The sequence below is a fragment of the Bactrocera neohumeralis genome, chromosome 5 (assembly GCF_024586455.1).
Source record: "Bactrocera neohumeralis isolate Rockhampton chromosome 5, APGP_CSIRO_Bneo_wtdbg2-racon-allhic-juicebox.fasta_v2, whole genome shotgun sequence".
Classification (NCBI taxonomy): Eukaryota; Metazoa; Arthropoda; class Insecta; order Diptera; family Tephritidae; genus Bactrocera; species Bactrocera neohumeralis.
The window spans coordinates 78552912-78989042 of NC_065922.1; the positions used below are offsets into that span (position 1 = coordinate 78552912).

The window sequence follows — 436131 nt, forward strand, 5'->3', positions numbered from 1 at the left end:
TGTTTTTAAGTTACCTCGTACATATTTGTATATATAGATTGATGTATATTTAAGTAAAATTCAACACTCATAAATTATATAAAGCAGAAAACTTTAAGTTATACTTGGCAAGTCCATTTTTTATACAAAGTTCACACTATAACTAGCAGCTAGTAAATATCTAAAATTTGTTTCTTTTTCTTTATGAACTATAAATGAACTGTCACGAAAACTGGAACTCGGTTTCCTGGTTCCTAAGCTCCACATTTTCGTAAAAGTTCAAGTATAGATTTACAATATGTTTAAGAATCTGGTATGCGAATTTTTTTCTAATTTCTTAACAGCGCAATTCGGAAATGGCAGTTTCAAAGTTTTATAGTTTTCGTTTTTTCTATAAAATTTGGAAGCATATTTCCCTGAAAACCGTTTGAAACTTATTTTTTATTACCTCTTCTCACCCCTTTTGCTACCGGCTTCCCACTAAATAGTACTTTTTGTTGTAAATTTAATGAATAATTATTTAAGTGAAATAAATTTATTCGCTGTTACTAACACAACCAGTATCTCATATGGTTTCATATCACACTGTATTAGTTTTAATATAAAAATCTGTTGATTAAATTAGTATACTTTCAAAGTTCGAATAGTTTATAAAAATGTTTTTCATAAAATATAACTATTTTATTTGTTGAATGCAAAAATATACCCTGTATCTATAATATAATGTTTTTGTGTGATATTCCCTTACCAGACGTCGTATGAGGCCAAAAATAGCCAGTGTACCGATCGCCGTTGCCTGTGAAATTTCGCAAATGAGCACCGTTGAAGCGCATTTTTCTTTTCAACTAGCTGTCACCATTGCATTCGTTTGCCCAGATTCAGCTATTTACAAAATTTTTGGGCTGCTTGCCAATTTACGGCGCAATTTCTTGGCGCGCTCCCTCGTCTGTCTAGTCACCGCTTCTTTTCCAACTACCAATGCGGCTGTGTCCTTGCATTTGTGTTGGTCGCGTCAAGTACTGTATAGCCATAGTATGTCGCTACTGTGACAGCCTTCGCTTCCACTTTTCCTCCGCCTTGTTTCGCTCAACTAAAAGCAATGCGTACCAAACATCTAAAGCCAACATTGCTGCCACACGAAACCCAAAATATAGCTGAAAGCATGCAAAGCCTGTTCTGGTGCATTCATGCGGTCTTATCCTGGCGCGCTCTTCGAACTGAATCGTGAGGTTGAGCGACGCAGGAAATGCAGTCGTTTACGTGTTTTTCGACTGCGCCCAGTCGCTTCCGCTTGTTTTGGTTTATCTGCAGAGTCCGCAGTAGCGCCTGTTGTTGTTGGAGTTTTAGTACGTTTCTGCTGTAGCTTCTTGCCCGTTAGCAATTGACGTCTGTCGCCGCCGCCAAACAAGCTTGATCCATCCGAGCTGGAGTATAGCTCAATTGTCGACGTGGCGTCTATTTGAGCAACGATCGAGTGCTGCTCAGCGGCGGAGAGTTGCATTTTAGCAAATTTCTTATGGCAACGCTTGAGATTTGCACGCGTTAACGGCGCCGTGATGCGCCGCCCCAAGTGAGCGGCCAGTGAACTGGGCGCTGCATTGATACTGTTATCTTCGAACTTAGGCCAATCCTCTGCATCTTCAGCGACATCTGCTGCAACGATATCGCTTTCCTTGTGGGTTGTGGCGGTATCCGCCGACGCGCAGTCAACATCGCCTGCGGCCGAATGTCGTCTGCTTGCTCTACCTTCCGGACTGTCGGCCAACGAACGCTGCTGCGTTTCCCTATTGTGTTTAAAATTATTGTTTTCTGCTTTTGTTGTGCTGCCATCTTCATTAGGATAGCTGCCGCTACTGTTGCTGTTGTGAAGAACGCTTTCCCGTTCTCATGAACGCTTGGCGCTGTCCTTACGAAAGGACTTGCGTAGCTTATCGACCAAACGCAAATGAAATTTCGTGATATCGTTCTGGCTTTCCGTCGTATTTATTGTCTTGGGCGGACTGGAGGCCTGGCTAAAGGAACGTGTAGGCGAAAGTGCTCCAGCGGCAGACGAGTGCGAGGTACGCGATGCGTTACGGGGAAAGGCGCGCGATGATTGACAACGCTGCATCTGCATGCGATAGGTGTGTGAAGGTGATGTGGCGAAGCTCTCGGACTTGCATTCAGACACTTTGCGGACACGTCCATTGGCCGGCACACCCATGGCGGAAGACAGTGTGGGTGCGCCACCATTCGAGCTGGTTGTGGAGCACTCCGATGTTTTTCGTGAACGACTATCCTTATAGATATCGTAGTTATTCTTCATGACAGGCATCATAAAAGCCATTTCGAATGTGAATTTAATTTGTGCAAATCGCGATTTCAATGAATAAGTTAGAGAAAATTATTGACTAAACCGCAAACTGCAAAGGCACTCCACTAAAGCGAAGTTAATAATAATTATATTTGCGTTTGTAAGGTTTCTTCTAGAACCTTCCAATGACTTCGTTTCGCTTCACTTTTCCAGTGACGAATTGCAATGCACTTCGTTTATTCTCTGGCCATAAACATATGTATATACACAATCAGTCGCACTTCTACACTTTATATCTTTACTTCACAATGTCTTTTGTTGCTCTTGTAGTCGTATATATTGTCTTGTACATATGTATATTCACAATAAAGATTGATAGTATATAAGTCACTTTTAACCAGTTCGTTTTGTTTTGCTGGTGATTTTCTAATTTTCTTAGTCTTCACTATTTCTATTTCCGGCGTTTTGTTCTTATCTGCTCAAGAGTTCGACTCCGAATGAACGGCAAACGGTGGTGTGGTTGTATTTTATAGAAAATCCAACAATTGTGACGAACTGCAGTACTCCGTCACGGTAGGCTGGTGAGAGCCGCAATAGGTTGAAAATGAGAGAGCGAAATCGAAAAGGCAATGCAAATAGATAAATTACAAACACGCTATGTATACATATGTATGTACTGTTGCCGCATATATCTTGCGGATGTACATAGTATGTATGCGCATTGCTGAAAAATGCAGTTTTCTTATTTTCTCTATTGTTGATTTGATTTTCCGATGTAGCACTGTGTGTCTGTAAAATCGCTTGTCATTTGAGCGAATCTATGAGTTGATGGTGGTTTGCCTAAATACTTTGTAAAGTCGAATCTCAGAGAAACTTCTGTCACTGTTCTCTCCGAATTCGTTACACTGAGAAAAATATTAGATAAAACTGTTTTTAAAATTTCGACATTATGAGAAATAATGATTGTTTTGAAATGTATAAACTGACTACAATACTTATTGTGGAATTCTACCGTTAGAACTGGACTTTCCAAGACAGACGGTAACTCTTGACACTATTTTCTATACGCAAGAATTTTGATTACTGAGGTCCACTGTTACAATCAAAATGTAGGGCGATTAGGTCAAAACGCTTGTTATGGACAAATAATATGAATGCCATTCGAAGTCTATTGAGTGATCGCACATCTGTCTAGTCTATTGTTCCAAGAGTGTCCGGCACAGGCCTGATATTGGTCGGTGATCATCACAAGTTGGTGCGACTACAGCTGTGTTACACCGTCAATCACAGTCATCAAATCTAACTGTTGCACACAATACAAAAACATACATATGTATGTAAGTACAAATGAGTGCTTCTCCAACAAATCTGTTGTTGTACAGGTATGTTGTAGTAGGTCCACGGCGAGGGGTTTATGGTTTATGTAAGCATAGCAAATGTTATACTTAGCAACTCATTAGACACAGACACACACCGGAAAATTGAGTATGTACATTTATGGTAATATATACGATATGATGTAGAGCACCGAGTCGTTGTGCAGCCGATAAGTGATTGATTACGAAACCTCTTCAGGCTGTCAGCGCTCAAGTGGCGAAAACAAAATACTTGCAGATATTTTAAAACGATCAACAACGATATTTTTAAACAATGCTTTTTTTGTTGATATTTCAAAGCACATTTGCGATTATTCTATTCGAACTATTTTAGCAGCGATAATTGGCCCTTCAGCAGCTATGTATAGTTGAACTACGTACTGTAGACTGTCAGAAATGATCAACCAATGCAAATCTGATTGGCATTGATTCAAAATATATGCAACTAGTTGCAACGCTTCTGATCCTGCTGCATGCAAAGTGATACAGTAGCTTGAACATTGTACTACATACATACATACATATGTATGTATAATAAAATTGCATGTACCTACACACATAAATTGAAATTTGAGATTGAACCAGCCATCCAGTTCAGTTTTTTTTGCATGGAAACTCACGTTTGTGGAAAATTTTTTACTTACTCGTTGGCACTTGTGAATAACGGCGTAGTTATTCGCACAATTTTGGCGTTTCGGCACGATAACTTTGCTAGAATCAGCCAGCAATCGCACAGAGCAGCAAATACCTGTACCGTGAAAGATTTTCAAAGTGAATTCTATTTAAAAGGCAAACGCTTCTTTAGTTGTATTTGTCATTTAATGTTTTTTTCTGAGTTATACTTAAATGTATATAAGTTTTATATAATAATGAAGTGCATGAAGTCAATTACTTGCATATTATAAGTTCAAAATTTTGAAGCTTTTGCTTTACTTAATTCTTGGTTGGATTTTAACTAGAAATAAATAATAGTAAATACCGATTAACAACTTGTAATCGCTGCTTTAATTTTTTATTTATTTATTTTTTTATATTTTTTTTTTCTTATTTCTCGGATCGATACTTGATTGCTCGCATCTAAGTTTTCTCATTTGATTTATTGTTGATCCATTTATAATTTAATTTCATTTTTAAATAACCTTAATTGGTAATTAAATGCATTTCCAACAACTTAACTAATATGTGTATGTATGCACTCGTATGTATGTATGTATGTATGTATGTATGCATTTCGTCTGTAATAATTCGAATAACATTTTAATTATTATTGTAATAATTTTAATGGGATTTTAAGGACTCCATGAGCATGCACACATCTTCCGTTTGACAATAGCGCAACGGTAGTTCGGGTATGTGGTTTCGTGGTTCGCAAGTATGAGATTTATCAAAATTGTCTGACTTATTAAAAAACGTTTTTATATTTATGAACGAATCAAATCGTTTACTAGATTGAAAAAAAAAATAACAAGCATTTAGGGGAATATAGAAACACGTTGCTAATTTTACGATTTTAAGAAGACTTTCGAACTATACTATATACATATGTATATGTTGTGAACAGAACACCTCATTTCATAGCTGTGACATTTTGTTAGTTGAAATAGGAAATCAGTTAGAAAAAGTTGTTTCAAAATAGAAATATTGATGACAATGCTGAATATTGGTAGCATAGTTAGCCAAAACATAGCGCTAGAAAGCCGAAAATTTCGCACAACTTTAAGGCGAAGTTTAAGTAAGTGATTATCAGTCACAGTAGATACCAAAAGCTTTATTCAGCGGCCTCAAACGTAGCTTGGATTACTTGATCGGGAAAGGGCAGATTTATAACACTAGTGTACATTTTTTAATTGTTTACGCGTGGTGGTTTGGCGAGCAGCCAGTCACTGCAGGCTTTTTCATTTTAATTTGAGGGAGGACTTATGGGCGCCTAGTACACATGCTCGTGTTGCTTGTACGCTAACGTTACGGGGTTCAGGTTTTGTATGTTGTTATAAAAATACATGCATAAACATCTAGAACTTTGAATAGGATCTCTTTTGCTTACACTCTATTGAAAACAACAACAACAACGCTTACTTATTGATATTTTTCAAACAACTTTATCGGGTCCCGCGCAATTCCTAATCCTAAAGGAGCCAGTAATATCATAAGAAGTTTTCAAATCTTAGTTCCAAATTCCATTTGCTGCTAATCTGGTTACTAATATTTTAGTACTTTGGTATTATTTTATCTAATCCATCGAAGTTACTTGTGAAACTGGACGCGAACACCTTGAGAAACGGTTCATTAGCAAGGAAGAAAATTTTCGAACATTTAGATGCTGTGATTATTTTAAATTTTCGAAAGAATTCAGCAAGGTGTAATACTAAGCACTTGAATATTTCATTCAAAATATTTCTTTGTCTGTTTGGTTTTAGTGTTTTTCCTGTACACCAAAATTCATTAAAACTCTCAATTAACTAAGCTAATTCCATGTACTTATCGGCAAGTAATTGGTACAATATGTATGTATGTATGTATGAATGTAATTTGAATATGTATTAATGTATGTAAATATGTACTTGTAGTTGTAGTAGTTATAAATATTTATCCAAGCACTAGCTGATTTCATATTTGTAAAGTGATTAATAACTTCTGATATTAGAGCTTAAACAAAGTTCATATTATAAGTCTCTTTGTTCACAAGAAAAAGTATTCGACTTTCTATGTCACGCAAGGAACACTGCAGAGGTAGCAGCAGAAGCACGAAAATAACAAAATGCAGTGCTTAATATTATAATAAACTGAAGAGTGAAATTAAAAATTCCAAATATTGCCTGCTATCCATTCAATGTGTCTTGGTCCGATACCGATAGATGGCATTTTGAAATGATTAAAGGCTTAAGTTAATACAAAGAATTAGTCCTCAAGTAGATGTGTTTTTATACAAAAAGCATTAACATATTCTAAGCATCTGGTCGCCCCAACAAAACCTCACAAATTTAACTATTTAAATGTAGTTATATATTATAAATATTTTACTAGCTGATTTTAAAAGATAACTACGAGTTAAAACCGCGCTAACAAAACAGAAAGGCATTCGAGTGTTATCTAAGTAAGCTAAGAATTCCTCTTAAGAAATTTAACTTAAGAACTTAATACGCGTGAGTGGTGAATCCAGCAACTTGTTGTTGAAACGTCAACGGCCTCACTTGCGATTGTCTGGAAACTTTCGATTTCGGGGACTGTGCGAAACATCACGCCGCGGAAACTCGTCCAACTGAAAATAAAAAGCATGATCTTTATCAAGTGTGGATCTGTGAAAATACTTTTGTTCTGTAAATACCTTAGAGGAATTCCCTTTTAAGCGACTTGAACTTGCCCGTCGCATTGGCACGTCCATCTCGTCATCCGTGTAGCAACTATACTCACGCGACGAGTCACTAAAAACAACAATGAGTTAATGGTATATAAATCCATTTCGAGAAGTTACTACCCCATCAGTTACCTTGGTTCAATTCCATCTTGAGTATCGGGATCCAGTAATGGCAACATGTCCTCTCCTTGTTGTAGCAGATCAACACTGGTTATGGATTTGCTGCTTGTTACACCCTCCATCTCATCATCTGCAACGGCTGCGCTCGCGTTGTCGTCCGCTCCAGCGCCTGTGCCACCTTCACGTTTGGTTTCATGACACTCACATTGACAATCCTCCGGCTTCACATAGTTGTAATGAATTTTGCCATCCATTGTCACATCAGGTTGTGCTGGTTGATGGTCATGTCCATGACTATGTGTATGCGTCTGGGGCTGCGATATATGTTGAACACTCGAAGTGGTGGCATGAACTCGGCTGCTGCTGGTGCTAGTTACAACACCGTCTTTGGGTAAAACCGTGATTCGTTTTGGTGGCTTGCGCTTTTCTGGTATGTTTTCGAAATCTATCCAGTGTCCGGAGAGTTTTCGTTGTGTTGTTGTTGTGCCCGACGTTGGTGTGATTTGTGTTTGCGTGGTCTGCACGGTAGTTGTTGTCGCTTTGCTGACAGCAACTTTGGTTTTGATATCCAACTCGGGTTGTGTCTGCTTCTGCAGCAATTGTTTATTGGAGTCCTTACGTTCCAAATTTGACGAAGTAGCACGAAGACCTTCTTCGGCAAACTCAAACCAGGACTTGCCGCTGGTATTAGATGGTCGTCGAGGGGACTTTGCGCTTTGTACTCGCTCTTTTGTAGAGTCTTTTCGTGGCAAACTTATTCGTAGTTTTTCACCACGAACTGGAACTGAACCGCTAAGTTCGTGTGCTTGTTCCTGAGGTGTAACTATTCCACAATATTCTTCTAAGTGTGAAGGATTCAGTGGTGTAGTTGAGCGTGGTCGTTCCACGGGACATGTTTTCAATTCCATATTGGCTCGATCTTTCATGGGAACAAGTGGCACACCATGTGCACGTTCCTCTGGTAACGTGGTTGGCACATAAGGAAGCTCATCAAAAGACTCTTGCGACACGAGTCCTGTGCTTTCATGGTCTTCAATTGTCCCAACATGACGAGGCAAATGTCGGCGCTTAGGATCGGCTGCAGCTGACGAGCCGCCAGCTAGGTCCGAGTCTCGTTCGCTTTCAGATGATTCGACTGGTTCATCGGTTGAAGGCATTGATTGTCTTTCTGTTCCGACATGAGAGCCCTGTGAGCGACGTGTGGGTGTAGAGGTTCGAGGTGGTTTAACGGGCGTTTGTTTTCCGGAGCGATCTACAGGTGACTGTGATTGTGAGCGCGGTACACGTTGTGTGGGCGTTGGCGAACGACTTCCAGCCACGGATGAAGTAGTTGGGGGAGGTGATGGTGAAGGAGCTGTAGATGGTGGTGGTGGTTGAGGCAGTGTCGGTTTCCGTTGCTGATGTTGCTTTGATAACTTTTGGTCGTCGCGCTGTTCTGCGACGTGAACAATCGCATCCTCCGTGCTGTCACCATGTTTTGGTTCCGAAACACTTTGCCTTTTAGGTTTTCGTGGCACATTCTCATGATACTTTTTTCGCACATCGAAATTTTCCAAGTAACGTGAATGTCGTTGATTCACAATCCCACCACCAGCATCTGCATCGTCTTCGGAAGTAGAACGTGATTTTCTCCGTGGTTCCTCATGAGATTCCTTACGACGCATAACCACTGCAGTCACTGTTGTTTGCACAATATGCTTTTCATCTTCTGATGTGGAAATCGATTTCTGCCGCCGAGCTGAAATCTCCGTAGAGGTCCGTCGTTTCGGCGGCAATTTCATAGACTCTTTAGATTCTTGTATTTTTGTTGAAGCATTCAATTCCACTTCTTCCTCTGAGCGACGGATTACTGTGCCTTGCCTGTGTAAAGTCTCTGAGCCAGGGCTTTCTATTATTGTCTCTTGAACCTGCTCTGAAAGTTGGCTGGATTGACTTTCGGTTTTAGAAATACTAAATTGTGTAGAAAATATTGGATCCTGACTACCTGAACCTAAACGTGTGGTGAAAAGTAATCGACGCTTTTCTTTTGTATGTTCATTTTCAGGCTGAACTTGTGTAATGTTTACATTGACTGTAGCTACAGTCTCAACAATCTTTGTTTCACCGCCACTATCCACAGAGGGTAAACGATGAATTTCAGCTTCCGCTGCCATGCCATTTTCTTGCACAACATTTTCTTTAACATTGGCCAAATTTGAACGAATATTGACTTTTATAGCACTTGCATAGCTGGTTTCAGAACCAGCTGTCTCCTGTGAGTCCTGTGAGCTATACTTGTTCACTTCTAAGCTCCATGTACGTTCTTTATTGTCATCTTCCTGTGAAAGAGTGTGTATTGCATCAAGATTTTCGAGGCGTTGTAGTTTTTCCACCTGTTGTGAACGTGGTTGCGATTGGCCACTACCTGAAGATCCACTTCCTGAACCTTTACGAGCGCCCACTGGTTTCAAAGCAGCAGCGGCCGCTGCAAGCTGGCTAGCAGTTATTGCAGTTGGAACCGGACGCATCGGCTCGGCATTGAGTTGTTGTATACCGTGCAATAGCTTGCGTGCCTCTTTTTCCTCTGGTGGGGTATGAAGAGGTATGTGTATTACGCCTTCCACAGGTTCATCGTAATAACGTAACCTACTGGCAGGGCGAGATCCACCTCCAGTGGTAGTCGATGATGGAGTGTGTGACTTACTGCGCATTTGTTGCATCTGTTGCTGAAGCTCATGCCCATCGATAGGTGAGGAGCTCTTCGAAGATTTAGCATCGGCGCCTGCATTACTTCCACGTTTTCCTGGTTTGAAAATCGCTAAAACGGATTTCTGTTTACTTGGCGTAACGTTTTGTGACTGCGGCGTTGGGCGTTCTTTACTTTTACTGCGGGATCGTGAACGTTCACGGGGTGAATCAGGTGAGTCTTTACCGCCTAGTCGAAACAGCGAACTAAATGAACTCTTTCTCGAAACTGAAACAGTGGCTGGTGAAGGTGAACGACTACCATGTGTATCCTTAGTCAAAGCACCGTGTCGCGTAGGCTTAGGACTAGCCGTGGGTGTAAGCCGATTTTCATCCACAGCGGTCCGACCTAAACTTAATGAAGCAGGCTTCTTTTGACTTCGCGAATAAAGCGGAGCAATGCTGTTAGGAGCCTCCACAATTTTCTCATGGGGGGCAATACCTTTGTCGTTATACATATAGTCAGGCTTCAGGTTAATGCGTATATACTCGGTGCCGCTGGGTGTTTTTCCAATTACCATTTGTCCAGGGCTTTTATTACTTCTTCGCTGAGCCCCCATAACTGGCTTTGCAACACCACCAGGTGCAATGGCTACAGCATTGGGTCGCTCTGCTTTCTTAGTACTTTTCATTGGCGGTTTAGCTTCACCGTTTGATAGCGATGTCGGCTTCTTCTTCGGTGAACTTTCCACTGTAATACCTTCCGCCAAAACAGCCTGTGTTGGATCGTGCTTACGTGACAGCAAAACTTGCTCAAGTAATTCAACAGTCGGTGGCTCAATGGTGGTTGAAACTCGACCGTCCACTACGTTTTCCAAAGGCTTTGGACCACAAAATGATGTCTCCAAAAGCATGCGATGAGGTGAAGGCGAACGTGAAACGCCCGATACCGCTGAGAGTCGACTCACAGCCGAACCCTGACTGCCAACGCTAGATATGCGACTTGTGCGTCCGGAAATACAAAGCAATGCAGCGACCTCGGAACTGGCCGAGTCTTTGCGCTGGTGCTGTTGCAAATAGCTTTGATGATCGTCGAATTTGAAGATGTGCGGGGAGGAGCGTTTCACTTGCTAAAAAAAAAAAAGAAACACAATGTAAGTGTAAAAAGTTAAGTGGAGAAAGAACAGTGAAAGAAAATAAATGAGTGCGAGTATGTCCAAAACCGGTTGCTCCACCTGTACCTGTAGTCTACAAGCTTATTATGAGCAAACAGCCTCTAGTAGGCGATCACTTACAATTGAATTTTAATTACCAAAGCCAAGCCAAGTGGTCTTACTGACAGACAAGCAATACAATAAGTTGTCAAGAACCACTGCAGAAATCCTGCAACTCACTGCCACGGTATAGTAGACAATGTCGTAAATGATACCCAGTCTATGTTGACTGTTGATGAATTTACAAAACTCTGGCAGACAGTTCGGAAGGACACAAGCGAGATAAGTGAATGAAAAAGATGAACAGAGAAACATTGCTGACTTATTGAATTAAGGACAAACAGTAAACTGAGGTGAGGACTACAACAAACAAAAAATGGCAGATACAAGAGTAGAATATGAAGGCGAAATTAAGTTATAAAAGTCTTGATGAAGCCGGCACAAGCTACTGTGCTGATGTTGAGGGCAGTGTGAGGGAGTTGGGGACCAGTTGAAACCCTGATTGTCCTTTAAAAGCGCACTGCCTTGATATAAAGAATGGAGTTCATAAAATTTATGACTCAAAGTTATATATCTACAACTCTCAACAACACATATTATCAATTTTCTGGTTATAGAACCATATAAATGGTTCTCTTATCGTTTCTTCAGTTGGGTAAGAGCCAACAACGCAAACAATAACAGTGGCACAATAAAAATTCACAAAATGTCGTGCGAAGGCAAACCCAACTATGCCATTTACTAAGTTTTTCCAGCGTTAACCTACATTTAGGCGTCGCAACCGAGGAGTGGGCAGCAGATGTACACACATGCATGTATGTAATGGTGTGTGTCTTTCCTGCAATATCCATGTTTTTTTGTTGCATGGGAATTTCGGAAGGGTTTTAATTTTCAATCGATCAGCTCGCCAAACACAATTGCACAGTAAAGTAGACCAACTGATTCGAGGCCGTGCGTGTCATCAGCCTTGCAATATCTGAATGATTTTAACGTTCACCATGGCGCTGCAACATTTTCGTTTTCCTCCTCATACAGATGTGTAAATAACTGTTTATATATGTATGAATGGCATGCTCCACTTATTCTACCACATACAAATGCGAGTATTATGTGGTATAGCGACAAGCCTATAGATCGATTCTCTGTCTACAAATTTATATAAAGTCCTTTCCTTTTCGCCCAAACAAGCGCAGTTCTAAAATGCAGGATGCGACTTTAGCATTGGAGCAACTTTTCACTCAAGATAACGGTTAAAAATTGTAACGAGTAAGTAACAAATAGTTTGAAATTACCTGCTGTTGTTGTATCTTCTCCTGCTCCTCTTTCTTCTGCTCCGGATCCATAAAGTACAATTCCTCGGTTGAGCTTCGTAGCTCCAGGGCGCCCTCTTCGCGAAAGCCCAGTCCGATTGTTTCCTGTAGGGTGCCAGTGCCAACCTTCATTTGATTATCATTTTTATTGCAAAACATGTACAACAAAAAAATCAAAACGCGACAACAATTTTGAAAACCAAAAACAAAGTCAAAAGCGCGAATATATAACGACGATTTTTGTGGAATTTAATGGCATTATAGACAAAGCGGAGTGAACCCAAAAGTATGCAACAACAAAAAGAGAGTGTGGATGAGCGGGTCACGGAGCGTGTACCAATTTGCACATAAAACAAGGCGGCAAATGAAGGACGTGTATATGTATATTTAATAAAAGGGATGAATAGAAGCATGTAAAGGAAGAAGAAGAAAAGAGAAAAGCAAAGAAAAATTTACTTTCCAAGTGTCAGTGTCGAAAGTGATTTACACATACACACATATAGTCTTATGCATATGTATGTATTAAGTGCGCGTGACTTTATAATTATGTATGTGTGTGTGTGTGTGTGCGACGCGTTGTGTTTACACTTTTACAAGATTGAACGCTCGCAAGCACAGATGTGTTCAAATTGGTGACATATGTATGTATGTAAATGCTCACGTGCGTGTATGTATGGGACATTAGTGTTCGTGTGTACATTAATTGCTTTACAACAATAACAATAATAATAATCTACTAATCCCATGCGTCGTTACTAAATTATCAGCCGCGTTCTGACAGATGTGTGAATGTCGAGCTCGGCTGGGCAGCGGTGCGGCAAAGGAATGCGGGTGCGCAATTAGTAGGCATTCAAATGTCAGATGATAAGTTGCAGGCTATGTCTTTGTGTGTGTGGGTGCTTTTGATAGGGTTGTGTCGTTGAAATCCGAGAAACGTGGCAACTTTTTATGGCGTCGTAAGCAAATTAAGTTAATTTAATTAAATTAATTAAGTAAAATTTGCCTAAAGACGGCAATTACACTTTTGAAATGAGTCGAGGCGTGAGAACGCGATGAAGAACTGAAGTCTTATTTATGATTGGCGTCTGCCATAAAAAAATGCTAAAATGTCTTTCAATAAATGCAAAACTTAACTTCGACTTCTTGAGTGCTTTATGGCGGTGCTCCCATTTACACTGCAGTGAAGATCAGAACTTTTCACAACCATTGAGTGCTGCTACGGTGACTGCCAGTTGAGTGGGTCATACACTTTATACTTTATACTAATTTTCCTTCGCCCACACAACATCAACTGTGCTTTGCGAAAAGTAAATTTTCCGTCGCTTGCTTTCAATTGGCTCCTGTGCTCCACAAGTCCTACGTATATGTGTATTTGTGCACAATTAATTTTAAGCGCTGCTGTAAAACTTCAGCAACAGGCAATGAAAGTCGTGCACTCCCTCCGAAGTGCACTCACTCAGCCATGATACAATATTTGAGGTTGGTGCATGTGTTGATGTTCGGCCAGGACAGCGGTCGGGTACTTTTAACGTCAGCCTGGTTAGTTCTATCACATTTAGGGCACACAGCAAAACAATCGTCCGAAAACAATTGCTGACAGTGGAGGGAAAGCAGTGCAGGCGACCACACAACAAGCGCAGTAGCTGAAATATCACAATTGCAACTTGTACTTGCCACCAACAAGCAATGGTAGAAATAATACAAGCTAACTGTTAACAATAATAGCTTGTCATCCTGTTTTTCTACATAGCGGAAATTCGGTTTGTTTTAAGTTGTTATTCTCTTGCCTTTGCCTTTATTTGCACTGGTGCTTGACTTTGGTTTGAGAACCGTCGAATGAGTTTACACATTTCTAAAGTGGGTCACGTTAACAGTTTCTTGACACATTCCAAAGACAGCCAGAAAACAATCACCTATAAAAAACTTGTGACAGAAATTTTCATAAATATAACTTTCGCAAAAGTTTAAGGGAAAGCCCTCTCTCGACGAACAAAAACGAAACTCTATAAGTCACTCATTATTCCCGTCCTGCAACATCTGATAAGTCGACGTTGCGAGTTTTCGAGAGAAAGGTTCAGCGAAAGATTTATGGTCCTTTGCGCGTTGGCCTCGGCGAATATCGTATTCGATGGAACGATGAGCTGTATGAGATATACGACGACAATGACATAGTTCAGCGAATAAAGAGACAGCGGCTACGCTGGCTAGGTCATGTCGTCCGAATGGACGAAAACACTCCAGCTCTGAAAGTATTCGACGCGGTACCCGCCGGGGGAAGCAGAGGAACAAGAAGACCTCCACTCCGTTGGAAAGACCAGGTGGAGAAAGGATCTGGCTTCGCTTGGAATCTCCAATTGGCGCCATTTTGCGAAGAGAAGAAATGACTGGTGCGCTGTTGTTAATTCGGCTATAACCGCGTAACGGTAACCGGTTTCTACGCAAGTAAAGATGAAGAAGAAAGTTTAAGGAAAATAACAGTATAGAGGGCAACGTGAAATGTCTTTACAAGTTTCGCAAACACAATAGAGTGATTGTGTCTAGGAAGGTTAATTGTTTTGGGTTCAGTATGATAGTGTTTAGGTCACCCGTCGCAGTTATCTACGCTGAGACGGCAAAAATTCGGAGATTTTGAAGATCCTCATCGTCATACAATCCGTACAGCCAATTTGATAGGCAGGCCAAAGTAGAGAGATGTCAGATCGGCTAAACGTCGTGTTAATATTTTGATACCATGAACATACACACCATATGTAATTCTAAAACTCTCATCTAAAAAATCTGCGACATCAACAACCTAAATGCACTTTCAATATAACCAGCACTATGCATTCTTTCTTTTGGTCTGCCTTGTGCTATATTCTGATTGTAGCTGGTCCACTTTCTAACTGAACTCATTAACCCACAAAATGAACGAATGAGCAGAAGGAAAGGTGCAAGAAAGTGAAGCCCATACACCAACCGTGCACAGTGCGACTGCTATTAAAGAACAGGCGAGCGGGTGAAGCAGCTCAAAAACATGCAGAAAATCATGTTGGAGGGGAAGGATGCAAATGCAGAGCTTTAATGTTGGAAGTTGTGTTGTTGTTAACGACTGACGACAGCAACGGGAAGTAAATTCAATAACGGCAGTTAGACATTAATGTGTGCTCTTTTGTGCGACGCGACAAGATGTGAATGTGTATGAGTAGAAATGTGCGATAATTACGGCAAGAACGAGGGAAAATTTCAAGCAAAAACTGCAAACATTCGCTCACCCACTCAATTCTAAAGCAAAACCCAACTGGCGTTACTTTGAACTTCTACATTGTCCGGCTTACACACTAGCTCGCACTCACACACAGCGACATCAAGCCTCATGCACATTTACTATACATACATATGTACATATTTACAAATCGCATTTCTCGCATTATCATCACCTGTTCGAACACATTCTCGGGACTGCTTTCCCGGCTGTCCTCTTCGTGATGCGATGACGACGATGCACGACTTAGTTCGATGCGGGGCGTGGATGGTGTGGCAAGTGTAGTGGCTCCCTTATACGCTCCTCCTACTCCAGCCGCCAGCTGCTGATGCTGCGTTTGAGGCTGACCAACAGTGTCGCCGCCACCTGCTGTAGTGCTGGCGGAAATGGTCGCCTTTAAAAGAGGTGGTCGCCTCGTATTGTTGCCTTCGTGTTTAGTTCTATTGCTTGGGCTGACTGCAGCGGCGGCAGCGATGGCGTCTGTTGCAACTACAGCACTTCCCGACAACGATACGGCAATACTAGGTTGTTCTGCTTGGGCATTTCTTGCTTTCCCTATTGCGGTTGCTGTGTCCGCAGCTGTTTTATTAATGTGCTCGCGTGGCTCCATCTGTGCAGAAGAGAAATATGAGTTGCAAAAAAAATAAAAACAACGTTGTGTATTTTAATGAGTCGTTAATTTGAGATCAATTTATGTCGAAGTACATAATTAATGACTATTTATAAACTTCAATTCGACACAGCTGTGCTAGAGTCTCAATTTATAAAGTAAACGATAGTGGCTCGACGCAGGGGAACTTAACTTAACGCCACCCCAAAGTGTACTTCTCTAACATTTAAGAAAACTAACTTTTGCTAGAGTTTTATTTGTAGAGCCAAGACAAGAAGGGTCTTTCAGCGCAACGCAACGGTAAATAGAAATAATATTTCAAGTATATGTGTGTTCATCAGCTTTTTCACAAAAAGTTTGCCAATGCATTTCCATTTTCCATACACTTGTGAGTGGTGCTTCCGGTGTTGTCATTGCTTTATAGATTTCATCCTTGAGCATGTCAGCTAATGGCGGCGTATTTAATAGCACGACATAATTTTATTTATAGCTCAACATTCCCGCATATCTATACAGAGTTTTTGTAATTAAATTGATTTCCTTCACTTCCGATTTTCGAAGCTTTCAACGAATCTGAAACTTGCCACTTTCGAAACTTTGCAATTTAATTAACTGTCAAAGGAAAACGCACAGATAACGTCACTGGAAGCCACAACAACGCCGCTGGCTGAGCAAAATTCACTGGTTACATATTCAAAAGAAATTTCTTTTCCACTTTTGCCACTTCACATTACAAAGAACACATGCATTAAGGGCTTTCTTAGCATCTTTTGCTAGTTCACCTTTTACTGTATTTGGTTTTATCGATAATTTGTGGCAAAAAGACCTTACAACTTTCAATCGTCGTAAGGATTTTCACAACTCTTTGAACTTGTACTCTTCTAGGCCAGTTTAGGCACATAAATTTGACTAAAAATTGTCTCGTCTTGCCTCGGCAGCTCTCACCGCGACACCCTCACCACTTATTGTCGTTTTGACTACGGTTTCGAGTTGCATTGCAATTCACTAGACGAAGTGAAGCGAATCAAATATTGAAGTGCAATATAAGACTTCTTCAATTATATTCGCGTTTTTATTCCTTTTCAAAAGTGTTGAACTTTACAATACACTAATTTTTTGCTTTGCCTGTGTCTCATATATTTTTATATTCGTGTGAGTGAACAAGCTCATGCTTTATTGTTGCTGTGTGGGAAATTTCAGCTCAACTGCACTTGAGCTCATACAGAAGCCTTGGATTAGACACTTCGCAGAGCGCCGAGTTTTGTACTGCTTAGGCGCCCAAATTTATATTCTTGAATTTTACACATAACTATTTTTTTGGAAGAAACAATAATGCAGACTGCCGTCGAAGGATTGCACGCGCACGAGAAATATAGAGCTCAAGTTGTTTTTCAGTTTCAGGGTACACACAAATTTTCGGTCAGCAAATTTTTGGACACCAGCTCTGCATAGCCCCTGCACAGGAAAAACCAATTCACGCACATAGCAAGCTTGAGGCTTTCACATGCAAATGTTGCCAATTGCACATGTATTTGTTGTCAATTTAAGTGCCTCCATTTAATTTGTATTGGATTTTTGATTAGTTAAAGTAGCTGTTAAAGCGCCTAGAAGTAGGCAAAGGGTACACATACCGCTTTCACAGTAGATATGTGCGGTGGTGACGAAGGAGGTGGCAATGAAGTTCACCACTTCCAGACGAGCCCAGCGACTGCGAATCCTGTAGCTGCTTCACGCACGCACCGAACACCAACTGACAGCCAGCGCTTGTCAGCGGCGACGACAGCTTGTCTGGCGACTGGGCATGTGAGCTTTGCTGGGAAGCCCGCGTGCTTTTCGAATACACACCTGCTGGCGACCAGTCGCTTTAGAACTTGCACATAGCCGCGCATAAAGCGTGCCATTGTCGGTGGGTGTGTGTGGCCACACAGCTGTTGGTTGCAACGTTTCGGCAGCTTTTCTGTTGAATTCATAAGCTTTTGTTCAGCACATTGTCAGCTATGGCAGCATTTTGCACGATTGCTGAAGAGAGATATAAATATTGTGGCAGAAGAGAGTAACGTAAACCTTTTGTTTACATTCGCATGTGACAATCGGCCCTTCTGCGCATTGTTTTCGTTGGGTTTGCGGTGGCCCTCTCTTTTTGACAACCGCGGGCACGTGACTTTGAATTCGAGTGACAAAAAGCGTTGGGTGGCGCGTGTGAGTATGCAACGAATTATCTTTAAATAAAGCAATAACTCGCGCCGGAGTTCGCAGACGCACTGGCGTCTAAGCACTGTGACGGTTTTCTTTTTTTTCATAAGAATACTTCAGAAACTCGAAATTCTACGTAGCAATCGAGTTGCTGTACAATGAAGTATATACATACATACAAAAGTAAAATTAAGCTTTCAAAAGTATGTGATCTATTTCGGTTGTTGCATGCGACAAGCGACTTACCAACATCTCGCCATTGCTGTGAATGTCCTTGGCAAGCGCTTCATGTTCCTGCGACGCATTGAACTTCGTTGAACCCGAGATAGACGCTGCTGGCATAACTGCTGCTGCTGTGGCTGAGCTGCTGCTTGTCATAGCGCTTGTTGTGCTGGTGTGGGCCGTGTTGCCCGCTGCTGCCGTGTCCTCAAACGACTTCTCGAACGATGCAATTGGCGCGGCGCCGAGCCGCTTCTGTTTTCGCGCATCCATTTCGGACGCCCTGACTTCTTAGCAGTTATGACTTTTATTTCGCTGCTTTTATTGTAGATTTGTATGTGATATGATTTGTAGCACTAAAATGTTGTACGCACAAATGCTGCGTTTTTCATTGAACGTTTTTATGAGCATCTGGATGTGCGCGTCGAATGTGTAACATTTAGGTCATCACAGTCACTAAATGACTCATGGCTTGAACGCAGAAAGTTTACTCTAACTTAAAATATATTTATTTTGCATTTTTATTTTTTTCTGCATTTCGGTAGTGATTTTAAATAATTTTATTTTCGTCTTTTCTAAATGCATCCAAGTCACTGCCTTCAACACAACGGCATTCAATTTTTTTTGTCAGTCACGTCTGCACTGAGGCCGCTGTGTTGCTTCAGGCGCACTGAATTGCACGTTAACTAACCGTATGCCCTTGAGGGCAATAAACTCGAGGTTATTACCAAAGTGTAGGCAACAATGCATCAAGCCAACCAAGTCGCCGTTGTGTCATGCAACGGATGTGCATACAGAGGCTTGGTGGCAAACAATGTCGTTCACATAAATAAATAAATATAATTAAATACGAAAAGTTTGTTGCTTGTCAAAATAATAAAAGCAACCAAATGTCGTTTGCTGCTCGATTTGGCTGTAGGCGCTGTAGCCTGACCTGTTTGCATACGCAACAGTAAGCCTGGACACTCCGTCTAGGTTTTTGGCATTTTGGAATAAATTGCTGTTTGCATAAAAAATGTAACAAAAACTGTATAAAATTAAACGCATCGTTGCAATGGAGCGCCTGTGTCTCCTGGCACGGAAGTTACTGACAGTGCCCTTTATAACTTACGCGCGGTGGAGTATTCGTTCGTGGTTCCCTCACTTGCACAAGATATGCGATAATCTAACGCAAGCCTATGGTGAATTGTGCGCTACCCTTGCCGTTAGTACGCTTAGTTAAACACGCCGCTTTTTTGACGTATATGTAAATAAGTAAATGGTATATATTACTATGTAGAAAAAAATTAGCTCTTCGCCTTCGCTTATTTAATTTTATTATTTCGTTTATTTTTAGATTTCTCGTGAAGGATTGAATTAATTTATTATATGGGATATTAGAAAACTTCACGAATTTGCACATTTTGCGCTGTTTCATCATAAATATTGAGTACTCAATGTACAGTTATTGTATTTTAATTATCTGCTGCGAGCATTCTACCCTCAAAGGCTTCAGGTTTTTTTGAAGGTAAGTTTTACTATACTATAACTGTCTGGCTTAATTTATTCGCCCGACGCAAACAAAATTAATTTGCCCACTGCTACCTTATAACGGGCAACGCAAATTTAAGCGCAGCAGCAGCTTGTGTAAATTTACCCTCTAAATCGAATTGTATATCTCGTCGAAAACTTTAACTAAGCGCCAATGAATGTACTTGCCAAACCCATACTTTGCCCAGCAGACGCCATCGATTAGCAACTCACATCCACATAACCGTATATAGAACACATATGTATGTATGTACATAGATCAAATGTGGCTTAGATTAGTAGCCATGAACTGTTGGCACTGCAACTGAGTCCGAGAACTGTAGGGTATCGGAAGCGGAACCACCAAAGTTAGTATTCAAGGTATTCCAAATGGTAATTAGCACTGAGCCGAACCTCTCAACACACAATGGGTAGCAAAACAGGCGATAACTGTGAAAAATGTATACAGGCAATGGTACTGTGAACCGTAATTATCATTTTCCGCAGGTGATTTCGTTTGCATGTTGCGATAACGGCACAACCAGCACTCATTAGTGGTGCGACGGGGCGTATGAGCAATAACATTTCTGCCAAATAACGAAGATTATCACAAATACGTACGCATAAACGTTAAGCAGCCCCTATTGATGCGAACGACTGCCTCCTAATTCGGCACCCATTATACAATTTAATGACATCACAAATCCCTCGATATGGCAACGACACTGTCTAATGACGATATTGGCCTTACAATGTTTATATCTTCTGATGCTTCAGTCACACAAGCTGATAGTTAGCGCTATTAGTTTTCTTCACTTTTTACTACCCGGCAAACACAAATATTCGCATATTCGAACACCTCTTAATGGATGTTATCGCGATATTACCATTTGTAGTTTGTCGTGTTAATATTGCTGCTTCTGCGCAAGTAAATTGAGTAAAAAAAAAGTTAATTGGTTTTTAATTGTTATGCCAGCCGGACATGCGAGATGTTTTGCCACTAATAGACTGGCCAACGAATCAAAATCGATTAGCACTACGTCGGCTGTGCGGCAGGTGTGTGTGTTTGTGTGTATGCGCGTATGCTGCTAGATCAATGACCACAACAAAATGGTGAAATATGGGTCAGCAAGTTATTTATGGCGGATAATAGCTGAGCGGTGTGGGACGGCAAGTCTGGCTGCAAACTTACGTAAGGTTAGTTACGCTACAAAGCGCAAAACTGTCTATACTTCCATGAGCTCAAGTGCATCGGTCAAGTTTTTGTTGTAACTTTTATTATTTTTTATTATCTTTTATTCATATTTAAAGACTTATGCGTAGAAAGGTGAAATAATTGTTCCATTTTGAAAGTCAAATTGTATTGAGCATCAAAGGAGTTCAAACTTATATTAAAAAATCTCCGTGTGAATATCGCTAACAAAATAGAAAGGTGAAAACGAAATTCGGTGTCAGCCAGCGACAAGAAAACTCTGTAACCTGCTGTGACACTACATTTGTCTTCACAATGACATCAGAAAATAGCCCAGCTTTAGTTAGCATAAAATATTGGAATAAAAGAGGAAGTAAAAACATATCGCGCAATTGAGCGAGCAACGATGATTGCGTGTACTGAAGGAAAGTCATAGACACCGCTGGAAGTTTAAGTTTTTCTTGCTTGACATGTTGTCAGTCACCAATTGGCCTAATATTTTCTCAGTGACCTATTTACTTATTATAAATTCATAAATTGCATAACTTAATTGCCGTTTATTGGCTTGAACATGGATTACTTCAGCGCAGTGACAACTAACCGGCTGTCACGCTTCTCTTCCGCTGAAAATATGCATGCATCTGTCATATATCCTTCAATGATCGAACGCTTGCGATTAGCCCCGACAACAGCTAGCACTAAAGGGCTTGAACGTGAACGAGCACAACTAGGGCGTAACTTCAGCACAAACTGAAATACAACTTAAAATTGCTTTGTGTGCAGTTAATAATGTTTGCTAGTTTAAGTTGGTGTGTTGTGCTTGTGGTGGTGCTATGGTGCTATGTTGCTGTGGTGGGAGTCAACAGCAGAGAGCTCTTGACTGTATTAGTTAAACGCTAAATAGCCCCAAAACCCCATTTAAATAGATACATACATATATGAAGAAGCTTTTGCGTGCGATAACCCTTTAGGGAATTTCCCTCTCAAATGCAGACGGTTTTCAGGTTCTCGCGCCTATGGCAAGCAAATACAGACTTGCGATTGTTTTTCTGTCTTGGCAAGCTTTTCAGAAAACTTGTCGAATCTGTTGTTGTTATTGTAGTGCCAGAATTCTGCCGAGTTGACAGTGCTTGGCCGGACAAAAATCCGTGTCCGTACCGGTTACGTACACCCGACTGTCCTGGGAACGTTCTTGTCGAATCCGTATTTATCGGTTATGCTCAGAAATTACACACAGTTATATGGACACCCAGGTACGACATTTCCGCATAACACTCTCTGTCAGTCATCAAAGTCTCTTTAACCTTCTTGACCAGTTTCTAAAGGAAATTAGTTCAGTTTAGAGCTGCTCGAGCCTATGCAGCTTTAAATTTGTCCTACAAAGCACGTGCCTGCATATCAAATAAATATATGTATGACACAAGCACCGCCGTACAACTGCATATGTACTATATATGTTTACACGCCCGCAATGGTGGCTTTAAGTGTCCACTGTAGTGCTGCAGAGACAATACATTGAGTGACGCGACCAACGGAGGCGATCGAAGTGTGTCATATAGTGTTTGATTTGCAATACACGCAAACGACAGAGACCAACATGTTTGTAACGATTCAAGTTGTTATGTTCGATTGTACGGTTGCCTGGTGCAGCTCATTGTCTATGCGCCTGCTGCTATACTACCCAATATACAAAGACAAAACTGAATTTGCGAGTGTGTATGCGAACACGAACCGGCTTTCTAGCAGATGTGGGTGTCTGCGCACACAAAGCCAGAGGCACGACCTCTTTGAACGACAAGCGCCAACCACCCCCGTCTTGCCAACTGCCACCGCCTATAGCGGCTTTTATGGTAGCAAAAAGTGCACAGAAATAGAAGAAAACACATGCGAAACATGGGTGTAGGCAATGGAGGAAATGTTTGCCGAAACCGCTTACTTGTAAATATCCATTACGATAGCAAAAACACAAATACAACATCCCATTGTTTGTGGGAGTGTGTTTTGTGTGTGCGCGCTCTGGGGGTGGTTCTGCTTTGGTACGCTCCCAACGAAATATTAATGAACATTTTCATTACGAAATTATTTTTGCTGCTTTTCGCCTAAAACGACATGCTTTTCATATGTATGATTGAATTTATGCTTGCTGAGCGGTATGTAGGCGCGTTCTTAATGCATTTTAAGTAAGTGAGTGTGAGTGTGTCTGTGCGCAATAGTAAAAAGTCTATACATATTTATGATGTAATATGTATGATTATTTACAAGTGGCACTCTTGCTTTGCTCCGCTTCTTGAATATTGCTTTCTTCTTATGAATGCGCCTTTTTCAGTTGGCATTTACCAAGCAAATATGTATATTTGTTATGCTTTGTTGTAATTATAATGCCTTACACTCATACAATTCTTTGTATTCTTCTTCTACTTGCACGCGCGCGGCCGAATACGCTTGTGCTTTTTATTTTTGCTTATATTTTAGGTTAGCATGCCAACCGGCAACTCGTTACGGCGTAGCGTCCCGCTGTTATCCCCACCCATAGCACCGTCGCACCATCTTGTGTCGGCCGCATAAGTCACCACTGAAATACTGAGGAAGCGTGATGTGAAGGCATTTTAGTTTGGTCTGCCTTTTTGCGATGTCTCGGTGTTTGTTTGGTTTTGTTTTTTCTTTTTTATTTTTTGCTACGAGCAGACTACATTCGACACTACTATAGTTGGCAGCGCAATGGAAAAAACACGCACGGAAATTCGATTGCGCAAATATATACCATTTTCTATGTATGCATGTATATGTAGATGTGTATGTATGCTGCTAGAACCACATACATGTGTGCCGGAAAAACGGGGGGAGAAGTGCTGAAGTAAGAAGAATTCTTTGAATTGATGCGAACTGAACTCAACTCAGCGAAATACAAAAGAAAACTTCGATAGTTTTCATTATATAAGACTCCATTAAAAGCTTTAACATTCTTCAAAACTTGATGGCTTAATGACTTATTAAATTCAGGGAAATTTAATAAACAAAGTCGAGTAATACAGAGCCATACACCGCACTATAGTTTCATTATTAAATCAGCGCAGAAATGTCCAAGTTATCACATGCTTAAAGCCGCAGCACTTTTAACTTAACGATGCAAAAATTTCGCTTATTTTTCACTTTAATAATTTTATTTTAATTTTTTTTTAACATAATTTGTCCTAAATGTTTATATGAACGGACACTGACCGCTAACGCTGAACCGCTCGTCTATGCAAAGGTATTCACACTTCCATTGTCAGACTAGAAATACTCAGCGCTGCCTGCGCCTCTGTGCGGCGTGCGATTTAGTATATACGCTATTCGGCTCGCTACAACATGTTGGATGTTGCATGTTGGCGATCCAAACGACTGGCCCCACAGCCAGAGAACATAAAACAATTTGTTTAATTTCCAATTTGGCGCCGCGATGTGATCTGCTTTGAGAGTCACGTTGTGATTTCGCGGGAAGCTGGCTGCAAGTTGGCGCTATAAAAGAAACGCAGGCACCGTGCCTGGCCAGTGCTTTGGTGATTCTCGCGCCGCGATGTCATGTAGTTTAACAGTCGCGAGGTGATTTCGCGGGAAGCTGGCTGCCAGTTGGCGCTATAAAAGAAACGCAGACACCGTGCCTGGCCAGTGCTTTGGTGATTCTCGTGCCACGATGTCATGTAGTTTAACAGTCGCGAGGTGATTTCGCGGATAGCTGGCTGCCAGTTGGCGCTATAAAAGAAACGCAGGCACCGTGCCTGGCCAGTGCTTAGGTGATTCTCGCGCCGCGATGTGATGTCGTTTAACAGTCGCGAGGTGATTTCGCGGGAAGCTGGCTGCCAGTTGGCGCTATAAAAGAAACGCAGACACCGTGCCTGGCCAGTGCTTTGGTGATTCTCGCGCCACGATGTCATGTAGTTTAACAGTCGCGAGGTGATTTCGTGGATAGCTGGCTGCCAGTTGGCGCTATAAAAGAAACGCCGGCACCGTGCCTGGCCAGTGCTTGGGTGACTCTCGCGCCGCGATGTCATTTAGTTTAACAGTCGCAAGGTGATTTCGCGGGAAGCTGGCTGCCAATTTGCTTTATTGTTTTATGTTCTCAGCCGTGCCGGCAGCAGTGCCATGCAGCTCTTTCTTCGTGTAGAAAGTGTTGTCTGCACTGGGACACCGCGATAAAACAATAGAATTCCCGTAGTTAAAGGCGGTCTAAAACGCTTGCGTTAGAAATTTCATGTGAGAATTATTATCGTCGAGTTCAAACAATGTTAGAGAGTTCCTATCATAATGAAACTAAGTCACCATACAGCCACTCAGTGTACTCACTTCTAACGGTTGCAATGCAACCGCCGCTTCTGCAGACACAATGTTATAAGTGTCATTGACTGAGCCGGTCGTATTAATAGCGCACTCGTACAGTGTACTACATTCACGTTTGCTTTGTTCTGCAATTTTGCCTCGCACAACAGTATAAGGTGGTCAACTGCAATCGATATCCCATCCGCTGTGCCATTAAGCGCGGACGGTGGCATGCTGAACTCTGGCAGTCTCTCATGCTGGGGCAACCGCCCACAGATGAACTCTTTATAGCCACTTTGGATATTCTATGCGTTAAGTCTTTTAGGTAGCTTCTTAGTAATAAATAATAGTGAAGAAGGTCTTGGCTTTATTAAGAGTTTTCAGTTGGCGCCAGCTTGTGAGTTTAAATGAGACACGCAGTGTGATGAACCCATCAACCATCGATGTAGACGCATATTTTAGTTTTCAGGAGATGACGCAAATTTCTCATATTGGACCTTGTGAATATAACTGTAGACCACTTGCTGAGCAGGAGTAAACTTGCCTTTCAGAAGGTCTGATGTAAGTTATTCTCTGCCGACAATTGCAAAGTAATTTAGGAGCGTTGCAGGTGAGGTTGCCCAATTACATTGGCATCATTTGCATATCTTAGCAGTTAGTCTTAAACTTTCTTACTTCTCTTTCTACAACACCCCCCTTCCCCCCTTTTGGACATGTTTCTTTGTTTCGCACTTTGTGCTTCACCGCATTCCAATTTTTCCGCAGTTTTGTGCCGACATAGCTTGACTATTCTTCCTGCTAAACGGGCGTGATTAATGCACTTGGAATGCAAGCCTCCCAAAGCAGCTCTTATCAGGCGTGCTTGCCTCGTCACAGCTGCACAACTTCGCTTTTGCATATATTCTTTCCTTTTTTTGTTTTTGTAGTCCAACCGCCTTTGCCACATGCGGCGCTTTAACTTTGGCCTCACTCCATGCTTGCTAACCTCTTCAAACAGGAAAAGGAAGTGCACAACGCCGTCTGAGGGTGTCCTCCGCATGAACGAGTTGAATGAATTACGCCATGCTTCTGACTGTTGAATGAGAATGCAAGGATTATGTGTTTCCGTTTGTTAAAGAGCCTGGCAACAATTGAAATTGTGGGCGAGCTTCGGCAAGTGTGGCCGCCTCTCGAGTTCAAATGCAATACTGCGATAAATCCTGACTTTTGAGTACAGTTTTGTTCATACAACCCAAGCGTTTATAAAAATTAATCTTTTCACATACAGGTATATGGTATGTATACAAATTTATAAAGCAAACTTAGTTATCTAATCAATCTCCAGTGTTTTCAAGTTGTGGCATATGCTATCCGACTGCCGGTTCGCTTCGGGAACTACAGCTTTCGGTTTCTTGCTTTTGTCGATTTTCCATGCATCGGGGTTCATTAAATAATTCCTAACAAATACTCGAATTTAGTCCTCCTATAAAAAGCAAAATTATATTTTTCAAAATAGTACCTCTTCTCTATGAGTAGTCCCGTCCATTTCGCTTTCAAAACGGCCAAAGTGCCGGCCTTACCGCCATACTCTTCCGGCAGCATATCACGTGGAAAATGTTTGTAGGGCGTATCAGCATTAGGTAGATGAAAGTGAATCTGTTCTTAGCAGAAATATATATCGCAATTATCAATACGTCTAATGATTGCGACGGGGGCACTTACCAGCTTAAACACCTCACTCTTAATGAACGGCTTCACCACCGTCAACACTTTATCCAGATAAGATGGACAATTTAGTACGTGTATGGCCTTCAAGCGCACTGGGTGTGCCTCCTGTACGAATTTCATATAAACACGCAGCGAGCTGAGCACTGTGCGCGCAACATGTCGCAAACTGTAGCCGGCCATGTCGAAAATGGGTACCTCGCCATCACACATGCCCGCCTCGTCGGGGAGGACGAATCGCAGGTCGGCCATCATAAAGAACACCTTAATGCTGGCCGTAAAGTTAAACTGAAGAACAAACATTTATTTAACGTTTAAACTACAACAACAAAAATAAATAGTGCACCTTATCTGCATCGAAATCGATAAGACGATACAAAAGCAGCTTGTTTTTGTCCGGTGTCAGTCCAGGCAGCGGCAACAAGTCGCTGCAATAGTTTTTTAAATATAAAACAAACAAAAAATAACAAAAAAAAAACAGATTAAAAGGCAAACCGGTAACAGTGAAACAAGAATATGCAATATTACGGAAACCGCGGAAACGGTAAATATAGCAGTAATCATATGTTAGCAGCAACTGGTTTGGTCGACAAATCGCCAATCCAGCTCCTTCGCCGTTACTTACGCGACTTGCAACAGCTGCTGCGACTCTTGATCCGTGGGATCGCGTTGCAGAAATATGTGCGCATACTTGTTGCGCAGCGCATAATTGAGCTCAAGCAAGCGTTGGGCGCCCGCCACATCTCCGAACATCGAATAGAGGAAGCGCTCGAGTACCGGCTTCTCTGCAAAAGACATAAAAACAAACAAAAGCTCAGTCGAAGGCGCGAACAGAGCCTACTAAAACAACATTTTATGCACATATGTATGTATGTATGTATGCATATCTGTGCATTTATGTACATACATTTAAGCGTATGTATTGTTCACGCAAAAAACGGCGCGGTTTTGGCAAAAAATTGCACCTAAATCACGATGCTAGTGTGTAGCCCACTGTTTTTCACATGTTTAACACAATTTTCACGTAAACATGTAATTAAAGGTGCATTTACATATGTATGTGTATATATACATATATGTATATTTAAGTAGTTGTATATTAAGGTAATTGGCTTGTAAGTGCAATAGAAATAAATGACACCGCCTTTCAGTATCTTCTTTAATGGAACCGGTTAACCTACTGTTTTGTTATTATTTTGTTGTTATTCGTATGCCATACATACACTTACAAAGCAAATGAAAACTAGCTGGTACAAGTACCAACGCAGTGGCATTAGGAAAATTGCAGTAACTAATTGGTAGCCTAAACAATACATAGTACATACCTTCTTTAGCACAACTGCAATTAAGTCTGGTCGAGGTGTGAATATACATATGTACATTACATTATGTACATTTTGGCAATGCAAAGTTGTGTAGTTATGTAATATTTGAGTAAATCATAAAAATTACTACATACATATGTTGTGATAAGTATCAAATCATTTTTTTCTTGAATATATTAAATTATATAACAATCAGAAAAAGTGTGTGTGCTGATAAAAATGTTCAATTGGAATAACTCAATCGTCCTTAAGCATACATATATTTGCTTATGTATATTGGGTAGTCGAAAAAGTTTCTTCGTATTTTGTCATTAGATGTCGTTCCATCGTATATCTCCAGTGCAACCAATCACATTGTGTCATACCATGTAGTGTAGGAAAGGTGAGATTTTAAGCTTCATTTAGGCAAAAAAAAAAGGGAAAATAATGAAGAAGTTCGCTATATTCTGAAATTTTTGTATAAAAAAGGTAAGATTGCCACGCAAGCCACCAATTTACATATATGTAATTTGTGAAGTTTACGGATACGACGCTGTATCAGTTCGTGCAGCACAACAATGGTTCGCTCGCTTCCGTTCTGGGTATTTCAAAATTTCGATTTACACTGATGAAATAATGTATCTAGCGAAAAAAGGCAAAAAGAGGTCGATCAAAATGGCATATATGTATTTGTTTGTTTATTTATTTATTATTATAAATATAAATAAAAAATACGAAAACACTTTTTCGACTACCCAATATAAACAGAACATATTAGATAAGTAAAATGTATGCGCAAAACAAAAATAAATGTTTTGTTGACCAGTGTTATTTGTACTGACTTTTGAACTGCAGATCTTAATTTTTTTTTCCTTTTTTACGCTAGTAAAACTTATTATGGGGATTTAATGTATATTTTAATAAAGCACTTTCGCGCGTTATTATTACTACAGGTTTATTATTTTTGGTTATGTGTAGCCCTAATTAGGAAAGAGAGTATCCACACCACAACACTGTTTTTTTCTTATTGCTGCACACATATTGAAACATTAAATTAATTATTTAATTACAAAAATAGAATACAAACCGGGCTTCAATAAGTTTGCAATAACAAAATTTATCAAAAATTGAATTTAAACTGGCCACTTGTCACTGGCAGTCGAGCCGTAAATGGCGCACGTATGACTTTGAAATTCCCTCAAACGAGATCGAAATACTTAAGTAAACAAAACAGCGCCTGCTTAGTATGCCAGACAGCGCATCGGTTTATGAGCTGGATTAGTGACTGTGCTTTGTAGGCATGTCTGTTTGCAAACAATTATAAAAATTATAAACCATTTGCGTAGCCAATCAGCAAATCTTTGTCAAAGGCGATTTCTAAATAATATATTGAAATAATGTACTATATGTAAAACTTTGTAGTTGAAAGCTTATTAACTGTGATAGAATATTTCAAAACGCGCTATCTAAATTAAAAACTGCGGGTCACCTATAGCTTGTGGCAAGTGCGGCTGCGTCCTAATCCAATTTTCCAATACTTTGACAAGTTCATCTAACTCAGGTCTTAAAACCATTTTGTTCCTAGAAGGAATTGCAAACACCAAACCAGAGAAATTAGAAAAATAACGCAGTTACTTTTGTAAACAAATAATCAGTGAACGTTAAATTAGTTTTGTGAATTCCACGTGAGAATTGTTTCTTTCACTTTTGCACTTTTGAACTTTTAGGTTATCCAGTTTTCCAAACACACATATGTTCTACGGTATAGCGAAATTTACACTTCTATGCAAAAGATGAGCAACGTTGACAAACGAACTACCGCGTGCAAGAAACCCGCAGCAACTGTGCGCGCCTCCCAGCCGGACGAACTAATATGTGGGTATAAGCACGGCGACAAACTTTTACGAAGTTGGCTTGCATAGTACAAAGTACGAAATGAGCATCACGTTTAAGCCACATTATTTGCTGTTGTGGCTTCGATAGAGTCGCTGTTAAAACTCAAATGCAGCAACTTGTCTGCATGCCAGCCGTAGCAATTTGGGCCACATCCCGGCAGTCACAATGGAAGCTATTCATTTTCTTATTTTTCCATATTTTTAAATTCATTGTCAATTCTATGCAAAGTTACTTATGTATGTACAAAACGTTGTTTATTTAGCGACATTGGACCGTTACGCATGCGCGAGCACATTCCATTTATCAAAAGCCGCCCAAGCATGTGTACACACATAAGTAGATAGACGTGTCGTTTCAATATATTTCGAAATGTTTAATATATTGATACTTAGTTTAAAAGAATGAAAAATATTAAAAAATAAATGCAATTGTTAGATAAATTGTTTAAAAAATGATCTTGTTACGATAGCAAAATAGAGATTTAGGTTTTAAAACTTTTTAAATTACTTGTAATACATTTGTACATCCTGTTCAACATATTTACTTATAAGTTTATGCATTCTGTTCAATATAAACTAAGATGTGTTCATATGTGTGTCTGTCCCCATTGGCGCAAATTAAAAATTTCGCTTGTGCTGTTTACAGCGCCATCTATACTATTAACACCTAACTTTTTGTTTTAATAAAGCTTTTATATTTTAACACTTTGGCAACTCTGAACACAAAAAGCAAACACGAGCCGCATCGTCAACTACACGCAGAAATTAAAGAAAAACATTGAAGAGTATACTATTTTTTTAATTATTAAAGTAATATTCAATATTTATAAGAGAAAATAGATTCGGAGTGGCAAAAAGGCAACAGAAGTTTAATAAAAAACAGTTTCCACATACTGTATACAAAAACATAGCAACAACGTGCCGCGTGGAGCAGCACATCCAGTTAATATATTTGACAGTATATTTAAGCCGCAGCACTGAATTCGTGCCACGCGCCCCTTCCGCTAGTCCACAGGATGGTACCAATAGGTGTTGTACACGGTCACCCAGGCGTGCATCAACCACAACCAATGCCCACGGCACCCTCGGGTCCCAACACCCTACAATCTTCTTCATCAGCAACAACTAGCACTCCGTCGAACAAGAGTTCAATGTCTGTAAAACCGAACTATGCGCTGAAGTTTACTTTGGCTGGACATACGAAAGCAGTGTCCGCTGTTAAGTTTAGCCCAAACGGGGAATGGCTAGCTAGCTCATCGGCTGATAAACTGATAAAAATATGGGGTGCGTATGATGGTAAGTTCGAAAAAACCATATCTGGCCATAAACTCGGCATTAGTGATGTCGCTTGGGCATCTGACTCGCGTCTATTGGTAAGTGCGAGTGATGACAAAACGCTTAAAATTTGGGAACTGAGCTCAGGAAAATGTTTAAAAACACTTAAAGGACACAGCAACTATGTTTTCTGCTGTAACTTTAATCCGCAGTCTAATCTAATAGTATCAGGCAGTTTTGATGAAAGCGTACGTATATGGGATGTTCGTACCGGCAAGTGCTTGAAGACTCTTCCAGCTCATTCTGATCCTGTGTCTGCAGTTCATTTTAATCGTGACGGCTCTTTGATTGTAAGTTCAAGTTACGACGGACTTTGTCGTATTTGGGATACAGCGAGTGGACAGTGTCTGAAAACACTGATTGATGACGATAACCCACCAGTAAGCTTTGTTAAATTCTCTCCCAATGGAAAGTATATTCTGGCCGCGACGTTGGACAACACTTTGAAGCTGTGGGACTACTCGAAAGGAAAATGTTTGAAAACTTATACAGGCCATAAAAATGAAAAATATTGTATATTTGCAAATTTTTCTGTAACCGGGGGCAAGGTATGTGACAATAATTATTAGAGCTTTGTGCCAACAATTTTTTATGCAATTTTTGTTGGCTTTCGCAGTGGATTGTGTCAGGCAGTGAAGACAACATGGTTTACATATGGAACCTTCAGAGTAAAGAAGTAGTGCAAAAGCTGCAAGGTCATACCGACACTGTTCTGTGTACAGCATGTCATCCAACTGAAAATATAATTGCTTCTGCAGCGCTAGAAAACGATAAGACGATCAAATTATGGAAAAGTGATACTTAAAATTATCTGGCCGCTTATTTTGCTCGGTTGCATACTTATAGTTTATTGATAAAATTAGTTTAAGAAATTATTATCAAAACCTTTAATATATAGTATGTATCTACTTTTTAAAACAAAAACTCACATATATATAAATTCATCTATTTCATTTCTGATATGTATCTGTACGAAGACGAAATTATCATCCAAATAAAGTTCTGCACCAAGATTTTCGCGTCTGCGTTCCTCTCTTAACAAACAAAAGAATTAACATATTTTTACTGAGTCAAACCCCATACTTATCTGAACACTGAATTCGGGTGTTTCTATTATAAATTTGCCGCAATTTCGCAATATTATGGATTTGTTTGACAATCACAAAATCCAATGTCATTTTGCAGACAATAATATTTTTTTTTATTAGATACGGCAACATTGTTTTCTTATCCACGTGAAGCAAACTGGTGAAACTGCATCAGTCGTCTGCGTTTTCCAAAATATCCAAATTTATTTCGTGTATACTTTTTCATAATAATACGACAGAATAAATATTTTGCAGCATGTCAAAGGCGAAAGGAAAGAAGAAAAACGAACGGTTCGAAGATGAAGAGGATTCTGAACTAGTAAAGCCAGTGCCCAACAAGAGTAGTAAAAAGGGGAAAAAGGGTAAACGTGGCGGAGATTCTAGTGAAGACGAGTCTTTAGCTAGTAGCAAAGTGACCAGTATTGACGCCGATGATTTGGAAAGTGTAAAGTCTGGAAGTAAAACGGCGCCTTCGAAAGGAAAAAAAGGAAAGAAAGGCAAGCGAAAAGATGACTGGAGTGATAATGATGACGAACCAGATGATATCGTGCAAATTGGTGGTAAGAATAAAATGTCAAACGCACAAGACAGTGATGACGAGGAAGTGATTGTTCCTCAACCAAGTTCCTTTGCTAAGAAACAGGGAAAGAAAGGAAAAAAGAATAAAAAGAAGAATGAATTTAGCGATGATGAGGACAGTAATACTCCAAAGTCAAAATTCATTGATTTGGAACAAGAAGAAGAAGATATCGATGATGATGAAGACCTTATTGCAGCCGCTAAACCATCAGCAAAAAATTCTAAAAAAGAACAGCAACACAAAGTCAATAAATTTGCCATTAGTGACGATGATGACGAAGAGATTGAGGATGAATTAGGACAAGAAGAAAACTCAATTGAAACGGATAAGCTTGATTCAGAGCCAAGCATAGCAAGTACAGAAAATGTAAAAGACTCTGAAATTACCAAACAAGTCCAAGACTTGCAAATTGAAGACAACGTGCCTAAAGAAGTGCAACTTTTACCCGATGAGGACCAAACTCAGGAAAAAGAAATCAAAGAAGCAGCTAAAGAGGATACAGTTGATTCTACTTTAAAAGAAAAAAAGTTAACCCACAAAGAAAAAAAGAAGCAAAAGAAACAACAGGAATATGAAAAACAAATGGAGCTTATGACAAAGAAGGGTGGCTCCGGACATTCCGACTTAGATAGCAACTTCACTATGTCTCAAGTGCAACGTACTGCTGGCCAGCAAGCACAATTAGAACACGCAGTCGACATTAAAATCGAAAATTTCACCATATCAGCAAAAGGTAAATTATTGGTACAATTATTTTAAAACTTCTTTCGGATCGGACTTGAACGATTTGTATCTTTTACAGGAAATGACTTATTTGTAAATGCCAACTTGTTGATTGCTCACGGACGTCGTTATGGTTTGGTAGGCCCCAATGGACATGGAAAAACTACTCTACTCCGTCACATAGCCACTCGTGCTTTTGCTATTCCACCAAATATTGATGTATTGCTTTGTGAACAGGAAGTCGTGGCCACAGATAAAACAGCGATCGATACTATTCTAGAAGCTGATGTAAAGCGAAATAATCTTTTGGCAAAGAGCAAAGAGTTGGAGGATCAGTTTGCCGCTGGTGATATGAGTGTGCAAGAAGAACTAAATGACACATTTGCAGAGTTAAAAGCTATTGGAGCGTATTCGGCGGAAGCCCGTGCTCGACGTATTTTGGCTGGTTTAGGTTTTAGTGAAGAAATGCAAAATCGTCCGACTAACAAGTTTTCTGGTGGTTGGCGTATGCGAGTCTCATTAGCCCGTGCCCTTTATTTGGAACCAACGCTACTTATGCTTGATGAACCTACAAATCATTTAGATTTGAATGCTGTCATATGGTTGGACAACTATTTGCAAGGTTGGAAGAAGACTCTATTGATAGTTTCTCACGACCAGAGTTTCTTGGATAATGTATGTAACGAAATAATTCATCTCGATCAAAAAAAACTTCATTACTATAAAGGTAACTACTCCATGTTTAAGAAAATGTATGTTCAAAAGCGTCGTGAAATGATTAAAGAATATGAGAAACAAGAGAAACGTATTAAAGAGTTGAAGGCTCACGGCCAATCGAAAAAGGCGGCTGAGAAAAAACAGAAAGAAGTTCTCACGCGTAAACAAGAAAAGAATAAATCTAAACAACAAAAGCAGGACGATGATGAGGGCCCACAGGAACTATTGGCTCGTCCGAAAGAATATATTGTCAAATTCCGTTTTCCAGAACCGTCACAGTTACAACCGCCCATTTTAGGTATCCACAACGTTACCTTTGCTTTTGAAGGTCAGAAACCTTTGTTTATCAACACTGATTTCGGTATAGATCTCTCCAGTCGGGTGGCCATTGTAGGACCGAACGGTGTGGGAAAATCTACTTTTCTGAAGTTGTTATTAGGCGAACTCGAACCGCAAAAAGGAGAACAAAGAAAGAATCATAGACTACGTGTTGGTCGCTTTGACCAGCACTCCGGTGAACATTTAACAGCTGAGGAATCTGCAGCAGAGTATCTGCAGCGTCTGTTTAATCTCCAACATGAGAAAGCACGTAAAGCTCTTGGCTCCTTTGGTCTCGTAAGCCATGCACATACAATTAAAATGAAAGATCTTTCTGGTGGACAAAAAGCACGTGTTGCACTTGCCGAACTCTGCCTGAGTGCGCCTGATGTTTTGATCCTTGACGAGCCTACTAATAATTTGGATATTGAGTCTATTGATGCATTGGCTGAGGCCATTAACGAATATGAGGGTGGAGTGATAATAGTTTCTCACGACGAAAGATTGATACGTGAAACTGGATGTACACTGTACGTAATAGAAGACCAGACGATCAATGAAATCGATGGTGAATTCGATGACTACCGCAAGGAGGTTCTCGACGCACTGGGAGAAGTTGTCAATAATCCCAGTGTCGTTGCCAATGCAGCTGTATTGCAATAACAACCGCTTTCTTTGATGTTAGTATTTTGAAATTGTTTTGTTACACATACTATACGAATAACATATTGAAATTATTTAAAGAAATATACTGTTAAAGTTGAGTTTAAAAAAGGGACCACTTAAACTCAAGATGAATATGTGACTGTTTTTCGTGCTATTTTAAAGGAATAATATAAACTTATGTTAAAAATATAAGTTATAGAAAAATTTAAGAACGATTCATTTGAACGATTGCAGAAACGAACTAAGGCTATAATTATTGTTATTATATTGAATTAACACATTTTGATACATGTCTAATATCAATAGATATATCATTAGCATCAAATACCCTTCATAAGTAGTTATACAAACAAGCGTCGTCTGACACATTCATAAATATTTTGCACACAACCCGCCTTAATGCTTAAAAATATCCATTGCACGCACCAATATAAATAAGTTGCTTTCATACGAAACATAGATATGTGGCATCACTATTAGAGCTTTTAAATTTGCTTTGTCAAATGCAATTTATAAGTAGGTTGTCACAAGTCTCCCATTTTCAGTGAACGTATAAACTCGGCGAAAAAAATAAAAACAATGAAATTTGAAAGTAGATCGCTTTTATAGGTATTTGCTAAAAAGTGCTTAGAATAGTTAAACATTTCGTTAGTAAATTTCTAAATATCAAGTGCAGAAACACTCTTTCCTTAAGGATTAATAAAGTCTTCAGAAACAAAAGTTTTGAATGAATTGGAAACAGAGGGACCAGACTCAAATGCTTTGACCTCAAAGATCGAACAAGTTTCTTTTATTGGTTTGGAAAATAACATTGGACAGAGCAATACACTCAATAATCCGGCGATCGTAAAATTTCCTGAAAATAAAAGAACAATGGATAATGAAAATATCCGCCTGCCTATTGAAGGCATGACTTGCCAGAGTTGCGTAAGGAATATCGAGAGCACAATATCAGGAAAACCTGGAATAATAAATGTCCGTGTCGTTCTTGAAGATAAATGTGGTTATTTTGAATATAACCCCGAGCAAACGGATCCCAGCAAAATCGCATTTGAAATAGAGGAAATGGGTTTCGATTGTCTGTATACGCAAACGGAATCACAACCTGCCTTTGAAAAGACCATGGAAAGGGACAGTTGTGTTGGTGCTGACATTCAAATACGTATTATTGGTATGACTTGCAATTCGTGTGTTCGGAACATTGAAGGAAATATAGGAACAAAGCCTGGAATATTACAAATCAACGTTAGTTTAGATGATAAGTGCGCTACGGTAAAGTACGACGCAAGCCAATTAACGCCCACAGACATCGCTGATATGATTGACGACATGGGTTTTGAAGCGACCGTATTGGAAAAAGATAACGTTGGTGACGGAATTAGTTCAAGCAAAGTTTCATCTGAACAGGATTCAAAATCCCCTAAAAAGCAACAGGTGTCAAATGTGACTTCTGCGAACATTTCCCAAAAAGCTCATACAGAAGTGTCCGTGGATGGGGCGCTATCCAAATGTTTTCTACATATACGTGGTATGACATGCGCCAGTTGTGTGGCAACTATTGAAAAACACTGTAAAAAGATATACGGGCTGGATAGTATACTTGTTGCACTACTTGCCGCTAAAGCAGAAGTAAAATATAATGCAAATGTTGTGACAGCGGAAAATATAGCGAAATCCATTACAGAGCTGGGATTTCCTTCAGAAATCATCGATGAACCGGGCAGTGGCGAGTCGGAGGTAGAAATTGAAATCACAGGTATGACCTGCGCGTCTTGTGTGAACAAAATCGAAACGCACGTATTAAAAGTGAAAGGCGTTACTGCAGCGTCTGTTACATTATTGACTCGAAAAGGTATGTGAACAAAAATATAAATAATCTTAAAACTTTGTTGAAAGGTTTTCTTGCCAACTAGCTGTAGTAATTACATACACTATGTAGTCAAAGAAAAAATCAAATATTTCCAATACCTTTACTTCTTGTGGGATTAAAGATTATTTCTATTAAGTAATTTTTTATTTTGCCATAAAGGCACATAATATATATAAACTTGAATGGTACAACTTAATTAGTTAAATTGATAAAAAATATAAACGATATTCGATTCAATATTTTATAAAATTTACGGTCAATGCATGTGTACCTGTAAGCGTACATATTTACAAATATGTACACATTTGTGTATGTTTAAAATGTATGTCTGTTATTTACTAAATATGTATGAAATTGGTTTGAATTACATATATTCGATAATATTAATCCTCAAATTGAGAAAATTGAAAAAATTAAGAGGCAAATATATTTAGGTAGGAGTATGACAGAGTGTCGAAACAAATGTGATAATGATGTCTGCAGAATATTTAAATTCTTATTTTTTGAACGCCCCAATAGTGCTTGATAACAAAAGGATGGACACCCAACCGCTTATCACTGAAAATACTGCTAAGGCATTAAATTTGTTAGCAGTTATCTTAAATTCACATATAGAAGTAAGACTTTTACCTACAGTAGATTTTTTAATTAAGCCTCCCACAATTTCATGTCAACCGTGAATAGATATGTATGTAGATAACATAAAATTGTAATAATGATAGGGTGCCTACACCTTTGATATACATTTTCCTAAATACATACAAATGATATTTAGCAAAGTAGGTAGGAATACTATATCGACATCATTTGCATGAATTTGTAAATTTAAATTTTCTGTATACATTTATTTATGGGTAATATGTCATCATTAAAATGCAATTACATATACTCTGTCATTCTTATCATTTGTTGTGACTTGTGAAACGTTAAAAAAAGTAAAATATCCAATGGTTATAACCACTTTTCCTGAGCATAGAATTAATATAGAATATACATATTCCTCAAATTGGAAATTTACAAAGAAAATTAAGTTAGATTTACTTTATCACTTACATTGTAGGTAAATTCCGCTTTAATACCGAAAAGACGGGACCTCGCAGCATTTGCGAAGCCATTGAGCGACTGGGTTTTCAGGCACGACTGCATAATGGCCGAGACAAGATGACCCACGACTATTTGCAGCATAAAGAAGAGATTGCAAAATGGCGCAACGCTTTCTTGGTGTCTCTTATCTTTGGCGGGCCATGTATGGTTGCCATGATCTATTTCATGGTTGAAATGAATGACAGAGGTCACGCAGCTATGTGTTGTCTAGTTCCCGGGTTGTCAATGGAAAACCTTGTAATGTTTCTGCTATCAACGCCAGTGCAGTTTTTTGGTGGATGGCATTTTTACGTACAGTCTTTTCGAGCAATACGTCACGGTACCACTAATATGGACGTACTAATTTCTATGGTCACCACAATATCCTATATTTACTCTGTGGCTGTAGTCATAGCCGCTGTGTTGATGGAGCAAAACTCCTCGCCATTAACTTTCTTTGATACGCCGCCCATGTTGTTGATTTTCATATCTCTAGGTCGCTGGTTGGAACACATTGCAAAAGGAAAAACTTCAGAAGCACTATCAAAACTCTTATCACTGAAGGCGGCTGAGGCATTGTTGGTTGATGTGTCTGCTGACTTTGACATAAAATCAGAAAAAGTTATATCAGTGGACTACGTGCAACGTGGTGATGTTCTCAAGGTAATACCGGGTGCCAAGGTGCCTGTGGATGGCAAAGTACTTTACGGTAGTTCAACATGTGATGAAAGTCTCATAACCGGCGAGTCAATGCCGGTTGCCAAACGAAAGGGCGCAGTGGTAATTGGTGGTTCAATTAATCAGAATGGTGTCTTACTTATATCTGCTACTCATACTGGGGAAAATACTACCTTATCTCAAATTGTGCGCCTGGTTGAAGAGGCGCAAACTTCCAAAGCTCCAATACAACAGTTAGCTGATCGTATTGCAGGTTATTTTGTTCCATTCGTTGTGGCAGTTTCGAGCATAACATTGATCGGTTGGTTAATTGCTGGATTCACTGATCCAGACCTTGTGCCCGTAGCTATGGAACACAAGATGCACATGGATTCACATGCAATTGTCATTAGTCATGCTTTCAAGTGTGCCCTTAGCGTGTTGGCAATTGCATGCCCCTGTGCGTTGGGTCTGGCCACTCCAACTGCCGTTATGGTAGCTACAGGTACTGGTGCGATCAATGGTGTACTTGTTAAAGGTGCCACAGCATTGGAAAATGCTTATAAGGTATGCTTTTGAAATAAATGTTTCATATTTGAATAAATTAAATCTTTCTTCAATAATAGGTTAAAACCGTGGTTTTCGATAAAACGGGCACCATAACACACGGAATGCCTATGACATCTAAAATAGTTATGTTCGTCAAACCCGCTGTCTGTAGTTTGGCACGTGCGCTAACTATTATCGGTGCTGCAGAGTCGAATAGTGAGCATCCAATTGCATCTGCTATAGTACGCTTCTCCAAAGATTTATTGGGCTTACAAACATTTGGCAAAACACAGAACTTTCTCGCAGTACCAGGTTGTGGCATAAAGGTTACTGTATTGCAGTACGAACAAGCGTTGCGTCAAGCTACTATTGCTGAAAAAATAATTAACTATGAGAATAATTACCGATCAAATCCAAACACAGTGCATACGGAAAACGGTGCAAGCATTGAGGAACTCATACCGCAGTTGCCTACCAGTAAATCCATGGAGCTACAACAGCAACAACAATTGCTCCAATTAGACGAAACACTATATGGCGCCGCAGCAAACACCGAAACTATCTCAAATGTATTGAGTAGTGAGATAAATGTGTTGATTGGCAACCGTGAATGGATGCATCGCAACGCCATAGCCGTGCCACATGAAATTGACAACTGCTTGAGTGAAGAAGAGTCGAAGGGACATACAGCTGTGCTTTGCGCACTGAATGGTCAGTTAATATGCATGTATGGAGTGTCGGACATGGTCAAACCTGAGGCGCATCTAGCTGTATACACACTAAAAAAAATGGGCATCAACGTAATTTTGCTAACTGGTGATAATGAAAATACTGCTGCAAGTATAGCTAGACAGGTAAGTAACAAACAACAAGGGAGAACGTTTGCTTTATTTTACATTATTACAGGTTGGAATTAAGCGCATCTTTGCCGAGGTTTTACCATCGCACAAGGTGGCTAAAATACAACTAATACAAGAAAGCGGTGCACGGGTTGCAATGGTTGGCGATGGCGTCAACGATAGTCCTGCTCTTGCTCAAGCTGATGTGGGCATTGCGATCGCTGCTGGTACCGATGTAGCGGCTGAGGCGGCCGATGTGGTACTTATGCGTAACGACCTGCTCGACGTGGTGGCTTGCCTAGATCTGTCCCGCCGCACCGTGCGCCGTATACGGTACAATTTCCTGTTTGCCAGTATGTACAATCTACTCGGTATACCGCTGGCTTCAGGCATATTTGCACCTCTCGGTTTCACATTGCAGCCGTGGATGGCATCGGTAGCTATGGCAGCCAGTTCGGTTTCCGTAGTCTGCTCGTCATTAATGCTTAAATGTTATCGCAAACCATCGGCTGCTTCGCTGCGCACACCCGAATATATGAAATATTTGGAGCAAGAACGCGACGGCGACCGTGAACTCGACAAATTGTCCTTACATCGCGGTTTAGAAGACCTACCGCGCGCGAAGTTAAATCGCTCAAATAGTTCTTTGTTGTCGCGAATTTTCCTAGGGGGAGCACAGAGCCGCTATAATCACAATGAAGGTAGTCTCTTGGAGACAGACGGTGGTGAATTCACACCTAAAATTGTAAAGACGAAGAGCATCAAGAACGTGACGGAAATGCAGAAATTGTAGAGTGATTAAAGGCAAGTGCTTAGTGATTGTCCGTAGACAGTGAAATGTAGAAGTTGTTTTTGTTATTTTATATGTTATATTTATATATCTGAGACATATGTATATAAATTGTAGGAATAAGAAGCATAGCGCAGAAAATTTTCCATATATTTAGGTTCCTCATTTTTAAAACCACCTCTTTTGTACCGTTTTTGTACTTTGCCTAATTATGAGCATTTACTTTGAACACATGTATGTACATATGTATATAACAAATATATGCATCTGCGCTAAGTCAACGGATAGTGTACGACGAACAAATATTGATTAAGCTAATCTATACACAACATTTTTTTTCCATTTTTTGCCTTCCTATAAATAACCAACCTGAACAATAAAATCCTTAAAGGTATGACAAACTAACAAGTGTGCATATAAAATCGTTAAACATGTTAAACCTTATTTTTTATATATATACAATATAGTCATATACATAAATATTCTTCAAAACGATTAAGAATAAAGACCCTGTATCAGTAAAAATCCAAACAAATGCGTTAATTCTACTTTTTTGTGAGGTACCTGCGAGTAGTGAAGTATGCATTTGTTTCGTTTCTTATCAATTTAAGGCGATAGTGCAATACAAATAAAACGGAATTTCTGATAATTATAATTTTTAATATTTAAAATAGTAAAAGAGCTTACTTTAAGCTAATTTTAATTTATATATACATATACAACTCCCCTATGATCGACTGACTTTTAAATACATATCTACATACAGCCTCGAGAACAGAGATATATTCAACGAGATGATAAAAACATTACATTGTACAAGTTTTAATTTCAAAATTAATCACTACAGTGTTATTTATCATGTTCAATAGAAGAGAACAAAAGTTAATATTTGATAAATGTGCGAGCTGATGACTGTGGCCCATAAATCATTCAAATATGTTGCTAAAAAGAACAGAACTGCTTGAAAAGTAAAATAATTACTCGTGGCACAATTATTTCACTAAACAAAATTCTATTATTTATACAGCAGCGCAGATGTTTTCCTTCAACGCATTGTTTGCTTAAGGCGTAATAATATTACTTCCGTATATATATATATATATATATATATATATGTATATATATACATATATATATGTATGTATATCAGTTTATACATATTTTTTATTTAATTTTCGACTAAATCAGCCAAAATGCCAACACGTCTACACCTACTATACAAAATAGTTTTTGACTTACTGCTGTTTGATCAAACACATAGCAACTTCAACTGAAATATTTTGCAAATAAATCAAAATCAGGATGAATTTATGATTGTATAAATACCTAAGAGACAAGGCCATCGATTAATTCCACCACATGTACTCCATTTAGTGATGAATGAGTTTAGTACCATTTTCTTTATATGTTCACTTGTAAGTGAATTCATTTTATTGACTCAAAATTTTCAAATTATTTCAGTTTTTTAAACTACTGCGAATAAAAAGTGGTAATTACTAATGCAGGGCACATCATTGCTTTTAAATTTATGTTGAACCACCGCCAGTCCACTATGTGTTACCGGGTTTTCCAAGAACTCTTCAATACCCTAATCTTCCATCGTGATTTTTTTAACATTCCTCTATTATTTCCATCGGCGAACGCTCTGTGCCATTTTCCAATTTAGTTTTAGTAATCGGGTATATATGCAAGTTTTCCTTAAAGTCCTTAATATCTACTATTGTTGTTGCGTCCCCATCCTTCGGTATGAACCGCACATCCAATTTGCTAGCTAATGCATTGAAAAGCTCTTCATCATCGACCTCCGATTCACTGCCACTGCTGCCCGCACTGTTCTCATTGGAATTCTCCTCGTCACGTTTAGCTGAACGCTTAGAGCGCACTGAGTCCTTATTGCCGATGACTTGCACCGACAACTTGCGTAAATTGGTTCGTTCGTTGTTTAGGCAAAAATCGATTATATCTTGCTTAGTTAGCGCTCGCAAAACGTCAACTTCACGCCGCCTTCGATCGAAAACATATTCCTCGGATGTGATCTCCTCCCAATTGTGAGACACTTCCTCTGCGAGTGATATATCAACAACCTGCTTAATTTTTATTAACGACTCACGAACATGTTCGAAGTCTTCTTCACTCATCTCTTCCAAAATTTGCAACATTTTTCCTCGAAACACTTCAATCCTTTCGTCTACATGAGCGGCACTAAACTTTGTTTCCTGTGAATTTACAGCGATTGAGTAACCAATTATGCCATAGTTCATTCGCACTGATGCCGAAACATAGTATCCCAGCTGCTCCTTCGTACGGAGTGTGTCGAATAATGGTTCCTCAACAAACATCATTAAGAGATCCAAGATGCTTTCGACTCGGAGAGAACACGGGCCTATTTGGTAAAAGTTACAAATTACGGTGTTCACATCCTCCTCATTGAGAGAACGGCAGCGTATGAAGTGAGAACCTTGAGGCAACTGGACGGTACGATTCTCAATGTATTTAGTCTAAGGCAACAAGATATTAAGATATATAAAGTTTTAGTAGTAAAGTGCTTCACATTTGCCATACCTCCTTGATATTGCGACAATTGAGAGTAGTTAACACGGAATTCATTACATTATGTGCTGACTCCTCTGTCAAATTACCCTGCATTAGTGTCTGCAAATATAATTCGCTCGTATAGGCGTCGGAGAAATGTAACACATCATTTAATGTAAGGCTATCTAAACATTTATATTTAGTTATAATGGGCCAGCGGATGTGCTCTACGATACTTAAACGAATATCCCTAAAAATAAACAATACGGATTTTTAGACTAGGCTGTGTACAAGTTTTCGATTTTCTTACTTGTTGAGAGTTCTCGGCTTGATCAACGAATTGAAATAAGATTTCTTCTGATCTGTTTTGAATATATTAAACTGATCTTCCGTTATGTGTTCACGCATTGACACCATAGCTTTGGTTATAATGCCCACAAGCAAATGTAATTTTTCATTATAACCATTCACCTTGCAGTAATAGGAAATAAGAGTAAATTAATCGTAGTGAATCTAAAATTATGTCAAGTATACATACCTTTAGTATAATGCCCTTTTCGGCAGTGTAGAATTGATACGAAAGGCCTGCAACAGTGGCTGGATACAATTCTTCACTAAGTCGGAATTTAACTAATCTTTCATAGAGGGCACACAAAGCGTCGCTATAGACATTAAAAGAAATAAGTAAATTTTTCAACAATGGAAAAAAGTGTGGTGTTTACTTTTTGGGATCCTTGCGCAATAATGGTGATATAAAATAAAAGTACATGTAAGCCTCAGGTAGGAGAAACTTATCATCTTGTCTAAACCACAATTCACATATATCCGTCTGAAGTATTTTCTTAGGGGCAGTCGGCAACTCTGGTTTTCCGTTTTCCTCCCAGTGTAAACGAAAATCATTCGAAATAAAACGATTTGGCTTCGGCAGGAACAACTCTGGCATGGGCTTTGAATTCTCCCAGAGTTCACGCCATTTTTGAGGCATTTTAACTGTGGTATATTCAGTACTGAACCATTTTTCTTTTTTGTCATATGTTACACCTTCATATTTGTGTTGCGAGGTGATCATTATATTGAATCTGAATTCGTTTAAATGCTTTACAACATCTTGAATGTGATCTTCATTGTACTCGTAATACAATTCAGTGCCAGTCAATATATCCTTTGGTGGATAATATTTCATTTTTACAGCTAATTTTTCGACATTGTCCAAAGCCGGTCGCTGAGATTCGAACCGGAAGTTAGTCGCCTCAATTTTTTGCAACTCTGTGAAAGCATCTTTGAATGGGCCGCAGCCGGCAAAGAGTTTAATAAAGGCAAAACTAGCAGCAAGTACCTTAAATAAAAATTAGAAAATTAAATTTAATACAGAATCGTATTTTGTGCCTACTTCGTCGAGATGCTGGAAACCGCGATCAGTTAAAAAGATTCCGATAACAAAGGAAGAATATATGGAATTTGATTCAAAACCGCTTTCATCGATCCCCGCTGTAAGTTCCAATGCCCACAAGCGTTTCCTTAAATAGGCACATAAACTGCCCTCTCCTTCGTATCCAATCAAATGTGAAATAAATTGATCTGGTTTTGTTTTATATTGCTATACGAACGAGAGGTATTGATTAGTAAATATATGTAGTACTTTTGATTATCAATATCCATACCTTTATCATAGACGGCAGTACCCATGTAAGTTCTAGTTTACAAATATTTTCCACTGGTTTAACAAAAAATACTTCTTCGAAAAATTCCTTTCGGAAAGCGTCTCGATAATTGTACGGCGAAAGATCTAAACCCGGAAGATCGTTACTAGGAATACCCGAGAAGTGTTTCACAACCATTTGCTCCAACTCGTCGATGGGAAGACGAGCTTGCACACAAACACACATACGATGAGCACTATAATGTCGCTTTTGAAATTCATGTAACATTGCATGTAGATCATCATCACTTATTCCATCTTTAAGAGTTTTGAGATTGCCCCACGGGAACGTGGCATGTGGGTAGCCTGGTGTAGCGTAGGCAGCTACAAGTTGATCTCGGCGAACTTCGTCGTCATGTACAATTTGCTGAAATTCGGACTCAACCGAATCACGTTCACGTGTCATTGCTTCTTTTTTCATAAGTGGTGCTTTCAGTAATGCAGAGAAATAGTCCATACTGCTGTCCAAATGCTCTTCAGATACCTCAAAATAGAAACATGTTTCTTCGAACTCCGTATGCGCGTTGTCAAATCCGCCACATTTTTTAATGTGTGCATCAAACGCATTCTCCGCTGGATACTTTTCTGATCCCATAAAGATCATATGTTCCAGAAAATGGGCTAACCCTTGGTATTCGGTGGGTTCCGTGAAGGAGCCAACGTCGACCAACAATGCACAAGCAGCCAATTTCTCGTCACCTGTAGAGTCGATATAGTCGATATAGTTTACATTTCAAAAGATGCATTTATAGATAGTCGTATACGGATGTGTAAGACTAACCTTCCTCTGACTCTAAGTCTGAATCACTTTCACCGTTGTCTGTTGTGGATGTGCTCATAGATTCTTCATCTTCACTACTGGTACTACTACTCTCTTCAGCACAAGAGTCTCCCGTGGAGTCATATGATGATGAGGACGATGAAGAAGTTAGTCCACAATGCGGCACCGGTGTAGGGTCCGACACAAGCAATGCTCGAATACCATTACTCAATAATAAGGTTCTGAAAAAAATTTGTCAAACTCAAAAATGAACTGAAAGTATTATAGTTTTTACTTATAATGTTTTTTGTCGCTTTCCGATTTATCAGGAATTTCCAAATATTTCACAGAAGATTCTGTATTCACCATGTCTGTGGTTGAGAAACTATTTCTAAAATATCCTCGACGAGAAAAACGAGTTGATGTTCCTCGTTGTGGTAGGTATTCCGATTTAATATTTAGTGATATCGCTTGTGCTACAGGCGTGTAGCAATTGGTAAGGTCAAAAGAATATTCCAAAGATGTTTTTGTCACCAACAATTTCGAAAATCTTCGAATAATCATAAACCCTTTCACTAACTTCTTGAATTTTGGATGATCCCTATTATTATTTTTTGTTTGCAGTAGCGTTTTGTAGTCAAGGTTTTGAATTTTTTGAATATGTTGCAATTTTTTTTATTTATAATTTATTAAATGTAATAAAAACGTTCTGGATTTTTATTCTTAACCAAATTTACCGCAACCTCCATCGAAAAATGAAAGCAAAGTGGCCGAAAATTAAATCCTACTGATGAGTTTTTGTTCTTCTCTGTTTGCTTTGACGTTTAGTCCACGTTCGCATTTCCCACTAGATTTTTACTCTCTCTTATTGATGAGAGAGCGGGTGGAGAGAACGTTCTCTTACGATTGTACATGACCGTAAAAAAGGCTCAATAAGAGTGAAGCAAATATATTTTCATTGACATCAATAAGATTTTCAAAACCTAAATATAATTCATTACAAATATATCAACTCTCTGCTCATTATATTGTTTTAATACCAAACAATGTATGTAAATAATTTAAATAAATATGAATTTAATTATGGATAAAAGTGCTAATATCCGAACTGTATTCATTTAGTAAAAATGCTACCCTGATTGCTAAACAGGGAATGTCAATGAAAGCAAGTGATCAAAGTGATTTGGGAAATAAGCTAAAAGTGATTGAAAGTGAATTTTTTAACTTCATTCTACTGAAAAATATGGAATTCGTCCAGAAAAATAAATATTAGCATTTGAAATGCTTTAGAATTGAAAAATGCCATCATAAGTGAACCTTTGAAAATCAGTGAAAAGAAAAATTAATATAGATTTATTAAATCTTTGGTATGACGTTTGTGATGACACTACATGAATAAAGAAAACAAAATTTGCCAAATTCGTCGGGAAGTACTATCATTACTTATCTCATGCAAAGCAAGGAAAAACGATCAAAACATCAAAGAAAATAGATTTAAGCTAAAGTACAGTGCTGACGCAGAGGGCGGACGCAGTGCTTGTTCTGGCGTTTGCAACACGCCCGCCCACAAATCACCTAGCTTTTTGACGCGATAGAACGGATAAAACCAACATTACATTTCAACCACAAACATTTAAGTAGCAACATTGCGTTAACTGAATATTAAAATTCAACCAGAGACGGTGACAATATCTATAGCATTGAATATAGTACATAGGAAGAAGGTCGACAACAAGCAGACGGTAGGCAATTATCACCAAACATGGCTAGTATATCGGACCGGAAGCGAAATACTTTTTTGAGTTATGTTGCACCCTCACCTGGAGATGTAAGTATAATACAATACTTTTGAAGTCGATTATATTCAATAGAACTTAGTGTACCGTTATGAGGAAAAATGACATCACCTCGTAATGTGCATTTCTTTTATGAGTTGCTTTACTCAACAATTAAATTTCGATTTGATAGATTCCTCGCCAAGAAGGTAGTGATGATTGGCTTCCAACAGAGCTACGGGACCTTCATTTGGCTAAACCACGATTATTACCTAACGAACTGGTTGTAGCATCGGCACCCGCTTATCTGTTTTCTGCTATTTTGCCTGCACCCACTGAAGGTTCTGAACTCGATATGTCCCGCCAGGCAATATTCGGGTTGTTAAGTGTCACCAATTTCAAAGTGGCATTTGTGCCACTACAACGACATAAACAAGAAACACCTCCCCAAGAATCGTATCAGGAGCATCTATACTTGCAACGTAACGATGTTACCCTAAATAACATAGACTATGTGTACCAGCTGGCAGAGGGCGGTAGAGTCAGCGTAAGCGCATTAAGTGGAGGAAATAGACGCAAAAAACTTGACGCACAACAGAAAGTGATGAGTAGTCGTATTACGGCCCTTCACATTATTTGCAAAAATTTTCGTTTACTTAAATTCGCTTTCCAAAATTCAAGATCTGGCCCTGACTATGGAAAACTGATTGCTTCAGCTTTAGCGCGATTTGCATATCCATCGCGTCATGATCTAAGTTTTGCGTACTGTTATCGCGAGCCATATTATTCCATGTTAGGAAAATCTAGTGTGACTATGTACAGCACAAAAAATGACTGGGCACGAGAGTTAATACGATGTGGTTCAAATGAATGGCAAGTTGTAAGTGCCGATAGTGTGCCTCAATTACAAAACGTATTGCAAGCCCCAAAGTACACCCTACCGCCTCACTTTGTCATTCCTAAATGCTGCACAGTTGAACGTTTCTTGGATTTATCACGAGCCTTCTACGATTCGCGAGCGGCATTTTGGGTATATGGTTATGGCAATGCATCGCTTGTTCGTTTGGCGGAATTGAAACCAGCAATGCAGCAAGACACGAAAGTGGAAAATGTCACCCTCGAACTCGTGAGAAAGTGTGATCCACGTCATGCGCTAAAACTTCTACAATTGACGGATCGCCTTCCTAGTATACAAGATGTGCAAAGAGCATACCTAAAGTTTCGTCGCCTTTGTACTCCGGAAAGTCCCCAAGAATTTCTGGTTCAAGATTCCAAATTTCTTTCAAATGTGGAAAAGTCGAATTGGCTCTTCTACGTGTCACTGTGTTTACGATATTCGTGTGAAGCTGCAGAATCGTTGCGAACCGGTACAACATGTGTATTGCAGGAAACCAATGGTCGGGATTTGTGTTGTATTATTTCGAGCCTGACGCAAATAATACTAGATCCTCTATTTCGGACAATTGATGGATTTCAGTCTTTGGTACAAAAGGAATGGGTGTCTTTGGAGCATCCTTTTCAAACTAGATTAGGCCATGTTCGTGGTGATGCAGCAGAAGAAGATGAAAGTCCCGTTTTCTTACTGTTTCTTGACTGCGTATGGCAGTTGTTACAACAATTCCCAGACGAATTTGAATACAGTCAAACATATTTGACTACATTATGGGATTCGTGTTTTCTACCTATATTTGATACATTTCAATTTGATACTGAGGCGGATCGAGCACGTGCGGTTAATTTTGGTAACTTGGTACTGCGTCCTGTTTGGGATTGGGGTGAACAGTTCGCTGAGAAAGATAAGGTATTCTTTACAAATCCTTTCTATCAACGTCAGCGACAGGAACCACAGAATCGTCGTTCGATAGCGATACCTGCAGGTGCTGTTATGCTACCCGGACTCGCACAAATTTCCTCTATTAAACAAGGGCAACAGCAACGCTTTACAACCATCAATCCACAATTGTTTGTTACCTCCTCTACAATACCAAAGGACCGCTTTTTGGAACCGCAACATCGCATGGTTGATTTGGCAATATGGGAACAATGTTATTATCGTTGGATGCCTATTTTAGAAATCAAGCACGGCGGCTTTCCGCAGATAGATCTTAATCATCGTTTACTGTTGAGTAATATTGCCAAATTACAGCGATGCTTAGAACTTCAGGACTTTGAAGATTTACCAGATATTTACTATGAACGGACCTGTGAAAAAAGGCCCCTCATAGATAATACTACAAGAAGAAGTAATAGCATTGAAATGATCGATGGCGTAGAGCGACGTCGCAAGTCTTCCTTACCGGCTACCTTAAATGGATTCAATAGCAGTGGATTGCTTCCAGAAATTTCGTCATTTTTCCCCTTTAGCATAAACACGGGCGAATCTGAGCAGCTTATCGACATACTAACAAATAGCAATGAATTCCTGTTAGAAGGATCATTTATGGAACGTCTATCAATCGCATAGCATTCAGATATTTGTAAAATGTCTCAAGCAGCTAAATTCGGTTAAGATGCAAATCTGAAATTGAGCTTTTTGGTTAAAATACCAGTTTTTCTTTTTATTTATTGCAATGAATTGGTCCAATTGGGATTTAGAAAGACAATTACATAAAAGAAATATTTAGAAATAGCATTGGTATTTTGTAAAAAGAACTTATCTTTTATGCTGGCATTTATTAAAATCATGCAGTACCATCACACTCACATGCTATTATCCAAGCAATTCAAAATTCTTAATACATACCTTAAATGAGAACGTTATAGTATTATTTGCTAATTCAATTTTCATTACCAATCTTTTTTTTTTTGTTCAGAAACTATTCCGACTATTCGTATAAAAGTTTATATTATTAAAAATCTACAAATTTACTGAAGTGACGGCAGTTATGAATGTTAATGCAGAAAAAGTCTTACTCGTTAGACTTGTATGAAATGTTTGTATTATATAGGCGTATTTAAATAATAGTTGCAGTTTTCTTGTAATTGAAAAAATAATTGAAATTTTACTTTTATCGAGGTGGTTTTTTTATGGTATCGGTTGAGACCGATAAAAAATAACGATTTCATCCGACCGCAAGACAACCATAATAAAAATGTCGCACCAATGTCGTTACGATATTGCCTACATAGGTATATAAATAAATATATATGTATATGAAAAACAAATACTAAAATATTTATTATATTTTAATATTTCACACGTAAATTACTAATCGAAGAATTAGTAAATAAATTAAAAATGTAAAATATATTCAATGTATTGTCGAAAAGGTAAATCGAAAATAAAATTGAAGTTATACGAAGTTTGAATTTTTTAATCGAAAATGTTTGTAACAAAACCACTGTGCATTGGTTTGGTTTGTACATTATATACATATGTATGTACATGTATATTATACATAATATACAAAGTGTGTCACGGTAAAATAACGGTTTTATTATCATAAATTCGAGAAGGTTTTGTGCGCATTTAGCGAACCTAATATTTTATTCGAATTTCGCTGTATAATTTACTTATATTTTTTTGTAAATGTCACCACGTCGGAAGAAAAGTGTTCCATCTGTGGAACAGATGCATCATCGCACTGCTTTCTCGATCGCCATTATAATTGCTAATATGGTATTTAGCGAACATCGGCAGTACTGTATGGAAATATTAAGAATTCGTAATCCTACTCAAATCTATGTGAAAATCTTGGAGCTACTTGCTTTTGCTGAATATAAGCACCGTCGGAAGAGTATGTAGAAAATACTTTGAAAGGGTGATCACCTAAATTCAACGCAATTTTATTTTATTTAACATTATTATAATATAATAAATGTTTAATATATCGCGAAAGTTACATAAATATCCAACAAATTTTCCAAAGTGCTATTAATAATTCAATGATTTTACTATTGGTCGGGTTTAGTACACTTTTCTGGGTTTTTGGCTTCTGTCAGTAAGAGTGATTCTATGCCAACCTTCTTTAGCTCCTCTATCAAATCGCCGCTTTGGTGCATTTGCAATAGAATATCACAACCGCCAACAAATTCGCCATTTATGTAAATCTGAGGGATGGTGGGCCAATCGGAAAACTCCTTGATGCCTATAAATTAAATTTTTGATAAAAAATAGTTTGGAAAACACTGTAAATTAAAGCATACTTTGTCGCAATTCATCGCTTTGAAGTACATCATGTGCGTCATATTGTACACCATGCATTCGCAGTATTTGCACGACTGCATTGCTGAAACCACATTTCGGTGTTTCAGGATTACCTTTCATAAATATTACAACCTTATTTGTATTTACAAGCTGCTTCAAAGTGTCCTTATTGAATGTTGGCTGTTTGGTGGTGCTGGTCGTACCAGTAGCTGTTGACGCACTTTCATATCGTTTAAACACAGGCACGCGTTGTGCAAGTGCGCCCTGTCGAAAGAGCTGACGTAGGATTAATCTTCCAGACATTTTCTATTTTTTTTAATTTTTATTTCAGTTTTAATTTTGTTAAATAACAAACAAATTTCGAACACTTCCGATTTCCTCACCTATTTGACAGTCAGCTGTTTTGTTTTTGCATATGTTCCTTAATTGAGGTTATATATAACTTTGCCATACTTACTTAATTTTATAAGAAAATATAGAATAGAATATGATGACATTACTGATTTTAGAAGTAATTTTACAATTTAACAAAAGTCAAACAAATTATCAACGCGCAGTAGGTACATCAAAAATTGGTTAAGACAATAAAAATAAAAGATTGGCCAGTTTTTTTTAAGTTAAAAAAATATATGGCAGTTCATTCATAATAATATAAAAAGTTTACCAGAACGGCATCTCTTGAACTCGCATTTTACACCGCGTTTTTTGTTTGCAAAGTATATTCCGCAATTAAAATAGTTTTATATATTTTAGCAAATATATTAAATAATGGCGAGTTCTAGTTTCAAGGCTAGTTCATCAGCTAGTGAAAAAGCATCAATTTCAGAAGGGCATGAACCAGTAGCGACACCAGTATGCATGATTGTGCTTGGCATGGCTGGGTCTGGAAAGACCACATTTGTTCAGAAACTTACTCAGCTTTCATTTAATCATTTCAAGCCGTATGTGATAAATCTGGATCCTGCTTGTCGTGAAACTCCATACCATGCTAATATAGACATCAGAGATACCGTGAACTACAAAGAAGTAATGAAGCAGTACAAACTTGGTCCGAATGGTGGAATTGTCACCTCATTGAATTTGTTTGCCACTAAATTTGAAAAAGTGGTGGAATTAATAAGGCGCGCTGGACAGCAGGGTCACAAGTGGTGCATTATTGATACCCCTGGACAAATCGAAGTATTTACATGGTCAGCTTCTGGCACGATAATCACTGAGGCCTTAGCTACCATGTTTCCAACTGTTGTAGTTTATGTGATGGATGTTGTGCGTTCAATAAGCCCGACAACATTCATGTCGAATATGTTGTATGCCTGCTCTATATTGTACAAAGCACGCCTGCCTTTCATAGTAGCACTCAACAAGGTGAATGTGGTACAATGAAAAATCAGAGCCGATATCTCACGAAATTTTATTGTACATTTTACAGATAGATGTGCAAGACCATGATTTTGCTGTGGAGTGGATGAGCGATTTCGAAGCTTTCCAGGAAGCACTAGAAAAAGAACAAAACTACATCAGTAATTTGACAAGAACCATGTCCCTTACACTCGATGAGTTCTATCGCAATCTACGAACTTGTGGAGTGTCGTCGAAAACGGGCATTGGATTTGATAGATTTTATGATTTAGTGGGCGATTGTGCGAAAGAATACGAACGGTAATGAAGATTGTTATTAAAATGTACAAATTTGATATTAATTATGTTTTTTTTTTGTTCGCAGCGATTATAAAGCAGAATACATCAAACTACGAGAAGCCAAAATAGCTGAAGAAGCGAAAATCAAAGAAAATAAATTGGTTGCGATCGCAAAGAGCAAAGGTGAAGGAAGCGAAGTACCTTTGGGTAGTTTTGTAGAGGAAGTAAGTAATGATTAATTATGAAATTATGTACATATCATGAATGAGTGTTGTATTTAGGTTGCTCTTGGCCGAGAATTGTCTGATATTTATCTGAAACATCCTGGAAATGAGAGTTCAGAGGACGAAGAAGGTCGAGAAGAAGAAGCACCTACCTTTAATGAAGACCATGTGGAGGAACAAAACTTCAATCAGTTCGTGAAACAGCACACGGACGCTCAAAAAGAGAAAAATATACAGAAATGATATGAGAAGTGCGTGAAACAATAATAGTAGTTTAGGAAGTTCCTAACGATGATAATTATAATTTATATATATATGTATATACTTTATTAATGATTTAAATTGAGTAGATTTTTAGGCGCAAAAGCTAACTTATGTTTTGTATTAGGCGTTACAATATTCCGGCTTATAAGATAATTGAAATGTACGCACGATATACATACATATGGAGGCTTATATTTGTAGTTGTGTAGTATTACTTCTGAATTTGTGGTAACCTGTAAATTTATATATGAATATACATATATCCTCTACAGAATATACATAAGCTACTAGTTTTGTGGTAGCGTAGTAAAAAACAAAGCACTGTGTAATTATTTTAGAAATAGCAGTTATATAAAGCTTAAAAATTCCTTTAATTTGACACCAAAATCATTAAAATCGGTTCAGATTTAGCCGAGTTATGGCCATTCAAAGTCCTAACTGCTCTGCTCTGCCGACGTGGGCAGCGCTGCTGGGGATCTGCGATTTTTGTAAATTACAAAATTGCCCATTTCTACCAGGCGACCATAAACGTGCAGCAGGTGGCTGCCAAAAAAAAGTGGCTGGTACATGTAGATATGTATTGCCCATTTCTACCAGACGCCCGAAAGTATGCAGCAGGTGGCAAAAAAAAGTGGCTGGTACATGTAGATATGTATGCGGCCGGCCAGCAGGTATGTATGTATGTATATGTGGGCCAACGGAAGCGACATGGATTACGGTACCACCCAAGGGGAAGTGCATAAACCGGAACCGGAAATGTGCCAGTTACCAACTTCAACCGGATGTAAATTTCCGGAAGCGGAAGTAATTAACCGGAAGTTGCGATAAACTGATATTTTCTTTTCTGTACAACTTCCTGTTAGTTACCACTTCCGCCTTTTGAAAATTATATCCGGAAATTCCCCACCGCTCATGAACTTCCTGTATCCGGCCGACAACTTCCGTTTCCGGAAATTTACATCCGGTTGAAGTTGGTAACTGGCACATTTCCGGTTCCGGTTTATGCACATCCGTTTCCGGGGATTTGTATCCGGTTTGAGTTCATGTCTAGTGAGTTTCCGGTTCCGGTTTTTACACATCCGTTTCCGGAAATTTACATCCGGTTGAAGTTGCTACCTGGTACATTTCCGGTTCCGGTTTATACACTTCCCCTTGGGTGGTACTGTAATCCATGTCGCTTCCGTTGGCCCACATATACATACATACATACCTGCTGGCCGGCCGCATACATATCTACATGTACCAGCCACTTTTTTTTGCCACCTGCTGCATACTTTCGGGCGTCTGGTAGAAATGGGCAATACATATCTACATGTACCAGCCACTTTTTTTTGGCAGCCACCTGCTGCACGTTTATGGTCGCCTGGTAGAAATGGGCAATTTTGTAATTTACAAAAATCGCAGATCCCCAGCAGCGCTGCCCACGTCGGCAGAGCAGAGCAGTTAGGACTTTGAATGGCCATAACTAGGCTAAATCTGAACCGATATTAATGATTTTGGTGTCAAATTAAAGGAAATTTTCAGACCTCAGTTCTATAGGTCATGCTGAAATAGATATGATTATCTATTGGGGAATGGTTACATTGTTTATAATTTCAACAAATATTGAAGTTTTTTTTTTTTTTTGGATTATATACAAAGCGAAGAGTGGAACCTTTCAAACACATGATTTATTAGCAACTGCAAAATACAATTATTAGAGAGTTTACAGGAACATTTTGTAAGTTGTCTCATTACCCATGATCCACTATGGGAACACATTTTTAAGCCAATTAAAATAAATAAAGCCAATTTTTATTTCATTATTGTGTTTATATGTATATATTTTGTTGGAAAGGGTTTTATGTACTTTAAAGTGAATTCGCTGTCAACTCTTTTAACTAATCATAAATGACATTTTTGCTTTTGTTGTTGTCATGTGGAGGGACTTCGGTGAGATGAAAGTCTCCTCCACACATATTTTCAGAGTTACATACGATAGATACTTGCGAATTACAAACTGCACTTATATACTTACATTCATAGGTATGTATAAATAAAAACATGTGCGCATACACTATTATTGTTGTTTTTGTAAAAGCGGTCAAAGAAAGTCGTACATATGTATGTACATTTGACTGCTGCCAATTTCTTTGCTAATTATTTGGTTTGTGTGATCAGTGGGTATAGGTTTATATTTTCAGATGTGTGTTTATATGTATGTGTGGGTGTGTGTTGTTGTCAACAATTACGTAACCATTTATTTCATTTGTTGCTTACATTCGCTTTGCTAGTCTGCTGTATTATCATTAGTATCCAGAATAACAAGCGGAAACATTCAGCATATATGTATGTATGTATGTATATAAATAAATATGTATGCGTGTGTATCATTTATATAGGACAGTGTGTGTGTGTATGCACTTCACTCATAAATAGTTTCGTGTGATGTTGCACCTAAATTTAACATTTATTCAAACTTATGTGTCAATATTTGTATGTTTGTATGCATATATGTATAAGCAAACTATAGGTATAGGTATGTATGTGTGGCATGTGGCATGCGTACGAATACTAATGCAAAATGCAAATTAATCACATACAATTGTACAATCTACAATATACATACACAAATATCTCACGTGGCTTAACACTTCTTTGCATAAATAGTTTACATTTACATACTTAACGGTTTATATGCGCGCATATGTGTGTGCGCAACTTCTGAACTAACTTTAAATATGCCATAAGAAATGCACATACACCCATACACAAAAGTTTGCACCCCCTCCCTCCACTGTTATTGGAACAAGTGCAGAATCCGGAAAGTAACTGCGAAATTTTGCATGATTTCCAAGGCAGTTACCGTTACGGAAACTCGAACTATGTAAATTCAAACGCGGGAGGAACTTTTCGGAGTATTCTTGCCTAGAAGTTTGAAAAAAAACCTTACTTTTTTGGTAATAATTTTGCATATTTAACCTAAACACAAATATCTCCCTTTTTCGGGATTTTTTAAAATTCAAATAATTTCCGAAGTTAAGTCGTTTTAGTGTCGTGTCAACAGTACCGGTAAACGTTAACGTAAAACGCGTTTTTTCTACTTTTGTGCGGTGGTTGACATGATATCTCAAAACATTTAAACATTTTTTTCAAGTAGATGCCATTTTGTGTGACTTTGCCAAATCATCAATCCGATAGCGACCTCCTTACTAATGAAGAACTTTAATTTCTTTGTTTTAGATCACTACAAGCGTTGGAATCATGTCAACCAGGAAGCACCACTTCGAAGTTTTTTTGAGATTTTTTATAATCTTGAAATGTCAATAAAAATCATACCAAACAAAGGGCAGTAGGCGACTAGGTCAAACCATCCCCTTATGCTGTCATTGGCAATGCGAACATTTGTGTATGTGTTGGTATCTACATACATATGTACAGAACATAATTATTTAGTTTAGTTGTTGTTGCATGTGCTTTGTATATGTGTGTGTTAACACTAATTACGCTTGTCTACTTACTATCACATCGTCTTACAAAAATAGTTTTCAAATTTCTGCTCTTCTTCTGTTCGATAACTAGATTTTTGTTCAACTTTGATTTGCTTTTTGGCAATTCTAGGCCGAACACCGTGTTTCAACAATACAATTTCGGGGCGAATACAGTTATACAGTTGTGTGTGTGTGTGGGAATATACATATATATATGTGGCTGTACCAGTTATGGCGCAGGATCGTTTAGCGTTACATACATATAAAGCCATTGGATCAGCGCGAGGTGAATATCTAAATTTAGTTGTTGTTTTTTACAAGAGTTCTAAGCCTGTTTTTACTTATGTGTGTGTGTGTGTATGTTTGCAGATGGCACAAGCAAGTTAAGGGTATTATAGATACGGGCGTTGCATGTAGTCTACTTTTAGGCGTTGCAACTGGCGCGAAGAAAAATGTACTTTTCCGAATGCCTGTCGAACACAGCGGACGTTTGCGATATTTACTTTGTTTTTATACATATTTATATGCAGGCCTACGTTTGTTTGTATGTATGTCTATACTACTTGTGATTTGGTGAAGTTTTCAATTTGATGCTCAATTACATAATTTTCTCTAATTACATTGCATACGCATTTTTTCGGGTTTCTGATTTTATACAGTGGGACCTACAAATATAGCTCTGCTGTGCATGCATACACGTATGTATGTATGTAATTTTCTTAAGCTTGCATAGCTAGCTTGTTTGTTCGCTTCACCATTATCTTTGAGAGTTGAATATGTAAATTTAGAAACTATAATTAACTTATTTATAGTAAGTATGGTACTTTAAATACACAGCATATTTAATTAAATACAACAGTCTTAATATGAATTTTGTCTGTTTTGAACATAAAAGTCATAAAAGTTGGCCGTTTCAAAGTGCGCTTTGCAATCATACGCTCCACTTTGTTGCTGTGCTTGTCTTTCAGAAATCTGCTTCACATACTTTTCGAATGAATATATATGCAATTAGGTAATACTAGTGGTTTCTTGGGTGTTATCAACACATCTAAAGTAATATCTTCACTTAATAATGCTGATTGTGTCCTGTGTGAGCTTTGCTTACTTGGGAGAAAATAAACCCTACGATCAAACAAATAGTAGCGAATCTGTTTACACGGCACAATACTCCCGCTTCCACTTGCGCGGCAATGGTGGTCATAACCAATCGTCGTTTTACTTGCAACCTCTTTAAGGGCAGGTTCTTCCGGCTGGGAACATGTGTCTGTGTATGTGTTTGACTGTCAACAAAATGTGTGGTGTTGTTGGTGGCGTATTTAATCCTCATCGGAGAGATTTGCATTAGTCAAAAGCGTTGTGTTATCGTCGGCACCGGCCTCCTCCACATCCTGCGAATAAACACAAAATAATCAAAGTTAGTAGCTCTGCTGCTCTAGGTAACCAATATATGTATATACTTACGTTGCGCTTTCGCTTGCGCACCGATGAAACGATGGCGCGCTTGTTGCGTGCTATCAAGCAAATTGCAATGATTAGGATCATGCCAATTAAGGCGAAGCCCAGCAAAGCTGGCAGCAGAACGCTGTCCTCCTTGTAACCCTTTGTAGCGGCGCCATGCAAGTATAAAAATAGATATATGTATATGTATTAATGACTTACGTATAAATGTACATGTATTTGTGCAGGTGTATATTCATAAGTGGGCATAAGTTTTATAATAATAAATTATTCACACGCTTTTAATAAAGAACTAAGGGCATAACTCCATCTGAAGCATGTCGTTTGCGTAAGGTTCCATAAGAAATACAAGTAGTTAAGAAATATGTTTCTAAAAATATAGCCTTTGAGTTTATTAGCTGCTCTTTTATAAGTTAAATATATTAATATTTTCAAGAAATCATATGGTAGTCGAAAAAGTCTCTTCGTGTTTTTTCAATAGATGTCGGTGCAGTTGAAAGTTTTACACTGATGGAATAATGTCTCTAGAGGAAAAATGGCAAAAAGTGTTCGACCAAAATAGTATATATTTGTTAGTATAAATAAAAAAAATAAGTTGAAGTTTTATTAGAAATACGAAAAGACTTTTTCGACTACCCAATATTTTGAATCTTAATTTTTGAAAATTTTCGCTCTAGGAACAATTTCAAAGACACAGAAGTAATAGAGAGCTTAAAGCAAGTCCACACATCTACAATTATTGTGTTGTCAAAACGGGATTTAATGCTTACAGTCCATTGGAAATATGTCGACGGATCAATGTATGGCCAATGCGACTGAATCCAGGCGGCGTTCTTTGTTTCCGCGTTGACCTTAATAGACTCCAACACATCGGTTCCACTGGTATCAGCGGCAATGCCATCGTCTTCGGTTGGCGCTTTATTGCTGTTTTGGTTTTGTGATACAATTTCTGAGTTCGTGCGCACCAGCACGGGCGGTATGATCGGTTTCTTTGCTGTAGACTTGAGCAGCGGCAATCGCATTATGCGTGTGGTAATGGTGGGTATGGTGGAGCTTTGATTGGAAATCGCATTAGCATTGGCTGACGATGCCACCGCCATGGAGGCAGCCGCCGGTGCATGTGGGGAATATATGCTTGTTGTGGAGAAGGACGTTGTTGGACGTATTGCGGCTGTTGGAATATTTTGAACTATCCGACTGGGCACTTGAACGCTATTTGCATTGGAGTCCAGCTCTGTATTGCTGTTGCTACTGATTTCATCTACATTCTGCGAGAGCTGTGTACGTTGTGTGGTGATTACAACGATCTTGGGGGGCTGAATACTGTCCGATTCGAAACGAACCTCTGTGACGAAGTTACCTGTTCCATCCGGCGCCTGCTTGACAGTTGCATTATTAGCCGACACATGCACATCCTGCAGTGCATCGTTGCTCAATCCCGGCATTGTGGTTGTGAGTAGTGCCCCATCCTTAGTCTCAATAGCCGTTTGTGATTCAACGTTTCCCGGAGAAGTTTTTTCATCAATAGGTGGAATAGGCTGTTCTTTGTTTGAACCATAAGCAATGGGTCTTATTTGAGTCACATTTGTATTTGACTGCGTCTGTGTTTTATTGACGCGCAAAATTATTTTCTCCACTCCGTCGCGATTGATAATTTCCACTTTTTGGCCAATGCTAGCGGCGCTGTTGTGTAGCGGCACGTGTTGTGGGCTGCCAATGCCATTTGCACCGGCTTTCCTTGGTCCACCGCTGTTTCTATGCAGCCCATTAATGTTGGCTCCGTGTGTTAGTGCTGCCTTTGTCTTCAAGAACCATTCCGTAGGGTTGGGCAGGCATTCGGCTGAGACCAAAAACGGTATCAAAACTGCACCCACAATAACGGTACAAATGAAAATCAATCCCAAGTATGCGAAGAATGAACGCCGTCTTGGTCGACGCGCCTTTCCTTTGCGTCCAGTAGTGGAACTGCAGTTACTGCCGGCACTTGATAGCTTGCCCTCAATGCGAAAATCATCATTTTGTGGCAGTATTGTATATTGTAGGCTGTTCTCGCCATGCCGCACCGTCTTGTACATGTTTAGAATGCAATTTGCGGCGCTGAGTTGGTGTGAAAGGACTCGCTAACGTACACTTGTTTGGTCTAAGTAGTTTGAGAATGCCTTAGCATTGCGAGGGTGGGTGAAAGATTACTAGCTTTAAATTTGCTACACACACATGCAGCTCATAGAGGGGGTGTCGGTGGTTGTAACGTAGTAACCACTACGTTCACCAATCGCTCTATTCGTTATTGATTAAACAATATTCTGTGGCACGACAGGAAATTAAGTACAAGAGGGCACAATGAGCGGCTGTTTTGTGCGATAACTGTAATGAATTGCTAGTAAGGAGGCCAATTTCGCTTTGAGAGCTTCCTCCGAGCTCTTACAGACTTTTATCGTTATTCGCCAGTCCTTGTGTGGGGTAGGTTGGGACATTCAATTATATTACCACCTTTTTGCTGTCCTCCGCAAAATGAAGTGGTTTTTGAAGCAATCTGGAGGATTTTATTTCTTTGCGCTCGATTTTTGAAACTTACATACACTTTTTGTTAAAAAGTCATTTCAAGACCAGATGGAATGTTGTTGAAGGACGATTTTCTATGTTTATCCTTTTTTACACTGAACGGTTTATTTTCACTACCTTAACTCCAACGAGAAGTCACAATTTCTTAACACAATTATTTCGTTTGCAAATATTTCTTTTGTCAGTTTTCTTGCAATAACTTCTCACTGAAGTATAGTTTGTTTTGGTAATTTTCATAAGCAGTAATTCATGATGTACTGCAATCCCAACAATTTTCGCAAATCGCAAATCGCCAATTCGTGTCAAATATGTTAATTTTGTGTGTACTCGTCGATAAGCGTTCACTGTCAGCCACTTGAGTTGAGTATTTGACAAATACTTCGAGTTTGCTTTTTCTACTCGGCAAAGAAAAATCAATAAAAAGGACCTGTGGACGTATTCCTTGTGTTCCTTTCCGCGCTCACAATAAATTGCAGTGAGAGTACCTTATTACAAAAGAGAGTGCGACTGCCTTCGCTCCAAATTGAGTTATGTGATTTGTCATCAGGCGTTCTGTGCTTTGGCCGGCCGTTTTTGACGCACTTAACAAATGCGACTGGCAATGCTGCATTTGTTATGGCACATTCTTGCTCATAATGTAACGGTATTAGAGTAGCTAGGACTTACTTCATATGGTGGCTGTGCGAAACGAACTGATGTGAAACGAATGGGTGTCTTTTTCAGGGATAAATATTCAAAAACTGTTGTTGTGGTTTACATTTTCGTATTACTAATTAAGAAAGCAATCAAAAAACATGTATAAACCAATCTATAAACTGAACAGGGTAGAATACCCTTCACAAATAAACAAATTTCCATAAAGAACTTGATTTTTAAACGTTGGTTTGTATTGGCAGCAATATGCTATTGTGATCGAAACTGAACAATTTCTTCGGAGATTGCACCATTGCTTTGGAAAATAACTTATACCGAATTTCTTACTTAATACACCCTGTTCAGGGTATAAAGGTATAAACGCGTAAAATCTGCCAATTGTCGCACAACTCGTAAACACGATAATGATAATGTTCCATTTGTTGGCAGGCCCCCATTTCTCTAATACATGGACATGTAGACGCGTACACCGCGACCACGAGCCTCTGCTATTGTTCTATATAATATATAAGTATGTGCTCATATTAGCTGCTTATGATCGCACAATTTTCATATGAATGTAGATGTTCATACATATATTGTATGTACATATTATCTACAATCGCCAAGCAAAATAATAGAGACGCGTGCAATTATTTATAGATTCAATTTATAAATTTCTTGTTTGAGGTAAACAAGCCAGTCAAACGGAGCGCGGTTCGGAAAATTTTACTTTTAAAGGCCATATTAGTTAATTTTATTTACAGTGACGCCACGCAAAATCATCAACAATTTGAATATTAAGGAGTTTTCGCATTGAATGCTTTGGTGGAGCCACGTTTCGTGCTGGCCTTTTCTATAGGTTTTCGTATAACTTAATTAATAAATAATAAATAGCGACTCTCTGAGCGCCAAGTTGGCCCCTTATTGGAAGAGAGATAACCTGCCGTCGGCCGCTCACTCAGTTGCCGCTGTTGACTGGCTAGAAATCAAAAATCGTTGTGCATGTGGACGCTAGTCGCAAGATTTTTCAGTTCTAGTGGAGCCTTTGCGCGGGTTGGTTCAGTCACGTTTCGTCAGTACTTGAATAAAAAACAATTTGATTAAATATTTCCGCTGTGACGTGGTTAACTACTGTGAAGATGTCTTTGGTTCGTTTAATTGGCGCTGAGGTGAGGCTTTTATATTAAACGCCCTAATACGAAATGTACATACATTTGTATGAATGAAGTTGCCTTTATATTGTAAGCAGCATTGTTGAGATAATATAATATAATAACATAATAATTCAACACAACAATTGTTATATTGGTGTTTATTTTGCTCGAAGCCACGCGTGGCAGTGAAATTATCACAATAATGTTATGTAACTTATTCGTGGGTAGAACACGACAACTGCTTGCCGTTGCCTAGCGGCTGGATGGAAATATTTTTTGTATTGTTTTTGTGTTTTTATTTAAGTAGATAGATATAGCATTTTAAGTTAATAGATTACGCTCACCTTGCTGCCGGCCAAAAGAGCGACTTGTGCTGAGTGCGTGGCTACCGGTCGGTAAATTATGAATTCGATTTTCGCGCCGGTTAAAACTATATAGAGGTATAAGTACTTAGTACATAACTGATAATACGATACGAAATTTTAGTTAGTCCTTTGCGAGAAGGAAATAATAAATAACAAATCTTGGTGTTATCAATTTTTAAAATGTGAAATCAGCAACTGGCGAGATTTGTATTGTAGCACTAGCAAACTAACTGAAGCAAATTGTTGTACTGTCTGTAAGATTTTCGTGCAGGGCATGTATACTTATACTCTTTATGTACATACTTATGTGTATATAGTATATGGTATATGGAAACTGATAATAAACCGGTTCATAAGTCAACCTAACAAGTGGAAAGAATAGGCATATGTATGCAGATATAATCAAGGTATATAGTATACCTATGTATGTACATATGTACATATATATACCAAGTATACCACATTACACATATGTGGTTTAACACTTTGAGCACGTACAACTTTTTTTATATAAGCAATATAAACAATAAAAATGTGATATTGTGTTTATCAGTTAGAGAAAATTAAGAAGCAGTTGGCGATAAAACTATAAAAATTAATTAAAAAGTATAACGGCACCAAGAAAAAGTAATTTGATTTTTATGACAATATAAACAAACACTGTCATACACATATGTACATACATTATAATTTAACGGTATATGAAGTCGTATGTGTATTCGACATTGGAGTAAACTTTTCGCTGCTTGAGAGTGTTTACTCTCTTATTATAAATACATGTACATAACATTAGTATATTCCTTCATTGATAAGCTTGTGTGATGCGATTTGATGCATTTACCCAAGCACTTTGACTTTTGCTCGTGGAAGAGTCCGTGCAATGTCAAATCAATTAAAACTGAAATCAACAGTTTTATCAACTAAATTTGAATACCTCAACAGTTCATGAACCTGACAGTTTCAGAATGCATTTATGTAGCTATTAATTTACGCGACAAGGAAAAAGCGAACCCAAGCGTATGGAAATGAATTAAATAGAAAGGAAACAAGAGTAAAACATATCTGCATTTCCAAATAAAAGGATTTTAAGGTGTGCATTGGATGGAATTCAGTTTTGTATTTGATGGCAATGAATCAAAGACCGTCAAGGATACCTCCCTAGAGTTAATATTTTGGCAAAATATATTAATTGCTTTTCTTTTCTTGTTTTAGTGCCGTTTGTTGGCTAAGCGCGGCTACGCTTCTTCTCCAGCAACTACAAAAATGTTCATCGATGGCAAATTTGTGGAGTCTCAAACCAAAGAATGGATCGATTTGCACGACCCCGCTACCAATGAGGTCATCAGCCGCGTACCCAAGTGCACACAGAGTGAGATGCAAGCAGCTTTGGAGTCCAACAAAAAAGCGTTCAAATCGTGGAGCCAGCAATCAGTGTTATCCCGCCAGCAGGTTATGTTCAAATTACAAGCATTGATCAAATCGAATATGGGTGAATTGGCTAAGAACATAACCAAGGAACAAGGCAAAACACTTGCCGATGCTGAGGGTGACGTTTTACGTGGATTACGTAAGTCATTTTTTTTTAGCACTATTCCCTCTGTTGCATTAACAGCCAATATTTTTTATATTTTATAATTAAAACAGAGGTAGTTGAGCACTCTTGTAGCATTCCCTCGTTAGCAATGGGTGAGACTGTGGCTAACGTGGCACGCGATATGGATACTTATTCGCTTGTCTTGCCTTTGGGTGTCACTGCGGGTATTGCACCTTTCAACTTCCCCGCCATGATTCCACTATGGATGTTCCCTGTGGCCATTACCTGTGGTAACACCATGCTTCTGAAGCCATCAGAGCGAGTGCCCGGTTCGACTATGCTGTTGATGGAGCTGCTAAATGAAGCTGGCTGCCCACCTGGCGTTGTTAATGTCATTCACGGTCAACATGATGTTGTCAATTTCATCTGCGATGCACCCGAAATCAAAGCCGTTTCCTTTGTCGGCTCTGATGCTGCAGGCAAATACATTTATGAGCGTGCTGGCAAAAATGGCAAACGTGTGCAGAGCAATATGGGTGCCAAGAACCACGGTGTTATTGTGGCCGACGCAAACAAGGAGAACACCTTGAACCAACTGGCTGGCGCCGCTTTTGGTGCTGCGGGTCAACGTTGCATGGCACTTTCCACTGCTGTGTTTGTTGGCGAAGCACAGAAATGGATTCCAGATTTGGTTGAGCGCGCCAAGAAATTGAAGGTGAATGCTGGTCATGTGCCTGGCACTGATGTGGGTCCAGTCATCAGTGCACAATCGAAGAAACGTATTAATGATCTTGTTGAATCTGGAGTAAAGGAAGGAGCTAAACTTATTCTAGATGGACGCAATGTCAAGGTACCTGGCTATGAAGCAGGTTACTTCGTTGGACCCACCATCCTCTCTGACGTTACACCCAATATGGAGTGCTACAAAGAGGAAATATTTGGACCCGTCTTGGTAATTTTGAAAGCCGATACCCTGGACGAAGCTATTCAAACCGTCAATGCAAATCCCTACGGCAACGGTACAGCGATCTTCACCACTAATGGCGCAACTGCACGCAAGTTCGTCAACGAAATCGATGTAGGTCAAGTAGGTGTGAACGTACCCATACCCGTACCTCTACCCATGTTCTCGTTCACCGGCACACGTGGCTCCTTCCGAGGGGATCACCACTTCTATGGCAAAATGGGCATCAAATTCTACACACAAACCAAGACCGTAACTCAATTGTGGCGCGAAACCGATGTGACGCACACCCAGGCGGCGGTAGCCATGCCCACGATGAAATAGATCAAAATTACAACCTATATAAAGTGATAGTCCAGGACATTCGTCTTCCTATTTAAGATGCCTTAGTGTCAATGACCGGTACATAAATAACGAAGTTCATATATTTTTGTACGCTTGATATTTTCAAAACAATCCATACATGGAAATGCTGCATTTATTTTTTTGTATATACTTATTAAGAATGTAAAGTTGCTATGAGCTCATTTGTTGCATAAATGTTATTAAGAAATAAATATATGAATACATACTGATATTAAAAGAATGGTTTCATGAAATAAGTATTAAGGTATTTACACGAAGGGCTCACGAAGGCTATGATTTCGTAGGCACATGTACATATATGGTAGTGGAATAAACTTTCTAAGATATTGGGAAATCGATTTCTTGCTGTGACATTTGATATTTTATTGACACGAATAATAATGGAACGAAAAATATGATAGCATAAATAGTGTGTGCGATCTTCCGAAAACTGCGATCAATAGTCATAAAAGTCATCCGACTGTCATACCCTTCTATTCAGTTGTTCTAATCTTCTATTTAGCCCATGGCATTCTTCGATTACGTGTTAGAAGGATATACAATTTTATTGTCTCATTGACACTGTCAAATTTGTATATACTCATAAATTCATTGGATCATCGCAATGATTGTCCGATCTTCAAAGCCATCAAATGGTAGCGAAAATAAAATCAAAGGATACATGAAGTGTTTTTGCGAAGCGCCTTCGTCATAAATTTGACATTATTGTGTGACATTCTACTAAAGGAGTTATTTCCGCCTCATCCCCTTTCTCTAAGGCGGAGTGTTGCTTGCCAATCTGCGGAAGCGTTGAAGCGCACATTTTGCGGATTTCATTGCCGATTTTGGCTGTTGTAATATTTTATTGGCTAAATTGATGATTTCAGCTGTGTAAGTTAGTGATCGAAAAAGGGAGGAATCGTAAAACTCCTAGTGTATTGCTTATAAGTAGACGTTGATTACGTGAGAAAATATAGTCAAATTCATAAATGTCAAATGTCTCATACACGACTCCTCTAGTAACGCCCACTAATAACTCAAACTAAATAATTGAAACCTTTATATAATAATTGCTCTCAGAGAATGCGATCCGAAAAAAGTGTCGAGAGCAAAAAAAATCATATCTCACTTACATATGTAGGTAAGAAAGAAATTTAGAACATATATTGTTGAGTTCCTTTTATAAAAGTAGTGATGGCTTTAACGAAATGCAAACTTTTAATTAAGTAGTACCTACTGTTATATGGATTCCTTTTATTTGAGAATGTTTCAATACACACCGAATTCAATCTGTATTTACTTTCTATCAAATTAAGTAGGTCCAAAGAATAGGCCCTAACCCAAAGAGTAAAAAATAAAGAAAATAAATAAAAAAAGTAAGAAAGAGTTAAGTTCGGATGTAACTGAAAATTATATACTCTTGTAACTTGCAAGGATCTAAGTGAGGGAAATACTGTCAGGTGTAGTTAATCTTCATATTAAACTAGCAAAACCCTTAACTTCAGCTGCACTGAAGCTGTTATTTTTGGGAAAAAGAACGTGTGCAATTTTGTCCACACTTTAAGGAGTAATTACCCTTTTGTTAAGCTTTTGTGGGTTCAGTGAGCTCATAGTTTACATTATGAGGTCACTAACTATTTTGTTTATATTTTATGAGGTCAATGACCCTTTGGTTTATATCTAGCAAAGTCCGAAACCAAATCAATGTGGTATTTGTTTATATTTTTCCAAGGTCAATTTATGAGATCAATGACCCTTGTTTTTACATTTAGCCAAGTCCACAATCTTTGTTTACAAAAAGATTCTCTCCGAATTTCAATAATATATCTTAACATTGATCAATATATTAGGCAAACAGTCAGTTATAGGCACTATGATCCACATCTTCGATATCTGCGGGCTTGAACAGTGCGATTTTGACAATTTTTAGACTTGAGATGACATACATACTTTAAAGGAACTACTTGTCAAGGAACATATGTACATATGTACCGAGTTTCATGAAGAAACCTTACGTTTTATTAAAGTTACAGCCTGTACTAGTAGATGGACCGACGGATGGACAGGCAGTCACCCGGATTTCAATTCGGCTCATCAACCTGATTATATATATGTAAATAATATATGTATAAATATATATTATAATAGTATAACCCTACACTTGTCTACTATATTCTGTAGCAACATGTTGCAAGAGAATAAAAAGAAAGAGTCCACGCTCGACTCTAATGCAGAATGATTTATAAATCTTTCCACGTGCCATAAGCATAAAAATACATGCAGCACTAGAAAACGATATGAAAAATCGAAGGATCTCATTAAATTGCCTGCCGGCATAACAGCCACTCTTATTCAGAGCGGTTTTTACGACCGAGCGCCTTAAAATCCTTAGGAAATGAGGAAAAAACAAAAGAAATATATTGCTGTGTGCTTTGTGGTTTACAACTTCATTCGGCTGGCAGCATAACTTTAAATACAACGTTGCACGTATTAAGATCTTACACACCTTTTCGTAGCGTGGACAGACTGCACAATCTGCCGATGAAGACATTCTTGTCGCTTACGTACTTTCTGCGCAGCTGCCTTTATTTTCATGCTGGTCAGACTTGATTAGCACGAAGGATGTAGAGCATTCTCACCTGTGGCGCAACCACTCAGAAATAAGTGTACCGACTGTGTGCTTAACAATAGCAGAGATAATTAAATAGTCAACTAGGGCGCATGCGCGAATGCGTCAATGCTTTATTACACATTTGCAAAGATAAGCAGATTGTGAAACAAACTAATTCAGTAGCGCATAACTATTTTGACACGCTTTGCAACTTTAGCTCTGCGGAAATCAATTTCATACTTTGACAACTGCTTTCGTTATACGAAGATAGTACGAATGGCGTACAGGCATGTATTTAAATATATGTTGTAAAATTAAGACAGTTAGTTAAATTTTTATATTAAAATTAGCCAAAAATCAAATACCTGCTATGGTGTGACTTTTCTAAAAACGGAAGTTTTCTCAACAATTTTTTGGCGGCTTTCCTCAGAGCTCCAACTGAATAAGACAATCAAGCAGAAATGTCTAACTAAAAGTTTATAACTCGAAATGAATTATCATTATACATATAAAAACATTGCAAACATATGCAGTCCATTTCGATGTCCATGTTAAATACCCAAAACTGCTACCCATAAATCCACACAAAATGCACTTAGCAATAATAATTTGAGAGAATTTCCATTCAAGCGTGAAAACTTTTAACATTGATTATTTCGGAATATTGCGCAAAATCTAATTAATCCGATTAAACAACGCTAAAACTATTCCACTCATCAGCTTTGGGCTAAACGAGCTATCCTCTAAAAGCATAGTTGTTACCATACCACTACAGTATGTATAGTATATATGTACATATAAATATATAATAGAGTGTGTAATTATGGCTTACGAACCATCGAAGGGATAAATAAAAAGCAATGAAATTATCCAATATTTTTTGCTTGTTTCGTTTGGACGTAAGAGCTGTATATTCATATACTTATAAGTACCTTATATAGTATATTCAACAAAGTGGAAAATTAAATGAAATCCCTCACGTCTGTAAAAAAGCCACAATATTTTAGCAAAATCCATTTTTCGCAAGTTTATGTAACAACATTATAGACTCCCCCTCCGATATTTTCCACATTCCATCGCCGTTTCATGAAATTCGAACACGGCAAAGGCCGAAATCTTATTTCTTCAACCTTTGCCGAAGGATTTCCTGCATTTTGAGTGCATTGAAGCACGAAATTAAGAAAGTTCCCACAAGCTAATAATCATAAATCAGAAAAACTCTCTCATATTTTTCATACACATGCGATTAAGATGACAGTTGTGTTGTTGTTGAATAGGATAACATATCCTGTCTGTCAGTTTTGACGGACATAAGTCGATTTCTCCTCAAATAAATTGTCAACTCGGAAAGTGTCATTGGAAAAACATTATAATATATGTACATATGTAAGAACATTAATGATGTAGACACATATGTATGTGCATATACACACTTACATATTATATGCTATATACATAAGTATGTATGTATGGCGCTTAATTTAAACCCAAAACAAGTATAGCGATGCAATATGTGCAGTTAATTTCAATATACAAAAGTACATATGTATAATATATTTTTTGCTTGAACTCTGTGCTCGCTGCGAGTCTGCCGAGTGTAATTATGTGCATATAATAGCATAATTACAGTGCAGTCGCGCTTAGGTTTGCATGAACAAATTTATACTTTTGCTAGTCCACCCAGTAATGAAGCGCACTTTGAGCCAATTTTGATGCGCATATCTTTAACGCAAACAAATAAATGAAATACAAAATACTCGACATGTGTAAAGTGTAACAATGTGTGGTTCGCTGTCAGTTGCCTGACACCCTCCTCCATGTGCACATTTATGTTGACATCTTCGGCATATGATACCCACAAACATACGAGACTCAGCGCGCGTGGGTAGCACAACGCTTTGTGATAATATCGTAGAATTCGACAATTTTACATCCCGGCACGCAGTGTGCCTTACCGTCGTTTTTTATTTACTCGTTTTTGTGTGCATTCCAATAACTAATTGCATGAAATTGTCAGCCCTCTATCAATTGGCTGACCATATGGCGCGCGTGCGCTGACTCTGCTCGCAATTGCAATGTATTTTTTATTGTAATTGTCCTTTATCTAAAACGTTTCACTACTCTTTTAATGACATCGAACTAACTTATTTGAGGTGTTTCGCTGGGACATGCATTAAATTGCTTTTGATTATTTGATTAGTTTCGATGTGGGCAGTGTGCCTTCTAATGACATAATTTTTAGGAACTGTTAGAGAATCTTACACATCAGATACATACATACTTATGTATAGTATGTATGTACATACATATACATATGTATAAATTCAGGTCTGTGAGAAAAAATGCATATTTTATTTTATTACTAGAGCCTATTGGTAAACAATTTTTTCCATCAGAAAGTGTGTCCATTCACAAATGATGCTGAGTTCTTTTAGAAGCCCGCTATTTACACCAGATTTGATCTGTAGGCAGACCTACCTATTTGTAGGAAGTTGTGTTAACATTTACACTTATAAAATGTGATTATATTCGATTGAAATAGCCAGAAAAGCAATTTTAAACGAGCAATCAGCTTAAAAGGTCAGATAAAGTCGTGAGAAATTTTCTGAGATTAGGAGCTAAATATGTCATATCCAATAAAAAATCAAGGAGCAATATCATTATATATATTATTAAAAAAGATTAAGGTGCCTATGAAATAATCGCCAAATTAAATCTCCCCATAGCATAAGTTTAAACTTTTTCATTGGGGGCGTTTTTGTACGTGACGGCTCCCAAACACAGCGCGCAAACACGTTTCGCCTTCTACTTGGTACTTCGTCAAAGACCGGAAGTCGTAAGCGGCCTGAGCCATATGTAAAAGAATCGTTTCTGGCCACTCCCAAGTGAATAGCTATCAGAGATATCTCCTCACTTGCGTGAACTTCTACACATGACTCCATCCTAAATGGTTTCTACGCCAGTAAAGAAGAATAGCATATGAGTTGGACTGAAGCTGTCTGTAAATAATTCCCCTAGAATTAGCCGTGATTTTGGTGGTGGATATGTATGGTAGGGTTCCCTACCATGGAAAGCTCAAACTTGATGTGTTCTTTGGGTATTTGGAGGATAGCGTGGAAATTAAGTTAACGTTTCAACGGGACAATGCCAGCATCTACCTCTCCAAGAAGACAAAGGAGCATTTTTCTCTCCATACAATTGCTCTAATGACCAGCCGAAAGACCAGATTTAAACCTCGTCGAAAATGTTTGGGGTATAATTCAAGGGCTACGTATGCGAATGGGCGACAATACTTGGCCTCACAAGATCTAAAAACAACAATTTAGCAGGCAGGATATGGAGAGAGGTATATTGCAACAGTTAATAAACTCGATCTCAGCCAGAATGTAAGTATGTATAAATGGGTTTTTTTAGATTTATATTGCCGGTAGAGGTGCTACCGTTATTAGAAGAAATAGAAACTTTTGAATTCGTCAATTTGAAGTCAAGAAAAAATTATATTTTTGAGTATTCACTGGTTCTCATTTCCTTAATAATTTGAAGAAATAATGTGTTTCTTGTTTTCACCAAACCGGCACATTCTTTGATAAGTTAGAACGATTAAAACTAATTTCCTGTCATTAATTTCTGACACGGACAAACATTAGAGCGCCCACACATTGACACTTAAAGAAGTTAAAAAAAGGTAAAACGAAGAGGCAACTCGAGAGAGCCTTTAGAAGTAATGCGTAACTCGCCATATAATAGCTCGTACTATTACGGAATTTATTTAATAATTGGTCAGTGAGTGTCCTCGATGTACTGCCCTGACTGACTTACGTCCTTTCACAACAGGCCAGCCAAAACGTTAACCAGCGATGCATGCCATTAGTGGGACATCACGGACATTTGCGCAGTGGTTCACGGGCTGACTATTCGAAAAGTTTCTTTAAAATATAATGATTTTTACTTTGCAGAACTTCCGCCAAGGAAATTATCTTGGAACGTAATAGCTACATCTCGGTCATTGCAGGAAGGAAGTTGAGGGTGCGATTAATAACAGTTTCTGCTGATGTGCGATGTGTTGATTTTGTGGTCGACTCGATGTCTTGTGTGGGAAAGTGATTTCGTTTTGTACATACATACCTATGTATGTATGTGTGTATATGGAGAAGAAGGGTCATCCACACATTTGTGTACATGTGTATGAGAAAAATGCGCGCAAAAATTAGCGTTCGGACTTATGATTGCAGAAGTGAATCTGAGTTATTTTTATGAGTTTCCGTGGAACAATGTTGCGTACTTGCCAATACAAAAGATTGTTTACAACAAAAGGATTTCATTTACAGGGGAAATGTATTAAAATAAATTAACTGTTACTGCGTTGGTAACACACGTTTTTCGCATGAAATTATAGTTTGTAAAAAAATGCTAATCTGAGTTTCGGCTCGCAGAGACTATGTGTTCTGCCCATGGCTTCCCTTTTTATACACTACCGCTGCGGATGTTCAATGAACATGTTTTCATTTAAATATGCATTTATGTATATAGAAATATGCATATTCATATATACATATGTAAGTACGTGTTGTACATATGCATATTTAATGTAATAAAAATTATGTAAACGGTATGACTGACAAATGATTATGTGTGTCCGCTGTCAAAATATATTAGTCTCACTGAAAAAATGTTCATTTGAGAAACTTGCCTGGGATCGTAAAAAAAAACAGAAGAGAAGTAAGATGTGCTACTATGAAACAGTGGAATTCACGCTTAATTTATGCAACAATCTCCAGGTACGGGCATAAAATGCATATTTGTGAGTGATGGAATGTCAGTCAGAAACTAACAATCATTTCTTGTATTTTTTTTTCTTCGTGGCGAAATGTATCCTTTCGCTAAAGGTAAAAATGAAACGATGATCATAAAAAACGAAGATGGCACGAAATGTAATTAAATTCTTGTTAGCTATGGTAAACCCAATATCGGCGCGAAAGGGTTACATTTGAGTGTGTCACATTTTTTTTGACATCTTTGCAGCATGGGGAATTCATTGAAAGCAATTGTATGACGCCTCAAAATCAGTTAAGACATGAAAATACCAAATTTGCCGTAAGCAAAAACATATTGTTGGTATGACAGTACAGACCAATAAATGTAAAGTCAACGAGGAATATTTTTGGAAATGAAATTTAATGATAACCTAATGCTTCGGTTATACTTCTGCGTCCTTTACTTAGTTTATAAGTATAGTTAATAACAAACGTTCCTATAAAATCAATAGCTCTTAGTATATAAGTATAGTATAGTATATGAATACATCACTTACATATGTACATTAGAACTCTCATATAAGGTATTCGCAACTTGTTTGAAAAATATAATTTTATGCAAGTAAAGTAATTGTCAATTAGTTGTTATTTTTTCAACAAAATAAACTCGTTTTCGAGACTTCAATTTGACCACTTCCCAATTAGCAAGCATGTTGAATAATGTAGAATGCTCGTTTTCCAAGTGATATGCGGCGTAGGTCACCAGACCTGATCACTTTCACATGCTGCAGCTCTTCATTTGTAAGCTCAAACGGATCAACTGACATTTATGTCTGACAACTTTGTCCCATGACCGCTATATTTACATTTAAATAAACATGTTGACACTTACAACTGTCCGACGTGACGAAACAATATCAGAGGTCCAATAAAAGTCTTAACCAAAGCAATCAAAGGAGGCATAAGAAAACAGTTACAGGACAATAGAAAAAAGGGTAAATAACCCTTACAAACTAGCTGACGTATAAGTCGCAATGCTGAACAAGACGAGAGCAAAGAAAGTTACTTATACAAGATTGCAGAAATGTTGTAACCCGTCGCAGAACATGTAGTTTTGTCACAAGAAACCGGACCAAATATTTGGACATTTCGAAACACATCATTGACATTTTACGCTCAACAACGTAAAACGGGACAGTTATCAATGCAGTTGTCTGGCCGCGAGGCGTCAGCCGCACAGACCGATCGCAAGCAAAGGATTCATAAGAAAGTTTTATTTGTTTTCTTTATTGGCTGGTGGCCACATTTCCACACCGTTTTCCACGTCAATGTAAGTATAAGGAAACTACATATAATATACATATGCATGTGTGTAGTTGTGAGTGGCATGCGACAAGCGACTTAGTGCGTCTAACCGCCAGAACAAACAGTAATCCATGTGTTCGTATGCATATTCTTTGAGGTTTTCGCCTGCAACAACAACAGACTTGTTTGAAAAAATATGATGAATTGTATGAAAAGCCAGATTTTCGGGATTATCGATTGTTGTTGGCAATTTAGGTGCATACGACAGCTGTCATAACTGCGACGACTACCGCATGAATTATGTATATATGTACATATGTATGTAAAAATGTCTAAATGGGACTAAGCAGTTGCAAAATAAATTGAAATTGAAATTGAAAAAAGGTGCTAAGACTTTCCTTGGCGTAGGCAAACTGCTACACTTCTCTATTTGTTCGTTTGCTTGATACTGTGATTGTTTGTATTTTCATTGAAGACAGAAGCAAACCGAAATCTAACGTGTTACATCTTGAACAATCGTATTATATTTTTCTCACTTTTGTCCAATAGCGGTATTTTCTAGAAAGGATTACGTACACAAAGCAGAAGTGACAAATACTCGCAGTCGTTGAATTTTAATATGAAATGAAATGTTGCTTTTCCAGCTAATAGCAGTTAAACTGTAATAATTAACGTTTGTATTAGCATTTGTAAGGGCAACTATTGCTGGGTGTTGCGAACCGCATTTGCTTTTTGCTGAACTACTTAAAGCACGCCAATAAGTTCAATTGCCATGCCTTTGAGAAGACCGCGCAAGCGCAGACGTCTTTTTTGCCGAAAAATATAAGAAATAAATCAGTAAGACAGCTGTATGGTGCAAGGGTCATCTTAACTAATGTAACGTTTGTTCAGCCAAAGGCTACTCACACATTGCTCACCGTGAGTGCTGCTGCGGTAACTAAACTCATAAGTCGGTCGCCTTTACCGCCAACCCCTACTGTGCCACCGGTTCTGATTTTCACCAGTGTCCTCGCAATTTTTCGCTACATTTCCTAGTCTTGCCAAAGGCAACAGCTGTCATTTGCCAATGCTATGGTCGAACGGCCGCTGCTCCAGTTGCATAATCTCGGCAAAAGACGACGAAAATCCCCGGGCAACTGCACTGCTTTACCTTTACATCTTATTGTTGTTGTCTTATACGATTGCTTTCTTTGACGAAAATCAAATAAATTATAATGGCAATTTGTATGCATGGCATCTGTCGGTTAGCCAATGCAAAAAAGTGTGTGGACAGGCGTGCAACGGGTGAAAAGCGTAAAATTGCTAGAAGATTTCGAGATATTAAGTGCAAAGAATTGAACGACCGTAACGAACGGTTATGTGGGTTGAAGAACTTACTAAGAAATACAAATGAAGTATCATTTATGAAAACTATTTGGTTAAAGCGAATGAAAAAAAAAAAAATAAATGCACAGAGGACCATTGTGCAACATCGGTTTATAAGACAGCCGTTAAGAAGCAGTTAAATATCTGCTTAGTTCCCATGAAAAAGTTTGTCCTCCAGGAAGTACTAATTTAACTACTAAGCAGCCTCGCCTCCTTTTCGCCCGTTCATTCCACTTCACTTAACCGACAAACGAAAGTGCATTTCAAGCGTACCACCAATTACCGATTTTCAATTACTTGCAATTGCTATTTTTTAGGATCTCGTGCAAACTGTCGCACATAAATTGCAATTTACTTTGAGCCAAATCGTGTTCAATTTACGATGGGGCTGCAATAGCAACATGAAATTATCCTTTCGTTTGTTGATCGTCAACTTCATTAACGATGTCTTTTGTTCGGCTAGACAAGCCTGCGAAGATGTGAGCCTCGCTAAAGGTGGAAATCAACCTAAAGGAAGATGCTCTATATTATTTGCAATAACTGCATTGCTGCACTATATCTCTTGTATTTATGTGTACATGTGTGTGTGTATGTGGTTGCCAAGATCGCATTCCGTTTGCTACATGCACAACGCTTCCTTCCACTCCACTTCTGCTCGACAGTTCGTGTAGGGTCCTTGACTGTGTTTGAGTTTTCATTACGTACTCATTGTTCTCATTTCAAAGATTTGTCTGTTTGCAGCACTAGCTGTCTAAGGCACTCAGCCGCTGCGTGTCCTGCTGCAGCCTGTCAGTTGTTGGATTTTTAGTGCGAAAAGTTATGAGCATAAACATGACATTTAGAGGCACAAAAGGATATTTTCTGCACTTCTGCACTTCTGCACTGTAATTTGGCAGAACGGATCGGCCATAATGTTGGCGACAATACTCACTGGCAGCCGCTTGAACAGGAAGTAAAACGAAAAGAACATTTCGAGATGATTGTTTTACTTATAACAGCCAGCGGTAAAGTAAATATAAAATAAAAACATTTATTAAACTAAACCGTTGGAAAATAGTTTTCCAAAACAGCAGTCAACGCTTTTATGCCTCACTTCCGTCTGGTCCGATGAGAACGGTCGTCGGACAATGGTCAGAGTCCAATTATTCTTCAAGCATAAAAACATAATGGTCAAAGAATTAATAAGATTGAGTTAGTTGCGAATAGTATTACTCCAGACGTGTCTTTATATATTGCAAGCAATAGTTTTGAAATATTGAGTGTGGTCATAACGTCCCAAGGCAACGTGTATTAACATTTTTATCGGATGATAAATCATTCATTTAAAAATCAATATTAAAATAGCAAACCGCTTACAATACCTAAATATAATACAAGCAGAACACTCACTTCGTTCCACCCTTTAACCGTTCGCTAATTAATCATTTCCGCACTCAAATATTATTGCGAATTCAAATCGGTAAGCCAAAGAGCAAAGGATTGCGATCGGCACATGCTCAAAACATATTCAAACACAATGCCCAAAACATACAAAATGCACCGAAAATATACTCTCCGTTTGTTTTACATTTGTAAGCGGTTCAATTGTTTGTATTTTTCTGCGAAATGGAAATGGCAACAACAACGCATTGCTCCAATATTTTCAGATTGCAAAAAGTCGAAAGGATAACTAATCAAAATCACATTATTCATTGTTTGACGTTTTTGTTGCATTACTTTGGGAAAACTAAACCCTTTTTAGCGTATTAATGCGGCGCTGTGTTTGCGATATAATGTAGCGGCGAGGTAAAGGGTGAAAGTGAATGTTGTTTTTCGGCTTTTTCATAGCGCTTTGCCACAATTCGCAACACCTTTCAACAACCTATACAGCAAACAACTGAAGTTTTTCCTCGAAATTACGAATTGTGCGCTACTGTCTTACGCAAAGACATAAATCGTAGCCATTTGAAGACCAAGGGTTTAAGGAGATATTATTAATGAAATGCTTTATTCTTAGATTTGTTTTGAAATTGAAACCTATGGAACTTTTGCTTTTATACGCTGTTATTAAGTTTGCCACGATGTTTGTAACAAAAGGAAACGTCGGAGGCCCTACAAACTAAGTACTATACACCCTATCAAGAAAGTATCGGGAATTCTTCATTTCCCCCTCTCATCTCCCGCTTAAATGGAAGACAGGTAAATTTTTTCTTAGGTTGGTACAACTGTCCTTAATTATGACGCCAAAAATTAGCGCGATCTGTCAACCAGTGTGTTTACAGCAACTGTTTATGTCAGTCGGTCTCAGTAGTGTTTGTCGAATTTTAAAATTTAAATCTACGTATTTGTGTTAAATTCTGGTCAAACATTCAACAAATATCATTAAGCAAGCACCGTAATCACCTGATATGGCCCCCTGTGACTTTTACCTTTCTCCACACAGAAATATCCACTTCGGGCAATATGCTTCGACTCAATTGAAGACATCAAAACAAATTCGACGCGAGAGCTGAAGGACATCCCGAAAAGTGCCTATAAATATTGTTTTGACGATTGGAAGAAGCGTTGCCACATGTGCATCGCTTCAACTGGATGTTACTTTGAAGGCAATAAAATAAATTTGGATGATGATTGAAAATTTTTCGTTTTATTTATAAATTCCCGATACTTTCTTGACAGGTATACACTTGTTCAGTGGGATAAGCTGAGTAAATTTAGCCATGTCCGTATGTCCTTCTGTCCGCCTGTATATACGCGAACAAGTACCTCAGTGTTCGAGATATCGAACTGAAATTTTGCACACTTATTTTTCTCCCCAAGAAGGAATCGATATCGGGCCACTTTAGCATATAGCTACCATACAAATTGGACTATCGGAAATCAAGTTCTTGTAGAGGACGACGAGATGTTTTCAAGAAATTTAGGCATCGCTACAATCTGAGAAAATATTCATCAGATCATGTTAAATGATTTTTAATACTTTCTCTTTACAAATAAACTTTTAAAACTTTTTTACATAAATACTTGTTTTTAATCGACTGGATGTGCTAAGGGCCACAAAGTTACCACTTTTAATTCATTTCTTATCTTCTCTTAAAATGACGCGCTACCCACTGTTTTACTTTCTTCAACTTGACATACCACACGAACTCACTTTCTCGTTGAAACTGACACATTTGCGCACCATTAACTCAAGCACTCATTAAGAAAGATTTTACATGCAAATGTGTTGGAAAATCACTGAATTATGTGAATCGACGTTAAACGACTGAAAACCTTGCTAATTGTCCGTCCCTAATTGCTTTGCGGTTTGGTCGGTTTTAAAATTCTCTAAAAATTCAAATCCGATCATAAAAAATTCAATCCCTAACTAAAGCGGTCGTAGAAAAGGACATTTTTCAACTAATGATGTGCAAAAGTGCAGAGGTACACGAAATTTACCATACAGATATACCATATATCTATACATACATATGGTTATGATAATGGGTTCGTAAGTATGAATATGTCTTTGAAGGACTCATATGTAAATTTTGTTTTTTCTGTTGTTGATTTGACGATTATAAAATAAGTTGTACTACAAGAAAACAGAGCACACTAAAGGTTCTAAAGTGCTGTGCAAAAATAGATCATTTTTTAAACCGAAATTTATTTGACAAATGGTGTGGAAAGAAGACTCCCATTGCATTAAAAAACTAAGAAAACTCGTAATGAGCTCTGATGAGAGGTTTACTCGCCACAGGAAGCAAAGGTGAGGTTACTACGTAGTTACACCAAAACTGAACTTATGAAGAAAGGAAAAGAAACTCATGGCAAGTTATTCAGCTTAAACGACGATTTGGTATTTCCTATATACATATACATACTTATATGTAATAGCAGTACTAATTTAATACTACTAACCAGCGAGTGGAAGGTGCTTGTCTAAATTTTATGCATACGAACGTGAAACTACACTAGACTTTACAATCTGTTGCTCTCGGTGCAATTTTGATCAAAATTGTCGCAGGAAGCAAGTGTCACATTTAGCTTTAATAAATGTCACCGTCGAGGAGACAATTTTTTAAAAATATATTAACTACTTTTTAACATGCAAAAGCACTGTTGCATGCCTCCATTACCTTTAAAGGAGACGGTTTGCTTCGAAATCTTGACACCCCAGTAAATTAGAAATTATAGTCTAACTAATATAAGGAAAACCACTTCCTCTGCCATCCTAATTTTTTCACATTTACTACCCACGATACGATCTTTCTCATATACAGGACTTTCAATTTGCCGCTATGACTGCAGGAATGTGTGTGAGTTCAAACGAACAATCACAAGATTTTATCGCGCTGCCTGGCAGGAAGAGCATAAGGAGATGAGAAAAGGCGCACAAGCAGAGGTGCACCAAAGCAGCTCATAGTCACCAACAATGCAATGTCCTTCGTTGTCACACGGCTCTCACCGAGGCGAGAGTGCCCGGAATTCCGTCGTTGCACAATACTATGTATTTGCTTGTGTTCGCATGACTTCAAGAGCGCCGTCTCTTTACTCACAACGAAAAGAGCACATTACGCAATGAGAGGTCGATTTAGTAAAGAAAACGGGGTTGCTATGTTAATGGCCATGGCGGGTATAAAAGCAGTTTCGCGCGCGTCGACTAATCAGTTTGTCAGCAAATGTGAACGAGAGCATATATATCAAGACGTTCTGAAGCTCAAATAATATTAGAAAAATATAAATATGTTAAAGTGGACGGCATCAGCGCAGAAGCTGAATCAGCTTACACCAAATATCCGAACGGCCACCACATCGATACGAACACCACATCCATTAGCGGAGGCCAAGCGTCGACGCCGACGTGCAACCATTTGTAACAAGGAGAACATACCATATACGTCAACTCCAATGGTGGAGAGAGAGCGTAATAGTCCGCTGTTACTTTCTCCATTAACGGATATTTTGAATGTCACACCAAAAGACATGTCGCCTTTAATGGAGCGTACACCAGGACGAATTCGAGTCACAAGCACGAGTGTAGCTAGTCGCCCACTGCCAAATCGACGACATTCAACAGTGGGTCTTTTTCTACATCCGGCACCGACTTACGCATCTACTTTGCCATGTTTCGAGGAAGAATATTCGCCGAGTACCGCGCTGCCGACCGGACAACAAGTAGCTCTAAGGGGACTACTGCCGGATCCCTTTATTAGCAATTTGCGTTACTTCAACACACCCGAGTTGGCGAAACGGAAACAAAAACAGGACTTAGAGAAACTAAAGGCCGCCAGAAAATCATTACCTAGAAAACTGGAAACAGATTTTGCGGAGATCGCGAAGGAATGTGGCGAGGAAAAGTTAACGAAGCACATAAAGAACGAGTCAGACTCGGCCGGTATGAGTGACCAAACTCTGGATAAGCTAATTGATGCTATTTTAGACTCGGCGCGAAAGGATGAGAAGAAGAAGGTGAAACCACGCAAATCTTTTAACCTGCGTCGTCGTACGCTACTCAAAAATCAAGCCGAACAAAAAGTCAGTGAATTGGTTCTTTCCCCATCCTATGCTGCAGGCGAGGATCCAGCGAGTGATCTCAGCTTTATCTTCGTTGACCAGCGGCCAAAGCAAGTGATGAAAACAGCGAACGCCACCAAATCACCACTTACTCCAGCGCCAGTAACGCCTCCGCCAGGCACACCAATATCCACTGATATTCTCCAAAAAATGCCCACACCCGCATCTACAAGTATTTCGACAACCGTTGCTAACTCTGCATACCAACATCATTACCTAAGCAGAGAACGACTGGACAACACCTTTCAGTTGGAGACGCCCGTGCGACTACCGTTGCAAAGAAAGCGGCAACGGCGTAAAACATTAGCAGCGCCAATCGGCAGTACGAAACGTTTGAAAACTGGAGGCACCAACTACTTCGAGGTGGGATTGGCGTTGCCTTCAATCTATGTCTAATATTGTTGCAGCTGTTGCTGTTGTTGTTGTACGAATTTATTTCTGTTTAAGATTCGACTTTTTGTTAATTTGTTGACAAACTAGGGGAAATGCTCACTTATTACGCTTTTAGATTTTAAGAAACTTATTTATTTTTAGTACTTAGCTAAATTATGTATTAAATGTTTACTTTTAAGTTATATTCTTTGTTTAATGAGTTGTCATACATCATCATCAGCGGTCTGAAAATGCATCATCACCGTTCTCAACATATTGGTGACACACTGAGGCTTCAAATAAATATATTTAATATGAAACAAAGAAAATTGTTTGAATTTCCAGACTCTTTACTCTCAAATACTGATTTTAAATTTCGGAATGGCTTGAAATATGCCAGCAAAACAACAATGTCTGATCAACAAATTGATAACTTCAAGAGCTGAAAGCGCAACAAATTAATTTCAAAGTATTGACAGAAATTTAATTTACGGTTTGCCGATGGTAAACCCTTCCATACTTCCGCTCTTCAGCAGACACACACAAATTGATTATTTGAAGGTTTGATCAACCAGTTGCGGAGGAAGGTTAAAATTAAATAGATATTTTTTTTTATTACTATAACAGGTTGTTTATTATAGAGCAAGGGTTAAACGAGCGAAAAAATGTCGGAAATAAAGAGCAAGGTTCAAAATGTTTTAGTGAGGGCGTGGATAAATGCAGCTGTTCATATGACGAAAATTAAGAACAGTGGATAAAAAGGAACATTTCTTATACATATGTACAAGTATATCGGGTTTTTGAAACTTCTTTCAGAAGTTTAATAAAATACGCGAATCTATATAAATTATTTTTCGACATTAAAAAAAAGAACAAATTTTTAAATGAGACAATCATCACTATTTTTATGCATCAAAAGTTGATTTTCTCGACCCCGCCTAGAAATGAAAGAACTACTAGGTTTTAAAGCAACTTATTAGAAAAATATGATTGGATCACTTTAGACTTACTCCTTGCGATTAGTGCTTGCACCTAACAAACGAGTCGCGCATTTAATACGAAGATGTGACTGCACTATATTTATATATGTATGTTCGGACTTTAACAACTTCCTGTTCTTAGCTCTTTGTCGTTTCCACCCGCATATTCTACGGTCTCTTTGGAGCAATGGCTTAGATGTAACAACTCGTAACTGTAGCAGGTAACAGTAAAAGGTAGGTAAGCGCCTTTCAACATATGCAACGCCTATCAATTAGTTAACGCAATTGTTTACTTAGGCTCGTTAATGCAAACAATCCGTCAAACGCTGACGATCAGGTGCTTCCCGTTGGCACAGCTATTCATAAGAATTGTTGGCACGCTTACACTGTTATAGTTCACTTTCCAGTTACTCCTTATTTGAGAACTTCGGTTGTTGCACGTACATACGAGCAGCACATCTCGCCATGCCTGCGTCTTCGCAGCTGTCACCAAATTCGGGCGATCAATTAGTGCGACACTTGTTGGCACTGGAACGCCTTCAGTTGTCTGTGCCACGCTGCACAATAATTCCATTTTCTACCAGCATTTTTGTTGGTTACACCACATTTACTGCTACGTAATCCTGTTTTTCCAACGACAGGTTTTTCTTGTCTACACAATTCGTATTTTCTGCGGGTTTTTCCCTCGTACCGAGGGTTTGTTTTGTTTCAAATGCGTAACGGATTTGGATTAGAATTCTGCTTGTCAGTTGAGTTCGGTGGCAGTGCCATGCTTGCTGTGGGGAGTAGGAGTTGTTGTTGCCTACAGTCGCGCACGTGGCTGTTGTCTAAAGTTACTGACAAATTGAAATTTCCTATGCGAATTGCCGGACGATTTAAATGTGTTGCCGGTTTCGCGGTGGTGTTTCGGAGAATTGAAACCTGCTGCTTGTTTCTTATAGCAGACACAATTGGTCAATTGGATTTGTGGTTCAGAAGGCGTCACCGCGTGACCTTTCTAATTGAATAATTGCTTTCCATTTGTATCTGCTTAGAAATGCAAGGTGTTTTCAATGAATTTTGAAGTGTTCTAAAACATTAACAGGGCTGCAAATTTCTAAAATGTTCAATGCTTCACCTTCTCAAACTTTGTTCTCTTCCTCGATAAATCACCTCCTTATTTGGTAATTAATTCCCATTGCGTTTCTGTGTGATAAAATACCTTTAACCGCAAATTGTCACAGATGCTGCCATTTTAATTGATATTAACTTAGCTAATTCATTCATATCGTCAATCAGTTGCCAAAGTGCGAGCTTCCAGGTCTTGAATCAGCTGTGTCGTTGCCTTAAGGCATATTCCGCGTCTTGGGGTAGCACGACAACTTATTTGACAGGCAACGGTACTCTGAGATTTTGCGTACTTCTTTGGATTCGTACTCCCCTAGAGCTGTGCATCCTTTACCTCGCTTCGCGTACACATGCCTTTTGTTGTTTTTATTGCGCTTATGTAGTGGCAGGGCGTGATTTAATTTCGATTTCAATTCATATAATACTGGTTGCCAAGGTTGGCCGTTTGCTTCCGTTGTTTCGCAGTTGCACCTTTATGCTGCGCAGTTGCTTCAAGCAACGACTGATTCCTGTCTGCCTCTGCGCCTTTGCGGTCGTTGCCGCGGGCAATTTTACGAGTTTCTTCGGCTGATGGCTGACGGCTGATGTTGCACCAAATGCTGCGCGAAAATTCGAAAGGAGTTCGGTGTGCAGTTTGTAATTTGCAAAATTAAGGAAGCATCTGCGGCTACGACCTACGTACATATATACCTTCATTTACTTATTCCACAATTTTTAGCGTAAATCCAGTTCATAGTCGTACTGCGCTATGCTTTGCAATGCATATCCATGCATTCATCCTGTGAGTGTGTTTTGTCATTGGTATTTCTTCGCGCACCAAAGCGTATCCTTGCGGACAATATTTATATAGGCAGACATATGAACACATAAAGGTTTTTTGGCGATTGTTTGCATGCTTTCGAAGTCCTTTTCTCCTTTGGTTTAAGACATTATCCTTTGGGTACATTTATAGTGATTTATCGAAACTTGTTGTAAAAAAATCGCTAATTTCTGCTGCTTTAAACAGTTTCCAATCACCAAACATTTTATTTCCGTTACCAAAATCTGTGCGTCGCTGTTACTAATACACAGACCGCCCTAATTATCTTCACCACACATTTTGTTTACTTTCAACCACAGGAGCCCTGTATTCTACCACTAAATTTTAAAAATCTTTTAAATTTAATCTGCCCCCGGATGTGACACCAGGCAACTATTTTCAGCCTCCACGCTGCTAATCAAATCTGCTTAGCTGCTTACGGAGAAAGTAAATCTTCACAGCCACAAACAACTGCGCGAACCCCATCACGTACACACCCATAGGCTTATGAGCTTGCTGTATTTCTTTCATAAGCTGGTCATTGGAATGGTGCTGCTGAGTGAAAGTAACCAAACTGCAATTATGTATTGGCAAATATTATGCAAACAAAGGTTTGAAGCATGTATGCAGCGGCAAGCAGCCCGCGCACCCTGCCGTGAGCGACGAGAAAAGTATCCTGCCAGCACTTTGCCTAAACATCAATTCTACCATTTTTGGCCTGAAGTTGTTACTGGATGCGCTCTAGAAAAGCAAACAAGATGCAAATCCCTTTTTTATTGTCAACATGCTGCAGCTCAAAGCACTCGGCGCCCAGGTTGGTGGATGGTGAACGTAAGCAAAATCTAATAATTATAATTCATTTTGTATATATTTGTTTATGCGTCGATTTGAGGATGTTCCGCCGTACACGCCCCTTCTCAGCGTTGGTATCCTGCTGAGCGTGAATGTAGACCATGCCAAGTGAAGGTTGACTCAAACCTTGTTAGTTACTTAAAATAATGCACCGTTTCCCTGTTCTTCGAGTTCTGGCTAAGTTCTTTCGTGTTTGCAAATAGCAATATTTGAAATATGGATTAACGGGTTCGGTTGTGGTATTTGCATGACGGGACCTTTAAGTGCTAACATCTACAGACACAAACCGCACATTTCACATTCAACTAATTTTAATTGCCAAATAATTAGAACACACATTGATGGTGTCAATAACTATGTAAATACCAAACCAAAGGTAGGACCTACAGACAAACGGCAAGGACTAGTGATTTGAAGTGCAAAGCTCTTGATATCCGTAGGTTTTCAATGCAAATTCTAAAAGCGTAAACAGCGTAAAGGTAGGATAAAAGTAGGAGCTGTAAACAAATATATTCTTCTTCTTCTTTACTGGGGTAAAAACCGTTTACGCGGTCAAAGCCGAGTTAACAACAGCGCGCCAGAACTTTTCTTTCCAAAACTCTTAACCTCGACTTATCAGATATTGTCATCGTTCATGCCTCTGCGCTATATAGCAGGGCGGGAATAATGAGTGACTTATAGAGTTTTATTTTTGTTCGTCGAGAGAGAATTTTACTTCTCAATTGCCTATTTAGTCCGAGGATGGAGTCATGTGCAGAAGTTCACGCAAGTGAGGAAATTCAGTAGGGGAGTGGCCAGAAACGATTATTTTACATATGGCTCAAGCAGCTCACGATCAAGTATCCTCCGGGTAGGCAAAGAACATCCGTTTGAAGGCGAGCTAAAGTAAGAAAGCGAAACATCCCTTCCATAGGGTTGTGCGCTGGGTTTGGGACCCGATGGAAATTCTGTCAGAAAAGCCTTTTCTAGAGGCCTAATCGATATTTTCCGCCCATTTGTGGATGTCAACACCTTCAGCTTACTAAGGAAGTGACACACATTAAACCATATACATATATGACAGTAAAAAGTTTGGTTTGGCATCGCCTGTCGAGAGACAACTAATATAAGAAATCAATTTTTAAATATGCGAAAGAGATAATGAAACTTAACCCAAGCAACTTGTCAATCCCTAAAATAAAGATTTCAGTTTCACTATTTCAGCAAGTAAAGTTAGGGAACGACCAGAGCATTCGAAAAAGTTTTCTCACATATTATCAATTGCTTCAAAATCTCAACTCGCGCATAAAAACCAAATTACCTTTTATCGGAAATCTCATTATGTGTGTCGACTCCCACTTGACTTGCGCGCTTTATTGCTACAACAATCCTGCGACTGTGCCTTCGTAAGTTTCGAAAAGCGCAAAGTTACTATTTGTACAAATTTAATCTCATCTGCCGCATAATGACAGCTACTCAAAATGATTCGCACATAAATCCGCGTTGAAAGCGGAGCGGCAGGATAATGAGCGTATGCAACGTTAATGCCGTCGCGGGCAACAGCGCTGAATCGCACCCTCAACACGTTGTCGTTGCGAGGTGTTGCATGATGAATGCATGATTCGCCAGAATGTGGAATAAATGCTTTTGGAGGGAGAGTGCGTGTCGAAACGGGGTAGTTGCGCAAAAAACTACATTCTTTCGCTATTATGGAAAATTACAATTTTATTTCATATTTTTCGTTTACGAATGAATAAGTTTCGCTTTGGCACATTCTTATGCTCAAGAGCATTGTGTAGACTTTTGAAATTTGATGAAGTGACATTTAAGAAAGACTTTCAAATGAAAATCACACGAGACTTCATTATTTCGGACCGAACAGGCCATTGCTGTAGGTGATTCCACAGCATTACGCACGAACAATTAGGTGTGCTCTTTTATTACGATTGAATAATAAAAATTGCGCATTCACTGCCACCGAAAAGGACATGCAGAATCTTCACGTCCTCCACATGGGTCCACTGCTGTCAACAGTACTCATATGAAGACATCTGTTTGATGTTCAGAAGTGTTTCGAAAAAAAAACAGAAATGAGCAACTGTATTTAGAAGAAAGCCACAGCAGTTACGACAAAAGCACTTGAGGATAGACCAATCGAACAGAGAAAGTAGTCAAGTACCCAGGAGACTCTCAAACTGTTTTCATGCGGCTGTGTCTTTGTAACCGTTGCGAGGCGGGTTTTTGTTTTGGAAATAAAAACGGCAGCGCACTCGAAATAACTCAAACGTCATCATACATCGATTGTACGCTATTGGCAGCTGAAGAATATGTGTATGAAGAGTGGCAGACGCCTATCAGTGGCGGTAGTCGGCCTGCAGTTTTCGTTACACGTGACCTCATTAAAATGCGCAAAATCCTCGTTGTACAAATAAAATAAATGAAAATTTAATGCAAGCGAAGTCAAAAAGTTAATGAAGCGCATTCGGCACTTTGCCGCTCCCAATAGGCGGTGAATATGCAAATCGAGGGTGCGCATTGCACCATCTCGCACTGCAGCATGTTGCAAGCATTGCCGGCGGCAGGTTAACAGAGCAGTCGGAGCACTGCCCGAAGCTTCAAATCTACTGATTATTTCTATGCTAGCATTAATACCCAACCCATAGCTGCTGATGAGTTATATAAAAGTGCTTAGGCAGAGTCCGTTGGTCAGCTGGGCGCATTGGCATGAGATGGACATCACACAACCGCCCCTAAAGAGTGAAAGAGTGAATAAAAAATATGAGAATCTACGATAGTTGCTTGTGTTAACCCTCAATATAGGGTGGCCATACTGCATACCTCAAATGCATTGAAACGCGTATAAAAAATATTTACTATTTATAAAGTGTTAGGAAGCTCGTTTACCAGCTAGTGAGGGGGAAGGCAACGTTTATTTCCAAGCGATTACACATGTCAGCACGCGCTTTCAGCTGTCCTGTCACAAAAATTGGTATAAAAAAACACGAAAAAATGTAGCGACAGCATACAGCGGCTGCTGACTGAATTTCCACTTTTGTCGGTAATTTCCTCCCAAAACAGCATTTAAGTGGAAAACTCATGGGCGGTTGTGACAAGGCGGGCGCTTTGTCAACGCGAATGAAACTGTGAGCAACACAAATGCTGCATAAGTTTAGCGGAGTGAAAACAAGTGACGACTGTTGCGGCGCTCGGTAGTCACCCAGCCACACGCTTGTAACTTTATAACTATTCTAAGTGACATTTAGTTGTCATTGTTGACAGATCAAATTCTACAGTCTGCAAAACGTTTAGACTGGCAGAACAATAACGGGCATTTGTAATACTTAGTAAAAGAGAAACTTTGACATCTGTGGCATGATTACAATGGTAAAAACTAAAAGCGAGGTTTAATTGAGTATTAACCGGGCGGTGGGAAAGACACACCATGTGGGAAACTTTTTCAACGAACTTTTTATTAAAAGTAAAAAATAAATTACGAAGGGTTTACTTAGTGTTTGGAAGTGAGAAGAAAAACGCTTTTGCGGGAGGAAAGCATAAAATAGATTTTTGTATGACTAATAAAATAAATTCGCTATAAAAATTAAGTTGAAGTTTGATTAGAAATACGAAAATACTTTTTCGACTACCATAAAATCATTTTTGTTGATCAAGCTTTCACGAAAATGCCATGCAGCAATGAAAGCAAAGCACTGCGCTCTCACCCAATACATGCAATACAATATGTGTTTGTTATGACTTTAGCGCGCTAAATACGATACTAAAAGCCTTTTAGATCACTTGAGTTAAGCTATTCCATATAATCCCGCGCGGTCATTGAAACGTCATATAAAGTATTGCGTTCGTTAGACAGGCACGCGCCGATTGACTTAGTATTGACGCCAAATCATGTAAACAGGTTTACGGTCACGTGAGCATGCGCAAGCGAGCGGTTCACCAACCCACTTATTTCGTCAATTTAACGGAGCTTAAGAGACGACGGCATATTTGCATAACCGTAAAATTAAATATTTGTTGAAAATGCATATGAAATGCAAATAAAAAGATCAAATACAAATAACCACTGGTTCAGAGGGGTGGAAAACTTGGTAAAATTATGAATGTGCTTTGGCAGGATAAGCGAGCGCAGCACTTGTGTAACAATGGAGCGCAGTTTTGAAAATTATGTGAAATCATAAAAGCATTTGTTTGACATAGCTGTGAGCTATTTATGGAAAATGAGTTGGAAAACGCAATAGAGTTATGTATATGTATTTGCGTCAAATGTGTGTTGGCGCACATTTAAATTGAATAAATGCGCCACCTCACGGCGGCCGTTATTGTGCGCGGTAAGCGGCCACAGAAAAAACTCGGTATGAACGGAAGTGAAAGGTGGGGTGAGTTGGGGTGGTGTATTATGTGCTTTTCAAATAGAACAATGCAGGGTGCTTCGTTAGCAAACAAACAATGTAAAGCTAATTACAAAAGGCAAGCAGGTTAGCCATGAAGGACCGAAGCTGGTAGGATTAAAACATATACGCCATAAAACGTAGTGATTTGCCACTTTAGTAGAACGAATTAAATATTTATTAGAAACAATACCAGCACTATTAAACAATAATTTAACTTGAAATATAATGAACCGATAGCTAATGGTTGTCTGTTTGTCTTATTGAAAAATTGCTTACAAAGGAACGCGAAGGAATATGTCATTGTCAGCATTGAAACCGCAACAAATTTGTATATCCACAGAAAGCAATGTAAAGGTACCCACAATTTAAACCTCGTTGGAAATCCCTTAAAAAATGACACGAAGGCACAAAATTCAGTGAAAAATGCGAGGGAAAAAATAACGAAAAAACTCGCGAATTTCAGTAGAAGACTGCATACCTATCCATTGCCTAGGTTCACATGATAGCAGTGGCTTAATGACGTGCCAAGTTCTATATTAAATTGATAAAAAAAAAACATTAAAATTGATTTGAAAACGCATTGAAAAGTTATAACAAAGGGATGATGAAAAATGGTGAAAGCAGGCAGAGGCTGACAGAATAAACATTTGGATTATTAGAAAGTAATGAGGCGCAGAATGATGCGATATTTGACTAGAAACGGCGCAAATGCTTAAAAAGGGAAAAAACCAAGGAAAATGTTGTTTGTAAAAAGAGGATTAAAGAAGTGAGCAAAGGCTGAAAAGTTGCCTAAAATAGAGAACTGCAAATACCAATGAAAATGAGGGGCACATACTTAAAGTAACGTGTGTACATAAGATAAGAGAAATATAAAACCATTTTTTATATCGTGAGAGAGTATAATTCGCAAATATATTTATTTACTTTGCAGAAACGCGAGGTATCAACTGCAAGGAAATCAGTGGCGATGCAATGCTATGCTCTAAACAATAATATACGAGTACTGTATAGAATATGGCATCATATTCAGTTAAGTTTATATGTATGTATATAGGTACATAGGTAGAGGCTTACTTAAGTCGAAGATATTAGCTAACCCGCAGTAACCAATGCACTTATTATTATTTATAATATTATTTTTGAGGTATTGCTGTGCGATGCCTATTCCAATTTACGGATCAGCAACTGATTCTCACACCTCTGAATATTATACCCAAACTATTATATCTATTGATGTACGATTTGTAAACAAGGCAAGGCCCTAAAAACTTTAAATAATAAAGGTTATAGCTTGGTAGGTTTGTCAAAAATATGTGCCTAATTCAATAGCGATTTCAGCATATTTATTTCACAATAAAAAATTTCCTTTTTTTGTTCACAAATATAAAAAGATTTATTCCTAAGCGGTTAAATTAAGAACAAAAAAGTATAAATGCATAAATCATGGCTAACCAAATTTTACCCAAAATTGAACATGGAAATTTCTTTGAAATAGGCATATGTGTACATAGTATACTTGCATATGTATGTATGCATTTGTAATTTTCGCACGGCGAAATTTTCCGAAATTTTCAGTTCTTTTCGGCACACAGCACACCTTAATTACGTATGTCTAATCGCATTTTGAATATTCTAAATTTAAGGCCAGCTTAGAATTTGGTTATGTAAAAATTTATTATTGAAATGCCACTCAAGCATGGCAAAATTTGGCATGCCACACGGCGTCCATCCTAATAGCAAAGCAGATGGACGCACAGTGCAAGTCATGATGCGCCGAGATGGGCCTAAGGGATGCTGTGCCGAAAAACGTTGGAATGCGTGTATTAAAAGTGCAAAGTTTATGAGTTTGGCACAGGCCTACGCTGTTACCAAAACAATTTTCTTTATTTTCTTACAATTTACAAGAATTTATCTTTATGTATTTTGCGTGTACTTTATGGCTTTCCCTTGGGTGTACTCTGCCACTGAAGCGAAGTTAAGGTGAGGAGGGTTAGTAAGCCGAGATTTGTGACGGTAGATCGCCGTATGTACTTTTGGGGTGTCAGTTTGCCATCAACTGTCAATTGAGTTGATGTTTATGTGTCCGGTATTGTTTTCACTTCTGATGTTATTTCACCACACAACAACAGCAACAATGTTAATAGAGACATGAAATATGCTCATAAAATTTAATTTGCGATTTGATTCGTTTTCGACTGTATTTGAGTATGGAAAATAATTGCGAAAACGTCATAAAATCATAAAATGTGACTGTTGACAAGCTGGAGTACCTTTGATGTTTCACAATTTCTTAAGCAGAATAGCATAGAATGCATACGCTCCTAAAGAATGTGGAGTCTATAATAGTAATAAAGGTGCAGATCGCAATAAGACTGTGTGAAAATGAAGGAACTTGTCGAAAGTGAACGGAATGATAATTAATGAACAATATGCAAAAACCAAAAATAACTACAAGAATAACTGTCAAAAATCACTCGGAAAATGAGAGTCAAGTTAAAAGCAAAACACATTAAAATAGAAAAAGAGAGTACGGCTTATGAGTCCCTTACAAACGACTCCTCTGGGTCTGTAGAAACCGTTGCAGGAGAGAGGCAGTAAGTTTTTTTACGGATGGGTCAAAACTTAGGCGGAAGGAACTCTCTATCAACTTCAGTTTCAGACTACCTGACTATTGCAGCATTTATTCAAGTAGAGGTTGCTGCCATTAAGGTAGTGGTAGATTTACTGCTCCGGTGTGCAGCCTCCTTCAGAGAAGTGAATATCCACTTTTCGCTCCAGGTTGATTAACTTCGTTATGAATGGCAGCGAGTCACCTTGTTTGTTCTACTACTGTATAGCGCCACAAGGCGCTTTACTGATTTGCAAGTTCGAATTACAGGAGTTAAATTTTTAAGGCAGTCCTTTGGCTACATATAGCAATCCAAGTGCGACATTAGAATCAGCCATTTAACATAACCTTATAAACGGCCTTCTGTTAAATGATTTTGAATTTAAAAAATTTCATTCAGGGCTACATTCTACATTATACATGTTTGATGAATACCCATCACCTGGTCATGTAACAATGAAACCAGCAGTCCACGAACCGCCAGTTTATTTCAAATAAAAACTTCAGAAACTTTAACCAGCAACTGAATTATGAAGTGTTGAAAGGGGTTGCCCCTCACCATGCCGGAATGAGTAGCTACTATGTGACAGCTCCACATTTTATAGTTCCAATGAATTAACAACATAATGTGGCCATATGGTTGCGCTCTTTTCAGCTGTGGGATTCGCTCATAAATTATACAAAACGCTTGGTTACGCTTCCTGAAAACTGTATGTTTTTAATATTAAATTTACATAAATTTAATGCTTTTGTAAAAGAAGTGAGCGTCTTCGCATTGAAGACACGTTTCGGGGTATAGCACGTTCATGTATGTCTTGTGACTTTTGTCCGATTGTTAAGCATTTTAGATAAGCATCGACAAGTAGACGATAACGGTTGAAGTGCCAACCGCTTAGCGGTGGCGGTAGCGAGGGAGACATTGATAGTGACAAGCATTTTAGTTGAACACACGCGTCAAGTAAGCCACCTCACTTGCACAACCAACACACAAACCTTCCCTTTGAGACACATCACAAAAAATACTGCATAAATTAACCTTGCCAACTGTTACAACTTGAAAATTCTATTACAACCATACACATGACACACTAACACATAATTCCAACAATTTTACTATCCACATTACACACAACTGACTGTTGCAGGCACCTGAGAGTTGGTTGGCAACCCTTGCGATCACCGCGTGCCATATGTCCACGTGTCAGAGACTGCGCCTGCGCAAACGCCAACAACGCGCATGTTGTGCAAATTTACACCCTCGCTCTGCGCACACGACCACAAGCGACACACACACACATAAATTTATGCAGCATTGCGAAACCATAAGCGCCTCATGCGCGGAATGTCCTGCTTGACCGCAATTCAGCTAGTTGTACGCCCACAACTTCATGGCTTTGCTGCTGTTGGCTTGCAGCTTTTCTATCGCTGGCGGTGGTGGTGGTAGGAGCGTGCATAATTGGCGCTGTGGCCTAATTTAAATTATTTTGATTAACACAATGCCTTTGTTCGGTTTGAACAGCGAGATATTAGCGTTCAGGCGTTTTAATGTGGACAGTGCACATTCCGAGGGTGACCACAAGCTACTTGTGGACTTTGTCGTGCACTAGTTTGTGCGCGTTTGTTCGTGTTGAATTAGTATTTTTGGTCAGTTATGTAATTGGAAATATGAGCATACAATATTGAATGGAAATTAATTGCCCACGGGCTTTTTGTTTACTATAAAACACGTTGCCAGAAATAAGCTGTGTGAGCGTTAACGGAAATTTGCACAAAAAATAATAATACACCACTAATTGTACTACTTTGAACTATCCTGAACGAAATTAACAATGCACCCAGATTTCTTTTTCGATTCCTTAATGAAGTGAAAGCATAAACAAGTACTACTGTTTAATACATATATACACATATGTATGTGTATCTCGAGAGACTGTAAAATCAGAAAATCTGCAACTACTTGATGAATGTATATGCATTTGAGCCGATGACCAATTTATTAAGCGACGCACAAACCGCACATGCCACCCGTTGACGTTTAGGCATGGTTAGTTTTCACTGCCACGTGTGATGCACCATTAATCATTTCACTGAACTGAATTGATCACTGATGGTTCGGAACTGTGATCATCAGTTTTTGTTGACAATTTCAACACTCAGCACTTGGCATGGGCTCATACAAACTATGTGTAAGTATATACCCGCTGGTACATGGAAAAAATAGTCCTGTGTCAAATGTTTTTAAATCGTGATCGACATGTGGTGCACTGAGGGCAGAAGAAATGTGTCCAACCGCCAAATTTCGTGTGGTCGGTTTGAATAAAACAGATCCGTTGTTTTAAGATTACTAGCATCTTGTAATGAGCATAGGCGCCGGCGCTCATGGCGCTTGTGCGAGCGCATCCTTAGTGAAATATGAAAGTCGTGTCCACTACACTTCAGAAACTTAGCACAAAATTAGCCTTAGAAAAATTGTAAATACTGTTTTCAGCACTCTGCAAAAGTAGTCATGTGAGTTCGTTTCAAGTGGCTTATTATTGCTTTGAAGTAGTCATTACAGCTTAGTAAATGTGGAATACATTTCCATGCAGCATTCACAATGTCAAAGTGCTGAGTATTTTGTCAACCTACCTTCTGGCTATCATTTTTGTATAATAAACACGAGCTGCAAAAAGTTATGTGACCCATTTTCTTGAACCACATTTACTCTACTCTCCTTCCTTCCTGTTACAATCTTATCGCCTTAATTACCACATAAGTCCTATTGGACATGGTTCTAATATTATATTATTCACATTTTTACGAGTATTTTTCAGTTTATTTGCTTTTTTATGACCTTGTCCGAAAAACCTTACATGAAAATTGCAAAAAAAATGCGACGAACGGACGACCTTTTTTGCTTGTGATCAAATGTGTGCTGCAGACACTGTTACGTCTTGCACTGAGAGTTACTTTTTACGACCGAATCCAGGCTGCAGTGTGATTTTCAATTTTTTATGGTGATTTCCTGTATCTCATGAATGCAAAAAAATACGCAAATGCAGCGTTAATTATGCAATTTGGTTGGGGAAATTCGCAGCGGTTCATTAACTGACATTCAAAATGTGTTTGGTTGACCGAAATTTCTAATTTATTGGCAATTAACGAAAACATTTGAAAATAATTTACGGACATTCTGCCTTACGAAACTGGTATATACTAATGTACATACATACATATGTATGTTGCTTGTTACATGAGCTTGGTTTTTGGCTTGCTTAGCACTAATTTCTAACCACTGTTTTTAATTATGCTTTCGCTAAAGTATCAGTTGGGAAGCGTGTATTCGCTAAATAGAGCAATTAAATAGCTATTTCAGAGGTGACATTTTTCCTCTCCCGCAAACTCACTTTCAATTAACCACCTGTTCAAAGTACTCGTTGCGCTCTCAGCATGCTGCGTGTGTGGAAGTGGTAAAGCGACGCTATAAAATTCTCATTAGCAGCCGATAAGATCAAATGTCCTGCGCTGCGATATCATGCGTTGTTGACGTAACGTCCGGTGAAAGCAGCACAGGCCGAGCATTTCAATTTTCCCACGACACGATGGCTGAACACTAAAAACTTTTTAATGTACTTGTAATGGAGTGGAATGGAGTAACCCCGTCCGAACGCGGACGCAGAGGTCACGTGAAATTTCAATCAAATACAGCTACATTCATATTCGATTCTATACATGTACATACATATGTATATGTGTATATATACCCAACTTAGGTGTAATCAGCGAAGCATGGAGCGCCGTTTTTCTTTTGAAAACACTGACCACATTCACAAATTCCGGGCCACTCAATTCCCCGTGGTAGACGTCTGACCACACATAAATTCATATAAAATTTTGAAAGAATGTGCAAATAAAATAAATGTGAAAATTTATGACATGTCTTCGGTGGTGGCGAATTTGCGGGGAAAGGTGAGAGAAAGTAAAATAAACGTATCGTCGGATTTGTGGCATGAACTGTTAGGAGTATCTTAAATAATATTTACAGATTATGGTTGCTATAATAAATATTAGTTGGCAGTATAAGCAGATTTGAATAAAGTTTGTATAGAGAAAAGATGAGACCGCCCTTGGCTGCTTGGCTGCGTGGTGAAAGTGGTTAAGCATATGCATATCCGTACTTCGAATGTCACTTGGCTTATGACAGAAAGTGTTCGTATGTATATATAAGCAAAGGTTCTAAGTCACTTAGCCGACAGTGAATTTTCGCTGCAATACTTACACAGCTGCCCACTGTGCCTTTTGTCGCTACTGTCAGTCAAAACACATAAAATTTGCCAAAAATCGAAATTGATAAGCGTGCAATATTGCTACTGTTTCTGGTTCTATTTCGTGTGCGGTCATCGGTACAGCTGCGCGCTGTCGTTGTAATACAATATAAACAAAAACAGTTATAAAGCAATTTTGCATGCCTCGTTGTTTTATTATTGTAGCATTTTGTTTAGTATTTACTAATTTTTGGCTGCATCAGCAATTGCATATGCAACAACGGTCGCTTAAGCTACAAAAACATTGCAAACATGATTGCTGCCGCTGTACAAATAATCCACAACGGCTTAACTTGTTCTGCACGAAATGTTTTTTTTTTGTGTTTTGAATATCATTCATTAATTTTTCTTTTTACTTGGCGTAAATAATCGCAATATGTTCGCTCAATTTGCATTTGTCTTATAATTCACATAAAAATTGCTTTACTGCTGCGCATGCGCGGCTACCAAAAAAAAACCCGAAATGTCTGCGATGATGAATGTGCGCTGTGTGAACTGCCAAAAAAATCACATAATTATAAAATTTTCGATTTTTTCCTAAACTTTTGTGCAATTGCACACAAAAGTGCATTTTTTCTATCGCCAACGGCAGACATTATGCAGCCAAAAATTCTCATTGAAAGCGCGCCGTGAAGGATACCTGAAAGGGCTGCGCGCGCCAGTGCACGACAAGCAAAGCCACGTCGCGCCGGTAAAGATGCACCTAAAAAACGTAAATTCGCTGCTAAATTTTAATTAAAATGGGCAGCTTAAAAATCCAAATAAATGAAAAAAAATCAAGAAACTTGTTCTGAAAGCGCGGCGCGCTAATTTGATGCATTTGCCACCACGAAAAGCGCCAACAGAGTGCCAGAGTGCGAGAGTGCGCGAGCGACAGATATGAAACAAGATACGCGTGTTCCAAGATGCTGCATATGAGACACGAGATTATGCATATGAAATATAAAATGAACGTCAAAGGGTGCTTGGACAGACGGTCGTCTCGGTCGTTTGTCGAAAGGATGCATGTGAAGTGAAAGAATGTCTGGGGTGCGGCGCATTACCCACAAGTTGCTTGAGGTTTTTTGTTGATTTTTCTCATTGCGTACATATTGTGTGCAGCATTTGCCTCTCTGCGTTTGTAAGTTAAAGGATTTTTTCTTATTAATTTTTTGTTTAGGTAAATAAATCCAAATATGTTTTACATGCACGCTGAATGTTGCAGCAGCAACAGATCTGGAGGGGTGGTAGCGGGCTGTGCACGAGTATGTGTTACAGTTTGATATGGGTGAAAGCAACGGCTGGGCTTGGTTCTGGGTGGCATCGCATCTTGTAATTGTAATTGACTCATTTGAATGTGCTTACAAAGGCGCAAACAGCAACTTCAGTTGTAACGCCGATAACTGCAACTTGAAATCTGAGATTTCTTTTCAGCGATAAGCGGCGTTCATTTCATAGCCATTAGCATGTTTACATTAATAATGTGATTAAGGTTTAATCGAAGGATTCAAGGCAGATCATCATCTTTGATTTGGAAGAAGGGGTATAATTAAGAAGTCGGCGTACTAATGATTGATTTTCGTTATTTCTTTATAGGTTTGCTAAAAAAACATGTGCTGCCACATTTACTGAAAACGTTGCATTTAAAGCAAAATTTTTGAAACTCAAAGTTCGCGATTATTACATAGTCATTCAGTACGAATTACTATCAACATCGAAAGTCACAGTTCATTCATCCGAAAATTTCTAATTAATCTCTTTCAACCTCTGCTTTTTACCGTCTATTTTCGAGATATTCTGCTCGAGGAAAATTTGCGGTTTTTGCAGTTCTAACGCGCGCTCACCTTCTCCTTCCTGCAATGCATGGATTTTTTCAATTCAGTGCACATTTCAAAAAATATACCACATGCATGTGAAAACCCCAAGAACACCGTAAGCGCCCTCAATTGTCAATAGCGCAGTACGAGCGTGTCAAAAATGGCATTCATTTGACAGATGTGCATAAAAAATGAATGACTAGAGCACAGCATCGCAGCATAGCATGGCAGAAAGAGGAATGGAGTAGTGAGAGAGGCGGACAGTTGCTTTCATTTGCAATTTTTAGATTAATGGAAAAATGCAATTAGGTCGACAATGATCGATAAAATGCATGTAATTATGTGTGTATACGCAGAGAAGTCATTATCACTCATTTTTTACTGTATCCCGCAAAATGACTGGCGAATTCTGAAGCATTTTCATTTTAAAAGCGAAACCGCAGTTTTCTGGCATCTAAGTGACAAGGCACGTTTTCCAATGCAAGCGATTTTGGCTAATAATGCCAGTGAATAATCGATTTGATTGAATCCTTTGCATTGATTAAAATATATTACACGGCAGCTCGATGATGATTTTACGCTTGAGTAAATGTTCAGCTTTGATGAAAATGTGAGAAATTTGGATTTTTTCAACATTTAAATTCAGCGAGAGTTTTTACTACTAACGGTAGAATAATTTATAATGAAATAAGTAAGGAAGAAATAAGTTCGGGTCGCGGAAAAATAGTTTCAAGTGTGACATAGCCTTATATGGAGAGTGAACGGAGCTATCATTCCAATTCACAGGGTATCCCAAGTAAAAAATATGGTTTTATTCACTAGAAGATATAAGATTCTGGTACACCGCTGCAACTAATGGGAGGTATTCGCCTGCAACCGGCGGATACAGTGAAATATCTAGGGCTCATCCTGGATAGCAAGCTTTCATGCAACCAAATATCGAAGAGAGAGTAAAAAAAGCATCGAATGCCCTATACTGCTGTAGGAAAGAGGTGGGGCCTCTCACCGAAAGTAGTCCTCTGGCTCTATGACACCATAGTCAAGCCCATTATGTTCTATTGAGTTTTTATGTGGTGGATGGTTTTACCACACTTGCAAAGAAACTCGAGTGGTGCACAAACTAATGGTGCACCATGGAATCGTGGTCATCGCCGGAAGGTGTATGGCTATTAGACTCAGAGAATCTGGGTTCTTAAAAGAACGGGTATCTGAACACTCGGGTATCCTCACACACTTTGACTGCGTACCGAATCATCTGAATCACGGAGTCGCCAAACCGAACCCTGGCGGCTCCTTCTCTGCCCATATACCGACGATGGAGTTATGGGTTCTTCCCAACCGTTGGAGGAGAGACGGAGTGAGCTTCTTGGGGGGATGTTTGGTGGAGAGGTTTACTGTCGGGAGCTCTTTATCTACTCCAGTTTCAGACTTCCTTACTATTGAAGTGTCTTCCAGGCTAAAGTTGCAGCGATAAAGATAGCAGCAGGTTTGCTGCTCCGGAGTGCGTCCTCCTTTAGAGAAGTGCCCATTTACTCAAATAGCAGAGCGGTGATACTTGCCCAGAACTCATTTACAGTGCGTTCAGGGTTGGTCGAAGAGTATCTAACCTCGCTATCATTACCATCCAGTGTCTTTGTGATAAGACTGGTATGGGTGCCGGGCCATAGCGGAATCACAGGTAATTGCAAAGCTGATGAGCTAGCAAGGAAAGTCATTCTCGAATCATTATCGGTAGAATGGGAGCGGGTCGGTGCTCCCGCATTCTCTTGTGTTCTACTACTAGATAGCTAGGACTCGCGGATACTTGGCCAACGCTGGGCTACTATCGGTACTTGCGCTCACGCCCTCAGTAAGGCTAGCCTCCTCCAAGTTGTGGGGCTTTTAACGGGCCACTGCCCTATTGGCGTACATTCTGTAAGATTGGGAATCTTACCAGACGCCGTCTGCAAAAGCTGTTTGGAAGAAGATGCGCCTTCTTGACTGTCTTCTTGACTGTCCCGCGTTTCGGAGGTCACGACTTAGATACTTGGGAGCGCATACCTTCAGACATTCCACCGAACTGGCGGGTGTTGAAATTAAGCGCCTTTGCAAATTTGTATTGATTACTAAGCGTTTTGCCAATCTGTAAGTCCGAACACAGAAGTTCTTATTTTCAATGGCTTCACAAAGGACTACTGTTACCAGTCCACGTGCCGTCTTTGATAAGCCATTTAACATAACCTAACGCAAAATTAAAATATAACGATAAACCACAATATCAATTATTGTGGAATATGAAAGGCTTTATAAAGCTGTCACTAAAATGTGTTTTAAGATATAAAAATTCTGAATTCTGTAAACCAGTACATATTTTAAATATGTACTTCTATATGAAAATTTCAATACAATAAGGCTCCAATTCAAAGGATGAAAAGCACATTTGTCTACGTAAAACTTTGTCTAAAAAATAAGATATGTCAAAATTGGAATTATCTGCCATGAAATTATCACCTTGTCTGCTTATATTAGAACACTGCTGTGCCGCACAATTACATTAAAATCCAATACCACACTCATTTACTTAATGCACACTGCCGCTGAAAAGCTACACACTGAAAAATGATACTTTGAAACGGAAACGCTTCCAGAATTTACATATTTTGCTCTCACACACATCAAAATATTTTCCCAACAAATCATTACAATTTGCATAGAAAAGCCATAAATTTCCTATTGCACTAATAATGTCAAACGAATGAAAGTTGCCGAGCAAATTCGAAATACTTGAGACAATCTTACAAGACTGACTTGCAAATTACGGAAAACGCTGCACCCTTTCTAGGCGACATTCAAGAGAATCTGCAATCATAAATTCGAAAATAGCATTAAATGAATTTGCAAAATTAGCCGCTATCCTGGTGTGACGAGGCCGCCTAATCCGTGCGAACAAATGTGTTGCAACAACTTTGACATGAACAAAACTAATTCGCTGTCGATTTACGAGTAAAAGACAAATTGCATGAATATTAATTAAAGGTGCGCTATAAGCGAAAGGATGCGAGGCTGCGCCGATTTTGCACGACCGCCGAGCGCTATCACCCTTGCACGCCCATTTCAGATAGTGTATATTACAACAAAAACAGCAGCTATGAGCAGTGAGAAAAATCAAATTTTCACAAATTTTCGCATATTTAATGAGTTGGCAATTTGAACAAATCGCTTGGACGGCCTTCAAACGTGCATTGCGCCTTGATGTGTGCCGCAATTACGCGCAATTTATTGGTAATTTCAGAGCTCGGTGCGCATTTGGCATCTGAAATTTGTCAGGCTTTGCGAAATGTATCGATTACACTGCGGCAGCGAAAGGGTTCTAACCGCTTGATGTTGTTGTTTTTTTTTTTTAAATTTATACTTAGACGTGCATTCAAGTGTGTGCAAGTCTAGAAATTGCACTCTAATGCATTCAACTGATGTGTGGCGTGACGAATGTGGGTTGGATTTCAATTTGCCAGTTCGGCCCTGCCGCTTTGACTGAGAAAATGTGAGCGCAATATTGCCAATTTTGACTGACAGTTCAATTGTTTAACCAGCACTCGTATATATATGTACATATATACATATACATATATATATGAAAGTAGTTTTGACGCATGTGTCTGGAGTTACTGTCATTTAACTGTTTCTTGTGCTTTCATTTTGCGGTTGTTGAAAGACCGTAAAACAGAAAAAAATTATTGCATTTAGTTCAAAGAGCTAAGATTATTTCCCAAAGAAATCACTTTCAACTCTCTTTGTGTGCTCGATCGACTGGATATCGCTCGTCTGCGCAGCTCCAACGCTTTCCTTTAATATGCTTTACATTTCGACTTAATATCGCAATTATTGTACTCCAGTTACCCATGGCATTCAAATGGTTATGAAATATTTGACATGTGTCACATAAAAACTCGCATAAATTGCCTCGAGCTGAATGAAGTTGCACGCGTGTCCTCCGGGGTCTGCGCAATTCAACACAACTTAGATTTAGAGCAGGAAACGCAGGGCTAAAGCCAACAATTTTTTAATGCCAGCAAACAAAAGAAAGTAAGAAGCATTCACAGGCACAATGGCTTGACACACCTACACATTAGCTGTAATAGACACCAGTGTGTCACTGATATCCTTTCATCTGCGAAGAAAATAGGAGTGTGAAAGATATGTGCACGAAAAGCAATGGCATCTGGTCAAATATTTAATCGGCGCATGCAAAGTGGTCCAAGTGAATGGACACGATGTGCGCCGTTGATGAGCAGGACAGTGGTTGTGCAATGTGCTCGGCTACTGGTAGCGTTTATGAGCGTCTATGAAAAATTGTAACAAAAAGAAAGTAAGGCATTCTGCACACCGTACACTTTTTTGTTGCGAAAATCAGTAGGCTACTGCCACAGGAGGGCAGCTGCCGCATTTTTCATGCGCAAAAGAAAGTAGAGTAGCAGTAAATTTGGCAAAGAAACGGGAGAAAATACAAGAAAAAGTAGTCCATTATCTATAATATTTATTTAAGAGGTGTGTGTGCGCCTATTCATGTGGTCGCATCGATTTAGTTTGGCTGGTAGCATGCTGAAGTCACTGCCATGCCATTTTTCATATTGGACTATCAATGAAAGCCAGCAAGACAGGCGAACAAGAAAAATAAACTGTCACGAATTGGGAACAAGCGCAACGAATCAGCGTAGCTTCTGTCAGAGAACAAATAGTGGCTGACTGAAGAAATGCGAAGTTTTACGTATAACTGTGCACGGTATCGGCTACAACAAATCAAATATTTTCTTCTCTTCCCGTATCAAAACAAACAACTTAACAAAAGTCAGGAAAAGAGCTTAGACTAACTAAGGTACTGAAGTGATCAAAGATATAAAGTCAGCCATAGCAGTGACCAAATTTGAGAACCTGAGGGGAAGTGGATTTATTAAGACTACTTGCTGGTTCTTGGATTGACTTGATATAAAGAAAATTGGCAATAAAATTAAAAAACTTCGCTCCTTGAAAAAAGGTATTGCAAATCAAAAAAGATGCATCCCTTATTTTCTTATCTGTTAGTTTAACTAACTTCTGTTTTAAAATATTTTATTTATATCGAAATCCAGAGAGTTTAAGAGATCATACTACAAAATTCAACATTTTCCAGATAACAAAAACTAAACCTTATCCTTAATATGAAAACGCGCAACACCCCACACATATGCAACAATCAGAAAAAAATCACAGTCTCTGCGTTTCTATTGGTTACTCGCCCAGGTGCATTGTCTCAAAATATCTCTTTCCGGCTAGGAAGAGCAGACAGTGCATTAACACGGGCGCTCTTCATTAACGCTGAGACTGGGAGACGTCACGAGCGCTGTTAGCTACCGACAATTGTCGACTCGTGGCAATGGTGTCGTCATTTGATCCTTATCTGTGCGACTCTCTTCGGGCGGTGAGCAACCACCAACTGTGCCGAGAGCAACCAAACTGACAGCCGACCGTTGACTGATCGAATCGCACAGTGTAGTGCGCACGCGTCACCGCATGGCAGGATCATTCGAGTTTATTAACTCAGACGCAACAGACGTGCCTAAACATTACCGGCTGTGCAGAAATATTTATTTTGTAACTTTTTTGAACTTTTTATTTATTTTATTGCAAAAATTGCATGTGTTAATAAGAACAAAATTTTGTGATTTGTATTCGGCTTGGAAATTTTAAATTTGCATATAATATATATCCACTAAAGTTAAGTGTTAAAGAGAAATTGTAGTTTTGGTGAAAATTTTTAAATTCATATTGTGTATCGCTATGGATTTGCAACGTACTTGACAGCGCAGCTGGCAAAAGCCACAGGTGAGTGAATGCAGTTTTTCACAGCCGCAGCTGGAAAAGTAGACCTGATCATACCATTTAAAAAATTTTGATTTATTTAATTGCATCGACCGTTGCTGCAATCAGCGCAGTTAATCATTACAGACAAAACGCCTTCCAATAATTTACATTTTCTCGTGGCATGTAAATCCCAAAAAACACACGCACACAACTTCATCGAAGAAAGAAAGACCATATACGGAAATAAGTAGGTCCCGTGTCCCGAAACGCCTCAGGCAAAGAACTTCTAACATAAAAAAAAAATAAAAAGAAACCCATCCCGAGGATATAATTCGTCTTAATCGATTTTTTCGCTCGCACAATTCCAGTTTTTCCACCAATCAGCAGTTGTTAAGGCTGTTTTGGTTTTGCCGCTTCTCTTTCTTCCTTTTCTTATATCACTTTGGCGACCTTCAGCATTCGTATTCCCCTTTTCGATCATGCCGCTCTTTACCTCATCATTTGTCCTAGCAACTGCACTAGTTCTAATTTTAATTTATCTAATTTCCAACCCCTCTTTAGCAGCCTTGCTGCCAATTTTGCCGAATGCCAGGGTAAACACCTTTGGAGTAAGCCAGCGCTCTAAGCACTGTTGATTGCCTTTCGCCATCCCTCAATGCATAACGTGCCGACCGCTGACGTCTTCAAGTCTGCTGGGTAGAGGAATTTTTTTGATCAACTATCAGCTGTAGGACAGTGTTACCGGCAGTTGTATAACGGTATGTTGTTGTTGCAAGACAAAGATTTTTTTCTATTCGGGGGGTGACGTGTATGGATTACACCAGATATGCCATTCTCTTCATACACAAACATGCGCATGCTCATACATACATACAAACATGTTGAATCTTGTTCATTTTACAAATACCGTAAAATAACAACAACTGCTCTACATTCATAGCCGCATTCTCATTCTCAATCCAGCCTCCTCAGCATTTCGTACGACCTCATCTGTCGATCCAGCTAATCTTCTGCTCTTTCTTCTGCATGCACACCTTTTCTTTTTGCTTGGCTGTGGACTTCATTTCAGTCGATCTTTGTACGATCGGCCGTAAGCCAATTTGTCTAAAGGTACGTGGCCAAATGGGTCGGCTGATTGTAGGGCTGCCCTGATTATGCCAAGCTGCACTCACGACAGCAGCCTTTACTCGGGGTGAGAGTAATCCCTAAATTTTGTTTTTGTTACGGCACACATTTTCAGTTTTTTGTTCGCCAAGCCTTGATATTAAACTTTACTTGTTTGGCTAAGTGAGTTTTCTGCTTAAGCAGGATGTCTTACACCTTTCACTACAGACAATGCAATTTGTTGCAGCCGAGGTCGCGTGATTAGATGAGGCAAGCAGGCTTCTTATGCGCCTTTGCGGTTTTCAATATTTTGCATAGAATTGTGGTCTGGTCTGAGCACCAGAATAATAATAATAGAAGATAGAAATATATGATACTTAAAACTGATTTTTTCGTATGCAAGAAAATTATATAAACCGAAGTCCTGCGAACGTACCGAAAATTAGTATTTTATTCCTATATGTCTTTAGGGGAGCCCCCGTGTGAAATTCGCTCAGCGACGTTCATGCCGTCTTTCACTCCATGCTCAGTTTTTTTTTTATATAATACACTTCATTTACATGAAATAGCAGTAAATCAATCGCGTTTTCGGTAGGCAGCTCCTTTACAGCAGCTCGTTTACCACTCAATAGGAGCTCGTCGCTAAATAAGTTCTTTTGCAAACTTCCTGCCCAAACATACACAATATTTCGCGTAAATGTCTGCCAGTCCTTTGTGTGCCAATTCAATGTGCTGTCCCAAGCGGCGGCAGTCAGTCAGTTGGTCGCTCATATGACTGGCTGTTTTGGTCTGCATGGCGCTGAACAATGTCAGGAGAGCACTTAATAAACACCCAGAATGGCTTTCGCATAACACTCGCAACACGCTTTTCACTTTAGCACACAATAAAGTTAAATTAAAATATGAGAAAAAATTCGTATATGGCAATTTGGGAGGGAATAATAAGAAATACAGTATATTGAAGGAATATAAAAGCCAAACAAAGACGTGCATTCGCTAAAGTCCTGTAATAGAACACGAGCACATCCATATACATATATACTACTTTTAAAAAGTCCATGCAGCATAAGGTAAAAGAGCTCAAGCTAAATGTGGTTCCTAAAAGGGTTTGCCTGCCGCTTCGAAGGCAGTAATAAACTTTACTGGCATACACACTAATATTTCAGCATCTCTACTAGAAAGAAATCGAAATCGAAAAGGCAATTGGAAGTCAAAGTCGGCAACGACAAATCATAACGGAATCATTTGCTGTCTAATTATTTTTACAGAAAAGCTTGACAAGTAAAATACGATCTCATGATCAAACTAATTAAATGTCACATTATCGGAATGAAGCGCGCAACCATTGCGGCAGCTAAAAACCAGAAAAGCGAAAAATTCGTTGCAAAATAAAGAAAAAAAAAAGATAATAAAGGAAAGGAAGGACTGACGGCGCTTTGAAATGGGCAGAATGACAATAAATGAATACATTAAATAGCCGCATACAAGCCAAAAAATGGCAGAGACAATGTAAGAAAGTGCATGTACGCTCCAGCAGCTCCTCGGCTTCAGTTGTCTCGCTGGCAACGGACCATTGTATTTGCGGTAAGCGCGGATTGCATTTGCGCGAGTACACAAACCTGAAAGCTTCAGCCGCAAGGATCCCCAAGACAAGCACACACTTATACCACAGTCTACCTGCTCGAAGGATCGTTACAAAAAGAAAACAAAAAAGGTATAAAAGTAGAATTGAAAAGACATTAAAAATAATAGCAAAGCAGGCGCTACATTTTGCAATTGGCACAATAACGGGTTCTAGAAAAGCAAAAAATGACAAAAGCTCTGAAGTGAACCGCGTCGTGTCCCTAAGAGGCGCCTGTACAGTGGGCACGCTGTAGAACGCTAAGGAACATAGCTTATATACATGTAGGCAACGGATTTTCGCCAACTTCTATTATGATTTTTTCTTATCGCCCGACCCTTCTTCTGTCGTTGGCTGCTTTTCTGCATTTATTTGCTAAAGAAACAAATTTAGCTTTGGCAATTTGCTATCTCTGTGTTGTTTCATTCGCGCGTCTTTTTACCCCTTTGTCGATAGTAAATCATACAAATTACCAGTTTTCAGCGATAAACTGGATTTTTATTAGCAACAAACGAATCATTTCAGATCTGCAATTTTTCCAACTTTGCTGCGTAAAATCGAAATTTGTAGATGATGCGGTCAGCACAACGCGCGCAAGGACAGGAAAAAGTACTAAAAGGATATTATTAAAAATAAATAACACATTTGAAGCATAAATAAAAAGTAATGTCATAGCATAAATCGATATGAACCACCTCAAAAAGACCTCATGCGTTTCCCTGCCTTCTCGCGATCATAGACGCTTCTGGCACAAAAGCTACACAGCATGACAGCTGTCAGTCAGTAAAAACTACTTGCACATACCTTAAGTAACACCAACGTCTGGAGTACCAACAAACACACACACACACATTTCCACATGTTTCCGCAGATATGTATGGTAGGGAAATGAAAAACAAGATCAATCAGAGTGTTACTTGTAACGCATATCCCTAGCATCCTTCGCACCGCCTTCCCTTCTCAGCGGAAAAGGTCAAATTCAGTCATGTGACAATCAAAAGTCGAAGTAACTGAACGCATTACTTTTCCACAACAACAACAACAACAACAACTATGATGTATTTAAAGAAAACAAGAACAAAGTGTTTAATTTAGCTGATTGCAAGCAATCAAAAAATCATATCGCTCACTTTAAAGGCGCGCAAAGCATGCAATAGAGGCTGAGGACCACAGCGCGACAGCCGCCAAAAAAACAACACATATACACATACATACATAAGAACTTAGTGAACGCGTACGCAATTAACTTGCGCTGCTTTACAACAATAGGAGCGTTGCCTGTATAGTCGGCGTAGAAAGTGGCAGCAATTTTCCAGCGTTCAACCGGTGAAATTCCATTGCACAGGCATATAATAATGCAATCGCACCGAAAGAGGGAATTTGGAATGGCGCACAGCACATTTAACACACCGATACTTTGCCATTTCACGCACGGGTCTCTTAGCGTTTTCAATTGCGCTTGTGTACGTGAAAAGAACATTCAGCCAAGCAGCGTAGGTGCCTTCTGTTTTCTTTCCCTTACTCTACTATTGAATAAAATTTTTCTGTTTGGCTCAAACTATTATCTGGATCGAAATTTGTCTGTGCGTCGTTATACTTAGAAAATCTTCCTTTTCGGTAGCTGATCATGCCATTGTTTGATATCGATTGCGCGTTAAAATCTCCAGAACAGCTGCTGCGCGTAGTTATTCTTTCCATGTTTCGAGGGTACTTCACTGAGGAAGAAGGTTAACTGCAGTTTGATAAAGCAGTTTTCGAAAGCAATCAACAAGCCATTCAAAGTACATCTGTCTTCATATATTATCACACAAACTATTTCAAAACTTAATCAGCAGCACCACATATAGTACATATTTATATACAATATATGCGGACCTTATTTAAACTAACAGAATGGTTCTCGGGCTAATTTAACAATGAAAAATGTGAAAATGCCGCATTTGAGACACCTTGTATCTAAGATGTGTCTTAGCTTAGCAAATACAACAACCTCTCACCGAAAAATTATGTTCACAATAGGGAAGTAGTAAATAAACGCACCTCTACGTCTTATAATTTAGAATTGTTGTTAATTTGTTATAACAAACTTTGTTAGAATTTAGTTGCATTTGTAGGAAATAATATTTCAGAAAGTGTATCTGTTCGTTCTAGGCTTAATTACCTTTCTGTTTGTTCGCAATGCTTAAGTGGGGAAAACATCAAAACCAGAAGCTTATTCCTGTCATCTAAACTCCATTCAAATACACATGCACTATCATAACAAGGCCATATTTTTACACCTCACTAGCTGTGAAACCAACAACAAAATCTCTCAACCACAAAACGTTTTTTAATCACTCCACACCCAGATCAATCATTGAAGTAAATAATACAACAAAAGGAAATGCCTACTATGACGCACGTTCTCGAACGTCGACGCTTGCAACGCTATTCCCTTGATAACCAACTTGAAGCGCATTCACCACGTCGCGTCCGACACTCTCTTACCAGCGCCGCTAATAAAGAAAACTTTGGCGTTCATTTTACACGAAGCTCTTTCGGCAATACCTCGCTCACCGCATTTCAGGACCTCAGCAATGGAAAGAGCCCCCTGCGAGTCGATTACACACCAACTCGTCCACCTTTGCGTTGCCAAACTCAAGGCAATATGAATTTAAACGTTAAACGTCGCAGCGGTACCCCAACGTCGCGCAATCGTTTTTCGGACGATTTTGTCAATCCGGAGACGCAGGATACACCACTAAGTCATTTGCGTTTCCGCAGCGCTTCCCGAGACGATTCACTTTCTTCTTCGCGTATGGGCGACGTAACACTTGACCGTATGTTAGACGCGATTATTGAGAGTGCACGTAAGGATGTAAAGCGTGTGAATGTGGTTCGTCCCAGAGATAGCGATCAGCAGCATGAAGTAAAAACCGCATTAAGAAGCTCTTCGCCTGCTGTTGTTAGCGACAGCGAAATCAGCGTGCATGAAATGGAAGTGCGAACCCCGACACATCTCAAGCGCCAACGTGTTGTACGGCGTAAGAATACCAAAACCACGGAGTCCCGACGCAAAATAGATTCAAAAGAAACGAAAATTTTTGGAAATGTAACACCGCCACCACCGCTCCAGCAATCAATGATCGGTGTTCCACTAGCCGACGGTGTGCATAGTCCGGACACACCACTTTTTAAGCCAAGTGCCGTGACTAACGCAGAGCTATTGGCGATGCAAACGCCACCAAATTCAACAGAAATCGATACTTTCACGACCGCAGCAACGGCCGGCGCAACGACAGCAGAAACTCAATCGCAGCAGTGCTGCTCAACACCGACGTTAGAGGAGACACATTCGATTAAGCGTTGCCTGAGCTTTTCCTCGACTAGTGATGATGAATACGATGTGGATTTTAGCAACGCTGCGAAACGCAGTTCTGTCGCATCATCCAATACGAGCTCTACAATGGGCGATCACTTCGGTTTGGGACAAACTTCACGACATTCTCAGGGTTCTTGGAAAGCTCCCAACAGTGCTGCAGTGCGTGGCCACGTGGAACTATCTATACAAGTGGAGCAGCAACAATTAAATGTACATGGTGAGTTCCAAATTTTTTGGGCTTTGGCGAAAGTGTCAACAAAAATCAACAAAAATTCTATGCAATTTGCAGTTTACAAATATAATATTCAATTAATTTTTCAATTGCAGTAATACGTTGTCGCGATCTACAGCGACCCAATGGTTCAACTGCGCTGAATGCCTACGTAAAGGTTGCATTGATACGCAACAAACCGGCTTCTAAAAAAATGGACAATCACTTCCAACGCACCGCTGTACACAGACATTCGAGTCGTCCGTACTTTGATCATCGCTTCAAGTTCGATTTGGGCGCGAAACCACAAGCACAACAGCAAACTAAAAATGATGGCACTAACGAACGTCTACAGCTGGCCGTGTGGCACCGAGACCGTCAACTAAAGTGAGTACGATCGCAAAATAACGATTTTCGTATAACTCACTGGTATAAAAATTCATTATTTTTGCTTTCTCTTGAACTTTGCTTAATCGCTGGTTAAATATACACTCAAATGGTGACCAAAGTACGCGAGCTCTGAATTTGAAAACCGCATTGGAACTATTTTTCCACAACTCGGCAACTAAAAATCTTTTTCAAACAATGCATTTGAATATTCGGAGCTTATAACAGACTTGTCTTGTGCTTTTTCAATTTAACCACTTATTAAGCGACCACACACTCTCATTGTCTCTAGAAAACTACCGTGTACCGGTAGAACTGAATCTACCACATGTAGAAGTATATCTTTGATTGCACCCGTGCGGATCTTTAGTACTAATTGTTCTGGCTAAATCATTTACGAGCGACTTATCAATAATTTAAAGAGGTTGCCGCCCGAATGATTAGCCTTTGAGACTGCGTCGTCACTAAACTCTGAAACTAATTAAAAATATGACATGCGTTACGCGCTACAAAGATAGAATGAAAGAGCCAAAAATGAGTGTCAACGACAGTACGAGTCATACAGGAACCATTCATGTACAGAAAGATACACATACACAATATATGTCTGTAATGTGTGACGAAATTTATGCACAGGTTGGACGAAAAGCACAACAACAAAGCTCATTACATGTAAATCACTTTCAGTTAAGACTTTTGTTTGGGTTCGGCAGACGCACGAAAATTGTTTGAACTAATTGAGCTTATTAAATTTTCACCATTCGGTGATGTTAAAATTGCCGAAATACATTAGCAGCACCACAATCCGCCCCCAAATTATTAATTCTTTTTAGATGTTGTGGCATGCTTTTAAAAATTTGATTCTTGTGAATTTATTAACTCTTCGCGCCACATACTTTCTTATTTCCTGTTTTATTTAAACAGCTAATCTTGTTTTGGCTCTTTTCGTATTTCACACCTTTCTCCTTCTCAGTTGAGCGCAATATTAACAACGGCAGGCAGCTTTAAAAAGGAAATGCTTAGTGGATGCATGAGTGGATGGGACAGTCAGTGCAATACTGCACGAGATTTGTACATTTCCAACAAAATTCGGGGTAAACAAAGTAGCAAGTCCTTGTTGAGCATCTCATTTATGTGCTTGAACTCTTGCCTGCTCATCTGTAAGAATATAGATTGGGAATATTAAGCAGTTATACGCATGCGTCAAACGTTGCAAGCGATTGAGAATGAGCACGCAAACTTTTGAGAGAAGTGAAGAAAAGTAAGAAAAATAACGTAAAGTCAGTTTATCTTTTGGCATGTGACGCAAAGTTAAAATAACAGCTGTTCCCAGAGAAGTTTGTCAAGCAATGTGGCTTCACTTCAGCAATGTATAGGTAACCGTTTGCTTGGTAAATTTGTAATCATGAAATTTTCATAAAAACTTAAATCGAAAATGAGAAAAATTAATTTCAATTTCAATTAAATTTCAAAAATTATTTTATTTTTTTATTATTATTCAAATGAAATGTTTTTGTTCCGACTTTCTACATACTAAATGTCAAACCACTCAAATCTTACAACCCATCTATGTTCGCAAATACTTCGTCTTAAGCTTTCAGGCATGTAAACAAATCATCGGCTGCCGGCAAAATGACGCGATTTCACGTGCACCCACCACTTGTCAGCGTGAATGTAACGGCATGTGAGCTAAAAGCCACAAATCAGCCGATTACTTAAGCTTTCGCGTGCGCTCTCCCAAACGCTCTATGCGCTCGTTGTGTGCTCACGCGCGCCTAGTTTCATTTTCATGCCCTCAAAAAATTTCTGGGCGAAATTTTCCAAGCAGAATCTCGACTGAGCTTAGTTTGTCTTTTCTACTGGTGGCGTTTAAACGAAAACTCGGAAATCTTAACGTTAACCAACCGCTCCACAAGGTGCTCTTAATAACCTAGACTCAGTTCATTGAAGCACCTATTGCAAACAGTACATTGGAAGAATTGAAGAAAAAACGAAAAAGCAGCTAATTATGTGTTTTAAGAAAATTTTCGCTATTCAAATGCTAAAGAAGTTATTTATTCGCAAATCAGTGTTCGATTACAAAGTATAGAGTAGAGAAAAAAGTGAAGTCAAGTGAAAGTATGTTACTAAATTATATAATTCATTAACGTGCAACGATCAAAACGAACGCGAGCCGAGCAGAATGGAGCCCCAAAGTGGATAAGTGAATGTGGTATGGTAGTTTGTGGGTGTGTGTAGGGACAATCATTAATTTATAACAAAAAAGTGATGTACTAAATCAGCAATATTTTCTGCACAGACACATGCACAACAGAAATGTGCGGAAGAATATGGAAATGAAAAATCAATAAACTCTCAAATAACGTGCTTAAAAATATATTCAAATATCGTATTGCGTATCCTAGTTTTCGAGACTTAACGTCTATGGTATTGCCTGTGTATGTATGCGTGGATTATGTGAATGCGTTTGTATATGTTCGTTTGCGGGTGAGTTTACGCTTATAGAAATATTCCCGCTGACGTTCTCGCATATTGGGATAACAGGAAGCAAGCACAGAGTGAAGTTGCCGAACGAATGAACCAGCAAGCCATCTACACTGAGAAACGAAGAGGGCGAACTTCAACAACGACGCCAGCTGACCGAGCGCACAACTAACTGTCCAACCGACCGAAGGGAGTACGAAGTAGGAAACAGCAAAAGTACTTCCCTACGAAAGGAGTTAGACAAACCACGCTATGAGAAACGAAATAAAAAAGCAACGATTGAAAGAATAAGCGTTCGTGTAGTAAGCGTGCTCTCACGCGCTGGATGCTATTGGTTATGGACATAAATATTCATATACGGCTGTAGAATGTCGGGTAGCCGTCCGCATCCGCTTTGATATTTACTACTCTCTATGAAATTACTTTTTTTAGACTAATTCGTTATCAGTCAGTGCGTTTGTTTGTTTGTAGTGTGAATCAGTACGTGCCCGCGAAACCAAAGTATGTGGTGCCACAAAAGTAAACCAAAGCTTGTTTCAGTAGATAAATAAGAGTCTGTAACAACTCATATATAAGTAAGACCAAAGCAAGTTCGCGTATACGCCGTGGCACAAAATCTATGGAGTAAAAACAAAATTCGTGATTTGTAAATGCGAAGAAATTTATAATCAAGAACCAGGGCTACCTTACAGAAACAGGGATAAATTTGAATACACCAAGAGGACAGCAGGGCATGTAAGCGAATATTAATAAATTTAACAAGAACAAGTAAGGAAGAGCTAAGTTCGGGTGCAACCAAACATTGCAACTTTCAAGAATCAAAGCCTTTACTTTAAGGTGTAAAACTAATCATATAGCGTAAAGTCAGCCGAATGTTCGAAAGTCCTGATATTAGTTATATGGGGACTCGGCCAAGTTTTCGCTCAAATTTATCTACATATTATCTAAATTTCGTCGTGCTACTTTGTCAAATGAGAAACATTTCTATACAAATGCTTGATTCCGATCATTCAGTTCGTATGACAGCTATATGCAACAGCGGTCTGATCTAAACAATTTCTTCGGAGATTGCACTATAATATAGGAACTATATAAATGTTTATTAAATTTAAGATTTATTAAAAAATTACGAAAAAATAGAAATATTGAAGTTAAATTTCGAATGTCAAGATTAACTCTCTCATTTTCCGTTAAGTAATTGACATGGCGGAATTCACTATTGAAATTATCATGAATATATTCACCTGGTCAGCTTATATACATATAAAAATACAAAACTCTTTGTAAAAAAGTAAAAAAAAAATAAAACGAAAAAATTTATATGAATGCGTCACGCATCTAATTTAGGTAGCTATATTAATCTTTATTGAACTGCCAACTTAAAATCCCATTTTTCGCCCTTAAACATTTTCGGTTTACTTTCTCGCCAAGAAATCAGAATTTATTATTTTGAGTTCCATGTACGTGTTTGTTATCATTCAATTTGTTCTGTGACCACAAAATGAATTTTATTAGTTATTCGCCACTAAGCTGCAATCATCAGCACACATACGCTGACGTTGCGGCACGTGCCACACCTGGCAGTCAGTTACCAACAACTCTTTGCAAATGTGTGTGTTCGACTGCCTCAAAATTCCCAGCGCGTTAATACCAATAAATTCAAGCAGACACCAACCGTGCTGCTCGTGAACCATAATTTTCAACTGCTTTTGTATTTCGCCTTTCCCCTCTTTGCTTGTGGCGGTCCCAAGGTGCACGAAGACGTGTTGGCACGCTGCCGCATATGCCACAGACGACGAGGTACACCTTGCTATATACTACTAATATACTCAATTCACTGTTGCATCGTCATTGGCAAATTCTCACTTTTCACCAGTGCTCGTATCTCACATTCACACATCCTTACGTATGAATATAAACCAGCAGCGTACACGAGCACGATACTCGCAGGTCACGGCAAGTGAAATGAGGAGGGTTAAGTTGGTGGAGAAGGTGAAGTGGGCAGAAATAATTTCGCCAGATGCAAAATTGAAAGCGCGCTGTGATTTTGTTTTATACCTAGCTTTTGAAGACCAAAATAAATATTGGCTAAAAGACAAACATACACATGCACATAAGTGTATATTATAAGCGACGTTTGTATTGCACATTTTCAACCGCTTTCTACCCCTGCGCTCGTTGCGTCCATTTGGTTTTTTCATGCTCCACTTTCGCTTATTTTCGGTTATTGATGAGCGATTGAAACACCAGCAACAGCAGCGCTAAAAGCAAGACTTTAGCGACAAACGAGGATATGTGGCGGCCTTGCCACATGGCCAGTTTCCATTTATTCATTAACTCATTGGACTGTCGCCGCTGTGGCGCTAGTCGTTGTGGCCACTGCCAGTCATTACACATATTTCTTCGTATTTTGGAACATTTGATTACCCAGTCTTCTTTACTATTATTCGCCAATAGCAAAATTCGAATTGTTTATTTTTTGAAAGCTGTTGCGTGCAGAAATTTCAGTAATTTATAAAAAACAAGGAATATAAATTGTGTTGCGGCAAAAGTTTCAAAATTTACTGAAAAATCTACGTGTTTTGATGTGAAAAGACACTGTTAAATGTAGCGAACCAACACTTCCACATGTTCGGGCTAATATCGCCGTGCTTAGCGCTACTATGTAGTCATATACATATATAGTAAAGATTTCATAAAATCGAGTTTACGCCTACTTTGCTTGCTTGCTTTGTTCCGCAGTTTGGGGATATTAAAACCAATCAATGGCAACACTAAACTGTATTCAATTTGGGTTATTGTGTTTGCTGCTGTTGTTGTTACCAATGCGTTTGCTTATTGTTCGAATGCCGTTACTGCACCCACAGTCTACAACTACTTTCTAATGTTGCACAATGAAAGCAGCCTAAACTTGTGTCGGGATTGGGCGTAAAGGGCACTAAAAAGGTCCTGTGCCATTTTTAATTATGCGAACCGCAATTAAACATGAATTTTGTATGATAATGCGTTAAACGTCAGTTACGTTGCGGGTGACACGCATATACAAATTCATATAAGCGCTACAATTTCGTTCGTTTCGAGCATTTATTCAACAAATTTGGGTGGTAACATGGTGAACGCTTCATTGAAACATTATGCCACCAAAGCGGTGGCCTCCGCAAACATTCATTATACATGAGTGTAAGCGATTATGTGATGAAAAGCGCAGTTTTAGGCGCAATGGGCACTTTCAGCTTTAATGGGGCACTGTACATTCTCTTATATATGAATTAGCGCTGTGTCAAGCCTCATTGTTTTATTTAATTTATAGTAAGTGCACACTTATTTGCTTCTACGTATACATATACCTGTAGGCAACAGCCGCTTGTGTGCGTTGAATATTTTCTGAAAGTTTTATTAGTGGCACATTGAGTGCGGATGTTGATGGACAGCACTTAATAATGCGTCAATAATATAAATTAAAGCCACGCATGGAAACCCGTAAATTAAGATTTGGTGCAACACCTGTTCATGGTAATTTTATAGAGAGAAGACAGTTATTACTATAATCGTTATAATTGTGTCTATTACTGGAAACATAAAATTACAACCACAATAAATTCAAACAGCACATTTCGAAAATATGAAAAAAGGTAAGACAAAAAAATATATTAACACTAGAAAGACGGGAGCTTAGTATAGGTATATTATATATAGCTTGTCGACAATATAGGTATAATATAAGTATATACTACTGTGCCCAAAAAATAAGGTGACATTTGAATTTAAACTGCGCGCGTCGAAGGATTTGGAGAATTATTTTTTTTTAGGTTGGTAGTACTGTCAGTCACATTTATGTCAAATTTCATGTCAAAATATTCATTAGTGTTTGAGATACGTGTCGTTTTGTGAGCTGCTAAAAGTGAGTTTTTCGTTTTTTGCGCTGTCGAAATTTGTTGAGCAAAGAATTTGCATTAAATTTTGTTTACGGAATCAATTTTCTGCTGCAGATACGTTGAGGATGGTGCAGAAAGCCTTTGGTGATGAGGCTATGTCTAAAAAAATGTTTACAAGTGGTATAGTGAGTTCCAAGCCGGCCGTGAACGTGTCGAAGACGAAGAGCGTCCAGGGCGACCATCAACCTCAACCGACGAAGCTCACGTTCAACAAATCAAAGATTTGGTGTTGAAAAACCGTCGATTAACAATTAGAGACCTTGCTGATGAAGTTGGCATATCGAAAGGCTCAGCCAATACCATTTTGAAGGATGTTTTGGGCCTCAAGCGCGTCAAATCTCGACTGGTACCGAAAACATTGAATTTTTGGAAAAAGGCGTCGCGTTGAAGTGTGTGAAACGATGCTTTCCGACTACCAGGGTGTCATGAAACGCATTATAACTGGCGATGAGACTTGGATCTATGCTTACGACCCCGAATATCGTGCCAAAAAAGAGCCGAGACCAAAAAAATCGCGCCAAAGTCGCTCAAAAATCAAGGTCAAGTTGACTGTTTTCTTCGATTATCGTGGTGTTGTGTTGTGTTGTGCATTATGAATATGCGTCATTTGCGTAACGCTATCCGCCTAAAAAGGCCGGAATTGTGGAAAGACAATTCTTGGTTTTTACACCACGATAATGCACCATCCCATACTGCCCTCATAATTCGTGATCATTTCGCCAAAAACTCAATCCATATCGTTCCGCAAACACCGTATTCACCTGATCTGGCGCCCTGCGACTTCTGATTGTTCAAAAAGCTCAAAAGACCGCTCCGGGGACACCGTTTTTATAGGAGATTCAAGCCGTAGCGAAGTCGGCCTTCAGATCCCGGAAAGTGACTACAACCAGTGTTTCGAAGATTGGAAAATCCGTTGGCATAAGTGCATTGCATCGGGAGGGGATTACTTTGAAGGGGATGAAATTGATTCGGAAGAATAAATAAAGAATTTTCAAAATAAATACAAGTATTATTTTTTGGGTACAGTAGTATATATACTATATTGGAAGTGAAGGAAGGGGACAACAACAATGATTAATTAATCGATTTATATATTGTAGAAAAAGTCAAAATGACTTGCTTAGGCAATCTAGTGTTAACAAAAAAATGTTTGACGAGAGAATAAAAGCTTCGTTTTAGTGAATTATATACCTTAGGATTTTAAGATCTGAATTTTATGACATTTCGAGAATATGCACCAAGAGTTACTTTTAACTTTATGCTTTTTCACGTCATTTTACATACTATATATGTATAATGTTTTATGCTCAGTCAAATTTATTTGCGAATGCCCCCCCTACTTGGCTTTGCAAAGTGGCACAGTTTTTCAGTTGATTGCATTAATAATTGAACAGCGTTTACCTTCAACTCTCAACTAAACTGATTTTTGTGCTATTTTTACATATTCTGTTGCCAATTTGTAGCCTGTTTAGGTCGTACTCCTATTTACTCAACTAGGAAATGACATTCAAAACTCTGTTTAATAAAACTCTGGTATAAGACAAAAAACACACTCTGGGATACTTTTCAGGCATAATATGAACATACTTGGCTGCCAAAGTTATTTGCAGAAGCTTTTAATAAATCATAAATCAGTGGATAATTAGCAGCCACGCCAGGCTTAGGTTAATATGATAAAAATGTGTAAACGTTGCTGTTTAAATACGCGATTGCAGTCTGACCTAATTTTATAGAACCCTTTAATAATACATTTTATTTAAATTGAGTTTTCAGCTGAAAATAGTATGCCTTACAGTGAATAAAAAAAGAAATAAAACCAATTTTATATGATTTTCGTGATCTGCTTGTTACTCATACGCCATGGAGACATGTACCAGAGCTGATTTTGATATTTATTGCAGAAAAATTGAATGCGGGACCTAGTACATTGCATTAGAGTGAATGTATCCCCTCAAGTATTGACTTCTTTATTGTGCGAGTGCATTTTATGTGCCGCGGCTTGAATACTAAGTATTGAATTTGCTTTCAGCGGAGAGCAGCAGCATGCGAAACCATTCTATGAATGTATGTGTGCCTTTTGTTAGTGCTCTTTTTCACTCTGTCCCGCGATGAAATTCAAATTTAAATCAAATCACAACGACGCACGACCGTCGTAAGATCTTACCACAATGGAATCTTCAAATATTGCCTCGCGTATGAATAAAGATGAAGATAATAAAAATGAATTTTCCGTACTTAAACACAGAGTCCAAATCAAAATTTTTTTTTCTGAATTAGTATATGAATGTATAAGCTCTTTTCAAAATAAATTTTCACTAAAATTGCTACACTTTTGATCCCACAAATTTGCTGCTATGTATCACGTAAGACTTAGTTGCAGGTCTTCGTACACTAAGCTCTATTTTCTGATATAATCACTCAAACACACATACCTACATGCGTTTGCATGTATGTAGTACATATTTGTCTAGTATGATCTGCTCGCTTTTCTCGCCTCTGTGTAGCGCTGTCCGCAGCGAAATCGCATTAAAAATGCATATTGCGCAAAGTGGAAAGTCGGGTAGTGAACACAGCGAAACCAACTATGTTCTAGCTTACAAATATACAAGTCCAAAACTATACAAATACAGAACATATGCTCTTGAATATTACGAGTATTTACGCAAAAGAAAGTAAAAATAACATTCGGAAATTTAAAGACGTGCGCATTCATTGTTGCAGGAAAAATAGTGACAGCGTAAGTGCCTTGAAATATGCGTTTTCTTTCGCGAAATTTTTTCACATCTTGTTGTTAAGTAAAATTAGTATAAAAACTAAAACCTTGGTGGTTATTGTTGCTTTGAATGACGGTTATAGGAAGCAACCGCTATTCGTATTTCGCTTTTTAGTTTTCCCATTCCTTTTGTTGCATTAAATAAAGCACAATGTTAGCGAGTCGTAAAGCGTGTACATGCGATTCCCATTAAAATATTAAAAGGCGGAATTGCTAATGCGAAAATGAAACTGTTGCGGCAAAAGATACGTATTTTGTTGCTTTCTTTGTAAGAATTCTTAAATTTCTAACAGTAAAAAACAATTTAACAGAATCTGACAGCTCAATTCAGATCTTGTTCTTACCGAGATGTGCTTATATTGTAGTCGAAAAAGTCTTTTCGTATTTTGTCCATAGATATCGTTGCAGTTACATATCTCCAGTACTACCAATCACAATGTGTCATACCATATAGTATAGTAAAGGTGAGATTTTAGACTTCATTAAAAAAATTATATTCGGAGAAGTTGAAAAAAGTTACAGTTGTTCAAAAATCAGTATGAAAAAATGTAGCACAACAATGTTTCGCTCGCTTCCGTTCTGGAAATTTCGAAATTTTGATTTACACTGATGGAATAATGGTTCTAGCGGAAAAATGGCAAAATCTGGTCGGCAAATTGGTGTACATTTCTTTATTTATTTATTAGTATAAATAAAAAATAATAAGTTGAAGATTGATTAGAAATGCAAAAAGGCTTTTTCGACTACCCAATATATCCGAATGACATATCTCCCATATAACCGATTTTTCAAATTTTTAAATTTCAACTTAAAAATCGCTGGTTTTAAATCGCTTTTAGACCCAATGTCTCTTAAGCAAAGTTGTATGGAGTGAACCGCAGAGAACAGACGATAAAAAAATCCACTCGCTCAAATATACATATTTGTATTAATATTGAACGTATTGAGTGCATAGCAAACTTTTATTCGTGCGGAAATTACTATAACCAGCCAACTCCACCTTGCCACGCAAACACACACACACACCTATTCAGAATAGGTGGTTTGAAGTGAGCGTGCAACAAGCGTGAAGGACGTGAATACGTCAAGAACCATCGACTTATTTATGAATTTATGTACATACGTATGTGCGCATAAATAAATAAATATTTTCATTTCATTTCCGTGAGCATTTCAATAAAATCGGATCCAAAAGCTAACCGCAAAAAGGCTATTTGAAAAACGCTGAAATGTTAAAAGGAAATAGACTGCGCTAAAGTGTCGAGTGTGTGTGTGTGTGTTTTATTCTGTCAAAAGCACCTACACGGAATTCATGATGCACTGACACTTGCCGCCGCTACTAGGCACATTTAATTTGAAAGGGCTGCATGGCTAATGCGAAGGCGCTTACTAACAGCTGCTTCAAATAGGCCAACTAAAGGTCTATTAATTCGAAAAATTTATTTTTCCAGTTACAACACCTACGCCAATCGTAATTGCTGTGCACAGAGCCACGCGCGCGAAGCAGAAGTACGTGTATGTTCAACACATATGCCATTTACGACGCCCTACGATGACACTTCAATCCGTACCACACCGCTGTTACAGTCACACCTGAGCCACCACACAAATCCAAGCACAAATAATTTCTGTAATCTAGCTGTAACTCCTACAAAAGGCATGCATTCAAAGGCTTAGAGCTCTTGCCGACGTACCGCGGCAACTGCAACGGCACGGCCAGCCAGCTATTTATGTCAGTTGTGTCGCACTGCCGATGAGTTATGACTTTTCATTCATGTGTGGCATGCCACATTTATAATGTAAGTACATTACAAAAACAAAAACAAAAATACATAAAAAGAAAGAGTGAAATGGATTTTTTTAATTGTGTCACGTTGCAGGCGGCAAAACACTGTGCAGCGCAGGTGAAAGCACACAGCTGCTTAAATGGGGTCACTGGCTTACATTTAAGCCTTGGCATGTGCATCCAGTCATTGTTCTTGGTATCGTGTTTTTTTCGCAATTTTCGCTCAAACGGTTCTACACACAGCACCAAAGCGTATGCTGCACCTTTGAGCAGCTGTATCGTGACTCCTGCGTCCCCGTAAACGCGCAGATAGTGCCGCTTCCATGCGCTTTTAATGTGCCAGAAATCTGTGCCGCCAGCTATTTACTCTGCTTTTTCCTGAACAAGCAGCAAACCATTTAAGCTTAATGCGGCGTACTGTTGTTTTGTGCTGCATACAATAACAACAGTCAGAGTGAGCCACAGCTACACATAACTGGGTTTATTCGCACAACGCATTTCACATATTGAAGATGGGGAAAAAGGGGAACGGGGAGTATTACCGAGGGAAATAGCACTGGCTTTGTGGTAGATTCGTATTTGTTGTTGTGTTGTGTTGCAGTTGCAGCCACTTGGTGGGATTTGCTCAAAGCCCTTAATCAGTTTTCCAAGGGTTTTTGTATGCTTTGGGAATGTCACGTATACGCCATGGGACCCAAACTGCGCGCCCTCGTTGGTTCTGCAGTGCAATTGACAGAGATTTTTTGTGATCAACGTGGGGTTTCTAAAAACAAATTGTAATGGAATTTAGAGAATAATGCAGCGATTTTTCGGATTTCAGAGCGAAAATTAAAAAGGAATGAAAACTACACTGCCCAGAAGCATAAATTACCATTTGGTAACAATTTATACAAGGTTCTACAATTATTTCTAATTTAAGGTTAATTGGAGAGGTGTCAAAGCGTGTACATGCTTTCCACACTTTCACGTGAAGCTGTCAAATTTGCACGAAGAAATAATTTATTATTTGTAATTGTATGGCAGCGCTCACTTACTTCCCGCAGCGCTGCGGAAGTGCCAGTTGCAACACTGAGCGCTATGGCGAACCGACAGTAGCTGGCGTTGTGCCAAAGAAACGCTTCAACTGACTAATGCACCAAATTATGGTATAACTTTAGCTATACCTACAAATAACTGAGCACATGAACTGTGCTGAAATAACATATTTCCGTAATTTTCACAATTCCACCGCTCGTGGGTCACTCGAACTATTCACAATCGTCAACAGGAACGATTATATTAATTAAACCTTTACGCTGGGCAGGAAATGAGAAATGTAGAAAAGTTTCCGGTAGTGTTCATCACCCCGGTTATATATGTTCATAAATACATATTTATTATAAATTAGTACATTTGAAAAGAAATGTGTGGCGGAAGGACTAACAACAAATCCACGGCATTAGACGAAAAGTATGGGTGGATATGTGTGTCTGCAGGGAGAGAATTATAATGTGAATTAAGTGGGTATTCTAGTCGAGAGGTATGCATTTTAGGTAATTTTTAATGTGTCGTAAAATAGGCAATTAATATTTTTGGTATCAATTTTTATTAGTTATTTATTAATATGAGAACAATACAGAAAATAATCAAAAAATAAAAAAAATAAAAAATTAGCAGCTGATGAAGTGTGGATTTCCTTAGCAATAGGTCTCCTAGCAATTTGATACCCAAAAAAATATTAATCTAGAATAATGTCAAAATGTCAGGAATTACGGAAAAGTTGAAAAAAAAATAGTAATCACAAAATGGTGGCTGCCTACAAAAATAATTAAATATGAGGACATGGCTAGTTTTAGACATAAAAAAGTCTATAAGGAAGACCCTGTAAAAATTTCAGGTAAATCGGTGCGGTAGAACCTGAGAAATCGTGGGTTTCGTTTTGAAAATGTCACTCTCGAGAAAAACGTGTTTAAATTTTCGCTATATGGTCCAACTAATTTGGATGCCGGCTCAGCAAAATACTAAATCTCCTAAAATAATTTGAATTTTAAAAAATCTGCTTGTAGACATATTTTTGAAAAGTTCAATTTTGAAAATAAAAAAAAAATATTTTTTTTATTATGAGATCAGCATACCCCCTCAATTTACGAATTTTCGTTTTATAAATGAGAAGTTTACGTTTTAAGTGGATCTAGCAAATTATTTTCTACAAAGTAGTATTTATCTATGCGCACATTTATTTCATTAACAAGTAACTACGAGAACGAAGATGTCATAACATTTTTTTACGGAACACATCCCAAGTTTACAAGTATGTCTGAGCGTCAAAATTATATGACAATAAACTTAATTTAATTCCAAACAAGTAAGTTTGCCTTGCGAAATATCGGGTGATTTTTTTGAGGTTAGGATTTTCATGCATTAGTATTTGACAGATCACGTGGGATTTCAGACATGGTGTCAAAGAGAAAGATGCTCAGTATGCTTTGACATTTCATCATGAATAGACTTACTAACGAGCAACGCTTGCAAATCATTGAATTTTATTACCAAAATCAGTGTTCGGTTCGAAATGTGTTTCGCGCTTTACGTCCGATTTATGGTCTACATAATCGACCAAGTGAGCAAACAATTAATGCGATTGTGACCAAGTTTCGCACTCAGTTTACTTTATTGGACATTAAACCAACCACACGAATGCGTACAGTGCGTACAGAAGAGAATATTGCGTCTGTTTCTGAGAGTGTGGCTGAAGACCGTGAAATGTCGATTCGTCGCCGTTCGCAGCAATTGGGTTTGTGTTATTCGACCACATGGAAGATTTTACGCAAAGATCTTGGTGTAAAACCGTATAAAATACAGCTCGTGCAAGAACTGAAGCCGAACGATCTGCCACAACGTCGAATTTTCAGTGAATGGGCCCTAGAAAAGTTGGCAGAAAATCCGCTTTTTTATCGACAAATTTTGTTCAGCGATGAGGCTCATTTCTGGTTGAATGGCTACGTAAATAAGCAAAATTGCCGCATTTGGGGTGAAGAGCAACCAGAAGCCGTTCAAGAACTGCCCATGCATCCCGAAAAATGCACTGTTTGGTGTGGTTTGTACGCTGGTGGAATCATTGGACCGTATTTTTCAAAGATGCTGTTGGACGCAACGTTACGGTGAATGGCGATCGCTATCGTTCGATGCTAACAAACTTTTTGTTGCCAAAAATGGAAGAACTGAACTTGGTTGACATGTGGTTTCAACAAGATGGCGCTACATGCCACACAGCTCGCGATTCTATGGCCATTTTGAGGGAAAACTTCGGAGAACAATTCATCTCAAGAAATGGACCCGTAAGTTGGCCACCAAGATCATGCGATTTAACGCCTTTAGACTATTTTTTGTGGGGCTACGTCAAGTCTAAAGTCTACAGAAATAAGCCAGCAACTATTCCAGCTTTGGAAGACAACATTTCCGAAGAAATTCGGGCTATTCCGGCCGAAATGCTCGAAAAAGTTGCCCAAAATTGGACTTTCCGAATGGACCACCTAAGACGCAGCCGCGGTCAACATTTAAATGAAATTATCTTCAAAAAGTAAATGTCATGAACCAATCTAACGTTTCAAATAAAGAACCGATGAGATTTTGCAAATTTTATGCGTTTTTTTTTTTAAAAAAAGTTATCAAGCTCTTAAAAAATCACCCGATACAAACATACACTCGGTTCCAACAGCTCAGATGTATTTGATGAGGTAACTATGCCGTTGCTGTTCTTTCGCCACAATTTGTCTGTTACCTTCCAGTAGATAAAAGTCATTTGGCAAACTTTCCAACAACGTTGCCAGTTGCCACAAGTGAAAGTTTATAGTTTCATACACACTCGCACGCAATTTACGGAGAGCAAAGAGAAAAAATTTTAAAATAATATGACGCACACGTTTAAATATACCGTTTAGCATTGCAAAAGTATGTGTCTTCAGCATTTTCTTCGTTAACAATACAGTTTTTTTCAGTCACAAATATAAACGCTAGTTAATGCAGTAAACTCGCAAACGTGCAGCGAATAAGCGGAATCTTGAGTATTTTTCTTCCAAAATTTATTCAACATGATTGGTGTACGCTTTACAAATGGTTTTAGTTATGCACGAGTATTGTAAACCGTTAAGAGCGAACGTTAGTTATGCGACCTAATGAGTTTGGTGACTTCAAGGTCAAATCTACAGCTGAACCATCGATCGAACCGCCAAATCCAAGCGGCAACCACAAATTTCAAATTTAACGACGATCCATTAGTTTCCTTTATAGCTCACTCTTTCTATTACTACTAACTTTTTGCATGCACTTAGTTGATTATCTGGTCTGGTCTTTTACGAGGCGTTTATTTCTTGCTTCCTCAAGCGAGTGAATGACTAACAATTTGCCTAACGAAAGCGCAAATCATGTAATAAATATGGAAAACAATGACGAAACATTGGAATACGCGTCAATGGGCACCGTAAACCACCGAAGCTGGTGTCAGTGCCTCTCTTTTACTGCATCAGTGTCGAAGAATTTCGTGTTGGTCAAAACGGATATGGCACACACAAGTTTCTCTTGCTGCTTTCTTCTTTCTGCTTGCACAGTCGAAGCGCATATTCGGCGGCTATTTTTGAACTTCTAGCAAACACGCAAAACCTAAAGGCCACATTCTTTTATGGTTTGAAAGTTGCAAAATGAAAGCTAAAAGTAACTTTCGCAATTCACTCAAGTTAAAACGTTGCATTACAAAATTTAATATAAATAGAGCGGCGCTTGAGGGCAAACAGGCGCAGTCGGAAGTGACGGTCATTATTTAACAGTTAAAAAGTTCAGAAATGTCCGTGGGTGGAACTTTGAATACGGTTAAATGCAAAATGTTTGCAGTGCAACCTTCATTAAACGCGACGCCTGGCAAATTCCAAGGGATTTCAATTTAGTTGTGGTTGATAGCTACAGGAGGCGTTAACGCTACGACAACCATCATTATCTTAACATAGTTATACTCGTCGAAGACACTTTGTTGAAAAATGAAACTCCAATGTGGTGCTGAAAGCTTTCGAACAACAAAGTAGAAATTAAAATGACGTTGATTTTTCTGAGTGCATCACTACACTGAAGAGCAATATTTGCGGCAAGTATTGTCTTTACATAAGACACAATCGCATAGACATCGCATCATCCCTACAATGTCTACTTAAGTTGCGAATATTATACTTTAATATTGGTAGTCGAAAAAGTCTTTTCGTATTTTGTCAATAGATGTCGTTGCATTGTGTCATACCATATAGGGTTGGAAAGCTGAAATTTTAAACTTCATTTAATCAAAAAACATATTAAATTCTGGGAAGTTCATACAGCTGTTCAAAAATGAGTGAAAGTAATGAAGAAATTCGCTATATTTTGAAATTTTTGTATAAAAAAGGGAAGAATGTCACAATGAAATGGAACCAATTCTGAAGCGAATGGTAACAGGAGACGTCTGTGGATCAAATACGATAATAATATGCGAAAAACATCATGGTCCAAGCGTGGTGAAGCTCAACAAATGGTCGCAAAGCCAGGATTGACGCCTCGAAAGCTTATGCTGAGTGTTTAGTGGGATTGGAAAGGAATCATCCACTATGAGCTGCTCCAGCCTGGTCGAACGATTAACGATTTTACTGTCAACAATTGAAGCAAGCAATCGAAAAAAATGGCCAGAACTGATCAACAGAAAGAGCTTCTTCTTCCATCAGGACATTAAAGTTCATTATAAATAAAAAAAAATAAGTTGAAGTTTGATTAGAAATACAAAAAGACTTTTTCGACTACCCAATATAATTCAGCTTTACAGTTGCCTTTAAGTGTTGTATTATGGAAAATGGCATTTGGGCGACCTCTTAACTTCACTATCTTTAATTACGAACAACCTTTAGTTTTTGTAAGCTCGTAAACATGTTGTACATACAAATGTCCTTATGGTTTCGACTGTAAATTTTTGAGAGTTTGTGCGGCAGTGTGCTTAGTCATTTTCCTACAGTTTATACGTTGAACATAAAAGGTGTGCCTCATCTTGTATGGGCATAGCCTGACACATAAACACTCGCAATGGGACCAACCGCACTAAACGACAAACATAAATATTTTTTATTTCATGAAACGCCTAACTTTTGCACAATTTCGTGTTACTTTCGTTACTTTATCTTTCTGGAATACAACCTGACATTAAAATAAAGTGAAATTACGCCATTTCATTGGACAGTTGGCGAATTATGATCCCACTAGTATTTTTGACTGGCGGAAAGAACCGTTTGAGTAGTTTTACCACAACGCGCAATGCCGAGTAAGAGCCCAGTGTTTCAAAATGGGGTTAACTTGAAGATAATCAATGGGAAAGTGTGGTCCATAAACTACCTTTTAATGTGTTATATTCACGAAATAATTGATATTTGAATTCGAGGAGCAAAATTAATATAAATTACTTTATGTATTTGCTACAGTTTATAGAAGTAGGTTATGTTAGGCTGGTCTTTAGTAATAACTGGTCCTTAGCAGTAACAATGGAAGCTTTATCAATCTATGCTTGTTTTGTTGAAAATTTATTTATTTTTAAAATAAAACCTTCGATCTTCATACTAAAAATTGCAATTAAAATTTTGATTACTGCTTAGAGTTGGGTGGCTTAAATTTACGTATACAAAAGTTTGAAATTTTAACACAAAACAACAAAGTGAACTTGCGTGCATACCACACTTAATTGATGGCCGTGTGTCCCGGTGGCATTAGCGATGTGTCGATGTGTGAACACGCGAATTCCGTCGCTGAGCAACTTGGTTATTTCAATTTAATTTATTGTAACAAAAAATCTTGAGAAAAAAATCGGAAGCGATTGCGTGAAGTTGTCGAGAAATTATTGCGTGTGCAAAAACAGAGTATATGCAGGAATGTTTGACACCTTCTCACGCCCTAATTTCCTGCGCTCATTTAATGTCCCGCACCTGTTTAATTTTAACTAAATTTATTTCGCTATCGTTAGGATATAATCGCCGTAGGTAAGCCTAGGTCAAAAAAGTTCTCTATATTCCCGGGAATTTCCAAACGCTACACGCTGGCCAATCACAATTAAATATGTCCCCAACTCAGCCCTATCTACTACATCGTTCACTTTCACTTAGTACATAGATTTACAGGTTTTTGTGTTTCTAGTCTGCAGGCGACTAGAAATAAAAGTTGAATAAACAGAACTTCAGTACAACAAAAAATCCGACAGACGTGCGAGAAAACTTTGCTGGCTGCTGCCATTGATTGACAATTTTGCGGTTTTTTGCTTGCTTCGTGTAGTACAGACACACTTTTTCACTTGTGTGCTTGCCGCCACAAACAATGTATTTATGTAGTTTTGTTATCGGTTTAAGTATCGCATTTCGCTGCCTGCACTTGGGAACTGGTGCGCTTGGCGCCTATTTGCAACTGGCGGGGACAAAAAATACGCACACGTCAGGACACTATGTAAGGCTTAGCTAAGGATTTGATTGATTGCTCAACCACGTCTGATTGGTTGCTCGGTCAATTTGTCGACTCGTCCGGTGCTCACTGCAACTACACACACCTTACAAAGCAAAGGATTGGTTCATGGTTGCTGACAACACTTATATTTGTGGCGATTTGCATTGGCAACAACGGGAGCATGTAAGCCTTTGTATACATACCACAATAACACACAACTAGGAATGTATACTACAAAGCAATCGAGCATATTTTCAGGCGTGCACAGGTTATATCACTCGTACGCCCGGAATGACCTCGTTGTAAACACGGAAATGTGTAAATTGTGGCAAATTGCAATTAATTTCCCATTAAAGGGCGTCGGGTCAAATAAAACCCGATGACCGGTAGCACGTAAAGAAGAATTTTGAAGCTTTTAGTTAACTGTTAACTGAGCTGCATTCATACATTTATGAAAAACGATGAACTGCTTACTAGTTAAATACATGGAATTAATAGAAAATTAAGTTTTCCGTTAACTACTTTTAGACACAAAGCGGTGAAGAAAAACAGGTCAATCAGCTAATCATACAAAATAAGAGCATAGCAATTATGTATACTAAGGAATAGCTTGTTGTTTAAGGAGTGCAGTAGAAAAGTAGCACCCGGAAATATTGAAGCAAAATACACTCGAAAAATTAATGCGAAAAAGTTTAAAAAAATTCAAATTTTCCTTACTGATGAAGAATTAATAAATTCAATTCCATAAATATTTCTTGCCATGTGACTGATTGTTTGTTTTCATATTTCTGCGTGTGCAATTTGCATTCTCAATTCCAATAAAAGTTCAATATTCCTGCTTTTGTGCTTTTGCAACGCAGACACACAAACTAAAACAATTCACAAATAAATGGACGTGGTTAAAGACAAAGGGGCCTGAACTAGAGTAAATCGATCAAAGTTAAGCGCTGAAATGAAGTAAGAAAACAATAGCGGAAAGTTGTAAGAAAGCGAGAAAATCGACAAATCAGTGGAAGTAAGCTGTCGCCAAATTAAAATCGATTACCGCCGCGCATGACGAACCACCCTCGCACATAAATTTTGAAGCTGACCGCTTATGATATAGGAGTCACTGCATTACATTTGTTGTTGAGAATGTCGAACAGTTTCTGTACACTTTTTGTTATAATTTGATGGCAGAACCATAAAATGCAGCATGCCTTTTACATGCAATTCTCAATTTCGTATTTAGTTTAGCTATAAACACATTTCGTTCGTGAACAATGCAGCCAATACACAGTCCGTTGACACAAATTCGAGACCAATTGTTGTAAGTTGGAAAGTTTATTGTATTGAAATCAGGAAAACAGACCAACAAAGAAATAAAAATGTACAATTTATGATAGAGTATCTTTGCTGAGTTTTTATCGGCTTAAAAACGAGAATTTCAAATGAAAATGCATAATTTTGAAAAAGACTTCGGTAGGAACTCTTAAAACTTTCTCCGATAAATACACGAGGATAATACGCCAGTTGGAGAGGAAACTAGGAAACACATAGAGGGTAGGCGCTTGTGCCGGTAAGCAATGCTATGCAATTAAAATTAGTTTAAATTAAACGCGAACTTCGCCAATGTTAAGGTGAAACACATTCGGCTAAATAACTCTAAATCAAAAACGTTCACTTTGGTTGCACCGAAGCTCTTATACCTTTCAAAAATAAGGATTCCTTACAAGTACTGGATTTCAACCAGTCAGTTCGTAAGGCCTTAGACAATAACCCATGCCAAATTTCGTGAAGATATCTCGACAAATGAAAACGCTTTTACAAGAACTTATTTCCGCTCGCCTTATAAATTGAGGAAGCTATAAGCTATAGTTATCCGATATCGGTTCCGACAAATGAGCAGCTTTTTTTTGGAGAAAAGGACGTGTGCAATGTGTTCGATGTCTCAAAAACTAATATGCGTATGTACAGACAGACGGACGGACGGAAGTTTTTTAGGGATCATAAAAATTTGTTTATCGGTTTTTGAGATTTGCGAATGAAGTTCAATACGTAGGTGCATTTTGATATTCCCTTGAATAGGTAAAAGTTGTTCAAAATGATTCGTAGAACATTTCTCGCATACTACTGTGAGCAAAAAATAGTAAGACTTTTTAATTTAAATTTCACGAGAAAACCCATTCGTCGAAATATTTTTTCTAGGTTCGTACGACTGTCAGTAGCATCTGCGCCAAACATCATTACTGTTTACATCAAGTGTATTAGGCGATTTTTACGATGAGTGAAATTATGCAACAAAGAAGTTCCATTAAACTTTGCGTGCGGAGTCGAATTTCTGATGGCGTACATTCAGAATGTTGGAAAAAGCTTCGGTGATAATTGTTTACATTAAGAATTTTAAAATTATGATCAAAGTCTTACTATTTTTTGTCTTGGCGATTTTATGGAAAAAATTCGACACGCTCTATAATATATATATGTATGTACATACATATGTAAAACCTTTTGTACTCACTTTTTCGTCACTTTGCTCATGTCATAAATTCGGTGGTTGTCCGTTTTCATAAACTGCTCGGCGCTGCATGCATTTTTTCTCTTTTTGGATTTTGCATTGAAATATACGTATTTTTTGTTGTTGCTGTAGAGTAAGGGGTGTTGATGCTGATGGAACGTTATGCTGTCAGCCACTTTGCAACACACTTAACAGCCAATCGCTGACGCAAAATATTGCCTCATACGAAGTCCCACGCACACACACCCTTCTGACGTCGACAAGTGGTCTTGTACTAGTTCATATGTACCATAATATGGCGGAAATTGTTCTTGCTTACTCCCAGCCACTTGTAACTGTTGTAGTAGTTGCTTTTGGTTTATTTTCGTCATTGTGTGTGGAATTGCACTGTCACTGTTAACGTTGCTGATAGTTTCTTGGCAGCAATTTTCGTTTACTGTTTCTTGAGCAAAACAATTTTTTTCTTTTCTTTCTGCATTCCGGCATTTTTTGTTGCTTGATAGGATAGTTTGTGGGTGTCGGCGAAGGTTATCGGATGAAGGAGCTGACTTGAATTTATGGTCTTTTCACTTGGCAGTGATTAGGTGGCGAGATAAAGTCTCGCATTACAAATTCTTGTCTATAAAGCGGAAGAATTCAGTTGCAATTTCAGTTCGCTCGCCTCACAGCAACAAGACGGATGAGACAGATTAGCTGCTTGCTTTTTGGTTGAAGTACTGAAATGAAAAATATTAAAAAATATCATATTAATAAAGTAAAGTAAACGTTTTGCACACAGCTAAGTAGTAAAATATTTACTTTTATCATTATGTATATCTCTTATACATAAATGGATATGTTCCCTTTGAAAATCAAAATGAATTTTTATACTAATATTACCCCTCATCTACTCTTTACAGACGCAGCGAGTTTTTAGGATGCATGTCATTTCCACTACACACATTGCTGCAGCAACCTGTTAATGGATTCTATAAACTGCAATCGCAGGCATGTCTGAATAGACCACAGTCGCCAATATTATTGCAGTATCCGGCCGGAGTTGCACACCCAGCGCAGGTCCACAGCCAGGCTCATCAAACCCCTAGCCCAACGTCACGGAATAACCAGATTCCTAATAGCAACGATAAATTCATTCACTTAAATCCCCACTCGCAGCCCCAGACAGCTGTGCCAGAGACAAGTGTCGCCAACGGTATACGCACAATGACATCAACGCTGACAAGACAGAAAAGCGAAGAGGATGTCATGAGCATCGACAGCATGGCTCAGGCGACAGCTGGCAACAATATCGAGCATCCAATGACACTGAGCCGGAAGGCTTTGCATCAGCGTGATGCCGATGAGAATCTGTTTTTACGTTTCCTCGAGTTGGACCCACCCACAGATACAGCTGCGCCTACAAATGCCACCAGTGCCACACCATCCGCTTCTGGCGGACGTCGTCTGTCCGCTACTAGTAAATCCGTCGGTCGTACACCATTCACTATGACTAAAAAACTGACGCGTACCGCTGAGCGTGGCTTCGGATTTTCCATTGTGTGGACACATCCGCCGCGTGTCGAAAAGATTGAACCAGGGCTCTCAGCTGATCGGGCCGGCATACAGCCGGGCGACTATGTGATCTTTGTAGACAAACAAAATGTAGTAACCATGCCAGAAGCGGATGTGCTCAACTTAATACGTTCACAAGGTTCTACGCTGACGCTAGAGGTTTTTAGACGAACCGGACCCGCCGGAGGTGTAGGACTCGGCTCTATGCCACCTGCGCTCAGTGTTAGCAGCCGCGGCCATCCACCTGCACCGGTAATGAATGGAAAAGCCACACCAAATACGCGTTTAGCTAGTACCGCAAGCGATGAGCAGCAGTCAGTTACTGGTGGTCCAACGCTTTCATCACGCCGTGTCGGCGTGCCGACTGCGGCACCAACAATAACTGCAGGACCATCAGCAACATTTGCTGTCACGAACGTACGTCCGTCCACAGCCTGTTCCGGCGGCACTACCTCGTCCATTGAGGCGGCGAAGCGGCGACTGCACCTACCGCAGGTTACGTTCAGCAAGGAGGTAGGAAAAGGTGTCATTGTATAAGCCTGTCTTCGGGCATGCTTTGGAAGGGTTAAGAAAAAGACTAGTGCCAAAATATTGTGAACGAATTTATATGTTTAAGTTTGGGGTCGAATAAGTTTTTGCCGTTTTCACTTAATAATTTTACTCATTAGTGATTATTTATTTGTATGTTTTGTTTTTATAATATTTAATTTGAAAATATGTGTAAAAGCACAAAGTTGCCTCAACTGACGCTCCCAACCGAGTGAAAATGTCAGCGCTTTAGAAGAGTTAAGCCATTTACATTTAAGTTATATTTTTAGATATTAAAACTTGAGCACTCTATAGTCAAATGAGACAAAAAAAAACCAAGTGAATGTTTTTAAGCGGTATACCTCGTAACACAAAATCACGTACCATTTGAATTTTTTAAGTTTTCATTTGTAATCATTATTTTACTCCATACGTTAGCACCAACCAATTGGTAATCACCAAATCTTATAGGATACATATATTTAATTAGATTTTTGTAACCCCAATTTGAAGTTAATTTTAATCAGTCTGTGCTGTTACTTCGCATTTTTTTGCACGCATTGCTGATTCTTATTAGAATTAACTTAACTTTGCGTTTTTGTTTATGTTTATGTTTATTAATCCCATTCGTTGTAAATTTTATGCTGCTATGTTGACAATAAATGCTTATTAAAAATTCATTAAAATATGTTTATTTTCGAAAAAATGTTTTTAGTTTCCCAGATTTAGCTTTGCACATTTCCGTGGTGTAGAAGTCATAGCTTTGCATCATTTCGTTTTTAAAAAGACTAAGCTGTATATATAAACTTTTTTCCCGTCACAGTCTATAGGGCCGATTACAGATAACCGTCGCCGTTTACTGTTGCAACTGATCAGCCGCGAACAGAACTTTATCGCAGCGCTGCACTTCGGCATGCAGCGTTTCGTTCAGCCGTTGCAAGACCGCAAAGATCTCATATCGCCAAATGATCATCGGACACTCTTTCAGAACATTGACGAGCTGTTGCGCATCTCCGAGGATATACTGGAACAACTGTGCAATGATGATCAGGAACCACAAATGAACTTTGCCTCCCGTGTGTATCTTTCCAAAACCACCGCTATTTGTGCGGCCTATAAAAAGTATTGCAATGGCATCAAGCGAGCTGACTGTGTGCTAGTACGTTTGCTTATCGCATAATTTCTTTACATTTTAATATAATATTAACATTTTCCCAGGTGAACAAGTCGCGACAAATGGGCTCGGAGTTCGTTGCCTTCATTACAGAACCACAAGTGCCGCGAAAACGCCCAGATCTTACGATGTTTATTCATAGACCCTTGCAGCATTTTCGTGAAATATTGAAGCTAATGCAACTGCTCGCTTCCAACTGTCACGTTGATACCGAGGAACATAAAAATTTCACTACTGTAATCGCTGAGCTTCAGGCTGCGTATCGCGAAATTACTGTGAGCAGTGGCTTAATGGAGCCGCTTGGCGAAGGCCGGCCTTTGCTCACGTTGCAAGATCTCGAGTCCCGCATGGTCTTCACTAAGTGCAAACCATTCACGCTGGCCGTACAAGGACGCCAATGGATATTTGGTGGCGATCTGTCACGCGTGGAAGGCCGCTCCGTGAAACCCTACTGGACCTTGCTCTTTAGTGATATCATCGTGTTTGCAAAGGTCAGCCGAGACCGCGTCTTATTCATAACCGAGGAGCCTATTCCAATTGCGAATATTGTAGATTCCTGTTTTCATATGCGTAAAAAAAGTTAGTCTGAATTCAACATCCAATCGAGAGCAATTATTAATAAATTTTCATTTGTACCGCAGCCACAGAGTTCCGTCTTACAGTCGATCCGAACGGGCGTTTGGCCGAGAGCCCAACCGGCTATTGTGCACCGGATCTTACTCGCACACCCAAGAAAAGTGCTCGTCGAAAGAGTCTTCTGCTGCGAGCGCCCTCTTTAGAGCTAAAAGCTGTCTGGCAGAACCTCTTACAACGTCAAATGTGGGTTATTTTTCAAAGTTGTTTGAAATTTCTACATTAATTATAATTATTTGCAGTTTTTTGGTAAATGCCGCCCTTGGATCGACGCCGCTCTCAAGTCCACTAGATTCTCCCGATGTGCTTAATACTCTAGTGCCACTTAGTGATATCGGAATTGCATCTGCATCCATTGGCTCGATCAAGCACTCATCCATGGACAGCATCAACGCAAAAAACAGTCAGCAACAGGTGCGTTTATTACGTCAGGGTGGCCATTTGGCAACCGGCGATTCCTATGAAAACTTACAACGTCTCGCCAGCACACTGGTCGCTTCGCGCTGCAGTACACGCATGACCCAAACCACGCGAACTGCTTCCTGTTCCTCCCAAACAGCATCGCCGGCGCGCCACACACTCACAGGTTGTCTTGGGGGTCACGGTGGTGGTATTGCTGGGCTTAGTGGTCTCACAGACAGTGCACCTTCGCTGCGCTCATTAACATTAACGCGACGCCATTTAGTTGCCCAGCAGCTGGATGCGCGACCTTTGGCAGCTGCTCGTGCATACAACTCAAGCGCAAATAACTCCAGTACTTGGCTCAGCTTAAGTGGCAGCAGCCTGAACACACAAACGTTATGTTCCGGAGAGCATTTGCCCACTTGCAAGTGTCTCACCGCTATCCCAGAGGCAGCATGTGAGCCCGCCGCTGCCGATACAAAACATGACATCGACACATTTTTCTTGCAACAACGTTGCGCTGACGGAGGTGAACGACTGCTTTTAATCGACGGACAAGGACGCTATTGTGTAACTACGACGGCCAAGAGTAATGCACGATCTCCTCGACGTAGCGATAGTGCATTGCACACCACTCAAGCGGCAATGTCAACGCCAGCTCGGAGTGTGCGTAGCGTTGTGACAAGCTCTGCAATTGCTACCACCAGTAGACCACCTAAGTTACTAGAGTTTTCGCTTAGCTCAGTGGGACGCTCCTTTATTGACGAAACCGATGTGGCGCGACCAAATGACTCGCAGAACCTCTCACTGACGACTCCCGATACACCCACACCGAATATATCGCCTTCCTCGCAGCCATGCCATTCAGATGCATTCTCTAATGATTTTGTTCCCACTCAAAATATAAAAACACAAGAACACGAAAAAGCCAACAAAGTTGATATTAACACTTGCTCAGATACTGATGTTAATGGGAAAGTAGATAAAGGAGAAGAGCGCAAAAAATCACATGTTGCCAAAGACATACCATTGGCGCAATTTGGTGGATCTTGGGATCTACTCGAGTTGGATATGAACCTTCAGGAAGTGAACATTGATCCTTCCTACGATACTGATGTGGAAGAATGCATATTTATGGGAGATGAACATGAGGTGGACGAAGATGATGAGATCGATGTGAGTGTTGTTGTGGACGATCCATTTGGAGTACTACCGACAAAACCGACGCCTCCAGACTCATTGGATCTGTGATTTGATTTTTGGTTAGAAGGTGCAGGTATTTACGATGAGGACGACGATCTGGACGGTGAGAACAATAGAGACGAGAATGACTTTGATTGTCACATAGAATACCAAGTATTAACTAACTGAAGACCATACAACGTAACAATTTGAGCCAAATGCAAACACATGCCGACTGACATTAGCGACAATGTATAAAACAACTTTTCAATTATACGCTCATTTCCTAGATATTTTATTGACATTGAAAACATTTACTATCCATTTCACAAAACTTAAATGGAGCCGCTTATTCCATGGAAACCTCACTACTTCCGCACACCCAAATTCATACTATAGCAAATACATGTATTGCCGTATACCACCGATCCCTCTCAAACACTAATCCGTCGTTTGCTTGCTCTCACTTGCACGCTCCTCAGCCACATTGACTTCGATGCTTCCGCAAAATAAAACCAGAAACATTTAGATATTAGAGTTGATATTGTTTTTGTTGTTTTGCCCTTAGCCCAGGCCAACTACACTTTGACAGATGTGTTGTTGTGGTCAACGCGTGCGCGTAGCGTTGTGCTGTGCGCGACCCCTTACCCCAAAATTATTCAAGTAAGCGAAGCCCAGCGGCTTGTTACCAAAGCTCAGCCGGTTGATTAAAGACAAAATGGATAAATAAGTGCCATACGCTTAGATAGGACATACATACACGAATTCAGTTGAAAAAATTACAACTCATCATTACGGTTGTTTAGTCTTAGAAGACGCAAATAGAGTAATTAAGTTTAAAGTAGATTTCAACAAAGTAGCTTAATTACGTATTGATTTATTTGTTGTTGTTGATATGTGTGTAAACAATAAACTAACCGTTGTACAATGATTTACGCAACATGCCACAAAGAAAGCGGTATGATAACTAGTTACGAGTTTTAGATTCATGTTCCGAAGAGTATGTTCATTACTTTGCTTATATAACGTTTAACCCAAAACACACTACTTATATATGGAACAATGGAAAATGGAAAATTGTTAATGGCTCAAGAATTGACGCGCACAAAGAGCGAACTAATTATTAGAAATCACCACTGGTGAGGTAGAAGTTATTGATGATATGGTAGTCGACTATTTTATTTAATTCCTTGTATTTGTGAGTAAGTAGTTCAGATATAATAACGGTTGTTACTACTAATTAAGGTTTTTGTAGCTCAAACTAAAATCGTAGAATTTTTATGTTCTATCAAATTCGAATTAAATAGCAAATAAGTTGTTAATATTAAAAACTTTATAAAGCTAGCTAATATGGCTAACTACAACAAAGATATTCCTGCCGAAACACTCATGTACATATATGTATATAGTGCTCTCAAGATCAAATTTTACCCGACAAACAGCTGGCAAAAGCTCGCACTAATTGACGTGTAATAATCCAGAAAAATCTATTTTATCGATGCGGTTTGCGCGCACAGTTTACATGGTCCGGTTTAATTTGATCTTGAGTGCATAAGTGCATCCCTTTTTTACAGCATAGCCGATTACCAGTAGTCCAGTGTTGGAGTTAGTAAACACTGCTCTAAACTTTATTTGCAAAATTCGTTTTTTATTCTATTTTGTTTATTTAAATTTAAAAATTATTTGTACGAGTATAAAAGGATATTCTGGTCTAGACGCCTAAATTTGAGGCAATTTTCAAACCAAGATAAAACAAGTAAGGAAGGGCTAAGTTCGGGTGTCACCGAACATTTTATACTCTCGCATGATAAAGTGATAATCAAGATTTCATTATCCGCCATTTACATATTTTTTTTATTTTGCTGTAAAATTAATCAGATTAGCAGTTCCTGAGATATGGTTTTTGGTCCATAAGTGGGCGACGCCACGCCCATTTTCAATTTAAAAAGAAAGCCTGGGTGCAGCTTCCTTCTGCCATTTCTTCCGTAAAATTTAATGTTTCTGACGTTTTTTTAACGCACTTTTAGTGATTTTCAACATAACCTTTGTATGGGAGGTGGGCGTGGTTATTATCTGATTTCTTCCATTTTTGAACTGTATATGGAAATGCCTGAAGGAAACGACTCTATAGAGTTTGGTTGACATAGCTATAGCAGTTTCTGAGATATGTACAACAAACTTAGTAGGGGGCGGGGCCACGGCCACTTTTCCAAAAAAATTTCGTCCAAATATGCCCCTTCCTAATGCGATCCTTTGTGCCAAATTTCACTTTAATGTCTTTATTTATGGCTTAGTTATGACACTTTATAGGTTTTCGGTTTTCGCCATTTGGTGGGCGTGGCAGTGGGCCGATTTTGCCCATCTTCGAACTTAACCTTCTTATGGAGCCAAGAAATACGTGTACCAAGTTTCATCATGATATCTCAGTTTTTACTCAAGTTACAGCTTGCACGGACGGACGGACAGACGGACGGACAGAGGGAGGGACAGACGGACGAACGGACGAACGGACAGACAGATCCGGATTTCAACTCTACTCGTCACCCTGATCAATTTGGTATATATAACCCTATATCTGACTCTTTTAGTTTAAGGACTTACAAACAACCGCTATGTGAACAAAACTATAATACTCTCTTTAGCAACTTTGTTGCGAGAGTACAAAAATTAAGAATATTTTTACTATTACCGGCTGGTGAAGTGGAGCGACATGATTTCAACTGTTGGAGGACTAAACCCAAAAATTCGTCACTAGCAAATAAGTTGCCATCGGATTGATCTTTGACTAAGAAAAAAATCATAAAATGGCGTCAACTTATAAAAAAAAGGTTTTTACGCCTTTTCTTGATCCTTTCGAACTTTTTAAAAATACTTGAAATTAAAATTTTCCAAAAGCGGAGGCAGAAGCGAAAAGAAGATGTATAATAAAGATGTGTATCAAATTTCAAAGGAATCGGTTAAGTACAATTCGGAATATCAAGTAAACAACCTCAAAAAAAGGCGTTTCGAGAAAAACGCGTTCAAAGTTTTACGTTAACAAACGTTAACGGTCTAGTTGCTACGACACTAAAACGCCAAAACCTTCGGAAATAATTTGAATTTCGAAAAATCCTTTTAGGAAGATATTTTCGAATACCTAAACTAAAGAATTATGAAACAAAAATTTAGGTTTTTTCAAATTTCTAGACTAGAAGACCACACGAGTCAGATTAGCTTAGTAAAAAACATTGAGTTCAGTTTAGTTGATCAACAATTTAGTTATTAGCACAAAAGTAGAATCAAAGCCTCGCTGGTAAGACGCTATAATTCTTATTGTAGCTTCAAAACTCTTAGATATTGAAATGCTATTTCATTTTACTATTTAAATTGGCGATTGTGTTATTTAAAAGTCAAAAATTTTACTTAACAATCATTAACTATTTTTACGCAAAAGCTTTCAGAGAAGTTATATCGGAAAGCCAACACAATTTGGCTAGATGAGTTAGCGCCCCCCCCCCTCAACACACGTTGAAAACTCCATAAACTCGTAGATTTTTCTCTAAACTATTATTGGTTGTAAGTAAATCTCATTTAATCTAATATTAAAATGCAATTATGAAAGTAAGTCAAATTCAAATCCACCACAAAAATGCTTCCAAATACTTCCTTTTGCAATCAGAATTATTCCATTTTAATAACAATGCTCAAATTTGAAATTTTAATAACAATGCTCAAATTTGTTTATAGTTAGTACAAATTTACAAAACATAATTAATATAAAATCGTTGTCCAAACAAAAAAAAGCAAAAAAAACACAAGAAACTGCAAACTAATAAAGAGTTACAAAATTATATACATACATACTTGGAGTGTATGTAAGCCTAAGTGGAAAAGTAAATATATGTGCTTTTTACAATCAATCCTTAACGAAACGAAATTATTTTACAGTTATTTAAATAATTACATACATCGACTTTTGAGAATTAAAAACTCGCTACACTCTAGTCGCTTGGCAAGTTTCAAATAATAATATAAAAATTAAAAATCGCTATAAATTTCATTAGTAAGCAATACGATTACATAGCATACGAAGACATACCAAAGTACATAGTACACCACAAGCATATAATTACATAGAAATACTTGTAAAATATTATCATCAGACACTCATGTAGTTTAAACAATGTAGCTTAATTGATTATATAAATATTTATAGATACATCTCTTCGTTCAAAGTGTATTAATAGTCATTAGTAAGTGAGTAAGTGATTTTCATTTACAGTAATGCATTACAACTTCTATCAGCGCAAGAAAGGGCTGAACATATAGAGTTACTAAAAAAGCAAAAAAAATATTGCAATTGAAATTGAAGAAATTTATGAATGAGAATAAATAAAACAAAATATGATTCTTTGAATAAAAACGCTTGTGAATTTATTTCGACGTTTTGAGTGTTGTGCTTTAGTTTTCGCTGCTGTTACACTTTACATGCCTCTTCGTTTACGTTTTCATTTTAATTTACAATTTATACTTCCTAACAAGCCTCCACCTTGGTGCAACTTCCCAAAGCAAAATAAACTAATTGACTATTTCAAAACTGAGAATTCGGCAGTATTTCCACTTCCTTAACAATATTTTCATTAAACATATTTTTTTAAATTAAAACTAAACCTTTCTACATAAAATAAATTAATGAATCAGGCACTGCAAACATCAAGAAGCCAAAAAATTATCTATATAAAATTGAAAGTTGTGATGGACTCCATTTCAAAAAATTATTACAAAAACAAAGCATTTCTTGCGCAGAAATACCTTTCTCGTTCCTTTTTTGATTTCGGTCGCCGCTGCTTGAATCGATATTGAACAATATTGCTATGAGCACAAGGCAGATCTATCGAAACTCTTCTAACTCCTAAACATTATTTGTTACAAGCGTTTTTAATCAAAGATTATCCAGTCGAGAATGTGACACATTTGTCCTATATTTGTAAATATTTAGAGCTTAATTAGTTTGCTCAAATTTTTTTTATTAATTTCAAATGCAATAATTTTCACCTACAGTTCAGTAGAAACAATTTGAGTTTTTTTAACGTTTTCTTTGTAAAGTAGTTATTTTGCACGAAAGTTAAATGAGACCATCACAATTTTCCATTTTATAACAAAAATATTAATCTCAATGAAATCGAGTTTGTTTCTTAAGTCTTTTGAATATGAGCGCAAGTAGAGTCGCTCAGTGGTTCGAGGCGAAAGTGTAGCAATCTATTGGGCATCGAGTAAATTAACTCCTTAATTCCCCACTGCCCCTCTACATTTCACTTCTCAATTACTATGCCTCCATGTGTGTATGTATTTGTATTCTTCACACAGCAGAAACGTCATTCTAACGCATCGGAGCAAATAGAAATGTTAATCGATGAAAAGTGTCGCATCCTAAACAAGACTGGCACTTCCAAGTCGAATGCTCTTCATCTTGCCAACTGGATGAAAGGTCAGCTGGACAAACAACAGGAGCAAGCGCGACTGGCAGCGCAGCGTTCACGCGAGAACATCAGTCATGAAGAGGAGCACTTACTCTATCCGGAGAATGATCAAGATGAGCGTATAACCTTTTGGACAAGGCAGCAGCTTGAGAAGCGCACCAAAGAACTAAATTTGGCCAAGGAAAATGGTAGTATGAAGGCCCGGCCGAATTTCGGCGGCAAACGTTTAAGTGGCGTGGAAGAGCTTAGCATGAGTGATGCCTACTCAGAGAACGTGAGTCAGTTGAGTCAATCTCACAGCACCACTTCTGGTAGTCAGGTAAGTCTCGTTTGACTTTTGCTAGTTCATCAAGTTCTTGCTTAGGTGTGCACATCATTGATGCTTTCATTTTTCATGCATATTACCTCAACTCATTGCCAGATCACCGTACGCTCTAGTCCCATTGTGCTTGATAAGCTAGCAGTCTGCCGTCATTGTCATAAGAATTGCCAACAAGCCGCTTTGGGTCTTCAACAGTCAATGTCACCCGCTATGTCCGCCTTACACGCGCAACGCTCGGCCATTGGCGCAATGATCGCCGAAGGTAGTGTAGGTGGTGGTAGTGGCAGCGGACTGGTGTGTACGTCACTGAAGGTTCAACATAGCCAGTCGTCACCCAATCGCTGCTGCAGACTCAATGGGAATGCTAGTCAGGCTGGCAGCTCCACTAGCATATCATCGAGTACTATCACGGGCGATCAGCCCAGCGAACACTCATCCAAGGTAGTGGCTAGCAGTAGTAAACGGGAGACCGGTGATACCGAAAGTGATGTGGCTCAATTAATAACTGACGATCTTTCGCAATCAGAGGCTACGGACGACAGCATCGGTGGAATACCCAGTAGCAGCAGCGGAGTCGCCGGTGTCGATGAAATACAACGCCGACTCACCGACAGCTTCAGTAAATTACGAATTCTAGACGAACGACGTGAGGCTAAAGGTTTGGATGTCAAGCCTGGACCACAGCCTATGCCTCGAATACAGGACCCACAACATATTCAACAGACGGTATTTATGAATGGATATTGTTTATCGAGCTCATCTAGCGGTGATAGAGACAATGAAAAGAAAGCAGCTGGCGACAAAAAACCACAACCACAGCCAAGAACATACCGAGTTACATTACAAACTGCTACGAAGGAAACAGCAAAGGAAGCCGCCGACAAACAGGTGAAAACCATTGTTACCATTACAGAAACAGCGCAAATAATCCGTACACAAGAGCAGGATCGAATGCAGGAGCAGGAAAGCGCGCATTTTGTGGATACGAGTCGCACTACAACGAAAAGCCCAAAGTCTCCACATATGCCTGTCATATTAAAATCTCCTAAGTCACCTGGCGCACCGGCCTCAGCGGCTCGGTTCATAGCATGCAATTGTCAATGCACACCCGCTGATTTTCAAAATACCACACTCAGTCCCGATGAGGTGGAACAGCAGACTTGCAAACTGATCGATTCACCAAAGCAGTCACCTCAAATGCCACGTCAACTGCAGTTGCAGGGATCAGCGAATAGCATAATAACTGAAAAGACGCACAAGGTCTGCAAGTGCATTTGCGGTGACCAATCATTGGTTACAGCAAAGAATGAGCACTCATCATTCCCATTTAACGGTTTATCGGCGAGACAATTTGATATAAAACTCACACCCACTACTCCGCTGCCAACACCAACGTCTACATCAGCACCAGCACGCCCGTCCGCCTCCATGCCCACCAGCAACTTCGTGCCCACTATCGCTGTTGTACCACCCACGCCTGAGGCGTTGCTTACAATGACCTCGACGAATGTTTGGGATAATAGCGGAACAAATTTAACAACTAGCACAACAACTCAGCTGCAGCTGAACAACACACCCGGCCAGGCGGTTATTGAAAATATTCCAGAGGACTCTTGCGATGAATCGCCCCTAGACGAAGAACCGCCCTATCGTCCGATGAATAATGCCCTACGGCGCTACGGCACTATGTCCAGCCTGGAGAAACTGCCCTCAGATGATCGGATGGACGGCGACTTAGACGAATTAGAAAATGATGATGATAAAAGCGAAGTGCCTGGCGATACTGAAGAAGATGATGATGATCTGGATGATAAAGCACGTGCCGATACGGTAGACAATATGTGTGAAACCAGCAAGTCTAGCGTATACAGCAACGAAGTGGTGGCTGGCGGTTCATGTGTACTAGTGGGTGGTGTCTGGACAAGTCGAGCAAGCGGACTGGTGGGCGGCAACAAAATGTCGTTTTTCGAGGAATCACGAGCATTTATCGATAAATATTTAGGAAGGTGGAATCAAGAACAAACGACTTCCTCACCTGCTGCCACTACTTCCGAAACAGACGAACAAGTCGACGAATGCACCTCGGGTGCCACATCGGGCGAGGAAGTGTGGGGAACACCAACAAGTGGTGGAGACAATGACGATATGCATCTAGTAAACTCGGAAAATACATACTCAGTAAGAAAGTAAAAACAAGTGGGTGAAGCATATTCTAATACTACTTTCCACTATTTCTCATTTTTAGTCGCCTACCAAGTCAAGCAATTCACTAAATGATGACGACGATACCGAGCTAATGATGGACGAACTACTTATGGCGCCACCAATGACTGCAAGCACCATTCGAGGACTATTGCCACGGTAAGTTCTAACGCGTAATTTATGCTTTCAATTAGTTGCAGATATACTGTATTAAAAAGATGGACTTATATACATAGATAATAAATTTATTTGCTATAAGGGTTTATTCATAATATTTGTGTAGTTTCATTAGTGCTACTCGTACTGTGGATATAAATCGGATTTGAAAGTAAATAAAAAGTATTGTATTCAAGACACGCATCAAATACTTTTTTATTCTTACATGTAAACGTATAAAACTAAAAAAAAAAAAAAAGTAACGTAACAAATAGTTGGGATATAGTCACACCTTAATTTTTGCGATATTTAGGTTCAACTAGAACATATATGTATGTATATTATGTATAAATGTTTGGAAAAAAAATGTCAGCCGGATTTCAAATATAGCTCATATTCGGTGTAGAGATACGAGTACAATATCATTTGATATAGATTTTTATAACAATTGCATTATTTAAATACAATTAGAAGTTTACTCTTAGTATATCAGAATGATCACTAGTTTGTAAATCTCATTGTAATCTCTGTTATAATTTACTTCATCAAATCATTTGAAATTCATCATTTAAAAATCAAACAAAAATTCCATTCATCAATGCTGTAGACGTCGCTTAGAGCCACTTTTTGAGGAGGAGACTGAGAGCGATGAAGAAAAGACCCAGCAGGAAAGTGAAGATGTTAAAAAGGTGGGTCAGCTTTTTGCGTTTGCATGTATAGTTTCAATATAGAAATCAAGAAGTTGTATCAATTTTCTTATATGTATATGTAAATATTGTGCGTTTTGTTGAATCACAAGCTCACAGCTTCAAATATTTCCGAACATTTTGTAATTTATATTTAGTAGTGAACTAATAACAGTTATCGACATTTACTATTAATTGCCGTTAGAAATATTTTATTTATTTTTTATATTGTATAATCGAATCACGTTTTATCGTATGTCTTGTTCGCTTTTATTCGATTCTTATATTCTTTTCTTCATTACATCTATTTCTTTTCATACTACATCAACTTCATGCTTTCTGTTGCCCATTGGTGTATGCACTCATGTTGCCATTTGCCATTTTATCATTGCGCCACTACTCAATATCTTTATGTATGTATGAACGTATGTATGTGTATGTGTTTTGGTCTTCTAGAAAGTCGTAGTGCGGCTAGTGAAGCTCTAGCACAACTTGCAACATTGTCAATTCATACAAATCAAGAAATGACAATTGCTCTACGCCAATTTTACAAATACAAAATACAAATTAATTGCTTATAACAACAACTATAAATCCATCAAATTACATGCTCATAAACAAAAAGTTACAACAAACAACAGCAACCATTATTACCTTCTACTAACAATCAAAAAATAGACAAAACACAAAAACTCTTCTTGGAATGTGTTTGGACATAGTATAGTACATAAACCTTAACGGACAGCTAACTCCAAAAGTGTTAGGAATTAAAAATCTTTCAATTTGCTGACACCAGTACGTGTATTAAAGAAATACAAACAGACAATCCAAAATAGTAACATTCGCTGACATATTGTTTATGTTAAACATTCATCGAAAATTCCGTGGAAACTAATCACTAATTCCCACACTATCATCGTCATTCCATTGGCGGTCTTTGCGAGTCGCAATAACACTCGTCCACCAACAGTCCACGACTCTCCAGAACCAACTACACACCCACCAACCACAACAAACTTATAGTACGCTATAAACCAGAATTGATTAGTTGAATTCTATTCCCAACAATTGGTAGGGGGAAACAACGACAAATGGCCACTATTTAAAGGATTCAGCTGGAAGCTCAAGCGACGAGGATCTCTCGATCGAGAAGAGCTACGAATTGGAGCTGGAGGAGGAGAACGTGAACCCAACGCCATACGCCCCGAAGGCACAACATATACATGGTCATATTCCACCGCCGACGTCAATTCCGACGAGCTGGGAGCAGGCGTTCGCGCAATCCCAACTTCCTCTTATGGCCAGCAAGGTAGCTCTGCCAGTCGGTGTTCTGAAGGCCTCATCTTGCGAGTACCTACTCGAACAGCGTACAATGGTCCCACTGCGTACAACCAGCATAACCAGCAGTCCACCAACAGTGAGAGCCAATTCGGCAACACCAATGAAAGCAACAACTCTGCCATCGGCGAAAGTAGAAGTGGAATTGGGGGCGGCGTCACAGCAGACTGTCACGATGGAAGTGGAGATGAAAGCGACGATGAGGAGTACTACTACTATGATGATGACGACGACGCGGACGATCAAGACGCCACCGTCGCCACGGAATCAACCTCCTTCATCGATTTCTACAACAATCAACAGCGCGAGCGCCAGTACCGTGAAAAGCAGTTGCAACAACGGCAGTGGGAGTACCCAAACTACATCCACAACAACTGTACGACCGGCGAAATTCGTACCACCGCCACCTCCACCGCGCCGACTATTACTAACACAAACAAATTTGCAGACAAGTGGCATGGACATGCCGAAGGCGGTAAGCACTGATTCAACCAACTTCACACTATAGTTTCATAGAAAACCGTAAATGTATGTTTCTTTTCAACAGCCAGTACCACCTCAACGAAGTTCTGGCGCTTCTGCTGACGTTGGCTACTCAGCGGATGTAAGCACCGCCGGCGAAAGTACAAATGCAACGCGCGCAGCCGCTATGCCTATCACAAAAGTAGCACCGTCGGCAGCGATGGGGAAGGGGACAGCGAACCAGAAAGCAGCCGGTGGCAATCTGCGTTCTGCTGTCGCCGCAGCCGTTGTACCAAAGCGGGTGTCTTCAACGATAATAGAGACATCACTGCTGGGATCAGGCACCAGCAAGGCAGCCTCCACATTATCAACAACAGTTTCGAAGACGACGAAGGAGTCATTGCAGGAGGAGCGACAACAACAAACGCATCCGTTCCAGAAAATCCCAACCGAAGTAGTGACGAAATCAACGGTAACACAATGCGGCAACGAAAGTTCAAAATCGGACGTTGTCCCAGCGCCCATTGGTTCGGGCTTAAGTCCGCGTCTAGAAATGCGATTGGCACTCAATCACGACATTCTCGGCGACGAAGACTTAATTTGTTACGATCCTGGTCCGGATCTAACAAGAATATTGGGGTACAGAAAAAACATTTATTGATTGTAAAGTTAGAATAATTTTTAATAATATTTCTCTTTAGGCACGACCTATCCACATTTCAGCGACGGACGGGTCGCGATTTATTGAGTCGTTCAGCAACGAATCGCGTTCAGCCAAAAGAGGCTGTCATATCGTTCTCTCAACAGCGAAACTCGAAGATGGACACTCCGACTGTGAACCGACGTCCACGTCCGACTTACGGCAACGTCAGCACTTCTCTAACGACAGGTTTGGTTGGTGGCGCACGCGTCGGCGGCGCTCCACAACCCCTGCTTCCAAATCGAAATACATGGAGCAATTCTGTATCTGCGGATCAGAACAGCGGCGTCTACGCAAGAGGCGACGAAAACAGCAAAAACTACAATTACAGCAGCGACGAGAGCAAATTAAGCGATCTCGAAATCTTAGCGAGACGCGAGAAGACATATTGCATGTCTCAATTGAAGAGTGGCTCACGAGTCAAGACGAAGACGACGGCGACGGCTACAACAACCACAATGGCAATGGAAACAATGGCGGTGGCGATGAACAGAGATTCCTTGACAAGTCCTCAAGCGACGAGGAAGAGTACTTCTTCGATGGGCATGGAGATTGAATCTGCTAATGTGCGATCACGTAAGATCGGGCGTGATGAGAGTGCGTTGATTGAAGCGGGCAAAGGATCTCGACTGTAAGTAGTAAGCCCACAATAGTGTAGATTTTGAGAACGCTACTGAATGAGTATACATTTCCTCTTTAGAATTAACTTCATAAAACGACGCAACTCGGAAAGCCCGACTTCTCCGAACTGTTCTCAGAGCTCACTAAGTGAATCTAACGCAAGTGGTACACCAGTCCATCGTCTCGCGGTACAAATGTCACCACGAAAAGATAATGTAAAACAAACCCTATGGTAAAAAATTTCCTTTAAAATAATTGTTCTATTTTCCATTGTAGGATAAACCTTCGCTAAATCGCCGTCTATGGAAGCAGATCACTAAACGACGGCGTGCCAATTCTGTCTCGGAAGTAGTTGCCAGCTAATTTTACACACATATGTCGTCGTGGGTGATGAACGCAAGAGCTATTCGCACGATTCCACCGCTACACGTCCCGGGCTAAATATATGCTATTTCCCTAGTGGTAGATACCTTTTCCAAAGCGACCTCTATAGACTTAAAAAAAAAAAGCGAAATAATCGAGAAAGCAAAGTATTGGAATATTTTTTGTAGAACGTAAGCGTAGTTGTTGTTGTAATTCCGTAGGAAAGGTTAATTCTGGCGAGGAACTGCTTTAGTTTAAACAAGTTGACTTATCGAAAAAATAGTGGTACAATGTTCGGATATTTGTAGAGTATTAAGCGTATTTTGATAGATTTGTAAGCTTCAGAAATGGAGTTAGCGAAGACAGAGCATAAGCAAGCGATCGGTAACGTAAACATATTATACAGAAATGACCAATTAAATCGGCGTTAGGAAAATTTTAAATTCGGAATATTTTATTAAGCAAAGCACAGGTTATTTTCGGTGCACTTAACAATAAATCTCGGGTGTGTGAGTGCGTGTAAATCCGACAAGTTGTACATGCGGTTTTAGGTATTTTTTAATAAAGTTTGGGCGTTCTACTTATATACGATTATGCACGTAGAAAACAAATAAACAGTAGATATGTAACTTTGTCCAATTTAATGCAAATCGGTCCATTTATTTGCGCTTCTTGTGCAGTGATAACACGCTTGTCCATAATTTATTGCACATGCACATACGTCACTAAAAGACTCAGCAACTTCCTGCCACTGAAGGTTTAAATAAAGACGAAAGTAGTAAACGAAAGTTTACATATAAACGGAAACTTACAGATAAGATAATTTAACTTAATCTCATATAACATTTTATGCTGTTTACTGATTTTTGGCCTTAGGCGCTGTGAAGCAAACTTTGGTTGGAATATTCATGAAAATAGTAATGTCATCTACTTCGGTAATAAAGTATTTGCAATAATTTGTAGTTGAGGCTTTTTATGCAGTTTAGGGTTTTCATTGAGCTTTCATAAGTTTGCAGAATGCCAGCAGTGTAATGAAAATAGAAAAATTGTCACAGTCAGCTTCGATAATTAAACAATTAGGAAAGGGTCTTTAATAACTTTAAGCTAATAGTTTTCGCACCTTTCCGGCGAACACGGCGGCTTAATACGGTATTATTAGCTACACGCCAAGTTGTGGAAAGATCAAAGAAGCTGATCAAACATGACATTTTATTATTAATGATATTCGAATGCAATTGAAACACATTACAAATTCAAATTACTTTAATTAATAAATGCAGAGAAGTACTCGGACGTTCATGCGAATTTTTAAATTAAAACAAAAAAGAAAATTAACAAAAACTCAAGTTTAAGCTTTAATGAAAAAATCAGTAAAAACAAAATATTTCAAATTTATTAGGTATTTTGAATACATAACTGCATTGATATTGAATTAATTCAAATTTTACGGTATTTGAAATTAAAAAGAGTCCACGAATGAAAAAACTAAAAACATAGCTATAAAAACAGTACAACTGTTTATTATGAATAAATAACTATATGTAGAGGTAAGAGAAGAATAATCCATAAAAATATTTAAGAGAAAATCATATTGCTGTAATCAAAATGGATATTTTTTTTATTAGAAAACTTCGGTAATGATAATATTTGCAAGCAATTCTTTAACATTGTGAAATTTTTAAATCATTCCTTAATTGGAAGCACTTAAATTCTTTACAGAATAGATGTTATGTAGCAAGTTGGTGGAGAGTTTTTGGTATTTTTACTGTTTAGCACTTTGTTCGTGTGAGTGTCTTTAGTAAATTTATGATCAAGTATAATATTTCGCAATATATAAGATTAACATACATATGTATCTAATGAAAATTTTACTTTATTAATATATTAATAATTATTGAATATGTATACATATTTAATAATCAAACAAGCAAAAATAAAGTGTAACTAATTGAAGAAAAAATCAGTTCGATTTAAGCTTTGTTTGCACTTCAATTAAGCAACAGACATATAACAAAAACTGTGCAACGTACTCGTAAATGCAGCGCTTCCAATGAACTCTTGTTCTCTCCCTTCCAATGAGTGCTCTCTAAGAAGTAGAGAAATGTCAAAAAGCTGACAAGCAACCAAAACACAAACACCTGTCTCTTAGCTGCAACGCAGTTATGTGGGATACATACATACGTATGTATGCACAACCAAGCATGACTTACCAATCTAAACACGCACACAAGCATTAGTGCAGGCATCAATGAATTTACTGACAAGGTCATGTTTATGCAAAATTCTTATCGGTACAGTTTACTGACTGCACCCAGCTGCTAGAGTAAAAATATTGAGCGGAATGGAACGGCAACAAAAATTATTTGTTTTACTTTCACAATAATATTGGGTAATCGAAAAAGTCTTTTCGTATTTTGTCAATAGATGTCGTTGCAGTCGTATATCTCCTGCGCTACCAATCACGTGCTGTCATACCATATAGTGTTCGAAAGGTGAGATTTTAAGCTTCATTTAACCAAAACAAAAATTCGGGGTAGTTGAAAAAAAGGCAAAGCTGTTCAAAAATGAGTGAAAATAATTAAGAAATTCGCTATATTTCGAAATTTTTATATAAAACAGGGAACAATGCCACGCAAGCGACCAATGAAATTTGTGAAGTTTATGGAGATGATGCTGTAAGAATACCCAATATACATATGTATGAAAGATTGAAACAATGGCTGATATTTTGAATTGATGCAGTCGCATCCAGCTGATATACAAAGCAAGTCATAATTCCCATAAATACTCAAATATCTGCTTAACGTCTACGACTGTATGCAAACGTATACTAACAGCTGTTTACATTCGTCTCTCTGTAGAAAAGCGTAAGCTGAATATTTCCAGCCAAAAGAGACTAAACAGAGAAACGAGTTTCGTTTAAGAGAGTGACTACATTTACAAGCACTACAAAGTTGAGCGTGATCACTGAACAGCTGTTTCAACACACACATACTACTACTACACTCGGAAAGCAGCTTGTAATTAGACTGCACGTTCGGCACTTCTAGTTGAAAGCTCAGCAACTGAACTCCCCAAAAGCACTGCTCTTGTCCTATGATCAGCACGGCGTTCATATTACGAGCAGCAAGTCGTAGTTGGGTTTTCGAACGGATTTCAGTTTTCGAACGAGTGTCACGTTATACGGTTGGTAGGCTATGTTGTCTGACATTGTACGCTTTCTTGGTCACAGTGTTTACTACGTTCAACAAGAAAAGCAGTAGCAGTATAGGCAATCGTTAAGCAATTTATGCAACAAACGCGATCGTATGCGGTCAAATCTGTTTTTATTCAACCGATCTTTGGTGGATGGACACTTGAAGCTGAAAAAGTGTGTGTAAAATATTGTTACAATAGCAAGCTTTGCCTTTACAAAATTTACTCCGTGCTTTTTCTACATGCGAAATCGACATTTGTTTAAACATTCAAATCACCATAAACCCACTTCAGGTTTAATCACAAGTGCAGCTGCGATTATGTGAAAATGTGAAATCAAATGAAAGATACAAATTTAAGCCAAATATAAATTGAGACAAGTGTGAAAGGCAAAGAAATATGGTGCAAATCAGCAAACGGAATTCTTTTGGGCTACGCTTGCGGGCGCCAACGGACGCGGGACGACAATTTGTATGAGTGAATTTGCTAAATTTGCTTTTGCTAAATTCGCACTGGTCTACTTCTGTGATTTATGTGCAGCATTTTGCTTCAATCTCTGCAATCAAAGGCAAAAAATAAAAATGAGAATTGCAAAATATGTAAACACTTCGGATTCGGTTGCGAAAGTTAAAAATGTGCATAGTTAAATCATATACCTGAACTTGGAAACTTCATTTCAGGCGTTAATAGCTAATTAAACTGACCGAAAAGAGGCAATACAAGCCGCATTTTAAACAACAATTCAATTTATTTTAATTTTTCTTTTTATTTATTCATTTGTTTTTGTTATTCTTGTAGTGTACAAAATTATAATACTTTTACTTAAAAAGCAATTATTTTTAGCGTATACGTTGCTTTTTATGGCGAAAACGTCAGCAAGAATTGCTAAACACACAAACTGACTGACGTTGTGCTGATAAACAGTATGCGCTAAAAATACGAGTATATTTCCACTTTACTCAGACACCGTAAATAACAACTGCGGTGCATACGATTTGTAAAAGGGTGTATAGGTTTCTATAGTATAGTGCTTTGTAATTCATGCGGTTATAATATCACTGAAGTCCAAACGACTTTATAATAAAAAATCTAATTAATTTCAGTGAAAAAGTATCACAACTAAATCAAACAGCAAATTAACTGCAAATAATTAGTTTGCAATTTTAAAGTTGTTTCAGCAATAGTCAGTTGAATAAGTGGACAGACTGTCATCCAGTCATTCAGCGAATCGTTCAGTTTTGTGCGGAAAATTGCAATTGGATACTTTTCCCTTTTTCGCGTTATTTTTCACTTTAGTATCTGCATCATTTTACAGTATGTGTAAGTGTATATAAGTATATGTACATATATGCATATGTATACATAAGTGCATTTATGTAAGCGCTGACGACAACCGAGTGAAATTCGCATCGTATTACTGAGTGGCTTTGGAGGCAGACGCGCTGCCATGCAACCACACCTGTCAGCTGACTAAAAGCAGAAACACTAATTACAGCAGGAAATATAGTTTTAACTTCACCTAATTTGGGATATACTGCCCAGCAGTATTGCGGACAACTTGTCGAAAGCGCGCATTTTAAACGTTTGGATGTTCGGTGAGTATGCTTAAAAATGGAAAATACTCGTAGTAGGTTCAAACTCATCGGAAACGCAAGATAAAATAACAAACATTAAGCGAAAAATGTTTTACGGGCGATCTGAGATCATGAAAAGGGAAGTGGAGGGGTGTGTTTAAATTTTGAAGGGTTAAAAACGGTATATTTCGATTTGCAGCAAAACTACGACTGCTATAAAAAAAGTTACATGCCATTTTCGTGGCACAATTTTACTTTCACAATTTCATCATGGAGCAATACAATTTATGTAAAAACGCAATTCCCTCTCTCATGACAAAGCAGAAGCACAACTTCCTGTGACACAAGGACTGTTTAGCTGGATTTTATCGCAATTTAAATTTAGCATCGCTAATGTTGCATTTAATCATGGCAACAACAAAACGCATACCAATTATACCAATTGGAAGTAACTAGACGAACATATGTACATATATATTTATATATAAAATGGGTATACAATATAGCAACAACACAAAATCACTTGAAACTCAAGTAAAGCGCCGTAATTAGTAGTGGGGTGGTGGCAAGGGAAGCTGTAGTAGCGTGTCAGTAGTGAATGCTCAAAATTGTAGATGCTTTTAGCGCACTTTATCCCCTCAACTGCTCCCCGATAGCAGCTACTTTGGATTGGACTGTTGGATTTTGCGCAGCTGCCGTTTGCTTTTCCACATGCTCCGCTTCCAAACAGGCAACTCTAATTCATATCATTATGTGAATTTTATGTCACACGTGACAGCAAGGCTGTCGGCAAGACAGGCAGACAGCGCAATAGGCGCACGGCCGCACATACAAGCCACCAGAGGGTTGCGCGAAAATGTGTTGTCTACAAAGACGTTCAGACAGTGATATGTATTGTTTGAGAAAAAAGCTGCGCAATTTCCTTTGTACACAACGAAAGCTCCGTTTTCTAAGTTCTGTTGCCACACGAACTTAATTTATTGCGAGCTGTCAATCGCCACACAAAATACGCGCGCATTACTTTAAAGTCTGCCTGTATTACAGCATTTGTATGCGTATGTATGCATAGCCCTGAGTATGACAAAAGCTGAACAGCTGTACTCGAAGATACTTTAAGCTCGGCAGGATGTATTTAGGGGTTCTTCGCTGCGTCTTGTTTTTATTATACCTGCTTAGAAATAACCGATTTTTAACTTTGTGTGTACATAATAATTTTGGTGTGAGTTCCAAAAAAGCAGTGAAACGAAAATGTATGAGGAAAGAGAAATTTCTACTTATTCAAAGGTTTACTTCACGATTGGGTGTGTTCAAGATTTTTTCTTAGATTACAAACTTTCCTGTTACCGAAAAAACGGACTATAATTGTGCGACTTGCTCTACTGCAATCAACGAAAAATGTTGGGTGCCACATAAACTTGACAAACACCCGAAATGTACACATGCGCAAATACAGCATTGCATTTATCAGCGATAAACAACAGAGCTTTTGCAGAGGCAGAGACAACAGGCGCCGTTAACTTTGTTGGTGCAGCTGAAAACGATGCATATTGGTAATGTGTTAGTGGCGACTTAAACCTGCTGCCTAGTCACAACCCGCAGTGTCGGAGCATGTCGGAGCATGCCGGACCTGATATTGCACCATGTTGCACGGGCATACCGTTGGTCAACTGCTGCGGCTTTAACGCGAATGAATATAAAGCAAGCACCAAAAAAAATAAATTCGTGATGTATTCGCAAATGAAACTCAGCGCACAAAGGAATTAATGCATTGTTACACTATTACGGTTTCTACCGAAACTTTTTGCTCTAGGCTTTACTTCGTCTTGTCAATATATTTTTTTTTGCGGTGGCAATTGCCTTGAAAAGCGCTGGCTACCTCAACGTGTTGCTACTGCAACCGTCAAATATATACATACTTGCACAAGCCAATGTATGCTTGCGTTGGCTATTTCAGCGAGGAATTTCTGCTGGTTTTGCATTCTCAAATCTTTCAATTTTGCACATTCTTTCAGCAGCCTCACAGCAGCCGCCTAAACAGTTAAACTCAAAATACAATGCTGCGGTCCGTAACTTGTTTACCGTTTTATTCTGAATTCAATGAGCCAGCAACTTTAGAAGTTCCATAAAAAAAAGCACACACACACACATGTTGAACTATATGCAAGTGTGTAAACATGTTTATGCAAAACAACGTGAACCAGCAAATGAATGGACAGCACAGACAAGGTCTATAAAAATGCAGCTAGTCACCGTGCTGCCAAGTTGCCAGACCGTCGCAGCTCCCACCGGACCGTTCGGTCTGCAGCGCCCAGCTGGCTACCTGGTCGCTCAAGCTGCTATTATTGCACTGCCGCTGCGGTATTTTGCTAAGCGCAACCATTAAGCGTTAATTGATTTGAGGTGCTTAACCAACAGCTTTCTTATTTTTTCGCATTAGAAATATAACGAGCAAAATAAACCGAAACATCAAACAGCTGCAAGAACTCAGCTAACTCAATTTGATTTCTGCAGTATTTCGAGCGTTGAGTTGGCGACAGCTCCATTCCACTTGGTCTATGTATATGAGGGGCGAGCTACTGCAACAGCATCGACGAAATTGTAATTGCCAATGGCTGGCTAAAACCAATTTTGTTGATATTTATTGCACCTCAGGCAAATATGCGAATTACAGTAATTGCAGTAGTTGAACTATTCAAGAACGGCGACTAAACGTATTATTTACAGTTCGTTCCCATGATTAACGGCTTTCTGACACAAAACATAATATTGTGTTCAAGTTCATTCAGGAAAAAGTTATGCAAAAGGCTTTGCTTTATTAAAAGTACATATGTACATATGTATGTATTTTTGTGTAATTTGGAAGCAACTGCTGAAAGGGCTATCAATATCACCAAAATACATCATAAAACCTTTACTATCAACGAGTTCCCCAAAAATGAAAGCAAGCTGTTGGCCTCAAAGAACTAGACGAGCTGTAAACAGAAAATCAAATTCAAAATTGGCAAAAAAAATAGTCAAAAAGGATATCGCCGAACCATAGTGTTTGAGCCATATAAAACGATCTTGAAATTTGATTCGTGTCAGTCCATACATATGTACATATATGTATATGCAAGTTCTCATAACTTTTTGCAAACAGAAATAAAGCGGTTTTACGATACAATCGCTATTCAGAAAAAAAATATTTAGCACGCGCCGGAAAGTGCCGAAAATCCCATTCATAACAACTTCGAAATATTTTCGAAAGGAAAACAAAAAAAAATCTGTCTGAAAGAGCTTGTACACTTGCCACTGCAATCGGTAGATTGGCCCACAAACAGGTGATCGCTTTAAAACAACAACTCACTTTTATATTTCTGTATTCCTTTTTTGCATCTTGTTTGTGTCTGTTGGAGCAACAGCAGGTCAGTAATAGAAACTCGTTTATAAATATACCATACCAATTCGATTCGTTGTACATGCTGTTGTTGTTACCGCGTGGCATGCAGGTGTGTTCAGCAAGTGAGTGACCATAATAACAACAAATCAGCCTGTCACATAACTAAATTGTTGACCCACAAATGCTGCAACCATTAGCAAAATGCCAGCGAATCGCCGAAAAATGCTCGTAAAATAAAATAACAGTAAATTTAGCACAACATAAAATACCTGAATGATAAAATAATACAGAAATTTCATGCCGAATTATGCGAACCGAAAAACAATTATATACACCCCAAAGCATTAATTATTGCCATGAGTGGAGTGTACGGTAGCAAGCAAATTTAATTAAAAATTATATTTATCAAAATATTAAGACCTTGCCAAAATTTAAGACAGTCGGAAAGCACAAATCAAGTACCATTACTTACTTGGTGCTTCCCCGCTGGCTTTGAGCTTCTAAATGGTTTGTGCTTCTATCATTGAGTCAATGCTAATCCTCTCCATCCATTCCATCATTTACACATTCAGCCGCTGAAGCACTCACCCGTGCAATGCAACGGCGCTGCAAGCCTTCAAGCAGTCAATTGCATTTTATGACTAAAACAAATAGTTTACGGACGAACTGGGGCCACATCTTAGGTGCTCGAGAGCCTCTTAACCCAGATAACAAAAATCAGATAATTGATGTGATTCAATACAAGCACACCGAAGCGTGTACCCACTTACAAGTGTGCATGTACAAACAACGAAACACGACTAAGATCTTCTATGTAAAACACAGATATACAATAAATAGGGCTAAAGTCTGGGCTACAATCAATTGATGTTTTATCACGCTTATTGCTAATATTCGGTTTAATTTTGCAGAAGATCCGACTCGTCAGCAACCATTTGCGTCTATCGGGTTTCTACAGGAGGAATTTTTGGCTGTTTCAGCTGAGCACTTTTCATTTTTTCGCTGGAAGTTGCTGCTAAGCCATAGCCAAGCTCCGCCGGCCTCGGCCAACACTACGAAAAACTTTTATAGTTATTTATTTGTAATTCGCTTTTTATTTATTTATTGTTGCTGTTCTGCGTTGGGGTGTGATGAATATTGTAAAATTGCTGATGGAAGCGCAAAAATTAATTAAGCAAAAGCAGAAGTAAAAACAAAACACGAACGGCTCGATTTTTATGCGCACGCTGACCTACTGATTTCTCGCTTCGGTGCTCACAAAGTGTACGTGTTGTTGTTTATACATACGTAGACTTACTGTTTGCAGCACTCGCACGGAAACAAGCTTTTGTTGTAAATTTTGTTTGCATTCTTGGCCGTTTTTAAGCCTCTTCTCTTTTCTCTCCTCCTCCGCCAATTTTCCTTCCACAAGCTTTTCGGCCTTTCTATTTTTTCTCTTCTCACGCGCGCTGCAGCTTTTGTTATAACTATTTTGTACTTTTATATGTATTTTTTGACCACCTCAATATGACCGGTTTTCTGTTTTTCTTTTGGGAAGTGATTATTAATTTTTCCTCGAGCGTAATGGCTGCAATTAGTTTCAGTAAAAGTGGATCATAGCGCCGTAAACGATCGAACCACACAAACCGGCCCGGCCATAGGTGTGAGTAGCAATTGTTGTGCGAGTGCAAGTGCGGCTGCGCACAATGGAAAGTGCCGGAAAATGTACGAACTGTTACAAATAATTGTAATCAGACTGATAATAAAACACTTGACTCGCTTGAGCAGGCAAACTACTATTGCTTGTGGGCTCTAAGCACTTATGATGACTTGCACGACATTATGCAACAGCTGAGCGGCGCAATGAGCACTAAAGATAATTGCTGCAACAACTTGAATAGAGATTTTAAAATCAGATGTTGTGTCACTAATAAAATACAGTGTCCACTCACAGCATACAGGGATAGCTCTTAGGTCGCCGCACTCACTCTCGGCAGTAGAAGTTAACGAACCCGTTGGAGGAAATTACATGCACCTACAAATGTAGAAACATACTTTCTAACACGAAGAACAGTGGCAGTGATTCAGACAGCAACTATCACCACAGTTGCATAACGAGCTTGCTGGCTTGGCGTTAAGTCGAAGTATTGCAAGAATGACGCTGTGGCAGTGGAAATGGCAAAAACGCCAGCAACATGGAAAGTGTAAGATAAGGCGCAAAGAGAGCTACTGTATTTAATTACAGTATTAACACCCATACACAACAAAAAAAAACATTGGCAATTACACAAGAAAGGCACAAACAAACGGCAATAGGCTTATGTAAAAAGCGATAACAACAGCATGCGGAAGAACACGTTAATAACAGCCAGATGTAAAGCCAAGACCGATTCCACTTCCAGTTACAGCGCCAATGAGTACCAATAACAACACCAGCGGCAGAGGCAGAAGACACGCTAAGCTTGGCTTTAACAGTGGCAGTGCCAGGTGGAATTTTGATATCTGCAATCTACGCTACACAAAACAAAAACGCTAGACTTTGATCTATCGTGTGTGCGCTTTGCGGCAATTGGCCTTACTAAATGAAACACAGAGAGCAAGGCAATTCATTTTTCGTAGCGAGCCGAGATTCATATGTATACTAGAAACATACCAATACTCAAGGGAAGATATGACGCATATGCACATAAATATGTACATATTAACTTCGTATATCATACACCGGCAGCCACACCATGGAAATTTAACTACGACCGCAGTCACAACTACAATTATACTGCTGACACTCATCAGCAACTTCCAGCGTTACCCTCTCGACCTACCGGCCCCACACTGCAAGCGTATGAAGAAATTTCCGGCGGTAATTTATAGAGTCTGACACAAACTCTACTTTTCAGTTCATGATTCACAAATGTTTGACTGCTTCCGAAATGTTTGATTTTTTTGAGATTTTTATGTGGTTTCTAGATGGTTGCTAGTGCCCTTGTTTTTGTAATCCTAACGGAAATCTGTATACATTTGTGTGTATTTTTACAGCCTGACTTACGCAAGGTTTGCGTCAGATAGTGGAGTAGCCAGTACGTCATTTAGTAGCGAATAAGCGGCATTATCGAATTTCCACTGTAGTTACCTTTTAGAATCGGGTATTTTAACTTCGTTTAGCACGTAGATTATTCGTAACTAAATAAAGTTCATTGGCTTTAGCTGAGATGTCGTAAATTTGAACGATATATCATTAGTGTCCAAAACATCACTTCTTCTAATACATTTCTTAGTGAAATAAGTTAAAACAGGCAAAACAAGTTTTCAAAAACGTTAAACACATTGATTACAATACGAAATTCTGCTTTCAAGATACCAGCGAAAATGCTAATAATACCTGTATGCTACGTATAAAAGCTACCTTTCATTCTAACTAAGCACGAAAGACTTAAAGAAGCACGCAATATTTACACTAGGTCATTAACAAAACAGATGGCAGGTTATTATAATTTAGCTTACTTTTTGCGGGATTCGAAAGCGAGGCGAATCGTTTTAGCCGATCATAAAAGGCAAGCTGCGGCAAATAAAGGATGCAATACCAAAATAAATTAATTGCAGAATTGAAGAATCCAGTTATAACTTTGTACACTAAAACAGATTGGCCCCAAATTACGCTGTACAAAAATGTTCGAAAGTTAAAAAGTAAAACTCAGATGACCCAATGGTATGAGTGGTTCGGATTATTAAAGTGTTTTTGAATGAAGTATTTAAGGAAAGTTTCCCACCCTTCATTTCACCTGATGGACTGATTTATAACAGCTGCGCAAACGCGGAAACCTCTTCGATCTTATGAAAAAAATCCAATCAAATACAAAAGCTTGTTGAAAATGGATTGCGATACGTCATATAGAGCATTGTATGCTGCCACTTAGTACTTCGCATTACTTGATTGGCGCATTGAGGGCATTCAGCGCATGCGCAACTCAGTTAAGTGCCGCAAAGCGAACGTATACGCCATACAAAACTAATAAAAACATTAATATTTTGAAAACAGCATTTGCGTGCATTAACACATATGTACATGTGTGAGTTTGTATGCGTATGAGTGTTTGCCAGGGTAGCCAAGTGAGTATGTAATAATATAATCGAGGGCAATATGCAGCACTGAACTGCAATGAACTTTGTACGCCTTCTGATGTGTTTTCTATGTTTATTGTTGTTTTGCTGTCGTGTAGATTGAGCAAGAAGTAACTGCAGCACCGTGCAACAGTAGAAAGAGAAAGGTTGAACCAAACGTTCAATATCTTGAATAAATACACATTGTACATACGCACACATTCACGTGCTTTGTAGTATTTATTAGTCGCTTTATAGTTATTTTTTATGGATTTAGTTCACAATTGGTGCTAATCACTTTTGGCCGTCGCACTAAAAAATTATGAGCAATTTTAATGGCTGAAATGAATAAATGCAAAAACAAATAATGCCACCACAACTAAGGCACATACACATACATATATGCATACATAGAGAGGTGTACATAAAAATCAGGCACACAAGTCTAAAATTAAGAACGAAATAAAGTGAAAGACCTTGGGTGAAAGAACGGCCGAAGTCATTAAATCCAACAACCAAACCGGAAAATAACATTAGACAGAAAGCACACCAGCAAGATCGCACACTAATGCATACCATACACACATACACACAGATTCACACCACTGCAATGCAGCCACCAGTTGCTGTGATTTTATCGCCAAATTACAAAGCTGTGGAATTTACTTATAACTCATTTCTTGAATTAGTTTTCTTTGAATTATGGTAATGCGGTTTTATTTTTTGTTGGACATTTCAATTAAATTCCACACAAAGCGGAAAAGCGCTCGGTTGCTCATCAGCCAACATCTTTCCTCAGTACCCGGCTCTGAGCTCCTTATAATCCCAATGGCAATATTAATAAAAGCCACAGATAAAGCAACAAAAATAACCGCAGTACAATAGTAATTGCAGTTAGAGATTGTGCCTGAGGCCACCTCGCGTTTGGTTTATCTTAACAACATCAAATTAAGACCTCTGGTCACAATTACGGATTGCAGCAGCCAACACGGCAGCGTCAGTTGCTTGCGAAAATTAGCAAACAGCGAAAAAACAAAAACTCACACACGCGAATACTCAAATAGACAGTATCAAAGTGAATGCTAAAGTAGCAGCACTAAAGACTACCATATAGCCGGTTTTAGAATAGCGATAGCGAGAGAATCATATTCAGTGGAAACAATGGCGTCAAGAGGCGTCTAGGCAGCGTGGAATAGTTGTCGTTCTAGTCGACACGGATGGCGAACGTTGACTGCCATCATTTGCAATTACTGAGCGTCATTAATCAGGGCCAAAAAGCACTTAAGCTGAAAGTAGAACCAGCGGCATTAGCAACAACAATAGTAGATTCAACTTTGTGGAAGATTGATGAAGAAGTCACCAACACGAAAGAATTCTACAAAAATAATTCCGATAAACTCGTTGCATAACCACCAGATGCCAGAGAAGGCGCTTGCTTGTAGGAACCGCCGAGTTTTGATATCCGCTACACAAGTATGTATATACATACAGCTATATACAGGGTTTGTCCGGAAAGAAAGAACCGAGGTGCATGCTGCTTGGATCCCCTTTGTTTTCTAAAAATGCTTGGCTTTCATCGGCCTTTTCAGACAAGGAAACCAAAAAGTCCGGAGGGCCACATCTGGGCTGTATGGCGGCTGCGAAAGCGTTGGGATGCCGGCCTTGGTTAGGTAGCTGTTCGCAAGAAAGACGGTGTGAGCCGGGGCGTTATCGAAATGCAACTTCCAATCGGCTGCGATGTCTTGTCGGACCCGATTGACCATTCTTTTGAGTCTCTTGAGGACTTCCACGTAAAATTTGGCGTTGACGGTTTGTCCAGGAGGAACAAATTCATGGTGGACGATGCCTTTGATGTGAAAAAAGACAATGAGCATGGTTTTCACTTTGGATTTGCTCATTCTTCTCTTTTTTGAGCGTGTGCCATTCGAAAGATTGCCTCTTTGCGTAAGGATCATACTCAAAGAACCACGAGTCGTCACCTGTGATTACGTTATTCAAAAATTGGATTTCAACACCTCTGCTTAAGGTGCGCGCTGGCTCCGAAGTACAGTAGCGGCGAAAGAAAATCAGTCCTATTACCATCCGCACTTTCACACCGAGACGGTAATTAAAAATTGCTGCTACTTTTCCTTCTGCGTGATCTGTTTTAAACTGCGGCTTTCGTCGAACCCACTATGGGTACTTCCACATAGTGGGTAACAACATCGATAATACGGTAGATAACAAACGGCGAGGAGGCGCCGCAAAGGTAGTACTAGCCAAACGCACCAATGAACACAAGTTCAGCGACCCAAAAAAGCAAACAATTACAGTTTCAGTCGTGACAGCAAAGGCGGCACACGCGACTATGTATTATTATATTTTGTAGTTGTTGTTTTCACAGTATTACTTTAATTTCTGCGACAATGTTTGACCGTGTGATATAAATGGACATGTGATGAGTAGAGATCCTAGCACGCACGTCCTTCATAGGCACAAACCGCCCTGACAGGTTTATCTACTTACAAATGTTGCAAGCACTGCCGCTTTCCCTCATCATCGCTTGCGCAACGGGCAAACATGTTTAAACGACTATTTATCTGCTGTCGAATGACCTTGGCAAGGGCAGCTTTTTTTAACCTGTTACTATGTTAGCGCCATACTGGCGCACAATTCATCAGATACGAGTATTCATTCCCTTGCTAAGATACTTTTACAGTTTTTTTGCGCGGCCCAAACACAACAATAGCAATAAACTATAGATCAGCAATACAAGGCAATAAACAAGCATTGAATGAGCCGCTTCGAACACACCTTAAAAGCTTTCGGCTGGACGCTGGCGACTACGTCTGGAACGTGCACAATTGCATTGTTCCTCGCGTATATGTGTTGTGTGTTGGTGGTATGTGCGATTTTAAGTACTTTTATTCGTTAAGAAATACTTATAGCTTTTTAATGGCGTAGTAGCAGCTCATTAAGTAGGCATCTAATTGTATGTGGAAGTATGGTCGTAAGCATATACAGCTGCATTTTTTAATTTAGAATATAATTATTTATTTTTAGAAACCTTTTATTGGGTATTAATGTGAGTTACGAAATCTATTGGAGTATTTAGCATTTTCAGCGTAACAAAAGCAAAGCTATGAAATAAGCTGAACCACACGACCAACCGCGATAAAATTTCAATTTAATAAGTTATTTTTAATTATCAATGAAATGGTGGTTTTAGTTTATTTTTGTAGCTGAGCCTCATCACTTTTGCATTAAGTTCCAACTGCGAGATTGCAAACCTCACCAAATAATTTAAGCACCAGTGAATTGGGCACACCCGTTTCGTGCAGCAGCACAATTATGTTATTTGCCAAAGTATTAGCAGCACTTAGCAGGCAGCAGAAATGTGATGCAAAAGTTGGCAGCAATTTCGATTGAATTAAATAAAAAGAAGGAAATTTCGTGGACGTCAATGGGCGACAGGCACATGCTGCCCACAGCCTACTTACACTAATGAGCAGCGACAAGAGCATATTTTAAAGAGAGGCGTGGAGAATGCGGTGTAGGTTAGCTTGTTAAAAATAATTTCGCACAAATAGATATGTAAATAACATCACTTTCTCAATCAATTTATTCCTTTAAACATTTCAAGCCATTTGCAGATTTTTTTCTCATTTGAGAACGAATGTGAATTATAAAAGATTTTCGCCTCTAAATTACAGATTAACATAACAATATTTAGCGATAATGGGCAGTAAACTTTTACTTTCTTCATAAAAAAGATTATTTTCTCAACGCACCCAAAGAAACCGTAACATACTTAATAAGTTTGTATACAGTTTTAAGGAAAACCATGAACGATACATATTTCCTAGGAATTGAAAGCAAATAATTTGCTACATTTAAGCTTCATTAGCGCTTTTGCAGTCGCACAAAAAGTTCCATTATTGCCACGGAGAGGCTTAGTGAATTAGAGAGAATAGTAGCTCTATATACACAGATACATATGTGAAATAAGAAAGTAAATACGTATGTATGTAGATAAATCTCAATGTAAAATTTGCGGATTTTTGTGAAAGTAAGGCGAGTCAGAATTGAAATGCCACTTTGGCATTATACAAATGATATAATGTGAGGGGACCGGTTGTTCACCAATAGTCATAACCAGTCCAAATTAGTACTAACAGACAATGTAGAATAAGTTAAAATCCTGTGTATACAAGTAGAGATACCTACAAGTATGTATGTATGTAGTTGCTAATTATTTTAACCAAAATAAATGTTCACTAAAAAGTGTTAAGCTCGTAATAATAATAACCAAACTCTGTGTAATTTCGGTCACAAACTCGTATAATGGAATGTTCATCGTATTTATGAGTGCTATATTCGCATAATAAAGCAATTTGTTTGTAATTTTTTTTTGCATAGTTTGCGATTTGCATTTCAGTATTTGCTCATAATGATTGTTAAAAACTACAATAGGTTTTGTTTAAATAAATCTTGCCCAATATAAAAGATGAAACCTTTATCAAATTTGTCTGAACGCAGAGAAAAATGGCGAAAAAAGATTGTATTAACATTTCAAATCAAATAATCTCTGCTATTTACCCGGTTAATTTTGATACCTCTTGAAAGCCTTTAAACATACATATTATACTTTTGTAGCTACAAATTAATAAAAATTTAAAAACAATATACATATGTACATATATTATTGGGTAGTCGAAAAAGCCTTTTCGTTTTTGTCAATAGATGTCGTTGCAGTCGTATATCTCCAGTGCTAATAATCACATTGTGTCATAACGTATAGTGTTGGAAAGGTGAGATTTTAAGCTTCATTTAATAAAAAAAAATTAAATTCGGGAAAGCTGAAACAGTTATCCGGAAATATGGCAAAAAGTGATTGGCCAAAATTCTTTATTTATTAAAAAGAAATAAGTTGAAGTTTGATTAAAAATACGAAAAGATATTTTGCAAAAGTTGAAATAAAGTCATCGACAAATAAAGCAAATTACTCATATAAGCCTCGTTTTTATACTTATTCAAAATATTTATATTCGGTGGTTTAAGCTGAATAATATTGCATACGAATGAATTATGCCTATTTTGACAAAGTGTCATCTCAAATCACTTTCCAACTTATTACACAACATTAAAAATGCTTATTTCCCCCATTAACGCCCGACCGCAAACGGAAATATCTGGCCACAAAAAATTCATATAGAAATCCAATGCACTCGTTGTGACAGCGGATCATTTTCACAATAAGCTTGTGACACCGCACAACAGTCGAAATACTAATTAAATACAAATCATAAAGATTGCCCAATTTTTGTCGCCGTTAGAGACGGGTTAAGCGCACTGCTATTGCTGGTATGATTACAACGCGACCAGTTCGTGAAGACATAACAAAATTAGGGCAAAATGCAAATATGCGGTCACGAAGAGTGCGAAGTGTAATGTGAAGCGCTGCATCATTGTAACGCGCGCTTTGAATTGGGCTTTGGGTGAATGAAAGCACAGCACCGGCGCTGCTCGACATGTTAGGCGCGCAAAAAAGTCGAATTTTAACAACTCAGCTTAGCTGGATGTCAAGCAGGCAAACAGCTGTTTGGGCGGCGCGCACATCGTAATCAGGCACGCCATGACAAGTGTCTTGCGATTCATTGCAATTCGTACATTTATATACTTCACTTTTCGCTTTTATTTTGGTTTTATGTTTTCAGGCGACCCATCAAGTGCTTCATGAGTATTAATGTTTGAGCTTATGTGCAAATACTTCACAAAAAAGCTGGTAAAGTAGCTTTCGTTATGACGAAGGTGTGGATTTCACCACATGTACTGGTAAAGTACACAATTGCAAGCGAACTAAGATGCAAGACTTCGCACGCATTGCAGGTCGTGAAATAGCCATAATAGCTGGAGATTTTAAGACGTGCGCGGCTCAAAACTTGCCATCAATTTGAGCACACATTAGTTCACAGCCAAGCTTACCACTTTCAAAAAAAAAATTGTTTGTAATATTTTTTTGGTATACCCAACAACATTGCCTACGAAATTAACAGAAAATATTGAAAATATTTACTTTATAAAAATACACTAGGATACACTTAACTGACGACGCCCTTTTCTCTTCTTTACAGATTTCAAAATTCTTGCTTTCTAAGAGGTGAGTAAAAAACGCTCACATAACCAATAATTAGTTACAAACTACACAGATATGAGTATAAACACTTAGAGATGCTATAGAACACGTTATTACTAGTAAATTAGCAGCGATAAACGAACAATCGACAGATCGGCTATTCGTCCAACTTCCACGACGCCATCCGCCGCGTCACGCCGCACTTCACCGCACTGTCCTCACATTGCGATGCACCAGCAACGCTTTGTGTTCACTCACTGTTTAATATGCGAGATTGGTGATTTAGATTTGCGATGGTTGTTTGCTTGTTTTGTTGCTGCTTCTCAACTATTCGCCTTCTTGGCTAGCATTTTGTAAAGCTAGTAACTTATGTGAATATTATACATTCGCAACAAAAGCAACAGCTACCAGTTGTTGATGATTTTAAAACGAAACGGGCTACCTAAAGGTATGCATATGATAAAATAAATTTATAATTCAAGGTCGCGATTTCACAGTTCGCTAAATTGCGTTGTAAGGCGATATAAATGCAGAATATCGTGAAAAATAGCCAGATGTGGCGTTGAATTTAAAATTGTGTCTCATCGATTATACAACCAAATGAGAGACGGTGTAAAATCCTAATGAACAAATCACATAGAAATTTATGTGGCATCACAATAAGAATATAAAATATTGCGCTCAAGTAACGTGAGCCCAGAAAAATCCGGCTCAAATTTTTTCGAAAATTCATTTAAGTTCCAATTTAGATGCAAAAAAAAGCTGAAATTAAGTTAAATCATAATCAGCAATGTTATTGCTGCAATTCTGTCAGATTTCGAAACAAAAACAAAAACTTTAACCTTGCTGAACAGTTGATGGTTCGCAATGGCAGATGGAACCTCTTTCGGATATCATTTCAATTAACTCCTTCAGAGACTGGCTACTTCATAATCTTTATGCAGCCGCGACAGCCGTTCAGTTTTCAATGTAATTTTTGTTTCAGCATGATTTTTATTGCTTTGGCACTTTCTATCAATCAATCGTAGCAATTTCCAGCACTGCCAATAAGCGCACAAAAATCGAAGCAATACGTTAGCTGGTATTGCAAGCTGCATAAAACGGGCTAAATGAGACAACGGCATTGTGGCGGCGCGCTGGCAGGCGGTGGCAAGCAATGCGCCGTTATTGCATTGCGAAAGCGCCTCGGTATTACCATTGGCTTCGCATAACGTGAAATGTAAACAGCAAGACGTTTCGCACCTAAGCTCTCGGATGTTTAGTACAGTTCGTTTCTTAGCACGCAGAGTAGGGGCGAGAAGGTGAGCTAACGTGTTGTATGCGATTCGGCGCTGAGGCACGAAACGCCGTACACGTAACAAAGCGGAAGCGCAGCGGCGCGAAAAATGCGGCAATACCAACAATTGCAGGGAAAATCGATTTAGCCAAAGCAGTCGCAAGGCGGCATCAAATATCGGTTAGTGGACAAGGAAGTTAAAGTGCTGAAATCAAGCGGTGTTTGTTCTTTTTTGAATCTGACCGCTGCACCGGGAAGTGGTCAGCACATAACCTGTTGCTGCTGCTGCCGTTGCCGTTGCCGTTTTCATTCACTTTCTCAAACATGCAGCAATTCGCTACAGTGGAAATTTTGTGTGAAAATCAAGTGAAAAATGGAAAGTCGGTAAGACGAAAGTGTGTCACTAATTACCGAAAATCCATTTTCAAAACAGGATTTGTCTAATTTCGATACGAGAAAAATACTAAAAACTTAATAGCTATGCGCCACAAATCGTCGTAACCCAGCAAAAGCCACACGAGTTCGTACACGGTACATGAAACTAAAACTGGTAGGCCAACTTTTCCAGGCATGCAGGCAAACAAGCACATCGCCCATGCCAAGCATTCCCCCAGCTGGCCGGCGGCAAGAGTTCATCAATTCAACCAGCTATGCATTCAGCCATCCATCCATCCAACTAACTGACTAACAAGCCACTCGATAGCGGCTGCACGTACACGCAACGCAAATACTGCAATACTGACGTGCGGATAAAGAGCGAACCCACTAACGTTGCCAACAACGTGACGTCAAGTCGGTGCATTTTCAGTTTTCCTTTCTGCAACAAACTTGCAGTCAGTGTTGCACCTACATACATATCGAGCGCACAGGTGGCCGCCGCCGCTGTTAGCCAAAACAGGTTCTTGACCATAAACGTAGAAAGGGGCCAGCCACCAGGAAGTACAACAGCAATGTAGGCACCCAAATGAGCAGGGCAATAGAAGCGCAAAGGCAGCTTTTCAGGCGCGCCACAAATGCTGACAAGCTCTCCATGCCACGTGCACATGTCGTTATGCTCCAAGGATGCCGTATACGCGTCGTAGGCTCACGAACTTCATAGATTTTATATTTCCAAATTTGTTTAGAAGTTTTGGAAAGACGTGCATACGTCATATTCAGTAGGTATGTGTAAACTTAATCGCATGTATTTAATCTGCTTATCGTGTCATATATAATTTGTTGTTTTTTCATGAATTCTTGACTTTTTTTAATTTAGTATGAGCGTGTTTAAAAAAGAAAACAGGTTTTCTGCTATTTTGATTCTACGCTACGCTTCATTGTTATTCGCTGACTGCGGCAGTAATTTTGTTTGTTTTCATAACATTTTTGTTGTCAACTTTTATATAACTTTATGTATGTATGCACTGTGTAAATACTACATGCCTTCAAATATGTCATAGTGTGTGTTTATGTGCTTGTGTACATTTATCAGTTTGTAACTGCTTAAGTCGACTGTAAGACGACCTCATTTCAAGGTCGAAATTTCTTACATTTTATTGTCATCATTTGCGTGTTGTTTTTTTATTATTATTTTTTTGTTGTTGTTGTTTTAGCACCTTCTATGCTTACTAAGTAATTTTTATTTATCTCAAGCAAAAAATTTTTTCTTGTTTTGGTTGCCGTATATTATCTGCTACTGGTTTGCGGGCAGGCACAGCGATATCGTTTCACTTTATTTATAATCACTTTGTACTATATGAAATTAAATTCGGTTTGTTTTATTAAGCACATACATACATATGTGAAATTCCAAAGCAGTTAACAGCAATTCGCTTGTGAGCTTTCGCTCCACTGGACTGATTTCAAAGCTGCCGACAAATGATCAACAAACAGACTAACCATATTAAATTAACAAGTGAAGTGGCAAAATCACGGTTCAAAGAAGGAATTAGAATAATAAAAATTAATTAATTAAAAGCAGTTCTATGTGCACATTTGACCACACAGTTTCGCGCACCGATTTCAACAAGTTTAACCACGGAATATTTCAAGTATTTGTCCGTAGTTTTATTTCAGTGAATTTTTATTCAAACCTAAGCCATAAATAGAAGTAAGCTTAATCAAAAGCTATGTGAGCACATAAATTTATGTTATTTAAATAATATATCCTCATTTCCATAAAAAACGATATTTTTTGTAATAGTTTTCAATAAAGTCATGTCATTCGTGTAAAAAAATTAGATGCAGATACTTGGAAAATAAGTGAGGTCACACAGTCGTACAATACTGTATATACTGTGTTCATTAAAATAGTACTGCAACATATTCAAATATCGTTCCCATCATATTTGGGCTCGCAAAGGCAACATGAGTGATTATTTTGGAGAACTAGACATTTCAAATTTAAAAACGGAAAAATTCTGTTACAATTGCTTCCACTGCCTTTTCTATATTTTTTGCAAACACAAGCTGTTCGTTAAAACAGTAGTGCTTATCGTTAGGGGTGTATAAATGCAAGAATTGTTAAAAAGTTGTGATAAATAAATGTGTTAAGTGATTTCTGATGAAATTTTTTGAATTTTGAAATCCCAGTGCTCTTTTCATTTTTAGTGGGTAGAAGAAGAAATTGTTGTATTGAGAAGCGATAAATAATGCTTTGCTATAATTTGCCAACTGGGAAATGTCTATAAAAAAATACATTGGAACTGGATGATATGCATCAGAAAGGTTCGACGTTATGTTCTGGCCAGCGCAGGCACTGGACCTGAATTCAATCGAAAATTAATGGGGGAAATGTTAAACGAGCAAATTCATCAAGTAGAACACAATGTAGTGCGGTGGTCAAGGAAGCATTGGTTTGAATCCTTATGACGCGAGATCAGAATATAATAGACCCCATGCAACGTCAGTGTATCGATGTAGCCAAATATTAGCGAATCGAAAAAATATATTTATCTTATATATATATATATATCTTGTGTGGGTGTGTATGTCACTAAACTCCTCTTAAACTACTGAACCGATTTTGATGAAATTTTTTGTGTGTGTTCAAGAAGATTCGAGGATGGTTTAGATTCACAATTTGTTAGCTAAATACTAACGTAAATACGGTTGCGTCTAACCTATTGACGGTGAGTGTATGTACATACATATCTACAAATCGCGCAATAACTCAGGGCATCGTTATTTTCGTGCGAGCCACCGTTAGTGAATATATAAAATTTTAAATAACTAGATCTTTTTCAATACTATTGAACAGACAAATTTTAAAATTTTTTTTTGTTGCAGATATGTATATTGAAAAACTAAAACGGTGTATATACGTTTTAGAGGTCTTAAATTCATAGTTGGTATTTTTAAGTTGATTTTTCTGGCACTACAATTTCCATGAACACAGCTGTATGTACATATGTACATATTTCAGAGCACAACATAGTGCAATTTGTGAAAAGCCTAAAAAGTGAAACTTATACACAAAAAGCAAGTACACATAAGTTTTGTGTGATTACTACAACCCATTTTGGCCCTGCACCTAAGTTACATGCAGCTGTCGCTCGTCACTTTTCCAACTTGAACGCATTTTTTTATGGAAGCCCATATTTGCTGTGCATGTCACTCGCTAAACTCGTAACGAAATATTTCAAATAGTTGTGCTGTTGCATTGCACTAAATCGCAACATTATCAGCGCCTTTATTGTGACATTTGCAACTGTTGCTGTTTTTGCCACACTACAGTTGACAAGTTTATCGATGGCGCAATCAATGTGAGCCCGCCGCTTCCTTCTCAAACTGTGCTAGCTGGTGAGCGTTAAACCAGCAGAAAACACTAAACACTTCACAGTTTGTACTTTACTATCCGAAAAACAAACGCCACAGACAACCAACATTTTGAAAATAATAAAACCCAAATAACAATAAAAACGATGCTGAACAAACTAAACCAAGCACGCATGTGAAAGTTGCCACTTTTTCACTTGCGAAATTTCTAATCAACACATAGCTGGTCTGTTGAATACCACGCCATACAGCCGCATATATGAATGTGTGCGCATGGCAGTTCACAGCACTCCACAAAGGCGCATAAAAAGCAGCCAGCAGCAAAAGCACAGTGCCACTTGTGACGCGCCTGACTCCTCGCATGCGCCGGGGCTGCACAAACAGCTATGTATGCCTATGTGTGTGCGACTCGTTGCATCATGCGGCTAACAACAACTTTCGCACGTTGGCAGTTGCAGCAAGCGAGCAAACAAATGCGGCATTTGTGTGTGAGTGTGGGGGTAGTTGTTGGCGGCGGTGCTCGCAACAAGTAGACAAGTGGCATACGGCAACTGAAATGTGGCGAGTGGCAAGTGGCAAACGGAGTGTGCAACTTTCAGACTTAGCAATTTTTACGCGTGCTCCAACCAGTGGAAGCTTGAAATCCGCAAGCGAAGCAATACACATGCGCACTGGCGCACACAGGTGTATATACATATATGTATGTACCTACATATGTATGTCTATATTTTGTATGTATGTAGAAGTCGTTAAATGATTACTATTTAAACGTTGTGTTGCAAAACTTGCAATTCCACCAATTTATTGGCAATCAACGCCCGAGTCCTCACCCAAGTTAGCGAAAACACGAAACGTCAGCTTGGCATTTGCAACACTTGCAGCTTCCAAAATGATGACAATTTATTTGGCGAACAAGAAAAACAACTGCAAGCAATACCAGATTATTATCTTTATGTGTGTGCGTGCATGTATGTAATTGCACAGTCACAAATACATATGCATATTTAAAAAGTAAAAGTGAAATTTATAATATTTGCAATTTTTCGTTGTTGTTGCGTGTCACGCCAAGGATGTCAACAATTATTAGATATACATATATAATACAACACTGAATGACTTGGCAAAATCAAAGAAAAAAAAATACAGTTATATAATTTAAAAATATTTTTAAAAAATATAATTATAGTGGTAGATTCAATCGGGCAACACAAGTAGCTTAATATTTGAGAAGAGCAGATATTCAACATTTCCATTAACATTAGCATTTACCAACGGATGTACATTAGGGTGGTGAAAAAACCAATATTTTTTTCGCTTGGTACTTGAAGAGACTTTCTTGGAGGTGTCTAAGCACCCATTTTTCAGAGTACCAAGTAAAAAGAGTATACGTTTTTTAACCCACCCTAATGTGCATATGTAATTTAGTAGTGTGGAGGTATTAAAATTTCGATTTCACCTATCAGCTAAGGTAGAAAAACGGCATGCCTTGTAACAACGCTCTATGCACTGTGCCATAATACTACAATATTTAATTAAAGTGCATTTTAAAAGCAGCAACAAAATCTAAATGACCAACCATAAACAAGTGACACGAAAAAATGTGGAAATCAAGTGAAAAGCAAATTGCAGATAATTGAAATAACTTGAAAATATAAATACAAACTTCGAAACTTTTACTTTGCCAGTTGAGCGAAGTTATTTTGGCATCGATGTGGCATCAATATTGTCGCAAACGTCCAGAAAGCGAAAACGGTAAACAACATACAGCTGGAGTCATTGACACTGCCGTTCATCACCCCTAATAGCCGCGTGGTTGTTACAGGCTGAACCAGAAAAAAAGTTTTCTTTATTTTCTATGTTGCATGTTGCAGCCGCGGCAAATGATGGCAACTATGCGCCACAAAAGCACAAGCATCAAGTGAAGAAGTAAGCGGTAAACATGATTGAAATGCCGCACCGTTGCTAAGTACACATGTCTGTAAGTGCGTTTAGGTTGCGCGGGTCAATAGACGATGACCGCAAATAGACAGCTAGCAACAGCCATCAGTTAATATATGATGGACGTTCAAAAATTAATTATGTGCTAATCCAAAGTTTGCTTACTGGGGCTTCGAACATACGATGCATCATTGCGTGTTTTTTTCTTCTAAATTTTACTCTGTATTACATAACTTTTTCATATTTTTGGTTAGTTTGTTAAACAAAAATATTATTTGGGTTCCTTCAATCTCACACAACAATTAATTTATCTAAACTTTCTATACTAAAATGACAAAGAATTAATCAAAAACATCAAAAATTAGTCTAGAGACATACGTTTGTATGTGGCACAGTTTTATTAATATCGCCGAGAGGTATGAAGTCGCACCAATGGACCTCCAGCCCAAACTATACATGGCTCCTAACTTTCTTCACTCACTAAAACAATAACAGCAAAAACGTTATGTACGTTTATAACGTTTCTTTTATGTAGTTACTGCACTTCTGCCGAGATAAACTGTGTCTGCAGTAACTGAATTTGCTCTCGTTGGGTGCAACTCATGCGGCAACGAACGTGCTGACATTGCAAACGATCGCGACCGACAACAAATACCGCTATTGAAAAATTACTTAATGCTGCAACAAGAAAACAACATATATACTAGCGCTGGCATGCAACAAGCACTGTTGCACACGAAGTACCACGACTACACATTGCTATGCCGCATAGGTCTATTGCTCTTGTTGCTAGTTTCAGCTTGGCTGCTGCAAGTTCGGCGGCATGGCTGCAACCTTCAGGCGAAATTCTTGCAGCGAAATAAATGTCTAACCGTGACTTTTCCAAAAGATAATCACAACGTTTCCGCTTCTTGTTGTTGGTGCTGTTGCTGGCAATTAATACACATACATACATTGTAGGTAGTGCTGCTGTTGCGATATTTCATGCCGTCATAACAGCTAATGCGTTGCAATGGTATGTCATTGACAGCTGTTGCATTCAACAAATGCAGAACAACACTTCAAATAAGGTAAGCAGCAGAGATCACATTATTTCAGTGCTTGGCTGAATTTTTGTTTTTGGCCATAGCGAAAACAACGGCACATCAAAATTGAAAATCGCTTTCAGAGATTACAACATAACAACAAAAATGCGTGACAACTGTGTCAATGTGTCACATTAGCAATAGACACCTGCAAGACCACTGAACTACCGAAGCTCTCAAAAGCCAAGCAGCTGCAAAGGCCGCCAATTCAGTTTTGTGCAGACTCTTAGCAGTTTCAGCAATGACTGCCGGCTCTAACGCCAACGCCAAAACTAACATTGCCAACAACGCCGTTGGCGAAACAATCAAAAAAATACATGCTCGCAGATGTAGTGCCGTTATTTTTTATCAACTTAATTGTCGTTGCTACAACAACAATAAATAAACAAATAACTCAAATAAAAAAATCGTGCAAAAGCCAAATGAAATTAATTTGTATTTAAGTTTGTCTGTGCGTGGCAGCGCCAATCAATTCATAAACAAGATTATAAATTGCAGCAACAACAATTGTCAAACAGCAGTTACGGCGACCGTTCGTGTACGTGGATGCCGTCCAAAACTGCAATAATTAAGACGAGCCACTGTCGCTCGGCTGTCATATTTGATATACTATAAATCAAGAAAAAGCTCAGACAAGAGCCAATCATATTTTGAGTTTAATTTATGCAACGCATCTGCATATCCAGTTTTCAAACTGACTTTTCCAGCATAACTTTCGGACATTTTAAAGCATTTAAATAATATTCAAATTCGTATAACTAATGAGCTACTAAAAGTCGAAGAAATCGATAAGAGACATAAATCATCTGGCAACAGAATATAGCATTTAATTTTTCAAAAATTAGTTAAATAGGACGTGTTCTATAATAAAAACAAGAAAAAACATTAACCTCGGCTGCACCAATATTAGCTTTATACTTTTCAGAAATACAAAATATGCTTTACAAGAACTTCATTTCGATCGGTGAATTTGTACGGTGGCTATATAGTGTATGCTATAGTTGTCCGATTTGAACAATTTGCCTTAGGCAATAACTCATAACAAATTCCGTGAAGATACCTCGTCGAATGGAAAAGCTTTCCAAACAAGCACTGGATTCCAATCATTCAGTTTGTATGGCAGATATATGGTACAGTGGTCCGATATCGGTAGTTCCGACAAATGAGCAGCTTGTTGGAGAAAAAAGATCGTCTGCAAATTTTCAAATCGATATCTGAAAAACCGAAGATACGAACAGACGGAATTGGCTAAATCGGCTCAGCTCGTCATGCGGATCATTTATATACACATACTAGTGGATCCGGCCACGCAAAAAATAACAAATTTAAGGCTGCTAATAGAGTTCTCTGCTTCATAGATTGTACTTAATAAACATCAACAAATTGTGGGACCGGCCAATGTGCATGGTTAATGGAGACTTCCGCTTAAGAGAGTCCATTTAATAGAGTATTTTTAATTTATGAATTGTTTTTACTATCCTATCTTCTAAGTTGGTTCAAACTGGACACAGTGTGCTAAATTTTGATGAAATCGGTTCAGTAGTTTAGGAGTCCATCGCGGACAAACAACATGACGCGTAATTTTTATATATAAAGATGTACATATAATATATTTAGTACGGTCTCCGACGATTCTTTCTGGATGTCACAAATTTGGTGGCAACCTTAAAATACCCTGTTCAGGGTATAAATAAGAGTCCGAAATGTATATAGAAACATTAGAGCTATGTGGACCCATAGCATGAGTTAATAGAAATACAAGAAAAATTGGCGAATGAAACCTAAATACGAGTGCATTAGAAACCTGTTCGTATACCTATGCATTTAAAAAGGTTCACTTCAATCACGTGAATATTGACTTGTTGTTAGAAAGTTACTGCAACACTGTCGACCACCAAATCCATATAGTAATTTAACAAATTCACTTAGATTAAGATCGCTGTTAGAGCTAATGGTTGTTTAAAATGCTGAGCGCGATGCGTAGTGGATTTGGTATGGGAAAATTTGTCTTAATGGACTTACCTCCGGCGTCGCCCAGTTGCATATTGAAATCTAACAAACATCTTGATGACTCGGTACTTGCTACCGCGGCCACTTTTTCCCAAATTCCCTCACTTTCTTTAGACAATTTTGTATACTTATCGATACTTGCAGACCAACATATTTATGTACAAATACGGAATTCTTGAGAAATAATAGATTTGAAGGTTTAAAACCCAATGAAATGCGGCTTGTGAGATGCTGCGGACTACCCAGGGTCATCAGCTGATGCAATGAAAATCACGCATATAAACAATCTCTCTATATCAATTTCGTAAGCAGACATATGTACAAATGTAGAAATAGCTTGCATTTTTCTTAAATAAATCGACTGGCATACATATATACAAGTATATGTATGTATATATATGTACATAACTGCATGCCTATACGAACAATTGGGTGTAAAATTTTATGTCATATTTCTAAATTTATGTTCACCAAGTGCATGTATAAACCTAAATCGAGCTCTTTGGTGCAAGGTGAACCGCAAATTGCGGCGGCGGCGCACAGCCAAGCCGAACGTTGCCACTTAACGGTTGCAACCAGCATTATTCTAGAGTTCAATGCTCTACATTGTATGCTATTCAAGTATTTGTGCGCGTGCAGCTGTATGTGCGTTAGACACGCCTGCGGTTACTGTTACACACTAGCAATATTAACTCGAATCGCAATTGCATTTCAAGTCACAGTGGCGCATGCGCATTGTATGCCACAACGTGGCTAAGTGACTGACAACATGCCGGCCGCACTGCATGTTGGGCTTAATGCTATTAAAAGCGAGTGACAAATAACAATTCCAATAAATGCGGGCTGTCGTCAAAGTTGACGTTCACGCTTAGTGGACGCCTATTCTTGTGCGAAGCACTCGCATGCGTATATACATATGTATGTATGTACATTCATATGAATGTAAGTACAATGAGCATAAATATACATAAACAAAGCACTGGTTTTATGTAGTGGCTTGATGGGAGGTTCCCTTAAAAAGGATTTACTCCCGAAGTCAGTAAGGCGACGTAACCAAATTAATCAGGCTTCTCCAAAGCTTATTATTTTGTTGCGCAATTCCGAGCATTGCAGTTTAATTGGAATTATATGGAATGAGAAATTATGAATTATGGGGAAATGTTAAGATAAATAAAAAAAACCCGTTCTGTTAGGTTTTGTAGGCGCTGCCGAGTGGCGCTAAATGTCATACCACACAAATCAAGCAATCAAAATTTACGTGTGAAGTATCGATTCGCCGTGTGTTTCTCGATATATTCAACTGGCGACTTGTTTGACTGTCTAACTGATCGCCACTTAACCGATTATGAACTCGTCGTTGTGACTGTTTGTTCATAAGTATGTCCAAGCGTCTGTATCTCTCAGGCAGTCGACCGCTAACCGGTCTTGCTTGGCTCCACAACCATTAGCGAGTGCAAATAATCATACACAAGCAAACAACGTAAGTACACTCTCTATGCATATCTAAAGCCGAAGGAATGCGCCTATCTTTCAGCGTTCGCGAATAATATCTTAAAGACTGTTAAACAAGAGAATCGCCACTTTTATTTGATACACCGTTGCCTTGTTGGCCTTTTTCGCTTTCAGTTTTCTTCGTTACGTTTACTTTTACCTACATTATTGTCATTGCTCACATACATACATATTTACAAAAATACATATACGAATATTTACGAAGATAAGTCAACACATGTGGGTACGAAGTGGACTTACATATGTCCATATGGCATTGTATTGCCGTCTTTATAATAATTATTATTATTAGTTTTACTAGTCGGTTAATGAGTTTTTTATGGCCATGTCTCTGGCGATAAGCCTGCTTTAGGAATGTTCGTGTATATGTGTGTGTGTGATTTGTTTTATTGCACAAAATTTATGTACGTGTACATACAGACATATGTACAGCTATGTGCATACGTGAGTTTACTGGTCATATTTACAAAACAAACGTGTTTCTTATGGCATTTAAGTGTTGCATGTGGCACGTACCGTGCAAGTACACATGATAAACACCGAGAGAAAAAATTAAACAATTACGTAAACACATACTTATGTACATTTAGATTATAGATATGAATATATGTTTCTGCAACACCCTTCCACAATTGCAAGTTACCCACCGAAGTGTTTGTCGGTTGCTTAAGTAAAATCAGGAAGTTTCATAATTCAACTTCAAGTTCGTAAAACGAGATGCTTGCTACAAGACCATTAATGAAGAAGAGGAAAGAAAGAAAATTTTCCTTGTTGCACGTAGAAAATATTTGTATTTATGTAAAAAATGAAATTGACTTCTTAACACAAATCATATTCAGCTCATTATACACTAATCATAACAAAATATTACGTCGCCGATTTTAACTTCACGGGCCCTGTAAGATCCAAAAAAACTTTCGTTTTAATGAATTGGTTTTCGGAATACATGAACGAAATTTAATAGCCAAAACTTCACATTGAAAAACTTTAAAGGCTGATACCTGCAGTAATGCTAATAAGCTTTTATCTATTGGAAATATACGAACTAGTGCGAGAGGAAACTAGCATTCGAAGATGTTTTATTCAAGCAAAAGTCAAAAATGTTCATCAGGCGGTTAGAGCAGAGGAAATTGGTGGTTGGTTGCAAGCGGAGTAGCACGACTGTTAAGGAATTTGTTTTTGAAAAAATTAATATTTTTGAAAAAATTAATATTTATATAATTTTGGATAATAGCACAGTTCACGGATATAAACCCGAAAACATTTTCAATTTGCAACACTGCCACTTGCACAAGGAAAACGAAATCTAGCAAATAATAGTCGACTATTTGCGCCACTGATTCGTGCCGCATTCCAAACGTCAGAGTGAGTTGAGAGACTTTGCTGCATAGATCACCAAACGAAGCTTGAGCACACACACAAATAACACATACATATATATAATGATTTATGTACATACGTGTGACTTTTGCTGTCAAGAAATAGCTTGCGACACATGAAAATTACAAAATTAAAAGTACTCGCTTAACTATTTTACGAGTGACTGACACAAGTTGTTTAGATTTCAAGCTGTTTTGAGTAACCTGGTTTCCAATTCATTTTACTGTTTAACACACGATGCTGATGACACAATTCGCAAATTTGACGGCTGCAGTTGCCGAAATGACATTTACTATGCGCTGTTGTTTTTATTATTTTTGGAAAGAAATACGTCTTTTCATTAGACAATCAAATAAGTTAAAACAAGAAAAAAGGACTTGATTCCGATTATTCAGATTATATGGTAGCAATATACTATAGCGATCCCATCTTAAATTCTTTTCCAATTTCTTCGGAGATTGTAGCGATACTTTTGCAAATTAGTCATAGCACATTTCGGGAACATAACAACTTCAGATCGATATCTCAGTAACTGAGGGACTAGTTCGAGTATATAGAGATAGACCGACGGACTCAGCTCATCACGCCGATCACTTGTATACTTGTATACTAATAGGGTCTCCGACGTTTTCTTCTGGGTTTTACAAACTTCGTGACAAACTTAATATACCCTGTTCAAAGTATCAGTAAAGGCGTACAAATATCGGGTGATTTTTTAAGAGCTTGATAACTTTTTTTAAAAAAAAAACGCATAATATTTGCAAAATCTCATCGGTTCTTTATTTGAAACGTTAGATTGGTTCATGACATTTACTTTTTGAAGATAATTTCATTTAAATGTTGACCGCGGCTGCGTCTTAGGTGGTCCATTCGGAAAGTCCAATTTTGGGCAACTTTTTCGAGCATTTCGGCCGGAATAGCCCGAATTTCTTCGGAAATGTTGTCTTCCAAAGCTGGAATAGTTGCTGGCTTATTTCTGTAGACTTTAGACTTGACGTAGCCCCACAAAAAATAGTCTAAAGGCGTTAAATCGCATGATCTTGGTGGCCAACTTACGGGTCCATTTCTTGAGATGAATTGTTCTCCGAAGTTTTCCCTCAAAATGGCCATAGAATCGCGAGCTGTGTGGCATGTAGCGCCATCTTGTTGAAACCACATGTCAACCAAGTTCAGTTCTTCCATTTTTGGCAACAAAAAGTTTGTTAGCATCGAACGATAGCGATCGCCATTCACCGTAACGTTGCGTCCAACAGCATCTTTGAAAAAATACGGTCCAATGATTCCACCAGCGTACAAACCACACCAAACAGTGCATTTTTCGGGATGCATGGGCAGTTGGCCACCAAGATCATGCGATTTAACGCCTTTAGACTATTTTTTGTGGGGCTACGTCAAGTCTAAAGTCTACAGAAATAAGCCAGCAACTATTCCAGCTTTGGAAGACAACATTTCCGAAGAAATTCGGGCTATTCCGGCCGAAATGCTCGAAAAAGTTGCCCAAAATTGGACTTTCCGAATGGACCACCTAAGACGCAGCCGCGGTCAACATTTAAATGAAATTATCTTCAAAAAGTAAATGTCATGAACCAATCTAACGTTTCAAATAAAGAACCGATGAGATTTTGCAAATATTATGCGTTTTTTTTTTTAAAAAGTTATCAAGCTCTTAAAAAATCACCCGATATATTATAATACAATTGCATATATCACCGAGAACTTTCAAAGGAAAGAGAGGTAAAATCTAAATATTTGATGAAGGTATCGATGTAACATATTTTATGCCGTAGCATAACATATGACGCCAATTTTAAATGCATTGGCAACTGTATGTTTATATACTTCGACAATGTACATATGTACGTATGTAATTCATTGTGGCTGCGAGTAACGCCAATTGCAACTAATTGACTATTCGCATAGTCAATGAGTTCAAGCAGTTATTAGACGAGTCTTTATCGTCACACATCCGCATATAAATAGTGCAAGTGACAAAACGGACGGACAAGTGACGAATGACAGACAAATTTGAAATGACATTTTCAACTCCTGTGCATTGTATGTCAGTCATTTAATCGACGGCTCTCTTCTTTATTCGTTGTGGGAGTGAATTTTGTAATTTTATTTGCTTTTATACAATTGCCCCGCTTTGTGGTTTTTCACATACATGATTGAAATGTGTATATTTACATACTTATGCTAAGAAAGTTATAAGAAACAAAAGCTACTAGCGAGCGACGTTATACATATATTATCCTATAAACCTTTTCTCTCGATGAAGTTTCAGCCGTATTTTGGCATTGCATTAACTCTTGAAAGTGTGTCAAAGTTAAGTGCATACATACATATGTATGTACATGCATGTGTGCGTTTGTTTGCAGCTACAGAGCGGTGATCGCTGTGAATCATCATTACAAAATGCACCGCAACAAGATTTTTAATAAAAAGAGAACATTGGCAAGTGTTGGAAAGTTGGCACTTTTCGGGTTTGCTTTTTAACTTAGCTCAAATGGGTACCGATATAAGAAGCTGTTGCTATAAGGAAATTAAGTTGCCTGCTGAAAGCTTATTATTTACTGTATGTTGGCTTGAGTTGCCCTTAATCACCGACGTCAGTGATGGATAAAACGACGAGGGGGAAAGGGAACGAATAAGGAACTAAATGGAAAGTAGCACTAATGTCTGCAACAACAGCCACTATTAAGTGCAGTAGGGAACAAAAACATGTGTATGCCACACTGTGAATTAGGGCACAATCGCGTCGTCAGCTGATAATTCACGTATTGGAAAAATATACATACATATATGTAAGTATGTCTCTGTTAGAGAAGGTTAATTGCGTTGTTGTTGTAGCGGTAGAAACCACTTCTGAATTAATTCCAAGGAATGGTGCCAAGCTGACAGCCCATGGCCGGATGAAAATTCGATTCTATTCTGGTTACTAAGACCTGACTGTCGTGGGAATGGTCAATCGTGTCTTTATCAGTTGGTCGTGTCTACAACACGTCACAACATTTTAAGGCCTTGAAATTTGCTTCTTTTAAGTTTTCGAAAAGCGTTTGAGTATCATAAGGATCTTTGCTGTGCGCTCCAAATGTATTATTGTAAATTCACTATTCACTTTTTATGCCACCAAGAGCATTGCAGATCTTAGAAATATAAGAGTTCGTGCCACTTTTTCTTAACTTTTCACCATACTCTTTGCTCAGCCGTTCATCAGTCGTCTTCTACCTATATTAGCCACTCTACCGCTATGTTGGTACTGCAAATTGAGGCCAGCGAATGCTAGTATGCCAAAGCGCGCAAAGTAAAGTTCGCCACAGCGAAAAAGTAAAGCTCAACATCCAAGTAGCAGCAAAGTATGGTGACTTTTGCGTGCTTAGGAGCTAGCACCTATAGTGCTTTTGAACCAGCGGCTACTTTGGTACAATTTCACTACAGAAACTACTTGTATGCTCACTACTCTACTCGTATAATCTCAATGAATGAAATTTTTTTGCGGTTTTACGCTCCATTGCTTCTTTGTCACGCATTTCACTTTTCTTTCAATTTCATATCGTGATTTTTACATTCGGTGCCACAGTGTGGTGTGAGAATCAGTGCATCATGAAGCTAATTTCTATTTCTGTAATAACAAAACTAAAGTGGCAATGCATATATACGAGGTACATAAGTATATGAATGCCGTACTTGGCTATTGGCCCACAAAGAAATCACATTGCCAAAGTTAAGGTTGTGGCTGCCGTTGCTGCCGCGGTCACGGCGCACCCATAAATTGCAGCCAGGGAGCTAGTATTCGGTTCAGACTTGACTACGAAAAGCAGCGGGCAACAACAATGGTAACCTTAAAAAACCAAATTGCAAGAAAAACGGAATATAAGTAAACTAGAAAAAAATAAACTATGAAATTTATAGCGATCAGGTTGAAGTGATAAGAAATTGAAATGGTGTTTATTTTACAAACGACTTTGCTTCCAAACATAACAGCGCCAGCGACTGCCGAAACACTTCTGTACTATTCTTGCACCAATTACATGCCACAAAGAAGGGATTAATCAACATGAAGTGTTATCAATATCTAGTCAAGAACTACATATAAGGCCCTGTCTGTCGAACAATGCCGGGACACCATAAAAACATTTACTCTGTTCTTTATGAGCACAGTGTAAAGACAAAAATTATTTATGGATGTTTAAAGTAGACATCAGTAATTACTAAATTTGATCATTAAGCAAAAACCAACCTGACAGCCTGCATCAAAAACACCACATTCTTACCAGTTACGAATTCAGAGGGGAAATGGGGGGAAATTTCCAAAGTTTCTCAAAACTTTTCTATTCAATACAAGAACTCCCAGCAAAATTTATTTACTAATCTGTGTCAACCACCTTCTGTCCCTGTAACTAAATCGAACGATATTTTCTTATCGGTTTCTGCGTTCTCAGCCTTGTCTTTTGTGCCTTTGTACGATTACTTATCAGTGAAAAAACATCAATAGCCCAGTTTACCTTTCGCTCGCATATACAAATGCGCACCTTTGCAAACTGACCAGCCATTATTGCGAAAGCGCGTGAACACCTAAACATTCACCTAATCGATTGCTACACCTAACGGTTTTTAAATAATTGGCCGATAAAGACAAGACTGTGACACACTTCATCCCCCTATTAAGTTAGTCAATTATACAATACTTCACCCACGCTCCAACCCACCAGATATATAAATCCACACTGAAACGTGCGCTTTGGCGTGCGTGCCGCCCGTGCTGAAGCGCTTACCGTCTTTAACTTCCATTAGTAGGCAATGCAGGCGCGGCATGGCTTCGTTTGTGTCAAAAGCGCCTATATTGTCTCATTGATGAGCTCATCAGCGTCGCCATCCGATTGGTGATGAAGGACAGGTGCCGCGGCGCGTCATGTGGCTGCCTAGTAAAACAACTCTCAAACAAGGGTGGAGCTTCCTCAGATAAAAGCTTCTTCATTTGTAAGCAAAAGTATAATATAAACGCAATCACTGCAAAAGCAAAGAATTTCAATTGGCGCTTGCCAAAAATGGTAACAGAACGCTCCTTTTCCGTCATGGGCATGGTTTAAGTAAGCATTACAGCGCACTTAAAAATGTCTGTTCATCAATTTAAAGATCACTTACAACGCGCTCGTATAACAGACATACTCGTATATATGTATATATTTATACGCCTACACATATTACATTTGTAATATTGCATAAAATATTTGGCTTTAAGAGCTGTTACGCCGACAGTTCTTGGGCAGCGCCACCCAAACACATTTAATATTCAAGCAAATTAAATTAAGCAACGACTACAGTACAGTGTTAACTTCTGCCCGAAGTAGTTGTGTAATCGAAGCAACCGAAACTGTTGTCAAATAGCACATTGTCTTAAAAACTGCGTGAGTATTTATCATTTTCACAGAAGTTCAACATTTCTCACAGCCGGCAGCACTAAATTATTTTCCTCCAAGTGTCATACATTTTCTTATGGCATTCTACATTCAAAGTTCATTACTTATAGGTACTATATTTCAATGCTGTGCGGGTTAAAGTGGTACAATAAGTCCTCACAATATCTAACGGCAACTAAGTATTTCTCTCTATGATCACATAAGGTCCGGCATAAGCGAATAAAATCACAAAGAAGTTTTGACCACGCACGCGCCAACTATTTGCAAGTGTTTCAATACATACATATGTATGTACATATATTTATGGGATCCTATGCACCATCACCAAAGGTAGGCGGGGAGAGTGGTTAGATGGAGTGATCTTGCTGCGCATATCGCGCCATTGCTATTTGATAAGATAAAATTGACATTCTTGTCGCAAACAGTTTCACTGATAAAACAATTAAGCATCAACGAGCATGTAGCAAGTACAAGTTAAACAAGTGATAAAAAAGAGCATATGTACATACATACTTACGTAGAGAAACATTTGATGTACATACGTATGGAGAAAGTATACTGAGAACGTTCCATGCAAATAGAAAGCACTCTAATTGCTAATCGCTCTGAAATGTGCACAAATTTGGGCTCTCGAAAGGAGGGAATATATAGTTTGAGCGCAAATAAATAAGTGTGAATAGTGGGAAGGTCGGTAAAGTGTGCGCCTTTACTCAATAACGGTACATTGCAGCTGGCGCCAAGCGCCACTTCGCTGGAAGCGCTGCCGAATGTGTCTGTGAGAGTTTCGTGTTATCAGGTCGCCAGGTATGGCAGGTGATAGTAGACACGTCGCCCCCCTCGCTTTCGTTTCAAATTCAAGGGTTGGTAAACATGTGCTTTTATATGTACTCATAGTATGCGCCAACTGAAGAGCGACTGTTATCGCACGTCGCGTGGATGACGCTGAAGTTGCCTATACCTTGAAACTGAAGTTAGCGGCAGAATTTAGTAAAACTTTTAACGCTTAGTCAGTCGTTTGCGGAATTTTCAACCGAAATCAACGACGTTTTTCGTCGCGGTTTATTTTTAATGTCACGCAATAAGAACATTGCTTAGAAAACTATATCGTAAATAACCGACAAGAGTGAATGTCAAAGCCATAAAACAAAAACAAAATTTAGTTGTTGGTTTAGTGAAATAAATAAAGAATTTTTAAGCGACAATCATTCTCATATGCAAAAATGGAATAATAACGAAAAGGTATATTAAATAGGAAAACGTGGCTGTATCCGAAGCAATCGTAATAAAAAAGATAATTAGTCGCAGAAGAAGTGGAAGTGGATGGATGTCAAATACTAAAATAATTATTTGAAGGTGAGAGCTACGAAGGGCAGAGTATTGATTGCGAGCTGTAGAAAATACCACGTACACACAAAAAAACTACGCATTTATTCTTATGCTTATATTTGCAAGGAGTTGGTTGAAGGGCTATAAAAATAACCAATAGTCGAAATTTTTAAGTAAAACAAGTAATTGTGATATTAAATCCACAAAAAAATTAAATTCGTACATTTTTATAACAATCATGCGATTTTGCTGATCGGCTGATTTTGCTTGAACCTACCCTACACGATGATGAGTCTATGAGCTTAGGTCAGAAAATGTATTACAAATATTTCACATTTGTCGAAAAAGTAAACAAATATGATGGGCATTTGACTTATACACATTGCTATAGTCCCCTAACTTTATGCCCTGAACAGGATATATTAATGAAACGTCGGAGACCCTATAAAGTATATACATATACAAATTAGCAAGGTGATGATTCGTCTGTATGTCTGTTAAAATGTATATTTCAGTTTTTGAGACATCGAACTGAGATTATGTACACGACTTTTTCTTCCCAAGAAACTGCTCATTTGTCGAAAACGATGATATCGGACCACTTTAGCATACAGCGGCCATACCAATTGAACGATCGGAATAAAGTGATTGTATGGAAACCTTTTTCATTTGACGAGATATATTCACGAAATTTTGCATCGGTTATTTTCTAAGACAGTAATACAATCTCCGAAGATATTGCTCAGAAGCGATCACTCTAACATAAAACTGCCATACAATACCTCCGAAGATATTGTTCAGATCGGATCATACAAACTGAACGATCAGAATCAAGTTTATGTAAAAAATATTGTTTATTTGTGAAAGATACTATAGCTAGGTTGCAGCCGAATTTAACGATTTTTCTTGTTACTAAATCGAAATAAGGATCTGTTTGTGCAAAAACTCCTCGAATTATTGAACTAACCGTAATTAAAAATTCATTCCTTTGAAGAAGGGGATCACTGCTCTGAGACCCCCCGTATTAAGTACCTTTTAAATATTTACTTATCGATATGTTACATATTTACTTTTACAATGTATGGAAAAATCTAACACTCCGAATGATTTAAGTGTTTAGACATACTATATATTTAGATAATTTGTAATTGCTTACTAAATAAATGCCTTACTTTCCACACTCCAAAAAAAACTTGAAAATTTTCCATGACAATTTTCTTTGTGGCAAACTAGTAAAGCGGACTTTCAAAATACATATACAGTAGCGGCAAAATACCATATCTTAAAAGCAAAATGCTTAATATAAATTTCGTTGTTTCTACTTTGAAAACGTTTTTGCTAATAAATTGTAATTATAACTAAACGATAATTGCCCTCTAGGTATAATAATTGAAAACCTCTAATTTTATTAATATACGGAATCAATATTATATACAGATGTTCTTTTTAGCAAGCGTATAAAAAAACATAAAAATTTCCAAGTCCCCAGACTTAATTTTATTGTCTTGACTATTATAAATATCAAGTGTACTGTATTATCTATATGTTGGGACCACTTTAGAGATATCGATAATTGACAAAACGACATAACAAATAAAAGCAAGGGAAAAACGCCAAATTATTAAAACGTTAAGGAATTCCAGATAATTATGCCTTGATTATAATCAATCTAAACAATGGAATTTTAGTTAATTGCTAGATATTATTTAATGATACTTGTTAGTCAAGCAACAAAATTGAAATAAATGGAAATGGGTTAAACTGTTATTTTATTGGTATTTATTTTTCTTTCAGGCGAAACACTAGATGAAAACACAAATTAGCTACAAATCAATATAAATAGTCAACGCCGTCCAGAAAAGGCGCCAAAGGTAAGTGAATAATTTACTAGTTTAATTGAAGAAAGTGTGCATGGGTATAAAAGAAACAGCTAAAAATAAATACTGCTACGTATACCTCAACTAGTAAGTAAGTGCGTGTGTGTGTGACATAAGTAGTGCAAACATACATAATTAAAATGATTAACGCAAATATTCACTGCCAACGGACCGGCGCACCATCTTCGGCAGCGACAAAGAATTAACGCAACAAAAGAGGGCCAGAGTTCAATGACTTGCCGGCTTGCATACCATTCGGCACTCAGTCATCATCAGCATGTCCGCTGGCTTGATCACAGACATCCAGCAGCAGCAAGTCACTGCCAGCGCAACGCAACTCGACTTAGCTTCATTTAAGCCATGTTCACGTTCAAATATTCAAATATACCTGTACAAACATATGTACATAAGCACAAATGTATGCATGAATGTATGATTGTGCACATAAAGCAAAAACAACGTGTAAATAGCAATGTTAATGATAAATGGGGTAACACACACTTTTGTGGGTTCAGTGCCGCCAAAATCCTCATATGGGCCAACTGAGTATGCGTGCCTCTTGGGCCTTTATTGTTGTAATTATTATTACTTTGGGTTAGTACAATTGGCGGGTGTGCTCATGTTTTTTTACTGTGGCTAACCGCATACTTTACTTTTGTTCTGGTATAGTCATAATTGTAAATTTAAATATGGTTAGTGGCACAAGTATTGTTCTGTCATCAGAGGTTATTCTTATATACTTTATATGTATGTTTGTACATAGGCATATTTGGACATTCCTTTTTTTCAGTAATCGATTATTGGTAGTGTTCCACTTTACTATTAAGTAAATTGGAACTCAAGAATTTCATTGTGAGCCATTTAAGTGAATGGAACGTGACACGTCCCTTGTTTGATGCGAAGTAAGCAAACCGTTATGTACTTTGATGTGAGGTCATAGCTTATGAGCATAAAATAATATGGAATAGCATATATCCACCCACAATTCGCAGCACTGGTGACATCTATTGACAAAATACGAAAAGACTTTTTCGACTACCCAATTTTTCATAAATTCATTTCTTAACATGTATAGAATACGGTAGTAAAGCGATTTTTTAAAACTCGAAGTCGTTTTAAAGACATAACTTTCAGAAAAAGAAACAATTCCTTTAAAAACACCTCGTCACATGGGATGACCTTCTTGAATCTCTGTAGAGTTAGTGCCTTTCGCTTACACACATATTCACATTTTTATTATTGCGCGATCTTAACGTTTTGAGTTTCCCACAATAGCACTTATAAAAGTTCTCGCATTAACTAATCGTTATTAAATTTTTATAATTCTTTCTGCTAACCATAATTGCTAGCAATTTCTACAGTACATAGTGCAGTTCTATATGATGCCTGATAAACAGGTTAGATATGTACTAAAATACTACAAAGGTCGTTAATAGAATTATTATTTAGAAAATAATATTGATTGTGATTAAGAATAGAAGAGGCGGCAAATCAGGAAGAAATTCATTCATTCATGTTTGAAAGTAATAAAATCTATTTCAGAAGACTTTGTACTCAGAAGATCTGCGGCATATCTGTTTGAATACCAATAAATTATAGGCTAGTTTCCGCTGGACATATAACAGTTTTCTATTCATTATTTCTATTTATACTAAGTTGAATTAGAAAGATTCTTCGAAGATTGCTTAAAGAAAGTAAGCCGCTATTATAGAATCCGTTTCATCGTATTGAGTAGATTTTTAATGCTAATCCGACCTTCATTTTACATACTACTTTTTCACAAACAACAACTCAAAGCTTTAGTAAGCGAAAAAAATCTTTGTTCAATTTAGCTCTCGAATATATGTATTTAGCTACTATCTTTCCACTATTCGACATTGTCCCACTAGCGCTGCGCCTAAACTATCAAGAACGAATCAACAAAACACCACACCGAACAAAGCTTTAGCTTTACTATTTTACTATTGGCTGGTAAGACGTGTCTTCGGAGAGGGGAGAAAAACACGACGTGTGCTATTTTATCGATTTTTCTATACTTCATTATTACTGTCTAATGTCTGTTGCCAAATACGGCCGCACGCTTCTTATTGTTATGGACTTACTTCTCATTTGCTTCGTTTTGTTTAGCTGATAAAGCTAGAATAAAAGCAATTGTAGAGAGTAATAGTAAGACCGTTTTCCGATAAACGCTAACATTCGACATGAAAATTAATAAAATTTTTCATTTTAATTCATGGCATTTGCATATTCAGAAAACACTTTGCTAATTTCAACGTACCAACAGGTGAAGACACTTGTTCACCGCTGAAATTCCCAACCTATGCGGTCATTCGCGAAATAAACACATGTTTAAATCACAACTCATTTCACTTAAATTAATTACTAATTGTTTATGTATGTAAATATGACTTAATCGCCGTCAATAATTTACGTCGAGAAGGTAAGCAATGCGATGTTGACAGAGCGTATGAGTAATTCTCGTTTCGCCCAAGACGAATGTAAGAGTTGTTCGTTTTTTGAATGCTCGGCTTCAGCGCCAGATTATGTGTACTTGCAAAAGTGACAAAATTATAAGCTCTGGAGCCTATGTACATACATATGTATATGTTTGAATAACTCCCAATGAAATTAATATAAAAATAGACCGCAAACATTCCACCGATACGTGCTCGTTTACTCGGCGACACCGAAGTATTTACGTACACAACTCGTCCGCAATACCCAATAGCAAAGCACATAGCATATATAATTTTTAATTTTAATTGCATTTGTGTTAAAAGCGCTCACGCACTGAATGTCAATGTTTTGAATTTTTTCAAGCCCTTTCCTCCGCTTGCGCTGATGCGTTTGGCATTCAAAGTAATCGAAAACAACAACAGGCAAAAATAGTAAAGCCATTAGGTGCATATGAGGGGACTTCGATTCGCAGCAGTCCATAATAGTTGCCGTCGTACTATTACGCTTCCACTCGTATTGTATCATCTTCTAATTTGAATGGCGAGACGTAAGCATTTTATTCAGCACCTAGCATTAAGCGCATGTCAGCTACACTTGACGTGCTTGGAGATTTAGCTACTTGGCTGTTGAACCAGTGCTGGAAATTTTACTTGCATTCAAGTGTATTTCGATTTGTCAGTTTGAAGTAAATGAGCAAAGCAAAAATAATTACTCGTACTTGAGCGTCGGCATTTTCTCTGCTAATACACTGCAATGAATGTGATGTTTTTTATTGTTGATGGCACGTCGGGCTGACGAGCGTCGTATATAATTGTTTTATGGTGTTTAGGTATTTAATTGAACAAGGAATATATTACATTGGCACATTCAGTTAATTTTTATACCCTGAACAGGGTACGTTAAGTTCGCCCCGATGCTTGTAACATGGATACTTATATATAAATGAGCAGCGTGATGAGCTGCGTCGATTTAGCCATGTCCGTCTGTCTCTCTGTATATACGCAAATTAGTCCCTCAGTTTTTGAGATATCGATTTGAAATATTGAAATGTTGAATATACACTTGGTAAGCACATTCTTGTATGTACGTACGGACCGATCACTTTCATTTTATGATTGATTCGTGTGTTTCGATAATCTGTATGGTGCCATAATCTCAAAAAAAATAAGACGCAACAGTTGCAGGCAGAAGATTTCTTAAAGTTCAATGCATAAATTTATCCAAGCAAATTTGATCGCAATCAGCTGCCAAAGCGCGGTTGTTGTTGCTAAGGCTGCTGAGCAATTCACAGCTCACTACCGTCAATCTCCTTGGGGGTAAGCCGCCGTGCATACATATGTACATACATATGTATGTATGACATTCGATGCCACGATCATGCGCGAGTAATTACATAGAGCTCAAGTGCGCATTTGACTGCAACTAAATAAGGGTTGCGAGCAAAAATCAATTCATATGAGCTTAACCATAGTAAGCAATAAATCCTTCTAATTCTGTTTAAAATGCATGATAAAATTCTCGTTTTGACCAAGGAATTCGCACAACTATGCCGTAATGAATGGCTTTTAGAGTGCAAGACAGCGAGTATTCCAGCTTTATTTGAATTTTAATACGTCAGCAGCCAGCAGAAAACAATTGAAAAATATTTCTAACTGTTGAAGCTAATGGGGCGCACTCTAGCGCTTATCTGGTCTATAAACAGATAAGATGAAGACGTTTGACGCAAATTCTTTTTGGGCCCAAATTGCAAAAAAAAACAAATATAGTTTTCATTATTAATTCAAATATTGACGGAAGGGAAATTAGTATTGAGATAACGTAGATATAGAGAAAATAGCGGGTTTAACACACAATTCAATGCATGAAATTATTGAAATTATTGCACTAAAATCAAAGTAAATTATTCCATCGGAAACTTGTCAAAGCCTTTGGTCTCATAATCTATACTAAAACAAAGCTATTATCAAAACGATAACGATTTTTTAACGACCACTTATAAATTTTGTTTACGATTACAAATTTGCTAACTCGTTATTATTATTTTAGGCAGCAGCAACCAAGGTTGGAACCACATGATATTATGGCTAAGTGCCCAAATTGAATAAGCGCTCATTAGTAACAAGTTTTTAAGTGTCGGAATTCTACTGTCTTTATCGTGGGCGCATGTTTTAAGCATAAATTATGAGCAACATGAAAAATGGATTCTCCACACTCAACCGGTGGTTGGGGAAAAGGAGCAAAGGTGAGTGTTATTGTTTGCCTTCTTTTCAAACCTAACGAATGATAATCTTAATTTCTTTATAGCCGACAAGGCAACACCTAATGGCAAACTGTCCAAATCTAGCACAAACCTAAATAGCTTGTCAGTCTCGTCCACGAACATCAACGAAACTAGTCAATTGGAATACAATCGTATCACACCGTTACCGGCAGCCACCAGTAATGCGCCCTTTGAACAGACATTCCGCATCACTGTACTTCTGCCGAAGGATCAGCTGTACGTTGCGAGGTTGGGCGCACGAGTACCACTAAGCAAACTATTAGAGTTAGTATGCGAAAACAAGCTACTGGATGCATCAAAATATGAATTTAGAAATCCAGGTACAATTTTTTTTGTTATTGTACACACTTTATACAACTTTTCTTTACTATTGTAGTTGATTCGAGTCAAGTATACAGCTGTGAATTAACTATTGGTGCGGTGGGCCTTTCTGAAATTCGATTATGTAACAAATCCGAAACGTATGGAAATTTTAATGCCGATGAAATTATAAAACTACATCGAACGGCAATCATACGTGACTCGCTCTCTTCATCAGAGTTCAGTAGTCGCTACTCAAAGCACACAACGAAAACGACTAGTCCATACAGCTCAAGCAACTCGCTTAATTCGATGGACTCAACAGGCATGAATTGCGTTCGCACTCCGGTGTCTCCACCTGCAACCCTCACAACAACAACAACTCCATCCATAATATCGGCTCCTCCACGAAAGAAGCGTGCTGCACCACGACCGCCGAGTCAAACTGCCATACCAGAGAAGACAGTGCTCGTGACCAATGGTGAAACTAACGTAAAAGATACGAACTCCAATATTGATAAATTAGAGGTGTTAGAAAGTTCTCTGTCGCATAAAAATCACTTCGTATCAACGCCAAATCTTTCTACATTGAACGAAGTGACCACTCTAAATTCCAATGGACACATAAGCAGTCTTAACGTTGATAGCAAACAGGAGTCTAGCTTAAATGGTTATATTAATTTGGAAATTGAAATGGAACAATCACAGGTCAAACAGAAAAATGCACGAAATCTGGTTGGTAGCAGTGTACAGAATTTAAATAGTGCTGAAAACGTCCAACAACCTATCGAGTTCCCAGAACCATCGCCGCGTAAACGCATGATACAAAATAAGAAAAAGACAACAGCGCCTGCACCGCCTCCCAGAGGCAGTTCATATGCAGATTCGGATACTCTTTCAATCCATTCAATGTCTTCATCTACACCGGGTACACCTTTAAGTCCACTAATACCCATATCGCCCGAACCTATTTCGGCAAATACAAATCTTGAAGTACATATAGATCCCAATAGCAATAATCAGCAAATGGCAAATATACAGTCCCGTTATTCCGACCCCGTTACTAATGAAATACCAACACCAATGCTTGAGACAACCTCTCCTGTACCTAAACCCCTTCCAAGAATAACTACCAATGCGTCTCAAAACGACCAAAATACATTTACGGAAAGCCAAGTTTCCTCTCCTAAACCAACGAATGTCTCCAAAATTATATTGAATCGTACACCAACACCGGAGCCCCGGTCCCTTTCTGCTGAGCCACAGGATAACGATAGTTATCTGGGTGTCCATATCAGTGCACTGAAAAATACATCCCATTTAGAACACGACCAAGAGTCTAAGCAAATGGACTCGGGTAATTATTTGAATGCACATTTAACGGCTCTTAAAAATGCATCAATTCTGGAGCATGAGGACGACACTTTTTCGAAGCAGGCTGATTCAGGTATCGGCGAGCCTATACCCTCTCCGATTCCCGATAGTTTGCCATCAGAGAGTTCAGTAAATGATGGCAAATCGGCATTTGAGTCAAGCTCAGATGACGACGACATTATTAAGGTGTATAATTTCAAGCTTGGAAAAACCGTAGTTAAAACGCAAATGGAACCACAAACTCTGGAAGATTTCGTCGTTTTAGCCGCTGAGGAACAGGTAAATAGCGGAGATAATACACCAGCACCAGGAACGCAAGAAGCAACACCTAATTTCTCGGATAGTTCGTCTTGGAACTTTACAATTCCAATATCTCCTCCGCCTAATTTTGCTGATGGACGTTTTGTAGACGGTTTTGTAACTGAGAAGACTCCGGATACGCCAATCACCCCCAAGATTAAAGAACGACCAATGTTGGATTTTAAATCAATTTCCCAAGCAGAAAGATCTTTTATCGAAGCTGTTGGTAATTCAAATCAGAAACCAACGAACACACATGAGATGGAGTTTAAAAAAGAGAGCTTAGCTTTGCCAAGCCCCACAACCCCTTTAAATGAAATTGTGGAAGAACTTTCTGAAATAATTCATAACAAGCGTTTGGACACCCTAATTAAAAGGCCAGAAGATGAACCAAAGATACAGGCTGCTAAGCCAGCTACGTTATCCAACTTCAGTATCACAACAATCACACAACAGATTCAGGAAAAAGAAAATGAAGATCCAAATGAAGTTTCTAAACTAAGCTCAGAAAATAGTGAGCCGAATTCCAACTTTGAGCAAGTAACCAATCAGAATCAATTCCCTTTAGAGAAGCTCACTCGCATAGCTGGACAACAAAACGTGACCAACTTAGATAACCCATCAGCACAAGTTACATATGAGAAAGTGGATCACAACGGATTTAGCTCCAGTCGTAGACGATCGTCCGGTGAACTTAGTATTGGTGAATCGCCATCCCTTCAAAGTCCTGAAGTCATCAAAACGATTCTAAATTCAAGGAAAAATAGCTCGGCTAGTAGTAGTGATGCAGAAACCAAAGTAGCGGGGGAACTTAAAAGGCAAGACGAAAAGGATGTAGAACAGAAAGTAAACATTCCCTCATTAGTGGAGCCACCAAAGAACATAGTTAATGCACAAAAACAAGTAGACACGAATATAACAATGCCACAGTTTATTGTCACTTCCAATTTCGAGAACACAGAGTCAAAAGAAGTACAGAAAGCGAGTTTGGTCAACACAGCGGAGACACCAAAAAATAAAGTTAATGCAGAAAAGGAAGAGGAAACAAGAGTTTCGTCGACAGATCACACCAAACACAAAGAGGTGCCTAAAGTATATCGATACTCTGGACCCCCAAGCATTAATTTTTCTACTTGGAGTGAACGTCCAAAAGTACAAGTATCCATAAAAAATGAAGGTGACTACATTTTCGGAGGTAAGAATGCCGACAGCCAAAGCGCGGCCGTTACAACAGCAGCAATCGAGATTAACACGCGATCTCATATTCGAAATAATAGAGTTTCAATGCCAGCGGCAGCCTTTTGGGCGGAAAGAGAGAACGCACCGCCGCCAGTCGCTCCTAAACCCATAACACTCACAGAACGTATGGGCATCCCCGAGAAAGAGTACCATATACCAATGAGTGTTAAACCATTACGCGATGTAACAATTGAAAACGTCGATTTAAATACAACTACCAATAACACAACTCAGCAGAGACCGTCGCCTAATACCCAATGGAAATCAACAAGTATTACAACCGTTCTGCTAAATGGAAATTCGGAATTGGAAAATAATAAAAGTGAAACAGTAACCAAACCAGTATTTACATCGACTTTGCCCCGCAGCAACGCCAGCCGATTTAGTATGCCGGCAGTTAATAATGTGGGTTCAGTGTTGCTCCGTTCAACCTCCATCACTCAATTGGAAGCTAATAAGCCCAAACTCAATCAGTCTGAAGCTGTAGCGGCTCCATTTGGTCAGAACACACTGCGAAAGACTGGGTTGAAAGAGAAAATACTCGCAAACGATACCTTACCAAAAGAAAAGGCGGAAACCGAAAGCAATATTCGGGATCAAATTCCCAAGTCTCAAAGGTCAAGCCTCAAATCTTCTACTACTACTTCCAACAGTGTCGTAGGTATGACAAATGTAACAACAACGTCGGAAACAAAAAAAGTCCACCAAAAACCGGTGCAAAGTGCCAAATTAGAACTAAAACTTCAGAATTCGTCCAGCGTCTATTTAAACAGAACGAGCTTGAATCCAGCAACTAACATTACAACGACAACAAAGGCTCAGTCAGACGTAAAATCTACGTCCTTAGTACCACCACCACCACCAACGCCTCCCAAAGGTGTAACACTATCCACACCAAATAGTAGCCCTGCAACTACGCCCAGCAGTACAGATCCCAGAGATCAACTACTAATGGCAATACGCAACTTTAAGCGTGATAATCTAAATCGTATTTGAGAAAGCACGAAGGAGATATTTTATATTAATAACAACAAATGTTGGACACAATAGTCACAAAGAGCTGGACTGAAACCATGTAAAATATTATTGTAAATGTGTTTTTATAAATAATGTATTTTATAAGAACTATAGGAAACGATTTAAGCCGAAGTCAACTAATTTTATTAGCATAGTTTAAGATATAGGGAAAGCCAGGCGCTCGTCTTCACAACCACAAACACAATTTAGCAGTAATTGTGTCAAATGCTGGAAGCCCAATGTCTTCCCAAAAATAATATGGAATAATAAAAGCTACTATATTATATAAATGCACAAATAATGATAGGATAACACATAGATATATACATATATACAAATACGAAATTTAATATTCACTTGAATGATAATAATCTAATCGACTACTGTATATTAGCAAAGTCCTTTGTGACTGAGCAAACACGCTAACCAAATGTTTTTCATCAGTCTGTCTACCGAAGAGATGCCAGTTTTGATGGTTTTCGTTTAGTTAACTGGCATATCACGTGTCCCATACGTTAGTAAATATTCTGTAAATTATAATCTATATTCTAATTAACGTATGAATGGACATATATGTATATCTGCGTTTTATTTATATTTACTTGTTTTACCTATATGTATAAAAATGGAATATTACAATGTTGATAATAAACCCCCTAAAAATACGATTGCGAAAGTCTTTATTTTTAACCCCTTTCATCAAATGGTATAATGGTTGCTTGAAATTATTTATTGCTCATGGACCTAAGCAGTTTGGAAATATGAAGGTTAAAAGTAAGTAGAAACTTACCGTTTTTCGTTCCCTTCGTTGTATTTGTACTTAAGTAGTTATGTATATTTTTGATAGTGCTAAATGTTTAATGTATGATAGTTGATTGTTGATATAAGTATATAGATGATAGGTTTGTATATACAGATGAAAGTTTTAAGTATTTTTGTTTTTGTTTCTGTTTTGCGAAATATATGTACAACTAAATAGAAGCCAATTTCATTGTTTGAAAAATGGTTGAATAACTTATTCTTGTTCTTAATCCTAAAAATTATTAAAAATAAAAATTAATCTTTACAAATATACTTCTATATGTGTATGCAAATAGCTTTTAGTTATTTGCATTCATTTACCTTTTTATTTCACTTAACTTCACATCATTTCAATTCTTAATACAGCTTTTCATTCCGTTATTTTCTTTTTATTCAAATTTTACTAAACAAATAATTGAAGACTGCTTATAATGGTCGATTGAGGCCAATTGTTGTTTTGGTTAATAAACCAGTGTCACCCATATCTTCATTGTAACCAGGGCGATATTTCATGCCAGGAGCCTGTAATACAAAAAAAATTGCTAATGATTAAAGACTCATCAAATAAGATAAATCTTACGTTGAACCACACATCGCGCCAAACTTTGCTGCTATCCGCATCGCGCACCAGTTCTGGTACGTCGTAACGTGGCACATTAAAATAGTTCATCAAAGTGCTTTTTTCGTTACAGTATTTAATACGGGCTTCACACCACTCAGCTTCCAGTGGGAAACGCCAATCCTTCATTTTTTTATTGTGGTGATCAACTTCGAACTGTCCGAAATCAATTCGTTCGATATCTTCAACCACAACTTCGGTCTCACCACCAGCAGTCCAATCGTAAACCAGGATTTCAGCATGGCTACTTATATCCTTAAGGAAATGTTGTTTATAAAACGTTTCAACATCCTTTAGGTAGGTATCAGTGAAAACCTTCGAATTAACTTCGTAGTCAATATTACGAGCTTTGATGCGTTGCTGCAAAATATCAAATTTGACAAATTAAATGCTTTTTACCGATTATTGAAGTTGATTTACCTTAACAGCTTCGACAGGGCAGTCCAAGTAGATTACCAAATGCGGTTTCAGTAGTTCATCAATTGTATTTTGGCGAATTTCATAATATACGGAGTGGGCACCACGCGAAATATAACCGTTCTTATACATTGCTTCCAAGAACACAAAGTCCGAATAGCAGCTTCGATCCAAAACTACACCTTGGCCGGTAGAAAGCACATGTTGTAAGGCATCTATATATTGTGAATATCTCAACATGTACATGCGGATTTGGAACTGGGCAGCCAAAGGATGATTGGGTTCACGGCAAAAGTTAGACACATCATAAGAACGACAGAGTTCAGGTAATTGAGGGTCTAGCTTGCGCATATCGTAGCCGTAGGAATTGATGTAAATCAAGTCCATGTTGACTTCTGGAAAATAACACATTTCCAATTCATCTGCCAATTCTTTAGCAAACTTGCTTTTGCCTGCACCGATCGGCCCTTCAACACATATGACTTTAGAGTTCTCATCCATACGTTTTGATGTTTTATCGAAAAACGAATTCAGCACAGTGTATCGTTTCTCTTTGTAGGGATATGGGGATTCTTTAGGCACCCGTGGACCACCACGCATAGATTTACCCATGATAGAAGCCTTTTGCGTCAAAGCCATTGGTGAAGCAGCTTGCGTGTTCAGCAATGCAGGGCTAGCATTACGGCCACATAGACGCACAATGCCCACACGGAAAACAGCGGCCATTCTGAAAATAAATTAATTCGAAATATCAATTTATGTTTCTACTATGGCAAGCACACTATATATTTTAAGCGGTACGACTATTGGAATTAACTCATTACATCACAGCTCTGCACCGAAAACGTACTAAAACGACAAATTTAAATAAAAATTAAAACAAGTGCGATGTTGACCCACTCTATATGCAAAGCGAAATATTTAAGACTTTTAAGCTTATAAAAGCTTAAATAAAACGATTATGATTGTTTTTCTCACCTTAAAACTGTTTAATGCAATTTCCTTATTTATTTCCTATACTAAAAATTGGAGGCCATATGAGAGCTGTTGACAACTGAACTGTCACTGAAATTGATTGGCCGCACTGGTAGCTTACAGAGTGATGAAAAATAAAATATGTTAGAATATATTAAGAGATATTGCGTTGGAAAATATTAAGAAAATATATTCTTACAATCCTCCTTACCTTCCTGTAATAAGAGTAATTGACAAGTTGAAGTATTATTGATGTTGGGAACATGAACACTTTTAATGGCACTGCACCATTTTGGTGAGTTTAATATGCAAGGCGGGATCGTCATTATTTTTAATGCGCAGACGCGGAAATGAAATTTCCTAAGTCCTGTGCATATTTAGGGCGGAAACTCTTTTATGATATACCAGAAATATTTGGCATTACAACGTATTGAACGGTTTTTAAAAGCGGTCACACATCTACGCTGCCCTAAATTATTCATAAATATTTGATATTTCAAATTTATTTGAACAAAAAGTATTATAAATGCTCAAAAAATTGAAAAATAAGTTGAAAATATAATAAGGTGTGTTAAGATAATATTACCGTACAAATAAAATGTCATGAGTGCGTCAGAGCAATGAAAGTGCAGTGAAGCACTCAAGTGCTTGAATTTAATGATTTTGTTACGGTTAGCCATTTCTCCTCGAAATGTTCAAAAGTTCAGAATTTAAGTAATATTTTATTACGGTTACATTGCATGTATTTATGTGGAATAAAAACATGCGTTCGAAAGTAATTTCAATATATATACATACATATATACGTCAATGAGAAATCGACAGCAGAGCACATACATATGTATGTATGAAAACAACAACGGCATTCAAACCAGTAGCCTGGAGCAAATACAGCTTCCTTATTTCCTCCACAAGCTCCTCGTACTCCGCTTTCCAGGGTCAGCAAAATAGCTAAATGCTTGTCGTCAGCAAGCATTACCCTACCCAACAAAAGTTATAATTACCCTACCCAATGGTGTAATGAAATTTACAGCCCGCGATACAGTTTGAGTGCCACTGGTGACTGTGCACTTGATGCTAAATTTCAACGCACCACCTCAAATACCAATGCAAGAAAAAAAAAATTTCCCCTTTGGTGAAAAATACCATCGTGCAAGCTCATGTCTGAATACGAGCATTGACTCTGCATGCCGGCTAAATATATAATAGGTGTCGTGTCTGTTGACATTTTATAGAACGACTGGTGCAGAGCTACGTTGAATCACATTTTCAAACATAAACAAACAGAAATTTTGCTGTGGGGATGGGTGGGACATGCGCAGCGCCTGTTTCCTGCACTGAGTATCTTCGGACTCTCTGTTTTCCTCTTGCAATATTTGCACTGCCCTTTAGACACTATTATGTACATATGCTGCCCGAAAAAGCAAGCAAAAAGGTTGAAATATAAAATTCAAAAGGTCTTCGCTACAAAGTATGCGTTGCGAAAATATTTGTTCAGAGTCTAATCAACAGATTGGTCGTACCATACTAGAACACTAAGATCCTTACTCACTTCATAAGCACACGTACATACACAGATACCTCTTTGAACATTGCTATACGTACTTGTTCAATGCTAATGCCAACATTTAATACTTTCCGGTCCGCGCTGCAGTCGTCGCTACCCAACCAACACATTTCAATTGTCACACGATGCTGATACGTTGGAAGAGCAAAGATAAAAGTTCATCGAACCAGAGCAGCAGCAACAGCAGCAGCAGCTCATCAAAGAAAAAACGAAAAGGACGTGAAGGAGGTGGGTATGGGGGCAAATGTGAATATTCAAATAGTTCATGAAGTTAAATGCACACAAGTAGTTATCAGTACATACATACATATATACACATCTACACAAGCACATATTTGTATGAATACGGGTTGTTCGGATGTAGGCGTCAACGCCGATTGCTCACTTCCGTGTCACCTTCTATGCAAAGGTATCTTCCGAAATCAATAACTACGACATAAAAATTTCAACATTTGTTTACTCATTAGCTCAAACTCTCCGGTGAGCGTTAATTAAAATCAATAGATAATTTGAGCATAAATTCATATTCGCGTAGACAGCAGAGACTGTGATTTGTATTATACATTTGCAGCGACAAACAAAATAATTTTGACCGATCTAATCTAGCTATCGAATATTTCCATAAGGATATTTTACAAAACTCAAAATTTCATTAAAATTTGTCTCAGGCTTAAAAATTATATACAAGTATGGGATATTTTAAAGAAGGGACAAACTTGTTTTCACCCACTGCATTCATATTTACCCCTTGCTTCCAGAAGAAGACTGGCAGAATGAGGCTAAAACTGGGCGTATGCCACCCAATGAGCAAGGTGAGTTTTACCAAAATTTCGAATCGAATAAGTATCAAGAATGCTAGCATACACCCAATTGTTTATTTCTACAGTTAGCGATCATAGGAGAGGTATGCGGCGAGACGATCCGCGGCGGCACACCCTGGGTGGCGATATGATATTGTATGCCGGTAATCAAGGACAGCAGCAGCAGCGGGCAATGGATCTAGAGGTGATTTGGATAAATCAATAAATATAGGCACATAACTAAAACATTTCTTTTTACAAACACATACAGATGAGTACGCGCGCACAAAAAAACAAAAAGGTATTTACAAAACTCTAATGTAATTGTTTGTTCAAAATGTAAGAAAACTTTTTCATTTATGTTTTTTTTATCTTATTTAAGAATAATGTACCACGCGGCTATACTCCCTTGAATCAAGGACCTTTGTTCGACGATGACCCAGGCATCATGTCCGAGGTAGAAACGGCAAGCACTGGCTTTCGGCGTGGCAATAAACAACGGTCTTCGCTCCCAGTCGTTAGAACACCGTCGAAGACGTTGGAGCGCCCTTTAGGTGAATTTTACACAAAAATTTCTTTTATGCAAATATTTTCTTTAAGAAATACTAAGTAATTTTTTTTAATTTCATATGCAGGATTAGTATTTTTACAGTATCGATCGGAAACAAAACGCGCTTTATTGCCTAACGAAATAACCTCAATTGATACCGTTCGAGCGCTTTTCGTTCGTTCCTTTCCACGACAACTAACCATGGCATATCTAGAGGGTCCAAACGTCAAGATCTACATACATGATGCAAGCAAGGACATGTTTTATGAACTGGAGGATGTGCGTTCACATTTACGAGAAATTCGTGACCGCTCAGTATTGAGACTTTTCGAATCCACTGAAGTTGCTGCACCGCCACAAATTCTACCAGGTGGCCCTGGTGTACCTCAGCCTCTCCCACAAGTTACACCTAATCATTGGGACCAAGATCAGGTAATTGATCTCGCTTAATCGAATATGTTTTAGTATCACTAAACGCGTCTCTTTTTTTTGTTTCCCCAGAGCTATTTCAGCGAACCAGAATTTGATTCAGATTACAAACATCAACACATTCATAAATCAAAGGTGAGATTTTTATTAGCATAAAATATAATAAAATAATTTTAAATAGGCATAAGTATATAACATACATATGTACATAAAATACAATACAAAAGAATATTATCTACAAATTAAACTAGTTAATGCAAGCACTACCGATAACGCCGCCTGCGCAATCAGTCGAAGCCCGCAATTAAATGCGTATTAAAATGCGTCAACCTACGAAACAGCTGCAATCTCCCCAAGCACTCATAAACCTGCTGACTAGTGCGGTCTCTTCTGCCCAAGCCATGGTAATCAGAAATTACCACATCCACCCACACTTAATCCTTTCAGTGTGTTATCCATTTGCTCCTTGACATTTTTCCATGCAAATACGATAGCACCTTGGAATGGTTCCGTGTCACAGGCACTACACAACGCCATTACTGCCTTCACTTCTTCCTCAGCTGGCTCGCGATCGTGTTCCTGAATCTCATCTTCGATGTTCATTTTCTGTGTTAAGTCCTGTTTGAACTGTTGCCCACCAAAATCTGCCAAACCATCATACTTGAAACTATTACCGAATAACGGGTCATCCACAACGCTTCCGTCCTCAAGCAATACCAAACCCCGTTTTTGTAAATTTTTACTTGTTTGATCCAACGCTTGTCTCCGCCTTGGATTCGCGGCTCGTTTACGAACCACTTTCTGACCAAATAACGTATTGGTGTTGTTGGTTTTTGCATGGCGCTTGAAAATAATTCGTGTCTCGGTTTCATCTATAAACTGCACATTGGCTGGATTATTTAGCGTACTGAATTCGCGTGTCGTTGAGCTAGTTTGCACAGTCTTTGGTCGCAATGCCAACGCCGCATTTGGCTGTCCGATATGTCCCAGTAACTGTTGCGACACCAACCGCGAGCCGGTATTGATTTGGCCGTTCACAAAGTTCGTATTGATGGTGACGGCTTGTTGTTGATCAGACAGTGGGAATAAAGTGTTATCGCCACTCTGTAACTGTGGCACCGTCTGCGTTGGTATGGTTGGTTGCGGCTGCATGAGTAATTGTTGCGGCTGTTGTGGCGGTTGTGCTAGATTCAGACGCACTCGAGTTGGTATTTGTCCACTTGCAAGCAAGCTGTGCATTGGTAATGGCCGGTTTATCTAGCATTTTAAAGGAGGAAAATATCCAATTTGCTAATACAACTATATAATGGTGTGAAGATAATGAACTCACAGCAGGGGGGGCTCTTGTTGTGGTTGACAACTCCTGTCCTTCATGATCGAAGTGGTGAACATGATGATGCTTGTGATCGCGGTGTGCCTTACCCGCGCTCAGCGCAATATGATATATCTGTACCAAAGTGATCTCAAAATGTAGGCCCTGAGATAGAATACCCGTTGGCGATGGCCCGCCCGAAAAGAGTTTGCCTTTAGCGGGAATGGTATGGCTAACCAACTACAATAAAGGAATTACAGATAATAAAATGCCTATATACCGGCTGGTGACGCGCTCATTGAGGACCACTTAAATTCAATTTTAAGATCGAATAATTTAAATAATTTCAAAGGCAATGCAGCCACGAATACCGAGCAGACAAGCTTCGGCACACTCACCGCGTTGTTAAAACCACGTCCAATACGCTCCGACTTCACCCAAACCTGCCATTCACCTGTTTTCCCGTTCCAAGACGAACACTGATGATGCCATTGACGCACACGTAACGGATAATTGAGCCTATAATTAATTGTGGAGCAATCACAATTGCAAAATGCGGCGAAACAATCAATTAAAATGCATGACTTTACGAGTATGATACAAATTCATAAGCTCAATGTAAGCATTACACCTTTTACGGGCTTACCTATATATTTGTTGACCTTTTATGGCCATTGAAATAAAACTGGAATTCTGTGAGTTCGAAACCCAAAACTGAAACTCGCGCGGTTCATCCTTAACTGGTATTTGCGGATTAGAGTGGGTCAGTTGGTCAACGGTCGTCGACGGAAATAGGAAAATACGAAAAACATTTAGAAATATGAAATGAAAACAGAGAATATGAGCACTGGAATATATTTGGATGTTATAGGCTATTGAAAACTGCCAGCAAGTTTTTTTTTTTTATTTTTTCAAAAATGTTGACTGTATTCGGATCTTCTCAATGCATTGGAAAATAAGCGAGTCAATGTAGTAGTCAACTGACCTACTGTTACTTAAGTATGGTGGGTTATTTCCCCGCATTGCAATCGTGAGCTTTAAGTTGCCGCAGCTTCAGGTTTGATTTTTGTGTTTGAGCATGTGTTTTCGCGACATAGTCATTCTATGAGCGTTGCATGCACGTGTAGTGTAAAAATCAATTGCATTTCCGGTGATGTTCATCAGCGTTATTTACTGCTTATGTGGGATAGCCATCATAATTAATTTGCAAATCGAAGCTCAAACTTAAACTCGTTTGAGGAATTCCCAAGCATAACAATTGCAACGCAGTTGGAAGTAAACCGGAAAAGATGTTGTGATGTTGAGCATCCATATGAATGAAAATGAACGTTGCAACCAACAATCCGTTGAATTGCAGATTTATTACAACTGCGGACGCGCTTACCACTACACGCCACACAACAGCGCACAGGTCGCTGCCAACCATTTGCAATTAGCACGTACTTAGCATTGCCTCGCAATAATTAAATCCTCACTTTTTGCAAAAGGTAATTTCACTTTTATTAGCGCACTGGCGCTATTATAATTAAAAATCCATTTAATTCCGTTACTTTTTTATGACTGTTCACCGACTGGCAATAAGTTGTGCCATATGCTAAAACCTGTAACTTCAATTATGCAACTTTGGCACAGACTGCTGATGTGTGGTATGAAAACCTAGTTTTGCTGTGGCGAAAGCCAGGCGGCATCAATTTTGTACGAGTGACGTGCGTTGCTTGTTGAGTTGCAGCATCGGGGCAGCGAGGTTACTTATATATTGGAATCACCGTAGGCGCGTAGCTCGTTTACGATACCGTGGCTTTGGTGGTATGGTGTGGCCGCGAGTTGTACCTTATTGTGTTGTGTCGTAAACTAACGAAGACAGCAGGAAGCTGGCTTCCTTTCACTTTTTATACATCTCATAATAACGCTATGGTTACATAACTTTCTTCTATTCAACAAATTCAAGAGATATTCGTGGCGATGTAACATTGTAGTTCAAATGACATCGTTTTTTCCATACAAACTTTGCATGCTGAATTAATGCCACGATTTACTATACATATTATCCGCGCCACTTAATGTGTAAATATGTATAATAACGCATGAATGCACGCACTGAGTTTAGGTTGAGTGGTCGCCGCGTAGTTCCATGCAGTTGCAAACCTGTATCCGCAATGAAATGGTGTCATGCCACACCCAACCAGCTTAGAAAGATCCAAATTTAAAATAGAAAATTTAATCATATGACCAAAATCGAACAATTCGAATTTTGCTTATCATTGCTGTACAATTAACCCAATTAACAATTTGCCCGAGGCTGGTGATCTTTCATTTACCACTTACCCGAATAGGTTAGTAATACGTGATCGCCACTATGATTTGTATATCGTGACCAGAAACAAATCGTGAATTGACTCAAGTCGGGCAAATCATTTTCGTATGCAACGGTACCATCGTGATTAAAGGCGAACTTTTTTACAGCGCAGTGATCCTATTTCCAACAATAACAAAAGAAAACCACAAATCATCATTGATAATTAGAATTGTAAAAACTTTAACAGTAGCATGCGTTGCACTGATTTGCGCTTGGCATATCCCATTACCTCTCCAAAATCAGCACCACCGAATAAATCGCGTTCATATTCAAATTCGTCGGTTTCAAACTTCAATCCAGTATGTGATCCTGGCAGTGCTGTCAAAGGTGCTGATATAGCGATGGCATCACTAACACCACTTAGCACCTTGCTCGCGGACTTCTGAGGAAGTAAGGGCGACGTCGAATACTCAGAACTCTCAGCCGAGCTACTGCCAAGAGTTAATTGTTTTGCGCTTGTCGCTGAACCGGGATGGGATTGCTGCAGATTGAAGGAGGTGGTAATTGAACCACCCACTATAGGTTTCCAGCCATAACCTAAATAAATGTTATGTAGTACTCCTATCGTGAGGACAAAGAAATGTATCCAACTCCAATGCATTTTAATTCGCACTTTAAAGCGAAATTTCTCACATAAATAAGTATTAGTGCCTATGCAAAAAAACTTTCGATCTCTTCCTTATCTTCCCGTTTTTTTTTTTTTTTCTATTTTATTTTCCTAACCACTTTCGTCGCAATTCACTTTCGTTTTTAAATTGAAATTTCGCGCATTCGCCTGGCTTTTCTATTCACTTTTATTTATATATCTCTGCGAGTTGACTTCGCGTAGACACACGTCTGCACGCGACGATGTTTCGAACTTTATTGGCACTCAACTGTGGCGGTGGCACATATGGAAGCGACTCTAGCCGGGTTGTGCGACTGGAAGATGGAACGCTCGCGACGCCAAAAAACTAGTTTGTAAGCACAACAAGCACGTTGCTCACGCCTCTTCCGTATCCCCTGGTGTTCGAAGCTTTTGAATGGCTCAAACCACTAATCTACAGCACAATCACCGCTAGTAATTTTCATTCATTCATCAAGCTCCGAATATCAAACGCATTACAGACTTCAGCGCCATTGTTGAACGGTGTAGCCTCTGGTAGTAGATCTACAAGATAATTGCCAACGTACAGCGATATAGATGACACCTGTCTACCGACTGATTATTTACACTTTTTATGCTCACCCAACTAGACAAAAAAGGAATGCAGTAGCATACGCCCCTGAAAGAGCAATGCAGGCGTTCATCTCAGACACAAAAAAAGACGGAAATTAGTTTGGAATGCTTTTAAGTGGACAGCTCAAGACAATTTAGCAAAAAAAAACATCTTGGTAACACTCTGACACTATTTCCATTAGTTTCATTAAAACACAGGCATTCGCTTACATACTTATACATAAATATACATACATACAAAGCAGTTTTAACAAATCCATTGACAGCCGTCTGGAAAACACCGATTGAAAGTGAAATTGCAATGGAAATACAAAAGCGTAATCTGCAACTGCTGATTGCCAATCGATCGTTGTTTTACTCGCTTTGCGCGCCAAAAATTATTTACGTGATCGACAGTTCGAAAAATTTGCTTTGCAAAACTTGTCAGCAGAGAAAACACATTCGTATACAATATTACAGCAAAAATACTGAAGATTTCTACTTGGCCGCTACCGCATAGTATTCTCAAGCATAGTCACAACTGCCAGCGCCAGCGATAAAGGCTCGATTTGGCTATAATTGTAATGACTCTTAGTCAACGAGCATTATGACGTTTTCAAATATTTTTCCTACACACAAATTTTCGTCAGTGTAATTGTTGTTATTCACGCTTATGACGACACATCATCTACTAAGTTTCAGTTTGAACCGTTATGATCTTCGTTTGCAGATCGGTAAACAGGCGGCACCGTACTACGTGGGCACCTCGCAGACGTTACCGCGCGGTATGTACTCATCAGAGCGCACAAAAGTTCCCATTGGTAAGTTAAATGGCTTAAATAGAATTTAGCCTTGTATTTAATTGTTTCTTAAAGAGGTAAAACTAAATATGATAAGCATGAAAATAAATAAACTGTAAATATCTGTGCTCTATTTTTTCAATACAATCGCCATTTTTAATTTACTTTAGTAAATTCTATGTGTGTTCTATGTTTGCGATTACCGAGCCTTTGAATTCTTAATTTCATCTCACATCCATTAATTACACCTCGCCCATACATTTGTATATATGTATTCGTATGTTGTTCTCTTCATTATCAATTATTCACGCCTACTAATGACTACCGCTACCTCCCCTCAAACTCCATAACTGTACTATACTCTGTCCATGCATACATGTGTGTAGGAGCGCCAGTGAAACCCTTGCGGGCGCACAACTCAAGAGGTAGCATGGAGCCATTATTTCCTTATACCCCGGATCAGTTATATAGCATCCCAGGTACATACGTTGCATTCATTGCCATTCATTATTTCATTTATAATTTTTTTTTTCAAAGAAAATGTGGTACATTATTGAGTACGAGAATCAATTCGGTACACCAAGGCTAAATCATTAAATTTTCTTTCAATTCGTAATAATTAGATATTTGTATATATTGTGTAATTAACATAATTTAGAGTTTGTCATATACAAAATTATGAATATAAATTAATTTTTGATTATGTACTAACATGTTTCCCTCTTTGAATAAAACGTGTGGCATTAGTAAACATTGAAATTGGCATTAACTCAACAAAACTTATTGGAAAAAATTTCAGATGGTTACTCAAGTTCACCTGAACGCAGCACACGAGGCAACTACGAGGAGCCATATTACAGTCAATATGGAACCAGAGGACCAGTGGTTGCGCCAATCATTGATGAAGAGCAGGGGTTGGTACAAAAAAGTACAAAACATAAACAATTTATGATTTCAAATCACTTTTTCCATTCACTACAGTGATGTGGGTCTTACTGAGGATCAATACGCCGTATACGGAATGAAAGTAGGACCAGGGCGACTACCGAGACCGAACCAAATGTACGATTCGGCTAGGTGAGTAATTTGATGCTATTAGCTGATATATCAAACGGTTAATACCTATGAAAATGCAATAGAAATATAATTTGTGCGGCTAATAATAAGCCATGTATGCATGCACTTCATTCGGCGTAGCGCGTATTCTTCTGCGACTACGCCGATAAATTTTTATTCTTTTAACTCCACCATTTGTGTTAGTCACCGCAGTGGTTGCAGCAGGGTGAAAGTAGGTTGTGCCTGTGTTTAATGGTAAAATATTTTATTCACAAATTTAACTAACATTCCGCTTCCTACCTTTGCTCCTTATAGCTTGCACAATAAGGCAAAGCAGATATCCGCCGAAGGAGAGAAAAGCCAACGCCGTTATGGTGATATGGAATAAAGTTTGCAATTTAGAAGGCTTTTCCTCTGGTTGCCAAGGATGATGCTCGTAGCCACTTTAAATAAAAAAAAAACTGTTTTATACCGAAAGCTTGTTTTCAGGCGTTAAAGGATAGATAAGCCCCTTCAATAGTACAATTTGCTATTTTTATCTAAGCACATTAGTGTTGGCAATTTGTTGACTATATTAAGCGGCTGCCTGAAACACCTCTAAAATGCATTTTGTGTTAATTCTAACCGTTTCTCGGCGGTTAACGGTAAGGCTTGTGGACTCACACAAGAACTATTTTTATAATTTTCTTTAGGCGAATCACAAACACCCGAATCGTTCTTAGTTTTGTTAAATTCATTATTTAAGTTTGATTCAAAATCTTCCTTCTCATGAAGTTCAGGTAGTCTTTCCAATGAACGCTGAAGTCGCAACAATTCTGATATGTTCAGTTGCATAAGACAGTCAGTCAACATCTCTTTTTCTAGACTATCAGGCGAATTCTCCATTGTATATGACGGGCGTATTACCAAAATTTGCAGGAAACATATGAGTAAGAAGACTTTTTTGCGCAAAGAAAACATTTTGTTGCACCTAAACCGCCAAGAAACTATCTGAGACTGAATATACACATCTATCTGCTAGTCACGAATAGTGCGATAATTGCGAAAGGCGTTCAACTCTGTCACGGTCCAAAAACGAAATTTTTAAAACCATTAAAGTAAAAGACACATTGAATGGAATGACTGAAGCAACATTTTAAGGAAGCATACGCAAGTTAGTTGACACCAATTAAAAATTAAGTTCACAACACTAGAACTTTGCTAAGCAGACTGGAAAATTGGAGCACAGAATAAAAGCGTTACTAATCAAAAAAAAGAAAGAAAAAAATGTTCATATTTCTGCACAGAAGCTGTAATACCCTTCACAAATACAAAATATTCCTTACAAGGACTTGATGTCGATCGATCAGGTGGTTTGGCAGCTACATATATGTTATAGTTGTCCCATCTGTACAATTTGTTCGGAGATTACACCAATGACTTAGACAATAAGTCATGCCTAATTTGGTGAATATGTCTCGTCGAATGAAAATGTTTTCCATACAAGCACTTGATTTCGATGGTTCAGGTTGAATGACAGCTCTATTCTGTAGTGGTCCGTTATCTGCGGTTCCGACAAATGAGACCAGCTTCTTGGCGGGAAAAGGTCGTGTTCAAAATTTCAGATCAATATCTCAAAAAGAGATTAGTTCGGTATATACAGACAGACAGATGGACATGACTAAATCGACTCAGCTCGGCAGGCTGTCACATATATGTAGTTAGTAAACTTCATGATTTTACTAAATATATCTATAAAAACATATGTATAAAAACGATCTTTTGGAAGTATATATTATAAGAATTGGTTCGATTAACCTGCCCCACTAAAATTATTTACACTTTATGACTAGGCCTGAAGACTTGCATCGTATTCGGGTAGAACATATGGAACGCCAATTGGCCAATTTAACAGGTCTAGTACAGAAAGCTCTCGTAAATCAACAGCCGCAAATTACACCGATTCCCGTGCCAACCTTGGATCAAAACTATTTGGTTGTACCAACGCAGTGTCAAGGTATGTATGCCATTTATCCCACATCTGTAATTATCTGTCTGTTTGCATTTGTGCTGCTTACACAGACGAAATATCAATGCAAGACACATTGTACTTCGTTAACCCAATTGTCGAACGTTACAAGCGCACGCACTTGCAACTATCAATAATTCATTAACATTTACACCATCACTATTATTATCACCCTAGCTCACCACCATCATCATCATCTCCTCTAACATCAGTTTCACTTTAACGCATTGTTGTCTTATTGCAAGTAAAAAATCAATACCCACAAAAATTACTTAGCCAATCGTGCGATCTTTTGTTATGCAAATATATTGTTGAATTTCGTTGAAAAAACTCATTTAATCAAAATGTTATTTTATGTGTATGTGCGAAAGGTCTTTTATACAAAAAATGTATACATGTTGCGCGCGTTGTAAAAGGTAAACAATCACAATATTAAATGTACAAACATACACATAACAATGCACACAAAGCTATATTTTTGCTAAAAATTAACTTCAAAATAAAAATGGACATCATTTTTAAGCCAAATGACAGCGTACAGGTTTTTACAATACACAAAATTGATTAGCTAACGGCAGATGTATTATTTTAAATGGGCATGAGAGTGGCTATGTGGGAATAATAGTAGGTATTATGGACTGTGGACTTCATAACTGAATATTTTGCATAGTTTATCTGCTAAGGGAAAGGCACAGCCTTTAGGATAAAAAAAATATGACCTTAGCACTTTAAAAACCCGCACAACATTAAAAATACATACATATACTATACACATAATTGTATACGTTACTCATTTTCATGCGAGGACACCAAATGCAATTAATTACTATGCGCCCACACATAATAATATAGTATATCGTTAAACTATCACAATTAAGCCATTAATACAACTTTAATATTGAACGGCTTATATTTTTTACAACCATTTCATGTAGCTAACGGGTCGGGAAATGATTTGTATATAAGGGAAAAGGCACCGAAGTTAGGGAAGAGCTCATGCCGTAAGTTTCACAGCAATGGATATCAATCAAAGCGAAATTTATTTATCTGCATGCTTAACCTTCCAAATAACTTACATAACTTTGTTTAATATAAAATTATAAAATTAAGAGTATTTGTACAGAGTTGTCAAAGAGTGGTAGTTTCAGCGTAAAAAAGCAATATTCAATGATATACAACACACATGTGGTATTTAGACTCATGTGTTTCTATTATTATTTATATTTGTATTAAAATGCGACTAGTTCGCGCTTAAAATTCATTAAGCCAGACGTATTAATTGTATTTTAACGACTTTGCAAAGCGCTCATTATGAAAAAGTAATTCAAAATGCAGTATTTGATTGTTCATGGTACAAGTGCTCCTAATATCGAAGCGTATTTTTTAACTTTTTGAATGCATGTTTAATAAATTAGTTCAAATAATCAATTAGACGCCTTTTAGTATTTAGCGTTTTGTACAAAAACTAATAAATCTTGTGCCTAACAAGTTATCACGCTTTGGGGTTTTTCTAATGGTATTCATTTGTTTTTCAGAGAAATCAGTGTCGTTTGAAAAGTCAGTTTCCTTTAGTGACGACATACAAGGAATACCCAAATCTCATAGTCCTCAACACGCTGGTAATTAATTCTCTTCTCGGAATATCTTGCTGTTTCTTGTTGTGTATTTTAATTCATTATATTCATTTTATAGTTAAATACCTGCATGTACAGATAACCGATTGTGTAATCGCCATTCACCTTTGAAAGCATGTAAATCTTCAAATTCCTTATATACTCGTATAAGATTAGGTATACAATATTGCTTATATACCACAAACAATATCCAACCCAAGTATTTTAAAATTTCGATAATCATGCATATAAGCGTATAGTATATTCATATATACTATATAATATATATACCTATAGTATTACTCAAAAATTGCATGCGTATATTACTAGCAATCCATCCACTTGTGCCTATTCTGGTGCTACATCCATACATATTATGTACAAGTCTTCATGGTCACAGCTACGCCGCATATTTTGTAATATTCTATTCTTATTCCACACATACAAACACACCTGTCACTAATACTCTGGCGCGGCCGATCAAATGCTTTACTACTCAAAACAAACTAAAAGCCGATAACAAACCTACAAAACCAGCAATAAAATCATCGACTTTACCTCGTACATCTTCCCAGGGTAAGTACACTTGCACTATTACTTAATGGCTACTTCTTCATTCACCCCAAAAGCTAAGCAGTATTCACACAAACAAGAGCAAAAATATCCTTAGATATTCTCAAACACATGCTCATATATATAAAAGCTTAATGTTTAAAACACTGCAACAATATCGGGCTTGGAATGCACACAGGAACCAACATGCACACAAATGCTAAGTCACCTACACACATGCATATAGAGAAAACTGTTTTAGTGTGTTGATCTTTTGTCTATATTTACCTTGCTCCAGCAGAGAGAGACCGCCTTAAACCGCCGCCGCCCCCCAAGCCACTGGTTTTGGCTCAGACGCACCAAACCTATCGCGCTGATATAGCTCTTGCTCCAGAGGTCTACAATCATTTGCGTGGTTTGCAGAAAAAGGCCAAGGATCTTCGCATGGAGGTGCGTACACTGCGTCGTCTATCTCAAGCACAGGCGGTCGCAGTGCGCGAAGACATCAAAGGAACTTTTATGCGCATACGTGCCACACTGCTGGCCAGCAGCGGTACATTTTGGGGCAGCCATCAGGGTGATCAAGATGCCACGCGAATCTCGCGCGAAGAGGAACTCTATAAGCAAGAAGTTATCAGACTGGAAAAAGACCTTAGCGACTTGGAGGCATCTGTGGAGACACTACGCGGCGAAGTAATTAATCGACGTACACGTGTCAATATGACTGCCGTGGAGGACATGGCATTGGTACTCAGCAGAGCCAGGTAACCAAAACAAAAGCAGAATACAGTTATGATAGAATACAGTTATATATATATATATATATACCCACACACACACACACACACACACACACACACACACACACACATAAAAACACTTTGAAACCATGTAATCTTACAGTAAAACCGTTGCGGAATTAAAAATGAAATTTCCTGGACTCTCCAATGGACTACGTTGCATGCTATCGAGCGAAATGGAACGTGTCGTACGGGAGGAGAAATTTCTAAAAGAAGAACCTGACAGGCTTGAGTCGGCATTAAGGCGATGTAAAAAACTAACGGGTACATTAGTGACCTTGAAAAGGTATGATTTCTTGTTGATCTCGAAGTTACCGCCAATTAACTACTCCCCTTTACAGGCTGGCCAGCGTACAAGAGCAACGATTGCCCCCTAACGAACCGCAAATCAACGAAGAGCCGCCGCGTTCGGCCGAGATCTCCAATGCAGACAAAGTAAGTTCTCTTATAAAAACTTAATTGAATTATCAGGCTTAATTATCCCTTATAATAGCCACGAGAACTTAAAAATTATCGGATATTTCCTGGTATGTTTGTAGACTCGTTACAAGCAAAGAGAAAAGCAAAAGGCATCAAAAGGACTTGGCTGTGTGATTTCTTTGCTAAATGTGAATAACTTTTCTGATTTCAGGTATCTGTCGGGAAATATTCGATCAATTCCGAGTTCGAAGTATCATTTTCTTCGATCGATCTTTAACCTTCCTGAATTGCACTGTGCGTCAAACTTAGTGTTAAATACCAGACCGTTTGGCGAATAGTGCAATCCTCTGGGCTAAAATTTGATTTAAAGAATGAAAAATAAATAGCATTGTCCAATAAAAAAAGAAAAAAACAATTTCACTGAAATATCAGAGTATTCATTAAATTGCCTACTACCATTTGACTATTGCATTCATTATAACCGATTACAAATTCGCATTAGAATTTGATTACTTCTACTTTTGATTTTTCTTTTACTTTGATTTCGGTTAAATTTACCATATTCGTATACTTTACTTCGCTGGATCATCTTGCAAATATTGCAAAGCAATTTTCATTTATTTTGGTATATGAAACCGTTGAGTAAATAGTAGTTGAAACGTTTCCCGAAATACTACAAAATGCTATAATAACTAGTTTTGTGTGTAAATAAATTACATTTAATTACGTTTTAGTTGAGTACGAAATCATATTATGAATGGCATAAATAAATCGATTTAAGTTGATTTCAATTTGTTTTGCAATTGGCTGTTTGCTTACAAACTTAGTTGAAGTATTTGTGTTTTGAGTTACAAATTAATTTGAATATTTTTGATCTTCAAAAACGCTAAAATGGACAGTCCCAACCCTCATTCTGCTGCTAAACTCCCCTCGTTGAAAAATACTTACAAAGCAGTTATTACAAAAACATTATCAAAATTACATATGTCACAAAGTTAGTTTAAACATATATTTTACCACTGAACGGAAGCACCACGAATATCGATATAGCTCTTGGCTTTAATCTTCCTAAGTAAATACTATCATTAACCCAATCCGGCAACGCTAAAATCAATTACATTTATATACATACATATGTATGTATGTATGGAAATTTTTAGTTAGTCATAAACTCCCTTCCAAGTACTCAGGATAAGTCTTAAAGCCTATACATTATATCCGCAATTTTAACACAATCAAATGGAAACTGTATAAGTTACCTTCAACCTGAGTGAAATCCATTTTAGATTCATATTGAATTCTATGAAAGCTTCACAGCCTTGCCGGAAAGGCCTTCACCTGCGCTTGTTATGTATAAATCAATGCTAATTTTCGGATTAAAAGTAACTAGAAATTGTAAATCAATTGCAAAGTACCGTTCCATCAGTGATGTTAGCTGCGCTTACATACTTCTTTAGTTGTTGTTGGTTTAAGAAACGCTTCACCGATTCACTTCACGCCTAACAAACACTTACATGCAAGCATTGCATTACTAAACATCCAACTTTTGGACTTTTTATACGTGTTCTTTTTTATATTATTTTTGCACTAAACATTTTTCAATGAAAATCGCTAATCGAATTCGATATTACAATAAAATTGCTGCCAGCGTCCCAATCGAATAGTTTCGAATCGGTGTGAGGTGGCTGAATATTGTGATGAGTGGACGTCGGCGGACTGCAACCGAGATAAAAAGTAAATCTTTAACATTGAAAATTAGCTATAACATAAAAAATACATTAACAATTGGCCAAAATTATTTAACAAAAATCCATTGCGCATAGTTACATATGTACATTAGCAGCAGCAAAGCACTCCCATCATTGTAAATTTATACATACCTATGTGCTTATGCGATTACTACATTTTTTCACATTTTGCGCAAAAAAACGCGCAATTTGATTTATGTACGTAAATGATTAAACATAAGTGCATAAATAGATATGTATGGTTTCGTCTTTGCTGCGACGCGTTGAACATCAATTGGACTGCATCCACAAACGCAAAAATTATTACGAAATATTTTATTTAATTGATAAAAGTAGAAGACTTCACGTTTTATGTCTTGTATCTATCAAACATAAAAAAAAAACAGTTCGTTTATCGTCGTTACATAATTAATCATTTAAAATCAACGATACCAATGTGGTCTTGTTTTCTTCTTGTTCTTCTTTGTATACCATAGTTTAACTGGCGATGGAGTTCTAACTTCAAAGAGGCAATCACTGAGTAATAATCGCATTTTTCTAATCATAACAATTACAATTTCTTGTATGACTATTTTTCTATCACTAGTGATCCTTTTACGCTTGATCAAACCTAAACTTCAGAGACATATTCTAAATTACAATCAAATCTAAACAAAATCAAAAGTTAATAATCATAATAACAATCAAAATCCCAAGATTTTAAATTCTCTAAAAAAAAATTAATGAAATACAATTGAAATTAAATAGCAAACTGATATACTGTGTTAAATACTAATAATACATAATAGGTTGATGTTACAATAATGTAAAATAATGTTTCTTTAAATAAAAAAGCTTGTTAATCATTCATATTTAATTTTCACTTATACTTTTCAAGTACAATACTTCTTTAATTTCTTTTTCAATTTAACAATTGTGTGCAAAATCTTAAATTATACTTTTAACTGTATGTTTAGCTTCACAAGAACTCTTTTTATTACTGTTTTGCGTATTTATTATGAATACAAATAATTTTACTTTTCACATTTTATATATGTTCTTCCCTCTTTTTTGTCGCATAAATATTTAACACATTTGTTGCCTCTTTTTCACATTGATGTCAAAATCGAAGATTTCTGTTAATTATATAAAACTTTCATTGTATTAATTTTTGTTTTTTATTTACACATTAATGAAACATCATCATATGTAATCATCACATACTTTAGTGCAATCTAAATTGATATTATTCATGATTCGCCACATAGAAACCTCTGTCTCATTGCATCCAACCACTTCTACCGGAATACATGTACAACGCTGGTATATTTGCTAAATATCGTATGTCCGCAAAGCTTTACTGCATTATCAAATACATATGTATGTATGTATGTGTGCATATTAACTAATAGAAATGTACACATCTAAAAGAACTTGGCCTTGCCCTTGTCATAACATAAGCATCTACATATACTATAAATAAGTATATGTTTAAACAATTTAAAGCAGGCAAATCGAAGTAAAAGCCGCAAATATGGTAGTTGAAATTATTAAAGACTTCAATGATGCTAATGATCTGTAAGAATTATTTCTGTAACAAAATGAAAAACGAAGACAACCGTTGAATGATGATGTTGTATGAATATATCTTTATATGATCTATGCATCGCCTACCGATATCAGGTTTTATTGATAACTTAATGTTATTTTAAATGTGTCCCAACAAAGAACAAGAAATTATCTAAAAACCTTCTAAGTAAAAAAAAAACGTTTAATGCATTCCGATAGATAAGCAAACTTGTATCGCCAATACTCGTACCAAGCCGTGAAGAAGACGTACTGAGTTTGAAATTATATTCACTTTTAACAAAAGAAGCTACTGTGTTTAAAACATAAGCATATATGTATATATCTACACATATACATATGTTGTGCCCGTGTCCATTAATTTCTTTATAAATCGAAAATAGTATTTAAATTTATTGAAATCATCCATTCATTCAGATACTTCACACCAGTCTGCGTAGAGCGAAGCGTTTTAGGAAATTGAAGCAAAAATAAAAATATTTTCGGCAATGGATCTCAAAATAAAGCATAAAGCTTGTGTATTAACTGCCAATCGGTGAAGTATTCTTAGGACGACAGTACATGCAAAGTAATCAAATTTAATTTATGGCTCATTTGCGTTGGCAAATTTGATACGCAAGAACACCTAACATTCATTTTTGCTTGTTGGACATCAGTCGAATCGCGCTCGTATTTAAACCCCCTCCCGTTCACTTATTCCGATGTTCTGTTTTTCAATTACGCAAACAAACAGTGCAGTCCATTACCGAATTGGTAGTGTGAGGTTAACTTTGTTTTTTTTTTCGATTAAATTTACTTTTTATGATTTTTGATCTTTTTTTTCATTTTTATCGGCTTGCATGTAGAAATTACGTTTAAAACGCTTCACATACATAACATAGAGTTTATTTGTTGTTTTTAAATAAAATTTATATATGTATGTGTATTAGAAGCATTTTTAATCTCATAAGGTTACGAACGAACATCTATTCAATGTATATTTTTCATTCTAAACTGTTGCCCTTAATTGGCAATGCATTTTATGAATGCATGTATGTATGTGCATATAAAGTATGATTTATGATATTTCTAGATACGTAGCTTTTGTAGCTTATGCATGTACATATGTATGTATGCACTAACTCTCTCAATAAATACCTATTGCATCAACATACATATTTTACTTTGGAAGCAATTTTCTTATTTAGTAAATGTACACACTTACTTACATACTATCTCCACTATCTATACTCCTACAATCACTATCAATACAGATGTTCAGTACTTTGAATGTTTGTTAACTGTACTTTATGATATGATCATCATCTTTTGTATATGTACTTTTCATATTTTTATACGTTGCGATTATTATTATTGTAAATTTATTACTTTAGCCAATCCCAACACCCAGGATGGGGTCGTTCGCTATCAGCGGGGGACCCGAAAACGCACTCGATGCTCTGCTAGACGAATTGCAGACTTTTTCGAAACCACTCTCACAGAATAATGAGGTTGGTCCACAACTATACATATTGCTTATAATATTGACCAGAAGAAAATTACTATATATCCAATAGGTACGCCCCGATGATTCAACATCTGATGAAAGTTCACAAGCTCTGCAAAGCACAGTCACCACACAAATATCCCAAGCACGTCTATATATACAAACTACCGACGCAAGCATCATTCCAATGCAATCGCAACCCATTTCCACCGCAGCCGCCAGCATTGTTAACACTTTGCCACATAAACAAAGCAATCACATCACCAGCGAAACCATTGTTAATGCAACCAATGTAACCTCTCTAATGGTGCATACCAATGTCGGCAGTCTTCGACGTCTCCATTCATATCCCAGTGGGTCAGATACAGACATATCACCGCCACAGAACGTGCGTGCGGTGACTACCAAGCCACCAGTCCCCGAACGCACCGCAGATCTGATAACTAAAGTGACTAACAAACGTATACCTCCACCACCCCCACCACGTACTAGTTCCCGTAGTCCACTCGCTAGCCCCACAAACCCAAATGTCCCACACCAATTACCAACAGTTAGCGAAACCGACGTCTTGGGCAACAAGTCAGATAGCGGCGGAGGAAGTGGCAATTCCAGCGGTAACGAGTCGGCGAACGACCACGTCCAGAGGCAAGTGGCTTTGGAAATGCGTCATCAGGAATTGCTTAAAAAGCAGAAACTCTTACAGGAACAATACCAACGCTTGCAGCAAATGACGAAGATTACCGGCGTGGAAATGACCGCCATAGATAGCACAGTCCAACTACAAAAAACTAACAGCGACTCTAATTTACAGCACCAGTCACCAATAGCCAATGTGGGAGAAAAGTCACAAGACAATGGCATGCCAGGAACAGAGAAAAGTGACAATACAAAACAAGTCGTCAACGTCATTGCATCAAATTCAGAAGCGCTGGGAAATTCGGGTGGTGGTGGCAAAAGTGTTGGTAGCGCTGGGGGCTCTACCACGAAGCAGCTATATGAGACAGAAATACTCTAACATAAACCAGTAATAATGGTGGAATGGCAAGAAACTGAAATCGATATTTGAGTAAAGGATAAAAAGCACAAGCACACATGACGCACTGGAGCACAGGTTTTACTTGGAACACGCTTACCGCTGACAACTGGCAACTGGCAAACGTTATTGTAATAAACGCACAGAAAACCTACACCGCACTATGTTGCAAGAAAACAACGATTAACATTAACGGTTGGAGATTTAAGAGAATGTTAGAAATTGAATTGTTTGAAAGAACAAAAGACACTAGTATCTGTATAAATATGTGGTAATTGTGGTGGTTAGCAGATAACTGGCAGATAGTGTTGATTTGTATTATGAAATTTCGTGAAATGCTGATGAAATTTTAGTCAGTATACAGAACATATTAGTACGATTTAAAAAAATGCTAAGAGGTTCTTCTAACACCTATGTATTGTAATATATTCGTGACTACATTCACATTTAATATAGGAAAGTCTAGTCAAGCTATTAATAACTGTCCCTTGCTCAATCCACCTAGAAAGCAAACATTTATCAGATTTAGAGTGCCAGTCATTTGCATCTGACCATAGCGCAACCATAATTTAGGTGAACCTATGTTCCAAGCTTCTTTCAAAGCTCATAAGAAATAAATGCATGTCTCAAACTGCAAAACTGAAATTATACCGCAAATTGACCTGTTCGAGTTTAAATGAAAAATGTGACAACTTTGGTGACTATCAAATAGCAACCTGCTTCAAAAGCATCGCGCTCATCAAAGTAACCCGCAAACTCATTATCAATAAGCAGACAACAGGCACTTAAAACAAAACCTAATCACATCGTAATGTTACATTCTCTGCAACGATACTCAATATATTTTCACGGTTCACTGGTATCTTTGCAATAGTAAGTTCAAGGGATATTCCCTGGATATACTATCAGTATCCATGAGTAAGGGTACTCATTTAATGTAGCATTGATATAATAGTAGCAAAGTGGCAAAATGGCCTCTTAGTTTAAATGAATGCTCCGTGGCATTTTGCCATAAGACAGCTGTTTTTCATTTAGCCGAGATCGTTTTCTCCATAAATATTTAATCAATTTAATTTAAAATAATCAAATGATACAACATTATATTTAAATTTACTTTCATTTCTCAGCAAAGAAACCAAAACGCGAGAAAAGCGTAACCAGCTTATTGGGGTTTGCGACAAATATCCATAGATGCCACTGAAATAGTTTCGTACAGTTGCAAATTTGTTTTGCAAAGCTGTTTTGCGACATTAAATGAGTACCAGTAGTGTTTTTGTTAATTTTATCAATGTATTTTTTCAGTGCAGGGCCATCACAACCACTACACTTTCTCACACATCACACACTTTTATAAATATAGATATGTATGTGCACTGGTGCATATTCAAATTGTCTGGTCTTAGTTTTAGGATATAAGCTGTTGTACTTGTAGTCTAGGATACAGTACTGCGTAAGGCTTTAGATTTAGAAATAGTTGCTACACTTACGTAATTTATTTTGGTACAATAAGTACACATTAATTTAATATAAAAAAATGAAATGGTATTTAGACATGCATATGATGTAGAATATATTGCTGCAATGTATGTACGAAAAGTTGGTGACCATAGCTCGAAGTGAATCGAATCAAAGTGGGAACGAAAAGACACTATGTCTGCTTAAATGAAATTTAGAAGGCATTTGTTTTGCCTAGTTGTTATTTAGTTAATATTTTAAAATTGCTAGTTATAAATGGTTGAATATATAAATTAAATTATTTGCACTTACAAGGGTATATCCACATATACATTGCGAAGAGTGGAATGGTCCTACAAGTCCTCGATAACAATATTTAAACAAGTATATATAGCAATGAAATCATAGTAAATCAGCAATTTGCAATGCAAGTTGACCTAATTAATCGTCAAATGTATGTATGACTATGAGATGTTATTTGTTGTAATGCACTTGAAATTCGCAATTTTATCATTATATAAGTGAAATGTTAGATTTTAGTACGTATACATACAAAATTTCATATCCATGTATTTGTTTTTGTTAAATGTTCACAAATACTCCACGTACTAAATACATATTTACGAGTATACGTTAATGCTTTAGTCCTTTTGTTAACCAATAGTCATAATTCACCTTATCCGATTCTTATATGTATGAATGTATGTATATTCACAGAATAATATGTACTTGTGTGTGACTAACATGCAAATGAATTATATTAAATTAGTAATTGTACTAGCATAAAATGGCAAAGATCAAGCAAGAAGTAGAAAATAGTTGAAATAAAATTAAACTGCCTGCACTGGAGCTCATTACTAAAAATTAAATACATGTATGTATGTATAAGATCTCTGTGAGAGTAGGTGTGTGACAAAAATGTGCAGGCAGTAACCCAATAAGTTAACCATATACACATAACAAAGTAATCCCTAGCATATTGATGAAAAAGTCATGCCAATTACGCATTTTACTTGACAAAAGTTTTGTTAAATTGGCAAGGAAAGTGAGACTGATAGTTTTATGTACATTACACGCATTCAAAAAATAAGCAAACAAACGAACTATAGTATTTCGAATATTTATGAATACCAAATACAACATTATATGAAATTAAAATATTATATTATCATTTAGTTTAACATCAAGCGGGCGGCAATAATTTGATTGAACATACCATGTATAAAAAGGCAAGACATTCTCAGCTCTTGGCTATTTTCAAAAATATTTTAATTCACATCATTCTTTCCTTTGCCCGGCTACACATACACAGAGATTTTTAAACAAATAATTGCCCCCGCCAATCACGTAAGCGTCGAATCAAAGCATAACTTAGAAAACATGCGTAAATTAAAGCTAATCAAAGAAATAAAATAACTGAATATTAACCCTATTACACACGCCATTCCATTCAGCAGTCTCTATGTCATTATAACTTCAGAATAAAATAAAAAGACAAACAAGCTGCATACTCACATACGTATGTATAGTTAATAAGGAAGATTATTGTTTTGCCCTACTGAATACTCGAGTTGCCTCTACAAGTTTGAACAAAGAAAGCCAATAAAGTTTATGGAGAAGTAATTTTTAAAATATACATATGTATGTGAAAACAGAACTACAACAATATTTTACATTATCAATGTTTCATAATTGGGGCCAAGAGTATTCACGTGGATATTTAGTAAGAACCAAGTTATCCCAAAAGTACTTACATACATACATATGTACGTATGTATGTACATACATGACTGCATACAGAGATATAAACACATATTGGTTTGGCTAAGAGCACTAAACATGCATACATATGTGAAATTAACTAAATACTGCAAGTACTTAAAATTTTTCTTCATAATAAATTTCGTGAATAAAATCGTAAAAAGAGTGTGACAACTTTTTTGGTTTCGGGCATAGAATATGTGCAGTACCTGTATATGTAGTAGTAAATGTTTTAATAAAATGCATACACTATGTACAATATTTTCCCAACAGCTGGCTCTGGCACATTCCCCCTCCTTGAGGCTTATGATACGTGACAATTTTCCGCAATGCTCGTTTGGTCGGTCAGCCACCGCATACTCAGACTATTGTTTACGTCAGAAGATAAATTAGGGCATCTTTAGGACGTCTATTCGGCGCGGATTGGCGCGTTCTCAAGCCTCTTTCCAATAAATTTCATAACAATTGTCCAATTTTTCACAAAACAAAAAATAACAACACACACAACAACAATATTGAAGAAAAAAAACCGCACTGAAAAAATGTCGAATGATTAAAGGTGATGTAATGTGCGAAAGAATTCTGCAATGTTTACACAAAGAAATGTACGGAGTCGTGAAGAAAGGAAAGGTGCCAGCAAGAAGGAAAGGACATATGGAATGTTAGCACGGTTATTGCAATTCGATAGCAAATAGAAATGGTTACAAACGAAAGTGAGAAAAGAAAGCCCAATTGAATGCGCGGGCAAACAGAGCCATGTCAATGGAATAAAATTTAATGAATTGTGAGCGCCGATTGAGCAGATGTTCGGTTAATCTTAAGCAATTGTACGGTGGATTTTATCGATTCTTATACACATATAGGATTGTATGTACATACATATGAATGTATATACACATATGTGTACTTACATAAATATGTATCATACATGCATGCCTAGATGAGGAGCAAATGAGTCGCCACTAAATTCTTGTACCGCAGATAATTATTACTTTCATATCAAAAAAAAAAACTATCGCAATCACACACAGACACACGTACATACACACGGTTCCAACCAGGATTCAATTCCTCCAAGCATTTGAAACATTTTTTTCCTAAGCACTTCCTTACTAAATATTGCTAAAATATCCACTGTGTACAAATCAATTTTGCAAATACTTAAAGCAAACTGCAGAGCTGAACTGCAAATCGAAAACGTAGAGCAGATAGCTTAACAAATGCGAAAGCTTGAACAATGTTGAGTTTCAAGTAATTTTAACTTCAAAGTATGGATCTATAAATCTATATTATATATATGTATATATATACATATATGTATGTCGTATACCCGAATCCAAATTTTGCTCCACTCATTCCCAACAAAGATTTGTTTTCAACTCTACAATTCTCACCCTTATTATAGCAAAGTCTTCATATAATTTAGCGGAGACTTTACTCTCTTCAAAAATGACAAGAGTTTGAAAAGGTGGTGCTGCCACGATCCAAAGGAAATGAAGTGGTTAAAACGTAGCACTGCTTGCACTCCGGTTCACATTCGAGTTTTGTACACAGCGGTGAACGGACGAGTTTGCCGAGGCCATATTATACAAACAGTGTCAGTGCCTTTTACGCGAATAAAATCATACATGCCTATACCCCAACTGAAATAAAAGCACCATAGAAAACAACGATTTTTATTCAAGTGCTTAAAAAGGTAAAAAATTGTGAAACGTGTATATGTATGATTGTGCATGTTCTATTATTGGTAATAATTCAAAGCAGCAGCCCTTATAAAAAATTTTTTAATCAAACTTTTATGTACATGCATATGTGCATATGTGCGTGTAATATAATTCATTACGAATTGTTTAAATACTTCTGAAGTGCACTTAAAATGCGTGGTATTCGCTAAAAAGCTTTGGATATAATCGATCAACGCGAAACTAATTAAAACGGCTAGACTGTAAATGAGCATGCGCAGCCACGCGGACTAAACAACCACTTGCAGACGCAATGCAATACGGGCAGCATCGCCACTCGAACACCACTTGAGGCCACTCTACATTTAAATGGAATAAAAGGTACGGAAATAGTGCGCGCGCGTTTTAAAGGTCGCAAATCTGAGAAAGAGTTTCAAAAAATATGGGAGAGCACAAAAGAAAGCAAAAAATTTGCAAAAGCAGTCGCTTTTTAATTCCTGTTTTCCAATTGAGACGAAAATCTGCCAATGGCAGCAACACATTCTCATACTCCGCGAATATCAGCACATGCGCCAGAAGACAGCAATTGGAGTGGCCAAACTACTTTACTTGCAAACAAAAACTGCGAAGTTAATCATTTGTAAACCTGATTTTCACTGCCTTTTCCATAAGCGCTTTGTTTATCCGATGTACGCAGACGAATATACATACATGATTCGCTTTCGTTGCGCAGCTGGAATGCCGGCAGGCAGAGTCGACTGCTGGACCCTTAAATGCCGTCAAGAGTGAAATTAGAATAAATAATTTGGAAAAAACGTTTTGCGTACGTTAAATTAAACTGAAGTGACAACTGAGTGAATGCACACGGGTGCCAATTTCTCTTTTTTTATTCGGCAATTTAAACATTTTTTAAACTAATAATTTACACGGTTAATTAATTAGTTGTTCTCCTTTCTTTGCAGATATTTAACTAAATTTCTATAAACAATGCTTAAGTGGGCAGTTAACACACCGCGACTGTCCTATCTTACAGTGGACGAATCAAAAGCAAATACCGAAAACTTGCAGCTGAAAACTTTAAGCGCCTTATCCCCGGGAAAACTCAACACTCCTAATGAAATAATTTCCACCCAAACACAAACGCTCTCCGTCAAGCGGCAGAGGCTGAAACGGAAATCTTCTGATATTTACCTTTCACGACGTTTGCAAAACTGGTTGGATAAGGAAAATCAAGTGACATCTACTCCACTTCACTCAAGCTCAAAGGTATATAACAAAAACGGTCCTTTGCGTCGGCTTAACAGTTTCAAAGACTTATCCAACATCATACCTTATGAGAACGCTGTCTCAAACAATCCCCCAAACCCAAACTTATCACAGTTTAACGCACCAAGTCAGTGTATAGATAATGATATATTAACAAAGAACAATCCTGTCAACTATGCTACTACACTGCCTACTCTCGAAGTCGAATACTCGCCATGCGGCCTAGTTCCCGGACCGATTCTGGCATTGCGCGGTTTGGGTATTGCTGATAGATACTTTGATCAACCGCGATATCTGCCACATAATAAGAGCGAGGAAACTATAGTACAAACAAAACCAACCATTAATATAATTAATTCTACGTTTCAAAATCAAAGGCATACACGACGATCTTTGAATAGCATACGCGATGATACTGCATCATTGAGCTCTTCCAAAATGGGTGATCAAACGCTGGAACGTATGATAGACGCGATATTGGAGAGCACAAGAAAGGAAAAGAAGCCTATGAAGTTTGCGAGACAATCAAATAACCAGCAGTGCATGGTAATGTCACCCACATACACACCTGCAGAAGATCCCGCCAACGATTTAAGTGAATTTTGGATTGAGACACAAAATGAAGAGCCGCTTTTACAAACAATGCGAAAGAAACGACGTTCTCGACCAGCTAGTGTTACATCAATATACAGCGAGCGAGAGGTTCGGTCTCCACATCGAACAAGCAACCGTAAACGTAATATTTTTCACTTGCGCCGACAGCGAGCAGTGCGTAGAAAACGGAAAACTCCTAAGGACAGCGTGAAACAATATACACATAAAATAGGTGAGCCAACATCGACAAACAAAGAACTAACAGAATCGGCCGAGCATAATTGTAAACGGGTTGATAATTCAAGCCCTGATAGTGGTCACAATTCCTTCAGCGAATTGGATGACAATTCCATCATGCTGGAGAGTAATTGCTTAGCGATCGTCAGCCCGCTGGAGAGCTCTGATCTGTGTGCTTTAAATTCAACAAAACGGCGCCTTAGCTTTACAAATCAGACGTCAATCGTATAGTATACATATGCATACCCATACATATGTTTTATGGATTAGCGTTATAATTTGTTGCATTTTCTGTTTATTACTTGATATAACGTTTTTTTACAATTTATTTTCGAATAAAATCGTAATCTTTTGTAGCTAATATTGTTTTAATTGTTCACGGCAACTACCGGTAGAGGCCATAATATTGGCCATTTCTGCCCCGTTTAACAATAATTCAATTCTGTAAACACTTCACTATCTACGCGAACTTACTGCCACTTATAAGCACTTTACGCGGGATAGTTCCGTAAAGTGGACACAGTATTGCATTAGTATTCTGCGGGTGAAGGGCTTGCAAGTGTTTACAAACCATGACTAAATTATGCGTAAATTTAAAGAAAGAACAGCATTTGAAGTTGGACCCCGGGTGGTGTCATATGAAAATTACCAGCAAATACGCCGACGCTGGTCATTAAACCATACGTAAATGTCTGAGGGCCTGGGAAACATGTGTAACTATTTCGCAAGGCTAACGTCATCGACAAACAGCTGCCGTTATGGTATTCAACACCGTTTCCGTTTCAAGTAGTCTCAAACACTTTGGCTTTTTAGTAAGAAAGAAAGTACCTGCTTACAAACTACTGCATAAGCATAGGAACCTACTCCGCTACAAGTGCATATGTTTCCTCGTACTCGTACACTAAAATAACACGGATATAAACATTCCGTTAAAATTGTAATGGGATCAGTACCAATACACTACACCTAATGATGCTTACGTAAAAATATGTTTTCAAGTTTTTGCCTATTCAATTCTTTAACACATTATACACACACATGTGTACAATCAGCAAAATTTCGTACTCTGAATCATTTATTCACATATAGTACACTCTTCGCAGATAATGCTCTATACTAAGTTGTTGAGCGGCTTATTGTCATTTTAATAGCTTTTGCTTGCCGCAGCTGCTCTAGTTTGAACTGAAATGTGTGACTGAGATTGTGCCATAGCCTATACGCTGGCAATAGATACACATACAAACACAATAATTACACGAATGAATGTCAGTGCGTCTTAAGTGAATAACGTAAACGTGAATCGACATACAGACATACGTAAAAGGATTTGTGTGCAAACCTACCTATATACATATGTATGTACATACATATGTACGGTAAGCGTACCCAGGCAATGAAAGCAACACACGCGTGCAGACTTCTTGATACCCGTATATCTTAGAGAGCCGTGTGTGTTATTCACATACATACATATGCATGCATAATTTAGCGCCAAAAATTGGCAGGCTGGTAATTTGGCGACATATGCCAACGACGAAAACGACGAAGTACGCGTTTGCGCAACGCGCATCTGTCGCCAGTAGCGGCACGAGTCAAGAGCCAACACAACAATAAGACCTACATATACAATGTAGCAGCCGAGGCGGGCGTTTGCGTTGGCGCTGCCCGCACAAATTGCATTGCCACCGAAGCACTCTTTGCCATTCTTCAGTAACTTTTGTTGAACATAAGTAAGTGAATTGCTTGAAATGCGTTTAATGGCTTGTAGCGTTGTATATATATAGTATACTCGTATGCGCATCGTTTCAAGTGTTCCTCTCTATTACTCATTGAAACGTTATTTTCCTCCGCTCTAGTACATGCTTTGAGTGAAGCTATGCAGTTGTCGCTGCTTAAAATTTCCTGCCCGCAATCGCTCTTCCGTACTGCATATATACATGTACATGTGGATATGTATGTACTATAATATGTATGTATTTACACACGTTCTATAGCATTGAAAGCAAATTAATTTTGTATGTCGAAGTATTGATTTAACATTTGCCTGCTGCTGATGAGTTTTAATAACTCATTTACTGCATTATGATAGAAGGATTGTCAACCTATTTGCTCGCGATCGATCAGCAATCAGAGCACATTTCATGCATACGACGTCTACATCAGCGGTGACATTTTGTCTTGGCAACAATTGATCGATGGCTTCCAATCTTTTGCTCGCATGTGTAAATCACACATTTATGAAAGTAAAATGATCCGAAAAGCACTCAACGTGAAATAATGATTATTTTCCAGCGGCAATGTAATTTTTCACAAATACTTAAGACACGCACATACATACATACATATGTATGTATGTATGCAGGATAATGTATAACCGTTGGCAGAGAAGGAGAGTTTGATTAATCACTTTGATAGTGTTGCAGAGAAAAATACATATCTATATACATACATATTTATATATGTCGAGAAACTGATGACTTCTACTTAGTATTTTGGACGCTTTATACTTATGATCCTCGGTAACATTGTATTTTTGCTTCCATTTCTACTTTGTTTAAACAGCACGGTGTTCCTTTGCAATCTCCTTCTATACGTATCGGGCCATTGTTGCTTTCCGTCTTTGTTGCTCTTTTGATCTGTTACTCTAGAGCGACTTCTCTGCTACTTCTTGAATAGTTGGAATTGTGTCTAGCACAATAGCCCAGAATGCGTTTTATATCGATTCGTAAAGGTAACTGGAGCAAGTATTGAATAAGGTAACATTGTTCTCCAAATTTTGATGATGTTTCGTAGTTCTTTCAATCTGAAGCCAGCAACAAGCAACAGTATCAATAAAAGCGCGCCAATATTGGAGCAACTGCAAATGTGGCGATCACTCAATTGCTGCACATTATTACATGTGCCACAAAAATATTCTTTAAGGATCCGCAAACGTTCTATGGATACCCAAAAAACCTTATTGAGTTTCTTCCCATTTGTTTGTCGCAACTATATACGTAAATCCTGTCATATTTGTTAATTTATTATGCAAATCATTATGTTTATGCCAATCCTACCGGATCACGAGTCGTGCCCAGCACTCATTTCTAGTTCCCAACTCGCTACCCATAAATGTGTGTACATATGTGCGTGCTCCTGTATTACTATTAATTTTCCTCTCCCGATGTGCTTTGTACCTTTTTTAATTTAATCAATTTCGGTGTTACGAAAGGTGTCAATCTTACTCAGTGTAGCCCAGCGGACGGACATTCGCAAATGTCCGGATGCCGGTGTCTCCTTTATCGTATCAAAATATGTCTCAAAAGAGGGTTAAATGTAAATTATGTACATACATACATATGTATGTAAACACAAAAAAGAAGAAAACAGCCCAACAGTGGCAGATGCCACAGGCCTACAGCAAAGTTTTCGTATGACTAGAAGATTATAAGATTCCCATATGGGACGCGCAACGTCCTTACGTCTCGCAAGAGCAGCACCTCACATAAAAACTAGCTCGTTCATGCGACACCTAATGAGTTAGGTAATATTGTTGCTGCAATTAAATTTAAATAAAAAGGTACACTTTTTGTATTTTTATGTGAGCTGCGAAGGCACAACAAACTTAAACACGTACAATTCTCAAACGGGATCAATCACAGCGCTTAAGTAAAAAGTTGTTTCCAACAACCAGTCGTCGGCAAACGTGGTGCTGTTTCTATACATACTTTTCACATGCATATCTGCTTAATTAGCGGCATAAAAGGCGCTCAACAAACAGCCGTCTTTTGCAACCGTCTAATCAAGAGTAAAGAAGTCAAAAGAATAATTCCAGGACAATTGGCTGCAGCTTTAATTCTGTTTCGATTTGGTCTAACTCTTGCCTAAAATTGTCAAATTCGCCTACCAAACAGAGTAATTCAAGTTACACACTGCGCGGAGGATCAATAAATAAAAAGGGTAGTTAAAAAGGTGGGCAGTGCATTTTGCGGAAAGCAACTGTAAAATTAATGACTTTTCTAACTGTCCTGTGCAACCGGACATGCCGTCAGCCACTACGGGTACATTATACCAAACAATAATTACTTAAGTCATATTATAAGCGCTTCAGTGTGCAACACCGCGATTAATTGATTCTTAACTGTTTTCAAAGATATAAAAATAAGAACTAAAAAGCACCCCTCAAGCTTATCATAATAGATTTCTCAGATTGCGGTTAATGACCACGGGACACGCTGCGACCGCGCCGACCGACTTCTTATTTCTCCTCTAAATGTTTTTATTTACGCGCCTTTCTTATGTGCGTTTATTTAATTGACCAGTGACTACAATATCCGCACGAAAACAATGCTTGCATGTCTCGCTGCCTGACACTTTCTTTACAACTATTCATGCTTGACTGGACGAAAATATATTTGTAAATGCATACATATGTACATAAGTATGTATGTACATGGCTTTAAATATATGTAGATGACCCTTGTCAACTGTAAACAAAACAGCGTGGACAGGAAACAAGTAAAGCCGTCAAGGCAGTCAAGGTGATGTGGGCGCTTTCCCGTAGCCGGAAAATGAAAACTTTCATGAGAAAATGAATCAGTTACTTGTTTATAACTTGGAAATTATGCATAATGGACAACAAATGTTTATGGTCAGTTGAGCAAATGAAATCAAATTATGGGAGCTAGAATCGGCTAAGGGTAAAATACATTTAAAATCGGAATCAATCGCTAATTGCTATGTAAATACGTATGTATATGTGAGTGAAAACGATCTTTTCCAAAGTGGGAAGAATATTCCTTTGAACGACTATTGAGAACGAAGAATAATTGAAACACTCTGCAATAGTTTAGTTGATAGTTGATCTCTTGCCAACAGGTGCTACTTCGGACTAAGTAGGCAATTGAGAAGTAAAGTTCTCTCTCGACGAACAAAAATAAAACTCTATAAGTCACTCATTATTCCCATCCTGCTATATGGTGCAGAGGCATGGACGATGACAGCATCTGATGAGACGATGTTACGAGTTTTCGAGAGAAAGGTTCTGCGGTAGATTTATGGTCCTTTGCGCGTTGGTCACGACGAATATCGCATTCGACGGAACAATGAGCTGTTTAAGATATACGACGACATTGACATAGTTCAGCCATTTAAAAGACAGTAGCTCCGCTGGCTGGGTCATGTCATCCGAATAGACCAAAACACTCCAGCTCTGAAAGTATTCGACGCAGTACCCGCCGGGGGAAGCAGAGGAAGAGGAAGACCTCCATTCCGTTGGAAAGACCAGATGGAGAAGGACGTGGTTTCGCTTGGAATCTCCAATTGACGCCACCTTGCGAACCTTATTGTTAAGAAAAGTCTGAAAATTGCATCGTAACGGCATTGATCTTTTTCACATTAAAGAAATAAACCGTTCCCGAGACGATATCAAAATATACCCTATGCGAGGATAATAAATTTTCCACATATAACGGTGTCTGTAATCAGAATTCACAGTTTTAACTGTTACTTTAATAAAACACACACAAGAACTCTAAAAAACTTTAGAGCTCATTTGCTTTCAGCACTTTTTAATAACACAGCATCTCGTAGTAATTGCCTGTTCATTTTATAGATTTTTGATGAAGTCATTAAGTGAATAAAACAGCGCTCCTATCATTACATAAAAACACATTTATGTATGTACATACATATGTACATGTACAAAAATTGGAAATATTCTGCGCATAGGGGTTAATCAAGTAATACTCGATAATCAATAGGGGTTCCTTGTACAAGCAGAGAGGAGATGTTGGCGATGTACATACGTATGTGCATATGTATGTAAGTACATTCATATTAGAGTGGTTTGATTTACAGGGAGCTAAAAATCGTATAAGCGATCATTCTGAATGCTATGGGCTTAAAACCGGTTTTCAACCAGCGATTTTTAATGTGATAATTTTAGTGATCAAAAAATTTCTTCGTTAAATTTTGCGATATACGAATTAAATTCAATACGTAACTGCATTTTTATATTTTATTGATCATTTATCAGAACTATACAACCGATTATGCAGATTAATTAAAGTTAGCCTTAAAAATCACTGGCTCGAAACCGGTTTCAGATCCACAGTCTCTTAGCCAAACATGTTTAGAATGATCCGAGAAACATTTCTCGCATACGCGATTTTATAGAAAAAAATCGACCTGTTCTAGTGTACATACATATGTGCCTGAGCTAAAGCGATGTGTGTGTGTCCGCTAATGCGGCTATTGTTCTTCGTCCAGCGTTCGAGTGAGGCGACATACACATCAATCTAATCAAAGCACTAATAGAGTTTGGACCTTAAATCAAAAAAGGCACTAACGATGACAGGACATGTGCAAAATATCATTAATAAACAGCTATTTTATATTTGTATGTGCCGAAAATTTCACGCAGGACATACCCGCATATGGTCCCGGTGGACGGAACGGCATATAAACACACAAGATTGCCTAATTTGGCACATTCACACAGCGTTATTACAAATGACTTTCATACTCTGCAAGCGACCAGAGAGATAAAGGACGAACTGAAAATTCCGTTGGCCGGCAGCACGTGCTGCATTGCCCGGTGCAGAGAAACCAATCAAACAATATACAAGTACGAATAAGAAGACACAAATAAAGAAGCAAATACTTATTACCAACGCTTACTTCTATGTCTTTGTTTGACAATAACACAGCAACCTCAAATAATTCCATTCATTATTGCTGTTGGAACTTCTACCTACTAAAAACATCTGCCCAAGCAGGGCATACTGGCGCATACTGAGATTATACGCGCGTGCGCGCCTTTTATGTAAATATTCAATTCCTCACACATGTTATGTATAGACATATGTATGTATGTATGTATATACGTGCGGCTTAGTTAACATTGCTCGGATCAAGGCATTCCATTATTGATGCACCTGTACTGGCGAACCACATGCCCTCAGGTTCGTTTTTATGCGTACAAACATACAAATATACACTCCTCACATTTACCTAGTTCTTTGACCAAAATACTTGCAATTACTATATTTCGGTTGTATGTTCAAAGGAGCCTTCCCCTATTGATTTCTTATCAAAACGTTAACAGGTAAGTGCGGGCGACGGTAGATTGGCTCCCCATGACTGACCGTTGCCGTTGTCCTGCAGGACAGTTGCCCTGGTAAAGACTGAAAGCTACATATAGCTACTAGCAGGTGATAAGTAGGAAATTCAAAATATAAACCATTTTTGGCTGTCAACTTTTTAATGACCTATAAAACCATAAATAAATATACATATGTACGTACATACTTTACTATGGATGGAGTTGGTGTGAAAGAGTAGTTTGGGAAGCTAGCTAATCTGGTTTATAATATGTTACGACTTAAGAAGTACACACATTCCCTTAAATATTTCGTTTATAGACTCCATAAATAATCAATATCATCTTCGTTTTTTTCGCTAAAGTCGAAAAGTGTTGCTCTGCCGTTGCCGCAGGTATTCTACTTTTTCTAATTTTCATGCAACTGGTTCCTTTAACTGCAATCCTCTTATAAGCAGTGAGAAAGAACATTATAAGCAAGTGGGTATTTGCATACATACTATACATACATACATACACATGTATGTACATTTATTCAAATAATTATTGCATAAATGTGCTCAAAACGGTTTAACCAACACACTTGGGTTGCTTTCTACTACATTCTACTATTTACTTCCCAAAACGTCAGCATTTGAATGGAAATTGTGTCGGCAGTTGCGACGAAGCGTAAAACTTGTATATTATATGAATGCCATCCAGCTGAACCGTGCAGGACATACATATGAACCGGAGCAAAAGATTTTCCTCGCTACCATATGGTCAACAAAAGAGAAGCGAATGCATTACGAAGAATAGGCAATTCGACATGTGTCGTGTCTGTTTACAGAAATAATTGGAAACGTTTAGGCTCACATTTGACCATTTCGAATTATAAGTACGCACTTGCGTACTCAAGCGTTAAGCCAAAAAGGATAAATTAAATTTGAAGTCATAAAAACGTAACGACCTACTGACAACTTCTTAGCTATTTAGTTGGCGCGCTGATCTTGTGAATTTAGCACAGGTTTAGAAGTCTGCTTTGCACGGAAGTTCTTACATATGTACATATGTACATATGTACAGTGCATGCATATCTCTGGATTATACGTACATACATATGTACGTTTATATTTGTTTGCCAGACATACATATGTATGTATGTACTTGAATGGATCTGTTATAAAACAATGTTTTTTTGCTGCCTCTTAGTATAACAAACACACATTGTAATAATACATACTTACATATACAAGGTCTGTCGCAAAAGAAACAGGACTTTTTAAATATAACTGTTTCTGGTGGCGCTACCTATCTGTGGGTATATGAAATAAAAAGTTCGATCTCTTGTTGACATTTCGTAAAAATTTTAAGACAATTGGATAACTACAATCGATGTTATCGATCAAAAAGTGACAGCAGCTTTTGGTCATCGGTCGTAAAATGCAAAGAGCAAATATTAAGTTTTGTTTTAAACTTGGGAAAACGTTTCTTCTTCTTCTTAATTGGCGTAGACACCGCTTACGCGATTATAGCCGAGTTAACAACAGCGCGCCAGTCGTTTCTTCTTTTCGCTGCGTGGCGCCAATTGGATATTCCAAGCGAAGCCAGGTCCTTCTCCACTTGGTCCTTCCAACGGAGTGGAGGTCTTCCTCTTCCTCTGCTTCCCCCGGCGGGTACTGCTTCGAATACTTTCAGAGCTGGAGTGTTTTCATCCATCCGGACAACATGACCTAGCCAGCGTAGCCGCTGTCTTTTAATTCGCTGAACTATGTCAATGTCGTCATATATCTCGTACAGCTCATCGTTCCATCGGATGCGATATTCGCCGTGGCCAATGCGCAAAGGACCATAAATCTTTCGCAGAATTTTTCTCTCGAAAACTCGTAACGTCGACTCATCGGTTGCTGTCATCGCCCAAGCCTCTGCACCATATAGCAGGACGGGAATTATGAGCGACTTATAAAGTTTTGCTTTTGTTCGTCGAGAGAGGACTTTACTTTTCAATTGCCTACTCAGTCCGAAGTAGCACCTGTTGGCAAGAGCAATCCTGCGTTGGATTTCCAGGCTGACATTATTAGTGGTGTTAATGCTGGTTCCTAAATAGACGAAATTATCTACAACTTCAAAGTTATGACTGTCAACAGTGACGTGAGAGCCAAGTCGCGAGTGCGACGACTGTTTGTTTGATGACAGGAGATATTTCGTTTTGCCCTCGTTCACTACCAGACCCATTTTCTGTGCTTCCTTGTCCAGCCTAGAGAAAGCAGAACTAACGGCGCGGGTGTTGAGGCCGATGATATCAATATCGTCGGCATACGCCAACAGCTGTACACTCTTATAGAAGATGGTACCTTCTCTGTTTAATTCTTCAGCTCGAACTATTTTCTCCAGGAGCAAGTTGAAGAAGTCGCACGATAGGGAGTCGCCTTGTCTGAAACCTCGTTTGGTATCGAACGGCTCGGAGAGGTCCTTCCCGATCCTGACGGAGCTTTTCGTGTTGTTCAACGTCAGTTTACACAGCCGTATTAGTTTTGCGGGGATACCAAATTCAGACATCGCGACATAAAGGCAGCTCCTTTTCGTGCTGTCGAAAGCAGCTTTGAAATCGACGAAGAGGTGGTGTGTGTCGATTCTCCTTTCACGGGTCTTTTCCAAGATTTGGCGCATGGTGAATATCTGGTCGGTTGTTGATTTTCCAGGTCTGAAGCCACACTGATAAGGTCCAATCAGTTTGTTGACGGTGGGCTTTAATCTTTCACACAATACGCTCGATAGAACCTTATATGCGATGTTGAGGAGGCTAATCCCACGGTAGTTGGCGCAGATTGTGGGGTCTCCTTTTTTATGGATTGGGCATAGCACACTTAAATTCCAATCGTTGGGCATGCTCTCGTCCGACCATATTTTACAAAGAAGCTGATGCATGCTCCCTATTAGTTCTTCGCCGCCGTGTTTGAATAGCTCGGCCGGTAGTCCGTCGGCCCCTGCCGCTTTGTTGTTCTTGAGGCGGGCAATTGCTATTCGAACTTCTTCATGGTCGGGTAATGGAACGTCTGCTCCATCGTCATCGATTGGGGAATCGGGTTCTCCTTCTCCTGGTGTTGTGCGTTCACTGCCATTCAGCAGGCTGGAGAAGTGTTCCCTCCATAATTTAACTATGCTCTGGGCATCAGTGACTAGATCACCTTTGGGGGTCCTACAAGAGTATGCTCCGGTCTTGAAACCTTCTGTAAGCCGCCGCATTTTTTCGTAGAATTTTCGAGCATTACCCCTGTCGGCCAGCTTATCAAGCTCTTCGTACTCACGCATTTCGGCCTCTTTCTTCTTCTGTCTGCAAATGCGTCTCGCGTCTCGGAAAACGTTTACTGAAACATTTTAAATGATGAAAAAAGTTTATGGTGATCAGCGCCTATCCCGTAGTAATGTGCATGAGTGGATTAAGCGATTCCAAGAAGGTCGTGAGAACCTCTGTGACGATCAGAAATCGGTCGTCTTCAGAAGTCAAAAATAAAGACAATGCTGATTTGTTTTTACGGTTCCGAGGGTATTGTACACCGAGAGTTCGTCCCACCTGGCCAAACGATTAATGCTGTATTTTACCTAGGTGTTCTGAAGGGACCTGGCGCCTGTTGCACGATAATGCGCCGTGTTATCGGTCGACGCTTGTCACTGATTTTTTGACAAAAAACTCCATATTAACCATTAATCACTCATCCTACTCACCTGATCTGGCACCCTGTGATTTTTACCTATTTGGAAAACTTCATTTGCCCATGAAAGGACACTGGTTTCAGGACATTTCAGCTATCCAAAAGGCGACGACCGATATTCTCAAGAGTATTCCGAAAAATGACATTAAACACTCATTTGAAATGCTAATTGACCGGGCTAAATGCTATATCGAAGCACAAGGAAACTACTTTGAATAAAAAAAATATAACTTTTGAAAAATATTAATTTTTTGATGTTTTTTTTAACAGTCCTGTTTCTTTTGCAGCGGACCTTGTATGTATATATATATATATACATATATATATGTATGTACACAGAACGTTTGTACATCGCTGCTTTAAGAATCCCTCTTTTATGTATATATTTATGTTACTTTGTGTATGTACATATGTATGTACTATATGTAGGTATGCAATCATCAAGCTGCACACGAAACCGCATTGTCGTTCTTTATAGACTCTCAGGTGATAAACAAAAAATTACATCATGCTGCAATAGCCAACATCCGGTCAAGCGACATAATCTAACTGCTAAGATCATATCGGACACACGTTAATGTGCTGCGCGCGTGGCCAGTCATAACCACAGACCGGCTATTGGCTGCATCTCTGACTAATGTGCGCCGTCGTCAGCTGCCTCGGGGGTCTCGATCCTTTTGTTTTGGTCATTAACAACTGAACTGTATGTATTCTAACACGTGATAATAGTGATAACGCAAGCCAACATGAGTATGTATGTATGTATGTGTTTTAATTTTGTGGTTTACCGTTTTTTCTTACCGCCCACTGATTGTGTTGCAAGATAAGAACGTCATTTTACCAATTTTAAATGTTCGTTCATTTCGGTGTTTATTGCTTTAAACTTAACCCGATTGTGTGACAGTTTATTTAACCCGCTGTCAACACTACCAATGCAAACGTATTGGGCTGCGCCATTGCATACCGTCTCGCGAATATAAATGTATGTATGTATAGGCAAATACAGTTATAACATAAGAACTGCGCTTATAGTACATGTGGTTCGTTATTTCAAACATTAGCCCACACACAGCAGTGAATTTTACACGATTGTGGCATAAATGCAATGGAGGGATACGATCTTGCGGTTGCATAGGCTCACCAATGATTAATGATTTTTACATTTTGGGTTTAGAATTTTTATAATTGAAATTGTTTTAAAAGATGTTAAATAGAGTAATGATAATTGAAAACAACTTAGGGAGCCTACCGCTAATGTTAAAGTCGCTAAATTAGAAAGTTGAATAAGTTTGATAAAAATCACTATAACATCATTAAATGGCGCGAAAACTAACACATACACAGCGTGCAACTCATAAGTCATTTGCAGCAGAAAGGGATGAACAACCGTGCAACGTACACAAGAATCTTGATTAAATTTGCCAATTCAAACTTAGGAAATCTTAACTCATAGAAACGTTTAACAGCGCTATTGGGTTACCAGTAATTTACCCGTTAGTCTCATTTCCAGTAGACGCACATTGACCTTGATAAAAGTAGCGAAAATCACCAATATTAGAAAGATAAAAACGACTTGTCCAATTATTTCGCTAAAGGTTGTTCGCATAATGCTGCTGATGGCACTCCTAAAATAGAACGACACTTAAAGGGATAACCAAAAACACCTCTCAAATAGTACTTGTTTACTTAACGAACTCACACAGTGCTCTTTGTGCCAACGTCAGACGACCGTCGATCATATAAAGTATGATGTTGCAATTTTTTATTGAAGAATCGAACCACGACAGCCGGTTCTAAGTACCGGAATTGACTCGAATTTTATCCGACCAAGGGCTGTTTTTTCGGCGATCTAAAAAAAAAAATCTACCTACCTACAAGTTTCATGAGGTGGTTCAAACAAAAGTGAATTTTTACAAAATATCTTCGATATTAAGTATATAAAATTTAGGAACTAGAATTTTTGAACTTTTGAAAATTTGGAGAAATTAAAGTATTTGTTTCATTCAAAGCATAGGGTAACTGTGAGAGTGACACGTCGCTAGACAAAGCTAGAAAAGTGCATCTTTAAGTTCTATCACTATTTTTATGAAAGATATAAGACAAATTCAAAGACTGAAGAGTATTCGAGTAAAAATTAATATTTTTCATTGTTATTCAGATTATTACATTGTGAGTGTACAACTCTTTATCTTTTATAATAAATTTTGTAAACAAATTTGTTGAAGTATTTTTCTGAATATTAAAAACCGGCGAAGATCGTTTTTCCGCCCCCAAGACGTTGCGCCCGGGGCGACGGCCCCCTTCGCCCCCCCTAGCTACGCCACTGTCTGCAACCACTTTGCGCGCTTTTACATATGTATTTATGTACTTATGCGTACGTATAGGGTGAAAGTAAATGTCATTAAAATTTATTCGCACATTGGTGAATATTTTGCATACGAAATGTGTTCAACAAGCGAGTAACGACAACTTAAACAGTCATATCCTGCGATCCTTTTTCAGACGTCTTACTTCAGGGCGTATGCAGCATGTATACCTATTCGATTGAAGAAGGAATAATTGTCATTTCGCCACCTTAGAAAACAAGTGATGCGCATTTAATTGTACTTCAAACGAAGAAAAACATTTTGTTACAAAATGTAATTCATAGGTGCGGCTGACACATCATTTTTCTCACTATTACAATGCAGAGGCAATCGCTCTAACTATGCACATATGTACATATGTAAGTGTCTAAAGGGGTTACATGGGCATCGTTTATATACATGATATGGAACAAAAGGCGTATCCTTTTATATGTTAAAGAATACTTGAGCCATATGCAAAAATTTTAAAGAGTACAATTATAATTTATTTAAGTATGTGAAATCGGCACTGAATATAATTTATATTTTTGCTTAAGGGTGCTTGCAAATCTTTCAGAAAATTTATATAGGAAAAACTCTCTGCAAAAAAACAGCACCCCATCACGTACTAGGGCAAGATCACGCCACGTTGGAAGCAACATTAAAGATCGAAGTGGTCGGTGGCAGGCACCGTGCCCGGCCAGTGCTTAGCTGACTCTTGCGCCGCGATGTGATGTAGTTTAAACGTCGCGAGGTGATTTCGCAGGAAGCTAGCTGCCAGTTGGCGCTATAAAAGAAACGCAGGCACCGTGCCTGGCCAGTGCTTAGCTGCCTCTTGCGCCGCGATGTGATGTAGTTTAACAGTCGCGAGGTGATTTCGCGGGAAGCAGGCTGCCAGTTGGCGCTATAAAAGAAACGCAGGCACAGTGCCTGACCAGTGCTTAGCTGACTCTTGCGCCGCGATGTGATGTAGTTTAAAAGTCGCGAGGTGATTTCGCAGGAAGCTAGCTGCCAGTTGGCGCTATAAAAGAAACGCAGGCACCGTGCCTGGCCAGTGCTTAGCTGACTCTTGCGCCGCGATGTGATGTAGTTTAACAGTCGCAAGGTGATGAAGTTTAACAGTCGCGAGGTGATTTCGCGGGAAGCAGGCTGACAGTTGGCGCTATAAAAGAAACGCAGGCACCGTGCCTGGCCAGTGCTTAGGTGACTCTCGCGTCTCAACATTATGTGATTTGAAAGTCACAAAATGATTTCAGGGGAAGCTGGCTGCCAGCTATCTATTTCTAATAATAGTCTCTTTGGAGCAGCTGCTCCTTTAATTTTCGCAAGGAATGTTATCGGCTGGATATATATGTACATACATACTCTGCATATAATAAGTTAGTATATGTGAGGTTACAGAACTGTGATCATTTCATCATACAATTAGCGGCATATACATGTGAATAAATCAGTTTAATGTTATGTAATTTGCTTTTGTTGGTGTTATTAACAAATTTAAAAAATACTATGAATATTTAAAACATACATACATGTATTTATCCACAACAGCAAAGGCAAATCAGATACGGAAAGTGCAGGTTGACCGACAACTTCTGAAACGTGAGCTGAAAACAAATAATAGATCTGATATAAAATATGAGATTAATATGAGGCTTTTAGATACATATTTATAAAATACAACTAACACATTTTTCTATAATAAACTCAAAACTCAATTATTTATCTACAGTAAGCGTTTTTTAAGGTACCAATTAACCATTAAGTTATATACGATTTTAACTAAGAACCTCAGAACGTTTTTTTTTGGTGCATGCCAAATTGTGTGAGGATATCATGTGAAATCCATACAGGTATTTGTTCTTGATCGGTCAATTTGTATGACAATATATAGAGGTCCTATCTGAACAATTTTAAAGGGGTCATAAATTGTAAACAAAGGGTCATTGATCCTATAAAGTGTAAACACAAGAGTCAATGTGAGCAAAATGTAAACAAAAAGGTAATTGACCAATTAATGTTAACAAAAGGGTCACCGGTAGTAATTGCCCGATAAATGGTAAACAAAGTTGCACACGTTCTTTTTTTCAAGAAACTTATCATTACTCGGAACTTCCGATATCGAATCACTATAAGCTATAAATGCCATACACAGCAATGGGTCAAAATCAAGTCCTTTCTCGTGTTCAGGCGGGACCACTAGCATTTAGTTGCCATACAAACTGATCGATCAATATCAAGATAAAAAAAGTATTTCCCCTTTTTTGATCTTTGCAAGATGCAAGAGTATAAAGAGTTCGGTTACATACACATGCATACCGAATACCGTTCAATCGTCAATTTTTTTGCGCAATTTATGCAAATAAATCAGCAGCAATAAATTTTTGCCTGCACCTCAGCAAAGTATCAGAAAACATAAGCAATACTGCTTGTGCTTTTCTAATATTTACGTAGCTCGAACGCACCCGATGTCTTGCTATATTTTCGCAGTGATTAACACTTGCAACATCTCAGCAGTCGAATAAATGATATATGTGCATATGCTTGTAATTACCTCATCGGGTTATTTATTCATTAAATCATCTTTAGTATTAAGCAAAACAATTTCAGTAACTACTGTAACATTTAAACCAACATATCTATTTGCTGTATACAATATAAAGAAAGTATAAGACAACAGACGTCCTGAGTTCAACAATGGCTTATAAAATGGAAATGTTATAATGTATTTAATGTTTTCGGGCTATAGGACTTAGGAAAATTATATAATTTTCCCCATCTTTTTACTCCGTATTTACTTTGTGCCTCCGTCTGTGTTTATTCCTATATAATTTAATAGATTTTTAACGATATCGGCGCTCCTCATAGTCACGGCCACGACGCTCGAAATCTCTTTCCTTAGGCCTGTTTCGCTCACGTTCACGGTCCCTATCACAATCCAAATCTTTTCTCCGTTCAGTTCGATTCCGACTTTCACTTCGACTACGACTTCTACTTCTAGAATGGTGCTTGCGCTTATGTTTTTTCTTGTGCTTTTCTCGGTAGTGATCCCGATCCCTGCTGCTGTGGTATGAGTTTGAAGGCGAATCTTCACGTCTTCTGTTACAGTAGTTATCGCGGTCATCGTGCTCGTCTCGATAACTCCCACTACTTGCTTGTTGAAGTCTGCTTCGACTGCTACCAGCGCCACCACTTCTGCGATCATAAACTGCATCATCATAGTCATAATTCGCACCTCCACTATTGGGTGCCACATTCCTTGCTGAGCTTAATTGCTGTTGACTTATATTATTTTTGCGACAATATTCCTCCAATTTCTTTTCTATTTGCTTTTGGATAGGAACAGGTATACGAGGAAATAATGTAGAAAACCAATCGAGCTTAGTGAGAAATTGATACACCACCTGGCCAATAGTTATAGTCTGCATTGTAAGAGAAAAACAAAAGCAATTACTAATAATTTCCATTTTGAGAAAATAATATTTAATGTTTATTGATATATTGACTCATACACTCGACTCACCTGTCCACCGCCAGCCTTTACATCAATTTCTTCTTCATCTTGAAAATAATCTTCATACCAGTCGTACAAATCTGCTGGCGGTTGAGTATATCTAAGGTACATAAAACCTGAAAATAATTCATTGTTTTAATTGTTTGATGTACATAAATTTTTCTTTAAAAAATGTTACATTTGCAAAATACCTCCGAAAGCAGAACTGGATTGATCTGATATATCTGGATATTGTGATGACGGTGCTGTTAACACCTTTTGACTTACCACCTACCTAGAGCCCTTATATAGGGTGAATCTGTGTGGTTTAGAAGTCCGTTAACCTGCTTTCTAGTCAGCCTAAGGGTGTACAATTTATACAATAGACAGTAAGCCGTGGATACAATGCCGCCAGCGCCCACTCCTCGCACCTTAAATATATGAATGCTATTTAGTATGAAAATAAAATCCCTTTTAACTACTGCAAGTAATTTAACTTTTATATGCAGTATATTTATTTAAAACGAAATACTACATTTCATAAACTCACTCCGCCACACATGCCAGTTTGTCCAGACGTTTTTCGAGATCCTCGCTCCCAAGGCTCCATGTGTTTTACTTGATAATAGATCTCGTCAACAACTTCATGATAAGTTTTAAGTTTGAACAAATGAACTATAATTGATAAAAAAAAAGAGATAATAAAAAATCCTTCAAAGACCAAAATCAAATGTGTGTTCGCTACTGTACCTTTCGGGACGTACCTTTGAAATAGCTAGAGCCCTGTATGTTCGCTAGAATAAGGGGATTGAGGTTCATAGTTGCTTCATTTCCCCACAGCGGCAGAGTATTATGTTGTTTACCAATCTTCTTCGCCGCTGAAGACTGCTGCTGATATTCTACAAAATATATTACAATTATTGAATGAGTCCAACGACTTTAAACAATCTGCCGATCTAAAATTGACTTCGCACATATCTTTGCCAATTTACAGATACTTCCTCTTACCTTCATCCATTTTAATTAATAGTTTATTCTCACACACTTTACAATTAATAATCAACAATTTTTAATAAAAATCTATTAGTTTCCATAACTCACGATAAAATACCATAAACGTTTGGCGACGGAAAAATATGTACAAAACGCGACAACCACGAATTCAGCGGAATAAGAAATCATTCAGCAAAGCTCTTACTTTCAATGCTGCCACTAAATTCTCTCTTTGTGAAATTATTCAGACGTAGACGAAATTCAATAAACGACCGAGTTGACAAAACTAACAGACTAGACTACACACATTCTGAAATTTCTGTATGAATTAGATTCGATAAAAATTTTTCAGACGAGTCTCGGGTATTAGCACTTGCTGGGTTGTTAAAAAAATATGCTACGCTAAACAATTTATTAAATATATCAAACCTCATTTCTAGCCTCTTGTCTAAATATCTTAAAAATTGATTTTAGACTGACATAAACTTCCAATCAAAATTGTGAGGTTATCAGTTTGCAATATTTGCGCTTACCGTCATCCATTTCCGCTAACAAGTCTGTTCACTTTATATATAACAATTAACCAATTACAACCAATTTTACACAATATTCTTAAATTGTATTGTTTTAAGTTTCACTCACGATCAGCACCGTTTTGTTTTAAGAATTAGAATTAAAAATTTACTGTATGTGAAAAAATGCTGCAGTATGAAATAAGCGAAAACCGTCTCCATATCACGCGTTGTTAAACTTAGCGGGAAATTTTTCAATGCTACCAACTGATTTTTTTATATTTAAAATGTTTACAACTATAATGTCGGCTTTTTTCGAGAATCGAAATTAATAACGTAAATGTAACTATTAATCAATTCGTTGTTTCCAGAACTAGCAAAAAAATCCTAGATAAGCAACCCTGTTCGTCGTATCCTTGCAGTCCGCATTTTTAACAGCAACAATGTAGTATTACATATTTGGGGAAATTCAATGTCACACACAATACTACCAGAAGTAAAAAATTGTTGAACAATTTTAATTATTGCTCTTTTAAACGGTAAAAGAAATTAATGAAGTTTTTACGTTTCGTGATTTTAACAATTTCTAAGGATGTGAAAGAGAAAGTATACACCTTTTGTGTGGTGCTGTAAGACTAACTAGGCTCAAAGCTACATTATATGTAAAAATTATGAATACTTATGTTTGGTTATTAGCTACACAATAAGGGAATATAATATAATATATAACATAAATTCATAATTGGACCACAAATATATAAAATCTATCGAAAATGTTAAAGTTAAATACAACAAAATATATATTGTATTCTTAAGTTTGTAACATATACCCAAAAGAAATTAAACAGCTGACTTAAAGATGGAATAATACCAAACCCACACACAGTAAGCACAAATGCTGTAAGAAAAGTATATTTGTATATCTTTTTTATCATTGTCCACAAAATATTTCTCTTCCTGACGAAGTACCAAAATATATATATTTTTATAAATAAATTGATTATTGCAACCCTGTCAATTTCTTTGTACAATCCGGCTTATTTGCGAATTTGTGTTAGCAAAAAAATTGAACGTCCGATACCTTGTTTAGTTTTCATATAAAATGGATTTTAACATTTAGAAGTTGGGCGAAAGCAGTTATATTTTTTACTATTATTTTTCTGCTTTGCAGAACTGCGGAGCTGATGTGAAAACATAAAAATAAGAATATATACCACTTATGTACATTTAAAGCGGAAAGTCGTGCTCTTAATAATTACCATTTCGAACAGCAGTATAGAAAACTAAATATCTAAACGCCAATATGTCTAGCACCTCTTCTACCGACGATAGTGGAGATTTGTTCGATCCTCTTGCCGAAGAGCTCCAAAATGTTCAATCTGTAATACATGTTACGCGTGAAAATATAGATGCCCTTAATGCAAAGTTTGCAAATTTACAAGAGCCGCCTCCAATGTATATAACAGAATATCAAGAACTTACTTCGAAGCTTCATGATCTTTTCGTAAAGGAACATGAACTAATGGAGCAAGTGAGCAGCCAGCAAGAGGAAGCAAATAAAATAGATCAACAAAAAATCCAGTTTGAATATACCAATCACCAATCCCAATATCAGAATCAGAATCAGCAACAATCATCGCATCAACATGCGCATTTACCATCAATTGATATGGTTTGTAAATTGTTATGGTTTTTTTATTTCATTCCTATTCATATGGTAAAATTTTTTATATTTAGACGGATTCTTATGTGGCAAACAGTAATAGTGGAAGTCGATGTAGTACTTTAACGCGACCACCAAAAGTGCTGTTGCGAGCTCATTTACCAAATCAACAGCGAACATCTGTTGAAGTTGTACCAGGTGTTCGATTACGAGATGCGCTTATGAAGGCACTTAAATTACGACAACTAAAACCAGACATGTGTGAAGTTTCTGCAACAGATAGTGGCCGCAGCATTATTCCATGGGACACTGATATTGGTTCACTCATGGTGGAAGAAATTTATGTACGCTTATTGGATAAATTTCCAATAATGACTCATATATCACACCAGTTCATAAGAAAGACATTTTTTTCATTGGCCTTTTGTGAGGGCTGTCGTCGTTTGCTTTTTAGTGGTTTTTACTGCAGCCAGTGTAATTTTCGGTTCCATCAAAGATGTTCCGATAAAGTACCCACACTTTGTCAACAATTTCCAATGGATATTTCCTATTATCAACGACTTTTGGCACAAAACCCAGAAAATTTTGTTGGAATATTACATCCTGGAAGGAATGCGATATTAAATCAAGGAAGGCACCCTCGCACAATTAGCCAACAAGATCGCTCAAACTCAGCTCCGAATGTGTGTATTAATAGACCATTAACAGAGGCGCAACGGTGTTTAGTGCAGAATCATGTTCCTTTACAGGTTACTATTGCAGAAATAATAATAAAGGTTTTAATATTCTGATGGATATTTAATTTCAGCATCATGGTAGCGATCACCCTAACTCAACACAGGCTTCACCCACCGGCACGTTGAAAACTATAAAGCGACAAAGAGCTCGGTCTGCAGACGAAAGCAATAAAAATCTTTTGTCACCTCGGGACGGAAAAGGTTCTGAAGAAAATTGGGTATGGTTTTTAAAAGCGAAGTGAAAAAGTACATTTAATCATACATTTATATACATTATAGAATATTCAAGCTGAGGAAATCCTGATTGGTCCGAGGATTGGTTCCGGATCTTTTGGTACCGTATATAAAGCTCATTGGCATGGTCCAGTGGCTGTAAAAACATTGAATGTTAAAACTCCAAGTCCTGTCCAGTTGCAGGCATTTAAAAATGAAGTGGCCATGTTAAAAAAGACCCGACATTGCAATATTCTTTTGTTTATGGGGTGTGTCTCTAAACCGTCGTTAGCTATTGTAACGCAATGGTGCGAAGGTTCTAGTCTGTACAAACATATACACGTAAATGAAACTAAGTTTAAACTCAACACTTTAATCGATATTGGTAGACAAGTGGCGCAAGGAATGGATTATCTTCATGCAAAAAATATAATTCATAGGTATAAGATTCAGCTGTATATTCGAAAATTATTTTAATCTGCAACGTTTGATTACCTTTTAGGGATTTAAAATCTAACAACATATTTTTACATGAGGATTTGTCGGTAAAGATAGGTGATTTCGGTTTGGCCACTGCAAAGACACGCTGGTCTGGAGAAAAACAAGCGAATCAACCTACTGGCAGTATTTTGTGGATGGCTCCCGAAGTGATACGCATGCAAGAACAGAATCCTTATTCCTTCCAATCGGACGTTTATGCCTTTGGTATTGTTATATACGAGCTATTAGCTGAATGTTTACCATATAGTCATATCAACAACAAAGACCAAATTTTGTTCATGGTTGGACGGGGATTGCTTCGACCAGATATGACTAAAGTGCGAGGGGACGCCCCACAAGCTCTCAAACGTCTGGCCGAGGATTGTATTAAATATGATCGAAACGATCGCCCACTATTTCGACCTCTACTGAACATGTTGGAAACTATGTTAAGGGCAATGCCGAAAATTCACCGTAGTGCTAGTGAACCAAATATGACGCAAACACAGTTACATAGTGAAGATTTCTATCAGTGCCCTAGTCCTAAAACTCCAGTTAACTTCAGTAATTTCCAGTTTTATAATAGTGCGGGTAATATCTAGCGATGCTGATCCGATATTACTATTGTGATAACAAAAATGAGGGACAGGCGATATCCCTTTTGAACACTAAAAACTAGTGTAGGTACCTTTGACTATGTAACAAAGAGCAAGGAAATTTAGTTACATACACTTAAAATTTTCGGGCCATTGTTATTGACGGCAAAATATACTTAAAATAATATTTTATTTTCTCTAAGTCTGAGTTAATATACAAACACAGTTATTGCATTAGTAAAAAAAAAATTCTCTAAACAGTTTTCAGGAATTTTGTTGAGCAAACAGTTCTTGGCTTAAAGTTCGTTCCGGTGTATAGATCCGAGTGTTTTGAAAGCATTTGCCAATTTGTTAATTGAATTTAATAAAACATGAACCGCTCGCCAGCAATGGTGACTTGTTGGTATCTTCGGAATCTTCAGCTTAGCCTGATATTTCATAGATGCTTATGAATAGAATTACGTTTTTGTGAAACACTACCTTAATTAAAGTTTTAAGTAGAATAATTAGAGGGCAAGAGCATTTAATTGCATTGAGAATGTAACTAAAAAATAAGTAAATTAATATAATATGTAAATGATTTTAAGATATTAAGATTATATAAAATATGTTTCACCGGACAAGTTTAGACATTAAGCTTGTCCAACTAAATAAAATAAAATTCAAAACTAATTTTACCTTTAATTAGTAGGTATATTTACAAAGGTAATATTTTGTGTGATATAGTATAAAAACATTTGAATTAAAGAAAACAATCATATTGAAGACACCTAGTGTACTAACAAGATTTTATGTATTTGTAATTGTAATAGATTGTTAGTTGCAAGTAGCGATATGGCATTATTCAATGGTATGGATTTTATTTTGACAAAATTATTTGTCACATCTGGCAATACTTTCAAACGATTTCCAATTGATGCTCTGAAATTTCTGATTTTTCGTGTGCTTAGAATTTTATTGATATCTGGTTAGTAGAAAATATTTTGGCTAAGTTTTAAATACGCAAAATAGTTTGAAAAATCATAAAAACATAAGAACGAGTGTAACTATATAAGCTTAGTGTTATTACCACAAGAAAACAAGTGAAACTACAAACGTTTTCGGTACTGCTTTCGTGTTTCTCGTCTCCTCGTTTTCGTATGACTTTTCTCTATCTATTTTCCTCAGCGGTTACAAATGCACTTGTTTGTGTACATAGTATAAATTATCCACTTAAACTATTTAAAGTTTTACTTATTTACTTTTTTTAATCGTGTACAACTTTACATTTTTAGTTTTCTGTAATTTAATATCACACTGTTCCTCTAAATGTAAGTAAATATAATTCATATGCAATATTACATATACATATAGTAAATATACGTACGCAAATGTGTATTCAAAATGGGTAGAGCAGATTGCGCAGGTTACCTCTAAAATACTAACGTTGTACAGCGTATTTTTACCTAAAAAATTTCTAAAAAACAGAGGTGTAATATCATTAAATTGTAAAACCTATGTGCTCCAATGAAGTTTCAGCGAGTCGCCACTCCACAGCCTTTTTATGAATTAGTTTCTACAACTGTCACCTAAACATGGATTCAGGCGACGGTGGGCTACTACATGTACCCAAATTTATTCTATTAGGAAAAGTTTGTTATCACATCATTTGGAGCAAACCACACCCAGGTTTATTAAATTGCATATGTGGAAAGTTCCATATTTTTTTTTATATTACAGTTGTTAGTAGGATGTATGTATATACGTCCACTATTATTCAAGGTTAAAAATTTTAACTACTCTGTTATCATTGGGAAACAGCAAATTTTACAACGTGAAATAGTAATACTGATTGTAAAACCTTAAACAGACTTATCATAATATAAAAAGGATACCAAAGCTAATACAAATCACCAATCATAAGATAAAGTATTTCGAAGATAAAATCTACCTTTGCAAATGAAAGTGTCAAGTGTCGCTAAGTATTTCCGACAGCCAATGTTAAATACGATTTATTGTGATATTTCAAAATTAAATATATTAAAATAATACATGAATTATATATACACCATAAATATTTTGTTCAAAATAATGGTAGCTAATAACGAAGGGTACATGCCCACGAAAAATTTACGGCAATATGATATTGATTCGATTCTTAATATACAACAGAATAATTGATTTGAGCTTCTATTCCGTGTTCCGAAGAGGTCACCTCCACACCATTGGAACTGTTTAACAAAATACTGCATAAAGTACCGCTCTTAAAAATGAAATAGGGTCTTGTTTTATAAAAGTTATTATTGTATCTTCTGCAACCGAAAAAACCCTAATAGTCATAATATATCACTTTGAGATTAACATGATTTGTACATGTGTCCTTTATTTTAAAATATAGACCACAGGCAAATATCTCATGCATGCAGTAAGTATTTATCGTCTTAGGAACAGACCAGTTATATTAATTAGAAGGCAACTAGTGTCCTTCTATTTGGTACTCGTAACGACAAACTACCGTCATATGTTATATCCTTGAAATTTAAACAATTAGATATTCATAAACATAATGTTAAGTCTTTTGTTCATCTGACTACGTTTTTAGTTACGAGATGAGAGTAGCAAAACAATTGTGGCGTGTCTGATTGCCTGCTGTTCATTTTAAGAGTATATGTCAAAAGCAGTGAGCTAAGAGCTAAGCATCGAGAGAACAGGCACGCGTAAAAGATATGTATGTATCTGATTCGGTAGCTTGAACGTTGCCCTATAATCAGTTTTGATTTTAGTTTTCAATTGAATCTCGTTGGCAGTGGAATTAATACGCTTTGTTTGCCTTCTTTCTAGTAAGAAAATTCAATAACATGATTTTTCGCAAATAATTTGTACATATAGAACATACATAAGTAAATTTATTGTACTTGCACAGTGTCGCTATTTGCTCAAATTTTATACGAATGAAAATGCATTTAAAGATAAGTGGTTTTTCGTAATATTTAGAAACGGCATTAAAGCATTGCGGCGGACACAATATGGAAGACCCCAATCGTATGATGGCTCATACGGGCGGTATGATGGCTCCGCAAGCCTATGGTATGCCAGGTCAGGATGATGGACAAAATACTGGAAACGAAAATGAAGTGCGTAAACAGAAAGATATCGGTGAAATTTTGCAGCAGATCATGAGCATTTCGGAGCAATCATTAGATGAGGCGCAAGCAAGAAAACACACTTTAAACTGTCATCGTATGAAGCCGGCTTTGTTTTCGGTGCTGTGTGAGATTAAGGAGAAAACCGGTAAGTGAAAAATTATTATTTTTTCCCTCGTTTCCCCCTTATATTTTGGCCGACATATTTAAAATTTCTGCACCATAATCAATTGAGCGCAAAATCAACCAATATTTGTTGATTTTCATTAATTCTGTTTTATGTTTGCACAAATAGTACAAAACAAACTATATTTGCTTTGTCGCCAGTGTTCATAAAATGCAAAGCACGTTCCCAGTGGTCCACAATGTAAGATTCTATAGAGTATTTAAATCTTCATGCTACAACCCCTATTTTTCACATTTTCATTGGCGAAATGTAAGCTTATGTGACTTTATTGAAAATGTAACATGTGTTTTGAATGGGTCAACAGCATTGTCGTAGAAATCACAATTGACAATTTTCTTATGTAGATATTACTAAACCGAAAAAATGAGCAAGAGGTAAAGTGACAGGTTATAATAAAAAATATTAAAGACAAAAGTTGGTTCCTAGATGGAAACTGAAATCATCAGATAAAAATCAAATAACTATTATTTTAAATCCTATGTAATGCTTTTTAGTTGTTGTTTAAATAAGAAAATGTAGAATTATGTTTTGAATTTGACATGCCAACATATTATATACAAAAATATTAAACGTTTTAAAAGGTTTTTATTTTTCTAACTACGAATTTAAGTTTGAAATATAATATCAAGCATCATTTAATAGTTTTTCATAATTTTGAAACCATTTTTGTTATCTTAACGCATTCGCGAATATTTAATATGTTCACATCATTGTCTCAGGATCTTTACATATCTTAAATGTAGTGATGTTAGAAATCAAGAAGATGTTTTAAATGTTTATCCATTACTTGTCAGCTTGCACCGTTTAAACTAAAGTTCAGCACCGCAACTCTGCAGCATCGATCCGGTTTAATATTCAATGTCTCCTGAGTTCGTACAGTGTATAACAGGCATATGCAAATTGCATGTAATGTTAAATCTTGTCGCGCCTACTTGCTGTGACAGAATTTTATTAACGCGACAATGCTTTTTCCATAAAGTTGCTTAAAATATACTCGAATAAACAATTTACCTCATTTGTTTATTTGATATTCATATGTATGCAGGTAAATAATTGTCTTCTATAATTACGATAATACAAATGAAAGGGTATTATTATGGTTGTTATTAATAAAATGCTCTGCTCAACAGAAGAGTTATATGAATAAAATATGCCATATTCAATAAAAAATTAACCCGATATTGAAATTCTCTTGAATATCTCTCTGACCACACATTTTTTTCTACTCAATGGCATATCTATGTGCATTGCAGTTCCTTAAAGTTCTACCTTGCAAATTTAATCATGTTTTAAGTGCAAAATCTACACGGCATTTTAATAATTTTGCCAACTTGGTTCAGCTAGTGCGTGTGTTTCATTGCTTGTGCATACTTTCTTGTATACATAAAGACATATGTATGTATATTTACATATGCACTACGAGAAGCAAGCAAAGCAATACGAATCTATAGTGGCAACACAAAGGAATACAATAAGAAAATGAAAGCTAAAGTTTTTTAATCTAATCTTAAATTGGCATACAACTACTTTGCAAGCTCAGGGACCATCCCTGTGAGCTGTACGTGCCGATGGTTGGGGTTATGATGCGTTTGTATTTCTTGTTGTCTGTTTTTCTATTTCTGCCTTGGTTCATCCCTTCAATATGAGTAGCAAGCCACAATACACGGATGTGCGTTCTGAATGGTTGCGGACTATTTCGCACAAGTTTTAGATTAAATGATTTGGGTGTGGGCTATGCAAACGATGTAATGGTACAGGATGTTACTTTATGAGTACCTTGTTGTTAGCTTTGAATGAAATGTTTGCAACATCTTGCGTATTGAGTTCTGATTTTGTCTATTTTTATTTGAAAAACGAAACAAAATTATGCATATTGTCATGAGTATTTCTGGACAAAATGCAAATAGAGACAAAATCTCTTGAGTAACTGGGCAAATACAAATTGGGAATTTAATTTCATTATCTGTTGCAGAGGTGAATCTGAAATGTTATGCGATTATACGAAGTATGAAACTATAAAATAAATATAAAAAGGACTAAATATAATAATAAATAATAGATTCAGTCCTATGTTATAATTAGCTCAAGATTTTAGGCGAAAGTAAATGTATAACGATAAAATAATTCGTGAAACGGCTTAAAAAATTTATATATTAAATGTATAAATAAAAATAATATATGTAAATGAATACTTTGTTAATTAATATATTAAAAATTTTTTCTGCGAAGTCCTTTCCATTCGTAATACGCAAGAGGAAGAACCACCAGATCCACAGTTAATGCGTCTGGATAATATGCTTATCGCAGAAGGTGTTGCAGGACCAGAAAAAGGTGGTGGCGGTGCAGCGGCCGCTTCCGCGGCAGCAGCAAGTCAAGGTATATTCAACAATATATATACTTTGCTTTGCACTAAATTTTCACTAAACAGGATCTTCCTTGTCGATCGATGGAGCTGACAACGCAATTGAGCATTCAGATTACCGAGCAAAGCTTGCACAGATTCGTCAGATATATCATCAAGAGCTAGAGAAATATGAACAGGCGTGCAATGAATTCACCACACATGTTATGAACTTACTTCGAGAACAAAGTAGGACCAGGTGCGTAATTATACTAAGGATACAAATACATGGTTCACGAGTATTCTCTATTTACAGGCCAATTACACCTAAGGAAATTGAACGCATGGTCCAAATAATTCACAAAAAATTCAGCTCAATACAAATGCAGTTGAAGCAATCGACGTGCGAAGCTGTAATGATATTACGATCTCGATTTCTGGACGCTAGACGTAAGCGTCGCAATTTTAGTAAGCAAGCTTCCGAAATTCTCAATGAGTATTTCTATAGTCATTTGAGCAACCCATATCCATCTGAGGAAGCAAAAGAGGAGTTAGCGAGAAAGTGTGGAATAACAGTGCGTTTATAAACCAAAATTATGTGTAAAAAGTTTTGAAATATTTTAATTTTTTTAAGGTTTCCCAAGTTTCTAATTGGTTCGGTAACAAACGCATTCGATACAAAAAGAACATAGGTAAGGCACAGGAAGAGGCCAATTTATATGCTGCTAAGAAGGCAGCTGGTGCTTCGCCATATTCAATGGCTGGCCCACCAAGTGGCACCACTACACCTATGATGTCACCAGCACCTCCACAGGATTCTATGGGCTACCCCATGGGCTCAGGCGGGTACGATCAGCAGCAATACGATAACAGTATGGGCGGTTACGACCATACTCTACATCAGGACCTTAGCCCTTGAGGCGGTTTAACATACCACACTTCACATGTATACGAGCAAAAGTGAACATAAAAAATCACTTGTGAAATATATTAAGATACATATTTTTATTATTAAATTAAAAACTTGATATGCTTTGTCAATATCTTAATATTATAATGTTAATTTCAGACAAAGTATTCAATATTTTTACAATTCCTACAAATCATATAAAATTGCAGATACCTTAACTTTTTGATTTCAATATACTTATTTACGTTATCCTAATCAATATCACGCCCAGTTCGTTTACCTAGGAAATCTTTTATTTTAAGCTTCAAAAGCATAAAAACTCCACTTTATATGTTCATTTTTGCTCCGCAGTGTGTATACGCAATTAACAATAATGTATACGTAATATTGCATACGATAATATGTAGGCATCTATATATAATTTGAATTAAGCGTAACAATCTTTTATTGAAATGAAAATCCGTATACGAAACTTTAGATATAAATATTAACATACATCATAGTAATAAAAATATAAAAAACATGTGCAAATTCAGAAGCAGCTATCAAAATCTACAATTTTAATTGTATGGTAACAGCTAAAACAGCTAATTATAGAGTGCAAATTCGATGATGTATGTAGGTGTGCATATAATATTAATACTTTGCCAAGCCCAAATTTACGATACTTATATTTTTTTAGCACAACCTTTTAACTGACGATACATCTCAAGAGAGGTAGATAAAAAAAGTTATGCAAGCTAAAGCAAAAATCTCAATATGAGCACATTTACTTATCTATTACCTATGTACGTAACTATTGTACTTTTGGCCAACATTCTTCAAGTATTTAATAGAAAGTATTGTAACAAGTTCTCTAATATAACTATAAAAAGCATTACCTTCAATTTATAATGTGTAATTATTTTAAATTAATAAAGTATATAAAATTGTGGCAAACAATTTATCTGACCGTTTATTGGGTTCATAAAACGATATGTGTACAGATTTATCGAATTGAAGACATGAATTAGAAAACCTGATGGTAATATGAGCGAAGTCTCTACTGACGTAGGTACACGAATATATGTAGTGACAATAGCTTATAAATGTAGTGTGAGAGAGACACTGAGCGCACACACAGAGTGAATGAATGAAGATATTTTCGCTTAATCGTCTCAACTCAACCCAATAAACATATGCTATTGTGAGTTGGTGAGACACAGGTGAGCCAGTAACTTTGTAGTGAGCTCTCTTCCAAATCACGTCGGCTAAGAACCTGCCTACATTCCACAGTTTAAGTTATGGCGGCAGCCTTAACAAGTTATTTCTGATCGAGATGGCTTCAACGATTCAGTTACCTGCTGACTTTCGAACGGATTCGTTGTATGTGCTCGTCGCAAATTAATTAGAAAAACAAGAAGTGTAATGGATTGAAAAGATCTCAAACGACACACATATACATACAAAAGTACAAAGCTGTATACGTACATAAATAAAGCAAATATTGGTCAGTGAATGAAAAAATTCTATGTGTGAATAAGAGTATAATATTAATATATTTTTCTGTAACAACCACATCCATGTGTGGAAACAAATGTTCGTTCTTAAAAACGCACACGAATAAGCGTAGTGAAATCGGTAAAATACACCAAAAGAGTCAATCCACACGAAAAGAGTCTATATAATCGGCCGGCTTAAATTTAAACACAAAAAGGAAATATCCGTTTTGGAGCACATTTCCTCATATAATCCCACGGTATTCTTGGTTTACAACACAAAGGTGTGACGGTTAAGTTTATACATACATATTTAATAACTAATCGAGTACAATTTTTTTTCAAGTAAATACATAGAAATATGCTATCGCACCTTAACTGAACAACAACGAACGAAAATTTAACTTCGTGGCAGTGGCTCATGCTATCGGAGCGATCTCACTAGTTCTCTGTGTATTGGTGTTGATCAAGTATGTATTTTTTAAGCCCTGCTGTGACCTGATCTCATGTGTAAAACAATATATACAACTGCATGCACTCTTACATATGCATATGTATATTAGTTTTATACCTTGCAATTCTATTGTTTTCGTTTTTACTTTTATCCCCACCTTTTTAGATAAATAAAGCAAATATGAAGTTATGGAAGTTGAAATTATTAAACTTTTCATTTTCCATGATTAAAAATTCTTAATAATGTGAGTGAACACAGCTATGTTTTTTTTACAATAAAGCTGCTACTTAGAAATACATTTATCGAATATAGGGGAGTCCACAAAATAACTAAATACCGATTTACCTAAATAATCAACCATCGAATAGCGGCTCAACCGTTAATCATGCGCAATAAATAATAGCATACAACTGAACAGGTTCCGCTTCTTCAATGCCTTCTAGAAAAGCAATGGCCACCAGCGACAGCTAAATTGCAGTAACAGTTAATAGCTTTATGCGCGTAAAAGTAAAAAAGGTCTACAATATTTAAGAAACTACTTGGGTATTACTATTATACTATTAAATTGTGCCCAACAAACAATCATTCTTGTATATGTGTCTGCAGTTTTATTTCGTTAACCTCATCTTAGGGCAAGTGAAATAAAAATATTACAAATAGAGCGCTAAAGAGAGGTAGCAAAAGAGCAGGTGCTCCGTTTGTGGAACTCTAGTGGGAGAGGGTGGAGAAAGCTCAGTTTATCAGATTTAAAATGCGTCAGTAGTTAATATGACTTATTTATTTATTTGATTTGCAATAATATTAGTTAAAAAAGGTTTTCCCTTGCTTCGGTGTACCTTCTTATTGTTATCAAATTCTCATTCAAGCATATGTGAACTCCATGCAGCTACCGTGTTGCTTTTATATCGTGAGTACATATAATAACCCGAGACTATTGGTACACCTGTGTTCTTATTATCCCTTTTCAATTTTTAGCTTTTAACGTTTTTTTAGTCACTGTCGTTGTAAAGTAATCAGTACTTCTATGAATTGACTGTGATCACTATTTAACCGCTTAACACCAAATGCATGAGTATCAGCTACTTTACGGTGTAGCAAATTGTTGACCAATTATCAGTGACAGTCGTACTCATTGACTGAAAAGACAACAACACCGATCGAATGTTTTGCATTAAACGCACCATTGAGCGAAGATATATGGACAGAGAAATCGCAAAGGGCAACAAACTGTAGGCAGCTAATGCGCTGGCACATACAGTAGACAGCTAAGGCTCGCGCTGTTACGCCGCCATTGTCTTTACCGACTTTCTTGCTTCCGTTGCGACTATATTTATAATAGACTACCATACCATCTGCGGAACGGTAAATCAATTCGATGAGCAATGGGTATTGCTTGAATATAACATACCGAAGGTTTGAGATCTGATAAAAAAAAATGGACAAGGCGCGTGCCTTTTATTTTTGACTCATAACAGGGCATGCAGTTTCTGGGGTAAAGCTTTTCAGAGAATTTTGTACTATACTTCTTTTATGCTATCATATATATGTATGTATATACTGTAACAGAGGGCTCTAAATAATTGATTGTTTTAGAATACTGTTATTGGCTGTTTTTTGAGTCGGGGCTACATATCGTCGCACTAAAATTCGTGACCCAATTTTCATATTTTCTCTCATTACTGTCCATCGATTCTCGCTTTTTTATTTTATTTTGTATACATTAAAATTCATAAAGAGTTCAATTCCCCCGGTGCCTGGCATGTTTGCATTACTCTTAATAATGCTAATCATCTCTTTTTATGCTGTTTATCATGTATTTTTTAACAGATGCAAATAATTTCGATTATATTTGAGAAACTACAAGTGTATTTCATGCGGCCACGCAGCAGTTAACAACTAATATTGACTTCGCGAAAAAAATATGTTGATCTTACTTTGCCCCGACACAGTCGCGTGTTGAACTGAGCGTTAATACATAGCTGATGCGCACTCAAGTGTTACTGATAAAAACGATTAGCAACTTACATATGCCAATATGATTCAGTGCCCAATGTCTAATTTCAAACATGTAGAATGGCAATAACATTCAATTCGGATATTTCATTAAGATTTGTTTTTTTTTATGTTTGTTGATTTTTTCATAAAACACCTGCGTACCTATGTACATAAATATATATGTTTTGTTTTTGCATTATATGAATAGTTGGCATAAACGCTAAGCAATGCACGAAGGTCTACGGGCATGCAACAAATGAAACTGACTGCAAAATGAATTAATTCACTTTCTTTGCGCACGCGCCTTTTCTAAACGATTACTCGACGTTAACTTGGGACATTGCCCCACAATGTAACATCCCAACTTTAAATTCCTAAAGTAAGCTCACTATGAATTAAATACTAAAGTAGACAAACTAAATGGAACATTTTTTCCACATATGTATGTTCATATTTCATATTTGAAAATTAATAATTTCCTTCTGAACACGTCCATATAATTAACTCCTCAGTACATACTTGGTAGATTCTTGCCTTGAGCTTTTGTCAAGCTTTAAAATCCACCTATGCAGTCAATAATTAACAATATTCGGCAGATGCAGACAAAATACGCCTCCGCCGCTCCCACTTTTATTACGACGGTTTAAGTTATGTTTGTATTACTATCTCAAAACTAGCTGCTCTTTGGAATTTCATATAATTTTTGCTATATAAAGTGTACTTAAGTTAATATCAGTGTGATTTCTTGATTCACACAATAATTGAAAAATATTTTCAACAATATTAGTAAATATTTACTTCGAAATCATATTTCATTTTCTGATCTATTCTTTGTCAACACCAAGTGCTGATATTTTTGCTTTGGAATGCGGTCGAACAACAATGTTAAACGGTGATGTTCAATGGTGGCGCTCCCAGTTGAAGCAAAACCAACTCTCTACGTCGCCCGAAAATATCCTCTCTTCAAACACACCACTTGTATCATTGTATTGTATGTGTTGTACCAAGTAGTTTACATAGCTGTTGTTCAAAGAGCATTCAGCACTCAAATTTCAGCTGCCCATAAAAACAAGTTCTGCACCGATTCCGGCTTTACTCTGTCCGATGATCGGTATGCATACTGTTAGACTACGTCAACTCGAAAATCTACCAGTTTGCATTCTTAATATACAAGTGAAGGCATTTGTCAAACATATTTCGGTGTTTTGTTATCTAAGCACGATTTAACGCAGTGAAATGTGTAAAACCTACTTCCACAATTAACTCGAACCCAAACAGGTGAAAGTTTTTTATATCTCGATTTCTTGCACATTGGTTTAAATTGTTTAGGTCTGTGGTAGCTCTGATCACTGCTTAAAACGAGTGTTGAAAGAGATAGAAATTAAATTGGAATAAAAGATCTAATGAACTACGAGTGTGCATTGGAATATTAAAGGAGTCAGTGAGATTGCTGTTTAATTTCACTTGGCAAGCAATTGTATGTATATACACAACTCCAATTGATAATGGGAATAAAAAAGGTCGGGAAGTTTGTGTCTTCAGTCTATTGATTTCGACAAACAGGCGCAAAAATATGGCAGCTGGTTGACATAGTGTGCATTATGTTAAATGTAAATATACATACATATATAGCAATCGAACAATTAATTCGGCGCAAAATTAATTATTGCTGATTCAATGATTGAACTGCACCCATTTTGCGCCATAGATATGTCGTACCGCCTCCGTTAAATATTCCAGCCCACAACATGAAATAATGGACATCTCGGTGGGTGTCACTAGCATAGGTGCATCATATCTATAAAATGTTGAAGTTTGCCTATATCGCTCAGCAATGAAAGCCCACACATACAAAAATTTTCGTTTTTCTTATTTTTGCTGTTTTGCAAACTTTTAAAATGAATCTAGCAATTATAATTCAAATGAATGAATTTTTTATGTGTAAGTGCCAGTGGTGAACAATTGACGATGCGTAGGGTGACGGTGAAAGTGTGTAAATAGTGTGAAAGGTGCCAAAGCGACGTGAGAAGGTTTGTTTATTTGCTGGTTAGCGTTGGGTTTAAGACGAATTTTTGCTAGCAATGTACGCGTTTATACCGTTGACTCAGTGGTATGTATATGAGTAAACAGAAATTAACCGCCCAAAATGTGTTTGATTATTTTTAGAAAACATTTTACAAATATTTATACATGAAAAATTTTGAAATTATTTTTAAAACCGTTTCTTTCAGAAATGCAGTTAATGAACAATTAACATAAAAAAGTAAATTTCTACTGAATACCTAAAAGACGACTTGTACTCTTACTCAGGGGCTAAGGCAGATATTTGGGGGAAATGGATTGGGTGGAAGGTGATTTGGTGTGGTTTGACCCCGGCGTGGGTCATCCCATACCAGGCGAAATACAAGAGGTGCATCGTGCTGCTCAAGTAATTGTTGTACAGGCGCTCATCAAAGGAAAGGTTAGTAAATATAGTACTTATGTTATCAGTAAATATCTATAACATTCAATGGTATAACATCGTACAGAACAAACTAAAATTTTTAGCAAATGTGGAAACAAAAATACCTGGACCTTATCATACAGAAGTTTGATATTTGTTTTGTTTATATGCTCTAAATCAAAGAGACTTTAACAGTGCAACAGAGTCGCTGTGCATGAGCAATGCCGCCATGAGACCGAAGCAAAATCAAAACATCAAATCCAATCTGTATAGCGAAGAACTCTTAGCCGTAATACCGGAATGCTGTGTTAAGCAGCAACACGTTTCTTGGCCACATCTTGGTCAGCGCTGTTAATATATACGTAGTTTTGTTATACATTTTATCTAACAAGAGTGCAGTGCAGTGCGCTGTGGAGAGTAGTTGCTGCATGGCATCTTCAGTTGGACAATTGCCGATGTCTCTTTTAAACTAATAACAGTCCACTCTACTGACTGACATTGCAAAGTGTAGACACGTAGTTTTCGCGCGGCGTCTGTTGTCTATCATTTTTTTAAGAAATAGTTTCACACAAGAGTTTCGATATTTTGCAAATAAGCATGCGTATTGTGCGTTTTCATCTAGAACCATGGCAGCGGTGCGGTTCCATCACGCCCAGCCCGGCTCCATCGCCGTCAATTGCGATTTTATCGCCTCACATACAGCGTCGTCAGCGGCCACCAAGCGTTGAGAATGTTCCTTCTACAAACACTCAACTTGCGATAGTGCACTTAAAGCAACGGCATGATCAGGAACGCAAAGCAAAAAATCGTTACCCGCAGTCTGTGAAAAAGCTTTCGACAATTTGCAGCGATGTCATAGCAAAACACGTTCGTAACTGTTGAATATCCAAAACATTACACATACTTACATACATATGTATGTGTACTTATACACACGATGCAAAACTCGTTTTCAAGCAGCTTATAATAATAATATGAATATAAGTTTAATCATACTACTCCTGTTTTCTATTTTAGGCCCAGACATTTGCACTGCAACCAGGAGAGGGAAATTTACGACCGCGACAAGATCTTGGAAGTAGTGGTGTAGATGATATGACAATGCTGGAGGATCTACACGAAGCTTCATTGCTATGGAACTTACGTCTGCGCTATGATAAAGGTCTCATTTATACCTTCGCTGGAAGCATTTTAATTGCTGTTAATCCATATAAAATGTTTCCCGATTCTTATGGACTAGAGGTAGCTAAGAAATATGCTGGAAAACCTTTGGGCACAATGCCACCACACTTGTTTGCCATAGGTGCAGCTGCACATGCTGCATTACCATCACCACAAGTGGTAGTAATATCTGGAGAATCTGGTTCAGGAAAGACAGAGTCAACTAAATTAGTAATGCAATATTTGGCTGCTGTAGTACCGGGTGGTGGTTCGGCATCAGCCGTCATTGCTGAACAGATACTTGAGGCAGCGCCACTGCTGGAGGCCTTTGGTAATGCTCGTACAGCTCGCAATGATAACAGTTCCCGATTTGGGAAATATCTTGAGGTTTACTTTAAAAATGGAGCAATTGTTGGTGCAAAAATTACGCAATACCTATTGGAAAAGTCGCGTATTGTGACACAGGCGCCTGGAGAGAGAAATTATCACGTTTTCTATGAAATGCTTGGTGGGTTGTCGGAGACTGAGCGGACAAAATATGGTCTGCTTGAAGCTGATAAATATTTTTACTTAAATCAAGGTGCTACAGACTGCGCCCCCGGACGAGTGGATTGGGACTCACTTCAAAGCGCCATGCAAGTCTTAGGCGTTTCAGAAGGAGAACGCGAGGGGATTATACGAGTATTGGCATCGGTGCTACATTTGGGAAATGTGTATTTTCATCGTCGCCAACTACGTCACGGTCAAGAAGGTGTGGAAGTTGGATCTGATGCTGAAATCAAATGGGCGGCACATTTGTTGCATATATCTGCTGATGGACTTCACAGAGCACTAACTAGTCGAATTACCGAGGCTCGATCGGAACGTTTGCACACTCCCCTTGGTATTGATCAGGCGCTAGATTCACGAGACGCCTTTGCCAAAGCATTATATGCTGGGCTTTTTAATTGGTTGGTATCGCGTATAAACTCTATAGTACAGAAAGGTGGCACCCATGACGCTCATCGCATATCAATTTTGGATATATTTGGCTTTGAAGATCTTGTGGAGAACTCATTTGAACAGTTATGTATAAATTATGCGAATGAAAATCTTCAATTATATTTCAATAAACATGTTTTTAAACTGGAACAAGCTGAATATTCACGCGAGCGACTTGAGTGGACGCCACTGACATGGGACGACAATTTACCAGTCATTCATTTGCTGGCTAAAAAACCGGTTGGTATATTTCACTTATTAGACGACGAATCCAATTTTCCTCGTGCAACAGATATGAGTTTCTTAGAGAAGTGTCACTATAACCATGCCCTTAATGAATTATATTCTCGACCACGAATAGGTGCTCAAGAATTCGGTATAACACATTACGCAGGCCAAGTATGGTATTGCGTTGACGGATTTCTAGATAAAAACCGAGATGCTTTGCGAAGTGATGTTTTGGAACTGTTGGGATCGAGCAAATTGCAGTTAGTGGTGGAATTAACGAAGCAATTGCGAGCTCAACGTGACTCCGGCAAAACTCTTCCAAAGGGAAGCAATGGTCGATTTGTAACAATGAAACCACGTACACCCACAGTTGCGGCTAGATTCTCCGACTCGCTGCAGCAGCTTCTTCAATCAATGGGACGTTGCAATCCTTGGTTCGTTCGCTGCATCAAACCGAATAACGAAAAACATGCATTAAAGATGGATATGCCCTGTGTTCTACAACAATTACGTTATTTAGGTATGCTTGATACTATTCAAATTAGGCAAAAGGGTTATCCAGTTCGTTTGAAATTTCAACACTTTGTTGAAAGGTATCGCCACCTTCTACGTACGCCACTTCCTCGTGGTACACCATATCGTGAATTGTGTCGCATTTTACTGGAGTCTCTTCCACGTACCGGTATAGAAGGACCCGATTTCCAACTAGGTGCAACACGTGTATTTCTACGAGAAGCCCTTCATCGACTGTTAGAAAGTGGACGTTCAGATCGTCTCAAGTCAGCAGCAGTTATTATACAAAAGAATGTTCGCGGCATGTTAGTACGTCGTCATATGTTCCGCAAAAAGAAAGCTGCTATAAAGATTCAATCAACTTGGCGGGGACATCGTGAATCGAACAAATATTCACAGCTTAAGAAGAGTGTAATTCAGGCTCAGTCCTTATGGCGAGGCAAGATGGATCGAAAGAGAGTTGCTAAACTTAAGGCTGATTATAAACGACGATTGGAAATGCAAAAAGCACAGAAAGAACGAGAAGCCAAAAAACTGGCTAGAGAGCATATAGAGCGAAGCCAAGTAGCTTATTTGGACATACCAGCGGAACTAGCTTTTATTTATTCAAAGATAGACGGTTGGACTCCTGTGCATGGCGATCGCCATCTTGTTAAAGTAGTTGGTACCGTACCAGGGCCACCTGTAGCAGGAGATTTGCCAAAGGATCTGGATCAATTCTCTTTTGGTAAATTCAGCTCCGTATATTGCAATGGTATGCGTTTATCACCACGACGAGAACCGATTGCAACACCGTTTCTCACAAGAGCTGCTTCGCGAGACCAAGATTTTCAAGATTCTTTGGCGGTATTCAAATTGATCCTTCGATGGACAAATGATAAAACTTTAGATGGAAATAAGGAAAAAGTTCTCTCAGATTATATTGTACACAAAGGATTATCCTCTCGCGGGCTACGAGATGAGATATTGGTTCAGCTATGTAATCAAGTTTATAACGCAGAGGATTCCAACTCCCAACGTATATGGCAATTGATGGCGCACTGTTTATCATGCTTTCAACCTGGTCCTGCATTTAGTAAATATTTGATGAAATTCATAATGGACAATGCACCATCATCAATGAAGGAACTCCTTTTGAAAAAAATTTTACGCAATTCAAATAATACGCAGGCAAATGCTTGTCGAAATTTTGTACCATCATGGGTTGAATGGCGAGCTATCTCAAAAATGTCGGATATCGCGGTATCTTTGACGATGCCAGATGATACTTCTCAAACTGTTGCAATTGATTCATGGACTACTTGTGAAGAAGCAGCCTCCCTGGCTATATCTACTCTCGGGATAACAAATCGTGGCTGGACAGTCGTCTTAGATGATGGAAAGTTGATCACTGATTCATGTGGTTTGGACTACGTTTTAGATTTAATATCAGAAAAAGAATTATGTCCAGCCTTCCCTGCTGTTCGAAGTGATCTTTTTAAAACTGGTGCTAAGTTTGTGCGAACAAATATGCCTGAATCCGAGTCAAATAGCCCTAAAAGGCCGCAAATTCCACCTCCAGAACCTCCAAAAGCTAAACAGAGTACATCGAAAGAATCCCCTATCGCCGAGCCTAAAATAGAGCAGCCAGTTAGGAAAACATCAAGAGATTTGTTGTCACGAAGTTCCGTACTTAATGAAAGATATTTTGAACAAGAAAAAAATAGATCAAAATCATTAGATGACCTACTAGCCGGAGATGTTGCTGATCTTGATCCAACTCCTGAACCTGAACCCTTAACAAATCTTGGTCTATCTGAAAGTCGACTAAATGATAGGTATCACTCTGCAGAGCGTTTGACGCCTATGGGAAAAGAAACTGGTCCTCGCTATCAAAAGTCGCAACATGCTGGTCGTCGATCACATGCTGGTTCTCACTCTAGCAAATACATGGAAAAATCCGAGTATGCAACTCGTTCCTCAGCAATGTCAGACACAAGTGAAGCGCCATCGTTGGCTTCGCACGTTCGTCGCGTACGTGTACCATCCCAAGCTTCGGATGTCGATCAATTCCTTGATGATTTATTTAGTCCTGTACTAGATGGATCTTTGGATGAATTATCAGATGCAAGATCATTGGCAGCAAGCATACGAGGAGGCGGAGAGAAACAGTTAGAGAATACTAAAGCCTCAACTGATATTTACGAGTTTTTAGAAGTTCCTAACACTCTTCAATCGTCTGTAGACCTTTTTACAAATGTGGATGCCCTCTGCGAAAAAATTAAAGGCGGTGGCGATAAAAAGGACGGTAATGACGAATCATCAACTAATAATTTGGATGAGTACATAACGGGTCTCTTTAAGCCGATATTTATCAATGAAGCAGTTAACACACTAACAAAACAAGCTGAACTAATAGAGATCATTAAAGGGGGTGGTACCACACACACACAATCCACATCTAATTCTAGTTTCGTCACTTCACCGGTGGTTAGCCCAATAAGCCCCATGATTGCAAATGCGGATAATATTATGCAAATGATTAATATTCCTCCTGACACGGATCCTAATTTATATCAACAACAAGTTCAACGCGCGTTTCTGCAATCTGCAATGGCCCAAAACTTGCAAATTCAACAGCAGTTACTGGCACAAAATCAAGCTTTACAAACATTACTCAGCCAGCAGGATACACCTACGGGTACAACATCTCCACCCTTAGTACCCGTGCTAACAACAGTGCAGCAAACCAGTCTCACAACAAAAAATGTAATGACTAACGTAAACCCTTCACCACCAGTAATTCAAAATAATGTTCGAAAACAAAGTGTTAAAAACAGAATTTCTCAATTTTCTGAGAACGACCGAAACAGAAAAGCCTCCTCAGAAAGTGTTGGATCTTTAATACCACCTCCACCGCCTCCGCCTATGCCTCCACCTATAGAAGCTAAAGATCCATCAGAAACACGACATTTTCTTGATCCCTATGGTCGAGCGAAGACAGTAAGAATAGGGAAGTGGCGTTGGCCACCACCACAGGATGCCCCTCAGTTTGAAACTGAGGAAGACTTTTTTGCTTTCAAAATGCGGCAGTCTCAACGAAAAACTACACCGCAATCACAGTTTCACAGCAGTAACGGTTCATTGACTGGCTCAGCCATGGAATGGGAGGAATTTGAAATCGATACTTCTAATAGCCCATCCCCTGTTTCTAATATGCCACAAATGCATGCTCAAATGGTGCGAACAACTCTTAAGATCGAAACAACCGGAAATAAAATTTCTAATAAGGAGGTTATTGAACAGCAACAACAGCAAACATTAGTAACGACGAAAGTTGCTAAAAAGAGCTTCGAAATCGGTGCTGAAAGACCCCCACCTGGAAGTGTTGGCAAACTAAAATTAAGTTCTGAAATGCGTCAGAGATTGGAACAAGTAACTGCTGGTCATTCTGTCCGTTCAACGGTTAGTACCAAGTCAGAGCAGAGAACCCCAGCTAAACTTGAAGATACAAGAAAACTGATGTTACAGCAGCAACTAAGTGGACATTTTCTGAATATTGAAAGCAAACATGATAAGGACTTGCCCTCAGTGCGTTCACAAATTGAGCGTATGGAGGGTAAGCTTTCTCCCCCACCAATTTGGCCAACTGGTGTGCCTCCAGCTCCAAGCGTTCCGGCTCCACCGCCACCCATACGCCCCCCATCAATTGCACCCCCAGCTCCACCCCCTGCTCCAAAAACACCACCAACCCAACTCGGTTTTGAGGAGGATGACGTTATTTTCCGTAGTCAAAATGGTAAAGATATTCCAGCATTTATACAACGACAAGATCGAGACACTTTTGGAGCTCGCCATAACTGGAATGGCTCTGATGATTCTAAGGAGACATATGACTCTTGGGGACGTGCCGAAGCGGCCAAACTAGATATGGTGTATGAAACTAGTTTTAAAAAGGAAATTAAAAGTGAGCGAGAACGATCCAGATCACGATCTCGTTCCCGAGATCGCGATGACTTTTCAGAATCTGTTTGGGATCGAGCAGAAGTTGAAGGTCCATCTTCAAGTGGTAGCGATCGAGAAAAGGAGCGTGAAAAACGAGAACGTATCTACGAAATAAGACAAGTTGAACGTGAAAAAGAGAGCAATAAAGTATATCATCCGGCGCCACCCAAGGTGATAATGGCTACTGTCGAACGCGCTGATAAATCATCCATAGTTTCTCAAATGGAACGTAAGTTTTCGCAACCCTCCTTGCAAACCAACCAGAAACCAAACACTGCTTCAGTCAGCATGAATCCCGCCCCAATCACAGGTCCCGCCACATTTCGAACACATATGGCACAAAAATATGAAAAAGAACGTAAGCGAAAATCGTCTGCATCCACAGAACTGTCACAAAGTACACGTCGCGAAGAAGAGACTGATGGTGGCGACGAATGGCCATTGCCAGCTATACCAGCTCCTGTACCAGCCCCTCCGTCCATTAAAAGCCCAGCCACTGCGTGTTTCACATATAACAGGGTGCCATGGAGACTACGTGTCCGTAAAGAGGTCTTTCATCCGAATGAACCTATAGGCCCACCTATTGCATTGGATTTACTTTTCTCACAGGTGGTAGCCGACGTTTTTGGAATCACTCCCTGTTTACGCATTTCTCCACAAGAGAAATCTGTGGCAGTGAGTATGCTGAACGGGCATGGCGTAACAGTTGAGACTATATATAGTCAAAATGTTAGAGCATTGGTTAAACGTCATCTGATCGACATGGCACGCGGTTGGCCACTGTATTTTGCTCGTCTATTTGCAGTACAGGGCGCTCCACAGTATCCCGATGTTTCAATAATGGGTATTTCCCACAACGGTATTTACTTAGCACGCCGCGATGCAGAATATCTGATTGTTGTGCAAGCCATTTCATTGAGCGAAATTCAAAATGCAATCACACTGCCCCGACCTGCTTCATTGCAGTTAAATATACGCAGTGGAGAGCATTTGGCATTGCATGCAGCTCGGGCGGCCTCTATTCAGGCGATGATTACCACATTTGTTCAAGAGTATCGCAAGGTAAGTGAACAAACATTTCTCACACACCAACTATGTATGTACATATGTATATAAAAAATGTATTCAATAGAACAAAAAGAGGCTGCTTATTATAATATCCATAAAAATAATTGTACTAATACATATGTATTAATACCTGGCAGAATTGAAAATATTTTACTAGTTGATATGTCGTCCCAAAATACATGCATATTTTAAGAACAAAAATGAGAAATATAAACACATTGATAGACTGACAATAGCCGACGGAAGCGAAATGCCGGGCAAATTTGTAAACAAACGATGATTATAAAGCGACTGATTTCTAAAGCGTCCTATGCAATTGCGCCATACAAAAACCGGCTTGATCACACGACGAATCAAATAGGTTTATTCATAAATTTTACAATTAAAATAAAAGTCTCAAATGATAATGATAAAAGCTAGTATTTTGTGAAGGCAAAGTTTCATGGCCAAAAAGCCTTTTGTGTTTTACATATGTATGTATGTTTGTATCTCTGTGCTATGAAATTGCCCACATACTTACATACATATGTATATCACATAGGTATGCACAAGTGAGTACGCAAGTTAAAGATGCAATCTTTTATAATCAACAATTATGACAGTTTAGGTAAGCTTATTATATTGTTTATAACACCTATTTTTTTATATTCACCTATATTACAACTAAGCATACATATATGTATGTGAACGAAGTTGGAAATGTTGTAAACATTATGCATTCATGAATAAATTAATATGTATTTACCAAGCAAAATATGAAAGCTTCCATGCATCAAAATTAAACTAAAAAATAGAGTTCATTCAATTAAATTTCCACATTTTCGGGCTGAGCACACGTCCAAAACGCTACATCTATAATGTCAGAAGTATTTCAAATGTAATGGCGAGTTCTGCATATGCACACATACTTATTTGTGTATGTGTTTGAATATAAGTATATATGTACATATACCACTATCCATGCACAAACACATACATGCGTGTACAAATATATAGACAACGGATACCATTTTCTGACTCTTTGCTAGCTACAAAGTTGATCGTGGGCACAGTAAGCGAGTCTATAGATTCGACAAAAAAGTGCACTGAAACACACTCGTATGAGTATTAAGCCACGTACAGCTATCCACTGACGCACATACATACATGCATAAGTGTACAATGTGTATATGTATTTATATAATGCCGCAACTTGGCTTTCTGTCGACGATTGCTTGGTTAGTGAAATGGTCAAGTGAGTGCTCCGCGATTTTCAAATCTTTAGTTGCGACAAACGAGCTTCGGTGGCTACTACAGCTGTGCGGAAAATTTACCGTTTAATCACATAGCTGCAGAAAGTTTTTTTAGTCTCCAACAATTGGTATTATTAGATTTTTTTATATTTTTAACGGGATGAGAGATGGTCAGGCAACCAGTCGCGTAAAATAATAAAACGATTCGTAACTGTCACATAAGGTTATTGTATATCCGGTTGTAGTGCAATTAGTTCCGCTGCATCATATATGAATATACATATATAAAATAATAAAAAGTGAACATCATAGACAAAGTGTTGCAAGTTATGTATATTGAAACCGTTCTTACTCGATCGAATAAATGCGTAAACGTAATTGCGATGTTCAGCAGCTGGTATTTGGTCAATTGACAATAACTAGTACGCGCATAGAGTTCGTTGACAGTGCCGCGAAGCAGCTCAGTCGGTTACTTAGCCAATTACGGCCTTTTAATTGCGCAGAGACTTTGGTGTGCGGTCGGTGCTAATCGGTGCGCATATACAACTTTCACTTGTTTTGCAGCAAAGTTAACTAAAACAAGATGCTAGATACAATTTAAACAAAAGAAATATAGATACATATGTACATATGTATATGCCTGCAGACATGTGTGCCACTAAATTTAAATGAAGTTAAAGTTAAATTTGTCGAAACATATGCACATGCGTATAATGAATATGTGTCTGAAAAATGGACTATAAATTTCTTAAAGTTTTTAGCCGTACGTAGCAAAAATGTCATCTCAAGCGCAATCGATGTCTTCTTCTAAATCTCAAAGCAGCCACAGTAGTGGCTCATCTCACCATAAATTCAGCAGTATCGTCAATAAAGTTGAGTCTTTGATCAATAAAATGAACAATGACAAATTTAATAACTTTAAGCTACTCCAAAGCAATGCATTACTTCCTGGGCGGAAGTTAACATCTCGAATAGATGGACGTAGCAGTGTGACGAGCACGTTCCAGTCGGAGGAATTCGTTTTAAATTCTTGTGTGGAGTGTACCACTCAGCAAAATCAGCAAGGATTAGAAACCTTTGATGACACCCTGACGCGAACGGCATCTTTAGATTCCTTGAATCAGCTAACTGATGTGGAAGATGCGTTCGATAATCAAGATTTGATTTATACCGATTCGGATGATGCGGAAATTGCACATATAACTGGTACAACTGCTGTTCAGGTACATCGCCGTAGCGATTTGGATCAATTAACAGACGAGACAATTCGCGAATTCAATGAACAATGCTCCTCTCTGAGTCATGACGTTGACTTTGAAAATGCATGGAGTGCGGAGGATGATGAAGAGAAATGTTGGACGCAAGCTAGTGACGATAAAGGTTATTCTGGTGATAGTGATAGTCAAAAGAATGTCAACGAAACTTTTGGCAAGATATACAGATGTGAAACATATAGTAACCGCAGTGATAGTAACAATAGTAACGGCAATAACAGTTTTAACAATAGTGAAAACGGAAAATACCAAAGAGATACAAATAATAACAATAAGAGAGAGATTGTGCAACTAAATCATTCTCCAGAAAAAACTTGGAGTTCTATGCAACAAAAACAACAAAACTGTCAAGATAATGATTCCGAATTCGCGCAACAAAGTTATATTAATGGGTCTGAGGCGGACGGAAATGAAAACACGGAAGCTTGTCATGAACAATGCAATCCAGAAAATGGATATGAAAATTCATCGATAATTACTGCTGATGTAAACAGTAATAATGATACCCATAACGGTAGCATTAACAACACCACTAATCAAACGCAAATATCAACTAAGCGACGTCCAAGCCTGGCAAGTAGTGGTTCTGTTGGCCGAATGGAGACCATTCTCGAGGAACCTGGCGAATGCAAAGTATCTGTTAAAGAAATATTGGCAAGATTTGAAACAATGAGCCTCACAGAGGTAAAATTATTATCTGCAGCTATTTGTTACTTTTAAATATCCCTTCTACTGCACTTAACACAATTCTACTGTAATTTTATATTACTTTAATTAAAAACAAGAAAAAACGTTAACTTCGGTTGCACCGAAGCTAAATACCCTTCACAGGTGCATTTATGTTAGTAACTATGTGTTTAGTTTGTATGGAAGCTATATGCTATAGTAATCCGTTCTAAACAAGTTTTTTAGAGATTACTTTGTTGCCTTAAAAAATAACATATTCCAAATTTCGTGAATATATCTTGTTAAATGTGAAAGTTGTCCATACAAGAACTTGATTCCGATCGTTCAGTTTGTATGGCAACTATATGCTACAGTAAACCGATCTGAACAATTTCTTCGGAAATTACATTGTTGCCTTAGGAAATAACATATTCCAAATTTCGTGAATATATCTTTTCAAATGTGAAAGTTTTCCATACAAGCATTTGATTCCGATCGTTCAGTTTGTATGGCAGCTATATGCTATAGTTAACCGATCTGAACAATTTCTTCGGAGATTACATTGTTGCCATAGAAAATAACATATACCAAATTTCGTGAATATATCTTTTCAAATGTGAAAGTTTTCCATACAAGCATTTGATTCCGATCGTTCAGTTTGTATGGCAGCTATATGTTATAGTGGTCCGATATCGGCCATTCCGACAAATGAGCAGCTTCTTGAAGAGAAAATGACGTTTGCAAAATTTCAAAACGATATCTTAAAAACTGAGGACTAGTTCGTATATATACAGACAGACGGACAGACGGACAGACAGACGGACATGGCTAAATCGACTCAGCTCGACATACTGATCATTTATATATATACTTTATAGGGTCTCCGACGATTCCTTCTGGGTGTTACAAACTTCGTGACAAACTTAATATACCCTGTTTAGGGTATAATGAAAATATTGATATACAAACATATGTATGTATAGTATACAAACTATATATGATGTGTTTGCGTTTAGCAGATATTTTGTAGGAACATCTATTTTGAAGTGTGCCATTAGATACTACAGTAATATCATTACAATTTAACCATAATAATAACGATGTATGAAACGGATATGAAATTCTTTTCGCTGAACTTCGAGAACAATTATTATTTTGATTCGTTAGTATATAATTCATTGTTTCTATCTATACTATATGCATACATATGTACATATATGACATATAATACATAAACAGCGGTTGTATGCACATATGTATATGCTGATATGCTGTTTGCCTGTACAGACATATGTATGTATGTACATATATATCAATGGCCTGGGATGCATGGAGGCCAAAAATTAATTAGCTGAGATGCAAACAGAGCAGAGTTCAATTCTACATTTCGAATATAAAATAATTAACTTGAAAATATGAAATAGAAAGTTACAGGTGCATGAAAATGATCCGAATAGCAACGAAATTACATGAGTTTATAAATATGGTCAGTGTTGTGACTGAACGGTCATTTTGGTGCATCGGCGCAAACCGCAATTCGCACTTCAGACTGGTTCATAGCCGTTGTGTTGTATCACATATGTACTTGCAACATATATTTATTTCATTATCAAAGTGAACGAGAATAAATGAAATTAAATTCACAGTCTTAATTTTCTCACTGGACGTGCTGCGTACAGGTGAAATGCATTGTTGAAGCGGTTCGGTGCCCGTACCGTACCGTCAGCCGTGAGCTACAGCTTCATAACATATGTACATATGTATGTATAAGTATGAACACTAGTAAAAAACGCAACACTTTAAGATGTAATGTATTTGGACGCATAAACATGTTCATTGTACTCTTATGTGTGTATACGTATGTATGTATGTAGTTATGTGCATATGTAATATACCAATTCACCATAAATGTGTCTATGAATGAATTTGTGTGTGTAATTGCTTAGTATAAAATGCTCTTAGGCTGTGAAGTCACTAGGACGCACCATAACGGTCACATACGCTGTGCTGCTGAAACTGGCCCAGTTCGTGTTGTTGCCATGATCATTTAACAACAAAGTTTAAAAAATATCTCATCTAATAAAAATCATTTTAATGTAATAAGTTAGGCCGTTAAAAATATGCGTGTAAACACATTTTCATCGTTTGTACAGATAATACCCAAAAAGGTTTTAGGGCAGAATCCTTAGTGTCAAGGCATTTTATCAAAGAATGTTCAAGAGGAATGAATATGGAAAAAAACTAAGCAATATTTAAAAAGCATGAAATTGATTTTATAACTTTTTTCATGTTTAATATTACTTAATTTACCCCGACATAGTTGGTCATTGTTAATAACAAGCATTAATATAAACACCGACTCGGTAAAACTTTTTAGCCAAAGGACAAACTTAAAATACAAAAAAAAAAAAACGGAAAAAGTCCGAATGAACTCTAAACGAGGAAGTATCACCCATGTATACCCATCCCTATATACCTGTATATATATTTGTATCCTCCACGGAAAATTGTCGGTTTGATCAAACCGCGCTGTAAATAGTTAAATATGCAAAAGAGCGTGGGTTACCCGTTACAAATATACGTGCATACACACTTCAACTAACATTTATGTCTACTGTTTCAACAGTTTGTTTGAATACTGCATGATTTATTTTCTTGAAGTGGTGTACAGCTTTCACAATTGCTTCGATAGACCAGTTTTTGGCCACTGATATGTACATATATGAATGACTTCATAACGGTAACATTTATTTTCCAAATTTCAGAGCCAATCGAAAGCATCTACACTATCTTCGGGTGCCCGTGCAGCTGCACAAACACTCAATGTTCCAATTGAACGTTTGGAATCGCGCCAATCCAATCACCGTGAACATGGAAACGCGGTCAATAACCATAACGATGTTGTAGCAATGACCTCTGCAAGTGGCCATGAAATTAACATGGAAAAGTCAGTTGCTATGCAACATGGACGACATAGTGTCGACACAGAGGTCGATGTTCATCAGGACGCACACCATATAATGGATAGCGAGGCTGAATCAACGGCAATTACTGCGGACCGTCATCAGTTCACAAAACAATCGAGTTACCTGCATCCTACGCGTAAAGTCTCGAATACCCAACAACAACATACGCAGCAACATCAACAACTTCAACATGGTAGCAATCACGTTTCGATGTCACATCAGCTTGATGCCAATTATTTGACAGAGGAACCAAATGGCAGCAATGGACCATCGCCATCTGTAACTAAATATTCTCTTCTTCAATTTGCCATGCAACACTTCCGGAATGAGTAATGGAATTTATTCACATATGCTTTCAACATACTTTCTTATTTACCAAACTTTTCACTTTTCAGTCAATACCCTGAAGGTCGTGTGAATAATCGCGATGCCGTTCGAGATCATGCCGATCGTAGAACACCTTCTTATGCAGATTTGGTGAAATGGCAAGGAACTCCGATTCGTATGCCGTTGCTGCGGTTGCCCAATGATCTGGCACCTTTGGCGCTTGAATGTTTTGAATGTATTTTACGCTATTGTGGCGATATACCGCACGATCCTGAGCTTACCGAAGTCAAATGTGTTTACACTGTGCTCATGGTAAGTTAAAAAATAAAAATATTGTGGTCTTGTTCAGCTTTTAAATGTGATAAAAAAAATTATAGCATTGCCACAAGTATTTGGCGCTGCGGGACGAAGTATACTGTCAGTTGATGAAACAAACGACTGCTAATCGCTCTCCATGCCCGGATTCCGCCCAACGCGCATGGCGTTTACTGAGCATTTTAGCAGCATACTTTGGTTGTTCAGATGCGCTACGCCCTTACTTAATGGAACACTTGACATCAGCAGCTTCAGATCGACGACGTTCTTGTCATGGCACCGCCGCAGTTTGCCTAGCCAATTTGCGTAAAACAGCGCGCTGCGGTGGGCGTAAAAACGTGCCTAGTGTTGAGGAAGTTACTGCTGTGTCAGCTGGACGTTCAGCGCGTCGTCAAATTTATCGTCTACCTGGAGGGGCGGAACGCGTAGTAAACACTCGCTGCTCCACTGTGGTCGCTGACGTTATTGCCGAACTTTGTGCATTACTGAGTGTGGAGTCGGAAGCTGAACAACAGGAATTTTCTTTATACTGCATTGTTCAAGGTGACGCTTTTACTATGCCCCTGGCAGCCGATGAATATATATTAGACGTTACCACGGAGCTCCTTAAATCAGGTCAACCATTCTACTTAATATTCTGCCGATCCGTTTGGCATTTTCCTTTAAAACGAGAACCAGCACCAACGCCGCTATACGTAGAAGTACTCTTTAATCAAGTGGCTCCAGATTACTTAGAGGGTTTGTTATTAGAACTACCTGGAAACGGTGTACCAATTCCAGAGATAGTCCGCGATATGGCACGTATAGCAGCATTACTTCATCGTGCTGCTGATTTAACACATGTTCCGGCTATGAAAGAAATCAAATTTCTATTACCCAAACCGGCGCTTAGTGTTCGAGAAATCCGTCCTGCACAATGGGTAAGCTTAGTGCAATCAGCTTGGCCACAAATTGCTGGATTAACACCTGGACAAGTAAAAGCTCAATTTCTTACGGTACTATCTGCGTGGCCTCTGTTCGGCAGTAGTTTCTTTGCGGTGAAACGCATTTGGGCCGAAGAGGGACCCCACGTCGAAGACAGCAACCCAATGTGGCGTGATTTGATATTGGCCTTAAATAGACGCGGTGTGCTATTCCTGGATCCAAACACGCACGAAACATTACAGCACTGGCCATTCATGGAAGTTATTTCCACACGCAAAGTAAGTACACTTACATACATACATATGTGTGTACCTAAATCTGATTTCACATTTTTACTTAATAACTCAAATATTTTAGGTGCGTTCGGAAGACGGTGCACTCTTTTTGGACATGAAAGTGGGCAATCTTATGCAGCAACGCGTTATACGCGTCCAAACTGAACAAGCACATGAGATATCTCGACTCGTGCGGCAATATATAACAATGGCGCAAATTAGCCAAAGAGACAAACGAGAACTGAATTAAATTCAAATTAAGTAGTTTGTTTCGCAGTAAAATTGAAATTCTATACGATTTCAATCTTATATAACGTTATTTCTCTAATATCTATATCTAGTTTTATAGTAATATTTGTAGCTCTTTAAGATAATTGACTTTATCGGAAGCAAAATTCTTGAATGTGAGCAGCTATACAAGAATACAATCTGATCGGCGGCTCGGTGGATATTATACTAACATACGTATATCTGCTATAAATAAAGTTTTCATTTGTTCAAATTGTTACAGTATCTATAAATTCTTATGTACATACAGTACATTATAAATATACATATCTAATAATTAGAGAATGGAAAAAATAAATATACATTCATATAATCTTAAATTTTTTTTCACTTAGAGAATCACGTAAGAAGTTATTTTATATTATTAAAATGGTTCATGCAATATGTTGAAAGTTTTGTTGATATGCGAGTCTTCCATTTTCAATTCAAATTTAAGGAAATTTTTTTAATTAGTTATTTAAACATCCTACCTATGATGTGCAGCTGGCTTATCTACATATACGAGTATGTGTAAACTCGTATGCGTCGATTTATATAAAAATGTATTTCAAAATCAGAATTTAATGTCACTTACCACTGAAAAGGCGGGTGCAGTTTTGAAATGAATATCAACCGGAAGGAGGTCACACACTGAACGCACGCTGTGCAATGCATGGAAATTTCCATTCGAAAACTTGTACACAATTGCATTTATTCAGCGCGCATGAGTAATCAAAATACTTTTAAAATATGAAAAGAAACTAAAGCTTTACTATATATCTAATGTAATGCATAATTATCACTAAATAAAGCCGTTTTATCCAAATTATATATTTCACTCATCCTGCACTGTAAATTTCCGAATTTGTAACTTGTAGGAATGTGAAGGTTGCCACAAAGTTTACATCAATGTTCCTATTGATAAAATTACCAAATCGTTATTTTCTATTTTAGTACATATTTTAATAAAAAAAATATACAGAATATGGAAATAATTAAAATATATGTTTATATAATGTGTATGTGAAATGAAATTGTTAATTTGTAAAGTCAGATTAACATATTTGCACACGTAAACAAACGCAACTTTTCGTCAAATTCTGCCATAAATTCTAAAATTGGTACAAAAGAAGTGAAATGCAAAAGGAATTAATTTATTTAAAATACTTTGTTTCATTTTTGCATGCATTAAGCACTGCACGTCAAGAAACTTTTAAGAAAAATTTCTTTTAACGCGTTGAAAATATCTTTCAAACCAATTAATTTGACTTTTATGATATGGCAACTTTTGCATTTATTTACAGTGCAGCCAACATTTGCGAGTTTACTTCAACGCTCCGACAGTTATTCGCCGCAGACCGAACTTGGCAGCGGAATTGAGTTTTTCGCATTTTTCACAAACCAATAGTCCGATTGTGTGTTTCTCGTGTTATTAATTTCAATTTTTTTCTTGAGGAATTTATTTGATATTTCAAGTTGAGGTATACAGAAACAACGGCAATTGTAAGTTCTGTTTGTTGAGACTTAAATAAAAGTGAAGATTGTATAATTTTAAGAGTGAAACTAGAAGTGGGCGCGTTCATTTCAATATTGGCATGTGGGCAAGGCTTTGTATAATTTAGCGTGGTTTTGACTGTTTTCGTTTTTATCATTATCGAAAACTACAATTGCAATATTTTAAGAATTTGTGAAATAGTTGTAAAGTGGTATGCAAAAAAACATTTGCTAAAGAACTATTCTAAGTGGTTAGTTATTTATCGTAGGAACACAAAATTTTGCATATGCAAATGTTTCGTTTTCATCAGTTGAGGTTAGGTATTTCTTACTCGTAAGTGACGATTCATACGCAGCTGTCTACCGGCATTTATGTACAAGTTGAAGTAAATATGTTTCGGAAAATCGATTATTGTGAAAATTTCACGTAAAACTTGAAATTTTATGAAATTCATCACTCTGCTCACGGCAGCGTCGTTTGTATAGGATTTTGGCGCCAAAGCCTTGCTAGAGTTCGCAAAATTTTTATATATGCACATGCATATACCTTTATATACATACATATATATATGGACATATGTATATGTGTTTGATTTGTATGCGTCAGAAAATATTTCTAGAAAGCAGCGCTTGGCTTGTTTTTTAGTATTTCGATTATTTCTGGACTTTTTCAAATATATTATTTTATATTAATTTATTTTATTTCCTAGAATCTCCATTAAGCAATAACGAAGGAAGCATTTCACAAATGGCTCAAGAAGGTGATATTCCCACATTCAAATGCGTTTTGGTCGGAGATGGTGGTACTGGCAAGACCACTTTTGTTAAGCGTCATATGACAGGCGAATTTGAAAAGAAATATGTTGCCACACTTGGTGTTGAGGTACATCCCCTTATTTTCCATACAAATCGTGGCGCTATCCGTTTTAATGTCTGGGACACTGCTGGTCAAGAGAAATTTGGTGGCTTACGTGACGGCTATTACATCCAGGGACAATGTGCTATTATTATGTTTGATGTAACTTCACGTGTCACATACAAAAACGTACCCAATTGGCATAGGGATTTAGTACGCGTTTGCGAAAATATACCTATTGTCTTATGCGGTAATAAGGCTGATATCAAGGATCGCAAAGTAAAGGCCAAAAGCATAATTTTTCATAGAAAGAAAAACTTGCAGGTAAGTTTTTTCGAAATAATTTTTTTATTTATAAATTACAAATATAAACATATTCTAAATTATTTTTCAGTATTACGACATATCTGCAAAATCAAATTACAACTTTGAAAAACCTTTCTTATGGTTGGCACGGAAATTAGTAGGAGATCCAAATTTGGAATTTGTGGCTATGCCTGCGTTACTTCCGCCAGAAGTCAAAATGGACAAGGATTGGCAGCTACAAATCGAGAGAGATTTACAAGAAGCTCAAGAAACCGCATTACCAGAAGAGGATGAGGATTTGTAATTTTTTCCTTAATGCCGATTTCACAAGTTATCCAGAACACACAATTCTAAAGTTACTGCAAAAACGAAAACGGCGAGAAAAATAGAAGTACTAAGATTTACATTGCAGAAATTTTGATATATATTGGAAAATAGTTTTCCATACCTTTCTTTGTTCATGTAATTGGTATTTAAGTTTTTCTATTTTCTTATTTTTAGTGTACAATTTAAATAATTTTGTATTAAATTAATTTGAATAATACTTGGAGGAGTTTGATAAATAATTTTTATTCTGTTAATGTATCCACTCAGGCCTCAATAAACATAAGTAAATAATGGCTTTTTGGGCTAATAAAATGTGGCGAGTAATTATGGCGTGGAGGGGCTGCTAGTGAAATAAGAGGTTTTTAGCATGTTAAGTGCATTCATATTCACAATTTTGTAGTAGCGCAATAATTGAAGTCAAATTGACGCAGCTGTTTTAATTGACATTTGCAAATCTTTTTGCGAGTTTTAAACATCCCTGTTTCCCGATTCAGTCATATGTAGCGGAACCGGAATCATACTAAAATGGTAATGTCAGTAGTTAATAGTCCTCAGACTGGTAAAGTGTTCATTTTCAAAGCTGTAATTTTTCATATGTACATAGTTGGAATAGAGACCTATTTTCTTTAAAAGTTGTCTTCAATAAGTAAGTATATTAATAGAACGTCTACTATCCTTTCTTGATTTTATGTGGATTATTTTTTATTGTAGTCTATTGCGAGTTGAACACAGGAAACGAAAATGCAAAGTTCGATATAATAAAGATATATAGAATTTTGAGGTTAGCATTTTTTTTTTGGTAAAATATTCTTTGTGCAAAAAGTTAAGAAATTACTAGTTATTAGTAAACTCTTTGAAATTAATTTAAGTAGAGAAAATCGCGTCTTATGTTTAAATATGCTAAAAAGAGTGCTAAACGTAAATCAAAATTAATTTCTATGTGCAAGCTTCATCAAGAAATACATACATATACACATAAGCATAAGCGGAAAATTTTCTAATGGCTGCCTGGATAAACAGGTATGTAGCTCTGCAAGTGTATTTACGAATATGCATCCTTTTTCAACCGTGGTTATATAATTATTTATAAATAATATAACATAAAATATGTCTGATAAGTTTTAAAACAAAAAATGGCAATGTTTGCCATAAATTTTGCTGTCGCTGATCCTATAACTACATAACCTTCAGATATATATATTGCTTTTCTCTTTAAAATTCACTGGAATTACTATTAGGTATATTGGGCCCAATATACGCTCTTTCCCAAAATTAAAGAATCATATAAATGGCTTTGATTAATATGTTTTTATTTATAGTATGAATATCTACGACTATTTATACATTATTGGCTTATGTATATTATGAGTATGTGTGCAAGAATATCGATCAAGTATTTTTTTAAAATACTACTGTTTTCAAAAGTAGTTTGTTTTTTCTCTAAAATAATGTTTCAAACAAAAACTGCTTTTTTTTAAATATTTTTCTAAGCACATCTGCGCTCATAACTATGTATATCATATACAATAATATTTTGATGTCTTATTACATTATTCCTTTTTACCAAAAGTTTAAAACTTGCAGCAGTAAAACTTTACTCGGTTCGTACTTAATTGAAAGTGTTTCGGTTGTATTATTTTTCAAACTCAAAAGCTTATACTAATATCACTATTTCTACCAGCAATTTTATAGAAATATTTTTTTTTCATTGTATATACACAGATCCAATATATAATGAAGAATTTTAACAAAACCTTTCTATTTATTACCTTCCATGTAAATTGCAGTATTATTATAAAACTAGTTCCAATTTTATATTTGAAAACGAAAAATTAGATATTTGTATTATAGTTGCACAAATGTACATTCATAAATTTTGTTATCGATGATTAGTTCTCTTGATTTGTAACGTTGTATAGTATTTCCATTTGCTGAATAGATAAAATTTTATAACTCTTAAGGTGCATATCAGAGAATGTTGTGCTTTACTTATTGCCCTCAGTATTGATTATTTGTATTATAAATCAAAATCGGTTCTCTTTAAATTCAATACAGAATTACTAAATATATATTCTTGTTGAGTATATAGAACTAAAAATAAGTATATAAGTGGATATCATAAATAAATATAATATTATGATATTTTGTAACAAAATGCACTGAATACATCCAGACGTGTAAACATGGTCTTTTCTGAGAAATTAACCAATATAATTATAAAATCAACTGCGTTATTGCACATTCAAAATGCAGTACTGAATTTCAATATAAATATTAAAAATTGTTGAAAATATATATGATACTTAAAGTTAAACAAATATTGCACTAAAATCAGATTTATTAATAAGCGCCTAATAGCACATAACTTTTATATAAATTTGTATCTAAATTAGTTTTGCTCTTTGAGCTGCTCAACGAAACTTACACACGAGTGTGCAAGTAACAAACTCTATTTACAAGTTCGTTCTTTAATGTGAGAATTAAATTAAAATTAATAACAAATACTTTCAAACATTTTTTTTTTCAAATATATATGAATATATTTATGTATATGTATGATTTCAATATGTGCGTAAATTTATTATGGATTTTGCGGTCTTGACGCTTTCGCATATTAGCATTCATGTAAATAGTGCTTATATAGTATATGTATGTAGTAGTAATGTAAATAAATATGTTTTGTGTATATGTACACTTTATTTAGTGTGTGTGAGTGGAAGTTAATGTACTTCTGCATGTGTATGTTTTGATCCTTTGCATCTAACTTTATTGGAATTATAATAACTGCTTATCCTCAAGTCACCTCCTATTTTCTAGCGTAAGCGTGTGACTATACATATGCATGTATGTCATTGATACGTTACTCCTGGTGCAAAGGCAATAGTTTTTTGTCACCTAGGAACACATGCATACATATTAAATAAATATATTTGCATATGGGTTTAATGCAATCGTATTATTTTACTGGTATTGTCTTATTATTTATCGTTTTCTGTTCCTTTAATTTTATCAGTAAACGTGAATACATTCTTGTATATGTATGCGTATATTAACAACTAAAAACTGCATTATATGTTTAATAACATATGCACATATCTATAGTTATCGAAAATTATCTCTTGTAATGGCCTATAATAACTGAACTATGACTGGCTCAATTAAGCACATATGCTCGGCTCCACGAACTGGCAAGCGATTTAAGCAAAAATGTCGGATCATATCGGGAACAGCTTCAAATGGACGACTAAACTGGCCTAAAATGTATTGGCCTGATTCGTTGCGTTGGATACGCATATGCATAAATCCTTTGGCACCCCTAAATTTATTTCAAATTATTATATATTATATATACATATAAGTATCTTTGTTTTCAAAACGTTTTCTTTTAAATACTTACTTAAGTGAAAGTGAATAGTCTTGCTTGGTGGATTCGCAGTTACGCACAAGGAAACTTCCTTCATTGAGTGGCCGTAAGGTATTTTCTGCTTCGATGCGAGTAATGGCTCCATGATACCAACTTTATCGAAAATATTGATTACTATGGTTTTAACATTAATATGTAAAATGCATCTTACCCTTGGCGCTCAAGTGGTATGGAAATGTCAATTAAATCGACAGCCGATGTAAAGCCTTTTCCTATGTTAAGATTGAGTTCTTTATTGTTGGATGAAAGGCCTCGTAAGTCGAGACTACCGAATTTATTTGTTGGTCGCGGTTCATTAAAGTTTAAAGTTAAGTTTTGTCGAAAGATAGCACCGTCTGAGCCAAAGAAAACAAATATTTATATTATACTACTCTGCAACACACATTAATCGGTATATTTTAAAAAATTACTTACCTAACTTTAAGGAGATTTTGTTTTCATCACGCATTGAATGACTAGAAGATGCTTGTGACAATCCGCTGGATTCAGTACTATGACACAAAAGCCCTGTTTCTGTTTGATTCGTGCGAAGTCGTCTTCTCAGTTTCGGCATGTCAAATGGTAACTCGCCCAAATCCACAGATGTGGCACTTCCGGATGTACAAGCTTCCTAAAAATAAGTAATGATAATCATTTAAAGTTAGAGCTATAGTTGTTTTTTCTATTTAGTTACCTGTTGCAGAGCTTTTTTTCGTCTTAATTTTGGCATATCAAAAGGTAAATCACGTAAGTCTTTGGGTACCCCGCATGAATGGCCAGCAGTCGCAGCTGCGCTGGTGCTACTCTCATTTACTTTGTCAGACTGTGGGAAGTTAAGCTTTGAAAGACTAAAATTTTGAATACCAGCACTCAATTTGGAGTCTTCGCGCGAGTGAAGTGAAATGCCACTGTCCGAACCAATAATTTCATCGGTTAAATTGAGAAGTGTTTTGTTTGCGGGCAGCTTCTTTTTCTTTAATATATCTATCGATGTTTGTTGTAGGGTTTTTGTAATTTCAACATTTAATGTTGAAGTGTGGGAACCTGTTTGGAGCTGTTGACCAATTTGCGTAATTTCCTCAGGGGAGGTATGTTGAGTTTTATTTTGTTCTGACAATTCGGAAGCTGGTTCTTGGGAAGACTTGTCTGATATTGGACTTAAGATATGTAATTTTGAGTGGACAACAATAGGTGCTCGCAAAGGGAGCGCAACGCTCGAGCTACCAGATTCAGAGCTATGTGAACTCAACGAGGTTGAGTTCCTTGATTCTGAACTGGAAGTACTTCTATTTCCTTCACTGGTACTCGACCGCAAAGATTCCATGCTGCCACCACTACTCGATGTGGCAATGCTTTCGGTCGAGGAATAATTATGTGGCCTGCGACCGTCATTTCCCACATGGTGGCGGTGAGAGACGTGGCTTTTTCTTAGTTCCAATACTCGTCCCGATTCAATAACAAATGAGCGAGGTCTGTTCCGACCTCTTGAACTGTGGGATTGTGTAATATTATGAATGTTTCGTGAAGTTGAAGATGGTGGATTAACGTATGCGCTATCTGTAATGCTATTTTCATTACTAGTACCCACAGATACAGCATGTTGATGTTGTTGACGCAAAGAAGACTGTAGTGGAAGACGTAAGTCTCGCAATCGTGGATGAGCTGGATTAGAATATGGCAAGTTCGGAGCACTTTTTATACTATTCATTAGAAAACGGTCATGTTTTCCTGGAAATTTAATCGGTAATGGAGCAGTTGACGGAGGAGATGGAGTGTATCCACGAATAGGTAATTGCGATGTAGAAGTCGATGGTAAATCCGTTTGTTGGCCATCAATTTGATCGCTAACAAGTACTTTCTCGATGCCTGCTGTTATTTTTAAAATATGAGTTTCATAGTCAGCATCTTTCGGAGGGTCACCTTCTGGAGGGAAAGCCGAGAGTGGCGAACCATTTCCACTGGCATTTCCGCCAGAGTTGCTGCTTTTCTCTTGTATGGCATGATTCTTTGAATTTTTTAACCTCTTACCTTCGAGACGAGACTTCACTTGTGTAGTTTTTGTAGGGCGAGGCTCAGGCTTTATGACTGCATCAGTACTACTGTTCGGCTGAAATAATACAGAGTGATTTGTAACTCGATCAACCTCGTCAAGATCGTCGTCCGATTTAGCTATTTTACAATCAAACGCTGTCTCATACAATTGTCGTGTTCGGCTAGACATTTCGTCGTCGTCTGCCTCAGCAATTGTACAATTTAATTGAGTTTCACTATTCTCTTCAAACACATTTCCAATAGAGGATTTGAAATTGCTTATGTCTGGTACACAGTCAGGGCATTCATGTACGCCATTTGGATGGACATAAAATATACTACGTGGTCGAAAGAATTCGTCAATGTCGTCTCCAACAGTCGGTGCAACACAGGCGCAGATTGCCGGTCCGAACTGTTTATGAGGAGGCATCGACGAATTGTCTTCCGCAACTGGCAGAACCTGTAATTTTGCAGTCTGATGAATACAAGTTCCTGTGTTCACACCTGCGTTAATTGGCTGAATATTACATGTTTTTCGAACTAAAGCTAAAGCCCTTGCATGCCACTGTCTACGCTTCTGACATTCACTACAATCAGATTCTTCAGAAGTTGAAGTGGTAGGCGAATCACAACGAATTATATGTACTCCCTCCTCAGTAAATGAGTAGCGTTTTGGTGTATCAATAGAACCAATGTCTGACACTAAGAGTGGCTTTGCAGAGCTTCCATCTTGTTCAATCTGATTATTATCGTGCTCTTTATCCTCTGGTATGTCAAGACTTGTACTTTTACGATAAAAACCTATATCAATAGATGAATGTGTCAAATGCGGTGGTTCAGACACAGTTGATTGACGGCTTTTGTTTTTTGTATCCTTATCGGGCGGTCCTATCTCGTTATCTTTGGGTTTTAATATGTCCGAGTAGTAATATGGTGACGGATTTCTTTTGCTAGTATCTGATGGGGCAGCTACCAATTTACGAGGGCTTCGATATAATTGCGAAGGTAATGCTTGTACAAGGTCGTCAGAAATGCTATCAGGTGAATTAAGCTCAGGAACTTTTATTGATTCATTATTTTCATCACCCGAAGACTTAGGACCTGATGAATCTGCAGACAAATATTTCTTCCACAATTTTAATCAATATACTTGTATTATATTGTCTCGAACTTACCTGAACTGCAATTAAAACGCTTGGTTATTTTTTGATCTTTAGCGGCGCTAATCTGATGCGCAGGTCGTTGATGTTTGTTTATCCTTCGCTTTACTCTCTTTTGTTTCTGTTTCTTGTGACGCTTGGAATCTTTAGGATCTGAGTAACCTTCGATAAGTTTAATCGATGCGTGCTTTACTGTTGTGGGAAGAGGAGGATGTGGTTGAAGAAGGAATTGCGGTTGCGGTTGCGATTGCGTTTGATTTGTCTGGTTATGTGATTTTAATTGAAAAGAGTGGTTGTTTAATGCTTGTAGGTCAGTATGTTCAGATTGATTAGAATGTTGTATGCTATTCGAAACATGTGTAGATGGAAGTATATTTAAAGTGGTCTTGTTTGGCGGTAACGTTGATAAAGATGCTGATAGTGGTGGAGGTGGTAGTGCTTCCAAGTCTTGAAATTGAGGTTCTTTCCTTTCGTTTAACGTAATCTGCATAAATATTTAATAAAATAATTACAAAATCGCAAAATTGCATAAGTATGTATGTATTAGCTTTCTGTGTGTGGACTTGAATCGTTTAACGTAATCTGCATAAATATTTAATAAAATAATTACAAAATCGGATAAGTGTATGTATTAGTTACAAATTCTGTGTGTGGACTAGGATGAATCCAATGCTCTGGATTGGTTGGAATAGCTTCTGCTAAGCATGGATCAAAGCTGGACGGCCGTTTCTTAACAAAATCAACTGGTAAACTGTAATCGTCACAGATGGCAATCTGAAGTGAAAGCAAAAAATTGTGTTAATATTTGAATTTCTGAAGTATGTATTATTACTGCTATAATACGAAGGGAATTTGACTTGCGCACCTCAAAATATAATTGTAAACGATATAGCTTCCGACAATCATAACAATACCACTCAAGATATTTTTGCTTTCGTGCATTTTCTTACTAGTAGAAGGCGATAACCCAATGCATTTGTCGTGGAAAAGACGAGAACATGGTCCAGCACATTGTACAGTCATCTCATTTGATGAAAAGTTTATCCAGCACCGACGACAAAACATTTTATGTATTTTTGTTTAATATTAACTTTTACGACTAAATGTGCACATCTTTACTAAAAGAGTTACCGTTTACTATTAACGACATTTCCTTAGCATTACAATATAGTATCTCCTATCACATAACATTCTATCCTAAAATAAACCGTACGTGAGGGGACACACATACATACATATGTAGATTTCAAGCTCGAGGGTATTAATACATTTTGTAGAACGAATGCTGTTCCTCTAAAGAAATACTATTGAATGTGCGTTCTTTACAAATACAAAATATGGCTTGAGTTATTTTTTTTTTTTCGCTGTAAGGTGTTTACATTGCTTAGATGAATGCGTCAAAGGAGAGTAGGCGTAGCTCATGTTTTATTTCGCATTCTTTTCATAAGATGTAGCTTGCTCATTAAAGTGACCGCAACTACACTTACATATACATATATGTATGTAATATCTTAAGTTTTTAGGGTATATTTATATGCATATACATATGTACTTATTTAGGTATTGAAATGTAAAAAGTGTAACACAAGTAATGATAGTTAACCCAAATAAATTTTTAACCAAATACTTAAGCAAGCTATTTATTGAGACTTTTTCAATGATTCATTTTACCCAGATACATATGTGTGTTTGTGAATATTAATATGAATATATATGTATATTATATAATATTTATATTCCTAACTTTAACAGAAGAATATCAAATTAAATTCGCAGAAACAGAACTAGTTGTTCTATAACTAAACCACTACCCACTGATGTACGGGCAACCATAGAGGAGTACGTAGGTGATTATTCGGCAAATAAGTTTCACAAGTTTTGTGATGACAATCGACTGAGACATTGGGAAACCCCTCAAGCGGGTTCCAAATGTGTCCCTTTCTCTTTTTATCAGCAACGATGAGTCATGAAGGTCGTGACGAAAACAAGGTATATGCTGTGGCGCTGTGCCTAGTATTTCTTCGAAATTTCGAATTATTTGTACACATGTATGTATGTACATACATATGTATATTCATTGCATTATATTTACATTCGAAGAGAGTAAAAGCGTCTGTTGAAAAGTAATGGCGAATGCAACCGTTCTTTAAAAAAAAACTTCAAGTTAAAAAATAAACCATAGAAGTACTTACAAATTAGCACTTCGATGCTGGGAAAATCAATCTAGTCGTTAATACGTATTTTTTATTGTTTTTAATTAAAGATTCATGTGTTTTAAAGGGATCAAAAACAAAAATTGGAATCACGAAATCTTTCCACTGTCGATTTTTTCAACATGTGCAACACACAACGATAATCACTCACACACAAGCGGATATACGCAAATGAAGAGGTTTTAGTGAAATTATGCGGAAATGGAATATATTGTATATTATCTCACCTTTTACAATTTCCAAGATTCACGAAACCTCAAGACTAGTTATACAAATATAAAACTTTTTTTTACATTAACAATAAAGTAAATAACAAAAAGGAAAAATTTCCAAAAAATTTTGTATTGAAGATGGATGGACTGTGCAATAGTTAAAAGCCGTTCCACAACGTTGTGGTGATATGTACGGTTTGTGTTCTACTTTGGTAATATGCGACTTTTCACTGCTTCGCTTACAAAATTGGATGTATCCACACAATACATTTCGTTTGTAATTTATTTTCAATTTGAGTTATGAATTATATTCACGAACCGGAAGGTAGCTTTATGTTTTTGTTTTTCTATTAAATAGAATAAAATGTTTCACTCATAAGTAATCTGTTTATTTCACTTGACGTTGACTTTAGAACTGCGGATATAATTTGCAGAAAGACATTTTACATCAAATTCAACCCCTAACAGCGAAAAAGTGGGGTTGAAGAGCTGCGAGAGCGATATTCGATTGCGAAAGCTTTTGCAATACGGATTCAGACTCTCTTTTGAACATTATATTCGAAAGTATGGATGTGAAATATCGGATCTAAATTTAAAAAAGTAATTAGTTGTGAATTTTTTAAATTAAATATAACATATGCATCATCAGTTTTAAAATATATTTACATATTTATTTATCTATATCTTCAGACATGACGTGTGAAAACGCGAACTTTTAAAATTTGTTGTCATGTAATATTTTAATTAGTAGATAAATTAATTAATATAACATTTTAGTTTTGATAAGAGAGATAGGTCAATAGGAAATTGCATGTAATTTGAAGTATCCATCCACCTATGCTATGCTATATTATATGAATCCATATTTTATATTATTTTTTTATATTTCGTACGTATGCATCTAACCAAAAATTATAACAAATTTGAATGATTCTCCTAGTACATTTACGTACATGTATATATGTATGTATGTATGTCTATTGTCAGTAATTAAGACGAATGATTGTCAGGAAATCCGTTTATAATGAATTCAAAATGCTGCGTTTCAAATTCGTGACACATCCAAGCATCTTTATGAACTATAATTGCATGTCTTTAAGTATATACACACATATGTACATATACGAGTATGCCTAAATATGTACACCTATCATGTGTGTGTTATTGGTCAAAACTTAGCATACAGGGAACAAATATGAGTAATTTTTGTATGTACATACATATGTACATAGTACATGTAAATCGCCAGTATTCAGCGATTACGCTGTCGCCGGTAGATATATGGCAAATAAGAGTTTGTTCTAAACGCATCTACTATTTTTTCGGTCTTGCATTTGTGCATTCTACCGTAGCTGTGCGCTTATTCACAGACAATTAATACGTTGTTAGTATGTTCCTACATACATACATATACATATGTATATATATATATATATATTATGTTCGACTTCTCAACGTTAAATTGGCGGAAAATTACAAAAAAAAAGTAAATTTACATATAAAGAACATACATTTGCATATTGTCTTCGTATTTTTTGAAGCAAATATTAAATCCAATGCCTAAAAACTCACATGTACATATATATTATTCTTCTGTCGTACATATTTATACTACGTCTGCCTATTAACAGTGCAGAACTATTTTGGTTAAAATGAACGCGTACATAAAATGTTACCTTTTTCAAAACAAACCACATCAATTTAAAATGGACGGTTAGTAAGAAAAAATAGGGAATGCCAAAAAATAAGCGAAAAACATGTGCTCGACAATGATTAATAATGCATAATATAGTTTCGACTTGTTTGCCAATTATAAACTTCTAAATTCTTAAAAGCAGATTCTAATAATAGCGTTGATCTTTTGATCTTATTAACAGTAATACAAAATACAGTCAAGCCGGATCAAGTGAAACGTGAAAAGTCACAAAACTATTCGAATATCATAAAAATGTATTCAATTGGTTTATAAAATTAATTTTATAGTTTTAATTTCTTTTACTGAATATAAAGCAGAATTTTATGAAGTAAAGAAAAGATATTTTTTTAAAACAAAATGCAAGAGATATTAAATTTAAAATTGAAATGAGAATGCTAAACTTAACCGAGTTTAGCTGTACAGTGCATGTACATACATAATTTTAGCATATCGACTTCCTTGTCGAATTGTATTTATTAATTACATATAACAATTTGCTTGTATGTATACTCATAAATATCGATAAACTCATTTCGTGAACGCTTTTAATTTCAAAGCTTGATTAATTTGATTTCCTTTAACACGTTGAGATTTTAAGTCACAACACAAAAATAGTTATGAACTTATAGTAATTTCTATATTAAAAATAGTTCCTTCAAGACTTCTTCGTATTAAATTGTATGTGTTCTTGTTCTTTCGATGTTAGAGTATTGGTGTCATCAACTGACAATGAAAAATCAAATTGCTTGAAGTTAAGCTAAATGAAAGAAGAATAATTTGATAATCCTATGCCATTTGCGATATTCTGCTATAAAAGAATGTACCGCATGGCTTACAATCGGCAGTCTCTTTACAGTCCCCGTCAGATGCGAAGTAACCGGAACAACAATTCGTCAGTCGTAAATAAAAATAACAGATCTTAATTGTTTATAAAAATGAAAGGGGTAAATAAAAAGTTAGTTGATATAAATACAATATGTACATATATTAATACTCTCATTTAGCAAATTGCATTATTTATCTTGTGCGAGTACGTGTTATTCTCAAAAGTTATGAGCCTAGCTCCGCCTTCTTTGAAGTATTTACCGCCTGGAAATATTGGTGTTCCCTCTCGCCAATATTTGGCATCTGATCGAGACAGAAACTTGCACTATAAGAGAGTGAATGAAGCGCCGAGTGTTACAGAATACGAACGTGGTACTGGTAGTGGACGAACAAGATATGTTGCAACAAAGCATATACAGGTACCTATCGTCAGACAGGACTACGTAAGCGATTCAAGCGGAAATTATAATTTTGGGTAATATGCTTAAAAAAAGCTGTAAACCTATAGTTATTCGACATGAATATTTTCATAACCCAAATATGTAGATTCGAAACTGCAAATGGTATTCAACGCGTTGAATCGGGGGATATTTATAACAAACCGCAAAGCTCACTAAACGTGGAAGGTTCATATTCTTACACAGGAGATGACGGTCGTACATATACCGTTAAATACAGAGCTGATGAAAATGGATTTCATGCAGAAGGTGATCATTTACCAACGCCTCCGCCCTCACATAACCAGAATGGTGTAGAAGGAACTTTCTCTAGCAGTGGTTCTCAAAACAAAGCCAATGTTTACTCACCCTCGATACAATATCTACCACCTCAGCGTTTTTATTCGAAGCGGCATTAGAAAGATATTATTGAAAGTGTTTTTTTTATATTTTTTTGAGATGGCTGGTCATCCAAAATTAGTATCATATTCATATTTATAAATATATATATATGTGTAGCGTAACAGATACTCCTTTCATTGTTTACGTAGATTTAAAATAAAAACTTAACACTTGCATTTTATTTAAAGTTTTAATATCCTACCTGTTTTTTCATCGTATCTGTTAGTTCATCGATACACTCCTTTCTTTCGAATCTTTCGAATTTGAAGCTATTAGAGCGATAAAGTTCGTTATCTTCATGCCGTCGATTCCGGCATAACCGTCGCATTATAATATTACCACTGCCACTTCCTCCAAGTCGTGGGCTAGTTTAAATGAAATATAGTAAAGTCTAATAAGATTTCAGTATTTCAACAAATAATGAAGTACATAATTATTTGGAACAATAAAAGTTCTCACATAAACTTTGCATATTTGCTGGTTTAATTGGGATTATATTGTATATAACCATATTTTAGTGACTGTAACGAAAAGTATAAATTGTTTTAAAGCCTTCACTTTGCTAGATGTTACATTGTTGCACAAAGGAAATTATTGAAGTTCCCTTAAGAGGGTTTGGAAGACAAAGGCATGCGTATATGCGTATGTACAAGTTTTTAGATAAAAGGTGTGGATACAAGAATCTATGTATATATGAGAGTAGCTGGGACTGGCTGAGAGTGTCTGCGAAAGTGAAAATAGTCAAGCAAAACAAACATCTGCAGAATTTAAAAAGACGTATTTGGGCCCTTCGTAATAGGTATGTACATACCTACATACATATGTATATGTACGTATATGTATGCAGTAACTATACCTGAATACATGCGTACATAAGTTATTTATATGAGTTAATTTATTTGCAGCTGCTGGCATCTTTTTAATTCGCAACTGGTCTTACAAAAACGGAACCAAATTAGTTATTTTTGAAGTTTTCGTTTATAATAATAAGGGAGTTCATATAATATAATTTAATATTAATATGCATGTTGGGAATAGTTCGGGTTTGTTCAAAGACACTAAATGCTCTTATGAATACAAAAACCTAAATCGTTTAGTAATATCATGAAGGAACCCTTAATAAATATTTAAACGGACGACGGACTAACAGAACATAATTATTAAGCATTAGATTAACTATGTCAAATATATTGAGTTCAAGATTCGAAATGATTATGTACCAATTTCATATTAACTACTATGCGTACCCGCATGGCTTGCAATGAGTCATGTGCAAATCCCAGTTAAGGTGAAAATTGAACATGCGAAGTTTCGCTACGGCTCGTTGCCGTAACGATATGTCTGGAGCAGCTGATATGGCTGTTGCTGTTGCTGTAGTGGTAGTACCCGTTGCTTCTTGGCTAGAATCCACTTCCCGACCTGTATTAGGGTACATCATAACTGTGCCACTGGGTGCAGAGGTAGCCATTACCCGGCTTGACGAAAGCCTTAATTGGCGGTGATGACGGTGACTTCCAATTGTGGCATCAGAAGAGTCTTTTATTGTGTAAAAACCACCAGATGATCTAAAAATAGTTTTATTTATTTTTATTCGTAACAAAAACACAAAATCAAATGAAGACTTACGACATGTTATCACCACCGCCTCCTCCGACACAACTGACTCCACTTCGTCGCGAACGACTTTTACGACGACGTCGTCTGCGCCGATCAGATGATGCATGGCTATGGAGGACGTGTTGGCTCAGAGATTTTGGATATTGCGATGGTATATTCTTTCCCTCGGTAGCTGTTGTTGGTCCACTGCCTACTGTAATTAGACCGCTTGCTGCCAAGCGACGACCAGTGGCAGTACTGGAGGGCATGTTGCCAGTGTTGTTTCCACTCGCAGCTGTCATTCCCATATTGCCATCGCAAATACCTCCCCCCGAACTTGTTGTGTCAGCAGCTTGTGTGACGGTTGCTGTTTTTGACGAACGACCACCAAAGCTGTGATTAACTTTGCGCCACATACGTTCCATTTCAAAGAACACATATGCTTATACGTTGATTGAAGGGGCTTGCAATATGCACGTGATGTTCGAAAGTAACTATGACAAATAATGTTGATAGAGCGCTGATCTTACTTTTTTAATATAGTAAGGAACCATTTAAGTTATTATAATTATTTTGTTTGAACTGTTTAGACAAAAGGAACCATACAAGTCGATTTTGTTTGATTATTTATTTATGTGTTTTTGATTTTCTAATTCATCAATTGTTACTAAAGCATATACATACATACATGTACATGCGTATATTTTGTAATTATTATATTTTTTTATTTATTCCGCACGTTTGCAGCGCTGCTGTGAATTTTTACATTTGAAATCTGCATTTATATACATATGTCTATGGGAAATTTGATGTACATAGGTATTTACATATATACATGCTTATTTATTGGGGTATACTCTATAAACTCAATTTATTACAAGTAAAATTACCTCTGCAACATTTCAGAGAATAATAATTATTATTATAAAATAACACAACTTTTTAGAGAATTGCCCTAATAAAAAAATGAGTAGACACGATTAAAGTCTGTCTACTGAACTGAGCACCTTAAAGGAATCGCATTGTCATTGCAGGAACTTAGCTTTGTAGTGCACTACAGTTTCTGCCAGAATGTTGAATACATAGTTATTTTCGTATACTTTTGAATAGTTATTACACTACTAGTTTGAATTATCAAAGGCATTAATTAACAGGATATCGAATTGTATCAGCAAAAATGTAAAGACCATACACATAAATATCGCTTTTGTAACGTATACACCAAGGATAGGCCGACGGATTTTTTTCTGTGGTGAACACAATCACTCATTTTACCAAATCACACACATTTTTCCATAACAATCGTCGTAAAAAAACAAATATGCGCAATTGTGTTTTTATTAGTTTTAAAATATTGAAATGTATTTTATGTATTAATTGACAATTACGAAAATAGACACGTTTTTTGGAAAGTATTAAATTTTTATGCACTGATGTATACAGTACTCGATTCTCAGCAAACCCTTCTTCACGAATAAAATTTCCACCATAGGAAAAGGTTTGCTCTGTTGGCTCAAAGCTTTTGATAGAAAATATTTTAGAAAAGCTTTTGGTTCACTCGCCACCTGTCATATGGCAAACATCAACAATTTCAATGCATCCTTTGGAAGGTGGTGGAATTTCCTTTTCAATTTATTCGAAATCAACCCTCGCACAATTCAAACGGCTCATACTTATTATACTGAGAGTTGTATTTTGCTCAGTAGAAGCGCTTTTTTCTGTGAATAGACGTTTTTCGAAAATTATTGGTTTGTTTATTAAGGTTTTTGATTTATAAAATTATAAGCATGTGTGCATTCTATATCTGCATATACTGTATTTACTTTTGTCATACAAATAAATTTCGTATTTCGTATAATTTTCGTATTCCTTGGTTGCAGTCAGGCTGAAAAGTTTGGTGTCGTCCCTTCGGTGAAATTTTTGTGAGATCACTATTGACCGATTTACGGTGTCAAAAATCAAAATGACAATATTCTAAGATTTCGACTTCGAATTGTTTCCGCATCTAACGTATGCTTCATATATGGCCTTAAGCAACTTTTTTTTATCATTTGCAAAAATAAGAATATATTTTTAGAGGTGTTTTAAGGATTTGCATTGAATGCACATTTGTGTGATATTCCAATTGGAAGTTAATAAGCTAACAATAATACAAATCAGCTAATTTATTTGAATTATTACTTTTTTAAAATGTTCCAAGTCTTCTTAGTATGCAAATACATCTATATATTTGAATGTAATTATTTTAATGTATAAATATGTATACAATATGAATATTTAAATTAAATATGTACATACGTGTATATACTTGCACATACATATTATGTTAAGTGCTTATCAGCATTTATAATTCCTATGTATGTACATAGCAAAATTATACCAACTTTTGTTACGTACATACATACATACATACATATATACAAATATGTTGAAATAGACAACTGGTCTTTGCCTTATAGGGGCGTTCTAATCTGATCAGTTTTATACAGCGTTGCTCATATTGCAGATGAATTTAGAAAATGCCTCCTAAAGATTATTTAAGCAGCTTCTGTATACTTTTTGTGTGTCTCTTCGGAATAAATTCGTTTCGGTTGGTATGGACTTCTGATATCGCGCGATATGACTACTATCGCGTTTATCATGTGGAATTATCTATGCAACAACACGTTGCTTTATTCCAACAGTTGGAGGAAAAGAGTGACAGTTGTACATTTTTTGGTCATGCACGGCACCCAAAACAAAAATTAACTATCATGGTAGCTGCGCATAAAGTCGCCGATTTTGCCGATTTACTACAAACTTACGATATTAAGTATGATGTGTTGGTAAGAAGTCAAAGAAATAATAGACTCAACTTTGTTTTGGTATATTTATTTAGATTTTTTAATTATACTGAATAGAGTTACAATTTTCAAGAAATCATTGATCGAAACCTCGCAGAAGTTCTTTCAAAAGATATTGATCCAAAAAGTATGGACTGGAAACATTATTTTCATCTTGAAACTATTTATTCATGGATGAATTTCTTGGTCCAAGATCATCCCAACGATTTGGCAATTATAAATATTGGAGAAAGCGCCCAGGGTATACCAATCAAAGGCATTAATCTCAAGAAAAACAAAAAGGACAACGCTACAACAATATTCATTGAAAGTGGTATTCATGCACGCGAGTGGATAGCACCTGCAACAGCAAATTATATCATCAATGAGCTTCTTTCATCAAATGACACGGAAGTTCAAAGACTTGCAGAAAACTACAACTGGATTATCCTCCCTGTTGTCAATACAGATGGTTATAAGTATACATTCGAAGGTGATCGCATGTGGCGTAAAAACCGCGAGCTCTTTGGGATTTGTCGTGGTGTAGATTTAAATAGAAATTTTCCATTCCATTGGAATTCTACTGGATCTAGTGGCGATCCTTGTCGTTATGATTATTCAGGACCTTCGGCAGCGAGTGAAACGGAAACCAAACAAATGATAAAATTTCTTCAAGAAAATTTGACAGTTGACAATATAAAAACTTTTATTTCGTTACATTCATATTCTCAAATGATTATGTTCCCTTATGGACATACAGCAGATCACGTAGAGAATTATGATGATCTTTCAGCGATTGGAAGGAAAGCTAGTGAAAAGATAAAACAAGTATCCGGGCGCACTTACAAAAGTGGTAGCATTTATGAGGTCATATATCCATCGAGTGGTGGTTCAAAAGATTGGGCCCATGGCGAACTGAAAATTCCCTTAACTTTTTCATTTGAATTGCGTGGACCGCCCGACAGTAAGGACTTATTTATCCTTCCGGCTGCAGAAATCGAATCTACTGCGCAGGAGACATTCGCAGCAATAATGACCATAATAGAAGAGTCTGAATCAAGAGGATATTATTCGTGAAATTATAGCGCACATACATATACATACATACACATATAAATATTTCAATACTCACTGTTTTATTAAAATCGAATTTTGTAAATTAGCGATTGATACGCTAGAATTTATATGTTTCTTAAATGCAATAAATATATTCTGATTTACTTCGATCATTAACAAGTTGCTTTTTATAACTTTCATTTCGTTTTAACAAAGATAAATACCATAAAGATTTAAAAATATTTAGCTTTCGTCATCATAGAGTGATTTCGAACTCAACCCTCGTTTCGTGGAATCTCCCTATGATATTTTAATGCCTAAAGATTAATAGTAAAATACTCGTAACATATACATACGTATGTACATAATATAATACTTTTCCACAAAGATATTGGTAACAAATTCCAGCTATGTTACTTTGTTTGGTAATTGTGAATTTTGTTTAGTCAAAAGTTTTTATGTACATACATAATTATTCCCAGCATACATAAATATGTTTACATTTAATCTGTGTTTGCTAATTTGTTTTTCTAATTTATTAGAATCTAGTCTTCATTTGGCACTGTGGTGTTGCGCACAGCATTCATTTGTATACGATTTTCCCATTCCACTATGAGCCGGTGCGAAGAGGGCGCCTCCTCAGGCGGTAGATCACACAACTGTGCCAATGACATAGCGGGGCGCATTGTGCCACCTCCATTCTTTTTCAAATCGTAATCAGGACTAGGAGTTGCTCTAATAAAAGGTTTATTTTTTTAATTGGTTATACAATAGAATGTGTGTATTCTTGCCTACCTGGGAGAGATGCTATTATTTAATGATGTAGAGTAGGAGATTTCAGTGACAGACTTCGCTGAACGCAGTTGTCTAGGTCCAAGACAATGTTCTACTTCGGAATCTTCGTCATCTGTTTGTTCATTGCTGTGAATATATATGTGTTTGTTTAAATTATGAAATAAAAACGTCTTAAAATAAATTAGGTGACTTACTCGTTTTCAATTGACTCTAGTAAATCGGATGTAGATTGTCGAAATTTGTTGCGCTTTTTCAGTTCATGCTCACGAGCTTGTAAGTCCTTTATCTCTTTCTGGATCTTCACCTCCGCTGGTACGTAACCTCGCCGAATTACTCTACCTTCTGCATCTCGTTCGATTTGTGGTGGAGTCATAGTAACCGTTGGTATGATTATAGGAGGAGTCAGGGCTTCAGGCGTCATTGCTGGGTGTAATGCACTTGACACAACTGTTGGTGGCGTGATAGATGATGTGGAAATATTATTGTTAAGCAAAACATTTGCGGTTTTTGGATTTAATATAATTTGATTTGCTGTTGTATTATTGTTGCTTGGTTGTAATTTTCCTCGAGAAGCTATAAAGCGCTGCATGACCCCTTTGTTTGCAGGATTAAAAGCAAAGATACGTTGTCTATTAAGAACTGGGGGTGTAACCGGAACCGTGCCCGCGATCATCATCTGACGGGGTGGTTCTGGTGTAATTGTATAGAAATTCGGACCAATATAACGTTGTTCTTTTGACGGCTTCATCGGTTCTATGTAAAGAGGAGTAGCTGAGATGCCATTTATTGGACTTGGCGACGCTGATATTCCTGAGTCCTCGTCAATACATTCTTTACTATTAATGCTATTTTTACCATGTGATAAGGAATCTTCGCCGTTATTCAAAGACGAATGTGGTAAGGGACTGATTGATAGGCTATTAGAGCTATCATTGTCATTATGACCGTTATTATCATTAGTAATGTCATTTTCATTGTGCATTTCGTATTCGTCTGTTGATATGAGGGAGCTACCGGTGATAAGTTGGCGATGTTCTTCTTCGCGACGTACAACTTCTTTTATTTCTTCTTGAATGCGGATCAACGGATCAATTTTCTGAAAGTGATAAAATAAGAAATATGTAGGTGATTATGATTGTGTTTTTGTATCGCACTAAGTCTCAAAAGATTCCTTTTTCTTATTATTACTTGCCAAATCATAAAAAGTGTGCGCACATGCACATGCATATATCACGGCAAAAAATTTATCAAAAAATCTGCCCTGCAAAGAAAAATATTAACAAAATAAGGCTATGTATACATTAGGCTTGAAAGAAATTGCACACATCCATTCGACTTTTGATTTCTAAATACCTGCCTACAATTTATTTGTGGGGATAAAATGAGGGCTTTTTTCTAAACTGCAATTATATCTATGTGCACACATACATAAGAATATATTGTATGTGTGTTCCCATTGCACCCATGATTACATTTCCTTTCAGTATCTTAAAATACATAAATATTTGCTATCGTATCTACCTTCCATTTGATGGAATTATTTTGACTGATAATTATTGGTTCTTTACGAAAGCTTTTGTGATTAAATAACAAGTAAGTTATACGCAAACGTCGAAAATTTATATGTCCCAACACGCACAGGTTCCGCATACGAGTACAAACATTCGATCGGGTCGATTTTCTTTCTATACAATCGCGTATGAGGGATCATTCAACAACAACAACTTTGCCTAAGAGACTATGTGTCTAAACCCAGTTTCAAGTCAGCGATTTTTAAAGCAAAGTTTACCTTTAAGGAAATATAAATGACGAAGAAGTCAACTGTATCATATACATACATATCTCCCATATAACCTATTATTATTTTTTTTTAGTATAATGCTTTCAATTAAAAAGCTAAGAACTCGTCATTTTGCAGAATAGTCTGGTTGTTCAGAATGAGTCGAAGATTTATTGTATACACGATTTTTCCGTTTTTTTGGCTTCCTATAAGTCAACCCGCTCTAATATTATTACGTACATACATATGTCTTATTAGTTTGTCGGCAATTTTATACTTAATTTGATTGACTGTGTGTTGAGTTTGCACAGGACTCCGTTTTGATAGCATTATTTATACACTATTATGCAATTCGCTTACATACAACGATAACGAAGGAATTATCATTATTTCTTATTGATAAATATATTTAATGTTTTCTATTAATAATTGATTTGATTTAACTTCATAGATGTTTTGCTAATGTGACCTTTTGAAAAAATATATGTATGTAAGTACATACATACCTTCCTACTTCGATAAATTTTACCATCTAAGTATGTTAAATGAAATTTCATATTGAATTCAAAACATTCGACTCAAAAAGCATATTGTTTTCGCATTTAACCAAAGCTATATTAATTAGCCTGTTTTCATATTTCTGCCAGCTGCCGAACATATTCCGTAATGATTGTATGATATTAAGAAAATATTACCATAAATACTTAAAATTGAAATATATTACTCCATTTGTCGATTGTGATGGAAGGTTATATTGCAATTCATTTAGCGGTCACTCCAGTAACACTGGAGGCGCATTTTTAAATATTGCCGCCTATTTTGTCTCGCCTACCGACCTAAATGCTGGGACTTGTTATGACGGTAATGTGTTTTAGCAATAATCTTTTCAGTTTGTTTATGGAATTTTCGATATATAGACATATAAATATTTATTTTTGAGTAATTGACATTGAAAGTACACTGGCAATAATCCCGGTCAAATACCTGTATATGCCAAAATCAAAAACAACATACATATATAGTATATATGTTCGGTGCTTCCAGAAAAAGTATGATATGCTGTGTAAGACTTTTAAATATTGTCAAATCTTTTATCGTACATATGAGAAAAATGTCTGAAAATAAACTTTGTCATATGTTTATATTAGATACATGTATGTATGTATGTATTATATTATATACATACATGTATGTATAAACAACGAGATTATCTTGCGAAATGTGTAATGATGTTTTTAAATATTGTTACAATTTTAGTTATTGCATTTATATGCAAATTACCTTTACTATTTTATGATCATTACTATTTGGTACAAAACTCCTTTCAAAACCTTGTAATAGGCTACCGAATATAAATATAAAAGTATGTATAACAGAATTAGGCAGTTATCTCGTTTGGCAAAGTTTTTCCCAAATAAAAGAGGCTTATTGACGAAATTTTAGAATGACTCATATGTACCACTTGCCATAATTGCTCTATTCGTCAATAATAATTACAACTGCACGAACTTCCATGTTCGAAATATGTCAATATCTTATCAACTCGCTCGGTACATTTTTTCATTTTAAATTGCACAGGCTTTTTTAGATAAAGTTGTGCAAATTCACCGTCAAACCAGTATGTATGTAGGTGCACAGGTACATATGTGGATGTACTTTCGGAAAAATTACATTTCTCGTACACATATGTATTTGCTTTTTCCTCGAATTTTAACTTGCTTACCAACAATTCATTTATTGAACACTTTTGTTATCGGTAGAACTATAAAAACAAAAATACAAACACAGTCATATTTGATAAGTTTCTAATTTGCGATAAGGTGACAATGAGTAAAAAGAGTATAAATAATTGTTTATAGTATATCTGTGTATGTATATGAAGTACCTGAATATTATTTCGAAATTCTCTTTAATAATGAAGGCTAAATTAGCTTTGGAGGTGTACATTCTATGTATTATATATATGCATATACTATATATCAATCCATAAAAGTACGTGATTTTAATTAAACATTATTACTACATTTCTTGATAAAAATATAATAGTTTGAACGTGAATATACATACATATATTAATTATAGGTATATGTATATGATAAGCTTGCGAAGTCCGAAAACTCATGAGTAGTGTTTATTTGTATTTGACTTATGTAGTTGCGTTAAACGAACGACACCCTAAAATTAGAGATTCCGTAACCATTATGGTCCTAGTGTATAGTAGTGGAGGTCTTTGTCTGGGCTAACTGTTGAGCGTTAACACTGCATTCACAAAATGTTCAACATTTGGCTGTTGCTGCATCCGACGGTAGCTGTTGTGGAGTGAAACTAACGTTTCAGTTTGCTTTAATTAGATGTGAAAATATTTTCGAAACAGTACTTTTGTAGAGGAATAATGAGAGCTTCAAACAAGCATTCACCAAAGCCATTTAGTTTTACTTTCGTTGCTTTTGAAACTATATTCATGTAACGGATACATATGTATGTACATATGAACACATTACCACATGGAACAGAATATATGTATGTAGATATATACAAGTAGATATGAATGAGATTTTGTTTAATTGGTGTATAGGAATTGACATCGCACATTGAATTGATTCCATAATACTTATGTATATCATTAGTGAATTTATGTTGCCTTAGTACATCTGATAAGAAATATTATCTAAATACACAGTTGAGTTAAATTTGGGTTCAAAGAAATATGTAGGAATGTACAATTTGTTTTACTATTTTTGGAAAAGTCAAATAAACAGAATTAATAGGTGACTAATCAAATCTGAGTGTACATCAAAGCTTGGAATAAAATTTGGAGACAGAATTCCGGTTCACAAATTATAAAAATGTGTTGTCACGGGCTTAGGTAATTGCAATGTTAACAAACTCTGTCACGTTTCATGTTCCTACTTTCTTATTTTCGATGATCTCGTGTTTTGTTTTTTATGTTTTGTTTTAGTTTACATTTTTTATAGGTCATGGACGAATAATAATTTCAACAAAATTAACGGTACGGTCGTTACAGTATACATAATATACTGAATTTTATATGAAAAAGGCGCAATATATCACTGTCATTTTTTGCCAGTACGTCTGCAAGTTATGGGAAGTTAATATTGTTTATAAATCACTTTAGTAACAAGTTTAAATAATACAAGTTCAAATAATGCATATCATTTGCCTATGTACATATGTTATTAAAATAGTTCAGAGGTGATTGAACTCCTTCAGTATATATATATATGTATATATATGTATGTATGTATGTATTTCTTATAAAAACTAAGTATGTACCCAAGTTTATCGTACACGCAAGTTTGTACCCACATTATTTACTTTTTCACCATTTCATTTTTCAGCATGAAAAGAAGTAAATTAACTTTCCGTCTTTTCTTTTTCGTAGGCCGATATACCAGTTTCTGCTTTGGTGGAACCTGTGTTGGCTTTGCCATTAACAGCATCAATACTAACGCGAAGCACTGCGGCTTACAATTGCCACAAGTCTTGGCATTGTTTGTTTACCTCGCTATTCAGTGGCACGATCTTGTACTCTAACTTGGTTTTGATCGTGGCGTTTGCCATTGACAATACGTTTATATGAATATGTGGAATTTTTTTTGCTTCTTTGTTTTGCAAACGATTTAGGAGCATAGTGAAATTTCTACTACATACTATATGTTAGTTGTTATACTCACAATAATTTCTAACTCTTGTCATGCTAATTATAAGCTTATTTCGAACAGAAAAGTTTTTTTTTCATTTATCATAAACAAAGCTTCAACTAACGGAAAGATCATTGGCGACGTAAAATAAGAAAGATCAAGAATAGTTTGCATTCTCTTTTCCAACAGTCACTATCATACTTTTACATACTTATATTATAGTATTTTTTTTTATTTATATGCGTGTGGTACGTACATAAGTACATGACAATTAAATTTTTATGTGGTCGAAAAGTTTTTCCATAGGAAAAGAGTAGTATATCTTTTCTTACACTTACTCTTGGAGGAAAATCGCTGATTGTGCATGAACACAAAAAAATTACTTGGTGTCAAAAATGATTTGAAACGTCCACGATTTTCTTGACTTTGTTAATTAGCTTTGGAGAAAATATGCCTTATTTTTACATACTTTCATTTATATACATAGATGTACCCCAGAAACACCCTTAACACAATCATTTATTAAAGCATACTTCTTACATACCTAGGTATGTATGTATGTATTTGGACTTACTTAAGTGGAATAACAGTATAAACAAGTGTTTCCTTATGAAAGAAAATATTTACATACATACGAATGTAAGAATGATTTTACGAATACATTCACATGATCGTGGTAATGAAGGTAAATTGATGGTGAACTGAAAAACACACCATCTGTCATAAACAGAAATACAGAAAACTTTGGCTTCAGCTAAACTAACTCGTAGTCACCAACCGTAACGTATCCAACCAATGAATGCGACCGGGATCTATTATGGAACAAAACTAAGATCGTTTTCATATGCGAAAATCTGTTACCGGCAGTGATGGCTTCTGGTATATACATATCTATCTACTTACATATGTAGATCGGAACTTCTGTATGTACGAATGTACAAGTATAACATATGCACCTTTGAAATCTTTTAAGGTTTCATTCTAAAGAGTTTTTTATTAGCTTTAATTGAGCACAGATAAAATAACTGTATTTTAAATCCTTATCATGTACATATAAATGTACCCACATGTACTGATTTCTTATTTGATAAATATTTTCGATATGCAAAAACGCTTACCTCACTTTTAATTTGACCCATGATAATTAACTATTTATTAATGATAAAAACGAATGTATGTTTATTATAATATTAAATTTTTTTTCTATTCCGATTTGAAATCAAATTAAAAATTCCATTTTACAAAATAAGTATGACTTTAAGCGACACTGGCTACGGATCCGAACGAAAGTTGGCAACAAACTAAATTCGAATACGTTGAGAAAGCAACCAATTCTTCTACTTCCAACTTCACGCTCCCAAACATGTAACATAAAAATTACTCTCTAGATTAAATGCTTTTATAATGAGCTCTGAAAACCAAACAAATTCACCACACTTTAGTGAAGGCTGCCACTTTAACAGTTAATATTTAATAACCAACTTCTAGTATAAATAGTAAAATAATTAACTTTAGATTATTAATATTATGAAGGATCTAATTTTTTTTATGAAAATTTATTTAAAATACTAATGTATGTATTTGTATGTAAATATCCTAACGTTCTTCGAGGTTATGGGTTGTCGTCATGCATCAAGCAGATTTTGGAATATGTCGGCTGAACTTACCAAAAATTTTTAATAATTTTAAACAACATCTACATATTATATATTTAGGAAATACGTTGTTATGAAAATAAATTTGAAATAAGTTATGGGATCAGCTCTCATACACATATGTATGTATGTAATAGGTATAAATTATATTTGATTGTTTTTATGGGAAAAGAAAAACAGATTTGAGTACTCACCGCGAACTGTTATTCATAAATTAAAACATGAGATTTTGTGATTACGTCTACAATTTATTGCGATTGTAAATCTGCAACTCATATTATTATATATTTATATTAAAAACTTCATTTTTAAAGTTATTAATGCTAATAATTATATTAATTCTGATGAGCTTGCTTAGCTACAATAACATTAGCAGCTTAAATCTGCAAACGTATGTATGTGAATGTAGTGTGTGGGAATTTCAAGCTAGATTTCATTGCTAAGTGCAGCACAAACTTAAATGTAGTTATACGCAGTTCATTTTAAAGCCAATATAAATATTTCTTCTTCCAAATATTAACAACTCTCTTTCAAATTAAAACTGAAATGAAATAAAAAAGAAATAACTTTGCATATTCTGTACACGAGAATATTATGAATTGGCTTTGCAGTTCGAACTTTTTAATATGCTGTGAAAGAAGAATATAGATACAGATGTTCGGAAGTACAAGACTCTACTTTCAATCTTGTTTTTTTTTTAATGTAATAAACCTTATTTTAAATCGTATAAAAGTTTAGAACGACCTTTTTCTTCTGTTCGTTAAGCGCTCATTCAACAAGTTGTTGTTTACATGTTGCATGATACGGTACTTTTACGATTGTGAATTTAGTTTTCGGTAAATTGTCTGCTAGAATGAATTCCACTTTGTCTAACGGCAATATTTCAATTTGTGGAACATCGCTTGGCACTGGCTCCTCTTTTGGCTTTTCCATTTCTTCATCATCTTCATCGTCAGCGGTAGGTGCGCCTGGCACTGGTTTCAGTACCGGAATACATTCATCAAAGTGATGTTTCTCTTTTTTAGTTGATTCTTCGCACTGATCAACATACAAAGCAGTGACGCGCAACAGTTCAACCGTCACACCCCACGTAAACACTTTCAATGTAGAAGCCACTTGTTGGACAGCATTCAAAACTATGTGATTCGTGGTCGCTGATTGTGATATATATGTCGGAATGATAAGTAACTTCCGAAGATTGGTACAAAGTTGTAATTTTTCATCAAATCCTGCTTTAATGTCGAAGTTAACAAGTTCAAGTTGTGCAAGTTCTTTTAGTTGTGCGACGGCGTCTAATATTTCCAGTGTACAACAGCTTGTTTCTTGTCCATTTTCAAGACGTAAGCGGCGCAGATTTTTTAATTTGGGAAGTACAACCTTTGCGAATGTTGAATCAAAGTCGCCGCATTCACCTAATTCCAAAGAACGTAAATTCAAAAGTTCACCAAGAACTTCGACCCCTTTAGAACCCAACTCGCGTACCGCAGTTAAAGACAACTGGTTGAGTTTTTTTAATGATTGTAGGGATTGCAAGTTGCCTGTAATTACACCTGGTTCACATGTGCGGAGACGCAGCTCTTCAAGTCTTATTAACATTCCAATGTGTTCAAGATTTATAGAATCATCATTAATGGCAACAGCATTTAAAATGCGTAGGTTTTTGTTGCTTTGAAATAAACCTTCAACAATACGGGCTGAGCAACGACATAAATCGATAATTTCTAATGAAAAGACAGTTCCAATATGTTCAGAAAATTCTTGCCACATTTCTTCACCGCGCGTGCTAGATACCAACATTTTTCTAAGATCCAAATGCCTTGTTTCGCCTCGGCGTAATGCAGCAGCAAATCCCGCCCAGCTACTCACTCTGGAGTTTTTCATGCGAACTGTTTGCCATAAGGATGTATCCTTTGCAGCAAGATTCCACAGTTTACACACTGAAGCTGCACGTGGACGTTCCTGTAGAAATATTGTTGAAACTACATAATTTGAATTCATAATATTTGGGTTCATTGAGTTTTTTTTTTAATATATGTACTTACGTGAATTTTCAAGTACTTAAGAATGCAAAGTAATGCGTCATAAGCAAAAGATACATTTGCAAAAAAATTTGTGGCAAACGCTTTGTTTGATTGATCTGATGTAGTTTGGGTGGGTGAAATAACGAGAGTTTGAATAGGTGCATCTAATGAAACTGTGGATGTTTTACGATTATTTCGGATGCTTTCATTAATTTGTTTCAGATCATTTTCGATATCGTTGACATGTCTGTAATTAAAAGAAATATATCAAAATTTAATCTCAGACTAAACTTTTAGCTTTAATTATAAAAATATTTGGCTCGCTCTCGCTCTTGTTTTCTTTCTTAATTATGGGAGTGGAGAAAATTTTTCTTGTGGGACACAATACGTTCGCACACTCACTCAGTTGTGGGAGCAATTGGTTTGGCAACCATCACATACTTTTTTCCTTTTACTACGGCAATTGTTTGAGGATACTTATTTTCAGGACGTGTAAGGCGAGCGTTTGATGGCTTACGTGCTACTACTTTTGTTGATATCTCTGGAACGGATGTACAAGCCTATAATATGGGATAAAAATCAATGAAATTCACAGAAATATGAGAATGAATATTAAAGCGTCACCTCACAAATATATTCACGTCCCTTCGTTTGAGAAATACCTTCTCCAGTAATACGATATTCACTATTTGAACGGTTTAATCCGACACACTCATGATGAAATAGACAGAGGCATTTTACACATTTTAGTTGCGGAATATGTCCCGTTGCTCGTGAGCATTTGATTGTGCATGGTTCAAGTGTTGAAATGGATTTGATATTATTTACTGATCCTGCATTTGACTGATATGTTGCAGTCACATTTGTAGTGATAGATCCCCTTAAAACCAGAATTCAAACTTTCTAATGAAAATTGCCAGTAAAATATTTAAAAATGAACAAATGCTACTTAATCCAACCAAAAAATAAAAGTATTGGATTTTTGTTACATACAGCTACAACAGCTACAAAAAACATACTAACGAGAGCGAGAAATAATTATATTATATTTCAATAAAATAATACTTACTTCTTTAATTTACTACTTTTATGACTTGTTCCACTACTGGAACTGGCATGCCGGCTACTTGGAGGTGTACCAGGAGTCGAGTTAGTGATATATCTACTCGAGGCAGTACCACTGAGCAAAGCATTATTCACTTTAAGCGCTCGCGTTGGTGTCCATCCTTGAGGAGGCGGACTTGCCCCTTTGGGGCCTTTAGGTTTAGAAATTCGTTTACCAATATTAGGAGTTGGAGCTGCAGCGATTGTAGCCGCCGCTGCTGAAACTCGTGAAGACGGCTTTGCACTGCGCACAGTCTCGAAATCCGACCCAACACCAAGAGGCTCTCGAGCAAAACTGAAATGATCTATAGTTAGATCACCCTCGAGTAAAGGCAAAATATCACTCCTTGTTCGCAATTTTTTACCACCAGGCGATATAAAGTACACATCAGCTTTATCTTTACTTGATTCTATATTGGCACGCCATACTAATTCACGTTTCCAACCATAATCAAAGGGCTTTTTATAAAAATCATTTTGAGCGGATAATGGCTTTTTGGTCACACCTATTCCACTTGGGGTTGCGGAACTTGTTACCACATTGATATTTTTCGTAATATGGGTTTCAGTTTCTTCATTATCAGCCACTATATGCTCCGATTGCTCTTCTGAACACTTTTCTTCTTTTTTAACTTGTTCTTCCACAAACACCTTTACCAATGACGAATCTTTCGAAGATACTTGTAATCCTGGTGAAGTTCGTGATGGAGAAGCATTTGAATTCTAGGGAAAAAATATTTTTTACAATTATATTTGATCGTAATAATTTTAAAATTAATTAATTAAAAACCTGTTGAGAAAACATACTTGCTTCATTTTTTTGATGGTTCGGGAAATTAAATTTGGACTTTCCTTATTTTCATGTTCAATAATCGTAACTTTCATTAGTGTTTCTAAATCTGCCTTTATAACCTTGGGTTCTCCACTTTGCTCATCAAATCCTAACAAACATTCGTTTGAATCTGAATGGTGTATTTCGTACCGTTTACGTTTGAGTGACATATTAATTGCATTCATTTTCATATCTCTATTTTGAGTATTTAATATTGATTGTTGACGTTCTGCGGAGCCACCGTCCCGACTATCTTCATCCTCTGTACCGGATACTTCTAACTTTAATGCCGACTCCAAATAAGGTGAATCATCCTCGTTTTTATCATCGGAATGTATTTCCATATTTTCTTCTTCGGGCTGTGATTCTATCTCAAAAGAATCCCCCACGTTTTCGCTTTTCTCAACAGGCTTTGAACCATTACGTTGCTCAATGTGACTGGCTGTACGAGAACTGCCGTTCTCTGCTAACCAGCGTGGAGACTCTGCCCGTTCAGCGTATATCGCATCTCTTGTCAGGCTAGAGGCATCATCCACTTCCATTCTTATATGATGAAAACTTTGCTTCCTTTTTGGTGAAATTTTCGCAAGTTTTGCTCGAGCAACCGCTTATTAATTCCCAAATTATCTATCTGATACACTTCCTACAACAAAGGCAAAGGAAGGTGCTGACACTAATGCTAATGTTTGACGTTTGCTTTGCCCGCTTTTTCCACAATGATGAGGTTATGTTTTGTTTGCGACGTTACGTTTTTGTTATTCACCTTTCGTCTTCTGTTTTGTAATTGTGTCTTTCTAGTCGTAAATAATTTATTATTGTATATTCAAAAACTTTGATTTCGCGAGTGAATGTGTTCTTGGTCTAATTTAAAGAAAACTTAATTTCTTAAATAAATAAAACAATTATGTTGTTATAGTACATTATTTTTAACACAGTGCAAAACAAACGGTTTAATCGAATTCTTTATTCTTGTTGTTTTTCTGACGCTTGTCGAAAGTGTTACCAAGTGCATCAACAAACGAAACGCGAAAAGGATGATAGAGAAAATACAGAATATAAAATTTTGCATCAATGTAAAGAATGTTGCCAGTACAATATTTTAGTTTACAATTTTTAATAGGCATTGTGTATAGGAATAAGTGTAAAATTTCACAATTAACTTATATTTTCGTATAAACCTATTTGTATCTTTGGTTTAATTCGTAACTCAATAAGATCACTTTGAAAAAAATTACAATATTTTTGAAATAGATTTAATGCCAGTGCTACCAATTTAGTGAAATGCAACCAATCAAATCAGGATGGTATCGCTATTTTTGCATTCGGATGCTAAACTTTTATTCGTTCCCGCTCATTTCCTATTGGAATGCAGCTACAAATTGTTCATATCGTCATCCATTTAATGAACTTAAATAAATTGTTTAGGAAATAAGTAAAAGTATTGTTTTGAAATAGTGCGTTTGGAATATTAAATCAACACATTTGAGTAAACAAGACGACCATATTTTATAAACAGCTCAAAAGCCGGGAATGAAAACTCCGTTCTTGGTTGCAGCATTGTAAGTAATTTTATCTAACCTATTTTTTTTAACTTCTGTAATCCATTTATCTTTTCTGGTTAGTTAATTTTCATTTTATATAAATGCGTATATAATGTAAGTATGAAAAGACTTATTTCGTTCAATAATATTGACACTAGTTTAAATTTATTTGATACACAATCAAGTAGGATTTATCTTCTCATTCCCCTAACTGAGATTATGTGATGAGCGCATGTCACAAAGCAGAGAGCTATGTTATATGTAGGAGCAACAATTTATGTTCAATTCATGTTACAGTCGTCCTTTTGCCATTTAATAAGATTGTTCGGTGACCGGCGTAATAGTGAAAATGTTAAGATAAAGAAATGCTAACAAATTTGCAAATAAATAAGTATAAAAAATCACTTCGCTTGAAAGGTGAAACATCGAATGTGTATTAGGAGAATTAATGGACTAGAGGCTAACAATCATTATTTATTCAAAGTTACAAATAATTAGATAATAATACATATATATGCAATTGTTTTGAAATTGTTATTTTGGCACTATCGCGAGTATGCCGGTTGATATAAGTATATTTGTTTTCTGCTTAGTTATGGCATAAAATAATATATAAAAAGTGAAAAAACATGAATAATTTCATGAACAATTTGATTTAACATGAAACGCAAATACCATTTCTAGGTAGTATATTTGATTAAGGACTAAATGCTAATAAATGTTCATAACACGCGTGTACATTATTTTCAGGTATAAATTTATGTATATGCACATATGCTGCATGTAACTACGTAATTGTAGTCTATAATCTATGTGATTTTATAATATTTAAGATTTAACTAATTTTCAACATCACTGTCGCTTCAACAACAATCAGTATTACTGATACTTGGTTCAATTGCGGAAACTCTTTAGTCAATTTCACGGAAATGTGTACAACACAGTCTACAATATCTCCGACATGCATCATATTTGTATTGTCTGCCATCCGTACTGAAAAAATGCACTATCGATGTTTTCACATAACAGCTCTTCTATTGGAATTATTGATTGTGGCTGTATTGCTATTGCAACCGCAATCAGTTTCAGCAGGGTCATGTCGTGAAGCGCAGCTCTGCTGCAATGGGCGTGACTCCTCTTGTGTTGTTCAAAAGACACCAATTAATGCAATAATTGAAGACCTAAACGAAAAACCATGTTATTGTGACCACGCTTGTCTGAAATTAGGCGACTGTTGTACCGATTTTAAGGATCACTGTCGAGGTAAATTTAAGTTACAAAGAATAAATTAATCAAATAAAACCTAATAAATGAAGTTAGTAATAATTTTAAAGAATGACTGAATCGATTAAAATTTAATATATAAAATTAATATTAAAAATATATTTATATTCTTATTATCCAAAGAGAACACACACTAATATACCATATACATAAATATGAATGTACATATGTACATACATAAGGATGATAAGCTATTCTAGGATTACATGTACAAAGTTATTAAAATTTCGCTTAACACCATAATTGAATATAAAAAGGTAGCAAACATTAGAAATTTACATCCAGTTTAACTGATAATGTTTTTTTATAATTGTAACACAGTTCACATGAATATTATATTACGAATTAGGTAGGGCAACCAACCATTTCAAAAAAGATTTAGGCAATGTAGATTGGGGATGGTTGTTGTCAAATTTTGATGTCATTTTTTATTTTGGTAGAGGATAAGAGAAATGTTATTTTCGTATGCGTTAGGACATATATTTAGTGCTTATGTACGTGGGTCGCAACTGGCTTGAAGTTTGTGTGGTCTTCGCCAGCTTTCCCCGAAATATATTTAAAATAACACAACACCCATAAAGTGGTGCTTTATACATTGTATATACATATGTATATAATGGTATATGTATTATATGTATATTACCTTATGCGTGAGATTGCGATTAGCAGAACAAAAGCACGTTTTAATACACTCCCAACATCAAAGTGGTGCAACGTAGAGAATTAAATTTTTATACATTCAGTCGAAGGTGTTCGAGCTCATTGATCTATTAAATTTATAATCTAAAAATATCTGTATTTTCTGGTTTTAAGATTTTATCTTAAATCTGTAAACTTTTTAGAAAAGCGAATAAAATACTTGGCTCGTCATGTAACCGTAATTATGAGCGTTTATTTTATATACATATGTATGTAGGTGTATTTACATATGTATATGCGTACATAATGGCTCTATATATGTACATATATAGGTCTGATAAACAGATTAAAGGTACTTTTGATAAAATTGAGGTAATCTGAATATTTAGCTGTCCTGAACCTTTGTAATGTACATCTACCTAGTAGTCACCAGAAAAACGTCGGAAATTTTTATTGTGTGTTGTGATAAGTTTTGATTTATCCAGAAGCTGGCTTTATATAGAAATTGGATCTGCAATGTTACCTCATACAAATAATTACATGTGCATCATGTATTTTCTTGATTAAAAAAGTACAAAAGCTGATATTGAAAATTTGGGTATGTGATTTTATTTACAGATAAAGTTTACAAAATAAAAACATAAAGTGGTAACAAATTTCAAATATATGTATGTAATAAGGAAGTTAAATCAAAAATAGTCTTAGTACTAAATATTTATATGTGCATATTTGATTTTTATTTTTTTATAATCTTTAGTGATTATGTATATATGATATTAATAGCCAATATTATTACCATTATTCAGTATTACGGAATTAAGTCGGGATGGCATCTAATCCACCAAGGATTTAAGGTGGGCTGGATCAATATTGGCCTATTCTTAGTCTATTGCCTTTTTAAGGTCCTTGCTGTCTCAAACCGTTTACCGTTCTTGAACACTTTGTCAGAGACGATACCCCAGAGGATCTCAATCGGATTTAGGGCCGGACTTAAGGCGGACCAGTCCAATACAGACATATTACGGAATTAAGTCGGGATGGCATCTAATCCACCAAGGATTTAAGGTGGGCTGGATCAATATTGGCCTACTCTTAGTCTATTGCCTTTTTAAGGTCCTTGCTGTCTCAAACCGTTTACCGTTCTTGAACACTTTGTCAGAGACGATACCCCAGAGGATCTCAATCGGATTTAGGGCCGGACTTAAGGCGGACCAGTCCAATACAGGCATTTTTCGCCCCGTAAAGATGGATTTGGTGACCTAAACTGTGTGTATTGAAGTATTGTCCTACTGAAAAGTTCTGTCTTCGCCTTATAAATTGCCACCAAATTCTATTAATTCACTCTACAGGAAACCCACATACATTTGAATATTCATTAGGGTAGAGATGTAGCACTTATTTCCTTTCCCCTATGGCAGAACGCAGCCCATACTATCCCACTGCCAACGCCAACCCTCGCTTAAAACAGGATCGCCGATCCTCGCGCATATCTCTCCAATATCTTTTGTAACTACTTTATTACTAAAAATTACGTTATGCCATTCTTAGCATCAAAAACGGTACTTATTTGCAAACTCCATGCGAGCCTTCAAGTGTCGCTGTGAAGGCTTGGGTTTAGGCACCATGGGGGTATGTTTCAGTAATGGATTTTTATGGATTCTTTGCACTATTCGACTGTCAGTTATTTGGAGACCCATACGACATTAAATTTTTTCGCTACTCATTAAATCAACCACAGCAAACAGCAATGTTGCTTTTCCGCCCACTTCGTCGAATTGTACCATATTAACTTAAATTTTTTAGGTAATTAGAGATGCAGTTCCGGTGTCGGTTTATTTTTTTTGCGATATTGGTGATATTCGCACCGCTATCATGTATTCCTTTAATGATACCTTGTTCAGGGTCTGTCAAACTGGTTTCATGGCATTTTAACTAATCAATGTCGAAATATTTAAATTAATTCCACTATTTTGAACAATTACATACATACTTATATTAAATATCTCAAACTAATTTTTGCAACTTAACTTCCGAAAACGCTATTATCAGCAGTTGCGATCATTTCGCACTGATGTGCACATATAATTATTTACTACGCAGTACCGAAAGCTCACGCTCGTTTTGAAAGCAACGGTACAACGAACGAAAGGAGAAAGAAAAAATTTTGGTCATTTCACAACAACAACATATCACCAAAGAATTAATCAATTTCAGAAACAGGATAGTTTTTCATATACATATAGCGAGAAAACAGGAAACCTAGTTATGCACATATAATTATTTGTATGAGGTATACCTAAATATATTAATGTAATGTGCCTAAGTGCACCCATCCACAATAAACGTAAAATGTATACATGTGTAATTACTTAGTTATTATCCTTTACTGGTGTAAATTCAACTTAAATATTGTATTAATAACTGTAATCTTCTCTCTTCTAGTGGTTGACTGTCAAGTGAGTGAATGGACTGCATGGAGTGAGTGTGATAAGAGTTGCGGTACAGGGGTCATGCTGCGTACCCGTAAAATAATTCGGGCACCGCAAAATGGTGGAAAGCATTGCCCATCTCTGACACAAAAGAGAAGCTGTTTAGGTATTCGATGTCACACCGAGAGAGGAAAACGAATCTTTCGAGGTAGGTGGAAGTTTATTTTAAAAAATATGATTTTGTCTGCATTTTGCTGAATTAAATTATGAATATTGTCAAAAAACGTTAAATACAAAAAAAAGTCCATACACATTTTTGCATACCCACAAACGATAAGTAAGCTCCTCATTGCCTCGTGTCTCAAATATAATTTTACATTTACAATTGCTATTAGCAAAAGTAGTCGCGTTGAGGAGTAAAACGCCACACTTTACAAATAGTGTTCAAAACGAACGCTTGGCAATAATTACGTAAAAAGCAACTCTTTGCTCCTTGCTCCTTAACAGGGCAAAACTAATTGCACACAAACTCGCGAGAGTGCAGAAATTTAAGTGTATTTATACATACAAATTATACTCTTGAATGTATTCATATTATGTTAGTACTTAGTAAATTCAACTAGTTATAAACTACTTTACAACTAGTATCAGGAGAACTACTAGTCCATCGGCGGTTTTTTGTATTAAATTTTTATTCATGTTTTTATGTATAATGGTTCGGAATGGTTCCATCAGATTCAGAAAATTGAAGATATAAACCGCTTTCACTCCTTACTAGTTGACCGCAGAGTGAGCAAGCAATTTTATATAACAGTTGCCTATTTATGAGTGTACCTATGGCTATGTATTCGTCTTTTTATACACATGCATATAAATATATGAATATGGCCACATATATGCATTTAAAATTGCACGCGTGGGGGTGACGTTGTGACCGTATTATGAGTGACACAGTAATCACCTCTAAATTTCGTGATGCTGCGGGGAAGCATACAACTGAATTCTTGCAACTTAAACACATCGAGACTACAAATTGTCAGCGATGAGCACACTTTGTAATGCGTAAAGGGACGCACACATCAGAATGTTTTAAAAGTCTGAAAGTGAGCTTTGTAGTAAGAAAGTCATTTTCATGCCATCAAATTTGCATGAGGCTTTTCTTTTTTGCCCTTTAAATAATATACATGTGCGAGTTTGTAGATGTATAAGTTCCACTAACTTTAGCAATATATGTATAATAATTAAAGCAAATTAACAGATGCTTTTCCATATTAAAATTAGCAAGAAGTTGCAGTAAATGTTTTTACGTAATATTACAGATGTAGACGATAGTATGTATTATACACGTGCTAAGTAATTGAAACAAATAATTGTATTTGATAATGTTGAAATAAGTTTAAATTACATATATGTATATTCATTTCTGTTTCATCCACTACAGTTAAACTTTGGTTCCGTTATTTTTATACAATAATCAATACATTCCGCTTAGAACAACATTTCTACACAATATTCTTGCCGATCTTCATTGTGTTTAACTTGTTATCTAAATATTTAAATATTTTAAAAATATTAAAAGGCACTTTCCTTACACTTACATACATATGTATGTATATACTTATGTATGTATATTGTTACATACATAAACATCTACATATATCTATTTAAATATGTTTTATTTTTATTTTAATACTAAAATTGTAAGGATTTTGGTATAATTTCAGAAAATGCAGTTCTACTTCCATCTTCGGTATTCTATAATTATAATTCAAATACAAGTAAAGAATCTCTTCGGCAAACAAACAATCTCAAGAGGTATGTCTCAATTTTTTATTAGATATTTACAATTATTATTAATAAATAGCTCAAAGTATATGTATGCGGTATGATAGGATTTAAATAATTTAATATACATATATTATATATTTTAGTATATACTGAATAATAATGATTTTCGGTTGTTCCTCCAAAGTCTTCGATTAGGCGCGTCTTTTTTATATATTTCTCATTGAAAAACTTGTCAGAAATTTTGGAATTAGCGAAAATAAACTAAATATAACAATAATACTAAAATGGGAATAAGAGAAATAAGTAATAATTGGGTCTGTCCGCATTCAGTAAGCTTTGCATACCTCTTTACTAGCGCTTTCCGGAATTACATATGTACGTTTTATTACTGTGCTGCCGAAAACCATGTTACGAATTTAGCATAATTTGCTTATACCATACCTGCCAATTGGCGGTCTGTTCTTACTCATTCCTTCGGATAAGCAGCACGTGAAACTCTAGGGACAAAATGTAATCCTCAGGAAAAACAAATATTCGTGTACGAGGTGTTGATAAAGTAACTGAAAACAACCGAAACAGATGTATGGCAATTCAAACTTGAAATTTCTTTGTGTGGGTTTGTGTGTGTTTTCGGTTCTTTACAGCATTATGAACTCTTGCAAGAAAGAGTGACTTGTGAAAAGTATACATACAGCTGTTAGTTTATCTTTTGCCAATTATTATGTAAATTTGTTTAATTTCAAATTAGCTTTTGCTTTAAAATTAAGTTAAGTTTCATAGAGTGCATCAAATGAATAACAAATCAGATATTAACAAGTACTAAATATTTTTAAAAGTTAGATGACATATATTTGTACAAATTCGAACATATTGGTTATAACATATAACGTTTCGTCAGTTCTTTATTGAGAATAAAATAAATACTCATATTTGTAAATCGGTTTGTTTTGGACGGGTTTTCATAACCTTGATATAGCTTCGTTAATTTGAGAGCTCATACCAATATTAATTACTTCTATTTCCGTTTCGATTAATTGAGAATCGTCAGATATTGTTTCAGTGCCGACGTCTTGATAAAATGTTTCCAACTGAGTTAGCAAGCTTACATTGCTATTTATTGGTTCAGTGGGAACTTTATGAGCTTTTTCTTTTGCAACCGTGAACATAGGAAATGTACTCAAACAACTTTCTTCCTGATTAGCATATACAGCATTATCAGAGCTGTCATTTGTAAATCCTAAATTAATTCGTCTTAACTCTGTTTTAATCCTTAACAATTCAACAAAACAATTTCCAAACGATGGACGGTCTTCCGGCGGTTTACTCCAACATTGTAACAACAAAGTAAACCTGTGGATATTTCGATAATAAAACGAATCTGTATAATATTTTGTATATTAAGACTTACAGTTCAGCGGGACAAGTTTCAGGCTTCTCTAGTCTTCCTCCGTCCTTCACGTAATTTAGGACTTCATAGTTATTTCTTGCAGCATAAGGCTGCTGACCCAAAGTAAATATTTCCCAACAAAGAACGGCAAAAGCCCACACGTCAGAATGTGTTGTGAAAATACCATCGACTAGACTTTCTGGAGACATCCAACGAACTGGCAAAAGACCTTCACCTTCTTTACGATAATAGTCGCTTTTATATATGTCACGAGCTAATCCAAAGTCACCAATTTTCACCATACGTTTACTTGGATCATTGGAAGATACCAAGCAGTTACGGCATGCAAGGTCGCGATGTACAAAATGCATATCTTCTAGATAACAACAACCTTTGCATACGTCAATACACATTGATATTAGGTCTAAGAGTTTCAGGGAAGCTATAGGCCTCTATAAAGATAGTTTGTGTAGATTGTAGTCTCAATTTAATGAAGATAAAATAGTATGTAGGTACCTTAGAGTTCGGTCTTGAATTGCGAACATAAGTCAGTAAGTCCCCTCCTTCCATATGCTCCATTATTATAGAAATAGACTCAGTGTCAAAGCAAACACCAATAAGTTGGACAATATTATCATGCTTGAAGTTGCTCATTAATTGAGCTTCTTGTAGAAGTTCAGCAAATTCACTAGCACCTTTTCGGAGGCTCTAAATAATGAAATATACACACTTACTTTCGTTTTATTTACTTATATCATTTTCAATACTTGCTTTAATAGCAACTTTTTCCTGTTGATCACTATTTTCGTGTTTTATTAATCCTTCATAGACTTCTCCAAATGCACCGCTTCCCAAAAAATGCAATATTGTTATTTGGCTCCAATTGATGTGAGGTAAAAGAGCAATATCGGCATCACTAAGAGGACCACCAGTATACAATGTCGAATGGCTTGTGGTAGAAAATGCTCTATTACGAGATGCCATAAGTTGCTGGTGCTGTAGTGTAGATATATTGCTCCATATACTTGGACGGCTTTTTTCAAGTAGTTTTTTAGCTTTTTGCCGTCTAACTTGTACTAAATATGTAAAAGTTAATGGAATTGTTAATTGATACAAACAACCGTTTGGTATGTTGCAAGAGTGCAAAAAGTATAAGTGCAAACTTACATGTACGTAATAGAATTAAAATAATCACGAATGTAGAAACAATAGCTGCCGGAGTTATGATAGCTAATACCAATGAATCCCTTTTCTCTGGAGACACAAAAGGTTCTGAAATTCGTTCGCTATCCACACTATATGGACCCCAACCATATAGGTCGTTTCTTGCGCGCACTCGGAACATCAAAAGCCTCTGTATATAAATTTCTCGTATAATGCAACTTAATTCCGTTGTACTACATGCAACTATCCATTTATCTTCAATTGGACTTGGTTCTTCCGCCCAAAGAACTTGACTGTAACCGTCTACAGAATTATTTATGTAGTCTAGGTTTATCGCTTGACTTCTTCTTATGCGTTTGGTTTTACGAGCTTGTAGCGCCTCCAAAGAATATTCAGTTATTAACTCCCCATTATTTGGAGCTGCGTCCCAAAATATCCTAAACACGTCACTTATGGTATGTTCGATCTGCGGTTGACCCGGTCGTCCAGGAGCTGCTCCCAGGGTTTCATAAATGAAGTATTCATTAGGAACCTCTGGCCATATATAAGGATCTACAAGAGATCCATAAAATATTTCAAGGAAAAACTGATATTTCGTTTTTGGATCTAAATTTGGTACAACTATTAAAGAAGAATCTTCTGTAATATCAATGCTGAACTCATTGTCTCCATTTACTTCTTGACATGCTAGAACCGACCTTGTAACGTTATCCGAAGTAACCCAACTTAAAGTGAAGTTATGAGCAGATTTTTTGACCAGCCAAAGTCGAGAAGGAGTTTCAAATGTCTTCACTATGACTGAAAGTGTGCTGTTGAATTTGGATTTGGTGGAAAAAGCTTTCAACCAAAATTTATACTCTCGAGAAGATTCTAAATTCGTAACTAAGTAGTTTAGACCGTTAATTCGTTTGTATGCCCCTTCACTAGAGATCGTCTCTTGCCAATGTAGTTCATACCATACTTTTCCACAATTGGGTCGCTCCGGAGGATTCCACATAACATAAATTTGAGTGGGATTTAATGCATATGCCGTAAAATTGAGAGGCATAGAAGGCGTACCCACATCTGTGAGCACTGTCATAATGTCAGAATACCATTCATCTAATTTGAACTTTCTTTGATAATATGATGATATAGACAATTGTAATGTATAATTGGTAAAAGGCTGAATATTTGTTACGTTTAGAGTGTTATCGAATGTTATATGGCTTCGCGACACTTTGTCATTATCTGTAATCCATAAAGTATTTTTTATCCCCGGAACTTTTACTTTACATTTCTCAATTTCATCTAAGTTTGGAAAACTCAATGTCATATAGTTTTCACCCACGTAAATTACTTTGGGGTTTAATGATTGCTTATTTTTTAATAAGATATTATGATCCGGTAAAAGGCAGTTGCGCTCAGGAAAATGTTGATAGTTATATGCCTTGACATTTTTTATGTGTTCAATGTTTACTTGATATTCAATTTTTTTGTTTTGGACACTATAAGAATATACTTTTTCATTTTCCAATATATATATATAATTGCCATCACGGTCTACTTTAATTATTTCCTCTGGGTTGGCCAGTACTGTTTGAATTTGTGAACTACATACACGCTTTGAAATGTCATAAATACAAATATTTCCATCCTTATCTACAAGGCTAACTGACACTGGTGATGACACAAACATTTTGTCAAAATATGTGGTTTCGAAATCTATAAAGGTGGAATTACTCAAAATTCGACCAGCAAGAGAAGAAGTATTAGCTTCCTTGTCACGTTCAAGCCAAAGAAGAATATTCAAAAATGGCATTATCGTGAGGTCTCGCACATTCTTCCCTCTGTCAAGAGTAAGTAATTTATGTGGTGCCATTACTTTTCCTTCGAATTGACATAAATCAAGCTCATATATGGAGACACTGGATTTATCTTCTGTATCCAATTCGGCCCAGTATACAATTCGTTGAATCCAGTCAACTGTCAACGACAGCACTTCAGCTCGCATTCTGGCTAATTTGATTGGCTTTAAATCAGATATTGTCGAAATAAGCTCTACATTTTCGTTTACCCACAAAATACGCTTTTCGCTTGACATAACTGCTAAATGCTCCACTTGGCTGCTGATTTGTATTAATACTTTGCTGATATTTAAATCCAGATCATATTCTGCAATATATTCACTTGTGGCATATATAAATGCGGGTTTGGGTTGAACTTCTGGATTAATGTGAAGTTGAATTGTACTGTTCTGCCCTTGTTTTTCAATTCCCGATATAAAAGATTGTACTTGAAAAACATAAGACTCCCCAATACGCAGACCATCAATTGATATTTCATAAAATTGTTCATTACTCGAATTATATATTCTTTCAGCGTGCAGTTCCTTTCCAAGCCAACAATAAATTTTATATGCCATTTTGGAAGAGGTATTTTCATTTTCCGGAGATTCCCAACGAACTGTTGCGGTAATATTGTTTATAGCCTCAAGTGGATCATTGAAAGGCTCAATAAAAATTCGCATTTGTTTTGGAGGGGAGATACTAGTACTAGGGATAAAAATCGGTAGCGTCGTGGTTGAACCAAAGCTCCAATATGTGAACGGTGTTATAGAAATATTAAAATGTGACTCCAACGTGTGAGTTTTATCCATTACTACGAATGATTCGTTAGTCTTATAAATTACATTTGTTGGATATTTAGAATTATTGAATTGTAAAAGAATGTTGTAGAATATTGTATAATTTTCTGAGGTATTAACTGGATGCCATCTAATAATCCATTCATTTGTATAGGCTTGATTAATACGAATACTTTTGATGTCAACAGCTTCAGGAACAACAGACAAATCAATGGATAGTATATAACTTGACTTCAAATAAATGCAGTTTATTTTGCTTAACTGAGGAAGTTCAATTTGCATTTCATTAGTTGAATTGCCTGCTCTTGCAAAAATAATTGCATTTGAATTCGATTTCAACCAAATAACACTGTCAATTTCATGTAAAAATTCTATGGAGCCCGTTTGAATGTCATTTTCTATGAAACTGTATTGCAAATCATCTATAAACATGTCAATGCTAACTCGGAATAACTGAACGTCTCCATCGCCTTTTCGAACAACCCAAAACAGTCGTTTAGCTATAATATCCAAGGCAAATCCACTTATTATGTCTTCATTTGTGTTCGTATGGTAATATTCATATTCATCCGTGTCAAGCGTATCACCTAAAAGTCGTCTCACTAATCTCGTTCTTGTTGAGTAGTAAATGTGACCATTATGTGAATCTATTGCAATATACTCAGCGCGGAATATGGGTAGCATCTCTTCTTGACTGCCATCTAAGTTCGCTCTCTTCACACAATTTCCCAGAGAATCTACCCAATACATCTTCCCACCTCGCCACTCATATGACAAGCTAATCGCATTTGTGGCTGTAAATGAGCAATTTATCTCAGGATTTATGATGTTCGCACATTGCAAGCGATTGTCCTGAGTTATGTAGTATATTGTTGCATTCAACTGCACAAAATCTCTTACGTTTTCCATTTGACCGACCTGCTCTATATGCTCACCGGTTTCATTAATTTCGTATATACCATTTAGGCTTGCCGCTAAAAATATATACTCCCCAAAGGGCCAAGTACGTGTCAACAGTGCTCTAGACCACAAGCCCATTGTACCACCAAGAACTACACGTACACGAAACTTATACACATTGTTCGGTTGCAATTTTTCCACATTGAAATAGTTTGTCTTTATATTGCGTATATTAAAAGCGCTATTACTTGCCAAGTCCATTATTTCAAGCTCATAATCCCACTTGCGCCAAGCATATTCTGTCTGGTATTCATTTAGCTTCGGTTCATTCCAAACAATTTTCGCCATCTTAGAAGTGACAAAAGCTCTCACATTTTCCGGGATTTTCTCTAGCGTTGGTTGTGCTTGTATAAAATTAGCTTGTCGTGTCAATGGCGTAATACTCCAACACCATTCCAACTCTCTCACCATCGAAATGTCATACTCATTTGAATTGTAGTTCTTCCTGAATAAATGTGTACCGTTCGTGCCGAGCAGATGAATCCCGTTGTACCAAAAGCTTTGAATTTGTTGCATGCTAGCAGATAGTTTTAAACGAAGATTTTGTTTATATTTCCCATCAAAAGTGCTTTCATATAATTCGTGATCACTTGTGTTATAAAATATTATTAAACTCCTTTGATAATTGTTTGAAAAAATACCAACATTACTCTTAATTACGATTTCTGAGTAATTAGAAGCAAGATTTGTTCGAATAAGGCTGCCATTGTTGATCCAAAATAACCAGCCATTTATGGGATCTACTTCCATTTGATCTATTGACTTAGTTACATTGTTTATTATAAAACTATGAAAGTTTCCATCTAAATCCGTGGAAATAATTGCCCACTCGGCAATAGGTGTCTAAAATGGTGGAAGAGTATTCAGCTTATAACTATGAAGAAGGCATTTGCAATAAACTTACTTGGACCGCTATGAAAAGCAATTTATTTAACCAATCCACGCTAATTTTCTTCGGTTTAAATTCAGTCAATTTGTCTAAAGTAGGAATCGCACCTTTTGGATTTTCATCATTCCAAGGGACTCTGTAAATAGCAGTGATTTCGAATAACAAACAATAAATTTCTTATTTAAAAAACTATATAACGTACCTCATAATATTTCCCAAATAATCAATTATATAAACAATGTACTCTCCAAAAGATGAGTAAAGCGCATAATCTATTATAAGATGCTCACTTTCGAATACAAGTTCAGAGTCTGTTAAAGATTCTAGACTTTTAATTCTAATGCTATATTCCCCAGCTAAAAGCACTAGGTCAATGTTCTCTGAATTTCCATACAAAAGCGCAACTTTTGTTTGAATAAATGTTTCAACAAAACTACCTTCCCCCTCCGAATTTAACATGGATAGTTTTACAGAGTATTTCGTAGCTGGTAGCAAATGAGAAAAAACAAAACTTCTTCTGTCGTGCGATAATATCTATTTACAATGAGACTAGTAGTTTTATAATTAAACATTCGCAACCTTTGCTTTTAAATACCTGTTTTTGTGATGAATTTGCATTTTCCAATGTCAACACATAACCTTTTAAAGGCCCACAAGTAAAAATACCTGGTTCCCAAGTGATACTGATGTGATTGGGATCTAAAGCAATTGCTTGTTTCAACAGTGGTTTCGAAAGCGGTACCCCCTTGGCTTTGGTTCTGAATGGCTTTGTTGGTGGTGAATGTAAAATTTGATTCATATTCTTTCCAAATTTCAAATTGTAACGAAACTGAAGAGGAAAACATTTCAATACAGTTTGTACAGCTTTTAAGTTTATGCTTACCTTATATACGGCAAAAGGAATCAAATCATTTAATATTTCGCAGATGAAATGCCGGTTGCAGTTAAAATTTGTAAGATTTTTCCAAGCTTGTGGTTCGGATATGTTTTCTTTAATGTATTGGTATTGTATGTATATACTAAACTGGTGGCTTGCAAAAAAGGAATCAGGAAACAATATATTCCAAACCAATTTAAACTCATCTGTGTTATTTGACATTTTTACATAAGGTACTTCTAGTTTTATTTTCGGTTCTATCGTTTCCTTTGCGTAATCCCAGTATCGCCTTTGACCCATCTCGCAAGCAAACGTGCATGGTAAATCAAGGCTATGTAGTTGCGTTGAAACCTAATATGTTGTAAAAAGGTAAGTGTGGGAATTAATATATGAAGCCTGATAAATAGTGCATGTGATGTGCAAGACCATATGCACATAATATAAACACTTACACATATTTCCTGGCAGCCCTCAGGGTTGGTTAACGCTTCCATCCATTGTTCACATCCTTTTGTGCACTGTAAGAATTAGTCTTTATATTTTAAATATACATACATACATACATAGGTATGTACCTACGTTAAACGCTGCATACTATGTATTAAGTGATACATTCGTTTTTCTCGCAGCTATATACTATACATACTATGTATGTGTGCAAGCATTCGCTAATAAGTCAGGTTGCAACCTTTGTAAGCTTAAGAAATTAAAGAGGAAGTTGGGGATGTTGATTTGTGGCACGAGTATAGTTATAAAATAATTGATTAGGAAAGTGAGATTTTAGGTACAGTAACCAAAATACAAACATATATTACTTGCACAAGGTAGTTTAAACACTGCGAATTGTTGGTCCATTCAAACTGTGTTTTAATTTATATGTTCCCTTAGGTAAACTTCTTACTTAGTTTTCTTGAAAACTTCAATGTCTCTTAGTCCCTTTCGTCTTAATTCTCCTTTATTTGTTCCTTACGATAATTCCTGTTCTCAAATTTCCATTGGCCATTGCACGCCGTGTTATTTTGATTGCTTTATATATTCGATTAATTTTTTTTCTTATTTTTCTACGTATACAAATTTTTAAAGGAAAAATACGTTATATCTTATTTGCCCTCAAATAAATTTTAACTATGATACAATTTTTATTATATCGGGTGATTTTTTAAGAGCTTGATAACTTTTTTAAAAAAAAAACGCATAAAATTTGCAAAATCTCATCGGTTCTTTATTTGAAACGTTAGATTGGTTCATGACATTTACTTTTTGAAGATAATTTCATTTAAATGTTGACCGCGGCTGCGTCTTAGGTGGTCCATTCGGAAAGTCCAATTTTGGGCAACTTTTTCGAGCATTTCGGCCGGAATAGCCCGAATTTCTTCGGAAATGTTGTCTTCCAAAGCTGGAATAGTTGCTGGCTTATTTCTGTAGACTTTAGACTTGACGTAGCCCCACAAAAAATAGTCTAAAGGCGTTAAATCGCATGATCTTGGTGGCCAACTTACGGGTCCATTTCTTGAGATGAATTGTTCTCCGAAGTTTTCCCTCAAAATGGCCATAGAATCGCGAGCTGTGTGGCATGTAGCGCCATCTTGTTGAAACCACATGAGTCAACATTTAAATGAAATTATCTTCAAAAAGTAAATGTCATGAACCAATCTAACGTTTCAAATAAAGAACCGATGAGATTTTGCAAATTTTATGCGTTTTTTTTTTTAAAAAAGTTATCAAGCTCTTAAAAAATCACCCGATACATGTACATACTTTTAAGCGACGTTTGAAAAAAAAATATTTAAAAGGGATCTGACCGTATTTTTTCATTTGTAAAACATGCGAAAATGTATACGATTTTAGTGGCTTTAACCTTTCGATGTGACTTACGGTAATTAACATTTTTACTTACTCGTCTCTCGAAGCAAACGGAACTCCCGCCTTTTTCACCACAATCCAATCCGTACTCATTGAAATAATTAGCCGCCTTAAAAATATATTGCAACAATCAGTTTCGTTGGTATAAGAAAAATCAGTTAGTACATACTGTTATAATTCTTATTTACGAAACTACAATAGTAGTATATTAAATATTAGTAGTAATATTCAAGATAAATACGTTATTTCATGTATACACACGTATCTATTGTAAAATTATTTGTTTTATGTACTTCAAGCTTGAAGTATTTTATTTTTGTGCAGAATCGGTAAACAAACATCTAAAACAAACATTTTAAAGTGCTTTTTGTTTTTTTTTGTAATATGAATAACATATTTATGTAGTAGTCTCGTGTTGTTGGGTTACGAAATTTTGCTATACTAAAATATAATATAGTATAAATCTATAGATGCATGTGACGTGCATATGATAGTAGTAATAGAACTAGGGGAGAAAAGGTCAATAAAAGAAGTTTTGAAATGATAAATTATGCACAACCATGGTAATTTGGTCACGTGTTACTATTTTCTTCTTTGGCTGAATTATATCTTATAGACAGTACTAGACATTCGAATCTACCTAATTTTGCAACTAGTCCTCACCGTTACTCACAAATGCTGCTGCGATTCATCTTGCTGAGCTTACTTAAATGCAATTGTATGAAGATCTCTAATCAATTGGCCATTGTTGTAAAAGGAATGTGCATTCGACTACATGTGTACTAATACATATGTATATATTCGGTGATATAGTAGCTATTAAATGTTAGCATTCGTTTATATAATTCATATTACATATTTAACGACTGCCCAATGAAGATGTGTTCCACATTTCTAGCGCAAGCAAGCTGTGCTCGTAGAAATCGTGCAAAGTGTGGTAAGCGGCGCTACCATAATGGCACTGTGTTTTCTATACATACATACATACGTGAGTATATACCATATGTATGTACATATACGCACGTATGAGCTTATGCTTCTTTGCGAATTGTCTGTTTTAATTGACAAAAAGTACATGAGCTGCACATATGTATGTACATATATAAAAATCTTCACTGCTTAAAGACAATTTCAAACACGTGAGCAAGCAGCGTACGACACGGCACATGAGATTGGTTGATCTTAGTTTACATGCTACTAATTAGCCGTTAATTAAAGTAAATATTTGGTATCTAGTATGTACATCTACGCCTATGTAAAAAGTGTCAGCTAATTGTAGTTATGTCATTGTAGAAGTGACAATTTAAGAAGTGCTTTTGGAAAAATACATTTTCAATCCGTCAAGTTTTTATTTAATGTTAAGATAATAGTGCAAAGGTGAAAAAAATAAAATAAATACAGTGAAATTCTCCATTACGGACAGATCTCATAGACGGAACGCTCCCATAACTGGACGAATTTCATGAACAAAACGTTTTCATTAATATGTTCATACAAAACCAATTTTAATAGCTGGACATAAATAAGTACGTTTCAATGACTGGACACAAACACTAATTCGCTCAAATTATCTCCGATAAACGGACAAGGTTTCATAAAAAGAAAAGTGCGAAAAATTTATAGTTCCCAATTTTTTTTTCACAACAAATAAATTGACTTGCGCTGGCGCCGTCTGGTTCGCGGTAGCTCAACGGAAACTAATAGGATGACAATCATTCATTCACTCCTGGCTATCATTGGTTCGCAATTATTAGTTCTGTAGAAATATAATTCTGAGTTTCAGCTACTGACTCTAAAAAAAAACATTTTAAACACAAATTTTTGCCACTTCCCCACATATAGAAATTCCCTTAACCGGACGAAACACCCTGATGTGGGTATCTGGCTATGAGGAAATTCAATGTATATGGTATGTAAATATTGAACTACTCTCCATATATAAATGCTGTGCTATGACTAGCGGGAATTCATCAAAGTTAATATCTATTTGCTCAGTCATGTATTAAAGTAATTCTCTAGCAAGATGCATAATTGTTATTGCAAATAGGTATGCACATACGAGTTAATTATAATTACAGAAATCTTGTATTGCAAAATTACGTTTGTTTAAATACAGTGAGTACATATTTATAATTAATAAAAACTAGTTGCAAATCGCTACGTTTGCATTTCTTTCCATTTACCAATTCTTATATTGTCACAGATGCAATAATGATGCTCAGAGGAATAACTTTTTTTATATATTTTTTACCGTAAACTTACTTCCAGTTTGCAGTGTTCCAAACACTCGTTTGTTACATTTATAATCGTTGCATTTTTTACATTTATTGTATCAAAGATCTCTCCTCTTTGAGTAGTGGCGTATTCAGATTCAAGGTCAATTTTCTGTCCAATATTTGCATCGAACAGATGTGTAGTAACATTCGTTACTTGCTCGTCACTGTTTGTGCTGCCAGTAACTGCTTTGCTTGTCACTGGATATTCATTTGATTTGCACATATCACAACTAACCAACAATAGGAGTATTATCAGCCAATGAAATGAGTTCATTATTGATGCCAATGAAATTCCGTCACATATTTTGTTCGCACATTTGCAGGATATGTGACAAATTGTATATAGTCGTGCCCACACATCAACATGAATAATCATTCTTAATTGTTCTTGTACAATGATCTACATATGCATAAATGTATGCATGCGGTAAAGATCCCCTCCTCACGCAAGTTGGTTATGCAGAGAGTATTTAATTTTTAATACAAGAAACGGTCGCAGTGTTTGCTATGTAAGTGGTTTAGTAAATTCATTATAGTTGTGACCTTATTCACAAACATATTGTAAAGAACATTCCAAAAGCTAGTCTTTTTTAGCAGAAATCTTGAAATTTTCGGTATATACCAGTGCGTTAATTGTTTTCTTCAAGTCAACTTGAGACGCCGCGTGTATTTTAGATTCAATTAATTTTTTGTGTCGTCAATTAATTTTTATTAATTCGTATACCATATGTGAGTTGATATATATTTATTTAGATTTTTCTTTGTGAGTATGCACACATGCGGTTAACAAAACTTATTTCTCCATTTGAGAAATTTTTGTTGTGAATATAATTACATCGATTATATACCACAGTTTGAGTTTATAAAAAGTAAATATGTTATAATTAGACCATTATTGTCATAATATTGTTGATTTTTTGTACTCTGTCAATTACCACACTTTTTTGACTTTCATCAAAAATTGATTAAGCTATAAACTAAAATTATTAAGTATTAATTGTTCGCTTCTCTGGCATTTTTAATAATTAAATTTTCATAAATCTCTTTTATATTCACTTTCGCTCATTTATAGTATATACATATGTATATAAATATGTAGATACAATCTAATATGTAACTGACGTATACTTGTATATCGTTTTTGTTCAATATTTATAAGTTAAACAAAGTACGCGCGTTCTCATAGGTTTACTTTAGTATTCACTCGCGCTACCTTTGTTCTGGTGTTCTTTCCCGAACCACGCTCAAATCACAACTGATCGCTCAAAGCCAGCTCAGCTCTTACTTGTAGCTCGAATGTCAGTATATTTATTCTTGCAATGTGGCCTCTTAGATTCAATTCCAAACAAATATCTTTTCATATTCAGAGAGCTTTTCGATATACGCAAAAATATGTTTATAAGTATACCTGATATATTTTCATTGTATGTATAATGTATACATATGTAGGCTTATTTAGACCTTTGACAATAATTTGAAGTGTGAAAATTACTTCTGTTTCAGTAAAATTAGATTAAATTCTTATATAAAAACGCTGTAGAAAAACAGGAAGAGGGAAGACTGAATATGAGCAGTATAGTATGTGAATAAAAACTTCCGAGCACAAACCAATATTTAACTTCATTTCTCTTAGTTTGTAAAACAAGAAGAAACAGTTAATACAGTTTGTAATTTATAAATTAATTATTTTTTAACACATACAATTGACAATTTTTATGTACCTGCAGTAACAGATAACGGATTTTAATGATTTCCGTTTCCGTTAAGAAATGAATGAAGGTGCTATATTTTGATTTCCTTTACCTTTTGTGTTTAAAGTGCGTTCATGTGAAAAAGAAATGGTTTATTTTAGCGAACGGGCTATTGAAGCTTAAAAAATAAATTGGCTGGAAAATCTAAATTTAATTGGCACAATTTAATCCTGGATGAACATGTATGTACATATGTATGTAAGTTTTTTTATTTTCTTTCATATTTTATGTTTAAAGAAGTGTTTTAGTGTGAAAAGTGGATTCAAAGGGATGAATTAATATTTTGAGATATTTACGAATAAATAGTGGAACTGAACTCTATTTTCATAATAATTTTTATACATAATCATATACATATATTTTTGATCTTTCAGCTATTGCATAGAATTTGAAGTAATTAATGCAGCAAAGGAGTGCAACAAAATTGCTCCCTACAATTTTCTTTTAGAAGGTGATTTTTTTTTCATATTTTCTCTAATTTGTAACTATATTTATATGAAGAACATGTACACAAATATAAATAAAAACATATACATACCTTTAAAGGTGATCGAATATCAGTGCGATGTAATATAAGGAAAATGTCCAACAAATTGACCTTATGGAATGACGAAATGAATATAGCCGCGCAAAACTTTACATTGCGAGACACTAACAGAGTAGCAAAATTGAATGCACCGCGTTTGATGCCTAGAAACTCTGCAGTTCATAACAATAATATTAAATACAGGGAAAATACGCAGTGTCGTGGTGAAGGTGCGACGGGTAGATCTTCATGGTGGCGAGCATCCGCAATTCCGTCTTGTCAAGGGAAATGGCTGCGACTCACTCTAGAGACGGCTAAATGTTCACATACACATTTTGAATTCGCTTAAAACTATAAGCATATCAAATATGTAATTTTAAAATGTTTATATTAATTACACGAAACAAAATATTTATTATATGTATAATTAGAAACATTCGCCACAGGCAATATTATTGTAATTAAATACAGATATACATATGTATGTATAAACATGAAAGCTCAGTCTTTCAGTAGGAATTGACATCAATTATATAAAATTTGTAAGTTGGAAAGTCGACCCGACTTCCAACATATACTTTTATAAATAGTGAAAGAAAGCAATACTTATAAATAGTAAAATAAATATGAAATAAAAAAATAATTATATATATTTTCATTATAAGATTAGCACCTGAAACATAATTTATGAGTAGGTTTTAAATCCCGTTTTGATGTGACTGTCCTGTGATACAATTTCTTAATTCAAAAACGTAGATATAGAAAATTGCTTTGAATATAGTTAAAGCCGATTTTGTCAACCATTTTTTATATTAAGTTCCTCCGATATTTACTACATTTTAGTATATTAACCATAACATAACGGTACGTCAAAATGGTATATTCATTTTTGTTTTAGCCTGAGAACGAAAGTCTGATCATTTGTATTCGGAGCAACTCCGCGCAGTTTACTCAGTCGGTCTTCATGTGTACCTCATAAGATTGAAAATGAATGAAATAAATGATCTCAGTTAAAAAACGAATAATTTTAAAAGTTTGACATTCTTATAATCTTCAAAAGAAGATATCGTCATTTCGACATATCGTTTTCTTTTCAGTGGTATACTTAAAATAGCGTTATCTTTCTAGAGTTAAATACCAATATACTTGTATCTACATATATAATATATTCTTATGTCTGCAATAAATTCATTCTATACAGCGAAAAGTTGATGCAATAAGTGCACTATGGCTTTTTCAAATATTTTAAGTTAGCGAAGTCTTGATTGTTTGATACGAACGATTACGTTTAAAGTAGAATATGAAGTTATTTGCTATAATATAATAGAGCGCATTAAGAATATATAAAAAATTTAAATTGATGTTCAATGATAGGGGTAGATTAACCACGAGATTTTATTCATTTTCATAATATTAAATACTATATTACTTTGATTAAATCACTTGGAAACTCTAAATTTACGCATTTACATACATATGCAAATATGTATTTACATATATGTACCTGTATACGTATACGTGTTGATTGATTACCCGTGTTTTTCAGAGCAGCATGAAAAGGCGATGCACACATGTGACCCACAAGGATTTATTCATTTTTAAATTAGCATATAAAAAGTAATGGAGAGTTTTAGAGCATATGTTCCTCATCAGCTGGTTTTAAAATCCAATCAAAGTGTTTTTGTTTTTGTTTATATGTTGGGTAAGTACATATTTTATTATAATTTTATTGAATTGTTTTTCTTTTTGATTTGCCAATTCAGTACATGTCACATATGTACATATACATATGTATATTGAATACATTGAAAAGAATTAAAAGGCCGGTAATATATGGATGTAAAATTCTATATTTTAACTTAAAAAAGCAAAATTACCAATGAATTTAATAACATCATAGCTAGTACATACACTCACATACTTTCGTATACAATCTTACATAGGCAACAATATTTTCAATATTTTCTGTAACTTAATTTAAGTAAAATTCTGAAATTCTGTTATGATAATTAGAGCTAAAAAAAAGAACTCCCACCGTGACAATGTTTTCGTAACATTGCCGTGACCAGGATTCGAACCTGGGTTACTACGGCCACAACGTAGGGTCCTAACCACTAGACGATCACGGCTACCGGGAAGTTATTACAATTTTGACAAATGCCACAAATGCCACAAATGCCACAAATGCCGCACATATCATATTTGCCAAATTTCCATCTTATATTTATATGTACATAATCTTTTCAAGCTTTGATAAAATATTCGGCACTTACGGATTGAAAGGTAAAAACATAACATAACAAAAGGAAGTCTAAATTTATCTACATTTTCGAAAGTAATGGGCGTAGAAAGTAGTATTAAAATCGTATTAATGCACAACTTGTTTAGGATTTAGCATTTTTATTTTTCATTTGAATATTTCATATCATTTTTGTATATATGGTCTTATCTACTATACCACTTGACTAGTCCACGAGGCAAATAGGGATAATTCCTTCAGGATATAAGAAAGGTTGAAGAGTATTTTCAAAATCACCAAAAAGCCAGAAATGTACCTTCCCGCTGAAGATAATTTAACGATAGGAATAGAAATGTGAAAATATTTGCAAGCAACATTAGCTAAAATGTCTAACAAGTTTATTTTGTTAGCTGGTTTGACAGATATGTATAAATAGATAAAAAGGCGCTAGAAATTAAAAAATGTTTGCATATAACAAGCAAAGATTTTGTAAATATACCATACATTTATTTTTCTGTCTAAAGGTTTCTCTTGTATATCCAATTTGAAATAAAGGTGCATATAAGAATGTGAAAATAGTGGTACACTAAAAATCAACTGCAACGAAACATTCTATATGCTATTGTTTTCATTAATTTCGAGTTATTTACATATATGCTTATAAATAATATTACTTACTACTCTTCAAGTGAAATACCGGTTTTAAGAATTATGAAAAAATATCTTCCTCCGTGACAATGTTGATTACAACATTGCCGTGACCAGGATTCGAACCTGGGTTACTACGGCCACAACGTAGGGTCCTAACCACTAGACGATCACGGCTATTGAAGACAATTTAAAATCTAACCAAAGTACAATTATGTTCATATATATAAATATTTACCATACCGTTATTATTTACCAAAATCAAAAGCTTACAAAGAGCTTTCAGTTGAATTTTTATCAGAGAATTACACATACATTTTCATAGCGAGGCAAGGACAAAAGGAAGGAAGCATCAGCTTATGTATATTTTAATTAAGCCACCTCAAAAAGGGAGCGCGAGCGCTTTAGCTACTACTTTATTGTAATTTTTGTCTATTAAGTATTCGACGTTTTAGGTAATCTTTTTTTTACACGTTTCATTATCTTTTTGTATCTTTCTAATAGAAATAGTTTTTTCTATCTAAGTCGTCAGTGAGGGTATTAATAACAAATATTTCGCACATTTTTATCTTTGAAAATGGAAATTTTCAAATGCACAGTGTGGGCAGAATTTACTACATTATCAAAAAAAGTCCAAACCTATTTTTAAACATAAATAGACAAGGGCATCGATAATTCATGTAAAAACCATTCTTTGTGACTATTTTTAGCATTTTTCCCCCGCTTACCTGATGTATTTTTTGAAGGTATATTTTTCAATGGTCTCGTTTCCGAAAACTATAAATTCATTAACCTTGTCTGCTTTTACAGAATTGGGTCTTCATTCCCAAAATTTCTCAAGATAGACAATTACTTTATAGTTTCTCTGGTCCTCACCACTATACTTACTGTCTGCGTATTGCTACAAAATGTTTCTTTGAAAGAATGAAAAAGAGTAAATAATAATACAGTTCTCGGCTGTTTTAATGCATTTATTTTTATTTTTGGTTTTAGTACTTCATCCTTTAGTAATTAGTATTTTATTTTTTAATTTTCCACGAATGTGCACCTGTCCCAAAATATGTTTGTATATAGTACGTAAGTACTTTATTGAGTGCCATTTTAATAACATTTTTTATAGTGTTTTTCATTTAAATACGGTAGACTTCTTTTCTTGTTTTGTCGAACTTATGTGAGGTCGAATATCTAACATCGAACCAATGCTGTTTTAAAAAGTGCATTATTGCGAAATTGGTCAATTATTCACTTTACAGTTGTGATAAATATACAGACATGTACATATAAATGTTTCATATTATTGTAAAGTTGACAAGATTTTAGTTGTATGTCTGCATAAATATACATACATATAATCTACTAAAACATATAATCCAATACAATCAAAAGTAAAACAAAATTAAACATAACAGGGTATTTGCCTCTAGCGTTTATTATTTGAGGTTACGGGTGTGCATTTTTTGGTTACGTATTAATAAGTTATTTTATATCAACAACATTGTATTATTTTGTACCATATGCCTTTATACAAACATAATGCAACAGAAAATAAATTCTTAAAACAAATAGTAACAAGAATTAAAAAAAAAAAACATAAATTGAATCATTCTATAAACAAACAGGCATATATTTAATATATGTATATATTTGTTGGCTTGGATTATCCTGGAGACTAGGCGTAATACAAATACATATATTTAAGTATGTTTTTGCACACGTCAAAAACATGTTAATATTATTTTATTTGTAAGCCCTTTGACACTCATAACTACCTCTTGAAATAAATACATGGAAAGCTTTGAATCAATCGATATTATAACATCGTACATTATGGACATTATAGACATTTTTTTTTGTTTTGTTTTTTATGTAATTGAAATATAAAACTACCAACAATTGCACATAAGATAATCTGTAAGTTTATTTATGAAAAAATTCTTTAGATTGTTCAAGCTGTTTTACGCCATTCAAAAGGTACTGTATACCGAGCAGGTACTTTTGTAGCGCTAAATTCTGACTTAATTTATTTGTTTATAAATTTTCTTTAGGTAATTCAATTTACAAAAAATTAGTGTAACCTAAAATTATTTTCCTATTTTGTACTTTTTTCCACTGGTGATAGGTTCAAGTTTAATATTTTGAAATAGCTGACTCAAAAATAGACAACAAATATTTATTTATGTTTCATTTTCGTTTAAAAAAATGTGCAGTTGTTGGCAATTGCTTATTAATAAGCACTGATTCAATGACTGTTATTTAATTTTATGCAGAATTATATATAATTTTCTTTCTTGTGAATTTTTTATTTAATTTTTTTTGTTTGTTTCTGTAATATTTAATTGCCGATTAAACATTTGATTCGAACATCATATAAGTATTTTTGGATTAGTTATAATTTGTTGTGGTAATTTTGTTGCCTAATTTGTTAATTAGAGTGCCTCTTAAATATACATATACACACATTTTTTGCGGCTCCATAGAATTCATGTCAATATGAATACTCAAATGCTTCTATATCTGAATAAATGTTAAATAGAGTGGTATGAAAGCCAATGATGATTTCCTATTCTATATACATATGTACATATGTAGGTCTGCCTGTCGTCACTTATTTTCACAAATAGGAAAGTATTTTATAGCTTTTCGCATTTCTTTGGCATTGTTGCCTTATATTAAACTAATACATTTCATATAATAAATTTTTCAAACGTTGAAACTTTAGTCATGGTATATTTTTGAGTACGTGAATATGTACATGTAAAACATTATTCATTAAATAAGGAAAGCCATTTGTTTTGTATTTTGTTTTTGTTTTGCTACTGCCATTTTCTTTTCGTTTTAAATTTTTGTTATATATTATACCATACATACATACATTATTAGGCACTTATACATTGTGATTAAGTTCGTTTTGCAAAAATCTGCAAAACCGTAATAATTTGTACAACTATTATTCGGTCCCATCGTTACTTTTAGACCATAAACATGTGTATATCTGTATCTTTTATATCAATTGCATCAAAGAGAATATTAGATCCAAATATTTAACTTCATGCTCAATTCTGAATATAGTAAAATTCCAATGTTTTTTTTTTTTTATTTACACATCACACATTTAATATTTTAATCGTTATTTACTAAAAAAGAAGCATTATAATGAAGGCACATGCAACCGCATATATTTTATTTAAAATGAGCCAAGTTGTGTCATTTATGTCTTAAGTGATTTTTATTAACACCCATACATGCAAATTTTGACCACTTAATTTTATAAACCGCAACCGGCGCATATATTTATTTCATTTTAATTCGTTGAACTTTTCTATTCTAATACAATTTTCGATGCAAAAACCTTTTTGTATTGATTACAAACAAATGTGCATGGCGATTTACATCTTTAATATAGATTTCTGTACGTGTATAATTTGAAAAATAGAAATATTTTCTTTTAAGCGCACTTTTAGAATGGTAACTCTTTATTCAAATTCAAACTATTTCGTATTGTTGATTTGTTTTCAGATTATATTCGTTTGAATGAACATTTAAGGCAACATTGAACATCGCATATTTTTAACTTTCGGTTGTAAACATCATTTCTTTTTTGTTTATTTTAGTATATTAGTTTTATACATTAATATATTTATAAAATATGAGGTTAGCTGAGTTTAGTTTTAAGCAGATCGTATGTTACATTGGTTGTTGCTAGTTCTGTTTATATAAGGCATTCTTAAATTACTGCATATATATGGAACCTCATACATATGCGCACATATATCACTTATATATAATATCATAAATTTTTGTTTAAATACTAAATTGCAAAATAAAAATATCTGTACAATTAAAACCTACATAAAATAAATACAACTATACATAAAGGTTTAGAAAGCATATAAAAAATATCAATCACGTAGCTCAGTTATTCTGCATAACCTAACCTTCGCATATAGAAATCTTTGTATATAAGATTTTGAAATTAGTATATATAAAAATGATGGGCTTTCTACACACCTAATCTCATTAACATATTACCATAATTAGTATGTAATTCATTGCAGTTTGACTTTGATTTTCTAGAATTTCACTCAGATCTGTTTACTTTTATCGGACCTTGATACTCGTATAACAAAGTGTGCCTTTCATTAAGCATAAAATAAAATAAATATTGTTGCTATTAAAAATAGTAATTACTGCTGCGGATGTGATTCTTCAAATAGCTATGTTTATAAAATATTTAGCAATTAAATTTTATATCTACTGGTTTTGTAGTTTTGGAATGCTATGTATGTCAATAGAAAAAATATAAAACAAAAATTCCCTTAGTGCTATTCCCAATATATGAAAGCCCTACAATTACCAATTTGCAGATTGTAACGAAATTTAACAGATTATCTCGTTTCTATGAATCTTTGAGATAGTAAAGCCACCGAAAGTTCTCGTCTAAAATACTTGATTTTATTTGAATTATGTATTAAAACCACCAAGTCAATTAATATATTCGAGATTGGTGGTAACTGGGCTTCATTTATTTAACTGGTATGGAAATAATCAAATTGTTTTTGGAAGGTAATAATCAAATGTAAAAAATGTAAGCATATAAATAAATTCAGCATTACTTAGTGGAAGACTTAAAACACATTTAGAAGTGTATACGCATGTGTTATTGAAATCCCGTACCAGTTTTGTGAAGCCTAGACTACCTTTTACTTACTTCAATTCTAGGATGTTTTGATTGGAGAAGCATACACATACTTTGACTAACCTTTCATTTGTAGTCAGTGCTGCCTCTGTTTGACTATTTACCTTTTATTTACTTTAGCCTTAATAATTGCATGATTATCATATTCACTGGGATGCTAAATGTTTCAATTTAAAGAAAAAACATATTCTAATTTTCTCAATAACTATTAAATCGAATTTACGCCAAACATCCATTGTTTGTCATGAATGTTGCCGCAACACTAGAATCAAGGTCCACAAATTCAGCACCATCTCCGGTGAGTTGTGCCAACAAATCGGTGTCGTGCAAGTAGTCATTTTTAATCGATATTTGATCGTGGAAAGGTACAATCCCACTACTTCCACCTATCAGTGAGGTATTGAAATCCATAAGGTTGTTATTGCTGCTTTGATGTAGAGCTGTGATGCTATTATTGTTGTTGTTGTTATTACTGAGACTTCCATGATGTAAGCTGACAGCATGTTTAATGTCTACGTAACTGTCACAATTACTCTCAAAAAGGAAACGTTCTGCTGATTGAGCGGTGGTGTAGGGGCTTTGCGAGTCGACTAGCTCATTTTTTACGAATTCTGTCGCCGTCGTAGGTGTAGGCATGACTGAAATGGGGCTAACAATGTCACCAAGTAATACACTGCCGTCGTCGTTGCTTTGAACCGAGGTGGGAGTATTAGCTAATACCAAACCAAGACTATTTTCACAGTTAGGAATGTAATCAGAGAGCTGTTGGTTAATGGAAGAAACTACGGGGGCACTTCCAATTTGGGGGGTAGCAGAAGATTGTGACGAAAGTTTCGGTAAGTTTGCAGGCAAGCATATATTTTCTTGTGATGGAGAAGTTATATATCCAAGCTCCTGTGGCGTTGGTGACGGCTTGCAATAGCCATTTGGCAAATGCTGTTGTTGTGTTGGTAGTTGATGCAGTTGGTGATTAACAGCAGCGGCAACAGCTGCGGCATTCCGTGGAAATTTGATGGTTGACATTGGTGGGATTGCGGTGCGTTGTGTTCCATGAGTTGACTGATTACTGAAAGTGTTGTTAACTTGAACTTGTTGTTGCGTTTGGGACTGAATTCTATTAACTGTGGCGTTTGCTGTAGACATGTCTCCATTGGCAGTACTATTGTCATCCATATCAATGGCGGTGAGGTACTTATGAGCTGGTGAATGCAATAGTTTAGAAGGTAAATTTAATCCACCTGCATGTATACAAGTTGTTGAATGGCCTTGCAACATATCAAGTAATTTGCGACGTTCAACTTCTAAAGACCGAACTTGGGTTTTTAAGTCAACATTTTGGGTTTCCAATTGCTCCGACTCTTTTATAAGGTTTTGTGTGCGCTCGCGTTTCTTCATACGACATTTAGTAGCAGCGATTTTATTGCGTTCGCGGCGTCGTCGCCGTCGATCCTCATCTTCTGGTGTGAGGCCTTTTGAAGACGTCTTACATTCAGTTTCTTCATCCGTTGATTCCTCGCCATCTTCATCTGGACGGGAATATTTGGAGTTTGGCTGATCGGAGCTAGAGCTTGAATCGCAAGTTGACAGTTTTCGCTTGCTTTGAATTGAAAGCTTAAGTCCAGCCTTAATGAGTTGAGAACACGTCTGTAACCGAAAAAGAATTCATCAAAAGCAGATGCATCAGTAAGCTCGTTACTTTAAGTGAAATAATTAAATTAAATTCTTTTTTTATAAAAATTGTTATAATAATGATATAATGATAGTTTTCTTTTTTCTTTTAAATCTATGCACTATTTTTAATGGGTAATCTGAGTTTGAATTAAAAAAAAAAAATATTGCCAGGTTAATGTGTATATCCAATATACATATGTATGTATTTGTCGTCATTGGAAAATGAAGTAGTGTTTTTGGTTTATACAAAAAACAAAATACCATTGTTTACTTTTTTTTAAGTAAATCTTGCTTGTCGGCAATATCCATAAATGCAAAAAGGCTTATTTTTGAAGTAAAGTGGATAATACATATTTGGGAAGTATGTTGCACTGGTTTGAAGTTTCCAAGTATGGCAGCTTGTCCACTTTTCGTTCCATCTCAATACGCTGCTATGTAAAAGTGATTACTCTTTGGTATGGAACGAAGAGTGCAGTAATTTTTACGAAACTGAAATATAAATAAATCCATGTATTTACTAAACACCTACAACAGCACGTGACATACATTTGCTGATACACACATGCATATAGTTCGAATCTTGTTATGCATGCATTTTCTTGAAGAAATATGTCCATACGTACAAAGCTTATGGATGAGCTGGTTAAATCTTGACTGGTACATTATGTGATCGCCTGAGCCACAAAATATTTTTTTTTTTAACTTCTGTACGAAATTATTCAAGTTCAAATATAATACATATATGCAAATTTATATACATACATACATACATAAGTTCATATAAAATTTTAAAGGGTTCTTTAAGAGATAGAAAGGCATAATATGAAAGCAGACAGATTTTATACGTTTTTTGCAGTTGTTTCTGTTACAAAATCAATGCGGACTGGACCGCGTCAATCTTGATAAGAAAACTTCACACATCAATGTCACGAGGAGAGACTGCATGCACTGGTCGTTGAGTAAGCCCACACCTTTAAATGAATGAAGGCAAAAGCAATAAAACACCAGCACACACTTTTGTAAACGCGTTTTATGCATGTACTAAGTATAGGTGCGCACGCATATAAAGAAAACAGCAATGTAAATATTTGACCTAAATTTGGAAGCCGTTCGGGCTTTTGGTAATATTTACTATTTATTTGTTTAGTTAATATAATATTCTTAAGCTTTCAGAAAGATGACGGGTAAAAGTCGTAGAAAGGAGATATTATTCGGGGAGGATAGCCTTTTATATTTATGAAATATTAATGATTGCTTGTATTCTAGACATACATATGTACATATGTGCGTTAAGTTATAAAAATTTAGTTCGAATTATAAATAATAAAAGTGTACCTGTTGAACACTTGGTGTAGTATTTATCCCACTAGGCGAGTCTGCAGGTGATGTTGAAGAACTGGAATGACTACTATCTTGCGATATGATCTATAAAGGATAAATTTAATATGCACTATTTTCATATTATCATAATAAAAAGTTTTTTTAACCTGGGCGATCGAGGTTCCATTAAAGCTACGCATTGAGACAGCGCTACCAGGAGTTGACGCAGCTGAATCATTATTTAAAGGTGCGAAGCTATAGTTGTCCATCGGATTTGTCATTGCGATTAAAGAGTTCACAATTTCAGGAGTTTTTGGTGTAGTGCTTAGGCCAGAGCAATCGATGCCCAGCAATGACGATGGTGTGTTGAGGTTAAACATTATGTTGTCTTATGGTTTTAATTTCGTTTTTAGACCAAAGCCCAAAACAATATATATTAATGCGAATTATTACAGCGCAAAATCACAGATAAAAGCGTTGAATGGCGTGTTTCAAACTTCCTTTTTGTTATTATTTCTTAATTTATTTTTATTACTTGTATCACATTCAAATTTATATTCATAAAGTATGAATTTTTTCGCCGCCCATATAATCCATCCTCATTTCTCTGTAACGTTAGACTAATTTTGAGTCTTATATAAAAATCTATTTACGAAGGCAGATCCAAAGACATTCAAAACAAAATTTCTGTAATAGAAAGACAGATACATTAATTTGGTTTTAAAGATATGCAGGGAAATAGATATCAGTGAAATATTTCAGCGAGGCAACATACAATAATTAGACTCATTCGTTAGAATTTTAATTCATTTAGGGCTAATTGAAATTTATGAGTAAGAATTTTCGTTACTTTTAATTATTCAATTAACTACAATATGTACATATGTACATACTGTTATACATATATACTGAAGGTCGCTGTCTTCTAATTTGTGAAAGGCAACATCGGTTGAGCAATGAAAAAATATATATTGCCGAAAGTTGTAGATGTAATTAAAAGTATTTCATATTTTTATGTTAAAAAGTATTGTCATAAATTTAAAAAATCATAATTTTTAATACAACATAACTTAATAATTTTGACATTTTTGCGATTATGTATGTATGTATGTATGAATAAAAAGCCATAAATCATAATAGTTGAGATTCAAGTGGAGCTGAAATTATGACTTCTACATGGTTGGTGGCATTAGTCTTTTAAAAGTCTATTTATGACATTCGACAATGTTTATATAACTATATACTCACGGACTTATTACATATCTATGTAGGTATGTATGCATACGTACATACAAAAATATATATTAAGAATTTCTTCTTGGTTGTTATTGTGTATTGGATGGGCATCTATCTTTCTTTGTGCTTTTTTGGACTCACGCTTATTACTATTTATATACATACATATAAATATTATGATATTTATTGTTTACTGCTCATTATCAAATCAGATAATCATAAATTAAAAATGCCCGGTGAAGCAATTGTTACTAGTGGGTTATGACGGTTTACCGATTGAATTAGACGTATGTACATATGTATGTATGTTTAAACTATTTAGTATAATGAAATATATTACATAGAATGGTATTCATTTATATGTATACACATACATATACATATGTATAGGTACGTTTTATTAATTTTTATTTTACTTCTGTTTTCAATAGATATTTTATAGAAAATGTGTACATATGTATGTATGTATGTACATATATTGTGTATTTTATTACAATATTATTATTTTTTAATTTCAGTGTATTTAAAGGCATGTAGTTCACTTAGGCACAAATCACGCTTTTGGTATGTACATAAATGTTTATTTCAATCATTTAATATTTATCATTTTATTATATGTATATTTATCCACATTTTCCGAATTTTGCACCACTATAATACATACATACACACATACATACATATGTATATGTTAATTTTGGGATTGTGAATAAATCTGAGCCATTAAAAGTTTTTATTAATTATTACATTGTAGACACTTTTATATAACTTCTAATATATAATATAGTAGTATTTATTTAGAATATTTGCTTATGTACTCATGGATTTGTATGTATGTACAAATTTTCGTATATGGTACAATACGTGAATTTATTTAAGCAAGAAGTCAGGGAATGCATGTTATTTTGATGTGCTAATTGTGGTCACAGCTGTGCACTGCTGGCTTAAAAAATTTAATGGAATCGCGATGAACATATTTGATTATAAATACTCATGTACATACATATGTATGTATGTATAATTTTTGGGGAACATGTAAACAATGAATCAAACTAAATGCAAATTTACAATTATGTTTTTTTATTTTTTATTTTTTCTTTAATTTTTTAATGTTTAAACGGAATTGTCCAAATATTTATGAATTCGCATGCATGTACATATACTCTTGAACATCTGTTATGATAAATCATTATACACTAGCTGGATGGAAGTTTGTGCTTCGAAAAATACGAAGTCAAACGAACATGTGTACCTGTTTGCATGAATACTTATGTACATATGTACATAGTACAACTGCACGTATATTACATATAATACATATGTATAGTACGTTTCGTGGGTGTGGTTCATTCGCGGCCGAACAGCATGCGCAAAAGAGGGGCTCACGTTTTTAAATATTATAGTGCTAAATTTTGTAGATTTCGTTTTACTGAGACACAGGAAAGTCAGACCATACAAACAATATATGTATGTATAACTTTATACATATTGTCTTTATTTTACTGAGTTTAATTTGTGAATATCGTTTTGAGAATAGCTTGTTGTTTTCAAGTGGGTGAATTTGGTGCGAAGAAAACAAAGCACAAAGGTGGAGATGAAATTTAAAACTTTGATTTTTATTAATTTTTGCGTTTTTAAGCTACTTATCTCCTAAGCACGAAAACACGAAACCTTATACATACCCATAAACATAATTTGCATTTCTATGAATTTGTGTATAGTTTTTTGGTGGTTTGTCTTTTCTATTCCATTCCATCATTTTGCACACCGTTTTTTAAATATATTTGTTTTGAATTTCCGTATAATGTGAATAAATAATAATAATATTAAGCAAAATTCAATGTTTGAATTGAATAAACTCTATTCTTAAATTTTCCGGTTTGGAACAATATTAAAACGTTTTCTTGTTTTTCGCCTGCTGTTAAACAATTTGTTGCATTTTATAGCATTTTCTGCTAATTAAAATGCGACTCTAAAATTTCTAATTAAGCGTTATTTGTTCACTTCCAGTAATTAAAGGGCTATTTCATTTTTATAGAAATATACACATACTTAGGTGCATACATACATATGTACATACATACATATTTCATTTAGACTTGCTTGTTATTTTTTATTTTATGTTATTTACTATATTATTTACATACAAACATTTACCGCTTTTGTTCATTATTTCATTCAAATGTACTAAAGGGGTTCCATGACATTAAATGTATTTTTTTAGTATAGTATTTCCTTATTAGCATTTTAGTACTCTTATGATCATATGAGTGGGTATGAAGTTTCTATTCATATGTACATACTTATGTACATACATACATACATATGTATATCCGGTGAATGCGTGGTTGCTTGTATTTCTTATTATTTATACGCTGTGCTAAAACAGCAATCAATTCTAACGTCTATAACATAAATTTGCAAGTTCGGTACCAATTTTGGATATCGGGCATTAACACGGCTTTGCCAAAAAAAGTCATGTGGATATGTATTTGTCGCCATACATATGTATGTATGTACATAGATAGTTGGTGGACACATCAGTTATTTTCTATAACCACATTTCTTATATACATATGTATATGTATATGCATTAACTTTTTCCGATTTGTGTTAGTATTGTTTATTTTACATAGCGTTTATTTCATCATCAGACTGCGAAAAGTCAATGCACACAAGGACAGTGTTGATAGACACGTTCGCAGGAAGTGCTTCAGGGAGCAGCATATTTATTCGCTTTAATACGGCGGTAGAAGTCTAAAAATATTAAAAGTAATTTTTGTGCTTACATATGTATATACACAAGTTGTTATATACATATGTAAATGCACATAATCGTATAAGTCAATAACTTATTTTTTTTTAATCTGCAAGAGTATGTTAAGGAAAGTTTCAAACGTTTGCTAAGTCATGACATAGTTGAAAGAATAAGATTTTATACATAACTCTATCAGAACAGCACGTATCTAAATAATGTGCGCCTCCTTTCTAAAAATCAGACTGTTTCTGACTTTTCAAACTAAAATCCATTCCTTTTTTTTAAAATTAGTAAGAATACAGCCTGAAAAAATAGTTGAGCATTAAACATTGATTAAAATGCATATTTTAAGCAATTCATGTGATAAAGAGGTCGGCACTCCTTTCAAATTTAGTCATTTAGCCAATCCCAATTTCATTTTTGGCAAAATGAATTATGTTCATGTGGCATGCCAATCGCTGTTTTGAAGATTTTTATAACATAGTTGCAAGTTCGCTAATAAGTTTTAATACGACTGGGGAATATCTGTGCTACCACAGAATAATGCGCGGGCTGTGACGGCAACAGTGCTGCCTGAATTCATATATCAAAGGAAGACGTATCCATACCAACTTATGTACATAAATACATACATACATATATAAGACGTCACTTCGGTTGGCCTTGACACACTTAACTCTATGAATATATTTATATATATATGTGCTTATACATACATAAGTATGTCCATGTATCTGAAAGCTCTCCCATTCCGTAAAATCTATACATACATACATATCACAAGTAAATGCGCGTATACTATTTCAAACTGTCTCCCATTAATTATATACAAATGTAGCTTAGAGTAGATTAATCTGCTTAAATACAATAAGTTTTACTCACGCTTAATTTTGGGTAATATTAGATTTCTTGTCTTTAAGTTAAATATTGTATGGCTGCTTGCACTTGAAGTGATTTTAAGGAGCGGATGTACTAGCCACTAATTACCTTACATATGTATACATATTTATTTACCAGGTTTACAACTTGGTTTTTATAAAGGTTATTAAAGGTTGTACTTCATGTTTAAATAAGTCGTCATATTTTATGCATGTGAATAAAATTTGTTTCTTTAACATTTTTTTTCAGAGAAGGATAGCAAATAGATAGTATGAAAAATCTTTGTTTTATTTATTTTTTTATAATAGCCTGGCTATTTTCTGAAATTTCAAAGAGTCTAATTTTTTTCTCCTATAGAATATTTTATGTACATACATACATAAAATATACATATGTATGTACACATGTTTGTTCACATTAAGGGTGCCTTATAGTATCTATTACCCTTCGTGGTGCAGCCCGAAGTTAATTTTGTTGCGTGTAAAAGCCGACGTCTGTCTAACGCCATATAATGTAAAAGATATACATATACTATAATGAAATAGATAACAAATGGAAGAGAAATTGAAGTTTCTACGAATTTGAAGACGTTTTTAACACTAACATTTACGTAATATACGAATATAATTATTTAGATATACAGTGAAATGCCTTATAACCGGATTCTCAACGTCGCAGTATTTTTGTCCGACAATAAGAGTTGTCCTCATATCGAGGCGTGGCAAAAACGTGTGTTTAAAAAAGTTTTTCTTAGAGCCATAAGCTACAACTAATAACTAATTTCTACGGAACTAATAAATGCGAGCCAATGTCCCGCAGAAGTGAATGAATGACAATTATCCCATTAGTTTCCGTTGAGCTACCGCGAACTAGACGGCGCTTGCGCAAGTAAAGTTGTTTGCTGCATTGTTTTTAAAAAACTGTCGCAAAACTCCATAAATTATTAAGAATAAACCAACAAAACGGGAATACAAATAGTACACAATTTTCTTTGCACATTTTATGAAATCTTGTCTGTTAATCAGAGATAATTTGAACGAAGTATTAACTAAATAGTGTCTGTCCGGTTAGGAGAAGTGTTCGTTCATAAGGACTATCTGTAATGGGGAATTTCACTGTATCTACATACATACATATGTATGGTTAAAAATTGACAAAATTAAATTAAATCTATTGAAAGTACGTATAATACCTACATATGTGACCCTGCATTTCAGAATTACTAAATTAAGCTTTTCAATTAATTTCGGTTTTTGTGTTTTGTTGTTTGCATGTTTTTCTTTTTATTGTAACATTAAAGTTAAAAAGTAATGGTTTTCATAAAGCACAAAACGAAAATTTAGCAATTATCATTAATTGCAACTACTTTTTAGGGATACATCACCCCTTCTCCCATTTGCTTACATTTGTAGTAAAAACCATTTCGTGAAATTTATAGTTACATTTATGGTTTCTTTTTTATGACAGCCATCACCTTTGCCACCAGCGCAAAGCAACGTGAGACACGTTTATTGTCGACATTGTTGCATTGACGCACCCTACACCACCACGTACGCTAGCATGTCAGTACAGCGTTGGGCAATAAAAGTGGAAATATGTAGTATCTACAGCTGCAACGTCCCGCTATAGCGATAGCTCATCCCGCCTCTACACTTGCTGCAGTTTTTGTCGATCATAAAATTCACAGAGCTTTCATGCATCCTTTGACATTGAATTAACTATAATTTTGCACAATTCCCCAGTTCACCCTCTCTTTTTCCATTTTACTTTTCTACTTACATTTTTACAAATATCGCTATAAAAATTTGAGTACGCCCCACCTCCGCATGTGTGATGTGTTCTTTCTAAGTGAGTGTGTGTACATGAATATAGGAAAATACAATAGCATGAGCGTAATTAGACGAAATGCTAGTAAAATTCAAATTAAGCTGTACCGCAATCGTTCAAAGCAATACCGCCGTCAAACGCACAGAATCAAAAATTTTAACAACAGCAAAAATTGCAGTAATAAAATTTACAAAAATAAGTTACAATGAGGAACTTTGTTTTACTTTTTCAGTACTTTTATTTCGTATAATTTTTCATATTAAATTCATTTTCAAAACATTTCGCTTTGCTGTTTCATTTTTATATCTCACTAAATAAACTTACGGCAGACATGTCAATTTGTATATTTAAGCATATACATATGTACATTACGTATATGTACAAACAATTATGTATTGCATGCTTGACTAAATGGCGATTGCTTAGTAACTAGATTGAATACATCCTCCTTCTGCTCTATGCATATAATTTTTGTGAAGCCTGCGCAAGTCCGCTAATATATGTACATCCATACATATGTATATACATATAAGTAGGTAGGGGAGCAAAATATCTGGTATTCATGTATCATGACTTATTTATCAAATTTTATGCCATAGAAATTCTTGAGCATAAAATGAATGAAATTCTTTTGGCGTCAATACAGTCTGCGATTCTGTGACGGTGTTGCATCTGAATACATTTATAAATCAAGCAAAGAGAATTGACCCATCGTCGACCTTTCTGAATGTGTGCCAAGAAGGAGTCGGCATTTTTGTAATTCTCGTTATTTGTGAATTGGCAATGAATTTGTTATACATTTTGTTAGAAGTGGGTGTTTTAGAAATAAGTGTAACTTTTATTATTTGTTGCTGTTTGTTCACCTGATGACAATCATATGTACATATGTATATCGCTTGAATTTGCCGTTGACACGACCACTACCAATTACAGATTTTAGGATTTTTAGTTAAAACGATTCTAAATGAAACATATACATATGTACATACATATGTTTTTAAAAGGGAATACACATATTTACATTTTTTGGCGCTTGCTGTCTTTTGACTAATTTGAATATCAATGAAAACAGGTTTTTCATATTCAAATTTAGAAATCTAGAAGTAGCATTTCTTGTTACTTGATTTCACTTGATATTTCATCGACTAGATAAGAATTTGGCTTCCTCATTTTGGCATTTCCCCAAACTCTTAATTTCTAACTATTTCTGATACCATGCAGCTAAATTGTCATTAGAGTTTTTAATTCCAAAAATTTGATATTTCCTGTAAATCCTTATGTAATGACAAAATACGAATTTCAGGTATGCTACTAAGTACATATATACTCAGGTTCGACCTAACAACCCATGGAGCTCTTGCCTCGCGTTCAACACGTAAATATTATATTCAAATCGGACCCAAAATTAAAAAAAAATAATAATCCAAATGTTAAAAGCGTAAAAACCTGTCTCAAACCAGATATCGAAACAAAAATATGATAATTTTTTTAATAAACCACGTCCAATACTACAATACCAGAAGTTTGCGAGAAAAAGCTTTAACCCTAGAATATGAATTAAGTCTTAGCTGTTGTTTAATTTATTATTCTTATTTTAACAATAGTAATTTTGCAATTTGTCCAATTAAATTTGTATACGAGATCGAAAACGACTACTATCATTACACATAGTCATATTTACGTCAGAACATTTGCAAATAAATACGCGAATATACATATGTATATATACATACATACATATGTATGTATGTATAAATACAAGATTCTTAAACACAACTAAACAATGTACATATAGAAAGTACTATTCAAATATTTTGGGACAAATGTTTAAAAAATGTTAAACCTAATTTGACAGTGTGCATTACATTACCCCTATGGGTTAACATTTATTACAATCATCCTACAAGTTTAACCAATTGCTAATGACAAACAGTGCACATAGGTATGTATAGTATACTCAGGCGCGTAGACAAACCAACTGAGAAATGTTCGGAATAAAATATTAAACGAATTAAAGCGTTGCGCCACAATTAAAGTTAAATTAATTAGATGGCTGTTAGTCGCTCCGCTCTCTTCTTCTGTTACTCCATGTGTACATACATATATTTTGGGTGTGGTCGACGCATACTTATTTAGCTTTCGGGGTTAAAACTCTAGAAGGCCAAAAGCGAAATGTTTATGAAGCGGTTGTGCAATAGTGGCACAGCACGCTGGCTTGGATGGATTCTCACCGGATTTCCGTAAAACGCAGAACGCGGATCGCACCCACCATATCTAATTTCAATACTGCGCCATTCAAACCTTCTTCGCTTCTCTTTTTTCTTTGGTGCGCAAAAGAGTACTAATAGTTTTACATTAATGTTGGCTTATTTATCACCTTCTAATTAGCTGATTATCCCATCTCCTAATTATGCGTAGTTTAGTTTATTATTATTTTATATACGTTATATGTTGTGTATCTTCGAATTAAAGTGGTTGATTCGATCAATCTAATGATACATTCAATATGAATTTGTCTTTGTGAAAATTTGTTTAAAGTAGTAATCAAAACAAATCACTGCATTGGATTTTTGGTTCATATACACCGGGAGGTAGTTGTCTTCATTATACAAATTTGTTCAAAAACGCTGATGCGTGTAATCCGGAAATGATCGCCCACCTCAATTGCTAATGTAGCTGATCCTAACCTCTACTTTAAAGTCAATTGTTCAATGAGCGAGGTGTATGGACGATAGCGGGCGGTGCAACTTGTATATATGTATCGGGTGATTTTTTAAGAGCTTGATAACTTTTTTTTAAAAAAAAAAACGCATAAATTGGACGCCCAATTGGACTTTCCGCCCAAAATTGGACTTTCCGAATGGACCACCTAAGACGCAGCCGCGGTCAACATTTAAATGAAATTATCTTCAAAAAGTAAATGTCATGAACCAATCTAACGTTTCAAATAAAGAACCGATGAGATTTTGCAAATTTTATGCGTTTTTTTTTTAAAAAAAGTTATCAAGCTCTTAAAAAATCACCCGATATTATTGCACTTTTTTTTTTATTTACTTCTCGTTTACCGCCGAATCGAGTTTTGCTCTATACCCACGCAAAATAAATCCCTCTATACTATAACAACCACCTACACAACACCTGACGATCTCTGAAGCGACAGTATTGCTTCCATTGCCATGGTGTTACCATTGTTACAGCACTACTAACACACATGAATGTTTAGTTGATTTTCAATTTATTGTGTATGTACATACATACATACATATGTACATACATATATACCTACATGTGCGCTCATATACATATAAATTGTTTTGTTTTTATTAGTATTCATCTCTTAATAATTATATACTACTGATGGCACACTTTGCAAATATTTATTATAAATGGTTGATGCACTACTTGTTGCAGCGTTAAACAGCTGATTTGAATATCCCGTGCTCAAGAGTGCTACATCGACTTGCATAAAATTCGAACATACATATTAATCACATTACAAACATAAATAATGTATCTTTAATAAAATGGTCCAAGTAAAGGTTAGTTCTTATAGAATTAATATGTTCGCAAATCATAGCACATATGTACATACATATATTAATATTAATAATCTGTTAAGGTGTTCAATTCAAATTAAAATTTGAAATGGAAAATTCTGACAATCGGAATATATAGCAAAAAACAGCATTTTTATTTAATTGTAAGCTAAAACATTATATATTTTTTTAGGCCTATGATTGAAAAAATTGCTTGATGTTTGTGTAGCCATGTTATGGAAGCAAACCCATTGTGATTATATACATACATATGTATTAGTAAAGTGCCATCACATACTGTTGAAATGCTAATTGTGTTTTGTTGTAATTTTTTTTTCGGTAATTAACATGTTATGCATGAATGCCATTTTGCTTCTGGTCAAATCTAAATTTGTATTAGTTTTCACTTCTACGATGTATGTTTGCTATCCATTGTAAACATTCTTTTTTTAATTCTTTTTGGAAAGAAAAGCTATACATAAATAAATTTATATTCAAAAACCTCTAATAAAAAATAAAAATATAAAAAAATTTAAAGGTTTTGAGCAATTTTCTGACAATATACATACATATGTATGTACTATATTTCAGTAATGTTATTATTATATATTCTACGAAGTACGGTTTTAAACGTTGCTTTTTAACTTGAATACTTTTAAGTTAGTAGTATTAATACAACTAACTACATTGAGGTATTCATTTAAAAAAGAAGTCGTATTACCCCACTGTAATTGAATTCAAAATGAAAGCAACGAAGCGATACATAATCAAAAAATAATAATGTACCACACACACTAATACCTTCAAACACTTTGCTAACGTAAATAAATTAATACTAAAGTAAGAAAAATAGAATACATAAGCAAATTTAAGCTACTAACTCTATATAATCATATATACATATATCTACATATATCTAGATACATACATATGTATGTATATACACAGACCAACTCACGCACATGTACTGTACTTAATAAAATATATGTACTTCAAGGTTAGACGGAAAGCAACAGAACGTCAAAAAATAAAAACCGACACTAAACCTACGGCAAAAGTAATACTAACAATAATAAAGCGAACACCAAATTAACAACAAAAACAAATCAACATAAAAAACACCGGCAAGAGCAGCTAACGTACTGAGTTCCAAATGAAAACAAAAAGTACGAACTCTGTTTGTACATGTTTTTCGGCGGATTTCAGTGGAGCTTTTTCTTGTCCGACAGCTAAGAATTAATGTTTGGTGTAGCGTCCGTCCGTAAGGAGGGTGGATTTAATTATAAATGCCAAACGAGTTTTCGTTTTATTAAAATGGAGAAATAGTCATACTAAATGTGAATGAGAAAAGGAAACGTAAAATTACGACGTGAATCAATTAATTCAAGTAAAAATAGCAAACCTTTTATAATTTCGTTTTAATAAGTTATTATTACCAAAATTTGTTGTTAAAATAGAATAATTTTGAGACGTAACACAAACATATGTATATACATTTGTGTGTATATATGAATGTATGTATGTATGTACATAGAAATTTTTTTTGCTAAAATATATGTATGTATGTCGAACTAAAAATAAAATATTTTTAAAGTAGACTCCGAAATACATGCATATGCATATTGGTGATTTTTTTTGGACCATATGGTCCACCTTTACATAGTAACATGAATGTCTGTCAGCTTGTATCTAGTTGTATACATATGAATGTATGTCCATACACCATTCAGCTTACTTATCTGTAGGTATATACATATGTACATACTTACATACATGTATTGCCTATGCTCACCATAGATTTGGGAACGCTCAATTGCATTCTACAGTGTTTTAATATGTTAAAAAACGATAAGATAAAAAACCTATAAACATGAGAATTACTTTACAAGTTCCTTTTGCACCGAGTCAATGAGAATTTAACGTCTTTTGTTAGAAATTGTCTAACCATTCATTTGCTTACAAGAAAAATTAAGCTTACGACCGCCTTTTATCTGATAAGTTTTAATCGGTACGTTTTTTTTGGTTAAAATAAATCGAAAATGGATTTAAATAAAAATGTAAATTCAAAATAATTCATTTAAGTCCATATTCAGCAATAGCAGATAATATCTAAATACTTTGAAAGTGTCTTTTGTCATTATGTGGAAAGTTTCTATATTCCATATACTACATACTTATACATACATAGGTAGTACATATAACTCATAATTAAAGATTTTGACTATTGCTAGTAGCTTGTAAAAAGAAAAATCGTATTGGCCTAATTCATTACATATTATATAGTATATTCTATATACATATGTATATTAAATTAATGTGCATTTGTAAGAGTTTGAAGAATCATCCCTTTTAATAACAATATATGTACATATCTATGTATATATATTATAATACATATGTACATATGAAGTTACTGTTGACTTGCCACCCTTGAAAATGTTATTCGCATTGTCCTTAATACAAACATGTACATACATAATATTTTTCTTTAAGCTTTTATTTCATATATGTATGGATGTATGTATGTACCTCCACATAACTCCGATTTTAAGTGAAATTACTACGCAATATCGCTTCGCTCATCTGGAGTTCCAAAACAAAAATTCTGGAATCTAGTTGTGCGAATAAGTGTACGATTACATGGGGCAACTTTAGTTGCTAATTCTCGGGCGATTCTCTTTTGCTGTCGCCCATTACCTTCACACGAGCAACTTGTGTTGCGCAACTCTGCTCGAGTTTTTTTCTCATTCTCTTTCACTTTTCTTTAACCCATTGTCTACTCTTTACTTTAACCCATTGTCGTTTCTTTTTCCTTATAGGTATTTGGGCCACTCTGTCACATATATTAATCAGTTCTGTCAATTAAGAAATACATTTTATTTATTAAAACAAATTTTTACTATCGTCTGAATCAATTTGTATGGCTTCCTCCATACATTTCACAATATCTTTAATTAATTCGATTTTTTCGTCATACTCCATTTTCTAAAATATTTATATTATATTATGTATATTTGTATACATATTTGCAAATTACTTACCAAAAGATGAAATTAAATTTTTTAAATATATTCAAAATATTAATTTCAAAAAAATAAGAACACGAATGCCGAAAAACGTCGCAGCGAACTGCTACGAATAAGAACACAAAGCGAGTTGCTGAACACTGGAAACTCGGCGCGAGTCCCCTCTCCTCGTCGCCCCCTCGCCCATAAACCAAGAGTTGCCGCAACAAAAGTTGCCTCGTGTGAAAAGGCTCTAATAGACACAAATTTCGTTTTCCCAAAGCATTTTCCTCTCAATTCAAACTCATTTCAATTTTGTATAAATGTATATTATTATATATGTATGTATGTATGTATGTGTATACTATAAGACAGGGCACACATTATGTATACATTTTTGCTTAGAATTATGTATACTTGTATATAGAGGGACTTTTTTAATATTTATAATCATATTGTGAGAGATTTATTTGAAAGTGTGTGTTCATACGGAAATGTGTAGAAACGAATAGTTTTATTGATCAAAGAAGAAAATTCTAATATCTTTGGGTCCACGTTTTCCGCTGTTAGCTATAATTCATGTTTTCCTATTTAATACTCATTCAAAGATTTGCAGAAGAGAGGGTGGTTGAGCAAGACAAGGTGATTAGCTGATACGTCAGCGATTGGCAAGTGTGCCAAAAAATACATAAGTGCCCGCGGCGCACATCAAACAAATTAAGAATGATGAGATTATATTCCAACCAAGAAGATATCTTTTATAAAGCAGAATCTTATTCAAACTGATGGCATACGGCCACGAGAAAAGAAAAGTAAAATGAATATAAGTATGTAAATATTATTTTTTGTATACATACATACATACATGTGTATATGAGAATATATTTATATACATATCCATACATACATATATACATATATAGGCGCATTTCATACAAATATTAAATTATATACATATCTATAGAATATGTATATGATGGAAAAATGTTCAAAAGTGGAGAATACTGTATGGACTTATGCAAATAGTGTGCACATACTGACAATACATACATACATATGTATGTATAGTATGTGTGAATATTTTCGAATGTATGCATTTAAAATTTACAGAGTGAATAAGTAAACACCTGTTGACAAAGATGTACATACATACATACATATGTACATTTATTTTTTCTAGTATTGTATGTACATATGTATGTATGTACATATATAATTATGATAAAATTCAAATTATTATTAAAGTTAATTGAATAACTTCATTTAGAAACTTACGATTTTTAAACAGATTTCAAGCTTCAGTTTTTATTGCGAGATTTGCATATATGTACATATGTATGTATGTACATAAATATGCATATTAGCAGTTTAGTAAATATACTAAATCGTCTTAATAATCCGTATTTCTTTAACACTAATTTGATAAGTCACTTTTTAATATACATGTATTTAATAAGCAGCTTTATAATTCTAAGTTTTTCATCTTATTTTTCTTATTTAGGAGACTTTTGTAAAAAATATTAAACACAAACATTAGGCACTTTTAGTTTTCAAACTGTATAAAATTGGTAACTTTCTTTTTTTTTAACCTTTACTGGTTGTTACAACTTGTTTGCACATTTTATTTGCATTCTTAATTACTAATAAATATTTGGTCTTGTCGTCACATTCCACTTTATCCACACAATCATAGGACACTTCAAATAATTTGAACCGATTTAAGACGAAAGGGGTTACTAAAAGTTTAACAAATTTTGTTTTAAAACAGTTTATTGTTTTTCATAGTTTTTACCGAAAATCAACAGGCAATCGGACTTATAAAGCGCGAGTGATTGTTGCGTTCACGACGAGTCCAACACATTAAATAAACTTAGGAGCAAATTTTGAATTTGTTTAATGCGACAATACATAAACTAACAGCAAAGTCAACGCTGACAACGCCAACGCCAGCGACAGCGACAACTGTTACGATGGCGGCACAATCGATGTCTACGAAGACAACTCGTAGAGTCGTTGAGTCAACCTATGGATTCTATTCTAACGGCAATAGCCATTTATTAACCGGCACCGAAAAATAAGAAGATACGGCCTCGCCTTTTAGAGAGAGAGAGCACGCTTCTCGCGTGTTTCTCGTCTAGCTTTCGAGTTAGTTGTTTATTTAGTATAACTTCTATGATATTGATATTTGTCCTACGGTTCGAGATTACGCTAATAGTGGTTGTTTTTTACTTTAATTTCTAAAGTCGGAGCAGAGAGCTTTGCACTCTCTTGACACAATTCGACCACAAGTACTCAAACAACCCCTATTATAGAGCAATAATTTCACTACCAATGTTGGCATTATTAACATTTCAAAAGAGAAGGCAATTGGCAATAAAAAAATCGAAGGGAGTTAAACACTGAAAGATTATTTCTTCAATGACAAAGGTTGATAATGGTGTAATATTGGAAATCTCTTAATATATTCGCGAACGCTTTTACATTATGTAACGTCCGAGTTTACTGCACAATAATGACTGAAGTCAACTCGTGTAGTATTGAAGTCTGTTCCAAATGCCGAAGTAAATAGCATACCAAATGACCAAAAGCTAAAAGCTCTGGAGAGAATTGAATTACTATCAGTTAGCACCACGCCATCAAACAAAGCAAAAACGAAAACGAGAAACTTTTGCTACGCTCTTCGTAAATATTGGCTACCCAGTCAGCATTTGCAAACATAAATATTAAACGTCTAGAAATCGAATCTTCTTGTGTAATGCAAAATTGTATAATGAAATACATATGTATGTATATTGCAGACCCAACGCTATTATTTATGACTATAAGGTGAATTGTGAAAGCCAGCAAAAGATTACTCTAGAATAAAAACTGAGACATATATCTAAAGCAAAAAAATTTAGCCAGAAGTAATTATTTTTAATATGAAATTTAAGTTTCCGCCCAACCAAACAATGCTCCAAATGTTGGTTGGGTACATGGATGTCTGTATTTGATTGTATTTCGACGTGTTCATTAATGTCTAGATATCAAGAGTGTGCTCTCGTACGCACGTCTTCGTGTATGTATGCGTGTTTATGCACACAAAGCTTTATTCATATATGTATATAGAAACTTTAGTGACCCAAACGAAGCAAACAAAGTTAAATCGTTTAGGTCGAATCTGTAGCATACACCGCACAAGATGCTTTTAGAATACACAGTAATACAGTTTATAGGGCCGAATCAAAGCCAATAAAGAGTAGGCAATAATATACAGATCTACAAAAGTTGGTGAAGCGACGAATAGTAACAACAATCAGTATAAGTAGAGCTTAAGTAAATACTAACACTGCATTTATTAATATCTATATTAATTTCTAAATGTAAGCACATACATACATATACATACATATATTGGAAAAGTACGTACAAATGTACATACATAAGTTTGTATTTGCATGAGTGCATATGAATTATTGTGATCATTAGTCCAATGCCGGTATCTTGCATGAAAATTTTCTCTTAAAAATGTTTAATGCGTGTCCTATGATAGCTTAAAATATGTATATAACATCGTCAAGGTTTTATAAAATATGTACGTTGGGTCGAGTCCATAAAAATAAGAATCCATAAATCTGGCAAAATTGTAACATTTTGGCTGAAAAAAATGTACAGTCAAACTTCCCTATAATGAATTCGCTCACGACCTGAAAATCATTTCACTATGTAAAAGCTATGACTTTTTGGCAACTTTATTTAAAATAATCAGTAAGTTTGGTTGGAATTACACTATTCCATTTTTCATTTGCAACAAAACATTCCAATTCATTTAGAGAGTATTTATGAAAACATTAATCGGTACGTTACGCCTCATCTGCACAAAGGTTCTGATTAAATTAATAAATGATGAAACGTGTCCGCATCTACCAATTCTTCTTTAACGGCCAAATCGTCTTCATCGTTATCTGTATATGTACATATGTTAAAGTATAAATATTGTTTTCTACATTTTTTGCTTAACTACAACCAAGTACAGCTGGAACTCCGCGACTTTCTAGAACATCGCTGTCCCAGGTCTTCGCACCAATATCAAAATTAAGGTCTATGATCATAACCGAATTTTCCTCATCCAGTTGATTTTATAAAATCATTTCTTAGTATTTCATAAATTGTTAGCATGAATTCCAAGCTGAACCATTTTATTTGTCTTACATTTTTTATACTCTCGCAACAAAGTTGCTAAGGAGAGTATTATAGTTTTGTACACATAACGGTTGTTTGTAAGTCCTAAAACTAAAAGAGTCAGATATAGGGTTGTATATACCAAAGTGATCAGGGTGACGAGTAGAGTTGAAATCCAGATGTCTGTCTGTCCGTCCGTCCGTGCAAGCTGTAACTTGAGTAAAAATTGAGATATCATGATGAAACTTGGTATACGTATTTCTTGGCTCCATAAGAAGGTTAAGTTCGAAGATGGGCAAAATCGACCCACTGCCACGCCCACAAAATGGCGAAAACCGAAAACCTATAAAGTTTCATAACAAAGCCATAAATAAAGATATTAAAGTGAAATTTTGCACAAAGGATCGCATTAGAGAGGGGCATATTTGGACGTAATTTTTTTGGAAAAGTGGGCGTGGCCCCGCCCCCTTCTAAGTTTTTTGTACATATCTGGGAAACTACTATAGCTATGTCAACCAAACTCTATAGAGTCGTTTCCTTCAGGCAGTTCCATATACAGTTCAAAAATGGAAGAAATCGGATAATAACCACGCCCACCTCCCATACAAAGGTTATGTTGAAAATCACTAGAAGTGCGTTAAACCGACTAACCGAAAAACGTCAGAAACACTAAATTTTACGGAAGAAATGGCAAAAGGAAGCTGCAACCAGGCTTTTTTTAAAAATTGAAAATGGGCGTGGCGTCGCCCACTTATGGACCAAAAACCATATCTCAGGAACTACTCAACCGATTTCAAAGAAATTCGGTATATAATATTTTCTTAACACCCTGATAACATGTACGAAATATGGGTGAAATCGGTTTACCATCACGCCTTCTTCCAATATAACGCTATTTTGAATTCCATCTGATGCCTTCTCTGTATAATATATACATTAGGAACCAAAGATGATAGCGGAATAAAACTTTACACAAATACGGTATTTGAAAAATATGTAAATGACGGATAATGAAATCTCGATTATCACTTTATGCGAGAGTATAAAATGTTGGGTGACACCCGAACTTAGCCCTTCCTTACTTGTTAACTTTATTAATAATCAACATTTTTTAAAGTGAAATGCTGTTTCAGTGCATCATTTTAACTTCAATCACTGATTACTACTCAAAAAGCTGAAATATCTTTTTTAATTTTGAGACAAAAACATATCAGGCTTGAATTTTCAGCTGTAAAATTTGTTCATTATATAGAAAACTTCACTATATAGAAATTCATTATAAGGAGACAAAAATACGCCGAAAGGGTATCAAAAAGCTGTGTCTTTGAAATTAATTCGGTTTAAGGCGATCTTCATAAGTTTATGGAAGTTCGCAATAAGGAAGTTCGAAAAAAACATATCAGACTTGAATTTTCAGCTGTAAAATTTGTTCATTATAAGGAAGTTCGACTGTGTGTATGTATATATGTATGTACATATGTATGTATTTACTACCCTTTTCTTCACCAGATAATTATTCGCTATACATATCAATGCTGGACTAAGGCAAACCACATTGGTTACGATAACCGAGACAAGTAAGAAAAGATAAAACACCTCTGTCGCACTCAATATTGTACTACATACATATTTATGTGTGTATACGTATGTACATATATTACATATACATATGTATGTATATATAATGTAAGTGTTAATAAATCAATGAGCTTTTTTCAGTTTCGGCTTTTATATTGAAATTTGTGGCATTAAACCAAGGCATGGGATACAGAGGGGATAATGAGACAGTACGAAGTAAACTAAATGTTTTCGCACACAAAATATACATCTGGAAGTGTTGGGCGGCAGTGAAACAAAATAAATGACTGTGTGCGAACACGTTTAACAAACACCACTCACTATGTGTGAGTGGGTTAAAAGCATGACTTTGTTTCTACTGGTGTGTGTAAAAATTCAATAGAAGAAGAGAATGCTAGGGTGCCAACGCCAAAATTCGTATTTTTGTTAGATTTCAAATGTGCTATATGTAGTATCTACGTACATATACCCATACATATGTATGTACATATGTACATAAATACGTTTGTTTCTCAGAGTTTGTCTTGACTTTAGAATGTTTAATAACGCGATTGCGTGGATATATTTGTACGTAAATATTGTGTTCGTAGATCGTTTATGTATACACATGTACGTTATTAGGTACCGGTCTTTTCTTTCTACTTCTGTGGATAAGTCTGTATACATATACATACATACATACATATGCCCCATTGTACATAAGAGAAGAAGAATTTGAGCAAGCATTTAATATATGAAAATTCAACGGCATGGTATTAAGTTGTTTGAGTTGATTCCCAGGTAGTCCGTTTATGACCTTGATATTTTCCGACATTATCAAAAAAATTGGGAAACCTCTCATAGCGTAGAATGTATGGAATGTATGTACATATGTACGTCAGAGTGCAAGTTGAAAGCTCTACAGGTGTATAGCCAAAAACACAGCTAGTTGTCCATAATATAACATCGTTCAGCATTAAAACGCGGAATACTCATTTATAAATGATTCCCTTACTTTATTGATTGCCTTTTTATTTCTTTGTTGTTATACAGAACACGGAGACATTGCGGCACTTCGATATCAAAATTGTTGCTGCTAAGATATTTATGTTCATACATACATACATACATATGTATCGATTGTATGTACAATGTACATACAAATGTATTATATGTATGTACATATGTGTATGTGTTTGTAAAAATGTCTTTATACTTTGATCAGTAATAATTTTTGTTATCATTATTAATTATTGTTCGGTCAATGAATTGCAACATACATTAGTATGTACATACATACATACATACATACATATTTAGCTGTTATCAAATACCAATTGTCCAGTTGTGGCTGCAGCTTCAACTTCAATTATTGAATTATTAAAATACTAACTGTTTCCAATCTCCAACTTAACTTGTTATGAATTTAAATGTTTGATCATTCCTTGAGATATCAGCAAGAAAATATTTGCAGGATACAAGTACATTTACAAATGAGATAAATTGCTAGTGTTTCAGTGTTCGCATAACTGCTCTCTAAGAGATTGCTGGCTTGCCTATGCATCTCTAAATAATAACCCACACATTTAATGCAAAAATTGTAATATACTTACATACATATACATATGTATATATGTATGTACATAGTTGTGTATGCATTCTACTTCAAAACTTAAAAATGAGCCAGACAGCAATAATCGTCGGTCGTTGGTCGTCATGTCAACGAGTGCGGCAGTCGATGTGTCGACGGGCGTACTGTTAGATGTGCCATTCTAATGGTCAGGCACGAAATCAATTCGAAATCCGTACGTATATACAAGTACATATGTACATATGCATGCATGCATGAGTAATAGGACAAAGTCGGCAAAGGGGGGTATAAAGAAAATACGACCCAACAAATATTCCAAAAGAATCGTATGTGTGTCAATTTGCTGCTCGTTTATTTGATGCCTACCCCGCTGCCAATCGTAATTCCCACCGATGTCTCCCCTACTCTTCTCTACTTCAGCATTTTTGCTACGACTATCACACAATCCACTGCTCCACCTCATTCAAGTACTCATACCGCTCTCTCCCTGTCCAAACTCGTATTTACCTATCGATATGCTGCTGAACAGCATTTTGCCGCGAACTGAGACAAGTGGTCGATAGGTTTACCAACGGTATGCGGGTTACAGGCAGTATAGTAAATATAAAACAACTAACAAATCGCATGCCTAAGCTTTTGTGAATGTGAAAATTCTATTTTTAGTAAATTCTCTCATCATTGCGTACCTCTGATTCGCCAACGATCTCGTCACCGATATGTGTGGTTGGCCACGACTCACTACTGTTTTCAACCGTAAAGTCGAACGTGCAGCCGAAGCTGTTCGGTGTATACCACAGTCAAAGCAAAAAGTGAAAAAATAAAATAAAACATAAAAGCGACATTTCATAGGGGATATGAACAATAAGATTGCTATGAAACGGAGAACACAAAATTGCAAAAGCAATTGCTTGCTTCGGAAACATGTGGCATGATAACTGAGGGGATTAAAGAGAGTTGTGTCTAACCTACCGAAGAAGATTGACGAGCCCACGAGTGTTCTAAAAACAACAACAAATTCACTATAGAAACAATTAAGACAAAGTATTAAAAGCACAGAGAAATTTGCAATACATAACTACCCTGACTGTTTTTTGTCAATGTTAGTTCAGTTTTGTTTATTAATTTATGTACATGTCGGTGTTTCGGTATGTGTGTTATTTTACATACAAATATATGTACATATGTATAGGCACAAATGTGTATATACATACATATGTATGTATGTCATAAAAAATGAATTCTCTTTCTTTGCAGATTCAATATTTTACTTAACTCATTGCTAGATTGATATATGTACATACATAAGTATTTATTCCCACTTTAAAATATCATTGAATTATGTAGCATCACAATATCCATATATTCATTGCCATATCAATCCCATCTGCTGTGTATCACATTTAGCTTATATTCGCCCTATTGAATGAGGTGTTTTGCAGTGAAGTGATCTGGTTGCCTGGTAGCATTACCTAATATACTTCTAGTTAAAATCTAAATTCTACTGCCCTGCCCATAGTGGGTGTAGTAGATTTGCTTTTGCGTGACCCTTCTTCCTATTTTGTGGTTATATTTGAATTTTTTGATAAAGACACCTCATTCCGAGACAAAACAAATTATGAGCCTTTGATACAATCAATCGTTTGATAGAAGACATCACCTCGAATTATGAATTGGACAGGCTAATTAATACAAAAATTAAGAATAAAAAACCAGGAGAACTCAAGAATATGTAAACACACAATTTGTATATTTTTAATTTACACATAAAAACATACATATATATATATATATATGTATATATACATATGTATATGTACATACACATACATATGTATGTGTATAAGCATTAATTTTAAGAAGCTGCTTAAGAATTAACGTTTCATTGGCATTTGGTAATTCTACACAAAATATGTTACAAACCTGTTAATTATAAAAATGTCAACAGCCGTACATGTTGACTGACCCTCAAATATGTCCATGAATATTTTTGAATTACCACACCTTTTCAATAACATAAAAATATAATACTTATTTGAAATATAATCTATGAAATTTTGTTTCTATTGAAAATTTGTTTGTTAATAAACAACCCAGTGCGTGTATACAGGAAAAAACCTGTTGTTAAACTTGGAAAATGTTAAATTTGGAAAGTGTAGTTATTGGAAGACGTTATAAAATATACTCATACAATTTAACACTTTCAAATAATATTTTCTCGTTCAGGCGTGGTTTTGAATTATTTGTCAATAACTCATTAAACAATACCATCACCAATCGTAATGTTAAGTTAATCTTTTTCTCTTTAACAATAAAAACTCTATTGGTTCAATTGATGTTTTGGAGGATATATACACACATACATATACACATAAATATGCACATATGTATGTATGTATGTTAAAGGAAATTCAGCCTGGCCTTACTAGGCCAAAGAATGCTGGCGCCAGTTTTTGCATTGAATAAAGTAATCCCCGAACTGTTTTTGTTGTCTTTTATTGTCAGTGTTCGTTTAGTCATGTAAGTTTACTATCCTTCTAACCAAGGGACATGTATATGTTCTTACATAGTATATACGTATGTATATATATGTAAATATAATGTAACTTATAGTATAAAACTACTCTGCGAATGATTTTCATGTGCATGTGCGCTTCTTCAATGTAAATTCCCTGCAGTTAAATCAACAAGTTATAAAGCATTTTGTAACCAACTTTGAACACAGATTGAACTAGTTAGCCAACTGTCTTTTCTCCGTACAAACGACTTTATTCGAGTTTATGTATGTATATGACAACTCCTAGAGGGTTCAAAAATAAGACGAAAAATTCAAGTTGGATTTTGGAGTAAAACCATTAGTGTGATAAAATAGCACATTACAAGATCCTATAATAGGAATCTATTTAAAGTTCATCTAACATTTGGATTTCAGACAGGAAGATAGAATCTGGTAAATTTCATGACTAGTTTAATCCTTCACTAAAGGATTTATGTTCACCACTATTCAAGAAACTAAAGTATTAGCGTATGGAAGAATATGTGGGAAGTTAGTGAAGCTACGGGTATTTTCTCTACTTCAGATGTACGTATATTAATAAGTGGTGCTAATATCTGTCTTAACTGTTTCACCAAGCTTATCTTAAATTTCTTGTTTTCTGACAAATGGAGGGAACTACAAGTTTCAACCCGACATCAAATGGCTAATGAATTATATAAGAAGGTTAAATTCGTTCGACGAAAGATTTTAATATAATACTATAAATATAAAATAAATCTTTGGTCACCCAGTAAATTTGACACTATCTTACGGGTCAAGATTTTCTCCAATCTTATATGTTCCATAGATTCAAATATAGTCGAATAATAAACAAATGCCAAGTCAAGCTGAACAAGTTGACAACTGTTGGATAATAAAACACAATAAATTTCTTCAATGGCTTACAATTGAAGTAATTTATATAAATAAAAATGAATCGTCAAAATGTATGTACGCTCATAACTCAATAACGACTGGACCAATTTGGCCAATTATTTTTCTTAAATGTTCGTTGAAGTTCAAAGATGGTTTTCACGGCGAGAAAAAATCGAATAATTTCCGGAAAACCCCTTAACACAGCCCTTTCTTTTCCCCATACAAACGTTATATAAAAATGAATGTTTGTTTGTTAGTAACACTAAGAGAACGATTGAACCAATCTTGATGAAATTTTTAAAGGTTGTTTGTTGTGGATCAGGAAAGGTTTAGAAACAAAATACCTTATACTTTTCATGAGGAGAAGTCGGAAAATTGGACAATTCCAAAAAGTAACATTTTCCATACACTTTTTTCAATTTTTGTTCGTTTTGTTTTTCAATATTTTGATTTGTACATTATTTGAATCGTTCAATTGCGGTCGCTTGCTTTTTTATTCCGACTATCCAAAGGAAAAATTATTGAAAGTTATTCAGTGAAAACTTTATTTGTGTTTCAGACGAAGTGATCAATTATAGATTGAAATTTGTTACGAAGCCATGAAAAGGTCGCGCTAATATTGGTCGGCGTTCTTTTTGCCATCAACGTAAGGCAGCCCAAGGAAATGCAAGAATTACTCCCAAAATGTGATGACATACGTGCGGAATTATAGATCGCGGTCAATCAGCTAGCGATTGTAACGATATCACAGCACGACTTTTTAAACAATAGCTGCGATGTTTGATGGTCTTTATCTTGAAGCAACCTATGGTATATATGGTGCTGTTAGATGCTGAATGTATTCTGTTGAGTAGCAAAAAAGAGGTTAGCTGCACGCACACAGTCATCTTTGGATGCGGATGGTGATTACGCCAGATCAAATTGATTATATCATTTCAGCGGAAATTCCTTATTCAGAGATAGATCCAGAATTATACGAAGTGCTGAAAACCAATATGGTTCATGGACCTTGCGAACCTTACAATCCTACTTTGGTTTGTATGTCTGACAATAAATGTACGAAACACTACTCATGTGCTTTTCTTTCGGAAACGGAAATGGGAAATGATGGATATTCACTATATCGGCGTCGCTCACCAGACGACAATGGCAGAACATTTAGCATTTAGAGGCGTAAATATCGACGTTAACAACACATCGAAGTTGACAACACATGGATCGTACCATATTCGCCACTTTTGTCTAATTCACATTCAAAACTCATGTCAATGTTGAATATTGCAGATTGGTGAAATCGATCAAATACGTTTGCAAGTACGTCACCAAAGAAAGCAACATAGCGGGTATTGGAGATCAGCAGTATCAAATGGGTCGATATGTGAACTGCAATAAAGCGCTTTGTAGGATATTTACTTTTGCAATTCATGAAAGTTTTCCGACTGTTATGCGTCTCGCGGTTCAACTTCATTTAATTCATTGGTTATTGTGAATGGTACAGTGTGTGCAACTTTTTGAGAAGCATGCCAGCAGTTGCATTTGTTGGAGCAAGATAATCACTGGAATCAGACGAAGGACAATGCGATAGTTACTTCGCATGCCACTGAAGTTCGCATACTTTTCGCGAAGATCATTTCGACATATCAGCTTTCAAATTAGCGTTAATTATAGGATACGAAAAAATGACATTGCCGATGACATTTTACATTGTATTCGCTAAGAATTGGAAATGGGCAAATTTCGGTTGATACTTCCAGTGGTTTGATATCAATTTCACCTCCCTTTTGTCAATTCACTTCAACGGAAGTTGAACTCATCACGAATGTTTATCCGACCATTATTATTTATCGTAACTGCAATTGCTTGAGTGCACGCGCAATTTTAGCTGCCAAAAATACCGATGTTATTCAAAGTCAAATTCCGGGAGGTTTGCGCACATATAAATCGATCGATCGTCTTGACAAGAAAGACGAAACCGCAAATTATCCAGTGGAATTTCCAAATTCTTTGGAGAGACTTGGTATGCCCCAGCATCATTTGCGTCTCAAAATTGGATCTGTCATCATAATGTTTCACAATCTTCATGCACCGAAACTGTGTAATGGAATCCGACTGATTATGACGCAGTTATCGAATACAAGGGACAGCCATTTCAGTTCAAACGTATTCAATTTCCAGGGAAAATTGCCTTTGCGTTGACAATCAACAGGACACAAGGAAATCGGGAAATGCTATGTTTTTCGTACGGCCAGATATATGTGGCGTGTTGACGAGTTGGAAACCCATCTTCTCTGTATATTTACGCACCAGTACAGAAATCAAAAAATTATGTTTATTAAGCTGCGTTACATTAAAAAAATGTAGAAAAATCGAAAATAAATCATTTTCGACACAATATAATTTCAACTTTTTTCATTTCAAAACACATAATTTCACCCAGGACAACGGCTGCGGGGTCAGCTAGTATAAAATAAAAATTAAACTCTCGTAAACACATTTTTTCATGCTTTGTTGTTTCGTTTTTATGAATACTCGTATGAGCAAATAATCAAACAATTCTTAAATCTACTTTTTTCTAAACCATAATTTTTTTTTTGAATAAATTGAGTTATTTGTGCTCCTTAATTAGTGTTCAAAACTGAAACGAATAAAAATACAACTGAAAAACAGTATGTATCATATTTTAATCGCCTTTCAAGGCTGCCGTCGCTATAACATACGCAGACATAACCAGATTCAGTCAACCTTTTAAAAAAAAGGGTATGTAAGCTTATTTTGTTATTCAATGTATAGACCAAAAATTGAATAAACAACCAAACACATAAACAATAAAAATAAATAAGCCGAAATTATTTAATTTCATTGATCATTGATCATTCAAATGCTGGTGTTTCGCGTTTTCTAAAGACTAGAATAAATTATGCAAGCGCTTTATTTTTTCACATTTAATATTCCCGTTAAGTGTTACCGAGAGTGTGATATTGGTAAACAAAGACTCATAATCGCGATTATAATTCCTTATGCTATATCTGCTTGCTAGTTCAACGGATAACTTAGGTAACAAATGACATACCTTAGCAATCTGTATCTACGTGTCCCTTGGCACCATAAGAAACATTTGAAAATGGGAAAAATTTAGTAATACTCATTTCCCCCTATAAGGATCTTGTTCGGTCAGTTTATATGACTGCTAAATGCTTAATAGTTGGATGTGAACATTTCTTCGGAGATTACATTCAATATAAGCACTCGATTCCGAGCGTTCAGTTTGTATAGCAGCTATAGTGGTCCGATATCAGCAGTTCAGTCAAATGTGCAGCTACGTGGGGAGAAAAATTAAAAATTTTAGAACGGTATCTCAAAAACTGAGGATCTAGTTCGCATATATACATACAGACGGACAAACATCCAGCCAGGCAGTCTAGTTAGTTGCTATAAACATCGTGGCAAACTTAATTTACCCTGTTATGGTATACAAATTATTTTTTATTAAAATGGCTGACCAATTACACATTGCGTATATTACTGATATTGTTATCGATAGCATCGCTCTTTATGTGATACCACATAAGCCTTTAAGAAATGTCAATAAATCGTAATATATGATAGAATTTATCTACACAAAATAAAAATTTTTTGGTTTAGCAAATGTTTAAAAATAAATATCATAATATTTTAACTATTTACCTGTATGTACTTATAAGCGGCTGCAATTATTGCGATTGATATTTATCCTTATCGCTAAGATCCCATTTATATACTATAATTTATTTGAATTTCCAAAAAATAATGGAAAAAGTTCGCACCGCTTAGTATAAATAATAAAGTTCTTAAGTTATTTATTACTCAAGTAGGTAATTTGTATAGTATTTCAACCGTTCGTAATAAATCAAGTAGTTTCTATTGACATACAATTTACTCAATTTCCATTTATGTGCATTCATATCAACTAACCTAACTTTTACTTATATTGATGAAAAAACTCTGCAAAAGTCTTAAAGGACTAAGAATACAAGACAAGTTGAACTCATACTTACATATTCCTTTCTTCTGTGTTATATGCATGAGTATATGTTCAATAACAGAAGATCATATAATGAATTACTAATGCATTTAAATTGATATATTAAAAATATATTCTACACATGAAAACCCAGGTTGAACTTCTGTTCTGTTGTTCATACAATACAATATATTATTCAGTTGTTATGTAAAATGTATATTATGTACTTGTGCAAAATGTATATATATTATTAAAGATTAACTCTCTCCCCACAAACGCTAAGTTTAACCAATACAGTAGGTTTACTTGTGAATCGGTAAGAAACTTGAGTAATGGGTATCTTTTGCTGCTAGTTTTGTGGGCTTCTACTTGTAGTTTTTTTCAAGAATACTTTGATTTAATGTCTAAAGAAATTATACACAATACTCTAAATATTGTCTTTGTGTTTGAGTTTATACCGTATACATAGCTATTATTTCAATTAGTATTATGTGATTCTGTAGTAAAAATTAGTGATTTTGTTATTTAACTTCTCAAATCAATAATATGATACACATATTGGTATCTGCTAAATGGGATAATATTAGTATCAGTTAATAAGATACCAAATACAATTTTAATGCACATATTGTATAATAACGAAAGTGGAATTCTCATTATTCACTTTTTAGTTTTCTGACCAATATTAATTTTTATGACTTTTAGAGATACCAACTGCAAGAGTATAAAATGTTTGGGCGCACGCACCTTAATCTACTTCACAACTTTAAAAATAAAAAAATGCGTTCCATTCCATCAAGGCATAAACGTTCCATTTTCATAAAGAGAAGCAAAGTAATGGGAGCTAAGCAAATACTCAAAAATAGCCGATGATTAAGCATTTGGTGCCCAGAGTCACTCTTAAGCTGCTACTTGCTGTGTTTGTTGCAGCGCAGTCGTGAAAAATTGTTCGCATATAGAAAGAATAAAAAAATTATAATTAATATTTCAATTATTTTCAACGCCCACACTATACGGGCTGCTAGCTGTGAGCACATTGTGGCTCACCCAGTGCTATTCACGGCTTACAGCTTTTCTCTTACTTAGAAATCGTAGTTAGTTTTAGCATCATTAGCAATGTAACTAAGCACATAGTTATATAAATAGCAATAACAAAATTGGTACCACAATAAGCTTCTATAAATTACTAATGTGTGGAGATTCAGCATTTAAATTATTGGCGATGCGCAAGCGCCGTTTAATAATCGCCGATGATTAATATTGATTTTGCTATATATTTTTTGTTCACATTTTTAAACAAGCATTTGTACATATGTTTTTACGCATATATACATACGTATAGGTATATATAGATGTATCTATGGCCAAAAGCTTACTAATTACTTATTTTATACATACAAATATGTACAAATATTTACACATCAAAAACGTAAATTATATAATATACATATATGTTTTACTTATTTTTATTCACATATGTATGTATGTATATACACACTACTGTTGTAAAAAAGTTTCACAATAGATAATACATATATCGCCGTTTCCCTATTTATTAAGTTTTTAAATTGGGGCATAGTGCAATACTAAATATCATTGCGCGCCGACTCTGTTATGTTAGTGATTCGAACTTATTTACTTTGGTATTTATTGTCAGTTCATGAATGGTTGAGACCATGGCGTATACGTAATTCGTACTCATCGAACATTTTTACGTATGTATGCATGGTTATTAATTGGCGATTACGTTATGTCATTTGACTCCGGTAATTTTGTGGGGTTGACATACCAGACATATAGACAATGATCTATGCCGTCCATGTAAAAGAGTGGTGCAAAAGTACACAGAAAGGATAACCTCCAAAATTTATTAAACATGCAAACAAAAAACACAAAATATAGTGAATATTTAAGATTTACGATACTTGTAATTATGTTATCATTTACATACAAAAATTGGATACAGTCGCGTATGCTAAAATAAGAGAATTTATTTATTGATAAAAGCTTTAGAAAATAAATTTTACTCAGTTGTTATCAGTACCTATTATTTTAAATTTTGCTATTTCGTTATTAATATGAAGCGACATCTATTGGTGAAACTTTAAAATAACTAAAAGCATAAATAACATAAAATGTTAACAGAATATTCACTACTGAATAGGAAGGCGCAAATGTTAAAAAGTTCTAATTTTCAAATACAATTTCGAAAAAACAAACACCATGCCAAGAGGTAAACGGGGAAAGGGGCTAAAAATAGACATCAATGGGCAAAATATTTGATGTTACAATAAGAAAATATGCTATACAAACAGCACCACAAATAACATCTGAATATAGTGTCTTTTGTGTGAAGTCAAACAGCTATCTTTGTTTATATGTTTCAAATGACAAATTTGAATGAAAATATTTTCGAATATTCTCTTCCTTTCATACGCATGCATATTTTTCATATAGATAAGTACATACAATATGCAATTGTAAAAAATTAAACATTCGTGCAATCGATAAAACAAACGCAGACGCCCCATCATCAATCAATAACATTGCAGAAAGCGTTTGCCATATCTTCTAAATACGGTTGAACTTCCATAACTCGAAGTTTACTATAACTCGAACCCTTGAATTGATTTTTTTGAAATAAAACAATTTCTAAAACATTTCTGGTACAGCATTTGCGCCTTCTCAATTTGTTAACATTCCCTGATTGTACTTAGTTCAGATTAGAACCTAACATATTAAATTTTGTTATTTTATATAAGGAGGTTATATTGGTGGAACTTTTAAATAGCAAAAATCATAAAATTTATTATATTCCATTCGGAGCAATTCTAAAGTAAAATTACAGTTAAACAAACTTGCCTCTGTGACTACTCACCCACCTACTAATAACACACCATCGACGGTTTTAACGTAAATAAATTTGGTTACTTCAACCATTTAAGAAGTTTATTCTGAAAACGGCAGGAAATGAAATAACTTCGAATTAATTTTCAGATACAGTCAGTTTTATTGCGTTTGCAGTGATATATTGAATATCCATAATAACATCAAACACATATATGTATATAATTTATATTAACAAAAATAAGTTTCTGAAACACAAATTTATTCAACAAAACAAGCTAATATATGTATGTATATATTACAAGTTTCAGAATTTTTCGTGTGCAGTATAACTATTACAAACAGGTATGTATTTAAAAGTCCGATTTTATTTCTCCAAAATTCCTCCACAAAGGAAAATTCAGTGTATTATAATGTCTATGTCAATGAGCGCAGCGGTTGTTGAAATAGAAAGTTGAAAACAATTCTCACTAAACAGTGAATCGTGAAAATAACAGCTGACTGCATCCCATGACCATGATTCAGTACATTAAGAGCTAATTTTAAAAGCTATGTAAATTTTTCTCTAGCAATGTTACCAAAATTTGTATTGAAGGAATGCACATGCGCATTTACAATTTATCTTCTGTCATTTACATACATTTACATATGTATCATAACTCTAAATGAAATAATAGTAAGGAAGAATTTACGGTACTGTGCCCATTGTATGATGTCATCAAAACAGACTGGAAACATACATATGTACATATGTATGTACATATGTAAATAAAACTTAAATATTTAAAAGCACGTGTATTTGTATGCAAATAACCATATTCGGCATAAAATCCTCAGACATAAAATATTACAAAAGCGTAGAAATGTAGTCAAGCTTTGGTACACCTACACATACATATGTACATATGTACATGTAAATTCGTCACTATTAACTCGTCATAATATTTAACGCACTGAAGTCACTTACCTTACCGTAGGCACTAGCATATTTTTTTTTTTTAATTTCTACAAGTTTAAACATGTGTATGTACATATGTATATATGTATATTCAACTTATCATATCGAGGACGAATGCACTCAAACTATCCATATTTCATTTCAATCGCTGGCGCAATTTGTAATGTATATTAGTGGTTGGTGCATTCCTTTGCTCTAGTAGCAGTTGCTGGGGAGCTTATTTTGTGTGCGCACAAATAGTTACCATCGCAACCTTAAACATATATAACAAGAAATAGAATGTCAAAGGAATAAAATAATATTGATGGATTGAAGTCGCGTAAGGAGAAGGCAGTATTGGAGCGACGAGATAATGACGTCCACTAAATTGGTGTATGGTGTACTATAGAACAAATGAGTGATCCAAAGTTGAACAATTGCTTTATTTTCCAAATGTAAATATTCTCCTATTCTTTTTTGTCTACGAGTATATTAATTTCTATAACACCAATATAAAATCCATTTATCGTGGCCTGCAGGATTTGTGCAAAGATTTCGTACATATGTATGTATATAAACGTCATTTTAACGTATACGTTGTAACTTTTAAATGGAAATAACATTTTTGCGGAAACGTCAATTTGAGTAAGTTAAGTGTGTACAATAGGAAAACATATGTGCATAATTAGTCTTACTTGTTCTACTATATTGAAAAGTTCCAATTTTAATACTATTTACATATGTATGTACATATGTAGTATTTTCTTTTCTTTCGCATCGTATTAAGGACTCTTATACCGTTTATGAATGGGAATTTGAACAGGATTCATTTTCAACTGTACTCTACTTCTCTGCCATCTATTCTATTATTACCCATTCTGTGTTGTTTTTAATATCCTCTGATTTTTCTTTTTCTTTCAAAAGTGAGTCAGTTATATGTGTCGACTTCGTTGCTTGACGTTTCTACAATTATCTGTCAAAATTTGACGAAAATTTACCGATAGTTCGATAAATGTTGGAGGAGCATAAAACGAAGCATTTCGTATCCGCTCGGGTGTCCTAATGACCGAGTATTGTGAGCGTAAACGGGTTGGTGCTGGCAAACGGGTGGGGTCATTGAGTGGCCGCCAAAGGCTGACTTTATGATGTGTTTGTCGTTTGTTGTAAAGAAAAGACCGTGGCACATGGTCTGTGAGGTATTGCGTGCGACATGCAACTTATGTACATATGTGTATATATCCCAGGCGCCAATATATCTTTTCGTTAAATAATCACACGAACTTACAAACAAATTTATTGTTATTGCAACAAACTTAACGAAGCATAGACTTCCAAGGTATTCATTTCAAGCACAAGACGACAGTTTAAACGAACCACAGAGGCGAACGGATTTTCGGGTAAAAGGCAACGCTTGCAACACTTACTAACTGTTCACTTCCCTAAGTCAATACATAGAAAATATACTATAAGGATTTTTTCAAGCTGTCTAAAATGTAATTTAAACGGTTTATTTATAAAATTTTCTTGAAAATCGGTTCGTTTTTATGAAAGCGCAATATGTTAACACTAAGAATCAGTTTTTTTAGTGTTTAACATTGTGAATATAAAAAAGAAAATTGTTAAATAATATAGTGTATAGTATGTTCACAGAAAGTTTTTCTTGATATCAAAGATAACTTGAAAATAGTATAAAATTATACAATTTAAAGAAATGATATAAAAAAATTGACTTTCGATTTTTCTATCCGGGGTTGTGTATCTGGTAAAATGGTATGAGTATAGGTGGAGTGTGAAAAGGAAGGCACAAGCTTAAACGAAGAAAAAGCAATACCAGTTCCATACTCGCACGAGTAAAAGGCGAGCCAAGCACAAGGATATGTCATTATACGCCACCCAGAGTAGCAATACTATAGATGTACAATATATGTATATACATATGTCCATGCCCCTTATTGAATACGTATAGAAAAAATATCTATATACATATGTAATCTACATATATGAGTAAATATAAGTATGTGTTTTCACGAAGCACCTATGTCAGAAGACCGAATACATTGCCAAGAGTGAAACGTTTATTCAAATTTTATTTTTATTAGCCTGTACGACGAAGTTCTTTGAGTGTAGAACGAAAATCAAATTTAATTGTGGGTTACTTTCGTACAAGTTGAAAAATATTGCGTTTCACGACATTTATAACTTAAATACTTTTTTTTGCTAAAGTGGAACCAGGTAGAGTTAATAAAACAAGTGCAAGAAATTAGAAAAAAGTGCTACTATTTTTTTTTCTTTCATAGCAATAAGAATAGTGTTCAGGCCTTTGCTGATTCATTACTTCGTCATACCATGCTGTTCTGTTTTTTCTCGTCCTACAAATGGTGTCATATCTGTTGTCTTTCTGTCGTTTCTGTTGCCGATGGCACTGCTGTTGCTACCGCTGAGGCGGATGGTTGTTTCGAAGTTGCCGCAATCCCCAGTTAACGTGATCTTTGCAATAATAAATAAAGTGGTAAATTTAGTTGTTACTAAAAATTCGCGTAAAATAATATTTACTTGTTTTATATTGAGCAAAAACGAATGGCTAATAAAACATATAAAATGATATAATTATTAGTGACGAAAATTCTAATTTCCAGAAATATAAGTTTAAACAGTAATACTATAAAAAAATATAAATTTCTAGCTTGAACCGAAATCAATATTTTCTTCTAATATTTTCCAGATTATTTCGTTCTACAACACATTGCCTCTATTATTGGGCGTATGCATGACTTATGCATAAAAATCGATATTAGGGATTTTCATTGAATAATTCTATTTTCGTGATTATCAATGTAAACCCTTCGGCACTAGATGACGAAGCAATGTATGCATATGTACATATATACAAATATATATGGATACAAACATATATACATAAATATTAAATATCGTACTTTATTAGCACTTTTTTTTGAGTTTACTCAGAATTTCGTCTTTTTAATGTCCTTGTAGTCTTAATTCACATACATATGTACATATGTATGTTTATGTACGTACATATTGTATACTTACTGCGGTATTTTATGTACGTGTTCACACTCATACAATTAACCTACATATAGATATTTCAGATTATGTAATAAAAGTGCTTTATAAAATCAAATGGAGTAAAAGTTCGACGTATCCCAAAACAACGGTTATATTTTTTTGTTGATTTCTTTAAGTATATAACGAGAATGATATGTTTAAGTAACAGTTTCTTAGCCCCTCTAAATATGAAAAAGATATTAAAGTGAAAATTGTGTTTTAAAATTTATTAAAATTTTTTAACGTTTTTTAGAATGGTTTAATTTGGTATTTTTTGTATATTGTAAAGATAAAAAAAATCGAAAACAGAATTGCCGTTGAATATTTTTCTCAATTTGGTTAGTGTGATACTAAGATTTTAAGTGACACAGTGTATATAAACGAAATTAATACACATACATGTATGTATGTACGTACATACATACATACATATGTCCATATTTGCATACTAATAAAATATATATAATACTATACACTACTACTTTGGTATGAGTAGTAGATCCTGCTTCCGTAGATGATAAAAGTGATTACGATATTTATTTTTGCTATATACCTGTGTTATATATGCATTAATATCAGCTTACATATATTCAAACAAAGTCAAAGTAAGAAATTTAAAAAATTCCGTAAAAAGCGCATATCTCTCTTTATAAGGAATATAATTCTCAATATTTATAATGTGAAAGTGCTAAAAATGTTGTATATACATACATACATATCCTATGTATGTGTATATATATTCATAAGTGAAATAACAAGAATAAAAATTAAATGTTCTAATAAAAGTGAATGTACATATGTTGACACATATGTAAATATACATATATTTGAAAATAATGTGAAGCTATAAAAAAACATATATTTGGCGAAAAGTAATAAGTGATGTTGTTGAAAGTGATCTAAAGAGATATACATACATATTTCATATCAAAAAGAGTTAACGTTCGTAACAACAGTAGCAACAGCAGCAAAAATTATAATATATCAAATTATAAAAATTAACAGAGGCTTGGGCAGTTGCTTCTTGGTACCATTCCTCATAATTTAATCATAATATTATTTCTACCATACTTACGTTGTTATAATTTATGTCTATAAATCAACGCACTTAAAAACCAGTAGAAAATAAATAAAAATGAAACCAATAATTTATTTCAACAATTGATTTATGAGTGATGCCAAGTGTGAGCTGCTGTAGAAAATACGGAGCCATTTAGTTCTAAAATAGTTCACAACATTTACACAAAAGGACTTAATACGCTCTCCCGCTCACCTGAACAATCTCAGGTCAACCTTAAATAGGTTATTAGAAACATATAACCACAGCAAGGATCATTGTAATCAAAAGCAATTAATTTTGCTGGGATCAAAGGTATGTGTGACTTATCATATTAACAATATTTCATTAATTAATTTTCAAATAAAAGTATGTATTTGTAAAACGCCGTAGTTTTTAAGAGGTCGAGCTCATTTTCAAGGTTTTTACCATTGATTGCAAAGCAGTTGAATAAGATCCTAGTAATTTGTTTACAGCTATTGAAACATACATACATACATACAAATACACTGGAATTTAAGCTGTTGTTAAGTATATATGTACATATGTAAAAACATATATGCGTCAATGTAAATTGGAACATAACATCCAATTCTCTCTCTCTCTCTCTCTTCTACTTCGCATAACAGACATCTGTAAATGAGAATTCAGAGAGAATGGTTCCGAGTTTCGTTAAGTTTCCAAATGTCATTGACTACGTACAAATAAATATATGAAAATGTGATAAAAACAAAAAGGATAACAAGTATTTATGCAAGTTCGCAATGCTCTCGGTGCACTTTTGATTTTAAGTATTATTGTTTTTTTATTTAGTAACAATATATAATCCTATAGAGGCTCTCTGACGGCGATAATTCTGAATATTCAATATCTTTAGTAGTTTACTATATAATATTTAATATCTTTAGTAGTTTACTGTATAATATTTCCCATATGCAAATAAATAGTTCGGTGTCTTCTTTGATACCTATGCATTTCTTTCTCGTCAACATATTTGACTTCTTAACTGTAAATTTTGCATTTCCTCAAAGGACTTAAAATTTTTTATTGCAGATTTATAAAAGCGGAGGGCGCTTATTGAAAATGGCGCCTCGGATATAGCTGTAATCCAAAGCTAACCCGCGACATCCATGTGCCTCATGTAAGAATTTTTAATCCATCCGTTATTTAATTTTTTTTTAATATATACATACATTTACTGCTATTGTGTAATTACTCGAAAAAATAACTTTGACAGGCCTTGGAAATCTGAGGCTCTCACTGCTGGCCGTATAGACAATGACAGAAGATTCCGACTCGATATCTGAGGAAGAACGTAGCTTGTTCCGTCCCTTCACCCGCGAATCGTTGATTCAAATTGAAAAACGCATAGCCGCTGAATATGAAAAACAAAAGGAGTTTGAAAGAAAAAGAGCCGAGGGCGAGGTGGTAAATACTTTAATTCAACTTTGTGTTGTAAAATTAGTTAACTTCTCAATATGTTTAAACTTAATGTTTTGTTTATTATTAAATCAACATCTTACGTATATTTGTGCATACACCTTTTATCTCAAAGTATTATTTACATTTTTATAATAACTTTATATACTCTTTACAAATGAGTAATACATAGTATTCATTGTTATTCAAAATGGTTTTGGTAATAATCAGACTTCACCAAATAATAATGTGTAACCATTAGTACTTCATTACCGATTATAACAATGTTTAACGGATTACTTCATTTTACAATTGTACTGTACAGTTACTGTACCTAGAACATAAACTGGCATAGTGTATGCGATTTTTCTCTTAATAATCGCAATGTGTCTAAAGTAACTAAAATATTCCAAATTGATTTGTTATACCTATTCCTCAAATAAAGGATTTCATTAAAATATTATATACAGTTAAATTCCACATAACCGGACACACAACGTCGCAGCATTTTTGTTCGATGTTAAAAACGGGAACAAGAAATTGTACACAACGCAGGTGTCCGGTTATAAAGACGGTCCGTTATGGGAATTTCACTGTATACATGCATACATATAGCAATTAAGGAGATACTCTGATTAATAAAAATGTATATAAACATATACATATGCATACCATTATGTGAAAATCACATTTTGAAGTCTCTTGTATATCAGTATCTCCTAATAGAACGGCAGCGGTTAAAATTTGGTTTATTAAATGTCCTTAATTTTCTCTTTTATTATTTAAAAACCTCGCACTTTTTTGAATTGTCGTAAATTTCAAATGCTTGCATTGAATTTAAAACTGTTTTGAACTAATGGAAAGAGCTTCTACTTGTAACTGTATTATAAAATAGTTATTTGCGTGTTATATAAAATATTTTTGTTTGAAACTACGTAATAATCCTAATAATATACTCGTATATGTAGATAACGTCATTTACTGTTTTGAAAACACCAACCTCTGTGTCATATCCTAATAATTTAGGGTGTTAATACTTCTACAAATAAATTAAGCATCTTAGTCTCTCCACATTCCCCATCATATTTTTATATCAAGTATCTATTAATGCCTCAAAATTACAAAACTCGATGGAAATTTCTTTACTAACATAACTATGTACAATATATGATTATACATTATATTCGCTATACATTTTATTTTACTTAAACTCATAATTTGTGTCAGAGTCGAATGTAAACGTTATTTTTGCTTATATTTGACATTGTTTGGTATATGTATATAAAATTGTATTATTTTATATAATGTAATATGAATTTAACTACTTGCCGATGTATATATGTACATATATACATACATGTTTCAGTTATTGGTTTTAAATATAATTTTGTTTCACATACTTTTTTGTTTAAGTTAATGGGTTACATTTTAAAAATATTTTACAGTGAAGAATATATTTTAACAAATTAGGCTACAAACAAAATTTTAAATTCTATATATATTTATATATTGTTTCTGTTAAAATAATTGTGACGATAAAATAATAACCCATATTTGAAATATGGTCAATCACTACGACAGAAATTATTAATTTACGAGCAAAGTAACATGTATATTAAGAATTCTTAATAAGTTTAACAAAACATTAATTTTAAAGGTTGCTGGCGAAAGTTATACACATAATTTTGTTTCTTATTTTTCTCTTTTTCTCTATCTTTTTCTTCCTAATATTATAACCAAACAAAACAACTTTCCCTTTTTCTATTTTCTCTTTTTCGTGGTTTCATATTACCTCTAATTGAAAATAATCAAATACTAATTAATGTTTGTGATATTGTACCAAATAATACAATATCACTCCTGAATAAATCATCATCGTACCGCTTATCATTCATCGGTTATCTTTTAAACAAAATCTTAATAATAAATTCATACCGTTACATTTCAAATTTTATTAAAATTATTCGATAAAATCTTCATTCAGCCGCAATATGGTCGCAAGAAAAAACAAAAAGAAGTAAGACTTTCAGAAATAGTAAATCAATTGTTTTATTCAAGCAGCTGTTTGCCTACTTTATTTTATTCCTACAAACATACTTATATGCACTTCTAATTCTTACTCAAACAAGATTTTACTTTTTATTGCCGATTTAGGTATAATTGTATATATGTAAAAGTCCAAACAATACAGTTAGGGTTTTAATCTGATAGTTATTTTAACCTTACTCTTAGGTCAGAGTTTTTTTTAATAAATTCGATCCAATAAGTCCTAACCATGCACACTTTAATCCATTTTGTATTCAATCCATAAATCTATGCAATTGTGCCTACGACAACTACGGACAATTACTTATTTGGTCTATGTATGTATGTACATACTAATTTTTTAAATGTTTCATTGAATCAAGTAGTTAACTCTTCAGTCCTCTACAGGAATACACTTTCTTGAACTGAAAACTTAAGTTTATTTGAAGAAACTGTATTAGAGAGTCTAAACAATTTGTTACTACATTTAATATATTAATTACATACATACATACATATATACTAACGAATGCATGTGTCATGATCATTACGTTTTTTTTCCTATATGTTATGTCGAATAGTTGTAACTATACTTAAATTTATCATTTCAAAAATGTAAGCAAAATTGTATGTGTAAAAAAGTGTCTATTTTAATCAATCATCCGTAATAATAATCTGCCGAATTATATATATTTTGTTAAGATACTAAGAATGCTAAATCAAAGCCTATATTATTTGTTTGAGATGTATACGTATCTATAAATAACTGACTGTCATCCCCAAATAAAAGTGGCAGCGGCGGCGGTAACGCTGAGAGTTGAACGCGACGCTCAACGGTTTTTGGGTACGCCAGTGAATCATATGTTTAATCGCATAATTTGGGAATTTACCATCTAAACCTCTTATATTTTGCAAAATGACGGTATATCATTTTCATTTCACGTCATAACATTTTTAAGCATACATATGAGCGTATTTACATTTATACTGACACTTGAATCACAACGAAAATATGTTAGTAGTTAGGTACCTCTAAAAAAATTGAGCAAATACGTGTTCACCTAACAACCTATACTTGCATAAGAAGAATATAGATTTACATATATAAAATATGTGAGTAAGAGTAAATACCTTCCAATTCGTAGGAATAGTTTAATATTTTACATGAAAATTAATTAGTAAACCTTAGGTTGTTCTACCTTGATATTAGGAAGTACTTTTCTTTTGACCATACTACGCAGATGTCTGATGATTTAGATTTGGGGTGCAACAATTTCCAGCGCTTTTTGCTGAAAATGCATACATACATATGTATATGTATGTGTATTATATAAATGTATAACGGCGTACAATACACATGCATACAGCTGGGTAATGTTGCATTAAATAAAGTGTTATAACATTGCAAATTTCATTCTTTCCGGAAAAGGTACAAATTTAAAAATTCCTAAGAAAATAACGTTTATGAGCAACAGGTAACTTTCAAGTATCACGTTTCTATAATAGTTTTTATTTGTAGTAATTATTATTCCTATTGCAGTTTTCCACCCTTATTATTATTTTTTCATTGCAATAAAATATTTTCATACTTAAAGTTATAACTGCGTCATATACGTAAATATATTTTATTAACTTCAAATTTAAGTTTTAGTTTTGTTTAACAAAACTAGCTGTTGATATAAATATATACATAAGTAGATTCTTATTTGAAAATAAATAATGAAGTATAGAAGTTTTCTATATACGCAGTGGCTGGGGCAGAACTACCTACAAATGTGTTTTTATGTAGAATACAACTTTTACATGTGTGGGACACTAAACACTGAAATAGCACACCTATCAATCTTGTCATAGGAGGAATTACTTGAGATTTATTTATATATGTATGTTAACCAGGATACCAGCAATAAAAATAGTATTGTATCGTGTTAAGGAAATTTATTTAGATTAAGTATAACATAGTATAACAGAAGGATAAGTTCCGACTATTCATGACCGCATGTCTTTTGAATTGAAAAATTAACCAATGGTTATAACATCGATTGCTTTTTGAGGAAATGTTATATTTCTCTAGCTACTAACTCAATCCAAGCAATATTTGGTGGACAATACTTATGTGTCACCTCCTTAACATCGCCACTTCTAATCGGCAATATCTTCGTCTAACTCTCATATGTCAGTTAAATGACATGTTTTATATATAACTACTAATTTGCGTCTAGTGAGTTAACTTTAAAGCGAAGGGGATAAGTAATATATTGGTTATTTGGTGAGTTCACAGAACCCGATCGGTTGCTTAATAACGATAATATCGATTTCGTATTTTTTATATTATCTTTTCCAGGATCTATGTCATAATAAATATATAGGGCTACATAACCTTTTCCTTCCTTGTCAATTTTAAATAAGTCAGTGGACTGCTTCTCGGTATTTTTTATAAGTGTATAGTTTTAAAAACATTATTTGAGATTCAATTATCAGTAATTTATTTTGTACTTGTATGTATGTACAGCAGACAGTAGCTTTTATTGTCATTGTATAAGTATATTATATAAATGTGCTACGTTTGCAAATTTGTGTTTATGCCGTATCTACACCACTCTTTTGCTTTAGCTTCTCAATTGAAACAGCTGTGTATTATTAAATATAAATGAGTTTCAGTTATTGTTTTATTCAATATTTAAAAGCATTTTACTATTCTTATTACCTAAATACGTGATTCGGCCAAAAAGTTAACAGACAATAATTTCGAAAACCGAATACAAATAATAATATTAGGAATCAAAATTGTTTAAGTCTACCAAAATCAATATGTTGCCTTAACAAAACCCACCACTTAGTTTTATATTTAATTACACACTTTGACCTAATTTTCATTGAATATAATTACACTTTTGTATTTTTGAGACTCATGTCTTTGTATAGCAGAGTTTGCCATCAATCTCACATTCGCAATTTTTTACTAATCTATCATTTTCAACGTATTTTCTGTACTACCAAACATTCTTACAATTACACCTAATGGAATATTGAAATCGAAAATCACAGATCCGATATGATGACGAGGATGAGGATGAAGGTCCACAACCGGATCCTACACTTGAACAGGGCGTGCCAATACCTGTTCGATTGCAGGGCAGCTTCCCTCCGGAACTGGCCTCCACTCCTCTCGAGGATATTGATCCTTTTTATAACAATGTACTGGTATGTAATTTATGTAATTGGGTTTGGTCCTGAAATATTTAATGCCTTTTTTTCTTTTTGCAGACCTTTGTAGTTGTAAGTAAGGGAAAAGATATTTTTCGCTTTTCTGCATCCAAAGCAATGTGGTTGCTCGACCCGTTCAATCCCATACGTCGCGTAGCTATTTATATTTTAGTGCATCCGTTGTTTTCGTTATTTATAATTACAACTATTCTGGTTAATTGCATTCTGATGATCATGCCTACAACGCCAACAGTCGAATCCACTGAGTAAGTATAACCTTCCAGTAATTTATATATCCCCATGTTATACGTTTTTGGCTAAAAAGGAGAGTAAGTGCATAAATGCATACATATTTTTTCTATGTAAACATATACACGCAAATATGTATTGATATAGGACTTCTGTGATAGTAGTACTTGATTACTACTCTTTAATTTAAACTTTACCAAAACTGCACTTACGCTCATGTATATTATAAATAAATTATTGTATACATGAGTAATATACAAGGAAATTTGAAACATAACTATATGTATGTATAGATATCCAAATTTAATCTAAGCCACAATCAAATTAATTTATACTTGCCATAGCATAGTACTTATTAATCATTATCTATTAGAATAAAATGATGAGAGTAGCAAATTATACGCGTTAGTGTTTGTGATGTAAATATACCTTATTATAATATATAAATTCCTCTTCTTATAATTTTGATTATAATTTCGAATAATTTCGAATAAATTTAGAAATTTATATAAACACACATAAGTAATTATGAAAGTAGAACGATATAATTAAATTAGAACTCGAAATATGTATAACAGTTTGATATAAATATGATTCCAATACACAAGTAGAATTTAAACATTATTCTTATGTCGTATATACAATTTTTGAAGAGTAAATTAGAAGTTTATATAATTATGATGATGAGTACAGTATTAAAAACAAATTTAGCCTTATTGAGTAGTTATCGTTATCAGTAACATTCAGCCTTTTTGGCGCGATATATACAATATATACATTTACGTGAGTTTTTACCCATTGACCACGTATTTATTTATGTTCATCCTCAAGTATACTTACTCAAATTTACATACATTTGCCTGCATAAAAGACCAATTTTGCTTTGACATAATATAATTTAAATTAGAATAAAATGTCAAGTACTGAAAAATTGTAATAACTTTTAAAAAGTATCGCTTCCATATAAAATTTTATACACACGTATGTATAAAATATACTCCGTTTTGAAATACTACCTATCATTTCAAAGGAAATTATGTAATAGTGGGTAATGTTTATTTGTTGTACAACGTCCTTATCACAAATGTAAATAGTTCTCATCTAACAGATTGTTAAACTTTGTTAGCTTTTCCTTATATAGATGAAAACTTAAATAGTAGGAGACCGTATTATATACTAAAGCAATTTAAATGGCTTGGAAATATATAAATACATACGTATATATTTTTTTTTTTAATTATTCAAGTTCTTTACCAAAAAGTTATCCCATTAAGCTATCCTTTTATTTAATTAAACTGTAAATAGTAAAAATATTAAAAATGATCCCTTACTGGGCAGCGTAAGAAAACACTTGCAATACTATATAAAACAAATAAATGTAAAATTTTGTAACAGTCGACTTTCATAAAATATATATATATAATGTATATATAAAATATACAGCATAAAATACGAATTAAAAATCAATCCTTAATAGCTTAGTAGTAGTGTGCAAATAATAAAAGTATATACTCGTATTATTGTACAGTTTTCTAACCAACTAGATGCAAAAAACAGTAGTTGAATTGTAAAACAAATATATGATTTATGTTTCCAAAAAAAAATAGAAATGTATTTATCTACGTAGAAATTATGTATGTTCATATTTAATGTATTAGAGCGGCGAAAAAGTAACGTCATTTTTTTAGCTGATGTCAATATTGTCATCGTAGATTTTGTATTTGAATGAGTACCCTAGCAGTTGCGGATAAACAAGTGGACCTGAAGTAAATAATGGACCTGAAAAATACTGTATTTTTTGCAGTTATAAAATATCTACTAATTACCTGCTATTGAAGAAAATATTCTGCAATTTCAGCTAAAGGCAAAGGTCGCCATCAAATACAAACTAAATTAGTCAAATCCATGTAAGAAGAACATTATCAATTATCACTTACAATATTTACTACTACTTTATTGAAGCTTTGGAAAATACCTTGATCGAATTCCGACTTCATGCGCTCTTTTAATTATAGATATTTATAGTATGTATAAACTTATGTATGTACTTACATAAGAACACAACGTGAATTACAATTTCAAAATGTACTATTATCGATCGAAAAAGATGTAATACAATGACAAATATGGTATTTACATATACATATGTATGTATACGAACACTATTACTCATAATTTAGTCTTTACCAGAATCAGCTCAAACATATAAAAATATCTATATAATTGAATAGATGTATTTAACCTAATGTGCTGAAAGTTCCCATGCAAATATTTGTTAGAGGTATTAGCTAAACATATAATTTGACAATTGAAATATTTCGTCATTTTAATGATGATAAAATGCAACTAGTTTTTCTAAACATTTATTATGCTAGGAACAAGTCATATCTTATTTAACTAATTTTTTCCATAAAACATTTTGTTACTGACAATTACAATGATAAAAAATGTTATATAAATTACATTTAAATAGGTACTTTGTAAGTAATTTTAAGTCAAGATTAAACGATTAAAAGAAATTAAAATATCGCATTTATAATAATTATAAACCAAAGGTGACACATTTAATATGAAGCTACAGAAAATTTAAAAATTCGTTTTTAGGGTGATATTCACCGGAATCTACACATTTGAATCAGCTGTTAAAGTGATGGCACGAGGTTTCATTTTATGCCCGTTTACGTATCTTAGAGATGCATGGAATTGGCTGGACTTCGTAGTAATAGCTTTAGCGTGAGTTTATAACAATATATATATATATATATTCAGTTGAACTATCATAGTGTATTTTAGTATTATTTTAATTGTTTACTTATTTTTTAACTACTTATATTTAGAAATGCTTATTCCACTTTATTTTCTTTGTGAATTAATTACATTATCTGTATTAAATATACATACTGTATACATATGTATAGCCGGAGTTACATATTTTCTGTAATGTAAAATAATCACACACATACATCACTTTCATACTAACTACTAAATACAATTTCATTCATTTTTCGTTTGCACTTTGACATATTTAATATATTTTTTCCCGACGCAATACTAAAGTATTAGACAACCGGAGTAGATTCATTACTTGAACATACATACCTACATACATACACCCATACACATTATTCTAAAACTTCATCATCATAGATAAAAACACATAAAACTAAGACCGATATTCATCGAGTTCGTAATTTGCTAAAAAAATTGTATTGCATGTTCTATCATTAGTCGCATATAATCATTACTCACGCATATATAATTAAATATATGTATATTCATTAGTTTTTACACCATACGGTCGCAATCTTTGATCTAATTTATAATCTTTATTGAAATATAAGAAATCCATCTTAGATTGAGCAAAGTAATATTTAAAACTTTTGAAAAATTCTTATTTTGAAAGTATTAAAATATTGTAAAAATATATAAATATGTGTAATTGCTCATTGCTTTTGCAGTGAATACAAATTTTGAAGTTAAATAAAGTTATGAACATCTCAAGAAACCGCATCGGTTTTTAAAATACACATTTACACACATTAATTAAAAAATTATATTGTATATATACTCTCATTTAAAGCAATTCCTTTTATGTTCACATATAAACACCCAAAGCGTTTTCAGAACTCTTCGTTTAATTTTGTAAGTGGCATTTATCACTGAATACAGCAGCTCACTTATAAATATTACATAGAAGAAATATGCATTTTTTCGTAATACTAATAAAGCGTTTTAATTTTATTCCTTCATTTATAATACATATTGTTCGCTCTCGATGCTCTTCTGTAGTTATGTGACTATGGGTATTGACTTAGGTAACCTCGCAGCATTGAGAACCTTTAGGGTATTGCGTGCACTTAAAACAGTAGCCATCGTGCCAGGTAAATAAAAATATTTACTTTCTTTTCCAATAGGCTATATCTGGGAAATCTATATGTTTACCATTCTATTCAATTCATATTCTACTCTTAATATACTTATTTTCTTAGGCTTGAAGACTATTGTTGGTGCTGTCATCGAATCTGTAAAAAATTTGCGTGATGTGATAATTTTAACAATGTTCTCGCTGTCAGTATTTGCTCTGATGGGGCTACAAATTTACATGGGTGTTCTAACACAGAAGTGCATTAAAAAATTTCCCTTGGATGGTTCATGGGGAAATTTGACTGATGAAAACTGGGACTACCATAATCGCAATAGTTCGAATTGGTATTCAGAGGATGATGGTTATTCCTTCCCCCTTTGTGGGAACATATCTGGTGCTGGGTGAGTTAATACCTTCGATAAAATATGCATAAAATATGCATATATACATAGCTAAATAAATATAGTGGTATACATTTATTCTATAAATATTTTTAAACATTTATTCATATGCAGGCAATGTAGTGATGAGTACGTTTGTCTGCAAGGCTTTGGTCCTAATCCAAATTATGGATACACCAGTTTCGATTCATTCGGTTGGGCTTTCCTCTCGGCGTTCCGTCTAATGACACAGGACTTTTGGGAAGATTTGTACCAGCTCGTTCTTAGAGCGGCTGGTCCCTGGCACATGCTGTTTTTTATAGTCATCATCTTCCTAGGTTCATTCTATCTTGTGAATTTGATTTTGGCCATTGTTGCCATGTCTTATGACGAATTACAAAAGAAGGCCGAAGAAGAAGAGGCTGCCGAAGAGGAGGCGATTCGTGTAAGTAGTACCATGCATGCGAGTAAATATATTCAATTTTAATTTGGCACCGAGCGGCCAGGCTCGAGCAGGCCGATTAGAGTGGAAATATTTACTCAACCCATTGAATGTTGAGTGGTTTGTTTTGCCTTTGTTATAACTACTGTACAAACTTTATTTTCTTCGGAAGATTTTATAAATGTATGTATTAACTTTTATTGTGATATAATATCAATTATTATATATTACATTGTTAGTATGAGATGAGTTTCTTCATATAACAGCATTTGCGATATATGATAATTATTACAACCCCACGTGAACACATTCAATTCTACGATACTGAAAGAATCCGATTAAATTACGAAACAAACTAACGAGTACCTTAGTTTTCTGAAAAAAAAGATAATGTGCATGTGCGAAAGGTATTTATTATTCGGACAATCGAAAGGTTTCTTCAACTTCGTCCAATGAACAATGTTTGATGGCTTTGGTGGCTTTAATTTTTATTTGCATAGCACGCAGTTTGAAATATTCAAACGCACCTGAGGCTTAACCCTTCAACCTCAATTAATATATCCTTGTAGGAAGCAGAAGAAGCGGCGGCAGCAAAAGCTGCCAAGTTGGAAGAACGAGCAAATGCAGCAGCACAAGCAGCGGCAGATGCAGCTGAAGCGGCCGAAGCAGCCTTGCATCCGGAACTGGCGAAAAGTCCCACATATTCGTGTATTAGCTATGAGCTCTTTGTTGGTGCCGAGAAAGGGAATGATGACAACAATAAGGAGAAAATGTCGATTCGCAGCGTTGAAGTTGTATCGGAGTCGGTGAGCGTTATTCAAAGACAACCAGCACCTACCACAGCACCCGCTACTAAAGTCAGAAAAGTAAGCACGGTAAGTATATTACAGCTGGCTGATCTGCTTAAAATGTATTTATTTTTGCTTTTCTTTCCGCCTTGCCAACTTTTATTTTATATAAATTATTCGAAATTTTATTATAAAATATCCAGATATTTTTTATTGTATATTATATTATTTTGTAGTTTAATAATTTCTAACGCTGTACAAAAATTCGAATCAATCACCCTTAGATGTAAATTCGATTATATTTTGTTAAAATAACTAGTATCATTTCCTTATATAAATTTATATAATTATTAACGGATTGCATGTACAATGCTTGCTTGAATGCTTTTTTTTGTTTTGTTTTTTTTAAAGTTATATTGTACTTTTCAAATGACGAGAATAGAGTATCTATATAATTCAGTGGCAAGTTAGATTACTGATGAGGAGATGGATGCAAGATCAGTGGGTTTTTAACTGTATTCTGAAAAATTGTTCATATGTTTAGTAGTACAATAGCGATGTTGAACGCGGTGTTCGAAATATTTCTCCACTCATTGGTCTAATTATGTTCTTAAAGGTAAATACAAACTTAGAAATCTGAAAGATTATACTGCAAAAATGTAACTTAATCTTACACACAGTTACGTAATTCCAGCCCTAGCTATTGATTAAACAATACTGTATAAAATCTCATGAACTATTTGTGCAATTGCAGCCCATTGAATTCTAGTAACCGTCCTTCAAGTTTATGTATTTAGCTTGAAAGAGTTTTTTATACCTTGAAGGCCCAATTTAGCAAATTTTTCCGATATTTTCATTTGTCCTTGATTTAAATATTGTAAAGTGAAAGAGTGACATGGAATGTAAAGTAGTGTTATAAGAGTAGTAGGCTTTGTTGTTCTCATATTTCGCCCGCTTTCATGAATTTGGTTGAAATCGGTCGATTAGTTCCTAACATACATATAAATTCAACTACAAGCGGCTAGTGTTTGTTCAGCCAAATTTAACGCTTCTGAAGTGCATGAGTGACATAAAGTTATATAATTAGGTGGTGATTATTGTTATAATGAGGTTTTCCCCTGTATGTGAAAGTGCGGCAAGCACTTGTCCTCAGTTGTAGTTAATATAGCTTTAATGATTTGTGAGATAGGTACATTAACCTATTGACAAGTTAGACATACATATATACATATGTATTTACATATATCTATATATATGTATGTTTATATCATATATACTTATCATGCATAGAAATTATTTTAAGCTTTATGGATACAAATAATAAAAAGGTTATGGTATGTACGCAATTGAAATGCTTTATTATTGACTATAAATGTAGCCAGTTTAGTGCCTACACATGTTGCTGTTAATATCAGCTTACGCCTACAACATAGTAAATCTACTAAATACCAAAATTTAGTTTGAAACCCTTTCTTCCTAAATGTAATTATTTATGTTTAAACTTAACGCTTTTAAATCTTACCCGTATAATACTGATAATATAAACGTTTTGTTACCCTTTAATTTGCCTTTCCCCGAATTGCTGTATTTTTTATCTGATTAATGATTGGAAATAATGCCACTATAATGCTAAATAGCTTCGATTCTTAGCGCTATCATATTTTATGCATTTTTGGGTCAAAATATTTCTCATATCACAAAGCTGTAATAAGTTCTACAAATTTTAAATGGTTTTTAAAAACTGCAAAGCTTTCATTATAATTTTTTTGAATAAAAATTAAATGAATTTTGGTCCATCATTATTGAAGGTAGGTGTAAATCTTGTTGTATAAAAATAATTTTATAATATACCTATAACTTATTCAATATCAAATATCTTTGCCCGATTGGGACACTTCTGATACATAACTATATATTTAAATATTATATTTATAACAATTATGCACTAACAAACCCGACCCTTCTCATTCTCCCATTGTTTTATACATTCATGCTCGCAGTTTTGATATTTGTAATTAAAAGAAAAAACAGGGACCGTAACAGTTATGAGGAAATGGGCAAAAAATCATGTTTAATAATTATTTTTCAGTTTTAATTTTTATTTTTCGCTTGCAAAATAAGTTATTTCATAATTTTTAATACTCTCCCGTTATTACTTTCAATTCGAAAAGACTAAATAAAAGCTTGCTATTCAACTCTTATTATTCTGTGAGCAATAAATAAAATATTATGAAATAACTCTTATTTTGTAAGCGAAAAATAAAAATCAAAATAAAATGATTACTTTGTGAGGAAAAAAATAAAAATCATATTTTAAAAGTTTTTGACATATTTGTGTACTCCTTCTTCAATATTTCTAAAATAATATAATAATTTGTATTTGCACATTAATATGCTTAGTGTAATAACATCCAAACATTTATGATCATATATTTTTACTCGCGAAGAATATATAGTATGTTTAAATGCATTGTTATTTAATTTTCTCATATAGAAAATATACATACATATGTACATAACTTTAGTTGATTATTTTTTCACTAAAATTAACCTTGGTTTTGTTTCTCCTTATATCAATGTATATTAAATCTGTTATACTAAAAGCATAGTACACAAAATATATATACAATTTTAAATATAATTTACTTCAAATTTTTCCTACATAAATTTAATGCACCTAAAATGACCAAATCTTAGATTGATATGTATCCAAGAAAACACGGAAATAATATGAAATAGTTTGAATATACAATTTTTTATTTACTTATATTTTTCTATTTCTTCTTCTATATACTTTTATTTGTTACAAAACATAGACATCCTTATCCTTACCTGGTTCACCGTTTAACATACGCAGGGGATCACGTAGTTCACATAAGGTAAGCGCTATTAATCAACTCCACCCCCGCGGCTAAAGAATACGGGGCATACATAAAAATAAACATAAGCACCTGATCATTCTCGTAATAATATTCCTGAACGCACCGTACGAATACTAAGCCATATATTTTAAGTTAGACGCACGAACTGAATCAAAAATTCAAAGTTTTAGTCAATGTCGATATAATTTAAACCTGATACAAAATAAAAACTTTTCTAAAAGAAATAAAATCATTACATGTATGTAATATGTGAAATATCTTTGTATACGAACTGATGTATTATCTTTTAGTAATAATTGTTTATCTGTAACCATATTTGTACTGTTTGATGCCCATGTTATTCATGTGATTTTCATAACACTCCCATATCAATCATATACATATTTACCGCAAGAAATTAATAGACCAATCAATATAAAAATAAATAACAGCTCTTGGTAAACTTACTGGCTGTCTCTCCATGTTTATTATAATTAGTTTTGTACTGACACTGCTTAAAATGTTTTATGATGATTTTTATCTTTATTTTTTAACTAGTTTAACCTTTTTTAGGTTTCGCATTTAATTTTTTCATAATCATTGTTTCAAAGAGTTGTTTTTTTCAACTTTTTCTTACAAATTTAAATATGTACATATTATAGAAAAAAACCTAGGTAAAATAAATTAAACTTATTCATGATTCGTGCATGTATTTCATTTTTAACTATTAGTACACAATTCGAAATGGGCGAGGTCGTTTCGGTATTCCTGGGAGTGATCGAAAACCCCTTGTACTGTCAACATATCAGGATGCGCAACAGCATTTGCCATATGCCGATGATTCGAACGCAGTAACACCGATGTCCGAAGAGAATGGCGCTATTATTGTGCCGGTATATTATGGCAATTTAGGTTAGTAATATTAATATATTTATATCAAATTAAAATTTCTCAAGCCTTAATTAATAGTGTTAATAGTCTATGAAATATTTTCTTGAATTGTCATTCAATTTATGGAAGTAAAATATTCCAGGTTCTAGACATTCATCATATACCTCGCATCAATCACGAATCTCGTATACATCACATGGCGATCTGTTAGGGGGTATGGTGGCTATGGGTGTCAGCACGATGACTAAAGAAAGTAAACTAAGAAGCCGTAATACGCGTAACCAGTCAGCAGGTGCATCAAATGGCACTAGTTATGTCGATACAAATCACAAGGAATTACACCGAGACTTTGTAATTACGTTGATTAAATATATATGAATATTGAAATAATGTGTATCCCTATATATTGTATATACATATATTTAATTTGTTTGAATTTTTTCTCTCACTCGTCGTTTCAGGAAATGGGCCTTGAATGTACCGACGAAACCGGAAAGATAAAACATCACGACAATCCTTTTATAGAGCCCGTCCAAAACCAAACAGTCGTCGACATGAAAGGTCATATTATATACATATATTTTCCTTTTCTTATAATCAAATATTTAACTCAAATTGCAGATGTGATGGTTTTAAATGATATCATAGAGCAAGCCGCTGGTCGGCATAGTCGTGCTAGTGACCGTGGTGGTAAGACAATAACTTCAAAAACATGATATTTTTTATTTTGATATTTTTTTTTTGAATTAATAGTTTGATGATAATATTGTTTTATTTTCAAAAGGCATACATACCTACGCTTAAATTCATTTAATTGTAAATACAAAACATTTTTGTTATAAAGAAGTAAATTTTAAATAATGTGTTGTATGTATGTATGTTTATATGTGTGTGTTTTCGTGTGCGTTTTCCATTATACTGTTTTCTACTGATTGGACTGTTATGTAAATATCCTCCATATATCCACAGCAGTTTATTTGGACAATTTATTTTAGATATCTTTGCAAATGTACAAATTTATTTTTATGCTGCCAAAATATTCTATACTAAAATAAATTGTCTAATTGCGTATGCTTGTATTAGTTTACATATATAAATATATATGTACATATACATATTCAATTGATATACATTTTTATCAAGATGATTTAACTTAAAATAATTGTTTGCCTATTTTCCACCATTATAATTAATGTCACACTAATTTCAAGTGACAGGAATCTTTTAATATTCAGTCCAACACTGTCGCCTGCCTATAACAAAATGTACATACAATAAATATAATATAATTTGCAATTGCTTTGGAAATGCCATTGGCATGCTTCTTTCGAACTCCTTTAATTTACTACTGGTTTCAATTACTTATACATACCTGGTAATGCTGCAATTGATTTGAATATATTATCCAAAAAGTACGAGAGTGCTAGTATAATGACAACTGTTACCAGATGTTTGTAATGGATTTCATCATACAAACACATGTTTTGTAAGAAAAGCGGTAATCGTTTTTTCTATCTTTAACATTCTTGCATATGACGTTTAACTTCTGCATTTTTGTTATAAAATGAAGTATATAAGTCTCAGAAAATATATGTATGTATGTATAATAAATAATTATAACAATATTGCAGATAAAGGGATCCAAATCAAAGTTAATTGTTTTTCATAAATTTCATTCTAATAAAATATTGATTCTCTCGTAACATAATATACAACCTATTTGTCATTTCCATTCATTAAGATTTATATATTTTATTTAAGTAACATTTTTATATACATAATATACATTATGGAATCCTTCTATAAACTATATGACTTCTTTGACTCGTCTATTTTACTTGCTACGGTGATGCTGAAAGCAATTTAAATATTTTGAGACACAAAATTTTTAAGCTAATCACATTATTTTCGTAGTTGAAAACAAATTAAAGAATGATAGCGCATACTTATGTACTTGAAATAAATGAAACGATTTTTACCAATAAAAATTTTTTGCTTTTAACTTTTTATGCAAACACTTTAAATTAAATGTGGAAAAATGTTAGAATTAATTTTTTTAAATGTTGAATTTAATTTTTACACTACACTTACATATAAGGTAAATAAAAATGTTCGTTTTCTGAAAATTATATATTTTAATTTAGATTTAGTTTGATGTAGTTTGGTTAGTTTCCTAGCTGCATGATCGATAGTGATGTAAGATGTGTACTATTTCTTTATAGCCTATTTAAATCTATGCTCCGAATTTCGATAGCTTAAGTATTCTACCACGCATGAGTTTATATTTATTTGAACACGTAACTAGTTGAGAATATTTTCGTAGTAATTTCAACAAATAATATAAAATTTCTCAATTAAAAATATTAGTTTTTCACTTACAAAGATTTTCTATCACATATGTATTTATATTATCACAACAACAGCAGAAGCTTTTTGTTGCATTAAGGAAATAATTAATATATTTTTAAACTTTTAGTTATCCATCTAAGTGGTTTAGTTTTGAAATTTGTATGCTTTTATTAGTTTTCTTGTATTTAAGATCGTCTTAAAATTAATTGGAAAAATAATTATAAATAAGTTTCAGTTCTTTAACAAAAAAAGCGGAAAGTAAAATGTCATTAAAGTTATATTTATCTTAATGAGACGATTTTTGATAACGATTTCAAAAAACGTTTTTTCAAATATTTAGTCAATGAGCAATACAACATGGAAATTACAAAAATATAATATATGTATGTCTGTATGTAAAGAGTCGCTCACAATTACTGTCATTAAAACTTAACTCCTTTATACAATATGAAGTAATCGAACGGACTTAATTTTACTAATCTTGCATACAACATGTCTAAATTATATCTATACATACATACATGTATATATTACCAAGACTTTTTAAACTTTTCCATTTTTATGAGTTTCCAATTAGTTTAAATGGTAGACAACATTAAACTTAAACTGAGCAAAAACGTTTAACGTTTTATATTACGCACATTTTGCTATTCAATATTGTTTTGAAACAATTTAATAGATGGCTTCATCGAAATATTCAACGATCAAAAGAAATATAAATGATACATAATTGATTACAAATGCTAAAAATGACACCTAAAATCGACGAAGTCAAAGCTGGTCAAAATTGACTAATCTGAAACTTTATGGTTCAGTCTCTGTTTACTATTTTCCAACAGAGGACGATGATGAAGATGGTCCCACATTCAAGGACAAAGCTCTAGAGGCCATACTTAGAGGAATTGACATTTTTTGTGTGTGGGATTGTTGCTGGGTATGGCTAAAATTTCAAGAATGGGTTTCGCTCATCGTCTTTGATCCATTCGTTGAGCTTTTCATTACATTGTGTATCGTTGTAAACACAATGTTCATGGCAATGGACCACCATGATATGAATAAGGAGATGGAAAAAATTTTGAAAAGCGGCAATTATGTAAGTTTAAATAATATAATATTTAATCTTGTTTTTGACATTACTTACATTGCAAATCAAGTAACATAAAGCCAAAGAGTTCTATCCTTACGATTGACTGCAATGATAAAATACTAATTTACGTTACAGTTCTTCACTGCGACTTTCGCAATCGAGGCCACTATGAAACTAATGGCTATGAGCCCGAAATATTACTTTCAAGAAGGCTGGAATATATTCGATTTTATTATTGTGGCACTTTCCCTTCTTGAACTTGGTCTGGAAGGAGTTCAAGGTCTTTCTGTTTTGAGATCTTTTCGCTTGGTAAGAATTATTGTCAAATACATATATTAAATACAAGTATATATACTATATATAAACATTTCATATAATTATATAAATAGTTATTTATAAATATTTGCCAAATTTGTCAAAACCTTTAGATCAATATGTAGTATATTATATACATATATATAGCTAAAATAATCTAATATTATAACGAAAATATAATAGATATGAGATAATGAAATTTTAAAACGTAGTAAAATATTTATAGTTTAAATAAAGTACAAAGTCTTTGTATCTTTAACTATTCTACAAATGCCTTGTAAAAATTGAGTATTGAATTGAGGCATAATCATAGTTACGACTTGCACTCTATTATACTAAATACTATAAACTTTTTTGGACACTGTAAACAATAAAATACATAACAAAATTTCACTACAATACAAAACTATGATAATGCACTCATTTATTTAATTTTTGCATTTAACTATAATGTATTCCATAAATTGCAGTTGAGAGTCTTTAAATTAGCCAAATCGTGGCCAACGTTAAATTTACTTATATCCATCATGGGCCGTACCGTTGGTGCCCTAGGCAACTTAACATTCGTTCTGTGTATCATTATCTTCATATTTGCTGTAATGGGAATGCAATTATTTGGCAAAAACTATACAGGTATTAGGAGCGTGACTAAATTATCAAGCAAAAAGGAATCGCTTACGTTAAATTTTAAATTGCAGTTCTTTAATAACAATATTGCAATTCACTTTTTTGCTAATTTACCTAACAGTTTTTATATGTACAAACGTGCGTTTAATATTTTCTTTTAATCACTTTTTACTCAAGTAATAAAATATAGAGTAATCAAAAAAGTTAAGAATGTCTTAAACATTAACATTTCTACCATTAACTACTTTAATATTTAAGCTTGAGCACGTTTTTTAGCTTACACAAGAAGTGAAGAACCCGCTTGAACGATTTTACTTGCTTTATTCAAGCCGCATTTTTAATACTAATTTTTTCTAAAAAGTTATACCAAAAAATTGGGGAAAGAAAACAATCAAATAGTGCAGCAATACATGCATATACTTATGTAAAATGTATCTACATATTATAAAACTGTTATTCCGGTAGTTGTTTAAATTTCATAAATTTCCATTAACACATATGTTATTTGAGATATAACATACCATACATAGTATTAGCCAAATCCTTGGATATATTTTAGAAGCTATAAAATCAGGTTTCTTTCTTATAGCATAAAATGGTATCTCAATTTTTTTTTTGTACGTTCAGTTTTTATTGCAGCTATACCATATACTATATTGATTCGAACAATATACATTATTTGGAGTTTGTTACTTTGATTATTGATAATAATCTGTACTAAATTTCGTGATAATATCTTGGCAAATAAAAATTAACTTGATTTTGATCGGTCAATGTATATGGCAGCTTTTCGCTATAGTAGTCTGAACTTAACAATATAGCTGGTTGGCAGCTGACCTATATATATGTATATACATACATATACATATGTAGACAGGCAACGTGCCAGGCCTGTATTTAAGTGACTCTCTTGCCTCGACATGATGAGATTTGGAAGTCACAAGGTAACTTCAGGGAAAGCTGGCTAGCAGCTGGCTTTATTTCACTAAAGGAAGCTGCGTGCCTGTGCCTGGCCAGTGTTTAGGTGACTCTCGCGCATCGATGTGATGTAATATGAATCTGAACAAGTCAATAATCCATGCCAAAGTGAGATATCCTAGTCAAATGAGAAAGTTTTTCATGTAAGCACTTGATTCCGATCGCTAAGTTTGTATGACAGCTCTATGCTATAATGGGCCGATCTGAACAATAGACATCATGCTGATCATTTATGCATATATAGATACATTTTATAGATTTTCCGACCTTTCCTTCTGAGTGTTAAAAACTTCGTGGCCAACTTAATATACCCTCCAAAGCATAAAGATATTGCGAAAAAATTCGACATTCATTATTCGACGATTCAGTTTAAATTTAGTCATGTGAATATGCACACTTAGTATGTGCCTTTATCCAAACAACAACACAACAAACTATCTGTTCTTAAGTATACATAGGTACATCGTCTCAAGGTATAAATATGCATATGTTTGTATGTAAAAAACATAATCATTGACATATAATCTTTATTAATATTTTAGGACAATTATTGTATTTAACTTAAAAATTTAACTAAATCATTTATACAATACTGTATGCGTTAGTTTATTGTATTACCATTATCACAGAACAACACTTTAAGAAATAAGTAATTGAACAGTTTATTAATAATCATTCTATTATTCCAATATATTTTTCCTGATGCTTTGCCCGGCTTACTAATAAAATTCATGCTATATTTTATCATGAAACCTCTTCGGCACATTTTTCATCAACAAATAATTGCACAATTCATCGCATAAAACACATTGGGAATGTATGGCTTGTGATTTATATCAAATCTATTTGAATATATATCCCATATGTGAAATCGAAATTAATATTCTCGAAATACCAGCTACGAGTTTTTAAACTTGCTAAATCGTGGCCTACATTAAATTTGCTAATTTCAATTATGGGTCGTACTATGGGTGCATTGGGTAACTTAACATTTGTCCTTTGCATTATCATCTTCATCTTTGCCGTAATGGGAATGCAACTATTCGGAAAGAACTATACGGGTAAGTAGATAAAAGTTAGGTGGAGATTTTCGTTGTGGGAATTGTCGTAGCACATATGTATGCACAATCAAAATCATCTTATTTTTTCCATTAAATGGTAAACATTTCCATTTCCATTTTCGTTTTAAATATGTACATATATATTTTTATATCTACAATGTGATTCATACTTTTTCGCATTTCTATATAATCATATACTCACATTTTTTTAATTTTGTTACACATAAGTGTATACACATACTTATACTTACTTATATTTGAAAGCAAAATAAGGTAATTTATACAAAATCACCAACTTAATTCCATGTGGAGTTTTACATAATGCTTGTTGCACTCTTTATTATGTTTACCAAATCTATTTCTTCCTTCGCATTTTACGAGCTTCATTATTTGTACAATAATTACATAGTATTTTTAGATGTTTGCAATATAATTTGTGTATAATGCAAATAATTCTTTTTTTACCATAGACAATCAGGATCGATTCCCAGATGGTGATTTGCCTCGTTGGAATTTCACAGATTTCATGCATTCGTTTATGATTGTATTTCGAGTATTATGTGGTGAGTGGATCGAGTCCATGTGGGATTGCATGTACGTTGGAGATGTATCCTGTATTCCGTTCTTTTTGGCCACAGTCGTGATTGGAAACCTAGTCGTACGTATAAAAGGAAGACCTATTGTGACTTCTTATTGAAACAAATATACCTAATATAATTAAGTTAATAACAGTAATTGATTTCAATGTATTTTCTATATCTTTAACAGGTGCTTAATCTTTTCTTAGCTTTGCTTTTGTCTAATTTTGGTTCATCTAGTCTCTCAGCGCCCACGGCAGACAATGATACAAACAAAATAGTTGAGGCGTTTAACAGAATATCTCGTTTCAAAGCATGGATAAAGCGTAATTTTGCCAATTGTTTCAATTATATTCGTAACAAGTTGACAAATCAAATTAGTGATCAACCATCAGGTGAGAGGATCAACCAGATCAGTTGGATTTGGAGCGAAGGTTTTTATCCACATGTTTTCTTCTACTTCTTGTTATATAGAAATGTATTCGTAAACAGAAGTAACGATTAGATGAATTATAAGAAATGTATATCCGAATTAACAGTTAAAACGTTATTAAAGGCCTATAGTATAAACTCTAGACAATTATAAATAAATGTGCATAAAATGACTATGGTTGCCCTTATCTTTATTACATATCGTACATAATCATATTCTCCAGAGTTGCATACATAGGTAACTTACGTAGAGTGAAGTAATTTTGATTTAGAATATAACGGCCATATAATTTAAATAAATATTTTCTCTATTATGTTCATCATGTATACACATAATTCTTAAACATTTCATAACGCAAATTATCTAATGATTGCAAATGTTCAGAAAAAAACTAAACTGCGGTTTTACTGTAGCTCCCCTTGTTTGTTGAAAATCAATATTAGCTTGTATTAACGTGTTTTCGTTGTATATAATGGGTGAATGCGTGAATAAAGTTGCTTTGATATCGAAGATGATTTATATTTATGTTCGGATGAAATTATATTAATTTCTAAAAATCATAAATATCTAAAAATAAGATTTTACAAAAAAAAATATCTAAACATTTCTCTGAATATTCCCCAATTATTTTTGTTTTTATAACTAGCATAGTAATAGTGATTGTATTTGAAAGTATACTCCTTGCGTAATCGATTGATCGGAACTCTTAACAAAGACCTAACAGTTTAAGTTTATGAATATATAAAAGTAAATTCAATATGGCTAAAATTAGTTGCAATAATGTTTTAGGTTAGTCTGGATTTACTCGTACTTTATTAAATTATTTATGAAATTGAAAGTAAAACAGTGGATTTTACCCTTCTTATAATTGTTTTATTTTATAAATAATTTTAATGTTTAAAAATTCCCTTAATATTATAATACGAAAGCACAACAGCATACTTCTTTTTTGTACCTCATTGTAGTAACAGTACAAAAATAAGTTGATTATACAATTTCATATATTTTAACTTGCCAAAAAACTTTATTTGCATCCTATTAGTTTAAGTTGCTTTTTAAATAGTACTACATTATATGTATTAAATACTAACATATATAAATGTATGAGATCTATGCACATACATTTTACGTTATATTAACAAATATACAATACATATAGAGAATATCATTTAGTATTATTTATGGTTACTTATTGCACACAAACATCTACATTCCTACATTTGCAGGGCTTAATAAGTTGTATACTAATATAGATCAATCATTGACATAGTATTCAAAATTTATTAATTCTTTTTTCTCTGGACATATAAATGCAATTAAAAATCAAATAATTCGATCTTTCGCGCCTCATCATCATAAAATGAATTGCTATCCAAACGCAAAAATTAAAATGTGTTGTCTATATTCACATTTCGATAATCAATTGAATATACTTACATTCATATGTATGTATGTAACATCACAATACTGCAATCCATGATGCGCATCTCACTGTTCATATATCGCTGATCGATCGCTTAATGGCATGTCAACATTTTTACACAAATTTGTATTAAAATTGATTTACTTAAATTGAACGATTGAAAATTCTGAATGGATGCGAAGGCAAAGGGGTATGTCGTTGTATATCTACAGAACATGGGGATAACGAATTGGAGCTTGGTCAGGATGAAATTATAGCCGATGGTATTATCAAGAAAGGGATCAAAGAGCAAAACCAGTTAGAAGTAGCAATTGGTGATGGTATGGAATTCACTATACATGGCGATATGAAAAACAACAAGACGAAGAAGTCCAAATATCTGAATAACGCAACGGTAATATGCCACATTGTAGAATAATATATGTATATAATACTCACTTTGTTCGATTTCATGCAGATGATTGGCAACTCAATTAACCACCAAGATAATAGACTGGAACATGAGCTAAACCATAGAGGTTTGTCCCTACAGGACGACGACACTGCCAGCATAAACTCATATGGTAGCCATAAAAATAGACCATTCAAAGATGAAAGCCACAAAGGTAGTGCAGAAACTATGGAAGGTGAAGAAAAACGAGATGCCAGCAAAGAAGACCTTGGTCTTGATGAAGAACTTGACGAAGATGGAGAATGTGAAGAAGGTCCACTTGACGGAGATATTATAATACAAGCAAATGAAACAGATATATTGGACGAGTACCCAGCAGACTGCTGTCCTGATTCATACTACAAAAAGTTTCCAATATTAGCTGGCGATGAGGACTCGCCTTTTTGGCAAGGATGGGGCAATTTACGACTGAAAACGTTTCAATTAATTGAAAATAAATATTTTGAAACAGCTGTTATCACTATGATATTGATGAGTAGCTTAGCTTTGGTAAGTTTATTTCAAATTCAATTAATTTATATATATTAATTATTTAATCTAGTCAATACACTCATGTATATACATATTTATTGATGGTCTTTTTTATTTTTGTATAAATTTGATAACACATTATGGTATATTACCGTGTGTCTATGTTTTGCTGTATTATCTATCTCTATTTTTCAATTTATTGAATAAATTTATCTCATTCAGGCTTTAGAGGATGTCCACCTTCCACAAAGACCCATACTGCAGGATATACTTTATTATATGGACAGAATTTTTACGGTTATATTTTTCTTAGAAATGTTAATCAAATGGTTAGCTCTTGGCTTCAAGGTTTACTTCACAAACGCATGGTGTTGGCTTGATTTCGTCATCGTTATGGTAAGTAAACCCGTTATCCAATAATTTTTTCAAATAATTTTGAATATTTGGACTCAAATATATGTATGTATATCACATATAAATACTTACAAGTGAAATTAGTACGTGCGAAACAAATATACATTTGCTTACCAAAATACAGAAAAACTGTTACTGAAAACTGTTTTTTCAATGACGGACAAATATTTCTATACTGAATACACGAACAGAAAATTAACATAATATTTACAAGTATAAAAATAATTTAATTCATTTAAAATTTCTTATGTTAGTTGTGCTTTTACAATAGTTTCTTTTGAATCCATATTTATTTCTGTTGAAGTTTTTAGCATTACAATTTTTGTATAACATTATTTAAACTCTTGAATTAATTAAAATCCCAATAGACCATCGTTTAAAAAATGTGTAAATAGATAATAATATAAGGAAATTCCGTTTTGATTTATATTTAACGATATGTTAAGAGTAAATTAAATGTGCTTCTTCCTTCACTTTCACCTGTCTGATGCATTGTTAAAATGCGCGGTATATTAGCTTTCCCTCATCAATTTGGCCGCGGTTTGGTCCGGAGCCGACGATGTCCCGGCATTCCGTTCTATGCGAACTTTACGTGCACTTCGACCGCTACGTGCGGTATCCCGGTGGGAGGGTATGAAAGTAAGTAGTTGCTGAGTAAGCATTCCAAACAGTGCTTTCGTACTACGCCTAATTGAGTGTTGTGATGCAACAGTTTCTTCTACGTGTTCAACTCTAACTTAAACTAACTTACATGCTATTCTTCAAAACTTATATATTTATGTTGTTGTGTAATAACCATTAATAAATCTACGAATGTTACCATATTTTTCGTACAAGTTAAATATGTTTAACCAATATTCGCAATTGCGTAAACGATTTAACACTTTACTCAATTTAAAATGTAGGGAGTACATACATATGTATGTATCTATTTGTGTATTTTCTTCATGCCCTGGCATATAGTTTTTGATATATAAATATGAAGGGTTTCATATTACTTACATTAATATATACATATTTCCAAAATAAGATCAGGAAATTATTTTTGTTCTTGCTGCCACAGTTTGGAGAAACTTATGTTTTGTACATAAAATTTTCTTTGAAAGAAAAGTTGCAACTAATTTGTGAGAAATTTTTCTCAAATATTGTATTCTCAAAAAATAGCTACAAATAATTATCTTTTGTAAACAATGGACTAGACTAACTTTATACTAATTGTATTGTACCTGTAAATGCTCTGTGTCACTATCACGTCAATTGTATAGTATCTGGGCTTTTGTTGTATATGTTTGTGTTAAATATTCGGCCATAGTCGAAATTCATACTTTCCTGTTTCCAATCACATAACGTGCTCAAGACATCATTTAATATTTTCAGTTATATTGTTAGCTAACTTAACTACTTCACACATTTAAAATTAACTTCTATTTTTTGGTGTTGTTATATAACTTTGAGTGTGAAACATGAAAATATAAAAGGTAAAACACGTTCATACAATATTTATGAAATTATTGCAATTAGAAAAAAATTACATCCTAAATTTTTGTACAGTTATGTATTAAATGCCTACTATCTAATCTGCTTAAATTATATCCATATGTATAAGCTTAGAAAAAAGAAGGAAATCCTTTTAGCGCGTTGTAGTTGAATTTGGACAATAAGAGTGTATGCCATTTTGACGCGATCCCCTGTTAAAAGCATACTGATTCACATAGATAGTCACTTCTGCTTGTCTCTGGATACCACTTAAAAGAAAACATTTTCGCACTGTTATCAAATATGAAATAGATATAGAATTAGATAAGTTATCAAATATAATAGACTTAGATGAAACGATAGATTTAGATATGTCATAGTTCCCGAGATGCCTTAGTGTTCCTAATTTTTACATATCATTTATTCTAAGCCAAAACGAAAATTCTCTTAAAGTATGTGGTTTCTTATATATAGTATACCTATAGATGCAAGATAGATACTAGTTGTAATAAAGTAAAACCACTGACGGATATATTTAAATAAAATGTAAAGCTCATATTGTAAACGCATTATTCAATATATCGATTAATAGAAGTGACTGCCCAAATAAGCATCGTCTATTTAATCCTTGCTTCATTTATCATTGTTTGCTACTACATTAACAATAACCGAAGCAAAGACATCATGCAAACTAAACTACTTTTAAGTAAATCAAATCCACTGTATTATAGTTCAAAAGTCATAGAAACTTTCGAAACTTTTATTTCACTTTCTCCCTATAAGCGAAGTATCTTTGTACGCCATGTATAAATTTAACCCTGAAAAAAGGTGTACTTAATATTTAATTCCCATTTGTAACCGATTTGATTTTTATATAATATATGTAAATATTTTCAAAAGCACAAACACTTCTTTGCCTACGCAGTGGTGGCAGTGTTTTACTTAAAATAAAATTTTTACAAAATACGAAGTTACTTTACTCTCAGAATCGCTTGGTCTTGGCTTCTTTTGTGACTTATTCCATCGACAATTCTTATATTAATATAATATATACACTAAATCACTTCTCCATTGAGTCTGGCAGCAAAGTTAGAGCAATAATTTGTCAGAATTTCGGCAAGCCAACCTAGTTCCCTATACCGCTCCGCTCGGTGCTCCACAATAGACAAATGCAATATAATTTCATTTGTACATATTTGCATAAACGTGCACAGATTCTTTATATTTGTGCTTGCTTTGAAAACCACGGAAACATATTAGTTCTTGTGTCGAAATTGATAATCTACTCCTACCTAAACATGTAAATAAAAAAGTAGTCACAACAGGAATTACAACTTCAATAACCTCTCCCATAGCAACACGTCTTAAAAATTCGTAATTTGTGTTTGGCCATTGTGGAGCTTAACAACAGTTTCTGTAAAATAATCGATACAACAGCTGGAATTAAAATATGAGCTTTTTGAAACCGTTAGGCAAATACAATTATAAAACTCAAAGATATTATAAAATTATATGTGTAAGTATATCCAATCAATTAACAGACTAAGCACAAAGGCATCACGGAAATCGCTGATTTTAATAGGAAATTCGCAGTGTTTTTGATTTGACAGGAGTGTTGAGGAGTTACATCATGAATAGTTGTTACATGTTCTATAATTATATAAAACATAATTCTCATACTTTTTTCACATGACTTGATGTTCGTCTTGTGAATATGTAACAATATCCAAAATTAAAAAGTCATAGCTATAAGAAACATACATTCGTAAGAATTATTTTATTTTAAACATATTTCTTAGGCATAATAAATGTTTATTGATGAATTCTGAAAAGAGTTAAATTATGTGACATCTCTATTGTATTTATATTTATTTTTTGCAGTTTCCTTCCTTTCCTTTCATATTGTTCTGTTCACTTTATTTAATTTTATTTGGTATTGTTTTATGAAACAATAACTTTTCAGATTCAGTTGACGTTTGAAATGACAGTTCGATAAATACCAAATTCAAAAACACTAAGCCAAGAAGAAGAGTAATCCCTCTTCAGATTATCAATATATACGAAAATCACAATGTCACAAGCCACAGAATTTATAATGAAAAAATAATCCCTTTAAAACACATACAACTTCCGTTACTTGTATTGAATAGAATATTTGTTTATAATGACTTTCGAAAAACCGGTACTAGGTGTCGCTTATCAACTTCGTTGCTTCACTTGCTGGAGCTGGTGGTATTCAAGCCTTCAAGACTATGCGAACGTTAAGAGCACTGAGACCACTACGTGCCATGTCCCGAATGCAGGGCATGAGGGTACGTACTTTCATAAACATATTCTCTCGTTAATGCAATCGTTATATTCGTTTAACAGCAGTGAAAACCAAAATGCATCATAATATGTCAAATTTCATTCAAAACAAAAAATGCATCATTAACGTTAGTTGAATTATTCATTATATAATCAATTAACTATTCTACTAATTGTTGGATTGGTATGATTTTAGTTATCAATTTATAGTAAAATATTAGATAAGTAGTGATTTGTTCGAGAACAATATTTGTTGAATATACTTTTCCCTTAGTTTATTAACAATTTTCACACTTCATCTAATTCAAATACAATGTAAAAATTCACATTTGAAACAAATACTTATATAAAATATATTACTGCACATTCCAAGTCAAGTAATTATATTAATTATTTTACTTCACATACATAAAATCAGAACACCCGTGCGCGTACGCGCGTGAAATCAGCATATTCAAAATATGCACCATACATATACATATACTACATATTTTTAAGGGTGTTTTAAAGCCTTAGAGAGAAAATATGCACGTTTCAATACAAAAGATATTGTTTGAAACACGAACATCACATATGTACATACATGTAACTTTAACAACCCATTATTTAATAAATTGTTTTTATTCTTCCTTCGGTTTTTTTTTATTTATTTCATATTTTCATGATTGTTTGTTGAGATATAATAAATCTGCAGTATTATGCATTGAAATTGAATTTGTTAAATTTATGTTATTATATTATATATCGTTATTGAATTCTCTACAGATCAGTATAGTCATTTTATTTTGCAATTTGATTTTTTCTACTTACATCCCGTACATTATTAATTGAAACAAATTAATTGTGGATAGTAGTTATTTATATTTTGATAAAAGGTTTTTTTTGTTGATTAACTGTCCTTCTTGCTTGAGGTAAATAAATATGTGTGTCTAATTTAGCTTTTCCAAATAAAATTTTACTGTGTCAAATTGTGAGCATGTAGATATTTTTATCATTACTATATACATACATATGTGTTTATTATGTTGCTGCACCTAACTGGATTCAGTTTATATGAACAATAATCATTGATTCCAATAAGTAATGCATATTGCTGCAGTAAACGCATTCAAAATCAATACTGTTGTCATGGTTGCTTTGAAATAATTACTCACATACTATTTATTGTTTATAAAACTAACTCTAATTAAAAAATTTGTTTAAATTTATTCTCCTATCGTGTTTTCTCATAACAATTTTAAAACCAAACTTCCATTTGCACTCAATATTTTTATATCAAAATTTGACGATTGGATACAATCATCAAACTAAATTTCTCTCATATGTTGTGCGCTGAAAAATTTGTTGACATCTCATTGTTTTTATTGCTAACATCACTTTATTGAAATGCGATCATCGACGAAAACATAACTGGCTTTGTTGCTGCCATCATTTCGAACCCACAGGTCGTCGTGAATGCATTGGTTCAAGCTATACCGTCCATCTTTAATGTGCTATTGGTGTGTCTAATATTTTGGCTAATTTTTGCCATAATGGGTGTACAGCTTTTTGCTGGAAAATATTTTAAGGTACGTTGAAATCTTATCAAAAAAAAAACAAAAACAACAGTAACAAATTGTTATTAAAAATTGCCACACACATGTTTTATTAAATCGCCTTAGTGGTAATACAAGTATATCCACTCAGTTGATTTACAACAACATACAAAATATGGCTTTTATAAGTGCTTTATCAAAGCCTAAAGTATGATCAGTAACCAATAATGCTAAAACCAAATTCGATCAGAATATTTGATCAGAAATATTTGTACCAATGAAAAAGTGAACTAATTTAGAGCGTATCTTTATATCTATTTTTCGTAAATAGTTGGATATTTCAAGTAAGAAAAGAACCGTGAGGCGTGTTTCTTATTGCCGCGTTAATTTCTAACACATTTATTCACACTCAAATATAGATTTTCTTTATTGTGATAAAAAACAGACACATATAGAAGGCAATATTATTTAACGCGGTTTAAAAATATTCAGATTTTCTACAAATTTGAAGGGATATTAACCCCACCAAATTAAAACCGTTTAGATAAAACTCAACGTTTATAGTGCGTAATGTCAAAATTTATCTAATCGTAGCCATTTTTCCCACTCAAACTTAACACATAATAATCGTAGTTAAATGTCTCTCCAATATTAAGACATACATTTACATACATATATACGTGACATGGTACAGAGGACTTTTTATAATTGATTGAGAAACTAACTTTGGCAATAACTAGTAATAGTTATATAAATGCATACAAAAAATATAGATATTTTATGTACATAACCTGATAAATATTTACTATATACTTGTAGAATAAATATTGTAAACAGTTAGCTTTATAGCCATAAGTAGCTAAAAATATTAAAGTTAATTCACTGTGAAATGTCCTATTACATATTTTATTTAATGAAATAGGTATTTCGAAATGCTGTAATACATATATGAATTAAACGTGAACTCTATCCGTAAAAGTCTATTTGTTAAAATTAAAATACAAATAAGCTTATATAAAAATGTCATATTGTACAGTAATTTACGTTTTCTTTATTATAAAATATTTACATTAATTATTTCTATTTATTATCATTGCTAATTACTGCTCGTCTTCTCAGTGCGAAGATCAAAATGGTACTAAGCTAAGTCATGAAATTATACCAAACCGCAATGCCTGCGAGAGTGAAAACTACACATGGGTAAATTCAGCTATGAATTTTGATCATGTAGGTAATGCGTATCTGTGCCTTTTCCAAGTGGCCACGTTTAAAGGCTGGATACCAATCATGAATGATGCAATTGATTCACGCGAGGTAATTCAAAACTGTTCCGGTTCAATAAATAATTATATTTATATACATATACATATACATATATGCATCGACTTATTGAACATTTCTGAACAGTATATAATACTAACGTAAAAAATTTTCTTTTTTCTTTCCCGTTCACATATACAAAAATAAACAACCCTATAAATACAACAAATTACGTTACACTGTTCTCCCGTCATAATTGCACGTCCGAACTACACCTACAACGTAAATGAAATTAATCAAACACCAATAACAAAAAAATTATAATTATTACATTTATCAACACAAATAAAAATATATCAACACCACCACCAATTCCAACCTAAATACACATGGATTAAATGATTATAACCATTAACGTCCAATAGGTGGGCAAGCAACCAATCCGTGAAACCAATATCTACATGTATTTATATTTCGTATTCTTCATTATATTTGGATCATTTTTCACTCTCAATCTGTTCATTGGTGTTATCATTGATAATTTTAACGAGCAAAAGAAAAAAGCAGGTGGATCATTAGAAATGTTCATGACAGAAGATCAGAAAAAGTACTATAATGCTATGAAAAAGATGGGCTCTAAAAAACCATTAAAAGCCATTCCTAGACCGAGGGTAAGGCTTATATCTTTTTATCACAAAACAACAATACAATAATCGATCAATAAATATAAAAAATGATTATTAATTATTTACTTAAATCTGTGCCAATTGTTAATACTTTTTTCTAAGTTTCGCGATTTATTACATTATAAGTTTCCTCTTTTTATGCGCGTGTAAACCAATCAGTACGTCCTCATTTGAAATACTGATGACGTAATTAAATAAAATCAATGAGGGCCCAGCTATATATCTAGCAATATTTTAAATCATCAGCATCCATGGCAACGGATGTATGAGCGCGTGCATTATCCGCGTTGAGTGGTCGAATTGTATAGTCAAGCAAAACTATTCATCAGGAGTTATGCCATTCTTCCACTGTTATTTAAAAAAGTTGCTTTAGTATGTTAACACTTGGTATAATCCATACACATGCCAAAACGCAAACTAAGTTCCATGTTCGGTAGTCTGTCCTTAAACATTTTTATATCTGCCGATACATAAATCTACCAAAATTGATTACCTATAGATTTTCTTTACATATTAAAAACTTATTTTATTTGTATGAATTTGCATGAACTGCAAATTCAGGTCTTTTTATAAAAGGGTGCAAGCATGAGAACAAATATATATGTATCTACTTATCTATCATAGTAGATAGATACAGATGTACAATGCATTCTACTTTGCGACACATACTCGATTGCATGTTTTTGGGAAATTTTTCAACACCTATAAATATCGATTGCAATTTATTCAAATGCATTTTAATAACCCTACTATTAACTACGAGTGAACTTAATGAAATAATTGATTAAGAACTTTTAAAATTAATTAAATACACAGTTTAATCATAATCACTGTTAGTTGTCCTTTCTCTAGATAATTTTAAATGCAAATATATGCACGTTTCTTTTTATAGATACAGTACAATAAAAAATTATCACTCTTATTAAAGATTGCCAATCTTTTTCAAAATACCATACTCAATAATTATTTGTGACCTACATACATATAACTAACCACAATTCGGTTGTATTGAATAATTAATAAAATTTCATTTCGGAAATTTTAGAAAATTACCAATAATACAGTACAGAAATGCGTAATAAAAAGAATTGCCATTGAAACTTATTATTTTTTTTTATAAAAGTCGTACCAAATTCTTGAGAAAAAAGTTGCTTTTGGCACAGATCAACAATAATAATTTAAATAATATAAATGATGATTAATTTGTAACACTGGCATGTTATCGTAGCCTTTATAATAATAATAAAAAAGAAGCTAACAATAGCTTACATGTACCAAAATAGCAAAATTGAAGTATTCCCAAGTAATTTTGAATTCACGGTTTTAATATTTCTCTTTCTTCTCTTACAGTGGCGTCCACAAGCAATAGTATTTGAAATAGTTACAGATAAAAAATTCGATATAATAATTATGTTATTTATTGGCCTAAATATGTTTACCATGACACTCGATCGATACGATGCGTCCGAAACATATAATGCTGTCCTAGACTATTTAAATGCGATATTCGTAGTTATTTTCAGTTCCGAATGTCTATTAAAAATATTCGCATTACGGTATCACTATTTTATAGAGCCGTGGAATTTATTTGATGTAGTAGTTGTCATTTTATCCATCTTAGGTAAGTAAAAGCCAAAAGTCCTTTTGTCTGGTAATTTTGCAATTATCGTTTAAATATGCGTTATATGTGTAAATTTGTAATTTGTTGTTGTTCAATATTAAAAATTTTAACCGTAAAATCCCACAATTGTAAATTCTAAATTTTTAAATAAAACCAACCGTGCTATGAATTGTTCGCAATCCGTATATGTGTATACGTATAAATATTTTTGTTCGAATTAAAATATGGCTTACATTATTCTTTTTCTAATTATTCATTCGCGTGTTTTAAAAATGTTTAATATACTCATATTATCCAGACGTCCTATTTTACTGAAAGCTATATGTTGTGCTTTGGTATTTCTCTTGGTTTTTTAACCAATAGATTTGCTTATTTATTTTTTTGGAATTTTTATGATACTATCCAAAAACATCAAATTATGTACAACTCCATTTTGTTTTTATTTTTAGTTTCTATTGGTGTCGTATAAAGGCTTCCCCTTTCTATTCACATGTACATATGTATATATGTATGTATGTGATTTTTGTTTTTATTTATTGTTGTACATACATATATTAGTTTTAATAATCATTAAGGGGTTCAAAGCCGTGTTATTTATCATATTTCTATTGTGTTTTTGCTGCACTGTTATAACTTTAAATATTTTGTATTACATATAAAGAGATTTATTTAAATTAAACTCTGAGGATAGTATGTAAAGAAAAGAAATTATATCTTACTAATGAAATAATTGCAGATTAATTTAAATCTATTATGGTAAAATAGTTCAAGAAATACCACAAGGCACTCGTTGCACTTTGCAACTACATATGTTACTTAATATAAAACTATAAAAAAGCGGTAAATAGCGCGACTATTGAATTCCATGATTATGTTGCTGTATAACATAACATTTTGTTTGTATTTTATATTGACTTCCATGAGGTTATGTTCTTATATTATATTTCTTTGCGTATATCTAATACCACGAATCTATCGAATAAACTTGGTAAAATTGTGAAACATTGTGTTCTGTACTTTAAAACATATAAATTAATTTATTTTTAAATTTAGATGATTTCAATATAAGTATGCTTGAGTAAAAGATTTAGTATTTTTTACAAATACAATATTTTCTTTATTTGATGTACAGAACTTTCTGGATTTAATTACAGATTATCTTTTTTTATTGCTTCATTCGAAAAAAGAACTTCTTTTAAGTTCGTGGTTTGGAATAGAAATCTATTTTTTCTTTGTTGAAATGCTTTGAAAGTTTTTTATTCATACTTATTTGAAATATTATACAAAAGCACAAACGATTACTTGCTTGGTTTTTATTTATACACTTTCTTAAATTAAAGGCTTAAATTGCCGGAATAAAACGGCAACTCATCAAAAATATGATAACAATATATAGCAAAAATGTAAAAGTCCTAAATTTAATGGAATTTACTTCTACAGAAGATGGCTTAAAATATGCTTTACTACATAATTAACCAAAAAGAGTCTTTTTCATAAAAATTTGGCTTGAAATACAACTAATGTATTTAGACATTTGTAATACGGGTGTGCTATTTATGGAAAAGATACTTTTTTCTACTATGAAATAGCACATATAACTTTCGTTAGGATCCAAATTCGTTACTGTTAAGATAGGCTTCATAAGTATATTTCTTCAGCTTTGAGTAAAAAACAGTTTACAGTACTTATTAGTAATAATGAATACACCTTTTCAATTTAATTTAGCAATACATTATTATGCCTTCACATATTAATTGGCTTCTATATTGTGATTAGAACCTTTTTATTTGCAAGCTTCAAAAGCGTTACAACTTAAACTATCTGCTTGATGCCCTATATCATACATATGTATAGATTTACGATTTCAAATATCCAATATATCTGCGGCTTTGCGCCCTTTTCAATTTGATAAATTAAATCGTCAACTCTAAATTATTTTTAGCTTAAAGCTTTACTTTAATAACAGATAAGCTTATGTAATATGTGAAAGTTTGCGGCCAGGTATTATGGTCGTTTCTAGCAGTAATATTATGCTCTCAGGAAAAAATTTAATAGTAAAGCATATAAAAAATTAATGGAAAGGAATCAATGAATTTAAGGTGATATCAAATAGCGAAATATATTAATATACGTAGCCCTGAACCAGAATATCCCCTGAATGTATATGAGCGAGTCAGTTCTCTCAATTTAATGGCTGTGATTGAAAGTCTACAATATATACCCAAGAAAACATAGAATCAATCAGAGATATCAATAGAATACTCTATTGCATACTTCTGTTTGCTCTTCGCACCAGATTTTTTAAATGCAAAATATCCCATTAAGAGTTTATTATTTACTCTTTTTCCCCGTTGCATAATCCAATGGCTATCTCAATTAATGGTTTTTGTCCATTTTGTCGATGGAAATTATGTACTTTACTATGAACGCAAGTCGCAACTTAACTAAATTCATCTTATGTAAGTAGTTTGCGACCCCTTCGATAAATCACAGTTATAATTGATAAGCGTTATAGTACAAACTTCGTAGGTATAAAACAAATATAGAACATTACATATTTGTATTAATACATACACACTACATTTGTATATTAAACTACTATAAAATTAAATATACAGATAGAAATTCAGTTATAACATTATTAATATTACTAAGTAAGGAAGTTCAACAATTTGATTAATTATGCATATTCATAATGACGAAAGATTATATACTCTTACAACTTACAGTTACATCCGTATTTACATAGATAAACAAATTACATATGGTATACACAATGACTAATTAGTGTTATTAAGCCACGTTCTGGCCATTCCCAAATGTAGCCTTCATTTTGACAATTAAATAGAAATGAGTAAAACACTGAGTGTAGCTTCAAATGAATTAATTAATTACTATACATACATACATAGTATGTTTGTTGACATAAAAATATAAAATTTATATTACAGATTGGTATTGTCACTATTCATTCACGATATTTGGTACTAAATATATGCTGCGAATTATCGCTTAGACTCATGCATTTTCCAATAACTGAAATTTCTATTTGGCTCACTCTAAAGAAAGTATTTTCTTGTGAAACATAGAAATTGTTCAGTGTTGGTAGTAGGTAAGAAAAAATCTTCGAAGAGGATATGCTAATGTTTCCTTATTATTTCAACTATTATTTTAATAGATACATACGTAACGTAACTACGCATCCAAACTAATCGCTTGCGAATTGTAAATTTCGACTGCGAGCGCCTATATACACATTAAACGTAATAGAAATTTCGAAGAAGGTGCAATTATTTACACACACTGCTGGTGTTTTGCTTACGCGTTGAGCTTATGTTTTGTTATATTTCGAACAAAAATTGTTTCATATTAAATATATTATTAACAACTAATAATTTTAAATAGCCATTCAAACGATTGCTTCCTTCAATAAAGGCTTTCATTGGATTAAATATTTTTTATCAACAGTGCCAATAATTTTAAGTTATTTTCTTTTTGACATATGCATATATGTATATATACTTCTATACAACATTGTATCTAATTATCAATTTGGATAATTTAACAAAACTAACTTTTTATTTGTAAAACTGTCCTGTTTATAATATACTTATTTTTTTTTCCTCGTAATATGTGTAAATGTTCCAAATACACCACGTGTAGGTGTGCTTCAGATATTTTATTCATTCACTTTAGTAATTAGTAATTAGTATTTACTTGTGTATTCGTATATATAAATACTGGATACGGCCACGTAGGCCGTAACAGCGTTGAATATTGTGGCATCCTTTTTTTACATCTGACTTTGTTTTGGACGAAAATATTTACTCCTTCTCTAACAGGTCTCGTGCTTAGTGATATTATTGAAAAATACTTCGTATCACCAACACTCTTACGTGTAGTTCGCGTTGCAAAAGTGGGTCGAGTACTGCGTCTGGTCAAAGGTGCTAAAGGTATCCGCACATTATTGTTCGCACTAGCTATGTCGCTGCCAGCTCTGTTCAACATTTGTTTGCTGCTCTTTCTCGTCATGTTTATCTTCGCTATTTTCGGGATGTCATTTTTTATGCATGTACAGGAAAAAAGTGGCATTAACGACGTTTATAACTTTAAAACATTTGGCCAGAGTATGATATTGCTGTTCCAGGTAAGAAGCCACAATTCATGTTCCGTTCATGTTGTCTATTGTTGTTGTCGTTGGGTAATATTCCCGTTGGCGGTTGATTGAGTGTCGTTATTATGCGGCGCACCAATACTCATCAGTGTATTTCTCTTTCATCTATTGGTGCGTTGTCTTTCTGATCCATTCATCCAAAAGAGGGAATATTACATTGTTGATTAAGCTATGGTAGTTGTTGATAAAAGCTAAATTAGTAACATTGAACGAATTTTTCAAAGCATATTCATTTATTATTTAATTTATTTCTGAACAATGAAATACTACCATGAATTCAAATTTCTGATCATAATAATAAAAAAAAAATTATAAATATCATTCATTACCAGTAGAAAAATTAATCTCAGTGAAATTTTTATTTTAAAGTTGTTGTTTTCATCGTTTCACAATTTAAAATGTTAAAAAATTAGCAAAAAGTTAAAAAGCGTAAATAATTTCTCCACACTTTAATTATCAGTTGTGTTTTTACATATGCCAGTATACAGACATACATACATACACATTTTTGCTCTCGCAACATGTTGCAACCGATCATAATAGTTTTGTTCACTTACCGGTTTACCTAATGTCAGGATGATGAAACGTGTTGGGTGACCATGTGTCCGTCTAACGATTATTTTGAAAAGCAAAAGAAGTATCTACATTTCACAACCAATTTCAATTGAATTCGATACGTACCCTTAATCCAAACATCCTTATGTTACAGTGGGCGAAATTTGATTACAACTACGCCTACTTCCCATATAATATAATTTTGAATTCCATCTGATTCCTTCACTTTACTGCATGCATGTTAAGAACTAATATATATAATGGGTTACAAAATAGCAAATATATGTAATAGTAATGAAACTAATCGAGTTCATGACCTAAAATAATGTATAAGTTATTAAGAGATTAAATATAATTGCAATACGTTTACATTTTCGTCGAATAATGATTGCTAAATTCTTACCAAACATTTTGGAATATAAAATTTTGTCTACATCTGCAAGTAATTTCACTTTCAGCTTTGATCCTTTGAATTTGCGAGAGAATGAAATGTTCGGTAACACCCGAACTTAGCGCTTCCTTACTTTTTATTATCATTATTCATACGTCATTGACTATTCTACACCCTCTTTTGCTTCTATCTAATTAAGCTCTTTCAACAATCGCCAATTTTAAAATTAATAAAAAATCCTCATAAATTTGCGCAACTATTGATTAAGAAGCTTTCTCAATGTCGAGTTACTTCATAAATAAAAGCGCTTTCCGTATAATTGCACAGAAATGCCTTCAATTTAGAGATATTTTGATTTGAAGCAAATTTTCCATTTACTGCTTCAATCACAGCTTAACTTTCAGTACTTACACGGAAAATTAATAACTAGTATAGTTATTTCTAATTTAAACTTCAATAAATCCTTGATTTCTAAAATATCCATTGTAAAGATTTTTGTATTCTTAGCAAAAAAAGAACTATTTATGAAAAAATACGTACCCTGAATCCAGCAGAAATTTTCAGTTTGCTGTTTCGCTAGCAACATTGCATAAGCTACAAATTATTTTTATAGAAAAATAGATAAAAAGGTATTACATTAAAATATATACTATATTTTGCGTCTATTCTGCTTTTTGTACATTGCCCAACTTCCAAAATACTTCGTTTCAAGTAGTTCATAAACTATTAATACGAGTATAATATATGTATATAGGTAGAAAAAATATGTAAATAGGACGAATTAAATTAGTTGATTGAATTTTGCTGCCATGTTGTTCTGTTAGCTTCAAACAACCCTTTAACTAATAAAATTAACTTATTCTAAACTTTTTTGCTGCCTCACCAATACGTTTTTGAATTAAATCACCCAATCGGACCTATATAATTGACTCTGTAACCGCTAAATGCACTGCGGAACACAGATGTCTACCTCAGCCGGTTGGGATGGCGTTTTAGATGCTATTATCAATGAGGAAAATTGCGATCCACCCGACAACGACAAGGGCTATCCGGGCAATTGTGGTTCAGCGACAGTTGGAATAACGTTTCTTCTCTCATACTTAGTTATAAGCTTTTTGATAGTTATTAATATGTATATTGCTGTCATTCTCGAAAACTATAGTCAGGCAACCGAGGACGTGCAGGAAGGTCTAACTGATGATGATTATGATATGTATTACGAGATTTGGCAACAGTTTGATCCTGAGGGAACACAATATATTCGGTATGATCAACTTTCTGAGTTTCTGGATGTTTTAGAACCGCCTTTACAAATACATAAGCCGAATAAGTACAAAATCATATCTATGGATATACCAATATGTAGAGGAGACATGATGTATTGTGTCGATATTTTGGATGCGCTAACCAAGGACTTTTTCGCACGGAAGGGAAATCCAATAGAAGATACTGGTGAAATAGGCGAAATTGCTCCTAGGGCAGATGCGGAAGGACATGAACCGGTGTCATCAACTTTATGGCGACAACGGGAAGAGTATTGTACACGATTGATACAAAATGCCTGGCGAAAGTACAAAGCACGTACATCTGGTCAAATTCAAGGAAACATCGAATGCAACTCTGCTCCTGAAAATGGCGATGGTACCGACCCTGGTGTCGGACGAAAATCTGGAGACACCGATCGTGATGACAAAGCTAGCGGCTTAAATAGCCCGGAAGGGTGCGTCTGTGGGAGTCCAGTTAGTCCCGGTCTTGCTAGTGGTGGAGTAGGTGGTGGATCAAATGGCAATAATGGTCGCCAAACGGCCGTGTTGGTCGAAAGTGATGGCTTTGTGACAAAGAACGGTCATAAGGTTGTAATACACTCGCGCTCACCGAGTATAACGTCGAGAACTGCAGACGTCTGAGCCAGGCCTCGCCCCTCCCTCCAGGATGCACCTTCATTGAACTGACTTAAATCACCATAAATAATTTTCTGCCACATTCAACAACAACGACAGCGTACAACAAAAACACAAATGTAATAAAGCTACAAGATCCAGCATCACTATAAATGTCTGCAGTGTTTGTGGAATCTGTAAACAATAATATGCGTATAGATATATACATACATATATTTACTCTACATATCTATATATAAACATGTATTTGTATATATATATATATATATATCTTGCTACGGAAATTAATTACAGGAAGCACAAACAACACCATATTACTGTGACTCTAAACAAATTGAAATTAATCGATTAAATGATGCTTATTTGTCTATTCAAATTTTAAATTATTAAAAAATTTAATTACTTCCTTACTTCTTATAGTAATTGTATACATAAGTATACATTTAACGGATTATTCCTATAACCGTCTTAATTGTCAAATGTTTTACGCTTAGTTTCGCTTGCCGCAATTAAGAAAAATTAAATACATTTTAAAATGTACTTATTGTTCATTCAAATGGTACATTCTAAACGTTTTCTTTTATGGCAGCGTTATGCCGCAATTTTTCTTTAATTTGAAGCAAATTTGCGGCCGAAAGTTAGTAAACATACATATATAAATTGCAATACAAAGCCTACTGCCATATCTCTAAACTCAAATGCACCGCAATTGAAGAAAAGAGAAATATTTACATACTTACACCACTATTCTTAAATCTAAATTAAATAAAAAAAGCATCATTCCATGTCCATCGCTATATCAGTGAATTTACGCCGCTCATTAAGAAAATTTTGCAAGTATGGTCATAAAATATTAAGATTTTTTGGAGATGGGGTACATGGAAAATCGTAAAACACATAGCAAATTAGAAGCAGTCGGTGAATAAGAGTTTATTGCAACGGCTGAAGTTAAAATTTATTATAAATAAATTTCACAAAATAATGTTTTCAAAAATCTAACGATTAAAGGACGTCTTGCTTGCAGTAAGCTATTTTAAAAAATTATATTTGAAGAATTATTTGACATGACATTGATGAGTTATAAAATATATTAAAACTACAAACTTGTAGAAAATATGAGTGAATAAGAGCATGGAGCCTGATCAGAAAAACTAACAATATTTACCATAGTTTACTACAACATTTCACGATTTATTCTGCATTACACTTACTTCAAAAAACATTTGAGAGCATAATAAAATATTGTGAATTAGTAACAAAACTAAGCAGTTAAAAACAAATGATCCATAATTCGAGTACGTCAAATTTTAAGCAATGTATGGTCATTAGGGTATGATTAATGAGTGTAAGAAATTTCTTACGGCTGTAATTGTTCGCCCATATGCAGAAATAATGAGTAAATCTGACACAGAATTTTAGACAACTCCTGATTTCAAAGAATAATACAATAGTACAATCTGAATTAGCAACAATGGCTATATCGGAATAAATTTGTGTCAATTGAAGATTCGAAAATTTTGGCACAAAATGACATACTTTCGTTGCTTAAGAACAGAAACGAAAGTGCTCACGATGAAAGTGGATGGGTATAATTGTTTGCGCATGAATATTATTACATTTTGAGCAACTATTCAAAACTAAAAACCAAAAATACGTATATACATATATACATATATGGTCACAAGCGTATTCTTTTGAAATGTTTTTATAACATATACATACATACAATAGCTGCAGGATATCGGTAAATAGTATATGCTCACAGCTAGTCAGAAAAAACTCTGTAAACACAATTACATTATTATGGCTTAAAACTCACAGACACTCAGTGACCCAATAAAGACCATTTCATCATTAAAATTATACGAATTGTATGTTTTTTAATGATCTTAATTACTTATTAAATATTGATTGACACTTTCGCAAATTTAATGCTTAAATCACCTAGATGTTATTACCAACTATATGTTCCAACGCGAACATGTATTTAACGAAAAAAGAAACGCTTTAGTACTGCTATGTATCATTTAAATAAATCTATATTCCTATGGCTTGCCATTAGTTGAGCAAAAATATTTAAGCTTTCGTTGTTTTTGATTGCGACTGCAGCGTAAACAATATGCAATAAAGAATATAATGAGCAGAAGCATTACGGCTGATGTGGCTACCGCCAATTCTAGCCCAAAAGCCAAGTTGCTTCACTAAATATTTTTTAAGCTGTTTATGAGATGCTACATACAGAAAATAAGTTCATTGAATAAACCAAAATCTATCAATTGGGTGCAAAAACTTAAAAAAATGAGGGGCGGGCGAGATGAAAAGTATGTGAATTAAAAATATTATAAACATTTTAATAACCAAAAAGAACATTAATAGTACATATGATAACGAAACAATTCATAAATGAGTAGAGACAATAGATAAAAATGTGTAATAAGTAGTAAAATTTCGTAAATATATGTAAATATTAAAAAAAGCTAATGAGGGAAGTTATTATCAGAAAGCGAATAGTCAAACAAAATCTGCAAAAAATTAAAATCCTTGACTTGGAATAATGTAGAGGCTTAATTAATAATTTACATTACAAGCGCCAACTTTATAGTTACAACGTTTAATGGTTTGTGTTACCAGGACACATTCACTACTTCAAAATAATTTAATTTTGATTACACCAGCCTTTACATTTTGGTAGTATCGATAATGAATATGTGAGCAATGGCTGATTGAAAGAGTTTAATACACATAATTAACTCGAAAATACATAGGCATATACAGTAAAAACCGTAAAAATATGAACCTAAAATCGATAACACTTAGAGCATAACAAAATAAAGCTGAATACAAAATGCTTTTTCATAAAAATTATTAAGCTTTATATATAAATGTATTTGTAAGAAATTAAACATACACAATATGTACATTCGGTAACTTTTTAACTCATACATGACATAATAAAACGTTCGTACAGGTTCACTCCTTAATACTTATGTAAATGTATAAAAAATGACATAATTTATGTGTTTAAGCGAATGTAAATGTAATGGCGGAAATTGTAATTAGCTATAGCTATCAAATTGCGTTAGATATTCTAATAAAACTAGCAAAAAAAAATTTGATAAATAAAAAAATAGGAACAAAAATGCTTTATTTCTTAAGAAAAATCTAAGATATTAAACAAATTGCATAAAATATATTAATTTCTATTCTATTACATTTTTAAGAGCTTGATATGTTTTTTTATTGAAATCTGTGTGCATACATCTCGTTCAAAATATTTGCGACGGTTAAGTACTACATACATACATATGTATATTGTTTAATATGGTAGTCTATTAAATTTACCTGCAAAAATTATGACATTTTGTTATGGTATATACTCAAAAGGCCAGCAGATACATACATATGTACATATATTAATCAAGCCGTGAAATTATTGGAATATTTCAAGTTTGCTTTATAGTTTTTATTATAATTTGTAAGGCATCAGAGTATTTTGGTCTTTTTTAAACTGAGCTTAAAACGTACAATATAAAATGAGGTCTAACGAATATAGTGCATATTAAGGACGCTATTGAAAGCTTTGCCCATAACAATGAATGTTGTATTTGCTTACAGAAGGATAAAGTGTTGATTTAGAAATGCTGTGATACGGTATAGTATCACTATATTTTCGTTATACAGGCCGAATTACAAAACCAATTTAAAGCTAAAATTAATCTTAATTTATGTGTTTGTTTCACCCACATCAGAAAATCGTTGGTTCGAAGAATAAATGTTGATAACTTCAAGGTTCAACTAGTATTTCTTATAATTGCTGGCCTTTGGGTTTTCACTATAACTCAACATATGTAACTATATGTTAAAATAATTTTCACACTCGTACTTATATAAGTATAAGTGAATATATATGGGTATAGAAACTAATAATAGCGCATGAGTTATTAAGCTCGATATGTATATTTTTGTAATGCAAAAAAAAAAACTTTAAGGCAGAATTAAATATTACAAACAAATTAATAAATTGTTAAAATCAACAAAGAAGTCAAATAAAAAACATCTTCTAATCTACATTATGATAGTATTCATATCCAAATGCACTGGCAAATTAAGAAATGGCATGGACCTATAAAAAACTTAAACTGAAAAGTAGCCTCTGCTAATGAAATTTCAACTATGAATTATATTTTATCAATTTATCTTAACACCAGAATATTTATAAATCCTCGCATTCACTAAATATGTACATAACTGCAAGTACATACATTCATAACCATTTAAAATATTTAATATACGCGTGTATATTCGTGTACTAATTATTTTCACTTTTTTTTTGAGGGCAACTCAACAAACATGCCTAAGCTTTCAGCTATCGTTCTCAAACGTTTTGGCATTAACCGCTTTATTCAGTTATCATGATCCTAAGCTGAATAAGGGCTGAAATCTAAAAGGCCTAAAAAGCGTTGTATGGGGTTATAGCTTTCATAATAAGAGGATATATGTACATACAAATATGTACATTCATAAGTACACATTCCGGCGCTCTCTGAAATTTCATATAAGCATTTCCTATAGACTTTTATCACTTTACAGTTTCGTAGGTTCTTATACGAATAAAAAATTTTGACCTCAGTTAAATTTAACAGAAAAAATTAGTACCTTAATTATTTATAGATGTATTATTTAATTCTCCGACCTGAGGTCAACTTAAAAGAAATCCAACAAATTATTTAAAGATAAATTGTTTAATTTTTCGTACTCTTCATTGTAAATGTTCAATAAATACCAACGTAGGAAATCTTTACAAACAATAAATATTCTAAAACAGGTTTTATCAAAGATTAACAAAGATTAAATTTATAATAAAACTCTATTAAATAGCAACTTCCCCGGCTATACTAGGGTTTAAATAATTTTTATATTTAAGTTAGTTAAGAAATTCGAAAGTTTTAAAATTACCACTTTTTCATTTCTAGCTTTTCTGAACTTGTTTCAATGTCATAGTAGGGTAATAAAAGCTTCGTACCAGAATAAACTATAATTATTCGCAAAAAATATGAACTATCTAGCCCTTTCACTTCTTAACAATATTTTACATTATACCCAGAATACACGAGAAAATGCCTTCATTAAAATATTTCAGTGTCACACCCTATTGATGGACATACATTCATACAAACATATGTACATTTACACGACGCATGAATCAAGGTGCAAAGATTTATAGATGAAACATTAGTCTTAGCAGTGAAACGATTGAAAGCCAATGCACAATAATATTTTAAATGTCATTTAGTAAAAAAAAAAATAATAATAATAATATAATAATAGCAATAGTTTCAAAAAATATGTGGAAGAATAGAGAAATAGGCGTGACAGTTTAAAAATAAAATCATCAGATTATATAATAATATGTAAAAAAATATTAAATTAGTTTAATATATAAGTAAGTACCGCTTTTTTAGTTTTTGAGAGTTGCGTATTTACATTTCTATATGATTTTCACAAGAAAAATCGTAAAATATAAATTAATAAGTAATGTAATCTAAAATATATACAAATATTAAAGCGAAATTTTTTTCACACTTTAGCTTAATAAATTGTAAAAAGGAGAACAAATAAAATAGATCTCTCATTGAATTTGTTATGCAAATGAATTCCGGTTTTTTATTTCATTGAAAAAATTATAATAAATTATTGCAGGCATAAACAAATCAGTTTAACGGAAATAATTTAAAGCCCACACTATTTGAATTCCAATACTCTTGAAAATAGTCAGGAAATCTGTAGTGACCAAAAAAAAATGTTATTTTTCCTAAGATACCGTGACGGTTGGAAATTTTCGATTTCTCATATAAATAACAAAGGAGTATTTTCTAATTTTGTTTGGATATTTAATGCATTAGAGCAAAACATTGTAAAGGGAAAATGAGTTATATGAGAAATTGTTCAGGAATCAGTAAACGAAGTCGTGTTCGTGTTGAAACAGGTGAGAAAACATAGGCATACGGACATCACGTTGAAACTAAGACTCAATCTTATACATTTTACCAATATCTTTAGAAAACGAAAATCGCCAAGCGCATAAACTCATCTAATCTTAGCGGCTGCTACAAACAAAGTAAGCGATCAATACAGCTGAAGTTTATCTTACTTCAAGGGTATGTATGTAGTAAAAAATTTACAATTGGACACTCCAAACCGGTTAAATGTTAAATTTTTTGTTATATTCTGAACACACCTCGTCTACATACATATGTATATGCATATTTTCTTATATTCAAACAGTGTCTATGACATTTCAGGAATACTAGTTGAAGAGTGGGATTGAGAATTAATTTGAAATATGTAAATAATTTGGTCGTATACTACAAAATTTGGTTCTTACTAGATTTTATATCCCTTGCTATATAATAATTTTGTAATTCATAGAAAACAAAATATATATGTACATACATATGTATATGTTTTTGCATAAAATCCCAATTCTTAAAATGTTTTAAATTTAAATGATATTGAATTGTGCATATGTATGTACATATGTATGTTTGTAATTAAATTTAGCTGTATTTTCTAGTATACATACATATGTTTAAACGACAACATTATCATTTGATATTATAATTTAAAAACAATTCGATTCGATTAACAATCGTCATGTTTTGCAAACTGGAGTAAAAAACGAAGCCCGTCCAGGCAGAAAACTTAAACCATACATATGTATGTCTTTAAGTTCTCTGCTTGAATTTCGTTTCGATTTTATTGTTTTTAAAGTGATGCACCGACTAAACTTCGTGTTTTCGTGTTTCAATTAAAAAAATAAAATAAAATATTAATTTCAATTATAGTGCAAATGAAATTAAATTAAAAAAATAAAAAATATAATTTTTTCATCGCATGCCAGTCTCTTACATTTCGAGCTCATTTTGTGTTTTTAATTTTTAATATTTTTGATTAATAACATGTCATTACCTTATTTCTAAATAAAATATTTCTATACCGCAAAAAGTACCCAAAGTAATAAAATGAACGATGTGGAAAGTTTCGTTATGGAAAAAAGCATTAGGAGGGTGACTCTCAGCACAAAAGTAGGCAATGCAATTTGTAAAAATGTATACAATATATTTATTTTAGAAAAGTTACCTTCACATAAAATACCGGTTTCATTTCAATACCAGTTCAGAGTTTCATTCAAATTTCCTAAAATATTTCCAAACAAAATGTTTTTTAATGCATTTTATTTTGATTATTTGCAGTTATTGCAGCTCTTCTTAATTTTTATTGACATGTACAAATATACATTATTTGTTATTCATTGTTTTCGGTTCACATAGTTTTTAAAGGTAAGCAAATATATTTAGTATTATTCATTTATGTATATACATACATATGTACCCAAAATTACGTATTTATATATATTATATGTACTTATGTATATAGTTACATGTTAACATGTTTAAATAAACCTAGTTACCTTGGGACAAGACATTACAATACAATAGGGTTAATACACTTATGCACATATTTATAAATAAATAATTTAATTGTATCAGTTAGCAAAATATGATATTAAATTTATTAATTTGAGAACTGCTAAGGTTCCAATAAAAATAATAAAAGGAAAATAAGATTTAAGTGAAAAGTGAGAACGCGCTCGTTTTAGCTACTATTTTATTATTATACTGTACTTTTTTGCGACAACCGTTGATGTCATAAAACATATGTATGTACATACATCGTCATAATTTCACTGGCACAAATAAAAAAATCATTGCTTATAGTACTAATGTTTTTTAACTTTGCAATATCTTTCCTTTATTGCACATTAAGTTAAAAAAGTGTGTGTGTTAGCCTTACACTTGTATTGTCTTGTCTTGTATATATAGATATGTACGTCCTCTGTACATACATATGTATACACATGTGCATGCTACAGAGAACGTAAAAGAATATACGTTCTCTGCATGCTATACAAATCAGAGAACGTATATTCTTTTACGTTCTCTGCCTTCTCTATTCTCAGAGAACGTCTATGATAGACGTTCTCTGTCTTTTACGTTCTCTGGTTGAAACTTTCATTTAAACGTTGCATACTTTCAAGCGCCTCTTTTTGGTGAGTATACACTTATGTATGCTACACAAATGTCACCAACAATAGCTGAAACTTTTATGTAAATGTTGCGTACTTTTAAGTGCATCTTTTTGGTGAGTATACACATATGTATGCTATACAAATGTCACCAACAATAGTTGAAACTAACGTTGCATACTTTCAAGCGCATCTTTTTTGCGAGTATACATTTATGTATATTATACCAATGGCACAACAATAGGTGAAACTAACGTTGCATACTTTGAAGCGAGTTTTTATGGTGAGCTATTTCGCTCAAATATTCTAAGTTTCAACCTTGGGTTACCTGACTTGTAATCTCTTCTCCCTTACACAATAGAATGTTCTATTTTTTGAGACTTTGTAAGACATGTAAAACCAAAACCTATATGTACATATAAATGTAAACATTTTCATAACATCTTATTTACAAGTTAATATTTGGTTTCTAGCTTTTTATACTTAATAATTTAAGCTGTTTCAAAGACAAAAGAAAGCAAACCTATTAAAACGACAATGGCAACCAACCATTTTGAAACTACTTTGTCATCAAACATATGATTTCCAAACTGCCCTTACGTTGTATTCTATGAACGCGACGAAGTGGCTATACTTCTCAACCGTTTCCTACCACACTGCGTATAAAAGATGCGCACATCAAAATTACCAAATATTCGTTGAAACCTACCGAATTAGTGTGGTTAGGATTGTAGAGTAGGTAGAACAGGTAATGGGTAGTACAATAAAATAAATCTCGGGATAGCAATAAAAATCACATATAGTAAAAAAAAAAAGACAAGATAATAGTAATTATGCAGAAAATAAAAATGTGATAATGAATATAGAGAAAATAACATTAACACATTTGGACGGGTGGGTTAAGGGGACAAAATATATATATATATATACACATACCCACATTTTGGGGAAAATATACATACATACGCACGACTTGAGAAACATGCATATATGCATATTAACATACGCACGACTTGGAAACGAAGGCATACTGGTGGCCAGTGTCTCTCACTCTTGGGGGGGGCCGACATGGTGAAAACGGGGGTTATTTGATTCCCGTTTTTGTGCAAATGGCCGCCAAAAGTACATATAAATTTACCAATATTCTCGCAACCTCTTTTTCGCTTATTGCCACGCCCCCGGTGGGGCCTTAGGGGCGAATCATACATTTTCTGAAAGCTCTTAAAATTACCTAACCGGTGCAATTTATTTGACCCACCTAGGTCAAATACTTTAGCCCCTAGAGCGTTTTGAAGGTTAGAAAAAAAAATGTAATTTTTCTCAAATTGGAACATTTTTTTGTGAACGCTAATGCTCAGCCCCTGGTGGGGATAGAGGGGAGGTTGAGGGCTTTCCTGAAAGCCCCAGGTGTGAACTAACTCGCAAAATTAGTTTGATCCCCCCCGGCCCCATACCCCCCAAACTGTAGTGAAACAAAAGGGGGGCACATGGTGAAAACGGTACTTATCCTTGTTTTTGTGATAACTACTCACCTGTTCAATTCTTATCAGTGATTTATATATGTATGTAACGTACACATCTGCAGTTACATGAATCACATAGTTACCGTTATTATTTGATTCCCGTTTTTGTGCAAATGGCCGCCAAAAGTACATATAAATTTACCAATATTCTCGCAACCTCTTTTTCGCTTATTGCCACGCCCCCGGTGGGGCCTTAGGGGCGAATCATACATTTTCTGAAAGCTCTTAAAATTACCTAACCGGTGCAATTTATTTGACCCACCTAGGTCAAATACTTTAGCCCCTAGAGCGTTTTGAAGGTTAGAAAAAAAAATGTAATTTTTCTCAAATTGGAACATTTTTTTGTGAACGCTAATGCTCAGCCCCTGGTGGGGATAGAGGGGAGGTTGTAACGTACACATCTGCAGTTACATGAATCACATAGTTACCGTTATTATTTGATTCCCGTTTTTGTGCAAATGGCCGCCAAAAGTACATATAAATTTACCAATATTCTCGCAACCTCTTTTTCGCTTATTGCCACGCCCCCGGTGGGGCCTTGGGGGCGAATTATACATTTTCTGAAAGCTCTTAAAATTACCTAACCGGTGCAATTTATTTGACCCACCTAGGTCAAATACTTTAGCCCCTAGAGCGTTTTGAAGGTTAGAAAAAAAAATGTAATTTTTCTCAAATTGGAACATTTTTTTGTGAACGCTAATGCTCAGCTCCTGGTGGGGATAGAGGGGAGGTTGAGGGCTTTCCTGAAAGCCCCAGGTGTGAACTAACTCGCAAAATTAGTTTGATCCCCCTCGGCCCCATACCCCCAAACTGTAGTGAAACAAAAGGGGGGCACATGGTGAAAACGGTACTTATCCTTGTTTTTGTGATAACTACTCACCTGTTCAATTCTTATCAGTGATTTATATATGTATGTAACGTACACATCTGCAGTTACATGAATCACATAGTTACCGTTATTATTTGATTCCCGTTTTTGTGCAAATGGCCGCCAAAAGTACATATAAATTTACCAATATTCTCGCAACCTCTTTTTCGCTTATTGCCACGCC

General features: G+C 35.7%; 34 protein-coding genes, 1 long non-coding RNA gene and 2 other non-coding genes across 141 annotated transcripts; 19 read left to right on the forward strand and 18 right to left on the reverse strand.

Moving 5' to 3' along the window:
* Positions 1 to 312: 312 nt before the first annotated feature.
* Positions 313 to 2780, reverse strand: LOC126760296 (uncharacterized). Its single transcript, XM_050475831.1, has one exon. It carries the CDS (start codon positions 2303 to 2305, stop codon positions 1865 to 1867), a length of 441 nt encoding a protein of 146 aa, XP_050331788.1. The 5' UTR covers positions 2306 to 2780; the 3' UTR covers positions 313 to 1864.
* A 1665-nt stretch (positions 2781 to 4445) lies between these two features.
* Positions 4446 to 19231, reverse strand: LOC126760266 (uncharacterized). Of its 3 annotated transcripts, none has more exons than XM_050475770.1 (6): positions 18605 to 19231; positions 15731 to 16165; positions 12294 to 12416; positions 7136 to 10917; positions 6974 to 7070; positions 4446 to 6907 (listed from the first exon to the last, which is right to left on the reverse strand). In XM_050475770.1, the coding sequence occupies exons 1-6, from the start codon at positions 18848 to 18850 to the stop codon at positions 6836 to 6838; spliced, it is 4755 nt and encodes a 1584-aa protein (XP_050331727.1). In that variant the 5' UTR covers positions 18851 to 19231; the 3' UTR covers positions 4446 to 6835. The 3 variants fall into 3 exon arrangements, with proteins under 3 accessions (XP_050331727.1, XP_050331726.1, XP_050331728.1); XM_050475769.1 differs by having other exon boundaries at positions 12294 to 12437; XM_050475771.1 differs by lacking the exon at positions 18605 to 19231 and adding an exon at positions 17797 to 17930 and having other exon boundaries at positions 12294 to 12437.
* Positions 19232 to 19984: 753 nt separating this feature from the next.
* Positions 19985 to 36036, forward strand: LOC126760272 (ATP-binding cassette sub-family F member 1). Of its 2 annotated transcripts, XM_050475791.1 has the most exons (3): positions 19985 to 20084; positions 33156 to 34213; positions 34283 to 36036. In XM_050475791.1, the coding sequence occupies exons 2-3, from the start codon at positions 33157 to 33159 to the stop codon at positions 35899 to 35901; spliced, it is 2676 nt and encodes an 891-aa protein (XP_050331748.1). In that variant the 5' UTR covers positions 19985 to 20084; position 33156; the 3' UTR covers positions 35902 to 36036. The 2 variants fall into 2 exon arrangements, with proteins under 2 accessions (XP_050331748.1, XP_050331750.1); XM_050475793.1 differs by lacking the exon at positions 19985 to 20084 and having other exon boundaries at positions 33029 to 34213.
* Positions 26772 to 32919, reverse strand: LOC126760292 (alpha-tocopherol transfer protein). Of its 6 annotated transcripts, XM_050475823.1 has the most exons (7): positions 30218 to 30594; positions 30072 to 30163; positions 27904 to 28063; positions 27625 to 27706; positions 27276 to 27566; positions 27073 to 27209; positions 26772 to 27010 (listed from the first exon to the last, which is right to left on the reverse strand). In XM_050475823.1, the coding sequence occupies exons 2-7, from the start codon at positions 30154 to 30156 to the stop codon at positions 26884 to 26886; spliced, it is 882 nt and encodes a 293-aa protein (XP_050331780.1). In that variant the 5' UTR covers positions 30157 to 30163; positions 30218 to 30594; the 3' UTR covers positions 26772 to 26883. The 6 variants fall into 6 exon arrangements, with proteins under 6 accessions (XP_050331780.1, XP_050331783.1, XP_050331784.1 ...); XM_050475826.1 differs by lacking the exons at positions 30072 to 30163; positions 30218 to 30594 and adding an exon at positions 32742 to 32919; XM_050475827.1 differs by lacking the exon at positions 30072 to 30163 and having other exon boundaries at positions 30361 to 30594.
* On the forward strand, positions 31167 to 32825 carry LOC126760288 (protein will die slowly). Its single transcript, XM_050475818.1, has 2 exons — positions 31167 to 32360; positions 32429 to 32825. The coding sequence occupies exons 1-2, from the start codon at positions 31494 to 31496 to the stop codon at positions 32615 to 32617; spliced, it is 1056 nt and encodes a 351-aa protein (XP_050331775.1). The 5' UTR covers positions 31167 to 31493; the 3' UTR covers positions 32618 to 32825.
* Positions 36037 to 36483: 447 nt separating the features above from the next.
* LOC126759378 (copper-transporting ATPase 1) lies at positions 36484 to 42227 on the forward strand. The gene is made up of 5 exons (XM_050474112.1): positions 36484 to 36496; positions 36599 to 37756; positions 38835 to 40081; positions 40141 to 40917; positions 40970 to 42227. Exons 1-5 carry the CDS (start codon positions 36484 to 36486, stop codon positions 41693 to 41695), a joined length of 3921 nt encoding a protein of 1306 aa, XP_050330069.1. The 3' UTR covers positions 41696 to 42227.
* An 860-nt stretch (positions 42228 to 43087) lies between these two features.
* Positions 43088 to 47468, reverse strand: LOC126760269 (nardilysin). Its single transcript, XM_050475780.1, has 9 exons — positions 46979 to 47468; positions 46705 to 46925; positions 45886 to 46622; positions 45615 to 45821; positions 44947 to 45560; positions 44763 to 44886; positions 44535 to 44695; positions 44255 to 44474; positions 43088 to 44190 (listed from the first exon to the last, which is right to left on the reverse strand). Exons 1-9 carry the CDS (start codon positions 47245 to 47247, stop codon positions 43303 to 43305), a joined length of 3441 nt encoding a protein of 1146 aa, XP_050331737.1. The 5' UTR covers positions 47248 to 47468; the 3' UTR covers positions 43088 to 43302.
* Positions 47469 to 47820: 352 nt separating this feature from the next.
* On the forward strand, positions 47821 to 51760 carry LOC126760273 (myotubularin-related protein 10-B). Its single transcript, XM_050475794.1, has 2 exons — positions 47821 to 48511; positions 48652 to 51760. The coding sequence occupies exons 1-2, from the start codon at positions 48446 to 48448 to the stop codon at positions 50920 to 50922; spliced, it is 2337 nt and encodes a 778-aa protein (XP_050331751.1). The 5' UTR covers positions 47821 to 48445; the 3' UTR covers positions 50923 to 51760.
* A 468-nt stretch (positions 51761 to 52228) lies between these two features.
* Positions 52229 to 53017, reverse strand: LOC126760294 (glutaredoxin-related protein 5, mitochondrial). The gene is made up of 2 exons (XM_050475828.1): positions 52605 to 53017; positions 52229 to 52546 (listed from the first exon to the last, which is right to left on the reverse strand). The coding sequence occupies exons 1-2, from the start codon at positions 52906 to 52908 to the stop codon at positions 52353 to 52355; spliced, it is 498 nt and encodes a 165-aa protein (XP_050331785.1). The 5' UTR covers positions 52909 to 53017; the 3' UTR covers positions 52229 to 52352.
* A 123-nt stretch (positions 53018 to 53140) lies between these two features.
* On the forward strand, positions 53141 to 55049 carry LOC126760284 (GPN-loop GTPase 1). The gene is made up of 4 exons (XM_050475812.1): positions 53141 to 53970; positions 54035 to 54264; positions 54329 to 54467; positions 54525 to 55049. The coding sequence occupies exons 1-4, from the start codon at positions 53374 to 53376 to the stop codon at positions 54708 to 54710; spliced, it is 1152 nt and encodes a 383-aa protein (XP_050331769.1). The 5' UTR covers positions 53141 to 53373; the 3' UTR covers positions 54711 to 55049.
* On the reverse strand, positions 54766 to 62838 carry LOC126760280 (uncharacterized). The gene is made up of 3 exons (XM_050475805.1): positions 60430 to 62838; positions 59663 to 59800; positions 54766 to 59589 (listed from the first exon to the last, which is right to left on the reverse strand). Exons 1-3 carry the CDS (start codon positions 61732 to 61734, stop codon positions 59518 to 59520), a joined length of 1515 nt encoding a protein of 504 aa, XP_050331762.1. The 5' UTR covers positions 61735 to 62838; the 3' UTR covers positions 54766 to 59517.
* A 1034-nt stretch (positions 62839 to 63872) lies between these two features.
* Positions 63873 to 67591, forward strand: LOC126760279 (probable methylmalonate-semialdehyde dehydrogenase [acylating], mitochondrial). Of its 2 annotated transcripts, none has more exons than XM_050475802.1 (3): positions 63873 to 64026; positions 65589 to 65943; positions 66021 to 67591. In XM_050475802.1, the coding sequence occupies exons 1-3, from the start codon at positions 63997 to 63999 to the stop codon at positions 67196 to 67198; spliced, it is 1563 nt and encodes a 520-aa protein (XP_050331759.1). In that variant the 5' UTR covers positions 63873 to 63996; the 3' UTR covers positions 67199 to 67591. The 2 variants fall into 2 exon arrangements, with proteins under 2 accessions (XP_050331759.1, XP_050331760.1); XM_050475803.1 differs by lacking the exon at positions 63873 to 64026 and adding an exon at positions 65443 to 65466.
* Positions 67592 to 81905: 14314 nt separating this feature from the next.
* LOC126759379 (uncharacterized) lies at positions 81906 to 123365 on the forward strand. Its single transcript, XM_050474114.1, has 6 exons — positions 81906 to 83182; positions 110918 to 111222; positions 111301 to 111403; positions 111437 to 112115; positions 112226 to 112496; positions 123140 to 123365. Exons 1-6 carry the CDS (start codon positions 81962 to 81964, stop codon positions 123363 to 123365), a joined length of 2805 nt encoding a protein of 934 aa, XP_050330071.1. The 5' UTR covers positions 81906 to 81961.
* On the forward strand, positions 114363 to 153180 carry LOC126760265 (serine-rich adhesin for platelets-like). Of its 7 annotated transcripts, XM_050475766.1 has the most exons (16): positions 114363 to 114708; positions 134338 to 135502; positions 136341 to 136676; positions 136736 to 137270; positions 137333 to 137510; positions 137567 to 137738; positions 144255 to 144686; positions 144789 to 145577; positions 145635 to 146867; positions 146935 to 147050; positions 147655 to 147736; positions 148809 to 149546; positions 149619 to 150172; positions 150235 to 150864; positions 150934 to 151069; positions 151131 to 153180. In XM_050475766.1, the coding sequence occupies exons 2-16, from the start codon at positions 134360 to 134362 to the stop codon at positions 151215 to 151217; spliced, it is 7161 nt and encodes a 2386-aa protein (XP_050331723.1). In that variant the 5' UTR covers positions 114363 to 114708; positions 134338 to 134359; the 3' UTR covers positions 151218 to 153180. The 7 variants fall into 7 exon arrangements, with proteins under 7 accessions (XP_050331723.1, XP_050331718.1, XP_050331722.1 ...); XM_050475761.1 differs by having other exon boundaries at positions 144789 to 146867; XM_050475765.1 differs by having other exon boundaries at positions 144258 to 144686; positions 144789 to 146867.
* A 1160-nt stretch (positions 153181 to 154340) lies between these two features.
* LOC126760267 (mucin-17) lies at positions 154341 to 200773 on the forward strand. 7 transcript variants are annotated; one of them, XM_050475773.1, is made up of 7 exons: positions 154341 to 154403; positions 155516 to 156007; positions 169556 to 169581; positions 191055 to 191131; positions 195641 to 195836; positions 195899 to 196195; positions 196252 to 200773. In XM_050475773.1, the coding sequence occupies exons 5-7, from the start codon at positions 195776 to 195778 to the stop codon at positions 200082 to 200084; spliced, it is 4191 nt and encodes a 1396-aa protein (XP_050331730.1). In that variant the 5' UTR covers positions 154341 to 154403; positions 155516 to 156007; positions 169556 to 169581; positions 191055 to 191131; positions 195641 to 195775; the 3' UTR covers positions 200085 to 200773. The 7 variants fall into 7 exon arrangements, with proteins under 7 accessions (XP_050331730.1, XP_050331729.1, XP_050331731.1 ...); XM_050475772.1 differs by having other exon boundaries at positions 154364 to 154589; XM_050475774.1 differs by lacking the exons at positions 154341 to 154403; positions 169556 to 169581 and having other exon boundaries at positions 155225 to 156007.
* A 402-nt stretch (positions 200774 to 201175) lies between these two features.
* Positions 201176 to 203033, reverse strand: LOC126760283 (NADH dehydrogenase [ubiquinone] 1 alpha subcomplex subunit 10, mitochondrial). Of its 2 annotated transcripts, XM_050475811.1 has the most exons (5): positions 202921 to 203032; positions 202767 to 202791; positions 201946 to 202669; positions 201487 to 201885; positions 201176 to 201428 (listed from the first exon to the last, which is right to left on the reverse strand). In XM_050475811.1, the coding sequence occupies exons 3-5, from the start codon at positions 202666 to 202668 to the stop codon at positions 201333 to 201335; spliced, it is 1218 nt and encodes a 405-aa protein (XP_050331768.1). In that variant the 5' UTR covers position 202669; positions 202767 to 202791; positions 202921 to 203032; the 3' UTR covers positions 201176 to 201332. The 2 variants fall into 2 exon arrangements, with proteins under 2 accessions (XP_050331768.1, XP_050331767.1); XM_050475810.1 differs by lacking the exon at positions 202767 to 202791 and having other exon boundaries at positions 202921 to 203033.
* Positions 203034 to 203319: 286 nt separating this feature from the next.
* LOC126760270 (coiled-coil domain-containing protein CG32809) lies at positions 203320 to 227593 on the forward strand. Of its 10 annotated transcripts, none has more exons than XM_050475787.1 (21): positions 203320 to 203483; positions 204572 to 204712; positions 205243 to 205296; positions 205371 to 205489; positions 205556 to 205585; positions 205667 to 205838; positions 205920 to 206266; positions 206336 to 206398; positions 211860 to 211950; positions 212729 to 212843; positions 212911 to 213006; positions 214818 to 214981; positions 215929 to 215994; positions 216529 to 216612; positions 217120 to 217182; positions 217460 to 217922; positions 218062 to 218244; positions 218300 to 218393; positions 220603 to 220646; positions 223066 to 223182; positions 223249 to 223348. In XM_050475787.1, exons 2-20 carry the CDS (start codon positions 204610 to 204612, stop codon positions 223136 to 223138), a joined length of 2424 nt encoding a protein of 807 aa, XP_050331744.1. In that variant the 5' UTR covers positions 203320 to 203483; positions 204572 to 204609; the 3' UTR covers positions 223139 to 223182; positions 223249 to 223348. The 10 variants fall into 10 exon arrangements, with proteins under 10 accessions (XP_050331744.1, XP_050331745.1, XP_050331738.1 ...); XM_050475788.1 differs by having other exon boundaries at positions 205246 to 205296; XM_050475781.1 differs by lacking the exon at positions 220603 to 220646 and having other exon boundaries at positions 203326 to 203483; positions 217457 to 217922; positions 223249 to 227593.
* LOC126760278 (uncharacterized) lies at positions 206385 to 210851 on the reverse strand. Its single transcript, XM_050475801.1, has 6 exons — positions 210161 to 210851; positions 209901 to 210048; positions 208222 to 208315; positions 207974 to 208094; positions 207594 to 207815; positions 206385 to 207520 (listed from the first exon to the last, which is right to left on the reverse strand). The coding sequence occupies exons 1-6, from the start codon at positions 210530 to 210532 to the stop codon at positions 206672 to 206674; spliced, it is 1806 nt and encodes a 601-aa protein (XP_050331758.1). The 5' UTR covers positions 210533 to 210851; the 3' UTR covers positions 206385 to 206671.
* LOC126760298 (uncharacterized) lies at positions 213015 to 213959 on the reverse strand. The gene is made up of 3 exons (XM_050475833.1): positions 213611 to 213959; positions 213286 to 213428; positions 213015 to 213228 (listed from the first exon to the last, which is right to left on the reverse strand). Exons 1-3 carry the CDS (start codon positions 213943 to 213945, stop codon positions 213086 to 213088), a joined length of 621 nt encoding a protein of 206 aa, XP_050331790.1. The 5' UTR covers positions 213946 to 213959; the 3' UTR covers positions 213015 to 213085.
* LOC126760300 (uncharacterized) lies at positions 219791 to 282884 on the reverse strand. The gene is made up of 3 exons (XR_007667183.1): positions 282718 to 282884; positions 245857 to 245931; positions 219791 to 220094 (listed from the first exon to the last, which is right to left on the reverse strand). It is a non-coding gene; the product is annotated as an uncharacterized LOC126760300 (long non-coding RNA).
* LOC126760281 (uncharacterized) lies at positions 227697 to 231562 on the forward strand. Its single transcript, XM_050475806.1, has one exon. The coding sequence runs from the start codon at positions 230097 to 230099 to the stop codon at positions 231435 to 231437; it is 1341 nt and encodes a 446-aa protein (XP_050331763.1). The 5' UTR covers positions 227697 to 230096; the 3' UTR covers positions 231438 to 231562.
* Positions 246864 to 248985, reverse strand: LOC126760286 (pre-mRNA-splicing factor 38B). Of its 4 annotated transcripts, XM_050475813.1 has the most exons (6): positions 248826 to 248980; positions 248582 to 248716; positions 248368 to 248492; positions 248113 to 248248; positions 247848 to 247954; positions 246864 to 247746 (listed from the first exon to the last, which is right to left on the reverse strand). In XM_050475813.1, the coding sequence occupies exons 1-6, from the start codon at positions 248833 to 248835 to the stop codon at positions 247168 to 247170; spliced, it is 1092 nt and encodes a 363-aa protein (XP_050331770.1). In that variant the 5' UTR covers positions 248836 to 248980; the 3' UTR covers positions 246864 to 247167. The 4 variants fall into 4 exon arrangements, 3 of the variants coding, with proteins under 3 accessions (XP_050331770.1, XP_050331771.1, XP_050331772.1); XM_050475814.1 differs by lacking the exon at positions 248826 to 248980 and having other exon boundaries at positions 248568 to 248667; XM_050475815.1 differs by lacking the exon at positions 246864 to 247746 and having other exon boundaries at positions 247854 to 247954; positions 248106 to 248248; positions 248826 to 248985.
* LOC126760274 (raf homolog serine/threonine-protein kinase Raf) lies at positions 249745 to 253683 on the forward strand. 4 transcript variants are annotated; one of them, XM_050475797.1, is made up of 6 exons: positions 249745 to 249861; positions 250494 to 250994; positions 251060 to 251734; positions 251794 to 251940; positions 252002 to 252375; positions 252438 to 253683. In XM_050475797.1, the coding sequence occupies exons 2-6, from the start codon at positions 250626 to 250628 to the stop codon at positions 253015 to 253017; spliced, it is 2145 nt and encodes a 714-aa protein (XP_050331754.1). In that variant the 5' UTR covers positions 249745 to 249861; positions 250494 to 250625; the 3' UTR covers positions 253018 to 253683. The 4 variants fall into 4 exon arrangements, with proteins under 4 accessions (XP_050331754.1, XP_050331753.1, XP_050331752.1 ...); XM_050475796.1 differs by having other exon boundaries at positions 249749 to 250222; XM_050475795.1 differs by having other exon boundaries at positions 249749 to 250207.
* LOC126760282 (homeobox protein extradenticle) lies at positions 253874 to 260513 on the forward strand. Of its 3 annotated transcripts, XM_050475808.1 has the most exons (7): positions 253899 to 253978; positions 254286 to 254321; positions 255985 to 256281; positions 258550 to 258696; positions 258749 to 258920; positions 258978 to 259236; positions 259296 to 260513. In XM_050475808.1, exons 3-7 carry the CDS (start codon positions 256017 to 256019, stop codon positions 259578 to 259580), a joined length of 1128 nt encoding a protein of 375 aa, XP_050331765.1. In that variant the 5' UTR covers positions 253899 to 253978; positions 254286 to 254321; positions 255985 to 256016; the 3' UTR covers positions 259581 to 260513. The 3 variants fall into 3 exon arrangements, with proteins under 3 accessions (XP_050331764.1, XP_050331765.1, XP_050331766.1); XM_050475807.1 differs by lacking the exon at positions 254286 to 254321 and having other exon boundaries at positions 253874 to 253978; XM_050475809.1 differs by lacking the exons at positions 253899 to 253978; positions 254286 to 254321 and adding an exon at positions 255755 to 255830.
* On the forward strand, positions 260888 to 282463 carry LOC126760264 (unconventional myosin-XV). 3 transcript variants are annotated; one of them, XM_050475758.1, is made up of 8 exons: positions 260888 to 261333; positions 261396 to 261519; positions 265730 to 265959; positions 266959 to 273870; positions 279814 to 280343; positions 280410 to 280653; positions 280719 to 281858; positions 281938 to 282463. In XM_050475758.1, the coding sequence occupies exons 3-8, from the start codon at positions 265834 to 265836 to the stop codon at positions 282103 to 282105; spliced, it is 9120 nt and encodes a 3039-aa protein (XP_050331715.1). In that variant the 5' UTR covers positions 260888 to 261333; positions 261396 to 261519; positions 265730 to 265833; the 3' UTR covers positions 282106 to 282463. The 3 variants fall into 3 exon arrangements, with proteins under 3 accessions (XP_050331715.1, XP_050331717.1, XP_050331716.1); XM_050475760.1 differs by lacking the exon at positions 261396 to 261519; XM_050475759.1 differs by lacking the exon at positions 261396 to 261519 and having other exon boundaries at positions 260888 to 261060.
* Positions 282885 to 283466: 582 nt separating the features above from the next.
* On the forward strand, positions 283467 to 285322 carry LOC126760361 (GTP-binding nuclear protein Ran). The gene is made up of 3 exons (XM_050475948.1): positions 283467 to 283625; positions 284327 to 284796; positions 284867 to 285322. Exons 2-3 carry the CDS (start codon positions 284365 to 284367, stop codon positions 285080 to 285082), a joined length of 648 nt encoding a protein of 215 aa, XP_050331905.1. The 5' UTR covers positions 283467 to 283625; positions 284327 to 284364; the 3' UTR covers positions 285083 to 285322.
* Positions 285323 to 286390: 1068 nt separating this feature from the next.
* Positions 286391 to 300534, reverse strand: LOC126760358 (uncharacterized). Its single transcript, XM_050475940.1, has 10 exons — positions 299111 to 300534; positions 298732 to 299049; positions 297687 to 297849; positions 292339 to 292473; positions 291715 to 292183; positions 289203 to 291649; positions 288944 to 289139; positions 288681 to 288864; positions 288503 to 288622; positions 286391 to 288421 (listed from the first exon to the last, which is right to left on the reverse strand). The coding sequence occupies exons 1-10, from the start codon at positions 299503 to 299505 to the stop codon at positions 288235 to 288237; spliced, it is 4614 nt and encodes a 1537-aa protein (XP_050331897.1). The 5' UTR covers positions 299506 to 300534; the 3' UTR covers positions 286391 to 288234.
* On the forward strand, positions 294549 to 297606 carry LOC126760362 (cuticle protein 2). The gene is made up of 4 exons (XM_050475949.1): positions 294549 to 294724; positions 296527 to 296764; positions 296825 to 297120; positions 297192 to 297606. The coding sequence occupies exons 2-4, from the start codon at positions 296756 to 296758 to the stop codon at positions 297499 to 297501; spliced, it is 615 nt and encodes a 204-aa protein (XP_050331906.1). The 5' UTR covers positions 294549 to 294724; positions 296527 to 296755; the 3' UTR covers positions 297502 to 297606.
* Positions 300535 to 301550: 1016 nt separating the features above from the next.
* On the forward strand, positions 301551 to 303138 carry LOC126760360 (zinc carboxypeptidase-like). Its single transcript, XM_050475947.1, has 2 exons — positions 301551 to 301905; positions 301981 to 303138. The coding sequence occupies exons 1-2, from the start codon at positions 301600 to 301602 to the stop codon at positions 302977 to 302979; spliced, it is 1305 nt and encodes a 434-aa protein (XP_050331904.1). The 5' UTR covers positions 301551 to 301599; the 3' UTR covers positions 302980 to 303138.
* LOC126760359 (uncharacterized) lies at positions 303083 to 310500 on the reverse strand. 5 transcript variants are annotated; one of them, XM_050475941.1, is made up of 5 exons: positions 310314 to 310500; positions 304946 to 305014; positions 303948 to 304849; positions 303754 to 303879; positions 303083 to 303693 (listed from the first exon to the last, which is right to left on the reverse strand). In XM_050475941.1, the coding sequence occupies exons 1-5, from the start codon at positions 310332 to 310334 to the stop codon at positions 303504 to 303506; spliced, it is 1308 nt and encodes a 435-aa protein (XP_050331898.1). In that variant the 5' UTR covers positions 310335 to 310500; the 3' UTR covers positions 303083 to 303503. The 5 variants fall into 5 exon arrangements, with proteins under 5 accessions (XP_050331898.1, XP_050331901.1, XP_050331902.1 ...); XM_050475944.1 differs by having other exon boundaries at positions 304942 to 305014; XM_050475945.1 differs by lacking the exon at positions 304946 to 305014 and having other exon boundaries at positions 310314 to 310499.
* Positions 310501 to 311077: 577 nt separating this feature from the next.
* LOC126759927 (uncharacterized) lies at positions 311078 to 315779 on the reverse strand. 3 transcript variants are annotated; one of them, XM_050475121.1, is made up of 6 exons: positions 314783 to 315779; positions 313941 to 314698; positions 313496 to 313751; positions 313313 to 313431; positions 312893 to 313118; positions 311078 to 312809 (listed from the first exon to the last, which is right to left on the reverse strand). In XM_050475121.1, exons 1-6 carry the CDS (start codon positions 315347 to 315349, stop codon positions 311619 to 311621), a joined length of 3117 nt encoding a protein of 1038 aa, XP_050331078.1. In that variant the 5' UTR covers positions 315350 to 315779; the 3' UTR covers positions 311078 to 311618. The 3 variants fall into 3 exon arrangements, with proteins under 3 accessions (XP_050331078.1, XP_050331077.1, XP_050331080.1); XM_050475120.1 differs by having other exon boundaries at positions 313274 to 313431; positions 314783 to 315778; XM_050475123.1 differs by lacking the exons at positions 313313 to 313431; positions 313496 to 313751 and having other exon boundaries at positions 314783 to 315778.
* Positions 315780 to 316104: 325 nt separating this feature from the next.
* LOC126759929 (somatomedin-B and thrombospondin type-1 domain-containing protein) lies at positions 316105 to 338032 on the forward strand. 9 transcript variants are annotated; one of them, XM_050475126.1, is made up of 6 exons: positions 316105 to 316366; positions 317226 to 317611; positions 320714 to 320908; positions 322425 to 322515; positions 336656 to 336732; positions 336828 to 338032. In XM_050475126.1, exons 1-6 carry the CDS (start codon positions 316338 to 316340, stop codon positions 337154 to 337156), a joined length of 1107 nt encoding a protein of 368 aa, XP_050331083.1. In that variant the 5' UTR covers positions 316105 to 316337; the 3' UTR covers positions 337157 to 338032. The 9 variants fall into 9 exon arrangements, with proteins under 9 accessions (XP_050331083.1, XP_050331086.1, XP_050331082.1 ...); XM_050475129.1 differs by lacking the exon at positions 316105 to 316366 and adding an exon at positions 316651 to 317098 and having other exon boundaries at positions 317182 to 317611; XM_050475125.1 differs by lacking the exon at positions 316105 to 316366 and adding an exon at positions 316651 to 317098.
* LOC126759926 (protein sevenless) lies at positions 322055 to 335785 on the reverse strand. Its single transcript, XM_050475119.1, has 12 exons — positions 334517 to 335785; positions 332289 to 332363; positions 330844 to 330909; positions 330398 to 330742; positions 330110 to 330343; positions 329717 to 330048; positions 329530 to 329650; positions 325043 to 329468; positions 324647 to 324951; positions 324392 to 324583; positions 323897 to 324327; positions 322055 to 323838 (listed from the first exon to the last, which is right to left on the reverse strand). The coding sequence occupies exons 1-12, from the start codon at positions 334904 to 334906 to the stop codon at positions 323448 to 323450; spliced, it is 7308 nt and encodes a 2435-aa protein (XP_050331076.1). The 5' UTR covers positions 334907 to 335785; the 3' UTR covers positions 322055 to 323447.
* Positions 338033 to 338864: 832 nt separating the features above from the next.
* Trnah-gug (transfer RNA histidin (anticodon GUG)) lies at positions 338865 to 338936 on the reverse strand. Its single transcript has one exon. It is a non-coding gene; the product is annotated as a tRNA-His (tRNA).
* Positions 338937 to 339799: 863 nt separating this feature from the next.
* On the reverse strand, positions 339800 to 339871 carry Trnah-gug (transfer RNA histidin (anticodon GUG)). Its single transcript has one exon. It is a non-coding gene; the product is annotated as a tRNA-His (tRNA).
* A 779-nt stretch (positions 339872 to 340650) lies between these two features.
* On the reverse strand, positions 340651 to 363131 carry LOC126759928 (activating transcription factor 3). The gene is made up of 4 exons (XM_050475124.1): positions 361898 to 363131; positions 347549 to 348068; positions 347397 to 347486; positions 340651 to 346034 (listed from the first exon to the last, which is right to left on the reverse strand). Exons 2-4 carry the CDS (start codon positions 347759 to 347761, stop codon positions 344610 to 344612), a joined length of 1728 nt encoding a protein of 575 aa, XP_050331081.1. The 5' UTR covers positions 347762 to 348068; positions 361898 to 363131; the 3' UTR covers positions 340651 to 344609.
* A 17372-nt stretch (positions 363132 to 380503) lies between these two features.
* Positions 380504 to 430897, forward strand: LOC126759732 (sodium channel protein para). 50 transcript variants are annotated; one of them, XM_050474770.1, is made up of 32 exons: positions 380504 to 380617; positions 382980 to 383565; positions 384304 to 384391; positions 384488 to 384678; positions 386654 to 386686; positions 389743 to 389898; positions 389962 to 390167; positions 392755 to 392883; positions 393940 to 394031; positions 394140 to 394416; positions 394531 to 394840; positions 395407 to 395712; positions 398442 to 398504; positions 399218 to 399398; positions 399520 to 399728; positions 399839 to 399938; positions 399999 to 400067; positions 402542 to 402819; positions 402949 to 403122; positions 403599 to 403761; positions 406265 to 406452; positions 406563 to 406806; positions 408441 to 408622; positions 408686 to 409168; positions 409373 to 409546; positions 413230 to 413352; positions 414793 to 414915; positions 416002 to 416196; positions 416568 to 416813; positions 418179 to 418449; positions 422292 to 422596; positions 424532 to 430897. In XM_050474770.1, the coding sequence occupies exons 4-32, from the start codon at positions 384529 to 384531 to the stop codon at positions 425474 to 425476; spliced, it is 6375 nt and encodes a 2124-aa protein (XP_050330727.1). In that variant the 5' UTR covers positions 380504 to 380617; positions 382980 to 383565; positions 384304 to 384391; positions 384488 to 384528; the 3' UTR covers positions 425477 to 430897. The 50 variants fall into 50 exon arrangements, with proteins under 50 accessions (XP_050330727.1, XP_050330735.1, XP_050330742.1 ...); XM_050474778.1 differs by having other exon boundaries at positions 406563 to 406767; positions 408411 to 408622; XM_050474785.1 differs by having other exon boundaries at positions 406563 to 406767.
* Positions 430898 to 436131: the final 5234 nt, after the last annotated feature.

Excerpts from the sequence above, each read along its gene's own strand:
- LOC126760267 (XM_050475773.1), top strand. The coding sequence starts at position 195,776 with ATGAGCAACATGAAAAATGGATTCTCCACACTCAACCGGTGGTTGGGG. Across the intron at positions 195,837-195,898 it reads GTTGGGGAAAAGGAGCAAAG|CCGACAAGGCAACACCTAAT; the intron begins GTGAGTGTTATT and ends ATTTCTTTATAG. Across the intron at positions 196,196-196,251 it reads ATATGAATTTAGAAATCCAG|TTGATTCGAGTCAAGTATAC; the intron begins GTACAATTTTTT and ends TTACTATTGTAG.
- LOC126760280 (XM_050475805.1), bottom strand. The coding sequence starts at position 61,734 with ATGTACAAGACGGTGCGGCATGGCGAGAACAGCCTACAATATACAATA. Across the intron at positions 59,801-60,429 it reads CGACATATTTCCAATGGACT|GGTTACAAGGAGGACAGCGT; the intron begins GTAAGCATTAAA and ends GCCGCTACAAAG. Across the intron at positions 59,590-59,662 it reads TGCGCAAGCGAAAGCGCAAC|GATGTGGAGGAGGCCGGTGC; the intron begins GTAAGTATATAC and ends GTTTATTCGCAG.
- LOC126760266 (XM_050475769.1), bottom strand. The coding sequence starts at position 18,850 with ATGGATGCGCGAAAACAGAAGCGGCTCGGCGCCGCGCCAATTGCATCG. Across the intron at positions 16,166-18,604 it reads ACAGCAATGGCGAGATGTTG|ATGGAGCCACGCGAGCACAT; the intron begins GTAAGTCGCTTG and ends TCTTCTGCACAG. Across the intron at positions 6,908-6,973 it reads TAAAAGGGAATTCCTCTAAG|TTGGACGAGTTTCCGCGGCG; the intron begins GTATTTACAGAA and ends TTTTATTTTCAG.
- LOC126760273 (XM_050475794.1), top strand. The coding sequence starts at position 48,446 with ATGGCTAGTATATCGGACCGGAAGCGAAATACTTTTTTGAGTTATGTT. Across the intron at positions 48,512-48,651 it reads TTGCACCCTCACCTGGAGAT|ATTCCTCGCCAAGAAGGTAG; the intron begins GTAAGTATAATA and ends TCGATTTGATAG.
- LOC126760279 (XM_050475802.1), top strand. The coding sequence starts at position 63,997 with ATGTCTTTGGTTCGTTTAATTGGCGCTGAG. Across the intron at positions 64,027-65,588 it reads TTCGTTTAATTGGCGCTGAG|TGCCGTTTGTTGGCTAAGCG; the intron begins GTGAGGCTTTTA and ends TTCTTGTTTTAG. Across the intron at positions 65,944-66,020 it reads TGACGTTTTACGTGGATTAC|AGGTAGTTGAGCACTCTTGT; the intron begins GTAAGTCATTTT and ends TAATTAAAACAG.
- LOC126760358 (XM_050475940.1), bottom strand. The coding sequence starts at position 299,505 with ATGGAACGTATGTGGCGCAAAGTTAATCACAGCTTTGGTGGTCGTTCG. Across the intron at positions 288,865-288,943 it reads CAAAATCTCCTTAAAGTTAG|ACGGTGCTATCTTTCGACAA; the intron begins GTAAGTAATTTT and ends TCTTTGGCTCAG. Across the intron at positions 288,623-288,680 it reads ATACCACTTGAGCGCCAAGG|TTGGTATCATGGAGCCATTA; the intron begins GTAAGATGCATT and ends TTTTCGATAAAG.
- LOC126760270 (XM_050475781.1), top strand. The coding sequence starts at position 204,610 with ATGCTGATACGTTGGAAGAGCAAAGATAAAAGTTCATCGAACCAGAGC. Across the intron at positions 205,297-205,370 it reads TATGCCACCCAATGAGCAAG|TTAGCGATCATAGGAGAGGT; the intron begins GTGAGTTTTACC and ends TTATTTCTACAG. Across the intron at positions 216,613-217,119 it reads TCATAGTCCTCAACACGCTG|CCGATAACAAACCTACAAAA; the intron begins GTAATTAATTCT and ends ACAAACTAAAAG.
- LOC126760272 (XM_050475791.1), top strand. The coding sequence starts at position 33,157 with ATGTCAAAGGCGAAAGGAAAGAAGAAAAACGAACGGTTCGAAGATGAA. Across the intron at positions 34,214-34,282 it reads TTTCACCATATCAGCAAAAG|GAAATGACTTATTTGTAAAT; the intron begins GTAAATTATTGG and ends TATCTTTTACAG.
- LOC126759927 (XM_050475120.1), bottom strand. The coding sequence starts at position 315,349 with ATGGAAGTGGATGATGCCTCTAGCCTGACAAGAGATGCGATATACGCT. Across the intron at positions 314,699-314,782 it reads CCATCAAAAAAATGAAGCAA|AATTCAAATGCTTCTCCATC; the intron begins GTATGTTTTCTC and ends TTTTTTCCCTAG. Across the intron at positions 313,432-313,495 it reads GACGTGAATATATTTGTGAG|GCTTGTACATCCGTTCCAGA; the intron begins GTGACGCTTTAA and ends CCCATATTATAG.
- LOC126760284 (XM_050475812.1), top strand. The coding sequence starts at position 53,374 with ATGGCGAGTTCTAGTTTCAAGGCTAGTTCATCAGCTAGTGAAAAAGCA. Across the intron at positions 54,265-54,328 it reads TGTGCGAAAGAATACGAACG|CGATTATAAAGCAGAATACA; the intron begins GTAATGAAGATT and ends TTTTGTTCGCAG. Across the intron at positions 54,468-54,524 it reads TGGGTAGTTTTGTAGAGGAA|GTTGCTCTTGGCCGAGAATT; the intron begins GTAAGTAATGAT and ends TGTTGTATTTAG.
- LOC126760360 (XM_050475947.1), top strand. The coding sequence starts at position 301,600 with ATGCCTCCTAAAGATTATTTAAGCAGCTTCTGTATACTTTTTGTGTGT. Across the intron at positions 301,906-301,980 it reads ATATTAAGTATGATGTGTTG|AGTTACAATTTTCAAGAAAT; the intron begins GTAAGAAGTCAA and ends TATACTGAATAG.
- LOC126759378 (XM_050474112.1), top strand. Across the intron at positions 37,757-38,834 it reads TACATTATTGACTCGAAAAG|GTAAATTCCGCTTTAATACC; the intron begins GTATGTGAACAA and ends CTTACATTGTAG. Across the intron at positions 40,082-40,140 it reads CATTGGAAAATGCTTATAAG|GTTAAAACCGTGGTTTTCGA; the intron begins GTATGCTTTTGA and ends CTTCAATAATAG.
- LOC126759929 (XM_050475125.1), top strand. The coding sequence starts at position 317,067 with ATGTTCATAACACGCGTGTACATTATTTTCAG. Across the intron at positions 317,612-320,713 it reads TTTTAAGGATCACTGTCGAG|TGGTTGACTGTCAAGTGAGT; the intron begins GTAAATTTAAGT and ends TCTCTCTTCTAG. Across the intron at positions 320,909-322,424 it reads AGGAAAACGAATCTTTCGAG|AAAATGCAGTTCTACTTCCA; the intron begins GTAGGTGGAAGT and ends GTATAATTTCAG.
- LOC126760265 (XM_050475761.1), top strand. The coding sequence starts at position 134,360 with ATGTCATTTCCACTACACACATTGCTGCAGCAACCTGTTAATGGATTC. Across the intron at positions 147,737-148,808 it reads AAAGTGAAGATGTTAAAAAG|GGGGAAACAACGACAAATGG; the intron begins GTGGGTCAGCTT and ends AACAATTGGTAG. Across the intron at positions 149,547-149,618 it reads GCATGGACATGCCGAAGGCG|CCAGTACCACCTCAACGAAG; the intron begins GTAAGCACTGAT and ends TCTTTTCAACAG.
- LOC126760281 (XM_050475806.1), top strand. The coding sequence starts at position 230,097 with ATGCTTAAGTGGGCAGTTAACACACCGCGACTGTCCTATCTTACAGTG.
- LOC126760359 (XM_050475941.1), bottom strand. The coding sequence starts at position 310,334 with ATGGGTCAAATTAAAAGTGAG. Across the intron at positions 303,880-303,947 it reads CTAGAGTCAATTGAAAACGA|CAATGAACAAACAGATGACG; the intron begins GTAAGTCACCTA and ends ATATATTCACAG. Across the intron at positions 303,694-303,753 it reads AATAATAGCATCTCTCCCAG|AGCAACTCCTAGTCCTGATT; the intron begins GTAGGCAAGAAT and ends ACCTTTTATTAG.
- LOC126760298 (XM_050475833.1), bottom strand. The coding sequence starts at position 213,945 with ATGTTTTCTTTGCGCAAAAAAGTCTTCTTACTCATATGTTTCCTGCAA. Across the intron at positions 213,429-213,610 it reads CCGTTAACCGCCGAGAAACG|TGGCTACGAGCATCATCCTT; the intron begins GTTAGAATTAAC and ends TTTTATTTAAAG. Across the intron at positions 213,229-213,285 it reads GCAAGCTATAAGGAGCAAAG|GCACAACCTACTTTCACCCT; the intron begins GTAGGAAGCGGA and ends CATTAAACACAG.
- LOC126760278 (XM_050475801.1), bottom strand. The coding sequence starts at position 210,532 with ATGCATTGGAGTTGGATACATTTCTTTGTCCTCACGATAGGAGTACTA. Across the intron at positions 210,049-210,160 it reads GTGGTGCTGATTTTGGAGAG|GATCACTGCGCTGTAAAAAA; the intron begins GTAATGGGATAT and ends TGTTGGAAATAG. Across the intron at positions 208,095-208,221 it reads AAAGGTCAACAAATATATAG|GCTCAATTATCCGTTACGTG; the intron begins GTAAGCCCGTAA and ends AATTAATTATAG.
- LOC126760274 (XM_050475797.1), top strand. The coding sequence starts at position 250,626 with ATGTCTAGCACCTCTTCTACCGACGATAGTGGAGATTTGTTCGATCCT. Across the intron at positions 250,995-251,059 it reads ATTTACCATCAATTGATATG|ACGGATTCTTATGTGGCAAA; the intron begins GTTTGTAAATTG and ends TTTTATATTTAG. Across the intron at positions 251,941-252,001 it reads AAGGTTCTGAAGAAAATTGG|AATATTCAAGCTGAGGAAAT; the intron begins GTATGGTTTTTA and ends TATACATTATAG.
- LOC126760296 (XM_050475831.1), bottom strand. The coding sequence starts at position 2,305 with ATGGCTTTTATGATGCCTGTCATGAAGAATAACTACGATATCTATAAG.
- LOC126760286 (XM_050475813.1), bottom strand. Across the intron at positions 248,249-248,367 it reads AAACTGGCATGTGTGGCGGA|GTGCGAGGAGTGGGCGCTGG; the intron begins GTGAGTTTATGA and ends CATATATTTAAG. Across the intron at positions 247,955-248,112 it reads ACCCTATATAAGGGCTCTAG|GTTTTATGTACCTTAGATAT; the intron begins GTAGGTGGTAAG and ends AATTATTTTCAG.
- LOC126759732 (XM_050474770.1), top strand. The coding sequence starts at position 384,529 with ATGACAGAAGATTCCGACTCGATATCTGAGGAAGAACGTAGCTTGTTC. Across the intron at positions 399,399-399,519 it reads GGTATATTATGGCAATTTAG|GTTCTAGACATTCATCATAT; the intron begins GTTAGTAATATT and ends AAAATATTCCAG. Across the intron at positions 403,762-406,264 it reads ATTTGGCAAAAACTATACAG|ACAATCAGGATCGATTCCCA; the intron begins GTATTAGGAGCG and ends TTTTTACCATAG.
- LOC126760362 (XM_050475949.1), top strand. Across the intron at positions 297,121-297,191 it reads AGCGGAAATTATAATTTTGG|ATTCGAAACTGCAAATGGTA; the intron begins GTAATATGCTTA and ends CCAAATATGTAG.
- LOC126760288 (XM_050475818.1), top strand. The coding sequence starts at position 31,494 with ATGGTACCAATAGGTGTTGTACACGGTCACCCAGGCGTGCATCAACCA. Across the intron at positions 32,361-32,428 it reads TTTCTGTAACCGGGGGCAAG|TGGATTGTGTCAGGCAGTGA; the intron begins GTATGTGACAAT and ends TGGCTTTCGCAG.
- LOC126759926 (XM_050475119.1), bottom strand. The coding sequence starts at position 334,906 with ATGATTATTCATGTTGATGTGTGGGCACGACTATATACAATTTGTCAC. Across the intron at positions 324,952-325,042 it reads TTTAATTCTATTACGTACAT|TACAAGTTAGACGGCAAAAA; the intron begins GTAAGTTTGCAC and ends TTACATATTTAG. Across the intron at positions 324,328-324,391 it reads ATTCAAGACCGAACTCTAAG|AGGCCTATAGCTTCCCTGAA; the intron begins GTACCTACATAC and ends CTATCTTTATAG.
- LOC126759379 (XM_050474114.1), top strand. The coding sequence starts at position 81,962 with ATGTTAAAGTGGACGGCATCAGCGCAGAAGCTGAATCAGCTTACACCA. Across the intron at positions 111,223-111,300 it reads CGTCGCAGCGGTACCCCAAC|CGCTTCCCGAGACGATTCAC; the intron begins GTCGCGCAATCG and ends GCGTTTCCGCAG. Across the intron at positions 112,116-112,225 it reads GCAACAATTAAATGTACATG|TAATACGTTGTCGCGATCTA; the intron begins GTGAGTTCCAAA and ends TTTCAATTGCAG.
- LOC126760361 (XM_050475948.1), top strand. The coding sequence starts at position 284,365 with ATGGCTCAAGAAGGTGATATTCCCACATTCAAATGCGTTTTGGTCGGA. Across the intron at positions 284,797-284,866 it reads ATAGAAAGAAAAACTTGCAG|TATTACGACATATCTGCAAA; the intron begins GTAAGTTTTTTC and ends ATTATTTTTCAG.
- LOC126760283 (XM_050475810.1), bottom strand. The coding sequence starts at position 202,668 with ATGGCCGCTGTTTTCCGTGTGGGCATTGTGCGTCTATGTGGCCGTAAT. Across the intron at positions 201,886-201,945 it reads GCCCTGTCGAAGCTGTTAAG|CAACGCATCAAAGCTCGTAA; the intron begins GTAAATCAACTT and ends GATATTTTGCAG. Across the intron at positions 201,429-201,486 it reads GGCGCGATGTGTGGTTCAAC|GCTCCTGGCATGAAATATCG; the intron begins GTAAGATTTATC and ends TTTGTATTACAG.
- LOC126760294 (XM_050475828.1), bottom strand. The coding sequence starts at position 52,908 with ATGTCTGGAAGATTAATCCTACGTCAGCTCTTTCGACAGGGCGCACTT. Across the intron at positions 52,547-52,604 it reads AAGCGATGAATTGCGACAAA|GCATCAAGGAGTTTTCCGAT; the intron begins GTATGCTTTAAT and ends TTTAATTTATAG.
- LOC126759928 (XM_050475124.1), bottom strand. The coding sequence starts at position 347,761 with ATGTTTAACCTCAACACACCATCGTCATTGCTGGGCATCGATTGCTCT. Across the intron at positions 347,487-347,548 it reads ATGGAACCTCGATCGCCCAG|ATCATATCGCAAGATAGTAG; the intron begins GTTAAAAAAACT and ends TATCCTTTATAG. Across the intron at positions 346,035-347,396 it reads CTACACCAAGTGTTCAACAG|ACGTGTTCTCAACTCATTAA; the intron begins GTACACTTTTAT and ends TTTCGGTTACAG.
- LOC126760269 (XM_050475780.1), bottom strand. The coding sequence starts at position 47,247 with ATGATTATTCGAAGATTTTCGAAATTGTTGGTGACAAAAACATCTTTG. Across the intron at positions 46,926-46,978 it reads AGCGACAAAAAACATTATAA|AACCTTATTATTGAGTAATG; the intron begins GTAAAAACTATA and ends AATTTTTTTCAG. Across the intron at positions 44,887-44,946 it reads TTGCGCAAGGATCCCAAAAA|CGACGCTTTGTGTGCCCTCT; the intron begins GTAAACACCACA and ends TAATGTCTATAG.
- LOC126760292 (XM_050475823.1), bottom strand. The coding sequence starts at position 30,156 with ATGGTTTTAAGACCTGAGTTAGATGAACTTGTCAAAGTATTGGAAAAT. Across the intron at positions 27,567-27,624 it reads TCGATTTCGATGCAGATAAG|TTTAACTTTACGGCCAGCAT; the intron begins GTGCACTATTTA and ends TTTGTTCTTCAG. Across the intron at positions 27,210-27,275 it reads AGAGTGAGGTGTTTAAGCTG|ATTCACTTTCATCTACCTAA; the intron begins GTAAGTGCCCCC and ends TGCTAAGAACAG.
- LOC126760264 (XM_050475758.1), top strand. The coding sequence starts at position 265,834 with ATGGATTGGGTGGAAGGTGATTTGGTGTGGTTTGACCCCGGCGTGGGT. Across the intron at positions 280,654-280,718 it reads GTGTTTACACTGTGCTCATG|CATTGCCACAAGTATTTGGC; the intron begins GTAAGTTAAAAA and ends AAAAAATTATAG. Across the intron at positions 281,859-281,937 it reads AAGTTATTTCCACACGCAAA|GTGCGTTCGGAAGACGGTGC; the intron begins GTAAGTACACTT and ends CAAATATTTTAG.
- LOC126760282 (XM_050475807.1), top strand. The coding sequence starts at position 256,017 with ATGGAAGACCCCAATCGTATGATGGCTCATACGGGCGGTATGATGGCT. Across the intron at positions 256,282-258,549 it reads TGAGATTAAGGAGAAAACCG|TCCTTTCCATTCGTAATACG; the intron begins GTAAGTGAAAAA and ends TTTTCTGCGAAG. Across the intron at positions 258,697-258,748 it reads CGCGGCAGCAGCAAGTCAAG|GATCTTCCTTGTCGATCGAT; the intron begins GTATATTCAACA and ends TTCACTAAACAG.